The sequence below is a fragment of the Homo sapiens genome, chromosome X (genome assembly GCF_000001405.40).
Source record: "Homo sapiens chromosome X, GRCh38.p14 Primary Assembly".
Classification (NCBI taxonomy): domain Eukaryota; kingdom Metazoa; phylum Chordata; class Mammalia; order Primates; family Hominidae; genus Homo; species Homo sapiens.
The window spans coordinates 10,381,459-10,844,560 of NC_000023.11; the positions used below are offsets into that span (position 1 = coordinate 10,381,459).

Sequence of the window (463,102 nt, forward strand, 5' to 3'; positions counted from 1 at the left end):
CTGTATATTTATAAGCAGCTTTCAAAGCTTCTTGTTATAACTTGCAGAAAAGAGAAAGTCAGAAATATAAAGAAGTCTTAGATTTATATAGATCAGTGCTGTGTTAACAGAATCTTAGGAAGATTTCATAAGTTCATAACCGAACTCTAGAAGGCAGTTGGGATGACAGTAGCCTTCTGTATCTCTCTTTCTGGAAAATATTGTAGATTTTCCCCCTCTCTGGTCATTATATACTTCTTCCCCTCTGCCTTTACTTTTGGGAGTTACTTTCCCTCCTGATATTATCTGGCACATGACACCTTGCCACCTTCCATCAGAGCTCTCTACTTCTCTAACTTTGTCTCTTAAACTTCCCTCTTGGTTTCCCTCTGTTTTCATTTTATCAGGACTCACTGCTTATTTCTGCTGCCTAGTTTATTCCCCCATTTCTGCTGCTTGCAGGGTTATCAACAAAAAATTTCACTAAACTGCTTCCATTTCTTCTTGGGCCAATGGGAAGCCTCTTGCATGGAGCAGGCCATGGGCTGATGTCTGCATGACAGATTTGTGGTCATGGTGCTGTAGCCCCTTCCAGACCTGGCCTCTTGAAAGTCCCACAACATCTTCTACCTCCACCCTCCCTTCATGTAGAGACCAGTCAGAGAGGATTCAGCAGTGTGGCTCAAGGCTCTCCAGGATTCTGAGGATGTAGAGGTTAGTGGAACCACAAAATAGAAGGAGCCTGGTTGAAAGAGATCTGGCCAGGAGAGCTATGTGATGAGGACATCTGCACTGGACTCTGTGTCTGCACAAAAACCTTCACTGTGTTAAGCCACTGAGATTTCAGGCTGTTTGTTCTAACAGTTTGCTGCACTATCACAGTCATCTCTCTATGACTTTCAAGACCCCTCTCAATAATCATCTCCTCCATGGAGGCTTCCTTCCTATGGGCTTCCAGAGCACCTTGCTTTACTATAAGGGTACACAGTTTTTTCAATCCTATGAGTTGAAACAAATATTTTACCTCTTGCTCTCCTACCTTGAAGATAGCAACTTTGTATTCTAGCGCTCACTGCTGTGTCTGGCACAGAACAAAAAGATGCTCAACAAATCTCAATGGATTTCCTCCCTTCCTGAAAAGAATGCATCACACATGGGAGAATTTCAGGCCCTGTAGCCCTTGGGGATGGAGGGGGTTTGGGTGATAATTGAAGGTGTGTGTGTATGTGGTGGGGTGGTCAGCCGTGTGTGTGTGTGTGTGTGTGTGTGTGTGTGTGTGTGTGTGATGGGGTGGTCAGCCATGTGTCCCTCAACATAATCACCTTCTCTGTTTATTACACAAGGAATACTTTGTCATCATTCACTTTCTAGGGAGTATGAAGGCAAGTTTATATAATAGAATGACTGTGCTTACATAATAATTCATTCAACAAGTATTTATCTTTGCTCAGACACTGTTCTTGATACTAAGGGAAAAGGAGTGAAGATGACAGACTAGATCCCTGTCCTCTAGGGCTGGCTTCCTGGGTAAACAACTCAATGGTGAGATTTTACTATGATTATGAGGTTTTGCTCCCATTTCTGCAAATCCTTGCCCACCCCATTTGTTTCTCAGGTATGTGTTTCCATTCTGTTCTTGCTCTAGATTCCTTGGTTTCTCTCCCTTTGGATGGGAATTCTTAACTGAGGCAATATGACCCAACAGGAAACGTTTGGCAATGATTAGAGACACTTTTGGTTGTAGCGAGTGAGGAAAGGGGTGCTTCTGGATGCTGCTACACTTCTTACAAAGCATGGGGCATCCCCTCTGCCTGTTCCAGTCCCTTCAGCCTGGAGGAGGGCCAGGGCTCTTCACCACTGACTGGAAAGTCATCCTTTGGGTTCTAAAGAACTGCCTTCTAGGCAGTGCCACCAACAAGACCATTCCCTTCTGGGCAGCCAAATAATGATTTCTTTTTATGGTGCTTCTTGATTCTTTAATATACACCTTAGCCCAGCAGCAAAGGATAGGACCACGTATGAGTTATACTGTCTTAGTCTGTTTTGTGTTGCTATAAAAGAATATCTGAGACTGGGTTATTTATAAAGAAAAGAGGTTTATTTAGCTCACAATTCCACATACTGAGAAGTTCAAGGACGTGGCTCTGGCTTCTGGTGAGGGCTTTGTTTTTTTTTTTTTTTGCAGTGTCACAACATGACAGAGAAGGTCAAAAAGGAAGTAGACATGTACAAAGAGGGGAAAACCTGATGGGCATCCTGGCTTTATGATGACCCATTGTCCTGGTAATTAGTTCACACCCATGAGAACTAATCTAGCCTTAGGAGAATGAAAGCTCACTCACCATTTTGAGACTGGCACCAAGCCATTCACGAGGGATCCACCCCTATGACCCAAATACTTCCCATGAGGCCCAGCTTCCAACGCCACTACACTGGGGATCAAATTTTAACATGACTTTTAGTGGGGACAAACAAACCATATCCAAACTATAGCATATACTTAACCCTCCATCCTAGTTCACAACATCTAGAACAGTAGACCTTTGGGTACCCATTTCTAGACAGAAAGCCAATCACAAACACACAGAGAGGGTGGCAAGAAAAAGTATTCACTTTTTAAATGAGTGGCTTTGTAGTTAAGGTTATAAGATAAAATGCAGACCCCCACTTAAATTTGAATTTCACGTAAACAATAAATAGTTTTCTAGTGTATGTCCCATTTAATTGTAGGATGCTAGCAATGCCATAAGGCAATACTTGAGACATATGTTGTAAGTTATTCATTATTAGAAATTATTATCCATTATTAGAAATTCAAATTTACCTGGACATCCTGTTTTTGTTGTTGTCATTTCTGAGTGTGTGGTTTTGTTTCTTGGCTAAATCTGGCAACTCTATTTTCCATACATTCAAGGTAGCATCAGATATGCATCTCTGAGTTCCTTCTCCCTCTGGTGGCTCCTTCCCACTTTTCTCTTCCTTGCCTGTGACTTTCTCACCCCTCCTTTGAAGACAAGTGCAAACTGTTTCCTTGCATCACTCTCGGACACTCCCCTGAGTAACTTACACATTTTTAAAAACCTCTTTCCACCAAAAGTAGATAAGAATGAGGAGTGGTTGTGAGGTAGGCATTGGAAACCTCATTCTGAAAAACACTACATTAGGAAAATGAAATGGATTGAAACTGAAAGCAAACATGTTACTATTTGAATCAAAGCTGATTCTTAGAAAGTTCTGTTCTACAACAAATATGAATAAGAAAATAATTGAATTCTTCATACCATTCCTTTGTATATAAAACTGTCCTTGGGCATGCAGTATCTGATTTAATTTACTAATTGAATTATATAATTTCTCAAAAATATGCACTCAAAGAAATAAGTGTGGACGAAAAGATGGGAAAAGGAAATCTGGGGAAAGTAAAAATTTTTTTTTCCATTTTCTTTTTTTTAATGTTAATATTATTATACTTTAACTTTTAGGGTACATGTGCACAACGTGCAGGTTTGTTACATATGTATACATGTGCCATGTTTGTGTGCTGCACCCATTAACTCGTCATTTAGCTTTAGGTATATCTCCTAATGCTATTCCTCCCCCCTCCCCCTACCCCACAACAGTCCCCAGTGTGTGATGTTCCCCTTCCTGTGTCCATGTGTCTCATTGTTCACTTCCCACCTATGAATGAGAACATGTGGTGTTTGGTTTTTTGTCCTTGTGATAGTTTACTGAGAATGATGATGTCCAGTTTCATCCATGTCCCTACAAAGGACATGAACTCATCATTTTTTATGGCTGCATAGTATTCCATGGTGTATATGTGCCACATTTTCTTAATCCAGTCTATCGTTGTTGGACATTTAGGTTGGTTCCAAGTCTTTGCTATTGTGAATAGTGCCGCAATAAACATACGTGTGCATGTGTCTTTATAGCAGCATGATTTATAATCCTTTGAGTATACACCCAGTAATGGGATGGCTGGGTCAAATGGTATTTCTAGTTCTAGATCCCTGAGGAATCACCACATTGACTTCCACAATGGTTGAACTAGTTGACAGTCCCACCAACAGTGTAAAAGTGTTCCTATTTCTCCACATCCTCTCCAGCACCTGTTGTTTCCTGACTTTTGAATGATCGCCATTCTAACTGGTGTGAGATGGTATCTCATTGTGGTTTTGATTTGCGTTTCTCTGATGGCCAGTGATGAAGAGCATTTTTTCATGTGTCTTTTGGCTGCATAAATGTCTTCTTTTGAGAAGTGTCTGTTCATATCCTTGGCCCACTTTTTGATGGGGTTGTTTGTTTTTTTTCTTGTAAATTTGTTGGAGTTCATTGTAGATTCTGGATATTAGCCCTTTGTCAGATGAGTAGGTCGCAAAACTGTTCTCACATTCTGTAGGTTGCCTTTTCACTCTGATGGTAGTTTCTTTTGCTGTGCAGAAGCTCTTGAGTTTAATTAGATCCCATTTGTCAATTTTGGCTTTTGTTGCCATTGCTTTTGGTGTTTTAGATATGAAGTCCTTGCCCATGGCTATGTCCTGAATGGTATTGCCTAGGTTTTCTTCTAGGGTTTTTATGGTTTTAGGTCTAACATTAATAAATGGTGCTGGAAAAACTGGCTAGCCATATGTAGAAAGCTGAAACTGGATCCCTTCCTTACACCTTTTACAAAAATTAATTCAAGAAAGTAAAAATTTTTATAGCAAAAAAGAAGTCTTGAGCAGTAGATGCCACAAAGAAAGCTTGGTACTGTACTTGAAGGGAATTATTTGTAAGAAGTATAAAATGAATTTAGAGGAATCTGCAATGTTTTTCTTTCAAATGAATGTAAATAGGTCATTGCATTCAATAAATGTTTGTTGAACTGAATTAAAGAGTCTCCATCTTCAAGGAGGATTAAAAAAAGAAATTTCAACAAAACTTTAAGGAACATTAAAAGAGGAAAAACAATACAGGTGGGAAAATTAAATTATAAGACTTGTGCAACCCCTGTAACTAGACAATAATGTCCTTACAAATGAACTGTAGCAGATATAATACCGGCAATAGGGGAGGGTATCTTTGAATAGGTACAAGCAATTAGTATTAGATGTTGAGAATAAAAAGAGATTGGAGGGAAGCTGCCAAGCATGTCTTCATGAAAGATTTGGGACTAGAATTGAGCCTAGAAGGATGGACAAGAAGAAGAAGAAGGGCATTTTGGATAAGAAAGCCACACTTGCAGTGGGACAAAGATGGGATTTTGCTACAGTGGTGAGACTAGGCAAATTGTCATGGGCGGTTTAGACAAGAGAACAATCAGGTGAAATTTAAAGATAGATAAGGGGCAGACTGTGAATGGACTAGATCCCAAGGCTAAAACTTAGGGCTACTTATCACTTAAATACAGATTCAGACCAGGTTGGAATGTTTGACACCCACTGAAAAAAACCCAATTTTTTAAAAACAAATGATTTCCTCAAATCAGTCCCAGATAAGATGGGAAACAAGATGATATGGGATTTGGTGGAAATCTAGAGAGGCAGAATTGGCTTGTTAATGGCAGCTGTTTCAACAATTAGAATTAAGTTCAGCACAATGATTCAATTTAGTTTAAGAAAATCATGTCTTACATTTCATCTTTCAATAGTTTCCACTCCTCCAGTGAGCCAGGAGAGTTTGGTTTTGGTATAAATCACTGCCAATCTTGTTTAGTCAACATTAAGACAACAAACCAGAAGGAGAATGGCCACTCTTGCTCTCCTGATAAAATAATCAAGTGACTAATGACTTAATCCCAAGCAACTGGAAGAAGGAGGACACGGCTGACTCATCCATTGAAACTGGTAATTTTTATTGTTGGGCTAAACCTTCTTTCCCAAATAGGTCAACATTTTGAAATCTCATTAAAACAAACAAAATCCCTCTTTCAGTTAACTCCATCTCTCTGAAAGTTTTGTTTTATAAAAAGGCTGTTTTATTGTACAGGTGGATTTTATTCTATAGATGCTTGCGCTGGAGCAGAGGAACCCCTGTCTCTTTGTTGTCTGTTAGAGACAAAGGACCGCTGCTGACACAGTGATCTATGATGCAGCAATGGATTAGAGCCGGTATTCTCTAGTCACAGGTGTTTTCACAGAGACAAGGTTTTTGGTCTAAAAGCATCTTTGTTCTCAGATTTACCTTCTGGGTTCCTTTAAAGAAAACCTGCTTTATGAAACAAAAGCAAAGACATTGGCAGATAAGGGTCTGATACCATCTTCAGAACCATGAAATGACTAGAGTAGGAAAAATGGGATACATTATTTTGATCGTCACCGAAGGATTTGAGCTTTGGCTAAGAGTTCTTTGTCTACTTTTTTGGGTGAATTTGGGGAAAACCAAAGTCCCTTGGTTCTTGTATTTCCATTACTGTTGGAAATGTTCAGATGCAAAGGCTCATTCTCTCAGATAAATGATAGAATGGCTTTAGGGGGCCAAGCCCCATGTGCTGAGCTGCAGGCAAGGGTGGAGCTGAGGAATCAATGACAGATGATTCTGTCAATAAAGTTCAAGACAGTGTGGCATTCTTTTTGTGGTGGACTCAATTTATTAATAGAACTTTTTGTTGTTTTGTTGTTGGTGGTGGTGTTCCTGGGGATGGAATGAAATTTAGAGCTCTGTTTGAAAAAGTTGTCTTCAACTTGCTCAAAAATAGATCAGGAAGATTAAGAAGAGAAACAGAATGTAAATCTACACATACAAAGAGCAATAAAAATGAAACCAGTCATCTTTTCTGTGATATTGTGAAATACACATTTGGTCTTTGTTTTGTTTCCTTACGTACAACTCTTAAAACCCTAAAAATCTCCAGAGTGATGAGTGTCTTTTGTAGGCTAATTAGATGACTGATGGCCGGGGTCCCCTAAATAGCTTCAGGCTGGGGGCTGGTCACAGGAAAGGTCAGCATGACTGGAGGGTTGGAACTTTCAGCCCCACCCCTCAACCTGGGAGGATGTAGGAGCAATAGGAGGGAGAGGGGCTGAAATTGAGTTGATTACCAATGCCCAACGATTTAATCAATCATGCCAACATAATAAAGCTTCCATAAAAATCCAAAAGGACTGGCTCAGGCAGGGTAAGTGAACACATCTGCATGCTGGGAGGGTGGCACACCCCAGCTCCATGGGGACAGAACCCTTTCAGACCTTGCCCTATGTATCTCTTCATCTGACTATTCGTCTGTGTCCTTTATTAATAAACTGGTAAATGTAACTAGTAGTTTCTCGAGTTCTGTGAGCTGTTCTAGCAAATTAATCAAGCCCAAGGAAGGGGTTATGGGAGCCTCCATTTATAGCTGGTAGGTCAAAAGTCCAGGCTACAACCTGTGTGTGCTACTGGCATCTGAAGTGGGGCACAATCTTGTGGGACTGTGGGATCTGATGCTATCTCTAGGTAGATCATGTCGAAATTGAATCAAATTAGAGGATACCTAACTGGTGTCCATTGGAGATTTGGCTGAAAAATTGCTTTGAGTGTGGGGTAAAAAAACCCCATACTTCTGGTGTCAGAAGTGCTGAGTGACTATGTGAGAGTGGAGAGAGGGAAGAACGCTTTGTTTTTTCCTATATTACTACATTTACAAATGTAACTAATCTCTTTTCAGAGTTGGATTCAATTTTTTTTCCATTAGAAAAAAAAGGAAAACCCAAATTTTTGAAAAAGTTATTTTTTCCAAAATAAAAGAAAATAGTCAAAAGAGAACATTTCAACTTAATATGATGGAATTGATATTCTGGAATTTCCAAGGCTAGAACACAAGAAGCCTTGCCAAGTTGTCTTAAAACTCTTGCTCTGAGGGAAGAATGCCACCATGTGAGGAAGCCTAAGCTAGCCACACGGGGAAACTGCATGGAGAGAGATGCCTGACCAACCCCAGCAATCCCAGCCATCCCAGACACCACACATATGAGTGCAAAGGCTTCAGATGACCCCAGCCTCAAGATCAACAGACAGCTACCATCTGAGACTCTGAGCAAGAACCATCAGCTGAACCTAGTCCATCCACAGAACCACAGGGATAATAATACATGCTTTTAAACCCACTAAGTGTTGGAGTGGTTTTTCATGCAGCAATAGATAATTGGAGCAGTCCTTGAAAATAACTTCAAAACATGGACTTGGTGGTAACCAGAGAAGGTGATACAGAGGTGGCCGTGAGGCACAGCTTTGCTGCCAGACTTCCTGGAGTTGACTCTATGGGTTCAAATCCTGACCCCCCCACATTTGGTAATTAGTTGCCCTCTCAAAACATCAGCTTCCTTGTGGGGGGGGGGGGGGTGGCGGGCGGGGGGAGGGCCAGCATTAGGAGATATACATAATGTTAAATGACGAGTTAATGGGTGCAGCACACCAACATGACACATGTATACATATGTAACAAACCTGCACGTTGTGCACATGTACCCTAGAACTTAAAGTATAATAAAAACAGAACAAAAAACAAACAAACATCAGCTTCTTATTTGTAAAGTGTGAATCATGATAATAATAGTCTCTTTGAATGGTGGTCGCAAGGTGCAAAGAAATTCATGTAAAGTGGCTAATATTAAAGGGTAAGCGCTAAACACATTTCATGTGTTTTTATTATTAACTAAACTGGCCCATAGAAAGTCAAAGGCTTTGGAGAGAAAACAGTTTGTTTACTTATTTAGATAAGAGGTTCCTGTATTCGGACAATTTATTCTGTTGTTTCTAGTGGGCTGACAGATGCTGTAAAAGAATCACCTCTAAGACGGGAAACGTGGAAAAGGAGTAAGCACATCCAAAGACCATTTTTGGGAAATGATGTACTCTGCCTTACATGGGTGAAAAGCTTAATGTTTCTTTTGAAAACTGACCAACAGAGAAGCAAATACAGAAATGAGTCTTAAGGCATCTGTGGCAAAGTTAACTCCACTGGGTGCTGGATAATGTATACTGTACATTCCCGGAATGGTGCTGCCTAGAAAATTTATTATGTGTAACATTTAATAAAGGGAAGAGCTTAACAAAACACCCTGGAGACCTGCGTTCTAATTGAGTATCTGCTTTGATGTCTGACTCAGGGCAAGTCAGTGGAGCTCTGTCTCTTATTTCTAACTACTATAAAACAGAATTATGAGCACATTTGGAGCACCCCCAGACACTAAAAAATAAAGGCGGGGGGCAGAGCATCTGAAAACATGGATACATAAAAGAGAATGGCCAGAAGGTATGCATGATAATGCTGTTAGCATCAGGACAATGTAGAGTCCCTCTGGGCTTCAGCAGGGTCAGACTGGGGAAAGAACATGATGATGTCCTAGAGGCATGGACACCTTTCCAGCCTGTCACTTAGTGATATCAGAATGTTCATATCTGCAGAATGAAGTGGTATATATGGTATATGCCATGTGATTCATATACCACATAAATGGCATATACCATTTGGTCCATACACCATATCCAGGCATATGGACACTGGGGTATCATTTAGAAAACTCCAATTGAAATCATACCAACCTGGCTTTGATCAAATTCAAGCCTTTCAAATCATTGGAGCCTGTGGTTGACACCTTCTATATGTCTTTGAAAATTTCACTCCGTAATATGTTAAGAGACTGGAGAATTTGCCAATCCCTGGGAAGGACATGTCTATTGGATATAATAATGAGAAGGTGTCAACTGCAGAGACCATTAGTCATGTTTCACAGGGAGGGCTCCCTTCCACTTTGACACAACTGTCATTCTGAACATTGCAAATGTTTACTTTTCTCTAGTATTTGTATTTAGATTCTTATCTTCTATCTCTTGGTTTGTTGTCTAAGTCACCTTGTTAGCATCATAATTCTTCCCAAGTTTGGCACATTCTTTTGTAGAGTTCTAAGAAGCACCCCTCTCCCGAAATCATATGTGAATTTAGAGGACCCCAGATCAGCTGATGTGGAGCTGGAGTAAATAAAAGGCACTTTCATTTAAATATCTTATGGAGAAAGTCATTGGAACCCCAAGTGGCCTCTGAGACTATTAAATAAACCCAGAAACTGGAAGGTCACCGAAGGCAGGTCTAAGTGCTTCGTGTTGTTCACTGCAGAAACTCCAGCACCCAGGATAGTGCCCGGCATACAGTACCTGCTCCGTTAATACTTGTTGAAAGGATGGTGACTTAAAAGAGGTGTTAGGCCAGAGAAGCAGCAGTTTGGTGGCAGGTGGAGATGTTAAGGGTGTGTGAACATCCAAGGATCTTATTTCAGAAACAACAAAGGACCAAAGAAGACAAGACAGGAGCTTCCACAGGGTCTCTGCCTTGGCCTTTGGGATAGGGAAGGGAGACCCTAAAGCAAAGAAATTATGTGGACAGACTGCTGGAGAACTGCCTGGTAAATGTTCTGGTGTTTTGAAAAGAGAGTTTCAACCTGAAGTAAAGAAAGAAAGAGTATTGCTTCTTCTGAAAAAGGAGCAGTTCCCAGGATGACCTTGGGTGTGGGAGCCCATGACCTCCCATGACTGATATATGTTACACTGAGCCCAATGGGAAAACAAGACCCCTCTGAGTCTCCACAGAGCAGTAAAGGAGTCTTTGTTTCCTAAATGATTGACTTAGAATGCAAGCTAGGAATGGAATTTACTAATAAGAGAAGACAGGCAGAGGACATCATTGCTGGGCCACACTTGTTTGGGATTGCAGAACCTTATCATGCAAAAAGTGTGAGGCTCTTTATATGGGTTTCAAAATACCATCACCACATCAGATGCTCAATAAACTGTGATAATGTAAATGAGTTACCTAATAGTCTAGTCTAAGAGTTGGCAAACTTTTTCTGTAAAAGCTCAGGTTGTACATATTTTCAGCTTTATGGGTTTCACAGTCTCTGTTGTCACTGCTCAACTCTGCATTGCAGCATGAAAGCAACCATTGATGACCCATAAAAGAATTAAGCGAGGCTGTGTTCCAATAAAATTTTATTTATAAAAACAGACAGTGGCCCAGATTTAGTCTGTGGGCTGGAGTTTGCTGACCTGTGGTCTAGACTCTTGCTATTCAAAGGGTGCTCCATGGACCAGTTGTTCTAGCATCACCTGGGAGCTTCTTAGAAATGCAGAAACCCAAACTGGGCATGGTGGCTCACACCTGTAATCCCAGCATTTTGGGAGGCCAAGACGGGTGGATCCCTTGAGGTCAGGAGTTTGAGACCAGCCTGGCCAACAAGGCGAAACCCCGTCTCTACTAACCGTACAAAAATTAGCTGGGCATGGTGGTGCACACCTGTAGTCCCAGCTACTTAGGGGACTGAGGCACGAGAATTGCTTGAACTGGGGAGGCAGAAGTTGCAGTGAGCCGAGATGGTGCCACTGCACTCCAGCCTGGATGACAGAATGTCAAAAAAAAAAAAAAAAGAGAGAGAGAAGAAAGTAAGAGAGAGAGAAAGAAAGAAAAGAAAGAAGAAAGAAAGAAAAGAAAAGAAAAAAAAAGAAAAGAGAAAAAGTAATACAGAATCTGAGACCTCCTGAAGCGAATCTGAATTTGAACAGGACCCAGATGATGCATGGGCACATTAAAGTTTGAGCTGCGCTGAGCTGAATAGCGTAGGGTTTCATAAGGAAACGATTCCATTTTCCTCCCATCAGGTCCCTCAAATCTACTGTGGTGGGTCTATTTTTCCCATCCTTGTCCTACCGGATCTTCAACAAGCCCCTATTTTTTTGTTGTTGTTGTTTCTCCTGGGCATTAGAAATGTCTCATTTTTAGCTATTAATAAGTCCAGTCCAATCTACACTGATATTTTTGTATTAAATGCAATTCAAAGGTTCTCGGCTTTCCCATTGCTTAGCTGCATCTTGTGGAAACCTCAGTGAAGCAAAGGGGCAGGGTGTGTTTTCCTCATTTCCATCTTCCACCTTTCTCCTCTCTGGCGGCCTGCAGCTTCTGCCTCCTCCACAGCAGCCAGCTGTGTGAAGGAGGAGAGATCAGGGCGCAAAGCTTTCTATTTGTCTTGTGCTTTTACAGGTGGGGTGTGGGCCCCTTTGGGGCAGCTGTCCAAAAGCTGGCTCTTTCTCATGTAGGATGCTCCTGTGGGATGTGAGAGATCAGACTCCTGTGGGACATCAGAATCTTCTCAGCTTCCCAACTCCAGCCATGCTCTCTCTAGCTTCCCTCTGACCATGTGTCCCTCATGACTATTTTGTGTTGGGGTCACCTGGCTCTGGCAGGCATGTCTTCGGGCAGGTCACACTAGCCCATCCACCTTCAGCATTACTCTCTTAGCCTCAGACAAAGTCAGCCCCTTTACCTGGCAAGCTTTGGTGGTGCGGGCTGTGACGATCCCAGCTTCTGAGTTCTCTTGGCCATCATTGGTAAGAGCAGCCAGTACTTCATCTTTAAACTTGCTCAGACAAGAGTCAGGCCCCAGTCTCTATGGCCCAATGCTGGGACACGGGGAGGATCAGAGGTCCCTGAGGCTGCCTTGTACCCCTGCAGGAGGTAGAGGACGCACTCAACACTCTCCTGAAAAGGAGGAGAACAAACTCACGACTGTTCTTTCCTCCGTTCATGCCAAAGTCTTTCCTCTGTGCCCGGGCTCCCCTCATATACAGACAGCTAGTAAGTGATGAGTCAGGGTCACAGAGTCAATTTCAAGTCACTTAGCAAATCTTTCATGGAGAGTCTAGTGTCATCTATTGTCTTTAGCTTTGGGTCCCAGCCAAAGTTCCAGACAGGGAAATTCCCATACAACAGCTGGTGAAAGTAAATTCACTCCAGTCGCTGTATGCTTAGGAGAACTTTGGCGCATAGATAAGTGACTGGCACAGGTTCACTCAACTAGTAAGGGGAGAGCTGATGATCTAAACCCCTGACTCCAAGGCTGGGCTCTTCCCCTTCCAAAACTTATCTTACAGACAATTTCTTCCAATCTTTCTGATTGCTTCAAAGAAGCAAACGAAGCCAGAGTTAAAACTGAAGTTACTTGATTTTCAGCTAAGTAACTTTGCCATTACACCACCTTTCTACTTTTTGTGGAGCAGAAGATCGAGCAACTCTACAGCAATCAGATAAATAAGAGGGAAATTTTAAAATTCAATCACTTAGGAAAATTCTGCCTTTTACATATTTTCTGCATTGAGAAACCAGGGCTAAATTGACAGGAAAAAACATTCGCTGTATGAAAGAAGCAAGTCTCCTAACAGAATATGTTAAATGAACCCAGCTTTGTTTTAAAAATATACTCACATGCATATAAAAGTGCCTGGAATAGTACATCATGTGTTACCAGTTCTCGTTGGTTTCTAGGAGGTAGTTTATAAGCTTTTCTATATTTTGACCTATTTCGTGTTCTTCCATAGTGTTGGAGGTTTATTCTAATGCTCGTGATTTTTATAATATGGAATAAGGCACATATTTATTTTGACAAAATATAGAAAGGAAAGCTATTTGGTTTTAGCTTTTGTTCCTATCAATTTTCCATTATGCGTAATTTCAGTGTCAATTTATAAAAGGAGAGCAATAACCAGCCTTCAGAATTTTGGTAAGTCCTCCTCTTACCTGGAATCTATAGAAAAAGACAACTGTGAATTTGATGAAATATGATTTTCAGGGAAATGGATGATTTCAGAAAAAATGATTTACCAGAAACAAACAAACAAGCAGCAACAACAAGAAAACACAACACTTCAGAGAGAGAAGATCCTTGGTGTGTTTAGGTAATTTAGTGTTTGTGTTGATTCTGTGATTGGCAGCGGTTTAGGATTAGAATCTTCTATGTATAAAATGAAGCAGGCAGAAGAGTGACCTGCCTTCACCTTTGATCTGCAGAGGTCAAGGTTTAGACTAGGAGGTTTGTTGATTCTCCTGCAGCATTTATTTCTTGGTTTCCTGATGGCCAGTTTGAAAACCACGAACTCAGCCACAAACCCACAAACTCAATTCAAAGTGCCATACTGAATGCTTTTAGGTGATCATTCAGCTTGGTCACTATAATCCCGAGATGGGTGAATGCACCTCCTCCACAAAGCTGCTACTGCTAGCACTCAACCTCCCATCCAAATAGGAAGTGGTTTCCCTTTCCTTTAGGATTCCTCTTCACACACGTGGCTATTTATTTGTGTGTCTTACCTCCCCTGTGATGTAAACTTGAGTTTAATGACTATGTGTTATTAATTATTGGATTCTCCAAATAGCACAGGATCTGGCATAAAACACACACTCAGTAGCCTTTCTTTAGCAATGTAGTTACTATTTTTCTGCCAGCCATGCAGGCACACAGTTTAGACGGTTGTATGGTTCCACAGGCTTGATTTGAAAAGCAGCACTCCCCTCCCCATCTCCCCACAGCTTGTTTTCTATTGCCCACAGGCCACTCCCCTAACTGACTATTTTGAAATCCATCTTCATGCTTCTAGGTAACATGCTTATATCACCACTTCCTCATTTTCCCCTTTGTGCATTATCCATCAGCTTCCCATTTTGAAGGTTGAGGATAGAGCTCTCTTCATGTCACCGCCTCACTGCCCCCACCACCCACACACGTACCTCCTGTCCTCCCATCCTCGAATATAGTCATTCTGTAACTACAGTCAGATCATCATTCAGACTGTATGATCGTGAGAAGGCAATGCTGTTGACAATCGAGCCCGCCCAACTGTTCTCTCTCTGGAGATGGAAATGGTCTTTTTGTTTTCCTAGTTGGCTTAGTTTTCTATGCACATATCAGATGTGTTCTCAAACACTACCCTGGCTACCTATCTCTCTTCTCATCATATTCAAACACATTGGGAGTTCTATCCATTTCATCTTCTTGGGAAAATGTCTCCCAAAGCTTCAGCCAGCTTTGTCCCTCCACCACCCTGATGTATCCCTTCCTCAATGTTGTTGTGATTTTCTCAGCCCCTGGCCCTGGATCTCCTATTTCCTCTCCTTCTTTCCCATTTACTCTTTGTTAGGTAGAGTGCATCCCCTGATTGATTCCTGGGAATAAGTGCATGGGTTGTAAATTTTTTGAAACATCTCATGGCTGAAAATGTCTTTGCTATTTATCCATAGCTTTGTCTTGGTATGGAGTGCCATGCTGGCTGTTATTTCCTTCAGAAATTTGAAGGCATTACTTTAGTTTCTTTTAGCTCTGCTGTTGCTATTGAAACATCCAATGCCATTCTGATTCCTGATCCTTTGAATGGAATTGTTGCCCCCTCCCACCTTCACTCTGAATACTTTGATGATCTTCTCTTTTTTTGTTTTTTGAGACGGAGTTTCACTCTGTCCCCAGGCTGGAGTGCAGTGGCACCATCTCGGCTCACTGCAACCTCCACCGCCTCCCGGGTTCAAGCAATTCCCCTGCCTCAGCCTCCCGAGTAGCTGGGACTACAAGTACGCACCACCATGCCCAGCTAATTTTTGTGTTTTTAGTAGAGACGAGGTTTCACTATGTTGGCCAGGATGGTCTCGATCTCTTGACCTTGTGATCCACCCACCTCGGCCTTCCAAAGTGCTGGGATTACAGGCATGAGCCACTGCACCCGGCCGATGATCTTCTCTTGGTGCTTAATGGTCTTGCATTTCATGATGAGATATCTTTGTGTGTATCTGTGGTCAAGCGTTGTACTAGATGAACTGTGGGGAATGCTTTCAAATTGAAAAACCATTCCTCTCATTTCTGGGAAATTTTCTTGGTTTACTTATTTGATAATTTCCAACTCCCTGTTTTAACTGCTCTATACTTTGCAGCCCCTGTTTTTTGAATTTTGTGTCTCTGGACTGTCCTCTCCCTTAAAAAATATTTGTTTTCTTCTCCTATTTTCCTTATCTTTATCTTTCAAGGCTACCTCATGACAGATTTCCTCAACTATCCTTCCAATACATCAAGTCTTTCATTTCTGCTATTACATTTTTTATTCCTAATGGCTGTTATTTTTATTCTCCAAGTGTTCCCTTTTTCACAGCATCTGTCCTTATTTCATGCATGTGATATCATCTGTTATTTCTCCAAGGATATTAATATCTTTTGAACTTTTCTTCTTGCATAGCATCTTTTTGCTCCAAATTGCTTTCGTAAGGTTCTCTTTTATATTACATGTCACCTCCCTCACACGTTTGGCAATCCTTGAGTGCTTGTGTGTAAGAATGGGGCACTAAAACTGACAGGAAGCTCTGAACACATGGGTGGAGTAGTTTTCTGTGGGCTTCCCTCTAGAGAGATACGGTTGGCCTGTTTCATTGGGAACCTTCTGATGTCAGTCTCTCAGATGTATTTCTCTCAAGCTGGTAGGATTCCTCTGAGAGGACTCCCACCCTCCTATCTGGTAGAAGTATGCTAAGGTACCAGCATTGTGGGAGCTGAGTGGAGGAAGCTGGCAGAAGTAGTGTTGGTGTCTCAGTATGTATAAGACATGTATTTATTAATTTCACTCTTTTCAATATGGAATCCTCTCCCTAACCTAGAGTTTCTGAACCTTAGCACTACTGACCTTTTGGACGGCATGACAGCTGTGTGTGGCTGTGCTGTGCATCAGAATGCTACCAATATCCCTGGCCCCTACTCACTAGATGCCAGTAGCATTCATTACCCCAGTTGTGACAGCCAAAATTGTCTGCAGACATTGGCAAATGTTCCCTGTGGAGTAAACTCACCCTGGGTGGAGAAGCACTGCCCTAACTCCACCGTGTGTTTCCAAGACGAGAGGCTCTCTGTTTGTCCCTTTCCTAAGAATAAACATCTGTTTCTCTTCTGGGTTTGGTGGACATTAGATCTTCAGTTGCTCAGAGGACCTGGAGACTTAACTGTTTCTTCAATAAATATTCCACTAACCCTTCTATTGTTAGATCCCCATTTGCACTCCCCCACTCCCCACCACGAAGTACCTGGGCCAATCAATTCCTGAGCCTCTGGGGGTTCCATAATACTCGGTTTTTCCTTGGCTTTCTCCATTGCTGATTGAGGTTCCTGCTTTCTTGGGCCTGCTAAATCAATTAGCATATCCATCTGCTTACCAGCTGCTGAAATTTTGTTCTTATTATCTCCTCTCTTTTTCTTTGTTGTCCTGGACTTCTGCCTTTTGTTTTGCAAATGTCTTTACAGTCATGGGAGTTAAGTAAGGGATTTCAGGAAAGGTAAGAGTACACATGTGTATTCTAATTCACTGTCTTTAATGGGAAGTGGAGTCTATCATTTTCAAGTTGTAGAAATGTAGTCTATAATATAATTTTGTAGGGAGGAGGCAGCAGGGAGAGAGAGCTGTCCTATTTAAGGATTCCTCCAACAGGAAGGAGCAGTGGCTAATAATTGCATTCAGCCCACCATGTTTAAGGGCTAGTGCTGACTCAATGGATATGTATTGAATGAATGGATGAATGAATGTTGGTTATTTTGCATAATAGTTTTGTACTAGCTTAAATAATTTAAAGTCAGCCTATTAAATACTCCCAAGATCACCCAATGTGTCATGTTTCCACCAAATTATGCGAACAGCATACAAAGCACTTAAAAGTGGAGTAGAGACAGAGAAAACACCAATTACTTGGCTCCCACTTTGCCTCCGTGATAGGACTCTTTAATACATGAACTTCTCTTTCCTTTAGAATGTGGCTTAGAGTGGTGTGGTACTAATCCCCTCATGTGTTCCATAATTGGGTTATGAGGGTCTGTCCTCATCTTTCCTGCCTGAGAAAAGCAGAGAAGAACTGGGTCTCAGGAGAACATGTGAATATAGTGGATGTGACACATCAATTCCAGTTGTGTTGGCTTCAGACCTTTCCTTGCTCTCCATGCCCCACCCCCACCTCCTGTCTATTCCAAAGAGGGTAGGGAGTTTTTCACTGGCCCCTCCCTTCCACAGCTCCAGATTCTGTCCTCTCATTGGTTTATTTTCCCTTCAGGCCAGGCAGTGGGTGGAAGGATGAGTCTATTTACTGTGGCCCAGCTGCTTTATCTAACTCAGGGAAACAAAACCAGCAAATCAGAGCAGTCTTCTGACTAGCTTATACTGACTGGTACAAATTTATCACTGATGTGGGATACACTTTACTGCCAAAACACACTCACTGCCTGAATCTTAAATATGATTACTTTGACTTCTTAACCTCTCTTCTTCCAAAAAAGAGAATCAAAATAATACTTTGTAGGAAAATTGCTGATACAGACTTTCTTCATCCTTTGAGATTAGATCATCCCAAACAGAACTTTGAGTAGCCTCCTATTAATCTTTTTATACAACATATCTCACATGATTGTGGCTTAAGTAATGCAAATATTATGGAAGTTGTTAGTGCCAAATATTATGAAAGTTGTTTCTAATATTAGAATATTAGCAATTTCTAATTCCCTTCTTTCCTGGCATGCCATAGGATTTCACTCCTCTGACTTCTCTGAAGGTAGGTATAGACAGATGATTTGCATTGGTTTTAAAAAAAAGTGAGGAGATGCTTTGAGTCAGTGTGTAACTTAGCATTTACCCTTGCCTGCCTGTCCAAATGGATCTTCCATCAGCCTGATTTCTTGAGTGACTGTAATGAGAACACACCCTTGCAAACTTATTTTGAACATGTAATATGAATAAGAATGAAATTTTTGTTGGGTGAAGCACTGAGATTTGGAGGCTGTTTGTTTCTGTGGCATAATCTAGCATTTGCTGACTGATAGAAACTTGATTTTTGATGGAGACTGTATAATTCAGAAATGTTCATAATATTTTACAGTGGAATAGGTATGTTGTGTGCATGTGTGTGTAAGACATAGAAGCAAAACTTTGCTTGACGTGGGGTTAGGAGTCTGGAGTCCTAGCTTGGCCTCTCCTTCCTTCCTGTAGACTCCTGAAACACCTTATCACAATCTTATTAGAAGACAGTTTGAAAGCCATTACCAAAGACTCCCAAGCTAATATCAAGAAATTTTTACAATTAAGAGTTTGATTCTTCCTTTTTTATACAGCAGCAATGTGAAAAATCTGTTCCACAACCACTAAATAATAAGATAAAACTAATTATAATCAGGCGAAGGCAATAAAAACTAAAGCAATGAGAGTCTTTTCCCAGTGAATATATCATAATCACATACACATGGGTTAAGTATGAAGCCAGGGTATGTGTTTGCTTTTCCATGTGAAGCAGAGCTTTGAGAATGGGACTGAATATCAGCATAGGAACCAGGAGATGTCGTGTTAGCTTGTCCTACCCTGGGTCTGCTTTTGTCTTCTCTTCCTCACCTGATTCCTCATCTCAATGTCAGCCCTGCTGTCAGTTCAGTGATTACATTTTAGTCAAAGCTACAGATTCCAATGCTTTCAAGCATCCTTAAATGTTATGGTGTCCTAATCCTTTGAAAATCTGAATTAAACCATGGACTCCAGGAAAAAAAAACAGATCTACATGCTTAAAATATGCATCAAGTTGCAAGGATTTCAAGACCTGCCTGAATCCCAGCTTAAGAAACCTTGATCAAATGGTTTTTCAAATTTACAGAATGAATTTGGCCTCTTGAAGTTGTGTAGATTTCTGCATTTGGTCAAGATGTGTATGAAATAAGAACACTATAGTAAGTAGTTTCACATACTGGTTAATATTTCAAGGGCATCTCAAAAAGTAGAAATTTTTAATTCCATTTTTTTATTGTGGTAAAATATACATAGCATAAAATTTACCATTTTGACAATTTTTTAGTCGTATAGTTCAGTGGCTTTAAGTACATTCACGTTTTTGTGTAATCATCACCACCATCCATCTCCAGAACATTTTTCAGCTTTCCAAACTGAAACTCTGTATTCATGAAGTAATAACTTTCCATTCTCCCTTCCCTCTAGTCCCTGACAACCACCATTCTACTTTCTGTGTTTATGGATTTAATGATTCTCAGTAACTCATATAAGTGGAATTATACAATATTTGTCCTTTTGTGACTGGCTTATTTCACTTAGCATAATGTCTTCAAGGTTCATCTATATGAAGCATGTGCCAGAATTTCCTTTCTTTTTAAGGCTGAATAATATTCCATTGAGTATATATACCATATTTTGTTTACCCATTCACTTGAGCTGCTCCCACCTTGTGGCTATTGCGAATATTGCTGCTATAAACACAAGTGTACAAATATTTATTCAAGTCATGCTTTCAATTCTTTTGTGTATATACTTAGAAGTGGACTTCTGGAATATGTGGTAATTCTATTTTTGGTTTTTAAGGATCTACCCTACTGATTTCCATAGCAGCTGCATCATTTTACATTTCTATCAGCAGTGCACAAGGGTTCCAATTTCTCCACATCCTTGCCAACACTTGTTATTTTCTGTTTTTCTTCTTCTTTTTAAATAATAGTCATCCTAATGGGTATGACGCGGTATCTCATTGTGGTTTTGATTTGCATTTCCCTAATTATTAATGATGTTGAATCCCTTTTCGTGTGTTTATTGGCCATTTATATATCTTCTTTTGAGAACTGTCTATTCAAGTCCTTTGCCCGTTGTATTAGGCCATTCTCACATTGCTATAAAGAAATACCTGAGACTGGGTAATTTATAAAGAAAAGAGATTTAATTGGCTCGTGGTTCCTCAGGCTGTACAGGAAGCATGATGCTGGCATCTGCTAGGCTTCTGGGGAGGCCTTAGGAAACTTACAATAATGGCAGAAGGTGAAGGGGTAGTTGGCACTTCACATGGTGGGAGCAGGAGGAAGAGAGAGAATGAGGAGGTGCCACACACTTGTAAACCACAGATCTCAGGAGAACTCTATCATGAGAACAGCACCAAAGAGAAGGTTCTAAACCATTCATGATGGATCCACCCCCATCCAATCACCTCCCACCAGGCCCCACCTCCAACATTTGGGATTATAAATTCCACATGAGATTTAGATAGGAGCACAAATCCAAACAAAATCACCCATTTTTAAACTGGGTTGTGTTTGTTTTTAGTTGTTTTACTTGTAGGAGTTCTGAATATATTCTGGATATCAACCCCTTATCAGATATATGATATGCAAATATTTTCTCCCATTCTATGGGTTGCCTTTTCACTCTGTTGATAGTGCCCTTTGATGGGCAAAAGTTTTCAAATTTTTCTGTGGTCCAAATTATGGGTTTTCTTCTTCTGTTGCCTGTGTTTTTGGTGTCATATTCGAGAAATCATTGCCAAACTTAATGTCAAGGAGCTTTTCCCCTGTGTTTTCTTCTAAGAGTTTTATAGTTTTAGCTCTTATGTTTACAGATATTTTATCTATTTTTAGTTAATCTTTGTATATGGTGTAAGATAAGGATCCAATTTAATCTTTTTGGATGCGAATATCCAGTTTTCCCAAAACCGTTCGTTGAAAAGACTCTTCTTTCTCCATTAAATGGTCTTGGCACCCTTGTTGGAAATCACTTGACCATATATGTAAGGGTTTATATATCTGGGATCTCTATTCTATTCCATTAGCCTATATGTCTGTCTTTATGTGAGTACCACCCTGTTTTGATTACTGCAGTTTTGCAGTAAGTTTTGAAATCAGGAAGTGTGAGACCTCCAACTTTGTTCTTGAAAAAGAACTTTGTTCTTGAACAAAGTTGTTTTGACTATCCAGAATTCCTTGAGATTCCATATTAATTTTACAGTGAATTTTTCTATTTCTACAAAAAATTTGTTAGGATCTCAATAGTATTTGCATTGAATATGTGGTCTTTTTGGGGAGAGCATCTTAACAATATTGTCTTCCAATCCAGAAACATGGGATGTTTTTCTGCGTATCTGTGGCCTCTCTAATTTCTTTCTGCAATGTTTTATAGTTTTTTTTTTTTGTTTTTGTTTTTTTTGTTTTTTTTTTAACAGAGTCTTGCTCTGTCGCCCAGGCTGGAGTGCAGTGGCGCAATCTCGGCTCACTGCAAGCTCCGCCTCCTGGGTTCATGCCATTCTCCTGCCTCAGCCTCCCGAGTAGCTGGGACTACAGGTGCCCGCCACCACGCCTGGCTAATTTTTTGTTTGTATTTTTTAGTAGAGACGGGGTTTCACCATGTTAGCCAGGATGGTCTCAATCTCCTGACCTTGTGATCCGCCCACCTCGGCCTCCCAAAGTGCTGGGATTACAGGCGTGAGCCACCGCGCCTGGCCCAATGTTTTGTAGTTTTTAGTGGAGAAGTTTTTTACTTCCTTAGTTCAGTTTATTCCTAAGTATTTTGTTATTTTTATGCTAATGTAAATAGAATTGCTTTCTTCATTTGCATTTTGGATTGTTCATTGTTAGTGTATAGAAACACAACTGGTTTTTTGTGTGCTGATTTTGTGTGTGTGGAATCTTTAGGGTTTTCTATATACAAGATCATGTCATTTGTGAACGGAGATAATTTTACTTCTTGCTTTCCAAATTGGATGCCTGTTATTCCTTTTTCTTGCCTAATTGCTCTGACTAGGACTTTCAGTCGTGTGTTAAATAGAAGGGGCAAAAGCTAGCATCCTTACCTTCTTTCTCATCCTAAAGGAAAAGTTTTCAGTCTTTCACCATTGAGTGTGATATTAGCTGTGGGTTTTTAATATATGGCCTTTATTATGTTAAAGTAGTTTCCTTCTCCTTCTAGTTTGTTGAACATTCTTATGATAAAAGTGTGTTGAATTTTATCACATTATTTTTCTGCATCAATTAAGATAATCATGTAGTTTTTTTTCATTATTTTAATATGATGTGTTACATTGATTCAGTTATCTTCTTAAAACAGGGTTAAAATATTCTCAAATAAAATCCAGGCTAAAGGAAGCTTTAATGTGTTGTCTCATTGTTCTATGTGAACCTAGACAAGGCCTCTCCTCTCTTCTTTCTAAGAAGTCCTCTGGGTTTCTTACACTTCTACCTTTTGCTTCTCACTTTCCTCGTGGGCTCCTCATGAAAATATATTTTCAAATACAAAAATATTTGCCTCTTGGAAAATATGTAAATCCGTAACCCTAGAATCATAGATGGCTAAGACTGAAAATGGCTTCAGAGTTCATTTGGTTCACTTGTCACAAAAACAGAAAACTTGCTTTGTTTTAAAAAAAATGTGCTATTGAAGTATATTTCAACAGTCCAGGTTTCATTTCTCATTACATAATTTAATGTAATGAGGTTTGATACATACATATAAACAGGGAGAAAAGTGATTACATATAGGACTGGCTATGAGTAGATCAAAAACTATTTCACTTCAACTGGAATATGTCTTCTTCCCAATGTTGCTCTTAGGAAATCCATCTGACTAGTTTTATACATCAGTATGCTAAATGAAAAAATGCACTTTACCAAAAATATTTCACTTACATCATCTCACTGAGTCCTTCAAACAACCCAGTGAAGTAGATATTATAATTCCCAACAGACACATACAGGTCAAAAGAGTAATTATAGGCCAGGCATGGTGGCTCATGCCTGCAGTCCCAATGTTTTGGGAGGTTGGAGAGGGAGGCTATCTCTTGAGGCCAGGAGTTTGAGACCAGCCTGGGCAACATAGCTAGATCTTGTCTCTACAAAAAATAAAGAAAATTAGCCAGGAGTGGTGGCATATGCTTGTAGTCCTAGCTACTTGAGAGGCTGAGGTGGGAGGATCATGCTTATAGGACCAGGAGTTCAAGGCTTCAGTGAGCTGTGATCAGGCCACTGCACTCCAACCTGGGTGACAGAGCAAGACTCTGTTTCTGTAAAAAAAAAAAAAAAAAAAAAAAAAGTGATTACAAAATGATAGTCAAAAAGACGTGTGGAGAATTCTAGAGAGAAGGAATACATGATTGCAGTTTGAGAAAGGAGTTAAAAGTTTAAGTTGTTAGATGCAAGCAAAAGTTGTAAAAGGATTTATTAGTATTAATATTAAAATGGTAATAACCATATAAAGTCATGGTCTTAAATAGAAAATTATTTCCATTTATGCAGCCAACAGACACGTGAAAAAATGCTCATCATCACTGGCCATCAGAGAAATGCAAATCAAAACCACTATGAGATACCATCTGACACCTGTTAGAATGGCAATCATTCAAAAGTCAGGAAACAACAGGTGCTGGAGAGGATGTGGAGAAATAGGAACACTTTTATACTGTTGGTGGGAGTGTAAACTAGTTCAACCATTGTGGAAGACAGTATGGCGATTCCTCAAGGATCTAGAACTAGAAATACCATTTGAACCAGCCATCCTATTACTGGGTATATACCCAAAGGATCATAAATCATGCTACTGTAAAGACACACACACATGTATGTTTATTGCAGCACTATTCACAATAGCAAAGACTTGGAATCAACCCAAATGTCCATCAGTGATAGACTGGATTAAGAAAATGTGGCACATATACACCATGGAATACTATGCAGCCATAAAAAAGGATGAGTTCATGTCCTTTGTAGAAACATGGATGGAGCTGGAAACCATCATTCTGAGCAAACTATCACAAGGACAGAAAACCAAACACCGCATGTTCTCACTCATAGGTGGGAATTGAACAATGAGAACACTTGGACACAGGGTGGGGAACATCACACACTGGGGCCTGTCCTGGGGTCGGGGAAGGGGGGAGGAGGTGAGGGATAGCGTTAGGAGAAATACTTAATGTAAATGACGAGTTAATGGGTACAGCACAGCAACATGGCACATGTATACATACGTAACAAACCTGCACGTTGAAAAAAAAAAAAAAAAGAAAAAAAAATATTTCCAGTTCTGTTACTAAAGTGACCTGGACGCCAACTGCTAGTACACAGGTAGAAATCTTTAATATGTGCTCCCAAAGCCCAGATTTAGGCTTCTAACCTATTGTCCATTAAAAGAGCTTTGCTTTTTTTTTCTTTTTTTTTCTCTTTTTTAAGACAGGGTCTCACTCTGTTGCCTAGGCTGGAGTGCAGTTGCACAGTCATGGCTCACTGCAGTCTCCATTTCCAGGGCTCAAGTGATCCTCCTGCCTTAGCTTCCTGAGTAGCTGGGACTACAAGCACGTGCCACTATGCCTGGCTAAGTTTTGTAGAGGTGGGATCTCACCATGCTGCCCAGAATGGTCTCGAAATCCTGGGCTCAAGCGATCTGTCTGCCTTGGCCTTCCAAAGTGCCGGGATTACAGGAGTGAGCCACCCTGCCTGGCCTTTTTTATTTTTATTTTTTATTTTTTGAAAAGAGCTTTTTTTGGGTGAATATTGGATTTTATATCTGAATGCTGGATGAAAGAGATAGCTTGCAAATGAGCTGCTGATATGCTATGAGTTGCCCCATTTCTCATCAAGAAAATTGAAATAAACTGCGATTTTATTTATGGTGGCAGAACCAGGACGATGTTGCCAGAATGAAGAAGGAATGGGCTATGTGGAGATTGTCTGGAGGGAAAAATAAGGTGGGTATGAAACATTTGTTTTTACTAGAAAGTTAAGTCTGAGTCCTTGATGAATACTAAAAAAGAGAACAATTAATATAAAGCAGGGATAAGGAAATCATAATGAAAAAATAAGGATGATCAGAATAGGAAATGTTTCATTCTATCTTTATTATATGAGGCAGTATTCATTTTAAAATGCGTTGTATACTTCTATTAAGCATGTGCTTATTTATATAATATCATTTATATCTTTTTCCCCTATCTCTTGTAGAGAAGGCTAGCTATAGGTAACTGTAAATAAGCCAACTATTTCCAGAAAAAGTTAGAGCTAGACCAAGATTGATTCGCTCTGATGGCCACATTCAATAATCACATAGAGAATCTAAAAACCAAAAACTAAAAAACACAAAATATACAAACATTTAGGATTTAATGCTGACCTCATGCCTATAGGATCAGGCTTAATAATAAGAGATGGTCTTTGAAGTATTGGAAACAATAGGAAATAATGTATTTTGCATTTAAAGGGCAACTATTATTATTGCTTACCAGTGATTAAGAGACCTAGATGACCAATCCCATTTGCTCTACAAGAATCGATTATTGGGATCAGCTATTATAGTTGGTACAAAGAAGCTCTAGGACAGGAATAGGTTCATCCAGCATTCAGGACAAGATGGAGAAATGGAAATCTCTGAAAACAAAGCTAATGAAAATAAAAAATGGAAAAGACTGGTAAAACCAAAGAGATAGCTTGCAAATAAGCTGCCGATACGCTATGTATGAGTTGCCCCAAATCTCATCGAGGAAATTAAAATAAACTGCGATTTTATTTATGGTGGCAGAACCAGGACGATGTTGCCAGAATAAGGAAGGGATGGGCTATGTGGAGATTGTCTATTAAAATTGTAAGGATTTTGCCTTCATGTCGTCGGTACTTTTGGGATGACATGATGTTCTTACCACCCGTCAGACATGCTTCTTCAGGAAAGGTCAAGACCTGGACCTCAGAGAAGGCACTCCAAGAAGGTGTGTACACCTGGAGACTCTGTCGCAGCTGCAAGCCGTTCTCTCTCTGAATAAACAGAGAGTCCCACCTTTCTTTGAGGAGTATCCACACTGTCCTCTCCCCCAAAGCAACAGGGATTTACTCTAGCAGGGAACCTCATTGGAAGCAGAAGAATCAGAATTTCCTGGGGACAAATGTACCATGTCAAAGTCCCCCAAATGATTCTGACCCCCATCCTACTTGGGAGATGCTAACTTTCCAGGTTGTGAATCACACTTCTCACCAACTTAATTGCAAGGGCTTTAACTTTCACAACAGTAAAAGTAATACTCCATGAAACAGCACAAAGTATCTGGTTTCCAAAAGAAACTTTTTATATGAACCCAAAGTTAAAGAATTTAAAACAGGGGCATGATGATTTAAATGATTAAAGTGGGCTAATGAAATCATCTTACAGGCTACATGCGAAAGTTCCTAGTTTTTTGGTGTAGATCAAAGAATTCCACGAAATTCAGTTAAACTACTGAAGGACATTACTATTGCCAATAAAAATATAATAGTTAACTTGAAGAGAAAGATTTCGCATTTTATTAATCTGAGTTTTAAGAAAAATGTGTGAGATGCCAGTAACTCAAAGCAGCAAACTTTTATTTTTTCTGTAATGTGCCTAGGCCAGCCATGAAGAATACATTTCATGTCTTGTGTCAATTACAGTTGACTCCCACGGCTGTGCTGGGCAGGATGCTCAGACCCACTCTCACTCAGGGAAAGGGGGCTTTAATCAAACTGATTAGTCTGCCCTTGGCACCAACACGCATTCCCACACCATGCTAGGAATTCCTTTCTGTGAAGCGATTAGAAATTACACTCCTTATGCTTGAATAGCTTTTAGTCTGGTTTGGGAATTAAGACCCAAAGAGGTGAGAAAATAGAGCATTTCTCAGGCAATATAGACACTTCCATCAATCTCTTCTGTGCTCCTCTTGTGGGACTAATTGCTCCTTTCTTGTTACTGCCATGAGCATTTTATGAGCACTGTTACAGGGCTACTGCCTTTGTTATTGTTCTTACATGGTTACCGCTCCCCTGTTAGTTTGCAACACCCTTGAGGGCAGTGACTGTACTCCATTGCTCCAGCTCAATTACCGTCAGCCCTCAGCACCCTGGTCTGTGCCTTATGAGTTGAGGGGCCCTCTCTGACAAGGAGATGAGCATATGAAGGGGGTTAAAGGAAATCAGATAAGTGGGGTGGAAATACCAGGCTTTGCTCTCAGCTAACTAGGCCCCCCTTGTTCCCACCCCTAAGTCCCCAGTTTTCTGGGCTTATGTCTACAGCCTTCCCATTGAGTCTATCAGCAAGCAACACTTGGCAACTTTCAAATAAATTCCTCTTCTCTTTAAGTTCCCTGACTTGAGTTTGAGTTGCCTGGGACATTCTTCCACAAAGACTTAGCTTTTTCCTCCGTTCATACCTCTGCTCCCATTACCCACTTCCCTTATGACATGGCATGATAGGAGGTGCAGAATGGAAAGAGCTGATGGAGATTCCCAGAGTGCAGGATTTCCAGTCGGTTGGCTCTGGCATCGAATTCCAGCTCTGCCACCTACTGTATGACTTTGGGCAAGTGATTTGTCCCTGTGAGCACCCAGTTAGCCAGGATGAAGTGGATGCAATGTCTGCCTCTGGAAATAGCTACGAGGGTCAAGGCAGATGATATATCCTAGGCATACAGCTCTGGGGACACTTATTATCCAGCTTCCCTATTCCTCATTTAGCAGTCATTGCCATGTGCATCTTGTATATTGTGACCATTTAAATCTTTTATTATTTATCTTCTTATATACTGATGCCTTATTTGCCTCCCTGCAGGGAAAAAGCTTGAGGCCCCATCCTCACTCCACCCCAGCCTTTGCAAAGTTCTATCCATAGTAGGTGCTCAGTGTGTACATACATATGTATGTATATGTTTATATATATTGATTGATTGTCAGCTCGTGGTGTATATTCACAGCCATAGAGTGGGCTCATTTTGCTTTATTCATTGACATCATGCTGCCTGCTGCCCATGGTCTTGTTGACTGGTCAGGTTTGCTGTCCCACTCCGGGAGGGCTTCTAGGTATACCACTGGACAGATTAGGACTGATTTCAGGGTTTTTCCTGGTACATATCCTTGCGGACTGATTCTGGACAGTGTCAATGTCCTCCAGCCAAAGACCTCTAAAAACATATCTGTAGTTGAACAAGTTGAATTTCTTACTTGTAGCGAGGGAGTATACACACCTTGGGGAACAGTGGAAAATTTAAGGAAAAGGGTGCTAGAAAAGACTTACTGTGCAGAAAAGAGCTAACATAGCAAGCCTGAGACTGCTACCCTTTCAAAGGCCTGCTTGCTAGGTTGGCCCTTGGCCCATGTCTGGGAAGCTGGATTTGGGGAATGTTCCCACCATTCCCTAACTCATAAGAGCAGCCCACTGTGCCTAAAGTGTCTGTACAGACAATATGGTCTATGCTAACACCTGTTTTCCTTCTGGAAGTCTGGTATTTTGGTTTGTGCTAGGCAGAAAGCGTCTGTGGAGTCATCCCCCAATAAAACACAGGCACTGAGTCTCTAATGACCTTCCCTGATAACAGCATTTCACACTATTGTCACAACTTGATGCTGCAGGAATTAAGCACATCTTATGCGACTCTGCTGGGAGCTTGGGCCTGGTTTCCTTCGAAAATCACCCCGTGTACCTTTTCCCTTTGCTGATTTTGCTGTGTATTCTTTCACAGTAATAAGTCTTAGCTGTGAGTCTGCCAATATGCTGAATCTTCTGATACCACTGGCACATTTATAAGATGTGAGCTTACCTTAGGTGACTTTGGGGAGGATGTAAGGGTGTGAGACTTTGCTCTGGATCACATCATCTCAAGGAGCAGTGGTAATTCTATAATTGGGTATCTCAGTAAATCTTATCCAGGAGGAGGGAAGATTACAACAAGGACTAGAACAAGGCCAAAGCTGTAATTGGTAAAGAAGCAGCAGTCACTTACATTAGCTGGGGTAGGGAAATATTGTGTATTTTGTGGCTCGAAGAATGCTCTTGTTTTGTTTATGTTCAGACATGATTACGGAGGAGTCGTGCTTCGTCATGGTCACAGAGTGGCCTTGTTTGAGGTTGATGCTTGGTGAAAATATTCACATTCAACAGAACACCCAGGCCCAACTGTGAGGGCCCATCAGCTCCGCAATGTCAGCAGTTGCTTTTCTCTCTCTCACCAGTAATGCATTCTCAAATTGTCTCATCTTTGATGTCACAGCTTTCACTTAAACCGAAAAGTTTCTCCATAATGGTTTCAGTTTCTCAAGCCTTTATAATTATAGCAGACTTCCAATTTCCTGTATCCATTGAGCGAAAATCCCTCCTGGTGGAGACCAAGTTATTGGAGGAGGCCTAACCCATAGGACAGAGATCAAATGATTTTATTCTTTTTTTTTTTTTTTTTTTTTTTTTTTGAGACGGAGTTTTGTTCTTGTTGCCCAGGCTGGAGTGCAATGGCGCGATCTCGGCTCACTGCAACCTCCACCTCCCAGGTTCAAGCGATTCTCCTGCCTCAGCCTTCCCAAGTAGTTGGGATTATAGGCATGCGCCACCAAGCCTGGCTAGTTTTGTATTTTTAGTAGAGATAGGGTTTCTCCGTGTGGGTCAGGCTGGTCTCGAATTCCCGACATCAGGTGATCCGCCCACCTCGGCCTCCCAAAGTGCTGGGATTATAGGTGTGAGCCACTGTGCCCAGCCTTATTCTTTGTAATAACTGCTAACCAGTGTACTGCTTTCCCCCCGGACAGTGGGCTCTCCAAATATTTAATTCAACCTATTTTCATGACTTTTGTCACTGGCATTTATTTTAGCAGTCTCTTGTTGGCTGAGAAGATATAGTTGTATGCACTGAGGCAGCACTGTCCAAGTCTGTTCACAGCTCTCCTTCCCTGCAGCCCAAGGTTGAGGTTGTGGCCCTCACGACCACCTCAGGCAGCTAATTGCAATCTTTTGACTGCAGCCTGCAGCTCTAACAGCATCAGTCACTCAGATAAGCATGCCTCTTTGCCCTTTGCCCTGGGTAAGCCTGCAACTCTAATGCCAATTAATTCCCAGCAACATCAGTTCAGGTGCTGATAGGCACAGGTGGGATCCATTTTTCAAGCCTATCAGGAGCTGTTCCCTCTCTCTCTGTCCATCTGAATATTTCACCCCTCACCAGGGCTCCCCTTTCTACTCCTGGAACCTGGGCGGGGAGGGCTGAAGGTCTAGTAGCTAAGAAATTATTCCACCTAGGAATAGAATGTTCAGCTCCCATCTTGCAGGCAGTTGTGAGAGATTTTTGCAGGGAGCACTTCTCCTTGGCTTTGAGAAGAAATCTGGTCTAGAGGCCTGACCCCTTGCTGGAGAGAGAAGAGTAGCTTGTCTTTAAACCTACATCCCTGAGAATGATCTCTTTGACATCTTCTGGAATTAGGGGATGTTAGCTCATTCTGTTAGGGGAACACTCAGTGTGTTCCCCGAGTTGGTGGCCCTCTGAGCTTAGCCTAGGAGAACCTCATGCCTTTCCAGGCAGTGGGTCCTAACTTCCAGTTCCGGAGAAGGATCCCACTCAGCACTTCACAACACTAATTCTAATTTCATCAATCAGCAATAGCGGAGGACAACATCATCTTATTAGGGAACCGTTGAGAATTATGGCGAAGCTTCTAAACTTGCACTGTCCGAAATAGTAGCCACTGGCCCTTGTGGCTGTTGAGCCTTTTGAAACATGACCAGTCTACATTGAAATGTGCTGTCATTGTAAAATACATATCGCATTCCAAAGACTTAGTCTAAATAAAGAACATAAAAATCTCAATAATTTCTTTATCAATTCTTTGTTCAAATGATAACATTTTTGATATATTGGGTTAAATAACATATATTATCAAAATGAATTCTGCTTGTTTCTTTTTAATATTTTTTAAGGCTGCTACTAGAAAGTTTAATGTTAACTATATGACTCACATTATATTTCTATTGGACAGGGCTATTCTAGACCAGGAGTTGAAGAACTATGGCCAACTTAGGCCCATCCATCTTGAGGACTGTTTGTGTAAATAAAGTTTTATTGGAACACAGCCACACCATTTGATTACATATTGTTTGTGATGGCTTTTGTGCTACAATGGCCAAGCTGAGTATTTGAGACAGAGAAGCCTGGGGAACCCAAAATATTTATTATCTGGTCCTTTGCAAACAAGGTTTGTTGGTCTCTCTTCTAGACTATCAAATAAAATGTATTTTTTTTTTTTTGAGACACAGTCTTGCTCTGTTGCCCAGGCTGGAGTGCAGTGATGGGATCTCGGCTGACTGCAACCTCCATCTCCCGGGTTCAGGAGATTCTCCTGCCTCAGCCTCCTGAGTAGCTGGGACTACAGGTGCATGCCACCAGGCCCAGCTAACTTTTGAATTTTTAGTAGAGACAGGATTTCACCATGTTGGCCAGATCGCTCTCAAACTCCTAACCTCAGGTGATCCACCTGCCTCAGCCTCCCAAAGTGCTGGGATTACAGGTGTGAGCCACTGTGTCCGGCCTAAAATGTGTACTTTAAACTTATGAAACTTATTGAATACTTATTGTTCAATATTAAATATATATTATAGCATTTTAATTAATAGAAAATGAATGCATTTAGGCTAATCCTATATTAAGCTGGGTGATTAAATTATCATAACACCTTGTTACTCAAATTAGTGGGTAGCAGAGAATTTCCTTATGAGTTTTATCATGCCAGTATCCTTCTGAGAGTTTGTGCTCACTTCCTCATTGATTGTCCCTGCCACACAGTGCAGTTAATGCCCACCCATGAATTAAGGACCAAACCTGGGAAAATTGGATTACTACTTTCATATATGTGTCAGTGACTAGCAGGGCTCTACATCAAGATAAATTTCCACTGCGGGTGAGCAGTAGCCATGATGATTAAATGGAAATGCTTGTCTCAGCCTCAAATCACAGGCTGAAGATATACACTGAAATTACAGTTACACAGAAAACAGTGTTCTTTCAGAATGGAGAATGGAACCTTCTGCATGAGAATCGTATCTAACAACATGTGGTCTCCTTTCTTGAACTCGTGTGGCGGAGCCAGTTGGCGCAAATGATTATACTCTTCATTTCCCTACTGACCTTTCATCTTTTTTATTCTTGTCAATTTTCATTGTGAAGCATTACCGTGTTGGTGGGGGTGTGTATGTCACGAAAGCACGTTCTGCACCACACTAAAAATTATGGCCACAAAACCTCTTTAAATTACACCCTAATAGTATTTCCTTGGAAGTCGTTATGAATTTTGGTTCTTCCTAACCTTTGCCACTGGGGATCAAATAGCACAGCTCAACGTTTCCGTTGCTGCATTTTATAACAGTGGTAATGTAAGAATTTACTGGGGACTTTATATACACAGACAAAAGCGTGCCACTTTACGAAGCTATTAAACACCATGGATTTTCCCACATGAGAGATCAAGCTTATTGTATTTCTCAAGTATCCCAGCAGTTTCCCCCACAGCCCAGCTCCATTGTGTGAGATGGTGTGGTTGGCTCAGCCATTCTCTATACCAAGGTTGTTAGCATCTTGACTGCAACCCAGCGTTATCATGAAGGCATAGCCACAGAGACAACACTCCGTTCTATCACCACGCCTTGTTACTGCAGGACACCTGGCCTCTAAGCAGGAAAGGTTATTATATTCCCTTTTGACAGTGGAAGCTTTTCAAGGGGCCAACAATGCATTTTTTTATAGCAGAGATTAAAGTTAAAAACATGACAAGCAGAGAGCAGTCTGCTTTTGTGTGCAGACATCCAGACATTTTTCGCCAAAGAAGGCAATAAGCCGCGCGATAAAAATTCTAGCTTGAAACTCCCAGGGTTCTCCAATTAGATGCTTATCTTTTCTTTTATGGCTGAGGCTTTAAGACAAAATTTCTAATGGGGAAAATATGGTTTCACTACTGAAATGCATTTGCTATGGAAATGGCAGGCTGCTGAAACATACAAGGCAAATGATTAACATGAAAAATAAATAAGATACCTTTATGTTTATAAGATCTTAAAATTGAGAATGATACTCTTTCCATTTAGGACGAGCAGTGGTACTCATTAAGGCTCTCTTTGGGGCTAATTTAGTTATTAAAATCAATTGTATTTTATGGCAATGACCAAAACATTTCTTAGATTTGAGGGTTTGTGTTTTAAAAAAATTAAGAGTTCACTGAATCTGGAGGTATTTATTGTGTGGTTTTAGTCACTGATATAACTCCAAAAATATGTGAAGCTGCCTATGAGATATAAATCATCCGACTGCCAAATGTCCTCATTTCTTCTGCAATTGGAAGAAGAGGTAAGTTTATTTCTAATGGCGGGCTAGTGGGTATAGTAGTCACTGTGGTGACATCAGGACATCCATGTGGAAACTGCAGCGTGCAGTAGCAGCTAAATAAATATAAAAAGTGGTATATCGGTTGTGTACGATTAAATCACAATTGCGCAGAGAATCCTGATCTGTTGGGTGGACAGTTCACCAAAGGCATGAAGATTTTGCTTCGAATTCACCAAGGTTTACGAAGCACAAGAGTCCACCCAGCGACCTCTGACGCATCGTGTGCTTTTCATTTATTTTCATGATTCCCCAGAGACCTGGGCCCATTCCATTGTGAGCCCTTAGGAAAAGTAATCACATACTGGGAATATTCAACAGTTTTGATTTTGTAGCCCTCATCCACTTAAATTTTCCTTGGGACTCTGAGTTCACAGTCAAGTCCAGTGGGAATGCCTTTAAGCCAGGGAAAGTGAATGCAGCCCTGCTGGTGCTCAGATCTGGAAGGAGTCATAGGACCTGCTGGGTAGAAATGGCTTCTACTGACTTATATTTGCTGACAGGATGCTGTCAGGGGAATCAAGGTGCTGTCGGAAGGACAGACTTGGTGAAGGGGAAATACAAGACATTTTAAGGTCCATCTCCTGAAAAAATAAACTTAAAAAAGAGTGAAATGATGGAGGACTTGACCCAATCCTCCGGCACTATTCAGGCTGCACATATTTTCAGCATCTGTCATAAAGGCTCACAGTGCTATGAGGAACTCGAAGTTTAATGGTGTGTAAAATTTTTTTTTAACTCTCTTGTTGCCTCTTAGCTGCTCCTTGCAAATGTGGAAAACCATTTTTTTCTTTTTCTTTTTTGCATTTAGTTTTAGAAGCACAAAGAGGAAAATACAAAGCACTAACCGCCTTGAGTGAAATGCGCTGAGAATTTTATACTCAGGAAAACATCCAAATGCCAACTCTACTTGGCTTGTGGAAATTTCCGGACTCCAGGTTCCCAGGGCCCTGATGTTAATTTTCTTTTGGCTGCTCAGACTACCCTACCTTATCTACCTATCGTTGTTTAGGATCCCAAATCACTGATTTTCTCCTTTTCAAAGCTCTCCAAAGTATCTGGTCACTGTTTGGTGGAGGAAATCAATGTTGAATTCAGTCCTCAGTCACTCACTCAGCCATGCTTGGGAATGTGGGGAATTCTATTCAAGGAGAAATGAGTAGAAAATAATTTTTAATTTCAAAAAGAATCCCAGGTATCTCTACACTGTGGATATATGAATACTGTACAATTTACGAGGTGCTGGCAAATATACTACATTACACAGTACAATTTCATGCAATCCATGGAGCTCCAAATGCCCTTTAGAGTGTTTGAAGCCAACATTACAAATACAATTTTAAATAGAGGATAACTAAATGGGTGTTGTTATTCTGTTCAGAGCCTGCTAACGAATTCTCAAGAACGTAGCATGAATTGGTTGTCAAGGTAATGTCTGGGAAGGTGGCAGAAACTGTCACTAAGCCAAGTGGAAAAATTAAACCCTCTCTCCGTCATATTCCAGGAATCCTCAAGCAAAAAGAAATTCCTAGACACCTCTCAGAGCCTTTTGTGTCCTCCTTTCTTTCATCCCTCAATCCTCTTTTCCATTTCCCCACAGATGACCAAACAAAATAGAACGTTCCCCAAGAAAACTGATTTAAAGAAGTTGAGTTCAGGGTCAGTCTTATTTTATTTTATTTTTTTCCATCTATGGATCTTTCTTTTAGTTTGTACCCTCTGGGCTGATTCAAATTAGAAGAGTATTTTCGACTCTACAGAGGACACATGGTGGAATAACCTAAATTGGAAATGCATGTTTCATGATAACAGACATTTCCACTCTTGCTGGGCATTTCCAATTGCTGTAAAGCACCTCTGTGACATGAACTAATCCACAGAACCTCTGGAGACTCAGCAGAGAAACTGAGGCCATGAAAGTGATTACAGGGCCATTAAGCATAAATGGTGGAAAAGAAATTACATTTGAATTTTTTCATGTTCTGCTCTCATATAAATTACATAAGACAATGGAAAGAAAAGACCATCTGGGTTTAGATTTCATAAAACGAGACTCACATCTGCTTTGGTATGTCATATAAATATTCCTTCATTAGAGAGTTCAATCTATGAAACACTTTTGGTCAAAAAAGCATTTTAAGAAAAAAGAGGGGGAGATTGCTTTTCATGGATGCTGATTATTTTCAAATCCTCAGTCCTAAATATCAACCAGCAAACACCTCAGAGGATTTTTTTTTAACATTTCATAAAACAAGAGTATTTTAATAGAGCAAGAATAAAAAATAGTGGGACATTTTATCTTTAAGCAAAGAAAATTCTTCCTTAGAAAAGATAGTTGCCAATCTAATTCAACATTTATATCTTTCTTTCAAGCTTTCTTTTTTTTATTATTATACTTTAAGTTTTAGGGTACATGTGCACAATGTGCAGGTTTGTTACATATGTATACATGTGCCATGTTGGTGTGCTGTACCCATCAACCCGTCATCTAACATTAGGTATATCTCCCAATGCTATCCCTCCCCCCACCCCACAACAGGCCCCGGTGTGTGATGTTCCCCTTCCTGTGTCCATGTGTTCTCACTGTTCAATTCCCACCTAGGAGTGAGAACATGCAGTGTTTGGTTTTTTGTCCTTGCAATAGTTTGCTGAGAATGATGGTTTCCAGTTTCATCCATGTCCCTACAAAGGACATGAACTCATCATTTCTTATGGCTGCATAGTATTCCATGGTGTATATGTGCCACATTTTCTTAATCCAGTCTATCGTTGGACATTTGGGTTGGTTCCAAGTCTTTGCTATTGTGAATAGTGCCGCAATAAACATACGTGTGCATGTGTCTTTATAGCAGCATGATTTCTAATCCTTTGGGTATATACCCAGTAATGGGATGGCTGGGTCAAATGGTATTTCTAGTTCTAGATCCCTGAGGAATCGCCACACTGACTTCCACAATGGTTGAACTAGTTTACAGTCCCACCAACAGTGTAAAAATGTTCCTATTTCTCCACATCCTCTCCAGCACCTGTTGTTTCCTGACTTTTGAATGATCGCCATTGTAACTGGTGTGAGATGGTATCTCATTGTGGCTTTGATTTGCATTTCTCTGATGGCCAGTGATGATGAGCATTTTTTCATGTGTGTTTTGGCTGCATAAATGTCTTCTTTTGAGAAGTGTCTGTTCATATCCTTTGCCCACTTTTTGATGGGGTTGTTTGTTTTTTTCTTGTAAATTTGTTTGAGTTCATTGTAGATTCTGGATATTAGCCCTTTGTCAGATTTTATACAGAGGATTTTATGTAGTTTTATTTTCAGAAATTAAAATATCTTAGGCTGTGTCTACTTTGGCCAAGTAATGTACATTGCTTTTTTATTTGTTAAATGGGAGATTTGGTACTTTTTTTAAAATCAAAAATAAGACATTTTGTGTTCAGCTCAGCTTTTAAAAAGGGCTGGGGATGGAAAGGTGCACATTTGGTCTCATCATACTTGATGAATGTTTCCAGCTCCATTGAATTATTTAGCTCTCCAGCAACCTCTTTTGCCTCCTCCTTTTATCACATGCTATCTCTTGGCTCCATCTACTTTGTGTCGGTTTCACCTCAAAATTCACGTGATAGCAAGATGGTGGCAGCAGGTTCAGACTATGCACCCTCTTAGGTTCAAGCCCACAGGGAAGAGTAAGAAGTGCCTTTTCAGAATCTTATTGATGCTGAATGGGTAATGTGCCTATCCTGGATCTAATCACCAATCACAAAGCCTGGGGAATGTGGTATTCTGACTGGCTGAGGCCTAAACACATGCACCACTCCTGAATCGGGGGAGTCAGTCCCACCCACAGCTTACAGGCCAAGCGTTAAGGAGGATTGGTCCCTCTAGCAGATAGTTTCTAAGATGGCCCCTAAAATTCCATGCCTCCTGGTATTTATGCTTTTATGTAATCCCCTCTCCTCGAGTGTGTGCTGGGCCTAGTGACTCATTTCTAACCAATGGAATACGGCAGAGATGATGGGATTAGGTCACATGAGATAGTGACTTCCATCTTGCTAGCAGACTCTCTCTATTGCCTTCTTGGTTGGCACATTTTGATGAAGCAAGCTGCCATACTGCAGAGACCCACATGGCCAGGAACTGAGGGTGGTCTTCAGCCAATAGCCATTGAGGAAAGGAGATCCCTATTATAACCGCTCTCAAAAAACTGAATCCTGGGAATAGTCATCTAGGTGAGCTTGGAAGCAGATCCTTCGTCAGCCAAGACTTCAGATGAGACCCCAGCCAAGGCTGGTCACTTGATTACAGACTTATGACAGAACATGAAGCAATGAATCTGGCCAAGCCATGCCCAGACTCCTGACTCAAAGAAACTGTGCATTAATAAATGTATATTGTTTTATGTTGGGATGTTTGTGGTAGTTTGTCATGCAGCAATAGATAACTAATACAGTGCCTCATGAAAATTTGGGGGTACAGTGTAGTTGAAGTGTGGGCAACAGAAACAACAGCTGCCCACAATAGCACATTGTAGGCATGAGTTAATGAATCCTTCCAACAACCCTACGAGGTGAGGAACAATTGCTTTCCCCTCATTTTTTGAAGATGAGAAGACTAAAGCACAGAGAAATTAAACAACCAGCTCAAAATTACACAGTGAGTCAAAATAGCACTATGAAAATGAGAATGGAGAGGGTAGAATGGGCTATTGGTAGAGCAAATTTTAACCTTAAGTGGTGTGAACTATGATTGCTTCCTAGTCTCTGCATAGTTAAAATTATACTCAGAGAATTTATTTCCAATTTTGGAGATTTTAAGTGCCACACTAAACAGGAACCTTCTCCATGCAAACTGCTAATCCTTCCAAGCAGCCACACAAGGAGTCTTAAGAATCAACTAAACTTATTGGCCCCAAACTGTCAGGAATAACAAGTCATTGTCACCTGCTGTCAGCCCTGCCTCTCTTCCCCAGCCTACTCATGAGGCTGCCACAATATGTTCTTTCCAGAGATGTTTCTGGACCAGCCCTAATCAGGATCGAGACTGTCTCATCAATCTCAAGTCCACTAGTGAAGGGCTCTGGAACCAGTTTTGCTTTCCTTGCCCCAGGTCTTGCATGCCAGGTATGGGCCATTAACATGATACAATGCCTCTGTCACAGCTGTCCCTGCCCGCTCTTCTCCTGCGACGTTAACACTGCCTGCTTGCCTGCCACTGCTGGTTTTCCTGCCACGAACTGCATTTTCCTGACCAGGCAGGGTCCCTGGAAGACAATACATTTGCAAAGAATTGAAAGCTCTCCCCTTCAGGGATGTAATAAAGCAATCCAAGCACAGGGAAAACGTTGGGCCAGGTGGATTTTAAGGGCTCTTCCCATCTTGAGAAGCTGTACTTGTCTGTTTGCTTGTCTTGCTCTGTCTTGTATTACAGTAGCTTTCATTCTTATTTTATTTCTTCTTTTAGATTGTGATCTTTTTGAGGTCCATGACTTCACGTATCTGGCGCATAAATATTTTTAATTTTAAAAAATATATCATGCTTACTGCTTTGATATTTCTTATTGTGGAGATGGAAATGAATTTAGGGAAAAAAGACATTCTGAAGAGAAGTAAGTTATCTCAGAAATAAAAATAGCTTTTTATTTTTAGAAAAAATGTTTCCTTTTCATGTTGTTCTTTTATATTTATCCTTTATGATTCACTCAATAAGCACAGAATTGTAATGACCTGTGCTGTAACTAATGATGATGGATGTTTTTGTTTCAGGTAAAAACAAACCATCTCACAAAAAAGGCAAAGGTGTCCATTAATACTGCTGATTATTTATAGCACATTTTGGAGGTCCTACCAAAGATTAGAGACATATTACTTAGTTTTATTTTTAACATAATGACTGAAATTTTTCACACTGCTTAGCAGAATGGAATGACCCCAGATATTATTTCTAATATAGGGCAGGGGTTGACAAACTACAGCCCCTAGGCCAAACTTGGGCCACTGCTTATATCTGTAAATAAAGTTTTATTGAAACACCGCCATGTCCATTTGTTTACATATTGTCTATTGTTGCTTTTGCACTACAATAGCAGCATTGAGTAATTGTGACAGAGACCATATAGTCAGAAAAGCCAAAAATATTTTTTTGGCCCTCTACAGAAAGCATTTGCTGACCTCTGACAGAGTGTAAACACCGCTCCTTAACTTGAAGGGCAGTTAATAATGTCTAAGCTTTGATTTGATTTGATTTGGTTCTATGGTGCTGATTTCCTTTTGAGCAATAAGCAATTGGTAGTTTTTTAGTGCATTTTAATGATACCTTCCTGTAAAGAATTTTCAGTCTGTTTGCCTATGGATATGCATATCTGGTACAAGGCTCATAAGCTCTTTTTCCAAACTCAGAGAGGTTAATTGGCCTTCGTAAAGTTGCACATACAAATGGTAGAGAGCCCAGAGGAGACCTCAGGTTCACAATTGCAAAGTCATGCTACTTGTGATGATGATTTGTGTTTGCAGTTGTGATTTCTACCTTGTGCAAAAACCACTGTAAAAGGAATATATTTAGTCAACCACCTGGTTGTCTGTTAACCAGTTAACCTGAATAATACCAATACCAACATCCACGTTAATGCCAAGCCATCACATTTCCAGACAAATGCGTCTTTCAAAATGCAATACAAGTCTCATCTAGTCCATGAGGCCTTTCCTAAGTGCCTAAGTGAGAATGACACTTCTGCTTTGTACCTCCAGTGTGTCTCTCTCCTAGACCCAGGAGACAGGCTCCTGGGCTTCAAGCTCCAAGGGTCCTCCTCTGTCCACACCTCTCCCCAGGCCCAGGATTCTGTTCGGCTAAGTAGATGAGGAGCCCCCTTCTAGAACATACCCCTTGTAACCTAGACCTAAGAATTCACTGCCCAAATGTCCTAAGCCCACTTCTGAGCCTACTTGGATTCTTCCTGATGTCCCTTGTCTATTCAAGGGTGGGGGACAGGCTGTGCTGCTGTGCATACTCCCAGGCCTGAGAGTTGCCCAAGGGGGTGGCAGTTTGCAGAATATTTAGAGTTCAGATGGCATTTGGCTATGCAAGACAAGGTGTCCATTCTTATGTGTCTGAGGCCCCTTGTAGTTTGTGATGGAGCTGGGGACAGGAAGAGAAGGGGCTATGCTCTGAACAGGCATCTATTTAAACTCTTGCCTAGGCCCTGCAAACTTATCATGTCACTTAACCATTCTTGCTCTATCTGATTTACAAGCAGTCTTCTGGCTAAACTGAACTCCTGGAATGCAATGTTTCACATGTATGGTACCTGCACAGTGGCTGGGACATTGTTGGGTGCTCAGTAGATACTCAAGCACTGAAAGGACAATACCACTGTGTCCATACCAAAGGGAAAGTCAGTGTTCCTTGTTACTAATACTGCCTAACAAACCACCCCAAATTTAGTGCTGTAAAGCAACCCTTTTTTATGTTCTCAATTCTTTGGGCCAAGAATTTGGAAAGAGCACAGTGGGATGGCTTATCCATGCTCCACAATGTCTAGGGCTCAGCTGGGAAGATTCAAAGGCTGGGGGGTTTTGGGCGGGATGGTGGTGACTCCACAGCTGAGGCTAGAATCATCTGGAGGCTCACTCACTCATACATCTGGCAGGTGATTCTGGCTGGGACCAGAATACTACATGTAGCCTCTCTCTGTGGCTGCTTGGGCTTCCTCACAGCATGGTGTCTGGGTTCCAAGAGTTACTATCCTTAAAATAACCAGGCTTGGAAATCACTGCAGTCACAAGCCCACTGAAGTTCAAGATGAAGGAATGCAGACTCCCACCTTTTGATGGGAGAAGAGCCTAAGACACATTTTAAGAAGTGCATGTGGGGTAGGAAATATAGTTGTGGTCATCTTTACAAAAATAGAACCTGCCACAGTTAGGTAGATATTCTTTTAGAAAAATCAACACACTACCTTGACCTGTGGGGAGGGAGAGAAAGCTTTTTCAAATAAAGCAAAACAGGAAAAAAAAATCTACTTTTACTGCGTTTTTGATCAGAGATATTATGAGGAACCGATTGTAAAAAGCATGGATTGCCTCTATGAGGTGAGAGGTCTAAAATGTGCTCCATTTAAAATAATGATTAGGGGCTTGCAATGGTTTCTTTCTCACTGAGTGGTTGATCGTTTCATTGCATTCACCACGTCCCAGTGGTTTAGAGTTACTTCTATATGAAGTACTAAAATAGCTTTTCAAAAATAAGACAGAAAGTTTCATGCTCTAATGAACTAATATAGTAAAATGTCGATATTATTAACTGGAAAAAGTAGTAGAAAAATGTTTGAGTTAAACTCAGCTGTGAAAGTTCTTTTCTTTGGGAAAGTACTTGTATTGAATAGTGCTTAATTTGACTTTATCAAGAAATACAGTCATCACCACTAACACAGAGAAAATGTGTGACAAACAAGGAAACACCGTATGTAAGGATTCCATAAATTTGTTCAAATGGTTTAAGTTTTGGGTACCTAAACAAAATACAATGTTATAGGAAATCTTAAGAAATTTGAAAATGTATATGTTTTGAAAATAGCAAAGTGAATTCAAAGAGAAGGAACAATATGAATTGGTGGAGGCCACTCAGAGACATGGTTGCAAAAATCCAAACAGGGTAGCTTCCCACAGTTTCTTAAAATGTTTTATCTAATATGCTTTTTTAGGTTCTGAAAGTGTCTCTCTTAAGAAACTGGAGATGTGTGCTTCCAAGGCAGGATCAGAAGCGGTTTTGAGTGGTATCTTCCGGGATCTCCCACAAAGCATTTCTTTGTATGCGTCATCCTTCTTCCAACTCCACCCACTTAGAAGTTAAGCAACGATGGAGTCCTTGCTTCTATCTCCTTTTGGGTCTCAGAGTGGGGCTGACTCTTAACTCCAAAGCATCTAATCTCTTCCAAGATACCTTTCTATGAATGGAACTTTTAGGTCTTTTCTGACAACCACTAGCCTGCCAGGGTCCTCAGGGTGAATAAGCAGACTAAGTTTACCTTGGAGGTTAAGCACACAACAAAATCAATGAAGAGTACCTTCCAGTTGTGTTAGCCCAGAGGTTTTCAAATCCACTCCACAGAACATCTTTAATGCCCACTTGTGGAGAGGAAAGGGGCCATGGCAGATGGAGTTCTGTGTACCTAGCCAAATTTTAATCAGAATGCCTCTGGGTTTATCTGTTCATGGATTAGGCTTCCTCACTAGCTTTAATTTGAAGAACTTTTGAAAGTTAGCAAAGCACTCCACATTTTATGGTTCATTTCCACTTTCACCTCAGTTGATCCTCATAATGCTAGTGTTACAGAAGGGCTTCTAAACATCCTCAAATAATTTAGAGAAAGCTCATTCAAGTTCCTCATCTCCCACCCATGGTTTAGCCTAGTTAAGAATTTTTTAACACCAAGAACCATAATAATGATGATGATAATAATAATAATAATAATAATAACCAAAAGAGGTTAATTGCTGCTGGGATAATGTTGCCAGATGCTCCAGATCTCCTGCCTTTGGTCCCAAAGTAGAAGATTCTCAGGATTTGAACATTCTTTTTACTAAGTTATTTAAAATTATTTCATTGTTTAATTATGAAAAATATATAGATGAATATATCTCAAGTTAGTGACACATTTTGACTGTGACTTGGTTCTGATTAGAGTCTCACTATTTTGCTTGTTTTATGAGTCAGTTGGGTAAAGAGACAGGCAGGAAGGTCACATTGAATCTCAACATGTCAACTAATGAAGAACTTATTTATCTGATCAAGAAATCTGTGCAATGTGGCAGTCCCATCCTTTGACTGGGACTCTGTTCTTTTATGCTATTCTCCCTAATGCTTTTTCAAGCTAGCTCTTTGCTAATTCCTCTATGTCAAGGCAATCAGTTTATTGCACGGGAGAAAAGAGAATTTATATGTCATTATTGCAACTACTTTGTCTTACTTAGTGTGGCTGGCGGGCTGTCTCTAATATGGCCCCCAATGACCCTCACTTCCTGATATTCATGCTATTGTGTAATCCTTTCTTCTTCAGTGTGGGCTGCAATAGTCACTTGCTTCTAATCAATATAATGTGACAAAGATGATGGGAAGTCACTTCCATGATTAAGTTTCAACATGTTGTAGTCTTCAATTTGCTAGCCAGATAGGGGTAGGTGATAAATGTTTGTGTATATCTCAGTCGGTTCAGGCTGCTATAACAGAATATCATAGATTGGGTGGCTTACACAACAAGAATTTATTTCTTTCAGTTCTGGAGGCTGGGAAGTCCAAGATAAGTTACCAGCATGGTTGGGTTCTGGTGAGGGCCCTCTTCCTGATCTGCCTCCCTTCTTGCTGTTTCCTCATGTAGTAAAGAGCAGGAGAGAGGAAGCAAGCTCTCTCCTGCCTCTTCCTATAAGTGCACTAATCTCATAATGAGGACTCCACCCTCATGACCTAATTACCTCCCAAAGGCCCCGTCTCCAAATAGCGTCACACTGGGGATTCAGTTTTCAACATATAAGTTTTGGGAAACACAAATATTCAGTCCATAGCAGTGTGGCCTGCCAGATCATCCTAGAATACATCTAATCTGGGGTTCAGGTTTGCTTTAGTTTGGGCAGCATAACTGTTATAACAAAAGGTCCCACGATGTATATTGGGTCTAATGCAATGGAAGTTTATTTCTTGATCATGAAACAGTATTGGGTAAAAGAAAAGGTTGGCAATCCTCCCTGCCTCATACATTCAGGGGCCCAGAATGACAGAAAATCTGCCATCTTAAACGCAGAACTTCTGAGGTTGCTCTGGGAAGAGGGGAGGGGGTCATCTTTATTCCAGCCAGCTGGAAGGGGAAGAGAACATAGAGTTCCATATAGAAGATTTATAGGCCAGGCCTGGAGGCGGGGTACAGTCCTTCTGCTCACATTCCATTGGCCCTATCTCAGTCAACTGACCACATCTAACCATTAAGGGATGCTTGGAAAAGTACCCTTTGGCTTAGCGGCCACTTCCTAGTGACAACTCTATACTAAGGAGGCAGGCATAAGAATTTTTGGTTCACAGCTACACTTTCTGCCACACTACTTCTGGGAAACTGAACAATTTGCAGTGGGGTAGCCAGGCTAGCATTTAAATGTGACATGAAAAGTTCTAAGCCCATCAGCAAGGTCTATTATTTCCCAACCTTGTCACCAATACCTCTGTTCTTGCTTCTTCCACTCAAGAACCATCCAACCAGATCTTGGCCACCACCCATGAATCAGTGTTGAAACCAATTCAGGCCATCCATCTTCCCAGGAAAATGGGGAAACGAGATGTCCCACTTGACTGCACATTGAAGGGATGTCTTTTCTCCACTGTCCCTCAGGGCCTTCTGCCATTGGGACTGTAACACCCAGCAATCTGCATCAGACTCGTGCTGGCATATCTCTTATAGACCCACCCTTGATTTTTCCCTCATCAGAGTCACTTCCTTGTTCTCAAACCATTTCTTCCTCTGGTTTCCTTGGATACCACATTTTCCTCATTCCTCAATCCTTTCTCTTTAGGTGATGAGTGATACATTTCTCCTTACATATTTATGACTTCCAGTTTTTTATCATTAACCTTAATTTTTCTTTTGAGCTAAAAACTATAAACTTGACACTTTCAGGTCCTTGCCAATGGGCAGCCCAAATTTGACATGGCCTCCTCAATGATGCCATTCCTGACTACCCATTTACATTAGCCAATTTCTCTCACCTTTTGTCAAATATCCACTTTTATATTTATCACTGTCTGATGTTACCTGTCCACTTATTTGTTTGGTTATTTATCATCTATACTAAGTATATGTACTTCACAGTGCTAAGACTTCGTCTACCTTGTGCGGAGCCTAGCACAGTGCCTAAACAATAGGATGTGCCCCCATAGATATTTATCAAATGAATACATGAAAACTTCATTGTAGGGAGCTCTCCTTGAGGTCACAGGTACGGGTTGAGGGACACGAAGGTGTAAGTAGCAGACATGTGAGTTAGGTGGAGCTGGAAATTACTTTTCCACCAAGACCATTCACAACAAGGGAAAGTTCATTGCCCATAAGGTTACTAGAGTTCTATCTTATCAGGGGACAGTGTTGAGGCAGGCAAAACCCAACAGATGTTCAGTAAAGTTTGTAATTATTGCATAGGAAAAAAAATATAGTATTGAGTCTCTCTATCCCTAGATCAGTGTGGGCAAAATTTTTTCTGTAAAAGGCCAGGCAGTGAATATTTTAGAACTTGTGGGCCACATGGTCTCTGTTGTGACTACTGAACTCTGCCTTTGTAGCAGGAGAGTAGCCATGGATAATATGTAAGCAAATGGGTGTGGCTGTGTTCTGATAAAGCTTCCTTTATAGAAAATGAAATTTGAATTTCATATAATTTTCACATGTCACCATGTATTAATCATTAAGATTTTTTCCAACCATTTAAAAATGTAAAAGTCATTCTGAGCTATTTACATTAGAAAAACAGGCAATGGGTGGGATCTGGCCCAAGGGCCATAGTTTACTGACCCCTAACCTAGAGTGTCAGAAAACTCAGCCTTGTATATGTTGGGGGTTTTTCCTAGCTCCCATGGCCACTTTATAAATGATGTTTCTTAAAACATTTTCATGCAGTCCTTGAGCTTGAGTCTCCAGCGGTGTTTTGGGTTGGAGGAGGCAGTAGGAAGAGAGTCTCCCAGCCCTAAATGGTTAACGTTTATATTGCAACATAAATTATCATTTGCTCCAGATTGCCTGTGGTATCCATGTAGAATGATTAATGTCAAAATGATAAAATGATGCAGTCTCTTGAATTTGATTCCAGCTGTTCCCGTCTTTGATATGATTTGCGAATGACATTTGTATTTTTCACTGGTGATTAGTTAATGCTGGAAAGGACGGCCAGATGATAGCTGTCTAGAATTCTAAAGCCAAAGATTTACTTGGCTGGAAAACTGTTCAATAGAATATCGTTACAATATTTACCGTAAATTGGTTTAGCATTTGTCATTAGAAGGTGCTTAGCATCCAGATAACAGCCTATAGTTTGAAGAATTTTTTAAACCATTTGATTACACTATGATTACAGAAGGCTGGCAACCAAAAAAGACTTCTTTCTACGTGATTCATTGCTCCTGTGTAGAACACCAATGAACTCTTAAAGAACTGATTCAATGTTTTCTGAGAGCCCTTTATTGACTTGTTCGTGGCTAGAGGAAAACATAGCTGTGCATCACATAGTTTGGATGTTAAGTGTCAAAAGTTCCTGGGTTTAGCTGCTGATGATAGCAGTGACCATTTACTGAGCTACTTACGATGTGCCAGCTGCTAAACTATTTTACGCTCATTTCGTCTTCACACCAGTGCTTTTAAACATTATATTACATTGTCAGAATATTCGTCCACCCACCAAGTCGTTCTAAGGGCAGGTAGTCAGTCTGAGGTCTATTGTTCTCTCTGCATTTTCTTGGCCTCTTAGACTGTGGTTCTCTGTGAATAAGGATGGGGGGTCACTTTAATTCAGAGTTTCTTAACTTCAGCACTCTTGACATCTAGGATCAGGTTATTCTGTATGGTGGGGCCGTCCTGTGCACTGTAGGATGTTTAGCAGCATCCCTGCCCTCTACCCACTAGATGCCTGTAGCGCCCTCACGCGCACTCCACCAACCCAGTTATGACAACCAAAAATGTCTCCAGACACTGCCAATGTCCCCTAGGAAAGAAAATCACCCCAAGGTGAGAACCACTGGTTTCACTCCATCTGCCCAGTGCAGCATTTGAGCATAAGAAATTGTCCCTGGGGCTCAGCTTCTATTTTCACATCCTCAGTGGGACCAACTAGAGATGAGTTTCTGTTTACTTTGGGAATTAGGATGTAAGCTGCATCTAATTTATTATGAATTCTGCTTCATGGAAAATAGGCTTCATTATGGTGTTGGCAACAATAACTGGATTCTCTACTCTGGATTCTAATTAGTATGTAAAAAATATCATTTCGGGGATAAAAATAAAAAGCAGATTATGTGGGACTCTCTCTCTCCCCATCTCTGTCTGGGTTGACATCTTCATAGCCTTGAGGTAAATAAATCAGTGTTTTCTCCACATATGGAATCATGGGCATATTTTTTTGTTTTCCTTTGTGCTATTCTTTATTTTCAAAACTTTCTGCAATAAATATATATCATTTTTTAAATCAGAAAAATCCTTGTGAAAATTGAGACACTAATCCACACTTAGATTTCTAGAAGATACTAGTAATTTCTTTGGACAATATGAGACTCTGCTTTCTAATTAGAACACTAGTGCAATTGTAGCTCCAACAATGATGAGACTTCTTAGGGAGAACTTGAGTGGTGGACATAGGAAAATAATATGTTATTTAATCAGGAAAATAAAATTAGAGCAATGTCTTGAAGATTTGAAATGCCAGGGACCTGCAAAAAAAAAAAAAAATCCCATCGCCAGCTTTGATTTATATAATATTTTCATTAAAGAACAATGGAGGACAGGAACAGCAGTTGCTTTGAATTACATGCTATTTGTGATCAGCAATAGTGGATTAACAAGGTTTTACTGCGTTTCAGATGTTTCTCGATGATTGATTGTCGACATTCATATCTACATATGCTTACCAGTCTCTGGGGGCACAAACTCTTTGAAACAGAGGCAGATCTTTTATTGATTCTGCACAAGAGCAGACCACACTGGAGAAGCCCTAATACACTGGCAGAATATTTAGACCATTGATATCAGCGTGCAGACTATTTACCTCAGAATCCCAAGGCCAAGGTGGAAACAGTCTGGGAGCAATGCCTACAAAGGCTTTTTTATGACTAGCCCCTAGCAAGCACACAGCTTTCCCAGTCAGCAAAGGCACTTGGCTCCAGCTTGTCATGAAAATGTGGGCATGGTCTCAGGCCCGGATCCGGGAAAGCAGCCACTGTCCTGGTCCATGAGCAGACTTCCATGAGCAGAGCAAGAAACCCTGGCTGCAAGTCTCCTAGAAGCCGAGAATGTCGTCTCCTGAGTGGCCCCAACACCAGTTCCTGTGTGGAGAAGTGGGAGAAGCTTTCAGACTGAGGCCTGCAGAAGCAAAATTCCCCAATTCCCAGCCAAAGAACATAATCTTGAAGTAGAAAAACAAATGAAATTCATACAAACTGAATCCAACAATTCCTTTTCCTCATTGGAAAGGAAATGGTTGGGTGAAGATTTTGGATGAACACTACACAGGGCCATGACTCCTTTCTTCTTGCAGCAGAGGCCGGAGTAACGGGGTCAGAAGGTTCAGCTTGTTGGTCCCTCTGATTGGCAGCTTTCTCCTTGGGGCTCCGTGTACCGTCATGAGAGGCTTCGTTTGGTTCTTAAATTTTGTTCAGCTTCTGGTTCTTTGACCAATAGCAGCAATTGGATTTCTTAACCAGAATTAAATTGTTAAGTCCCTTATTGCACAAGGGAGGAAACGTTCTCAAGTAATTTTCATTCAGATGAAATGGGGGTAAACTGGTCTTGAAATAGTTAGAAGGAAAGAATTAAAATAGTAACTCTATTCCCAGGTATGTTTTTCTCCCGTAGGAAACAGTGGTTTAAAGTTTATGGAGCAGGTTAACGAGTTGGAGAGCCTTGCCTTTTGGCCCATGTCCTAAAATAAGACTTTTAAACACACTTCAAAAATATACAGCACTTCTCATTAATGGCAAATAAAGAATTGAGTCTTGAATCAGGATGTAAAGGCAGAATGATTCATATAGTATTATGTAGCAAAAATGAGGTTTTTCAGAAATGAAAAATTTCATTCATTAAATGATTCCTGGAATGCTATGGGCATTTATTTTGCTTTGCTTTTTTTCTCTGTGCTCTTTGATATTTTTCAAATTTCTCTTCAATAAATACTTATTAGTTGACTAGAGAAAATGAACTAAGTTGGAAAGTTGAAAAATTGATGTAATAGAAAGAAGACCTTTCAAGAAGTGGAGAGTTGTCTTCAAAAGTCTGTAGAAAAGGAAAAAAAAGTTTTTTTGTTTTGGCTTTACTTGAAGGCAGTGGGATGGATTGGAGGACTTTTAAGCTTGTTCTTTTATGCTGGTTTTGTTTATCTTTTGTGGCTCCAAAGCAGAAAACTTTGTTCTCTTTCCTACTATTAAGCTAATGGGACTGCGTATAACTGGAAAACCTGAGCATCTCTGAGCTTGTTGTTGTTGTTGTTTTCTCTTGATGTCAGTTTTTATTCAACTGTATCTCTTGTATCACCTGAACCAGCACATCGATTCATTTGTCCTACATAAGATGCTGCATGTCAGAAGAGCTACTAATCTGTGGGTTTTATGGTGACATATGAGAGTAGGTTAGGCTAAACATCAGTTGCATAAATTCTTTAGAGCTTGGAACCAATCTTAATAGTATAAAATACAAATGCAACATTGATGCCCCTTCCCTCCCTCATTTGCTTTTTTCCTTTCATCATATTTTCTTGCTTCAATCCCTCCTCTTTCTCTCTCTGCCTTTCCCATCCTTTCCTTACTTCGTTCTTTCCTTCCTTCCTTCCTTTTTGTTTCCCTCCTCCCTTCTTCCTTTCCTTTTTTAGAAAACATTCACTGAAGACATACAACAAACTAGGGACTCTGTTAGGCACCAGAGATATTAAAAAGTAATAATTAAGCACAATCCCTACCCTCAGGGAGCTTATGTACTAAAGGGAAAAAAATCCCTTAAGGGAAGACAACAATATGTGAATTTGTCTGAACCGTTCAAGGGAGGGAGGAAGGAAGAAAGAAAAGAGAAGATATGAGAGGTATACCTGGGGGCTACCAAAGTTTTTTCAAAAAATAGTCCCCCTCCCATATTCTATGAAGAATAGGTCTCCAGTGATTAGCAAACACATAAGTATTCTCTCAAGTTAGTCTTGGGAAGAGGAGCTTCATGGCAATAATGAAAGCAATATTAATAAAATCATTCTTAACATCAGAGCACTGGTATGGCAGAGGTGGCCATAACCAGAGGCAGTGTCTCACCTCATTGTCTAATTTGAGAGGTGGCAGCACCCATATTTCCTGCACTGCAAGAAAGTTAAAAAATAATCAATCTGTGCAGTGCAAAGAAATATCTTGAGAAATTTAAGTAAGCTCCTTTTAGATATTTTCTTTCCTAATATTAAGCTAATGGGACTGTGTATAACTGGAAAAGCTGAGCATCTTTGGGCTTGATGTTATTTTCTCTTGAAAATAACACACATTTTATCAATTCAATGTAAATTTAATTAATTCAATGCAAATTTAATTAATTTAATGTATTAAGTCAATGTAAATTAAGTCAATGTAAATTTAATTAAATTAATTTATTAAATCAATGTAATTTTAATTAATTTAATTTATTAATTAATGTAAATATAAAATTAACAACATTGTCTCTTAAAAATAATACAATTTCAACCCAAATCTCTCTCTTTTCACATTAATAATACTTTTAACATATTATAAGCAATTATGCCAAAAGATTCCTGTATCTGAATTGCATATATGCCTAGAATCCGGTATTTTGCTTATTGGTGGTCTCCAGATGCTGGAGGTGTTTCTTATTCCCACAGCCCTGCCTCCCTCTTGCTTGACCTTACTGATAGCGCTCTGGGGACACGCAGAATATGGACCCAGTGAGTTGGACAATGGCTACATCATCAACAAACATCCAACAAGTGACCCAGTGGCCTGGAAGCAGAGGAAAGGACAGAAAATTGGTAGGAAGGTGGCATGAGAAGATTCTGTGGAGAAGGAAGTTTCTATCATACTGGCAGGAAGAATGAAGTGGTCATCTAGGCCAGGGGATGAGCTCTCACACGGGAGCCATGTGCAGTGTCTGGAGACACATTTGGTTGTCACGCTGGGACAGAGATGCTCTTGGCATCTAGTGCGTAGTGCTCAGGGACGCTGCTAAACATCCTACAATGCACAAGACAGGTCCCCACAACAAAGAATGATCCAGCTTCAAATGTCCAATAGTGCTGAGGTGGAGAAATCTTGCTTTATAAAAGAGACAGAAAAGCCTGAGCGATGATGAAAACAGGGCATCTGAAGACTTTGTCCTCAGAAGTAGAGGTGAGGAAGACAAGGCATATTCACCAGATCCCGGCTTTCTTGTCCTGCATGTCCATGAGGGTAGAAGATTGTGCTTGGCAATCTCATTAAACCCCAAATGCATAAGCAACCAAAGTCCATAATATCCTGCCTAAATTGAAAATGAAAACTTGACACCTAGACTGTAATTAGCAAGAATGAACAGCTTCCTCATTTCCCCAAATTCAGCAGGGCATTTTAACACTCAGTCATCTCATTTCCTCCCAGAGCTGTAAAGGTGTCATGATTTCAGTCTCCCTGCGGTGGAGTTTCTCTGTAACACGGAGCCTGGCCATTCCACTTTGGGGATGTTTTTGACGGCTGTGTCCAATGGCATTAAGATGCTGTCATGAGCTGTGTTGACTTTCCTCCAGTCAGAGCTGTCCCTGAGGATTTCCTGGTTTTAAGGACAAGCCCTGAGGAAGAATGAGCTGCCTTTGAAAATCAGCCTTGCCCGCTTGTGCAGTAGCTCTCTGAAGTCATTCACACAGAGCCCACAGTGCTGCTTGTGGGTTATTCCAGAAGCGTCTCTTCAGCCTGATTCCCCATGGGGAACGGGAGGCCTGTGGAGTTTCTCTCTGGCTGTTCTCCATGCCTGGGGCATTTCCCATGCCACCACCTGTGAGGACAGTTGTACTCAGCAAATGTTAGCATCGCTCGAGCAAGTCCACTAAGAAAAGATTGACTTGGAAATGTTAAGAATACATGTATTTCAGGGCGTAGAAATAGAACCCAGGAGGGAGCAGGCAGCTTTATGTTTTTGGCATCAAATCCAGTGGCATTGCTTAATGAGGACTGCCTCTCCAATGGGATCAAGGGCTTGGGCTCTGCAGGCTGGTTGGCCCCCGTGAGCTCCAAGATTGAGGGCTCATGCACTGGTACTTCTGCTTCCAGTCAATCATTTGATGGTTTCAAACATACCCTTGACAGCAACCTTCTCCATTTCAGGATGTCGGGAGTGCCAGGTCTGAATGCAGGGAGGAAGCAAGAGACAACTGATAACAGATGCTGTGATGTGGCTACCCTCCCTCCTTTCTCTGCCTACACCCGATTCTCCAGGGCCCCAGGGTCAGAAGCCTTGATTGAGCTCATAGTTCCAAGTTGACAGCTGGAGGTTTATTCTTATCTGTATCTCTTGCTGCTTCTCAATCTGGCCTCACCAAGATGGATTCACCCTAAGGCCTGACCTGGGGATTTAAACCCAAAATATTCATCTGTGTCACCCTCTGCATTAACTTATTTATTGGGTGCTGACTGCAGACTCCCCAAAACAGCGGGGTCACCAGACCGCTACACAGCCAACTCCATTTGGATAGGCCTGCTTCCAAATTTCTAACTCTGGACTCTGTCTTCCTCACTTGACCCTGTCTTCTCTCACTCTCATTCTTTTGGGGATGAAAGAAAATGGGAATAGAAGGGAATCATACTTTATTTGGAAAATGGATAAAACCTAATATAATTGAGGTTGAAGAGCAATAAAGTGAAAGCTAAAATATGCAGAATCATTGTCTTATTTAGAGACATTTGTTGTCTATGTTTTAAAAATTGCTCATCAGGGTTTACATTCTATCACTCCAGGTGAAAGACTTATAGCAGAGCCAGATGATTTTTCCTCCTTTAATTAGAAAAATACGTGCTCTTTGTAAGTAATGAAACGACCAAAGATGTGAAAGGAAGACTAAACGATCCACACAGCCCCGCTTCCTACTGCACATTGAAAACCATTGTTAAGAGCTTTGTGGATGTCCTTCACTGCTTTCTCCACATTCATGTAAAAAGAGACAAATACAAGTAACCACATTTATTAGTTACACGTTGCTGCATTAGAAATTATCCAAACTTACTGGCTTGACACAACACATATTTATTATCTCATGGTTTCTGTGGGCCAGGCATCTGGGCACAGTTTAGCTGAGTCTTCTGCTCAAGGTCTCACAAAGCTGCCATCAAGGTGTCAGCTGGGCTGCATTCTCATGTGAGGCCCAACTGGGGAAGAATCTACTTCCAAGCTCACTCAGGTTGTTGGCAGAATTTGTTTTCTTGTGGCTGCAGAAATGCCAGTTTCTTGCTTGCTGTTGGCTGGAGGTCACTTCAAGTTTCAGAGGACACTGAGAGTTTGCTGTCACATGGCTTTCACAATATGGCCACTTGCTTCTTCAAGGCCAGCAATGAGAGTCTCTCTAGTGTGTGCTACCAAGGTGGAGTTTTATATAACTATATCATGATGTAATATCACAAGAGTAGCATCCCATACCCTTTGCCATATTCTACTAGTTAGAAGCAAGTTGCAGGGCCTGCCCACACTCGGGGTGGGGGGGGGGCGGTTATACAAGGGTGTGAACACCAGGAGGTAGGGATCATGGGGCCCTCCTAGTTTCTAGCCACCACAGCATCCCAGGTGATTCTTGTGTACAAGAGCTGTCTGCAACACTATATAGGGGGTTCTTGGTCATTGCTGTTTGCATTTTTACTCATGGCACTATACCAGTGATGAAGCCTGCAGCTTGCTTTTATGACTTTCATTTTTTTGAGGTGGAGTCTCGCTCTGTTGCCCAGGCTGGAGTGCAGTGGTGCGATCTCGGCTCACTGCAAGCTCCACCTCCTGGGTTCACGCCACTCTCCTGCCTCAGCCTCCCAAGTAGCTGGGACTACAGGAACCCGCCACCATGCCCGGCTAATTTTTTTTCTATTTTTTAGTAGAGATGGGGTTTCACCATGTTAGCCAGGATGGTCTTAATCTCCTGACCTTGTGATCTGCCTGCCTCGGCCTCCCAAAGTGGCTTTTATGACTTTTTAACAGATGTGTAGAGAATTTGTGGTTCCACATAAATGACAGTGTAACTAACCTTTCTGGGGTTGATTTACATTCAGATTGTTTCCAGTTTTTGCCACTGTAGTTGATATCTTTTTACATAGGTGCTTAATAAGTGGTACATTCTAGCAGGTATTGGAATACTATGGTCTGTGGACCAAATCTGGCTTGTTACCTGTAATAGTTTTTGCATTGTTAGCAGGTTGTTAAAAAAAAAAAAAATATGTGACAGAGACCATATGTGGTCCTCATTGCCTAAAATATTTACTATTTAGCCCTTTACAGAAAAAGTTGCCAATTTATGTCCTATAGAATAGGTTTCAACAGAGTGAGAATATCTTATGCAGTTTGCAATTTTTTTTTTTTTAACAGAGTTTCACTCTTGTTGCCCAAGCTGGAGTGCAATGATGCAATCTTGGCTCACTGCATCCTCCACCTCCTGGGTTCAAGCGATTCTCCTGCCTCAGCCTCCTGCATAGCTGGGATTACAGGTGCACGCCACCATGCCTGGCTAATTTTTTGTATTTTTAGTAGAAACGGGGTTTCACCATGTTAGCCAGGCTGGTCTCAAACTCTTGACCTCAGGTGGTCCGCCCGCCTTGGCCTCCCAAAGTGCTGGGATAACAGGTGTGAGCCACCGCGCCCCGCCAGCAGTTTGCAAATTTAATAAACATTACCAGATTACTTTCCCAAAATACTAGTAGCGAGTCATGCTCCCCCAGGAAAGTGTTGAGTGTCCAGAGTCTTGATGAATGATGGATATTATTGTTCCTTTTCATTTCAATTAATCTGGTGGGTGGCAAATTACACGTTCTATTGTTTCTATTTGAATTTTTAGAACTAGAGAGATTGAACATTTTTTCAAACACTTATTGTTTTTTTTTTTTTTAATTTTCTCTTCTTGACATGTATATTCATTCTGTTCCTTCTTTGCTCATTTTTGACTGGATTATGTTTTCCTACATTGCGTAAATATGTACTAAGGGTTAATATCGACCAGGCTCAAGTGACCAGGCTCCAAATTCAGCAGCGAATGTACTCTGAAAGTCTTTTAATCATTCTGTAAGATCTCTTAAAATAGAATGGATACTAATCCCAAGGAATGGTTCTATATTTTACTTGATTAGTAGTCAAACATATCCAACTTTTCCTATTTAGGAAACTCTCCCCTGTCCCTTATTTATGCAAACTTTCTTCTAAAATTTATTTTACTTTTTAAAATGATTTGACTGATCTATTTGATGATTCCTGTACCATTGCCCCACTATTTTAATAAGAGGGTCTTTCCAATACATTTTAAAATATCATATGGCAAGTTCTCCCTCTTTGCTCTCTTTTTTGGTTATTATTGACTCCTCTTAGGAATTTAATTTTCTAAATGAACCTTAAAATCACTTTAGTTATTCTCACATATGAGTATAATTTTGAATCTTGCTTTTTATCTGTTCTTTAGATTATTCCATTTGTTTCATTAACAGTAACCTATAAAACAATGTTGAATGGTACTGATAAAACTGAGCATTGCTTGTTTCACCCCTGATTTGAAAGAAAATCATGCTTGCTATTGACTTGTACAAGTAAGGTCTGTTTTCTCCAAATAATTTCCATTATTCCTATTTAAATAAAATTTTTATTATAAGTGGTTGTTGAAATGTATCAGATTTCTTTTGGAAAATCTATTAATATTTTATGTATTTTTCTTTTTTTAAAAAAGTAATTATGTTGATAGGTTTCCTACTATTGGAATATCCTTCCATGCCTAGAATCAACCCTACCTGTTAATGGTGCTTTTATCTCTCTCTTATTCTCTCTCTCTCAATCATTTTAAAATAATGCTGGACCTAAGTTGCTAATGATGAAATTGCTATACGGATTTCTAGTTCCATCTTTATCAGGGTTTAGAATAAAGCTTATGCCAGATTCATAAAGTTCATTGGGAATTTTTCGTATTTTGTGTCTTTTGAAACTATTTAAATACATAGCAAGCACCTGTTTTTTTAAATGCTTGGTGGAATTTAGCTCTAAGATTATTATGGCCTGGTGTATAACTGTTAGATCATTGCCAATTACTTTTTCAATATCATCTATGATTATTGTTTTACTTTTTTCATGTTTTCTACTCTTTTCTGGCCAATTTTGGTAATTCATATCTTGCCAGGAAATTATAATTTCCCTTTAAATACTTTCGCTTTTCAATTGTCATTGAGTCGCATAATGCCCTCTTTATAGAAAACTTCCATTTCTATGGTTATATATCCATTTTCATTCCTGACAAAAAATATAGAATATTTTTCTTGAGAGGAACTCATCTATTTTATTTTTATTTTTTAAAAGTCAAGATTATTGAGGTATACTTTATATACAGTAAAATTTGCCTTTTTAAGAATACAATTCAGTGAGTTTTGGCAAATGCGTACAGTTGTGTAACTACCACTACAATGAAGATAACATTTCTGACACCCTCAAAAGTTCCCTTAGGCCCTTTTGTAATGAACCACTAGCCCCACTGGCAGCCCCTGGCAATCACTGATCTATTCTGTGTCTCCATAATTTTGCTTTTTGCAGGATGACATGTAAATGGAATTATAGAGGATGTGGATTTTACTTAGCATAATGTGTTTGAGTTCAGACACATATGAGTAGTATCTTCCTTTTTATTGCTTTACTTGTGTCTTTATTTATTTGATGTAAGACTTTCTATGTTATCTAATTTTTTCTGTTTTTGAGACAGAGTCTCACTCTGTCGCCCAGGCTGGAGTGCAATGGTGCTATCCCGGCTCACAGCAACCTCCGCCTCCCAGGTTGAAGTGATTCGTCTGCCTTAGCCTCCCGAGTAGCTGGGTTTACAGGCATGAGCCACCACATCCAGCTAATTTTTGTATTCTTAGTAGAGATGGTGTTTGACTATGTTGCCCAGGCTGGTCTCAAACTCCCAACCTCAGGTGATCTGCCTGCCTTGGTCTCCCAAAGTTCTGGGATTACAGGCATGAGCCACTGCACCCGGCCCATGTTATGTATTTCTTATTGAGTGAGCTTGGCAGTTTGTATCGTATTTTTTTTTTTTTTTGAGATAGAGTCTCACTCTGTTGCCCAGGCTGGAGTGCAATGGCGTGATCTCGGCTCACTGCAATCTTGGCTCACTTGAACCCACCTCCAGGGTTCAAGTGATTCTCCTGCCTCAGCCTCCTGAGTAGCTGGGATTCCAGGTGTGCGCTACCACGCCCGGCTAATTTTTGTGTTTTTAGTAGAGACGGGGTTTCACCATGTTGGTCAGGCTGGTCTCAAATTCCTGACCTCGTGATCCACCCGCCTCGGCCTCTCAAAGCGCTGGGATTACAGGAGTGAGCCACCGCACCCGGCTTGCCGTTTGTATCTTTCAAGAAACTTTTCCATTCATCTAAGTTGTCAAGATTTTAATATTGTCTTATTATCTTTTTAATGTCTATAGGATTTCTTGAGAGGTCCTCTCATATCTGCTGTTGTTAATTTTTGTTTCCTTTCCTTTTCTTCCTGTTAGTCTCCCTAGAAGATTATCAATTATATTGAAATTTTCAAAACTGAGATTTTTATGACACTGATTTTCTCTATTTTTAAAAAATTCAATTGATTTCTGCACTTACTCTTAATATTTCCTTCCCTCTGCTTGCTTTGCTTTTAATTTTCTCTTCTTTTTGTAATCACTTATGGTGGAGGCTTAGACAATTGAAGCACTTCTTTTTCTTCAATAGGATCATTTAATGTGCCAATTTAACTGCATCCTGTACAGTTTGACATGTTATATTTTAATTTTTGTTCAATTCAAAATGTTTTCTAATTTCCATTCTGACTTCTTTTATGACCCAGGGGTTATTTAGGAATTTTTTTATTTCCAAATATTTGGGGATTTACATATATCTTCACATTATTGATTTCTAATTTAATTCTATTGTCATTAAGGTGTATACTTAGTACAATTTCAAGTTTTTAAAAATTTGTAGAGGTTTGTTCTATGGCCCAGAATATAGTCTAACTTTCTGAATATTCAATGATTACTTGAAACGAAAGTATTCTGCAGTTATCTATAATGTTAATCAGGTCAAGTTTGTTGGAAATATTGGTCACTTCCTGATGATATTTTTGTCTACTTGCTCTATTGATTACTAAGTGAAGAATGTTGACATCTCCAACCATGACTGTGGATTTATCCTTTCTTCTTCTTCTGTTTCTCCTCCTCCTCCTCCTCCTCCTCCTTTTTGACATTGACTCCCCTCTGTTGTCTAGGCTGGAGTGCAGTGGCACAATCTCTGCTCACTGCAACCTCCACCTCCTGGGTTCAAGCGATTCTCATGCCTCAGCCTCCCGAGTAGCTGGAATTACGGGTGCCTGCCACCACATCTGGCTAATTTTTGTATTTTTGGTAGGGGTGGGGTTTTACCATCTTGGCCAGGCTGGTCTCGAACTCCTGACCTCAAATGATCTACCCACTCTGGCCTCCCAAAGTACTGGGATTACAGACATGAGCCACTGTGCCCAATCTGTTGTTTCAAATCTATCATTTTTTTGCTTCATGAATTCTGAAGGTGGCTCAGTCCATTTTATGCTGCTATAACAAAATATTTGAGGCTGGGTAATTTATAAAGAGTAGGAATTTATTGGCTTACAATTGTGGAAGCTGGGACATCCATGATCTGGAGGCTGGCATCTGGTGAGGACATTCTTGCTATGTTATCACATAGTGGAAGGCATGCGCACGTAGGTGCACACATGTGAGAGAAAGAAGGAGGGAGAAAGAAGGGGACTGAACTCACTCTTTAATAACAGACCCACTTCCATGGTAATGGCATCAATCCATTCATGAGGGAGGAGCCCTTGTGGTCTAATCATCTCTCGTTAAGTCCCACCTGCCAATACTGTTGTATTTGAGATTCAGTTTCCAACATATGCTTTTTGCAGAACACATTCAAACCATAGCACAAGGTCTGTTTTTAGATGCATACTCTTTAGAGTTGATAGCTTTTCTTGGTGAATTGACCTCTTTGTTATGTGATGTCTCTCTTTATCCCTGGAAATGTCCCTTTTTTGGAAGCTTACTTTGCTCTTCATATAGCCACTCCAGCTTTCTTTTAATTAGCGTTTGGATGTTATTATCTTTTGCTATCCTATTACTTTTAACCCATCTATGCCTTCATTATTTAAATTGAGTTTCTTATATATTGCAAATAGCCTGGAGTTGTTCTTGAGTTACTTTGGGAAATGTGGATGTGACTAATTCATTTAAAGGGGCTGAAAAGCAATAACCCTGGGAACATGGTAACAGGTTCTGAAGTGATGAAGGACACAGAAATTGGCCCATGCAAAGAAGCAGGGCAGTAGCATTGAGTTGGTAATCTGAGATAGGCATTGAGTGGAGTTCCAAGTAGAAATCCATTGCTGCCTGGAAAATCCAGAGATCACTCTGGAAATCAAGTCAGAAGGAGTTCAAGGCCAGAGAACCCAGCTACTGAGGGGAATTAAAGAAGGAGGTTGAGATTGTGATACTGCAATGCAGAATAGGGAGTTTGTTTTCCGGAAAACTGGGTGGAGCTACCAAGGAGGTAGGGCACTTCTCCAAGACAAAAGCAGATAGTGATACCTTAGAGCCCACCTTATTTGCATGTGAATTATCTTAAAGTGTAGGGTGAACTGAGCCAGCAAGTAGCAATTATGTAAGTGCAATTTCCAACTTAGAATTTAGTGACAGAAGCCAGGCAGGAGATGATAAAATACACTAATGGGCAGGCTTACTTGCCCAAATTCAAGGTTTTATCTTTATCAGATGACCTGCAGCCACTATAAAGAGAGGATAGAATTTGCTGGAAGGTAGATGTTCTAGCTTTTCTTTTAATATTATTTTTTATTTTGTAAAATATAGGATTGCTGCAAATATGAAGCGCTTTTTATAAACACAAGTCTTAAAAAGAGAATGGTGGAAGCTGTGGGCTTAAGAGAAGGTTACAAATAAAACTCATTCATGAGAAATTAGAATTTCACTCTAAATTTTTATAGACCACCTACCATATGGCAAATATTGGGCTAAGCCAGTCCTGGTCTCAAATTTCAGGGATATTACAGTCTAATGGGGGCAAATAAACAGAAACGGTAAACAAAATGTATACAAATACTAGGTTGCAACAGTGACAACACTATGAAGGGAGGCATAGGTTGCTTTTTGGATCAATATTAGGGGAATTTGGCTTAGGCAGGGAGATCAGGAAATGGTGGTTGAGAGGCCATCTGAAATATTGGCCTTAGTTAGGAAGGTGAGGGAAAAGTGGTCCAAGTGGAGGTTTGTGGCTGACCAGAACATGGCTACAACAGCCAGTGTGGCCAGAGTGCAGGGGAAAAGAGGAGAATGGTCCAAGATGACGCTGAGGAGATATGCAAGCACAAGACAATGGAGGGGCTTATCAGCACCATGGAAGAGTTTCATGGAAGGTAGGTCAGAAACTTGGAAGGACTTTTAGTCAGTGTATGGGGGTTGGGAGTGGGACGAAAATGATGGAAAGAGTGTTCCGAAGCGTGCATGATGTGGTATAATTCAGAGATTACCTTGGCTGCTCTGGGAGAGGAATTAAAGGAGAAGATGTGGTGTAGATTACAGGTAGACCAGTTAGCGGGTTATTTCATCTATTTAATCTGTAGATGTGTGACATGTGAAAGCTCATACTTGGAGGTTGAGTGCAGAAGTAGAGAGAACTCGGCCAGTTAAAGAGATATTTAAGAAATAAAATCAACAGGACTTGGTGATGGACTGGACATGGAGGGTGAGAGAGACATCAAACCTGAACCTTTGGTTTTTGGTTCATGAACATGATTGGCCAGGACAAGGTTTTAAGAAGAGATCATGAATGCAGTTTGGATATGTTGAACTTGAGATGGACTTTAGGCACCCAAAACTGATTACTGCAAAAAAATAGGTCAATGTGTAGGGCTGAGCTCAGTGGAGAAACCAGACCTAGAGATTTGAATTTGGGAGGCTTCTGCACAAAATGGTGATTGAGTGATGGCGTGAATGGCATTGCCTAAGGAAAGATTTAAAAAGAAAGAAATGGTCAACACCACAAAAGCTGCTGTATGTCAAGACGAGGTCAAGAAAACATCTATTAGAATACGTATTGATGTAGATGCCATTTTTTATTTCAGTGAGCACTATCTTGGTAGAGTGAAGACACTGAACTCCCAATAGAGTGTGGGGGAGTTGATTCTTCACAATGATCGGTGAGAATCAGAAGCAGCGGGTCTGAACAGCCCTTTGAGAAGCTTGACAGAGAAGAGGAGGTAAGGGAGGGCAGTAGTTGGAGGGAAAATAAGATTGGTGAAGAGGTAAGATAAGCATTATTATTTTGAAATGCTTTAGTGAAAATGAACAGCTTTTAATGACCATAATAAAAATTGAACTTTGAGAATAAATAGACTGTGCAAAAGAACCAGTGTTCATTAAATCATTTTTCTGTGCTACTTCTCAATTGGTAATTGGTTTTCGGCCACGAAATATTTGTTCATTAATTGCTCTGCTTCCTATTTAACCATGCTTTAATGATTCTCTTAGGAGAACATGGCTGAAGAAGACCCAAAGAGAGATCCTAATTCCTTTCCATAAATTGCCCATTACTAAGATGATAGAACAATTACAAGAAAGGTTGTTCTGTAAGTCCTTAACCCCATTTTTATTTTACATTTTTGAATGTGCATTCCGTAGTGAGCATGGTACTCAGGAAAAGGGATTTTGTTAGTCCCACGTCTCCCTTTTTGTCCTCCTATTATAATTGTGAGCAATTGCCTTCTTCAACATATTTCACTTGTGTATTTTTTTTTAAAGGCAAGATGTGGGCTACCCTGTGGAGTGTATGACATGCCCTTCAAGTTGACTTTGAAAGGTAATTAATTATGGTAGTGTCTGTTCAGTTTCAAAAGTTCAAATTAAATATCCTTCAAAACTCGTATCAAAGGGAATATATTTTACACACCTGTCATTTGTGAGAAAGGCTGATTTGAGTCAAAATTAGGAAGGAGGTAAAGCTCATCATTAGAATGCTGGCACAGCCACCCTGGTCTGTTGAATGAACCAATCTTCTAATACCCCTTGAGTGGCCCTGTCTTAAGTACTTCATTACTACTTTTCCAGGAGTTCTGTGATTTCACAGAATTTATGGTAAGTCATTGTTGAAAGGACCTTTAAGAGCTTACAGAGGCCTAGACAAGAAGGCACATGGCTGGGCCCTCAGTGTGTAAGGGGATAGTTAGAGAATACCCTGAGGGCTTTGAGCTGCCAGTCCAGTACCGTGTCCACTACAGTAGGGGTCAGCAAACTACAGTCCACAGGCCAAATCCAGCTCAATGCCTGTTTTTGTAAATAAAGCTTTATTGGAACAAAACCACACCCCTTCATTGACATATCCTTTATGACTGCTTTTTCTCTATAGCCACAGAATTGAGGAGTAGTTCAGTAGTTGCCATAGGGATAGTATGGGCTGCAAACTTTAAGTATTCACGATTTGACCCTTTATAGAAAAAAATGCTGAGCCCTGTGACTTGCATTGGCTGCCAATCCTGGTTGCACTTCAGAATTGCTAAAAAAAAAAAAAAAAAAAAAAAAAAAAAGGAAAGAAAAGAAAAGTACAGGCTGCTGAGCCATGCTCTTGTGCTCTTGATTTTCTCATCCCTCATCTTTCAGGATGGGATCCAGGAATCCTCATTTGCAGAAAAGATGGTTTAAATGCTCAGTCATGTTAAGAATCACTGCATTACATCCTGCTCTCTCTAAAAGCACATTGCCTTGAAAACACATCTCAGGTGGTAAGTGCCTTTCTATATGGGCTATGAGACTGGAAGCAGCTCCCCAGGGCAGTGCTTCACACACTTCCACTAGTATCAAAATCCCCTGGGGTGACTGCTAGTCCCACCCCAAAGATTCTGATCAGCAGGTCTCGGGGGAGGCAGGAGAACTGACAGTTCTAACAAGCTCGCAGGTGATGCAGATGCTGCAGATTCCTGGACCACACTTTGCATAGCACTGACCAAGACCAAAGGCTTGCATCTCTAGTGAGAGAAAGTCAGGTCCATGGGATGGGGTTGAGGATATATGTATGGACCAACTGCTAGGATTCTCCTAGATCACACTGTAAAGACTCCCAGTGCTCTGTTCAAATAATCATTGCTCTTCTCTTCCTCACCCCATCTATAAGACTTGAAATCAAGCAAACCTTGTTCTGGGTTTCCACTTCTATATAGGCTTTCTTTTATTGTGTTTTAAAAATTCCCTGGAGAATATTTTGAGTGTTGCAAAAGAATTGTATTTTGAATAGGGAAAGGCAAATAGTGGATGAGAGACAGTAAAAGAAAATGAATTATATGTCATAAAGTAGTATGAATAAATGGTAGATGTTGAATAAATATTTGTCAACATCATAACTGCAAAAACACAAAATGATGAAAAGGCAACAGAGACAGGCAGAGACAGAGGGTCTTGGTGCCACAAAAATGATTTTATTTTGAACCAGAAAGGAACAGCAATCAAGACAATAGTCAGGGCCGAGGGCTTGGCAGTGTGACTTAAGTACCGGGGATTGAATTTGTCCAGGTGCAAGGAGTGACATAAAGAGAATCAATTTTTCATGTCCAAGCCAAGCTGATACAGATGATGATACTTATCAGTGATTCCCATTTACACAGGCTTGGATTGCTTTTCAGATATCAGATTTTTGGAACTATTTTATAAATATTTTTAAAGGTGATGGAGCCACTGGAGTGTAGGTGAATTGGTGCCCCTCCCCTTTTCTTTTTGGGTGTATCAAGCATATAATCAATGACAGGAAAAGTGAAAGGTTTTTATGAGAGTTTTGCATTAAAAGAAAACCAACGATCAAGTTTCTACACTGCAGCACTGTTGATATTTGAGCAAGACAACTCTTCGTGGTCGGGGGCTGCGCTTGCACTGTAGGATGTTTAACGGCGTCCATGACCTCTACGCACTAGATGCTGGTAGCTTCCCTTCCCCGGCTGCGACAACCAAAAGTTGCCATTGCATTGCCAAATGTCTCCTGGGGGGCAAAATCGAGCACTGGTTGAGAAGCGCTGTTTTCAAAAACATCCTCCTGCCCCCATCATTGTCTTGGTGTGCTTTTTACCATTTTATTAAGATAGACCAGATGGTCAACTTCCCAACACCAAATGCACATGTATGCCAGCATATATGCGTGTCTCTTTGCAGGTATCTGCATGTTCCTGGAGCTGAGATGGAATTCCACGGTCACTGGAGGACGTTAGTTCAGTTCCTCAGCAAGTTTAAGGTCAATATATCAGTACCGTAATAAAAAAGCCTGTCTGTATTCAAGCTGTTTCTTTTCCTCCAGCAGAAACCATCGTCAATATTTGCAGTCAGTTTTTGAAGTCACTTTCTTTTAAAGCTGGAAAGAATCTTCACCCAGGCCCACCCTCATCTTAATCCACTATTTAGAGTCCTACTTGAATGATATCGCCAGCAACTTTCAACTTTGGATCCAGATTTCTTTATTTGTATCCACCAGGAAGAGAGGTACCACGTTTCTGAGTTCTTTTATGAGCACTCGCTATGTAATTTGCAAGGCCCAGTGCGAAGTGAAAACGCAGGCCCCTTGTTCAAAAATTGTTAAGAATTTCAAGACATCAACAGCAGAGCATTAAATCAGGCTTAGGGCCCTTCTGAACTCCTGGGCTCTGGGCATACCCATGACACCAGACCTGGCAGTCTTGGTTGGTGCTGCATTGATTTTGTTGTATTAATTTAATTGGCACTGCCATCTCTTTTGCCCCTGTATCGCAGTGTTTCCTGTGGTGAGGACCCCAAATAATAAAATACTGTGACCTCAATCAGTTTAAAGAGAATGCAAAATTACACTGCAGCAAATTTTTACAGCATACATTTTTTAGACTTTCAAAAAAAAAATTCACACGGGAATCTTTTCTACATCATTATAGTAATTAAACACGGTGGCCTTTCACCATATACATATTTTCCTGTAAATATGACAACCTGGAACTAGTAACTGCTACTATCCACAATGCTTTTAAGTTAGCCAAGAGTGAGACTTCCACAACAAAATTATGACATAATCTCTCATGTCCTTATAAAAATAGCCAAACATACCCTAAATGGCTTACTGTGAAAATTTGAGTAGTAACTTCTTAATATTGAAAAACATTATTTTCATGGAAATATTGTCCTTCTACTAAGTGTTTTATGTTAACATCATAAGGCAAACTGTAGCATTTATTGGTACCTGGAGACCGTGATTTTAAAAACTCAGAAGCTGAGTTTTAGACCCTTTTATTTAGAACCTGTTAGTGTACAAAGTGCATTAAAATATCCATTATCCAGTTACCCAAAATGTATGTAAAAATTACTGAGACAACCCTTTCAGTTTACTCAGAGAAGGCAAACACACATTGCTTTTATATTGTAATAAAAAGAAAAACCTATAAGGTTTCCAGAGAAAGATTGTTTTTTTTCCATTGAGGCGTCCATCTTTTAGATGTGAAATTGTCTTAGGTATCTATCAAAATATTCATCTGGGTATAAATAATATAGTAAATATATAGAATCTATCTGTTAAGAAAAAGGAGAGTGTCTGCTAGGGAAGAGGATGGAAGGACCCAGGAAGCTGGCTTGGCCTCCCTTGAAATCCAGATTTGCAATCACATGACCTTTGGCCACGTGATGCTGAAACAATGAGTTCATTGACTTATTTCAGGGAGGCAGTTGGTTGATTTGGTTAAAAACAAAATAACTAAAAACAATGTCTAAATCCACTAGTCTGCTCAGTCAAAATGGCTGACCCAGTATCCCAGGTAAATATTTTAGCAATTGAAACCATTTATAGAGGTCATGCCCTTCATCAAACTAGAACCAATGCCAGAGTTCTGGGCCAAGAACTGCTCAAGAAAGCCTTAATTCATGGACCATTCCAACGCATCAGATTGGCATGCAAAGAATCCCAGCTGACATTTTATAAGCAGGTTCCTGAATAACGAGTTTGAATTTTTTTTTTTTTTTTTTGGTCTTACAACTCTATTGTAAACTATACTAGACTATAGAGGGACTTCTACATCTTTCAAGATGTGTTTAATAAAGGTCTGTTTATAATAACTTTTGAGGCATGAATCTAGCAAATAGTACTTTATACAATGTCCCTTGTCATTACCAACTCATAAATATTAAGTGTTTTTCAGTGACTTATGTTTGGATGTGGTAGTGCTGATCAGGGCCATGTGCTGATGTCCTGGAGAGCAAAATCAATCCAAAGTGGTGCTGCTATTTGTGACAGAACATGTTTATTTACTCAGCCCCGGAGACAAAAGGAAAATTGATATGGGGGAGCGGGAAATAGGAGAACTATTAAATGTAGTGAAGAAATTTCACAGGTCTAAAGGAACTATTAAAAGGAAGGATAAAGTAGATTCTATACTATAAAACAGAATCCTACCTCTGATAAAAGACAAATCAGCCTGAATTTTTGAATAATCAATAGGATTCAAAATGACTATTTTCAATTGCAATCTCATTCTTAATGTTCTTCCAGAACCCTTAACCCTGAGAGAAGCAGGGCAAAATGTGGCCAAAGGATTCAGAACCTTTCTTTCCAACATTATCCCATCAGCTATGAGAAGGTAAAGATTTAGCCACGGCAAGGTCCGAGGTCCAAAATCAACTCTTTTCATTCTCTGTCTTGCTCTCCATTTTAGTTGATCTGATACAACTTTTTGACATCACAATTAAAACACTTCAAATTAAACCAGAGTAAGAAAGCCTGTTTCCTCCCCTACTAGGTTCAAACACATCCTGTTATGCACCATCGAGGTGAGAAGACCTACCATGGGATCATCATGGGATATCAGGTAAGAAGATGAGTAACATACAAAACTACAAAAGTTTTTGTTTTTTTGTAAGCCCACAGATTGTGATGAAATGAAGGTTGTAAATAGCTGATAAACTTATGGGCCTCTTAATGTGCAAAACCAAGTAATTCCTAAAAGTTGTAATCCTGATTATGTTTCTCTTATAAATAATCTATAGATTTTCCTCTAAATACAAAAAAATTAAAGAAATTATTAAAGCCCGTACTTAATACAAGACACAGTAAAAGGAGAGGAATCTCTTGTTTTGAGCCCTATCTGAGCCGATTTCGGGACACTTCTGGTGAGATTTCATTACACTCATGAAGCCTGTGCTTTCTCAGTCCCCTAAATAGTGGCCTGAACCTTACTGTTCCCCAGAAAGCAGCTCCATGTGGCCAGACGCTCACGGCAGCTGCTCTGTGCAGTCCAAATGGTCTGGGATAGGGAGCCCAGTGATAATCGTCAGACACTTGTTCCACACGGTGAAGGTGGGGCAAACAGGCTGCGCAAATGCGACGTCGAAGGTGTAGAGGTGGATGGAGTTCAAAGCATCATAAAAGGCGATAGAGCCGTTATCATAGTCCAGCAGGATGCCCACGCGCCGGAGGTGGGGGGCAGGCTCAATGGGGATTTCCTTGCTATTGTGTCTCACCACCCAGTTATTGTTGCAGCGGCAGAGCGCCCAGGAAGCAGAGTTCTTCCCAATCCATTCATGCTTCGGGGCTGATTTGTAAGCAAGACCAATGGCATACCTGCGGAAACAAAACAGCAACAACAAAAACAATGAGCCATGTTGCACATGCACGTTAAATCCGTTCTGTGGTCCTCAGGGGTTATAAAAACATGATCATTTGTTGTCCCTGTTCATTTTCTTTAAGTGAAAGCTTGGCAAGAACCCCAACATCTGTGTTCCTCATCTCCTTCCCTCCCAAACATGGAAAGTGGGTGGAAAGTAGTGGGTGGAAAGAAGCGTCGTATTTACCCACATTTCTGTTTTCAGCTCAAACACTACGGAGAATTTGAACTTTGAGTTTTGCTGCTTTTTTTCACTCTTATAAAAATCTACACAATGAATTCGCTAGACCAGTGCTGACCAAAAGAACTTTCTTCAATGACTGAAATGTTCTGCTCTCCTCGATATGGTAACCACAAGCCACATATGGCTACTGGGCACTTTAGCTGCGGCTGGTGAGACTGAGGAACTGAACTTTAAATTTATTTAATTTTCATTAAGTTAAATGATTTAAATAGCTGCCTGTGGCTCATAGCTACCATACTGGACAGCACAACCCTAGACTTCTCCTTTTGACCTTCTTATAATTTTTCATTTAACACCATGTCTGTCATTTTCTGATTCTGAATGCACTTTGCCAAGGGCAAGCACAGAAGATGATTCCCATTTGCAGGGATAAATCCTTTGTCATTACTCAGCCCCAATTTTCTCATGTATATTGAGAAATATACAGTGTTATTTTAAGGAGTAAAGGAGAGAATACATGTTAAGTCCCAGGCACAGGACCTGGCATGTAATATTCAGTAACTGCTATTTATTTTATTATTATTGCCTGATGGCACATATTAACAATAAGTACCAGAATCAGAATTTGAACTCAGGATGACTCAAAACCCACAAACACGAACTACATTCTACAATGCCATCCGTAACCAGAAATTGTGCAGTTCATCACTGCCAAGAGCCTTTCTGATTATACTGGAAAAAAAATTCTGAACGTGTTTGAGCAGACGGATCTTCTGGTTATTCTAAATGTTCTCTTGCTGCTCAAAAAAATCCAAAGAATGCTTTCTACAATGTTCTAAGCATCTTAATCTCTTTTTACCCCTCTGAGTCATGCCTCTGTAATATTCATCGTATTTCAGTTATTAAGATAAACAAAACCCATCACTCTTTATAAAGAGTAAATGACTCACAGTTGAACTTTTAATATGTTATAGCAGAAACCAGTCTAATTGGATATTAACATATGGTACCTTACCCAATGCAGAGAGAAAAATTTCATGGGTCTTTAATAAAATGACATTCTTTAAAAAAAATCACACTGGACTTAAAATACAATCACTTTAAGAGTGGTGTGTTTGTTTAAAAAGAAAATTAACACAACATGCCATCACTAAATCCAAAAGAAGGATGGAATTGATAATCTGCCAAGCCCAGTGTGCAGGCCTGTCTGTCATCAATGTTGCATCCTCTCTTCCCTCCCGTCCATCCTCTCCTGCTTATGAGGAGAATCCAAGTTGCATTTCCCAGAATCCCCTTTCCTGTAGGAGTCTGGGTCAGGCTCTGCTATTGTGATGCCTTTGCACAAGATCCAGAAGTGCTTAGAGGAGGGGAAACACGCTTTCCTGATGGCAGACAGTAGACGTGCGGTTGGTGGAAGCTTCTAGATGAGCGCCTGAGTACACCTGCCTTGTGCTGTGGGCAACTTTGCAGCAGCTACAGCTCATCATGACTCCATGAACTAGAGCAGCAGACTCCCTGACTTCATGCCCCAGCCCTTCCAGGGTCCTGTAAGCTTCTGGCTCCCTTCTGTGGCATGCATCGAGGGTCTCAAATGTCATCTGTTTATTTGATACACTGATATGGTTTGGCTGTGTCCCCACCCAAATCTCATCTTGAATTCCCACATGTTGTGGGAGGGACCCGGTGGAAGGAAATTGAATCATGGGGGCAGGTCCTTTCAGTGTTGTTCTCGTGATAGTGAATAAGTCTCATGAGATCTGATGGTTTTAAAACGGGGGAGTTTCCCTGCACAAGCTCTCTTTTTGCCTGCTGCCATCCATGTAAGACGGGACTTGTTCCTCCTTGCCTTCTGCCATGATTGTGGGCTTTCCCAGCCACATAGAACTGTAAGTAAGTAAGTCCATTATAAACCTCTTTTGCAAATTGCCTGGTCTTGGTTATGTCTTTACCAGCAGCATGAAAACAGACTAATACATACATTTTGGAAAGGTTTTCATTTTGCAATTGTCAGTATCTCCCACCCCCCAAAAATGTTCTGTATACCCCAGTGAATACTATTTCCGCTTTTCAGACAATTTGGAACCTGCATCACAAAATCACCACATCTGTATTGTTTCCTTCTTGTTGTGGCACAGCATTTTTATTTTTTATTACTTTGATGTTTATTTCCCATTTGAACCTTAACTGAACCCTATGAAATAGCTGTGGCAGGTATGGCTGACTACATGTAGCAAGTAGAAACAGAAGATTAAAATTGGGAGCAAAATCCAGAGTTGTATGCTGCCCCCACCCCTTCTGGTCTAATAATCTTTGCATGAACCCGTTATTACTCATTTAGTTAACACCATTTCATAAAACACCAAGTGCACATTAGCATTAGAGAGTAAGAAAATACTAAGTGTATAGTCCATTAAGCAAAGGAAAATACCATTATAGTATCATTAATCTGTGAAACTAGGTACATATTTCCATTGAGCTTGAAATGTGCAGGCAGAATGTAATGTTCCATTAAGTTACGCAGTGAGACACGGAGAATTCAAAGTATAAAAATTATGTCTCTCGGAGCAATGTTAACGTGCCCCATTGCACAGATCATAATGTACACATCAATTTAAAGTCAGGACTATATTTCATAAGCAAATATGTCATTAGCTGTTGCAAGTCAAGATGTCACAGGCATTTAATCGTAGGGGGTGCCCCTTCCTTGCTAATACCCCCCAAGGAAATGTAAAGTGACTTTCTACATGAAGATTTTTCTGAAATTGACACCGTCAGGTTTGTAAAGATTAATTGTGTAGCAATTAATTTTAGAATTTCTTTTCCCCCTCATGAGTTAGTTTTGACATCTGGAGGGTGTTTTCAAGGTAATGCTGATGTGTGTTTATATAACTGAAGTGGTCTGATGGAATTTTGCAAACTATTCATCAATGGCAATGAGATCATAATGATCAGGTTTCATTTATCATAATTAATTATTAATAGAGTAATAATCATTTAGACCCTGGATTCTATCCCAGATTAATACAGCACATTAATTAACTAGAAACATTTGCTTTTTTTGTACCTGCATCCATTGTGTTTTCCTTTGTGCTTTAATTTTGCCCCACTGCAGCTAAAAATTGCAAATGCCAATCTAGCCCAGAGCCTAGTGGGGTGAAGGATTTGTCCTCCATCCTCTGGCAGGATGTTGGAACAGAAAACTCTTCTAGGCAAAGAGAATTATGAGGATAGCAACAAAGGAAAACCTACTCGCTCAGCCAATATAGTATGTACCATTATTGGGAGAGATGGGAAGCTTACAATTCACTTCTTAGATTTTTGGCTAATTTCTACCTACAATATAAAGGACTCAGCCATGTCACATTATTTGCATAGGTTTGAATTGAAAGGTTTTTTTATATATAAATAAGTGTTTTATCATGCTTATATTGAAAGAAACACTGTTATACTCACCATCTTCAGGCTATGCAATTTTGAATGTTGATTTTATTTTTTAAAGCAAGGATTCAGCTATCACTCATTACGTACACTGTCATAAACCCTAGAGAGTAATTATAGCATTTCAAAAATATACCACCCTTTTGTGAATAGCAGCATACCATGGTGGTTAAGAGCGGGGAACAGCAAACTACTACCCAGGGGCCAACTCTGGCCCTCTGCCTGTTTTTATAAATGAAGTTTTATTGGAACGCAGCCATGTCCATTTGTGTAGGTGTTGTCTGTGGCTGCTTTCCCACTACAACAGAAGAGTCGAGTATTAGTGACAAAAATCATTTGGCATGCAAAACCAGAAATATTGAATCTCTGGCCCTTTACAGATAATGTTTGTGGACTGCTGGTTAAGAGCCTGACCCTTGACTGCAGACTTACTGACTCTGCCACCTGTGAGCTTTGTAACCCTGTGATCTTCAGCATATACCTCAGTCACCTCATCAGTAAAGTGGATAATATTAGCACCTACCTTTGTAGGGCTGTAAGGCTGAATAAATGAGTTGACATCTGTAAAATGCTTAGACCAGTGCCTGGCACATACTTGTACCATATGAGGGCTTGTTAAATAAAAATAAAATAGCTCCCTTTTTGATCAATAGCAAGCAGGCATTTGTGAGACAGACGGTCAAAGGGGTGCAGTTGTGGCTGTGGATTAGGCAAGGTTAACTTTGTGAGGTTAACTAATTCCAATGTAATTGTGTCCTGACCTTTGCCCTTATTCTTAGAGAACTCAGTGGGCTAAAGTCACTGGGCTGGATCTAACAGGCCTTTTGAAATTATTCCCAGCCTATGATCACTGCTTCACCCCCACCATTCAACCCTTAGCTATTTGCACTAATTGGTCCAGTCTAGAACCATAAAACATACAAGGCAACAGAAATTAGTTTTGTGTAATGATGAAGAGTGATGTTTAAAAGTAGGGAATGGCAAACTTTTTCTGGAAAGGACCAGAAAGTAAGTAAATATTTTTGGCTTCGTAGACCATATGATTCTCTCTTAACTACTCGATTCTGCTGTTGTGGCTGAAAGGCAGCCATGGACTATATGTAAAAAAATGGACCTGGCTGTATTCCCATAAAACTTTATTTACAAAACCAGGTAGCAGGCCAGGTTTGGCTCATGGGCTGTGGTTTGCCAACCCATGTTTCATGGCATGAAAGAGCAGTGTTAACATGGTATAGCTCATCCAATGATCAGAGCTCTATAATCTTGAACAGAGAACCCACAGGTGTGGGTATTAGTAATATATGGTTGTTGTTTGAATCTGCTGAGTTTGGGGGTGTTTGTTATGCAGTATTATCCTAGCAAGAGCTGACTAATACAACTTTTCTGCATTTTATTCTTTAAGATGCATTACAGTATGGGTTGACTCTCTAAGTACAGAATGAGATGTGCCTTTTTATAACTGCAGGACAATAGAAATAAGTTGCTTACCATGTGCTTCCACTTATGACCACTTCCCAATAATGCCGGCCACTATCAATAAACACATTTCCAGCTACTCCATAGCTCCCCTGGCTGGTGAAGCGTTCAGGTGTGTGACTCTTCTTGGATGATGACTCATCACGTTCTACTGTCAAGTTATCATGGGACACCTTCAGTTTTCGATGAGCAGATTTGGGATCCAGTTTAAATGGTTGGCCTGAAAACAAATTCACAAAACAGAAAAAGGAAGAGGAAGAGGATTGTTTATTTTATCATAACCAATAGCATATTTTCAAAATCAGGTTTAAAAGACAGGAACAAGCCAGCCCTCCCTGAGTCATGCCTCCTATCACAAAGTGGTATCTTATATTTTAATAGTAATTTAAACATTATAAGCAACTTTCAAAGACATTTGCTTGCAAAGTTTTCATAATATTCAAAAGACAATAGAGAGCAGCAACTCTGTGTATAGTACAGTACACAGTAAGAGTGAAAAAGAACATGTTCCTGTCTTCATAAGCTTTCAGTCTACCAGTTCTAAGATAGGGATCCAGTGGTGGCATGCCAACTATTCAACAACAGCATGGATAAGGCTTAGCCAGAAAACATAGGGTGAGCTAGCTTCACGGATTCCAGGTGTATACAAGCAGCACAGGTACATACTGGCTGGATAGCATCCTGAAAAGGAGGAATGAATGAAGACTCCATTTTCAACCACTGCAGTGTTCTATCCAGCATAAGATGCATTCATGCTCAATAGACTTCAGACCAGAAACCAAACAAATCAAGATCTTGGGTCTTAACATATAGAATATTCTAGAGGTTTATATTATTCTGAGATTATTAAAAATTAAAGCATTACTCTTAGGAATTTAGGATGAGAATACAATTTTCAGGCCACAAAATTAGGAAAAAATGTGATAGCAATGCCTGGGTTTTCTACTCATGAAATTATTTATATATAATAAGGCCTTCTCTATTTCATTACTCACATTTGTGTCTTAAAGATTTAAGTATTAAAAAAATCTTGGCAGAGTCACACCTGGACATTTTGTCATAGTTGTTACTTCTTCTTTGACAATTCAATATTGGTTTGGAGTACTGCCTGTCATTCAACACTGCATTGGGTACAAGGCGTTTAAAGGCAGGAAATGCATTGCAACCTGATACAAATGCCATGGTGTCCAAACTCCACAGTCACTGTTGCAGTTGGCAGGTTCCTTCTGCCCAGTATACAGCTCTCAATCACAGGAAAAGGTCTAGTAAATTCAACTGTGGCAATACACGATGCTGGGCGAGAAACTGACCCAGTGAGTATAGGACAGTGTGTGTTGTCACATGTGGGTAGGCCAAAGGATTTCCAGTTGCCTTTTGGATACAAACACAACACAACACCAGCACCTCTAAAATCCTTTCTTTTTAGGTCACGGACCAGCATACTTTTTCTGCAAAGGGCCTGACAGTAAATATTTTTGGCTATGCAGGCCAGGCCATGTGGTCTCTTTTGTGACTATTCAACTCTTCTGCTATAGTGAGGGGGCAGCCACGGACAGGACAATAGGTAAATGAATGGGTGTGGCTATATGCTAATAAAACTTTATTTACAAAATCAGGCAGCCAGATTTGGCCCTTGAGCTATAGTTAGCTGGCTTTTGTTTTAGAAATCTATTTCTGTACATATCAAAGAAAAGCTTAGGCTGGGCTGGTGGCTCATGCCTGTAATGCCTGCACTTTGAGAGGCCAAGGCAGCTCGATTGCCTGAGGTCAGGAGTTCAAGACCAGCTTGGCCAACATGGTAAAACCCCATCTCTACTAAAAATACAAAAATTAGCTGGGTGTGGTGGCGGACACCTGTAATTCCAGCTACTTGGGAGGCTGAGCCACGAGTATCACTTGAACCCGGGAGGCGGAGGTTGCAATGAGCCAAGACCATGCCGCTGCGCTCCAGCCTGGGCAACAGAGTGAGGCACTGTCTCAAAAAAATAACAATAAAAAAGAAAAGAAAAGCTTTAAAGGGGGAGCAGAGAAAACCCTCAAGGGCTGAGCAGGGATTGGACATTCTCAGAGGCCGTAAGATCTATTGGATTACATGTGTAGTTTAAATTTTGACTTGTAAAAAGAAGTCCTTAGGAATGATCATGCTAGCAACTATCAGAGATAAACTATGAACTAAGACAAGAAGAGTATGAAGACAGTTTTGCTTAAAATATTTCAATTTTTAAAGGTGGAAGGTAGAATATGGATTAAAAATGATTGATAGGATACTAATGGGCAGAGCAGGAAGAAATTCCTTAATGGCGCCCATCATTTACAATGAAGGCCAAGTTCTGCTCGGCCTCCTTCCGGTGAGATATATCAGAATGTCAGAGCCATTGGAAAGACCGGCCTTGTGATGGTGACATACTGCCTCAAACATCCTGCCTGCCTTGGCTCACACCCTCACCCACGCATGTGTGGAGCAGAATCATGCAATCTTGGTGAGCAAATTCTGCCCATGCCTCAGATATGTTTCCCAAATAAACCACTACCTACTCTGCCCAAATTCAAGGCTTTTGCTTCAGTGAAGACAAATTAGTTCAAGAAAGAGATTAATAGCTTACTTTACTAAATAATTCAATTCATTATAATATTTGTATGGGACACGACTCTTATTCAGGCCGTTGTTTACTTACATGGACAACTCTTTCAATAATCTTTTGATACTGTGCCCAGCAGCCAGTCTTCCTTCCTTGTAATCCACTCACCACATCATAGTGCAAGAGAGCTTTATTTCATGGAAATTTTCATCCTGCCTGTTTGATTTAAACTCTTCAATCTCTCCACCAATCATTGGTATACAAAGAAACTCCCTGGTGTGGCCCAGGAGGCTTTCGCGATCTGTTCTTGTCTCCAGCCTCCTGGCTCACCTATCCTCCCAACCTAAGACACACTTTAACCACATGGATCAATTTTCTGTTCCATAAATATATTCTCCTTGTCTCTGGGCTTTTGCCCATGCTGTTCCTTCTGCATGGAACACTGTGTCCTCACATCCCCTGCTCCTAACCTACCTTGGAAAGCCTCTCAAGGTTGTGCTGGGGCACCCTGGCTTTGTCAACTTAGAACCTCTCATGGTTATTCCAGTCAGAGATTTCACATATTGAATGTTAATTAGGATTAATGTGCTTTATTCCCCAATAGTCTAGGACCTTTTTGAGAGAGAAGCACACCTTAGGGAGTTGAAGATACTCATAATATCCTTAGCATCTTGCACAGCATCCCAAACACACTTGGTGCTCAAACATATCTTTTGAAGGAACAAATATTTACATGTTCAAATGCAAATCAAATAATGCTGATCTAAGTGTGCATAGGTATTGTGCCATTTGTTGTATGACTGTAAAGAAATATATCATCATGTTATATTCTCTTATGTACTTTTAGAATTACTTTGAGAGGGTCTTTTTGACAACTCATAACAACCCTCAAGTTGTTAAAATATTCCCATTTTAAAACTGAAGGAACACTAAATGCATTGTGGGATCCTGGATTGGGTCCCGGAATAGGAAAGGAACATTAGTGGAAAGCTGGTAAAATCTGAATAAAGTCTGGAGTTTAGTTATGAGTAATTCATCAATGTTAATTTCTTAGTTATGATAACTGTACCAAGGTTACATAAGATGTTAATATTTGGGCAAACTGGGTTAAGGGTGTACAGAACTCTCTGTATTATCTATGGATTTCCTGTAAATCTACAGCTATTCCAAAATAAAAAATCTATTTAAAAATATGAAGAAACTAGCCATATAGCTATATGGGTACCAAGTGGGAAAGCCACAGTCTTCTCATTCGTAATTCAGTGCTCTCTTTACATCCCTTGTTCTTCCTCTAGGATCCAACACATTCCTCTAGGATACAACACTTGTACTGAGAAACAAGGATATAGGTTAAATGAGGGTTCCCCTTGAAAAGCACTTAATTGTTCCTGTTGACTGCCTGGCAACCTCACAACATGGCGCCATACCGACACACTCCAATTTGCTTTCTCTTGGGAGGTCTTATGCAAATAAACACCATGTTACATAACATAATATTCCTAGATCAAAAGGATGTAAAGAAAGAAGAGAGGATAAAACAAAACACATGTGGACAGAGAGAGGGAGATGACAGTATCATGAGACACACATATAGGCCAGACCATTCTCTGTGATGCGCACTGTCCTGTGGATTGGGGATGTTTCCCATCATCCCTGGCCTCTACTCACTACATGCCGGTAGCATCCACCTCAGATGTGACAACTAAAAACCTCTTCCAGATATTACTAAATGTCCTGGTAGGGTGGGGTGGAGGGGGAGGAAGAAGTGTCCCTGATTGAGAACCACAGACTCCGACTGTTTTCTAGAATAAAAGAATTTCTGAAGAGTGATTAGTTGGCTACTCTGCTATGAAAAATAACACTATCCACCATTTACAGAGCCCCTACTGTGTGTCAGGTCTTACATATACATCATCTACTTCTCACAAGAATGCCTCCAGGAATATTTATTTAAAAAATGAGAAGACTCAATTTTTTAAAATTGAGTAATGCAGAGAGAGTAATGGCCTCACGGCTGTGAAGGAATAGAATCAGTTTTGGAACCTAGAGGTATCTGATGCAAATTCCATTATTCCACACTGGCTTTTTACTTGTTTTGGGGGGCTGTCAATGATACCCAAGACAGAGAAAAGGAAAAGAAAGGGGGACAGAGTCAGCTGAAAGAAGAGCAGATAAGACATGACAGCTCTGTTGAGTTCACAGCACTTACTGTTTGTCTTCAACTTCCCAGGCTCACTGCTGCGGCTGCCCGCCTGGTTGATGGCCTTGACCATGAAGATGTACTTGGTGCCGCTCTGCAGACCGTGCACCGTGTAGTGGTTCTGCTTGATGTTGGGTACTATCATCCAGCTATCAGCCGAATTACACAGACCTGCAAAGCCAATCAGACATGGTGCAGTTCTTTGGCACAAGGGGAGCAATGTTTGCATAATTTTAGGTTGAATAATTTCCATTTATTTGAATAGAGTTGGTAAGTGAAGTGCTTTGTCTTGGTAGTCATGTACGAAAAACTGACTTCACTAACGTAGATGTGGCAGATTGCATTTTTGCCTCCAAAATTCTCCCTGCCCTGTATATCCAGGCCCAAATAACTTTGCAGGTGCTCCTTCTAAAGAGGTGCAATATATTTCCCTGTCATGTGGCTTTGAATTTGGTCAAGTGACTTGCTTTGGTCAATAGCATGAGGCTGAAATGACAATGTGCTAGTTGCAAGAGTAGGCATGACAAAACCTTGAGGGTTTCTGTTGACCCTTTGTGTCTGCCACTGCTCTGGAGAAAATATGCCTAGGATACTCTGTTTATCCCAACAGGATGAGACAGGGAACAGCTTTACCATGCAGCCAACGCCCAGCCAGTGCAGGAGTGAACCAAGCAGCGATCAGCCAACCCCAACCGACCTCCAACAGGGAAGCTAAGAAATGATCATCATCCCTAGGATGACTGGTTTCAGAGTGGAGTGGGGCTGTTGCTCTGGCTGCATCCTGCAGGATGTGGGTTGGGGAGCAGACCGAGTATTTATGATGCTTGGAAGAATATGTAGGAAAAGGAAGCCCATCTTGTTTTGCAGCTGGTTGATGGCTGAAAACATCTCTTTGGTATCAGGTCCAACTCCCCTCTCTCCTTTTTCCACCCATCAATCTCCACTCCAATAGAACCTTTTTCCAAACCCTTGGTGACCAGGCTGTCAAGAAGTTTCCTGACTCTGTTGAATTTCCTTCACTGATCCCTGGGAGAGGGCTGGGCCCCCTCCACTTCCAGAGGACTCCAAAGCCACCACCCCACTCCTCTTTCAATTGATTTGCAAGTCAAAGGGTTAGTTCCTTTGATCTTGAGGCAACTTATACTTTACCAGATTCTCAAGAAGCAGTCCCTTAATCTTTTTTTGGTCTCACCTCTTTGATAATCTAATAAAACCTTTCTGTAGTAAGAAATTCACAAATGCATATACACACCAAACCACAAATATATGCATAGAATTTCAAGGTAGTCACAGGCTCCCGAAGCCTGTCTTTGAATCTTACTGAATACTTACTTACTCCATCTTTTGAGTTAAAAATTATTCATGGTATTGTCACAGTTGAAAAATTCACCTTATATGATTTCCATCTTGGGTGCATAATATTTTCAAGTACACATCAGTGAATTAAATATATATATATATATATGTATGTATGTATATATCATCTAAAGATATCTAAAGATACACACACACACACACACACACACACACATATTTGGTCTTGTGAATTTTCTGTTGCCTTTTTTTTTTTTTTTCTCTAACCTGCAAACATTTTCGCCAGTGGACTGCCAGATTTGAAAAAGCCAGCTTGAAGCAAGAATGTAATTTAGGACTCATAGAAGGGTTTGAGTGTGTGTGTGTTTATATTTGGAGATTCAGCAGAGCAATAAGAGGCACAATCCATCCCTCCTCCCCAAATTTATTTTCTCTAATTCTTAGCCCTCTGTTTTCCTACCAATTCTCATTTGCATATGATGCAGGAAAACATCCACAAATAGTTTAGTAACATGGGAATCTCCTTACTATATATCCCTTCTGATCTTCCTTCACCTTACCTTTTCCTTGAACATAGCTATAATAAACTCCATACTTCTGGATAATGCCACAGCCAAATATTAGATTTTGATCCAATCAAAGAAGGGTCATTTTGAACTCTGAGTTCTGGGCCCCAAGAGGCCTATAACTCTCTTTAGGTACTTAATATTATTACAGTAGTAATAAAACAAAAAATTAGCTTTTCTATTATGTAGGATAGTGTACTCATATTCCTAGATCTTTGTCAATGGCAGTCAGCCACGAATGAGAACAATTAAGGCATTCAGTAGATTCAAATGAGAATCGTATCAATTTCACTGCCTTTATACTGTTCCTGTTTAATTGAATATGTTACAAAAAAATGACTATTGTGGTCAAAGAAAGCAAGTGTAAAAATGTTTCAATAAACTTTACATCACTGTACAACCCAAAAGCTGGGTTTAATGTGGTGGGGGAACGCTTTCAGTAACATCATAAAGCAGATGTCTGAAATTGCTGAAAACTGTAACTTGGCCTAAAATCCAAAGTCTTAACCCAACAAAGATTTTATGTTTCAGAAACCTTTTCCAAACAAAAAGGGACTCTGACTATCCTGATTATTTTGAAGAGGTCCCTATTTTTTCCTTGAAAATTAAAAGAACAAAATGTTTATGAAGTAGTAAAATTTCATTGGTTAGCTTTATACTGGGACAATCTACTTTCATGAATACTAACAAACACTATTACTGTTTAGGTTTACCTTTATGTTATTATTATTGCCAAGATAATAATTGAGAAGTTGATTAAAAATGCCAGGAAAGCAACATTGACAATTTTCTTCTGGGGGCTGGAGTAAGTGGGGTGACTTGGAGTGCACCATTACCGGTGTTGGTCTTACGCCAGCACCACCTAACTTCTTGCATATGGCACTGAGTTTGCTTAAGCAAGACTTCTCTGCCTTGACACCCCACTGTGTTAGGACTCTTGACCAGGCTTTATTCATCTCTTTATGAAACACCCACACAACCATCCTGATTGAAACTTCACTTTTCTCCAAACTCATTTTCAGTCATCTTTGAGGGTGTTCCAACATTCACCTCCTCCGACTCAGTTTAAAATAACAACGGAGCTTGGAAAATAATTTGTCCACAATGAAACCTAATTAATTGAGTTTTTTGATTTTATACATTTTTTTTTTCATTCACAATGGGTTAGAAGCATTTCCCTACATAATGTGGCTCATTATAAGATCTTAATTACATCTGGGATTTCAGAGCCTTGTATGGCAACTGTCATCTTGCCACAAAAAATTATGTGTAAAAATGTCACATGATGTGGACAGTCTTAGGAGAGGCTGCACACTGGTTTCTAACATCCTTTGTCTCTTCCAACAGACTGGACAGAAGTGAACATTCCTTTCCTTCTCCTCTGTAAAAATAGTATATGTTTAATAATTTTCATGAATGTTTTCTAAGTGACTACAATAAATTAAAAACAGATAACTACTTAGCCATTAAGGCTTGAAAAAAATGCAGCTTTTGATTTCTGCTAAGAATAAGAATAGGCTGCTGGGGAAAGGACCCAATTTAAGACTTAAAATGAAGCATCAAAAGTAGTTTTAGAGAAAACGTGGCAAACGTTGTAAAATTAAATAAATATCTAGTTATTGATAAGCAATTCATTAACATCTATAGTCATAACTCTATTAACAAAAATAAAAAATAAAAATTAATGTCATTACTTTTGCATTTGAATGTATGTATTTCATTAGTGAGGGCCTTTTCGTAAGATTGAAAAAGCTCCATAGATATTATCTAAGTCTCCTTCACTAACGCCAGTTGAAGGCAATTAACTACAATTTATTAGGATGAGTGAAGGAACCATGACCTAGAGACAGTAAAAGATTTTCTAGTGATATAAGGAGCTACAGCCAGGTTTTGAGCATTATATCTTCTCATTTTCAGTAGAGTTTTACCATTAGACCTTGTCACGCAATACAACATCTGCAAAGGATACTTCTCCAAATAATAGGACAGATTATTTAACATCATTCAAGGAAAGCCTTTCACATACTGATTGTGTAAAAAGCTATCATGTAGATAATCCTGGAAAATTGCAAAACTGGTCTTTCTTTTAAAATGCAATTATGGGGTGAGTACAGTCCGTATTTTTGTAGGAATAATAACTTTGAATATCTATGTGCTACCACTGTGGCAAACACAAGACTAAGGTGTTTACTATTATTATCTCAACCATGTGAAGTTAAAACACTATCCCTTCTTACAGATGAGGAAACGGATTCGGAGGACATTAAATAATTTGCTCAAGACTGCAGAGCTAGTGAGGTCCAAAGTCAAGATTGAAATCCAGGTCTCCTTTGGTCACTACAAATGTGAAAAATATTTAAGAAGAAAATAATTTGAAAATCTTTGCCTATCGGTTAGCTTTTTATCTGAATGAATTCTTTCTTTGTCGCAAATGGATCCTGTAGGCATTAGGACTTCACTATTCTGGTTTAATGGGCATCAAGGGAGGAACACATCCTGATACAAACAACCCGGTGAGAGTATCCCAGTTTGGTCAGCACCAGCAGTTTCACTGTTTTTCTTCCATCCTGGGAGAATGGGCCTTTCTGGCATCTATGCGTTAAAGGCTGATAATCTTCACTAAGCCATTTGCATTTCTTTTCTTATGGCAACTGGTTTCTGGGAACAAAACATCTCTGGAATCACCCAACATAAAGTTCTGAGTTCATTATACTGAGTGGTTTTGCTCTTGTTGAGTTTTTTTATGCATGACCTTTTTGCATCATCTATTCTATTAATGCATCATGTTTGGTATTATTTTCGATGCAAATAGCACAGAAATCAAGTTGGTCACAGTTTAGCCAAGTGAGAAACCCTAAGTTTCAAGCAATAAATATCTTCCTTTCATTTTGGGGATGAGGTGAAGCTCTGGTATTGAGTTAGGGCCTTTTGGCCCCAATTCCTTGCTCCTTCCTTGTAATTTTGCAGGTCTTTGCATTCTCACTCTGGGCTCACCCAGGGGACGTCTTTGACAAACCTCATGTTAGCTAATGTGACACAGACAGGGGCTTAAAAAGAATGTGTGTAATTGGTCCTGCCTTTACTCCTTCATCTCTGCAATCAGGGTGAGAGCAGACTTGAGCTGGATTGTAGGAGGATGAGACAGATGTGCAGCAGTCGGGTTGCCACAGTTATCAGTCTGCCATGTGAGGGAGCCAAGATCAGCAGGGCTTCCTAGTTGACACTCAGTTGACTCCAGATGCATAAGCAATATGAATTCTACTTAGGCCCTGTGGTTGTTGGCTATTCAGCAAAAGCCAACGGATACAGAGCCCATCAGTCAAGGCCAAGGCTACATGTACTCCCAAAGTGTCCATGACGATTTGATTTAAGAAATTTCAGGAGAGGGCTGGGTGCAGTGGCTCATGCCTGTAATCCCAACACTTTGGGAGGCCAAGGTGGGTGGATCACTTGAGGCCAGGAGTTGAGACCAGCCTGGCCAACATGGCGAAATCCCATCTCTACTAAAAATACAAAAATTAGCCAGGCGTGGTAGCACATGTTTGTAATCCCAGCTACTCAGGAGGCTGAGGCAGGAGAATCATTTGAACTCTGGGGGTGGAGGTTGTAGTGAGCCGAGATCATGACACTGCACTCCAGCCTGGGCAGCAGAGCAAGACTGTCTGAAATTTTATATATATATATATATATATATATATACACACACACACACACACACACACACACACACACACACACACACACATACATATATGAAAGAATAAAAGAAAACCAAAAGAAATTTCAGGAGAGACATAACCATCTGAGGAAGACATGCCCTAGGATGGTCCCCAGGATTCCAACTCCCTGGTATTCATAACTGTGTAATATTATCTCCTTAGTGTAAACAGGACCTGTCATCTGCTTCTAACCAACAGAATATGGCAAAGGACAAAGGTCTATCACTTTTATTACTCCTGTTTTTATATTACATTATATGACAAAGGCGAAGGCGAAGGGAGTTTACAGATATAATTAAGGTCCCTAATTATTTGATTTGGAGCTAATCAAATGGCAGATTATTCTGGGTGAGTCTGACCTAGTCAAGTGAGTCCTTTAAAGACAGGTTTGGAGGTGACAGATTTGAAGTAGCAGACTCTCTCCCTTGCTGGCCTTGACGAAGCAAGCTGCCATGAATTCCACAACCACAATGAAACAAATTTGTCAACAAATGGAGGGAGCTAAGAAGTAGATTCTTCCTTAGTTGAGTCTCCAGATGAATGCAGCCCAGCCAACACCTTAATTTCAGACTGTGACACCCTAAGAAGAAGACCCAGCTCAACTATGCCAGAATCCTAACCCATGGAAACTGAAATAATAAGTGGGTATTGTTTTAAACTGCTAAGTTTTTGGAAATTTGTTTCACAGCAATAGAAAACTGTTAGCACTTTTCCTGAATCAGACGAAAATGATTTGAGAGAAATATAGCATTTCTCACATGGGCCAAGAACCACTCTTTTGGTATAAAATGACTCCAAATGTTTTCTTTTTCCGGTTAGACTATTCACTCATCAACAGACGTTGGTTCTATCAGTCCTCTATGTATTTTCAGAGAACCTTCCTTGGTGTTTTACAATGAATCATCTCTCCATTTTCTACCTGCTCTTCTCAGACCTTCACGTGCTTCTTTTCTCTTACCTTGGAATTTCTGATCATCTTTTGAATTTCATCTTCTTCAAGTTTGATACAATCCCTGGTTCAGTTTATCCCAAATATGCTAGTGATATTAATCACAAAATATTGAGAAAACAATTCCTTAAGTGAAGACAAAATACATTAATTATATTCCCCCCTTTTTGTTGTGTTTTTCCTTCCATGCTACATAGTATAGTAGTGTGTGTGGATCAGTGTGTTATGGTCTCAGTATTTAGCATGTAATCATGTAGATATTATACATTTACCTTGTTTTAAATTAGGGTTTCTCAACTTCGACATTACTGACATTTTGGGCCAGATAGTTCTCTGTTGTTGGGGGATTTCTTGTGCATTGTGGGAGATTTCCCATCTTTCCTCACTTCTACCCACTAGATGCCAATAGCACCCTCCTCCTAGGTTTTGAGAACCAAAAGTCTCTAGAGACATTGTCAAATGTCCCTTAGGGGGCAAAACTGCCCTTGTTGAGAATCACTGCTTATATGAAGGAGTGACTATTTAGTATGATATTAGTGATCATAGATTAACTTGTGTTTCAGGTTTATGGTGAAGCACAATCAAGGTTTAAAATTTTACTAGACTTTAATTCCACGTTAAGTTTATGGTATATGTAGCCAAGATCAGTGAAATACAATAAGCTCATACAGCTGGAAAAATGCATTTAAAAATCATGTCATCTCTCTGAAGGGCAATTTGGCAATGTCAAGTAAAATTAAATGCAAATAATCTTTTCCTAGAAATTGCACCTCAAGAGATTATACTACAGATATAATTCCCCGTGTGTGGAAGGAGAGATATTCAAGGATATCTTGAACATCCTTGGGGATACTGGGGCATTGTTTGTAAGGGCCAAAGATTGGAAACAAGCTAAATAAACATCTATAGAAGATGGGATAAATAAATTAGAGCATATCTTTAAAATAGGATATGATACTGCCTCAAAAAGGAATGAGGCAGTTCTTTATTTGTGCTGAAATGGAATGATATCTCAGACATAATATTTATTGAAAAAAACAAGGTAAAGCATTGTGTATGATATGCACATGTAGAAAAATATTTTAGAGAATTAGTATTTCTTTATGATTTGCAGTAGGGCATATAGAGTCAGAAATGAGGAATGATACCAGAAGAATTCAAAATCCTAGAAGGTGAGCAAAATGTTACTAAACCATTGCTATACAGGCCTTCTGCGACTTGCCCCAAAAAGCACTTCAAATATCTGAGGACACTGATGATTTTTTCCCAGGAAAATGGGCCAGACGCAGAGAAGTCTTCCTGGAATTATCTTTTCCTTTCCATCTCTGATGCTGGTGCCATTTGCAGGTCCTGGCTATTTCTGCCTCAGTGAATTACTACGAAACTTCCCAGCTGATGTCTCTGCTTCTGGTCCTGCCCTGTTCCTCTCCACTCTCCACAGTGCTCCTGAGTCACCTTCTAGTTATACCTCTGATTACATTACTGTCCTGCATGACTCTCAAGCCCACAGGGTAAAATCCAAACATGGTATGGCCTGGGTAGCCCTCTGCAATCTAGCTCTTGCCTGTGAATTAGGATTAGGTGACTGAGGATTAAGGATTAAGAACATGTGCTTTTTGGAGCTAGGCCAATATAGGTTTGAGCCCTGGTTCTATTTCTCTATCTTCATTTCTCACTGTCTCCCTTTCCTCACTTACCAGCCAGGCTTAATTAGGCAAGACCTCCCACTATGCCCTGCTACGTTACATCTTGATAGATTTGCTTATGATGACATAGCTGTCCGGTACAGCCTTAACTTGCTAAAATGCACCCGCTTTTTTTCAAGACTTAGTTTAACCACAACTTCCCCCAAGACATTTTTGTCCCACTCACCATTTCTGACCTTTCTATATTCCCTACTGACTCAGGCAGCTTGCCAGAGCTGTTCTTGACATTGCATGACTTTCTCCACTTTCATTTAAAAATTACACATTCTTGGTAAATGGCAAGATTTTAATAAAAGCTTCCACGGCAGGCCAATTATAGGGTAGAAGGTGAGGGAGTTGAGGAGAGGAAGTTGGAGAAGTTGGGGAGAGTGGATATAAGGAAGGTAGGGGGAGCCATTTGTTGGTATGGGTCATTTATACTTTAGTCCCTTAGAACTTGGTGTATTTCTGCATCACTCTTTTAATTAATCCTAAATCAAATTTCTATGTTAAGCATCGTATGACTCAGAATTACTTGTGCTAGGAAAGAGCAGTTTGTAGTTAAGAGAGAAAAGGTTTATATAATAAAAGCACATTAAATTGATATGAATTTATTCAAAACATCTCTTTGTTGAAACATGACTGCTATTCTATTCTGTTCTATTTTGACATATTGTATTTTTCTTTGTTAAAGAAGTTTCAAGCTTGCTCCCGTGAAAAGCCATGTCTTCTGGTCCATTGCCATTTGCCCAGTTCAATTTAAATAACTCTGTGGGTTGGAGGACTGCTTCCTCTGTTATCATCTCTGTGGCCTGCTACTACTGCTATTTGAAATCACCAAGTTATCTCTGATGCCAGATATCAAATAGGCCTCAGTGAGAGGGGGCACCTCTAATGTTTCAGGTAAGGTTGGAAATTCTTCCCGGGTGGGGCCAGTTACTAACATTTTAAGTGATGGGCCCAGCTCTCTCCTCTGAATGGGACCAGGTATTTAACTTTCTTTGGCTATTTATTTTATTAAATCCTTTCTTTTAAAATATGTGAAGTAACACTCAGGAAAGTACATAAAACTAAATGTATGATAAAATGACTAAAGCATGTAACTTTCACCTAGAAATTGCCATTAACCCCAAGAACCCCTGTATATTTCTTTCCAGTGGTGCCACTTGCCCTTTAATCCTGGAGGTAGCCATCATCCTGACTTTTTATTTTTATTTTTTTGAGACAGCATTCTCACTGTTGCCCCGGCTGGAGTACTGTAGTGTGATCTCTGCCCACTGCAACCTCTGCTTCTTGGGCTCAAGCCATCCTCCTGCCTCAGCCTCCTGAGTAGTTGGGACTACAGGTGTGTGTCACCACACCCCGCTAATTTTTGTATTTTTTTTGTATTTTTTGTAGAGATGGGGTTTCACCAGGTTGCCCAGGGTTTATAGTTTTAACACCTATGAATGTTTCTTTAAGCAAAATAGTTTATTTTGATCTTTAAGTTATGAACCTATATGTGGATTAATACTATATATATATATTTGTTTCTCTCTCTATGTATCTCTCTATATATTTGTTTCTCTCTATATATTTGTTTCTGGCTTCTTTCCCTTAACATCCATGTGGTTTGCTAGAGGTCATTAATTTTCATCAATATTTAGCCAGCTGTTTTTACTAATGTAGTACAAGTGAGTGCTATCACTTTTTTGTTCAAGAAAGACAAGTCAATAAATATTGTGTGTTCTTTCCTTCCTTGTCTTCCTTTGAAGTTTAAATTCAGGAATGCAATCAATCTGAAGAAAGCCACCAAAGACAGAAATAAATAGGCCATGAGATACTCACTAACGACGTTGGCTTGTCCGGTGAATATGGTGTACTGGAGCTCGTAGGAGACCACGCTGAACTCATCATCGGAGGTCCAATGCACAGTGATGGTGTCATATGAAGCTGTGCAGAGCTCTTCTCTAATTGTGGGAGGGTTGGGAGCTGTGGGGGTCAAGAATGCTTATCAGTGGAAAAGCACACACAACTGGGATACCATTTCAGAGGAGATGTTTGACAGTTAAGCAGGTCCTTCTCAATAGGTCCATCAGGACTACTATCCTAGAGATGGTGACCCCAATCTAAAGAATATCTGATTGGCTGGTTATTGCTTTTGTTTTTAATAAGGAGTGTGACTAGAGTCAGCCAGTATGGACTTTCTGTGTTTATCATGAGATCATGAGAATATGTTTGGGAGGTTAAACAAATAATACTTTCTTGTGCATGAAGGAAAACTTGTCAAATAAAAAGTAAACAAGATAAAGTTTCATAGCTGCATTCACTTTGGGAGGTTGGCTAACTTTTTCAGTAAAGGCCTTGATGGTAAATGTTTCCAGCTTTGTGGGCCATACAGTCTCTGTTGCAACTAGTCAACTCTGCCATTGTAGCATGAAAACAGTCACAACTTATACATGTGGGCATGGCCAGGTTCCAATAAAACTTTATTTACAAATATAGGTAGAGGGTCAGATTTGGGCTGTAACCCAAAGTTCACCAACCCCTGACCTATTAATACGTGGTGCCAGATACTTATATCTTTAGGCACCCAATTGAAAAAATACTTATGTTTGTTATCCTACAAAAAATCAGCCACATAATTGTTTGAATTTTTCTTTCATTAGATGTTTCGATGACTTACATAAAAAAAAGAACTTACTAGTCCAGCCCTATTTTCTTCTCATTTCTCAACTCATGCGATATTTCAAATTCAGAAGACCATGATTCATAGTCAATCATATCTAAAAGGTACATTTTCCTTCCCCAAGGAAAAAACTTTTTTTTGGCATTTGGTTAATTTATCATTGTAGAAGGCTGCTGTTTTATTTCTTTAACACATTCTGGAGCAGAGAAGTCTAAGTCCTACCAAAATAATGAGTTTAAAATGACTTCTACTGAATTGATTTCAGTAACTGGTTTTATGAGAAGAGTATGTGAGCAAGGAAAATATGAGAAAATGAGTGCTTTGCATTGTAAATAATATTTTAGAGGGAGGGGTTGGCAAACTGTGACTGTGGGCCAAGTCTGGCCCACTGCCTGTTTTTGTAAATAAAGTTTTATTGGAACACAGCCAGATTCATTCATTTATGTATTGTCTATGGCTGCTTTGGAGCAACAGCAAAGTTGAGTAGTTGTGGCCATATGGACTGCAAAGCCTAAAGTGTCTACTATCTGGTGGTTTGCAGTCAAAGTTTGCTGACCTCTGGTTTAGAGAATTGATCCAGGGCCTTTACTTCCACTCTTCTACCCACTAGAATCTCACTTCAAAAGGAGAAACATACCTGCACTCTACAAACTAGGAGCAACCTTTGCTTGTACTATTTCAGAGTTATTTCCTGCTCTAAATTATGATTAGAATTGATGAGTCCTAAGCAAACCCAAAGAGGAAGAAAAGTTTATAAAAACTGTAAATTTAAACTCTGCGTTAGTAGTCTTCACTTTGCTTTTTGAATATACCTCTAGGACAAGTATCACAGAAGCAAGTCTACGGTATTAAGTCAATTAGCTTAGCTTTATCTATTGGTTCTGAATTCCAGAAACATTGTTGAGCACCTCCAACGTGACAGGCATGGCATTAAATTGTGCATTAAGACAGAAGGGTTCTACATAACCTTTAAAGCATTCTTTCTGGAATATGTATTTGTACATCTGTCTCCTGAAGTATTCACATGTGAGATTTAGTGTCATGTGGTATGACTTGGATGTGCATGAATCAGTGACACCAATCAGGATATGCATTCCACGGAGGAGGTCCAGCTGCATCGTAAAATGTGCTTATTATTGTCTGTGTGGTCCCTGTTGGTGTGGGATCACTCCTGCATGGACCAGTGAAGAAATACTTACTCTCTCACAATTTAAACAGTTCATTGAATTATTTCTCCATCAACCATTGTAGAAAAATTTTGTTCTGTATTGCAATATACAATTAAATAGAAAGAAAACGTATGTTCAAAATAGGCAAGTAGCTGTGAGACACATGGTAGTAGCCATAATCAGGAAGGAAATGTCACCTCTATGGGTTATTAACTTGATATACCACTTAGAGGCATGTCATAGGAAAAAAAAAATCTTGTTTTTACAATGAGACAGGCTAACCTTATTTTGACTGTAAACCCAATGAGTTTGTCCTGAGAAGTCAATACTCAATTTAGTGTAAATGAGAACAGCAGCATGCTGCCAATTTCAATACTCATGGAATCAGTACCAGAAGTGTTATTTTCTTGTCTCTGTCACAAACACCACCCAAGGAATGGTGGGCTAATACTCCACAAAGACTTCATTTCCTGCTTACAAATGTCATAAACTATTTGGACTTGGCAGTATCAGCCAAGCATCATATGTTATGGTCAGGATCGATGTTATGTCTAGAAATGGACTGAATTTGTATTTGGGGTTGACAGCTCAGAAGACATAATAGCAGGTACCCCATATGGCCTTTAGTTTGAAATAAACAGCCATCGGGATGAAATATGGTGTATGTTACAATTCAGTCTAAACTACTTTCACAATTTCCCCTTTAATCAATACTTTTGCATTCCTATAGAGATTAAAATGGGTATATGTTGTTGAAATACTATGAAATAATTATTGGGAAATGGCAAGGGCACATTCTTGTCAATAAGACTGATTCTGGGCAGAATGGCCATGTGCCTAGGCAAATACTTAATTTTCCAGTCTTTTCTGTCCCTGGACATGACCTTGTAACACAGATACAGCCCACCAGACATAAGTGGAAGTTTGCTAGGCGGGTCTTCTGATCAAGCTTTTTGTTTTTCTGATAAACAAACTTCACTGGCAGAGCATTTTGTCCATCGTTTCCCCTCCACCCCTTTCTTTTTGCCTAGAGCTTGAGCACAACACTTGGAGGTGGAGTAGTCATGTTGTGATCATGTGGCAAAAAGGCAACACAATGAAGGCGGCAGAGGAGGAAAAAAGAAAGAGCCTGGGGTCTGAGGTCGTCACTGAACCACTGCCCAGCCCTGGAACACAGGCTTCTCTTCTGTGACTGTAATACAAACACTCCTTGATGGTTTTATTCACTGCTAGTTGGATTTTTTGTTGCTTGCAACTAAACTCATTCGCAAATGATATAAGAAAAAGGAGATTTTTAACAGGATGCCACTGTGAAAAACAGCTTAGCTGGAGAAAGTCTAGACCTGCACTGTTCAATACAATAGCCACGAGCTACATGTGGTGGTTTAAATTTCAATTAAATTTAGTTGAAGTTAAATAAAAGTAAAAATTCACTAGCCACATTTCAAGTTTTCAATAGCCCCATGTGGGAGGCAGCTAACGCTGGATAGTACAGATATAGAACATATCTATCATCATAGAAAGTTTTATTGGATAGTGTCAGTTTAAATAAATCTCAGAGTTAAAAGCTTAAATAGGAGGGCATTATGTACACAAATATTTGAAACCAAGTTTAGTTCCATACGGTAAATGCTTTTTTAGTCAATTTCTTTCTTCCTTAATAGGAGTGGTATGTTTGAAAGAGAGAGTTACATAAGATAAGAAGTTTGTGGAATGCCTGCCTGCCTTGCTTGACAATGCAGAAAGGCTAAAAACGGCACATTGGGTCCTCGCAAAGAAAAAATGCTCATCTTCTGGGTACAATGCTCCCTGAATATAGAACCCCTGGCCTTCTATCCACAGACTGTAAAAACAAACATCACACAATGTTCCCTTTCTCCTGCTCCACCTTGTTCAATCGCTTTCTCACAAACATGTACACACAGAATTGGAATTGAGAAGCTCATGTCACGCTAAGTTAGAGACGTGGTCTCTTGAAGGCTGTATGTCTTAAGTGCAGCGCACATCTGGCTTCACTGTGTACATTGTGCTTTCCTGAAGTCGCAGGCACTGGTGGCTTTGGCTAACACGAATAAGGTTGTCTAAACAGTCCAGGTTCTACCAGTGAATATTCTCAGTTCCTACTTTAGAAGTTGACAGCAAAGAAAAGTTTAGAAGCATGCTTAGGAATAGGAGTGGCCTGAGGTTTTTGTTGTTTTGTTGTTGTTTTTGTTTTTTAAGCTCAACCAAGGGAGAAACAAAACAAAACAAAACACCAACCAGGAAGCACACTGAAACACAGCACTAGGAATTCCAATGTAAATTTGTGACCTTTGCCATGGTGACATTTGCCAAGATAAAATTCAGTCTTTTACTAGAAAGAGCAGAAGTTTTTGGAGTTTGTACAGGTCCCAGCCAAATTCTAATTCTGTCATTCCCTAGTTACCTGATTTCCAGCAAGACGGCTGATCTCTGTCATTTGCAAAATGGGGATTATAATGCTTTACCTCAACTCGATGTTGTGCAAATTAAAACAAGATCACAAATACAAGGAGATGAAGCAGTACAGACAACCAATCAGTTAGCTGCCAATTTTTTCTCTGCCAATGTATTGTGAGTTGCTTACTACTATGATATGAAAAATACCACAGAGAGATACTATTTTTAGCACCCACACCTTGAGAGTGAGGGAAACAGTGGTAAGTATGCTTTTAATGGTTGAGATTCTCCTTTTTCTCCTGTCCCCAGTTTAGTAATGGGCTGTGTTGTTTTGATGAAAAAACAAAGGGCAATGCACAGAAATTGTTTATGGAAATATCAGTGCCATTCCTAGGTCAAAAGCCCATTCCTCTGGTTATTGGGGAATAACTGATCTGGTGGCAAAGTGTTTATATCACTAAGTGTGCACAATATTAAAGAGAACATAAAAGACAATACCTGTAAGGTAATCCAGACATTCTAGCAGTTTCTTCTCTCGGGAAAAATCTAAGGCAAAGGTGTCAAATGTGTCATTGAGGTTGATTTCAGGAATTAGAACCTGGGAGGATGCAGTTGCCATGGAGACTCTGTAATGCAAACAAAACAATGTTTCAGAAATGTCAAGATGACTTTCAACATCACTGCATAGAAATGAAAAAGAAAAGGAAAATAAATATCTCTTAAAAAGTGCTTTTTTACACATGAGTTTTAAGAGGCATCTCAAAATGTCACAACACAGTAACATAAAACAAATGAATGCAAGCTTTAAAAAAAAGTGAAGGAATTGGAGAAAACAACAAAATGGCTTGCCCTCTTCCTTTTTACTATCAGGAAAAAAAATTCCCTGCGAAAGCAAAAGAATATTCATATTTCATGTTGCTGTGTATTTAACAGTCTGGCCCGGTCACGTCTAACCCCAGCAAGAAGCGCGTAGCTCTAGGCATTTCTTCACACATCTGTCTGGGAAACTGTTTGTTCCTTTCAGACGCAACCCTGATCCACTTCAAAGGAGAGTCTCCAAAATTTCAAACTGCATAAAAGGCAAAGTGAATATTAAAAAAGAATGTTTCCAGATATTGGATTAGTTTAATCAATTACTAGCCTCTCTCTAAAATAAACATTAAAAAGGGAGTTTTTTGTCTGGCTCATTTTCTTTCTCTTTGTATTCATTTTCTTGCACCATATTCCCAGCAGATGCTGTGGAAAATATTCATGAGCTTTCTCACAAATCCCCCCAGTGGATGCACTATTTCTCTTCTTCATTTAGGTTTTCTGGTTAGAGTTCTCATGTATAAACTAAAAAGCAAGGCACTGGTGTGTCTCAATCTCCTTCTATGTACTCTCAGGTTCATTTGGAAGGTTCAGTTATTAATAATGAACACTTTGATTCAAAAATGCAAGTGCTTCTCTTAAAAACAAGAGAATTGTGGCATGAAGCATACCATTTCTGAGCATATCAAATGATGCTGGACTAGTAATCTTGTTGAGTTTGGTATTTTGTTAAGTTCCATAAACAACACTCTTAAGAGCTATTATATGCGGAGTATTGCGTAGGATGCTGGGAATTTTTGAGCAAAGAAACAACCTTGAAACAATTTAGTACTAAATCTAGTTACTTATTTTCTAATTAAGAAAATTGATGCTCATTTATACAAGGCCACAAAGCTAGCTGGCAGCAGCAAGGAGGAGAATTTCAGATCTGTACTCTTCTGTTTCATCTAGAAAAATTTCAGGCCAGTTACTCCAAGGGTTATATGTCCTTTTGAGTCTCTTAATGGCTCTTAAAGCTTTGGATTTACAAATGTAATATATCTTGGCTCTAAAAATTACATCTGTGGGTATATATCTATACAACAGGATATTATTCAGCCATAAAAAGGGATGAAACACTGACACACGCTACGATGTGGATAAAGCCTAAAAACATTATGCTCTGTGAAAGAAGCCATCAAAAAGGCCACATATTGTATGATCCATTTGTATGAAATGTCCAAAAAAGGCAAAAATTCATAAAGACAGGGAGTAGATTGGTGGTTGCTAGGGGCTAAGAGGGGAGGGGAGATGGGGAGTAACTGCTTAATGAGTATAAGGCTTACTTTTGGTATGATGGAAGTGTTTTGGAACTTGATAGAGGTGGTGGCTACACAACAATGTGAATGTCCTAAATGCCACTGAATCGTGCATTCAGAAGCAGAGTCTCACTATGTTGCCCAGGTTGGTCTTGAACTCCTGGGCCCAAGCGATCACCCTTTGGGAGGCCTTGGCCTCCCAAAGTGCTGGGATTACAGGTATGAGCCACCACACCCAGCCTTAAAATGGTTAATTTTATGTTGTGTAAATTTCACCCATCTAAAAAAGAATATACCTGTAAAATGCTCAAAATTCATAGAAATACAGTTTCTATAGTTGTATTTCTGGCAGATTTTCAGTGTTGTACAGGAGGGAAGGAGAGAGCCTAATCAACAATGTCATAAATGTAATGATACTGGGATTGAAAGATGCAAGTGAAGAGGTCTAAGCTCTGGAAACGAGTTTCAAGTGTCTGAATGAGGGTAGAGAATCTAACTGCATCTCCTGACCCTTTCACCAAGAAGTAGTGAATAGCAGAGTTGAGTGCTTTTGTTGACTAAATATTGCACCCTGGGGAATTGGGCTAATTATTGTTACCAACAGCTGCTAATTTAGACTGATGGATACGGAGATGGTTGCTAGGCATTTTTGATTGATGGTCAAGTTATACTTTAAAAATGCTTTCCTTATGACCCATGAACACAAAAAGTCCTTAAACTTCATAGAGGTCCTAGGATTATTCTCAACAAATATTTATGAAGCCCTTAAACTATGCTACACACCAAAGAGCCCAGAATATATGCATTCGATGCAGAAAAGTTAAAAGAAATGCTAAGGTGCCATTTGAACCCTTAAAAGATATCGCAAAGTGAAACGCCAATTAATTCTCCATCATAATGTCTGGCAGGGAGAACTGTTCTGAGCTACTGGGAAACAAGCACCAAACTTGCAATTGCATTTCCCTGGCTTTAGCAGTTTCCCTGCCCACTGGCAGAAACCTCTTTATTCAGTCTCATCCAAAATAGATTTTGTTCCCAAGTTTCTCCTGGTTCCATGGTCTACAAACAATTAAATAAAACATTTTAAATTGAGTGACACTGTTAATAATGTCTACCATCTTGATGGTAGGAACTTTGTTACATGGGAACCAAAAGGATCAAAGTTCCTAGCCTGGGAGGTAAAGGCTGACAGCAAGAATCAGTGGAGATTACTGCAGCTTTTAACACCTACACATTTGTTTTTTGATGGAAGGAAAGATACTTATCTTTGGCTACAACTTCAAATTCCTAATTGGAGTGACAGGCAAGGGGAAATCTGCCAAATTCAACATTTTAGGCCATGTTTTTATTTCCCAAATCCTTATTGCCCATCTTCTGGCCTTTTGGATAAGTTGCCAAATCCACTAGGGCTGTTAGCGCTATGCCACTTTCTCAACTTCTTGCTTTACAGCCATGTCTGGGACACATGGGGCCAGTTTTCCAGAAGGTGGACGTGTCTGGAGCTATGCTGCTCACAAGGCTTCTGCCAAACAATGTGCATCACCAAAGTAAAACCCAGTGAGGCCTCACAGTAACAAGATAGGTTTACTTTGGTCAGCCCAGGAATTCCCAAACACATTTGGCCTTGAAAACGTGCAGTTATCTTAATGCCTATGAACACCCTGCAGACACACTTCCAAAACCACTGATCAGATATGCTCTAATTCTTTGAACCAAGCAACATCTTTTCAGAATTGACAACTGGAGTTCTTGGCTTTGTATTCTGGAAAAGATCCTTGAACTGCCTATTGTAGTGAGGAACAGAAGGATCACCTTGAGGAGTCTGAGAACCTCCTAGGTGCTTTGAACAATAGGTACTATTCAGAGGGAAGTTTCTTTTTATCACCTTCTTGATACAGATAAGTTACTGCTATAAGGGATTTTAATTCTAGATTCTTCATAAGCAGACCAACTTTCTTATGCCTGGACTTAGTGAATAGCTTTGCTTATTTAAAATAATGCTATAAAGGTGCATATACAATCACACCAAAGACCTATCTACTAGTGTAGCTTGAGAATATAGTACATTATACATTTGCATTCATCTAGTGAGTGGGAAGGAAGAGAACTAGTATTTGTTGCATGTTCATCTTGTGACAGAAACTAGGCTAATGTTTTTACTACATTATTGCATTTTATCCCCACAATAACCATCTTAGGTAGGAATAATTAGTCCCGTCTTACAGATTTATGGATCCATTCATTCATTCACTCATTCACTCATGTCAGGCAGCTCGCAATGTGCTGGGGCTATAATGGTAAAAACAAGGTGGCTAGGGTACCTGCCTACTTGGAGTATATGAGCAAAATTAGCCAATGTTAATGAGCAGCCTCAATGCTATCTATAATTACTAAGCAATTAGCACAGAGCCAAACAACCGGTTCCAAAGCAAAAGCATCTCCTACAATGTAAAGCTTGAGGCTCTCTCCCCTTTTGGAGTTGTTTGATGTTTCTGAAATGAAAGAAAAATTTACAGTTTTGATTCAGCTTGTAGGAGGACATATCCACTTTAAGTCGCTTAACGATGCAGAAAATCTCATCTAAGTCTCACTTCAAGAATGCCTGCGGGATTAAAAGTTTGTTCTGGGCTCCACACCTGAATTGAAGAATAAAGATTGTTTGGAAGTATACAGGAGCCAAAGCCCAAGGCAGGCACAATAGGAGACAGAAAAAAGAAGTCATGTCCTAGAGAAGAATGTTAAGTGACAGGTTGATGAATAGGGGCAGGTAGACAGAGAGTAGCATTGGAAAAAAGACACACAAGGCGGGCTAGACTGACATGTTGAAACGTGAAAACAGAGATCCAACTAACACTCATGGAGTAGCTATAATGCTAATGACCTGTTCTTAGGAACTTAAAGCAATGTCATCACAACAGTGACAGCTATTCTGAAACCAATTTTTTTAAATAATTTTTTTATTAGTAAAAACAATTCTTTTGTGGGTATATAGTAGGTGTTTATATTTATGGAGTACATGAGATATTTTGATACAGGCATGCAATGTGAAATAAGCACATCACAGAGAATAAGTTATCAATCCCCTCAAGCATTTATCCTTTGGGTTACAAACAATCCAGTTACATTTTTAAGTTTTTTTTTAAACATACGATTAAGTTATTATTGACTATAGTCACCCTATTGTGCTACCAAATAGTAGGTCTTATTCATTCTTTCTTTTTTCCCATTAACCATCCCTACCCACCCCCACTCCCACAACTCCCTACTATACTTCCCAGCCTCTGGTAACCATCCTTCTACTCTCTATGTCCGTGAGTTCAATCGTTTTGATTTTTAGATTCCACAAATAAGTGACAGCATGCAATGTTTGTCTTTCTGTGCCTGGCTTAGTTCACTTAATGATCTGCAGTTCCATCCATGTTGTTGCAAATAACTAGATCTCATCCTTTTTTATGGTTGACTAGTACTCCATTGTATATATGTACCACATTTTCTTTATTCATTCATCTGTTGATGGACACTTAGGTTGCTTCCAAATCTTAGCTATTGTAAAAGTGCTGCAGCAAACACAGGAGTGAGGATATCTCTTCTATATACTGATTTCGTTTCTTTTGGGTATGTACCTAGCAGTAGGATTGCTGGATTATATGATAGCTTAATTTTTGGATTTTTGAGGAACCTCCAAACTGTTCCTGAACCCAATTTTCTAAGTAGAAAATAGCTCAAAGACCCATAGTTAAAAAGTGGCAGTGCTAGGACTGGAACCCAGGTCTGCCAACTTCTAGTCTAAGCCCAGTGTCCTTTTTCTATATCCTAGCTGCTGGAAGGATAGAAAGGCTCAGGAATTAGCCAAGAGGATTGACAAATAGTGATGGGAGGAGAGGGGACTGCAGAAACAGAGACAAGGCTCTTGGCAAATTTTTACAGGCTCTGTGAATTCAAACTTGACAGAAGCACATTCTTTGTAGAAAGAGAAATCAAAGTCATGTTCCTGCTCTTGATGAGTTGGGCTTGTTATAGAGAGAGCTGAATGGGAGCAGATACGTCCCACTGGAACTGAGGGAGATTGTATGTGGGCATTCCCACACCTGTGCTATACTTCAGATGCATATCTTCTTTCAGCAATAACTGTTATGGGGTCACATCATCCCTGGTCACTAGGTAAGAATTTATTCATGTGACACTTGGTTGAATCTTCAGGGATTGATGAGGAATGCAGTTCATAATAGCCATTTCATCTGGACATCTCAAAGTTCATAGATGGAGAAAAGTACTCCTGGATTCCGGTTGGAAACCGTGACCTAAGTGTAAACGCTATCTATTAGTGTCCTAGGTACACTGGAGTATTAGTGCTATTTGCAGTTTTTAACTTTAGGGTGAATATTGAGCAACTGGATATGGCCCAGGGAAAATAAACATTTGGAACCAAGGAATCAGGAGGAAAGAAATGGGCCTCTCAGAGTAAGGAGGAGAGCATCTTAAGTACATAACAGGGATGATAGCCAGCTGTTATCCATGCCTTTTAGAAGAGATAAGTATCTAATCAGCTACAAAAGGAATTTTCCTCAAATATAAGAAATAATACAGTCAAGCCGATTGGACAGTAGACCAGAGTTGTAAAAACACGATACATTACTCTTTAAGAAGAGTGAAAATGGAGATGTCAATCACTCCTCCTCTATGCGATATTTTGAGAATTAGCACAAGTTTCCGAAACAAGCAAGCACTCAATAAATGTTAGTTTCCTTTCTCTTTCTTTGAATAAATTTGAGTCATAAGATGGCGAGTATTTTTTTTCCTAGGCCAGGGGTTGGCAAAGTATGGTCTACTGCCTGTTTTTGTAATGGTTTTATTGGCACACAGCCACACCCATTTGTTTCTATATTATCTATGGCCGCTTTAGAGCTAGCTACAATGGCAGAGTTGAGTAGCTGTGACCAAGACCTTACAACCTGCAAAGCGGAAAAATATTTACTTGATGATCCTTTATAGAAAAAGTCTGCTGATCTCTGCTCTAGGATGAAGATCAGCATGCATGAGCTCTCTGGGGTCTTCTAGAGATAGGATTCTATTATTGCTTTGGATAAAGGGCAGTTGACTCTGAAAATTAGAATGAATGAAGTCAAGGCCATTAGCCTGAGTTAGAGATGTCATTTATGTGGCATTGGCTGTACCTGGCCCAGCCTAGTGCTTCTCTTTGTTTTTTCATTTATTTATTTTTTTTGGAGAAAGAGTCTCGCTCTGTTGCCCAGGCTGAAGTGCAGTGGCACGATCTCGGCTCACTGCAACCTCCGCCTCCCAGGTTCAAGCAATTCTCCTGCCTCAGCCTCCCAAGTAGCTGGGATTACAGGCGCCTGCCACCACGCCTAGCTAATTTTTGTATTTTTTTTTTTAGCAGGGACCAGGTTTCACCATGTTAGTCAGGCTGGTCTCGAACTCCTGACCTCAGGTGATCCACCCGCCTTGGCCTCCCAAAGTGCTGGGATTACAGGCGTGAGCCACCGTGCCCGGCTAGTGCTTTTCTTTGGATCCACTAGAATTGCTATAGGTGTTTGTGTCAGTGAAGATGAGCAATTTTTATACCAACCAAGTATGTGTGCCGAAAAAATACTTATCTTTGCCAGTTTTACTGCTGAGCCAACCATTCAGATAACATCACATTAAAGCTCCCTACCTGAGAATAAAGAGTATTTTAAAAGAAGCCCGTATGAGGTTGACAGTTTGGTCCTTTCTCTCCTGCGTGAGTTGGCCTTGACCTTTTCAGGTGAGGCCAAGCTCCTCAACCAAATGAAAATGGGCCTAACAGAGAACAACACCTGTGTGATTTTAAAAAAAAATAGATGAGCCCTGTGATGGAAGAAAATATTCCCTTTAATGTTTTTGCCTTCATTTTGACTCTTTGTTATCAAGTGTACGATAACATCACATCTGAGAGTCACAATAAATGCTGTTTTTGTGCCATCATAAGCTCCCCCCTCGTCCAAAAGCAGGTTGATTTTATTCTTTCTAACTGGTGGACTCTTGTTTCAAAGGCCTTGAACTCCAGACTCCAGGCTGTTACTGAAAGGGCTTTCACATGTCAAAAGGAAGCATCTTTAGCTGGAACAAAACAGCTCAAAGCCTCTATTCTCTCTGGTACTGAGCCTTGAAAATGAAAATAAAAGCAAGGCGAGGGCAAGACCAACCAATCACAGCGCAGATACAAGAGCCCAGCAGCCGAGAAATTCCCAGGGGCCCCTGCACTCACCTCTCGGTGATATTCTTAGCAGTCTGTAGGAAACGCGCATGATCATTCTCCTTCAGAGAGTGTTCCGCTTGGGAGATGAGTGATGCTGACCGCTCAATGCACTGTTTGCAGTTTGCAATCTGCTGAGCCAGTTTGCGAAGCCTCATCACCTTGAACAAAAGAGGCATGGAGAGAGATGGTTACATGGGTGGTCTTGCTTAATGAAAAGGCATCAGGCTGGATCCTTCATTTTGTTGTGTTATCCTTCCATAAAAGTTCAAAAAGTAGGCATAGAGATATATCAAAATATGGAAAGCTCCGTTATGGGACTCTGGTTTAGATATTCCTTATCTCATTGGAGAAGCATTGCTAATTCGTTTTACGAGGAAACACTGAATTGTGAATTGCTTCCCTGTTGATGGGAAAAAAAGGTGTTGCCCAGTGGCAACTTACAAAGGGTCACCAGACGTCTTCCCTGGACTATTCCACACAATGACTGCAAGACTGTAGGGAACCCTGGAACTTTCTCTATCTCAGGTTTATCTTCTTTTCATCAAGAAGATAAAACATCTTTATAGGTGGTGAATCTATGGTTTAAATGAAAACCATTTTCTAAAAAGTGTTTTTTGTAATTCATGTAATAAAATCGAGAATGGAAAGCATTAAGTGTTACTATTTCCCACACTACCTAAAACTCATGTGTTAAATTAACAGAAAGGGAGCATTTTTCCCATTGATTAATATTTTTCCTGTTGAGCAGATGAGAGAAAGCCAAAAAAAGCACAGCTGGGCCATTTCCCCTCACTGGGAACGTCATTTCCAGGCACTTTGTGCTTACTTGATAACTAGGAACTATTTTGATAAGCATTTCCCAGTTGGGATAAAAACGCATGATTGCTTCACAACCTCCATTCCAATTCCTGATTCTGTCTCGCTTGAAAATGTCCCTCAAACATAATTGACCATAACCTCCGGGGCAGGCCAAGATAAGTCCAAGGTAACCCACTTGACCGTTCGCTCTTGTGTTTGAAATGTGCTGTGAGATGAAGTCCTCTAGCCAGAAGCCAAGTTAAAATTAGACAGCTAATTGGAATTGCTGTGTGCCTACTGCCCCCAACCACACACCCAGGGACAGGTTTCAACCGGCTTTATGATAATTCTGGAATGGAAAATAGCCCTGGGTGAAAGGGTACGGAGGAGACCAGTCAATCTGTCTTACAGACAAGGCTGGCCCAAGGCTCTCTCCAGAATTCCTGCTAATTCCAAGAAATTCTTTCTTTCTCCAAGTCGTCATTACCATCCCTGTATAACTCTAATCTAAGAAAAGGAAGGAAAGAGATGTCAGAACTTGAGGCCTCTAAGGAACATCCAATTCCAAGTATGTACTATAAGCAAACAAAGGAAATTCATACTGAATTAGAAGCAGCAGGCACAAGATTTCAGGCAAGGGTGAAAAAAATTCCTGAAAGAGTCAGAGAATGAAGTGTCAAAACTTTAGGGCAAATAATATAGGATCGTGAGCCTGGTAAAAGACTTAATGCATTATAATTATAGTTACTGTCCCCAGTGGATTAATTGTATTCATTAGTGGAATAAAATAACACTTATTTTACACCAAATAGAATTTAGCCTCTGGCATCATTCTATCTGGAGGCAAAGCTAAGGAAGGCATCCAGTACGCGCAGGATATTAGAACATGTTCATAAGAAACTGTCAGAGGAAGGAAAATTCCAGAAGGAAAACTAATTTACAGTCCACAGGACAAACCAAGTGAATGGAATATTTAATCACACAGCATAAAGAATCATTTAAATTACATGGCCGAATTGCAGATGTTTAATACAATTCCAGCAAAAGAAAATAAGGTCAAAATATTCCTTTAGAATAACTTCATGACAACTACTTATCCTTTAGATATGCCTATTAAAGACCACACACATTTCAAATGCGATGATGCTTGAACTCCAGTTTCTTCTTTTCTTTTTCTATCATGATATTGAACATTAAAAGTGACATAACAGGAAAAAGAATAAAAGAGCCCTAAATCATGCAAAAATTAAAGCAAGACAAAATGAGAGTCGCCTGTGAAAATATCGGAATGTTCTACAGAGAACAATTTTGGGCATAATTTTAGTTATAGGTTAGTGTACAATTTCATCTGATACATCTGATTTGAGCTTTGCAAACCTAGTGTAAAAGAATCAGCTGGGCATCATTTTGAAAGAAAAACAGTAGATGTTTGGGTCTACGCTCCAATATTTGAGTTAAGGAGTTGTAATTCGCAGAGCAGGAGGAATTTCCATTTCAACAAGCAACAAATGTTTTTAAGCCTGCAGGTGATGAATCATTAGGACAGTCAGGACTAGCCTTTAAAAAACCAAATAGAAGAGGAGAAAAGCAAATAGCAGAGTGCATTCCTGGTAGAAAAGGCAAGTTGGGTTTTGTAAAACCTTTTGTGTGTGTGCATGCGTGCACGCTGTATTGTGATGTCATATATATTTCTTACTGCGGGTTACAGTAAAAAAAAAAAGAAAAAAGAAAAACACTGCTCTAAGTTAGGTGTTCCTAGGCTGTGATCTGTGGGCCAAATCAGCATACAGCCTGTTTGTGTAAATAAAGCTTTATTGGCATACTACCACACTCATTGGTTACACATAATCTATGGCTGCTTTCTTGCTACAATGTTGTGCAGAAGTGAGTTGCTGCAACAGAGACCGTATGGCAAAGCCTAAAATATTTGTTATCTGGCCCTTGACAGAAAAGTCGGCTAACCCCTGGCTTAAATGATTACAGTCAGATGGCCCTGATTTGCAGCACACTCTGAAACACTGTCCTACTTGTCACAGCACTTCAAACTCAGACACCCAGCATGGAGCGAAGTACTTAGTTTTCTATTAGACAACACTTTTTAATGTATTATTTTTAAAAGTTGACAAGGTGAATAAAATTTGATGTTTAAAAAAATTAGATACTGACACATAAAAAGATTCTGTATGTGTCTGCCTTAATGCTGCAAGGGAAATATTTTCCAGTCAACTCTTCATTTTTCCTTTGGGAAGTGAGATTACCACATTGCAACTTTTGGAATTTACTCTCTACTAGTCATGGAAATAGTTTGCCTGCTGGAATCTCCTTTTAGCAGGGACACAGGGCTGTTTATATCATTTTATTTGCTGTTTATTATACCTTACACATTCTTTTAAAAGCCGCTTTATTTTGCTTGAAATGCGTTTTAAACACTTATTTTTATATAAATCTTTTTATATGTATGTAGGATACACAACCCAAAACAATTAGGTCCAAACAATGCATCCTCAATTCACACAAGTATCTGAACTGAAAATGAGGCCTGTTCTCACCATCTCTTTAAGGCCATGGAGAGCTCAACATTTAGTCCAAGTTAATTTTCTTAAACTTTTAAGATTTAGTGTACATAAAAGGCAGTGAAGAAAAGGGACCCTTATTTTGTTGAGCTTTGGCCTTCAGAAGTCTACCATAGATCTCTGTGTCTGAACATTAAATGAATGAACTCAATCTGAATTTAGCTCTTTGTGTGTTGACATGAAACTTATCCCCGACTACTGAAAAAAAGAAGAAAATTCTTTTCCAGGGAGCCTCATGGCTTAAGACTCTCCAGTCCGCCCACCTATAAAGGCTGTCGAGTTAATTTGTTTCAGAGAATGTACAATGGTCCAAGAGCAGGAATCATCAGTAGGTACTAACGTGTAATAATATCACCTGCTTGGTGACCTCGTCAATTGCAGAATTTGAGGTGAGTTTGACAGCTGAGTGACTAGTGTCAGAGATAGACAGGGGCAAAATAAGGCAGTTGATGAAACTCACTTTTGTGATCTCCACAATTCTGCCTGGTTCTTGCTCCACCTGCCCACTTCCAATTGCTTGTCAGAAGGCCCCACCATCCGTTCTTTAGACTCAATGCCCTCAGTTGCCACTGCCATCCTGGGGTGCAGGGACCCAAGTCCCCCAGTGAACCCCAAGTCCACACTTGCCCTCCCTGTCTGGCACCTCAGATTTCCACGGGTTGGCATTCACACCCTTCCTCTTAAAAACAGGCCTCTGACACAATATGCCCTGGCTAGGGACTTGAGTCACTGTGAGTTTCAGGGTTTGGAATGAACTAGTCCTTGGTCATGTGCCAAAGTACTAGCTCAAGAGAAAAGGAGTGCGGCCCTCATCTTTCCCAAGTAACATCTGCTTTCTAAGATTGCCTTCTGAGATAATGTTGCTGAGCAAATGTATACTTTTTAAAAAGTGAAGCATTCCATACATACAAAAAATTTAAGAATATAATGAACTGTCCTGTACATAGTACCAGGTTTACTAAATCTCAGTATTTTCATCATATGAGCTTCAGAGTTTTCAAAAGGAAGTAAAAAAGATTTTTTTTTGAGACAGGGTCTTGCTCTGTCACCCAGGCTGGAGTGTAGTAGCATGATTACGGATCACTGCAGCTTTGACCTTCCAGGCTCAAGCAATCCTCCTGCCTCAGCCACCTGACTAGCTGAGATCACAGGCACATGCCACTACACCCGGCTAATTTTTATTTTTATTTTTATTTTTTGTAGTGATGGGGAACCACTATGTTGCCCAGGCTGGTCTCAAACTCCTGGGCTCAAGTGATCCTCTCGCCTTGGCCTCCCAAAGTGCTGGGATTATAGGCATGAGCCACCACACCTGGTGGTAAAATATTATTGATAGCATTAAAGCCTCTGTGTGGCACTTTATAATCTCACTCATGTCTCTCTCCAGAAGAAAAGACCCTCTCAAATTTAGAGCTGATCACTCCCAAACATGTTTATGTACACATACCTAAACAATGTATGGGATTTTTTGGTAGTTTATTAAATTTTATATAATGCTTGTACAAATAATTATATAACTTTCTTCTGTTTTTGTGATTTGTCCGTGCTAATACATATCACCCTAGTTCATTAATTTTAATTTCTGAAGACTTTTTCATTATATAATACACAATTTATATGTCTAATAAACAGCTGAATTGAGATAGAATTTACATATCATAAACAGTACATACTTAAAGTGCAAATTTGACACTTTTTCAAATATGTATGCACCCATGAAACAGTCACCACAGTCAAGATAATAAACATATATATCATGCCCCACAATTTACTCCTGCCCCTTTGTAATTAACTGTGCCCATCCTTTCCTGTCATCCCATCCCTAAAAGCAATCATTGATTTGCTTTTTGTCACTGTAGATTAGTAGAAAGTGCCGTTTCTCGAATTTCATATGAATCTACTCATACAGAATATACTACTTTCTGTCTGACTCCTTTCACGCACCTTAATTATACTGAGATCCATCCATGTTGTTGCATTATAACTAGTGTAACTAGTTTATTCCTTTTTATTGCCAAAGAGTATTTCATTGTGTGATTATGACACAAATTGTTTACCCATTCATCTGTTGATGGACTTTGGGCCATTTCTAGTTTGGGGCTATTACAAGTAAAATTAACATGAAATTTCACCTACAAGTCTTTTTTTTTTTTTTTTTTGGATAGGGTCTCACTCTATCACCCGGGCTGGAGTGTAGTGGCATCATTTCAGCTCACTGCAACCTCTGCTTCTTGGGCTCAAGCGATTCTCCAGCCTCAGCCTCCTGTGTAGCTGGGATTACAGGAGTGAGCCACCAACACCTGGCTAATTTTTGTGTTTTTTGTAGAGACAGGGTTTCACCATGTTGCCTAGGCTGGTCTCAAACTCCTGAGCTCAAAGCAATCCACCTGCCTCGGCCTCCCAAAGTGCTGGGATTACAGGTGTGAGCCACCGTGACCAGTCTCACCTACAAGTTTTGTATGGACATAGCTTTCCTTTCTCTTGGTAAATACCTAAATGGCTGGATCATATGGTAAGTGTATGCTTACTTAAGAAACTGCCAGCTTTCCAGCATGTACTACTTTAATTCCCACCTCCAGCAGTTTGTGAGAGGCTCTGGTTCCTTCACATTTTTGCCAACACTTGGTATGCGCCATCTTTTGAATTTTAATTATTCTAGTAGGTAGGAAGCAGTATCTCATTGAAATTTATTTTGCATTTCATTAATGACTAATGATACTGAACCATCTTTTCACGTGCTTATTTACCATCTGTGATGGTTAATACTGAGTGCCAACTTGATTGGATTGAAGGATGCAAGTATTGATCCTGGGTGTGTCTGTGAGGGTGTTGCCAAAGGACATTAACACTTGAGTCAGTGGGCTGGGGAAGGCAGACCCACCCTTAATTGGGTGGGCACCATCTAATCAGCTGCCAGCGAATATAAGCAGGCAGAAAAACATGAAAAGGCAAGACTGGCTTAGCCTCCCCGTCTACATCTTTCTCCCATGCTGGATGCTTCCTGCCCTCGAACATCGGACTCCAAGTTCTTCAGTTTTGAGAGTCGGACTGGCTCTCCCTGCTAGCTTGCAGACGGCCTATTGTGGGACTTTGTGATTGTGTAAGTTAATACTTAATAAACTCCTCTCTCTCTATATATATATATCCTATTAGTTCTGTCGCTCTAGAGAACCCTAAGTAATACATCATCCACACCTCTTCTTTGGTAAAGTTTTCAAATCTTTTATGCATTTTGGTGAAAGGCTTGTTTTCTTATTAATGAGTTTTGAGAATTTGTTATATATTCTGGATACAATCCTTTATTAAAATAAATAATTTGTAAATATTTTCGCCTAGTTTGTGGTTGGTCTTTTCAGTCTCTTAACAGTGCATTCTGAAGAGGTTTTTAATTTTGATGAAACCCAACATATAAATATTTTCTTTTATGGATAATGCTTTTGTCATCTGTATGTAAAGAATCTTTGCCTAACCCAAGGTCAAGATCTCCTCCACGTTTTCTTCTAGGAGTTTTACAGCTTTTACCTTTTACATTTAGATATATAATCAATTTTGAGTAAAGTCTTGTATATAATGTGAAGTATGGATCAAACTTCATATTCTTACATACAGATATCCAATTGCTCCAGCACCAGTTACTAAAAAGACAATCCTTTCTCCACTGAAATTGCCTTTGCATCTTTGTTGAAAATCACTTGTCCATATATGTATGAATCTACTTCTCAAGTCTTTTTGCTGATCCTTTGATCTATTTGTCTATCTTTATACAAATACCACCTTATATTGATTTCTGAAGCCTTATAATAAATCTTGAAATCAGCTGATGTTAGTTCTCCAACTTTGTTATTATTTTCAAAGTTTTTTTTTTTTTTTTTGAGACAGAGTCTCTCTCTGTCGCCCGGGCCGGAGTGCAGTGGCGCAATCTCGGCTCACTGCAAACTCCGCCTCCCGGATTCACGCCATTCTCCTGCCTCAGCCTCCTGAGTAGCTGGGACTACAGGCTCCTGCCACCATGTCTGGCTTATTTTTTGTATTTTTAGTAGAGACGGGGTTTCACCGTGTTAGCCAGGATGGTCTCGATCTCCTGACCTCGTGATCCGCCCGCCTCGGCTTCCCAAAGTGCTGGGATTATAGGTGTGAGCCACCGCACCCGGTCTATTTTTCAAAGTTTTAAATGATTATGCTATATCCTTTGCATTCTAATATGAACTTTAGAATCGGCTTGTCAATTTCTGCAAAATAACCTGCTGGAATTTTCATTGAGATTATGTTGAATCTACAGGTTGATGTGGAAAGAACAGAAATCATAACTTTTCTGAGTCTTTACCCCATAACATGATACATGGCTTCATTTTTTAGTCGTCTTTAATTTCTCTCAGCAATATTTTGTAGTTTTCAAGGTCTTTCAAGTCTCACCCATCTTTTGTTAGATTTATCACTAAGTATTTCATATTTGTGAGGCTGTTTTAAATGGAATTTCTTTTTTTAAATTTCAATTTTCAATTGTTACTAATATATTGAAATGAAATTGGCTTTTGTATTGTGATCTTATTCTATGTCAGATGTTTCAGTCTTTGCTTTATGGTTGTTTTTTTAAAATTGTTTGGTCTAAAAAGAAAAATCCCTCCTACTCTGGGATCATATGTATGTTTTCTGTTAATGTGGTTCTGTTAACAGATATTCTGTAGTTGAGCCATCCTTGTATTATAAGAATAAAGGCTATTTTGATGTGTTTAATAAAACACTGATGGATTACATTTTCTCATATTAAAAAAAATTTTTGTGTCTATATTCATGGGTGATATTCTCTCACTCTAGATTTTTTAATGTTGTATGTATTTGGTATCAAGATCATACACTCTACATAAAATGTCTTTTTTCTATTTTCTGAAGTAGTTTATATGAGAATGAGATTATTAGTTCCTGGAACTTCTGTTAAAGTAAGCTATAGAACTGTGGGAGGCTGGTGCCATTTTGGGGCAGAAATGCAAGTTGATGGACATTTTCAATGACTTATTAAATGTCTTCTGCTTTTAAATTTTTGGTTTATTCAGGTTTTCCGCTACTTCTTTATGTAAGTTTTCAAATTATTGGCATGAAGACATTTACACAATTTTCTTATGTTTAAAAAAGTCTCTACTGTATTTATGGTATATTTGTTTATGGGGCCCCACACTCTTTTTTCCTTCATCAACCTTAACTACAGATTGGTCTTTTAAATTATTTTTTACAAGTAAAACTCCTCCTGATTAAGGGCTGGCAAACTTTTCCTGTAGAGGACCAGATAGTCAATATTTTAGGCTTTGAAGACCACATACTGTCTCTGTCACACATATATTGTTTTTCTTTATTTTTTTTAACAACCTTTTAAAAATGGGGGAAAAGGCACTTTTTTTATTCACAGATGTTTCAAAATTAGGCTGCGAGTTGTTCTTTGCTGACAGCTGTTCTTGTTTGTTTCCTGTTTTTCTTTCATTTACTTTTCTTCCTTTATTTCTTTCCTCTGCTTTCACTGGGTTTATCCTGTTGTGCTTTTTCTAGCTTTATTTGAAAGCTAATTTTTTACTTTTAGTATTACCTTTTTTGGGGGTGGGGGGACAGGGTCTTGCCGTGTTGCCCAGGCTGGTCTTGAACTCCTGGACTCAAGCAATCCTCCTGCCTCGGCCTCCCAAAGCGTTGGGACTACAGGTGTGAGCTACCATGCCCAGCCTCTTTTTCAAAAGAATTAAAGCCTGTAAGTTTGCCTTCAGATACTTTTTTGCTGCTTACTACTTATGATATATTATAGTTCTTTTACTGTGGTTTACTTCTACATTTAAAAAATATTACTGTGAAGATATATTTATATATGAATAGATTTTAGTGTCAAAAAACTATAGAAACTATTATTTTATTGTTGATAATATCTAATGAGATACAGTGTGTGGTCTTAGAGGCAGGGTTCTATGGTATTCAGTTTTTGAAATTTGCTGAAATACTTGCTTTCAACCAAGTGCATGATTATTATTTTAAAAATGCCCCATGTGTAGGTTTTCCTATATACTTTCCTATCTTTTGAGTTCAAACTCAGTCGGCATTTGTCAAACTTTAATGTCACTCAGACGTAAAAGAATGCGTTTTATGGCATTCCCAAGGTGGTGACCAAAACTCAGTTTCCAAATTTCCACTGCAGCTGAGTTTTCTTTCTAATTTCAATATCTATATTTTTCCCTCCAAAACTGCTAATTTGTTGCTTTCCTATCTATTTTTTTATTTCATTTCCTTCTTTTGTGGCTTCACTTTTTTTGCTCTTTTGAAAGAGAAGTTATTCCTTCATTTCTTTCTTTGAACATCTTAAGACTACTTCTTTTAAAGTCTTTTTCTTATTTTCCTATAAAATTAATTTTATCTGGGGTAAGATAATGTTGTCTGCTGATTTTGCTGGCTGTATGTTTAGAAATTTAAGATTTCTTTATATACTTTGAAATTAAACTTAGAGTTTCAGTTTTAAAGGGAAGTAATTTATAATTCTTTCCTCTCTCACCCTCCTTGCTCAGCCTACCCTGCTCTGATAGTTTTCCAGTTGCCTTCACCTGGCCCTTGAGGTCATTATTCAGGAATCCCATCCTTATCTCTGTGCTCCTGTTCTGTGTGGGTATCAGAAACAGTGTGAACACAGGCTTCAAGCTAACAATGTGACTTTGCTAAAAGCTATGATATGAGGGAAAGGTTGGCAATAATTTTTGACTGAAGCATGAAGCCTTCTATAGCCCATGGCATTAAATAATGAGCCTGATTTCCATTCCCCATCCCATCTGGAGCACTTCTAGGTCCTTTCCCCAAAGCTTCAAGAACTATTTATCCACAGGAGCTAAAGCCAAAGCTACTTTGGCCTCTTCCAGACCAAATCCCAGTAGCCTGTATCCTCAGCCACAGTCATGGCTTTTCAGTTTTGTCTCATTTCTGGCCTGTGGAGATGTTTATCTTGTTTTTGGTTCAGCTATATGTCTTTGCTTTTGCATTTTATTAAGTTCTTTATTACTGACATGTATTTGGGGTAGAACGAGTGCACCGAAGCATAAACTCCATGCATCACTATGGCTGGAACTTGGGGACACCTGCACTACTCTGATCTAGCTCATGAGAGAAACCCTGGTGGTGGGAAGTCCAAGCTAAGTAAGAGAAGGGAAGGCAAGCTAGCCAGGAAGTTGTGGTGGAGTGCCCTTGCAGGCTGAATAAGGGCTCTCAATGCTGCCCACATCCTAATCTCAGGAATCTTTGAATATGTTACTCACATGGCAAAAGGGACTTTACAGACATGATTAAGGATCACGAGATGGGGATGTTACCCTGAATTATCCAGGTAATCCCAATGTAGTCACAAGGGTCGTTATAAGAGAAAGGCAGGAAGGCCTGTGTCAGAGAAGACGTGAGGATGGGAAGAGAGGTCAGATTGATGCAAAGAGACCATGAGCCAAAGAATGCAGGCTACCTGTAAGAGCTAGAAAAGGCAAGAAAAAATGGATTTTCCCCTAAAGCTTCCAGAAAGAAACAGCACTGCCAAAACCTTGACTGTCGATTTTGTTTAACCCAGTGAGATCGATTTTTGGATTTCCGAATTTCAGCACACTGAGATAATAAATCTATGTTGTCTCAAGCCACCAAGTTTAAGGTAATTTGTTATTGCAGCAATAAGAAACTAGTAAGAGTAAGGTGCAAAACCTCAATTAGAGAGGAAGAGGAAGTGCTTTTTCAAAAAAATTATTTATTTATTTATTTTTTACTTTGAGATCTATTGCATGGCATGGTGAAAACAGCAAATAAATAATAACGTATTATACAGTTCAAAATCACTAAGCAAGTAAATTTCAAATGTTCTCACCACAAGAAAAGGCTTTGAGATGATGGATATGTTAATTAGCTTGATTTAGTTATTCCATATTTCATCCATAAATTATAACATCACTTTGCACTCCATAAATATAAATGTTTGTCAATTTAAAATTAAAAATGAAAATAAACTAATATGTGTACTGAGAGCTAATCTCTGCATGCAACCATGTAAAGATAGCAAATTACCTTCTGTATGCATATGAATAATTAATTGTGACTGTACTTCAGGTGGCCATGTGTCTGAGAACCTGGAATACTTCCAGAATTAAGAGATGTGCACCTATGATGCACGATGATGATGGAAGATGAAATATATCCTGTAAGGATTCCAGATGGACACTCAGTGCTCTTCTAAATTGGACAATTCGTATGTGGGGAAAAGTAGCTTTTCGGCACATGTGAGTCCTTGGCCAGGGAATAATTTCATGTTAATCTGTTAATCTACTATACCAGCATCAATAACTATTTGATTTCACTATTTTTTAGATCATTTTAATAATTTATGTGTATAAATATTTTGTAATCTATATAGACAGAGTAATCTAAAACATTGTACAATATTAGAAGGTACCTGTTAAATTTTGTGGAAAACACAGAAAACCACATACATTAGCCACGGTTATCTCTGTGTTTCACTTAAAACTTGCTAGTATGTTTTAATTATATATATTTTGTTTTAAAGTACAACTATGAACAATAATAATAGAAATGGATGAATTTATTGGATCATAAATAAACGCTTCTATTTTTAAAAATCCATAGAAAAATTATCCTTGGCCAGGCATAGTAGCTCGTGCCTGTCATCCCAGCATTTTAGGAGGCAGAGGCAGAGGCAGGTGACTTGCTTGAGCCCAGGACTTCGAGACCAGCCTAGACAACATGGTGAAACCCTGTCTCTACAAAAAATATAAAAATTAGCCAGGTGTGGTGGCCCATGCCTGTAGTCCCAGCTACTCAGGAGGCTAAGGCAGGAGGATTGTCTGAGCCCGGGAGGCGGCAGTTGCAGTGAGCCATGATCGTGCCACTGCACTCCAGCCTGGGTGACAGATAAAGACTGTCTCAAAAAAAAAAAAAAAAAAAAAGAAGAAGAAAAAAGAAAGAAAAATTATCCCTGAATGTGGCAGAGAATTGGGTAAAATTAAAAGGATCATAAGTATTTCAATAAAAACATGACTAATTTTAAAATAGAATAAACTGATGGATTATAAAGTGACCAACAGTTTGTGAATGAATTTTGAATAAATAAGAAAGCAGCTATAAAGAATGTATGTCAATTTATCTTAAAAATATAGTTTGCTGTAAAACAATAGGAAATTAAAACATAGAAACATTAGAACATTAGAAAAGAAGTATTATTACTATATCCACAAAGGAGTATATGATATAGTGAAACCCCAGGGGTTTTGGGACCATGAAGTTATACCTGTATACATTTCCTCAAAAACATGGGAAAGTACTTCATAATTTCTATAAATAAAGTCAGATTCATTTTTAATTTATGTAATGCTATGCTAGTTTCTAGGATATCACAATGAATACAAAATAAACTCTGCCTCCACAGAACCCACCTTCTCATAGACAAGTGAGATAGAAAACAATGGCCATGATAGACAAGACCTTTATGCTACCTCCTGGCGCTGGGCAATGGAGCAGCCCTTGTATCACAGGTCTTCACAGGAGACCATAGTACAAAGAAAAGGATGGAGAAAAAACTGCCAAGCAAAGGCCTTTTAACTAAGTCTTAAAGACTTAAGAGGGAATTATAGAATGTATAGAAAAAGAGGGTTCTCAACATTTCCAAAGTCCCTGGAGTGTATTAGGATTTATTTTCTCCAGGTAGAGAATATGAAATCTTCTGCCCTAGAAATCATACCTTCCCTTCTTTGATCTTGGTTCCAATAATCTGTCGTCTTTGCTGAATGATCTCAATGAGAAGATCACACTCCTCTGTCAATTTGGCTTCTTGACGTGATGCATTGACCTACAGGATAAGTACAATGGTAAGTGTTAATTTGGCCTTTGTTTTTCAGTTAAGTGCTATTTTTAATGTATACTAGGATGTTTCTAGTAATCTCTGAAAAGATATTTTAAATGTTAACTCTTTGTCCGATTACGCAAGGATTGCAAATATAGGACTTACATGGCCACTTCCTAATTTGCATCCTTGGAAAACATTATTATCCAATGACAGCAGTCTTTTCTACTAAGCCAGACTCAGCTGCAGAATCTTTAACATAACATGTACATAGCCATTACCAATTAGTTGGAAAATGATGTGTCATGTGAAATATATTTGCAATTCCTACTTTTATATTTTTAAAAAGTATCAAATTTGCCCTGTTAAACATAAAAAAAGTAAGTTAAAAAAAATCAATATTATTCTTTTATGGAGGACAGATTACTATCAATCTCTTTTAGACAAATTTTCCGTAAGCAATGTAGCAAGCCTGTATCACATTTGACATTTCTCTTAAATACAAACATCAATTTTGTATCTAATCACTATAAAACATAAAAAGCACAAAAAGATGGTTCAATAGTTTATTAATCTTATGACATAATTTAAAATTATACTCCTAGTATACTTCTGAAAGATCAAGGTTCTACAACGAAAGCATAACATTCATGTGGAAAGGTGGATCATTAGAGTGGCTTGTATTTGAAGTTTTTGTGACTTGCATTCAAGGGAGGCTTACAATTAGCTCATTCTTGGCAACTAGGCCTGGGAAATACTCTGCACATGCTATTTCCTCCATCTCATGGCAATTCTGAAATGCTTATTCACAAACAGAAACCCAGAAACCACAGCTGTGAGAGATGGAGATAGCAGGCATGAGGTTTATTATTTTAACACAGCCACAGGAGAAGTTGCAATGTTACAAAGAATGACAATGGCATTGATTATTCTAGCATATCTCAGGGAGGAGACATGGCCCAGTCCCTAGCCTTTTTGATTTGGAAGGCTTTAATTGGAGTAATTTCATTCTCTATGAATGAGATAAACTGGAAGTAGGGTCATGAGTTCAAGATAAAAATCCACTGATGGCTGTTCACAGAAACCATGTCCTGTTTCCAGAGGCCCAGGATTCCTTGAATTTTATTCCTGATCATTGTTCAGACATAACATAGAGACTACTCAAGACATCTTATTGAGAAGATGATAGTCATTGGCCATTTGCAGTAAACCATGAGATTATGTCCTACATCAGTTTAGCAGACAGAGTTATTTGCTAAGTATTTGTTTAATGAACAAAGAGAAAAATTAAAAATGCATTGACTGAGAAGTACAAATGTGGAACTCAGGCTAATATTTCAAGGAGGATAATCATTAGGCTTCATTTCTCTTATTGTTATTTTTATGTCATCATTTCTAGCTCCCCTTGAGGTTTCTCAAATAAATTTAGCTATTGACATATTTACTTGAAACTTACACTCAGTAAATTTCTTCTGTTTCCTTTTGACCTCAAACTGAATTTAATAACTGACTACAACTGAGTTATGAAAAGGATGGGACCATATTGATAACATGAGCACATTATGATGGAGGAAGTAAAATTTCTAGAAAGTAGCACTGACGAAGCTTCTTTGCTCGACCAAACTTTAGTGTTGAACTTTCTCCTGGGCCCTTCTGCGCACTTTCTTGTAAACCAGTTTTAGCAAGAACCCTGCTGAGTTGGTTTAGCCAGAATCCTCCATCTCCATATCTGATCACTCTCAGTATCTGATTGGGTTCTTCATCCTTCACCATGCCCCAGAGGATGTCTGATCAACTTGGCCTACCTTCAGCAAGAATCCTTTTAGGTCAGTTTAACCAGAATCTCCCTTACCCCTGATGTTTCCTCTTAGTAATTTTCCATCCACTTATCATCACCCTGCTCCTTGGCTGTAAATCCCCACTGGTCCACGTGACATTGGGAGTTGAGTCCCATTCTATACTGAGGTCTCTTTCCCCTTATTACAATAGTCCTGAATAAAATGTTTTTACAGCTTTAACTACTGTCCAGCTCTAGTTTTTCTTTGACAGACCCCACACTTGAAAAGTATCTACTAGAATAAACCCGAAGAGCTAAGTTGTACTTGAGAATACGAGTTAAATCTGATAGAATGTAAGCTCCATATGGGCAGGGATCTTCAGCTGTTGTATTAAATAAGGTATCTATTCCAAGCACCTGGTGCCATGTCTGGCACAAAATAGGCATTCAAAAAATATTTGTTGAATAAATAAATAGGGAAAATGACCTTCCAAGAAGAGACAGGGCAAAAATGTAATGGAGCAAGTAGTTATCACTAGTAATCACTCAACATGCAGGTAATGGATTGGTTTCCAAGGACTGTGTAGACACAAAATTATGACCTAAGGATTGTTTTATTTGAGGGGGAGGGAGGAAGGGAGTTGATTTTTTTTGAGACAGGGTCTTGCTCTTGCTCTATCACTCAGGCTGGAGTGCACTGGTGCCATAACGGCTCACTGCATCCTCGACCTCTCAGGCTCAAGCAATCCTCCCCCTTCAGTCTCCTGAGTAGCTGGGACTACAGGCATATGCCATGACTCCCGGCTAAATTTTTTTAAAATGTATTTTTTTGTAGAGACGAGGTCTTGCTATGTTGCCCAGGCTAGTCTCAAACTCCCGGGCTCAAGTGGTCCTCCTACCTTGGCCTCTTAAAACTGCTGGGATTACAAGAGTGTGCCACTGCACCTGGCCAGGAATTGATTTTTTAAAACTGCCTTATTGGAATATATTTCACATATCATAAAATTTGTCCATTTAAAATGTGCAGTTTTGTGGGTTTTCGTGTATTCACAGATGATTTCATGTGCAATCGTCATCACAATCTAAGCCTAGAACATTTTCAGTGCCCAGAAAAGAAACCCATAATGTGTGCAGTCACTCCACATTTTCCCTACCTGCCCTAGCTCCAGCCCGAGGCAACCACTAGTCTACTTTCTGTCTCTTTATGGATTTGCCTGTTCTGGACGTTTCATATAAATGGAATCAAATAATACATAATCTTTTGTTTGGCTTCTTTCACTTAGCATAATGTTTTCAAGGTTCATCTGTGTGGTAGCATTTATCAGTACTTCATTCCTTTCTATGCCAAATAATATTTCATTGTATGAACAGGCCACTTTTTATCTCTTCTTTAATAGATGCACACTGATGTTTCTAGTTTTTGTTCACTATAAATAATATTGATATGAACATTCATGTACAAGTTTTTGTGTGCCCATATATATTCATTTTTCTTTGATATAGGGGTGGAATTGCTGGGTCACATAACTGTGTTTAATGTTTTAAGGAACTGCCAAGCTATTGTTCAAAGTGGCTGCATTATTTTATATTCCCATCAGAAATACATGAGGGTTCCAATTTCTCCACATCCTTGTTAATGCTTGTTATCGTATGTCTTTTTAATTTTATTTTATTTTTAGTGGGTGTGAAGTGGTATTTCATTGTGGTTTTGACTTACATTTTCCTGATGGCTAATGATGTTGACCATCTTTTTCGTGAACTTACTGGACATCTGTGTATCTATGTTGGAGATATGACTATTCGGATCTTTTGCTCCTTTTGTAATTGGGTCATTGTCTTTTAATTAATAGAATGTATTATTTCTTTACATATTCAGAATACAAGTCCCTTATCAAATATGTGATTTGCAAATATTGCCTCCTGTTTTGTGGGTTATCTTTGCATTTTCTTTATGATACCCTTTAAAGCACAAAACATTTTTAAATTTTAATGAAGTTAATTTATCTACTTTTCTATTGTTACTTGTGCTTTTGTTGTCGTACCTAAGAAACCATTGCCTATCCCAAGGTCATGGAGACTTACTGTTCTGTTTTCCTCTATAAGTTTTATATTTTATATTTAGGTCTATGAGCCATTTTGAGGTCAGTTTTGTGTATGGTGTGAGGGTAGGCTTCTAACTTTATATGGATAGCCAGTTGTCTCAGCACAATTTTTTGAAAGACTATTCTTTCTTTCACTGAAGTGTCTGAGAACCTTTGTCAAAAATCAATTGACCACATTGTGAGGTCCTCAAGTTTTAATGTTGTCACTAACATATTCCACACTTCAAGCTCTTCTGGCTTTGACTAAGTCCAGTGAGAACCCACTGCTAATTCTAGAGTACGGGCTGTGAAATGAAATGTGGTGTGTAATATACCCACATGGTGACATTAGGAAAATCTTAGGCTATCTCCATTTATGAGTTTTCCTATTTTGTAAAATGAGCTGAATAATATCTGCTCTCTTAGCCGTGTGGAATTATTGTGGTGAATACATGAAATAATATATGAAGAAACACCTAAACTTATGAAGCCATTGACAAATCTGAGGTACTGTTGTCTGCATTGAGAAGGGATTTTGTAAACAGATTATGATTTAGTTTAGGGTCCATTCACTCTCACAATCATTGGGAGTTGAGTTACTGCATGGTAGAAAAAGTATCCCAGTTGCCATTGTAATATGGGGCTCAATTTAATCCAAATTTTGACTATTTGATTTACAGAATGGATATGTTTGCTTTACCAAAAAAGTGGGCTGAAATCTTCCTTGTTGAGGCAAATGTGTTTTGAGAAAACTGGTATCACAATCACCATCACCCCAATATGTAAATTCCTAGAAATTTGGGAACAGGATCTATTCATTTTAGGCCAAGTATTTTTCCTAGATCTTTCAGAGAATACAGATTTAGCTTTCCTTTTGAAACCAGGGAAGTTGAATCTTGTTTTCTACTTTGATGAATTTCCAAATTCTTGTAACTCTAGTATTCTTATATTCCAAAAGATACAATAAAACAAGTTAAATACTATTCTATATTTCAGAATTTTTTCTACTACAAAGAAGTTTTCCACAGTTTTGCTGTTTCATGTGTCACTTAAACAAAGAATTAACGATTTGATTGGACTTTCTCATTAATTTCTATTAGTTCAAATATGGCAGGGTTTATTGGTTACTTGCAGTTATGTTCTGGTGTTTCTAGTTCCCAGGTTTGGTTTGGAAGCTAGCAGCTCCTGGTTATGATTTTTGCTTTCATTTCTGATTCACATCTTTTGATTCAGAAATCATTGTGGCTGATGGAAGTGCTCTGAGGAGGGCCAATCTAAGGATGCAGAAAACAAGTTCAAACTCTTCTTTCCACTTTTGTGCCATCAGTCTCCTCCTTGGCCCCTAAACTAACGGCAAGAGTGAGATGAAGATAATTAGGAATGATGTCCAGTGGTGGGTAATTACTGTCTCCTGCCTTTGGACCACACTGGAAATGGGGCACTTGACTTCTCAGGATGAAATACAGCTTAAAATTAGGCCTTCCTGGCCGGGCGCGGTGGCTCACGCCTGTAATCCCAGCACTTTGGGAGGCCGAGGCAGGCGGGTCACGAGGTCAGGAGATTGAAACCATCCTGGCCAACATGATGAAACCCTGTCTCTACTAAAAATACAGAAATTAGCTGGGTGTGGTGGCGCATGCCTATAATCCCAGCTAATCGGGAGGCAGAGGCAGGAGAATCGCTTGAACCCAGGAGTCGGAGGTTACAGTGAGCCGAGATCTCAGGCTAGGCTCCTCAATACTATGGTTTTTTCTCACCTCAAGTACACTCATGAGCAAATATCACATTAGCCCACCAGTATGAGAAACTCAGTCACTTTCACCTCATCTCATTTTTGACCTCACCCATCTGCTCAGCACATACCTTCTCTACATCTAGAGTCAGTTTTCTTTCGCGTCTTGAAATGCATCTTCTCCCCATCAGTCTTGCCTGTAGGGAGTTGCTGACCCACTTTCTCCTATTCCTAGGGTAATACTGCTGCTTCTCTCTGCCAATGACTTTCTGATCCTTTACAGTCTGATGAAAGAGATATTACAAAATTGAATAATGATGTGAATGTAGAAGCACAACAATCATATCTGGCCTGCCTAGTCCTGAGATGGAATTCAGCATTGAGGGTCACTCGGCTTCATTAATGCTCATATCTGCCACCAATAATCAGTTGCAGTCCCATGTAAGTTGCTACTGGGTGCACGGTTTACCTTCCCTTTCTAGAAATGCAGTTACGCGTAATCATTCCCCAGATTAGTTAATGATGACATAAATGGATTAGCTATTTTCTCGAGGGCACTTGGTTAGCAACGCCCAAAGTCTCCCTGCTAAGTTTTATGGTGTAATAGTGTTACAGTGTTTTGAGGAATGGGTGGGGTAAAGAGGACAAATATTTTTTCCTTGTCATATATGTATAAACATTAAAGGGATTTAGTTACATACATATACTAGAAATTGGACTAGGTGTCTGTGAAATGTTCTTTAGCAGTCTGTAAGTGGTTTTTAAGTATTATTTCTAAAACCTGGCTCTTTTAATTTGACTTGTATTCAACTGCAAAATGAGATGTTCAGTGCAGAGTATAAACATCATTAGATTTCAGACATGTGTGGGCTTAAAATCTTTAGAAATATTTGGAACTCTTAGGATGGAGCATGAGTGAAGGAAAAAAAATATCTGGCCAGTTTTCACAGGTGAAATTGATCTAGCATGCATTTTAGAAACTCTCATTTTCTCACTTTGCAGTGCTTTATTGAAATAAGTTAGCCATCCATAGACTTTCAGAATACAGCCTTATAATTCCTCTTGTGAAAATGACACACTGACTTGATATATCACTTCTTATTCGTACACAGACGGAAACACTGAAGTAAGCTTGGGACAGGATAACCCCAACGTGTTGGAGACAGGATATTCTATTTCTGGGTGTTGAGAAGAGGGTTGCTGCACTGCACAAATCCGGAGGCTACTATTCACTTTGAATTCCGCAAGAATGGTAGACCCCTTGAGTTGTGCCTCTCTCACCCCGGCCCACCATTACTGCACTCTTGAAATTGCACCATCAAACTGTGAACCCTTTAGTTTAAGATTCTGAACCTTGCCATCTTTGAAACCATTACCAAGGAGTTGGGAGTTTAAAAGACAAATGTCTACTTTACAAGTTTGCCTAGATTCGGCCTCATGGCAAAAACAAAAGCTGTTTCATGCCACGGTGAATAAATGTGACCTTCCATTCCAAGGTCACAAATTAAGGTGATCTTGAGAAAGGCTGAAACATTTTTATACATGATGCTAGGTTGATGTTCTTGTTATTGTTTAGACTCAAAAGGACTTTTCTCTATAACTAAGAATATGTAATTTTGAGTCTGCATCCAAATTCGAAGGGGTTAGTGGTACTACATAATGTGGCATAACCATCCCATCTCACTCCAAAGGAAAAACATTGGAGGAGTTAATTCCAATTTGCCCAAGGCTGAAGTAACTGAAACAAAACAGAGCTTTATATAAGCTGATATTTGGCCTGTGGATGAGGGTACAGGGAGAAAACTGTATGCAAGTGGGCTCTACACCCCGCTGTGTACCACTGACCAGGTGCAAAAAGAAATATGATGATATGAGGGTGCTTTGGGTTTTATTGCCAAAGACAGCTGTGATGAACATTCCAGACTCTGGGGCAAAAGTTAGACAGAGCTGCCAGAGGAACAATGAAAGGGATTCTAATACTTCAGTCTGTATATAAAACTGAGCCAAGGAGAATTGAGGAACAGCAGACAATATTACCGTAATTCATCTGATATGTTTATATGTAATCTTCACTCTGAAACTCTTTCACACCAAAGTCAAATACTTGTGGACCTGGCTCAAGTGAATGAGAGAGAGAGAGAATGGCCTGGCTCCTGAGGTCTCTGTCTTTGGAGGACAAACCAGAGTACGGGACAATATTTTTAATGTTTAATGTGTTAATTTAATATTTAACATTTTTGATCAAATCTTTTTAAACTCCAAGAAAGGCTTTTCAGAAAAATTAAAAATGGAATCCTTTCATAAAGTGCTTTTGGTGGGAAGTAATAGCAGTGATATAGTGATACAACTAGAAGCTACATGTAATCCTGCTTTAGCATAGTGACGTAGTGGAAAATTATTTGGACCAGAGGAGATCAATTCTACATATTGATTATCCAGATGGGAATTTGCTATGGGACTAAAAAAATAGCTCCGAGGAACCTCATGATAAATCCTCTTTTCTTGAGGTTTCTAAGATTATGAAGCTTGAGTGCTGGACAAGGAAGCAAGACACTATCAAAAATGGCAACACACTGTGGTGAGTAGAGCAATTAAATTCTTTCTTATGAATGAAATACAACTGTAATAAGGCAATAAAACTGCCTAGCAAAAAATGCCATTGCTAATGCCTAAAACTTTGAAACTTCACATAAAGGAGTTTTACTTCCAATAGTAGCATACAGAACATGGCCATTCACGATGTTGTTGATGTCGCTGTTAGTTTTTCAGTAAAGCAAAATCTTCAAACAGGTAAAATAATTTAGAGGGAGCAAGGGCTAATGGAGGCAGTGGTTTGGGGTTCAGGGACTTGAGGAAGTCTTCCCGGGATTGAAACACCAGGTTTTTATTGCTTACTAGTTGTATGTTATTGGGCATTTACTTCAACTATCTACATCTCAAGTTCCCTACCTGCATAATGAGGAAAATAACATTTGTTACCTGGCAGACCAGGTGCGATGCTGCTAAACATCCTACAACACATTAGACAGCCCCCACAACAGTGAAAGGTCCATCCCCAAATCCCACTAGTGTCAAGATTGAGAACCCCTGGGTTAGACTGTGGTGAGAACTAAATGAGTGAAAACATGAAAAGCCCTTGACAAATGCTTGGCATGTAATAATTACTACATAAATGTGAACGATCACTATTGCTAACAAACTCTTTTTATCTGGAATGTCCATAGATAATTAAAACTAGAGGTTCTAGGACCAGTCAGCCTGTGCTGGTTACCTGAGGACTTTCTAGCATGAATCAAAACTTTGATGCATCTACATCATCAAAATAATAGCTTTGGAAGCTATAACATGAGGCTTAACTCCAGAATTTTTGAAGCTACTTTTAAATCCTAACTGGGTTCCTTGAAGGCTGCCTCCTGATGCAATTTTGGATGGGGGAAGAAGAAGGGTAGAGAACATTCTTCCGTGGTACAGAGCAGGAGTTGGGGGACTTTTTTTTTTTGTAAAGGCCTAGATAGTAATTATTTTAGCATTGTGGGCCAGACGGTCTCTGCTGCAGCTTCTCAACTCTGCTATTGTAGTGTGAAAGCAGCCATAGACAATACGGATGCAAATGGACGTGGCTGTGTTCAAATAAAACTTTACTTACAAAAACAGTCAGATTTAGCATGAGCGTCACAGTTTGCTGACCTCTGGCATAAAGGAAAAATCATGGACTTTATATTCAGAGGACTGCAGGTATGAAAAATATTTGAATTTCTGTGAGAATGTTTCCTCATTTGCATACTTTTGATGAAAATATCTGTAAACAATCTGGTACATAGTAGATGCTCAATAAATATTAGTTTTCTTCTTTTAAGGCATGAATAGCTACAAGTACTGAATTAATGGAATTTCAATTTGAAAATGACAACATACTTGCGGTATGGTTTTCACTTTCCCCATGATGTCCTGCTGACTTCTGTCACAATTATAATAAATGTTACTCCTTCTGTAATGTTTTTCCTAGGCTACACTCAACTGACTTCAATCTTATATTCTTGGCATCAATATCACAGCCTTTTCTTTTTGTGTTTAATGGTAACTTTGTTAGAAGCAGTTCCAAAATGAAGAAGCAGAATGGAAGGGGTTGCTCATAATTCATTGAAAAACAATAAACTCCTCCCTTCCTTTCTCTTATTAATTACACACTTTATAAAACAAATGCTTCACACCCTTCCGTTTGGGCTGGGCACACTGAATGAAAAGAAATCTACTTAACCTGCCATGGGTGTTTGTCTCTATCACGTCTTTTTCATAAAGTTTCTGAAAAGTAGCGATTTCTATTAAATAATTTTCAACAAATGTGTTTGGCATTTGATGTTGTGGTCAGAGGGTAAACAATAACTTTTAGCAGATGACCATTAATGGAGTGCCAGGAAAGATGGAGGTGACGTGTTTAAGGGAAGGGAAGTTATTTCTAATGGAAAGAGGAAACCTCTACTCTATGACTTTACCTTAATCACTTTCAATCTTACATGTTATTTCTCATTAAGTGACATTCCTTTTAGTTGTTGTGCCATGATTCCTGAAAAGTGATGTACTGGAAAAATACTGAGTTGGACCCCTTTTTGGGTTTCAGTTACTCAGGTATAGAAGCCATCTGCTTCTGCAAAGTTCTGGAAAATGAACATTGGGTTTCTGCTCTTTGGTATTCCGTACAGTGAGTGAAATACACGTGATTACGTCACTGATAGAACTTAACTGGGAGGTACAACTGGAAAATGTTAAGCTTTGTTCTGCCTTCATGACGCACCCACAAGTGATATCTATGAAATATCTTGCCCTGTTGTTGTCATTCTAGAATATCAGGAGAAGTGAGTAGATTGATTTTTAAATATCTTTGATGTCCAGTGATTCACATGTACGTTTATTCAAACACAATGAAAGAGACTTGAGTTTAGAGAAATTGAACATGTGAGCTATAGCCATGACTAGAAAAAGAGACTTGTGCTATCATTTCATTTTAGACATGGTTGGCAGTTGTATCCTCCCCAAGAAGGATATGAGACAAGAATGGATGGTCAAATTGTTGCCAGAAAACACCAGTACTGGGTAGGAAGTGAAACAGGGACAACTACGAAGCCAGTAAAGTGTGACTTACCAAGACCACCTTGGGCAACTGGAGATTAACCCCATTGGGCAACTCTGGGAAACAGTACAGAACATTCCAGCTAATAGGGAAGAAGCAGAGTATTTATGTAACATCTCCCATCAGGAGCTGGTTGAAAGCTGTTGGGGGAAGGTAGGCATTAACTTCCCTTTGGAATTAGTTGGTCCTGGGAGGGGCAGAAAAAGTTCCCAGGCCAGGGAGATAGGACCTGTGAGTGCAATATGGGTATGGCCTTGACAGCTGTAGGCAGGAGCTCTTACACTAGAGGAGACTACAATATAACCATTTTGAGCTCTCATGGAGGACAGAGAGAGCTGGCATCACAGTCATCCAATTTTTCAGTTCCAATGACTTGTGACTAACTGTGGGGCTAAACAGAATTTGCATCGGACAGTGCTTTCTGTACTGGCCTTGGTCATTCCTGACTTCAGGGTCACAATCTACCTACAAGCACTCATTTGCAACTGACTGTAAGTGGGTCTAAGTTTGAGCAATGGTAGGCAAAGTTCCCTGAAAAAGAAAACACGTGACATCTAGCGTGTCAGACCAAAATGTATATTTCCTCATCTAGTGACTCCTAACTTCCATCATTTCAACTCATTGTGAAATTATTATTGTCTTTCTGGAACAATGGTTTGAGAACTTGAAGCCTCTGCAGTAAACTTGACTTTTTTAAAGCTTGAGTTAAGGATTATTTGGAGAAGTGTCCCTCTCTCTCCCTACCCCCTTTTTTTCCTCCCCCCTCCGCCCCCATCTCTCCCTCTTTATACATTATCATTAAGGTCAACTATATTTCTATAAACAAACCTGACAGATGTTACCATCTAACCTTCCTACCTGGGAAACAGAATGGTCTGTTGAGGTTTGTCAGGATCGGGGTCAGGGTTGTGGGAAGGGAGAGGGCAGCCTGCCAGGTAATGGAAACACTGCTTGCTTTAATTTTATTGCCAAGAACAAAGCCTTCTTATTGTTTAATAGAACCCTTAAAGGCAGGCCTCATTGGCATAGTTCTAATTTTTTCGAGACCACAAACAAGAGGAATTCTTTAGGGCCACTTCGTGAAAAGCAGAAGAAAAAAATAGTTTATTCTGCAAAAATTAAAGCAATCCTTTGTTTCAGTAGCCAGTGTCTGATTTCAGGTTGGCATCTGTATGTGTCCTCTCTACAGGGGCATTTGTTGGCATTGTCTGCATGGGCACCCACTCTTTCATTCAGATTAATTGGAGGTTATGCCTGACATATGAAGGAACTGGACAGAAACCATCTTTCTCTGGCAAATCATCCCTTTGGCAGCAATACTTTCAGATAACATGCTAAAAGAAGAAATGTTTCGCACCAAAAACAAAGAAGCAAACACTCTCCTCTTGCAAAACCTATTTATAAAACTGGGAACCACACACATCTTCATTCAGTGCTTATTTTGATTCTACCAGCAAACTAAACCTTCTATGCAGTCCTTGCTTCTCAGCAGCAAGTTTTACTTCTCTCTCCATTTAAAGTATAGGTGACCAAAGTTTCCGGTTTCCAGAGATCTTTGCAACAGTGTTAGTAGCTAAGGAATGAAAGTGAGAGGAGATGAGGTCATTCTTGTTATTCCATGAATGAGGAAGATGCTATCAATGTACAGGGATCATCTATGAAGCAAATCTTAGGGATTTGTTGAGTGCCCACAATGTGCAAAGCACCATGCTAGGACCTGTGGTAGAAACAGAACTTGGCCTGCTAGAAAGAATGACTTCACTAGAGAACAAGCAGCGAACATGCCAAGTGCACACATAATTAACTGCTAAACCATGGGCTACAGAAGTTCTAGAGCTGTGTGGTCCAATATGGCCACCACTAGCCACTTGTGGTTTTGAGCACTTGAAATATGGTTAGTCTGAATTGAGATGTGCTGTGAATATGAAATGCATACATTAATCATTTTTACATTGATTACATGTTGACATGATAACATTTTAAATATATCGGGGTCAAATAAAATGTATTAGTACAATTAATTTTACCTGATTATTTTTACTTAAAAAATGTGATTACTTGAAAATTTTTCAATTACATATGTGGCTCACATTACACAGTACTTTGATTGGATGATGTGACTCTGGAGAGTTTGAGAAATGAGGCAATTACTGTGTGAGTAGCTGAGGAAGGTTTCATGCCAAATATGAAGGAGAGACTGGTCTTTGGAGATCAGAGTAGGCAAGACAGAGTTAGGAAACCCAGGGGTGAGGAAGATGAGAAAAGGCACCAGGGAAGAGAGGCAAAAGAACATTTTTGCAAGACAGAGGAAATTAAAATTCTGTTTCAACAACATGCAGGGTACAGTGGGCATGCATCTTGAATTGGTTATCTGGGAATGGGGAGACAGAAATACCGAAGCCAGTTATATCTTACTGCCCCTTGTGAAAAGCCTTTTGGGGGCCATTTGCAGAGAGCTAGCCATGACTGAGCTCCATAGAGTCTGGCTAAAACAAAACAGCAAATTGAGGAGTTTAACTTGGGAGTGGGGAGTTCTTCCTTGACCCCCACCTTTTTCTAATTGACTCCCTTTGTATCCTGGTCTTAGTGGGCCTTCAGCATTGATCTTTAAAGCTATCCATGCTTACTTGCTTTCCTGGAGTTTTCTTCTGAAATGGTAGTGGGGCTGGTAAAAGTTACAATGGCAGTAGAAGGGCAGGCAGGAAGGACACTGGAGAGCTGTACAATAGGGGCTTTGACAAAAGGACAGTGAAGAGCAAAGCTAATCTGATCTGGAAGAGAAAAGGAAAGATCACAGCATTTAGATGTCTTTTGGTTGCTAATTTTGAAGTTGTGGTGAGTTTGTGAGTGTGTGTGTGTGTTTGGGAATCATGAGAGACTGATATTGAAAATGTTTTCCTGTTAAGTCATTTTCAGACCTAGGTTGATTAGCCATCTTACATGTGTGGAATTATTATTTATAAGTGTTTTCCCAAGCCTGATTCAAAGTGACTATCTAACTATTTTTTTCTTTTGCAAACCAGAAAAGATAGAGAAGGTATCCTAGAGAATAAAAGGAAAGGTACAGGTTTATAATAAGGGGGAAGGAAAGACCCACCTCGATCGATCTCTATTCAGGGCTCAGCAACACTCCTGATGGACAGCTCTCTCATTTTTGACTTCCCTTTGTCAACTCCATCCTCTTAGCCCTACCTGGGTGGCAGAGCCCTCAGGCTGGGAGGGAGCTCCTTGTGTGCACTAGCATTACTGATCCTCCAGGGATTTGTGGCTACTGAGGTTTGCTGTCATAAAAACACAGTGCTGTGTACAGTCTTCTCAAGAAGGGTCCTTTCTGCCCTTCAAGGTGTGAGCTTATCGGACATGCTGATCTATGCAAATGAGCTAGTGCTACAAGGAGGACAGAAGGATGATGTAGTTGGCCTCTAGAGGTGTTCCATTCACTCATCAATAGTCAAGTGCTGCATGCTAAACGCAGCATACTAGGAAGACTGTCCTATTTACCCAGGAGTCCAACCAACTAGGAGAAGGAATAGACACAGACTTACAGACCATCAAGATTTTTGTTCAAGAACTGCATCTATGTCAACAATTCACTATGTAGTTTCCCTTAAGCTTTTAAGTTCAAATTATGATCTCATTATTCTATTCATACATCTAATAAATTTTATGAAACCAAGAATAATCACTCTCGGGAGTCCTTGAATCAATGTTTGATTAACTCAAGTTGAATAGACTCAACTCCATTAAACAATCAATTCTGTCTATACATTAGCTGATTAAGTTCCTACACACATATTTTTAAATTGCGGTAAAATTTACATGCAAGGAAATGCATAGATCTTAAGGGACAGTTTAATGGATTTTGATAACCGACAGCTCAATCAAGACATAAAACATTTCTATCACCCTAGAAAGTACCCTCGAGCCGCTCTTCAGGTCAATCCTCACCCCTATGAGGAATCACTGTTCAGATTACTCCTGTAACACTTTAAACTGCATTTATCAATTTAACACATTTGATTTACTTTATAAGCACTTCAAATGCTAACAGGATAAAATTAAAATCCTAACACGTTATACCTTCCCAAGTCCTTAAGTAGCTCTTATAAATCTAATAAACTAAACTTAAAAAATATGCTGAAACCCAGGCCGGGCGTGGTGGCTCACGCCTGTAATCCCAGCACTTTGGGAGGCCAAGGTGGGCAGATCACGAGGTCAGGAGATCGAGACCATCCTGGCCAACTTGGCGAAATCCCGGTCTCTACTAAAAATACAAAAACTAGCTGGGCATGGTGGTGCACACTTGTAATCCCAGCTACTTGGGAGGCTGAGACAGGAGAATTGCTTGAACCCAGGAGGCAGAGGTTGCAGTGAGCCGAGATCACGCCACCGCACTCCAGCCTGGCAACAGAGCAAGACTCTGTCTCAAAAAAAAAAAAAAAAAAAAAAAAGAAAATGCTGAAACCTAAGGTTTTTTGAACATTGCAATATTGCTTTGAAACCTAAACTATCTTACAGATCCAACTTAAAATAACAGTTCTAAAAGAAATTACATGTTAGGCTGGGCGTGGTCGCTCATGCCTGTAATCCCAGCACTTTGGGAGGCCAAGGCGGGCAGATCACTTGAGGTCAGGAGTTCGTGACCAGGCTGGCCAACATGGTGAAACCCCATCTCTACTAAAGATACAAAAATTAGCTGGGCATGGTGGTGGGTGCCTGTGATCCCAGCCACTCAGGAGGCTGAGACAGGAGAATCACTTGAACCCCAGGAGGTAGAGGTTGCAGTGAGCCGAGATGACACCAGTGCACTCCAGCCTGGGTGACAGAGCAAGACTCCATCTCAAAAAAAAAAAAAAAAATTACGTGTTTCAAATTAGCATTTCAAAGCAAATCTGTCAAATTTCTGTAATATGTCATATTATCTTAAATGCTATGAACTATTAACATACAAACAAATATTTCAGTCCCAAGTTGTAATATATATATATTTTTAAGTTCAGGGTCTCTGTCTCTGTCACTCAGGCTGGAGTCCAGTGGTACAATCATAGATCACTGTAATCTCCAACTTCTTCTGGGTTCTAGTGATCCTCCTGCTTCAGACTCCTGAGTAGCTAGGACTACAGGCAAGAACCTCCACTCACAGTTGGTTAATTAATTAATTATTTAGTAGAGACAGGGTCTTGCTATGTTGCCCAGGTTGGTTCTAAACTCTTGGCCTCAAACAATCCTCCCACCTTGGCCTCCCAAAGTGCTGAGATTACAGGTGTGAGTCACTGCACCCAGTCATAACCCAAAATATTGATTTTATGCTACAGGTTGAGTATCCCTTATCCTAAATGCTTAGAACCAGAAGTGTTTTGGATTTTGGAATATTTGCACATACATAATGAGATATCTTGGGGATAGGACCCAAGTCTGACCACTAAATTCACTTACATTCCACATACACCTTATACACATAAGCTTGAAGGTAATTTTATGCAATATTTTCAATAATTTTGTGCATGAAACAAAGTTTGTGTTAAGTACTTGTGTGTGGAATTTTCCTCTTCTCGCGTCATGTCAGTGCTGAAAAAGTTTTGGATTTTAGAGCATTTCGGATTTTGGATTTTCAAATTAGGGTGGCTCAGCCAGTATTATTTAGTTCTTCATCTTTATACATGAATCTCAAACTTCCTGGGAAGGAGGAAAAAAAGGAATTTACTTATTTACTAAAGGAAACAAATTTATCATCTCAAAGAAGTTGAGGTTAGAGGGTCAATGGTTAATAATAAAAGATTTCAGAACGTTCATAAGAACTGAAGACTCACTGATTGTACTGGCACTGCAGATGTACACTTGCTGAGCCTTTGTTATGGTGGGTTTAACAGGGTTTCCAATTACCTATCTGATAAGATGGTTCTTGTAATGAGAATTCCCCTGGGAATCTAACTTTCTAATCACCTGGTTTGGGTTCAGTAACAACTCCAGTTACTTATTACTTGGTTAAATTCAACCTATTTCTTTACTGGCTGATTCTTGTTATATCTGGCTTCAGGCCACGTATCTGTGGTTATTTGAATGATGTTTATGTCAAAAGACTGTTGGGATAATTAAATCAGGAAGTGACAGTAAGAGCTGGTCATGGTCATAACTGCTTGTAGTGCATATCTACATAAGTCCTATCACTTTTTCTTTCTTTACACTACAGTCTATGTGTTGCTGTGAAACTGGAACAGATCTATGCAATAATGCTCCCCTTCCAACACCTGCAAAGATGGACAAGGCACCACCTTCCCAATCCTATGGAAATTGACAGAAGGCTTCCTTGAATGAACTTATGACATCTCAATACCAAGCTTGCCTTGTCAGAGAATTAGACCACTATATAGTTTTCACGACTTTACATATATGAACTTGATGTTATATCTAGGGAAAATACTTTTAAAAGCATAGTAAAAGCTCTATCATAAATTCCTAGGCCAAGAAGTTACCTCACTTGGTTGTAAAAATCTTTGTGTTGCTCCTCACTGAGAGCCTTGTACATTCCATGGTAGCCTCGGGCATTTTAAATAGCTGAATTTAAAATTTCATATTTCTATTTCAAACAAAAATAACCAGTACTACAATTGTCTTCTTGTTAACGGACATTTTATATGCATGACTCAATTATTTTGCTGTGGAATTTCAAAATTAGAACAAAGCTCTTCATTTTTTCCTACAACATTTAATTTAGCAAATTAAAAATAGAAGTCAACCGAATCAGGTAAAAAATGATATGTCTGGCTTCTTTCATAATCTGTAATTATTTTATACACAGAGATAATTTCAACTTGATTGTCATTGGAAGACAATTTTATGTTCATTTATTGAGAAAAATAATTTAAACTAGATATTAGACCCAGAAGTAAAAGGTTGGTTCAGTAACAAAATGGTGGATTGATTGTTAGGATTATTCTTGTTTCTGAATGTCATGAATGGGAGCAATAAGTGAACCAAAGCTTTTACTTGAGAGTTACCTTCTCACCTGCAATCATTCCATTCCCCTCTGACTCTTTCACCTGAAACCATCCAGCTAAGACCATCTCATATAAAAGTTGAGTTAGAAATAACAATGGCCATTTTATTTTATTTTACTTTATTTGAGACAGAGTCTGGCTCTATTGCCCAGTCTGGAGTGCAATGGCGTGATCTCAGCTCACTGCAACCTCTGCCTCCCAGGTTCAAGCAATTCTCCTGCCTCAGCCTCTCGAGCAGCTGGGATTACAGGCGCCTGCCACCATACCCAGCTAATTTTTGTATTTTAAATAGAGATGGGGTTTTACCATGTTGGCCGGGCTGGTCTCGAACTCCTGACCTCAGGTGATCCACCCACTTTGGCCTCCCAAAGTGCTGGGATTACAGGCGTGAGCCACTGTGCCTGGCCAACAATGGCTATTTTAAAAAATGTATCACTACCTGTTCCTATTATTCTTTATATCATGCCAGAAACATCTCTGCTGCTCTAGTCAATCACGCAAGTAAATATTTCCAGGTAAAGAAGGTTGTGTGTGGAATACTGTAATGGAGACAGGATAAGGAATTCTTGTATTGTGTGGAGGGAGGGAGCACAATAAGATATATCAGAAAAAAGCACACTTTCTCTCTAACTTTCTAATGCTCAGCCTTTGGGCCTCCAATTAAGGCCTATTGCTTCACATTTAAGTATTAACCTTGGAAATCTGCACTACCAAATTCAAACATTAGAGGGTTTGTCTTCAGAGGCACGTACAAGTGTTCATACTCCAATCTGAGCCACTAGGTAGGATTCTGTATATGATGCAATAGGTCATACCACCCAAACTAGAAAGATTTGCAGACGATGAAAGGTTTGGATAATGTTTTATATAAAGTTTCAAAACTGAAACTTGGGAATGTCATTCTAAAAGTAATACCAGCTTACTAAGCCTTATATTCATTTATTCATAAGATTAATCTCATTCCAAAATACTCAAAGATTTTTGCTGATATCTTCTCATTACTCCTTATGAATATGCCCAAGAAAGAAACAGGATCCAATGCCTGTTATGAATCAAATTTTTCTAAGTCAAGGGCACTGAATCCAAAGGGAGACATTCAAGTATGTGTTAGATACTTTAATAATTAAATTTAACCTCTACCAAGAAAAACTACATTTGCTTCATGAGTTGTCAATTTTAGTAAACTTGGTAGAGTAAACTGTTTCAACTGTCTTACTATTGCATATGAATAGACATTATTCAAATGCAATAGTAAAAACAAATCTTCTCCAGAGATGATAAATTTCTGTGCAGACCAACAGTTCTTTTCTCCTTTGTCATGGGAATCCTAAGACGTGAACTTGGGAAATCAACCATTATTATAGTGGCTCGTCATAATCCAGTTTCTGAAAGCCACCATATTTGCACTATCACATTATCATAATTCTAGAGCCTATTACATGGAGAGCCAGAGCTGACTGTGGGTTGTATGATGTGGTTTAATGAGGCCCAGAATCTGACTCTAATTATACCTTGAAAGCATTCTCACAGGGGGTCAGATCGGGTGGGAATCTGACCCTCATCTGCAAGTGAAAATGGATTATAACTTTGGACATTCATGTCGGCCCCCAGCAGGATATACTTCATCCAAGATCAGACACACGTTCACAAGACACAAATAGCTCGTTTGGTGTTTGCATGCTGGTCTTCATCCAATGACTCCGGATGAAGCCATTGCCAAGTTTTCTACGGAGAGAGAATGCTTTGGCATTACAAAACTGCACAACAAAATTAAACAAATGGTTCATCTTTCTTTTTAACCCAGTGATTTTTCATTATTTCAAAGTTTACAAATGAATGCTTTTAGGGCTTGGTGAATTACTGGAAAAGTCTTCTACAGACTCCCATCTGTTTTGCCAAGTGATTTTCTACAATTTCTTACAAGGTACATATCACCCAAGTAACACCTCACTCTCATCCTTTTCAATTTACAAAACTCATCATCTGAGCAGAAATCTAATTAAACAGCCTTAATTCCTCCACAAGAACCTTGTCACTTTACATGACAACTAGCACTGGAGAAACTCAGAGAAAGCCGTATGAGAGCAAACTTTCCATTAAAATAAAACAACAACAAAGATAGATTAAAAACTTAGTGAGAAAAATAATGGCAAAAAGAATTTTAAGAAGTGATTACAAACAAGGCAAGATAAACCAAAGGGGCCAATGCTGGAACTTTGAAGTGATGTTGGATTAGAAAATGCCCTTCTAGGATGACCTTGAGCAAGAATGGTAAGGACTGCTGAGCCTTTATCCTCTTGAAACCATTATGGCAATTGGCCACCCTTTCCCAGTTGTTCTTGGCCATCATCTTTAGAGTCACTGGCACCTATCATTTCCAAAACGAACATCTATTAAGTGTCAAGGTGTTGTATTTGCTGTAAAAGAACTTGATTATTGGAATGTGCAGAAAATTTGGTACATATCAGTGATTCCAAGTGTTTGCTTAGCTAATAAACTGTGTCTTCTGATTTTTCAAAGAAAATGGAAAGAGAAATGTGATGAAGAGATACAGTCCTTATCTGACCTAGAAAAGTTAAGTTCTACAGGTGACCCAAATTTTGATCATTTCTCATAAGCTTGTCTTTCACTACATATATAATTAACTCCAAACTTGTCTAGTGTAACTACAAACTCATCCATTCTACCTTATTTCTCTCCTGAAGAAAACAAAATAGAGTGGTTGAAAACCCATTAGTTTTTACAATCCTAGACAAACATTTCTTAGGAGTCTACCTGAAGTTGCTCTTTTTTTTTTTTTTTTTTTTTTTTGAGACGGAGTCTCGCTCTGTCCCCCAGGCTGGAGTGCAGCAGTGTGATCTCAGCTCACTGCAAGCTCTGCCTCCCGGGTTCACGCCATTCTCCTGCCTCAGCCTCCCGAGTAGCTGGGACTACAGGCGCCCGCCACCATGCCCGGCTAATTTTTTGTATTTTTAGTAGAGACAGGGTTTCACCGTGTTAGCCAGGATGGTCTCGATCTCCTGACCTCGTGATCCACCCACCTGGGCCTCCCAAAGTGCTGGGATTACAGGCGTGAGCCACCGCACCTGGCCTGAAGTTGCTCTTTCAATGTCTCTGCCTCCTGAGTCCCAAACTGTCTTGGCCTTCATACTCTGCTCTTGTGTGTGTGTGTGTGTGTGTGTGTGTGTGTGTGTGTGTGTGTGTGTGTGCGCGCGCGCACGCGTGTGTTTTAAGAGACAGGGTCTCACTCTGTCACCCAGGCTGGAGAGCAGTTGCACTCCATGGGTCACTGTAGCCTCGACCTCCCAGGCTCAAGCAATCCTCCAGTCTTGGCCTCCTTTGTTACTGGGATTACAGGCGCACACCACCACGCCTGTCTAGTTTTTTTATTTTTTGTAGAGACGAGGTCTCACTGTATTGCCCAGGCTGTTATTGAATCCTTGGGCTCAAGTAATCCTCCTGCCTTGGCCGCCCAAAGTATGCTGGGATTACAGGCATGAGCCACAGCATGCCATTCTCTGTTATCCACCGTTTTAAAAATGTTTGGCACTTACAATCAAAAAGCCATTCATTTGCTTACCCTCATTTAAAAAACAAGTTATGAAAACAATGTGGCAGGGGTGGGGAGAGTTGGGTGGCTGAAGGGGAACCTTCAAACTGTTTTCCATTCTGAAGAAAAGCAGAGGTAAATCCCTGGGAAGAGATGTGGACTTATAAGGATGTGGCATTTCCTCATGGGTCGTGGGAAGGAATTCATTGATTTAATTTACAACAATTAGGAGGTGCCTCTGTGCTGTGAGTTTTTTTTAGCTCCAGCTGGCATGGGAATTATTTTCCCGGGGAATGCTCATACCCAAATACAAGGACACCTTCAGGAAGAGGAAAAGGAAGAAGTACCATCTAGGAACCAAGGATGTGGACCAGGAAATTCTTTTCCACTGCACTGATTTAAAAGAATAGCATGCTGGTGCCTAACAAACTCCATGGCCTTTTTGGAGTTTCCTAGTGCTGTGAAGGTTTCCCTTGGACATGAGATTGTTTTGCATGACAATATCCATATTATTTTCTCAATAACCAAAAATGTCATTTCCTGAAAAGAGTTGGAAATGCCAGTTGTCACTGTGAAACTCACACAGGTCTATGTGTTCCTTGAACCCTCACTAAACCTTCAAAACCAAAGTTCAAATTCAGATGCAACACGAAAGCCTTTCCAGCTCTCAACTCTCCCAAACTAGTTCCTACAGATCCTTCCTTCTTCCATGCTTTCCATTTCTCCAGAATGAACTACTTGCTTTGTGTACATACATTCCTCGTCTTTCTATCCCCATGCCTTTATTTGCCTGGCAAGCAGTGCTGCTTCCATAAACTCAAATGTTACCTACCCTTGAAGGCAGGCTCAGATCTTGCGCTGCTTCCCCAGTCCCCAGCTAGAAATAATTTCTTGTTTCTCTGAAAGTTTGAAGTAGATAATCCACACCTTCTTCATGGTAATTATGGCTTTCTACTTTATTTTGTGTTATAAGTGCTCTTCTGTCTTAGTGAAGATAGTAAACTTCCTGTGGGCAGGGTCCTTTGGCACCTAACACAGTGCAACACACACACAGTGGGTACTCCAACCGCACTACCAAAATGAACAAACTAGCAAGACACTGTAACAAATTAAAGTAACTGTCCACAGGCAAAAATGTACATCCCCTCCCAGAAATATTTGTTTAGCAAACACTGCTCCTAGACCAACAGTCTCTAGAACAGAAAGTCATGTTAAGCAAAATTATCCAAAACATGGAAAAAAGAGAAAGAGAAGACTGTGAGCCCTTCCAAAGTCCCACGAGAGCATATTCCATGAAGTCAGCCTAAGTCAGGGTCATCTGACTCTCCAGACTGGGATGTAACAGAGTCTGACTTTCTATTTACTAGTGGTTAGGGCTTAGACTCTGCGAAGTTAGATGTTAACTTAGAGAAACCCAGTAATATGCAACTTATTTTGTCCAAATGTTTCAGGTTTATTGCCCTGTAGGTCACTAACCAGTTTTGTATCCAAATTAGCTATGCTAGTCTGGCATTCTTTTCCCCCTACTACCCCCTTCCCCACATTTATATGTATCCGTTTCTGGCATCCTCCTTGGAAGCAGCTTTATCATCTTGCTGGTTCCTTCATTAAGAAGTTAAAAAAATCTTTGATGTGGACTAATTCATTCATTATAGGAGAATTGGGTGTTCAACTTTTGAAAATTATACTTTCAGAATACTAATAATTAGGAATAAAAACAAACGTAAAAATAAGTACTGTAAGTATCATTATTTTTGTACTCATAATTTTCTTTAATTTTTATCTAGAATAAATTTCCCAAATACCAAATTTACTCACCCATAAACATGTGCTTCCATTCCCAAGGATTTATACAAAAACAACAGAGAAAAGAATGAATATTCTTTATTCCTTGTAAATGCAAGTCCACTACAATCAATTCAGTAATAGCTTTATTTGAAAAGCCTGTATTGCAACTAAAATCATATCTGATCTATTAAAATAAAACTAAAATCTCCCTGTAAATTTCTTCAATTTATCTATCATTTGAAATTACTGAACATCTTAGAATGTAATTTTACATCATGTTAGGATGAATAGCGTCTTGTAAATTCAAGCCATAATAATATTGCATTAGAAGCAATGCATTTGTTCTGAAATCACAACAGGTCATAATGGAAACCAGACATTAATGCTTTAAGGAGTAACTAGCTGAAATTGAATGACATAATCACCCAATCCATAAAGCATTTATAAGATTTACCATAAAGCTCAGGTAATTTTTTTTTTAACTGAAGAGAAATAATTCTTTCTTACTATCCTAAACATCAAATGCCATCACATCATAAAAATAAAATATGGCACACAGATTATTCCATTTTGTTCATCCATTTATTCATATAATACATATTAACTTTACCCTATAATAATGAAAACATTATGCTTGTTCACTATTATTTCCAATGTTGTTTAATCAACAAGGCTCAACATGTTCCCTGGCAAGAGGCTTGCCAAAAGAGAATCCAGTCTAAGCAGAGGGTTCAAAAGGTCTGGATTCTGCAACACACTGCTGCCTTCACACTCTCAACTTCATCTCAACATGATGAAACACTGATTCTACCCTGACAATCATGTAGCTTTTAAAGCAAGAGGGTCTACTAAGTGAACCAATAAGCTCACTGGACAATCCTAATCTGCTCTCTCACCTATGTTTTACTCTGATTCCTCCCTTTCTTTCCTTTTGTATGCCTTTCCCTCTTCCACCTATCATAACCTCCATCAGCACCTCAAATGATGAACAGCTGGAGTAGATGGCTTAGGTAGGAGATGAGAACATCCCTAATTTCTGTCTCCCTGGATATTATCCTTGGAAAACACAACAAATTTGGAGTTGGAAAAAGTTGCTAACTCATGTGTTTCTCTTAGTAACCAGTTTTACATTTCTGATCACAAGGGGAGCACTTGTAAGTAAAAGCACAGACTTTACAAACACAAAGTATTTTAAGCCTTCCACCAAAGCACCAGTATTTGCATAGTAGACATGCTTTTACACTGATAGGATCTTTCTGAAAGCAATCTTTGCTAATTTCTGCTATGCTGAGGAATGTATCACTGACAAACATCATTGTGTTGCATAAATAAGCTGACACCTCAATACTTAGGGTACTGAAAAATAATAGTTGTGAAATCTATAAGAACTGGCTCAAGTCCTGACTCTTCCACAAAGCTTCAGAAAAATTGTATTCGCATTTTTTTCTCTTTTAATCCCCCCTTCTCAAACCATACTCCATCTAATCTAAGATACCAGCAACTGTCTCATCTATATTTTGTGTGCCAGTAGGAACAAACAAATGTTGCCCATTAAACTGTCTCACCATTCATTTAAGTTGCAGCTCAATTTCAGCAATATTAGTCTTCAAAAAAATGCTAATCTTAGAATCCATAAATGCAATATTCTACTAGCTGAGCACCTGATTGGCTACTCTACTGTTCTTTAAATATGTTGTTATATGTGTGTACACTGTTCTCTAACATATTGTAATCTTTATTATTATTTGCTACATTGTGCATCTACTGACAGTTATAGGCACATAGGAGGCTATAAACTTATAATTACTGCGTAGACGATCAAAGGGACTTGAAGGAATTCTTATTGCAAAAATGGAGTTACTGTCAAAATTTTTAAATGCCTGCTCAAAATAATTTGCTTCTCCAACTTTAGATATTTTAGGGGAGCTGAACTTGCAGGCATTCAAATAGTGTTCAAAATTTGCCATTTGGAGAGTCATCATGCAAATTCATCTAAAACAAATTCCCTGAGCTCCTACTGTGTGAAAATCATTGCATCAGAGTCTGTGAGATACAAAGACGAATTAGATTTGATTCCCATCCTCTAAGACCTCACATTCTGGTTGGAAAAATGGAACTGGTACATGAAAGAATGATAAAGCCATGAGAAGATTATTACTATTCTTGCATTGCTATAAAGAAATACCTGATACTGGGTAATTTACAAAGAAAAGGGGTTTAATTGGTTCACGGGTGCTGCAGGGCTACACAGGAAGCATGGCACCAGGCATGTGCTCGGCTTCTGATGAGGCCTCAGGAAGCTTTTACACATGGTAGAAGGCAAAGCCAGAACTGGCACGTCACATGGCGAAATTAGGAGCAAGAGAAAGAGTGTGTATGGGAGGGGGGCGGGCGGTGGGGGAGGAGTGTCATACACTTTTAAACAACCAGATCTTGTGAGAACTCACTCATTATCATGGAATCAGCACCAAGCCATGAGGGATCTGCCCCCATGACCCAAACACCTCCCACCAAGCCCCACCTCCAGCATTGGGGATTACAATTCGACATGAGATTGGGGCGGGGACATCTCTCCTTTCTCTGAATCACATACACGGTATCATAAAATGTTACGTGATTCAGAGAAAGGAGCGATGACTCTGGTCCAGGGAACCAGAGAAACGTTCACAACTGAAGTGCCCCTTGACTTAGGACTTGGAGGATACACAAGAAGCATTCTGACAAATAGACATGGGTTAGAGGAATGGGCCTACCAGTCAGAGGGAACTGCTTGGTTAAGGGCCAGAAGGCTTAAAAGTGTAATGAATGATAATTGTTTAGTTTCAGTTCATGGGGTGGGGTGGTAAAAAAGACAGTTTGGGAGAAGATGGAAGAGGAATTTGAAAATCACATAAAGGAAGTGGCATCTATTTTTTCCTTATTCAGTGTAGTCATTGCAGGTTCTGCTGTTGTTGCAATTGTGGTTTATTTCATGGAAACATATCTGACAACTAAGATGCATTAATATACACCTGCAGTGCATTAAACTGTGTCCGCAAAAAGGTATGTTCAAGTCCTAACCCTTGGTACCTGTAAATGGGACCTTATTTGAAAACAGAATCTTTGTTTTTTCTTTTTTGAGACAAGGTCTCACTCTGTCGCCTAGGCTGGAGTGCAGTGGTGCAATCTCAGCTCACTGCAGCCTCGATTTCCCAGGCTTGGGTGATCCTCCCACCTCAGCCTCCCAAGTAACTGGGACCACAGGTGTGTGCTCCCACGCCTGGCTAATTTTTTGTATTTTTTAATAGAGATGGGTTTTTGCCATGTTGCCCAGGCTGGTCTCCTGAGCTCAAGCGATCCTCCTGCCTTAGCCTCCCAAAGTGCTGGGATTACAGGGTGTGAGCCACCATGCCTGGCCTGAAAATAGAGTCTTCGCAGATGTAATCAAGTTAAAGTGAGGTAAGGCTGGAGTAGGGTGGGCTCTTTATAACAATAAGGAAATTTGGACACATATTCAGAGACACACCAGGAGAATGTGATAACGGAGGAAGGGTTTAGAGCGCTGTAGCTGAAAGCCAAGGAACTCCAAGAATTGCCTGCAACTACCAGAAAATGGGAAGAGGCAAGGAAGGATCCTCCCCTAGAACCTTTGTAGGGAGCATGGCCCTGCCAAAATCTTGATTTCAGACTTCTAGTCTCCAAAACTGAGAGAATAAATTAGTCTTGTTTCATACTTTCCCAGTTTGTGGTAATTTGTTATGGTAGCCATAGTACACTAATACAATACCTTTTTTTTGAGACGGAGTCTCCCTCTGTTGCCCAGACTGGAGTGCAGTGGTGCGATCTCAGCTCACTGCAAGCTCCGCCTCCCGGGTTCATGCCATTCTCCTGCCTCCGCCTCTGGAGTAGCTGGGACTACAGGTGCATGCCACCACGCCCAGCTAATTTTTTGTATTTTTAGTAGAGACGGGGTTTCACTGTGTTAGCCAGGATGGTCTCGATCTCCTGACCTCGTGATCTGCCTGCCTCGGCCTCCCAAAGTGCTGGGGTTACAGGCGTGAGCCACCACGCCCGGCCTACAATACCTTTTTTGACTGTTCTTTGTAAGGGCAATTAAAATCTCCAACATTAGGACTGCTATGTAATGCTAGATCAGGAAGAGCTATAATGGGAATGGGAAGCAGCCCTGGATGGGAAAGACTCTCTGAAGTTCTAATTCCTTTTAATTTCCTCCATCTTTTATTTTGGCTTTTGCAAAATATTTAATTTTAAGAAAGATTCTTGTTTTAAAATTATAAAGCATGAGGATATCAAAACCTTGATCTGGCAGTTTTCATATGAAACATACCATACAGAAATACAGAGATACTCACTTCAACATGTTGACAGGTTTGGATGAGTTTAGCCAAAAGGGTCTCCAGTTCTGTGTTCCTCTTAATAAGGTTGGTGAGGTTACTCTCTAAGTTTTGCTGTTCAAAAAAAAAAAAAAAAGAGGAAAAATATTATTCTGCATACTTTTATACTTCAGATACACAAAATTACTCATTCTCAGGAAAAACTGATACATTTTTCAGAAACCTTAGTGAAATCGACATAATTTCAAGTATTTATAGATTTAAACTGGATTTTCAAAAGTTGCATTTAAAAGAACCTTTTAGACACGCTCAGACTTTATTCTTTTTGTTCCTGCTTCTTGCACTAACTCAGGGATACTTAACAGAATAATTAGTTATAGGTTATCTCTAGGTCACGACCTAGGAAGAAAGGAGGTAATTGGATTTCTATCCCTTTACTTGAATCAGAGCTGGCAATAACATAAGGAATATATTCCCACATCAAATCAACTACCATTGGATTTTTCAGATTTATCCTTTTATGGGCAGGCTGAGGCTAATCCCTTGGAGGAAGGTTTGAATTGTTTAGCTCTTGCTGACAATAAGGTCATTTATAGACATTTATGATAAGTCCTCATCACACACACATTTGGTCAGTTGTAGTGGAGTTGACTCTGTATCCACTGGGTTCCACATACCTGGATTCAACCAACTGCAGATCAAAAATATTTGGAAAAAAATGGATGACTGCATCTGTACTGAACATGTACAGACTTTTTTCTCCTCATTATTCCCTAAACCATAGAATATAACTACTATTTACATAGTATTTACATTGTAATAAGTAATATAAGTTATCTAGAGAGAATTTAAGGTATGCAGGAGGATGTGATTAGGTTATATGCAAATAACAGGCCATTTTATATCAGGGACTTGAGCATCCATGATTTTAGTATCTATGAGAGACCCTGAAATTAATCCTTTATGGATACCAACAAACAATTGTACATTTTATTGTTCATGCTTCTATTCTTTGTCCATCAATGCCAGATCAAATTTCTTTGAACACTGTATTTACCACTCATTATCCTGCATAAGACTCTAGAATTATTCCCTATTCCTTTAGAGCATCAAACTTAAAGTTCTCTGGAATGACTATTTAATCCTATTTTCAAACACAATAGCTCTCTGTTCTGGGTAAGACTCACTAAGATTTCTCTGTTCCTTCTCATTCACATGCTCTTGATTGCCAGGGGTGTCCAATCTTTTGGCTTCCCTGGGCCATGCTGGAAGAAGAACTGTCTTGGGCCACACATAAAATAACTAACACTAATGACAGCTGATGAGCTAAAAAAAAAAATCACAAAACAATCTCATAATGTTTTAAGAAAGTTTATGAATTTGTGTTGGGCTGCATTCAAAGCGCTTCTGGGCTGCAGGTGGCCTTGCAGGCCACGTGTTGGACAAGCTTGATTTACACCATTCATTCATTTACTTATGTGTTCCTACCATTCATTCATTTACTTATGTGTTCATACAACAAGTACTTATTAAGCTTCTACAATATGCCAGACTCTGAAAGAGACAGTGGGGAAATCAAATAAAAATATTAATATCTATTCCCTGTCCACAAGGAAATGGATGACTGTACAAACTGGGAGAAAGATGCTGCAAACAAGAGAAGGGAAAGAGTTGATGGCTGCTGGTTAAAGGTTTCCAAGAGGGCCAAGTCTTGCAGCTGAGGCTTGAAGGATGTCCAGGGGTTTTTTGTTGCACAACAGTGGAAACTTCTTGGAAAGAAAGAAGTGAGCATGTGGAAGAATCTTCCATGGGCAGGGAATAGAACAATGTCGTATGCCAACATCAGAGAGGTTGAGAGGGCAAAAGATTAGGGAAACTGTGTTTTAGCATATAGACAGTTCCACAAGTATGGCAAAGATACGGAACAACAGGAAATTTCATGGAAAAGAAAACAGACCTCAAATTTATAATGCCATCCAAGAAAGAGGATTTAGAAAGAGTTTGAGGGATTTTGAAAACTAACAAGTTCATAAAGGTGTTAATTTCATTATGCTGTAAAATTTATTTATGAAAATTTTAGCTCATTCTACTTCCCTAAATTTTTTATTTAGAAAAGTATATTAAGGAAAAGAACCACTTTCATCTAAGGCTTAAAATGCATATGTCAAAAGCAGAACTTTCTGGTTATTTTTAAAACAAGTTAAACTTATTAATCTGGTGTTTATCCTATTGACTGATTTTAAAATTTTTTAATGAATGCATTTTCATTTCTAGTAGGTTCTTTATCACATCTCCCTTTTCTTATTGAATTTCTCTCTGTTCCTATTACAAAAACACGATTCTCTTCTCCATAATCTCAAAACAACTAAACTTACTTATTCTTAAGCTCTTTTGAGAAAAGGCAATTCTGTATTTCCCTGTGCTTGTTGACTATTTCTCAAGGATCTGATTTTATCTTTGTCTTGTAATTTTTGTCTGACAGCTCATACGATGTAAACTTTGTTCCCTGTGCTGTGATTTGGGGATTGACATAGCCCAGCCAGATAAGAAGCATATTCTGAGGTTAGGGCGTGAGGTTCTTTTCCCAAAGAAGACGCTCCCACAAGGCACTCGTGTGCAACAGAGGCACAGATCCTAGTTTGACTCAGTGCCTCTGCTTCCTTCCATGAGAGTTCTGTGTCTGGCTTCAATTCCAGAGAAGATGTCAGGTTCCCTTTGAGTCCAGTCTATGCATGGGGGTCTTGGCCTCCAGGTGTACAAGGCTCTTGCCACATGTGATGTTCACTTCCCTATGTGTCCACTGAAGTCACCATTGCCCCATGTCATCTCCACTTCTTGGGAGTAGCCCAGTGTCAGTCTTCTCTCACCACTCTACACTTTCTTTCATTTCCGGTCCTTGGAGGCTTTCCACATATGTTTATGCTTGGTTATGTATTCACTAAAATACATTTTAAAATATTTTATCTGTAATTCTCATGTGTTCAAACTTCAGAGGAAGGCTTTGTGCACATTTCATCTGGACTGGAAAACCAACAAGAAACCTTCAATTCTGTCTTGGAATCACTCAAAACATTTCAAATATGACAATTTTAAAGGGGAAGAATAACTTTTTCACTTAAAGAATGGGATACAAGAGGCTGAAGAGTCAGAGAATGAACTAGACACAGTGATTTATGTACAACTTGATCTTATGCTTGCATCAAAGAAAAACTTGCTTTTAACAACAACAACAACAACAACAAAAGCCAAAGTTTTTTTTTTTTATTGTTTGGATTAAATGAATCGCAACTGCTAATCACTTTATGGTCAGAGACTAGAGGATGATTTTGAAGCATCCCATTCTTCAATGTCCTTGATATAGACATAACCATTATAACGTATATTTGTCAACTTTTTTGGTATGTTAATACTAGGGGATACTTTTCTTTTTGGCTGACCCTTCACAGCAGGAAATTTCTAGGGAAATACATCATCTAACTGTTTACAGTTCAATTGTCATAAGTATGACTTTTCTAAAGTTAGTCAGCAAAAGAGGGCCAAAGAAATGCAATCCAACACATTGAGATTTTACAAACATCTGCTTGCTTCCCCCTCCCTTTATTAAGTATACATCATGCATCAAATCTGTTTTTAATCAACTAATACATAGACTAAAGCCTGTGGTTTAAACACATTGACCTATCCAGATCCTTTGGGGTTATTCAAATTTAAATAGTACAAGTGTTACTGAAGTCTGCAAAGAATTACCGAGTCAGTTAGAAGCATAATAAAGGGAAATTAAGCTGGGAGAGAGACTTGTTTCCAAGTGGTACCAAAGGGGCTGACAACACCTTTGAAGGGAACCTGGGTAATGGGAAGATAACAAAATCCAGTCCTTAATGAGCCATGCACCCATAAGCTTCCACTACAGGGACTTCTCTGAAGATTTTCTGGAAATTAACTCTATCACTAACATCCTGTGTGGTAGTGGTCAGCAGTCTCCATAATCTCTTGATTTTGATTGTGACTTGTGCAAAACAGAGATCATACTTTTCCATATAAAAGTCATGGGATTAAGTAGATATCAGTTTCTATACTGCCCTATGGATATCTAAAAAAATTCTACAGAGCACAAGAAAAATTGGTTTTAGTTTCCTGTTCTCACCTTGAAAACATCAATATATTGACATCTCCTTACTCAAGGCAAGTTTTGTAGAAATCCAAGGAGTCAGTGACCACATATGAAGAGGGAGGAGACCGGGACTACCATCCCAGCTGGACTCTCTTCGGCAAATGACTGGATGTGTCTTGGGCTCAGTTTTCCCATCCATAATGTATGGATAATGATAAATCTACCTATCTATACTATTGTTAAGATCAAATGAGAAAATGAACACATTCACCAGAGAACTACATGAATGTCTGTTGAAATTATGAATTAGAAGATGGAACATTTAGTTTGGACACAGTTCCAGACACTAGAAGGGCCCAACCCTGTGCCTCTGGGAGGCACCATTCTCCAGCTTGCTCATGGCTTTTTCCTGCAAGCACCTGTGCCTTTTCACCCCAGGGCCTTACCTGGCTTCAGGCAAGGCAGGTGCTGGGGAGAGTAAGAAGAAGCTGATGTTCCTAGGAGCAGCCCTCAAGTGGCAATTACTGGCAATTGGTGGATATGCAGCCCAGCTTTTTCACCTCCTGGGTGGAACCACTCTGAGCCTCTGTCTACAAAATCTCCCACAGGGCGCAATTGGGAGGCAGCACATGGGTCCACAGCAACAACCTGCTCATTAACCCTCTTTCCTCTTCAATCTCTTCCCTGTTTGCATCCCCTCTCCCTCCAGGTGCTTCCTGGATCACCTCCCAATTCAAATTCTGAGTCAGAGTCTGCTTCTGGGAGAACTCATCTACGATCATCTCCATAGACCACCTAACCCATTTTTGCGTATGCCTTTCTGTGAGGAAGAGCCAAATCAGAAAATATTTTATTGCTTTAGAAAGACATTTGCAAATACAAGAGGTTTTCTCTCTTTCCCCATCTTTCCTCTTTCTGCTTTTCCTAGAGGTCACATATCCTCCAAATTCCAGGCTGTAGATCAGCAGTATCAATAGAAACCTAATGTGAGCCACAAATGTGAGTCACATTTCAAATTTTTCTAGTAGTCACATTAAAAAAAATAGAACCAAGAAAAGTTAATTTTAATAAAATTGTCATTTCCACCTGCAATCAATATTTGAAAACTGATGAGATATTTTATATTTTGTTCTTTCTTTTTACTAAGTCTTTGGAATCTGATATGTTTTACACTTATGACACATCTCAACTCAAACCAGCCCCATTTCAAACACTTGGGAGCTACATCTGGCTGGTGGCTACCTCACTGGTCTAGAACAGGGGGTGGCAAACTTGCTATAAAAGATCGTGTAGTAAATATTTCAGGCTTTATTGGCCATATGTTCTTGGACACAATGACTCAATTCTGCTGCTGTTTTAGCATGAAAGCAGCCATAGATAACATGTAAACGAGTGGATAGGACTGTGTTCAATGAAACTTTATTTACCAAAACAAGTGGTGAGTGAGATTTGACCCACAACTGTTGTTTGCCACGCCCCCAGCCTAGAAGGTAAAACTCAAAATGATAATATTGTCTGGGCCACTGATAAACATCTGCTTCTGTTAAACACTAACATTTGTCCCAAACTTTTTGTGTAAGTCTGAAATAGATGCCACTCAATGAACCTCTAGGAAGAATTCTTTCTGTACAAGATGCTAAGAGCACTTTCACTTATGGGCAGAAAGCTTAGCTTGACAGAACCCACAATAATCTGAAGAAAATTAAACAGCATTTTGACTCGTAGATATTCTAATTTAAGGAGCATAATGGTTAAGTACACAGAACCTGGTGCCAGTCTGCCTGGTTTGAAGTCCTAGCTCTGAGACCTTCAACAAGTTCTTAACCTCTGTGCCTCAGTTTCCTCATGGGGCTGTCAAGATGATTAGAGGAGGAGATACATGGAAGCCCTAGGAAGAGTACCTGGCTCACGATGTGTTGTATCGGTGCTTGTTAAATAAAATAAAAAACTTGTTTTTCAAGTTTCGAGTTTAGACTGATTTTTAAAAAAAGCTTAATTTGTAACACTTATACCACAACCAAATTAAAAGCATGCCCATACAGTTAATAAAATATTTAAACCACCACCAAATTAAAAGCATGCCCACACATTTCATAAATGATTTGTTCTGTAGATTTTCAATTTAGTAGTACATAGCTACAAGAATATATTTCCCCCTAAGATTACATTTTCCAAAAACACTGAATCCTATTTGCTCAGCTTTCTCATGATGTGATTATTGTCAGAATTCCCATCTGGACTGCGGGTCCCTGTTTTAGACTAAGTGTACATATTTCTAAAATGTTGTGCAATGTCCTAAATCTCAATGAATGCTAATGCTACTATTTGTTGTCATCTCGTCCATGAAGCCCTTCTCATCTGTTAGTTTGAATGGGCAACTCCCTTTCCTTTCGTGGTCAGTATTACTCATACCTCTTTTCCTCTACTTTCCCCACTCCTGTGCTGTGCTCCTGCCATTGTGAACAAGCTGTTTTATGGATCCAGGCTTGTTTCTGGGTCTGAGCATGGGCGCAGTCTCTTCCCTTTGCCTGGAATGCATGTGTGTAGCAGAAAATTCTACCAGCAAAAAGAGAGTATAATAAAGCCACAGGATGTATTGAGTACTTGCTGTATACCCATCATTGCTTAGTCCCTTCCCACCGTACACCCTTAAATATGCAATGATATTTCCAATTAGCATGGAAAACTGAATATTCACCGGACAACCCTTCTGAAATCCAATGTAGTAAATCAACTGATTAGTTAATTTAACAACTAGTGTAGATAGTTAAGACAATGTCTTCTCTCAGCTTTGCTAAACAACAGAAGTCTTCCATGCTTTCAGGCTTTTCTCATTGGTACCGTTGAGTCTGACCCCAAGAAGAGGGCCTTGAGAGTTTAGAAGAATTTTTGAGGAATGTTATATAACACTGTCCAGAGCACAGGATTCCTGTGAAGGCAAATATAACATTATCAAACAAATTTTTCCAAACCGGGATTTATAAAAATAGAGAGATGCTATAGCAATTATCACTAACACATCAACTTCAAGTTCCATCTAAACCCAAAGTCAAGTTGCTCCCAGCCTTAATTCATTACCTTTTCCCCAAGTGATTTTTTCATAGTGCTCTTATTCTGTGAGGTTTACGACTTGGTGGCATTCAATACTACCCTCCCACCACTACCACCAAAGAAAAGAAATACAAATAATTCAAAATGGTCCTTATAAAAGGCAAGGATACCTGTGGGCAGATTTAGTTTCTTAATATTAAGCCAAGGATTGGGTATAGGTCAAATTTGTGGAAGGCAAAGTTATAAAACATGTGTTGCTTAAAGAATGAGGCTTCCTTACATACTTTATGCAAAAAGGGTGATTAATTTTTCTTATAATTTTTATTTTTAATGCACACATTTTGGATGCATCTTCACAGAGCCACAGTCAACCTCCTTCATGTTAGGTAGTTTTTAGTAAGGCTTATTTGAGCTGATAATTGAACAATTCATGTTGGGACAGCTGATTTTACACCAATCTCAATATGAGCCTTTAGGCATGGATAGGGACACCAGCAGAGAATAGTAAATCCAACTTAACAGATGAGCTTTGTACTTCTACATACAGTGATACCCAATCAAATAGCAAGGGAAGCAGACAAATGCCCCTAATTTTAGCCTTTGGAGACCTGAACCTAAGAGTCAGGTTGCAGGGAATTAATGACTTGTCATTGAGCACTACTATTAAAATGTATGCTTGAAACAGGAGATTTCAGTAATTCCTTTTGGGTTTGCCCAGGACTTAAAGAATGCTTGCTCTTATTCCGAAGTCAATACTTCAGAATGTCTTTAAAGTACAATATTAGGTCTGGATACCTTTCAAGGCAAACACAGATCTGGCTTGTTTCATTCCATAATATTCAGAGTGACATTCAGCAACTGTATTCGGAGCCCTGGCACCCAACACCACCACTCCAGCGTGATCAGGATATGGACACGTCAAGTGCCACGACCCATATATTTTCTTCTAAGAAACTTTAATCACAATAGTTAATATGAAAACACACCCATATTAACACATGCCACTTGTATAAAAGCATAAATTCTTTATATGTAACTAAATTTTAAAGATGTTTTAATTGCACTGCAGGAGGCTGAGACTATCTTCAGGTTTGACTCGACAGACCGCAAATACATGTAATTTAGGTTGTTTTAATTTTTTAATGCATTTTTTTCATTGGTTATAATAGCTACCATTTCCAAATGCCCTGGCAAGACAGGCCGCCGAGGGAACTTCAAAAACCTAATAAAATACAATCTGCATATAAATTTAAGTCTAGTATTCCATGGACTACAATTTAAGTCATTTTGATATGTGATACAGTGTTTACCTTGTCAGGTTTTATTTGAAATTTCTATATTAACACCACAGAATCTGTTCCATATATTTATAAATTCCATCATTAGGAGTTCAGTGTTTATTTTTCTAACCTGGTAGTCAATAACATACAGAGAACAACTTTTAAATACTGTGTATGGTCTAGAAGAGCTTTTATTTTAATGGAGATAAATAGGTATCTTAGTATAGTTCTATTCATTTAGTTATAATTTTAGCAGATCCAATGACGACTAGTTATTTCCAGGTATTAGAGATGTGAATGGCCTTTTTTATTCACTCCTCCTCCCCAGCCCCATTTCTGCCTATAATAAGAGAGGTGAGCAAATGACCAATAAATACATTTGTTGGTTTTGAGAATGGATATCACATGAAGCTATATTACTAGAATCCTTTCAAATTCTCTAACTTAAAAACAATGATCTCAGTTGCAAAATTTATGCCTGCAGAAAAATGCTTCTAAGAATAAGTCTATAACTTTTATCAGCAGGACATAAAGGAAGCATTTTGTAAGACTATAACACAGCTAGAAGAGCTGTGGATGGTCCAATTGGGCAACTCTCTGGCAGCCCTCTCTGCTCATTTGCCCTTGTTCAACTTCTGAATCCTTCTCAACACAGTACTCTGGGCTGCCATAGCAATATCAAAAGAGGCCACAGGCAGGGCACTGTGGTTCATGCCTGTAATCCCAACACTTTGGGATGCCAAGGCGGGAGGATTGCTTTAAACCAGGAGTTCAAGACCAGCCTGGGCAACATAGTGAGACCCCCATCTCTACAAAAACTTTTTTAAAAATTAAAAATTAATATTAAGCCAAGGATTGGGTACAGGTCAAATTTGTAGACTACAGCTGGTACACATCTGTAATCCCAGTTACTCAGGAGGCTGAGGAGGGAGGATTGCTTGAGCCTGGGAGTTCAACACTTCAGTGAGTTATGATTGCACCACTGGACTCCAGCCTGGGGGACAGAAAGAGGCCCTGTCTTTTAAAATAAATAAATAAATAAAACAAAAGAGGCAATCTACTTGCCAGTTAAGAATTACATGGTGAGGAGGATATTGTAGAACAGACTAATAGTAGTTAATTATTTTTGTTCAAGTGAAAACTTTCAAATCAGGAGATATTCAATGTCCTAAACCAGAGGTTGGCAAACTATGGTTGGTCCACTGGTCAAACCTTGCGTGCCGCCTGTTTTTGTGTGGCTTGTTAGCTAAGAATGGTTTTTTTTTTTTTGAGACAGAGTTTCACTCTTATTGCCCAGGCTGGAGTGCAATGGGGCGATCTCAGCTCACTGCAACCTCCGCTTCCTGGGTTCAAGCGATTCTCCTGCCTCAGCCTCCCGAGTAGCTGGGATTACAGGCATGTGCCACCACCATGCCCAGCTAATTTTCGTATTTTTTAGCAGAGAAGGGGTTTCTCCATGTTGCTCAGGCTGGTCTCGAATTCCCAACCTCAGGTGATCCACCCGCCTCAGCCTCCCAAAGTGCTGGGATTACAGGTGTGAGCCACCGTGCCCGCCCTCATTTTTGCATTTTTAAATAATTTTTTTTAAAATGAAAAGAATAACATTTTATGACACATGAAAAGTATACAAAACTCACATTTCTGTAGCCATAAAGTATTGTTTACTGTTGCTTTCACAGTACAATGAGAAAGTTGAGGACTTGTACCTACAAAGACCAAAATATCTGCTATCTGGCCATTTGCAGAAAATTGTTTTCCTTATTTAAAAAACAACCTTCTCTTTTTAATAATCCAAGAAAGAAAGAAAGAAAGGAAAGAAAGAAAGAAAGAAAGAAAGAAAGAAAGAAAGAAAGAAAGAAAGAAAAAGAAAGAAAGAAAAGAAAGAAAGAAAGAAAGAAAGAAAGAAAGAAAGAAAGAAAGAGAAAGAAAAGAAATCCCTGGTATCCATGTGGATGGTAAAAAAAAAAAAACAGTCCATGTAGTTTTTAATTAATTTATACATAACATTTTTTTTCTGTTGCTCCAAGCCATTTTAAAATTTCAATATAATTCAATTAACTTAACATTTTCAACACCTACTATGGGAGTGTAGGAGGATGCCTCAAATTCCAATCCTTCAGGTACTCAAAATTCTAAAGACTCTTTTTGTTAACCACCAAAATAAATTTTAACTCAGAAAAAAATTATAGATAAGATGTCTTAAATTATGGATAAAATGCAATGATTGAATAAATTCCTGTTTTATTTGTGTCTTTTGTCCAGGAAAGCAGGAGCTTCAAACTGAGGAAGAGTAAGAAATGACAATCTTCAATTGTATCAAGGTTGCTATAGCAAAAACATGGTCAAAAGTGAGTAAGGAAGGCACAGCATGAGGATTAGTTAGTTCCTACCACTCTGCAAATAAATATATAAAGCATTGAGTTTTAAGTGCCGACTGGATAAGGAATTACTCATTGATTGCTATCTTCCTCAATTCTATTATCCTGGTCTTTTTTTTTTTCCTCAATCATAAAATACACCTTAAAAGGCAGGCAGGGAGGGTGTAGAGCACTAGATAATTAATGTCTATAAAATCCCCTGATACTGATGGATGTCATACATGTTGTCTGTATAGGCCCCTTCAAGCTTTACTTCCTCCATCACTCAGGGATTGAATAATTTTGATCTTATCCCCTTTCTTCCATCTTAAGTAGATGATAACATTGCCAGATACTCACTAATGAACATGTTCTGGTCTTCCTACTTCAACAGGGTTTTAACTGATACCATCAAACATTTTTACCAGACCTGAATGTCAAATTAGTCTCATAGTGGATGCTTAGCCTTGGATGGATGAAAATACATTTTTGTTTTTCAGATACTGTAGGAAAACCAAATCTTTTTCTAAGCCAGCACCACGCATCCTGCAGGTACTTCATGTCAGTTAAACTCAATATATTAAACATATTTGAAGCTAAAATAGTTGAAAGTCTTTGATCTAATAATTTTGAATAGATAAGTATGATTTCCTTTTTTTCTATAGGAATTTATCTTCTGAATTTTTTAGGTTTTAGAGGAAAATGCCCTTTTCTGGACCAGCTGCTGAAAATGATTATTAAAATTCAATACATGATCAGCTTTGTTCTTGAATTGTGGCATTCAAAGGAAAGGTTCGTAGCTTTCACAATACTCATATCCCCACATGTGTGGTACAAAAAAATATTTAAGGCCAAGGGAGGTCACACTCTTTGGCTCAAAAAAATAGATTAAAATTCCATTCCATCCAAAGTGGGTACGATCTGTCAGGAATTTACAAAATCAATATTATGTAAGAGAATTCCCCATTTGGGACATCCTACAGAATCAAAGAAGAATATGAAAGCATGCCATTGTTTTTCAGCTCTGAACCTTCAAAAACAGACCCTTGCCTAAGTTTTGAAGTTTGAATCTCAAATTCTTAAAATTCATTGCATCCTTTGTCCCTGACTTCATCATCTTTACTCAGCCATTTCCTCAACCTTTAGTAGGACCGACACTGCCTTTGTCTATTCAAGATGATTTCGACTGAGTTGAAAGAAATGTGGAAATCATGGAAGGAAAGAAGATGAGGAGTGTCTACTAGGGGAGTAGTTCCCATTCTGGCCTACACATGGCAATCACCTGGATCTATCCTCCCTTCCCAACCGGAGAGTATAAATAACTTCGCCTGAGTGAGGTCCAGGGAGCAGGATTTGTGAAAGCTACCCAGGAGATTCCAATGTGCATCCAAGTTCGAGAACCATTGCTCAAAATGGAGAAACAGGTTCTGTGATACAGTGAAGGAAAATCAATAATTTATTCAATTTACTACTTTTATACTTTAGGATTTATTCAGAATAAAAATATATTTGTAATGCAGCTTATATGTATATAACAAGTACAGGAATAAAATTATATATAGATGTATGTAGAAGTATAAATTTATGTGATTTTATCATAGAAAATCCCAGCAACTTTATTAAAACAGTGCTTAGCGGGGAAACACTGATTGTTGCTGTTAAGGAATTTAGAGGACTTTTTATACTTGAAAATATAAGGGAATGCTTTCTTGCATTCGAGTATTCCCAATGCCTAAAAAGAGCTACTGAATGGTCACCTCAATTTCTAATTTGCCAAAGCATTTGTATACAAATTTGGTCTGTTGACCTTAACAGTAGTTACTTTCACCAGAAACACAACAGAAGTGTACTACAGATGTTTATCATTCAACAATATTTTAACACATTTAACTTAAATATTTAGGAAAAACATTAAAAAAATTCTGACGACAAAAGAATAGATTTACAGCTCTATTCACTTTCAAACGTCAACTCAGGCAAGAGCATTGCCCTGAAGCCTTGTGTAGTCTAAAAGGTAAATTGCAAAATATTCCCAATATTTGGAAACCAAAGTGATAAAGTATTCTGAGGCTGGGCATGGTGACACACACCTGTCCCAGCACTTTGGGAGGCCAAGGCTGGAGGATCACTTGAATCCAGGAGTTTGAGACCAGCCTGGGCAACATAGGGAGACCCTGTCTCAAAAAAAAAAAAAAATTAAAAATTAGCTGGGCGTGGTGGCATGCACCTATAGTCCCAGCAACTCCGGAGGATGAGGCAGGAGGATCGCCTGAGTTCAGGAGGTCGAGGCTGCAGTGAGCCATGATCGTGCCACTGCACTCCAGCCTGGGCAACAGAGGGAGACACTGCCTCAAACAAAACAAAACAAAAACAAAGAAAACCACACCTAGTATTCTGCTTCTTTGATTGATGGCCACTTGCCTGGGGAAAAAAAAAATAGATTTTCTAGAAAGTGATTTAATTTGCTGTGTTTTACAAAAAATATTTACTAAGGCATTTTCCCAATAGCATTCATTTGTTTATACATGACTAAAGACAATTTATGGGTCACTGTATTTTGGAAGTGAACTAGCTCTCAGTTCCCTGAACTATATTTGAGTTTACATATACAACGTGTTGCTAAAGCGGAAGTCAAATAATAAATGTTACTTTCAAAAACTTTTAAAAACCAAGCCATTTGCTTTTAATCCAGTGAGAGAAAACTGTCCAATACTCAGAAGTGGAAGGAGACTTGCCAGTTATAACAATTACAAATTGCAAAGTCTCATCTTTTCTGTAGAATCTAGAAGGTAGACCAGGAGTTCTCAAAATGTAGCTTGGCCCAACCACAGCAGTCACCTGGGGAGCCGGTTAAAAATACAAATTGTTGGGCACCTTCCCCTGGGAAAACAGAAAGAGAGGAAAAGCTAAGTAGGAAGTAAGCAATTGCTCTGCTTCTCTCCCCACTTTCCCTTTCTTGTGGACATTTTGTTATCTTATTACTTACTAAGGCTTTGTAATCAGGTCCCATTCTTGGGCCTTTCCCGAGTTCCTTCAGTCTCTACTGCGGAACAGGAAGCAGAACTGAAGAGAGAGCTAGAGAAGGTGTAAGGGGGTTATGAGCCAATGTCATGCCACACAGAAGGTTCAGGCATGGATGCTGCACCTCGATCAGCTGTGCTTTTTAACCCATCTGACTGGCAGTTCTAAATTGCTTTTTCTAATAAAAATGAAGATAGAACTCAGATGTTCACAACGTGCCCTCTCTCACACGCAAAAAAACAGTCATGCTGAAGTTGCTCCCAGTGTATTCTTGATTACTTATAAACGTCGTTCTTAAAAAAAAAAATTAAGTGGTATTGAAAGGGGGAGAGGGCAACCAGCCAGCAGAGGATCCAGACTCATCTGTTTATGATGAAAAAATAATGCCCCCCCAACCATTGGTTGGACTCAGTGTACCTCTTCAAAATTCAAAATTCAGCTTGACAGAAAATATATAAAGCTGAAAACAAACATGTTAAACTTTGCTCTCAGGACTTTTTAGTGTGACTTTTATAATTTGATTTCCAAATGTCTGTGACCTTCGTCTATCACTGTGATAGGACACTCTGGGGAGGCAGTGTCACATGACATCAGACAGCTTAATAATTAAATGGTGATAGTAAATCACAAAGAGGACTTTTGGCCTTCCACAACTGTTATCTTTCTCCAGTGTGCTGTTTTTATTTGAATAAAGTGTCACTGATACAGGTAATGAACAAATTCTCAAATCGAATGCATTTACTATAATTAAAGGCAGACTTTAGCACTGTGCAATTTTGACTGCAAGTGAGTTTCCCACCAGAACATGTTCTATCCAAACAATTATAATAAAACAGTGGCTTCATATGTACATATTCCATCAGCAATGGCATTCTTTTTCACAGCTTTAACTCCATCCTCTGTCCTGACACGATTCAGATTTTGATCTCAGATCTCAACTCTGACCTAAGCTTTAGTCTCTCACTATCAGTTCAATACCAACTTTCAGCTTTGCTGGTCCCCTGTTATTTTAAACTCAACTGTCTTAAATGCATCATCTGTTCCTTTGAAATTTCTCCCCACCTTCCCTTTATTTATTTATTTATTTATTTTTATTGAGACAGTGTCTCACTTTGTCACCCAGGCTGGAGTACTGCGGTGTGATCTCAGCTCACTGCAGCCTTGACCTCCCAGGTTCAAGAAATCCTCCTGCCTCAGCCTCCCCAAGTAGCTGGGACTATAGGCATGTGCCACCACGCCAGTCTGATTTTTGCATTTTTGGTAGAGACGAGGTTTCGCCATGTTGCCCAGGCTGGTCTTGAACTCCTGGGCTCAAGCAATCCACCCACCTTGGCCTCCCAAAGTGCTAGGATTACAGGCATGAGCCACCATGCCCGGCCTCGATCTTTACAAAAGATATTACTATGCTCTTCATGTCTTCTATCTAATCACTCTCTAAAGATTTTGGGGAGTTGTTTTTTTAAAAGACTCCTTGACTTCAGTTTTCCCTTTTCTTCCCAAGGTTTCCATTCTAACAATCTTCCATGAATCACTGGTTTTCATTCCTCTAATTTTTGTCCAGTTGGGTCCACACATGGCCGTCAACGTAATCTTTCCAGTAAGCTTACATCACTCTCAAAACTCCAAAATTTTTCAACTCTTAAAGGATGAAGTTCAAACTCCTGAGTTGGCGTGCAAACTCATCAAAACTATAGGTTTAAAACTTTCCCAGTAGAAGGCAGCTATAATTACCACCACCCTGCAAAATGAACATTCAACTTCAGCAAAACTGGATTCCTTTTTGGCCAATAAATTGTGCCATGTCTACTGCTCCTTCCAAGCTCTCAGTTACGTCTTTCTACTAAACTAGTATTTTGTTGTTGTTCCCCCACAACATCTTAACATCTAGCGGGTTGGCTGTGCAAATAGAGGCACTGATGAATGTTTGCTCAATAACAGTACATAAATAATATTAATGCAACCAAAGATTTCCTGACTATAACAGAAGTCATATGAAGCCAAATCTTAATTCCATTTCAAAATTGGATAGAGTTTAATCATATGGTTCTGAAGACATCAATGCATATTTAAGACATCAAGCCATAGTTCACTGTATTATAAAAACATTTTGATTAAATTAGTTTCAGAAATTGCTCTCTGGCCAAGGAGCTATCTGCTTCACAATGGACCATGCAATAAATCTTAGACTACATGTGCTGACAGGTATAAGATGATTTATTGAAATGTAGGATGAGGAATTGTGAAGCATTACTAAGAAATACACACTTTCTTCCAATGTAACATTATTTTACTTTACAAAAGTAATTTAGGAGGAAACTGTACTATCAAGATAATAGCAAACACTTCCCAAACATCTCTAATTCTACATATTAAAAATAATCCAAGAATGAAATCATTAGATCGTGCGGCTGGCTCTAGATCAGACAGATGACTTAATAATGATCCATCTCCCTATAACAAAGCTCACCTCTGTTAATAATCAGAGAATTTATACTATCTGTGACCTTCAATATTGCTTCAATCATGTGCTAGCCCTAGGATTTTTAATCTTTTATTTGATTTTTCTTTGCAATGTTATTCTATTTTACATAATGATGACTAAAGAGATTGAGACTTCACTATAAATTGAGATTCTTAAAATAAAGCTGCTTCTGAATTCAAAACAACAAGAACAAAACCAAACAAACAAAAAAAGAAACTGAGCCACATATGTAACTATCTCTTCATGATTAAAGTTGATTATAATGATCTCCTGAATTTTACCATTTAACTGGTTTTCTGAGAATTAACACTATTTACAGCTACAGTTTCCTCAATAGCCAAAAAAAAATCAAACCCTCTCTTCTCTTTTCTTTTCTTTCTGTTCTTTGAGACAGAGTCTCACTCTGTCAGCCAGGCTGGAGTACAGTGGTGTGGTTACAGTTCACTGCAGCCTCCACCTCCCTGGCTCAAGTGATCCTTCCACCTCAGCCTCCTGAGTAGCTGGGACCACAGGTAGGTGCCACCATGCCTGGCTAATTTTTGTGGAAGACACCTGGGCTCGGTGCGGTGTTTCACACCTGTAATCCTAGCCTAGGCGGGCAGATGGCTTGAGGTCAGGAGTTCAAGACCAGCCTGGCCAACATGGTGAAACCCCATCTCTACTAAAAATATAAAAGTTAGCTGGCTGTGGTTGCACATGCCTGTGATCCCAGCTACTCAGGAGGCTGAGGCACAAGAATCGCTTGAACCTTGGAGGCAGAGGTTGCAGTGAGCCAAGATTGTGCTACTGCACTCCAGACTGGGTGACACAGTGAGACTCCATCTCAAAAAAGAAAAAGAAAAAAGGATCGTGGAAGACTTCTGGATACTGCCTGCAGGCCTTTAGATAGTATATCCCAGGGCCTTTACAATGTTTCAAGATCTGGGAAATTTCCATATTCTTCCTAACACCAAGTACTTAACAAGGCTAAAGAATTCTGCCTGTGACTTTAATCTGTTTCCTGGGCTGTTAGTATTCCACACAAATAATTCTAGTTGTTACCTGCAGAACGTCCTGAGGTTCATAGTAAGAAGTTTGCGACTAAACTAGTTTAATTATAAAGCCTGATGCATTGCTTCAAAGTGAGAGTCAGTCTGTCTTTGATTGTCTGAGACCCAATATTTCATCCGTGGAGTCACAGATCACAAAGGTCTATTATTCCAATTTAGATGGTTCCATCTAAGTTGGATGTGCACTGTGCATAATGAGGATCTCATCCAAATAGTCAATTTGGTGAAAATTAAATCGACTAGTGCCAATGTTCTCTAGTAACACATACTGAGGTTCTCCCTGCCTCTTCTTACAGTTAGACAATTTAGGGCAGAAAAGACTCATGAATTCCCTTAAAAGGAAAGCATCCTTAGGACAAGACCCAGGTTGCTCTCCCTCCCCATTGGATTCAAAGCACCGAACACAGTATTTGCTGCATAGTAGTCTCAACAAATATTTGCTAAAGAAATGGGCAGGTAGATGGGTGAGTAGGTGGATAACGGTTCCTACAGAGTTTGAGAAAACAATTTGGCACTTTGGTTTCAAATCCTGGGAATGAATTGAGAGTGCAGAGTGCTCTCAAATTTCAGAGCTATGCGGGTGCTGCCTGGGAGTTGAAAGTTTTTCCAGTTCTCTTGAATGGGCACTCAGGTTCTCTTGAGATCTGTCTGGAAGAGTCCAGTTACTTGTCATACTGACATTCTACGGAAGGTACCAAATGCAATAGGTCTAAGCTATCTCCTTCTCTGCTAAAAAACACAATTCTCTCCCATACATGAGCCGAAAAGAAAGGCCTCACTCTCAGGGCTACCTCTACTCTTTGCCTGGAAAGATGCTGTCACATGTTAGCAGGTGAAATTAGCAGACACTTACTTATTTTTGGATTACAGGTAAACAGAAATCACCAGTTCAGGTGCCAGTAATAGGTCCCCCTGCCCTCCCACCACCCCCCAGTAAATCACAGCTGGTGACTACAACTTCTCCATATCTGAAATCACTAACTTTAAAATGAATATCTGAATAAAATATTATTCAATGTACTCCGAGGCAGGCTTTGTGCACACCATCTCTTTTGATATTACATATAATTGATATATCATATATCAATTACATATATCAAGACTGAAAAACACAAGGCTGTTGATTGACAAGCATTTTCTTTCCTCCAGTACTGAAGTACGATAGAGGTTTTTTAAATGAAAACTCTACTAAAGTAGTTTCCAGTTCTTTGCACTTTGTAGTAGAGAAAAAGTATTTCCTAACACATAAGGCTGGAATTGTAGTTTAGCATCCATTTCAAGCAGCTCTCTAGAAATGTAAAAAGGAAATTGCAAAAATGAGTTCAAATCACAAAATATAAAAATCCCAAGTGTGAATTTTCTGAACAACAATGTGCAATTAAGAAACAAATAGAGGAAGGGTGGGAGGGTGGGGGCTTCAAGGGATAAGCACCTTACGCTGAAGTCTTTGGGGACCCCCATTGCTAGGCATCTCCACTGGATTTTCCAGGACTCTGGTTCATTTATTTCTAGACAGCTATTTTACCATACTTAAGAGTCAAATGATGGGAGTTTTACCCCCATTAACGGAACTTAGTGTGGACAGCGTTCTAATGGCATAGAATGGAATTTGGCAAAATCAACGGCCATTTAAAATGGTTAACAAACCTGGATAATATCAATTAAATCATTCATAGAATTTTAACCTAAATTAAACATTACCAATGTACATATAAGAAGCATGTTAAAACAAAACAAAACATCCCTCAACTCTATACATCACAAGTATTAATGTGTTTCGCAGACTTTTTAAGGCTGGGATGAATCCAACTTGACCATGTGTAGGCTGTCTTTGGCAATCATATGATTTTCCAAAACAATTATAAAAATAAAAGAAACATTTGCTCATTGCTACTAGTGTATATAGTGTCTCCATAGGGTAATTTGTGTTGCTGGACTAAATGCTCTGAACCTTTAAAAAAAACTTATAGTTCACGACTTAGCAAGGTCTGCCAGTTGTAAGAAATGTGGAAGTCATAATGAGGACTGGAAGGGGAACTTAAGACCCAATTAATGTGGTAATTAACGTCAGAAATAGTGTCTAAACAAAAAGGTGAAGAAAAAAGGGGTGGACTTGAACCTTTACTGTTCTAAATACTTTCTTTTTTTATTATCATTTTACATGTTTAGAATGAAAAGCAAAATGTAAAAAATGACCATAGATTTAATATACTAGCCAGATTTACTGGGTAGTAACTTACTAATGACAAAGGTATCTTTGTGCTAATCTTAGTGTCTTCCCATCCCTGACTAGGATCAATAAATGTTTGCTGAATTGAATTGGAGTACACACTGACATTAGGTTGGCAGGAGTAACGGAACATTACAAAGATATGGCAATCAGGTCACATTAGAAGGCAACATCATAATTATATTTGAGTTTACTTTTATTTTGGATGAAAAAAAGAATTTCTAATGCAATTCCATTCCAGTTCATTATGTGGAAGTCTTAATTCAATGACTACATACCAAACACATAATAATTCTTCCTCATGACACATTCCCTGGTATATAAGTGCTCACAATAATATCCACGTAACAAGGGCTACATACACTGAACCAATTTGAAGTGTGTTAGGTATAGGTCAGCTTTGAAAGATCAAATATTGACCATGAGATAAATCTCAACACCCTTGACAATATTCAACTTTGGAACAATAATTTTCACAGCCACACAAGTACAGCACTGGGAATGTACTCAGGCTCTCCTATCAACGATGGTCCTATCATTCTCCTTAAGTTACTCTTGGGTTTATCTGATTCCAAAACACTTGGTCATTCTCCTATTCCTGCTAGAAAGGTGGGCTACAGTGAGGTAACAACTCATTTGTTTAGAGCTGGATAAAGTGGCTTCTTTTTCCACAGTCCTCCTTGTTTGGCAGTAGAAATAATAGTAGGAGTCATAATAGTAACAATGAGAATAGCAGCAGTTTAGTAGTAGCAGCAGCTGTAGTAGTAGCAGTAACAATAGCAGCTACCATTTATTGAACACATACTACATGCCCAGTATTCTGCATATTCTATCTCTAGTCCTCTTAATAATGTGATAAGGAATGTATGATTACCCTGATTTCTAGTGATGGAGAGATGAACTCAGAGCTGGGTGTGGTGGCTCACACCTGTAATCCAAGCACTTTGGGGGGCTGAGGCGGGTGGATCACCTGAAATCAGGAGTTTGAGACCAGCCTGGCCAACATGGTGAAACGCGGTCTCTACTAAAAATATAAAAATTAGCTGGGCGTGGTGGTGTGCATCTGTAATCCCAGCCACTTGGGAGGCTGAAGCAGGAGAATCACTGGAACCCGGGAAGCAAAGGCTGCAGTGAGCTGAGATTATGCCATTGCACTCCAGCCTGGGTGACAGAGCGAGACTCTGTTTTTTTAAAAAAAAAAATTAGCCAGGTGTGTTGGCATGCACCTGTAATCCCAGCTACTAGGGAGGCTGAGGCAGGAGAATCGCTTGAACCCAGGAGGTGGAGGTTGCAGTGAGCTGAGATCGTGCCACTGCACTCCAGCCTGGGCAACAGAGTGAGATTCTGTCTCAAAAATACAAACAAACAAACAAAATGTACTCAGGCTGTTTCCCAGGGTTACACGACTAGTGATGCCAGCGCTGGAACTCCAAACCAGTTCCATTTGATTTCAAAGCCTGTTCTCCCCACACACCATTTGACTTCTGGAGCAAATTTATGTCTTGCTTCTTATGGCATCGTTCTTTAAAAAGTCAACTCATTTCATTCATTTTTTTTTTCATCCCTTGTAACATCTCCAGAAAATGCCTGTTATGATTGTTGCACTGGTTTAACAGATTGAGATGCCAAAGACTTAGTGCATCAAAGGGAAAGTTGGGATTTCCCAGGTTACACTTAAGGGAGAAAAAAAAAAGTGAAATGTGTTATCTAAGTGATACTGGTTAGAACCAAAGAGATTTGAAATCTTAGTAAACACTAAATGCACAATGTGGAAGGCCTCTTTTGAGGAGGGGAAAAAAAAGCATGCTTGGAATTTCTTACCAGGACTTAATTAAAATACCTTAATTTGGGAAATGTTTTTCTACAATGAATTGAAATCCTTACCAGAAGGCTTTTCAGAAGAAGGGAAATATTGCTACATTTTAATATATAGCTCACTCTAAATAAAACCAGCTCTGAGTCATTGACCTAATTTAGTTTCACAAACAGTATTAGGACTGCATCTAATTTAACAGTAGAAATATATACAGTATTCCATGTCAGCATCCCTTTAATACCACAAGGTTCTCCCAAACTCTTATTATGGGATAATTCTTATCTAGCTCTCTACCAATTATAGGGAGATTTATAGCCTGGCGAAAGTTTTGATTCAAATTTGTAAGGAAAGGCTAATAGATGAGCTCAGATCAGGTGAAAATGTTGCTGTCCTATATAGTAGAAATGCAACATAATTATGAACTCTAATTTGTGGAAACATAGGCTATTTCCTTTCAAAGCTAAGTGTTTTTTGTTTGTTTGTTTGTTTTGTTTTGTTTTTCCTGAGACTGAGTCTCGCTGTCTCACCTAGGCTGAAGTGCAGTGGTGTGATCTCGGCTCACTGCAACCTCCACCTACCAGGTTCAAGTGATTCTCCTGTCTCAGCCTACCTAGTAGCTGGGACTACAGGCACAGGCACATACCACCATGCTGGGTAATTTTTGTATTTTTAGTAGAGACGAGGTTTCCCCACGTTGACCAGGCTGGTCTCGAACTCCTGACCTCAGGTGATTCGCCCACCTTGGCCTCCCAAAGTGCTGAGATTACAGGCATGAGCCACCACACCCGGCTTCAAAGCTAAGTTTTAAATTACATGTGTACACCTTGAGTTACTTCAGAATTTCAACAAGAAAAAATACCTGGATAGAAGTGTTTTTGTAAAACCCAAAGTAAAGAACATTACGGGAAATTTCGGCCTTTCTTTCGTTAAGTGTGGGATCTTGAACCCAGATGAACGAGACTTTCAACATATTGAAGGTTATCATGATCCAGGATGACAAACTCTGAAGGTATTTTTGGGAGCCTGTGTCTTTTGTCCTGCCTAATTGACATAAGAAGATAAAACATTGTTCTTCACCCTTTTCCCACTCTACAATCATACTTTCCTTTAGCACATCCAGTAACCCCTTTGCCTGCAAAAAGGATGAAAGAAAAAATTGTACCAATACTCAGGTCAGAAAATTAAAAGGGAGGGAAACATTCCTGGTAAACACCTTCAAAATGGTTTGTTTGCTTGTGGTATGATGATTGCTTCTGAATGAAGGAGAAGGAGAAGGAGCAGGAGGAGGAGGAGGAGGCGGAAACATACCTATTTGAAAGCCCAATAACAAGCTGGTGGTTTGTTTTATTGCTTTTTTAACACTTTTATTTATCAGTTCATAGTAGTCATGATTCTCTTGCTTATTTTATCTTCGTTTTTTTTCTCCTTTAGCTCTATGCAGCAGTGTTGGCTGCTGCAGTAGATGAATAATAGATTTGAATAAGCTACAAGACATAGTTTAGATTTTCACTGCTTTTTTTTTTAGGATATTGCCAATGTATTTTAAATGGAACTCTTACACAATAGAACATCCTACAGGGATTTCCTATGGTAGTTTAAGACTTTACAAGACAAATGGCTGGGCCCCATGAGGTTGCCTCCTTCATCCTGCCATGGGCATTTTGGGCATGCCTGAAATGTTCTAGCATTACACTCTCTGATTGTTGCCTTTTACTGCATGGAGTTTATTATTTAGAAAAAAAAGTTTTTAATATTTTAAGGTAAAAATTATTTCCTGTGCAACAACAGCAAAAACACACACAAACAATATTTAGAAGCTGTAAAATGAAGAACAGTTGATTCAATTTTGAAAGAACGAAAGATGTTCTGAAATGCTTTGGTTTGGTTCCATGAAAATTCTTTGAATTTCAGCCATTTATAAATCATCGTTCAATAAGTCGCTGGCATTTAATGACCACATGATAGATTTATATATTTTTATATATCTTCTTTATAGCTGTTTTCTCAATGATACTGTGAAACAAACAAACCTATTTTTATAGCACTTTTTTTTTATGCCTGTTGCCTGTCCTATAAAGACAATCTCAAGTGCAGAACTTCCCTGGATAAAGATCAGTTCAATCTTCAGCAGTTGTCTTATCACCTAACACTCCCTGTCAGAAGAAACCCTTGGTATTAACTCATATCACTCATCTTCTAGAACACTCCTTGGGAACACTTTATTTCATAAAATCCCTTAGGGCTATATAACTCTCAACAGTACTAGAAAATGACTCCCCACTGAGACTCAAGAATCAAGGATTAAGCCAGTAGTGAAGTTTTACTAGGGTGGAGTGAGCAAACTTAGGTGTTGCTGTCCTCACATATGTGCGAGAGATAAAATCATCCTCCAGTATGTTCCTCCCTCTTGCATTTCTCCTAATCATAGACACTTCCTTGAAGAAGACAGAACATGCAGCCTAGGCTATGTTATGCCAAAGGGTAGAATAATAGTAATGGTACTACAGGGAATAATTTGTCATCATTGAAAGTTTTGGGGGCCAGGTGCAGTGGTTCACGCCTATAATCCCAGCACTTTGGGAGGTTGAAGTGGGAAGATCGCTTGAGCCCAGAAGTTTGAGATCAGCCCAGGCAAGACGGCAAAAACCCCATCTCTACAAAAAAATACAAAAATCAGCTGGGCATGGTGGCACATGCCTGTAGTTCCAGCTACTCTGGAGGCTGAGCCGGGGAGGTCGAGGCTGCAGTGAGCCATGATTGCACTACTGCACTCTAGCCTGGGAGACAGAGCAAGATGTTGTCTCAAAAAAGAAAGAAGGAGGCCGGGCACAGTGGCTTATGCCTGTAATCCCAGCGCTTTGGGAGGCCAAGGCGGGCGGATCACCTGAGGTCGGGAGTTTGAGACCAGCCTGACCAACATGGAGAAACCCTGTCTCTACTAAAAATACAAAATTAGCCAGGCATGGTGGCACGTGCCTGTAATCCTAGCTACTCGGGAAGGCTGAGACAGGAGATCACTTGAACCCAGGAAGCAGAGGTTGCGGTGAGCCGAGATCACATCATTGCACTCCAGCCTGGGAAACAAGAGTGAGACTCTGTCTCAAAAAAAAAAAAAAAAAAAAAAGGAAGGAAAGAAGGGAGGGTAAAGAAAGGAAGAGAAAGAAAGAAGGAAGGAAAGAGAAAAGAAAAGAAAAAAAGAAAAGAAAAAAGAAAAGAAAAGAAAAGAAAAAACTAATGAACAAACCAGGCATTCTACTCAATCCTTTAAAGCACAATCTCATATATTCTCAAATAAGCCATGAAAAGCAGTCATTGCTGAACCCACTTTATAATTTGGGAACTCAAATTTAAAGATGTTCAGAAACCTCCCCAGAGTCAAGCTTATCTGAGGCAGAGAGAAAATTCAAATTAAGGTTGGTAGGACCGCAAATCACCTCTAACCAAGTATGATTAAGGAAACCTTAATAATGCCAGGAGGATTACTGCAGAAAGCTTCAGAGAAAAACAGTTCACTGCAACCACATTTGCCAGTACCTTCTAAAAGTTGTAAGGCCATGATCACACATACCATAGAACTAGGCAAAAAGAGAAAAAATAGCATGACTTAAGTGTACAATTATGAAAATGAACTGTTGTTATTATGCATATTTTAATTAGTATGGGAAGCCCTCATAAATTATGATCACTATTATTTATGTGGCCAAATTGATTACTGGATTATTTTAATCTACCACTGTGTGTTCCATGTCCCCTCTCAAAGCTCCCTCTCCATGAGGCTCCTCTCCATGCAGTTATTATCTCTATGATACCCCTCTCTATGATGTTATTCTCTATGATTTCCCTCTATGGTGCCCTCTCTATAAGGCCCCTTTCAATAACTTCAGTTCAATGATGGCATCATACAGAGGGATGTCAATTTGTGAAAAACAAATTGATTTTGTTTTTCCATCTCTAGTGTTTATCCCCTCAGGGAAATCATTGATTGAACACCATTTTATAATCGTAAATAAGACAGTTTTGTTTTTTCAGGACATGAAGCACTTTTATTGAATGTGTTATTTAGATAAAAAAGGGAAGAGGTAGAGTGACTTTCTCTGAAAAACATAGATACGAAGTAATTGCCAAATAGAGATAAATTAATCTCCAAGGAAAATGACCAGATCCAGTGGCTTTTTAACATTTCAGGAACCCTATTTTTATGAGTGTACTTTGGAAGAAAGGCTATACAAACAGTGAAAAATACCCAAAGTTTCATAAGTACCAAACACATAACTCTCCACATTAATTGTGATGGCTTTCTTTCCACTTCTTCAGCCTTAGTCCATGCTGTTTCCCAAGGACTCGTAGGAAGCATCTCTAGCTATTAGATATAATTCATATTCAAATTTACTCAGATGTATTCAAAAGAAATCTGAGATAAAGTATCTCCCCATGAGTCATCAGCACAGTAAGGAAGAATTAAGAGATTTTCAACTGATTCCTTTACTGGGTGAAAAGAAAATCAGATCTCCATTTTTCTTAGCTGATTTTTTTTTCTTGCTTGCTTTGGTGGTCTGATCACGCTGTCTCATTTTCTGACTTTCTAGCTGAAAAAATTTCTTGGATAGGAATATTATTGTCTGGGTTATTACTTTAGTAAAACACATATACTGTGATTATTACTTTAAATTTGGTAAATACCATCAAAATGCAGACCTCTCATAAAGACACAGATAATGAAAATTTCTGCGCTCTAGACTATGAGTACCTATGCTAAGATATTTGCCTTAACTTACATAAAGATAATTATTATTTAACCTCTACAGAAGTTGGGTATGTTATAGACACTGCTTCAAACAGGAAAACTGCATCTAGTAGAAGGAAGATCACTTGTTGAAGGTTAGTCTATCTGTGGCCTAGCATATGGGTTTCTACTAACCAACTGTGAGATCTAAACCAGAGGTTGGCAAACTATGGCCCATGGGCCAAATCCGGCCAGTCACCTATTTTTATAGAGCTTCATTGGCAGCCTGCCACATCCATTTGTTTCTGAATTGCCTATGGCTGCTTTTGAGCAGTTCCCACAGAAACCATATGGCCTGCAATGCCAGAAAGATTTAGTAGCTAGTCCTTTACGGTGTTTGCTGACTTCTGCCTTTATGAATTAATCTGACCCTCAGTTTACTCATTGTAACTGAGGAATTGGAAAAGAATAAACTTTTTCCACCAAGTTTGCACATTAGAATCACTTGGGGTAGTTTTGGGGAAACCCCAATGCCTGAGCTGCACCCCAGAAGATCTTGTCCCATTGGGCTGGGCTTCTGCCCAAGGTAATCCCTGTGCAGCCAGGTTGAGAACCACTGGACTAGATATGCGTGATGGCCCTTCGAGCTCAGCGCTTTCATGACATGAACTTCTTGTGAAATAAGTAGTACCTTCCAGCAGGAACAAATGCTTGGAAATTATGACTGAATAAATTCAGCCTCAGCAATGAAGACTCACATCTGATTTATGCTATTCCAAGTCTCTGACTTGAGGAGTTTAGAATCCACAGTTTTGCAAGGATAAAGACGCAATGCTATATAAATATAAATGGTTCCTTTGGAAGACCAACTTAAAATAGACTAACAGATTTAATGAGTTAACTTTTGATCTATGGAAATAATTCACTTTTAATAATATCACAATTAAAACTATTATACATCAAATATAAGCCATTTGGGCGAAAGTCTCAGCTGCCAGCCTGTTCTCTGCAGACTCCCCACTTGGAGGAAAGCCTCAGGCTCTCCTGTCTCTGACACAGACGGCTACACCTGGAAGGTAGTCCTGAAAATAAGCTGCAAACACTAGGAAATCTAGGGGATAGCAGATAATATCAAATACACCTAAATCATGTTTTGGGAAGGGATTAAAGAATATTTCATAAGCCTTTGGAGGTTTAAATACTGTTGAAACAGCCTGAAGGCTGGCATGTGCGGGCCCAGACTGCTCAGAGTTGGGCTGGGGGCATGGGTGAGAGAAGCCCGCTGTGCAAAGAACTCTGGGGCTGCTTCCAGGCTGCCAGGCTGCCAGGCTGCCACTCAGGGCATCTGCAGATGGCGGGAGGGGAGTTCTGCAATGTCTCAGCTCTCTACATCTCAAAGTAGATTTGGTTTAGGGGTCACACAAACAAGTAAATGTCTGTAAGAGTAAAACTGAGCATTTCTCTTATGTCATTAACAAAGATGCTTTGCTTCGACTCAGGGTATCTCCGCTTTGGCACCAATGACATTTGGGGCTGGATGACTATCTGTCTGGGGGGCTGTTCTGTGCATTCAGGATGTTTAGCAGCATCCGTGGCCTTGACCCATTGTGCGCCAGTGGCAGCCCCTTCCTCTCCCAAGTTTCGAAAACTAAGCAATTGTATATTGCTAAGTTTACCCTATGGTCCTCATGATACCTTACCATCCTGTCTCAAAGTGGAATTAAACTCTATTCTGAGGCAATAGGGAAGAAAATACACACACACAAAATATATACAGTCGTCCCGAGGTACCTGTAGGGGATTCGTTCCAGGACCCCTATGAATACCAAAATCCACAGATGCTCAGGTCCCTTATATAAAATGGCATAGTATTTGCATATAACCTATGTATATCCTCCCATATACTTTATCTCTAGATTAATTATAATACCTAATACAATGTAAAAGCTTAGTAAATAGTTGTTACATTGTATTGTTTAGAGATTTTTTAAAAGTCTATACATGTTCAGTACAAACAAATGTAACCATTTATTGTTTTTGAATATTTTCAGTCCTCGGGTGGTAGAATACACAGATGTGAAATCCACAGATACGGAGGGCCGATTGTATATGTACATGGTATTATTTTATCCTATCCTTTGTGAATCACAAATATTTGATCACTGCTGCCTGAATTAAAGTTTTAAAAATTCAAATGGTCTCTTTATAAGACTTTCTTGAAAGAAATCATTGAGAAGAAACTTGTAGATTCAGAAAGGTGTGCAGAGACCTGAAAGGCATTATTTTGCTTGACTATGTATTTAAAATTTGAAAGAATGGCTGGTGGGCTAGGATTTTCCTTTTTTTTTAATCTGATGGGCAACTTCTACCTACACAATACAGACTGTAATCTAATTAAATCATTACAGCCTTTTTCAACTGGTTTCAACAACTATTTACTACTGATAAAATACCTTGTAGCTTTTCAGAATGCTCTTATTGTTGAAAAATGAGTAATCAGATATAAAAGAACACAAAATACAGCCACTGGGCTTGAGAAATTGAAACACTATTGGGGAGGGAAGACTTATGCCCAAAGTAGGTTTATTTTTACATTTTTAACGTTTTAGAGACAGGGTCTTTCTCTGTCATTCAGGCTGGAGTGTAGTGGTGTGATCACGGCTCACTGTAGCCTCCAACTCTGGGCTCAAGCAATCCTCCTGCTTCAGCTTCCAGAGTAACTGGGACCATAGGCGTGTGCCATCATGCCTGGAATTTTTTTTTATTTTTATTTTTTTGTAGAGACAAGGTTTCACTATGTTGCCCAGGCTGGTGTTGAACTCCTGGGCTCAAGCGATTCTCCTGCCTCAGCCTCCCAAAGTTCTGGGATTACAAACGTAAGCCACTGTACATGGTATTACTTTATCCTATCCTTTGTGAATCCGGCCCAAAGAATATGAAATAATACACAAACAGCATGCAATTATGAAGGAGTGGTAAAAAAAAAAAAAATAGGGAATGTCGGAGATCAGATAATTTTATTAAAAGTTAAATTAGAGTAGTCCTCCATGAGATTTGAGTTGATCCTTTAAGAATAATCAAGAGTTGGTAGAGGAAGAGCTGGAAGGACTGAGGATTCACTTACATAAACTGTATTGTTTGACTTTGTATAAGAACATATACAGTCATTCCTCAATATCTACAGGGGATTGGTTTCAAGACCCTCCTACAGATACCAAAAATCCATGGATGCTCAACTCTCTGATATAAAATGGTATAATATTTGCATATAACCTACCCATATCCTGCAATACTTTAAATCATCTCTAGGTTACTTATAATAATACAATAATTATTAATAATTAATAATACAATAAATAGTCGTTATACTTTTTTATTTGTGTTTTTATCTTTTTTAATTGTTTTTTTTTCAAATATTTTTGATTTACGATTGGTTGAATCCTCAGATGCAGAACCCACAAATATGGAGGGCCAACTGCATTGTCCATATAACTACAGAAAAGGCTTAAAATTTAGAATAACGGGGTAAAGATAGAGGCATTCAAGGAATAACAATAGTGATGGAAAGAGGAACCACTATCCTTTGTCCAGGGCTTCCTAGGGGACAAGCATTATGGAGTTATTACTGAATTATTACCTCTGTTTTACTGATGAGGAATTGAGGCTTGAAAAGTTAGTTTTGTTTTTTTTCCCTTAAGTTCGCACAATTCTAAAATGGCAACGCCAGGACACAAGTTGAAATCAGACTCTAAACCTGTCTCAGATCTGCTGAATCTTATAAATGGTGGCTCATGATGTAATCCCAGTACTTTTGGAGGCCTAGGCGGGCAGATCACCTGATGTCAGGAGTTCGAGATCAGCCTGGCCAACCTGGCGAAACCCCGTCTCTACTAAAAATACAAAAATTAGCCGGGCGTGGTGGCGCATGCCTGTAATCCCAGCTACTCGGGAGCCTGAGGCAGGAGAATTGCTTGAATGCAGGAGGTGGAGGTTGCAGTGAGCCGAGATCACGCCACTGGACTCCAGCCTGGGCTATGCAGCGAGACTCTATCTAAAAAAAAAAAAAGAAATAAAAAAAATATATATATATATGTATACACACACACATATATATACGTATGAACCCTGAGTGGCTTTGTGCACAACCATGTTTGAGATATCTTTGTTTTAGAAACCAATTTAAATCTACAATTCTGACTGATTAGCGATCCTAGAAAGAGGAATGGATAACAGATCAAAAAGTTTTATTATTGACTAACACATGGTGATCATTTTTATATGTATCCACGCTTTGGCATGAATAACTAAATATGAATATTAACTCGTTTTGGTCTCTTAAGAAATTTGAAATGTTGAACTCATAGACCAAGACTATAAATTTACATTTTTAGCCAGGGTAAGTAAATAATCACATTTCAAGTGATGAAATGATTTTAGGGATCATCAGAGATTCATTCATTTATGTTAACACTTAGGTACAGAGAAACTATTGAGTATTGGATAATTCAATATTGCTGTAAGTAAATAAAATGATTCCATATGGATTTCCATATTTCAACTTTGTATTTTTACTTCTTTATTTATATTAGAGTGGAAACTAGCTCATCCTCAATCATAGTCACCACTTCAAAGGGAACTTCTTTGCTCAGTCCAGGGAGCCTGTGTGTCAAAAGTGAAGGCAAAAATACTTGCTCTCTCCATACTCAAACTCTCTCTCTTTCTTTCTCGCTAATTTTTTAAGGGTGGTATGTTTGGACCATAGTTGTTTCTGCTTTAATCATAGGTGACGATTAGTCAAGGGCAAAATGGGGTCCCTGGGTCTGAGCTCCAAAACGTAGTCATCTGACTACAGTTATGCTTTTGAATTTTCCATGGCCTCATGTTCTGCATTGTTAAAGATGGTTCCTATTTACCCAGCTGCTCCCACCCACTAAATGCTAGGCTAGACACTTGGACCTATATTATCTCATTTAATCCTCCCAAGATCCCTAATGAGCAGGTATTATCATTCCCATATTTTTGCAGGAGATACGTGGTTGTTCCAAGGATCAAATAATACTTGAAAGTGCTTTGCAAACTGTCAATCTGGAGATTTACAAATGCTAGTTATTATTCTTGGTAATAGCTAGCTCTTGGTGTTTGATCAACAAACACCCTTGAACCACATCTCAAAACAACTTAAAGCAGCATCTTGACAGATTACTCCACCTTCCTGTACTACCACTCAGCCCTGACCTACGAGGCAGTTTTCTAGAGGTATGGAAGCAGCCCTATGGCCTTGCCTAATATGTTATCAGATGAACGTTTTATTGATACATAATATTTGTACATATTTATGGGGTACATGTGATATTTTGTTACATGCATAGAATCTGTAATGATCAAGTCAGGGTATTTAGAATGAAAGAGCTACTGGAACCAGTTAACAAGCTGGACACTATAAATAAGTGAGGCCCTTGTTTGCTGGGACCCTCTAGAGCTTAAATCAGCAATCCAGAGGCAAAAATAGCATCTCCCTCCAAGCTCCTTAAGTGAAGTGCATACGGCTTCCCCATGTCTCCTAGATCTTTCAGACTCACTCACACAGGCCATACTCAGTGTGTGAGTCTAAAAGCCTGCCCATTTCACTCTTCTTGGCTTTGAATCTGACCATGTCAACCAAGAGTGACTGAGCTCTAAACAGCTGTGTCAAGGGTCAAAGAAGGGGGAAATAAACACTCTACCAGGTCAGGATATTCATCCTAACACCTAAGTTGGTAAAAATTCCATAACAGATAAAGCAAACCCACCAGCTGGCTTGGTTAACACAATAGCACTTCCGCAAGTTTGCTCCCATAATATCTTCCTAGGGATGGATCCTTTCAGAGTGGAAATGACATAAACTGCTTGTGAGCCTGGATATTTATCTGACCTATTAGCCCTGTTCAGGAAGGAAATGGAGACCTCTGAGGAAAGCACGTGAGAAGGGCTAGCAGTCCAGCCCGCGAACAGTAGACCTTTCATAAGAAAGCATCCAGCCGGCTTTTTTCATGGATTGGAGTCTTCATATTTTGCCCTTACTTGCAATTCCAAATGACTGAACAGTGGAATTTGCAATTCCAAATGACTGAATGTCACTGTTCTCTGTAAATGTTGCTTTTTATTGAAATGTATTTTTACTTCAGCTTTTGGAATTAGGCAATTTCCAGATATCAACACCGAAGTCAGTGGTTTTTTATTATTATTCACATTAAAAATTATCTCATTGATTGAGCTCCATGGAGCTCTTTTCATATCCTGTCTATATATTCTTATTACATGTTATAATGAGCTCTAGACCATGGAAGCAACGACTTATCTTTGTTTTTCATTTCTGCATTCCCAGAATTTACTCAGTGTTTATCTCATAGTAGCTACATAAAATATTCCCTGAGTAAACAAATAAGGTTTTTTCTTTCTTTTTTTTTTAAAAGCAGGATCTGATAAAGCAGATAGGGAAAAGAATATTTATAAAGGCACAAAAGGAATAGAAGCTGCTCATGATTTCCATATTGTTTCAGTAATAAGAACCTAGTCTATCCCAATGTAAATAAAAATAAAAACCATATTTTCCGGATTTTCCCCCTCAATAAATAGCAAAAGAGATATAAGGGAGGAGGCAGACGATGATACCGCTATTCTAGGCACCCTGCACAACTGGCACAGAAGAGAGCACAGAGAACAAAACACCCCAGGGCCCCTACAGTGGAGGAGTTGGAAGCTGCCTTCTTGTACAGCTCCTTCACTTCAGCGCTTTCCTCCTCCTCCAGCCCCAGTCGATACCGAAGTTCCTTCCTCTTCCTATTCTAAGAGAGACAGCTGCTAACACACAGCCCAGGGCCAACTTGCTTCATCATTTACTCACATACCAAAGGCAACCCTACAAAAAAAAAAAAAGAAAGCTAGCCCCCTGAGCTCGTCTGACTAGTCTAGGCTTACTGTGTATCATGTCACCCATCTTTTCCTCATCTGTCTAGATGTGTATAAATGTGACAGCCATAGTATAAACCAATGCCAGCTTTTCTTTTCTTGGAAACAGCTGTAGGTGCTCTGATGGCACCTGTGGTGCTGATCCAATCAGATTAACCAGAAACATGAAAGAGCCGCTCCCCTCCACCCCTGCCACCCGCATCCCCAGACTTCAAATTGGGCCTTGTTTTTAAAGCCATTTCTTTCAATTCACCACTCACTGCTTCTTAAAAGTCCATTTCACTACTTAGCTTGGTTTAGAAAGGACAAATCAAAGTTTCCACCCAATTATAATTCCCTTGAGAGTTGTTCAAAGTTTCCCATGTCAGCCAGAAACACATATCAACCCTATAACCACTGAGTAATTTATGATACTGTCAAGAAATCCACCATTGGATTACACCAATGAAGGTTTTATTGTAACAGTAAATGCCCAGATAAAATAATACCTCGTGTACATCCAACACTTACTATGTGCCAGTCACCATGCTCGGCACTTTACAAGCATTTTCCTTTTTGATGCGACATGCAAAATGTGTTTTCCTTTGTCAGCTTAAAGTCCATACCTCATGGGTACGCAACAACGTTGTGTCATACCCAAAAGTCCAGAATATAAAGTGATTAAGTTTTAAATGGATTTTTACAATTGCATTTGTATCAGATTTTTCCAGAATGTTTATGCCACATACTGAAAATAAATTAAATCTTTAGCCACATTCAGTTTCTCAGACTACTCATGCCCACTTTATGGCAATGTCAAAAAATTTACCAGTCTAAGAATAATCTATATATTAAGACATTCAGGAAAACAATAATCCTAAGAAGGGAATTAGTGAGCCCATTAAGTTGCAACCACAATTCCTTTGTTTCCTCATTGACATCACTGTCCTAACTCTGCTTTCTTTTGCAGTGTCCCCGAGGTTGTCTGGGTCCATGTACATGAACACAGCTCCAGGCATGAAGTCTGGCCCTTCAAGATGGCCAAATCTACACTGGCTCAGCTATAGAAAATGTCAGCATGGGGGCATCTTCTAGGCAACTTATTTTGGTGGCCCTGGAGGCATCATTGCAAAGCCACATCTCTGCAATAATTCCCAGACAGCATGGTAAGGCATCATCCTACACCCATGATGCTGGTTTATTGCCAGGCCAAGCAGGCGTTTAAAAATTACCGTAAAATCATTGTGTTTACTCCTGAAAACCTCAGAAGAGACCTCAGAAATTTCAGAACCACTCAAAAGGCAATCCTGCCTGTGCTGGCTGGCACTGTTAACCGCTGTAGGAAGTAGCAGGAAAGACACAAAACTGGACAGCTGGGAACTGTGCTCTAGTCCTAGTTCAGAGTCACTAACCCACTAGGTCATTGCGGAAAACTTCTTTTACTACTCTCAGCCCTACTTTCCTCATCTGCAGAATGAGGATGGAATGACATGAGCTCCAAGGTTGCTTCTGGCTCTAAAACATTATTTTGGTTTATAGTGGGCATTCGGAGGTTTGAACAGCATTCTCCTTATTGTGAATCAAAAAGCCAGAAGAAATAACCATGCATTGTCCCCACTGTGTCTTACTGCACTAGAAAAGCAGGAAAAGAATCACATTTGTGTCTGTACCTAAGAGCCAATCAGCAACGACATCTCCTATTTCTTCCTAGTTTTAAGGGGCAGGACCTTGAATCTCACAATTTTACATGTTTCTGTTGACAGGGTGGTGGTTTTTGACCTGTGATACTACTTCTTTCTGCCAATTAAAAGAGAGACCACAAAATCTAAAGTAATGTGAATGTCTCTTCCCCCTTTTATTTCTTCCATGAACACAGTAACCCTATCCATTCTTATATTCTCACATGAAATTTATTTCAGAAAATATACATTAACCTCTCTCTCTTAAAAAAAAAAAAAAAACACTTCACTATTACTCTATAGAAAATGGTAAAAATGGCCTAAACCCTTAACCTTGCATTTAAAGACTTTCAAGACCTTCCCTCCAGGTGACTCTTCCAACATCCTCTTTCCTGGCTCCCCATTTGGCACCCTGTGCTCTAGTTAGGATTGTCTAAAATTCCAAAGCTGTCTTGCCTATTCCTACCGACAGGTCTCTGCTGGTCTCACTCCTGCAGAGCACCTCACTCTTCTTTGATGCATAATCCACAGATCTGTCAAAGCAGCTTAAATCCCACCACCCTGAAGCAAGGTTTATTGTCTACTCAAAAGCAGATTCATCTCTTCCTCCTCCGAATCCCAAAACACTCGTCTAATGCATCAATTCTGCACATGTCCATCAACAAGTGTTTATTAATTGTCACGTCTCTGCCCTTTGGCAGGTGCTTTAGAAACAAAACTACAAAACACATTAAAGCAACAATATATACTCTTATCTCACATACACATAATACAAGACAGTGGTTAAAAAATATTTGGCAGTCAGTCTACATCCAATGTCCATACACTTAACCATTACACATTCTGCCTCCTAGTTTCTAACAGTCGTTCTGACATGTGTTGCAGGCTTTCTGTAGGCCAGGCACAATGCTAAGGCACATGAAACACTTTATTTTGCTCTCCCAATTTTCTGTGAAAGTAAGTACTATACATTAGCCCTGTTTTATAGACGAGTAAAATATAGCACAAGAACGTTAACAAGGTGCCCAAGAATTACGTTTACACAGCCACATGATGAAGAGGTACCATGTGTACTTGTTTGTGCATTTTTCGAACTCTCTGAGCTTACCAAGAATGATTCCAACAATAATAAATCACTAGGCAATAATACATTGCTCTCTGCAGGTGAAGGAGTTGAGAGAGGACTCATCCAGAAAATAGACAGGTGAGGAGGAGGAAAAGGAAGCTGCCTTGAGTTTCCCATTAAGAACATATGCCTGGAGATGCTTTCTTTTATTCCATCTATCATAAATATCCTTGTACCAAACTAACAAAATTAAAATATAGTTTTAATACATTTTACAAATATTTGGAAATCTTATTTTAATCACATGGAAACTATTAAAAAATATACATTTCAACACATTGTATACACGTTTGGAAATATCAGACTATATCTCATAAATATGTGCAATTATTAAGTGTCCAACTAAAGATAAAAGGAAAAAAATACATATCTATATTGCAGACTAAACAAATGCTGCCATAAAATTAGTACAAACAGAATTGCATATTGGAGTCAGTTGGAACTGGTGAAACTCCATAAAATTACAACATTTTAGAAGACATGTGTCTGAGTTATTCACATACCACATGGTGAAACATCATATAGTCTGTCTGTATTTTAGATTAAAATCAACTGGGAATTACTGTGAACAAGTTTGAAAAACTATATAGGGTTACACAAAGAACATCATACGTGGTAAAAAGTTAAAAAGGAATAACTGATAACAGGGATTTTACAGACATCTAGTAAATTCAATATTGTTTTCTAATACAAGGCTTGGAAATGGTAGGTGCAGTGATCCCTTTTCTGGGAAGCCTTTCTCCATCTCTCAGGACTGGGGTCAGTACCTTTGCTTTGGGCACAATGTGCTTCCTGCCACCATCAACAGAGAAAGTATTTAGTAGCTGTTGGAATGCCCTACTAGACTATAAGCTCCATGAAGGCAGGGACTGTTACTGTTCATATTACCTTAATTAATTAAACACATATTAATTTTTTATGACCTCTCAAAAAACCTATATTAACTTTCATTGTGGGTTTTTTTTTTTTTCTTTTGAGACAGGGTCTTGCTCTGTCACCCAGGTTGGAGCATAGTGGTGTAATCACTGCTCACTGCAGCCCTGATCTCCCAGGCTCAATGATCCTCTCACCTCAGCCTCCAGAGTAACTGGAACCACAGGTACATGCCACCATACCCAGTTGAATTTTTATTTTTATTTTTAGTAGAGACAGGGTCTTGCTATGTTGTCCAAGCTGGTCTCAAACGACCAAGCTCAAGCAATGCTCCTTTTTGGCCTCCCAAAGTGCTGGGATTACAGGTGTGAGCCCCCATGCCCAGCCATATCGTTCTTAATAACATAGGTTCAAAAGGCCTAAAGCAAGCAAAATGACAGAACTATGAAGAGGACTTGAAAATTTCACTCTCGGCAAAAAAAAGCTAGAAGCATTCCCTTTGAAAACTGGCACAAGACAAGGATGCCCTCTCTCACCACTCCTATTCAACACAGTATTGGAAATTCTGGCCAGGGCAATCAGGCAAGAGAAAGAAATGATGGGTATTCGAATAGGAGAGAGGAAGTCAAATAGTTTCTATTTGCATATGACATGACTGTATATTTAGAAAACCCCATCATCTCGGCCCCAAAGCTCCTTAAGCTGATAAGCAACTTCAGCAAAGTCTCAGGATACAAAATCAATGTACAAAAATCATGAGCATTCCTATATACCAATAATCGACAAGCAGAGAGCCAAATCATGAGTGAACTCCCATTCACAATTGCTACAAAGAGAATAAAATACCTAGGAATACAACTTACAAGGGACGTGAAGGACCTCTTCAAGGAGAACTACAAACAACTGCTCAAGGAAATAAGAGAGGACACAAACAAATGGAAAAAAAATCCATGCTCATGGATAGAAGAATCAGTATCGTGAAAATGGCCATACTGCCCAAAGTAATTTATAGATTCAATGCTATCCCCATCAAGCTACCATTGACTTTCTTCACAGAATTAGAAAAGCTACTTTAAATTTAACGTGGAACCAAAAAAGAGCCCATATAGCCAAGACAATCCTAAGCAAATCGAACAAAGCTGGAGGCATCACACTACCTGACTTCAAACTATACGAGGCTACAGTAACCAAAAACAGCAGGGTACTGGTACCAAAACAGATATATAGACCAATGGAACAGAACAGAGACCTTGGAAATAACACCACACATCTACAACCATCTGATCTTTGACAAACCTGACAAAAACAAGCAATGGAGAAAGGATTCCCTATTTAATAAATGGTGTTGGGAAAACTGGCTAGCCATATGCAGAAAACAGAAACTGAACCCCTTCATTACATCTTATACAAAAATTAACTCACGATGGATTAAAGACTTAAATGTAAAACCCCAAACCATAAAAACCCTAGAAGAAAACCTAGGCAATACCATTCAGGACATAGGCATGGGCAAGGATCTCATGACTAAAACACCAAAAGCAATGGCAACAAAAGCCAAAATTGACAAATGGGATCTAATTAAACTAAAGAGCTTCTGCACAGCAAAAGAAACTACCATCAGAGTGAACAGACAACCTACAGAATGGGAGAAAAATTTTACAATCTACCCATCTGACAAAGGGCTAATATCCAGAATCTACAAAGAACTTAAACAAATTTACAAGAAAAAATCAAACAACCCCATCAAAAAGTGGGCAAAGGATATGAACAGACACTTCTCAAAAGAAGACATTTATGCAGCCAACAAACATATGAAGAAAAAAAGCTCATCATCACTGGTCATTAGGAAAATGCAAATCAAAACCACAATGAGATACCATCTCAAGCCAGTTAGAATGGCGATTATTAAAAAGTCAGGAAACAACAGATGCTGGCGAGGCTGTGGAGAAATAGGAATGTTTTTACACTGTTGGTGGTTGTAAATTAGTTCAACCATTGTGGAAGACAGTGTGGCAATTCCTCAAAAATCTAGAACCAGAAATACCATTTGATCCAGCAATCCCATTACCGGGTAGATACCCAAAGGATTATAGAGCATTCTGCTATAAAGACACATGCACACATATGTTTATTGCAGTACTATTTACAATAGCAAAGACTTGGAACCAACCCAAATGCCCACCAATGATAGACTGGATAAAGAAAATGTGGCACATATACACCATGTAATACTATGCAGGCCTGAAAAAGAATGAATTCATGTCCTTTGCAAGGACACGGACGAAGCTGGAACCCATCATTCTCAGCAAAGTAACACAGAAACAGAAAACCAAACACCGCATGATCTCTCTCATAAGTGGAAGTTGAACAATGAGAACACATGGACACAGGGAGGGGAACATCACACACTGGGGCCTGTCAGGGTTGTGGGGCGAGCGGGGGAGAGCATTAGGACAAATACCTAATGCATGTGGGGTGTAAAACCTAGATGATGGGTTGATAGGTGCAGCAAACCATCATGGCACATGTATACTTATGTAATAAATCTGCACATGTGTCCCAGAACTTAAAGTAAAAAAAAAAAAAAAAAAAAGAAAATTTCACTCTCTGAGTGGAAGGCCTAAGTGCACCTCTCCTAGTCATTAATTGATTACACAGACTGAAAACATTAATGAGCTCATGGAAATTTTGAAGATACAATAAACTTATTCTAATATTTCTTAAAGCATACTGCATCCATAAGTGAGACCATATGCAATTGTCTTGAGCCCTGATCTTAAGGGATTTAAACTAGAAACCAATAAACAGAAAGACACATTTTAAAAAATACACATATTTGTAACTTCAAAAAAAAACCCCTTCAAGATAAGACTCTTCCCACAAAAAATATACCAAGTCCAAAGTTGACTTGTATCCATCTACCAAACATTCAAGGAACAGGTAAAATATTTTGAGTGATGGGAATATAGTTATTATTGCTATGTTTGTTGTCATCTCTTGCCTGCAGAATGAAATATCCCTAATGAAAATACTGGTCACTTGAATTTGTCTCCAACTTAGATTCAGGAAGATTATAATATTAAATAAATAAATAAATGCATGTATGTATATGTATATGCAAGTATGTGTGTGCATCACACACCATAGCACTAGAACCTGCACTATGCCTGCTACTGGTTTTCAAAGAAGAAACAAGTTATAGAAATTATAATAAAAAGAAGTCTAGCTCAGTATACACTTACAACTTTCCTAGTTGCAAACTGGGAAAGATTTTTCAAACATAGAACCTTACAATCTATAAATTAAACCCAAGAATGAAATCTCATGTCTTCACTTCCAGATAAAAAGTGCTACATAGAAATGCTGAGCTTTAATTTGAACTTTTAAATCAAACTATTAAAAAATTACAATGGGATGATCCGTTGAAACATGCATTATACAAACAAACTTCCTCAGCCAGCCTTTAGAATAAGAATAGCAAAACAATAGTTTGGAACTTCAGCTTCAGCTAATTTGAAGGGGCTATGCTGAAACTGAAAGGCAAGGAAAGGTCAGTTTTTTTCAATTTGTATATTTTTATAGGTATAATTAGAGAAAAGAAACAAGAGCTCCAACCTTGTATGTTGGAACAGAAAAAGAGGACTACTGCATTTTAATTCCTTGAAAACTCTGGAATGCATTAATTATATTAAATTCTCTTATATGTTATGTGGTTCACAAATCAAATTTTTCCTCCAAGTTTGAAGGACTGAGAGGCTTCTTAAAATTCAATTAAAACGATGTAAAGAAATATCCACATTATGGATACGCTCCACTTAGAGACCTTTGCACTTGGCAGGAAAACTTTTCTCTTTTTATCTTAGTAGAGTTCAGGAAATGCTACCTTAATTTTCTCTTTGCTTCAATATTTCATGAGTGCCTCTCAATGCATAGTCTCCGAAAGCGTTAGATTACTGACATGATGCTATTTTACATGATGTGGATGATTTTATTTGTACGAGTTCAACATGTTAGAATTTTTATCTCTTTTTCTTTTACACTTAGAAAAAGATTGTAATGTACAAAATGATATTCTGATTTTTTGTATAAACAAACATCTCTTATACTGAGATCTAATGAGTAAAATATGTCCCCCAAAGTTTAGTATTATTGCAAGAAATTATTCTTCATAATAATTGCAGAATTCCCTTCTTCAGGTAATAAACTTTTACTAACAGAAGGACAAAAATGTTTCCAAAGACACCAGGGTCCTTACATATGCAAATTAATAAAGCAAATCTATTGTCTTATCAATGAAAGCATCCTCAAATTCCTCCATGCTTTATCTGTGTTCTCACATCATCACAAATCCACATCTATATGAGATCCTAGAGCTACAGAAAAATGCATGTTCAGAGCACATTTCAGACCAAAGTAGTAATTAACAGAAATATACTTCCTTGGTTTTGGTCCTCTTGGTATGCTATTACTTCCTTCAAAAAAATCAACATTTATATTGTGCTTAGGTTTTAAATAAAACAAGGATGTACATATGTTCATAAGTATGCGATAACTGAAATATCAGACATCCAAATGTCATAATTATTATTTTTAAAATTCTAACGTAAGTGGCATGTTTTAAAACAAACATGCTATGTCGATAAGTTATTTGTTCAAATGCTCATAAGTACATCTTATTGAACGGCTGTAAATGTGTTTCGGTGCATTGGATGCTGTTTATATGCTTATATTTCTGTAACTAGGAAATAAAAAGAAACCACATCATTAATTGTCAGGCCCTCCATGTGACAGTAGAACAACCGATAGGCCACTGGCTCAATTAAAGTGTGCAGGGCTCGTAACTGAAGAGTTTTGTTTTTATCACAAAGAGGGCTAGAGCATGACAGGAATTCTTCATAAATTTGGAGATGTTATGTAAATATTTAATAACTCTGCTGTGACAGGCCATGAGTACTTGAGCAGAACCTGACCACAAGATTTAAATAAATATCAAGCCTGGGAGTTGTTAAATATTGAACATCATTATGATTGTGGTGTTTTAACAAACAATCATTAAAAGGTAGTGCAAATCCAATCAAAGGAACATTTTTAATAAAGAAACAAAGATCTGGCATGTTTACATTTTGGAAAACAAAAATCAAACATCTCTGTTCAGTTATCCTAAATATTCTCCCTTCAGCTCCACCACCAACCAAAAAAGGGGTAAAAAAAAAAAAAAAAAAAAAGATTACCTTGGTTTGTAAAAATTAATAGCCTTCGCAATTTCTTCAGAATTTGCTCTAGAGGCACAGCTCATACATGCATTGCCTTTGCTATGATTAACTTTGGTGGTACTTTTCTCCTGTGCTGCCATGCACTGTTCTGGAAAGCCTGTCAGCGGCTGTCTTCTGTTGTCTGTGTCACCTGAGTCCTTGTGCTTGACTTCCTCTACATGGTTTAAAGATGGATTTGCACCAGTAATTCTTTGGATACTTGAAGTGAAACATGCTGCCCAGGTGATGCTTTTGTTGCCCAAGTGACATTGAGAAGCAGGAATTGACTTCAGCATGTCGGCTTCCCTCAACATGTCAAGAAATAGCAAAGCCAAATCCCAGATGTGGTCCGTTAATCCCACTGTCACAGAATAAACTATGTGGTCCCAGTAAACACAACCACCCATTAGCGCTAAGGAGAGGTGATAGAAACCATTTGTTAAAGGTGACACTGTTTTCTAAGTGATAACACTCTTTTGATCATGTGATTCATTTTGTTTGCTCAACAACATGGTATGTGTTTTTCCTGAGAGGAAGGACTTCAATATATATTTACTTAGAGCTTTTAATTTATACTTCCTTTCTTTTAATTGGTGTCTTGTGATCTAAAATTAGCTGATGAACATAGTATCTCACTCAAACTCTCTCAGCTGAGTTTTCAATAATTAGACCCACTGTTGCCTGAAATTGAACAAACATGTGGAGACTTGGCTTATTATTTCTTCCCTAGTGCTTTCTATCCATACTTAGAGAGTGATTTTTTTTTTTTTTTTTTTTGAGAGAGAGTCTCGCTCTTTCACCCAGGCTGGAGCGCAGTGGCGCGATCTTGGGTCACTGCAACATCCACCCCCCAGGGTCAAGTGATTCTCCTGCCTCAGCCTCCCGAGTAGCTGGGATTACAGGCACCCACCACCACACCCGGCTAATTTTTTTATTTTTAGTAGAGATGGGGTTCCACCATGTTGGCCAGGATGGTTTTGAACTGCTGACCTCAAGTGATTCACTCTCCTCGGCCTCCCAAAGTGCTGGGATTACAGGCATGAGCCACCACGCCCTGCCTAGAAAGTGATCCTTTTATTTCACATATAGTCATATTAATCATTATCCCCCAAGCTGGAGTTAGGTTAATAATTTCATGTAAAAAATGAAGTTCAAATAGTCTTGACTGTAACCTTACTGAATAAAGAGCCTACACGAAAAGGAATTCTTTCGTGAAACCTGAGATTGTCAGAGCACTGAATTTCACCAATAAGCTGGATATCGTTTATACAAGGAATAAAAGGTCACGTGTCCTCTAAAATCCCACATTTGCTACAGACATTCTTCCCTCTATTCTTTTGTTTGTGCAGTAACTAGATACAGGTACAATGAGAGTGAATTAGTTTTCCCAGATGAGTGAGAAAAGTAAGTGTTCCCCAAATGCCCAAAGCCAGATTTTATCTGTCATTCTCTCTCTCTCTCCCTCTCTCTCCCTCTCTCTCCCTCTCTCTCTCTCTCTCTCTCTCTCTCTCCCTCTCTCTCAGAGAGAGGCAGCACTCTCTTTGGAAGAACTGTAAGGATTGAAAATGATCCAGAAAAACTGCATGGATTGAAAATGATCCAGATTTTTAGAATTTGCCCTCACCTTGACAACGCTAAAATTACAAGCAGCAGTCAACTTTTACAAGATACCCTTATTGTGTAACATTTATAGGTTGCCAAAAACATGCTAAAACTAATCAGATAACAAAGGTGAGGAGAAAACCTTCACCTGCCATGTAGCTAGCAGTGAATACACTTTTTATTTCCATGACATTTTCTGGCAGAAAGGGGTTGGCTTAAGGCGGATCGGACTAACCTTCAATTTGTCATAGCGCTCACTCAAAGCTGCCACCTGATGATCGCGGTGCCGCCCAACCAGTTTACACAAGGCACAGATTAACTGGTCATCGGTCACACAGTACATATTCACCTTCTCATCCTCATGCTCCAAGCACATCAGCCCCCGGATGTGAGAGTCCGGAATTGGCTCAATCAGACGATGGCCTGTAAAGGGCTTCTTATTCGGGTGAGTGGCTTTCAGGCACTCGTCACAGTAGGATACTTCACAAGTGACACAGGTCTTCACAGCGTCCTGGGCAGGATCCTGGTCACAAAACTGGCAGAGGACCTTCTCGGCGGAGGTCATGGTGTTGGCGTCAAAGGCCCGCTCCCGACGGGTCTCGCTGGGAGAGTTGGGCCCGCTCACTGATGCTTTCTGGAACCTGTCGATGATGTTCTGTAGGGTGACGTTGCGCTTGAGCCCGTCTAGACCTCGCTGGCTGAGGGTGATGACATGCCGGCAGGTGGGGCACTGGAAGGCGGTGATGGACTCCACAGACTCGTTGGTGGCACAGTGTGATACTAGGATGCGGTGGGCGCAGTTGAAGCAGAGGCTGTGTGCGCAGGGCAGTAGAAGAGGGTCCTCAAAGAGCTCCAGACAAATAGGGCAGGTCAGTTCTGACTCCAGTGTTTCCATCTTCAGGCAAAGCTCTCTTGTGTCATCAGCAAAACCCAAGGAAGCTGATCAGCTATCTGGAAACAAGAATGTAAGATTTGATTAGGCACAGGGAGGTCAACCATAGGGGGGTGTCAGCTTTGAATGCATCTCAGAATAATTCCAAACACAGGTCATGAAAGGGTAAGTGTGTGTACATTCCAAATAATTCTCTTTCTATTCACTGGGGAAAAAAGGAGGAAAAAGCATCCTGAGCCATCATATACCAGTTAACATTTTCTCAAAGTTCAGTAACTGAAAATGTGCAATTTTTTTTTTCAATTTTGTTTTTTAAAAGGCTTCATTCAAAACTAGAATGTAATTGAAACTGTAATTTCCATAATTTGTATTTAATCAGAATAATCTTATTGTGTCAGAGTCAGGTTTAACCTCGCACAGAAAATTAAAATGTAGAAATATTCATCAATAAACTAGAGTCTTTTATAAATTTGAATTTATAAACTTACGTATTAATGTATACGAGATTTAAGGACTTTTACTCTGCAATACCAAACCAGGTTTCAGAACAATAGGAAGGCAGTAACTATAGAAATGGGCATGAAATGTACATGAAATCAAATGTGGGGATTTCAGCAGAGATGATCGTGTTTAAGTGTGGGATGTCATTTTCCAAAATATATTCCTGAGAAAAAACATTGACTTTCACAAAGATGATTGTGATAGAGGCAATATTTTTGGCATGTGTTCATTATGTTTCTGAATAATTCTATTGTTTAATCCAGCAGTGGGACGTGGGTAGGCAGAACGAAGTGGAGAAAAATATCTGGGGGCTTTTTCAGTGGCTGCAGTAAGTTTGAGTACCAATGACTAATATTTAGAGCAATGATTTAGTTAATTAGAACAAGGATTTCAGTGGTCATCATATTCATGTGATAAGTTATGTTATGACAATGATAATGATTACAGTTGAGAAAGCAATTTAAGGAGGCTTACAAAACTGCTGAGGGACCCTTTTGGCCAAAAAACTCCCACCACGGGCTTGTCACTGTTGCCAGCAACAGGCCAGGCTGGCAGGAGGTCCAGCCTCACACTCAGAGCTATGTTGGCCTGGGTACGACCTCTGCTAGCTATGTTGCTCTCCTCCAGGCCACCCGAGGGTGGCCCAGCTGCCTGCTCCCCTTGCCATAAAGACCTGAGTGCTTTTGTGAACTCTCATCTGCCTTCCCATCAAAAAGAGTAGTAGAAAGAATTCCACACAAACCCCAGTTCATTAAGGGTGAAGAGGCCTCATGCTCATTAGCAGGCCTGGGAACCAAGCCGCTTTGAACCTTCTCCCTTTCAAGACCATTAGCAGAGGTCTGCAGACCAGTGATGGGAATATTACATGCAGCCCATTGCAGGCTGTGGGAGAACAGTGCAGTTCACCCAGTGGTCGGGAGGTTCAAATCACCCACGGGGGTGGTGGGGAGAGCGTTCTCAGCCGGATTTATGGGAAGGCTTCACATCCAAAGCTATGTTTAGTGATTCTGACAATCAATCGTTTGTATTCACACCTCCGCTTATTTACAAAATTCACGGTTTCTAGAATACCCTGACCCCTTCTGAAATAGCATCCCTCAGAAATACCAATATGGTGCTTTGGTGAAATTAATGCTCATCTTGCTACCAACTGAATGGTAACTGATCATTAAAAGTATAAAGTATGTCCCGAGCCTGTTAAAAATTAAACAGCTACTGGCTTCATAAAAGCCTGGTATCTTAAAAAATCTTCAACCATTCACTAGCATTTATTATATAGGAAAGAATAAAAGAGCAACTGTGACTTGAAATATTAAAGCTTGTACATCTTTCTACAACCTGCAATGGAAACCCTAGGGTTGCTGTTGTAAGAAACATATCATCCCCACTTGGTCTGTCACCTCTTCCTACAGATGGCTCAGAAGAAATGGAAAGGTTTTTACCTATTAATAATTATTTTGGTTAATCATAGAAAAAATGTAGAATTATCTTTAAATCAAAGTTCTTTTACCTTCTCATCAGAAGCATATAAATTAAAGGAAAAATGTAGCCCTTTTGGTCTGCTCTGTTCTCAGATAAAACAAGAATGCCTACCAATGAATCTGAATAGAAGGATGAGCATCAAATTATGTCTGGAGAGCTATGATGACTATATTTTTAATGCAGGTGCCAGGATTCCATCCCAGAGAGGTGTGATGAGAATTTCTAGAAAGGATTCCACTGGGGAGACCTCAGTGGAAATACTGACATTTTATTCATTCCTTCAACAGATGTTTACTGTGTGCCAGGCACTGAGTTAGATGAAGAAGCCAGAATCTGGGGTTCACATCACCTCATCTCTATTATCATGGGCCAAGCCAGCATCATCTCTTATGTGGACTATCATAAGACCTTTCTAAATGGTCTCTTGGCTTCTGTTCACTCCTGCCCTTCCCCCTATAGTCTATCCTCCACTCAGAAGCAAGAGAGCCTGTTGTTAAAACATGACAGAACATGCATCTCCTTTTGCTCTGCCCTGTAAGGGCTTCCCATTTCACCCAGAGAGAAATTCACCAGAATAAACCAGCCCCAGAAAACACAGACTCAGACAGTGAGCTCACTTCCTCCCACGCTACCCACTCCTTTCTCTGCTCTGAGCACATGGCCTCGTTCTGACTCCTCAAACATGCCAAGCACATCAATCCCCTGCTCGCCCCTGCAAGGTCTTCAGAATCCACATGACTCTCTGCTCCAGTGTCACTTTCTCTCTGAACCCACATAAAACCAATTCCCCTTCTACCACTATACCACCTACCCATCGTGGTAATTCTTCCCCCATCTCGGTTTATTTTTCTTTATAATATTTATCACTGACATATTCTTTTAGTTTGTTTATTGCTCCTTCTGTCCCCACTGTCCTCAACACTAGAATATAAGCTCTGTGAAAGCAGAGATTTTGCTTTGCTCTTTGAAGAACGTACCACCAACACCTAGAACAGCACTCAGCACACAAAATGACTCAAACATTCATTGATTCCATTAAATGTACTGACTTTTCAGCTAAAACCAAAAAGAATCAAACACAGCCCTTGACTTTAAGGATCTCTCAATATATTTGAACAGAGGTCAACAAACTTTTTCTATAAAGGGTAAAATAGTAGACATTTTTGGCTTTGTGGGCCAAAGGGGCCCTGTTGCAACTACTCAATCTACCACTGTAGTGCAAAAGCAATCAGACACAATACATAAAGGAATGAGTATGGCTGTGTTCCAACATAACCATATTTAGAAAAACAGGTCACAGGCCAGCATTGGCCTGCACATCTTATTTTGTTGAGCCATGTATTGGAAGATAGAGGCATATACAGATAACCAGAACATAAATGAAAATCATTCTCAGAGAGGTATGAATAAAATGCTGTGTGGGCAACAGCAGCAAGGATGGCGGAGCAAGACTTGAACAAGCACTTACAAGTTTCCAGTGCTAATGGGAAATGATATGCAATGGGCTTTGAATCTGACATCAATGGAAATTATGTGACTCGAGTGCTTAGGGGCAACTCATGTAAGAACGAATTAATAGTAGCTGCTCAAAACTAGATATTTTCTTTTACTGCCATAGCACCTGGCATAGTGCTTTATGCAAGTGTCTGTACTGTAAATGGTTAATTGTATTAGGTGAAGACACAATACTCAGATGTGGTAGGTGAATTTCAGCCAATTTTCTAAATCTTTTGCCTGTATGCTACCAAAAAGGAAGGGGTTTTGGTTTGATATCTATAGTGCATCCCACTTTTTCCACTTTTACCCAGATTTTACAATGGCATAGATAGCATTTTTGTTAAATGACTCTACAGTATCTTATTTGTACTCATTCCATTCCTTCTTCTAAAAGAAACTTAGTATGGTTTATTTTCTAGCTTTCTTTAAAATATCTTTTTGGAGAAATTAAAATGCCATTCATTCCTTTTTTTTTTTTTTTTGCCATTCATTCTTTCACCAAATACTTAAGTTCATCTATGTACTTGGTCCTGAGACAAGTACTGGTAACAGCTGGCCCCTGTCTCCATGATCTTATGGTTCATTCCGAGAGAGAAAATATGAACAAGGCCAGGTGTGGTGGCTCATGCCTGTAATCCCAGCACTTTGGGAGGCTGAAGTGGGATAATCACTTGATCCCAGGAGTTTGAGACCAGCCTGGGCAACATAGTGAGACCCTATCTCTACCAAAAAATAAAAATAAAAAAATTAGCCAGGAGTGGTGGCACATGCCTGTGGTCCCAGATACTTGGGAGGCTGAGGCTGCAATGAACCGTGATCATGCCAATGCACTACAGCCTGGGCAACAGAGTGAGCCCATATCGAGAAAAAAAAATGAACAAGGTGTAATGCAACATAAAAAAAGATGCATGCCAAAGACAGACAGGGAATAATCAACTCTATATAGGGGGAGAGGAGACAGGGAGAAGCTTCCTGAAGGAGGTAAAGTATGAAGTGGGTTTTAAAAGATGAACAGGGATTCACCAAGCAGATAGTGGTACATGGGTGGGAATTTTATGCAAAATGTTATCTTTCTTTTCACTCTCTCTCTCTCTCTCTCTCTCTTTCTCTCTCCCTTTCTCTCTCTCTTTCTCTCTCTCTCTCTATATATATATGTATCTAATACACACACACACACACACACACACACACACACATATATATATAGCTTACATTGTTATTTATATCATTAATAACAGTATCAGGCCGGGCATGGTGGCTCACACCTGTAATCCCAGCACTTTGGGAGGCCAAGGTGGGTGAATCGCTTGAGGTCAGGAGTTCGAGACCAGCCTGGCTAACGTGGTGAAACCCCGTCTCTACTAAAAATACAAAAAATTAGCTGGGTGTGGTGGCGTGCGCCTGTGATTCCATCTACTCGGGAGGCTGAGGCAGGAGAATCACTTGAACCCAGGAGGCAGAGGTTGCAGTGAGCTGAAATCATGCCACTGCACTCCAGCCTGGGCAACAGAGCAAGACTCTGTCTCAAAACAAACAAACAACAACAACAAAAACCCCAATATCATAAAACAGCAGCTTTTGCCTTTTCTTAACTGTCATAATGTAATTTCCATGCCTCAAAAAAAAAAAAAAACTTCTTCATTTCTACTTCAATAAAAGGAAATCACACATGCATATTGTTGTCAGGAAATCCTATAGCTTAACATTTTTGTGAATGGGCAGATTGGTCCTCATTGAGAAGAGGATCTAGATAATCTTGAGAGTCCCTTGCAACAAACTGGGAATGGCAACAAATCACAGCTCACACCTCTGCCTGTCCATGGTTTAAACATCTAGAACACAGCACAGAATAATGAATGAAAGGGGAGAGAGCTGGACAGGTGACGGGATAATCTAAGACATCCTGCAGTTCTGCTACTTATTAGCTGTCTGAGTATCCATGGGTGAGTGTCCACAGATGTTCCCTACAGTCCCTCTAGCACTCACTCTAATCACTCCCCTAGGCAGGAGAGTCTTCAGTGACAGATTACAGTGAAGCCCCACATCGTGGGAGGCATTGGATACATCTTTTGAAAAAACTTTCTTATAGATTCAAGACTTATGAGGAAAGTACTTCTTTAAAATGGAAAATTAATAAGTAGATGTTTTGCTGGAAAATAATGATGTAAATGTTTTCACACCTCCCTCTTCTTCCTTTCCTTTCCTCTCTCATAATATGTATCTTAGTCCATTTTGTGTTGCTATAACAGAATACCTGAGGCTGGGCGATTTATAAACAAAAGAGGTTTATTTAGCTCGTGGCTCCACAGGCTGGGAAGTACAAGAAGCATGGTACTGGCATCTGCTCAAGAGAAGGAACTTTGCTTTATAACAACTCCATTCTCATGGGAACTAATCCACTCCTGTGAGAACCAATCTAGTCTCCATGAGAGCAAGAACTGACTACCTCAAGAAGGGCATCAAGCGATTTGTGAAGGATCCATCCCCATGACCCAGACATCTCCCACTAGGCCCCTCCTCCCAATGCCACCACATTGGGGATTACATTTCAACATGAGTTTTGGTGGGGACAAACAAACCACATCACTGTATGTCACTGAAACTGTACTTTCCTAGTTTTCCTCTGTCTAACCACTGCTGACTTCTACCTCTTGCTAATCAAAGCCTAAGTGTTTTCTGATGGTCTATGGTTCCTTTGACAGGGCCATCCAGTTTTTTGTTTGTTTCATGTACTGCCTCTCTGAGAATGACTGCTAGGCTTGTATCCCAAGATGGTCGAGAACCCCTTTCTGGAACCCGGTTTAGCACTGACAGTTCTTTGCTTCATGTACTGCAAGTGCCTCAGACTTGGAATGCACATGATGTGGGATTTATCCTCTTCCCTCATTAGCCTGTCTTTGTCTTCTCTACAGGGCTCCTGGTGTCTCCTCACAGGGCTTCTGTCCTCCTGGTCACCAGACAGCAGACACCACAGTTTCTACTCCTCCCTCTTTGGGGGAGGCACAATTATGGTCCCCAAAGATATCCACAGCCTCCTCCTCAGAGCTTGTGAATATTTTAGGTTATAGAGCAAAGGGGACTGACTGTTGCTGATATAATTAAGATTGCTAAGTAGCTGACCTTGAGATGGGGAGAGCAGCATGGATCATCTAGGTGGACCCAAAGGAATCACAAGGCTCTTTAAACGTGGAAGTGGCAGGAAGAAGAGTCAGAGTCAGAATGATGAGATATGACAAAGACTCGACCAGCCATGCCTGGCCTTGAAGATGGAGGAAGGGGCCACAAGCCAAGGAATGCAGGCTAGAAGCTGGAAAAGGCAAGGAAATGAATTCTCCCCAAGGGCCCCCAAAAGGAATACAGCCCTAAAGATACCTTACTCTTAGCCCAGTGAGACCTGTGTCAGACTTTTGACTCTAGAAATGTAAGATAATGAATTTGCATTGTTTAACACCATCAGGTTTGTGCTAACTTGTTACAGCATCCATTAGAATAAGGAGATCGCCCATCATCAGCACATCATCCATAATTTTTATCCCAAATTTCCCTTAATGGAGGCATTGACCTTTTTAATGATAAGGTAAACCCACCTCTCAATGCTTTCCTACAAGTATTCTAGGTTATGTCTGCATACTCCATGAAATACAATTATTTTTCTAATTTGGAGTATATGAAAAAGAACATGCAATTCTATCAATTCTATCAATAATTTTACTTCCAGCCCCTCACTTTGTACAACTCTAAAGCCTTCACTACCAGGGAAATTAGTGAGTCATTAGACCAAGGAATAAACTTGTATGCCAACACTGGGTGGCCTGTGATTAATCGTTAATACCACGTGGCTGTCAGCCACTGCCCAGATGATTCCCAAGGCACTTCCTCTAGTTCTTTTCCAAATATCCTCTGGACTATAGAGACTAACTTTATTGTTAAATTTACCAAAACATAACTGAGATGACAAACACACTGTTAAAATTGCACGATGTTACAGCAAGCCACACGAAAATGGTTTCAGAACAGGAAGCTCCTATAAGTATTTCAAACAACAAATAGCATTGAAAATGTACAAATGAATTATTTGAGAGTCCTAAATTTCAGAAACGAAATCAAGTCAATTTACTTGATTGTCCGCTCCTCTTAACCCCTATTCACCTGGGTAATTAGATTTAGTTGACTATTGCTGTTTGGATTTTTGCTATGAGATTATCTTTATTATAGAACTATAGGTGAAATATTTTTTAAAGACTGCAGAGTGATGTTTCTATCTTGGACCAGCAGAAATACAGACTTTCAGAGGACTCAAAACTACTGAAGTGTGAAACACTGGAAATCAACCTGAGTTTGGGAGGCAGATTGCAACGGGGACCCAACTCAGAAGGGACTTGCTCTCATCTTAAATAAGCATAATTTCTCAACTCAAAAACTTGTCTAACACAAACTCAATAAAAACTGGCTGCTACATCCAAGATGAATTCATCATAGGGTATTTTGAATAACATAATACAAGCACTCAGCATCTGCATATTCAATTATGCCATTTAGTATTTGACTTTGAGTGATAAAGACCACCGAATAAAGACACTACCCAAATGTTACTTTACTGATTAGCACTCTGGCCAATTTGAGAAGCAGGTGGGTTAGCAAAGGCACAGTAAAACAGGGCCATGAACTGATGGAAAAAGGGGAGAAGGGGATCCAGTTGGATTTAACTGCATTCTGAAAGACTGGAAATTGATAGCATAATGTAGGCTGTTTCAGTACAAACGCAAAGTGGTTCTTAAAAACAACAGTATAAATAATACATCAAGTAAGAACAGGTGAAAAAAGGTGATCCAGTAACATTTTATAGGTAAAGAATGTTACTCTGAATTATCACTGCATTTAGCCTCCAAATGTCAGCACACTCAAATTCATTTGCTCAACCAGTAACAGACAACTAAGAATTTCTGCCAAGAAAATTGTAGGGGACCAGAGGGACTGTTTGAAAAAAAAAAGTGACAAGCAGATGAGCACTGAGATGCTAGCCTCAAGTTTTAAAATAATTAATACAATAGATATTTTGAATAACTTGACATTTCTTCTTTAAGAAGTGCTGAAATTATTATTATTATTATTATTTTTTTACCTCATATCTGAAGTGAGAACCAGGGAAGACTTTTAATTTCGCCAAACACCCACCTGGTGGAATTCATGCAAATCAAATTAAACTGTTAACCAAATCTTTTCTGTACTTTCACATCTGCCTATAACATGCTCATTCTTAGTAACTGGATCTCTAGGACATTCTTTAAAATAATCACATACTCGCCTGACCATGCAACCTGATTAATAATGAATGAACATTCCTGAGAAGAATCACTTCGAAGCATGGCAGATGTCTGTGGGGATATGAAGGCTTTAATGATCAAAATTAAGGGGAAATGGAAGCTGGGTCACACTGTCTGGTTATTTTAATTGAAACCTAGTCTTCCAAATTTACTTAACAGAATACTTAAACACTCCTTCTCGAGGTTCATTTATACAAGCAGACAAGCACAAAGACAAATGGCAATGCAAAAGAACAACCCAGATTCCTGGAGGAACAACCACCCTATCCTGTTCTGTCCTAATAGTGCAGAAAACCCCTCAGCAGTTTCAGAAATCCAATTTGTTCAATTGAAAGACTGATAAACAGGTTAAAAACAGGAACTAGTACATTGGTCCTTAATAGTTCTTTGAGCACCTCTCTAGATTCTGACAAAGAGATCACCTTGAATACCCACCAATGGACTGCACACTAGTTCTTTTTGAAGAAACATCGCCGTAGGCAGAGGATGGGGACCCACGAAATGATAGACAGGCCACCGAGACCAGACGGTGGGTGGCAGGCAGTGCTGGAGCGGTCCTGTGTGTCTGTGAGTGCGTCAACAGTGAAACACAACAGGAAAATCGGTCCAACAATTCCAGGAAGGCCAGCTCCACCTCATCCACTCCGCCAGGGTTGCCCGAGTTGAAGAATCAACTGCCTTTTCCACGGCCCCCGCCACAACTTCCCTATCCTCTGGCCTACTCAATGTTCAACTGAACCCAAATGGAAAGGTAGCTCAGGTCAGCTCAACACCCACTGCCTGGTCCAAAAAAATGAGGACTTGGCAACGGGATCTGTACTCTCATTCCTTACAGGGACCAGCAGCAGCTTGGCCGAATGAGACACTGTCCTGTGGCAGAAGGCTGAATGCTAGCTTTCAATGCCACCAATAGGAGCCGTCCTGCCCAGCTCCTGGGGCTGGGAACAGGCACTAGACTCATTTGCCTTTGGGGCCTTTCAGTGTCGTACTGAGCACATGATCACATTATGCTCTGCATGCTGGCTTGTTCATTTAAAAAAATAATATACACATTATTTTGTGCCTTTATCTTCTGAATTAATGTATAATGTCTGGAAGAAGTTTTCTTCAAAGTTATATCAGGAAGAACAATCTCCAGTACAGACACAAAGAACAGTCATTTATTTCTTCCAAAAATAGTGACCTAAATAGCAATCTATCATCCTGATAAACAATTTAAAATATATGTATATACACACAGGTTTCACATACACACGTATGCATACATTATGTACACACATATATAAAAACATCGTGTGTGTATATATATATATATATTTAATATTACATACACGGTATATATATAATAGCAAATCTGTGATGGGTGTCCAAAATTTCAGTCTCCAGAATGGCAAAGAAAGGGTGAACTGAGAATGGAAAGAAGTAATCTTTTAAAATTTGATTGACTAAAGGAGGAAGGGGAAGTAGTCTTCCTAAAAGAAAAAAAAAAAAAAAAAGTCCTGCGCTGCAGTTCTTTGAAGGATATTGCTTATCACCATGCAAGACAAGAAACTGCAAGTAAAGTAAATCATCAGGAAAGTGTTTAAAAAAAGAATCTTGCACAATTCAATTCATAATCCAGACATTTGGACTCCACCAAAGGTGTTTAAGGAACATTCATGATAAAGGGGAAGCAGAGGCAAGAACTGCTTCCTCGGGCTGCCCAGTCTGCACGTCTCAACATCTACTTTATTGCCATTGCAACACTTCACAGTAAATCAAAGCATGCTTCACATGTTAGGACATAAAAATGCAAACATAGATTTTTTGGCTTATGTCTCTCCAAATTATAACTTCATTTGTCTTTTAACAATGAATAAAAGGATTACTCAATTTCACATATAGATGACTTCCTTAAGAAGTTCTCATTGTCCTCGGAAGAGACACACATAGATCATCAAGTAGAATTCTAAAGAACTTTTCATCAAGACATGGCTTTTGTTAAAACAACATTTAAATTGTCAAAATTCTACAGGCCTAACTTTTCCCTATTTTGGCACTGTAGTGGAAAATTAGCCTGAACATCTGAAGTTGAAACATCAGGAAAGAAATATTTACTCCACCCCTCAAGAGAAAATGATAAACAACAAAAAAAATTACAATCTTCTAAAGGGCATAATCTGACAACTTGCAGATGAAATTTCCCACTATCTGAATGTCTCAGACATTTCATGTCTTTTACAGTTTAAGAAATAAAGCATTTAGTTTTAAAGGCACACAGAACCTATTTTACATTATATTGAAAATGACCGATGTTTTCCAGGTCTATGCTGTACTGGGTATCATGCAAGAATTTGGTTCTGAAGGCAATGATAGCAGACTGGACAGAGAGGAAGAGGGTGAGAGATGGCCACACCTAGTCTCCTGGCAGAAGTCTAAATCAACCCTCCTGGTGAACAGACCAACAGCGTGATGGTAGCAGAAATGGAAGTCACTAATTTCTGTGAAACCAGTCACAGATGAAAAGCTTTTAACACTGCTGTCCCTGAATGCTTTCTCAAATGTATTTATAGTTTGATAGGTATTTCTATATATATTCATATAACTATGTCTGTATAAAGTCCTATATATGTCCATAATGGAATTAGTTTTTGTAGTTATATACAATGTGCATGTATACATAAGTACACATATACATATACAAAAGCACCTTTTCAGAATTATTTGAGACTGGCTAGAATTCACTCTTCACAAACCCCTCAGTCATAGCATCCCTTCTGCATTACAGAAACATTCCTTCCTTAGTGCAGAAACAGAAACCTGTAGATAATGTTTATTTAAAAACAACTGCCTGCTCATATCTGCAAAAGGTCACCTGGAAATGAGCAAAATGACGCAAGTGATCTATTCTCTGAAAGACCAGTCAAGTGGGATTTTTGCAGCAAGTATAATAGATTGTGCCCTGGAGAAAAGCTTGCCGCTTGGGGAAACTTTTTCTCACTTTATTTATATAATACTCTCCTAGAAGGCAGAGAAAGTACACACCCTCCCCTTCCCAATTATTACCAACCAGGAGCAAAATAGTTATTGATGATGGCCAATGCAACATTTCACAACTGTTCTCTGAACACTGGAAAGCTTAAGTTCAAAGACAAGAACAAATACTAGTCTCGTGACTCATGGAGGTAATGACGATGTTATAGAGTAACTGATTCCCATTGTGTGAGCAGATTGGAAATTCTCTCAAATATGATGCCTCCTTTTCTCAAAGAAAATCGCTTTTTCCCTCAACTTCAAAGTCAGCCACACACAAAAACCTTTTGCTCACAATACCCTGAAGCTACCTCCTGATCTTAAAAAGTAAGGAAAACGAACCCTTATTCACAACTCCTGGTTAACTATTACGAATAACATGCTTTAAACATTTCCCCTGATCACTGAAGCTCTGCAGTCAGGGGAAGAAGTCTTTTTTTTTTTTTTTTAAAGGCAACAGAAAGAGGAGTGACTCTTTTGTTCTGAATGTTATTGTAAAGCACCACATGAAAGAAGAGGAATGATGGGAACATGGCAATGAAAAGGACAACAGCGCTGACAAATGAAAACAGGATATTAAGAACAGCGTCGGGACTGTGTGTCTGTACAGAACAAAGCCGGGAGCCTTCTCGGAGAAATTCAAGCAAAAATACTCTTAACAGATTTACATGCTAATGGATGAACTGTAGTTTCTCCAGGTGGCACAGATCTTTAAGTCTGGGACAATAAAATTAGGTTATCATTAAAACACATACACACACACACACACACACACACTGTAAAGTGTCATAAAATTAAAACTGCCTTCAAATCACATTCAATCACATGCCCCCCCCCGCCCCGCCCTTTCAACCAGTGATCTGCTTCTGGAAATTTCTAGATCTATGTTTTTCTCTTTGTAAAATAAGATACTGGTTCTGTCAAATAACTGAGCTAACTTAGTATATAGTCCCAAGGAAAGTGAATTTTTTACAAAAAGAAAAACAATTTTCTCTCCATTCACAGCACACTCTAACTTACACTTTAAATATAACTTTTCAATAGAGCTTTCAAGAACTCCCAGGGAAACTAGGCAATGGGTACTGTGCTGAGAAACAATGACAGCAACTAAGTGGCTAACATTAATATAGTATACCGCTTTTGCCAAGTCATGGTGGTAATATCTTATACTTTTCTTCTGATGCAAATTCTGCAAAAGCTGCTAGTATGATGGTACATTTAATAAAACATCATCATAGCTTATTGGACTTATCACATAAGAATTATTATTGTAGTCTCTAAAGAAGTTCAAAAAAGTAAAAAAATATGTCTGATTTTGCGCTCCATTAAAAATTTCAGTCTTTTTTTTTCTCTTTTCTATGTTTTGCCACTATTCTCCTTTTCCCCACTTCCTGATCAGTCCTTTCTATTGTCAGATGAGTGATGAGCTGATGTGCTTTCTTCTTTACCAAAGCATTTCATCCAGCTTTCCCTCTGGCATGCTTTCAGAAAACTTTGGGCTAAGCCCTGAGCTCAGTGTGCCCAAGTGTTCTTGGTCTAGTTTTGGGCTGACACTGTCAATGTGGTGTCCTGTAAAAAAAAAAAAAAAAAAAAAAAAACATGTAGAGGTCAGGCGCAGTGGCTCACGCCTGTAATCCCAGCACTGTGGGAGGCCGAGGCAGGCGGATCACCTGAGGTCAGGAGTTCGAGACCAGCCTGGCCAATGTAGTGAAACCTCATCTCTACTAAAAATAGAAAAATTAGCTGGTCATGGTGGCGGGTGCCTGTAATCCCAGCTACTCGGGAGGCTGAGGCAAGAGAATCACTTGAACCTGGGAGGCGGAGGTTGCAGTGAACCGAGATTGCGCCACTGCACTCCAGCCTGGGTGATAGAGTAAAAAAACTCAGTCATATAAAACAAAACAAAAACAAAAAACAAACAAACAAACAAACAAAAAACATGTAGTACCTTGAAGCCAGATAACCTGAGTTCAAATCCTGGCTCTGCCATTTCCTTGCAAAGGCAGATCGGAGCCAGATACTGTACATATCTTATACTCACAGATGCTCTTCCTATCTTCTATGCAGTTTCCTTATCTGAGAGCAATCTTAAGGGTCCTTTGAGGATTAGTGAGGTGAACTTTTTAAAATGCCTGACAAAATTCTCACTCTTATGGAAGGACAGGGTGGTAGGGGATGGGGGATTGGGGTCCTTCTTCCCTTCTTGTCCTGAATCGCCTCTTCCCACTCTTCTTTGAATAAATTCATTATCTGTGTTTTTTACTGGAAACCTCTTCATACCATTTTTGCAAGCAAGAAGGATATAAATCCATTTATTCAATAACATTTATGGAGCATCTTATGTGAACAAACAGTATGTGAATGTGAAATGAACTAGCATTTTTATTCTTAACACTAATGACTTATCTTCACATTGGCAATTTCATCTGTTTCCTACACTATGACATACCTCTGTTCATTACCACTGATCTCCCACCATGAACTTGGGGCTTCACTTCCGCTTCCCAGTGAAGGTCACCCTGTCCCATATGCACTCTTTGTCAGAATTTTTTTATTTTGCAGGAAATAAGGGACCCTGGCATGGATGGAGCATGTGAAACTATCAAGAACAGTGAAATGTTTCAGATTTTTGCTATTTGCCAGTTTCGTTTCATGAATGCTGGCAGAAGACACCTGAATCAAAGATAAAGGCTGTTTTTACTCAAATGGTATGTGTTTCATGTTCTGTTGGTTCCCCTTGTTCTCGAAGTCCTACGGAGCATCCTAGGTCCATGTTTGCACACTCAGGAGATTTGCATCATACCTAAGCAACTCCAAGCTTAGGAAATCTGAATCTTTTATAATGGACTGCAAGTTAGCCTGCCCAACTTTTGCCCTGGAGGAAGACATTGTCTTTAATATAATGAACAACAAACAAACCTGCCTTCTCCCCTGGCGCGAGATACTACCTCTATCTCCCAAGACTGTTTGCTATACAAACATCCTGGGGAATAGTCTGGAATAAAATCATTCAGTGCTCCAGCTCACAAGAGGTACAAAAAGGTGATAGATCCATGGAAAATTATTTCCTAATAGACACAATTCTTATCTCCTCCTGGGGATATGGCCAATAGTTGTTACTAGAAATCAGATCATCACTGGACTTTCTAGCAGTTACCACAGAGGCAGAATTTCATTTGGCACTGAATGACCCTTGAGTCATAGAAGACTAGAGGTAAAAGGAGCCTGCAAGAAAGTGATAAGAACTTCCTTACCAACGGCTCCAAGCTCCTTATCCAACCACCCTCTGACATCAGCTGTTGTACAAGGAAAATTGGCAGAAAGCAGGTAAGCCTCACCCATAGATTTTGCTCAAATAAACAGAGCCCTTAATGTCCTTCATAGTCCCAAAACAGCTTGGGTCTGGTCTGCAACTTCAGCTCTTCACTCTGAACCTAAGCTAATTTTAAGAGTTTGGTGCTTGTTTCAGCAGCACATAGACTAAAACTGGAATGATACAAAGAAGATTAGCATGGCCCCAATGCAAGGATGACAAATTCATGAAGCATTCTATAATTTTTTATTATTAAAAAATATTAATAAAATAAGAGTTTGGAAGAGTAAGCTAATTTTGTTACTTTTATGACACTGGAAATCCTATATGTATATCCATTTGGCTTTCTTTAAGCATTAAAAAAAATTAGAACTACTTCTTTTGGAGTAAAACCAGATGAGTCATTTCTTTCATTACTCTTTCATTCCACTGGTATTTTTTGAGGTCATTCTGTGTGCCAGGAGCTGCTCTAGGCAGCAGCAAATTGGTGGTAAATATGAGCATAAAGGCCTGCCCTTGGAGAGCTTACATTTTAATGAAGGAAATAAAAAAATAAAAGGTTTTTAAAAACACAAACATTTCAAAGACTCATACATAAAATGAAAGAAATAAAAAGGATGACATGATAGAAGGTAGATGGGTGGTGCAAATCTATGTTAGCTAAGGGGATATTACTACTCATATTTGTGCTGGCTTTCTTGATATTTTGGCTTTTTCCCTGCCAATAAACAAGCAAAGAGTATCTGAATTTCAGTATAAAACTTTCTGGTGTTTGGTCAGAGGGTTGTGATCTAATTTTTCAAGTTGTTAAATGCTTAGTTTCAGATTGCCTCAAGGATAGAGTTCTTTTTCAAGGGCATAGAAATCCAACTTTTACTATTTCTTACAAAAAAATGGAATGTGATGAATTATTGTAAAGTAGTGACATCTTTATTTATTTTAGCAATAAAATTTTGAAAGAGAAAAGCCACGAACACTTAGTGAGCCAAAAAAGCAGGAACCATGATGTTTTAGTCCATTTTGTGCTGCTATAACAGAATTCTTGAGACTAAGTAATTTATAAAGAACAGCGATTTAGGCCAGGTACGGTGGCTCACGCCTGTAAACCCAGAACTTTGGGAGGCTGAGGCGGGTGGATCACGACATTAGGAGTTCAAGACCAGCCTGGCCAAGATGGTGAAACCCCGTCTCTACTAAAAATACAAAAATTAGCTGGGCACGGTGGCAGACGCCTGTAATCCCAGCTACTCGGGAGGCTGAGGCAGGAGAATTGCTTGAACCCGGGCGGCAGAGGTTGCGGTGAGCAGAGATCACACCACTGCACTCCAGCCTGGGCGACAGACTGAGACTCCATCTAAAAAAAAAAAAAAGAAGAACAGAGAGCAGGTTAGGGGCCTGGTATCTCTGTTTCCAAAATGGCACCTTGAAGCCTGTGTCCTCTGGAAGGGAGGAATGCTATGTCCTCACATGGCAAAAGAGCAGGAGAGGAAGAACCCACTTCCACAAACCCTTTTAATAGCGGCATTAATCCATTCGTAAGGGCTTTACCATTAAGCCCCACATCCCAGTACTGCTGCATTGGGGATTAAGTTTCCAACAAACGAATTTTGGGAGACACATTCAAACCATAGCATATGGTATTCAGAATTACCTGAATATCTTAAGTGTTTGATTCTACGATGTTAACTCAAAGTTGAAAATAACCATGGATGTACAGTTAAGCTTATAGGGATGGACAGGAAGGAAATGAATAGAGACATTGGAAGAGGCATTGGTTTTGTCAGTACTTACTCACCAGCTTTTGCACCACTGGAAGAGGAAATTTCAGGAAGGAAAGGAAGGAAATGAGGGAAGAGTGCTGGGGGAAATAAACACATGTGACTACAGCTTTATGACCGGTGAGCACCAAAGATGAGTTAAGACTAGATCCCACTGGCTGACAGCCAATGTCTTTTGAAATGTCATAATGTCATTTGACAATGACAATAATATCAAAAAGCATCTCAAAATAAATAAATTCACTGGCTAGGTAAAATTGCAATAGCAGCTGAATCATGATTTTTTAGAGCCCATCACTTTAAGAAAGGGTTAGAAGGAAAATAATCGCAGAGAAAATTGGGTAGCAGGACGAGCCGCAGACAAAACTCCTCAGACACCAAGTTAAAGACGGAAGGGGTTTATTCGGCTGGGGGCATCGGCAAGACTCCTGTCTCAAGAGCCGAGCTCCCTGAATGAGCAATTCCTGTCCCTTTTAAAGGCTCATAACTCTAAGGTGGGGGGGTCCACGTGAGAGGGTCATGATCAATTGAGCAAGCAGGGGGTACATGACAGGGGCTTCATGCACCGGTGGTTAGAGTGAAACAGAACAGACTGGGAAGTTTTACAATGTCTTCCTATAATCTATAGATAACATCAGTTGCTAGGTCAGGGGTGGAATTTTAACTACCAGGCTTGGGTCAGGCAGGCCCAGGCCCGGTTTCAGGTCTGGTTCCTTGGTTTCACGTCTGGTTGCTAGGCGCCGGGCTACCTGCCTTTAGTTTTGCTTCTCTTTCCTTTTCTGAGTATAAAACAATATAAAACAATATGAGAGGGTCTGTCTCTCTTCTCTCATTTCCCCCCTTTGAGACTCTCACTTTTTATTAGTGGGAGTTCTCACTCTTATTTTTGCTACTTATGTCTTCCTGTGCAATAGATTGATAATGATTCACATATTTACACTTGTGCTGATACATAACACGAAGTGACACTGAGAGACTGGGCTATATGCTCGGCTAATTGCAAAAACAAATTTCCTGTTTTTCCTGGAATTTCTGGTACTGACACATTCAGTTCATCATAGAAGGTTTGAAATACTGGCTCAGGAGAGCGTTTATAAACTTTTCCTCAAACCACGACATTTACTTGAAGATCCAGTCCAGCTCCATCAATTTTTAGGGTTACACGTTCCTCTTTTTTCTAGTGAGGATTAAGGGGGTTGGTTATTACTAGTTCTAAGGGGTTACACTGACCACTGGTACAGGAAGGGCCACTTTTCCCTTGCTGAAGGTGGACAGGATTTTTTTTTTTTATCCAAGTAGCCTAAATGACACAAGACCAGTATCCACATTTATTTTTACACAGTCTTAATTTATGATAAATGTACTTATTTTCTGCCATATAGCCTCTTTCTTAATTAAGAGAACCACATCCTATTTTTAACCTATTATTATTAATGACAGCACAGGCATCGAATTTCAAGGTGACTTGTTTGGGCACTTCTTTTTTTGTTTTGTTTTGTTTTGGCTAACACTTTACTTGTATCGTTTATGAGCCTCCACCAGTCTTCAGTCCTTAATCTTATTTTAAAAACTATGGTCATGGGAGGCTCAGATGGGTCATAACACACATCAGGTTGGTCATTTCCCGGGCTACATACCTTGTATAGAGTAACATTATACAAACAAGTTTTTTTAGAGTTCCAGTACACTTATAATAACTGTAAAATAATAGGACTGTAGCAACCTTTTGTCCCACTTCAGTGACTTGATGTATATACTGGGAACAGCCCTCAGTCTGAGGAAGGTCAGTTGAAGTCCTTACTGTACAAGTCCAAATTTTAAGGAAAATGAGTCCTGCGATGAGTTTCCTCATGTTTCGGCCGTGCATGGACCAGTTAGCTTCTGGGTGTGACTGAAGCAGGGCTTGTCGTCTTCTTCAGAGTCACTTTGCAAGGGTTGGCGAAGCTGCTCCCATCCACGTACAGCTCTCGGTCTACTGATGTTTAAGGATGGTCTTGGAGGTTGGGCCCACTAGAATAAACTGAGTCTAATACCTCTACACAGTTATGTTTAACTGGGCTCTCTGATACCAGGAGTAAGGTGGCGGGGTTTAGAGTGTTGCAAACTTCAATTGTTATGTGGGGATTTTCACAGAGCAAGCTTTGGTATCTAGTTAGTCTAGCATTCATTAGCTAATGATGTCCTTTGGTATTTATTAAAGTCACCACAGCATGGGGGGACTTTATGTTTAGGTTTTGCCTAAGAGTTAGCTTATCTGCTTCTTGTGCTAACAGGGCTGTTGCTGCTAGGGCCCTTAGACATGCAGGCCAGCCTTTGGAAACCCCGTCTAGTTGTTTTGAGAGATAGGCCACTGGCCTTGGCCAGGGCCTTACAGTCTGGGTTAAAACTCTAACTGCCATGTTTTTCTTTTTCTGACACATAGGGTGTAAAGGGTTTTGTTAGGTCAGGTAGCCCCAGGGCTGGGGCTGACGTGAGTTTTTCTTTTAACTCATGAAAAGCTTGCTGCTGTTGGTTGTAATAGATGTAGTTTACTAATCTACATTTTTATTAACTGTCATCTACCAAAATATTGACTCAAATCCTGTAACTATTTGATTTCAAGCTTTACATTGATCTGGTATTCCTCATGGGACTCCAATTGCGTCTAAATGGACATGAGAGTTGAAAGACCTACAAGGGGCTTCTCTCGCTTTACAATGTCTTATTTTTTCTCCTGCTGGTTGATGAAATGCCAGGGTGAAAGGGATAGCCAATTGGACTAAAGTATAAGTGCCACTCCAGTTATTCGGCAGAGTGCCCAGTAAAGGTCCACCACAATACCACCACACATCCGCGTGAGGATGAACAAGGGCTGACTGATTGATAAGCTCTTGAAAATTCTTAAGCTCATCGCATCCCTTCAGGTCTCCAAGGAATGCTAAGTTTCCTCCCTGTCGTGAGAGACACGAAGTGAACTTAGTGTTGGGAGACGGAGGCTGGACAGCCCTCGGGGGCTGACCCGCAGGGTGCCGGACTTTGGGATATAGCAGAGAGAGCTTGGCATGACTTATTACTCCAGGCTGTAGAATCCTGGAAAAGAACTACCACACAGTCCATGCCTTGTCGACTGGAGGACCACCTTAGTGGAAGGGGGACAATCAGGGCCTCTGGCCTGCCATGTGCACAAGCATAACAATTGCTTTTGTTTAACGTGCACATGGAATATTTGATCCATTCCAACCAGGCATTTGCATCTTGGTATGCTGTCTTAATTGCCAAAGTTTGTTTTAAGTTTTTAACTTTTATGATCTTCTAGTAAAATGAATGTTTCCTTTAGCACCTATTTTTATTAGTTTTTAGACCAAAGAAAGCCAAATACCATTTTACATTTAACAATGCTTTCTGTATGATTTTTATACTAGATAAGCCAAATTTTACCTTTATATTAGTGTTATTGATGTTAAACTTAATTTTAATAAAACCTTGTAGACATATTTATCTAATTTTTAATGTTTGACCATAAGCAAGATTTTATATACTCTTTTTAACCTTTCATAATTTTTGTTAAAGAGCAGGTTGGTGCTTTAAGAAAAACCTGTTGCATTTTTATTTTAATGTCCAGTTCACAGAAAAACTGGATGATACCTTTTTAACTTTAGCTAATATGTTTACACACAGAATTTTCTTTACAATTAACGTCTCAAAACTCGCTTAAACTTTCAAAACAATAATTTTTTTAACCTTTTAATGTAGGTAAAAATCCACATTCTTATGCCTCCTTATAATCCTTTTACCAAAGGTATATTTTACTTTTCTTATACACCTTGAACATAAACTGTTTCTTCAATAGTACTGAGTACTTTTAAATTATACAACATTTTTTGCATAATTTTTTTTTTCCCGTTAGCAAAGCAGCTGCCGCTACAGATTGAATGCATCTGGGCCATTCGCGGGTTACTGGGTTAAGGATTTTTGATAGGAAGGCCTCAGTGCTCTTGGGATATGCCCTTGTTTACACTGACAACAAAGTAGTATTAGAGTGTTACAGGGTTACTGAGAATACCTTTAATTATTAATTACAGGTTTTTAATTTACCTTGGCTTTTAAAGGAATAGGGTATACTGTTGTTTTTTTTTTTAACTACTTGTATATTTCTCTCTTTCTCTTTTTCTTTCTCTCTTTGACTTTCTGTCTCTCTGTCTCTCTCTGACTTTCCTTTTGCCTCTGTTTCTTCCTCTCTTTCTGCCTCTCTCTTTCTGTCTGCTGGTCTTTCCTTGCCTCTGCCAGCCGCTTATGCTGCTGTTCTCTTAACTACTGTGGGGGGAAGGGGATCTAAAACCAGCTGTAACTGTCTCTGTACGGAAACTGGTCTGGGTGCCTTGGCTTACAGGCTACCTTGTGCCATACCTTTGAAACAAGGGACTTGTCTAGGCTTCCTTCTGATGGCCAAGCCACCTCTAATGCTGGCCAGTCTATTTCACACAAAGTTTTAAGTTCTCCTGGTGTCATAGTACTCCATAGTCTTCCTTAAATCCTTTCTTGAAATTTTTCAACATAGTTCCTAGTAGGGTGGGCTTATTTGTGCCTGACCCATGCTTCTTTGAGACAAAACACCATGCTCACACCACACGCACACCACAAAACAAAGAACAGGTAAAAAGGGCACACACACACTTTTGCAGTTTACACCAAACCAGAATCAAAACCAAAATTAGAGTATCCAGAAATCTAAGCCAGGTCAAAACCAAAACTAAGCAATCCAGGCAATCCAAGTATCAAGCAATCCAAGTCAAGTCAAAAACAAAAACCAAAGTGCCGGTACTGCCACACCGTGGGTGATCAGGCCATGCTTCCACTCAAATGGAGTAGGCAAGTTCCTACTCAAATGGAGTAGGCAAGTTCCCAAGACCAGTCCTGTGAAGCAATTCAAACCAAGTCAAAACCAAAACCAACACCAAAGTGCTGATAAAGGCACGCTGTGGGTGATCAGGCCACGCTTCCACTCAAATGGAGCGGGCAAGTTCCCAAGACCAGTTCCGTCAAGCAATTCAAACCAAGTCAAAACCAAAACCAAAGTGCCGATAAAGGCATGCCGTGGGTGATCAGACCACGCTTCCACACAAATGGAGTGGGCAAGTTCCAAAGACTAGTCTTACCAAGTTTTAGATGTCTGGACTCCAAGTGCCAGTTCCTTCCCAGTGTTCAGCCACTGCGTTGATCCTCCACGGGGGCCTGCCACACACGGCTCTGGCGAGGCGTCCCACCTGGGCAAATGCCTACCCGGGAGCGCTCTCAGGATCCGCGTCGCTCCGGCTGGTTGGAGTCCCCCGCAGGGATGTTCCACAGGGCAGGCTAAAGCCACCTAAGGAGCTGCCTCAACCGTCTGTTAATCACCTCGCTTCCTGGTCAGGGAACCAAGAAATGTAGCAAGACAAGCCGCAGACAAAACTCCTCAGACACCGAGATAAAGAAGAAAGGGGTTTATTTGGCCAGAGGCATCAGCAAGACTCCTGTCTCAAGAGCCGAGCTCCCCGAGTGAGCAATTCCTGTCCCTTTTAAGGGCTCACAACTCTAAGGGGGGTCCACGTAAGAGGGTTGTGATCGATTGAGCAAGCAGGGGGTACGTGACAGGGGCTGCATGCACTGGTGGTTAGAGTGAAACAGAACAGACCGGGAAGTTTTACAATGTCTTTCTATAATCTATAGATAACATCAGTTGCTAGGTCAGGGGTGGAATTTTAACTACCAGGCTTAGGTCAGGCAGGCCCAGGCCTGGTTTCAGGTCTGGTTCCTTGGTTTCGCGTCTGGTTCTTAGGCGCCGGGCTACCTGCCTTTAGTTTTGCTTCTCTTTCCTTTTCTGAGTATAAAACAATATACAACAATATGAGAGGGTCTGTCTCTCTTCTCTCAGTTGTAGGAGAATAAAGTTGCTATTGTAGCTATAGCAGAGACCAAGAGAAGAGCTTGGGAAGTCTGGGTGGTGGGTGCCCTGTGCCACTCTTCCACAGTGAAGCAAATAAGGTTTGTGGGAAGACAGGGTCGCAGCATTCCAGGGGAGGGGTTATAAAGCAAGTAGTCTTCTGAGGGTGAGTTATTCCCAGCCCAAAGACTTTTTGGCCTAAAAGCCAAGATTTAAACTGTTTATTTGGAGACTTGAGAATTCTGCCCAAAATATATGTAAAAAAAAATGTACTCTATATAAGAACAAATCCCATAAACGCTAGGAAGCTTCTAATGGCTTTTAAAACATATTCTCAAGGCAGGCTAAAGTCTGAGAGATTCTTCTTGTATTATCAAAGTATGCTTCCTTGTTATCTTTGAGATAAATTATAAATGTAATTTGTAAAACACGAATACAAGGCATGAGTTTGGAGTTAATATCAAAAGGTATGACCTTATCCCTAAGGTTATCCCTTATCCCCAAGGGAGTTGACTTAAGAGTTTTTTGTTGTTATTTTGCTTTGCATCTTATTTGTTTATTTAAAATTTAAAGGAAAAAAGTTTCATTTTAAACAATTTAATTCTCATTGAAATGCATTTTAAGTGTGAGTTTCATCCTGTACATTTTATCCATTGAATCAAATTAGACAAGAAGCTGGCTTTTAAACATTAAAAAAAAAGGCAAAATTAAAATAACTCAGTACTTAAGATGCAATCTAGGGCTTAAAAATTCACTTACAAAAAAATCTAGCTTTAAGAACAGTGAGCTTTCAAGGTGGCTAAGCTATATTAAAGTGAAGTTATACTTATTTTGACTATAAATATGAATACTGATTAGAGAAAGTATCACACAACTATATGAGAACACATTTCATTTTTGAAAAAACAAATTTGAATGCCTGATTTGTCATCTTCATGGTAAAGATATGTTGGTTCTCTCTTTTACGTAGCTCCTTTAGCTTGTCCTTATATAAGTCAACAGGGTCTCTTGATTCAGGGCATAGTTCCGAACAATTCTGCCAGTTGTCTAAATCTATTCTTTCCATTCCAAATTCCAAGTGACTCTTTCTCTTTGAAACAGATGCAAATAGTTAGTTTCACAACTTTAGTCATTTTCATCCTTAGAATACAGACTGGGAAATTGCACACTCCAGGGGTGCTGGGCAAAGGGTGCCAGACCATGGCAAGGATGCTGGTGACTTCACCGAAGGGAGCTTTATTGTGCCGGAGCCACTGCCAGCTACCCTCCTCCAAGCACCGACTGCCAAAACATCACAGTCCAAAGAGGGGTGCTCCGTTCCCCCTTCCCACCTCCCCCCCTTCACCTCCCTGCCTATCAGCATCCAGAAGCAATTCTTTGCATGGGTGCTTCTTCATCCTGATCCTGACTGGCAGCTCCAAGGATTAAACTCAGGTCCTTTGGAGCAGTCGCTTTATGCACATTAGCCCCCTGGGGTGTTGAACTCCAAAACCTCTATTTTTTCCCCCGGGTCTACCCTGTATCTCACAAAACCCTAGTTAGCCACTGTGGTACACAGTCTTTCTTCCATTCCAGGCTATCAAAAGAAAACAAAACAAAACACCAGACCTTACAACAATATGATGGATATGGTAATGATCGAGCGTCTTTAGGGTAGTGGGTAAATTCCAAGTTCTTTCATAACTGAGACTTGGGAACTCGTTTTCTTCTTTATCATTAAGACTTCACATTTTCATCAGCAGAATCTTGCTTACAATAGCACAAATGATAATTTGGCTGAATGAAAATGGCTTGTGGTGTGTGTGTGTGTGTGTGTGTGTATATGTGTGTGTGTCCATTAAAAAAAGTTCCTCAAAACTGCTGAATGAAAATCAAGACCAGTGTCTTCTTAATCAAACAAAATTTCCTGCTTAGGGACTGCGTTAAAAAAAAAAAAAAAAAAAAAAAAAAAAAGACCATCTGGCCTCTCTCTGCTATTTGAGGGGTTTTTTTCTCCTCCTCACTTCCTGGTTATCTTTAGCAAAACATTATCATTTCTCGTATAAATTGTTTTTACCACGGTGCATTTCCTTCTGTGCATTACTTTAATAAATGGGATAGAAAGCATTGCTCCATTTCTTGAAAAATACTTTTCAGCTCTAAATGGCAGGTTTAAAGGGGGAAAAAATGAAAAATGTGCTTAAAAAAAGGAAGATGGAAGTCAAATCACAGTGAGGGCATTAACTACTCATGTTTCTTTAAACACTTCTGCCAAGGCAAGCTCTTTCTTTTTCATATATATATACATGTATATATATAGAGAGAGTAATAATTAAATTCCAAAAATGAAAAGCCACCCTACGCACCCTACCCTACTCATTTAAGGTGATAACTATGCTAAACACCCTCCAAGAAATAAGTCTGAAATGGAATTAATTTCCATGTGGGAACAAAGATGACAATAAAAATATGATCAAATCTCAATTAACTTAAAAAAAATCCTAATTGAAACATTTCTACAATGCTTGAGTCCACTTTACTTGCATAACTACAAATCACATATTGGATCTAATTGAAAAGTTTGAGGTAATTTCAAATCTTATTTTTCCTTGAGATCATCATTAAAAAGACCTTTTTTCATTTGATCATAAATAGAGATGACGTAGGAGATTGACTTGAATGTATAATTGTATCCATGACCATGGATTTTTACAGTAATTCATAATATCACCTTCTTCCTTGTATTTCACAAATCTTTAGGAAAAGTATAATGTAGAAAACTTGTGGTTAATAAAGGTTTGACATTTTAGCAAAGTTCAGGTAAGCTGAGGTTTTTGTGCATTTACATGCTAAACAAAATGACAAAGATTCCTGCTTTTCTCACTGCTGTTCAGTAAGAGTAAAAAATGAATGATAATTTTAATATAGTACTTCCGATCAATTTTGTTAGCACAAACTAAAGACTATGGAATACTTTGAGAAATATATAAACTAATTGAGAAAGCACTAGTGTTTAGTTTCCCAGTGGAACACAATGGCAGCTCAAGACTGGTCCCAAATGTCCTCCTTCCATGGTGCAGTCATGTCCAGTCCAGCTTGGGCTCCCCATTCCAATTTCCCACAGAAATTTATACTGTGCCACCTGAGTTACCAAATAATGACACCATAATTGAATCAAATTATTGCCCAACAAAAAGAGACCTCTAGTCTTACATTTTAGCGTTCCACCCTTTGATGAAGGTTATTGTAGAAGACGCTCCTGTATTGGGTAGGAGATTGGGAAAATGTTAGCTAAGATCACTTCCAGCTCTACAATTCCAAATAGCTTGCATTGTATGAGGGAAGATAAGGATAAGACTGGGACTCATGTTCTCTCTCTGAATACCCACACACTCTCACACTCTGTCTCTCTACCTCTGTCTCTGTCCCTCTGACACACACACACACACACACACACACACACACACACACACACCACTTTTTCTTTTGGGGAGAGGAAGATATCACCAAGTCCTCATCCCCCAAAGCAATACTAGGCAAATTTATTTTGAAATCTTTTATATGCCAAGAACTCTGATAGCTACTGAGCACACAGTAGGGTTTTCATAAATATTTCCATAAAGGACTGAATGAAGCTCAGGAGATCTGCCATCTCTCACTTATGGGCCTACAAAAGATATTCTTAGAGGGAGAAAAGATCAATAATGTCAGATTTAGCCGTGGTACTGGTGTTTGTGCCGATGACTATTTTGAAAATAGTACAGTTGTTACACACTAAAAATAGGACTGTATTGTAAGGCATATATATCTGTGTGTATATATATTTATGTATTAATATTATCAACTACTATGTCTTGGGCACAAATGTGTGAAGAACATTTTGAGGATGCATGTATTGAGTATATATTTTAGATCTCAATCTGTAACTCAGTTTAGAGCTTGCAAAGATAAAATCAGTGGGTCCTTATTTTTGTTCGCTTTGTCCTTCTATCTGTACTGTCTTCTCTCAGTATCTTTTCACCAAGCCTTGCCCTGAAGAACGATAATGACACCAAAACATAGGCACTTTTTCTTTCTAAGGACCCCTCAAGGGATATTATAAACTTAATGTCTTGGGGAATTCTGCAGAGACTTTCCAAACTGGTATACTCAAAATCAGTGTCAAGGCCCTGAGGGTGATTGGGCCCCAACTTCTGTCACCACAGTGATTTCCAGGTTGATTGGGTGCACGTGACATCCTTGGGTCAAGGGTATGGACAAGTAGCCCTGTGCCATATAGAACCACCAAACACTCTTCCAGCCCATAGAAGCAGCATTGGGAAGTACTGCGGATTATTACCTGCTGACTGTGTGTGAAGTTGTCCTTCCAATAAATACTTATTTTCCTTAGAAAAGGGCAAAAAGGTCTCATGATACATTACTTAGGTAACTGTTATACCCTAATAGAGTAGCGCACTTGTATTAATTCTTCACCATACAAGACAAAGAATATATATAAAATTTGGTGACTTAATGGAAATAATATTTATTTAGGGAGTGATGAATTCTAGGCAAAATAAAGAATGCATCAATATTCCTAACACCCAAATGGTTGACATGTGATGCAATTTACATAAGGCTTCCTTTGAATTTCATTTTTTGGAGCTTTCCTTCATATATCCATAACTGGCATTTAAAAAAATACCTACAATATGCCAGGCACTTTATACAAATTGGGTCTAATCCCTACCCAATCCCTAAATAGTGGGTATCATTTTCCCCCTTCTGCAGATGAGGAAACTGAGACACAGAGTTAAAGCATCTTCTCCAGGGCCACACAACTGGCACATGGCAGAGACCAGTTTAGAATCTGGGTTTTTCTGACTCTTAAAGATCTCTTTCTGGAAGTGAAATTACTATGTCGAAGACACACCCGCATATTCATGTTTATTGCAGCACTCTTCACAATAGTCAAGATATGGAATCAGCCTAAGTGCCCATCTACAGACAAAAGGATAAAGAAAATATATTTCTTTATGGGGATGATTAGGACAATGGAATACTATTCAGCCATAAAAAGGATGAAATCCTGTCATTTTTGGCAACATGGATGAGCCTGGAGGACATTATGTTAGGTGGAATAAGTCAGGCACAGAAGACAATTACTACATGGAACAAACCTGCACATTTACCCCTTGAATCTAAAATAAAAATTCAAATTATAAATAAAATAAAATAAAATTTAAAAACATTAAAAAAGATAAATACCACATGATCTCACTCATATGTGGAATCTAAAGAAGTCAATTTCATAGCAGTAGAGAGTAGAACAGTGGTTCCCAGAGGCTGCTGAGGGTATGGGGGAAGGGAGGAACGGGTAGAGATTGGTCAATAGGTACACAAAGTTAGACAAGAAGAGTAAGTTTTGATGTGCTATCACACAGTAGGGTGACTACAGCAAATAACAATGTAATATATATTCAAGACAGCTAGAAGAGAATATTTTGACTGTTGTCACCACAAAGAAATAATAAATGCTTAAAATGATGGATGTGGTAATTACCCCAATCTGATAATTATACTGTGTATCCATGTACTGAAACATCACATTGTACCCCATAAATATGTACAATTATTAGGTGTCAATTATAAGTACAAATTTTTTTTAAAAAAAATTTCTTTCCTCAGCAACATATTGCTGCTACAGCTTCAAGGAATTGGAAATTTTTGATAAACTAATATGAATAAAACGTGGACGCTGTAGATTCTGGCAGTATTTCAACTACTTCTAAACTTTAATTTTGAAAAGACAAATAGTTAAACATTGGTCATGTGTTCCTTCTTCACCAGGAGCTATTCAGAAATTTCACAGGCTAAACCCTCCCAGTTCTGTCTTAGAAGGACTGACATCTGGATCATATTGGCAAGGGGGTGCTTTAAACATAAGAGAAAATTAGGAGAAAGACCTAAGACTGGATTACTTCCACGAGTTCACTCACCGATACCCGCCCAAGTACTGTCTTTTTTCTTGTAACTAGCTTGTCACCCATTCTTTCTACTCAGTGAACAATGGCTTGTGACCTCACAGTTAGCGAGTTCATAGGAGAAATATATCAGTTATAATTAATGTTTACTAGAATAAATGTAAATATTTTAAAACATACAACAGTTCCAAGAACATGTGATTTCCATTTTATTTTATGAAACATTAAAAATCCACTTGTCCACCCCATTAATTATAACCTGCTCCCAGCCCTGACCTGTATATAATTCCTCCTGACATAAATTGGAACAAGGTGCTCAGAATAGAAGCAGCCTACACCCCAACTGGGCTACAAAATGTCAAGTTCCCAAACCTCTCAAAAGTGTAACCTGACATTTTGCTAAGATTAGAGACAGTTTATGAATTTAAAAAGAGGGCTTAAGGACTCACCACAGTTAAACCTACAGTAACTCCTGAAATATCCAAAGTAAATAGGACTAAGGGAGCCCTGGGGACACCAAAACCCTGTTAGAAGAGAAGGAACAGTCTTTAGTGGGTGGTATTTCTTTGCAGAAAATAATGTACATGCATTCAACCAGAATTAAGAAGAATGCAACAATAAACTTTGAGGCTTGAAGCCCTCTAGAGATCTAAAGGAGTCATGAATGGGCCATGTGAAATATTTCTCCTTTTGCTACATGTGAATGATTGAATTTATACTGCCCATTAATCCTAAATGTTGAAGGCAAAAAAAAAGAGAGAGAGAGAGAATGGCTAACTTTTTAAATAGTATTCTTCTTGACATGAATATAATATGTATTTATTATACATATGTATAATGTATATTGGTGAATATTTATAACATTCCCAAAGAGCAAAACACCTATAGAAGGATCTAACCGCAAAGAAGCAACATTCCACAGGTTGATCTTTCTAGTCATTTTCTGTACCTCTTAGCCACAAAAATGGGATCAGACTTTACGTTTTGTTTTGCAAGTTGTTATTTTAAATATAATATATTGGGTGATTTTTCATGTGTAAAGATTCTTCTGACTTTTCAAGATTAATTTCAAGTACCTTTTAGTACAACTAAAGTATTACAGCCACCTTCCAAATCAAATAGACTATATAAGCTGAAGATTTACTAAATATTAAAATGTTAGCAATTTTTCCCCATTATAACATGCACTGTCAATAGGGGCAATATTGCCCCCAAGAGCGAGAAAACTAGTTCTCAGTGGCAAACAAACAAACAAACAAACAAAAAACCTTACTCTTTTTATGCACAAAGCACAGATATACATAAATAGATTTATACTATATTTGTGGTATTAAAATTTCATGCAAGGAGCAATTAGCAAAAAATGTTTCAACAGGCTCCTTGTGACAGGGGGTTGAAAATGAAAATAGGTTGTAAACACTGCACTACAGCATCAGACTTGTAAAAAGTGGCCTTCATATTGCTAGAGTTCAGAAGATGATTTTTTCCATTTTAAATTTATCAACCTTGAATACATTTTTAACTCATTTCTTAGTTGCAGAAACCAAGGTTCCAAGCAGCAGATTTTTGGAGAGTTAATGTTTTGTGATAACCCCATGGTCAGCACATGTGATATCTGCCATGTTCTTACTAAAGACTCCTTGGGGTCTGGGTTAGGAGGCACATGTTGAGTGAGAGGATGTTTTGAGGGCAGATGAACACATCATCTCAGAAAGAGCTAGGGCCTGCTAAGTCTGCATCTCAACATTTATCAGCTCTTGCTCTGTGCTGCCCTCTTGTGATGTCTGGGCCTCCAGTATGCCTTGATCTCAAAACCTTCAGTTGCCCTAAATTGATGGACCACCTGCCTTCCAGTGCTTCTTGGCACCAACACCAGGAGATGGTGAAGGAAAGAAGAGAACACCAAAAGCAGCAGATTTCCTTAGAGGAAGAAGCCAGTGTCAGAAGAGGAAGAAAAAGTCACAAAACTTCGCTTTGGCCCTTTAACCCTAGGAAAGGGTGGGCCAATTTTCCACAAAGCTGCTGTTATTACAGGTCACACAGCTCACCAAGGAGCAAGGCAGGAGCTGAGATTCTTCATCACCTTCTGTGGTAGGCAGACTTTCTAAAATGGCAGCCCAAAGATGTCCACCTGAAGCCCTGGAACTTGTGAATGTGACATCACTCCTTGGATTGTGTTGTGTTACAGAGCACAGTTGATGTTAGAAAGGGAGATGATGCAGGTGGGCCTGACCTAATCACATGAACCCTTAACTGCTGAGAACGTTTCCTGACTGATGAAAGAGGAATTTAGAGAGATTCTATGTGTGTGAAGGACTCAATGTGCTGTTGCTTTGAGGTTGGAGATGGCCACTTAAGAAGGAATGCAGATGTCCCTTAGAAAGAGTGGACCACAGCTTATAGCTATCAAGGAGTTCAGTCTTACAGCTGCCAGAGAGTAAATTCTGCCAACAACCAGAGCGAGCTTGGCAGCAAATTCTTCCCTAGGGCCTCCAGATAAGAGCTTCGTCTGGCCAACAGCTCGATTTCAGTCTTGTGAGACCCTGAGCAGAGAACACAGCTGGGCCACCCAGACTTGCAACCTACAGAGCCACGAGCTAATAAATGGGGTGTTGGTTTAATCTGTACATTTGTGCTAATTTGCTATGCAGCAATAGTAAATGAACACACCTTCCCTTCTCTATGACCATCCTGACGGGGGGGATCCTGGCAATGTCTGTCTCCTAGATCACAGATTCTGGTGAGTGACAATCAGTTCAAATACAGTATCCAATCCCGGGTCTCTGACTGACTTCTTAACCCTTCAAGAATCCACAATAAGTCTTGCCAGACAAGTCCTAGCTCTTGACCTCTGCTCTGACCAACTGTCCCTTAGGAAGATTTTAATCACCTTCCGCTTAATGATCAATTTCTCAGGGCTCTCCGCTTTCACACCCTCTACCACCTGGCTTATTTAGTGCTTAGCATCTTCTCCAAGTCAAGCATCCATCTGGTGTATTTCACTCTGGTTGTCTTTTACCTGCTTAGAACTTTTCTTTCTACATCTAGAACGTGTTCATTCTGCCTCTTCAAATCTCCAATGCCCTTATTTTCCTATAATGGGCTGCTCAAAGATTATGTAAGAAGAAAAGTGAAAGTCTGAATACTCTTCCATGTGTTAATTTTCCTGAATTTTCTATAGGGGAAACAGAAACAGTGATGATATGCCATGATCATATGCTATGGTGGAAAGAGAAGGAAAAGGATTAAGCATCAGACATGGTTGAATGTGAAACTTTCCCAGTATTTTATCACCTCTGCATGTTTTTAAATTTTTCCAGGCCTCATGCTCCTCATTTGTAAAAGAATAATAGTAATACTTAACTCATAGAGCTGCAAGGAGGAATGAAAATGGTAAAGACCCACATAACAGAAACCAGCACGCACAAACACTTAAATATCACTGTGAGAAGAATTGAGGTGGTTGTTTGTATAAAATACTTCCAATTTTTCAGAGGCTGTAGCTTTGTAAATAATCTTTTTATCTCTTCTATTATCATAAGAACAAAGCCATTGTCACCCTTCCTTAAGACAGGGTTTAGCCTTGACAGTTAGAGTATTGTGTAACATGGAAACAATGATTTGACATTAGAATGCTGTATCCATTGCTCTGAGAATAAAGAAAGTGAGTTTTAGGATTAGGAATAAAGTTCTTCAGTTGCCACATTTGTTAGGATATTTCTGGGTTTTCTGTAAAGTTGAGTAAACCCTAGGCCCCATGAAGGCAGGGCCCATGCTTAATTCATCCTGAGTATCTACAGGGTTTGGTTGAAAACTGTGTCCTCAGTAAGTACTTACCCACTTATTCATTTATTTATGCATTGAAAAATCAGTTAAAGAGTAAAATTTAGCTGGGCACAGTGGCATGCTTGTAGTCTCAGCATTTTGGGTGGCTGAGGTGGGAAGATCGCTTGAGCCCAGGAGTTCGAGGCCAGCCTGAGCAACATAGTGAGACCCCATCTCAACAAAGAAAAAAAAAAGAGTAAAATTTCTGCTGAAAACTGTGGTGAGCTCAACATTTTATTTTTTTGAATTCTCCTTATGTTCCTATTGAACATTTATAACTTTAATTTTTCTTCTAATTAATAAATCTTAATACTTCTCTGATAGAACCAAAGGGGATATTTGGATACTTGGGGGTTGGGGAAGGTGGGACATATGCTCCCCAAAATCTCCAAGTTCTTCAGCTTCTGACTTGTGCTCCAACCTGAAAATAAACCCAGAAAGTGTCATATAAAATGGCCAACATATTTCCAACTGTTTTCTTCCTTTTGTATTTCCCACTCATTACCCAGGATGCATTTCCAGTGTCCTAGTGGCCCTGTCTTACACCAACTGTTGCTTCCTGCTTCTGAACATCAGGGACTTTAAATTCCAGATTTAAGAGACTTGCGTGTTGAAAAGCTTTTCTCTTTCTGTAAATTACTTGTCATTAAAATAACAAAGGATGCACTCATTAGTCAAATTAAAGATCATCTATCTGGAAGTGTGTCAAATGCAGATAAAGTATAAAGAAGCATTGTTGATACTTTTTTTTTTAAATGTGGACTTAATGAATAACTTTGCTGTTAAAATTCAGCAGCCAAGCGCAATGAAAAATTCCCATGGCTTTAAAATTCACAGCTTTGGCAGACTTCTTAATGGACAAAGTTCAAGAGATTCATAGCTTCCCTAACTTAAAATAAAAATCCCCAAACCACACAAGGTAGCATTATTATACTCTGAATACTCTTAAGAAAAGGTCTTATTAGCTGATGCTTCATAATTATTTGCTAAAAAAGTTGAGTGTTATAATTTAGCCTCTCACTAGCTTAGCCTTTAGACATAATGTAGCATTATTGCTTTAAGTTTTATACTGGCTTAAGGTAAGTAACGTGCTTCCCAACAACCTGCTGATTAGTAGAGTCCCTTTCTCAGTCATTACCCTAGAGCAGGGTTCTGCAAACTATAGACCACAGGCCGCCTATGTACCAAATCCAGGCCTCTGCCTGTTTTTGTGTGGCCCACAAGCTAAGAATGGTTCTTACATTTTTAAGTGGTTGAAAAAAAAATTGTTTAAATATTATTTTGTGACTTGTGAAAATTATGTGAAATTCAAATTTCAGTGTCTATAAATAAAGTTTTTTTGGAACACAGTTACCTCCAATTGCTTTATATAGTCTATGTCGAGCTGAGGGGTTTGGACAGAGACTGCATGGCCACAAAACCCAAAATATTTACTGTCTGGTCCTTTATGAACAAGGGTGCTGACCCCTGGCCTAGATTCATGCTCTATAAGAACCGTACAAATAGCTTGACACTTTCTCCCCTAATAGTGTGGGGCTGTCCATAGATCCTGGTAGTCACATGATCCTGCTCTGACTACTGCCCTTGTCACATATGCACACAGACATATACATACACACACACGTACGTGTGCACACACATTTTTTTTTCCAATTATTGGGAATGGGGAAGAAGGAGAATGACTAATAGCCAAGCCTACCCCTGTTCCCTAGGGTTGTGGGAATATTCTGCTTGTTCCCTTTGGCGAAATGGAATTGGAGTTTTTGTTTTTGTTTTTGTTTTTGTTTTTTTTTTTTTGAGACAGAGTCTCGCTCTGTCGCCCAGGCTGGAGTACAGTGGCGCAATCTCGACTCACTGCAAGCTCCGCCTCCCGGGTTCACGCCCATTCTCCTGCCTCAGCCTCCCGAGTAGCTGGGACTACAAGTGCCCGCCACCATGCCCGGCTAATTTTTTGTATTTTTAGTACAGACGGGGTTTCACCATGTTAGCCAGGATGGTCTCGATCTCCTAACCTCGTGATCCACCCGCCTCAGCCTCCCAAAGTGCGGAATTGGAGTATTTTAATCTGGGATAAAATCTCTGTAACAATTAAGCAAATAGTTTCTGACTTTTTTTTTTTTTTTTTTACCACCAATGACCACTTTTAAAAAAATTTTTAAATGCTTGGATGCTATGCTTATCATTCTTAAAAACAGCTTTATTGAGATACAATTCACACATTACAAACATCCATTTCAAGTGTATAATTCAGTGGGTTTTAGTATATTCAGAGTTTTGCAACCATCACCACTACTTAATTCCAGAGCATTTTCATCACTCCCAAAAGAAACCCCATACCCATTAGCACTCACTCCGCATTCTCCCCTCCCCTATCCCCCGGCAACCACGAATCTACTTTCTGGATCTATGAATTTGCCTCTTCTGGACATTTAATATAAAAAGATCATACAATATGTGGCCCTTTGTGACTGGCTTCTCTCATTTGGCATAACATTTTTTAAAAAACCTTTTCACTTTTAACTTCATAAATCCTCAGGTTTAGAAGTATTTGATAAAACAATCATTGAAAAAGTAATTATACAATATCTTCTGGGTTTTTCAAAACGCTGAAAAAAGCCCACAAACTTTTCTTACAGTCCCTAGGGATGCCTATGAGTCTGGGTAATGCCATGTAAGGCATCATTCTGCCACCACATGCTCATTCTATCATTTACTAAGCAAATATTTACAGAGCACCTGGTATATGCCAAGTGTTTCTCAAGGTGTGGAACAAGACATGCCTCTCAGTTTCAGATCTAAGCTCTTCGCAACCTTCCTTTTCATTAGACACTGGCTTGTTTTGCCAACCTGTAAACAGCATATTGCCAACACACTGTGCCTGCCTATATATTTTCCAGACTTTTAGTATTTTATATAAAAATGAAAAATGATATTTCTTAAATTATTAAAAATGATTTAAGTTGCCTTCAACTTTCCAAGTACCTGGAAAAAGCTCCTGAATCCTCATCCCCTTCTTTTCCTACTTATCTGCCCACATTTTTGTCTTTTCTTCCATCTTAGAACCGCTTTTCTCTTTGATTAATATCCTAAATCCTTTAGCACATGACAATAAGATATTGCAAATAGCCATGGGGTATCAGACAAGCAAAGAAACAAAATTCACACTTTGGTCATTCATGACTTTTTTTCTTAGTATCTAGCTAGATGTCTGTCATCATTGTTATTGCTCACTCACTAGCAAAGGTTCAGAATTTCTATTCCAGAGGTAAACTAGGCAAAGTCTCTACAATCCAGGCAGAGAGAGCTTAAAATAGTGGCATTAAGGTCACTGTGTATTAGAAACTGAATGGTATCTCTTTCCTCTAATCTGGTGAGTCTCTCTTATGAACAGTTCTTTTAAATGTTGGACATTTGTACTTACTAACATGGCTTGATCCTAAAGGATAGAGTCCAAATCAAGCACATCTGGGCATATTTAACCTGGAAAAAATGCCCCCAGAAGGCCATGTTAGCTTTGTCTTTGAAGAGCTGTCAGAGAACAGAGTAACTGCACGTGTTCTGTGTTGTAGAGAGGGGGCCAAACAGGGGTAAAAGCTATAGGGAGAGAGAGATACAGATTTCATCTAAGGACAAACTTTGTCACTGCAAATGATGTCTCTCATTGGAATGAGCCTCCTGAAGATCCCCTGTTGTGCTAGCATTCCTGGGGGCCATTAGAAAGGGGTTGCTGGTGATATGACAGGAATTCAACCAGGATAAGGTTTGAGACCAAAGATCTTTAACTCCCAACGATATAGATTCTGTGGCAAGGGTGATGATAAGGAACCCGGCTGGGGAGAATTTTTGGCTTAAAGCAGCTACAATGGTTCAATCCCAAAGATTGGTGCACTTTGGTAAGTAAAAGAGATGATGTCTTAATGCCAACGGTAACATACTTTTTAAAGCATTTATGCAGCAATTTAACAAATGAAAAGGAAAGCATTAGTTAACATTTATAGTTAAATGTTGGAGATTTTTAACCTGTCCAGATATTCAATATTATATTCCTTAAAAAAAAAATATTTGAGCCAAAGGCTAAAAACAGTCTTTTGAAATATATATATTTCAAAATACATAGACACACATGCATAAATAATTAGTCTTTAAATATAGATTCTTCAAAAGTATTATATGCCTGAACTTGCTGGATCATTAGACAAGAGCGGCATGAGAAAACCTGAAATTTAAAAACACAGGCAGTATGTACTTTTTACAAGAAAATAATGAGCCACAGGGAGGAACCTATCTTGACATTAATTATGAAGAATATAATACTTTAAAATCTAGCAGGACTTCACTGCCTTAGACTAGAATTAATCAGAAGTTCTCTTCATTTCTTGAAATTATGTTTTCTTGGTTCAAAGTTATAAATCTCAAAGCTGTATAGTTTGAAAAGCTTTTAGAAGGCTTTGTTGTCAGAAAAAAAAGGGATTGCCTCTGCTATATACATTTTTAAGGCTGACAATTAAATATTTTCTCATATTGAATATGCTATCTTATGTTATAACTTGAAGGGCTCTGATGAGATTTAGTGCCAGCTAGAGTATCTGAAAATCCCTACAATTTCAGTTATGACATTCCATTACATGGAAGTGCCATTTTATCCCAAATAACCAAGGTTACATTTTAAAATTTTACTTTCCATTAATTAATTCAGCAATGCACATATGCAACAGATAGGTAAGTTTTGTGCCAGGCATTGAGGAAAATTCAAACCTTCCACTGTACAAGTTTCAAAGACTTATTCACAGAGTTGTTTAACAGGATTGCCAAAAAATTGAAGTCTATTTTTTTTCTCTACTAACATTTTATGTACTTGCTAATCTGCCTGTCGGCTCAATCTGCAGCTTTTGAGAATGCTCAGCTGCTGTTATAACCTCAGTGCATCAACTCTAATTTGTAAGAAGATACTGTAACCTTAAAAGGTCACCTTATATATTCCTTGCACATATTGGAAGAAAGGCAAAGATGAGCATGACTGGGGATTAAAGTGACATTATTAGGTTTATCCTAAGAATAACATGGCTTCTTTAAAATATAGTTTGTCAGGCAATTTTGGAAATTAGAGATATGTTATTTGGGGTTCTGGCAACTCTTTGCTATATAACTCTAAAAATTAATTAACCTCTTGGTCTATAGAGAACATAAGGGCTCTGTAGGAAAGGGAAGTGTGCATGATGTTACTACATCACAGACTTTAAATGAAGTCACCAGGAGAATGCATGCAGTTATAATGTTATCACTTCACAGAGACTTTCTGGAGGAACATAAACTATATGAAGAAAATTTGTACCATTTCCTCTAAGAAGGGTGATTTTAGCCTACACAAGTAATTTGTATTTTCACTTTAGAAGTTAAAATTCCTCTTTGTAATCCTATAAACAAAGGAGGATCATTTTCCTGGTTCTTATGGCTATAATGTTTCTTCCTCCAATGCCTTCTCTCAACATAATCTACTAAACCCTTTGGGCATTTTTAAAATGTGCATTTTCAAAGTATTTTTGAGTATTATTTGCCATGCTATGAAACTAATACATTTTTTAAAAAGTATCCTATTATTTTGGGGGTCAGTCTGCATTTCAGTGTATTCTTTCTTCATAAATTTTCTTATTAAACTCATATACTTCCAAGAGGCTTTGCTGTATTGAAGTGTTGCTTGAGTTTAGTAGGCTGGGATCATAAATGCATAGAAAAGAATGAGAATACTTCAAGGTGCACCTTCCTCTAGAAATAGTGATACCTCCGGTCACTTTATAAATCTCTATTCCTGAGACAGGAATGCCTCATTCTGAATTGGCTTAGCGTTCCCGGGAGATTCATATTACAGTACAACTCAATGGCGTATTTTACTGTCAGAGCCATAGATAACAGTGAGTTCATGATAACTACTATCCAAATCTTCCAAATGTAACAACTTAAAGAATGAAAACTAAAACCGGAATTTAAATTGCACAACTGATACAGGAATATTTTATTTTTACATGCGGTTATAATTTATTCTTTTTTCAGGTAATTTGTAATTTATATATAAATATAAGATACATATTTTAATTCTAATACAGGTAAGAATATGCAACTTAACAGTATTTCAAAAAATAACTATTTTCACCTTATTTTAATTCTAAAGTAGAAATATATTTATATACCAAATGTAATAAATACAAAATATATTATTTATCAAGTAGGGGTAAATTTATAAAGTTAAAAAATACATAACATTTTCTATAATTTATATAATAATTATTGTTGCCATGTAGACATAATTTAAATTATAAAACACTATCATATTTTCCTTTGCCTGTTTTGCAATTCTTTAAATGTCTTTTAAAACCTATTAGAATTCAAAGATAAACACATTGAATCAGAGGAAGATCCAGGAATTGTGCCAATTTCTCTATAAAATTCTCTATGCATATGGAGATATACCCTATTTTATGAGGTATTTTATTACCTATTAAATTTTGTATCTGTTAAAATAATCATGATATCTAATATAAGTGATAAAACATCATTAAAAGTAAAACAAAACCAGGTATGCATGAAGTTTGCTTTTCAATTATGTGTGTTCAATTTGTGTTTTATTTTATTTTGTTTTGTTTTGTTTTTTGAGACAAGGTCCCAGGCGAGTGCAGTGGTGCCATCTTAGCTCACTGCAGAACTGACCTCCCAGACTCAAGCGATCCTCCCGACTCAGCCTCCCAAGTAGCTGGGACTACAGGTTTGCACCACCAGGCCTGGCTAATTTTTTATTTGTTTTGTAGAGATGGGGTCTCAGTATATTGCCCAGGCTGGTCTCAAACTCCCTGGCTCAAGCAATCCTCCCACCTTGGCCTCCCAAAGTGCTGGAGTTACAGGTGTGAACCACAACAGTGCCAGATCCAATTTGTATTTTAAAGCATTGAATATAAGCTCTTTAAGAAACAAAGGCTGATATCGTTCTCTGTTAACCACTAATCTTCAGCCATAACTTGCAGAAACAGATTTAGAGATTGGTAGTTATCAGAAATGAACAGGTGGGCACCAAAACCTGATCCCCGCTGGTAAGGAGATTCTTATCAAGTTTCAGCAAACCCAGTGAGGTAACCTGAAGCCTGAGATTCTCCTTCTCTTCTGTCTACCCCAGTGATTCTCAAAGGGAGGTTTATTTTGCCCCCAGTAGACATTTTGCAATGTGCTGAGACATTTTTGGTTGTCACACTTTGGGGGCATGGGAGTGTTACTGGCATCCAGTTGCTTAAGGCCAGGGATACAGCTAAACATCCTACAGTGCACAGGACAGCCCCACAAATAATTATGAAACCCCAAATGTCAATAGTGCCAAAGTTGAGAAATCCTGACCCGGGAGAATCTAGACTGGATGTTGGGGAACATTTGGGATTGACGCCCACAGAGCCAGTGTATGTATGTCTGTGTATATGTATGTTTGTAGATTTACACACATCTACATGTATATTGACAATGAAGACAGATCATGCCCCTATTTAATTTATGCAAATGCAAAGGCAATGGAATATGTTGGAAAAGGGGAGAGGAATTTAAATAGTCTTAGCAATTTTTCCTGATACCTAATGTGTCTATTCCTAAAGTGAAGTTAGGTGTTGGGGCGTGCATCTGCCATGTCTTGAGCAAGTAACAATTCTCTGAGTGTCTCAGAGTATAAATTGAAGCCCAGTCTAATGTTCGGATATATTTTGCACAACACAGTTTCTTTTTTGCTCTCAATATTTCAGTTAAGGTTCAACAAAAAAGGCAGCAATCATAGATATTTTTGACAATTCAGTCATGTACCAAGATAGGCCCATATTATGTGTGAGAATTTTACCTGGGAGGTATTGAACACACCCAAACTGGATTATGAAGTATCTTCTGCACTTTTTGAAAACCAATACAAATGAGACACCACTACACACCTACCAGAATGGCTAAAATGAAAACAGGGACAACACCAAATGCTGGGGAGGATGCAGAGAAAGCTGGGTCACTGATACATTTCTGGTGGGGATGTAAAATGATTCAGCCACTCTGCAATACGCTTTGGCAGTTTCTTACAAAACTGAATGTGTACTTGCCATATGACCCAGCAATTGCACTCCTGGGCATTTATCCCAGAGAAATGCAAACTTACAGTCATACAAAATCCTACACACAAATGCTCATAGCAACTTTGTTTGTAATAGCTCCAAAGTCCTTAAACAAGTTGATGATTAAACTGTCATATATCCACACCAAGGAACATTACTCAGCAATAAAAAGGAAAAAACGACTGATACATGCAACAACTTGGATAAACCTCTAGAAAATTAAGTGAGCGGGAAAAAATGTCAATCTCAAACAATTGCATACTGTATGATTACGTTTATATTCTTGAAGTAGCACAATTATAGAGATGGAGAACAGATGATTACTGGTTTCTGGGGGTTAGGGATGGGGTAAGGGGTGGGTAAAGGGTGCAGACTGCCCAGTACATTTTTTTGCAACTTCCTATGGATCTGTAATTATTTCAAAATACAATTTTTAAAATTATGTTTCTGTAACAACACAGCCCTGGGAAACAAGATCACCCAAATGGTCTCATTCACAGTGGTAGAGTTGTTTTAAAGACCAGTGTTATATTCTCAGCCCTCAGCACCATGCCCTCTAAAATGCATTTTTTCCATTTCTACCTTTTGTATTTACTGCTGTGTTTATTTTTTTGTTTTAAAGACAGAAATACATAAACATGAGTATAAGTGTAATTTTATTTCTAGGTATAGCTGTAAGTATAAGGTGTGTAACATTGTAAAAGAGTTTAATTGTTGTAAAGAATAAGATAGATGAAGGAAAAATATGCTTTTTTGGATTATAATATGAAAGGTAGTGATAAGTGATCATGTCCATTTAATACTATTTGGTGTTGTTTTAGCATATTAGGATAATTTGTCCGAAAAGGGTACATTTTTAGCAACAAATTAGTTTTCTTACATTACAGGGATATTTATACATATACATGCACACGTGCATACACACACACACACACACACACATTTGTCTAAAGAGATGCTTTTGAATCATTACAGCCATTTCAGATATTATTCCACCGTGTGTACATATGTGTATATTTACATGCCTCTGTGTGGGTGGATGTGTATTCATTCAGAGGGTAAGAGGTAGAAATGTCCATAAAACCCAGCCTTCTCTGAAACCTTAAGTTTGTACCTAAAAAAAGAGAAGTTAACCTAACATTTTTAAGTGCCTAGTATGTAACCAATACTCTGTTAAGTGCTTTATATATCATTTATATATATAATCCTTCATTTAGTGATTATTCTATAAACCCTGTGAGTTGTCCACATCATTTCAATTTTACAGGTGAGGAAACTTGGGAAGTTTAAGGAATCAACCCAAGGTCACAGAGTTAAGATGTGGCACGTTAGGGTCTTTACTCGAGGGTCTCTGATAGTGTGCTTCTAAGTCTACTGCCGGGAGTGATTCTCTTACTAAATAGTAGTTTTATCATTGTCAAAAAAACCCATCAAACATCGTTGTACTAGACCTGGCATTTTCTTTCTTTCTTTCTTTCTTTTTTTTTTTTTTTTTTTTGAGACTGAGTCTCGCACTTTGGCCCAGGCTGGAGTGCAGTGGCGCGATCTCGGCTCACTGCAAGCTCCGCCTCGCGGGTTCACGCCATTCTCCTGCCTCAGCCTCTAGAGTAGCTGGGACTACAGGCGCCCGCCACCATGCCCGGCTAATTTTTTTGTATTTTTAGTAGAGACGGGGTTTCACCGTGTTAGCCAGGATGGTCTCGTTCTCCTGACCTCGTGATCCGCCCGCCTCGGCTTCCCAAAGTGCTGGGATTACAGGCGTGAGCCACCGCGCCCGGCCTTCTTTTTGTTTTTCTAAACAGAGGATATGAGCAGACATTGCACAAGAAATGCAAATAGACCTTCAACACATGCAGAGACACTCAACGTCACTCAGAAGAGAATGCAAAGCTACACAGAGATGCCGCTTTTCAGATATCAGATAGGCAAAGGTGCACAAGTTGGACAATGCTCTCTATTGATGAGGCTCTGGGGCAGTGCTCTCACACAGGCTGGTTAGACAATGTTATTTATTTATCAAAATTAGAAACTGCATTTGCCCTTTGGCCCAGCAATCCCACTTCTGGGGATTTTTAATACAGATACATCCGCCCCATACAAACTGATGAACACAACGTTTTTCAGTGCACATTGCTTTAATGGCAAAATATTGGACACACTCCACGTGACTAGTAGGGGAAGGGTCAAATCAATTATGGTACATCGTCATAGTGCAATGATATGCAGTTTTGTTTTGTTTTTAAAGAGGAAGCTCTCTGTGGACTGTTATGGAAAGATCTCTAGGGTATACTCTAAAGCAGAAAAAAGCCAGGGTGAAGAATAATGTATGTGAAAGGCCACTATTTGTGTAAGAGGAGGGAAATATATTTACATTTGCCTACAACAAGCAGAAAAATTGCTGTAGAAATTGATATCACAACAGGAGACACATGGTATACTATAATTCACAACTTTGGGCAGCTTGGGAATGACGATGTTTACATACCAATTAGGGACTCAAGAAATCCTATAAAGTTTTTCTTCAGGATCCTAGTATTCAAATTAGCATAAGGATCAGACATGGAATATAATCTCTGAGGTGAATGTTTCAAACAATGTTTGAAGCCCCCTGGGATCACACAATTAGGAGTTGTGCCTATCTCAATTACTTTCATACTGTTTCTTTACATGATCCAATGCTAATCAACAATTTACCTGGTTAAAATTTAGTTGGTTTGGTTATGCTCTGAAGAGGACACTCCCTTCTTATGTTTTCTGCACTCAGGCAGGAGACTTGTAAAGGAGCTAACAACAAAGGGATTTTTAACCTTCAAAGCCTTAATTAGAAAATAAGAGCAAATGGTACATTTTTAAAGAGGAACCAGGAATACATATTCTTGTGGGCTTTTGCCTCATTACATTTGTTAATAAGGAATGCCAAAACATGTGCACCAAAAAGCGTTCAAGGTCTTTTGGTAGTAAATTATACTTGTAAATTTGATGTAAGTTGATCACTTGAAGAACTCACACTCTTTGAAGATTAGAATTCATAAATGTATGAAAGAATTAAATGGTTCTTTCCTCTAGTGATATAAAGTATTAAATGACAGAAAAAAATGTGTTCGAAATCAACTGCGGAAATAATTCATTTTGAAAAGTATTCAATAAAAATGTTAAATGGGAAAAATATGCTAAGCCCGTTTCTGCTGGATGAAGAAGTAAAGCAGAAACATGAAAAGGGCAAATTTAAGGATGATGGGCTGGGAAATGTCCCATCAGCCTCACAGTTTTACTTTTTGTTATTCAACTATGGCAGTTCTAGGCCCAGTAATCTATTCCATCCCCATAAGACAAAGAAAAAAAGACTAATTCTGATCAGCAGAAAACTGGATGGCCTCTAGGAACCTTCAAGAGGGCAGTAGCTCCGGATCAAGGAGAAATGAATGCCTTTAAAGAGGCATCTTAGATTGTTTTGTTAATACATAAAATCCTCTCTCTTTATCATGCAGAAGTCTCATTTCAAAAGGAAAATGCAAGTCAATGAGGATTAGTTTGGCTCCTCAGAGGTCAGAACTAAATATACAAAAACTAATAATATGACACTGAAATAAACAAGAATGTGGAATTGCTCATCCGAAGGGATGATGTAACTAATATTGACATAATTTCCAAGCAGAAAAGCAAAACTAGGTCAAAGCACGATGGCCTAACATAATAAGCATTTTTGTTTCCAGATTTTTACCATGTAGGCTGTGTCTGCAGGCATTAATGTCTTCTGTTATCAATGTTCGGGGCTGTCACAAACAATTCATGTCTTATCACTCTTTGTTAGTTAAACCAAAACAATGTAGTTTATATGTGAACCATTCAATTCTGACAGCTGAAATGTTAGAAAGCGGAGAAATATTCAGAAAGTGTCTCTTCCAGACTGAGAAGCATCAAGCAATAAATATTCATTATCTAATAGTCTATCATGTTTTTATCTACTCAGAAAGTCATACCCCTCTCAATTAATTATTATGACTGTTTTCCCTCTTTTAGTCAGAGCCGTACAAAAAGGGCAGCAACAATCTCATTAGGATTTCACTTTAAACATTGACCACTGAAAAGGAACTCAAGTGAATCACTCACCAAATAGCCAATTTTTCTCTACCGCTTTCCCCATCATATGTTGACTAAAAGAAGTCACGCTTTCTTCTCTCGTCTATTTGTTCCATTTTACCTTCCTGCACTATTTCCTCAAAGCACAGCTGATTAATTCATGGGCTAAATGACTCATCTCATTCCCTAAACTTTCTTTTATATAAATATAATCCTCCTAGTTTTTGCTGTCTGACATTTTCATACTTAACTAAAATCAGAGCAAAGAATATACACATAAAAGAAGCACAAAACCCAAATATAAGATCATTTAACTATTTGGATTTTTTGGACAGTATTTTCCACTAAAGATGATGTAGTCTTTCCTGAGTTGCCTCATTATAAACCAACATTCCATTCAAATTGCCTTGGAATTTATTAGCATATTGAATTATAGCACATGACCTGAAAACATCCAAATTATATCTTAGTAGAAGGCATGTGGTACAGTCACAAAAGAGAATGAGATGGGGAGTCTAGAAGACTTAGCTTCTAGGTGTAGAACCTAAGTCTCCCTCATACCTTGCTCCCAGATGGAGGGTAAAGTGTTTCTTGTGCTAAAACGTCAACCCAGAAATGCTAAACTTTAACCAGTATTCTTAGTCTGGATTCCTAATGTATTTCGTACAGAAGACTTGATCCTATGTAAGTAAATAAATCTCTATTAATAATATTTGGTGGTGCCGTCCATCTATATATTGCTTTATTTGGCCATTCATCTACTTATTATTAACTCAGCAGGGCATTCAATGAATTCCATTTTCCCAGTAACATCCCCCTTCCTCCGAATTGTTTGGGGAAGACCACTTCTAAATACACACAACCAAAGCAACACTCCAAAACTTGACATAGGACAGATACCACAGTCTACCGCATAGACCCTTTGGTAATATATTAGTCCTGTTGTTTCCATAAACTATTAAATGTCCCTGAAATTTCTATTTTGTCATTTTTAACTATAACTTCTGGTCTGTTACACCTACCAGCAATGAAAATGCTTTGTCCGGCACAAATCTTGAACTTCACTATGAAAAATGTGGCCACCATCTACATGGAGAAGGCTTCAGTCTTCTCTCAGACACGCTATCTCAGTTCTGGAGTAACCTTGGGCATGCCACTCACCTGCAAAATTAAACAACTGCACATGGACCTAAGGCCTAAACTATCAGGCTGGGTTCAATGAGAGAAAGCAGCAGATTCTATCTTGGCGATTAGGCTTTGAGCTATTGGAGGGCATGACCCATTTCGTAATCATTTCTGCAGAACAATCAAACAGAGGATAAGCCAAGCTGCTTACCATGTTTTGGGTTGTGTTCTTGCCCAGAACACAACTGAAAGGAATATATATATATATATATATATATATATATATATATAGAGAGAGAGAGAGAGAGAGAGAGAGAGAGAGAGAGACAGACAGACAGACAGACAGACAGAGAGAGACTATGTGTATATAAATGGACTATATATATATAAAACCATATACATATAGTTCAGTAATCATAACCTATGCTAATTTTCTCTACTACTGATCTATTTAGTCCTTGCTGTTTCCCGGACCTTTCTAATGCCCTTTCTTCTTCATATCCCTTCGGATTTTAAGGAGCATTTTCCATTCTCTTTTTTACTAAAATTCACCCAGCATGTGCCTGTAGAACACTTAATGATTCTTATTGTGTGCCAGACACTGGGCTTGGGTCTGGGGATTCAAAGGTAATTAATATGTGACTCTTGCTCTGGAGTAACTCAGTTCCAAGATAAGCAGACAAACGAGTAGAAATATATACACCAACTCAAATACTCGTGTGGATAAGAGGATGCTACAGCTATTTTCTTTCCATTTATTCTAATCCAAGTAGACAGTGCTCAGCATACAAAGAGCATACTTACAAACAACCCAAACCCACAAACGCCATAATTCCCTCTCAACTGGGGGCCTGTGGCTCCCTGGCTGTTACTCACAAAGACCCTAGTGGGTCCAGAAGTTCAGGCAGGTTGCTGAGAAAGAACAAATGAAGAGGTCTGACCCACGGGCAGACACACCAGCAAGTTCTGTCTGCCAAAGGCATGGCCCTGCCCCCAAATATTGTCCCTGAAAGGAAAATCATGTGTTTTGTAGCTCCAGGCTCCACTGCTTGAAATTTCCCCAATTAAAGATTCATCCTAAGGGTTAAAGGGATAAGAGTCATGAGCTTTGGCTCACCCATATTACTTCTTTCCTGCCATGTGGTAGAGACCATTGACTAAAGGAAACAGGAGAGTGGTTTGGAGGTGGGGAAGGGAAGGGTGGGAAGATGAACAATTATGAATTCACTATATATTAGGACAGGCCTGGGGGAGATGCCCCAGTGAGACCAGAAGACATCAGAAGGATGGAGAAAGAAAGGTGAAAACTAGTACGAACTTCCTATTTCAAATATTGCCATGACTGGCCTATTACCAAAAGTATGCCAATTCTTTCTCCTTCTGTTTCCATCCTGTATAACACAGTGGCATGTCCTCAAAACACAGAACTTGATCTCACATTAATCAGATTGATTATTTTTCGCTGGAAAATGCTCTGGGTTTCAAACAACAAACTCCTAAAACATAAAGTATTCCTAGATTGGGGACTACCTATGAGTTACTTTTCTCTATTGAGAAAAATAAATTACTATTTAATAATTATGAGAAATCTGCTTTATGTAAGAAGTCATAAATTTCTACAAATGGACATGTGGGCTAAAAATCAACTAAATTTCACAATTACAAATCACTTCTCAAGTCTCCTAAGTTCAGTAAGGTTTTGGATACCATCAGTTTTTCAAGTGGATCCCTACCCATACAAATATAGATATTAATGAGCATCCATTTTGACCATGGAAAAACCTACATTATGCTACTGGTACAATAAATTGTACACCAGATCAAAAGTTCTTTGAGGGCAGGGGCCTTACCAAAGTCATATTTGGAACCCAGAAAGTGCCCTGGCACATTAATAATCACGTATAATGTGGCAGAATATATTAATTCTGTGAGTGCTCAGTAAATGTCATTGAATGATATAAGAAAGGAAGGACAGCCTTTATATTATATTCATCATAAACACTGGACTGAATATAAGACCTTCAACATCCACTTGTACTACAAATGATCAGCACCTCTTCCATGTTTACTCAGAACCTCTCTTTCATAGCGCAAAGCAGGTAAGTTATTTTCTTTGGTCTGGTTTGTTTTTTCAGGAAAGTCCCCTCTTGGCATTTTGTTCTGCGCCTCAATTTTCTGTGCTCCTACTATCACCTGACCTCCTGGAGGCCATTAACCATCCTGATCTTGTGTCAATGGAATATTTTCCTCCAGAGGGGGAAAAATATTTCGGATCCAGATGGCTCCCTAATATTGTGTCCTTTTTAGTTTAAAGAAATTTTTATAACATGCCAGCTCATAAAACTGGGCAAACAAATTTCTAGAACAAAACCGCTGAGCTCACTTTTGTGTGAAATCAAAGGAATTGATAATGAGCCAGAATCTTCCCGATAAACTGCCTTACATGTAAACGGAGATTAGATTGCTGTTTGACCTGGCTTTATCGCCCTTTCTTTAATCACAGCGTATTTGATATTCTCTTCCTTGAATGAACTCATTTTCATAGTAGCTTTGGTCACAAGATTAAAGAATCGCTAACTAATTGTTCCAAATAAGCAGAGCAATTCTCTCTGACTCTGCCTCGGGCTCCCTGCAGTGAAGTCCGCTGCCTGATCTTCCGACCACGGGAACTTCAAGCCTGACCCCTGCAGGTAGATAACTGAAATGCACACCTCTAATCAGATCCTGGTCTTTCAAAGTCCCATCAAGTTCTGAAAATAAAAACGTTCATACTTAGTACAATAGGGATATTGATGATATTTATATGATATATTGTACTTCCTTTTCATTGTATAAATTGCTTTTGGAAAGTAGCAACCACTTGTTTAAAAATAATTAAATTACGTCTGCAAGATACTCTGGTGCGCTTAGCCATTACTTCTTTTTGCCTATTGAGAAAAATCCAAATGATTTGATTGAACTGGGATCCTCAAATCATGTGGGTTAAAAATGTCCTGATTTGCCCCTACCTTTTTCTAATCAAACAAATTACTCTTTGTCCAGTAACTAAATCCCCTCCTTTCACCAACGCACAGCCCAGGTTGCCATAGCTACCTTGGATGTCTATTTACCACACAAACGATCAAAGCCAGGAGACATCCACATATGCACTTAGCCTTAAAACTTGCTGGAATGTCTGTGGATAACATGCAACTACCAATTAACGGATTTGCTTGTAGCCTATGCGGTCTACAGCCAAGCGAACTAAAAACATGACTCAAAAAAATTATTTCAAAATGACCAACAAGGATCTTTAAACTGACAGCAAGTCTTATGATTATAACATTTGCTGAAAGAGAGATAGCAGAGAAGAAATTAAAATTTTAACATATGTTGAAGACACTGAGCTCTATAAACCATGTGCAAAAACTTAAAACATCTGTTGAAAGGGAACATTTCTCAGATGCATATTTAAAATTCCAGTTAGTTACTGTATCTTTCTATTAGATTTCATAAAAGCTGCCTGATCTCAATGTTGGGAGAAATGAGAACAGAACTGCCTTTTGAACTGTTAAGAGTCTGGACTTTCAAATGAAGGAAACCATACAACATACTTGGGACACAATATACTTGCCAGTTACAGAATGATAAGAAAAAGAATGTCGTAAGAGAGATTCTGTTTTAATCCCTAGAATGCCATTTGAGATCCTAAACCTGCACAGGTAGTCTTTCTGGGTGGGTGAGTATTCATCCCCAGACTTGCCCCTAACTTGCTGTGTCTCTTTATACTTAACCTTTCTCTGCCTTCGTCTCACCATTTGTTCAATGAGGATCAAATTGCCACCTCATTCTCTCCTGGGGATGTGGCAGAGAATAAATAGATCGTGTTTGTAAAGGACTTTCTAATCCTCAGAGGAAAGATTAATACGAAGACTTTCATTATTAAGCCAGATGTCCTTGGGCATTTTAATTCCAATCTAAAGAATGCAGAACGGGCTAACCAAACAGATTCACGGCTTCCTTGAAACAGCAGCATCCTGGCCTTGCAAGAATTTAGCAGCTACGTGACTTACTTTGTTTTAGTAGATCAGAAATACATCATGCACCTTCTTCCCTTAGAGTTTTTTTTCTAAAGTTATCAGGATGTTAAAAACACAAAATATGTCTAGTAGGCAATTTTGCCTAGAGAATCTGATTTTTCCCCCAGCTCAAGAATGAACTATTTGTTCTTCTTGTGTGTAGGGACAATGGGTGGCTTGCCATGTGGGGAGGATATATGCAGTTGCGGGAATGCCACAGGCAAACCTGTTGTTTTCGGCCAGGCTTCTAGAACAGGTGGCCATGCTTTTCCTTTTGCCTGGGAACAGAGCAAATTCCTTCTCAAGGAAGGTTCATAAAAGTTTCCCGTTTATGATCAGAGGGCAGAGACAGGTTGGCACATATTTTAAAATTACTTCCTGATCAAGGTGAATCAGATTTACACTTTTCTTTGGCCTAACTCAGCCGTGGCCTTAGGAACCCTCAAAGAATACTATCCTTCTACACCTGAAGTGGTGGCTTCAGGAATGTTCCTTTTCTGCCAACCTGGCAGAAGCCCAAACCCCTCTGAATCTTATAGCTAGGCAAACAGCCTTCTAATTCTGCGGGCAATTTCTGGCTACCCAGAATTTCTGGCTATCAGTGGCAGGCAGGGGTCTCTTCTGGGCTGCCACACCAGTGTACAACATTTGTGCAGCCCTAGGGACAGATCACTCATCAGCAAAGAGATCCAATTTCATTGCTGAGCTGATGACACACAGGTCTGTTTGATAGTTAACCCTGTAAATCCAGCTGGAGCTGCCGGGCTGAGATGACAAATTGGCTGGTGAATTCGACTCACCCTGCCTGGATGCAACAGTCAGGTTTCCCCAAGAGAAACTCAAATAAAGTAGGGATTAACCCATGCCAATAACACTGCCATCTCATTCCTCCCTACATTCTTGTTCTGACTGCAGTGGAACAACATGCTAGATTCTGGAAACTGTCCTCGTTCTTTGGATGAACAATGATCCTGTCTCTCTCCTTCATCTCCTCCCCTGTTCCATCCCACCCTCTTTCAAAGTTCTGAACAGGCCAAAAAAATTAGTAGACATACGTAGCTGTGAGATGAAAAGTTGCCCATTCATTAAATAACTAAGGAGTTCACTATATGTGTACTTGTACCCCTAAAATTTCAATACTGGGCTGTTTTCCAACTTCACGTAAATGCCACAACAAACTAGGCATGGGAAAAACCATTCCAAGCTGGGGGAAGCAAACCTTAGGCATAAGGCACGGAGACTGCCATGGTTCCTGAGGAATTGTGTGGGAACAGGGATTCTGGAAATTGAGCTCAGACACCACCGAGGAGAGGACAGGTGGCTCTGCACAGGATCAAATAACTTCTTTGTTCCAGCTAAGGACCTTTGTCAAAAATGTTTTGCGTTCCTCTTTTTCCTTTTCAATCCTTTCCAATTACCCTTCTCCTTCCTTTTCCTCATCCCACTTTAGTAGACATTAAAAGTATGAGGTTGGACTGTGAGTTTGCAGAACTTAAAGACGTCCTCCCCACAGTCCCTACCAAGGCAAGGGCAATTCATTGCAAGCAGACGGCACTTGCTCCTCCGCAAGTGTTTTTCTGCACTCACTGAAACTTGCCAAGCCTGCTTGCTGAGCGAACAAGCGAGGGGGCAAGAAGGCGGAGGGTTTGCGCTGACCATTCGAAGGGGGCTCTGCTTCATCTCCCAAGGCTGTGGGAAAGGGACAGAAAGTTCGAAACCCCTCCCCTGCGCTCTTAAATGGAAAGCTCACTTCCCCCAAAGTGTGCAGGGTGGCGAGCACCCAACCCACTTAGAAGAAAAAGTGAAGAGCTTTTCCGGTTGCGATACAGATGCTAACTTTCCCATCCAGATTTATTCAGAGCTGGTAAAAGCAATAGCATTCCTCTTGAAATCCCTGCCCTTCCAAGCCTATTGGCATGTTTTTCCAGCCTTGTTTTCTCCTTATATGAGTATTGTTCTTGATATTTAAATATTGACATAAAATTCTTCCATAACTTTGATTGAGTTGTAAATCACACCCTCTCCTTGGCTTCCTACATCCACTTTTTCTTTCCTTTTCTTGCTTAACAGCAAAGCTATAAACCTCTTCCTGGACTGATAAGGAATTTTATCATCATGCCCCAGAGCCACAGAAGAAGCTGTTGGTTTAGAATTCTTTTCAAAGACTCATTTAAGTAATCCCCCAGCCCTTTCTCCGCTCACTACTTTCAGGGCTGCCTTCTCACGTCCAGAAGCAATACAGTTTCCAAACTGCTAGAACAGAAAAACAAATTTGCATTTTTCTGGAAGGACTGTCTGTGCTCATTTCAAGCTGGTTCCGCCTTCTCCGCCAGAAACACAGTAAGTGCTCAGAATGCGAAACCAAAATGAGATAAGAGGCCCCGTGAAATTCTTTTTCAGGACATTCAGCTGTCTTTATTCTAGCCCAAAGCATAGGGTAGAGGCACTAAAAGCTCGAGATACATCCTGCACGATACATTCCAGCGGCCGCAAACTGGAATTGATTTACATATATTCTACAAACTGCTTGTAAGCCCTTTACAACGACTGCCTGACATCAACCACAATTAGAGGCAAAAGTGGGGGCGGGTGGCGAGGACCAGACCGGGGTGGCTCAGGTAAAATGTGCTTCTTTGGTTGTCTTAGGAAAATGCAGCCCCGTCTTTCCGCCAAACGCATCGACTACGGCCAGGCGCCTGCTAACCCAGCAAGCTCTCCGCAGTAACACGTCGCAGGGGTCCCGGGCGGCGCCCGCCCCCTCCGCCGCCAGCGCAACCGCCTGAGCTTACCTGCCTCATGTTTAGAATCCCATGACCCATCCGGCAGGGAGCGAGCTGCATCGGAGCCCGCGTCGCAGTCTTCAGAGCGGAAACACCGAACCCGACAGGAGCCCGCAAGACAAAAGCAACCCGGCGAAATCTACGGGCAGCAAAGAGCACGTTTTCGTCCTCTTTTTCTTTGATCTGTTGCTACACGCACTCTGCTCGAGACAATGTCAAGTTTCTCAACCTTTTCTCCCCCAGCCTATGAAAAGTCGGTCGCAGGGAAGCGAGGACCGCCTGGCTCTTATTTCAAATCAGTTCTCAGAGACGTTGTAGGTGGCTGGCTTGGGCCGCGGAGGAGCTTCGCCAATCAGAAGCAAGGGGGTGGGTCCTGGGAGCCAGAAAGGCTGCCTCCGCGAGGATTAGGGGCGCTTTCGGGATTCAAATGACTGGAAGCAGCTGGAAACAATGTCCAAAGCTCCAAAAGTAAAGGATGAGTTCTATTCTTATCTAACAGCTCTAGTTCTGCTAAAAGCTTAACTAGCTAAGGGCCTTAAATCCTTGCATTTTAAGAGCTCCCTAACAGCATTAAAACATTTGGAAGGTGCAAAATTATTTCAGCCAGAAAAGTTCAACACTCAGGACCCAAGGGTATTTTTAAAAGGATATCTTGCACTGAAGCCCTACTTTTGCAAAAGACTGGAAAGGAAACCAAATTGTTATGAGTAACACCTTAACTAAAACGAACAATCCAGAAAGGAGGGTGTTACCTACCTCATCTGCATATAGATTAACTGTATATTCAATTTAAGAAAAATAAATCTTAATGGGAACGTGCACACAATTTTTTTGAAATGCAGCAAATGAACAAGAATCTTTACCTACTGAAGGCCCGAGGCATAATTTCAAATAACACTATTGTCATAGAACAATACACACTGACATTTTGTTCAGAAAAAAAAAAATTTAGTGCATCCACCTTTCTCTATGGTTTGGCTTCCCTACAGGGTTGATCTGTTGAACTTATTAACAGGGACAAGCTGGACATCACCTTGGCAGGATTGCAGGAGAGCTGGAGAAGTAGTTGGCTTCTTAGAAACAAACTCAGACCAAAAAAAATTTCCAAAGTTTGCTTTCTTAACTCCATATAAGCAATAACTTTTTTCAACTCTTAGCCAACATGATTTTAATGTAAATCTACCTTCTGGATTTCAAGAAAGTGCAAGTTGAGCAAAGAGTACTTTGTGTAGAACTAATGGCATATTTTCCCCCAAGAAATGACCGCAATTTTGTGACGATAATTCAATAAAGATTTTAAATGTGTTGGTATCAGAGGAAAAAAAATTACTTAGCAAATAATGCATTGGTGGCTTCAGGAGTGTCAGCTGCATGGGTTCAATACATGTGAGCTCTGCCCAGTTCTGTGAAAATTTGGTGGTCCGATAACTGGGCCTGGAAGCCCATAACGCTAGCCCCCTGCCTGAGTAGCCTAAGGAGCCACCTAGTGACACAAACTGACTTCAGTCCACTTCTTGTACTTTTCCTTGAGAGCCCTTCATATGATGGAGTTCAGGATTTCTCAATCTCAGCACTATTGACATTTTGGGCAGGATAATTCTTTGTCGTGAGGGCTGTCCTGTGCACTGTAAGATGTGTAGCAGCATCCCTGGATTCTGCACACTAGATGCCAGTAGCACCCCCACAATCGTGATGACCAATAATGTCTCCAGACATTACCAAATGTCTCCTGGGTGATGAAATCACGCTTTGAAAGGGTGGTTCTTAAACTTGAGGGTGCAAGGAAACCTCTGGGGAGATTGTTAAAAATGCAAATCTCCAGGCCCCTGCACCAAAATAATCTGATTCAGTAGGTTTGCTGAGGAGCCTGAGAATCAGCATTTTATCCCACTGACAAAGGACTCTGATTTACTTTGAGAAATATTGCGTCTATCCCAGCCCTAGGTATGCCCCAGCCACAGGACACAGGAAGCTACCCAGGGCTCCTGCCATTAAATACTGGAGCTTAATCCCATGGCACATCTGTTTATCACCTTCAGTAGAAGCTACAACTGCGTCTGCCTTCTGCTTTCATCACCTCAAAGGTAAATATGAGCTGGGATTTCCTCTCTCAAGGACTGAGCCCTTTTAATGTTCCTTCCATTTTTATTCTCCTTTGACTCACTCACCAACTATCCAACAATCTCAAATGTCACCACTCATTCGTGATTTCCCCAAATGCCCCAAGAAAAATTAATCCCTTCCATCTTCTATGCCCTTAAAGCAAAATACCCTTATAAAAGAGGTTTCAGAGAGCCTATTTGCCCCTTCTGCCATGTGAGGACACAGCAACAAGGAGCCACTGATGAAGCAGAGAGCCCTCGCCAGACACCAAATCTGCTGGCACCTTGATCTTGGATTTACCTGCCTCCAGAACTACGAGAAATAATTGTCTGTTGTTTATAAATGACCCAGTCTAAGGTACAGTATTTTGTTATAGCAGCCTGAACTAACACAGTGCCATAAAATATGCTGCCTCCATGTTTCAGAAAACCTCTAAAAAAAATGAAAGGTGGGGATACACAAAGTCTTTTTCATTTACAAATAAACAAATGGAAATGTTTAAAATTCTGAATGAAATAAATGGTCCTTTGGAGAATGTTCATTGAGTGAGGATTTGATCCACCTATTAGAAACAGTGAGGCCCGGTGAGGTGGCTCACACCTGTAATCCTAGAACTTTTGAAGGCCGAGGAGGGCGGATGATCGCTTGAGCTCAGGAGTTTGAGACCAGCCTGGGCAACATGGTGAAATGCTGTCTCTACAAAAAAAAAAAAAAAAAAATAGCTGGGCATGGTGGTGTGTGCCTGTAGTCTCAGGTACTTGGGGAGCTAAGACAGGAGGATCACTTGAACCCAGGAGGTCGAGGCTGCAGTGAGCCTAGGTTGTGCCACTGCACTCCAGCCTGGGCGACAAATAAGACCCCGAAAAAAAAGAAAAAAAAATAAAGAAAGGAAAGAAAGAAAGAAAAGAAAGAGAGAAAGAAAGAAGGAAGGAAGGAAGGAAGGAAGGAAGGAAGGGAAAAAGAAAAGAAAGGTGAAGTGAGTAAAAGAGCTTGCTCTACCAAACGAACAGATGTTCTGTTCCCAAATCTGTGATTAAACATGTTTGCAAATATTAGCTGAAGGGATGTTGGAAGTTTTGAAAGCTCTTCTTCAAAAAAAGCAGCCTAGTCGATAATCTTGTTAGTTATGTGCGGGTTTGGTTATTAACAGACCTTGTAGCAAACCTAACATAGGTTCTGGGTGGATAGTCCTGGACAGGCAGCGCTACTCAGACATGGACAGGCATTGCTGTGGCGCCCTTGGACGATACCTAACAGTATTTGTGCCACCTCTCTCAGTGATCTCATAGATCAAAGAACATGGAGTGAATGTTTGTGTAAGTAAAAAATGGCTGAATATCAGCAATTTCACATAGGTTATTTTAATGTGTGTCAGGACACATCAAAAGTCAATGAAAATCAAGCTGAAGTTGTCTATGCAGCCACCTGGACAGTGCCCAGTACAAGTGCACAGACTTTGGGAGCTATGAAAAGAGCATGTTTATTCTCCCTCAGAGGTTTCAGAAATCCAGTTGTTTTATTATCGGGACAGAGGGAAATGTATGGAATACCGTGTTCGAAGTGATTAGTAAAGGTAATTTAAGTTGACAACAACATGAGTCCCCACTTAGAAAAAAAAATCTCATCTATAATTCTTATAGAAAGTCACAAAAAGAGAAAAAAGTTTCTACTTCCTGTGTACAGGTACTCCTTAAATTAGTTTCTTTCAGTTGGTTAAGGGAAACAATGTGGCATACCACAAGGATGGGCCAAATAAGACTTGGAGTCAGTTTTCTGTGCTGACTTGGTCACTAACTGGCTAATAGACCTCAGATAAGCCAGTTGATACCTCTAAGCCCAAGATTTCTCAGGGGACAATTGCACAGCTTGAATAAATTCATATATTGGGAAGTGTGCCCAGTGCAATCGCTATTGCTTGTTGTGTAAATGTGTTGGATGACCAACACTGGAAAGAAGGGAAAAAATCTATGTAGTCAGAAATGTACCCTAAGCTTGTTGTTTCCTCACTAGAAAATTAAGGAATCAAAGCAAATCATGTCATTTTTAATGTTAATTAAACCTTACTATTTAATAATTCTATGCTTTTAAAGGTGAAATATTTTAACAGCATCTAGTTTGTCTTAAGATTAAATATAGCAGATTCTTCATTATCTGCCCTTGAGTAATCTGGTAAATGGTTTATGCATGAATTTTTAAGATTTTTATTTTATTTCATTTAACTTTATTACTTTTTTAAAATTTTTTTGAAACAGGGTCTCACTCTGCTGCCTAGGCTGGAGTGCAGTGGCATAATCTCGGCTCACTGCACCCTCAACCGTCTGGACTCAAGTGATTCTCCCACCTCAGCCTCCTGAGTAGCTGGCACCACAGGTGCATGTCACCATGCCTGGCTAATATTTTTTACTAATTTGTAGAGATGGGGGTCTTGCTATGTTGCCCAGGCTGGTCTTGAACTCCTGGGCTCAAGTGATCCTCCTGCTTCAGCCGCCAAAAATGGTTTATGCATGAATTTACCAAGGGCTTGTTATATCCTCCTCCTGTGGTCAAAATCTCCACTCCCAATTGAACTTTCTACTTCATTTCAATACAATAATATCATACTTCCCAAGAATAATTCTTCAATTTCTGTCATTTATTTTTTACTATAATTTTTTATTTAAATTTAAAGAGGAAAATTATTTAAATTAATTATTTTTTAAGTGATTGCCTGTATCAGTCAGGGCTCTCCAGAGAAACATAAAACAGGCTTATGTAACTATGGGGTCTGGCAAGTCTGACATCCATGGGGCAGGCTGGCAGGTGCGGACTCTGTAGACTTGAGGCAGAATTTCTCCTTCCTCAGGGAAACCTCGATTTTGCTGTAAAGGCTTTAACTAATGGGGTGTGGCCCACCTACATTATCAAGGATAATCTCCTTTACTGAAGTCAACTGATTGTAGATATTCACCATATATGTTCAATATACCTTCATGGCAACACCTTGATTAACATTTGGTTGAATAAGTGGGTACTACAGCCTAGCCAAGTTAACACATAAACCGTCACAAGGCCCATGCCCAAACATTTGTATATCCATTGCAACAACAAGCACAGAGTGTGTGGTCAGTCAATAAATGTTTACTGAGTTGTTGTGACTAATAATAATATTAATAATTTTAAAATCTCCATTAGTAGAAGGCCGTCTTCTTTATCAATAATGAAATTTTGCTAATCGATTTATTATGTACTTATCAACTGCAGTGCTGGAAGTTAAGAGCTCCATTTTATTTAATTTTGAGATTAAGTGATTTCTAGCTGACAGTTCTTTACCAAGTCATACTATCAATCAAATGTCAGAATATAATGCAATTGTTTTCATACCAAGGCTCAACATTTTTGCATCCCATGTACTCTTTCTTTGGAAACCACTCAAAGATGTGTTTTAGCAAAATGAGAGTGTTAAACTAAGAAAGATAAGTCAATGGGACCCAGAAAATAGAGGAACCAACATAAAAAGAAGTAAGGAAAGTCCAGGATAATAACTACATAATTATCATGCAGTTGTGTGCAGCATCTTAGAAAGGCCCCATCTAAATTGTAGCAGGAGGATGGAGGAGTCCTGGAGTTAGGACTCTGGGGGAAAAATGATACTATAGGTAACATTTGAGGGCAAATAGTTACACATAAATATAAGCAATATGTGAGGCTATTATTAACTCCAGGCAAAACAAAAGAATGCACAAAAAAAGGAAGCATTGTTATAGAACAGTCCTTAACTTGGCAGTGATTTCTGATATAGATATTATGGCAGAGACTACTGGTAGCCAATCCAGTATTCATCTTCCCTTTGCTTCTTTTCAACAGAACCTCAGTTTACTTGGGGCAGAAATGTGCCCAGCTGAAGAACATTTCCCAGCCCCCTTTGCAGGTATAGGTGATCATATGAAACTATTATTATTATTATTATTATTATTATTATTATTAAAGACTAGGTCTCGCTGTGTTGCCCAGGCTGGAGTGCAGTGGCTAGTCACAGGCACACTCATATTGCACTACAGCCTCAAACTCCTGGGCACGAGCCATCCTCCTGCCTCAGCCTCCCAAGTAGCTGGGACTACAAGCTCACACCACCATGTCTGGTAGGCCTATGAAATTTTAATAGAAGCTGCTATGTGCTATGTAGGGCTTTTGGGAAAGCTATTTAAAGGGAACACACACTGTTTGCTCTTTGCCCTTCCTGGATTTCTCCACCAGGAATGGTTGCAATGTCTGAGGGACTGGGGCCTTTCTGTAACAATGACGAGGACAGAACACCTAGTAAAGCTGGATAACAGAAAAGATAGAAGGATCTTGGATTTCTGATGACATCCTGGAGCCTCCAAATGAGCCCTAAGCTTCATGTTCTATGAAAAAATAAATTGCTAATTTGTTTGAGCCAATGTTTTGGGATCTGTGTTACTGGGTGAACATAATTCCTGACACCATTATATTGGAAGAATGTGGTATTGGGATGAGGAGGGCTAATTCCTTTTTGATCATATGTAGAATGTTAAGAATAATATCCAAAATTCATAAACCAGGAAAGAGCAGTAAAGGCACATTATGGGAAATATGGAGATACATAGCAGAGGAGATATTTGCCAGTTGAAAGTGATTGTCCCTAGGGTGGAGTGGGATGGGACAGGGATTACTGTTTTTCATTAAGAGTCTTTCATACATTTGTATGTTGAACATGTATTACTTTGATAAAATTAAAATTAGTTTAAAATAAACAAAAAGATACTCTCTGGTTATTAAATCAATTTCTTGTCCTTAAAGTCACTTCCTATGAACTAGCAGTGTTTTATTATCATCTGGCCCATAGATGACCAGAGTCGTGGTAGAGCTTCAGAGAAATTATATGCCTAATGGTCCATTCTGAAACCCAAGTGTAATGTGATCACGTCATACACATATGACCTGATTGGCATTTCCTGTTTCCACCATTTCAGCTTTAATTTGTTCAAGGCTTATGATAGTTTTTCCACATGTAACCAGAGATACATATAGACAGTTCTGATCCAAATTGTTTTGGACATTCTTTTAGATCTCCAGGAATGAATATTCTATATCCAAGACACCTTAATAATTCATTAGAGTAATCGAAAACCACCTTTTGTTCTTATTCCTAATTGGTATCATTCTTGATTTAAATCCATTTTTTGTGGGTTTTTGTATGACTAGGAATAGCTGGTTACTGTCCTTCATATTTAACCATTTTACTTCTTATTCTTTTATCTCACTTTCCTTATATACGAGAAAGATTAGTCCCTCAAACCTTTAATATTTTAATGCACAAAGCTGATATTTAAATTAGTCTTAGAGATTAAAAATATTAACTTTTATGAATCAGATCTCTTTTTTTGTATGTTAGAAACAAGCAAATCAGGCTGGATCATTGATAAGCATGTGGACATAAGGAGGTGAATAAAAATTTTAATCAAAAGAAGCTTTGAACAGGATTTGCGCTCCTTGCTTACAAAAAGTCAATGCTTTATCTTTTAGATTGGTACTTAAATGAACAGAAAGATTGCCAGGATGGTTGTGTTATTTCTGATTGGTGAAAATCCTCTCCCACTTCACACATACCTGGATCTAAGATGGTAGTAAAGATAAAAACTACTTAGGAATCATGGTTTATGTGTCACTTTCCTTTGTTACACACAGATCATGGTGTGTGTTTTTTTTTAACATTTTTAATGGCCAAGGAAATAATATTTACCCTTATTTCCTTATAACTAGGTAACTTGTCATAAGTTTTTTTTTTCTGTTGAGAACCACTTATGAAAATCAACACATACTGAGATAGGCTTTCTTATATTATTCCCCTGATGCAAAATAAACATATTTAGTCATGGCAAGAAAAAAATGCAAACATGGGTATCAGTGCCTCAGCTTTTCCCATATTTATTAAAGAAATCTAAATATCTGAGAAACTACATTCAAATGAGGCTTCATTTTATTTCTCCTTTGAATCATTAATTTACAAAAGGAAGGGCTTATATTGCCTGTCTACATTATCTTATAAATAGCAATGCTATTTAATATTATTTTAATGTGAGTGATTTAAATAGCATCATACAATGAACAAAATAACTATTCTTTTTCATAGCATTATTTAAGTTGTACCACAGTGCCCTAGTGATATTTGTCCTAAACTATATCTGTGTGGAAAAAAAAGATAATTTTGTTATGGTCATCTTTAGAAACCAACCAATTCGCAAATAGGTGGACTTTTCTTCAACTGGGCAAATTAATTTAGCCCAATTAAGGGAATTTAAAACCAGCTGATACACCACACACTGAGAGGTCTAATGAGATAAAAATACGAGTACCTACATTACAGAGATGCACAATACAATATAATATGATATAATATAACCCACCAGGAGGTATTTGTGCTGAATTAAAAGGCAGGCAATTGAAAAACTCTCGTATCTATCATGGACCAGTTATACATCAGTCCCTTTTTGGACATGCAGGAAGTGTACAGTTGGTATATGGGACATCGGAATCCATCTCTCAAACTCGAGAACCCATACTCTTTCCAGCAGCATGTGGTGCTGGCACCCTAGTTCAGATGCAGGTCCCCTTTGGAATGAGGCTCAAAATGCAGTATGCCCATGACTCATCACAAACACTCCTTCACCTCCTGTGCCTCAATGGGGGTGATGGAATTTACCACTTAGATGGTTCTAAGATCCCCAACCACAATCTACCTCCAAAAGTCTCTCATGTTGCACCTTCAAGATGAGTCAGGAATTTGCCATTACATTTGGAAGCAAACTGAAGCACTTTAATGATTTTTTTTTTTTTTAGACAGTCTTGCTCTGTCATCCAGGCTGTTGTGCAGTGGCGTGATCTCAGCTCACTGCAACCTCTGCTTCCTGAGTTCAAGCTATTCTCCAGCCTCAGCCACTCTAGTGGCTGGGATTATAGGTGAGTGCCACCATGCCTGGCTATTTTTTTTTTCTTTTTTAGTAGAAACAGGGTCTCGCCATATTGGCCAGGCTGGTCTCAAACTCCTGGCCTCAAGTGATCCACCAGTCTTGGCCTCCCAAAGTGCTGGGATTACAGGCGTGAGCCACTAAGCCTGGCCAGCACTGTAATGATTTTTAATCACCTTAAATGGCTCTCCAAATTTGGGCTGTGTTCATCCAATCAACCAGAGGTAGGAAAAAACAATGCATTTGTCTGTTAAGGGAGTAGCCCTCATGGAAAAAGATGTTGGTATTGTGCTATGCAGAGGAGGATTTGGATTTTAGGGCTCTTTGTCTAGGACTGTGAATGAGGTTTTCCTTTTCCATTCAGAATTGCTGAATGATGTTCCTAGTGGAATACGTTTGTGTGATTCATTTCCACAGTTAGGAATGCAGCCTTAGAGCACTTTTCTTTATTCAGAGCTAATTGGTGCATCAATGTTCTAGCCATCGATTTCATTAGCAACATATAGATAGATATCTGTACATCTCTATGAATTGATTTTCATCACTCCCAGGGAATCCAAAGATCTCAAGCATAGAGACAAGTGCTTCATATAAGAAAAAGAATCGGAGAGACTCTCATGCCTTAACCATATGCTAACAAAGATGGTATACCTTCTTTATGCCAGAACGGTCATAGGTATTCAGTAAGTATTTATGGACTACAGCTATAACACCCTGAACATGCCTGATCATGTCAGTAAGTATTTATTGGGTGTCTACTATGTGCCAGGCATTGTTCTAGGTGCTGACGATACAGACAGGTACAAATAGGTTAAGTGCTGCTGTCATGAGCATACCTTCTAGTGAAGGGAGATAGACAAACACATCAACAAATAAGTAGAAAGTAGGTCTGATGGTGATAGGGGCTATTGTATGTGGGGTAAGGAGTGTCAATGGGATGAGGAGTTTCTATATTTTATAGGGTGATATTTTAGCAAAGTCCTAAGGAAGTGAGGAAGCAAGACTTTCAACTACAGTGATGGATGGGGGCAGAGTTACCCGGGCAGAGGAAACAGTGATTGCAGAAGCTGTGAGGCCAGGGTGAACTCAACCAACGCAGGAAGCCTATGTAGGTTGGAGCAGAGGGAGGAAGCACTACAGTAGTAGGAGCTGAAGTCTCAGGAATGTGTCTGAGGGTGTATGTGTGCGGGGGGCGGGGGCAGTGGTTGTGGGTGGGTGTTGGTGAGGCAGTGTTTGCAGATCCTGTAGGGTCTAGTAGATCACTAGAAGGATCTTGGGTTTTCCTTGGAGTGAGATGGGAAGGTTTCAGAGCTCAGGAGTAACAATATCCAATTGATATTATAGAGCTCAGTCTGACTGCTAGACAGAGAGCAGCCTGCAAGGCAGGAGATGTTAAGAGATGATGGTGGATTGGGACGGGGGTGGCACTGGAAGTGGGGTGACTTGGGGAGTTCCTGGATAGATTTTGATAGTACAATGAGTGTGGCTTGCTGATGGACTGTATGTGTCAGATAAAGAGCAGAAACGAGGTTTCCAGGTTGTTTCCTGGGACAGCTGGGAGAATGAAGTCACTATTTACTGAGATGGGGACAACTGCAGGAGGAGCAGTTGATAGGAGGGACCACAACCTTGCTTCAGTGTCCTGTGGGAGGGGCAGTCTGGAGGCTTTGTAAAATCATCCAGATAACAAGAAGGTCCAGGGATATTTGGATCATGCCCAAAAGTTTATACTATACATGGAAAAAATTGAACATAAATACTTAATTTATTATTCCCAATCAATGCAGTATAGCACTGTGGCTGGCAGCACTGATGCTGGAAACAGCCTTAGTCCAAATATCAATCCTGTCACTTAATAGTTGTGATAAGTTGGCCCATCTGCTTAATATCCCTCAAAGTTATTGTGAGAATTGAGGTGATTTGTTTAAAAATAATATTATTTAACATTTATTGAATGCTTATTAGAAGCCAGACACTGTTGTGAGCACATTTAATCTTCCTTCACCCTATGAGAAAAGGTACTAATATTATCCCCATTTTCCAGAGGAGAAAACTGAGGCACAGAGAGGCAAAGTAACTTGCCAAAGTCACACAGCTAGGAGGCCATAGATACTAGTTTGTGCACTCAGGCTGACCAGTTCCTGAAAACATGCCCTTAACCATAGAACTATGAGGAGAACACAGCACATAGTAAATACTCAAAAATAGTAGCTTGTATTATGATCAGGTAACTCATAAAACAAAAACGTCAAAGAGTCAGTTGTATGTTTATATGACTCCACTTGTAATCATTGCATGACTCAGTTTCCATCGTGCATTGCTTTCTCCAGCTCTATTTTGGGTACGTAGCCCATATTCTTCCTTCCTTGATATGATGAAGTCTTTGCTGAGAAAATCAGAACAAAATATTTATCATTTGAAAGTTCGCCTTAAAAATGCCCAAGGCACAGGAATCCTTAAGAGTCATAAAATCCATCACAAGCATGGAGACTTTTTTTCTGTCATTAATGTCATTTAGGACTGTAACATATTTACCTATGTCCCAGATACCGAACAGGAAGCAATTGTTCAGACACACTTCTAAGTAGCTCCAGGGCAGGCAACAATGTCTGACATTAGCTCTCCATATTTGTCTTTCCTTTGAATCATGGAGCTCACCCTTCAGCCCCAAAGTGCTTTCAGATGGGACCTTGCTGAGCGTCTGCACCTTATTTCTTTCAATTACGCTTGCATTGTCTGGCCTAATGAGTTTCCAAAGCTAGTTTTCATTTTATTTAGGGCATGTTTTCAGATGTGTTAAATTAATTGGTGCTAAATAAAAGGTAACCTGACCCCTGAAGCTTCTAGCAAATACATTCCATTACCAAATGTACTATTCTAACCCTCATATGTCTAAAAAAACAAACGTAAATGAGCTGTGCTGTACCTGTTTCTTCTTGTTGTGTATCTTGGGCAAGTCACTTAAACTCTCTGAGCTACAGTTCCCTTATTTGTACAATGGAACCATTAGTTGCTTTGGCTGCCCATTGAAATCACCTGGAAGAGATTTAAAAGATACGGGTGCCTGAGTCCCACCCCCAGAAAGTCTGATTTAATTGACCTGGGCTGGGCCTTGGAGCAGAGTTTTTAAAAGCTACCTTAGGGAATTTTGATGAGTAGCCAAGGTTGAGAACCACAGGTCTAGATCAGTGGTTCTCAAATTGGAGTGGGCATCAGAATCCCCTAGAGGGCTTGTTAAAACACAGGTTACAGGGCCCCACCCCAGAGTTTCTGATTCAGCAGTCTGGGGTGGGGCCTAGAAATTTGCATTTCTGACAAGTTCCCAGGTAGGGCCGATGCTGTTGGTTTTGGAAATGCTTCTGTATATCAGGGGTTGGCAAACTCAGGTACTCCAGCCCAAGCCTGCCCACCACCTGTTTTTGTATGGTCCATGAGTTAAGAATTTTTTTTTTAACATTTTCAAATAGTTGAAAGAATCAAAAGAATTATATTTCATGACATATGAAAAGTATGTGAAATTAAAATTTCAGTGCCCATAGATAAAGTTTTATTGGAATGCAGCCATGCCCATTCAGTCTACCATTAGACCAAGTGTGGGACCTCATGTAACTGCACAGGTTGTATGCCCAAGAAGCTGGCTCTGACTGACATTGACTAATTTAAGCTCCAAGCTTGATGTGTTTACCTCCTGAAGGGGATCAGAATATGCCAACCCCAAATATGCCTCTTTGGCATAATAATTATTTTGAGCTAAAGTCAAATGAAAATCAACAGCTGTCGGAAGAGTTCTCTGCCCTCCCTCTATCTGCCTAAAAGCAGAACATACATTTCCCTTTGAAGAAGGTGCCCCCTGTACCAGAGAGAGAAGAATGACTTTTATCATAGAAGATGGGGAGTTGATACCAAGAAGAGTTTGTATAAATAGACCTTAGTCCTTATTGTTCATTAGTTCCCCTATATATTTCCTAGTCATTTTCCCATAATTTATTATCCCTTGAAGCCCAAACCCTCTTTCCTTTGTTAAAAGGGTATGTTAAAAGCCCCTGAGTCTAGCTGCTTCTTTGTGTTTTGCTCCTTTTGTGTGAACTCTTGTGTATGTACTTTTTTTTCTTTTTTTGAGACAAGGTCTCTCTCTGTTGCCCAGGCTAGAGTGCAGTGATGTGATTATGGCTCACTGCAGCCTCAATCAACCTCCCAGGCCCAAGCAATCCTCCTACCTCAGCCTCCAGAGTAGCTGAGACTACAGGTGCACACCACCATGCCTGGCTAATTTTTAAATTTTTTTTGTAGAGGCAGGGTCTCCCTATGCTGCTCAGGCTGGTCTCAAACTCCTGGGCTCAGGCAATCCTCCCGCCTTGGCCTCCCAAAGTGCTGGAATTACAGGCTAGAGCTTCCAAACACAGCCTTGTACATGTAAATATTGATTAAAATTGTGTGCCTTTTCTCCTGTTAATCTATCTTTTGTTAGTTTAGTTTGCAGGCCCCCAGGGATTGAACAGAAGAAGGTAGATGAAAAGATTTCCTCCCCAATACTCGTTGCCTAAGAAATGTGAGACATTGTTATTTGCAGGCTCTTCACCTCACTGTTAGTCATCCCCCATTTCCCCCTCCCCTACAGCCCACATCACATGACATAACTGCACGAAAGGCCACTCCATTAGACAGAGAGAAAGTCTCTTGGAAACAGGATGACTTAAGTCAGATGACCTCACAATAGAAGGATTGTGGGTTATTACAAGACCCTGTGCCCTTTCTGGTAACAAATATCCATGAAAGGACCATCAAAGATGCATATAGAGCAAAAATTGCAGAATAATACCTATGTGTATGCTAAAAGAAAATGCTAAGAAAAAAAATGATAGGCATGCTGTGGGCAGGAAGAACAGGATGGTTGATATTTATTTCTAAATATCTGAAACCCAAAGTTATTCCATGGTATTTTAATAAAAGTCCCATATGTAAGAATCTTTTGGTAATAAGAAAGATATGAAAACACATTTTACTGGAAATAAGCATATAAGTTGTAAAGTTTTTAAAAAGCCCCTTCTCCTGAACCATGCCTCTAGTTAAATTTAAATCCAAGTAATATCATCCAGTTAACTAATATGGTTTTATCTCTGATTCTCTGGAAAGATGTGTATCCTTCCTGGTAACTATTCCCTTAACAAAGAGGTTGCTATGGATACATTTTTTTTTTTTTAAATTGAGTGCTGGCATTTTAAAGCCTGTGCAATTTAGTGCACTATATCTGGCCAGAGGGTTATACTAATTTAAGTGCCTGTATTTAATGCTAGCAATTTTTATCTTAATACACTTGCTTCATGCATTTGACGTGCCGTGTTCAAGAGCGTAAGAGATGGTGTGGGTGTTCTTTAAGGAAAAGCAAGTAAGACGAATATCGTACAACCCACCTAACTGCAATTGAATCAGTGGATGCTTCACTCGCCTGGAATTCGTCTGTTCTTGGTGTGTTTAATAATGAGTCATGCGATACATTTGCAAGGCAATGGGGCCACCTCCCAGGGCCTGGGGCCACGTTATGATTTTCTGCGCCTGAGTCCCCCGTCTTTGTTCAGACAGGTTGCTAATGCATCCCGCGAAGCTGACCTAATGCTACTTCAGTGGGTCTATTTTTCTTCTGTGGCTCAGCTCGAATGTGATATTCAGGAAGTCGACTGTCAGGCATGCAAATTGAGAGAAAAATATGCCACATTAAATCATGATGGTTTAATAAGGTATTACTCATGGGCAAATGGCTTCTGGTACTCTCCTTAGTAGGGGCAAGTTGAAAAGCATAACCTGCCCCAGAGAAGAGATCTAGCAATTTCATTGTCATTCCATCTTTGTCAAGGCATTTGGTGAAATATGCTCCAGTTGACATACTGTAGCTGCCAGTATTCTACCTGAAAATATAAACCCACATGTATCCTACTTTAGTCACCAATATTAAGAATCTTTACCATTATGATTACACTTGAGGTGAAATACCAAACATTTCAAATGCTTCTAATGATAGTTCCACTCTATGAATATGATACCACTTAGGAATGTTTCATGGTATCTCAAGAATTCCTTTTCAGAGCAAAAGGAAATCTTTACATTTCCATCTTTTACTGCAAATAGAAATTAATAAAATAAGTATTCATTTTCCTTGCAACTCAATTGATTTTTCTGTAATCTGTAGAAAATGAGCATGTTTTCTATATGCCTTCTATAAGAATGCATACATTTAAATTATACCTTTTCCAATCAGACATGGAATTTTACTAAGAAAAAAAAAGAATAAGTCTAGAATGAAAGAATTGTCATGCTGAAATTCTCCAGGTCATTTACACATTGATTACTTTGTCTGCTGCAAAACTATTAATTTAGTATTTGCCATGGCTTTAGAACTTAAGTTCTTTACATAGTAACTTACTTTCATAAATATGGAAGTATAATAATTAGGGTGGTGTATGTAACAATAACATAAAAACACTTATTTTTGACAGGCTGGTCATTGTCTGTCACAGTCATGTCTTCACTCGTGAAGATTGAAAGCAATGTCACATGAAGAAACTGGTTTCATTCTTCAGTTAACAATTTAAATCAGTGCTTAGTTGTCCCAGACTACAAAATATGTTAGAGGCAACAAAACCATTTTTAATCCTTCTTACCTAACTATAGATATTCCATTTAATTTTGGATTTGCTTTGTTAGATAGAGAGAAAGGAGAAAGGCAAAGATTTAAAAACATAAAACAGAGGGAACAGCATGAAAGCAACTATAAAATGCTGGCAAAATCTGGAAGAATAGAAACCATGTGGAAGTAAGTATTGTGGAATAAAGATTTAAAACCCTTCAGAAATGTTCTTTGAAAATCCAGCAACACAGAGGGGAAAAATGAAGAAAAATTAGCCAGTGCCAGTAAGAAAGCACTTTCTCTTTCCACCCTGACCAATTTTCTTTTATTTAAAAGAAACAGAACAAGATTAAGAGTTTAAAAATAGAGAGGAGGGCAAAACAGTAATCTGTAGTTTTTTTCTTCTTTCAGCTGTTCCTCTTTAACTATAATTAATCATCTTCTCCAAACAGCAGACCTCCAGGGAACTGCATTGAGGAAGGAAAATTCAAAGCAATGGAAACAAAATCAGTCCTTACAGGTTTCACCGTTGGGATTTGGACCCGGAGTGAAAAGAGGATAATGGTCTCAGAGCAGCCTCTGGTGGCTGAATGTCAAAAGCTCAAGAAGTCAGAGGCCACCTTACTAGTGTTCTCTTGACCTCCACTCTCCACGGTCTTAAGATTTTGTGCAAAGGAAGTTACTATTTAAATGACTTCAAGGCACTAGTTCAGAATTGATTAGGTTGGAATTGAAGTGAATTCATCAGTTTCAAGGGCAATCACAGATGGACTATGGATTTGATGCTGACAAACTGGGCCATTCCAACAATGGGGATATATATATATATATATATATATATATATATACACCACTGGTGACTGACACCTGAAATTCTAATTTTTAAGCAATCTGAATATTTTGATTCTTAAAACGCTGTGTGTGTGTGTGTGTGTGTGTGTGCATGTGTGCACAGAGATCTGTCCATCAGAAGCATTTGGGGTGCATTTTCTTGTCACAGCTTTCCCAGCTGTACAACATCTGTTTAGGACAGAGGCCTATACATTCCATCTGGTATGTTCCCCATTGAACCATCTCATCTGGGAAGTTTCCAAGGGGCCCTTTTCAAAATCTTGAGTCTTATAATCTAACTTGTATCAAATATCATGTCCAAAAGAGTGCTGCAATCTTCAGCTCCCTTTCTATGAGCATATCACATTTACACATCAGGTTAGAATGTTTTGTTCAAAAACAGATATTCTGTGTTCACCAAAAAAAACTTGAAGGTTTCAAACACAGTGAGGGTAAGTTTGTGAATACTCAAACACATATTTTAAATTGGTTTCAATAGGAGTCTGCTTTATGTATTTTTTTTTTTAGTAATTAACCAGCAGTTCTCTGGGCCTGCCAGAGGTGATGGAATTTTGTTAGGACCACATGGACCCTACAAAAGATCTATGGTATCAGGAGTTCAAGACCAGCCTGACCAACATGGTGAAACTCCATCTCTACTAAAAATACAAAAATTAGCCAGGCATGGTGGTGCACGCCTGTAATCCCAGCTACTCAGGAAGCTGAGGCAGGACAATCGCTTGAACCCAGGAGGCAGAGGTTGGAGTGAGCCGAGATTGCACCACTGTACTCCAGCCTGGGTGACAGAGCAAGACTCCATCTAAAAAAAAAAAAAAGAAAGAAAGAAAGACCTATGATAACTTGTGTGTACAATGTTGAATTTATAGAGCCCACTTCTTATTCACAAGGAAGTATCCTGGTTCAATCAAATATCAACATTAGAATTATCTGGGCTCCTAATTAATGCCTGAAAAAGAGACAGCAGCTATTTGGAAGTACAAGGAATTAATAGTAATGTACAGATGAACTTCTTAGTCTGGACAAATGTGCCACCATTAGGTAAGATGTTCATAACAGGGGAGGCTGGGGGAAAGGCATGCAGGAACTCTCTGTACTACCTTTGCAACTTTCTGTAAATCTTAAAATGTTCCAAAATCAAGAGTTTCTTTTTTAAAAAAAGTACAGAGAGTAATGTCGGCAAATACACTCGGGAAGTGGGAAAAGATGGACAAAGTTCTCTGGCAGAAGAAAAGTTTAATAACAGTAGGATATTGGCCTTGTCATCCAAGATGGCTGAATAGGAACAGCTCCAGTCTGCAGCTCCCAGCATATTCCAACTGAGGTACCAGGTTCATCTCATTGGGGCTTGTCAGACAGTGGGTGCAGCCCACAGAGCAGGGCAGGGCGTTGCCTCACCTGGGAAGCACAAGGGGTTGGGGAATTCCCTTTCCTAGAAAAGGGAAGCCGTGACAGACAGCAACTGGAAAATCGGGACACTCCCACCCTAATACTGTGCTTTTCCAATGGCCTTAGCAAACGGCACACCAGGAGATTATATCCTGCGCATGGCTCGGAGGGTCCCACACCCACAGAGCCTGGCTCACTGCTAGCACAGCAATCTGAGATCGAACTGCAAGGTGGCAGCGAGGTGGAGGGAGGGGCGTCCGCCATTGCTGAGGCTTGAGAAGGTGAACAAAGCTGCCAGGAAGCTCAAACTGGGTGGAGCCCACTGCAGCTCAAGGAGGCCTGCCTGCCTCTGTAGACTCCACCTCTGGGGTCAGGGCATAGCTGAACAAAAGGCAGCAGAAACTTCTGCAGACTTAAATGTCCCTGTCTGACAGCTTTGAAGAGAGTAGTGCTTCTCCCAGCATGGAGTTTGAGATCTGAGAACAGACAGACTGCCTCCTCAAGTGGGTCCCTGACCCCCAAGTAGCCTAACTGGGAGACACATCCCAGTAAGGGCCAACTGACACCTCATACAGCTGGGTGCCCCTCTGAGATGAAGCTTCCAGAGGAAGGATCAGATAGCAAAATTTGCTGTTCTGCAACATTTGCTGTTCTGCAGCCTCTGCTGGTGATACCCAGGCAAACAGGGCCTGGAGTGGACCTCCAGCAAACTCCAGCAGACCTGCAGCTGAGAGTCATGACTGTTAGAAGGAAAACTAACAAAGAGAAAGGACATTCACACCAAAACCCCATCTGTACATCACCATCATCAAAGACCAAAGGTAGATAAAACCACAAAGATGGGGAGAAACCAGAGCAGAAAAGCTGAAAATTCTAAAAACCAGCACACGTCTTCTCCTCCAAAGGAACGCAGGTCCTTGCCAGCAATGGAACAAAGCTGGACAGAGAATGACTTTGACGAGTTGAGAGAAGAAGGCTTCAGGTGATCAGTAATAACAAACTTCTCCGAGCTAAAGGAGGATGTTTGAACCCATCACAAAGAAGCTAAAAACCTTGCAAAAAGATGAGATGAATGGCTAACTAGAATAAACAGTGTAGAGAAGTCCTTAAATGACCTGACTGAGCTGAAAACCATGGCATGAGAACTACGTGATGCACGCACAAGCTTCAGTAGCCAATTTGATCAAGTGGAAGAAAGGGTATCAGTGATTGAAGATCAAATGAGTGAAATGAAGCGAAAAGAGAACTTTAGAGAAAAAAGAGTAAAAAGAAATGAACAAAGCCTCCAAGAATTATGGCACTATGTGAAAAGACCAAATCTACGTCGGATTGGTGTGCCTGAAAGTGACGGGGAGAATGGAACCAAGTTGGAAAACACTCTTCAGGATATTATCCAGGAGAACCTCCCCAACCTAGTGAGGCAGGCCAACATTCAAATTCAGGAAATACAGAGAATGCCACAAAGATACTCCTTGAGAAGAGCAATTCCAAGACACATAATTGTCAGATTCACCATGGTCGAAATGAAGGAAAAAAATGTTAAGGGCAGCCAGAGAGAAAGGTCGGGTTACCCACAAAGGGAAGCCCATCAGACTAACAGCTGATCTGTCGGCAGAAACTCTACAAGCCAGAAGGGAGTGAGGGCCAATATTCAACATTCTTGAAGAAAAGAATTTTCAACCCAGAATTTCATATCCAGCCAAACTAAGCTTCATAAGTGAAGGAGAAATAAAATCCTTTACAGACAAGCAAATGCTGAGAGATTTTGTCACCACCAGGCCTGCCTTACAAGAGCTCCTGAAGGAAGCACTAAACATGGAGAGGAACAACAGGTACCAGCCACAGCAAAAACATGCCAAATTGTAAAGACCATCAGTGCTAGGAAGAAACTGCATCAACTAACGAGCAAAATAACCAGCTAATATCATTATGACAGGATCAAATTCACACATAACAATATTAACTTTAAATGTAAATGAGCTAAATGCTCCAATTAAAAGACACAGACTGGCAAATTGGATAAAGAGTCAAGACCCATCAGTGTGCTGTATTCAGGAGACCCATCTCATGTGCAGAGACACACATAGGCTCAAAATAAAGGGATGGAAGAAGACCTACCAAGCAAATGGGGGGCAAAAAAAGCAGGGGTTGCAATCCTAGTCTCTGATAAAACAGACTTTAAACCAACAAACATCAAAAGGGACAAAGAAGGCCATTACATAATGGTAAAGGGATCAATTCAACAAGCAGAGCTAACTGTCCTAAATATATATGCACCCAATACAGGAGCACCCAGATTCATAAAGCAAGTCCTTAGAGACCTACAAAGAGACTTAGACTCCCACACAATAATAATGGGAGACGTTAACACCCCACTGTCAACATTAGACAAATCAACAAGACAGAAAGTTAACAAGGATATCCAGGAATTGAACTCAGCTCTGCACCAAGCGGACCTAATAGACATCTACAGAACTCTCCACCCCAAATCAACAGAATATACATTCTTCTCAGCACCACACCACACTTATTCCAAAATTGACCACATAGTTGGAAGTAAAGCACTCCTCAGCAAATGTAAAAGAACAGAAATTATAACAAACTGTCTCTCAGACCACAGTGCAATCAAACTAGAACTCAGGATTAAGAAACTCACTCAAAACCACTCAACTGCATGGAAACTGAACAACCTGCTCCTGAATGACTACTGGGTACATAACGAAATGAAGGCAGAAATAAAGATGTTCTTTGAAACCAATGAGAACAAAGACACAACATACCAGAATCTCTGGGACACATTTAAGCAGTGTGTAGAGGGAAATTTATAGCACTAAATGCCCACAAGAGAAAGCAGGAAAGATCTAAAATTGACACCCCAACATCACAATTAAAAGAACTAGAGAAGCAAGAGCAAACACATTCAAAAGCTAGCAGAAGGCAAGAAATAACTAAGATCAGAGCAGAACTGAAGAACTAAGATAGAGACACAAAAAAACTCTTCAAAAAATCAATGAATCCAGGAGCTGGTTTTTTGAAAAGATCAACAAAATTGATAGACTGCTAGCAAGATTAATAAAGAAGAAAAGAGAGAAGAATCAAATAGACACAATAAAAAATGATAAAGGGGATATCACCACCGATCCCACAGAAATACAAACAACCATCAGAGAATACTATAAACACCTCTACACAAATAAACTAGAAAATCTAGAAGAAATGGACAAATTCCTGGACACATACATCCTCCCAAGACTAAACCAGGAAGAAGTTGAATCCCTGAATAGACCAATGACAGGTTCTGAAATTGAGGCAATAAGTAGCCTACCAACCAAAAAAGTCAAGGACCAGACAGATTCACAGTCAAATTCTACCAGAGGTACAAAGAGGAGCTAGTACCATTCCTTCTGAAACTATTCCAATCAATAGAAAAAGAAGGAATCCTCCCTAGTTCATTTTATAAGGCCAACATCATCCTGATACCAAAGCCTGGCAGAGACACAACAAAAAAAGAGAATTTTAGACCAATATCCCTGATGAACATTGATGCAAAAATCCTCAATAAAATACTGGCAAACCAAATCCAGCAGCACATCAAAACGTTTATCCACCGCGATCAAGTTGGCTTCATCCCTGGGATGCAAGGCTGGTTCAACATACACAAATCAGTAAACGTAATCCATCATATAAACAGAACCAAAGACAAAAACCACATGATTATCTCAATAGATGCAGAAAAGGCCTTCGACAAAATTCAACAACACTTCATGCTAAAAACTCTCAATAAACTAGGTATTGATGGAATGTATCTCAAAATAGTAAGAGCTATTTATGACAAACTTACAGCCAATATCATACTGAATGGGCAAAAACTGGACGCATTCCCTTTGAAAACTGGCACAAGACAGGGATGCCCTCTCTCACCACTCCTATTCAACACAGTGTTGGAAGTTCTGGCCAGGGCAATCAGGCAGGAGAAAGAAATAAAGGGTATTCAATTAGGAAAAGAGGAAGTCAAATTGTCCCTCTTTGCAGATGACATGACTGTATATTTAGAAAATCCCATCGTCTCAGCCCAAAATCTCCTTAAGCTGATAAGCAACTTCAGCAAAGTCTCAGGATAAAAAATCAATGTGCAAAAATCACAAGCATTCCTACACAGCAATAACAGACAGAGAGCCAAATCATGAGTGAACTCCCATTCACAATTGCTTCAAAGAGAATAAAATACCTAGGAATCCAACTTACAAGGGATGTGAAGGACCTCTTCAAGGAGAACTACAAACCACTGCTCAACGAAATAAAAGAGGACACAAACAAATGGAAGAACATTCCATGCTCATGGATAGGAAGAATCAATATTGTGAAAATGGCCGTACTACCCAAGGTAATTTATAGATTCAATGCCATCCCCATCAAGCTATCAATGACTTTCTTCACAGAATTGGAAAAAACTACTTTAAAGTTCATATGGAACCAAAAATGAGCCCACATTGCTAAGACAATCCTAAGCCAAAAGAACAAAGCTGGAGGCATCACGCTACCTGACTTCAAACTATACTACAAGTTTACAGTAACCAAAACAGCATGATACTGGTACCAAAACAGAGATATAGACCAATGGAACAGAACAGAGCCCTCAGAAATAATACCACACATCTACAACCATCTGATCTTTGACAAACCTGACAAAAACAAGAAATGGGGAAAAGATTCCCCATTTAATAAATGGTGTTGGGAAAACTGGCTAGCCATATGTAGAAAGCTGAAACTGGATACCTTCCTTACATCTTATACAAAAATTAATTCAAGATGGATTAAAGACTTAAATGTAAGACCTAAAACCATAAAAACCCTAGAAGAAAACCTAGGCAATACCATTCAGAACGTAGGCATGGGCAGGGACTTCATGTCTAAAACACCAAAAGCAATGGCAACAAAAGCCAAAAATGACAAATGGGATCTAATTAAACTAAAGAGCTTCTGCACAGCAAAAGAAACTACCATCAGAGTGAACAGGCAACCTACAGAATGGGAGAAAATTTTTACAATCTACCCATCTGACAAAGGGCTAATATCCAGAATCTACAAAGAACTTAAACAAATTTACAAGAAAAAATCAAACAGCCCCATCAAAAAGTGGGCAAAGGATATGAACAGACACTTCTCAAAAGAAGACATTTATGCAGCCAACAGACACGTGAAAAAATGCTCATCATCACTGGCCATCAGAGAAATGCAAATCAAAACCACAATGAGATACCATCTCACACCAGTTACAATGGCGATCATTAAAAAGTCAGGAAACAACAGGTGCTGGAGAGCATGTGGAGAAATAGGAACGGTTGGTGGGACTGTCAACTAGTTCAACCATTGTGGAAGTCAGTGTAGCGATTCCTCAGGGATCTAGAACTAGAAATACCATTTGACCCAGCCATCCCATTACTGGGTATATACCCAAAGGACTATAAATCATGCTGCTATAAAGACACATGCACATGTATGTTTATTGTGGCACTATTCACAATAGCAAAGACTTGGAACCAACCCAAATGTCCAACAATGATAGACTGGATTAAGAAAATGTGGCACATATACACCATGGAATACTATGCAGCCATAAAAAATGATGAGTTCATGTCCTTTGTAGGGACAAGGATGAAGCTGGAAACCATCATTCTGAGCAAACTATCACAAGGACAGAAAACCAAACACCATATGTTCTCACTCATAGGTGGGAATTGAACAATGAGAACACTTGGACACAGGGTGGGGAACATCACACACCGGGGCCTGTTGTGGGGTTGGGGGAGGGAGGAGGGATAGCATTAGGAGATATACCTTATGTAAATAATGAGTTAATGGGTGCAGCACACCAACCTGGCACGTGTATACATATGTAACAAACCTGCACGTTGTGCACATGTACCCTAGAACTTAAAGTATAATAAAAATAATAAAAAAACAGTAGGTTATTAATCACTGTTGTTTGTTATGTACCAGGCACTTAACTACACACCTTAACTACAGAAACTAAATTAAATTGTGCCCTTTAAATGCATTGATAAAGGAATATTATTACCTGCTCTCATTAAAAAAAAGAACCAATTCATAAGAAAACAAGTCCAGAAGTGTGGTGCTTAAATTTCAGTAGGAGACCTTCATTCCTCCTTCCTCTCAGCCATCTCCCTATTTTATCCGTCCCTAGGATCTTCGGCCCCTCCAAACCCTGTCTTTATTGGTTCCCACCACGACATTTCTTTTTCATTATTCATATGTTTGAGTATCAGAATAAATATTCTGATACTCAAATATTTGAATTTTGAGATCATTACAGGTATTAGTTTTTCATATGAAAAAGCAAGGGGCAGTTGATGTGCTGATGGCAACACAAGAATCCTAGTTAGAACAGACCTCGGTCTGGCCATGAAGTTCCATTGTGAATTCTCTGGACTTGATCAGTTCTTTAGCACTTTTCAAGCAACCTAATTAGTATCTCAGCTATTCTTAGCTCCAGAACAGGGTCCAAAGTTCCCATGATGACAGTCATGTGGCAAAATTTCCAAGTGTGACACAAAAACATTACTCCTTTTCAAACTCAGAAAGTGTAAGAAGCACAGATTACAAGCAGAAAGAGTATGTATCCAAAGCCCAGTTTCCTTTTAAACCTCTCTTGTCTTCTTTTTAATTCCACTGGGACTTTTATTGATCCTGTTCTTTCTTGCATTTGCTGCTTTGTCATTGCCGTGATTGAAGTCAGACATCTTTTGAACTTCTTCCTAAATGTTGTAGGTGCGACAGCATGGCACTTTGTTCTCAAGCTTTTCTACCATAGTGGTAAGTACAGTTAGTTGAGCCGGGGCAGTGCAACATGGCTGAAAGTCCAAGTGAACAGGGGGTCAGGAGGGCTCTCTTCAATTTTCTCTGTCACCAGCATGCTTTGTGTCCTGGGGCAACCTATGTAACTTCTCAGGGTCTCCAAGTCCTGAGGTGGGTAGTGTTAAAAGAAAAACTTTAGCTGAATTAAATTTAAGAGTTTAATGGAGCAAAGGATGATTCTCAAATCAGGTAGCCTCCTGAAGCTCAGAGACTCCAGTGCAGCCACATGGTAAGATTTATGGACAGAAAAAGGAAAGTGACATACAGAAAACGGAAATGACTTACAGAAACAGCTGAATTGGTCACAGCTCAGTTTTGTCTTATTTGAACATGGTTTGAACAGTTGGTCACCTTTGATTGGCCAAAACTTAGTGGTTGGTGCAAGAGTAGACTACAGTCTCTTTACAACTCCATTTAGGTGATAGTTCATGATATACAGAGAAACCTTTAGGTCGAGCTTAAAATATGTAAGGAGGCAGCTTTAGGCTAAACTTGATTTAACAGTAGTGAGGGGCTGGGCTTTGTGCAGATAAACCACTAGGGTTTACTAAGCACCCTATTGGACACCTCTTAAGTACCACATCAAGGCTTCTAGTTGCCAACTCTTCCTCCAGCCACTGCTGTGGTGACAGTTTCTATGTTGGCTTTAACCAGTTTCCCTTGGGTGCAGTCTGACAGTGTCTTGCCCCTGGTTGTACCAAGGACCTCTTGATTCCTACCTTGAGGCTTTTCTGACAGGGCAAAGGAAACCCATCCCTCAACTCTCCTGGATTGGCAACCCAGATGTACAGGGAGTTGACTTTCATGGGGCCACCCAAGATGGATGGGCCACAGGAGCCTCTTTTCCCTCAGAACAGGGGAGTTCTGAGACAGATTTGATAAGCTCCTCAGAACACTCCCTGGGATGAACCTCAGTTGTCCATAGGAGAAGCCAAGTTGGTAATGCCCTTGTCTGGGCTTTACAGCTGTGTTTTACTCTCCTCGCCACCACTCCCCGAACCACACTGCCACTCCCTGAGACCACCTCCCATACAAACTTCCTCTAAGGAAGCCTTGCTTCAAGATCTGCTGTGGGCAGACACAGGCTAAGACAAGCACCTACTCCATATCAGACATCTTCATCCTTTCCCGCTTTAAATGTTGATGGGTGTGCAATTGCTTGCTGGCAGAGTTCAATTCTGCCCAGTGGTCCTTGTAATAAGAACAGACTGGGAAGAAGCTGAGTGGCCAGGATAACTGAAAATTACTTCCAGCTTTTTGCCTGACTTCAAGAGGCCACCGGGTATAAGACTCTGGTATAGTCCCAGGGTATATTTGGCTATATCACACAGCAACCTAATATAAGTGGAAAGGAGGTATAACAGAGAGTAATTTAAACAGAAATAGGCTAATGAGAAAGACCCCAAAACTGTTCTTCTCTCTTTCCACCCCCTGATGTTAAGGAAAACCATAGGGGAAGGAAATTTTCGCCTCCATTTCTGCTCAATACAGAAGTTTTAAAGTTCAGGAGAAAAATGTCTGAGAAGCACATTTTTGCATGTTGCCCAAAATGAGGGAAGTGTGCCATTTCTCCCTTTAGAACACAGCCAAGGGACATTAATAATGGTTAGGGGGAAAAAGAGTATTCTTTGTCAATTAGGTTTGGAAAATAAGTTAAGTAATCTTTTATAAAATAAATGGCAAATTTTCTCTGAGCCTTGAAAATAGTAACATATATTGTGATTCTTTGAGAGGGAGGCTGAGAAAACAGCATTTACCTAATTTATTTTTTGACCTAACCATTTTTCCACAGGCCATTTTGCAGAAAAAGAAGGTGTGAAACAGGAATTTTTCTAATTATATCAGAGAAACGAAAAGAAGGCTGTCTTTTTTGCTTGATTTTAACAATATCTTAATTGGAGGATGTAATAGGTAAACACTCAAGGCTGCTTCTCTCACTATGATCCTGATACAGTACTTGTGGCATAAGATATACAAATGACCAAATCTTTTTATGGTGAATTAGGGTATATATGGCATTGCTCCATCTCACCCACACCTCTCAAGCTACACAACCATCCAGGAGGTAGGTGTAACAGGAACCTTTACTCTTTGATAGAGAAAACAGTTCAGTGTTCACCTATATTTAAGTGATGGGGGAGGCAGAGCCAGGAAATCAGATCTATGTCTTCCAGCTCCCGATCCAGCATTGTTACCACCACCACATCTATATTTTGACATTTTTATTAGTTTATTTATTTAGCATCCCATTCTATAGAAGGGGAATTGCTTTTTATTTCTAGTTGTGATTTGATCTTTCCCCAATACTACTCCCACAAAATGAAACATATGAGGTTGAGAAGGGTCAACATCACTGCTGGAAAACTATTAAGAGTATTGTGTGCCTTTCAACTCTAACTTCAAATGGAGAATTAGACTCTAGAAGGGTTAATATTAAAGAGTGCTAAAAATTAAAAATAAAAAACCCTGAAAAAATAACATGATATTTTGAAAATGGAAGAATAAAGGGCATATTCTGCTCACAGTGCCACAAATAAGTAAGTTATCTATTTGGGGGTTAGTAGTGGGTTGAGATGTACCTGATTCCACGTGTCCCTAGCATGTAGTGAGCCAACTCAGAACAATACCAGCCCTTTGTGTGGGAAAGCATGGAAAATGCAGTCATCGCCATTCAAGTGTGGTTTAGGGTGAAATCTCTGAGCGTCAGAATCATCATATACGTAGGTAAAAGAAGAGCAGAACTACCACAAATTACCCAGAATAAGAATTTTTCATTTCTCATTTTAGGCATTTCCTCCAGGTATCAAAATTAAATTTTGCTTTCATCTTATACACATCACTGTATGACTACCATCTTTATGAAAAAGGAATACACAAAATTCCTCAATAATCTCCAGCCACAGGCTCCAACTGTTCCAGTTCTGACTTTTTAAAACCATCACCTCTGGCAGAAAAATATGAGATTCCACTGCCATAAATCCAGTTTTCACAGATTTCATATATGTACACATGAACACCAACAGTAAGAAAGATTTCCACGAAGCTTTCCTCTATCTGTATATTTTAGTATGTATTTTCGTAGCTATGGTGTTGTTACAATGCCCCAGTGACTGTGAACTTGGATAAGTCTTGCTGAGGATGGCAGAGTGGAAAACAGAGACACACCAGGATTCTTGATGACATCATTATGCCAAAGAAGTAGTCAACTGTGGAACTGTGTTTGAATTTGTGTGTCTCTCTCTGTGTGCGTGTGTGTGTGTTTTAAGGAAATCTGTGTTTTTAAAGCCACTATAATCAACTAACTAAAACATGCAATCCAAAACTCTGCATTATGATACTTTGAAATATTTTTTAACGCATTCACAGGCCAAACAATATTGTGAGAAAGCAAATTTATTTCAGACCAATAAAAGAAGAAGATGAGTGATGCCAGGAGAGAAAAACTCCTTAACATATGTGATCTTCCTTTTCTTCATTTGCTAAATAGAATCTAAGATATATCTACCTCATTGAGATCGTAAGTCCATAGTAAGGATTCATTATTTGACTATTTTATTTTGCATTAGAAAGTGTGGCAGAGACAATGTTATATGTCCAGTAACTCCTGTTACATTTTGTTTTTCTTCCTGGGCACACGGGAAGACCATTATTTCCCAGCTTCCCGTGTTGTTAGGCTGTGATCATGTGACTGAGATCTGAGCTGTGGGAAAAAGTGATGAAAGCCACATGTGGCCTGGTTTTTATTACTGTTGCACATGATCCTCTGCCTTCTTTCCTGGTGTCATGTTACTATTACGTTTGAATATGAAGGTCTAACCACTACAAGCAGGAGATCAAGCCTTCATATTGGCCACTATATAGACATTGAGTAGTTTTATTTTATTAAAATATTGAAGATTTCCTTAAGTTCACAACTTTGTTCATGCTTTTTCACACATGCTTCTTGCTTTCCCTTTAAAAAGGAAATATAAATTAATAATTAGGAAAGCTAGCTCAAAACCTATATTAAAATAAGTATGGGGAAATGGCTTTAAAATATCAGATAAAGTTTACAAAAATCTATAGGCAAATTTTCTCCATAGAAGCAAAGCAGCTACTCCTAGCAGTACAAATGAGGCCCCTCTAAGTAGGTGCATGTAAGTGGGTATTATACATGCCTAAACATCTACTAAAGAGAAAGCCCATTAAGAAAATGATGTCTGGAGGCACCTACATCTTTTTCCCCTTTTTCAAGTACAGCCTAGACATCTTATCTTCTGCAGCTTTTAACACAATCTCTGCATTTCCATTCCATCTGGCGGGGCTGGTTGAAGGGAAGATGTGAGAATATGCTGAAGGAGAAATCTACCTCTCCTTCTAGTTGGATCACATTACAACATGTGAGCAAGCAAAATGTGTGTGCCCACTAACGTCAGCATGGTTTTCGTTTTGTGAATCATATCATGTTTATAGCAACCTCTTCTTTTTGTAAGCAGGCACAATAACAGAATTGCAATTTGTATCCATCTAAGTAAGAAAATAAGCAATGAAAATCATTTCTATAAAAGAAACCTAGAAGATAAAGAAGTCTCTAGCGTTTTTCAAAGGACCCTAGCTACCATTATAATTTTTAATATGAACCGTGCAATGTGGAATACTGTTGATTTGGCATGGGGAATGATCTTCAAACTTTAGTTTGTTGAAAAATAATGTATGTGTTCATTTGAATTCTGATCTTATATTTCACTTAAAACAGTGCTCACATATGAATTTATTGATTTTGGCATAGCTTAACTTTGAAAATATTAATTTTTGAACACTTAACGTGTCAATCTGACTGTAATATTTAAAAGAAAAAGTCTTGTTCAGTAATAGTATGTACTTTATAACTTTAAAAAGTATATGAAAATAAACTGATAGGTTGTAGATAAGAACACAGAAACTGCATTCATATTTAAGATAAGATTATGAAAACAAAAGAGTTCAAAGAAAATTCACAGGAGACATATAACTCCTGTCACTTGGGGATAAAAAGCCACATCTCTCTGTTGATAAGGGAACCTCAGTGGAAAGTTTTGAAAAGTACTGTTCGAATTATTTGGTCAGGTCACTTATCTCTAGCTTGATTTTAACCTTGGAGCACAAGGAACTTCCCCAAAATATGGCTCCCTGGTATAATGAGTATTTCGAATTAAAGGCCTTTAGAAATCAACAGATAAAAGAAGAGAGCTCCCCGCCATCTACATAAGGATTGGACAGACCCACCAAGAAGAACAATTACTTCTCCCTCCCCGCAACTTGCCCCTCCCATCTCTGAATCCTCTATCTCTCCCAAAGCACAGGCTGAAGTTGTTCTCTAAAGTTTCAGCCTAAAGTCCGGACCTAACAAAGAAGAAAACAATTACCTCTGGTCCCTCCCCTGAGTTTTCATTATTGCAGGAAGGAAGGCTGAAGTCTATTAACAAACCTGGACAGATTTTGTCACAAACCATTGTCTGCTCTGCAGGCCCAACAAACTTTGTTCCAGACCATTGTATGTTCTTCAAGCCCATTGAATCTCCCTAAAAATAATTTACTAATCCCTAAAATCATCCACACTTCCCCATCTCCCGCTCTCCTAAGAAGCAGGGTGTATAAGCATCTGTACCCTGTTGGGATATTGGGCATTCAGTCTGTGATTGTCCCCCTGCCCACGGTAGTAATACCTTTATATGGCTTTTCTCTTAATCTCCCTTTTTGTGAGTTGATTTTTCAACAAACCTTCCAAGGGCGAAGGGAAAGCTTTCCCTTTGCCCCTACAACCTTGAGAGTTTCATGTCTAAGTGGGGGTTCTTGAACACATCCAGGGACAGAAAACTCATTCTCTCCCTTGCAATCCCCTTATAGCTGGACAGCTCTAAAAGTTAGTAGATGTGTTAGTCAGGGTAAGTGAATCTAGCTGCACAAGAAAAGATCCCCCACATCTACATGGCTTGACACAATAAAGGTTTATTTAATGTTCATATCACAATGCACCAGGCAGTTCTGCTCAGCTGGCTCTTTTCGCAGATCTTGGCTTCTTTCACCTACCATCTTACAGGACCTCAGAGTCCTCCCCAGGACCCTCTGCATCTGACTAGCAGCAGGGGAACAGAGAATATGTGGAAGAGCTCAGAGGGGGCTTTAGAGGTCAGGACTGGAAGTAGCATATACTAAGCTCACCCATACTTTATTGGCTTGACTGACATAGGCACATGGCCCCACTTAGATAGCAAGGGGTTAAAATATATAGACTATCAGGGTAACCAAGATGGAGATGAGTTCACAGATGTTGGAGAGTACTAGCAGTGTCTGTTATGGAAAACTGTCCTTCCATTGAGCTAAGGTGTTTCTTGCAGTAGTTTCTACCTATAGAACCCAGCTTAACTTTGGGTCACATTGACCAAGTTTAATTCTGCTTTCATATGACAGCCCCACAGATATTTGAAGACAGTCATTATGCCTCTACGTCTACTTGCTTCTGGGCTATTCATCCAATTAGTCAACTTGTTCTCATATCATCAGTTTTCACATCCCCTCATGATTTGTTTGTTTGTTTTTTGAGACAGGGTCTCGCTCTGTTGTCCAGGCTGGAGTGCATTGGCACGATAATGGCTCACTGCAGCCTCCACCTTCTGGGTTCAAGTGATCCTCCCATCTCAGCCTCCTGAGTAGCTGGGGCTATAGGCACATGCCACCACATCCAGCTAATTAAAATTTTTTTTCAGTAAAGGCGGGGTCCCACCATGTTGCCCAGGTTAGTCTTGCTCTCCTGGGCTCAAGTCATCCTCCCACTTCTGCCTCCCAATGTGCTCGGATTACAGGTGTGAGCCACTGTGCCAGGTCATTTTTTGTTTTCCTAAGCTCCAATTGCTTTACAGTTTGAATGAAAACTGAATGAGATACTCCAATAGTGACCCCAGCTTGAGATATTGTAAATTTATTACTACAAATTACCATATTAGGTTCTGTTAATTCATATTGAACTTACTCCTTCTAAATGATTTAGCTAATTTGGCTGCTAAGCTACATTTTCTTCCTTTTTGCACTTAGTTTATTACTGGAAGTCTTGATATTTTCTTCATTTCATTTTGTTGAATTTGAATACCATCACTAGCTGAATTATAATACTTCAGCTCGTGTCTGTCCCATCTCTGGCCCTGTAAACAGATGTGCCCATACCTAAAAGAGAGGGCATTTAAGAGCCAACCATAAGGACCACCAGATGCTCAGATCAGAATCTTTGTAGTTATCCATGGTTTTTTGTTGTTGTTGTTTTTTCTGTCTCTCAAATCCAGCATCCAATCTTATAAGAAAATCCTGTTGACTTCACCTTGAAAACACACCCAGAATCTGATGGCCTCTCTTCCTGTCCTTCTGCTTCATCTTTTGATTGCATTACTGCTGGAGCCTCTTCTGGGTGCTTGCTCCTACCTTGCATTCCCCTGCACTCCTTCCCAGCCTATTTCAAAGCTGTCATTCTTTTGAACTCTTCTGCTCAAGACTCTTCGTTGGCTCCCATTTCACAAGAGTAAAAGACAAAGTCCACGCAATGCTCCCAAAGCTCTAAGAGGCTGTCCTTGCTGTGACCTAGTCCTCTCCCAGTTGCCCCTGACTCCCGCTGCCCTCACCACTCTGAGGCCCCGTCAGTTCTTCACAGACGCCACAGGCTCCCATCTCAGGCCTTTGCACTTGCTGTTCTTTCTGCCCATAGTTCTTGCCTCCAGGATATCAGCATGATTTGCACTCTTAGTTTCTTCAGGTGTCTGCTCAATTCTTAACCTCTCCCAAAAGGCCTTCCTAGACACCTTACACGAAAGGGTAACCTCCTTGCTCCTCTCCTTTGTGGAGGGCCTTGGTTCCTGTATATCCTGCTTTATTTGTATTTGCAGCACCCCTCACTAGCTGACAGTGATTGGTTTATTGTCCATCTCCCTCCATTAGAATATAAACTGAACAAGGGCAGGGACTCATTTAATTGACTTTTGTGGCCTCAGCATCCAGAATAGCACTAGATGTGCTGCTGGTGCTCAATAAAGATTGGCTGAAGAAGGCACAGATGCTTTACTGTCCCCAGCTTCCTGCTTCCCCCAGCTTCATACACTTCCCCGTAGCTTCCTATGCTCTTTGCAGAGACAGATCATCCCCTGGTTCCTAAATTTGTATTTCAAAGTATTAGCTGCTTTCCTAGCTTTATGTGTTACCCTTCAAATGTGTAGATTAATGAGTAAAATGTAGCTTCATTAAGGCATGAACTAGTTGAGACTCTAAGTTAACTTGGGCAAAACCAGTTCAGCAATTCCCATGTCTTGTCTTGTATTTCTGCCTCTCGACTTAGAAATAAACTCTGGTGCGGTAACCAAAGTTCTCTCCAAGACAATATTGTCCACACTGGGTGTTGTTAATGCTAAAATCATCCACAGCACATTTCTCAGAAAACATCTGCTCTTAATAATTGGGGATGAGGTCTGTGCCTCCTTAAACTTTCCTATACATCATTGGTCAAAAAGGTAGAAATAAAAACCTGTATTTCTTAAAACAAGGAAAACATTGCTTTTCTAATGAAAACTCAAAGAGTTGAAATATGAAAAATAAAAATCCCCTCAAATTTGAAAACATAACAAAATTTAATTATTTTGTTGATGGAGGTTAAAAAACATTGATAAGTTTTATGGCCTTTTGCCGAAATCTATCATCACTTTTGGAAAACAAAACTCTTCCCAGCAATACCTTTAAAGGCTGTGCTTCACAGGAATGCAAAAGAAAATTGCCAAAAGATTACATTGTATAATTTGTCCCTGCCAAGCATTCTACTTGAATAACAGAAAATTCTACCAAGATTTTAATAGAACTGTTCTTTAGCTTCAGTTAACTAAACCCCTCTGTGAAACATTAGAAAGATGTATGCATCATTTCTATGTTTATTCAGACAACAAATATTTATAGGCAGCTTGCTTTATACACAGGATTTGAAAAGAGAAGATTTTTCACAGCAGAGATAGTCCTGGCAAAGACGGAATTCCAGCTGGGTCAACTGAATCTTTAACTAGGGCATCTAGATATAGAGATACTAATATAGTTATAGTTATATATAAATATAGCAGCAAGCAAAATAAATTTGGTCTTATTCTATAAGTTTATTCATGTACTTCCTCTACCTCGAGAATATAATTTAAATATTACAGAAAACACTTCTGTCCTGAGAAGAACTTTCCCTCCAAATAGCATTAGCTAGTTTTGCTTTCCCTGGTAATTCAGTTATTCATTCAAGAACAATTTATGGCAGTGATGCCCCAACCCTTTTGGCGCCAGGGACCGGTTTCATGGAAGACAATTTTTCCATGAATCCGGGATGGGTGGGAGGAAGGTGGTCTCAGGATGAAACTGTTCCACTTCAGATCATCAAGCGTTAGATTACCATAAGGAGTGGGCAACCTAGATCCCTCGCATGCACGGTTCACAATAAGGTTTGCGCTCCTATGAGAGTCTAATGCCGCCGCTGATCTGACAAGAGAGAGAGCTCAGGCGATAATGCTCACTCACTGGCCACTCATCTCCTACTGTGTAGCCTGGTTCCTAACAAGCCACAGACTGGGACCGGTACTAGTCCATGGCCTGGGGACTTGGGGGCCCCTGATTTATGGGACTCCCACACATGCCAGAGTGGGCAAGGCACTGGAGATGTGAAAATGCACAAAACCCTCAAAAACCCACAGTGCAGTGGGGACTGGAGGGACAAAGGGTGACATTAGGAGCATGTGCTACAGAAAACTCAGCCTGATTCATTCAGTAATTCCACAAATATTGATTGAGTGCCTGCTGTATACACTGGTCTAGATGCTTGAGACACACCAGTGAAATAAACTGACAAAAAACTCTGCCTTTGATGTGCTTGCATAGCAGGATATAAAAACGATAGACAAGAAACACAACGAACAAGGAAATTACATAATATCTTAGAGGATAAGCCCTATGGGGAAATAAATCAAATTTTCCTTCAAGTTGGACAGCGGAAGAATGGATATGCAAGACCTCAAAAAAGTTGCCTTCCATGTAACATTTTCCAGTATGTGTTCCAGAAAAAAATGAAAGAGAAAACCAAGAAAGAGAAAAAATGGAATCTAGGAAACACAAGAATTAAGCCAGAGAAAGGCAAAGAAAACATGGGAGGAACAGTTCTTCCCCCTTCCTCTCCCATCATCTGGGTTGAATATGAGCCACCAGTATCATCCCCCAGTATGCAAGCCAGGCCAATAAGCTTTAGTTGCAGGATTTTCTAAATTGGGCCTGACAGAAGAGAGTACTTTCCTCTCAGGTTATGATGCAGTGAGGATGTGATCCCAAGAGCTAAAAGTGACCCGGACCTCCTGCCTTATGAAGACAGCTCACCCATGAGACTGAAGTTGGTAGAGAGAAAGAATAGAAACAGGAAGAAGCAGACAGGTCATTCTACCATTGTATTCCTGTTTCTGTGCAGCTTCAAATGCCCTCTGATAGTAGATCACATGAATTGGTCACAAATTATGTCAACAAGTGAAATCTACCCACTCTTTGAATCTGGGTGTGGCCACATGACTCTTATTGGTCAATGGGACATTAGCAAACACGAAGCAAGCAGAGGCTAAAAAGTGTTTGTGGTTTGGGGCTTGTGCTCGCTGGCCGCTGGGAACCTTTCATTAATATATAAAGTGGGCCAGACTGGCCACCTGGAGGATGAGAGATGAGGTGGAGCAGCGATTGATCATGTAGATCATGTAGAAGCATCTCAGCTGGTGTTTTCTAGATCCACCAGCCCTCTCATCACCTGCCAGCTGACTGCAGACACATGAGTGACCCCAAGTGAGCCAAGCAGAAGAATTGCCCAGCTGAATCCAGCTAATTGCTGACCCACAGAATCATAGCTAAAGATTATTGTTTTAAGCCACTAAATTTTATGATGGTTTGTTATGCAGCGCTGGATAACTGATACACTCTACACACACACATGCACACACTACACACACTTTATATTTTTTCTTAAAGTAAAACAATTTTTTGCCATTTGCAATCAAAAGAAGTTCTAACTAAAATCATAGAGCTTCTTGTGCTTGTGTCATTGACTTGGTGCCCTGTTCATTAATTTAGTTATTCTGTGACTTGAACTATGCCCCTGAATTCCAAGCTTCTCCTTCCAATCTCAATGTTGACATTATCCACCTGTGCTTTGTCCAGGATAAAGACACTACCGTTTGTGGATAAACAAACTACAAAAGAACCTTCTCCTCCCTCCTCTTCAATGCCCACACCTGTCAGGTTGGCCCCCTTCCTATGGCCTTTTGCCAAGGGTCTGTACTGCCACTTCCTGTTGGCTCTTTTCAATGCCAACAGCTTGACAATGTGACTCTCCATCTGTCACTAATTGCTGGACCTACTGTCATCCCTCTTCACTTGTCTGTGCAGACTTCACTCCCTCCTGCAAATAGGAGAGCTATCCACCTGCCAAATGCCAACAGTCAGTTTCCAGCCTAGATCTGAACCCTTTCTGGCCTATTCTGTTTCGTTAGATTGAGATTCCCATACGATTACTCTTCCAGTTTATCCTCTGTCTGGGTTAGAGCTGGGTCTGGGAAGGTAAGTGAATCTCTTTAAGCTCTCATATTCAGATGACAAATCACATACAGTAGAAGTAGATGGTGATTTTTTTTAAAAAAAAAAACAAGCCATGGGAAAACTATTCTCTTCCTCGTGGAAGAATATTGACAAGGCTCTTGCAGGCACCCGTGGAGTCTGTTTATTGCCTTTGGGGTTGTAGACAATGAAATTGATTCTCAATATCAACCAGATAGGTCAATTCTCTGCTCATATTCCCTTAGGCCTTTCCATTTCTATGCCCAGTAGCCTGACATCCAACTGCCAGTCTCTACAATTTTTTTACCAGAGAGTTTTCTCTGGTGCTGGAGCCAGCTTTGCTTGCATATGGCAGCCCAGAAGTGCTGGAGAATTAATGTCTCCCACTTCTACCACTGTGCAGTCCTCATGCAGTGACTGGCCAGAATTGGTGTATTAATACCCCCGCTCCCTTGTCCCTCAGATAGGATATCTCTGAGGAGTATGTTTTCCACTGGATCTCAGAGTTCCCCAATAAGATTAAGCTTCAGTGCCCACAGTGGTAACTTACCTGATAACCTATTCTTTATTGGTTTTCCTCTCTTCCTTGTCTCTCTCCCCCAAATAAATTACATGCCCTTGAAATTTTGTCTCAAGGTCTGCATCCAAGAGAACCCAAACCAAGATAATAATCCACCCAGTAACTGAATACTCTATAGGACAGGAGCTGGATCTATGGAGATGGTAACAATTTAAAAGGAAAAACAGCACAATAATATGATGATGATCAGAACCAGCCACTTAGATGGTGAGCAAAATCAGTGTTGCTACCAGGCCCCATTTGCCCTCTATCTTAGTCTTGGGTGACCTTCCTGATAGTAGAGTATGTGAACCAAGGATGAATATAAGGGAAATTTTTGGTTATAACCTGATTAATCCATGGGTGTGGGCATCAGTCACTTTGCCCAATATCCACAGGGCAATAAACTTGTGGAATTTAATTTTTTTGTAATGTGTGACTATTTAAACATTATTTTACAGATTTTTATGGGAGAATGATACTCTGATATGGTTCTTCGTCCAAAAGCAAAGTACAACTTAAAAGATAACCAGCGGGACTTCCAATAGCTATGTTCAAATATTTATGAAACATTGACTTTTGGGTTGTAGGCTAAAGCACAGAGTTTAAATTGGTTAGTTCTATTGCCAAATGCCTTCAGACTTCATTGACTTTTTTGGAATTAGTACAGAAGCAGAGATTAGATCCAAAACTTTTACAGAGATTCTGTGTGGTCCAGAAAATTATGAGTCTTTGCTTGTACATAGAAATTAAATATTACACATGTTTACACTCCATCTTTTGAGACAGTGAGCAATTGAGGCGTCTGAACTGATTGAAGAAAGACCTCTCTATAAATCTATGACCTATTATTCTTCTACCAAAGAGTGGAAAAATTCTTAATAGTTCTGAATGATGAACTTTCTTAAAAAATTGGGAATTTTGGCATCTGGGAGGCAATGCTAACCATTTGAATAGGGCTTCCTTTACTTTCAGTCAGTATTGCAGTCATTGCTTTGTCAAGGGTTCTGAGATCCCTCAAGCATGAAAGGAAGGATAAGGAATCAAATCCTTTCTCTACTTAATAGGGAATGTCTCAGAACTGCTTCAAAATTAGCTTTGGCTCAGCTTAATGAAATTTCCCCATTGTTGAGCAGCGGCCCACAAAATCCACAGCATTAAAATGGCAGTCCTTCAACTGTAAAAAAAAAAAAAAAAAAAAAAAAAAAAAAAAAAAAGCCTTGAAAATTACAGAACATACAAAAATAAAGATTTTTATTTCTCTTCCCCAGGTTCACAGAAAGAACTGAACCTGCTCAGCCTTTTGAGTAGGCTAAATATTAGAGGCACTCCAACTCAGGAGGACGTGTTTTACTCGCACAATTTAACCCATAAAATGCCTATGATAGAGGACTCGAAGTTTCTGCAATGAAACTCACCAGCCCTGCTGCCCTCAGGAAATCATTTTAGAGGACAGCAGAGCAACCAAGAGACATGAGAGGGAGCTACTCCTCACTGGTGTTGCTTAAGTTTCTCCAGTGGGGTCTTATTCAGAAGGTGTTTCTCTTGAGACTTCTCCCCAGCTCTGGTTAAATTAATTTGGCTTTACTGGACTGAGATAAGATAATTATAATTGCTTCTCTATCCCCTTTCCTTTTCACTTTGCACCCACACACAATCTTTGTGTTTTCAAAACTCCTTAAAATATCACTATAATATATGACATCAATTTCTTTATATTAACATGTGCATAAAATTTGACACTCAGTGCTCACCTTTCATCACTCAGTATCTACTCATCTCCCTTTGCCTGAACAAGGGTGCATCCAAACTTACAGTCTTTGGAGCACAAATCAATGTAGCAATGTAGCCAACAAAGGATCTCTTGATTCAAATGATACCAATGTCAAATGCTGATGTGTGTAAATAATTAATTGTGTTTTCACTGGTGAGTCCAGTTTGATCTTTCATTGCTTGGCGACCCCTGGGGTCTGTGGCTCCCTGAGAAGCAGGAACATTTAGGATTTTTTATTACCAGCTCATCAATAATTTATAGATTACTATGGAGTCAGGTGCACAGATTCAGAGTATCATCTATCACTATAGGCAGCTCCAGTGTTAAGGGATGGCTACTTCCCAGAAATCAACGAAGGGGAACAGATGAGGAAAGGGGGCAACATGGCACATATGCCACAGAAGGCACATCTTTCAGAAACACAAACATATCAAGGTAAACAATTTCCTTCTCACTGAGCCAGACAAACTATAAAGTGCTCTAACTATCCCCTAAAGGTAAAACACCACTGTATGTTACATAGCCAAATATAATTCAACTGTTATCACTTATCATTAAAATTATTTATGTTTTTCTTCTCTTCTATGCTGTCTTAGGTGAAAGTTTCACTAGAACAACTCTTAGATTCAAACTTGTAGAAAGCGCTATTGCTTAAAAAAGGGGGGTGGGGGAGGATGGGTACTTTCTTAACGGGAAAATTGTGTCTTGCCAGAAAATGACCTTGAAATTAGAGGGAGGTATTGGAGTTTAATCACAGCTTTGATAACGTATGTGCTGTGTCTTTTGGACAATGCCATTGAGTGTGGGGTTCATGTCCTTATGATTGTCTAAAGTGTGTCACAGTACATGCACATGTTGTGATGGAAAGAAGCAAAATGTACAAACAATAAAAGGGCCATTTATTACAGACCTTCAAGGAAACCAACAATGACTTTGGGATGTATGTTGCATTCCTGAATTTTACATGATTTTCTGGATAGCATTAACAGTTTTCTGAGAATGTTCTTAAGAATTCCATTTCTATCACAGCCATGTATGTATTCCCACCCTCTGACCCCACAGTCGTGTCTCTCCCAACTTCTCCCCAAAGCTGGTTCTCACAGAGCAAAGGAAAGATGGGCTGTGCAAATAAAACCTAAACCCAATGGAATTTGAAACAAGTCCTAGTAGGATAAAGAAATCTCTGAACATATTCATAAGGAGTGTTTCTTTAGGGAACTTTTCTGTTTCAGGGACACCACTGAGGCTGTGCCACATTCTGAAACTGTTGCTATGGCAAAGCGTCTTGTGTTATTGACGATGGAGCACATTGTTGTGTTTAAGTCATGTAAATGATCAGGACACAAAGGAAGCTGCCCACAGCAGCCCCTGCTCAATCACCACAGCGCTGGGGCCTTTCCCCCTTGACACATGCCATTTACACGGCATGGGAAGGCATTTCTTTCAGAAAGCCTCACTCCCTGGGTGCTGTGAACTGTTCTTTGGAGACGTTTATGAGATCTCCACATCTTTCAGAATCGATTCTGCAGGGGAAAAAGAATACACAATGACAAAGCCCTTTCTTTTGTTTTAAGGTCAGGATATTTCTATAGACATTTTGCATTTTCTACCTATTAACACATTTTTTTTTCCGGGCTGCTGGTCTTGTCTAATATTTCAACTTTCTATCAGTTCTTGTCATTTAGAGTCCAACTATGAGAGTTTCTCCTTTGTTTCCCACTTATAGCTCAAATATGTGTTTTTAATTATTTTCCACAGCATCAATTCACACTGATTAGACATAATTACAGAAACAAAATATGCAGAATACATTTTAATAATGCCTGTCACCTCTGAGGGAACAATGAGGATCTAATTTAATGATCTAAGTGTTGTTTGAAAGCGACACAGAGTTTTTAAAAATAGTACTATATATTTTGAAGTGGAGCTTATTAGTATTTTTAGATACAAATGTAAGCTGAAATGAACTATTATTCAGGTTTCAATGCATGTAATTAAAAAAACACTTAGGGCAATGCTTGTTTACACAAAGAATCAAATTATACCCTTTAATAATAAAAGCTTGATCCAACTGTGACACTTGAGACTTGAAATGATGTGATAATTTGTAGTCCAATTTCTAAGGGAAATTTTGCCATATGAAAATCTATTTTTGACAATACTGTGTCAAAGTCAATGTCCTGGTTTTGACATTACTGTGGTTATGAAAGATGTTTTCATTGGGGGAAGCCGCATGAATGGTACGGGGGAACTCTCTGCATTAGTTTTGCAAACTCTTGTGTGTCTCCAACTATTTCTTTTTTTTTTTTGAGATGGAGTCTCGCTCTGCTGCCCAGGCTGGAGTGCAGTGGTGCGATCTCGGCTCACTGCAAACTCTACCTTCTGGGTTCACACCATTCTCCTGCCTCAGCCTCCCGAGTAGCTGGGACTACAGGCACCCACCACCACACCCAGCTGATTTTTTGTATATTTAGCAGAGACGGGGTTTCCACCGTGTTAGCCAGGATGGTCTCAATCTCCTGACCTCGTGATCCACCCACTTCGGCCTCCCAAAGTGCTGGGATTACAGGCATGAGCCACCGCACCCGGCATTGTGTCTCCAACTATTTCATAATAAAAAAAGTTATATCAAAAATCTATTTTTCATACCTAATAAAAATATATTTTTTCTACTTGTAGAAGAATATGCTGTCTCAGTAGAGCTTAGAATATTACTATTACAGAACCATATGACATTACTCTCAATATTTGTCTTGGCATCTGGAGTCAAAGGAATTTTAGACAATGAGTTAACTTTCTCAAAGAAAATCTCTTTACCCCGAATTTTCAACTTGTTCAGAAAAGAATTTGTAAACAGTTATGAATGAGAAATCTACTTACTTTTACTGTTTCAGACGCTCTTCTAGAAGTTATTAAAACAGTATTTACAATTCTCATAAATCTGGAGGCATAATTGGATCTCATTTCCTTTGCCTTTTTCGCTCTTTTTAAAAACTCTTTTGGCTCGGTGTGGTGGCTCACGCCTGTAATCCCAGCACTTTGGGAGGCCGAGGTGGGCAGATCACCTGAGGTCAGGAGTTTGAGACCAGCCTGACCAACAGGGAGAAACTCCATCTCTACTAAAAATACAAAATTAGCTGGGCATGGTGGCGCATGCCTGTAATCCTAGCTTCTCAGGAGGCTGAGGCAGGAGAATCTCTTGAACCGGGGAGGCGGAGGTTGTGGTGAGCCGAGATCACACCATTGCACTCCAGCCTGGGCAACAAGAGCCAAACACTGTCTCAAAACAAACAAACAAAGAAACAAACAGATACACACACAAAACAAGCAAACAAACAAAAACCCTCTTTTAACTCCATAGTTAAAACCATAGTTTTGCATTCCTAGCTGTCATGAGTGAAGCTGAGATTTAAAAAAGTAATATAGGACTATCACAAACCAAAGTTACATCTAACATAAATGTCCATTCATATTTCATTTGGCTGTGATTGTGTATTTGTGGCATGTATATCGGTGTGTAGGGAGGATGCGTGTGTACTCATACAATGTTAGGATCGGCAGGACCATAGGAATCTCCTAATTCAAGCTCAATATTAACATATTCAATATACATAGGTTCGATATTTATAATATATACTGCTGATTGTGCAATAATTCTTCACATTCCCATGGCCTTCTTTAAGAGGTCATCATAGCACACATCTAATTTTATCCTAACATAATTCTACGAGCTTGCTAGAGGGCATTATTATTATTCTACTGAGAAAATGGGCAGCTAATTCCAAAGAGGTCCAGCTTTGGCTCAGTCTTACACGGCATGTGAATGGTGAGGTTGAGGATTAAAACCCAGATTCCACATCCTTGCTCAGAGTACTTCATTCTGGCCCACAATCTCTAAAGCTACAACTGTCTAAATACACTGTCTACACTGTCTTGTATAATATCTGAAACAGTGCATGTTGGAGGGAGAGTTCTATTAAAATGATAATAGGAGTTAGTTAATTCTTTTTAAACTGTAACAATTAAAAGCATTTTGTGAGTGACCTAGGAACACGGCTCTGTATCATAACCCCTTTCTCTTTTCTTTTTTTTTAAAGTTTAGTTGAGATACAATTCACATACCACACAATGTACCCATCTAATGTGGACAATTTAATGTTTTAAAGTATATTCCCAGTGTCCTACAACCATCATCAACATCTAATTTTAGAACAGCTTTATCCCCCCAATAAAAGAAATGCTGTGCCCATTAGCAGTCACTCCCTTTCCCCCTACCCTTCACCCCTAGCCCCTTGCAACCACTAATTGACTTTCTATCTCTATGAATTTGCCTATTCTGGACATTTCACATAAATGGAATCCTACAATATGTGATCCTCTGTGACTGCCTTCTTTCTCTGAGCATGATGTAGCATGTATCAGCAGCTGAATAATACTTTTTAGAGCTGAATACTATCCGGTTGTACGGAAATGCATGGATATCCTGCATTTGTTTTTTTGTTTGTTTTTTGTTTGTTTGTTTGTATTTAGACAGTTGTAGCTTTAGAGATTGTGGGCCAGAATGAAGTACTCTGAGCAAGGATGTGGAATCTGGGTTTTAATCCTCAACCTCACCATTCACATGCCGTGTAAGACTGAGCCAAAGCTGGACCTCTTTGGAATTAGCTGCCCATTTTCTCAGTAGAATAATAATAATGCCCTCTAGCAAGCTCGTAGAATTATGTTAGGATAAAATTAGATGTGTGCTATGATGGCCTCTTAAAGAAGGCCATGGGAATGTGAAGAATTATTGCACAATCAGCAGTATATATTATAAATATCAAACCTATGTATATTGAATGTGTTAATATTGAGCTTGAATTAGGAGATTCCTATGGTCCTGTTGATGCTAACATTGTATGAGTATACACGCATCCTCCCTACACACCCATATACATGCCACAAATACACAATCACAGCCAAATGAAATATGAATGGACATTTATGTTAGATGTAACTTTGGTTTGTGATAGTCCTATATTACTTTTTTAAATCTCAGCTTCACTCATGACAGCTAGGAATGCAAAACTATGGTTTTAACTATGGAGTTAAAAGAGGGTTTTTGTTTGTTTGCTTGTTTTGTGTGTGTATCTGTTTGTTTCTTTGTTTGTTTGTTTTGAGACAGTGTTTGGCTCTTGTTGCCCAGGCTGGAGTGCAATGGTGTGATCTCGGCTCACCACAACCTCCACCTCCCGGGTTCAAGCGATTCTCCTGCCTCAGCCTCCTGAGAAGCTAGGATTACAGTCATGTACCACCATGTCCAGCTATTTTTATTTTTTTGTATTTTTAGTAGAGATGGTGGTTTCACCATGTTGGCCAGGGTGGACTCAAACTCCTGACCTCAAATGATCCACCTGCCTCGGCCTCCCAAAGTGCTAGGATTATAGGCATGAGCCACCACGCCCAGCAATATGCTACGTTTTATTTATCCATTCATCCACTGATAAACATTTGCGCTGTTTCCACTTTTTGGCTATTGTAAATAATGCTGCTATGAACATTCATATACATGTTGTTGTGTGAACATATGTTTTCATTTCTCTTGGATATATACCTAAAAGTACACTCGTTGGATCATATGGTAACCTTATGTTTAACTTTTTGAGGAACTGCCAAACCATTTCCAAAGTGACTGCACCATATTTCATTTCCACTAATAATCCTTTTCTTAACTTGAGCTGGTAAAGCCTCCGTGATGGCTCCTGGTAGTTACTAAACTAACCATCAAAGTCCTTTCTTGCACACACTTCTGGGTCTGGTCAGGTGAAAAGTGGGAGAGTGTATTTGCCTCACATGATTTCAGAAAAGCCATCAGAAATTAGAATGGGAAACAAGGAGATTAAGGATATGCATATTAATTAAACATCTAGAATGTAAGTTATTTATTGGTGAGGAAATTTAAAACTTTAAGTTGCATCAAATACACACACACAATTCAAGCGGCCATACAAAAATAAAAAACAAACCAAATCAACCAACCAGTCAAACAGAGATTCACAACATCATCCTTGGCATTTGATCTTCCATCTGTAGCCCCTGAAGTAGTGCAACAATATGAGATATTTGAACCGTTTTTGTAGCTCTTAATAGCAAGAGATATTTTTGGCTATGAAGACATCTAGGTCAAAGCCCTCACACTTGCTTCTTGCTCACAGATGTACAACTATTTCAAAAAAATCTCCAAAACCATATGAATAAACCTTTTATAATCTTAAGGATTCTTAAGCCTCTAGACAGAGATTGATACAGACCCTGACTTTTAAAGCAAGCTGGGACACCTTCTGGAATTCAAAACACATGCTTGGCCCCTGACAAGTCAAGCTAGAGTCTGGAGGTGAATTCGGCTGGTTCTTTTACACACGAACCTCGCAACACTCTGACTAGCTCTTTTTGTGTGGCCAGAAAGGTCTTGAGGCTTCGAGGCTGCAAACAGTTCCTGACCTGTCACTGCTAGACTCAAATAGCCACTTTTTTTTTTTTTTTTTGAGACAGATTCTTGCTTTGTCGCCCAGGCTGGAGTGTAGTGGTGCAATCCTAGCTCACTGCAGCCTTGATCTCCTGGGCTCAAGCAATCCTCCCACCTCAGTCTCCGGAGTAGATGGGACTGCAGGCACACGCCACCACACCCAGCTAATTTTCTTATTTTCTGTAGAGACGAGGTCTTGCCATATTGCTTGGGCTGGTCTCAAACTCCTGGGCTCAAGTGATCCACCCACCTCGGCCTCCCAAAGTGCCAGGATTATAGGCGTGAGCCACCCCGCCTGGCCAAGTAGCCATCTTCACTTCTTTGCCCTGATGTTTATTATATCCATCAGTCAGCACTTTTGACTTGCTTTTTTCTGTGACACACGTGACCTGATTTCAGCTAGGTCAGTACAAAGCCAAAAAGGAAAATTGTTTGGGATGTTTCTCTTATTCCATTGTCTCTTCCCTATGACCAGACACATTTTCTGGATGGGGAACAATCTCAAGCAGGGGATGGCTGGAAAGTGTTGAGTGAAAACGCAAGACACGATGAGAGAGAAAGAATAAGTAAAAATAAAAAAAGAGAGAGAAAAAAGAGTGAAATAGGGAAAGGCTATGTCATAAGACAAAGGTCAAAGTGGGAAAGAGTGGCAGAGAACAGGGAAAGCAGAGAGAAGAATCTTGAGATGAAGGTCTTAGCAAGTGATAATCTCCTGGGATCTTCTCAGTCGCTATTGATGTCTTTCCCCTAGGATTGTGCAATAATTTATTGGTAATGCTCAAATTGAATTTGCAAATGACTTCAAACCTTAGCAGGAGATACTGGTAGTTTATAGCTTTGCAAATTGAAATTGAAACTCAAAGTGCCCTTGATAAACTGCAAAAAAAAAAAAAAAAAGCAAATAGAAGAAATCCCCTCTAGATTATGCAATAGCACACCAAATGAGTTTTTTGAAAAATGGAAGAGGAATAAGTGAAACTAGCCAGCTAACTAACAGCAGGCACTGATTCTAGAAGTAAATTGGATATGGAGGTATACTCAAGTGTTGGTATTTATCCTGAGGAAATCTGGCCATTCAAATGATTTCAAAGATACTCGGCCTAGTTCTGAGCACAATTAAAGGGGGTGTGGGGAACTTGGAAAGAGTTCAGAGGAAAACCACAAAGATCAAAGAGGTGAAGAAAAGGGAGCTCAGAGGAAAGTCGAGGAGCTGGAAAAATCCAACCTGAAGAAGAGAAGGTAAAGGAGATAATTTAATTACGGTCCTCAGCTATAAGACGAGCTTTTCATAGGTGGCCACCTGTTCTCTGTTTCCACTATGGATGGATAGAAAGGCAGGGGCTTAAATATGCAATATGGGGGATTTCATTTAGGTATAAGGAATTTCCTGACATGAAAGCTGGTAAATGATGAAATGGGCTCCTGATCATGGACAGGAATAAGGAATATTCTTCTTACAAAATAGGTAAAATTCTCACAGGTTTGGAATGGTTTACAGATCTTGCTACCTAGAGTTGGGGGTGGGACAGGGAAGTGGGTATACTCTAACATTCTAGAAGAACAGATTCTGGTACCTTGATTTTGCTTCAGACTTGTGTATGCACCCCTCGCCTGGCCCAATGCCTCACATTTCCCTGGCTTTACACAAAATGTCCTCCCTGGCACACCACTTTGAGATGTAATCATCTCCTCTGTGAAAAAGAGCACTGGAAAATATGTTTGGAAGAGCTGGAATTTGTTGAAGGAAAATAGTCAGCTAAACAAGACCTACATGAGTGGGGGTGGGGTAAAGGCACCTCGGAGTGCATGCTGGGATTAGGGCTAATTAAGATGTTGACTGAATCTATGCTAATCATGTCCCACCAGACTCTGCTGGATTAGTATGTAAATTGGTAAACTCTGTTCTGAAATTGCCCTACCAGCTGAGGTCTAATTACTGACTAGACATAACAAATAATAATGGGATTTGTATTTTAGGATGTTTAATTATGGAAATATATGTCTGGAAGAAATACCAGCTGTATTGCACAAAAAGAGAATTCATAATGTTTTACTAAAGTTTTATGAAATTTTACACCTTTAATAAGAGCACCAGGAACAGGGGTGTGTGGGGGGAGTCTTTTCGGAGACCTAGCATTTGTGAAGGGGGACCAGAATCGCAATGATTAATTCGCTGCTTGAGTAATTTCCCCAAAGCTCAAAGACTGATTGTTTCAGTGCCGATACACAGCATCTTGTGAGCTTTTAGTTGTATCACCCAAAGAACTGGAACTCATCCGTGAAGAATAACCAAGATGCCATGGATTTAACTCAACTACTCCATAGCATGCATTCAAATGGAATTAAAAGCAATAGGGCAATAATCGTTGCAGGAAAGTAAGCCCCTAAAACAATTTTTCTTCACTGAAGTTACTCCATAATATTGAAATCATTAAATTTATAAATCAGAAAATGGTTAGTCCAGTCCTGAAGCAAAGGCATGTATTGCATGGTTTTAGAGAAAAGCAGCTTGAGCTCTAGAATTCACTGAATACGCATCTTGGGACAGAAACTTCTTTGCAACCATTTATTACATCATTCTGTGACCCACCCTTTCCAAAAAGTAACATACAAAGAGTTATAAACAGAGTTTTGGTAGAGCTGTAATAGCTGCCTGTATTTGCTTGCCATAGTGCTATTACTCACATAATTTTAAAGGCTTATGGGTGATCATTAAATCTTTATTAGGTTTTACATTATAAAATAAATTATTCATGTCGTTCTAATACATACTGGTATCTTTACAGCCCTTTTGCCCACATTTGGATAAACAAATCCTATTTGCATATCATTTTTATTTTAATTTAAGGCAATTTTGTTGTGAAAATATAAGGCTTAAATGCCTATTATGTTCCAATTATGTTCCAATTTCCCACACTTTTCTTGGTTCTATACAGTACTTTACAAATAAGGTAAAGTTCACATAATTTAAAAAGACGGATGATTTCCTTTTACTTAGAAGTTTTAGAATGTTTGCTCTTGCTGTTATATGGCAAGGCAATAGATATTATCAAATAAAATTTAGTGAGCAAGCTTGTGTTTGCAGTAGCTTCACGCCTCTGTACATTTGAAGTTACACATGTATATGGAAATTAAATTTGTTGATCACTTTAACAAATTTGTGAATTAGCAAAAATAAAGCACTAATTTTTCCTTGTGGTACAGAACTATAGGGAAGAATAATACAGTATTACTTTGATGTAAGGATATCTAACCTTTGTATTGGTAAGTCATTGAATAAAATAATTTTTCATTAAGGGCTTATGCTATTAGTCTTTGCAGATCTTATCAGCACATTGATAACTGTATTTATTTAGGTTTCAATAGTAGATTTTAGTTTCTTGTTTCGTTAGTCTTAGAAATCTAGGACACGGCCGGGCGCGGTGGCTCACGCCTATAATCCCAGCACTTTGGGAGGCCGAGGCGGGTGGATCATGAGGTCAGGAGATCGAGACCATCCTGGCTAACAAGGTGAAACCCCGTCTCTACTAAAAATACAAAAAATTAGCCGGGCGCGGTGGCGGGCGCCTGTAGTCCCAGCTACTCGGGAGGCTGAGGCAGGAGAATGGCGTGAACCCGGGAAGCGGAGCTTGCAGTGAGCCGAGATTGCACCACTGCAGTCCGCAGTCCGGCCTGGGCGACAGAGTGAGACTCCGTCTCAAAATAAAAAAAAAAAAAAAAAAAAAAAAAAGAAATCTAGGACACGTTTGATTCCCTGATGGTGGATGAATAAATCTGAACAAACTTTCCCTTTCAACATCATAGTCAGTTCTCACCTTCAAGCATTGCCATTAAGCTTGCATGATGTCATCCTGTAGGCAATGTATCACTAAAAACATTATTTTAAATGCTATTTTCCCATGCCCCAAGGCACCTGTCAGTAATTATATGTTATTTTCTATTAAAACTAATTGTGACCCACTCTCAGCATTGAACCCAGGGTCAGATACTCTGGTATAATAATTCTAGCTTTGTCCTCTTCTTGTCATGAGTATTGGGTGAAGTCAGAGTGCTGTGAGAACATTTAGAAGGTTCACAGAAAGTGTTTCACCAACACATAGGTAAGCAGTGTGTAAGCCTGAACAGATGTCACCTTGAATGGAAATCTTTCAGGGATTGGGTAGACAGCTATGGTATAAATCTCATATTTTTTGCAAATCTCACTTTGAAGCAAATTCTACAATTCCAGAGAGTAATCTTTTCAACAAATAGACTTTGAAATCCCCTCTCTATCTTTAAGGCAAGCTGTAGATTATCTTGATAAATAGCAATATTGATTTTAGCATAGAGATAATTGCCCCAAGATATACCTACCATTGGTCATGGGGATATAACCAAACTCTCCTAGTTTGCTGTTCCAAATGAAGAAATATGGAGTCCTTCCTCAGTGGCTTTGAATATCTGTCTTAGCTAAGTAGGTTAAAGGACATGGGAGCAAGTCTTCTGGGCTGAGACAGAAGACAGGAGTTCAAGTCTAGCTGGGCCATTCTCTGAGATTCTCCTTCTTCCACTGTAAAGAGGGTCTTTCCGAACAAGAATTGCAAGGAACAAATGGAATAAAATGTGTCCCTTTCACATAGTAGATACCAAATAATTGTTTGTTAAATACATGTCTAGTAGAAAAGGTTAAATGTGAATCTTTCTGTTACACAAATTAAAAAGCAAACTTAAATGGCAAGGTCTCATATCTTCCTGGTGATCTGGCTATAAAAGAATAAAAACCACATTCCTTTCAGTAATATCTCTTGGTAAGAAATTTATTACCTAATGATTACCACAGTGCTTTTTAAAGCCCATAAGTAAATAGTCTATAATTCCATATTATAGCTTCTACAAAGATACAGAATATTAAAGAAAATAAAAGAGAATGTAAAAAAAAATAAGTTTACATCTATCTTTCTTGGCATGATTTTCTTTTAAAGACCCACCTATATTGAGTGATACTGAAATCTTCACACGCCCAGGGCAGCTCCACCCAACAACTAGTCAATGATAATGATAATGAAGAACAACTACGTCAAGGTATCAAGATCTTACAAAATGTAAGCATCATTTTAGGATTCCTAAGGCATTTAAAAATTTTATTCAAAGGGAGCTCTGTCCCAACATTCTTTAAACACACACATAGCAGAGTGAGAGACCTTGGGATTCAAATTTCACCCTGCCATTATTTTATAGTGTTGTTGGAAATGGGAGAATGCAAGTGCATAACACATTAAGTCATTCAATGAATGTACACAATGGCTCTGCATCCCATCATCTTGACCTTCTTATTGCCTTGTTCTTTCCCACTCTCTTTTAGAAAAGAACTATGCTCTCACTTCATATTTATCCAGAGGGCCTTGGAACCATTTAATTTTTGGTCATCTATTTTTTATGATTGCAATATGGTTTTCTCAGTGTGGTTATAAATTCTTAGACAGCAGGGAAATAAGAACTTTCTCCAATTTTGCCCTGATGTCCAGGCTTCCAGGCTAATGCTCCATATAAATGTTTTATTTTGTCATGGATCACACCCTACTGATAGCCAGGCTTCTACAGGAATGTGCCTCAGAAAAATTCACAGTTCATCTTGATAGCAGTAATTGCTAACCCTGTGGTTTGCTCCCGCCCCCATTAAATGTACAGGTAGCTCTCATACTAAATATCTCACAAAATTATAATTGTTTGTTAAGCAAGGCAGTAGAGTGTAAGAATTAAAACCATGGATTCTGGAACCAGACTACTTGACTTCAACTGCCTTCTCTCTCCTTACAAATTGCATGATGTTGGGCAAATCACGTAAGGTCTCCTTGCTTCAGTTTCTTCATCAGAAAACTGAGATGATAATGTTACTAGTGTCTACCAAAGAGGGTTGATATGAAAATTAAATGTAGTGTGCTTGGAAGAAGCTAAAGTACTCAGTGAATATGAGTTATTCCTATTATTATTACTGGTGTCTTCACAGATGGGCTTTTAGCTTCTTAGGAGAAAAGGTGTTTCTGGCCGGTGTTCTATCCCCAGGTCCTAGTGCAGCATACACACATCTTCTCAGAGTCCCCCATCCTCTCTACCTCCCCATCATCTACCTGAGATATCCAAGTCACAAACCTCTTCCTCTCAGCTGTCCTGCCAATGCACTGTCCTTAGTATTTCTCAAACTTCTTGTCCTTTTCTCTACAGATTCTCTCAGAAGTCATGTTCTCGACCTCTCTCTCCTGCATTCCAACAGGCAGCCTAGTTGGGCCTCCATCTCCATAGGGCTCTCTCAGTGAGCTTTCTAACATGGAAACCTGATCATTTTCATTTCACCTCTCCACTTGAAATATTTCCATGGCTCCCTACTGCCTACAAGATCATGGAATAAATACATATCAAGTTAATATAAAGAAATTTGTGTCTGGGCATGGTGGCTCACACCTATAACCCTAGCACTTTGGGAGGCTGTGGCAGGTGGACCGCTTGAGCCCAGGAGTTCCAGACCAGCCTAGGCAACATGGTGAAACCCCATGTCTGCAAAAAATACAAAAATTAGCTGAGCGTGGTGGTGCATGCCTATAGTCCCAGCTACTCAGGAGGCTGAGGTGGGAGGATCACTTGACCACAGGAAGTTGAGGCTGCAGTGAGCCATGTTTGCACCACTGCACTCCAATCTGGGTGACAGAGCGAGATCCTGTCTCAAAAAAAAAAAAAATTGAAAGAAGATGTGGTAGTCAGAACAATGCTCCCCACCAAAGTTGTCCACGTTCTAATCTCCCAAACTTTTGTATGTGTTATGTTACATGGCAAAAGGGACCTTGCAGATGTGGCTAAGGATGTTTAACCACATCCTTCGACATCCTTCAATATGGTTAGATCTAAGGATGCAAGATGGGAAGATTTCCATGGGGTCACCTGGTGGCCCCAGTGTAATTGCACAGGTCCTTATAGTGGAAAGAGGGAGGCAGAAGAGTCAGAGAAGGCAATGTGACGAATGAAGCAGAGTCAGAAACATGCAGCGCCATGAGCCAAGGAGTGCCAGAAGCCTCTTGAAGTTGGAAAAGCAGGGAACAGATTCTTGTCTAGAGCCTTCAGAAGGAATGCAGGCCTGCTGATACCTTGATTTTAGATCCATTTTGTGCTTCAGACCTCCAGGAATGTAATAAAATAAATTTGTGTTGTTTAATTTTTTTTTGAGATGGGCAGGCTGGAGTGCAGTGGCATGATTATAGCTCATTGCAGCCTCAAACTCCTGGCCTCAAAGGATCCTCCCTCCTTAGCCTCCCAAGTAGTTGGGACCACAGGCATGTGCTACCACACCCAGTTAACTTTTTATTTTTTTTGCAGAGGAGGGGTTTCTCTATGCTTCCCAAGCTGGTCTTGAACTCCTAGGCTCAAGTGATCTTCCTGCCTCAGCCTCCCAATGTGCTGGGATTACAAGTATGAGCCACTGCGCCTGGCCGTGTTGTTTAAATTTTTAATAATTTGTGGTAATTTATTACAGCAGCCATCGGAAACTAGTACACAAGGCAATTGGATAGATAGTGCTGACTAAATAATTGTGTTGCGGTAAATGAATGACTATACTATGAGAGTACCAGACTAATGCACTGATATATTTAGAATTCTTTTTATTAATGATGTGTTATGATTTTCTTTCCCTCAACCAGTAACTTCAGATGGGGGTAAGGGATGCATTTTTCTACAACTCCATCCTGTCTTCTGCTCACCTGCTGGGGGCAGAAAGTGAGGCTGTGTCGGTATAGAAACCTAGATCTTTATACAAGCAGATCTCTATACAAACAAATATGTCACAGCGTACATGCAGACCGGGGCTCCCTACTGGATAGCTGGTGGAAACCAGGGCAGGCATGGCCAGAAACCAAACTAAACCAAGTCTGTAATTTCTCTTAACTGAGCAAATCTAAAATACTGTATTCTGTATTTTAACCTAATATGATGTTTCTACCTTGATGTTTCAAAAGCCATTTTTACACGTAAATACATATGGTGCCTGTCCAATCCATAGTTACATGTGTTGGCTCTCTGATCATAAAGGAAGATAGGGAACAGGCAGAAGCTGTCAAGGGAGATTCTCTGGAAGCATTAAGGTAAGCTATAGTGAGTTCTCAATTGATACGAGATCTGGGAAGAAAGACATGGCTGGTAAGAGAGCAATATAGAAGTGTGCTAAAAAGTGCTTTTGTGGAGCAGGGAACAGATTTGGGTTTGCTACCTTAGTAGTGTGGCATGAATTTATTCTTAAATTCTCTGGTCCTTCATTCCATCATCTTTAAAATGGGCCCAATAATACCTATTTTGCAGTATTGTTGAGAAGAGTAAATGATAACATGCTTGTAAAGGGGCCAGGGCAGTGTCTGGTATATGGTGGATTCAAGACATGTTCATTTCTTTCCCATGATTCTTTTTTCTTACTGACATTATTGCAAATTATGTGTATTATTATGATATATCAAAACATTTAACAAAAGTCATCTAACAGAAAAAACTAATACATCAAGAAAAAAATGAGAAGGAACAGTAATTTATAAGCTCTAAAGATTAAGGATGCTGGAATGTTTTGTTCTGTATTTTCCCAATTTGTGCAATGGCAAGGTTAATTCACGAGAAACCTTTCTTTTGAATTATTTAAATGGCCAGTGATGAGAATAACACACAGTGGGTCTTGTGCAATGTGAGAGGGTTATTGATTAACTCAGCTCACAGGTTCCAAGTAGCCAGTAACATATTTTAATGTATCAATAATTCAGAAGAATTAAGAGTTTTTCGTTGTTGCTGAAACCACATTCGCAACTGAACCACGGGAGCTGGCAAACAATTGTTAGAACAGCACGAGTTGGTCTTTCCCTTCTAGCCTTGGTCGCCTCTGCAATAAACTCCACAAAACATAGCTTTCATCTCTAACAGCAAACGTGTGCCATATGAGTGACACCCAAGCACTCAATAAATATATGCCAGATTAATGATAACCTCATAAGGCAGTAGTGAAAAATGGCCAAAGTATTTCAGAAGATCAACCTGGAAAGAAAATCAATTCTAATAAACTTGACGCTCTCAGGTTCAAATATAATAATGAAGGTAAATAGTCTTTATAACCAGAATGAGCATGGGGTGGAGAATAGTGAATAATGTTGATCAAAACCTGAAAACTTCACAGTTCACAGATAAATTGATTAACTGTTATCTCACACTCAGGACTCCCAAATTGACTGCCAGCATTCCGTAAACAATTCCTAAAGGCAAAGATAACATCGTTTGGTTGAATTAGCATTTTCAGTTGAGAAAAGAATAAAAAACTGAAATTGAAAGGGAATTGACTTTCATTTTTTGGCAAAGGATATCTCAGGCAAATAATTATTTCATTTTAAAAGAAAAAGCATATATTTTTTCAGGTTTTCATATCAATGTGCATGCAAAGAAACTGTATTTAAATAGTTTATAACCTGTAGTTGAAACCTATATTTTATAACCTATAGTTTAAATAACCTGGTTGTTATTAATGAAATAAATGGCATGCATTTTCAATTTTTGAATATTCTAATAAGCACATCATCTTAAGACTGTAGAATTAAGTAAACTGAAGTAACAGTTGCAGACTTGAATAATTTGTGTTGAATCATTTTACTTGATCAGTGTTTTCATGATGGGCAGATTCAACTGAAATGATAATAAGTGTATTGGCATATGTTAAGTTTAGAAACAAAACATCCATCATCAGAACTTTGCATTTAGCAATGCTTCTAGTTTTATTTTAATGAGGAGGAAAAAATGCAGAGAGCCCCCTAAATTAGGCAGCACTCAAATTTTCTCAGGGCAAAAACAACAACAAAGATTACCACCCTGTCTTGGGGATGGGGGAGGGTGCGCAGAGTTTTTAGGAATTTGGTTCTCAGCTATGAGGAAAGGCTTCTGGACTTGTCCATCACAGAAACAACAGCTGTCTGCCACTTCTCTCTTCTTCACACAGCCCCCAACTCCAAACACGCCTCTCAGAAGGACTTTTGTAGCTTGCTTAAGGGATAATTTGCTTCAGACTGAATCAATATATTTCTAAACTCTTCAGGCTCAAGTTTGCCAGGATATGATAAAAGGATATATTTATATGTGTGTGTATACATATACATTTTAAATATATAAGTAATATAAATAATGTATTCTATATATATCTTCACACAAATATGAAAGTCAGCTCTAGAAATAACAGAATGGAATTAGGGAGTAAGAAGCAACATTTGCCCAAGAAGGCTGTGTGCATGAGCTGATTCTTTGAAAATGTTGAAGGAAACGTGTACCTATTCTTTCTGACTCTAGGGCAGCTTCCTCATTTCTTCTTTCCAATTAGAACTCCTCTGCATACAGACAAAGAATATAAAGTTCTTCAAGTTCCATTTTCCTCACTTGAGTGTGAACACTCTCCCCTCCTTTCACAGTGTCTTGAACTTGCGCTAGGTACTACTTGGATTTTTAACAGTGGCTTGGATCTGAACGGCTCTTGTTACAAAACAGGTGATACATACAATGGCAAAAATACATTCTCACAGGAAACAGACAATTGAAAAATTTCCAGAAGGACCGGGTTTTTCTCTCACTCTCCTGAAGTTGTACCCCCCAAACTAATCAAATTGAGATAGAAATGCTTTAAAGATCCGAGTATCTGATAGATAAGTGCATTCCTCTATGGGGTATAGTTTTTGCGTGGGCATGCGTTTTGCTTAAGTCAGTTGCTCAGAAGTGATGCTAATCAAGTTTGGGAAAAGTAAAATTGTTCTGTGGCTACCAGCCCTTTGTACCAGAAACAGCGCCGTCCTCATACACCAGACAGAGACGATGCAGGACGTCCGCAGAGTCACTAACCAACTTCCCTCCCTTCTGACCCCTGCGCTTCAGTAAAGCAATTACAGTAGCATCCCAGAGCAGTAGAGAATAAAATGAGCCTTACCAGTTTCTCCTAGTGTGGACGAAAGGAAACAACCCCTCAGCTGCTCTAGGCCAGGCAACTGGGTCTCAGACTTACTTGACTGAGGGGACTCTGAAAGCTGAAGTCTTCCTTCCCTCTGTTTGATTTCTTCCCAGCAACCTCTCCCAGGATTTTTCTCACAAAGCACTCTCCTATTCTCTAATCCTCTCACAAGGAAAACCAGCACACACACCAAATGACTTCTGCAGAAGCGCCTCTCCTGGGGAGCTAGGAGGGGAGGGGTGGAAGGGGGGTGTTTGCTGGCATTCATTCCTGCCAGGCGAATCCTCAGGGAGTCATGGATCCCAGCCCTCTGGACTCCTCATCGACTGGAATACGATAGGTCATGGCGAGGCACGGAGGTGTGCATTTGCTTCTTCCTATATCTCCAAACCCTGGTCACTATCCCTCAGGGATGGGAGAGGGGACACCTCAGCTTCAAACTTCATCTGAGTCTTATGACCCTTTATACTCCCTCCCATAACAGAGTAATTCCAAACGAGTTATGTAGAAATCAGCTAGACGCTTCCCAAATCTATCTGGCACCTCATTTTAAGAGCCCTTGACAATTTATAGCAGCTGCTTGTTTTTAACTTATCCAAAAGCTGAAAACAGATTGCAAACATCAAGAAAAGGTGGAATATCATATATGAAAAAGTGATCGATATGTACTATCAAACATCTGGAAAATTACTGTCTTTATGAAAATTCATTTTTTTAAAAATCATGTTTCTAAAATACCAAATAAAATTGCTAAGTTGTAAGGCATGACCTTCTTTAAGATATGGATTTTACCTTATCTTCCCAGGACAGGATTTGCACTTGCATTTGAAAATAATATTCACACTTTATAAATTCAAATCCTCTTCTAACTTAAGGCAAATATCTTACATATATTCCAGATATGCTATAATCAATCTGGAATTCCCACTTACCCCTCCAGTTTTTAAAAAGAAGACTTACCTTTTTATTACGTCATTTAAAACCCTGAAACGAATAAACCACAGTGGAGACAAGCAGATGGCAGTCTTCTACATTTTGCAATGAGGGCTGTTTGCCTTGGAGTCATTATTTCTAAGGAGACGCTGCTGTGCTTGTGCCTGTGTTCGGCAGCATGCCATTTGGGGCTTTGAAACAAAATGAATCAGCTTCACACCACCAGCTCCACTACATACTAACACTTCAGAATACCCAAACTGGGGCAGGCTGCCTCTTTCATAGTGACCCTGCATAGAATCAGAGGTGACGGTTTGATGGATGAGTTTCCCAAGAGACAATGCAATCTGTGACATCACAGTTCTGGCCGCACCCCCCACCCCAGGCCCCTGTCCTGCCTCTCCTCTCCAGAAAAAAAAATTGCCTCTGCTTGGTGACAATGCCATCTCAATAGCAAAAATGAGTCTGAGGTGCATAGCAAATGCTATAACTTAGCTATCTTTCTTAACCTCAGTTTTCTGATTCCCCTTTGCTGGAGTAATGGGAGTAGGATGAGATGAACATACTAGGCAGAGAATTCAGACAAAACCAAACAAAAGCACAGAACTCAATATTCTAAAAAGTTTGTAACATGATAGCAGAATAATAACCTTCAAAAGGAGCACTACTGAACACTAGCTCAATGATACTAATATCTTTGTTATACGCAATTTAAGACATTTTGCCATAAAATTATATGTAAGCAACTACAAAAATACTTAAAGTGTCTATATCATGTGTTTCAGCCTTACTAGAACTCATTTAGCATCATAATTTTCTTGATATAAAATAGTTTCCTTTCCCTCCTTTTCCTTGGCCATTTTGCTCTATTCTCAGTTGTTCTCTGTACCAGTACCTGCCACCGGTCTTAACATTTAAAATAATACCTGGATAATCCATTTGAATTTTGGATACAAACTTACTTGTGAGTAAAAGCTCTAATATCTTTCTGACTCTCACCATCACCTCTATCCTTTTCACCTACATTCATCTCAGATGTCCAGTACAAAGAGAGTAAAAAATCTAGAAGATATTTATGTCTGTATCTATAGCTACACCTATATATCTCTATGATCAATAAATGTATCTACATAAACATTTTAAAAACCTTTTCCATGGCAAAATAAAACAGCATATGTCAAGTCAAAAGAAATAATGAACTGGGACAGAGGGCCCATCTCCTTCATGTTTAATGAATGCCTAAACTTGGAAAAGAGAAAAAAACCTACCACCCAAAAGAAAAACGGGCAAAGGTTATGAAACAAAAGGAGACATATAATTAGTCTTTAAATGCATGGAAAGGTGTTCTTTCTCACTTGCAATAAAATCAATGTAAATTAAAACTACACCGAAGTATAATTTATTGCCTGTCAGAGTGGACTAAATTCAAAGGTTTGGCTCATACACCATTGATGAGGCTCTGGGGAAATGGGCACTTTTATAGGTTGCTGCTGGGAGTATAATATACCACCACCAATCTGGGGTTGGGGGAGAGATTTGGCAATCTAACAAATTTATAGATGCATGGACCCTTCCTCCCAGCAATCCCACTTCTAGGCACCTATTCTACACAATCACCAGAGAAAGCAAGAAATGTCATATTTTCAAGCAATACAAGGAACCCACACAAATGGGCAGCAGTAGATTGACTAATCTGTGGCATATCTATATAGTGAAGTACTATGCAATGGCAAAATGGAATATCAGATCTCTATGTACTAATATAGACAGATGCCCAGGCAATGAAAACAAAGTGCTGAAGAGGGCATGGGGCTGAGGGAAATAAGAGAGGTGCAGTGGGAGGATGAAGTCTATATATGCATAGGCTTGTATTTGCAAAAACAGGAACTCTCGAAGGATCAATAAGAATCTAATAAAGATAGTTTCTTATAGGGGAAGGGAAGGATTGTGGTTAAAAGGGCAGAAACAGACGTGAGATTCCTGTAGGTTTACTCATCCTCTTATGTCAGGAGTGGGCAAACTATGGTCTGAGGGCCAAATCGATCCTTTGCCTGTTGGTATAAATAAAGGTGTATTAGTACACAGCCATGTCCGTTCATTTGAGTATTGTCCATGGCTGTGTTTGTGCAACAATGGCACTGTTGAGTAGTTGCAGTATTGAACTGCTTGGTCCACAGAGCTGAAAATGTTTACTCTCTGGCCCTTTCCACAAAAAGTTTGTTGACCCCTATTGCTGTGTAATGAGTTTTAGCATAAGTCAAGAGACAAACTGAAGAGGATGGGATAGACTTCCGTGGTTTCTACTTTAAAAGATCTTAAGTTGAGTCCTGGCTGTCTCTGCCTCGTTACTTAGCTTTCTTCGACTTGCTTTCTTCACCTACAAAGTGATGAAGGTAATGCTGACCCCTTGGTTTTGTTATGAAGATTAAATGAAACAATGAAAACAAATGTGAAAGCACCTTGTGAACTACTATACAAACCTCAGATATTATTATTACTATTCTTTATGAGAAGGTGACAGGTAATACACACACGTAATTAGTAAAGAATTAGAATAGCCATGGCACTTAAAAACTTTGCAGCACTTAATGCAAAAGCATTACCTTAAAACTTGCATCTACATTTTAAAGCAACAATTGTATCAGCTATGGTCACATGGTAACTCAGCTCTTCCTATTCTCCACAACCAGTTAAGCCATTGTATCTGCTCATCTGACAACACTGATTCAGAGTGTAAAACCCTACTCAGGGCAAGGTCTTCAGACTGCAGTAGAATTATTTAGCCTTCAGAGAGCTCAAGAAAAATTTCTAGGCTTGAAGATACGTATCTTTACGTTCTTGAAGTTAAAATTCATCAGATAAAGTTATCTTACCATGAAGAGGGGTATATTAGTGACCAAGGGTATTTGGGAACCATCTGGGGATTATATTTGACAAATATGGAAGCAGACTTCAGTAAGACTTTCACCCTCAAAATTCGTGTTTGCATAATCACTTTAAAAAATTTAAATGTTTGAATGTATTATCTTTAAGTTAAAAGCCAGAACTTCTTTATGATAGAATTACCAGTTTTGTGGGGTTTTTTGTTTTTTGTTTTTTCTATACTCAGTGATCTTTCCTTTTCAGTCATGGAATTTGTAGTGATTGATTTTGCCATAGCATTTTAGGTTTAACTATTTTTAGGTCATACATATTTGTGAACTACTAAACTACGTTAAATTGAACTGCCAAAAGCTCACATCAAAGTTCCTTAAAATATTCATATCCTTTGGCCTGCACTTCTACTTCTGGGAAATAATATTGAGGAAATAAGGTGGCTGGGCACGGTGGCTCACGCCTACAATCCTAGCACTTTGAGAGGCTAAGGTGAGCCGATTGAGCTCAGGAGTTCAAGATCAGCCTAGGCAACATGGTGAAACCCCGTCACTACCAAAAATAAAAATAAAAAAATGCACTGGGTGTGGTGGCGCGGCCTGTATTCAGCAGGCTGAGGTGGGAGGATGGCTTGAGTCCAGGAGGTGGAGGTTGCAGTGAGCTGAGATTGTGCCACTGCACTTCAGCCTAGGTGACAGAGCCAGACCCTGTCTCAATAATAATAATAATAATAATAATAATAATAATAATAATAATAATAATAATGCTACACACACTATTGTGTTCACAGACGTATATATATGTGATGTTTGTATTAAAGGCAACAACAACAGCAACATCAAAACACTTTGTGACAATAAAAATGTCTAAAATTAAGGAATTGGTTACAAAAATTGTGGTATGGTCATTCAAAGGCCTATCGCTAGTCCTTTTATCTACTGCTGCATAACAAACCACCTGGACACTTAGTGGCTTAAAGCAAGCCATGTGTATTTTGCTCACAAGTCTGTGATTTTTGGAAGGGCTCAGTGGGTACAGCCACCTCTGCCCTATTTGGCACCAGCTGCTGTGGCTCGAAGTCTAGAGGCTGCAGTCATCTGGAGACTCGCTCATTGCGTGGCTGACAGTTGATGCTGGTTGTTGCCTGAGACCTCAGTGGGAGCTGTCAGCTGGAACATATATATACAGTTTCTCCATGTGGCTTGGGCTCCCTCACAACATGCTGTCTGGGTTCCAAGGGTGAATGTTCTAAGAGGAGGCTAGGCAGAAGTCATATCACCTTTTACAATCTCTCTTGGAAATCACATGGTGTTACTTCTGCTGGACTGAGGCAGTCATAAAACTTCACCCATGTTCAAGGTAAGGGGCCATATATTCTACCTCTTGGTGGGGCATGGTGAGGTTCAGAAAGTATGCGGGGGCGAATGGAAAGGTTGCTGTTGTCATTTTGGAGAGTACAATCACTTGTAATTATACAGTCATTAAAATGATATAGCACATCCAAATTTATTCACACGAAAGGACATTCAAATGATAGTGAATGCTGAGTTGGCAGTGTAGCTATGGTGTCATTCAGTAGAAATAACACTGGCACTTAATAGACACTCAATAAACATTTGTTGAATAAACCTTTGTGTAAAAACAAATAATATCTTTTGTTTGTGCCTATAGTGAAAACATTCTGTGAGAAGCTACATCAAAATGTTAATATGAGTTGGGCACGGTGGCTCATGCCTGTAATCCTAGCACTTTGGGAGGTGGAAATGGGAGGATCGCTTGAGCCCAGGAGTTCAAAACCAGCCTAAGCAACATAGTGAGACCCCATCTCAATAAAAAAAAATGTTAATATTGGTTATATTTCTGTGATGGGATTGCAATTTAACTTTTCTAAGATTGTGAGCTTATAATATTCTTATAATAAATGTGCATAGAAAATTAAACTGTATTTCAAAATGAACCTCAGAGGACAATAACCTGAGTTGATTGTCAGAAAGTTTGACCTAATTTCTTTTCTTTTCCTTTCTTTTTATCTTTTTTTTTTCTTTGTAGATAATTGAAACCTAATTATTATGCTCCCTGGCAAAGCACTTTTTCTTTTTTCTGCTTGTGGGAAGAATTTATTGTTCAGCTATCTGTAAGCATTTAATTGCTGCAAAGTATTTAACGGATGTAAAAATAAAAATTTTATTTTTCATTTGTGTAACACAAGAGCACCAGCAACATAAAATGCATTTTAAAAAAGATAGCTCGTTAAAATAAATATAATTTGACTCCAAATTAGTCATACCTCAGTGAGAATAATAAATAAACTCACATTTAAATCAGTGAATTAGCAGGATATAGTTCAATGGAGACAAGGATATCAGAAAAGAAAAAGCATGGTGTTCATGTAATGTTCTATGCTGTACTCTCACTACCTTTTCCCTGATCATTAATATTTTAAAAAATATATTAAAATACAACTTATTTTTGGAAGTCAAATTGCTAACTTCTCGTATAACAATACTTTGAAAGTGCTTTTAAACCAGCTTCTAGAAGTTATATATGGACAAATTTGAATGTCAGATTACCTCTCTGGTAAGAGAGCAATCCACAGGCAAAGGGTCAAATCTGGGGCATTGGGTGGAAGTTGATTAAACACACAGTCCTGAAATAATGAGAGTCATTTGTGTGAAACTAGAAGGAGAGTATAGCTTTAACTGAACTTATAGACCAGTTTAACAGTAATCAGCTTTTAGTCAACTTTGGCATACTGTGCTCAATTGTAGTCATTTTCTCTTCCTTGATCTCAACTGAAATCTCTCATACTTTACGTGAGAGCTGTTATTTCAACCCTTGAAAGGTCACTCTTCTGAAAGAATGCTTGGATGAACTCAGCCCTGATTCTCTAGAAATAAAAAGTTTCACTTCAAATGTTTCTATCAACTCTTAATGACAGAATCATTAACATCTGGCCTGGCATGGTGGCTCACACCTGTAATCCCAGCACTTTGGGAGGCTAAAGCAGGAGGATCACTTGAGGCCAGGAATTTGATACCAGCCTGGCAATATAGTGAGCCCTGTCTCTACAAAAAAGTTTAAAAATTAGCTGAGTGTGGCATGCATCTGTAGTTGCAGCTACTCGGGAGACTGAGGTGGGAGGATCGCTTGAGCTCAGGAGGTCAAGGCTGCAGTGAGGTATGATCATGCTGCTGCACTCTAGCCCGGGCAGCACAGTGAGAACTTGATTAAAAAGAAAAAAGAAAAAGAAAAAGAATGAATCTGGAAGCTACTGTCTTTGGTCCTCCTCTTTGGATTTGGACCTTCTCTCATTATTCAATTAAATATTACACGCACAGAGACATAAACACACAAGCAAGTACTCTGTGATTTAACATGTGCTTGTAGGAGTTGAAGACTAAGTTCCAGCCATTCTGGAAGGGCAGGAGATGATCTGCACAGAAGGAATTGCACGTCATCTTTTTTTTTTTTTTTTTTTTTTTTTTTTTTGAGGCAGGCTCTCAGGCTGGAGTACAGTGGCACGACGTTGGCTCACTGCAACCTCTGCCTCCCTGGTTTGAGCAATTCTCCTGCCTCAGCCTCATGAGTAGCTGGGACTACAGGCATGTGCACGACATCTGGCTACTTTTTCTATTTTTAGTAGAGACGGGGTTTCACCATGTTGGACAGGCTGGTCTCAAACTCCTGACCTCAAGTGATCCACTTGCCTCGGCCTCCCAAAATGCTGGGATTACAGGCATGAGCCACCGTGCCTGGCAGCACTTCATCCTTTAAAAAAGATTTTGTTTCGTTTTGGCTTTTTGTTTGTTTGTTTGTAAGTTAACTGCTTTAAGGAATAAATGCTCAATGTAGAAAATGTGGATATTAAAAGATCTATCTAAGAATAAAAATCACCCATAACTAAAAAATGAAGTGACAGTCACTATTAACAGTTTGATACACATACAGGCAGATAGAGATAAAATTCAACTAGTTGGGTGTATAGTGGAGGTGTATATATTTTTAAATTGTGCCGCTTGCTTGCTTGCTTGCTTGCTTTCTCTCTTTCTTTCTTTCTCTCTTTTCTTTTCTTTCTTTCTTTCTTTCTCTTTCTTTTCTTTTTTTTTTTTTGAAATGGAGTCTCTCTCTGTCACCCAGGCTGGAGTGCAGTGGCGTGATCTCCGCTCACTGCAACCTCCACCTCCCAAGTTTAAGTGATTCTCCTGCCTCAGCCTCCTGAGCAGCTGGGACTACAGGCGTGTGCCACCATGCCGGCTATTTTTTTTTTTGTATTTTTTTTAGTAGAGATGGGGTTTCACCATGTTTACCAGGATGGTCTCGATCTCTTGACCTCGTGATCTGCCCACCTCAGCCTCCCAAAGTGCTGGGATTACAGGCGTGAGCCACCGCGCCCGGCCAATTGTGTCTTTTTCTAAGTGTCATTACTTTGGAATATGTAACAACTTTATTAGGTAAAATGTGCATATTATAAAATTTACCCATTTAAAATGACTTTTAGTAAATTTGACAAGTTATGTAGCCATCATTAAAATTCAGGTTTTTAACACCCAGTAAGACCTCTTATGCCTATTTACGGTTAATTCCTGTTCCCACCCCAAGCCCCAGGCAACTCCTTCCTGTCTCTATAGATCTGTTTTTCTGGACATTTCATATAAGTGGAATCATAGTCTTTTGTGTTTGCCTTCTTTTACTAAATAAAGTGTTTTTGAACTTCATGTTGTAACATGTATCATTACTCCTTTAGTGTTTATTGCTACATAGTATTCTATTATATACATATGCCACAACTTCTATCTTTTTAAAACTAAATATCATGTCATGAATATTTTATGTCATTAAAAATTTCATGTAAATTCCCATTTCAATGGCCATAATAGTTCATTATACTATAAAGTATTAATTTTTTCTATTGCTGTGTATTTACTATTGTTGGGACTCAGAAAACAATACCCCAAAATGAAGGCCTCAGAAGCAAAAGTTTCTCTCTGACCTTCTCCTTCCCTTCTGTCTCTCAGTCACATTCTCCCTTGAGGCTAGCCATAGAAACTAGAATCCTTCTTCCCCAAGGTGGATCATAGAAACCAAAACTGCTTTTCCCCAAAGCCAGCCATAAAATCTAAAAATATCACTCTAACTTTCCCTCCACCTTATCTGTGTAAAAACTGGCCATAACGAAATTCCCTGACATACCTTGTTTGACTGTAGGTCATAACACCCCCATTCCAGAGAGGGTCTTGCCTTACACCCAGAAGGAAGGAACGCTGCTCAGAGAGGCCAAGAAGAATCTAGACAGACAGGCCTTGCTGGGTTTCCACACTCAGTCCATTAGCTTTAGATCAGGCCCTTTTTGTCCAACCCTGTTTCTACACGCTGTCCGTGCTTTGTTGAACCTAAGCATAAAAATGGATAATTTCCCCTGTATCTTTGGGCCTTCCTTCTGAAGGCTCCTATTTGTATACATTAAATACATTTGTGTGCCTTTTCTCCAATTAATCTGTCTTTTGTGAGTTGATTTTTTCAGTGAAACTTCAGGGGACCCCTCGGCCCCTACACCCCACATACTCATACACACACACACACACACACACACACACACACACACACACACTCACCCCTACCTGTGTAGTACAAGATGGAAAGAAATAGGGTGGGATGCAGAGACACAAATCCAAAATTAGGTTTCTATCCAGTGGACCAGTGGATGAGAAGGTTTGTGTTTAACAAGGATGTGTCTGTGCCTCTTGCAGTTTCATGAGAATGTGAGCCATCTGGGAATCTGGTTAATGTGAAGACTCTGATCCTGTGGGTCTGGGGCATTGGGATGTGAGTCACTATCATCACCATGGCTCAGAGTCTGTGATCTTGAGAGCTGATGGTGGTGCTGACCATCCTTCTGGGGAAGGGGGTTTGGTGTCACCATCAACCCTTAAGGCTCGGGTGTGCTGGCTGGGCAGGGGGCTGTGTCTAAGGGGTTCGGGGTCAATGGATTAGGTTCCACCTTCTTCATCTCTTATATGCCCAAGAGACTAGGCTTCATCATCACCAATATCTTCTGCATAGATCTAGTGTTGGTCAACATGGATGACTCACTTCCAGGTTTACTGAGACCAGCAGCTTCCCACATACATTGACTACCTTTCTTATGCCCACAACATGGCCCCCACAGATGTAAAACTATGATCAAATAAAATTGTATGCCTTTTCTCCTATTAATCTGCCTCTTGTCTGAAATTTTCAGCAAACCTCCACAGGGCAAGGGTAAAGCTTTCCCTTAGTCCCAACACTATTATAAAAAATACTTTGTTGTTGCAGATTGAGGTCTCCAGAAACACATGCTGAGGTGGAATTTGGGGTGAAGATACTTACTAGAGATCCACATCAGTAAAGAGAAGGGGGAAGAAGCAAGATTGGGCAGACAAAGCAGCCAAACTGCAATCCAGGCCCTACAAATCCTTGGACAACCTGGCTGAGAGCTCTGGAACAAGCGTTGCAGATCAGAATTGTCTCATGTGGGATATAGATGGTTGTGTCTTTATGTCCCTGTCTTTCTCAGGCATCAGATGCAGGCTGCTCTGGGAAGCAGGGGACATTGGGTGAAGTGACTCTCTATAATTGTGCAGCCTCTGAGCTGTGACCTTATGGGTGGAGGTGTCTGTGGACCCCATTCCAGGAGTGAGATAGCAAGTCCTTCCTTGGAAGGGGATCTTGGCAGTGCATCTTTGTGTTTGCCCAACCCTTGGAATTGCCCGTCTAATATCCACTGTTACCTTTATTTTGACTAACAGAACACCCAAATTTCATTTGCAGCTCCGGTGTTTTACATATTCTCTGCCCTGACCTCCTTCAGAGGTAGGAAGGACCAAGTAACATAGTTGGGCCAAATAGATAGAGCCATAAATTTCTAGATAATTTTATCTAGACACGATAATTTTATCAATAAAAGAGACAAAACCTCCCAAGGATGAGTCTTTTGTCTCTTAAATTTCTCCCTTTTTCCTGCCTGGAACTTGAGACTATGAAGACAAAAGTCAGCCTAAAGAAGGCAGGGCAAGAAGCTACCTGGGTGATTTTCTCAAACAACTGTATCGGCTTGGGACTGCCAAATGCCTGGCTTCTTGCACGAGAAAAATACCCCCATCACCTTCTTTTGTTCAATTCAGTATGGTAGGGTTTCTGTTACAGGCAGCCAAATGTAGTCCTGTCTGGAACAGTATGTTAGATATGTTAGCATATACAGTAGATGTGCATTTGTGATTATTTCTTTCAGATTGAGTCCAAGTGAGAATGGTGAGTCAAAATATTTTTAAAGTTCTTTGTGCCTATTGCGAAAGCTTTACAGGAGGGTTTTACATATTTTATTTTAATCAGTAGGACATGAGATTTTCTTACTGAATTATGCCAACATTAAACATTTTTTAAAAAGACAGGGTCTTGTTCTGTCACCCAGTCTGGAGTGCAGTGACGTGATCATGGCTTGCTGCAGCCTTGACCTCCCAGGCTCAAGCAATCCTCTCACCTCAGCTTTCTGAGTAGCTGAGACCACAGGTGCTTGCCACTATGCCTACCTACTTTTTTTTCTATTTTTTGTAGAGATGGGGGTCTCCTTATGTTGCCCATGCTGGTCTTGAACTCCTGGACTCAAGTGATCCTCCTCCCGTCGCTTCCCCAGAGTGCTAGGATTACAGGCATGAGCCACTGCTCCCAGCCAATGCCAATATATTTTTTTCTTTTTGAGATGAGATCTTGCTATATTGCCTAGACTGGTCTCAAACTTTTGGCCTTAAGTGATCTTCCTACCTCAGCCTCCTACGTAGCTGGGATTACAAAGTGTGAGGCACGTGCTGGCTAAACATTTTTTTAAAATCTCTTTTATTAGGAGAAAGAGGATAGAATCACATTGCATTCTTAAATGTATACACTTTGATAATTTATGAGGTTATAAAATATTTTTATTTCCTTTTCTCTAAATTATCTATTCAAAAGTATTTTTTCCCATTTTTGTAACCAGCATTTTGGTACTTTTCTTATTAGTTTGAGCTCTTTATATAAGGATATTACTTCTATCCTCTTTCTGACAAATATTTTCCTCCTTTTTGTTGCTTGCCTTTTAATTTCATTCTTACTACTTTTTATCTTTCAGAAGGCAGAAAATTATGTTCACAAATATAGCATCAACTGTTTTGTTATTTTGTCTACGGTACTCACACCTAGACCATCCTTCCATATTTAGTGAACAAAGAAATGTACAAATCAATTTTGTCTTTTTAAAATAATTTTGCTTTTTTTCACTTGATTATTGAATTCATCTTTAATTAGTTTGTGGCATGAGGTGAGATTCAATTTTTTTTCTCAAACAGCCAATTTTCTTCATACCCATATGTTGAGTAATCTGATGGTATATGTTAAATTCATATACTGTATTATAGGAGAGACAATGCCATATGTTAAGCAAATCCCTGTCTCTTTCCCACCTTGGCACATATGAATTGAGAAAAGAAAAAGTTCAGAACAGTCTGAGCTATGTGAGGTCTGCAAAATTTATCAGGCCATACACTGTTCTTTGTGTCACAAAAATACCTATCCTCTGGCTTTTTTCTGAAAAAGCTTGTTAACCGCTGGCCTAGTCTGTATTTATTTCTCTATCTTATTTGGTGGATGGATGTTGAGTATCCAGCAGAGGATTTTGAGGATCTAGCAGGATACAGAGCTACTAGATGGAGGGAATGTGTGCCCCATTTGACAGAATGGGACAAAGTTCCCTAATGACTTCACTGAATTCTGATTAGATTATGTTACACCACTGAGGTGTTCAGACTTTACATGTGTTAATTATCTGTATCTGTATTAGTTCGTTCTCACACTGCTATAAAGAACAACCTGAGACTGGGTAATTTACAAAGAAAAGAGGTTTAATTGACTCACAGTTCTGCATGGCTGGAGAGGCCTCAGGAAACTTAACGATCATGGTGTAAGGCAAAGGGGAAGCAAGCACCTTTATCACATGTTGGAGCAGGAGAAAGAGAGAGGGTGAAGGGGGAAGTGCCACACTTTAAAATCATCAGATCTCATAAAAACTCACTTACTATCACAAGAACAGCACAGGGGAAATCCGCCCCATGATCCACCTCACCTCCCATCAGTTCCCTCCCCTGACATGTGGGGATTACAATTTGACATGAGATTTGGGTGGGGACACAAAGCCAAACCATATAAATATCTATATCTATGTATATTTATACCTACATTTATATCTATACCTACACCAAAACTTATGTCCACACCTATATATCCATATCTATACCTAAATCTCTATCTGCCTGTCTAGTCTTTTTTTCTGGGCTTTGTATTCTAGTCTTGTGATATCACCGTGTTTCAAATGTTGTAGATTTTTTTTTTTTTTACCTCTTCCTCTCCCCTTCCAAATGTAGATTTATAGTGCCTCTTCATGTGGTAGGGCCAATTTCCTTCTCCTTACACATTTTTTCCCCTTTTATTGGCTGTGCTTTCATGTCAATTCTTTTGGCCTAACTTTAGGATCATTTTGTCAATATCTGGAAAGAATTTCATTGAAATTGCTTCAAAAGAATTTAATTAGAGAATTGGGCTAAATCCTAAAAGACAAGTACTCTTTATAGACAGAGAAAATAACATGTGTAAAAACTTGGAGTGTCCAGAAAACAGGAAATTTGGAGTGCTTGTTAACTCTTGGATTCATGTCTAAGGAGTGACAGGAAATGAGGGGCAGGGTGGGTGGGAGGCAAGTTATGACAATACCAACAACAATGACAACCCTCAGTTAGACTTTCAGCTAACTGTAATCAAGATGCTGAGAGTTGTTCAAGCATTACCTCAGTTAATCCTTCCCAAATATCTATGAGGTCAACACGATTTGCAACTCCATTTGACAAAGGAGACTTGGGCTTTGAGGTGTTAAGTACCTGGCTAGAGATCTCTTGGCTAGCAAGTAGTAGAGTCAATATTACAATTCAATTCAGCCTGACTTCAAAAAGCAGTATTTCCAAACCGGGCTAAAATGATTCCAATACATCATGTATGCAAAAAGAAACCATTGAAAGATTATAAGAAGAGAATCGTAAGAAGAGATTTGCACTTTGTGACAATAAGGCTGTTAGCGTTATCCTTCTAAAATATGAATTCAAGAAACTAGGTATAATGGTGGCTACTTTAGCAACATCATATTCCTACTGCTTGTATAATTGAAATCTTAATGACCAGTGCTCACCACCGACTTCAGTCCTACAATATGTGGTTACCAAGCATTCAGTCAGGCTTCCCCTTCAAACCACTTACTACATTTGAGGTGAAGTCTATTCTTTGGGTTCAGGTCCTGTGTGATCTTGGGTGAATCACTGTACCTCTTGGTGCCTCAGTTTCCTCACCTGCATACTCAGAGGGAGGGACTAGAGATCTGTAAGGCAGTTTTCCCAAGTACTGCTCCATGTCAAAGGATTCCCTGGTCTAAATCGAAATGGGCAAAATAAGAACCATATACAGAGTTGTTCTTGGAAGGCAATTTATTCAATGGAAAGGACTCTCTTTTATTCTGAGATTGTACCAGTTACACTTTTGTGTTGTTAGGCATTCTTTTTAGTGCTTTGAAATGATGGTGATAGTGGATGGCATCTCTATTTGTGATGGCTTTTACTGGAATCCCTACCACTGTCTCCTTGTGATTTAACTCACAGGCCCAGGATCCTCAGGAGTGTGGGAACTACATTCTGGCAGTCTTCTAATACAATATTTTAGCTCAGTGCTGTCTAATAGAAAAATGTGAGCCATATACAGCATTTCAAATTTTCTAGTGGCCACATTATAAAAGTAGGAAGAAACATGAAATTAATTTTAATAGTGCATTTTATTTAACTCAATATATATCCATAATACAATAATTCCAACATATAGTCAATATAAAAATTATTCATGGGCCAGGTGCAGTGGCTCACACCTGTAATCCCAGCACTTTGGGAGGCCAAGGCGGGCAGATCACCTGAGGTCAGGAGTTCGAGACCTGTTGTGGGAAGTCAGGGACCCTGAATGGAGGGACCAGCTAGAGCTGAGGCAGAAGAACATAAATTGTGAAGATTTCATGGACACTTATCAGTTCCCAAAATTAATACTTTTATAATTTCTTATGCCTGTCATTACTGCAATCTCTGAACATAAATTGTGAAGATTTCATGGACATTTATCCCTTCCCCAATCAATAGTCTTATAATTTCTTAAGCCTGTCTTTACTTTAATCTCTTAATCCTGTTATCTTCATAAGCTGAGAATGTACGTCACCTCAAGACCATTATTGTACAAATTGATTGTAAAATATGTGTGTTTAAACAATATGAAATCAGTGCACCCTGAAAAAGAACAGAATAACAGCGATTTTCAGGGAACAAGGAAAGATAACCATAAGGTCTGGCTGCCTGCAGGGTCAGGCAGAATAGAGCATATTTTTCTTCTCACAGAAAGCCTATAGATGGATGTGTGAGGAGGAGAAATATCGCTGAATTCTTTTCCCAGCAAGGAATGTTAATAATTGATACCCTGGGGCAGGAATGCATTCCTTGGGGGAGGTCTATGAATGGCCGCTCTGGGAGTGTCTGTCTCATGCTGTTGAGATAAGGACTGAAATACACCCTGGTCTCCTGCAGTACCCTCAGGCTTGCTAGGATTGGGAAATTCCATCTTGGTGAATTCTAGTCAGACTGGTTGTCTGCCCTCGAACCCTGTTTCCTGTTAAGATGTTTATCAAGACAATGTGTGCACAGCGGGACATGGACCCTCATCAGTAATTCTAATTTTGCCCTTGCATTGTGATCTTTTATTGCCCTTTGAAGCATGTGATCTTTGTGACTTACTTCCTGTTCGTACACCCCCTCCCCTTTCAAAATCCCTAATAAAAACTTGCTGGTTTTGCGGCTCGAGGTTGCCATCACGGTCCTACTGATGTGAGATGGCACCCCTGGAGGCCCAGCTGTAAAATTCTTCTCTTTGTACTCTTTCTCTTTATTTCTCAGACCAGCCAACACTTAGGGAAAATAGAAAAGAATATACGTTGAAATACTGGGGGCTGGTTCCCCCGATAGAGACCAGCCTGGCCAACATGGTGAAACCCCATCTCTACTAAAAATACAACAAAAATTAGCCAGGTGTGGTGGCGGGTGCCTATAATCCCAGCTACTTGGGAGACTGAGGCATGAGAATTGCTTGAACCCGGGAGGCAGAGGCTGCAGAGAGCTGAGACCATGCCATTGAACTCCAGCCCGGGCAACAAGAATGAAACTCCATCTCAAAAAAAAAAATTATTCATGAGGTACTTTACATTCTTTTTTTGTAGTAAGTCTTTGAAATCTGGTGTGTATTTCACACTTACAGCATATATCACATTGAATTCACTATATTTCACATACCCCATAGTTATGTGTAGCTAGTGGCTACCATATTGAACAGGTCAAGTCTAGAATTATAATTCAGAAAATAGTGTAGCTTCAGGCATCTTATGGTGGTTTTTACATGGCTCACCTTCAACATGTTGGTTTTTCCCAGAGCTTCATATTTCTTTCTCCTTCAGTCTTTAGTTGAATGAGACAAAAGGATAGTTCGAAGGTAACTAATCAACACTTCTTCCCCAATGATGAGTAGAAACTGAATTCACTATTCCTTCCCACCAACTCTTCCTCTAGCCTGACTTCCTTATCTCTAACGATCCTGTTTCAAGTAGTTTACATATTCCATTATTTTCCTGCCCTTAAATTTCTATGATGCCCCCTCTGATCGATTTGTTTATAAAAAATAAATTTTGTAAGAAAGATGCAGTAAGTTTGACTAAACACAATATATACTCTAACTAATTTAAGGTGTTTTAACTTTTTTTTTTTTTTTTTTTGAGATGAGGGCTGGCTCTGTTGCCCAGGCTAGAGTGCAGTGGTATGATCATGGCTCACTGCAGCCTCGACCTCTTGGGCTCAAGTGATCCTCCTACCCCAGCCTTCCAAGTAGCTGGGACCACAGGTGTGCACCACTGCACTTGGTTAATTTTTTTTTTTTTGGAGACAGGGTCTCACTGTGTTGCCCAGGCTTGTCTTGAACTCGTGGGCTCAAGTAATTCTCTTGCCTCAGCTTCCCGAAGTGCTGGGATTATAAGCGTGAGCCACTGCACCTGGCCCTTAACTTTCACATTATTATTTTTTGACATCCAGAGGAATCCTTTAAAATAGGGATGATGGATATTAACAGTTCTAGCTTTGGAGAAAGAAATATATATTCAGAGAGGCTAAATGACTATCAAATATACATAGCTTGAGTACATCTATTTTTAGGATTAGACATGTTGATATTTAAAATCTGAATGAATATTACCATGTATGTATGTGTGTGTGCTTATATTTGGTTGATTCCTTCCACAAGTATTTATCAAGTATCTATTATGTGCTAGTCTACTGTTCTAGATGATGACTTCACACTAATAAACAGAAAGTCAGAGCTATTCCTGCCTTCCCAGAAGTTATAGTTTATTTGGAAAAACAGACACTAAACTTGCGAGGACAGTGAAGTGAATGAGACCTACGGAATGGGAGGTAAAAGTAGCATTAGGGAATGAAGTAGCAAAACCTAACCTCTTCTATGGTTCCTTGGGGACTCACTCAGAACCCAAGAGTTGGCATAAAGATTATTTTAACCTGAAGTCATTTGAGAGTCAACAGATGCAGAAAGAAGTCTTTGTGGAGCTTCCTTTTTCTGACTGAAAGCAGAAACTTCTGAGTAATGAGGACTGCCACAGATTCTTTCTTTGGGGCAGCCTCTACTCCCAGGAGAGAGACAAAGAGTAAACCTACCATAAATTCCCTCTCTGGGGGAGTTTCATGGCCACGAAGAAGATGGAAACACCAATCTCACTTATATAAACAAACATTATCACAAACTTTCTTCTCTCCTGTTGGTTTTCCTAAAAAGCCGTTTGTTTCTTTTAAATAAGCCTATTTGTTCTTTCCATAGAAGCCTTTTCTCCACTCTTTATTTCCCCTAACAAGCTAGGTATATAAGCCCCAAATTCTAACCACCCCTCTGAGTTATACATCACTGAGCACTCCTGCATGCACAATGTGTGTGTAAATAAATTCTGTCTCTTCTGTTGGTAATCTGTTTTGTCAGTTTAAATTTGCAAGTCCCCAGGCACCAAACCTAAGAGTGTAGGGGAAAAGTTTTTCCTCTCCAACCATTTTTTTCCAGAGGAATCAACTTTTGCGAAGGGTAAGTCGGAATTAGCCTAGTTGGGTGGGAGGGATGGTGGAGAAAGTGTTCCAGGAAAACACTTGTACAAAGACCAAGAAATAAGAGAGACAAACACTTGGGGCAAAGGACTTGAGAGACGTTCACTAGTGCTGGATTGCGAATTTTACAAAGCATGGTGAAAAAATAGATGGAGTTGAAAAATGCCTTTGCAAAAATTTTAACAGTGTGAAAATTATGACACTAAGAGAAATCTGACATAATTGACTCCATCTTGCCCTTAAACTGCCCTTGGTCCTCCAAATGGCCCTTGGTCATTCCTGGGCTTGGGCCAAGCTACCTTTGGGAGAAACTTAGTTTATAGTTTAAATGATAATAGCCCCTCCCCAAAATGAAACTGCCCTTGTAAAACTAATGAAAGGCCACCAGGTTAGGACGATGAGAGGGGCCTGAAGTCTGCTAAGATATAGAGTAGGTAAATGATTACCAGCCATTATTTGGGGGGCCACAAGATTTGCAACTTCCCCAATTACTCCTGTAATTAACATTACTATTATAGAACCTAAGATTGGCCCCTTTTCCTTTTTGAGACAGGTTCTCATTCTCTTGCCCAGGCGGCAGTGCAGTGGTGCAGTCATGGTTCACTGCAGCTGCCACCTCCTGGGCTCAAGCAATCCTTCTACCTCAGCCTCCCGAGTAGCTGGGACTATAGGCACACACCACCATGCCCAGTGAATTTTTCTGCATTTCTTGTAGAGATGGGTTTTCACCATGTTGCCCAGGCTGGTCTCAAATTCCTGGGCTCAAGCGACCCACCTGCCTTGGCCTCCCAAAGTGCTGAGATTATAGGTGTGAGCCACCATGCCCAGCCTAAGATTGGCCTTTTGAGGTATCTTTTCAGGCTTTTGCATTTCTGACTATTGAATGCCCATCTTCCACATCCTTATGATTACATTCACAGCCCATCAGCAGCACCTATACCCTAGCCCCCTGCCCACCAAAGTATTTTTGAAAAACCCTAGCCTCTAAATTTTCAGGGAGTTTGATTTGAGTAATAACTCCATTTCCCACATGGTGTGGCTGGCCTTGTCAATTAAACTCTTTCTTTACTGCAATGCCATAGTCTCAGCGGACTGATTTTTGTCTGCGCAGCAGGCAGGAAGAACCCATCAGGCAATTACAGAGTTGGAGGAATAGGCAGGGGCTAGACTGTGCTGTCTAATACAGTAGCCACCAGCTCCATGTAGCTATTGATCATTTGAAATGCAGTGAGTCTGAAATGAGAAGGGATGTAAATATAAAAATACACAGTATGAAAAAAAGCAAAATATCTCCTTAGTAAATTTTTAAATATTGATTATGTTATAGTAGGTGGTTAGTCAGACAGAAGCAGGGCAGGAGAGCCCCCCGCCACACACACACAATGAGGAATGTCAGGCAACCATCAGGTGATGGTCAGGTGGTTGTTAACTGTCTCTCTAAAATAATAATTGGTTATACCCAGTGCCAGGGAAAGACAGCCTCCCAATACATAGAAAACACCTAAAACTGGTCATCAGCAGCTTCCTGATAAGATCTCAGGAGTTGGGCGAGTGGGCTCAAGCATGCACACTAAGAGGAAAAATGGCAGAATTTAACTGGTATATGACCTTCGTCTAGGATCACTCGACTAGAAAAGGGAAAAATGCCTCAAGTGAGCATGTGCATCACTTCAGTAAACACACTATGCATGCAGCAACTCCCAAATGCTAGCAGGCCTCTGTGCATGTGGACAGCCCTCCCCAAGGGAAGAAGCAGGGGAGAAGAGATGCAACACTGAAGCATGCCAATATATAAAACCCCAGGTCAAAGGTCAAACAATGTACTTGAATCTCTCAAGTCACCTGCTTTGCCCTCTTCCAAGTGTACTTTACTTCCTTTCATTCCTGCTCTAAAACATCTTGATAAACTTTCACTCCTGCTCTACAACTCGCCTCAGTCTCTCACACTGCAGTTATGCCCCCTTGGTCTAAGTCTTTCTTCTGAGGAAGCAAGAATTGAGGTTGCTGCAGACCCATACGGATTCACTGCTGCTGACAATTACATGTTGAAATGATAATAACTTGAATATATTGGGTTAAATAAAATATATTATGACAATTAATTTTAATTGTTTTAATGTTGCTACCTGAAAAATTTTAATACATATGTGGCTGGCATTATATTTCTATTGGACAGCACTGCTCTAGACCAGGAAGCACCTGGAAAGCTAAGTTAGGACTTGTTTGTAGAACAATGATGTATCCAAAAATAACATTAACTATAAGTGGTCACGATCAACAATTTTCACCCAACTATATGCTGGCTAATGATCACCTTGTTTGGAACAAACAGGAGGCTGACCTTGTCCATAATCTCTGTTTTTAAAAAGTCATTATTAGTGCAATTCCAATCTCAGTAAGAAATCTTTACTTTCTTATACATTGGCTACCCTCCTGCCTCCACTTCAATAGGCATAGGGTGTAGGAACACCTCTAGGACTCCAATACCATTTCTCCCACTTATGAAAAAGTTGAGAGATTGGAGATTCCTTTAATTCAGAAATCTACCAGGTGGTTTTGCTTTTTAGTTACAAAAATCTGCTACTCCCTCCAAGAAGTAGAAACAAAGGATTCGCAGGGCTACTCTCAGTGGGTGAAAATGCTGACTATTCTACAAAAGGACACCACTGCCAGCTCTTAATAGCTCTTTAATGATCCGTCCAAGAATCAACATTGAAAGGACTGGATCTCAGAATGCCTCAGAGGATGTTCCCCAAATTCATATTAGTCCAAACAAAACCAAAAGAAATATTGAGAAAAACCAAAAGAAGCTTGGAACAGGGCAATTGAGGGAAGAGAATTGTCTCCGAATTAGCAGGAATCTTCAGAATAAGGAGAGAAGATGATTTATTCATGATTGCCTGTGTGCATTCATCACTGATGACTTTTTTCCATGAAAAATCTGCTCTAATGAGGCTAATTAAAAAAAAGCTCAAATATCTTTACTCATGATTCAGTGTGGTTGCTTAAAAGCACATAAGATTTTTACGAATTGATTGAAGGTTTTGGTCTCTTTCTAAATATCTGGCATGGCGTCTGCGGGTGTCCTGCCAGTGGTGGTTTGTTTTTGGAGCCGTGGTTGGGCAGCAGGGGGTGGCTGTGTGCTGACATGTGGTGTATGGTGATTGAAAACAGGGTTTCTCCATGACAGCACCACAGACATTTTGGACTGTCCTGTGCATTATAGAACGTTTAGCAGCATCCCTAGCCTCTACCCACCAGATGCCAGCAGCATCCCCCACATCTCAGTTGTGACAATCAAAAATGTCTCTAGAATTTGACTAATGTCCCCTGGGGGAAAGAATCACCCCCACTCTCACTCTGTTGAGAACCACTGATGTAACCCCTTGAAATATAGTATGTAGAGAGGCATAGACTTCAAAGTATTGATGTGGGCTTCCCCAATTATTTCTTATTCCTCAGTGCTATGATGCATATCTTTAATTGCGTGTTTCTAAAATATTTCTAGTAAGTTGAACAATGATGGAGAGAGCATGTTTTCCATTGAGCCATGACCTCATCAGGCAGGCTGAGATTTGAGCCATGGTCTGGAGGGACCATTTACTCTGGTCACATGTTGACATTCTGATGTGGTGACACCTGCCCCCCATCCCTGCAACCATCCAGAAAAAACAGAGAAATGAAATAGCCTCATAACACCAACTTGTGTTCGCCCTTGAATTAAATGTAAATGATGATCTGCCTTAGTTTTTAAAAAACGGATCTCATTTAAATGCACAGCTTATGTCTTATATACATAGTTATGTCTTATGCACAGCTAATATCTTATGCACAGCTTATGTCTTATGCACATGGTTCTGGGCAGCCAGTTCACATTTCATAGTAAGGTAGGCTGAATCTATATGGGCATGCTATTCTGAATGTTGTACTAAAGGTGATTCAGGAAGGGTAATGGAGCACCATTTTATAGCCAGGGAATCAATATCCTCAGTGCTCCCACTTCTCACTTGTACAATCATTTCCCCATTGAAAGATATCAGAATATGCCACCACAAAATATGCTACTTTGTCATAAGGATTATTTTGAGCTGAAGGCAATTGAGAAACAGCAGATGCAAAAAAAAAGAAGAAAAAGAAAAAAAAAAAAAAAACACCGCAGTTTCCTCCTTCCTCCTTCCCCGTAAAGGCAGGGAATGCAGGGAATACATTTTCCTTTGTGAAAGTGTCCCCTCTCCTTTTTTCTTGTACCAGAAAGAGGAGACAACTTCTATTACTGGAGATCACAAGAATTTAAATCTGCATAAACAAATAAACCTTACTAAAATAACCCTTGTCTTCCATTAGTTTCCTCCATGTATCTACCTTCCTACAATGTACTGCCCCTAGCAGCCCCAAACCCTTTCCTTTCACTTGTTATTTTTTCATACATTTATTTCCCTTTGCTAAAATGGTATATAAGGCCCTGGCTCTGACTACTTCTTTGGGGTTTTCACTTCATTTCTGTGAGATCCCCAATGCTTATATGAAATAAACTCCATTTTCCTTTTAATCTTTTTTTTCAAGTTTAGTTTGCAAGGCCCTGGTCACTGAATCTAAGAGGTTAGAGGAAAAATGATTTTTTTCCTTCTCAACATGATGTTGGCCCTGGGAAGGGGCCACCAAGGTGGATGCACAACAGACTAAATTGACAAAACGTGCTGCAGTTGTGCAAATAAATGGGACTGATATCTTCTATCTAGGGAAAACTTTATAAACACTTTTATTCCACCATCTGGCCTCAGCACTTTTAACCATCATTAAATAACTAAATCTCTGGGCAGCTCTCCCCTTATTTTCTATAAGGAGTTGTCCTTTTGAGAAACCGTTCCATTGTAAACTGAAGGCTGCAGTTTGGAGCTTTGACCCTGTAAAATTTGTTTGGAGGCTCACATTGGACTCATCACTTGTTTTCTCTGGCCCTGTATTGATAGAAGGGGCTGATCTTTCCCTGGAGCAGTTACTTGAGCTTGCCCCTTTTTCCTGAGTAATTATGTTGTACTTCTTGCTGGTGTCACCCTTAGTCTCTGTGAGGCAAAATAAATTTCTGGACATCACAGAGTCTACAAATTAAGTCAGATAATCACAAATACAGTCTTCAAATATGTTAAAGCACTGTCTAGATCTTTTTACGGTGTGCAGTTTTTAGATAGACACTTGTATGTAGATTAGGAAAAGTGGCTAGCTCAATACTTTTTTTTTTTTTTGAGATGGAGCTTCACTCTTGTTGCCCAGGTTGGAGTGCAATGGGGCGATCTCGGCTCACTGCAACCTCCGCCTCCTGGGTTCAAGTGATTTTCCTGCCTCAGCCACCCGAGTAGCTGGGATTACAGACATGTGCCACCACGCCCGGCTAATTTTGTATTTTTAGTAGAGATGGGGTTTCTCCATGTTGGTCAGGCTGGTCTCGAACTCCCGACCTCAGGTAATCTGCCTGCCTTGGCCTCCCAAAGTACTGAGATTACAGGCGTGAGCCACCATGCCTGGCTAGCTCAATAGTTTTAATAAAGTTTTACTGTAATATAGTTGTAAGGTAAAGTTATCCTGCAACATAGCAAAAACCTGTTATAATTTTCCTTATATTTAATGTATTTTATACTTATGGGCTGTAAAAAATATGAGTATAGAAGATAGGGTAGCCAGGCATGATGCCTCATGCCTGTAATTTCAACATTTTGGGAGGCAGAGGTGGGAGAATCACTTGAGCCCAGGAGTTCAAGACCAGCTTAGGCAACATGGTGAGTCCCCATCTCTACAAAGAATACAAAAATTAGCCGGCCATGGTGGCATGCACCTCTAGTCCCAGCTACTCAGGAGGCTGAGGTGGGAGGATCACCTGAGCTCTGGGAGGTTGAGGCTACAGTGAGCTATCATGGCACCATTGCACTCCAGCCTGGGCAACACAGTGAGACCCTGTCTCAAAAAAAGAAAAAAGAAGACGATAGAATAAAAAGAACTTTCCAAAAAGTTCTTTACATTTAGGAGAGCATGACTTCAAATGATAGATTAAGGGGCACAATCTTATGTAATTCTGGGGCAGAGAAAAGAGGAAGCAGCTTTAAGACATCTTAGGAAAAAAACTAAATTTGCCTTCAATAAATACAATTAAAGGAGAATCAAATTTTTGACTGTTTGGAAAAAAGACCAGGTCTCTCCTACTCTATGATGATGTGGAGTCTACATGTGCAATAATAATGTTCTTTTGTGACATCGTGGGAAAAATGAATTTGGAGACTTTAGCATTACTTTAAAAAATGCCATCTACAAACAATGTTGAATTATGAAGACAAAAAGTCATTTATTTTGGTAACTAAAGAGCAGCTTACAAGCCTGGACACAAACCATTGAGAATGTAGTGATGAAACACTTACTTACTTTTTTGTTTTTTTTAAATGTAAAATCCAGAACAGGCAAACCATCAAGCTGGAAAAAGAAATTAATATAACCTCACAGGCAAGAGGAAAAGTAAATACTCACTCTAAAGCAGCCGCTGTTGATGCAAGCAAAGGTTAGAGCAACATGGCTGTTTTCTAACAAAGTGTGAATCCCATTAGTGCTGAAGTGTTATCCCTTCCTTAGTTCTTACATCGCAACCAGAACAGATTTAGGATTTTACTTCCATCTGCATCTCAAGGCTGGTAAATAGGACCCATGAAGATGTGCAAAAGTGGTGAAGCCATTCAAAAAACTTTGACGTATACACAATAGACAGTGGCCAAAGTCTGCTCAAACACCCCTTTAGCATGCTTAGAAGGACAAAATAGGGAGTTGGCCTCCCCCAGTTTCCCAGCTTCCCCTGCGACCCCCATTGTCTCTTCCCAAATACACAATGATGCCATTCCGTGGCTGGTAAATGAGAAACGGAGCACTTGGAAAAGTTTCTTTGGGAAGCTCAGAATTTAAACTTTGTTCTATTTAAAGAAGAAGGTGGAATTAGAGGAGATGCGGCAGCAGTTAAAAGAGTAAAACATCTGGAAGTTATCAACACTTGCTTATTTGTGTGCCCAATACCAAGGTGATATACTAATTTTAATATTGTAGTCAATTGGACATTGGTTGTTTATTATAGCAGCTCATATGCAAATACTTGTATTCATTTTTCCCTGGATCAAAACCTGTCAAGTATGTCTCCTAAGCCAGATTGAGTCATTGAGCAGAACCAAATAAAATCACAAAATAAAGTTACCTATTCTCATAAAGAAAACTCCAGTGTAAGAAAAGCTCATACCTTGGCAAAGATTTTCAACGTGGTTGCAATCAAGTCATTTTCCAATTGCATAAGTAAATAACATTGACCACAAGAAATATTCTGCCAGAAGTACATAGTTGCTATGATTTTTAAAAATGAAAGGTGTAAAGCTAAGTGTTCAAATTCAAAATTATTGCAATCATGTTTCTGCACTGAATGCATGCAGTGAACATATAATTATGCCACTCTGCATTTAATGCAAAGAATATTTCTATCTTAAGGAAAAAGTGTCTAATTCCCAACTGCACAGAACTGTACCAACTTGCCAAGAATAAGGAAATACAAAATCCACTGGAAATAACATTTGGTTGTTCACATTAGCATTGAAGACGACTGTGGTTTCGAAATTTCCCTTTTTTTAATTACAGTGAGTAAACTATTTGGCCAACTCTCTTTGGGCAGCTCAATTTTCATCCTAGCTCACTGGCCTGAAAATGAAGCTGTCAAGAGTCCTAGGTTGAATTTGTTTTTGTGAGAAGAACGTTTAGTATAGTATGTCTTCAAAAATCGTGGAGAATCTGTTCAGAAAGATGTATCTTCTTTAAACTGAGTCTGATGAATAGTTTTATTATACAAACTGAAGAAGATCTGTGTGAAAAGTTCCTTAAAAAATTTAAATCACATATACACCAAGACATATTTTAGTTATCTTATTTGTCTTTAATTACACATCCTTATCAGAATCTATGAGCAAGTTGAATAAATATCACTGTGTTTTTCGAAGGCAAACTCACATTTGCACCAATACAAATTATTTTTCCATGTTCATTTAACCACCAGGAAAGTTAGTTGATAGTTATCAAAAACTCTATTGGACAGTTTACTCTTTTCTACAAATAATTAACATTATGGACTAAATGTTTGTGTCTTCCCCAAATTCGTATGTTGAAGCCTTAACCCCCAGTGGGGTTGTATTGGAGTTGGGGCTTTTATGAAGTAATTAATGTTAAATGAGGTCATAAGGGTGAGGCTCTGATCCAGCAGGATTAGTTTCCTTATAAGAAGAGACACCAGAGAGCTTGTTCTCTCTCCACGAGGACACACTGTGGAAAGGTAATGTGAGGCTGCAGCGAGCCAGGAAGTGAGTTCTCACCTAAAATGGAATCTGTGGACACCTTGATCTTGGACTTTCCAGCCTCCAGAACTGTGAAAAAAATGTCTGCTGTTTAAGCCATCCAGTCTGTAGTATTTTGTTATGGCAGTCCAAGATGACTAATACAATGAACAACATAATTTATTACTAGAGATATATTTTAGTTAGTAACTTGTCACTACATTACGGTTTCAGGAGCAAACAAAAAGTGTGCCAAGATTCAAGAAGAAAAAGTAACCAAAAATCATGCCATCAGCACCTTTAATCTTTAAGTATTATTACTATTTCTTACTAAAATGGTACAGTTTGCAAAATCCACACAAGTAAATGTGGTATTTAGCTACCAACTTATACATTTCACGAAGTAACTGCAAAATATAAGCAGATAGTTGTTAAGTTTATTATATCAGGCTGGGTGCAGTGGCTTATGCCTGTAATCCCAGCACTTAGGGAGGCTGAGGCGGGAGGACCACCTGAGGCCAGGAGTTCGAGACCAGCCTGGCCAACATAGTGAAACCCCATCACTACTAAAAATACAAAAAATTAGCCGGGTGCGGTGGTGCGCACCCATAGTCCCAGCTACTCGGGAGGCTGAGGCAGGAGAATTGCTTGAACCCGGGAGGTGGAGGTTGCAGTGAGCTGAGATCATGTCACTGGACTCCAGCCCGGGCGACAGAGTGAGAGTCTGTTTAAAAAAAAGTTTATTATATCTAAAGACAGATTTTTAGCCCTTGAAGGCAATGTTTAATACATTCTTTTTGTACACAAAAATAAAGGCAATAGAGAATTCATAAAGTAAGATGTGATTGAAGAATTTTAGAGGTGCTTTGAATCCTTTTTTCCAATATAATTTTCTCATTTTAAAAACAAGAAAGACCAAATAGTGGATGAAAAAGTTCAAAATAGTTCCTTTTTCTTCGAAAATCAACACATACTGACTAATGCCAATTCCGTTTCATCTCCAGTGTCTGATGAATGAAATGAGGTTTATCCTAATATAAATATCTAAAACAAATCTATTGCTAAAACATCTCTTGGAGAGTTGTTATAACGTAACTTTTGTTGATAGACTAGTTATTGCCTATTGTACCAAAACCATATGATGTTAGTTTTATAGGAAAAGAACATGTAAGTGAATGTTTTAAAACCAATGAATAATGAAGTACTTAGCCCAATCCCTCTCCCTACCCAGTGCCTTGTCCAACAGGCAAAATAACCTGTCAGTCACCTTACTTTTTAAAGTGGTTATAAAGTCTTCCTATTTATACTTTACTGCTTGTACTTAATTGTGACATTTTAAAGGTACATTTAGCTTTAAGCTTCACTTATTATGTCATTAGCAGGTCAACGTTTTCTTATGACTTTTTTTCCTGAAGAAAAACACAGTTTAAAGAGAGCTCAGGGACTACTGCGTTGCTACTGTGTGGTGATTGTTAGTAACACATCAAAGGGAATAGCCATATTCAAAGTGGCCTCCCACTCCTCTTGTCACCAGTAGCTCTGCCTCCCAGCCTTTATGGGCCCCCAGACTCTTCTGAATGTTGTTGTGGTTTGCTTTTTTGAAGCCAGCAAAACTCCATCGAGCTGGTATATCATGTGAAATAACAGCAAAAGTTACAACAGAATCCAAATGTCATTGCATCAACAAATATTATGGTATTATTGTAAAAGGAGATGAGTCAAGAAATATATATTATATATATAAATATATGTATGTGTATATATATGCATGTGTGTGTGTGTATATATATATATATATATATATACACACACACACACACACACACACACAGAGAGAGAGAGAGAGAGAGATGGAGTCTCGCTCTGTCACCCAGGCTGGAGTGCAGTGGCGCGATCTAGGCTCACTCCAACCTCTGCCTCCTGGGTTTAAGCATTTCTCTGCCTCAGCCTCTCAAGTAGCTGGGATCACAGGCACGTGCCACCACGCCCGGCTAATTTTTGTATTTTTAGTAGAGACAAGGTTTCACCATATTGGCCAGGCTGGTCTTGAACTCCTGACCTCGTGATCCACCTGCCTTGGCCTCCCAAAGTGCTGGGATTACAGGCATGAGCCACCACACCCAGCCGAGACAACAAATATGAAACCCAAAGAATGACACATAAAGAAAAAAGAAGATAATAATCACCTAGCCTTTTTTCTTTTATGATTTTATTTTATTCTGATTCTCAAAACATTGTTACATTTAATTTGCTAAACCTTGTTAAACAGTAGGTGGCTATTGGATAAACTTTAATAGGAAATTTGAGACTTTATTAAATCCCTTTGTTACTATGAAGTCAATGTAAGTTTTATGGTATTCTGGGATTAACTTTTTGCATCTTAAAAATAGAGACAACTATGAAAACTGTATCTAGGTGAGTGAACTTGATTTCTCCCAGTATGCCTACTGCAGTTTCTACCTCTAAAAGGCTACATCATCTTGAGCAGGTTGCTTGATATCTCTAAAACCCAGTTTCACATTTTGTTTCAAAAGTTCTACTCCGTAAATATTGTTGAGAAGATTAAATGAGACCATGCGCATCTTTAACTCTGTGCCTGGTACATGATAAAAACCCAGGAAACATTGGTTCCTTTCTTCTTAGTAATAATAAAAGAATATTTATTGAGGCCGTCAGCCACTACACTGAGCATTCTACATGCTTCATCACATTTAACCTTACAACAGCTCCATGAAGTTGGCACTTACTATCCCCAACTTACAAATGAGAAGACTGAGGCCTAGAAAGATGGAGTCACTTGCTTAAGAATGCATTTGAGCTAAGCTGTAGAGCTAAGGTTTTAACTCCAAATCCTGCCTTACCCATTGGCTAAGTATAGCCCCACTGGCCAATCTGCTAATTCGGGGGGGCTCAGTCCACTTATTCATTGAGCAAATATTATTGGGTACATACTATGTTTTAGGTACTTTATGAATTGCTGAAGATGCAATGATGAGTAAAGCAAACATGACTTTCATCCTCATGGAACTCACAACCTAGTCCAGGGTTTTTCAACTTTGGTGCTATTGACATTTGGGGCTGGACAATTCCTTGTTATGGGGACTGCTGTCCTATGCATTGTAGGATGTTTAGCAGCATCTCTGGTTTCCACCCACTAGATGTTAAGAGCAAGACCTTCCCCAACCCAAGTTGTGACAATAAAAAATGTCTCCAGACATTGTCAAATGCTTCCTGAGGAAGGGGTGGGGGGTGTGTGAAATGAGAACCACTGCTTAATATTGTGAATACAATATTAAACATTAAGAGGTTTGTGCCTAAAAAATTAGGGAACCTCTACTTAGCCTGGGGAAGCAAGGGAAATCTAGGGTCTCTTGTAAAATACAGTGTCTTTCTAGAAAAGTAAAAATAATCATAGTTGATATGGTTTGGCTGTGTCCCTACCCAAATCTCATGTTGAATTGTAGCTCCCATAATCCCCACATGTCATGGGAGGGACCTGGTGGGAGGAAACTGAATCATGGGGGTAGTTACACCCATGCTGCTGTTCTCGTGATAGTGAATTCTCACGAGATCTGATGGTTTTATAAAGCGTTTTTCCCCCTTTTGCTTGGCACTTCTCATTGCTGCCACCAGGTGAAGAAGGATGTGTTTGCTTCCCTTTCCACTATGATTGTAAGTTTCCTCAGGCCTCCCCCAGCTATGCTGAACTGTGAGTCAATTAAACCTATTTCCTTTATAAATTACCCCATCTTGGGTATGTCTTTATTAGCAGCATAAGAATGGACTATTACAATAGTCATATACCATAATGTAGAGTCTGACATACAACCACCACCTCACAAAAAGTTTTCACATTATTTTATTGAAAACGTTCCTGAAACTATCTCTAGTTTAGAAAAGGAAGCCAATCAAATTTTCTCAATAGAAATATGTTTTATAGTCAACTTATCCAAAACAGGGTGTACCGTGCATTACTATGTTTTCAAAAGAAAATCAAGGATTATAAAGACATAGTGACTCATAATTGGGTCTAACTATAGCATTATAATTGTGTAGGTGAGGAAAGCATGCAATTTGAGAAGGCTAGAATCAAGGTCTTGCTAGGTTTGATATGTCCAGGTTTATCACAGTGTTTTCAGGTTGATGATGTTGTTACTTCTGGCAGGTTAACTCTTGCGATCTAAAATTTACACAACAAAAATTTTATTTCTTGTTCATGCAATAGTCCCACATGGATGATCCTGGTTTTTCAGGTCTTCTGAGAGGCTTCCCTCTACACAGCAACTCATAGACCTGAACTTCAACAATCTTATGGCTCTGCCTTCCTTTAGGTACTTGGAGTTCTTGCCTTCACCGCGGAAGGGGAAGAAAGAATATGGGGACTGCAATGGAATTTTTACAGACCATGACTAGAATTCTGATATTCCATTGGTTTAAAACTCAGTCACATGACTACCACTAAATGCAAGGGAGGCTGAAAAATAGAATCCAGGTGTGTGTCTAGAAGAGAAGGGAGGACTGTTTGGTGAACATCCAGCTATACTTTGCCAATATGATCAAAATCACTTTCATTGCCAAAAAGCCATACCTTATCTAATTTTCAGATTTATAAAATCAGGATTGATAAAATCAGAAATATTCTGTGAGGACTAATGAAAGATATATAACTTACATTCTTCCCAAAGACCTTGTGCTATGTATGTATCTGATACCTGGAGAATAATGCACTATGCTAATTTATAGCTCCGTTATGAATAGACACATTTTTAATCTGTGGCAGACATGATGTAGTCAATCTGTTATCATTCATTAGAGAAAGGAGAATGTGCTTTGCGGCCCAGAGTTCATGTCCCCCAGCACTGGTGTAATATTTTCTTTTGCTCTCAATGTGTGAATTATTAAAAATAAGCTAGCTACAATGTCATCATTTTTGATTATATCAAAAAAGAAGGCAGAGACAGGGCTGCTTCCAATCTGTGAAGTTATTTAGCATTTAATATTCCCTTCGGGAAATCAATATGATTTGGGGGAGATTATTTATATACCACTAGTCAAGTGTGGTTTAAATAAATGTACCGTGTTGGTAGAGCCATGTGAATGAATCTTCAATGTCAAGACCTTACTATTGTATAAAGAGATGTTATCATAAATCAGCTAAAAGGAAAATGGTTAGTAAAAATTATCTGGTCATTTTCCTGATATAGATGACTATATTAGGTTCTGTTTTTCTGGTATTTGTTCAAATCATAAAAATGAATGTCTGGGCACTGTATACCACACATTAACATTTATTAGTTATTTAAAATGTATATTCTATGAAACTTATTTTATTTTGGGGAAGTGAAATATGGGCTGGTAGTTCAGACAGGTATACATAATTCATGATTTTTTAACCAGTTAAGTAAAAAAGAATTAACTGAATGGTAACAAAATAACTCCCACTGTTAAGCAGTCAGGGTGCATTCTGCATAATTCAGGATACAAATCAATTCCTTCCAGGCTTGATGGAAGTTCAGAGCAGAGGAGGATGGTTACCAGGGCAAAAAGAAAAGGGGAAATGAGGGGGCAAAAAGAAAAGGGGAAATGAGGGAAGTCTAGGGTCTCTGAGCTAAGCCACACATTGGTTAGCTTCTCCGTAGGCCGCTTCACTGGAATCCTGACTCCTATTACAGGAAACAGAAATTCCTGGGAGAAACAAGACAAAAGTGCAACTAAAGGGATGGACTCTTCCAAAGCAACCTCGAGGGTGTATGCGGAGTGAGAGCCTGCAAGCCTCACTTGAAACAGAGGGTCCACACTGGCTTTCGTTTTCTCTATTTAGCTGGTTCTCAGAAACAAAGGGTATATCCTGCTTTAAACAACTAGAGCATGGAACCAGAGGAATACATTATTTGGTTATTACCAAATTTACAAAGGGATTCCACTCCTTATCCAGACATTCACTATAAAATGAATATCTAGTGAATTTTCCCTGGAGCCAACAAAAAACATTTTGGCTTACAAAAATTATTTTCACATATTTAGGTTGAACCATATGGAATTGTGGATATCTGATCATTTGTGACTAGCAAAAATGGCAGTTTCTTAAGGTTAACCTTAAGATCTAGCTTTCTAGGAACATATCCTTTGTATAAAGTAAGATGCGTCCTGCTGAGAAACTTTACAATACATCTGATGGGGAGACATTTTAATGGTGTAAAATAATTCAAAGGGTATTATTTCAAGGTTCAAAAATCTCCAATGTTCTGACTTCCAACTCTCTTTGGTATGAGTGCTCAAGAAGTTTTTAACCTAAAAGTTGACATTGTCCAATCATTAAGTGATTGGGCCAATTTGCAACAACAGCAATAACCAAAAAGGTAGATCAGTCATTGGCTTCAAAAAAGAACAAGAAGTTGTTAGCTAGTTGTTAGCTGATGGTATCTTTCCTTTTCCACTGTTAGAAATATCATGTGTGCAATGAACTGCATGGTTGTTATTATAGAGTTCCGGGTCTTTTAATATCTGGGAGAGACAGAACAGCAGGCTTCAGGCGGGTTAGGCGAGTTTTGCCCTTTCTGGCTCATTTGTCTAAGAAAGAATTTGGTGACTTGACAAGTTTCTAGAAGTAGATGAATATTACTTGAGTGAATGCAGCCAGAGGCAGTTAGCAAATTCTGACCACCATCATAGTTGTCACCCACTGAAATTGAAACTTGAGTCCAAATTTATACAAGTGGATTCACTTACGTGGTACAGAATTCACATGCTGTTTATTAACTATCACTGGGTCCTTTTTTCTGAACCCTGTACATTTTTGGATGGCATGATATTTTGGTAGTTGTAATCCTCTTGTGACAGGTTATAAAAGCCAGTTAAAACTTTCTTGTTTTGTTCTAACTCAGTATACCCAGCTTTAATTGCAATGACGATTTTGATTCAAAAGACAAACTTCAGGAAAGGAAGTGAAAAAGTCAGCAAGTCTGGAGAAGGTTGGAAGAGGGAGTGTGTGTAGGATGTGGGGAGAGAGAAAGACAGCAGATTCTTCTTCTTTTTTAAAGGAATTATTCACTTCTAAATGAGACAGCTCATTTTAACTGCCCCGAATTTATGGGTCTAGCCATTGGGGGAAGATTATGTGTCTGGGGTTGTCTGGGGAAAGAAGCTACCTGGCGGTCCAACATTCACGGTCAATTGTTATTACAGGTGTGGGAACTTGTTGCTGGCAATGAGAGAATTCCTAGGGCAGGAAATTCAGATGGGGGTTGGTTCATTGATGGGGTGGTCAGGAGGCAGCCAAAGCCCTCTGCCAGTAATGGGTTTAGGTAGCTACTGGAGCTAGTATTTTCTGCTCTGTAGTTTAGAAGGATGCCACAATCCAACATTTCTCTATAGAAATGCATGGCCTATTTCATGTATCCATTGACTTTATTTTGCCCAGCAGTTACACTCAAATAACAAGCAGGCAATATTTTCTTTATAGACAAATTGGCTTATACTGGGTTATAGTAATTAATAAGTTACATATATTACATAATCACATAATCAATAAGTTACATAAATTAATAAGTACATATATTATATATATATATATGGATGGAGAAATTACTTTTTAAAAAACTTGTACCTATTTGTAATCCCACCAACCAAATGAGAGTTATTAGCTTGTTTTGAGAGATTCCAGCCAGGCCACTCTTACTTTGGAGGAGACCAGGGCATATTCCCCAAATTCTTTCCTTCTTTCCTTTCTTCCTTTATCCCTCCCTCTTGCTGACAAACATTGACTGATCACATTCAAACACTGGACACAAAGTCTTCAATCACATTAGTCAGCATGTGTGGGAGAGTAAAAATATCATATGTTCTCTTATTTTGTCTTCTTACATAATCCATATAAATATCATAGAAAATTCCAACATGCTGACTTTCAATCCCCCTTTCCCAGATGCTTTTCACATCTGGAAGTCACACAAATTCTTGTGTCAGACCATGCTCCTCAATTTTGCTCTGGAAATATTGTCACCATAACTGTGGGAGACAGAAACCGGCCATGTCTTTTCTTTAGCCTGACTGCCGCACTCATTAAATGGCTCTTCATCTTTTCTCCTCCTCAATGATGGCACTATGGTGCCTCCTCTTCACATCCCCACCCCCCAGCCTCAGGTTTAGGCAGTGAAGAGACAAGAGTGCATGGTTATGCAGTGGAACCTTTTAGTACCCTTCCTCCCTTACTTCAGACTCTGTATTGTATTAATGAGCTATTGTCATGGTGCTTTAAGAAGCCAGGATGAACAACAGCCTTCTTGTCAAGGAAAGTGACAGTCAATTAATGAAGGTTTTCTGTATTGTTTTAAGTAGGAAAGCCTCCAAATAGCTTTTCAATTGGTGAGAGGAACTTCAGAGCTCACCCTCGTTCCAGAATACTCTGACAAGTTTCAAATTATTAATGGACCTCTTTCAGGCCTCTGTAAATTTGGGCTTTTATAGTGTCTACTAAAGCCAAGCAAACTGCTCCAATAATTATAAGTTAATAAAACACATTGAGGTGTATATGACATGAAACATGATTAAAACACTCCCAGCCATATTGATCCCATATACAATAGGAACAGTTCAGGAATTCTGGCTGTGCCTCTTTCAAGTAGCCCAAAGTAAAATTACACTGTATTTCAATTGTGGTTTTCATCTCCTTTCATGATTTTCCCCTCTTAGAAAAAAAGAGAAGGAGCAAATATTAGGATCATCAAGTTGATGAATTAAAGAATCAAGATGCAATAGGCAGTGTATAAAGGTTTGTAGTGACCAGCTGTTGAAAGTGAAGCTCAAGTGCATTATAGTGGCATGTTCTTACGAATGTATCTTCTAATGCTTTTCTATATTTTAGTGACCTGTGAATGATTTAATGCAGTGGGTCTCAACAAGGGGTTATTTTTTCCCTGCAAAGGACATCTGGCAATGTCTAGAACATTTTTGGTTACCACAACTCAGTGGGAGAAGAGTGTTACTGGCATCCACTGGGTAGAGGACAGAAATGCTGCTACACAATATGCAGGACAGCCTCCCACACTAAAGAATTACCGGCCCCAATTATCGATAATGCCAAGGTTGAGAAACTCTGATTTATGTACATCCAATTCAGTTTGTTGGATTCAAAGTCCATATTTAAATAATTATTTCAAGCATTATCAGCAGTGACAGTTAAAAGTAGGTAGTCTGACATGAGTAGGGAAGGAGAGGGTCCCCTTTACCCCCAGGAATGTCAGGTGACCATCAGGTGATGGTCAGGCAGTTGTTAACTGTCTCTCTAAAATGATACCTGGTCACAACTGGCAGCGGGGAAAGGGAGCCTCCCAATAGATAGAAAACACCTGAGGCTGATGATCAGCGCTTCCTGATAAGATCTCAGGAGTTGGGCAAGTGGGTTCAAGCATGTACAATAAGAGGCAAAATGGTGGAGTTTAATGGGTATATGACCTTCTTTTAGGAATGCGGGACTGGTAAGGGAAGAACACCTCAAGTGAGCATGTGCACAATTTCAGCAAACTCACTGCGTATATGGCCCCTCCTAAGTGCTGGCAGGTCACCGTGCAAGCAGACAGCCCACTCCAAGGGAAGAATCAGAGGAGAAGAAATACAAACCCTGGAACCAAGCCAATGTATAAAACCCCAAGTCAAGGGCCAAATGGGGCACTTGGATCTCTCAAGTCACCCACTTGGTCCTCTTCCAAGTGTACTTTGCTTCCTTTCATTCCTGCTCTAAAATCTTTAAACTTTCACTTCTGCTCTCAAAATGTGGTTCTCTCAGCAGGAGCATCACCTGGGAAATTGTTAGAAATACAGATTCTGGAGCCCCACTCCAGACATACAGAATCAGAAACTCTAGGGTATGTTCACTATGCTTTATTTATTATTTCTTTTCTTTCTTTCTTTTTTATTTTTTGAGATGGAGTCTTGCTCTGTTGCCCAGGCTGGAGTGCAGTGGCGTGATCTCGGCTCACCACAACCTCTGCCTCCCAGGTTCAAGCGATTCTCCTGCCTCAGCCTCCTGAGTAGCTGGGGTTAAAGGCACGTGCCACCACACCCGGCTAATTTTTGTATTTTTAGTAGAGACGGGGTTTCACTATGTTAGCCAGGCTGGTCTCGATCTCCTGACCTTGTGATCCACCCACCTTGGCCTCCCAAAGTGCTGGGATTACAGTTGTGAGCCACCACACCCGGCCAGCAATCTGTGATTTAACAAGTCATCTAGGTGATGCTAATGCATGCTCAAGTTTGAGAACCACGCCCGGCCTAGTTCACTGTGCTTTAAATCTTCCAGGTGTTGCTGATAACATGCCCAAATTCAAAACCACTGCTTTAGCTGAAAAGTGGTAGAGAGATAGAGAGGGACACAGAGAAATAGAGAAGGAGATTTTTTTTTTTTTTTTGAGACAGGATCTCGCTCTCTGGTCCAGGTTAGAGTGCAGTGGCACCATCATGGGTCACTGCAGCCTAGACCTCCAGTGCTCAGGCAGTCCTCCCACCTCAGCCTCCCAAGTAGCTGGAACTACAGGCATGCACTACCATGCCCAGCTAATTTTTTAAAAACATTTTTGTAGAAACAGGGTTTTGCCATGTTGCCCAGGCTGGTCTCAAACTCCTGGGCTCAAGCAATCCTCCCGCCTTGGCATCCCAAAGTGCTGGGATTACAGGCGTGAGCCACTGTGCCTGAAAGAGAATTTTTAAAGGAAGTTCTAGGTTTGCACTACTCAACAACAAACCAAGACAACCCTTTAACCTCAACAACTTTAACTAAAGATATAAAGTTTGGGTTGGAGTTTCACTTTGAGTCTCACAGATGTGTAGAGTTCAAGCCCACTAGTTGAGATGGTCCAAAGAGGTTCAGAACTTAAGTGTTGTCATGTAGTAAGTGCCAGGCCAGGGAGAGATGGGGCACCCTCTCTTGATGAAGTACTCCGGGCATGTTTACTCTTTTCATGATAAAGAGGGCTGTAGCTAATTCTTCCTATCACCTCCAAATTTATCTCAATCTCAAGCTTTGAAGAAATATCATCAGGTATGTCAGTATTTACGTGCCCTATGACAGCGGGACTGAGAACATGGAGGAAAGCAAATGTCCTGTTTCCAGTTACCACTGCAGCACCATTAAAGCACCTCTGCTTTAATCATCCATTCTTCGACTGTATTCAGAACACTTGGAATTTTACACTCTGGCAGAATTCCCTCTTACAGGCTCCATAGCAAGATGCTTTTCCTTTGCATGTTCAAAAAACTATTCTTAAAAGAAAACAAAAATACAATTGAAAGGTGGGGAGAAAGCCTTCTTTGTGCTGGTCATTTGGAATGCAAACAATCAGAAATGTTCATTAGCATGCCAGCAGCCCAGGCCCCTGCAAGAAGCATGCTTTCCTGGAGGCACAGCTTAGAGCGAAGCCTGGGTTAAAGTTGAGTGGGAGAGAGTATTGAGGACCCTCAATCCCAAAGGGAGCCCTAAATCCTGTGGCTGTTGAGCCTGGAAACTTATATAGCTCACTGTGGCCTGTGTGCCAAAATCAAGAACTCCTCTTCTAAAAGATTCATCTTTGACAGTTGCTGATCTTGTGTAGCACTAGCAGAGCCTCTTTAAAATTCGTGTGAGATCTACTTTTGTTAATCGAATCTGGAACATTTTAATATGCTTTGCATTTCAATTGTATTAGCAGTATTTCTTATTTAACTGTAGCTCATGCTTACTGATAGCCATGGATAAAAGTAAGTCACATGTAGCATGCCAATTGTCTCATTTGATAATACTCCAAACATAACGAAAAGAGAATGAAAATGAAGCAACGTCTGGTAGGGCTTGAAAATATTTTATATCCAAGGAGCCTGCCAAAATGTTAACATAAGGGAACAATATCATCAGACAAAAGAAAAAATAACTACTAAAGCAACTAGTGACAATATGTAGAATGCCGAGCTTTGTTTAAAAAAATAAAATTCTACCACTAACATACAACAATTTCAAAAAGTGTTTATTGTTCTAATTTCACTCCAATCAAGACATAATATTTCCTTTTGTATACTGTACATATTGCAGTTTTTTAAAGAAATAATTTAATTGGCATGCAATAGAAAGTTATTCTCTTCTTAAAAATGAAGTTGGGAGGGTGGAGCCAAGATGGCCAAATAGGAACAGCTCCAGTCTACAGCTCCCAGCATGAGCAACGCAGAAGACGAATGATTTCTGCATTTCCAACTGAGGTACCAGGTGCATCTCACTGGGGATTGTTGGACAGTGGGTGCAGGACAGTGGGTGCAGTGCACCGAGCCTGAGCTGAAGCAGGGCGAGGCATCACCTCACCCGGGAAGCGCAAGGGGTTGGGGAATTCCCTTTCCTAGCCAAGGAAAGGGGTGACTGATGGCACCTGGAAAATCGGGTTACTCCCACCCTAATACTGTGCTTTTCCAATGGTCTTAGCAAACGGCACACCAGGAGATTATATCCCATGCCTGGCTCGGAGGGTCCTACGCCCACGGAGCCTCACTCATTGCTAGCACAGCAGTCTGAGATCAAACTGCAAGGTGGCAGCGAGGCTGGGGGAGGGGCGCCTGTCATTGCTGAGGCTTGAGTAGGTAAACAAAGCAGTCAAGAAACTCGAACTGGGTGGAGCCCACCGCAGCTCAAGGAGGCCTGCTTGCCTCTGTAGACTCCACCTCTAGGGGCAGGGCATAGCCAAACAAAAGGCAGTAGAAACCTCTGCAGACTTAAATGTCCCTGTCTGACAGCTTTGAAGAGAGTAGCGGTTCTCCCAGCGCACAGCTTGAGATCTGAGAACGGACAGACTGCCTCCTCAAGTGGGTCCTTGACCCCCAAGTAGCCTAACTGGGAGGCACCCCCCAGTAGGGGCAGACTGACACCTCACACAGCCAGGTACTCCTCTGAGACAAAACTTCCAGAGGAGCGATCAGGCAGCAACATTTGCTGTTCACCAATATCCACTGTTCTGCAGCCTCTGCTGCTGATACCCAGGCAAACAGGATCTGGAGTGGACCTCCAGCAAACTCCAACAGACCTGCAGCTGAGGGTCCTGTCTGTTAGAAGGAAAACTAACAAACAGAAAGGACATCCACACCAAAACCCCATCTGTACGTCACCATCATCAAAGACCAAAGGTAGATAAAACCACAAAGATGGGGAAAAAACAGAGCAGAAAAACTGAAAAATCTAAAAATCAAGCACCTCTCCTCCTACAAAGGAATGCGGCTCCTCACCAGCAATGGAACAAAGCTGCATGGAGAATGATTTTGACGAGTTGAGAGAAGAAGGCTTCAGACGATCAGACTACTCCGACCTAAAGGAGGAAGTTCGAACCCATGGCAAAAAAGTTAAAAACCTTGAAAAAAGATTAGACGAATGGCTGACTAGAATAACCAATGCAGAGAAGTCCTTAAAGGACCTGATGGAGCTGAAAACCACGGCATGAGATCTACGTGATGAATGCACAAGCCTCAGCAGCTGATTTGATCAACTGGAAGAAAGGGTATCAGTGATGGAAGATCAAATGAATGAAATGAAGTGAGAAGAGAAGTTTAGAGAAAAAAGAATAAAAAGAAATGAACAAAGCCTCCAAGAAACATGGGACTATGTGAAAAGACCAAATCTACATCTGATTGGTGTACCTGAAAGTGACGGGGAGAATGGAACCAAGTTGGAAAACACTCTGCAGGATATTATCCAGGAGAACTTCCCCAATCTAGCAAGGCAGGCCAACATTCAAATTCAGGAAATACAGAGAATGCCACAAAGATACTCCTCGAGAAGAGCAACTCCAAGACACATAATTGTCAGATTCACCAAAGTTGAAATGAAGGAAAAAACGTTAAGGGCAGCCAGAGAGAAAGGTCGGGTTACCCACAAAGGGAAGCCCATCAAACTAACAGCTGATCTCTCGGCAGAAACTCTACAAGCCAGAAGAGTGTGGGGGCCAATATTCAACATTCTTAAAGAAAAGAATTTTCAACCCAGAATTTCATATCCAGCCAAACTAAGCTTCACAAGTGAAGGAGAAATAAAACCCTTTACAGACAAGCAAATGCTGAGAGATTTTGTCACCACCAGGCCTGCCCTAAAAGAGCTCCTGAAGGAAGCACTAAACATGGAAAGGAAAAACCGGTACCAGCCACTGCAAAAACATGCCAAATTGTAAAGACCATCAAGGCTAGGAAGAAACTGCATCAACTAACGAGCAAAATAACCAGCTAATATCATTATGACAGGATCAAATTCACACATAACAATATTAACCTTAAATGTAAATGGGCTAAATGCCCCAATTAAAAGACACAGACTGGCAAATTCGATAAAGAGTCAAGACTCATCAGTGTGCTGCATTCAGGAGACCCATCTCACGTGCAGAGATACACATAGGCTCAAAATAAAGGGATGGAGGAAGATCTACCAAGCAAATGGAAAAAAAAAAAAAGGCAGGGGTTGCAATCCTAGTCTCTGATAAAACAGACTTTAAACCAACAAAGATCAAAAGAGACAAAGAAGGCCATTACATAATGGTAAAGGGATCAATTCAACAAGCAGAGCTAACTATCCTAAATATATATGCACCCAATACAGGAGCACCCAGATTCATAAAGCAAGTCCTTAGAGACCTACAAAGAGACTTAGACTCCCACACAATAATAATGGGAGACTTTAACACCCCACTGTCAACATTAGACAGACCAACGAGACAGAAAGTTAACAAGGATATCCAGGAACTGAACTCAGCTCTGCACCAAGCGGACCTAATAGACATCTACAGAACTCTCCACCCCAAATCAACAGAATATACATTTTTTTTGGCACCACACCACACCTATTCCAAAATTGACCACATACTTGGAAGTAAAGCTCTCCTCAGCAAATGTAAAAGAACAGAAATTATAACAAACTATCTCTCAGACCACAGTGCAATCAAACTAGAACTCAGGATTAAGAAACTCACTCAAAACCGCTCAACTAAATGGAAACTGAACAACCTGCTCCTGAATGACTACTGGGTACATAATGAAATAAAGGCAGAAATAAAGATGTTCTTTGGAAAAAATGAGAACAAAGACACAACATACCAGAATCTCTGGGACACATTCAAAGCAGTGTGTAGAGGGAAATTTATAGCACTAAATGCCCACAAGAGAAAGCAGGAAAGATCTAAAATTGACACCCTAACATCACAATTAAATGAACTAGAAAAGCAAGAGCAAACACATTCAAAAGCTAGCAGAAGGCAAGAAATAACTAAGATCAGAGCAGAACAGAAAGAAATGGAGACACAAAAAGCCCTTCAAAAAATCAATGAAGCCAGGAGCTGGTTTTTTGAAAAGATCAACAAAATTGATAGACTCCTAGCACGACTAATAAAGAAGAAAAGAGAGAAGAATCAAATAGACACAATTAAAAATGATAAAGGGGATATCACCACTGATCCCACAGAAATACAAACTACCATCAGAGAATACTACAAACACCTCTATGCAAATAAACTAGAAAATCCGGAAGAAATGGATAAATTCCTTGACACATACACTCTCCCAAGACTAAACCAGGAAGAAGTTGAATCTCTGAATAGACCAATAACAGGATCTGAAATTGAGGCAATAATTAATAGCTTACCAACCAAAAAAAGTCCAGGAACAGATGGATTCACAGCCGAATTCTACCAGAGGTACAAGGAGGAGCTAGTACCATTCCTTTTGAAACGATTCCAATCAATAGAAAAAGAGGGAATCCTCCCTAACTCATTTTATGAGGCCAGCATCATCCTGATACCAAAGCATGGCAGAGACACAACAAAAAAAGAGAATTTTAGACCAATATACCTGATGAACATCGATGCAAAAATCCTCAATAAAATACTGGCAAACCGAATCCAGCAGCACATCAAAAAGCTTATCCACTATGATCAAGTGGGCTTCATCCCTGGGATGCAAGGCAGGTTCAACATACGCAAATCAATAAATGTAATCCAGCATATAAACAGAACCAAAGAAAAAACCACATGATTATCTCAATAGATGCAGAAAAGGCCTTTGACAAAATTCAACAACCCTTCATGCTAAAAACTCTCAATAAATTAGGTATTGATGGGACGTATCTCAAAATAATAAGAGCTATTTATGACAAAGCCACAGCCAATATCATACTGAATGGGCAAAAACTGGAAGCATTCCCTCTGAAAACTGGCACAAGACAGGGATGCCCTCTCTCACCACTCCTATTCAACATAGTGTTGGAAGTTCTGGCCAGGGCAATCAGGCAGGAGAAGGAAATAAAGGGTATTCAATTAGGAAAAGAGGAAGTCAAATTGTCCCTGTTTGCAGATGACATGATTGTGTATCTAGAAAACCCCATCGTCTCAGCCCAAAATCTCCTTAAGCTGATAAGCAACTTCAGCAAAGTCTCAGGATACAAAATCAATGTGCAAAAACCACAAGCATTCTTATACACCAATAACAGACAAACAGAGAGCCAAATCATGAGTGAACTCCCATTCACAATTGCTTCAAAGAGAATAAAAAACCTAGGAATCCAACTTACAAGGGATGTGAAGGACCTCTTCAAGGAGAACTACAAACCACTGCTCAATGAAATAAAAGAGGATACAAACAAATGGAAGAACATTCCATGCTCATGGGTAGGAAGAATCAATATCATGAAAATGGTCATACTGCCCAAGGTAATTTATAGATTCAATGCCATCCCCATCAAGCTACCAATGACTTTCTTCACAGAATTGGAAAAAATTACTTTAAAGTTCATATGGAACCAAAAAAGAGCCCGCATCACCAAGTCAATCCTAAGCCAAAAGAACAAAGCTGGAGGCATCATGCTACCTGACTTCAAACTATACTACAAGGCTACAGTAACCAAAACAGCATGATACTGGTACCAAAACAGAGATACAGACCAATGGAACAGAACAGGGCCCTCAGAAATAATGCTGCATATCTACAACTATCTCATCTTTGACAAACCTGACAAAAACAAGAAATGGGGAAAGGATTCCCTATTTAATAAATGGTGCTGGGAAAACTGGCTAGTCATATGTAGAAAGCTGAAACTGCATCCCTTCCTTACACCTTATACTAAAATTAATTCAAGATGGATTAAAGATTTAAATGTTAGACCTAACACCATAAAAACCCTAGAAGAAAACCTAGGCAATACCATTCAGGACATAGGCATGGGCAAGGACTTCATGTCTACAACACCAAAAGCAATGGCAACAAAAGCGAAAATTGACAAATGGGATCCAATTAAACTAAAGAGCTTCTGCACAGCAAAAGAAATTACCATCAGAGTGAACAGGCAACCTACAGAATGGGAGAAAATTTTTGCAACCTACTCATCTGACAAAGGGCTAATATCCAGAATCTACAATGAACTCAAACAAATTTACAAGAAAAAAACAAAGAACCCCATCAAAAAGTGGGCAAAGAATATGAACAGACACTTCTCAAAGAAGACATTTATGCAGCCAAAAGACACATGAAAAAATGCTCATCATCACTGGCCATCAGAGAAATGCAAATCAAAACCACAATGAGATACCATCTCACACTAGTTAGAATGGCGATCATTCAAAAGTCAGGAAACAACAGGTGCTGGAGAGGATGTGGAGAAATAGAAACACTTTTACACTGTTGGTGGGACTGTAAACTAGCTCAACCATTGTGGAAGTCAGTGTGGCGATTCCTCAGGGAGCTAGAACTAGAAGTACCATTTGACCCAGCCATCCCATTACTGGGTATATACCTAAAGGATTATAAATCATGCTGTTATAAAGACACATGCACACGTATGTTTATTGCGGCACTATTCACAATAGCAAAGACTTGGAACCAACCCAAATGTCCAACAATGATAGACTGGATTAAGAAAATGTGGCACATATACACCATGGAATACTATGCAGCCATAAAAAATGATGAGTTCATGTCCTTTGTAGGGACATGGATGAAGCTGGAAACCATCATTCTCAGCAAACTATCGCAAGGACAAAAAACCGAACACCGCATGTTCTCACTCATAGGTGGGAATTGAACAATGAGAACACATGGACACAGGAAGGGGAACATCACACACCAGGGCCTGTTGTGGGGTGGGGGGAGGCGGGAGGGATAGCATTAGGAGATATACCTAATGTTAAATGACGAGTTAATGGGTGCAGCACGCCAACATGGCACATGTATACATATGTAACAAACCTGCCCGTGGTGCATATGTACCCTAAAACTTAAAGTATAATAAAAAAAAGAAAAATAAATAAAGAAAAATGAAGTTGGGTGTTAAGGGGTTTTCTTGTGTTAAACAGAATATTTTCCATACATATGTGTGTATGTGAATAGATATATTTCTCTGTATGTAATCAGAACTAGAGGTCAACTTTCTCTAGTGTGAATTAAAGAGTAATTAATACAATACTGTATCCTTTGGGTCCTTTGGATTCCAAAGGACCAAAGAAGCTGAGGAATAACAGATTTAAGAGGTTTGGATGTTGCAAACTCAGATAAATTCATATAAAGTGTAATTTTGTGGGTTTCTCACTTATCAGATCTAAAGACACAGCATTCTTTGCTAATGTTTCAGTAACATTCAACTATCAATAAGTATTTTCTATGGTCATTCTGTGCCGAAAACACAGAATCAAATTTCTCCCACCTACAGTACAATCTGGAATGTGAGGATTGTGGGGGCAAAAAACTTCCTTAACAAATGATGCTAGCAAAAACCAATAATTGTTTTCTCGGGCAAAAGGGATTTAAATCTAAAAAAAAAAAAAAAACTTTCTGAAAATTAAAGCTAAATCATTAGTTTTGCACTCAATAAAGAATACAGCCAAGCATGGTGGCTTGTGCCTATAATCCCAGATATTTGAGAGGCTGAGGTGGGAAGATCGCTTGAGGCCAGGAGTTTAAGACCAGGCTGGGCAACATAGCAAGATTACTGTCACTACAAAAAGAGAAGAAAAGAAAGAAGAAGACGACCTTCTTCTGCAGGGTACAGGCTTGCTTTTTGGGAGATTATGTGTAGAAATATTTCCAAACTGCCACCAACATAGTTCTTTGGCCATCTCCTTATATCTCTGAATGAATGTGTGATTAGAAAAAGCATTTTTATGTTATCCTATGCTAAGTATAATTTTAAAAGCAAGCATATGGCTGCAAAAAAAAAAATCACTTAATAGATGATGCTACTTATCCAGAGGTTGGGAGACAGGAGACATAAATTTCTCTAAAGCTTCTTCTAGTTCTAACATTTTCTTTTTCTGTGTAAAACAATCTCCCCCACTACCTTATTCTACTGGTGTGCATGTTGATATTATAAAGACACGGCAAATTATTGAAATTTGAGTCTCAAAAATGCATCTAAGGATATGAGATGTGCCTGGATATTTAGCAATGCTGGCTACTTACTTGTTATAAATCATCTAGAGATATTACAACTTTAAATAGTCCCCAAGGGCAAAAATGGCCATTCCAGTGGGGGAAAGCAAAAATCTAAGACAAATAGGAATTAGTCAATCGTTTCTCCCCAACCAAACCAGTGATGAAAGCTACAAAAAATACCTTCCCTGGTTGAGAAACATCCCGTCATTTAAATTGCTGGGTTAATGAATATCGGCCTTCAAGAGGAAAATTGAAATGTATTTTATCACAGACTAGTTTATGGATGTGTGTGTTTATGATATCAGCAGAAATTTCTGAGATGACTGAAGAACTAGCTCAGGAAATGGCCAAGAACAAAGGGAGACGAGGCCATCAGAAACCCAAGCCAAATCATGTCCTGAAATTTAAGTTTCCGGGCAGAATCCTCTCTTGCAATTGCTGACATTGGGAGCCCCGGTCGGAACTGCAGAAGCTGCTGCCTCTAGAAAGTTTAAGTATCTTTTTCTTGCTAGGTTTGTTATTATTACTATTTTTTCTTATCAGAGAGGTTGTGTCTCATGGTTGAGAATTTAAAGAACCTCTTTGCTGAAGTTATGGGTACGTCCAGTACCGATGGAGGTATAATGGTGCCCTCTGCTGGGAAGAGTCAGTAATGCTACCCAGTGAGTTTTCTACTGGGCCTGAAGTAATTTTAGGTGCTGGTGGAGGGATGTCAAGGGTGTTTCTGGAACAAAAAGTTCCGAGAAGTACTCTGCAAAAAAGTAGTTACAAAACCCCAAACCACATGAAATTAGCTTGATTCTGAGTTGACAGTGGAATCTGAAACCAGCTGTATTTCATCCTAAAATGTTAGCGCTATAAACCCTTCATCAAACCTGGAGACAATTATTTTCTCACTATCTGGACAAGACCACATTTCCAGCGGCTGAATTTTTCCAGGGCCGACTTTGCCTTCCCATTTTCCTTTTGTAGAGCTCCCCTCTTGCAGACTTGCATAAACAAGCCTCACTCAAGAATGAAAGATGCTATGAGGCTGAGCCCCCATATGACATTCTGTAATTTTGCTATTAAGAATCATAAAAGGAATTTGTCACAAAAAGTACACACCACACTGACATGCCTTGGCTCCTTAGAAATGCATAGTAAGGCCAAATATCGATTTTTAAAATGTCATTTCAGGAAGTTCAGGAAAACTGCACTATTTCACTAAAGGTGTAGTTTCTTATTTTTGAGACGGAGTCTCGCTCTGCCGCCCAGGCTGGAGTGCAGTGGCGCGATCTCCGCTCACTGCAAGCTCCGCCTCCCGGGTTCACGCCATTCTCCTGCCTCAGCCTCCGGAGTAGCTGGGACTACAGGCGCCCGCCACCGCGCCCGGCTAATTTTTTTGTATTTTTAGTAGAGACGTGGTTTCACCGTGGTCTCGATCTCCTGACCTCGTGATCCGCCTGCCTCGACCTCCCAAAGTGCTGGGATTACAGGCGTGAGCCACCGCGCCCAGCTAAAGATGTAGTTTCTTACTTCATTTACCAGTTCTGGATCCGCAGCCGAAATATTTAAACCATCTGTAACTTAAAGTAGCTAAAAAATAACTAAAGGGCAGTAAAAGGAGACTGTAGCCATGTATTGCATGCTAATTGCACTTCTAGTCAAAAGCATACTGTTGGCTGGACCATCTTCAGTGGCATCTTACTCTGTAAGATATTAGGGAAACATCTGTTTATTGTTATTCATTTATTTTGTTGAGACAGGGTCTCTCTCTGTTGCCCAGGCTGGAGTGCAGTGGTATTATCTCGGCTCACTGCAGCCTCAACCTACCGGGTTCAAGCATCAGCCACCTCAGCTTCCCGAGTAGCTGGGGCTATAGGCACGCACCACCACACCCGGTAATTTTTTGTATTTTGTAGAGACGGGATTTCACCTTGTTGCCCAGGCTGGTCTCAAACTCCTGGGCTCAAATGATCTATCTGCCTCAGCCTCCCAAAGTGTTGGAATTATGGGTGTGAGCCATTGGGCCTCAGCATGTTGTTTTTGAGTGTTGTCAGAGTAAGATGCTGGGTTTTCCAGGGAAGCCAGTGATGTCTATCTAAAGTATGATGTTCATCTTGAAGGAGCTTATAATCTAAGAAAGGAGAGAAGACATGTATGGGAATGATGAGAATTGATTATAGCATATGCAGCTGACTATAGTAATTCAATAAAAGAGACCTGGATTCTCTGTAGTTTAGAGGATGAGGGCAAGATCTTTCCCAACCGGAAAAAACTCTAAATGCCTCTTGGATGGGGTGTCACTTGAGCTGGGACTTTCAAGTAGATTTTTAAGTACTTATTTCTCTTTGGAAAAATAGAAAGATAAATAAAATAAATAGATGAGCTTTTCCTTTTTGCCATCTGGCCCACCTTGTGGTTTTACTGTTTTATCTTAGTTACCTTGGTTGATTTTGAGGTTTTAATCATAGGATTCCAATGCTCTTTTACTCAACATGGAGAAAACCATTTGTTTGGGGATTGATTTGTACAATGTATTCTGCAATACTTTAGATTCTAAAGAATGAGGGCGAATTTTTAAAAATTGGGGACAGGTTCAATTTGTGTGTCTCTCTGCAAACCTCGTTCAAGATGTCAGATGAAACCTGTGGGGGTATTAGCTTTCTAAAGGTGTTGTTCCATTATGCTCTAGCCTTATAGTTATTAGTTCAGAACAATGGGTCTGAACTCCAAAACTGTAGCACTGCACATTTCCCTGCAAAGAGGGACAATTATGTCATTGGAATACAGAAGAAAACAGCACTTTTTTCTCCTCCCAGGAATGATGTCACTGTGACACTAAGAGTAGCAAATTCCTATCTAGAAATCCAACTGTGTTCACTTCAGAGCACTAAAGAAGCTCAGTGAATAAAATCAGGTGCCAGTCAAAAGCTATACTTCTTTGTACCGCTAGGTGAAGATTGCATCTCTCAATTTCCCCAAGGGCTTTCCCAGTAAACACTCCCCTTAAAAGATTCGGTTTTGATGAAAGAAAAGAGAACACAATAGTATTCTCTAAGATATGATTTAAAAATTATAAATATATTTTTCCCGAGGGAAAAAACTGCATGTAACCATTTTTTAAATTGACTTTTAAAAGATATTGGCCATGTTACATATTCTATATTAAAAGATTAGTAAATTAAAAAAAATCTGTGTACATTACTGAACATAACCACAATACATACTTAGGGTCAATATGCTTAGAAAAAAGGCCTGGTACGGTGGCTCACGCCTGTAATCCCAGCACTTTAGGAGGCCAAAGCAGGTGGATCACTTGAGGTTAGGAGTTTGAGACCAGCCTGGCCAACATGGTGAAACCCCGTCTCTACTGAAAATACAAAAATTTGTTGGGCGTGGTGGGGTGCACCTGTAATCCCAGCTACTTGGGAGGCTGAGGCAGGAGAATCACTTGAATCCGGGAGGCAGAGGTTGCAGTGAGCTGAGATTGTGCCACTGCACTAGAGCCTAGGCAACAGAGTCAGATTCTGTCTTAAAAAGAAGAAAGAAAGAAAAAGAAGAACTTGGTGCACAAAAGAAATAATACAGACAATAAACTTGGCTGAGTACCCAAATAAGTTTTCTTTCCTTCACTGTCTCATAGTTACTCTTAAGATGTTCTATATTTCTTGACCTAAGCCTCCTCAATTCTAATGGAACAAGGTAGAAGTTTTTTTCTTTTAAAAGCCACTATGTATTTTAAGCGTCTGATGGTAGGTAAGGCTGTGTAAATAAGACATATAGTAAATTATACGTTCTGAGATTTTTCTTTTAGCCTTATTTTATCTAAGCCAGATTTCTCACTGGATATTTACATCAGACCCAGTAAGTAGACACACTCTGGATATCAACTAAGCAGGATTTGTCATTCTTTACAAATTGATAAATTTGGCACACTCTGTATGATATAATTAACAACAATTTCTTTTATTATTTTCAGAAGCTAAACATCTAATTCTCTGTGAGGGCAAAGCAGTAAACATTTAATCTAAATTATTTACATGTGCTTTGTGAGAAAATCAAAATAAAAAAAGAGGCATTTCTGACGGTACAGGTTTTATGACTCAGGTTAAGATAAAAGGTTGGGGATTTTAGGTATTCAGTCTGTAGCATAAAATTTAGTTGAGTGTTTCTTTCTCTGAGGAAAAAAAAAAACAGAATAAGAGATACATCTGACTAAAAATTATAGCCAGTCCTGGTTGAATGAAACTACTGTCTGGCAGAATTTATGAGAGCAAAATAAAATTGTATGAGTGACAATTGGCTTTAGAAAAGGATGGCATAACAGAACCAAGTCCAAGAACAGCAGGGTTTACCTTTGCCCTCATTTCCCATCTTAAGAACTGTGGTGGTATCACATGTTTCCAACTTGAGCGTCCTGGTCCTTGTAACCACTATACTTCAGCATTCTGGCAACTCGCTGACCCACATTTTTGGTGGCCAAACTGTGGTTAGTGTGGGCCAAGGAGCCATGAACTGCTGACTAAACTCTTTCTGAAGCTTGTGGCTACACAGGAATCAGTGGGCAAAGATTGCATTCCTCTTTTCTGCCTGTGGCGTATGACAAAGTGGGACTGGGAAGGGCTACAGCTAGCAAATATTCCAAGACTACTTTCTTGATTCAGATGGAATGCTCTGAAGAGCTGAAGCAAAGAACAAAGTCTTCAGTCAAATCTCCATTTATGTAATGTCTCTGTTATATGGCAGAATGAAGACCCATGCTGTTTCTATCTCATCATGATTTTTATTTTTTTATTTTTATTTTTTTGAGACGGAGTTTCACTCTTGTTGCCCAGGCTGGAGTGCAATGGCACAATCTCAGCTCACTACAACCTCCTCCTCCTGGGTTCAAGTGATTCTCTTGCCTCAGCCTCCCAAGTAGCTGGGACCACAGGTGCCTGCCACCATGCCCGGCTAATTTTTGTATTTTCTTTCAGTAGAGATGGAGTTTCACCATGTTGGCCAGGCTGGTGTCAAACTCCTGACCTCAGGTGATCCTCCCGCCTCAGCCTCCCAAAGTGCTGGGATGACAGGCGTGAGCCACTGTGCCCAGCCTCATCATTATGATTTTTAAATTCTTCCCTTTGAATTATAAAGGATTAGTCCATCAGAGCTATGTATAGATGCAAATTAAATGAAACATTTGTCTTAACTCTGCTAAATTAGAGGGAACTTCGCAATTTTTTTTCAAGACTTGAGAGAATCATCATTCTAATATCCAAAGCAGTGATTCTCAAAGTGTGGTCCCTGAACCAGCAGTAGCAGCAGGAAGGGAGGGAGAGAGAGCAAGGATGCATAGAAATGCAGATTCCCAGACTCTAACTGACTTCTACTGAATCTGAGCTCTGAGGCCAGCAACCTGCATTTTAATAAGCCTTCCATGGGATGCTCTTGAATGCTCAATTTGAGAACCACTGATCTAAAGAACCCTTGCAGGGGTGACTTCTGTGAGAATAAGCAGTGCTGGCCTTTCCTGGGAAATGTGCAGCTTGCTATGTGTTATCAGGGACACTTCAACTTTGTATTTTGCCCATGAAATCGTAACACTCTAGTTTAGATGAAGAAAATAAGTGATCTGCCACCTCAAATTCTATTAGTTGACTTGTTCAAACTTGAATTCCGAAATATTTTCTTAAAACCCCAAAGCACAAAATGTAATTTGTATTATTGAGTGGTTCTTTGGACCATCTTCTGCACATGGTAACTGGTTTCTGTGTAAGTGAAGTGTTTCTGTGTAAGTGAAGTGTTTATTGTCTCCTAGAAATAAATATTTCATAGGCTTAAAGAATTTTAGAGGTGGATGGATCTTTAAAACTCATCAACTTTTCCCCCCCCAGGAAAAAACGTAGGCTGCAATATGGCACCTACAAGAGTTTAGGCAGAAAGATCTTCCTGAGTTCCATGGGAGTGGGTGGCCAGCTGCTGAGCTGTGACTTTCTCTGTTGGAATCTGAAAGCAGGAGCTCATCTTCATCTCTTCCCCCTCCTTCCACATCACACTTCTTGGAACAGTGTTGACACAGTTCAATAAACGTTTATTGTTAAATAATACGAAATCAAATGTGTGCTCCTTTTCCCCCGCTCCTGCAGGAGGGAAAAAGGCATTTTGTTCCAGTCTGCCAGAGGGATGAGTGAGAATGAAAAATAATGTTTGCTTCTATTATATTAATAGGCTACTTTTTTAAAACTACTAAGCTAGTAGCCTGTGATCCTATAAAATGGCTTCCATTAACAAGAGGAGCAGGACAACAAATGGAAATTATCAGGAATGAGATCCGTTGGAAAGGCTATTTGGAGATGTTTGTGCAGCACATGCTCATTACTATGTCTGGCCCAAGTCAATTTTATTTAGCACCATAAAAACAGAGTTAGCTTATGATATTTTAAGCATCTTAAACAAAGCAAGATTTATGCTATTGGGTGTGACTTTGGGCCTTCCCCTCTACCCGGTTTTCCACAGGTCTGGAAAGGCAAGAAACTGTTTCTTTATGCATTGCGAGTATAAAGTAGGAAGCCCCCGCCTTCTCCCTTCTAATATCACCAGCAATGAATAGGCAGCGTGTTTCCCATAATTCAGCAATAACTGGGCTATTATTCTTTAATGCTTCAGTTTATTAATGTAACCACTGTGTCATTCCTACCATGCCCGTGTAATTAAATTACCCGACAGACATTTGATAGGAACTTCTCAATCCCCACAAAAGCCCAGAATTTCTATACCCCTTTGTGAGTCCCTAATGAATGGGTGGCACAGACACTTCTGTCATCCGTGCTCACTCACTGTCCTTTCCTGACTGCTCTCCTGTGTCACAGGGGCTTGCTCCTGCAGACAAACTGGGAGCCGTTCTAAAGGAGAGGGTCACATTTCCAACACAGCTAATGTAAGGCATGCTATCACCTTCCTCTCTCTTTGTCCTGCTAAAGCAGAGGCTGACCAAATTAAATTCCAAAACCGTGTCTGCCACGGTAAATCCACGGTGCATTCTTAAACCTTGGCTACCGAATGCTAATCCTTACTTAAGTCATGATTCTAAAGGGAAAATACACTGAAAATTTGCTCAAAAATTAAAGCAATCACATGCCTATCCAAATATATCATTCTATGACTTTCTGAAAAGGAAAAAAAATACACTTACAAATTAAACGTTTCATCCTTTAATTTTATAAATGAAGCTATAATAATGAAGCCTCATCCAGATGGTACTCGAATCCATCTTGGAAAAAGGCTTCTGTGATTATTTATAAAATAATGGACTTTTCTAAACCACTCAACTGGTCATTTTAAAATGCTAATTTCAAAGCAGTACTCTCTATTAATGTTATAGAACTTAGACATGAACTCATTAAAATAATCAAAATAGATTTTAGAGTAGGACTTCTTTCATTTCTAGAAATGGTACTTTAGAGACTCTAGATGTTTCTAAAGATTTAAAAATTCTTGGCCGGGGGCGGTGGCTCACGCCTGTAATCCCAGCACTTTGGGAGGCTGAGGCGGGCGGATCACAAGGTCAGGAGATCGAAACCATCCTGGTTAACATGGTGAAACCCCGTCTCTACTAAAAATACAAAAAATTAGCCGGGCGTGGTGGCGGGCACCTGTAGTCCCAGCTACTCTGGAGGCTGAGGCGAGAGAATGGCGTGAACCTGGTAGGCGGAGGTTGCAGTGAGCCGAGATAGTGCCACTGCACTCCAGCCTGGGCAACAGAGCGAGACTCCATCTCAAAAAAAAAAAAATAAATAAATGAATAAATAAATAAATAAATAAAATTCTTATATTTTACAGTTAACACAATACAATACAATTAACCTAGTAGATGTATTTGTTATGTAGAGTATAGATTTGAATACAAATCTGGATGCCCAATTTTTGAATATTTAAATTACTTGATCTGTATATGACAAGAAGAATATGAGGATATGTAAGTGTATCGAAATAAAAATCAAGATCTAATTTTAAAAGCTATTTGCTTTTATAAGAAAAAAGCATCAAATCAAAGTATGTGATGCCCAGATCAAGAAGATTGAAAATGCTTCTGACAAACTAACATTGTATTTTTAAAATTTGTATAAATTTAAGAGGTACAAGTTTAGTTTTGGATATATTGTGTAGTGGTGAAGTCTGGGCTTTCAGTGTAACTATCACTCAAATAGTATCCCATCACTCAAATCGTACCGCAACTAACCTTTCAGATCAGATACATCTTTTTTTTTTTTTTTTTTTTTTTCTGAGACGGAGTCTCGCTCTGTTGCCCAGGCTGGAGTGCAGTGGCACGATCTCGGCTCACTGCAAGCTCCGCCTCCCGTGTTCACGCCATTCTCCTGCCTCAGCCTCCCGAGTAGCTGGGACTACAGGCGCCCGCCACCACGCCCGGCTAATTTTTTGTATTTTTTTTAGTATAGAAGGGGTTTCACCGTATTAGCCAGGATGGTCTCGATCTCCTGACCTCATGATCCGCCCACGTCGGCCTCCCAAAGTGCTGGGATTACAGGCGTGAGCCACTGCGCCCGGCAAGATCAGATACTTTTGAGAAGAAATCACATCTTATTGGAAATTAGATAATTTAAATCTGACTAAAATCAGAATAACAATTTATAATTATTACTATCCCTTAATATGGAAATTTGTGTTATCTATATATGATTAAAATAACTTTAATGTATATAATGTCTCAAGCTCACAGCAGCACAGAAAAAATAATTGAGTTTAAATCTTGAAAATATTTGAGATGAAAAGAATATTTGTAATTATTTGTGACTGTCTGTTATTCTCCCAAGAAAGCAATAAAGGGGTAAAAATCATCTAAAACAGAGGGGACACATGGAAAACAAATTGCCAAGCAGTAGGTCTAATCCTAAGAATGCCAACAATTACATTAAATATAAAGAAACTAAGCACTCCAGTGAAAAGGCAGAGAGTGTCAGACTGGATAAAAAGCAAAGCGAAACAAAATAAAGCCTAATTTTGCACTGTGTACAAGAGATGGACTTAAAGTATAAAGATAAAAATAGGTTAAATAAACGAAGATAGAAAAAGGTATATCATGCAAATACCCAGCATGAGAAAATTAGCAGGCTGTATTAATGTCAAGTAAGGTAGTCAATGAATATCGGCAGAAACAAATCACAAGGGAAATTAGAAAATACTTTGAACTGAATGAAAAAGAAAGCTCAGTATATCAAAATTTGTGAGATGTAGCTTAAAGCACTTCTTAGAGGGAAATTTATAGAGTTAAATGATTATAAAAGAAGCAAAGTTTAAAATCAATGATCTAAGTTTACACCTTAGGTAGCTAATTTAAAAAGACTAAATTAGGGCTGGGGGCGGTGGCTCATGCCTGTAATCCTAGCACTTTGGGAGGCCCGAAGCAGGCAGATCACCTGAGGTCAGGAGTTCACAACCAGCCTGGCCAACATGGCGAAAACACCGTCTCTATTAAAAATACAAAAATTAGCTGGGCTTGGTGGCGCATGCCTGTAATCCCAGCTACTCAAGAGGCTGAGGCAGGAGAATCGCTTGAATCCGGGAGGTGGAGGTTGCAGTGAGCCGAGATAGTGCCACTGCACTCTGCACTCTGTCCTGGGCGACAGAGCAAGAATCTATCACAAAAAAAAAAAAAAAAAAAAAAAAAAAATTCAACATACACTCAATGATATAAAACTCTCTGTAAATTAGGAATTGAAGGCAATTTTAACAACCTAGTAAAGGACATCTATGGAAAACCTACAGCTCACATCATACTTTATTATGAGATATTGAATACTTTCTTCCAAGGTCAGGAACAAGGCAAGAATGTCTGCTCTAACCACTGCTGTTCAACATTATATACCATAGTCAGTGCAATAAAGCAAGAAAAATAAGTGACAAATAAAAAGACTTAAAAGGAAATAAGCTTAACCTTTTTAAAAACAATTATGTAATTGTTTATATGAAAAATTCTAAGGCATCTACTAAATAATTACACTATTAATGACATTTTAACACATCAGCATGCAAGATTAATATAAAAATCATTTGTATTTCTATATTATTGTAGCAGCATGAAATACTGGATAATTTATTTAACTAAAGATATGCAAAATGTAGATTGAAAACCATAAAATATTGCTGAGAGATATTTTAAAAGGTAGAAATAAATGGAGGCATATACCATGATTAGGGATTATAAAATTCAACATTGCTAAAATGTCAATTCTCCCCTAATTGATCTATAGAGTCAATACAACTTCAATTAAAAGCTTTACAAGTTGTTTTGTAGAAACTGACAAGTTGATTCCAACATTTATGTGAAAATGCAAAAGAATTAGAACAGCCAAACAATCCTTAACAGAATAACAAAGTTAAAGAACCCATCCTACTCTATTTAAAAACTAACTATAACATGACAGTAGCTGACATCATTTATTTTTGGCTTAAGGACAGATTGAGACCAAGGAAACAAAATAGAGTCCAGAAATACATTTTCACATACATGGTAAGTTGATTTTCTTCTTCTTCTTCTTCTTTTTTTTTTTTTTTTTTTGAGAGGGAGTCTCGCTTATCGCCCAGGCTGGAGTTCAGTGGCGCGATCTCCGCTCACTGCAACCTCCACCTCCCGGGTTCATGCCATTCTCCTGTCTCAGCCTCCCGAGTAGCTGGGACTACAGGCGCCTGCCACTGCGCCCGGCTATTTTTTGTATTTTTAGTAGAGACGGGGTTTCACCGTGTTAGCCAGGATGGTCTCGATCTCCTGACCTCATGATCTGCCCGCCTCAGCCTCCCAAAGTGCTGGGATTACAGGCGTGAGCCACCGCGCCCGGCCGGTAAGTTGATTTTCAATAAAGAGGCCAAGGTAACTAAATGGGGAAAAGAATCATCATTTCAATAAATGGTGCTAGAATAACTAGATAATCATTTGAGTAAAAAATGAACCCTCACCTCTACCTCACACTACACACAGTCATTAATTTGAGATAGATCATAAACCTAAACTTAAAAGCAAAAGCTAGAAAACTTCTAGAAAAAATCAGAGGCAAACATCTCACAACCATAGGGCAGGAAAATTTTTTTTAGAGAGGGTGCAAAATGTAATAAACATAAAAGAAAAAATAAAAATTGTATTTATTATAAATTCAAAAGTTGTGCTTATCAAAATACACTTGAAAAATGAAAAGGCAAGCTATACATTGAAAAGAATATTGGGAAGACTATCATACACACACAGACATATACACACATATATCTGACACAGGGCTTGGATATAGAATATATAAAGTACCCTTAAAATTCAATAATTAAAAGACAACTCAATAAAAACGAGCAAACATGTGAACAGAAACTTCTTAATGGAAGGCATATGAATTACCAATAAGCACAGGGAAATGTAAATTAAAACCACAGAAAGTACCATTTCATATTCACTGGAATAGCAAAAATTAAAAAGACTGTTATCACCAAATGTTGGTGAGGATGTGGAGCAACCAAAATAAGTTGCATACATTGCTGGTGAGAGTGTAAAATGGTACAAGCAGATTGGAAATTGGTTTTGTAGTTTCTGCTGTATTCAAATGCATACCTATGCTGTGATCTAGAAATTCCACTCCTAAGTATTTACCTAAATGAAGTAAAAGTATATGTCCTCACGAAGATTTGTATACAAATGTGTAGAGTAGCTTTATTCATAACAGTCCCAAACTGTATAGTGCCCAAATGTCCATCAAAAGGTGAATGTAAAAGACATGTGCACGCAAATGTTCTTTGCAGCACTATTCACAATAGCAAAGACATGGAATTATTTTAAATCCCCATCAATGGTAGATTGGACAAAGAAAATGTGGTACATACACACCATGGAATACTATGCAGGTATAAAAAAGAATGAGATCATGTATTTTGCGGGAACATGGATGGAGCTGTAGGCTATTATTCTTAGCAAACTAACGCAGGAACAGAAAACCAAATATCACATGTTCTCTCTTATAAGTGGGAGCTAAATGATGAGAACTCATGAACATAAAGAAGGAAACAACAGATACTGGGGTCCACTTGAGGGGGAAGGGTGGGAAGAGGGAGAGGAGCAGAAAAGAAAACTATTGGGTATTGGGCTTAATTAATACCTGGGTGATGAAATAATATGTACAACAACCCCCCATGACACGTGTTTACCTATGTAACAAACCTTCACATATACCCCTGAATCTAAAATAAAAGTTAAAAAAAAAAAAAGGTGAATGGCTAAACCAGTTGTGGTAGTTTCATATAACAGAATACTATTGCGCCATAAAAAGGAGGAAACAACAGGTTCAGGCAACAACATAGGTGAATCTGAAAATATCACACCAAGCCAAAGATGCCAGACACAAAGAGTAGATAGGTATGAGTCCATGTCTATGGTGGTGAAAGTGAGAAGGAAGGGACACAAAGAAAGTTTTCTGGGGTTATAACAATGTCCTAGTGGTTGGGGCTGTCGGTACATGGGCATATGCATTCTTTAAAACTCATAAAATTGTGCACTTAGGATCTGTGCATTTCATCTTATGTCAATTTTCCCTCAATATGTTTTGGTGATTCCTAGACTGTTCTTCTGAGCTCAGGAGTGGCTTTGGCTGCATCTTTCTCATAGTGATGAATTGTCAGTCACTGCCTGGCTTTTTGAAATTCAACAGAGCAAGCTCAGGAGTCAATTGCTAACAAAACTGACTTCCCTTCGGTATCTCTTCCCTCCTATTTTCTACCAAGAGTCGATTAGACATAATAGGGATTTTTATTTTTTTATTTTTTGAGATGGAGTTTCACTCTTGTTGCCCAGGCTGGAGTGCAATGGCGCAATCTCGGCTCACTGCAACCTCCACCTCTCGGGTTCAAGCAATTTTCCTGCCTCAGCCTCCTGAGTAGTTGGGATTATAGGCATGCGCCACTATGTCCAGCTAATTTTGTATTTTTAGTAAAGATGGGGTTTCTCCATGTTGGCCAGGCCGGTCTCAAACTCCCAACCTCAGGTGATCCGTCTGCCTCAGCCTCCCAAAGTGCTGGGATTACAGGCGTGAGCCACCGTGCCTGGCCTATAGGGATTTTTAAACACACTACACAGTAAGGTAGTAGCCTTTAACCCAACGTAGTTTCTCTCTTTCTTAATTTGTTCTTGTTGTTTGTGTCATATGCCTTTTTTCTTACACTAAAAGAAAATCTTTTATCTGTTGTCTCTAAACAAGGTTAGGGAATTTTTGTTGAATTTTATGTATAAGTGAGTATCAAGTTGAAGTTTTGTTTAAATTTCTTATCCTTCGAACTTCAAAATATTCTGCCTTTAAAAACAAAGAATCCTTGCATATACTTCTATATATGTATTTTTATTTATTTATTTATTTTGAGACAGGGTCTTGCTCTGTCATCCAGGCTGGGGTGCAATGGTATGATCATGACTCACTGCAGCCTCAGCCTCCTAGGCTCAAGTGATCCTCCCCTCTCAGCCTCCTGAGTAGCTGGGACTACAGGCATGTGCCACCACATCCTGGTTAAGTTTCTAAAATATTTTCCCCTGCCTCGGTCTCCCAAAGTGCTGGGATTACAGGCATTAGCCACTGCACCAGCCTATATAGTTATTTATAATTTTGAAGGTACATTGTCAGAGTGTGTTAACTTCTGACATTTTCCTAGCCTCTACCATGGAGTAATATTGTATATTAATTCAAATCAGTTGTCAAAGAGTTAGTTATGATATCTTTAATCTAAAATTGTTATATTTTTTTCCTGCCTTAGCCTCCCCAGTAGCTGGGACTACCGGCGCCTGCCACCACGCCCGGCTAATTTTTTGTATTTTTTAGTAGAGACGGGGTTTCACCGTGTTAGCCAGGATGGTCTCAATCTCCTGACCTCGTGATCCGCCCGCCTCGGCCTCCCAAAGTGCTCGGATTACAGGAGTGAGTAAAATTGTTATCTTTAACTACTATTCTCACACTGAGTTTGAAATCTGAGGGTTTTGGGGGAGTGGATGGGAGGGGTTGTTTTTGAAGCAACACTTCACAGTTATCTCTATTATTGAGATTTTCTTTGCAAAGAGCAAATAAACATTTTCTCCAGGATGTTCATATGCCATATTTTTTTGTTGTTGTTCAATACTGCAGCTCCCCTGCCTCAAAGAGACTCAAACATGTGGCTGTTTATACTTGTCTGGGTCTGATGATGAGGGGAGTGTTATTTTCAAGGTCACTAGGCTGTCTTCAGCCCTTGGATACATGGCAGGCATTGGAAGAGACATGTTGACATGTAGACTTAGTCCATTAATGACAAGAACTTACAAACTTCTAGATTGTGAGTTTTCTTGCTTGTGCTAGGCCTACCTTCATTTCCTTATACTAACTAAAGGATTCTTTGAGCTATGGCTTATTGCCTTTTTCACCTATTTGTGAGAGCTACTTTTAATGAAAGTGCTTAAATCTAACTTAACCTAAACCAAGAGGTGGCACAGTATCTTTAAATAAAATCAGAAATGCTCAAATTCCTCATTTTTTATCCCTAACCATGGTTCATGATAATGTCCTAAACCTTCTCTTTATATAATTAGATATTTATATACAACCATAGGCTTTTGAGGATTTGTATGTGTATGTGCACAATATAGATTCACACATGTATAGTTTATATATATAAGATATATTTTTGTGGAAGTACATTTATAGAGTTATTGTATTTACATTGTGTGTGTGTGTATTCTCACACAAATACATACGCACATTCTTATAAAAACTCTCTGTATTTTCTCTCAAGGTTTGGGAAATAGTCTTAGAATATTGCTTTTCATTCTCAATCAAGAAGTTAGAAAGAGCTAATGAAAACCTTACTTTGACCCCTTCAAAAATATGCTTAGGAACAAACATAAGCTCCAAGGATGAGAGTGATTTGACAAATTTTCTCAATTCTTGCAAAATTGATTTCTGCAGAACCAAGCCTATGCATCAAATATATACACCAGGTCCCTGAAAAACAAGGCACTATTATGCTCAAGGGATGCTAGCAAAGACTCAGTACTTTGTATCCTCAAATCTCCTTCCCTTTGGATGGATCTTGCTGCCCCAGTTGCCATGTTTGATTCATAGATTTGGGCCAACCCCATGCTGAAACATGCCGGCCGCGGCCAATGCCAGAGCCTGGAAGAGCAAATATCACAGAAGGTCCATGTCACAGTTTCAGAAATGGCACCTCCGTAGTATTCACTACATAGGATGCAAAATGGGAATGCATGAGACAGGTGGGAAAGAGAGGGAGAAAGAAGAAAGTGAAAGGGGGTGGGGGGAGAGGACAAAGAAAGAAAGCAGAGGAGAGAAGGAAAGAGAAGAGAGAAGAAGGGGGATAGAGTGGAAGGAAGGGTGTCAGAGAGGAGGGAGGAAAGTGAAGGCTGGAGAAGAAAAAGGAGGGAAAGGGTTGGCAAAAAGATGGGAGAAGAGGGATGCAAGAAAGCAGAAGTAGAAAGGGACCAGAGAGACAGAAATAAAATTAAGAGAGGGATGAGGAGACAAGAATACTCTTAAAGAAGAGGAAGATGGAAAAAGAGGAAGAGAGGTGCCGAATGACAGAGACCAAGGGGGGATAGAAAAGATGAGAAAGAAGGAGGCTGTGCACATCTGTGTGGACCCTGCTAGCAGCTTAGCCAGTGGCCCAGAGCAGCCTCCCAGAGCAGCATTGGCATGGCCAGTACTGTGAGGTTGGGTACCCCTGTCATCAGTCCCGGGGGCTGGTCCTCTCGAGAAATGCAAATCTCAGAGGGCCAGGCTCAGACAGTTAGCGGTCATCCCCCTAATCACCTGGCTGCCTTTCTGATCTCTGCACAAGGGCCCTCTTGCACCGTTAATGAATTGTAAAAAACATTATGTTTTCCTTCTTCTGTTAGGGCTCAGGTTTCCAGAAGAAGGAACAAACACATAACAGGAAATGCTCCAGTAAAGCCAGGGAGGGCATGGGTGGAAAGTAGAGGTTGTAATCCTAAAGCAGAGCCACCCACAGCAGTTCTCATTGCCTTTCCTAAGGTCACAGTCACACCATCTCCTTTTGGTAAACAGAAGGAGGTCCCACCCAGGAAGGAGTAAGACCCAGTCATGAAAAACAAATGACAACAGCTCTGAGATCAGGACTCTTCGTCTGGGGTCTTTTTTCTCTAGGCAGCCTGTGGGCATTTCAACTAGAATTATCAGGTTTAGCAAATACACATACAGATGCCCACTTCAATTTGAATTTTAGATAAATCATGAATAAAGTTTTAGTAGAAGAAATACTGTTTTAGGATAAGTATATCCCATGCAAAGAGAGGAAGGGAGAAACTCTAAAAAGAGGGGGTAAAATAAGAAGGGGGAGGAGAAACAGAGTGGCAGAGACAAACAAATGCAATCTCTGGGACATACTGATACTACAGTTATTTGTTTACCTGAAACACAAATTGAAGTTGGTGTCCTATATTTTATCTGGCAGACATAGTTTCAGGTCTGTTTTTCCCCCTAAGTTATTTTTCTAACTTATTTTTACTAATTTCATTATTTCATCCACCCTTTTTCTATCTATTGGTTAATGGTGGATACTAGGATTTCATCCTCACAGCATAGCAATTTTCTACTAAAGGCAAAAAAAAAAAAAAGAAAGAAAGAAAGAAAGAAAAAACCCTAAACTCTCATCCTGTGTACCAAGGTTTATTTTGTTTTATTTTGCTTTCATACTAGCACCTTCCTTGATTCAAGCGATATTTTGTTAGGAGGAAAAGTAAAACATTTGCTTCTTTGAATAACAGAAAACCTGGTGTGTGTTGAGAAGCGGGTCAATTGGTTGAATAAATTTGTTGAGTGAAGATCCAGAGAGCAAAAAGAAGATTGGGGAAGGGCAGTTGGGGAGATGAGATGGCACAATTAGATATGCTGTTCCTGTGTGTGTCCTGTGTGTGGGTGGCATGGATCCCCTGTATCTGAAAGCATTTGAAAGGAGCTATATCACTGCCTTCCTTGAGGAATGGTAAGTAAGAAGTGAGAACAAATTATCTCTAAGATCCCATCTAACTTAAACCTTTTTCTGGTATTGATTTTTAAAATAGGCCTATGTGTATTAAGAGCCTTTTCTCTAGTCCAGTGGAAAAATTCTATCATAGAGCTTCATCATTTTGTAGAATGTCTCCTATCTGCTCTCAGAAGGAATTAGCACAAGAAATTTGGGAATGAAAGAAAATGATTAAGCTAAAATTTTATACTTTCCAGCAAATATTCTCATAGAATATCAGGGAACTATCTGGGCTTTGGAATGATTCAATCATCTCTTGGTGAAGTGCCAATGGGTTGGGTGGAATGTGGAGGTTACAATAGGATAAAATTATGGAAATGTATCAATGGAAGAGTGAAAATGTAAAGTGATGAAGATTTTAAAAATAACTGGGAAAAGAGTGTCCTGACACCATGGAGAAACAGAAAACCAATTCGAATTGAATGGGGCATTGTTTAAGGTGAAGTGTAATGTGTGCTGTCCCCCTTCTCCAAAATGTAGACTCTCTTTTGTGAGCATGTAGCCACAACATTTTAGAACTCAGAAAAGAATTAGCCAGAGGCTAGGCCTTGGAGAATGGGCTGCATCTGTTTTGAATACTTTCAATGCCCCAAGCGTAGGCATTGACCTCCTGTCAGACAGGGCTCCAAACTGCAACCCAAGAAGATATATTGATCTAGAAAATGTTTATACAACTGCTTATATATGTGAAAATAAATCTTCTGTTCCCTTGGCACATAAGTTAAAGATATTCTAGAACCATAGCACCATCACATTTTTTTTTCTTTTTCTTTTTTGCGAACTGGGATGCAATACAGCATCTGGGGAAAGATAAATGAAGAAAATCCAATACATGAACAGATGTTACTTTACATTTATGTGGTATTTCAGACTCTACATATGACTTGGGGTTGGCTACACGTCCACGTGGAATTTTCCCAACATTGCTATGAGGTAGGAATATTAATAACATTTTTCAGATAAGGAAACAGGAACTCAAGAAGTGAAGATCCAGCCAGGGACCAGTATCAGGGGTTCCGATGTTGAAGTACCATGCTTTTCTCACTCCACCAGAGGTGGCTTGGTGATGCCATATGACTGACGGAAAGTAAACTGAACTTTACAACCTTAATTTGTCCCCAGACAAGTTACAGAGCCTAATGAAAAGGAGAAAGAATTGCAACACAGTGATTAATTACTGAGTTGTGGCATGAAATCCCTGCTCCATCATTTACTTGCAGTATGACTTTGGACCAGTTTCTTTCCTTTCTCAGCCTTAGTTTTTTTGAACTGTAAAACGGGTTTAATAATAATATTTTCTTCAAGGCTGTTGTTAGGATTGAATATATTCATATATATAAAGTTCTTATTATAGACATTTCCCCACCTGCACTTATTATTATTATTGTATCAAGGCGTGGATTCTAACTCTTCTTCAGTGTTAACTTGCACATTAGTCTAGGATGTTGCTTGTGGGCTTTTGTTTGTAAGCTTGCTCTAAGAGATCAGGCACTTTGAAAAAAAAAAGGATTAAGAACTTCACCAAAAAGTAATTTATCTTAAAGTCTAGCCAAAGAAATCCATATAAATATTTCCTAACCATTTTTGAGAAGTGGGTAAAAGGATCAGAAATCAAGTGTGACATGTGGAACCAAGCATATTAGCAACTGATGTAGCTTGGCTTGCAGGAAATGTGCAAAAAAGAGAAAAGTTTCATTGTGATCGTGCAAAGGAGTATCTGTGCTTTGTCAACATCAATTTTGTGTAATGCCTTTACATTTCTAAAGCCCAGGAGATAACCTTGGACTATTAAAGCTAGGATTTTGCTGATAGGACATTAGAAGATGAAGCATTTCATGACACTGTTATTTAATTTGGAGAGAAAAGATAGACTTTGGAAATAAATTAAGACTACCACTTTCAACACTAAGAGGGTCAGAGCAAGGAGAAATTCTGGAAATGTTTTAGGATCGTGAGAGGCTTATACACCAGGGATCTGTGTGCAGACAGGAAGTGCAGATCAAGACAGTAGCCTTGGGCTCTCGGCTGAACCCTGAATTAAGTAAGTGATAACAACACAGGACGAGGGCATGCTTTCTTTTCATTCCCCTCTTTTTTTTTTTTTAAATACATTCTTTCCTTCTTAGGTTAAAAGAAAGAAGATTTCAGTCCTTGAAAACAATCTTTTTTTTTTCCACTTATTAAGAACCTAGAGGAGAAAGGCAATTGTCCCATGCCTGTCCACTGGGGAAAGGAGACAACTGTTCATAATTTGCTGAGCTTGCAGCAGGAACACCATAAAATTAAACCAAGTAGAAGACTAATTCCACTGTTGGGGACGGGGAAACATTCTAGTAAAGAAGCAACTTGTAAACTTGTAAAATGAGTCATATAAAGTGATGTCTCAAGAAAAATAACTAGTGATATGTAATTTAGGAAATGTAGATGCTTCGTCATTCTAAGAAAATTACTTTATGAATAAATGATACTCAAGGTCACAGTTGAGTGGCATGTCTGGAGGTATAAGTGGCTAAAACTAGCTGTACTTAAAGTAATAAAAAAGTATATTATGTTTCTATAAAGCTCTTGGTAATAAAAATCAGTAGGAATAAGCAAACCTAGGAAACATTTTGAAATAAGAGTAATTTGATATGGAGACCTCAATTTTCCAACTCAGGTCCTTTTTCTCCTTTTCTGTTCATGTTGCTACCACAGCCCCTCCCTCGCCCCACCTCTCCCTTTGGCTCAATGCCCTCATATTCCTTATGCCTTCTGTATTCATTAATTCCCAATCTCAGATAGGAGTCTGAAACTCCAGCACCTACAGTTATAAAAACTGACATGAGATGATCATATTTTACCTCCCCATTTCCAGAATTGCATTTTAATAAAGATCAAAGATTAATGCTAAAGTAATGATTTCACATGGCATTCAGGATTGTGGCCAGAAAGTGGGAATATGGAGGAAAGGGAGTTTGAGGAAGATAGGATCAATAAAAGGGTCTTAATGAAAACAAACTACATTGAAAAAAAATCCCTTTTCTACATATTTGCACCAAGGGTACTATGTGCTTACTTCAGAAGGTAGAGTTTAGCCCTTCTAACAACCAACCAAGTTAAATCTGCTTTTCTCAAACAGCAAAGAAAGACAATTCTCTGCAATATCTTATTATGGTTTTTCTTTGTTAGTATCTTAAAAACACTTTAAATGGTAAAAGAGAAATTGCTTGTGGTTTAAACATCCAGAGGGCAAGATACTTTATCCTCAACTTTTTGATTTCTTCAAATACTTACAAATTATTCTCAGTAGAAAAATTAGACTTATTTTCTTCACAAGTCTATGAGACAGACTACATAACATCTTAACATAAGTGGCCCTGTTGCATTTCAAATATCCAGTCATTGGAGCAATTGGTTGATTTTGGCAGTCTCCATGACTAATGCATTAACTTCAACCTATCAAATGAACTAAAACCAAGTGTGTTTGAATATTTGGTCTACAGATAAGCCTACTGGGGGCATTCAAACCAATGAGATAGACTCGACTTTTCTGGTTCTTTCAGACTACATTCAGGGGAACGGTTGCACAACAGCTTATTAGAGCCAAGTCAAAAACATCCATTTCAAAAGTCTTCCTTTAAACAATATGCTATCTTTGCATTTTGCTAAATTTTGTTACTTGAAATTAAAAGCTCATTAGAAGCAAGTCTTCCCTGCAAACTGACATATTCGATTACAGTCATCTGTTCTAGAGAACAGACTGCGTCTAGACAGAAGAATACCGCTGTGGCTTAGAAGGAACATGATGCGTTACAGCGGCTGATTCTTGGGCTGGGTGGTTGTTTTTATGATCTGCGTTGGGAACACCATGTGATAAACTATTTTGCAGCTTCCCAAATGTGTATAGGTATGAACAACCTCAATGGCTATAGCCATAAACAAAACAAGATTGAATTATGGCAATGTGGTGGCGATGGGGGAAAACACATTGGCCAAAGATAAATACGAAACGGCGGCATTAAAAATGCAAAACAAAAGCAAACAAACCAAACCAGATTAATACAAATTAAAGCCAAGAGTCTACGCTTCATGGGATAAAGAATTCTAGCCTTTGTTCCATGTTCCAGGATCTTAACAACTGTGTTTAGGGCAGGGAGTGTGGAGTTATTTATTCACATGTACATGGAATGGGAACAAGCAATTGGCTGCTTATAAGAATTAAGCATCTGTCTTGGGAAGCTTCCTCTAAAACAGAGCTGTACTGAGTGCATACCATATGAAAGCAAATAGGCTAGGGGAATGCTGTTACAGAAATTTGTAAGAAAGCAGTCTTCATGTTTTTAAATGTTTAGGCTTAAATGCATGTCTAGCCTTTCAGCAAGCTACAACGCAGTAGAGATGTTTGATCTTATGAAGAATCTCAGTTTAAATCAATTTCCTTACAGATGAGTTTACACATGCGATAAATCACACATGCTTTGCAAAGCTATTGCCAGTATGTAAGAAAAGGATTCTGCTCCACCCCCGCCCTGCACCCCACCAACCCTTGAAATTGGTCATCATTTTGAGACTGAAAATGCAATCATTGTCAATTTTCTGGTTTCCATGGCTTAGAAATCTGAGAAGGCAGGGGTTCATTTCTTAGTAAATTTGCCCCCTAGGTTAGAGAAGGAAGACGCAAATGAAAGGAGAGGACATGGCTCATGGTGGTTGCTAAGAAACATGCAACTGAACACAGGCTGCCCCTTAATAATGGCCAGAGGGGGTGTGAGCTGTGATAACATCGGCCATGATAGCTCTGCCTCCTGGCCCAGCAGGGGCCACTGCTGTGGGTAAAATGAAAAGGAAGGCAGTCTTGTTAGGGAAAATGTAAGAAGACCTGGAAAGGGAAATGAAAGCCTGAGGCCCTTTGCACACTGAGATGGTGCTACAGGTGCCCTGAGGGAAAAGGCATGCTTTGTGTTATTTTCTACTAGTAATGAAGGTGGCTGGGATTAGGAATGATTCACATGCTGCTACTTGCTCACCTGGTAGCTGACAGCTCTTCTTTGAAAGACCTGGGTCCTGTGAATTAATTTATCACCCTGTTCTTGACTTAATGAGCCTCAACAAAAGGAGAAAGGGAGCTTAGCTCTGACCAAGTGAGCTAACTAGCCCCCAAATAGCTATAATATAGACATATTATGCCACTGACATGATCAGCACAGCCCAGAAGTCCATAATGCAGTCTCTGGGGTCTGGGTGCAAGTCCTAATCTTTCTAGTTGGTGACCTTGGGTGAGTTACATACACTCCTTAAGCCTTGGAGTCCTCATTGTGTTTAATAGGGGCAGAATAATGTAACCTACATGCATGCTTATTTTCAGCCCGACGCCACCTCTCCCTGTCTACTAGCAACAGACTCCCCTCTCTTAATTTTAGGGAAATCCCTAGCCAACATATGTTTCCAGAGGGGTCTGCCAGTGAGAATCCAAACACTCCCACCAAAACCCACTCCACTTCAGCTACAGTAATTGGTCCAATGGATGACAATGACTCAGACCAGGCTGATCAGAATCCTGCCATTGGGATTTAAAAACTAGATTGAAATAAAAGTTCAAGTATGACCAGGGGAAACACTTTTTTCCCAGTGATGAAGCTGCTAGAGCTACTGTTAACCACATTTCCTATCAGTGGATAAAGCTGGACTACAGAGGAAGAGAATGACAGTGACAAGTAAAGACATGCAAAAATGGAAGAATGAAACTCTTAAGGTCATTTGAATACCTGACTCCAGTTCCTGAGTTCTCCAGGACCATCCTGGTTCTCACCTCGCAAAGATCTAGAGGATGTTTAGATGAGAAAATGCATGTAAATGCAGTACAGTGCCTGGTACAGAAGATTTAATAAATGTTTAAATTATTACTATTGAGTGGGGAAGAATCATTCTTCCTCTCTCATGCTTGGATGAAAAAATTCTTGGAAGAGCTGCTTCTCCCCACCTCATTTGTTAACTGAGCCCCACAGAAAGTGGCATGCCCAGGATGCAGGAAAGGGGGCACAGTGTGACTGCGGAGTGGTGATCTGCAGCCGAGTGGCATTGCTGACAAGCAGACATCACCCTATCCTACCATCTGACTCACAGAAGTAAGTTGCTTCAATTGCCTAGATGTTCCAGCCTCCAAATGGCCTCATTCTTAGCTGTAAAGAATTCCAAGTTTTCACCAAATTAAATGCAAACAGTAAAAAGAGAAGCGCTCAACAGAAGCATTACAAAGATGAGGTTCTGGCCCTGCTTCTGCCACTTGTAAGTTAAAGGCAGAGCGTTATGTTTGTAGCAACCCTTTAAGAAGTGGTAAAAATGGAGTTTTCCATGTGTGTTTACAGCACTTTTGGGAAGATCACATCTTTTGACATGTGTGAACTGTAGAGACATTGAGAATGTATGAAGAATTGTTATTATTTTCCTAGAGGGGCAGAGAAGAATTGGTGTTGTGACTGGGGTCATTTCTACACATGTAAAGAAGGGGGTTGAATCAAAGATTTAGCCCATCAATTAACATATTGAGCATCTTCTGTGTGTTACACTGGGTTGTGTTACAACCACGGTTCTTGTGATGTTCAGAGTCTGTTCACCGAAACAGACCCAGAGACGAGAACTAAGAGAGCAATGAAATCCCAGAAGAAGAAACGATGACTTAAGTCTGGGAGGAGGCCAGGGAAGGAGACACGAAAGAGCTAATATTTGATACGGGTTTTGACTGTTCACTGGGTAGAGAAGAGGCGGCATTCCTGAGCAGAGATAATTATGCTCAAGGAGTCAAGGTGGTGGGAAAGTGCAGAGTATGCTTGGGAAGAGCCAGAGAGACAATGTGGATTGTGACTAAAACACAAGATGTATTGACGTAGCAGCCTTAACCTTCTTCTGGAACAGACATAGCTAAGGGCTGTTGTACTCCTCGAGATCTCAATACAATTGACTTGATACCTTATGGCCACACCCACTACCAATTTTTAGGCTTGTGCAAATCCAAAACCAAGATTTCTGGGAAATTCCAGTGGGTTTCTATTTCCAAGGTTGTTCAGCTCTCTGGAACATGCACATTCGACCATTGCCTTTTTGATTTTTGCCTGAAATTCTGCACCTTCAATTTCTATCCCAATAAAATCATTCACATACCTTAACTCACATTCCTGAGTTTAGGAGTCTTTTCTGAAGATTTTGGTCTGTCAAATTGCAGCCTTCCACCATTTTCCTAGCCACACACTCTGGTTTCCCATTATAGACTCCTTTGGGAATCCAAATTCTTCTTTTCTGTATGAGGCAGAGAAGAATTATCTTCTGTCCATCTAGGGGCAAAACCTGTTCCTCCACTTGTCTTATGCCCAGTGGTTTAGAAATGGATTTTTGTTGTTTGAACAGGCATTTTGGATCTCACAGTCCACTTTACTTTAATAAGTAAGTATTATTATTATTATATATATTACGATTATAATATATATTATGTATATTACTATTATAAAGTAGCTTAAAAGCTACTTTAATAAGTAGCTTATTAAAAATACTTCTCTAATGAGAATTCCGATACCTACAAAGGTAGTCACAAGTTTTCCATCACTCCACAGACAAGACAAAATTTACTAAATGAAAATAGCGTGAGTTGCTATGGAGAAGGTGAGAGGTGATGGAAAGAAGAAATGGCTTGGGAGAGAGTCGTGGTTGCACAGCCAACGCTGTTGATACCCAGCTACGCAGAGGGAGGGGAGCCATTGAAGGCTTTGGAACTTGGGAGTTTGGTGTTCAATTTATGTGTTAGTGGGGTCAGCATGAAGACAGGTTGAAGACTGGATGTGATGGGGGAGAGACTAGACGAAGGAAGAGCAGTCTGAGGCCATCATAATAGTTGAGGACAGAACTGATGAGGATTAGCATGACAGTGAGAGCTCATGCCGTGGCAGCTGGAAAATGAGTTCTATAGAAATCTATGAGTCAGAGGATTCAAAAACATTCACAGCTCATTTTCAATTCAAATATTTGTGAATTTCAAGGGAGAGCAACCCTTCCAAAGTTACAGCCTCATGTGCTCATTTAAGTGATACACACATTTTCTTAATCAGGGGAAGGGATATGAGTAATAAACTTAATCAATGATTGGTGATTTTTGAAATCAATTTTGAATATTATTTCACATGTTTTAATTTTTTAGAAGTCTATTTGGTTTGACTATTTGAGACAGTCATGAAAACTTTCTTAGGTCTTTTTGTGATCTCAAATTCATCTTTGTCGTAGCCTATTAATTTACTGCAGACATAACTTTCCATTTACCTAATAAATGACAATTTGTGTTGTGTGTTTTTAAAAATTTTCTCCTATGCCTTGAACTCATTTCTGAATGGAAGTCTTCCTATCTCATTAACTTCCCTGTTGTGTGTATTTAGAATCCACTCATTACGTGTTCCTTCTTTCCAACCCCAAATTTGTGAAAATTCTTTTATGAAAAGACATGCTTATGCATTTAAGATTACACATGCCTTCTAAAAATTCCTCACATTATATCTATGCTCCTTCAAAACCATAAGCTACAAACACTAGGTCTGATCATACAGGGGAAATAAGAGGGACTTCTTTTTCTTTCTTTCTTTCTTTTTTTTTTCTAGGCATGTCAATTTTCAATCTTCTGGGATCCATTTAGTGAGCTGGAGATGATAATGGTTCATGAGATGCTAGCAGCCCAAATCATTAGGAGCTTATATAGTCTTTCTGTCCTGGGACTAATATATTTTTGTTGACAACTGGCTCCAGCTTCTCCCACCCAGCTGGCCTTTCTCCTGTTTATTGTCCCTGGGGCCTCCCTCGAAGCAACCCTACTGTTCTCAGGCCCCAGCCCATCTAGCAGGCTGTCATGATGCTCAGACACAGAGTCAGCAGCAGCAGGGCTAGGTTCAATTCCCAGCACTCTTCCACAGGATAGAGAACAATTAAATGTGAAAACTCACCTTTGATTTATTAGGTATACTTTGTGGAGTCTGAAATGAAACAAGTCGAGATAGTTCAAGTCTACATTGCTCACATTAAAGATTTATATACAATTCCAACCAACTCAGGAAAAGGTCTGAGCTATAGATAACTGCATATTTATAGGTTGTTGATGTCTTTGCATTGAGGTAAACTTTTCTCTTAAGTTATATGAATTAACTGTAATGTTGGGTAGTCATCACCTGAGAAATTTATTGTTATGAATTAATCCGACCCCAAAAGCTAGGAGGAACTATAATCATTATGATAAAGTGATTGAATGGAAGACAAAATAGGGTTCAGGGAGATGTAAAACTAATTTCAAGGTTATCAATATACGCATTGGTGATTGTGTAGCATGTATGCGATGTCATCCCAAAGAAGAATAACTTAATCTACTGTGTGCAGTAGATAATGGGTTGTAAGCTAAACAGGGGTCTGACCTCTAGTACTTTAAACCCCATTAATTAAATCTGTGCCAGGGAAACCTAGGAAAGCATGTTAGTATCATGGATGGGGGGACACACACAAATGCTGTCATAAGGCAAGATAGTCTTTGGTACTGCTATTTTAAGGATCCCTTCTTTCTACTGCTTCTCTGCAGCCAGCTCTGGAATGATGTATATTTCTCATTTCTTCAGGGTATATTATTTCTGGAAGGTTCTAAGGTCATCCTTGTGCATAGCTGCACTGCATAGTGTGGAGTGCTTTGTATATCTTAATTGCCAGAAATGCCTTTGTTAATAGCCCACTATCTCCCTATCCTCTCTTCCAACATTGTCTGAAATTTCCATCAAGGAGGTTCTTCCCTGATATTTGACAAGACCTAAAAGAGTTTTGTTTCCAAGACACTCATAAACTGCAGACACTACATGGAAGAGTAAGGCACAAATGGGCCAAGCAGAGATGTCATCACTAGAAAGGAATGAGCCTGAGGAGAAGACCAGCACGTTGCTGCTCAAAATATAGCCCATGGACCAACAGCGTCAGCATCTCCTGGGAGCTTGGTAGAAACACAGAACCTCAAACCCCACCCTGCTGAGTCAGAGCATGCCTTTTACCAGGATGGTTTATGTGCACACGAAATTTAGTACTCACCTTGAAGAAAGAGGGGCAGCACTGTTAGGAACACAGATGGCCAGGCCAAGATGACACAAGAGATGATTGAAGATTGTATTAGGCTGCTTTTGCATTGCTATAAAGAAATACCTGAGGCTGGGTAACCTATAAAGACAAGAGGTTTGATTGGCTCATGGTCCTACAGGCTGTACAGAAAGCATGGTGCCGATGTCTGTTCAGCCTCTTGAGTGGCTTCAGGAAGCTTACAGTCATACGGAAAGCAAAGGGGAAGAAGCACGTCACTTGGCTAAAGCAGGAGTGAGAGTGAGAAAGTGAGAAAGAGGGAGAGGCAGGGAGATGCCACACACTTTTAAACAGTCAGCTCTTGAGAGAAGTCACTATCACAAGGACAGCACCAAAGAGATGGTGCTAAACCATTCATGAGAAGTCCACCCTCATGATCCAGTTGCCTCCAACCAGTCCCCACCTCCAATACTGGGGATTACAATCCAACATGAGATTTGGGCGGGGACACATATCCAAACTATATCAAAGATAAACAAGCTATTTTGCCAAAGACTCTTCTGGAGCAATATTCTACCCACTGGTTCCCAAAGCAGTTTGACCATCTGATTCATTGCTTACAACTATACATTTCAAGATCACACCCCGGAGATTCATATTTCACTGATCTGAGGAGGGGCCCAAGAACCTCCATTTTTTAGCAAGCACCTGGGTGATTTTCCTGTAACTGGCTGGTATTTGAATCTTCTACAGATTCAACTAGCTACTCTTCAGCCTCCTGAGTGGTCACAGAAGTTTTCATACTCTAATCTCTAATGTGAGCTTAGAAAAAAAAGACCTTGATATATAAAAATCAGAAGGAGATGAGTCGTGGAAGGAACTGCTGCTTGTTCTAAGCCACCATTATGAATTCCTGGCCATCCCAGGCATGGTGGCTCATGCCTGTAACCCCAGCCCTCTCGGAGGCTGAGGCAGGCAGATCACTTGAGGTCAGGAGTTTGAGACCAGCCTGGCCAACATGGTGAAACCCGTCTCTACTAAAAATACAAAAATTAGCTGGGCATGGTGGGACGTGCCTGTAATCCCAGCTACTTGGGAGGCTGAGGCACGAGAATTGCTGGAACCTGGGAGGAGGAGGTTGCAGTGAGCTGAGATCACGCCACTGCACTCCAGCCTGGGTGATGGAGTGAGACTCTGTCTCGAAAAATAAAAAATAAAAAATAAAAATAAAATAAAATAAAATAAATTCCCGGCCATCAATATCAGGATGTGGTTGCTGAGTAATCTAGTAACATTCTCAAGTCTACGGCCATTTTCAGACTTGCTACCCACGAAAATCTGAAGTTATAGACCTACATTTGGTGTTGCCCTGACTAGAGTAATCCAAGACAGCTGATGAGGTGTGAGTCTTTATTTAGAAGCATATTTGTGAACACGTTGAGGGGAAAATAAAACGATTTAGAATGTGGGGTGGGCAGAGGGTTGTGTCCTCAGTATCACAATAGTGCTTGATTCTGTTGTTGTGATCTTATCAGAAAATTATAAAAATATCTGGCCGGTTCTGGTGGCTCATTCCTATAATCCCAGCACTTTGGGAGGCTGAGACAGGCGGATCACTTGGGGTCAGGAGTTCGAAACCAGCTTGGCCAACATGGCAAAACCCCGTCTCTACCAAAAATACAAAAACTAGCTGGGCGTGTTGGCGCACCCCAGTAATTCCAGCTACTCGGGAGGCTGAGGTGGGAGAATCAATTGAACCCAGGAGGCGGAGATTGCAGTGAGCCGAGATTGCACCACTGCACTCCAGCCTGGGTGACAGAACAAGACTCCATCTCAAAAAAAAAAGAAAGAAAGAAAAAAGAAAATTATAAAAAATATCAATGTAGTGTACACTGTTTCACTTAGACATTTCTTAAAACAAGGGTCTTGGCCAGGCATGGTGGCTCATGCCTGTAATCCTAACACTTTGGGAGGTCGAGGTGGGCAGGTCACTTGCACACAGGAGTTCAAGACCAGCCTGGGCAACATGACAAAACCCTGTCTGTATGAAAAAATACAAAAATTAGCTGGGCATGCCTGTGGTCCCAGCTACTCAGGAGGCTGACATGGGAGGATCGCTTGAGCCCAAGAGGTTGAGCCTTCAGTGAGCTAAGATCATGCCACTGCACTACAGCCTGGGTGACAGAGGAGGAGACCTTGTCAACAACAATAACAACACCAATCAACCAAACCACAAAAGGGTCTTCATTGTCTGAAATAAAAAGGAAATTTCAAGCCCCATTTTTGGTCAACTGTCAGCATTTGCCCTCTTTGGCCCCTCTTAAGGTTTCAGAAGAAACACCCACTGATATGGTTTAGATATTGTCCCCTCCAAATCTCATGCCGAAATGTGACCCCCAATATTGGAGGAACCCAGTAGGAGGTGGATCATGCGGGTGGATCACTCAAGAATGGCTTAGCACTATCCCCTTGGTGATAAGTGACTCCTTGCTCAGTTAGTTCACATGAGATCTGGTTGTTTAAAACAGTCTGGGACCTCCCCCTTCTCTCTCTTGCTCCCTCTCTTGCCATGTGACATGGCTGCTCTCCCTTCCTCTTCCACCATGACTGTAAGCTTCCTCAGGCCCTCACTGGAAGCAGATGCTGGCACCATGCTTCCTGTACAGCCTGCAGAACTGTGAGCCTAAATACATTTATTTTCCCTATAAATTACCTAGTCTCAGGTATTCCTTTAGAGCAATGCAAACAGACTAACATGCTCACCTCTCCACAGTGTCCACTCCTCTCCTCAAGTCATAGGAAGCCAGGGAGCTTCTCTTGTAAGGAAACTTGCTTCACATACCAGCAGAGTTTGGAAATAGTTTTCTTTACTCCAAAGAAGCCAAGGTAAGAAGTATAGTGCAGGGGGCAAGCATGCGAATTCTTGTGTCAGTCTACCTACTTCGAATCCTACTCAATTCTTAAAAGCTATGACACCTTAGGCAGGTTACCCAGAGTTCCTGTGCCTCACATTGGTACCTAAAAAATGGGATAATCATAATACCTGTGTCACAGAACTGTTGAGAGGATTAAATGAGAAAATACAGGGCCATCTTTCTGGTAGATAAAGCATTGTCAATCTGGTAGATAGCCCCAAATAGCCTATTTGCCTAGAATCCTGCAAGAGCCCATGGAAGCCAACTGCCTAGATACCTTCTTTCTTGGCCTCCTTATTTTCCAGATTTCTCCATCCCCTGCATGGAAACTGGTACTCAAGGGTGACGTTGCTCTGTAGTGTAGCCTATTAGGTGAGGACAGGTTTTTCTACCTCTCTTGCTTACCTCATCTCTCAGAGTCTTGACCCTACTATGGTTTTCTCTTAAAAAAATTCTTGAAATGACTTTTCTAATTTCAAGTTATAACACATCTGAAATTAACTTGCCCAGTTACAACACATCTGAAATTCTAAAGGCCCTTCCCCTACCTGTCGTGCAAATCCCCTTCCGTCTAGTCTCTGGCCTAAAACCAGTTGAGATGGACCCTCCTCCTCGGGAAGTCCTGCCTCTTTCTGAAGGCAGGGTGCCTGCTGAATCTGGTCCCTGTGGCCCTGTTTGCTCAAATGGCTTCTGCAGTTTTAAGGGGAAGTTGGAATAAGACATGTGAAAAGGGGAGGGTGGAAACTGAAATCTTAAAAGACAAAACAAATGAGCACTGAGCCCCCAGCTTGCACATGTAAATCCATGGGAATCAAAGGCTTGCAGAACGGTGGCAGTAGTCGGCTGTCTAACTGGGAGGATGAACAGTATGCTATGTGCTGATTTGGCTGAAAAGACTGTCTTCCCTAGTAAGCAAATTATTGATTATAAACTGTTATGATTCCTTCGGAGCCATTGTGGCCAACCATATTATTCCATCTGCCTTAAATGCCTGCTGTGTTCCCATGCCAAAACCCTTATGAAATTTCCACTGGAAAAAAAAAATGAGTAGCAAATTCAGGTCTCAGTGCTCATATATAATTTCAGATTTCATTAATAGTTATTAAATATATGCCCTGAGGAAGGATAAAGTTCCTCATATGAATGGAAAGAGAATTGAATTTATAAATAAGGTGATTCTGTTTTCAAGGACTGTTCATTAGACACATCCAGTGCACACTTCAAAAAAAAAAACATTTAAATGAAAGGTGTTTAAAATCTCACAGGATAAAAAGCAATGCAATGTTGGGAAAAGATAGGCTTGCTCAAAAAAATTTTAAAAATGACTAATTCGGAAACATTTCTCTCTGCCTGGAGTTTGAAAATGAACTTTGGGGAAAATTCAAAAAAGTTGTAAAATATTTTTATATCGTGTCCCCAAAATATCCACATCTAGAAAATAGTGATGCATGTATTGGTAGGTGGCAAACTGGATGCTAAAAGCATGTTGAAAATTGGTATTAATCTTTTTTAAAAGCTACAATTATAAAAATAATAAAATAGGGTATTTAAGTAATTTTGACTAAGCGAAGCCCTTTGAAGTTTTAGGCTACTAAGCCACATAACCTGGACAATAACTTCTGTAGTGGGAGTTGTCAAAAGTCCAAGTAAAAAATTCAAATCCTTTTCAGACCTGTCACAAATCTCCTGAAAAGCTGTACAAATGGTGTAGTTCTAGCTTAATGTGAATAAGCAGATAGAGAAGGTTTGAAAGAGATATTTAAGTTGGCAAAAGTTCAGAAGAACAGAGTGGTTGGTTTGGTTTTTGTTTTTGTTTTGTTATGAGGGCAAATAAAATATTTGCCTGAGTGCTGAATTCCTGAAGAGAGATATTGTTGAACTGAAGACATTTTTGGATCAGGTGAGTTCTCTTATTTCCACTGAATTGTCTTATTAGAAAAGAATAGACAAGAGAGTTTTTTTTTGTTTTTTGTTTTTTGTTTTTTTTGTCATCTGTCAGCCTGCTGGTACATCAGCTGCCACCAGAGATAAAACGTACAGAATACCTTCAGACGTTGTGGGTTCAAATGTTAGCTTTTCTCACTGAAAAATGTACTCTGCTATATTTTATGGGAAAAAAATGCTGTTGTAAATAACCTTAACATAACTGTTGAAGCAATGAAGACAATTTTTCTATTTGAATTTTATCTCGTAAGACCCCCTGAAATGAAATTTTATCTTTTAAAATAAACACTTCCCAAACAGAGAGAGACTGAGATCAATTAAGCCTTCCCTCCTGCTTTATCTTGTTTTCATTTCCCGAGTGAGCGAGGTGCACTGTATGATGGTGATGCGATTAGCCGGGTGTGTGGGACCAGAGGGCCATTTTCTATGGCCCTGCAATCTCCATGATCAGTCTAGGGTCTAGGGAACATTTCCCTTGGAAAGTTCACATTACCTCAAGTGAAAAGTCTCGTTATTGAAAAACAGTAATTATTTAGTTGCAAAATATATTAAACATAATTCTTATTTTTATTGTTTTGCTAGGTAGCTAAATTCAAAGTTGTCACTAAACATATGAAAATGTTGGGTTTTATATTACCCTTAAAATATGTTTTCGTATAAGTTTGATTCTAAGATATGTGATTTTTACCAGGCTGTTGCTCATACCAACAGTCCAACTCCAGAGAACTTGCAGGAAAAGTTTGAAAAAGTAATCCTACAGTGACATTGATATAAGGGGATAAGCAAGAAAACGTTAGTGTAAATCCTATTTAGCTAGTTATAAGTTGGACTGTGGTTGAAGTTTGTTTGTAGATTGATGATTTAAACAGAGATGCTTTGGAAAAATAAGCAAAGTCCAAATTCAAATATGTCCCCTGTTAAGACATAGAGAAGTAAAAGTGATTCACGGAGAAGATTGCAGAAAACAAAAATCTACCTCCCTCTCTAGAACAGTAACAAAAGTAGAAAAACTGAAGAATATTGAAACATTTTCATTTTCCCGTATATAGATTTTTTTTTTGTTGTTGTTCAAGAGTTGCTGATGGGAGATAGTAACTAACCTGGCAATGAGAATGGAAAAATGAATTGTAAAAACCAAACAAATTAAATGTCAGATGATGCTTTCATGTAGCAAAGGGAGTTATCTGTCATTCCTCGAGAAGCATAAGAAAAAGAACAGATTTACCCCCTACTTCATGGCAAAGACATTTGGTAAAAGGCAGACTACAGCATGACTAAAACAGAATCTCACCACCCCCCAAGCCAGGGGTCGTTATCGACAGCATAAAAGCTCAGGTGGCAGCTGTGGAATTCCAAATGAACTAAGAAATGTGGAGCGAGCCAACCTAGTTCAGCGGGAAAGAATGTCAACAATTTCCCCATGGACTCCTGGGAGCCTGTTGTGAGCACATCTCTTTATAGCCTTCAGAGAAACAGAGGCATATGAAGAACAGCCCGGGGAACTGAGAAAGAGTTCCAGAAAGTTTAGAATGTCAGAGATGGCCCACTGAAGTAAAGAAATATGAGAACAAAATTGAGGTGGGGAAACTGGTGGAAAGGAGACAGTTTGCTTCTGTTTTCTGTTGCTAAATGCTTTCCTGTGCTTGCCCGCCCACATGCTCACAACTTATGAGGAAGCAAGAAAAGAAGCTGCACTTTGCAAAAAATATCTAATGAATAGAATTCTACTCTGTGATGTGAATCTATCACTAATTTTCTTGGTGACATGACACCACCTTAAGAAATGAAATGAACAAGATATCCAGGACATAATCACATTTCTCTGTATATGCACACATACAGCTTCATATGGACATGCAAAATTAAGAGCATATAGCATACGGCCACTTATGACAGGGCATTTCTATAGTCCATATAAATTAAGCTCCTTTGGAAGGAGAAAAAAATCCCATGCTACTTATTTATGCAAGTGTTTTCAAATAAGTTTCTCTATTTGATAAGTGTAATGTAATCATACACAAGCGAGCAATGAAATTAGAAATAAAGACATTGCATGTTAGGAGCAAAGTAGGCAATTTCATAAGGAGCTTTTAATTCTGAGAGCATTTCGAATGGAGTATTTGAATTGATTTTATCTAATTAATATGCTAAATTACAGTGAACAAAGAAAGACAAGTACAATCGTGTAGGGCATGTGGACTTGTAGCATTTCCAAGCAGGGAGGACCTTTGGGAGTCTCCAGTCCAACTCCCTCACTTCACAGACATTCCTACCATGTGAAGTCACACACACAAGCTCGGGTCAAGGCTACGTGTCCAGTCACTTATGTATGCATCAGAAGGGGGAGATAGACACACACTCAAACACACAGAGAAAGAACATGAAAAACAATGCAGCATACACTTGTGGCAATGTACTCTCCTGGAAGAAAACATACAGGTTTTGCAGAGAAGAGGGATTCATCAGATATAAAGTCAGGCCTTTATGTTGTGGGCTGAAAGCTCAGGTGGCATATATAGATTTCCAGATAAGCTAAAAATGACAAGTGTGCAGAATTCACTTGCAAAGGCTGCCAGCACTTTCCCGGGCATTGGACCCAAGTTGCATTGCCATGTTACCTCTCTGTTGTCCTAAGAAATTGAAGGTGCTCTCACCATGTTTGAAAACCTCCCAAATTAAAATCACCTCTATGACATGAATACCAGGAGCACCAGGTCTCAGTCTCCATAGCATTTTCATTGCTCCCTGCATGCACCCAGACATCTTAGCATGGTGGTCCTTGAACTTGGGCATCAGCCTCAGCTGGAGGGCTTGCCAAAACAGATTGTTGGGTTTGACCCCGTCAGAATTCCTGACTCAGTAAATCTGGGTGGGGCCTGAGAATCTGCATTTCTAACAAGTGTCCAGGTTGTGCTGCTGCTAGTGCAAGGATCACACTTGGATCCAACACACTGCACTAGCACAGCTTAGGTTTGCTGAAATTGGATTACCGAGTTGACAGATGAAAATGATTCTCTTTTATTGGACCACATAATGGATGTGTGCATCTGTCACCTGCAGATGAAAGTGGTGGCAAAATGTGAAATTTCTAGCATTGCCATCAGGAAAATATTGACAAGCATCATTAGGAAAATTTTCCAAAGCGGGGTTTAAATGATCTCCATGTGCAAGATCAATGGGATGGAACATCTTTTGAAAAGTTGTTTCATCAATGAAAACTAAAATGAATACTTGCTGCAATTGCTGAGGTTTATGCATGCAGTTCCAAGAAGTGTGGAGAATTTTTAAAAGTCATTTTTTTTGGATTAAATTAAGTATTTCTGAAACTATCTCATTAGAAAAGAACTTTTTCATTATTGAAACTTTACATCTGAACTCTTACTTTTTAAAGTATTACATAGTTTAAGCTGGATGTTCTTTTTCTTGGGTTTTACTTTTCAACAGGAAATGGAACTCTATCGAAATAAAGAAATAAATGTTCTGCTTACATGTGCTATTCTGAACAACGTAGTTATTTATAAAGGGGGGTTTCTATTTTTACTAACTCAATATGTACCAGAAAAAATTAATAATTTAAATACAGATTTGAAGACAACTCAAAATTTTATTAATCCTAATAATGGTTTTAAACCATATTAATGTACATCAATTGGTCTCATAAGTCACTTTATTTATTTATTTATTTATTTATTTTTGAGACAGGGTCTTACTCTGTCACCCAGGCTGGAGTGCAGTGGCATGATCTCCGCTTTGCAGCCTCCACTTCCCAGGCTCAAGTTATCCTTCCACCTCAGCCTCCCAAGCAGCTGGGACTACAGGCATATGCCAGCATGCCCTGCTTTTTTTTTTTTTTGTTTTGTATTTTTTGTAGAGATGGGGTTTTGCCATGTTGCCCAGGCTCGTCTGGAACTCCTGAGCTCAAGCAATCTGCCCGTCTCAGCCTCCCAAAGTACTGGGATTTCAGGTGTGAGCTACTGCACCTGGCCTCATAATTCACTTTATATTTTGCATTAAAACTAGTTTGTCTATCAAGACAGATAGAAAGTGTCCTTGTTCTAAATAGGTTTATTTGTTCTCCTTATTACCCTCATCTGAATCTGTAGGCCACTGACAAAGAGTTTTTTCAGGTCTCCAAATGACTCCATGTTTTCTTGAAACCAGTCTTTAAACAGTACTTTTTCTTTCTTTTCTTTCCTTTTTTTTTTTTTTTTTTTTTTTTTGAGACGGAGTCTCGCTCTGTCGCCCAGGCTGGAGTGCAGTGGCGTGATCTTGGCTCACTGCAAGCTCCGCCTCCCAGGTTCATGCCATTCTCCTGCCTCAGCCTCCCCAGTAGCTGGGACTACAGTTGCCCGCCACCACGCCCAGCTAATTTTTTTGTATTTTTAGTAGAGACGGGGTTTCACCAGTAGAGAGATGGTCTCGATCTCCTGACCTCATGATCCGCCCACCTCAGCCTCCCAAAGTGCTGGGATTACAGGCTTGAGCCACCGCGCCCGGCCTTTAAATAGTACTTTTTCTGTGTTGCTCTCCTCCAAATTTAACTAAAAGGGATTTTATGTCTTGTTTGTAAGCTTCAAGAAAAGCTGCAAAAATTTAAAGAATACAAATTAGAAATTATATCAATTTAACAAGCAAATGAAGCAAACAATTTAAAATCTGAACACAGTTTATTGCTTTTTCACCGGCAGGCAAATGATTATGTTCCCACAGTGTAAACTTTCCTATTTTGAGTCTTTTATCCTGTAAAACACTAATTCCTTTATCAGGAGGTCCCAAATAGAAAATACTCCTTTTTCAATGGACATTGACAACACGCATGTATGCTATTATTACGCACTGAAGGTATAGCTGAACTCATGCAATCTTGCTAGTAATTTCACTTTGGAGATTTGTGATAAGATATTGCCATAGAATGAGACTTTGAAGACATTTAGTCCTAAGCGAGTGCTGTTACTCAATTTTGCATAACAGTTTCACATTTGAAGGAGACCGAGGAAATGCTGGCGACGCAGGGCTGAGGCACAACTTTGATGTGGGGCCTCTTGGTAGTGGGCCAAGTGGTTCTAATTATTTTCAGAACTTTCTCTTGCAGTGGGAAGGAGTTGGAAAGAGGATCACATAGGCGCACAAATCTGGTTCCCAAAGTGAAGTGAGATGAGAAACGCTTCTGGTGATCTATGCCAGTGACGGGTGAGATAATCTTCCTTCCTTCCCCTTTGTGATGCCACTTTCAGCAGGATGCTTCTTCCTCTGCTCACCTGGAGCGCCTGTGACTTCTCTCTCCCTAGGGGACGGGGAGGGAGTGCCCTGATGTTTCTTCACTGCCTCCCTGGTCTTCCTCTGACCCCACCCTCCGCCACTCCCCCAACCCCATTTGTTTCTTAGCCACCTCTGTCATTTACATCACTGTGTTGCCTGCCCCATACAGGAATCTGCACCCATTTCATTTGCACAAGTTCCCATTCTCAACTCCTCTTTTCAGGGACAATTCAGCACTCAAGTTCTCTAGCATAAGAAATGCCTGTGTGGTTTGTAAAGCACAATTTACAAACAGATACAAAAAATTTTCTAAGCGAGTGAATTCAGTTGCTTGATACATTAGGCAAGAAGAGGCCAAATGGGAATCTGGGTTGGAGTTGTCCGCTGACTCCTGAGGACACTGATCTTCTCCTAGCGGACTCTCTCGCATAGTCGCTGCTAGCTTTGCACAAGCCTCTCTTCCAGGTACACATAAACTTTGTTGATGAAATCCTCATACCGTTCTGAGAAGCATTTTTTCCAACCAATCTGATTTTGGAGTTAAACACATTGCATCAAGTCGATCACAAATTACACCTGTGATAGATCAATGCTCAGTGCCTGACAATGTCCTGGATAGTCAGTCAAGGGCAGGTGAAGGCTTGCACTCGGGGGGAAGTAAGAGAGCACACTGCCTTTTATAAATCTACAATTGTGCCAATTCTGCAATGGTTACTGCATATACTGCTCACGTTTCTCTTTTCATTCTTCTGCTGGTTTGCTTAATTGAATCCCCCTCTCTCTAAAGATATAAGAATGTAATATCACTTACATTCTTTATGCCAAAACTGTAAAATGCCTTTTATTTTCTTGGATATGTCTCAGATAGCAAAGAAAATGAAAATTTTACATTTCCTTTTTATACTGTCCCCACAAACATCTCATAAACATGCTTTTGCATAGGTATAACTTGCGAGGGGAAGTATTAATATGGAGTTGTCTTTGTCTTCAAAAAACAAAACAAGGTCGGGGTGCAGTGGCTCTTGCCTGTAATCCTAGCACTTTGGGAGGCAGAAGTTGGAGGCCAGGAGTTTGAGACCAGCCTGGGCAACATAAGGAAACCCCATCTCTACCAAAAATAAAAAATTAGCTGGATGTTATGGTGCCTGCCTGTAGTTCCAGTTACTCAGGAGGCTGAGGCAGGAGGATTGCTTGAGCCTAGGAGTTCCATGCTGCAGTGAGCTATGATTACACCATGTCACTGCACTCTAGCCTGAACGACACAGCAAAACCCTGCCTCTAAAAACAAAACAAAACAAAGACAAAAACAAAACGGAAAAACCCCATCATTGCCATAGTGTCTGTTAATCACTGTGACAAGTCCGTAATTATCTTGCTTGCTCTTCCAGCTGGGTAGAATCTATAGAATATTTAAACCAATCCATACCTCCCGCCTTGAAATGAATTGTCTAAGCTTTGCTATCATGTTATTTTCTATGCTATTACTTTATTTTCTATTAATGACTGTATGAGTGCCTTAGAACAGCAGGAAGTTATTATCTTATCACACAGCTGATATCAACCATTATCTCTCACTCAGAACAACAGACAGCAAGGAGATGATTCCTTTTACCAAAATGTAAGGCTAATAATACATTTAAGTAAATTGTTAAGAGAGTCTAACTATGTAGATCCCATGTTCAGCTCCTTCATTTTACACACACACACACACACACATACACACACATCTGTGCACTAACGAATTTTCTATAGGTGAAGAATATGCTGCTTTCCTCAAATGTTTATGCCTTTTTAAATTTAATCAATGATGCAGTATTCAACTGGGTACCAATAAAGTTTTGTTCTCTGACCAAGTACACTGGAGTGCTGGAAGATTGGCCCCAATCCTTCACCTCTCCCTGTATCTCAGCCCTTTGCCACAGTACACTGTGGGCAGGGTGTACTTCTTTGCTCCTTGTCTTGGTCACATGACTTGTTTTGGCCCATGGAATGAAGCAGAAGTGACAGTGTACCTATCCTAAACCAAGGCTTCAAGAGGTCTTATGTGTTTTCACTTGTTCTCTTTCAAATTTGCTATTGCCATAAGAAGGACATGCCTGGGCTAGCCTGTCCATACAAAGAGGAGGATGACAAGGACTTAGAGTAAAGCTCTCCCCATGCCAAGCCCAGGTTAGCCAACACCCAGTTGATTGGTAGACTTGGGAGACATAAGTGATAGTTTTTCTAAGCCACTATGTATGAAGGTAGTTTGTTATGGGGAATTAGGTAACTGATACAGCATTAAGTCGCCATCAGGTGGGTTTGGTTTACAGCATTGATTGGTAGTGGTTCATTTCATTAGCTTAGTTTTAAATTTGATATAATGATACGTTAATATTACTCAGTATAATCTTAGGAGAATCATAATAGAAATAGATTGGCTTTAACTACAGAGCCAGATGACTCTATATTTATAGAGAGGGAAAATTCCCTTATCTTTCAGAACTTCGATGTTTGCACATCTGTAAAACAATAATTACAATATTTACCTTGAAGGGTAGGAATCCATGGATAAAGTATGTGATCTACCCAGCATATGGCAGAACAACAAATAAATGTTAGCTATTATTTTTATTCAGTACAATCTGTGAGAGAAAGTCTATTAATACTTGGGTCATTATTTGTATTCCTTTTTCTTTTATTTCTTTTAATGTTTTGCTCATTTTCTTCCGGTTTTACTTATATAACTCTTCGCTTTTCCTTGCCTTCTGAAAAATTCAAGTATAAAGTCTACCATTCTTTTTGCCCAGGGTCCAAAAGGATGATTTACCAAAAATGGAAAGACCCACTGAGCTATTTATACTGCTCTGGACACAAGTTTCATCTTATGGACACATTTCCATCTTATGGACACATTTCCAAACACAAACACAAAGTTTGTTGTTGTTGTTGTGTGTTTTTTTTTTTTCCAATATCGGCTCACTGCAGCCTCAACCTCCTGGGCTCAAGTGATCCTCCCACCTCAGCCCCCCAAGTAGTTGGGACCACAGGCACATGCCACTACACCTGGCTAATTTTTTGTATTTTTTGTAGAGACAAGGTTTTGCCATGTTGCCCAGGCTGGTCTCAAACTCCTGAGCTCAAGCGATCCGCCCGCCTTGGCCTCCCAAAGTGCTAGGATTACAGGTGTGAGCCACTGTGCCTGGCCTCTAAACACAAAGTTCTTTTGAAGGAAAATCAAGCAGAGCAGATCACTAAACGTATTCCTTAAATATGTTCTCTTCCCTCCCCTATCCTCCATAAAATCCCACAAATAAGTATCAGATATAAGTGAGATGCTTCCTAATTTAAACCCATGATCCACTGTGTAGGAAGCAATGACAACAGCAAGACGTTTACTTTCCTTTATGTTGTAGCCACAGAAGTGATCTTAGTTTAGATAGGCTTGTCAAATGATTTTGCCAAGAGTGGGCAAACTTTTTCTGAAAACGGTCAGATAGTACGTATTTTCCGCTTTGTGGGCCACATGGTCTCTATCCCAAATATGCAACTCTTCCATTGTAACATGCAAGCAACCATAGACAATATGTATAGAAATTTACATGGCTGGTTTTTTTTTTTTTGCCCTTTTTATTTATTTATTTATTTTTATTATACTTTAAGTTCTAGGGTACATGTGCACAACGTGCAGGTTTGTTACATATGTATACATGTGCCATGTTAGTGTGCTGCACCCATCAACCCGTCATCTAACATTAGGTATATCTCCCAATGCTATCCCTCCCCCCTTCCCCCCACCCCACAACAGGCCCCGGTGTGTGATGTTCCCCACCCTGTGTCCAAGTGTTCTCATTGTTCGATTCCCACCTATGAGTGAGAACATGCAGTGTTTGGTTTTCTGTCCTTGTGATAGTTTGCTCAGAATGATGGTCTCCAGCTTCATCCATGTCCCTACAAAGGACATGAACTCATCCTTTCTTATGGCTGCGTAGTATTCCACGGTGTATATGTGCCACATTTTCTTAATCCAGTCTATCATTGATGAACATTTGGGTTGGTTCCAAGTCTTTGCTATTGTGAATAGTGCCGCAATAAACATATGTGTGCATGTGTCTTTATAGCAGCATGATTTATAATCCTTTGGGTATATACCCAGTGATGGGATGGCTGGGTCAAATGGTATCTCTAGTCCTAGGTCCTTGAGGAATCGCCACACTGTCTTCCACAATGGTTGAACTAGTTGACAGTCCCACCAACAGTGTAAAAGTGTTCCTATTTCTCCACATCCTCTCCAGCACCTGTTGTTTCCTGACTTTTGAATGATCGCCATTCTAACTGGTGTGAGATGGTATCTCATTGTGGTTTTGATTTGCGTTTCTCTGATAGCCAGTGATGATGAGCATTTTTTCATGTGTCTTTTGGCTGCATAAATGTCTTCTTTTGAGAAGTGTCTGTTCATATCCTTCACCCACTTGTTGATGGGGTTGTTTGTTTTTTTCTTGTAAACTTGTTTGAGTTCATTGTAGATTCTGGATATTAGCCCTTCGTCAGATGGGTAGATTGTAAACATTTTCTCCCATTCTGTAGGTTGCCTGTTCACTCTGATGGTAGTTTCTTTTGCTGTGCAGAAGCTCTTTAGTTTAATAAGATCCCATTTGTCAATTTTGGCTTTTGTTGCCATTGCTTTTGGTGTTGTAGACATGAAGTCCTTGCCCATGCCTATGTCCTGAATGGTAATGCCTAGGTTTTCTTCTAGGGTTTTTATGGTTTTACGTCTTACATTTAAGTCTTTAATCCATCTTGAACTAATTTTTATATAAGGTGTAAGGAAGGGATCCAGTTTCAGGTTTCTACATACGACTAGTTACATGGCTGTTTTCTATAATTCACCGACAGCTGGTATAAACAATAAACTCTAAGACAAAAATAATGATGATATTAAAATAAAATTAGCCACACTAAAGTTCAAATATGTTCCTAATATAATATTTACATTTCATGTAAATATCTCTTGGGTTTATCTTTTAAACCTTAGAATTTTTTTTAAAGCTCTGTGTATGATAATCAAAGGTTAGATTTTATTTATTGTATCTATCCTCATGGTCTGAAGTTTCTCAACATTTACAGAACAGAATTTCTTAGCACAAATTCTGCCTGGCAGGCTGGTTTAATTTAATTTCTGTCTAATTGTTCTCTGTAGGACTTTCATTCTGTTATTTCTACATATGTCAACATTGGGTCTATGTGGCACCCATGTAATGGTATTTCCACCTATTTGCATGCTATGCCATCCTATTTTGTTGGTGACCATATTGGACAATACACTTTTTGCTTTCTAAATAGTAATCAACAGGAATATCAATGGTAATATATATTTTTCCCACGGACTTTTCTGTAGAACCTCTCCTTGGCTTCTGAAAGCTTATAATGAAGGCATACTCATACACCATTTTTATTTAGCCCTCATCATGTTAACAGGCTCTCACACAAACCCAATAATTACTGTGGTTCACTCTTGTGGAGACTGGCTAACTAACATGCTCAGCCCATAAGAAAAATATTAGGGAAAGGAACGCACACTCTCCAGGTTCACACTCACCCAGCTGCCCAGACATGCTAAAGAAGTATTCATGTGTGAGCCCAGTTTGGTGTGCAGATGTTGGAGAATGGCTTGTGAAGACCTCCATGATAGCATTAAGCCTTCTGCAGAGTGAACTAGCTCAAGATGAATTTTTTCCAGGTTTTCATCATTAAAAAGGTTTCATTTACCAAGATGGGTTTCAGCAATCTCACAGTGTGACATTGATTTTATGGTGTAATTTAATCTGTACTTAATTTCAAAGGCTGGTATTCAGAGATAAAGCTAGACTTTGCAGTATATTCCTCTTGTGAGGCACAATGCAGGTTCCTTCTGTCTTCCAGAAGAAATGATTTATCATGTAGCATGCGATTGATCAAGCCATGGGGTTTCCTTTCATCTTTTAGCTTGTCTGTATTCACAGTTTTTAAGGCTCTTTTCTTTTACTGCTCATATTTTTATTATTTTTGGTTTTAAACCATTATAGCCAAAAATGTTGCCAATGTGGGCTTTTTAAAAATTCTAGTTTATCACTGTTAATGTAAAGAGTGAGTCAAAAAATTCATGTGAAACTGGAGTCCTGGTTTGAACAATAAGCATGTGCAGAAACATCACTGTTTTTAAAAGCTCACTTCCCAATACCATATGAAAATAAACGGATGTTTTTAAAAGCAGAATTTGTGTAACAATTGTTAATAAAAAGCTAAAAGCTGACACAAAACTCTTTCATCTAGGAAGTATGCTGTCTAATATCATGGATGCTAAAAGACAAAAAGAAAGAAAGAAAGAAAAGAAAGAAAGAAAAAGAAAGAAAGAAAGAAAGGAAAGGAAAGGAAAGGAAAGAAAGAAAGAAAGAAAGAAAGAAAGAAAGAAAGAAAGAAAGAAAGAAAGAAAGAAAGAAAGAACCAAAACCAAAATGAAGCTCAAATCTCAGAAACAGAACCTCTTGCCTTAGGGTCTGAGCAGGGAGAATACACTCAAACACCCAAGGGGAGACAGGCAGGGTGCAGCCCTGAGGGTACTGATGGGACATAAGAAAAAGACCAACAATCGTGCCACAAAGGCCCCATCGGCTCTGCCTCTGTCTTGGGCAGACAGTTGGTCATCTCAAGCTCACCAGGAGCAAAATTTTTGTCACAACTGGAGAGGGTGTGCTACCATCATTTAGTGGGTAGAGGATATGTAGGGGACTACTACAGATCCTGCAACCTACAATGCACAGGATAATCGCCAAGCCTGGCCTGGAGGGTGGGGCTGGGGGTGGTGGTCTATGGTGAACTGGAGAGCACAAGCCTCCCTATAGGAGCAACATATCCAAGGATCCGGCTGATGTGGTCATGTGGGAATGTTCCATGCAGACACAGAACCAAACCAAACAAGGACTTGAGATTTCTTCAGAATACAATGGGATGACTTCAAATTATATTTAGAGGCAGATGAGAAGAATCAAAATTTCTTAAAATATTTTGCCAAAAACACAATAAGAAGAAAGCTGACTTATTTCAACCCAAATCAGATTAAAGAACTGGGTAGGGCTGGACATGGTGGCTTTAACCTGTAATCCCAGCATTTTGGGAGGCAGAAGTTGGAGGATCATTTGAGGCCAGGAACTTGAGACCAGCCTGGGCAACAAGGTGAAACCTCGTCTCCATAAAAAGTATAAAACTTAGCCGGGTGTGGTAGCATGTGCCTGAGTCAGGAGGCTGAGGCGGGAGGACTGCTTGAGCCCAGCAGGTCAAGGCTACAGTGAGCCATGATCATGCCACTGCACTCCAGCCTGGGTGACAGAGCAAGACCCTGCCTCAAAAAAAAAAAAAAAAGAAAAATAGTTGGGTAAATAATTGGATTTGGACTCACATGTTGACACAGTGACGCTAAAACGAAGATGTCTTCTGGGGCTCAGGGCACACAACCTGGGTGAGAGCAGCCTCTATGTCCCACATTTTAGGCTAAGCATCTAACCCATAAGGCTCCATGTTAGCATCCTCAGTCAGCCTGTAATGGAAATTCAATGCAGGCAATAAATGAATTTCATAGGGCTAACTCTTTTGTTTTAAATTTAGAAAGACATTTAGTAATCATAGGGACAAACTGGGTATGTGATTGAAAACATTTTTAATGTTTAAGAGATTTTGGCTCATTAGAAAATGGGCATATTCATTCAGTCAATAAATATTTGTCAAATGATTAAATGTATTAGCCTTTTGATTTCTTTCTTTCTTTCTTTCTTTCTTTTTTGAGATGGAGTCTTGCTCCACCAGGCTGGAGTGCAGTGGTGTGGTCTTGGCTCACTGCAAGCTCCGCCTCCCAGGTTCATGCCATTCTCCTGCCTCACCTCTCAAGTAGCTGGGACTAAAGGTGCCCGCCACCACGCCCAGCTAATTTTTTGTATTTTTAGTAGAGACGGGGTTTCACTATGTTAGCCAGGACGGTCTCAATCTCGTGACCTCGTGATCCACCCGCCTCGGCCTCCCAAAGTGCTGGGATTACAGGCATGAGCCACTGCGCCTGGCCTTGATTTCAATTTTAAATGTGAAATTGATTTTAGGCTTGTGATTGTAAGTTGAAAAATATAACAGGATTTTACTGTTTGGTAAATAATACTGGACTCTTTAAGTGACCTTTCAATTCTCTCAATAAGTATGAATATTTAAAACATTTAATAAGCTAGAAGACTTAAAAGTTTAAATGGCAAAATCTAAATATTTAAGAGTTTTAATGGTAATAAATTGAAATATTTAATGTTTAAATAGTAATGAAATTAAGTATACATATTTATTGAATAAATCAATGTATTTATTAGATTTATAAAAGTTGTTTACGTTTCTAGAAAGAATTTGCTTGTGTGGGTTGTACGTTTGCCCAGCTAGACAGATACTTGAATGGTTAAACAGAAAACTGAATATATTGACTTTATAAATGTACACTAACATGTATAAAGAATTTTTGCTAATTAAGTTTATAAATGAGAGCAATTGTTTGAATTTAAATTGTTCAGTTCAAATTTAACTCTAATCAAAACCCTCTGTGAAACGAGTTGTTTTTATTATATATAAAAGATACTGGTATTATTAATATAAGCAGAAAAATGAAACTTTTTTTTAAGTTGAACTTAAAAGCTTGAGGAAAATCTTGATTTTATAATCATAATAAATTAATGTAGATTTAAAGGCTATATAACTGTAAATAGCCCTTTCTAAATAAAAAAAAAGAACAAGAAAATAAGAATGCCAGTCTTAGACATTTAAAAAATTATGAATAACAGCTAAATTTGTCTTTTGGCAATCAAGAAATAATGTTCTCATTAAACAAAGGTGATGTGTCAGAAGGGCGTGTCACTTTCAATGTGCAGTAGGATGCTGAGGATATAGAATCAGTCCCTATCTTATCATCTTGTGTCACTGGTTCCAAAGTCACATGATTTCTGGAGCCAACTCTGCATGCCTCATTTACCTCTAGGACAAAGGACTTTATGGCTCTGGGCAGATAAAACAATGGGGGCTCAGTTACCATTCAACAGAATACAAGAATATTAGTTCTGAAAGGACCCTCACTCTCCTCCTCACTTTTAGAGAAAGAACACTTTCCCCAGTGGTGAAATGGCCAGGACTGGTCCTTGGGGGCAGTGTTAACTCTCCATCCAGGGCATAAACTTTGGAGGACATTTCCGGCAGGGTTATTTATATATTCTTCCCCTTCTGTTAGTTTCTTAGGGTATATTCCACCATATTTGCCAGTTTTTATATAACAACGGCTCCAAACCTCCATGAATTCCTTTTCTGTTTGAGCAAATGAGTAATGGGGTGCCACAAAACAAAGTATATGGAGACAACAAACTTCTGAGAACTGTCCAACAGTGATGTGTGAATGGGTGTGCACACATGTAGGAGGGGACATGAAAGTGTGGAATCTACTTTTTTTGTCTAATTTTCTATCGTTTACAAAAACTTGAAAATGATACCAAGACTATGCTACACAATATCATGACATGCAATTGTTAAAAGAGGCATATTACTTTACTTTTTTCTTTCCTGCTCTGCCTATTTAGAAAATGTATCCAAATAACCCATGATGGCACTTTATAACAGCCAGAATTGATAGTCAGATAGCTCTTAGGCTAGTAAGCTGAAAATAAGAGCTAAACCCTCTTTATCCTACCGCCTTAAAACAAAACAAAAAACAAAACAAAAAAACCCCAAACAAAAAAAAAAGCCCAGTAGGCTCTCTATGTGGCAGTAAACCATATAGTGCCATCTACTGGCTGTTTACTAATACGTGTTATTCAATCAGGGCCACCAAACAAAGGCATTAGATGGGAGACATGGGAGAAGCAAGCTCTGTCCTCACTCTTTCCTCTGTGCCTTGAGACTGTTGTATGCCCTCGGAAACACAGAGATGGCAAAGCTCCTTCTATGAGAAAGCATTTCCCATTTCCACTGGGACCCATTTTTTTCTTTCTTTTCTTCAAAGAAGCACACAAGAACTGAAAAATACCTTCAATTTGGCTTGGCCATCAACAAACACATTTCTAAGCAAACAAAGATTACGTTTAACTCCCTCATTTTCTTTTCCCACTCCTGTTCTTTTCAATAAAAAGATTAACTAAAGCTGGCCAACAAATCAAGGCAAATATCTGGAGACTTTGAATCCTGCACCGAGGCTTCATACCGCCTGGACAGAAGGAGGCAAGGATAATTGAGTGACGACTACTCTAGCATGAAGTATGCTGTTTGTTTCTACTTGTTGGTTTCATGTTTCAATTCATTGTGGCATCAGGGCAAACGGATTTTTGTGTAAGCTCTTAGCTGAGATGATACTGCTGAGCTTTTGACTGTCCTGCCATTTCCCTCCATGAATTGGCAGGAAAAATATTTATATTTTAATCAAATACAAATACACATGAAACAGTCTTTTTAGGAGTTTCTTTTCCTGTGTAATGAAGTGAAATGAGGGGAAACGCTGAACTGACTAATCAGATTCGCCACTCCAAAGAAGCTCAAATGTCATCTCTATGGCAACATGTCAGCCAGGGTCCGCCCTCATCTCTTCCCTCAGACTGCAAACTGCACGTTGCCACTGCTACATGAATTAATGTGGAGAACACACTAAAAACAGTGAGATTTGGCTTATGAAGAAGGATCTTAAGGTTGATCCCATTCATGTAACACTCTATCCTGTTTTTAATTTTCTTTCTTCAAATTGAATTAGTCTTTGAGGACCTGCTTCACACAATGGCTTCACTCACTGGCTCCTCACTCTGTGTTTCAGAGGGATGCCAAGTTGTTGAGTCCTTTGTTCTGGGAGGGGACTGAGGTCATTTGCACTTTGGACCCCAAATTGGGCAAATCTCAGAGAGGTGATGCAATGCAGAAGGTGAGTCCAGTGTATATACCAGGGAACTAATTTTACCATCTTAAGAAGGCATGCAAAAGTTTATCTATTCATTGGAAGATCACCTATTGAAAAATATGTTATAGTTTTCTGACTAAACTCATCACAGGCTAGTGTTTACGTAGGTAGTCCATTAGTTTTAAGACCCAGGAGAAATGTCCCTTTCATCAATCATGTGCCTCATATTCGTGTTCCTTATGAGGGAAATTAATCTGCACAGCTCCTCTAAATTCTTCATTTTATTATAATTAGCTATTTATTTTTATCTGTTCTTAAAATTGTGGAAAGTGGCTCAGAACTATCTTCCTTAAGATTCTTTTTATACTTGGCTGGGTGCGGTGGCTCACGCCTGTAAATCCCAGCACTTTGGGAGGCTGAGGCGGGTGGATCACGAGGTCAGGAGGTCGAGACCATCCTGGCTAACACGGTGAAACCCTGTCTCTACTAAAAATACAAAAAAATTAGCCGGGCGTGGTGGCGGGCGCCTGTAATCCCAGCTACTCGGGAGGCTGAGGCAGGAGAATGGCGTGAACCCGGGAGGCGGAGCTTGCAGTGAGCCGAGATCGAGCCACTGCACTCCAGCTGGGTGAGAGAGAGACTCTGTCTCAAGAAAAAAAAAAAAAAAAGATTCTTTTTATACTTGAAAGCCTTAGAGTAGGATTTCTACCTAGCTTTCAGGCAAGGAAGCCAATTGGACAAAAGCAAATGTTGCAAGAAGCCAAATTCACTGAGTCTACCTATTGTAGGTTTAATTGTTTTAAGTGGAATGTTGTATTTTAGTGACTAATATATAGTTTCTCAAAATAAGGTAAATTAAGAGTAGGCAGAAGAATCCTAAAAATGCTAAAAGTCTGGCAAAAGAGAAGTATAAACTTCTCATATGGAAAACTATTTTTGCATCCCCTCAAATTGGTATTTATATGTAACAGGATTTTTTCAATTTCTTCTGTTGCTGTCTGGATGGTTTTAAACGACGCTTTCTATTTTTTCACATTTATCTATGTTTTTTTTTTTTGATGGAGTTTCATTCTTGTCGCCCAGGCTGGAGTGCAGTGGTGCAATCTCAGCTTACTGCAACCTCCACCTCCCAGGTTCAAGCAATTCTCCTGCCTCAGCCTCTCTAGTAGCTGAGATTACAGGCGCCTGACACCATGCCTGGCTAATTTTTTTTTTTTTTTTTTTTTTGTATTTTTAGTAGAGATCGGGTTTCAGCATGTTGGCCAGGCTGGTCTTGAACTCCTGACCTCAGGTGATCCGCCTGCCTGGGCCTCCCAAAGTGCTGGGATTACAGGCATGAGCCACCGCGCCCGGCCACATTTATCTATTTTTAATTGATTATTAGTCATTTCCTAGTATATTAAGCAATCCAAAAATTTTAAAACTTAAATGTTTAAATGGAATAAAAATTGCTGGTGGGAATGTATAATACAACCACTATGGAGATTCCTTAAAGAACTAAAAGTAGAACTACCATTTGATCCAGCAATCCCACTGCTGGGTATCTACCCAGAGGAAAAGAAGTCATTATACGAAAAAGATGCTTGCACACGCATGTTTATAGCAGCACAATTCGCAATTGCAAAAATGTGGAACCAACCCAAATGGCCATCAATCAAGTAGTGGATAAATAAAGTGTGGGGTGTGTGTGTATATGTGTGTGTGTATATATATGTATATATGTGTGTGTGTATATATATCTATTTCATCATATATATGATGGAATACTACTCAGCCATAAAAAGGAGTGAATTAATGGCATTTGCAGCAACCTCGATGATATTGAAGACCATTATTGTAAGTGAAGTAACTCAGGAATGGAAAACCAAACATTGTATGCTCTCACTCATAAATGGGAGCTAAGCTATGAGGATCAAAAAGCATAAGAATGACACAATGGACTTTGGGGACTCAGGGGGAAAGGGTGGGAAGGGGGTGAGGGATAAAAGACTACAAATTGGGTGCAGGGTATACTGCTTGGGTGATGGGTGCACTGAAACCTCACAAACCACCACTTGAGAACTTACTCATGTAACTAAATACCACCTGTTCCCTGAATAACCCATGGAAATAAAAAATTTTTAAAAAATGAAAAAAAATTAAATAGAAATTAAATTAAACTAAATTAAACTTAAATAAGTACAAGTAAAATTTTAAATACAAATTCAAAAATAGATCAAATAAATAAGAATTTAAATAACAATTGAGTTAAAATTTATATTAAATATTTAAATTTAAATTCAAAAGCAAAAAGCAACAAATTGCTAAAACAATTCCATCATATGATTTGATTATATATCTGTACATATATGTATAAATAAAAAATATATATGTATAATACATATGTAGGTGAGATATGTTGAATGATTTGACATGAGAGGTAAAATCATATAAAGTAGTGAAAAGGGAGTTTGGAAGGCCAGAAGGGACATATGAAGGGTTAAATGAGTGGTAGCTCATCTTTAAAATATATTAACTATAAGTATGAAATTGGACTTGAAGGATTAAAAAAATAAATTGGTTAAAACTTCTAAAAATGCTGAAAGATAACTGTAAATGAAAGTACATTAAAATATTTTAAAAATTTAGTTTAAACTGAAAAGTAATTCTGATATGATTATTGATAATGAAATATGTAGTTCTAAATGTATTTAATGTGCTTTATTAATTATTAAATAGATTGTATAGGAAATGCACATGTAACCTATTATCAGATACTAAGGTGGAATAGTTCTGTTAAAGCTGTTTAAATAGTCCTTGGAACACTCTAAATGCCATTTAAAAAATAAATCAGAAAATTTATGTATTGCCTTTGATGAATTAACAGAGCCATTATGTGTGTGTGCATGTGTGAGTTTGTGTGTTTCAAATCTGGCTATTTCTTACCTCTCTTCCCTTAACCATTGCGTTCTGACCAATGAAGAGAAGAGCAGATTTAGTATTTTCCATTTTAGTGCTATAATTCTGTTAATGCAGCGCCTGTTTGGTTCCCAAGTGACATGTGTCTTATCTTAGCTTTCGTTCCACTGATACTGCCACATATTTTTCACTAGAACTGATGTTAATCAAACTTTCTCTGATTCTGCTGTTGTGCAGCTGATCTTTTTTTGAACCTAAGTACTAGATTTTTCCCCTGGTTACATTTTATCTTGTTTTGTAAATTATGTTGTATTGTTTGTTATGTATTAGTTAAGTCTGCTCTGCTTTACTGGAAACCTCTTGTCAAATCAAGGATGCGGCTTCTACCTTAGTCCACTGCAAAAATAAGTAAAAAAGAAGAGTCAAGTTGATATAGGCCATAAGCAGGTCCAGCTCACATACAGGCCAAGAGTAGAGGTTTAAGTTTGTTGGTCGGAACAGGGAACACATGTTGCATGAAATGCAAATAATAAAGAAGATACAGAACTCCAAGAGTGATTATTAATGTACACTCTGGAACCTCCATATCTAAATGAGCATTCGTCTTTGGGAAGATCCATCTTGGAAGCTTAAATGTAAGTTCTAATTAAGCTAAACTTGCTCAAGAGTTTCAGAGTCACTCTTAAAAGTTCCTTCAGAAGGAGGAACAGAAGTAACAAGAAAGAAGAGGTCTTAGAGGTGCCAATTTGAGGAGATCTTAAGTTTCCCAAAGAGGCTATTGAAGTTCCAAATTACCCTCAGCAAAATTGTACCAACAAGAAGGAGGTGGACAGAGTTGGTGGAGCATATAGTGAGCAGGGGTTCAAGAAAGGGGGCTCAGTCAATTGAGAAGCTCCTATGGGAGATGAAGGATCAGATAAAGAAAACAGAGAGACCTCACAAAGTGCCAGAAAAAAATTTTCAGCCCAGGTAGTCAGGAAGTAAATTCCTACTCAAAAGAAACAGCCATGAAAAATCTTCCAGTCCTGCAGGTACCTTTCTAACAAAGAAGCCCAGACCTCTAACCCAGCTTCTGCTTGTCTGGGACTCTAACCTAACTTCTTACAGAGAAACCTAGGACCCTAACCCTATGCTTGACAGATAACTCATATCTAATAAGTATTGATTATGCTAACCAAACTGATATGGCACTTGTATTCCCATGCCACTACACAGAGGTGCTGCAGTATATCCTAATATATATTTTATAAATCATTATTTTAAAAAGTTCCTTCACAGCCAGCTTACAAGTAACAATAAAATTAGCCTTTGCTGTGAGAAAATAAAAAGCAAAATTGTGAAAAACAGCAAAATAAAATATATCAGGAATACTTTCTAAAATTAATGTACCTTGAATTCTGGTACTCCAGGAAAAGCAGCTTTCATCAGAAGAAAATATGGAGGTAGTCAAAGTCTTTCGTCAAATTCTGAAGGGGGCTTCTAAGCACTTTCAAGAGTTTTCAAGATTGGCGTTCTTGGCTTTTTATTATATCTAAGTCCACTTCAAATCTCAATAGCATTTATTTTCTTTGATAAAGTGATTCTAACTCCTCTTCTGTTTGATGTGGATAATCTTAAAGTTTTTCTCCAGTTCTAGAATGCTTTGTTTTGTAATAAGAAGCAAATTATATAATCAGTGGGTTTTTTGGAGATCCTGAATGGCATTGGGCAGTAAAGCAGGGGATGAATATGGGAGTGAGGAGAATGAAAAAGAGGGAGGAGGGATAAAGGAGGGGCGAGGGAGGAGGGGGAGGGGAGATGGAGGGGGAGAGGGAGCAAGAATGTGCACAAATAAAGGTTTTTTATTAAAGGTCACCAGAAGGGAGTTGGAAATGAAAAAGAATGAAGAAGAGAATGTGATTGGAAAGGATGCATATGAGAAGCAAATGTCTATAGTTAACTGGGCTGCAAGAAGAGTTAATTGGGTGGGAAGGGAAAGGCAAGGTGGATTGGAAAGAAGGAGGAAGATGGGCCAAGAAACCTCACATTAGACACTGCTCCACATTAGACACCAAAGACCAAACAAATCAGATGAGTTTTAGCTGCTTCTTGGCATTGGAGAGAGGAGGGGAAAGGAAACAGTGGGTATCCATGTATTTTTATGTACTGGTCAAATCCAATGTTCATTAATTGAGTCATGAATGCATTATTTGTTTTCAGATATCACATTGAGAAACCTCATAATGGAAGCATAGCATTAAGCATTATAAAATAGAATAACACAGACATTAATGAAGCCCCTGCATCAGACAGAGGTATTGTAAGATTCTTTCCACCTGTCAAGGGATTGTAATAAATGGGACCCTACAAGCTAGCCTTGGCCTTCCTGAAGATCAGCAATCTTATGGATTCTTTGTTGTGGGTAATGAGACCCAAGAATGTCAGCATATATATTAAGATTGATTGAAAACCAGGTGACCTCAGGGACAAAGGCATTTCTTTTGCTAATTTAATCAGTAATAGTTTCAAAGGCTTTTAAACCTCAGGTTCCTACACAAACAGCTCCTGCCAGGTAGATAACAGAGGGAGCCTGTTCTCTTTTGAATACTTAGCCATGAATTACAAGCATCAGTTGGACAGAAGAGATTGAATTCCTATAGGTACTATCCAGATCATAAAAAGGTATTAAGGCTTGCCCTCTATTCCTGCTCCATCAGCATGAAGAGAGGTTTCTAAGAGTCTTAACTCACAAAAAAAGCAATTCACCATTTTGTTCAAAGCAAAATCATAACCATAAATTGCTCTTACGTAGCAGTTTGTGCCTTTTTGTCTGTTTGATCTTGATAATACCACTATTCTGTTTGATCTTGATAATATGCCAAGGTAGGGGCAGGCAAGTTTCTAAAATAAAGTCATGAAATTTTAAAACATTAAGTGGTTAATCTAAGGTCATTCTGAGCAAGTTAGTTACAGAATCCAGACAGAGTGTAGAAGGCTTGATGCCTATTCCAGTATTCAGGACAGTCAGAATATCCAATGTCAGGCTTCTCATCAGAATTCAATTTTTATTTCATTTTATTTGAATTAAGTTCTTGCAACGGTGATGAAAAAAGGCATCCAATTCAACCACACACAATTATTGCTCACCTAAAGTGTTCTAAATGCTACTTTGGGGTTACATTACAATAAACTAGACACAGTCCTTAACTTTAAGTTTATTGTCCAGAATGAGAGATAAGAAAACAGAAAAAGAGGTCAGGTGTGGTGGCTCATGTCTGTAATCCTGGCACTTTGGGAGGCTCAGGTGGGAAGATCACTCGAGTCCATGAGTTCAAGACCAGCCTGGGCAACATGGTGAGACCCCTGTGTCTACAAAAAATTTAAAAACTAGCTGGGCATGGTGGTGCACTCCTGTAGTCCCAGGCTGGGCGACAATGCATGACCCAGTTTCTAAAAAAGTTTTAAAAATAAAAAAAAGAAAACAGGAAAATAAACAGTTAAATGAGTTAAGTTTTCCAGGTGGAGAATGTGGCAACTGGTATACCAGCTTATTTGCTTACTTCCAATGATTTACTCTCTTTCTATATATATTAAGCAGCTACTATCTGCCATGTACTGTACTCCTCTGTGCTGGGAATGCATAGATGGAAAGGTACGTGATTCCTTCTCTCTAAAATCTCTGGGAAATAAATACATATGGAAATAGCCAAAGGCTTTGCAACGAGGTTATTTCTAGGGCAAAGAAATGTACACACAAGGAGCAACAGGATCACAGAGAAAGGAGCTGTCAAGTCTACCTGGGGAGTGAGGCAAGGTTTCACTGAGGAAAAATCTGCCTGGAGAAGTTACGTACTTATTTTATTTGTTTGTTTATTTATTTATTTTTTTTGAGACGAGTCTCTCTGTCGCCCAGGCTGGAGTGCAGTGGCACTATTGTGGCTCACTGCAAGTCCGCCTCCCAGGTTCACGCCATTCTCCTGCCTCAGCCTCCTGAGTAGCTGGGACTACAGGCGCCCGCCACCATGCCCGGCTAATTTTTTTGTATTTTTAGTAGAGACGGGTTTCACCGTGTTAGCCAGGATGGTCTCGATCTCCTGACCTCGTGATTCGCCCGCCTCGGCCTCCCAAAGTGCTGGGATTACAGGCTTGAGCCACCACACCAGGCCTTTTTTTCTTTATATTCTTATTATATAAGCTCTTTTCTTTTCTTTTCTTTTCTTTTTTTTTTTAACGGAGTTTCACTCTTGTTGCCCAGGCCGGAGTGCGGTGGCGCGATCTTGGCTCATTGCAACCTCCACCTCCCAGGTTCAAGTGATTCTCCTGCCTCAGCCTCCTGAGTAGCTGGGATTACAGGCATGTGCCACCACGCCTGGCTAATTTTTGTATTTTTAGTAGAGACGGGGTTTCACCATGTTGGTCAGGCTGGTGTTGAACTCCTGACCTCGTGATCTACCCGCCTCAGCTTCCCAAATCTATTCTTTTTAACTTTTTAAACTTTTTTTGCTTAAAAATGAAGACAAACATGCACATTAGCCTAGGCCTACACAGGGTTAGGAACGTCAATATCACCGTCTTACACCTTTACATCTTGTTCTGCTGGAAGGTCTTCAGAGGCAATAACATGCGTGGTGCTGTCATCTCCTATGATAATGCCTTCTTCCGAAATACCTCCTGAAGGACCTGCCTAAGGCTGTTTTACAGTTAACTTTTTTTTCTTTAATAAGTAGAAGGTGTATACTTTAAAATAAAAAGCATAGTATAATAAATACATAAACTGGTAACATAATTTCTTATCATTATGAAGTATTATGTACTGTACATAATTGTATGTGCTAGACTTCTATACGACTGGCAGTACAGCAGGTTTGTTTAACCCAGCATCACCCCAGACACGTGAGGAATGTGTTGAGCTATGACATTATGGCAGCCATGAGGTCAGTAGGTGATAGGAATTTTTCAGCTCCATTATAATCTTATGGGACCACCATCGTATATGTGGTCCATTGTTGACCAAAAAGTCATTATATGGTGCATGACCGTATATATGAGATATATATATATTAATAAATATCTGTTTGTTTATCTCTTGTTAATGTGTCTCTTGTAACAGGGTCCCAGCCTGGAATTGAAAAGAGTAGAAGGAAAAGGGATTTCTTTCTCTTCCCTACATTACCTTACATGGCAAAAAGGTCTTTGCAGATGTAATTAAGTTAAGGCTCTTGAGATAGAAAGATGATCCTGGATTATTCAGGCGGGCCCAATGTCATCACAAAGGTATTTTAAGGGTGAGGCAGGAAGGTCGGGGTAGAGAAAGAGATATGATGACAGAAGCAGTAGTTAGAGAGATTTAAAGACACCTTAGTGTTGGTCTTGAAAATGGAGGAAGGCACCAAGAACCAAGGAATACAGGTGACCACTAGAAGCTGGAAAAGGCCAGGAAACAGATTCTCCCCTAGAGCATCCAGAAGGAAGGCAGTAATGCCAAGCTATTTTGGATCTCTTGTTATGTTTTAAGCCACTAAATTTGTATTAATCTGTAACAGTGTCAATAGGAAACTAATACAAGAGCAAACAGAGAAATAAAGAATTAAGTTTTACATGTTGAGTTTGAGTGCCTGTGGTGTACCCACTTGGAATTCAAACCAAACGAGAGTAAAACATATTGAATTCAGAGTGTGCAGCACATAGGTCATGGCAGATGCCAAGGGGATGGAAGGGGTTATCACCTTCCATCTAGTTCTAGCAAGAACTAGAAAGCAGCTGGGGTCACACCCTGGAAAACAGCAACTTTAAATAATTTCACAAAGGAAAATGGTAAGCAAAAGAAATGAGAAAGAGCAGTCCAAGAAGTGGAAGGAATTTTTAATTTTTTTTAGACAAGGTCTCACTCTGTCACCCAGGCTAGAGTAGTGTGATCATGGCTGTCTGCAGCCTCAACCTCCCAGGCTTGGTGGATTCTCTCACCTCAGCTTCCCGAGTAGCTGGGACTACAGGCATGCACTACCACACCTGGATAACTTTTTGTAGAGACGAGGTCTCCCCGTGTTGTCCAGGTTGGTTTTGAACTCCTGGGCTCAAGTAATTCTCCTGCCTTGGCCTCCCAAAGTGCTGGGATTACAGGCATGAACCACCACGCCTGGCGAGGTAGGAAACTTTGAGAAGGCCATATAATAAAAACCTGGGTGAGGTAGATAGAAAGGAATTGTCAGAAAAGTTAAGTCTATTTCGAGGTCAGTTGGGAAAAGCTCAGAGAAGAGGACATTGGATTGGACAATATGGCAGGTTTTCAATAATGTGGGCAAAAGTAGCTCCAGTAAAGCTGTGGGATGAAAGCCAGATAAGGTAGAAGAGTGAATGGAAGGTAGGGGAAGTGGAGACAATGATAGTCCATAATTTCTAGAATGCAACCAGATTTCTCTTGAAAGCTGGGTGAGCAACAGGGCTAAAGCTGGAAGGATTGAGGAAGAGGTATATGAGTACTTGCTTGTTTGCTTATTTTGGAAGTTGGAGGTTATTGGAGCATGTTGCAGGCTGAGGGGTAAAGATAGTAAAATGTGAGGATCAAGACTGGGCTCTCGGGAAGCCTCAATTTTAAGAGCAACAATTTCTAGAGAGTCCTATTTTTCTTTTCTTTGTTTTTTTTTTGAGATGGAGTCTTGCTCTGTTGCCCAGGCTGGAGGGCAGTGGTGTGATCTTGGCTCACTGCATCCTCCGCCTCCCAGGTTCCCAGGTTCAAGCGATTCTCCTGCCTCAGCCTCCTGAGTAGCTGAGACTACAGGTGCAGGCCACCACGCCCAGCTAACTTTTGTATTTTTAGTAGATACGGGGTTTCACCATGTTGGCCAGGCTGGTCTCGATCTCCTGACCTCAGGTGATCTGCTTGTGTCAGCCTCCCAAAGTGCCAGGATTATAGGCATGAGACACCATGCCAGGCCAGAGAGCCCTTCTTTATTCATGTACTCATAACATGAGCCCAGCTCCTAATAGTCTTTCAAGTGTCCATTAGCTGAGAAAATTAGATATCCTCTCCATCCTGTGGCTTTCAGAATTTATCTCATTAATTTCTATCCATCACCAGGGCTCTGATGGTGGGAGGGGTGTGGAGGTGTGGAGAATTGAAAGTAGGGATTGTATTTGTATACACTGCAGGCAGCATCAGAAAGAAGTAAAAAGCTTGATCTAGGCACTTAGTCCTAAATAGAGAGATAAATCTTTTAAATTGTTTTGGGAGTTAAGCTAAACTAATTGTTGAAACATTAATTTCAGCCAGGAGTATATTTTTAAATAGAGTTGGGAAGAAGAGAAGCAATGACTCCAACCAGACTCAAAGAAACACAGATGAAAGAAGTGACAATGCATTTCTGAGTTCCTTTACACCAGATTGTGTGTTTACAGCTGCGGTCCCCAAACTTCTTGGCACCAGGGACCAGTTTTGTGGAAGACAATTTTTCCATAGATGTGGTGGTAGGGGGATGGTTTCAAGATGAAACTGTTCCACCTCAGATCATCAGGCATTAGTTAGATTCTCATAAGGAGTGCGCACCCTAGATCTCTCTTGTGCGCAGTTCACAATAGGGTTCACACTTCTATGAGAATCCAATGCTGCAGCTGATCTGACAGGAGGCAGGGCTCAGGCGGTAATGCTTGCTGGCCTGCCACTCACATCCTGCTGTGTGGCCCAGTTCCTAACAGGCCATGGACCAGTACCGGAGGTTGGGGACCCCTGGTTTACAGTTTAAGCTGAGAATTAAGAATTGAAGTGGCTTAAATAAGTGAAGGGGAAAAAGAGAATCAAGCTTTTGCCTGAGTTAATCAAAATGACGTTCTAAAATATCAAATCTCCTTTAGTTTGTGAATATGTGGGTTTTCAGTGATGGAAATGAACAATGAATGCACTTTCCACTTTTAAAAAAGTGTAAGGAGTAAGAGTTATATATGAAATAAAATCTCCTTTCCTAGCTTCATGGGAATTTGCCTCAAACACCTAGGGAAGTGATATCCCCAGAGTATACCTTGTGATGTGCAGGCTCCTTGAAAATAATATTCTTAAGATGGTGACCTCAAAGAAAGAGGGCTCACATTGCTGTTTGTAGGTTTAAATTTGATAAATGTGTTATGGATATTGAACACGAAAGAAAAACAGCAAATTCATTTTAGTGACCTGAGAATATTTCTCAGAGTCTTTCTAGTGCATCATATGACATTAATTCATTGTTGCTGAAGTCCCCAAATATTCTATAACTCTTGTCAAGTTCAAAGGTAATTTCAAACCCACATTTGCTTTTGTGGGTTTAAAATAGCAGCTTTCTAATGACTTCCATCACTACACCTCTACATGTAAAGAAGTGGTATTTAGGATGATCTTTTGGATCACTGGTAATACATTCCAATATGTTTGATTAGTGTTATTAGTTGTTCTTGGAGATATGATTTTCCATATGTAAAGCAATAGTACATTTTCAAAATATCAAAAGATTAAGTTGTTCTATAAAGCTCTAAAGGTGTTTTAAGAACTCTGGACCACTTCTATATCTGCAAGTAGTACAGTACTTTTCCTAATACAGTACATTGGATTGCTCGAAAATCATTTATCTTTGCCATTTTAAATGCCCATCTCACATGCAAATAATCTGTGTATGAGTCACTCACCCATCAGGATGCTTTTTTGTGTGTGGAACAATGACTTATAAAGTACACCTCTGAAACACGAGTCCACACAGATGAATGAAGCATAAATTCGGCCTCAGGGATAACAAAAGAATTTGCATCTGCATCTCAGCGTAAAGTGATTCAGGTGCTTCTTGAATTTCATATTTTGGTTAATGACATTGCCACCCTGTCAATTGCTCAGGATCGAAACCACCAAGTCATCATGAAATCTCTTTTCTTCCTCACACCCCACATCCAATTAGCTGCCCAATCCTGTTAATTCTATGACCTCAATGTGTTTGGCATCTGACCCTTCCTGTCTGCCGCCCTTAGTTCCTCCTGCCTGGATTTTGTCATGGCCTTGGAATTGGTCTCCCTGGCTTGGGCAGCATCCTTTCTTCGTTACTTCTCTCCATTGCCACCTTGTTTCTCTTCCTATGATTTAGATTACATCATTTTCTTCCTCAAAAGATGCGAGGAATTGCTATTACCAACAGCATGAAGTGCAGGATCCTCAGGCCGATATTCAGATTACAACAGTGTAGCCCATGGGCCAGTGTGGTCAGTGAACCCCTTGGTATGGTTCATGATGGAGATACATAGAGAAATAGGGAGTAGTCATTAAGAAACTTTCCTAGGCATTCTTTTATTTTTTCCCACATTTGTTCTGATTATATTATTGAGATGTAATTATGCAGCTGTTGAATCTAGTAATATAGTTTTAAAATTTTGTAGCTTTTAAAATAATTTTTTATACTTTTTCTAGTAATTTACTTTTACTGCTGAAAAATATATGTATCAGTATATGATCAATCAAAAATTTAAAACAGTAATCATTTGGGAAGCACTGTTCAAACTGTGGCCCTGCCCGGCAGCATCAACATCACTTGGGAGCTTGTTAGACAAGCAGAATTGCAAGTCCTACCCCAGAACTACATACACAGAATTTCTGGGGGTAGGTGCCAGCACTTGGTGTTTTAACAAGCTCTCCAGGTGCATGCTAAAGTTTGAGATACACTGATCAACAATCTTTCCACCACTTCTTGGACACTCCCTAGCCCCTGATGGCTATTAAGCACTTGAAATGTTGCTAGCGTGACTGAGAAACTGAATTTTTAGCTGTATTTAATTTAATTCAAATCTGAATAGCCATATTGGACAGCTAGTGGCTGGCCATACTGGACAGTACAGTAATGGGAGTTCTGTTCCCATTACTACATTCTTAAATAGACAGCCACAGTGTCATCTTGGTGCCGTATTTCAAGATTTTCAGTTTATCTAGGAATATTTGTTCTCCAACCCCCGCACTTTCATACCAGTCTATTAAATTTATCCATTTTTTAATGTAAATCTCTATTTTCACCTCTTCCAAGAAGACCTGCAGGACCATCCTTATTTAAATTTACTTCCCTCCTTGTTTTCCTCATCACCTTTTTTTCTAATTCTCTTATAGAACTTATTATGCTCTTCTTTGTACCTAAGTTACTTGGGGATGAGTTTGCCTCCCCCAGATGGAGAGCTGTTGGCTTAATTGTCCTTCTATCACGCAACAGCATCTAGCTGGTACTTTGCAAATGCGAGACACCCAACAACCATGTAATTGAATTAAATGTACAGGAAACCAGAAAGAAAAGTCCTCAACACCAACAATACATCCTAGTGTTCTTAGAAGTTGAGACAGATCAGAATGTTAACATACACAATTTAGTTTAGAATAGGAAAAATGTTAAAGCTATGGTGAAACATTTGTCACAGGATCAAAATACATTGTTATAAAAATAAACACAGTGCCTGCTTCATCATTTCTTTAGCAGCAGGAAAGCATTTTCCTTTGGCAATCCTCTACCTCCATCAAAATTGTTCCTTAACTAAATGTGAGATTAAAAACAGACTTGTAGCTCTTTTTTTTAAAAAAAAAAATGGCACTCCTATTGGCAGAAAGATATTCTTGCTGATATAAAAGCAGCTTTCCCATCAACTGGATGAAAAATTTTTGACTTCAAAATAGATCAATATTTTGCTACAAATAAAAAATATTTATTTTTTATAAAAAGAATAAAATACAATTCATTCTGCTTTATTTCAGAGTTCTCTACTTTATCCCGTTTTTACATAGCTATAAAATTAAAATACATGAAAGTAACCACACCAAACCAAACATTAAGGTGGTTAATAATTAAGTATATTCTGCCATCAGTGTAATAAACCTCATTAGATTTTTATAGGGATTACATACCCACACTGACTCACAAATACAGAACTCCAAAGAACTTACACTTCACAATGCCTTCACACAAAAGTGAATGGGAAACGTATGTTACTTTCCAACAATGGGCAATGGCAGCATTCATATGAGATTTGAAAACCTGAATGTCAAATACAATTGACGGTTTTCTATGTGCCTTTCATTATGGGAACTCACCAACTAACATCAATGCCAACTCCTCTTACAAGTTGTATTTTCTTTTTTTTTTTTTTTTTTTTGAGACAGAGTCTCACTCTGTCAGTCAGACTGGAGTGCAGTGGGACAATCTCGGCTCACTGCAACCTCCGCCTCCTGGGCTCAAGCAATTCTCCTGCCTCAGCCTCCCGAGTACCTGGGATTACAGGCGCATGCCACCACGCCCGGCTAATTTTTGTATTTTTAGTAGAGACGGGGTTTCACCATATTGACCAGGCTGGTCTTGAACTCCTGACCTCTGGTAATCCGCCTGCCTCGGCCTCCCAAATTGCTGGGATTACAGGTGTAAGCCACCGCACCTGGCCTACGAGTTGTATTTTCAAAATTTTTAGATTGTCTGATAGTGCCATTGTGAAAAACACAAGTGTATTGATGGGACGCATCTCAAAATAATAGGAGCTATCTATGACAAACCCACAGCCAATATCATACTGAATGAGCAAAAACTGGAAGCATTCCCTTTGAAAACTGGCACAAGACAGGGATGCCCTCTCTCACCACTCCTATTCAACATAGTGTTGGAAGTTCTGGCCAGGGCAGTCAGGCAGAAGAGGGTATTCAATTAGGAAAAGAGGAAGTCAAATTGTCCCTGTTTGCAGATGACATGATTGTATATCTAGAAAACCCCATCGTCTCAGCCCAAAATCTCCTTAAGCTATTAGGCAACTTCAGCAAAGTCTCAGGATACAAAATCAATGTGCAAAACCCACAAGCATTCTTATACACCAATAACAGACAAACAGAGAGCCAAATCATGAGTGAACTCCCATTCACAATTGCTTCAAAGAGAATAAAATACCTAGGAATCCAACTTACAAGGGATGTGAAGGACCTCTTCAAGGAGAACTACAAACCACTGCTCAATGAAATAAAAGAGGACACAAACAAATGGAAGAACATTCCATGCTCATGGGTAGGAAGAATCAATATCATGAAAATGGTCATACTGCCCAAGGTAATTTATAGATTCAATGCCATCCCCATCAAGCTACCAATGACTTTCTTCAAAGAATTGGAAAAAATTACTTTAAAGTTCATATGGAACCAAAAAAGAGCCCGCATCACCAAGTCAATCCTAAGCCAAAAGAACAAAGCTGGAGGCATCACGCTACCTGACTTCAAACTATACTACAAGGCTACAGCAACCAAAACAGCATGGTACTGGTACCAAAACAGAGATATAGACCAATGGAACAGAACAGAGCCCTCAGAAATAATGCCGCATATCTACAACCATCTGATCTTTGACAAACCTGACAAAAACAAGAAATGGGGAAAGGATTCCCTATTTAATAAATGGTGCTGGGAAAACTGGCTAGCCATATGTAGAAAGCTGAAACTGGATCCCTTCCTTACGCCTTATACAAAAATTAATTCAAGATGGATTAAAGATTTAAATGTTAGACCTAAAACCATAAAAACCCTAGAAGAAAACCTAGGTATTACCATTCAGGACATAGGCATGGGCAAGGACTTCATGTCTAAAACACCAAAAGCAATGGCAACAAAAGCCAAAATTGACAAATGGCATCTAATTAAACTCAAGAGCTTCTGCACAGCAAAAGAAACTACCATCAGAGTGAACAGGCAACCTACAGAATGGGAGAAAATTTTTGCAATCTACTCACCTGACAAAGGGCTAATATCCAGAATCTACAATGAACTCAAACAAATTTACAAGAAAAAAACAAACAACCCCATCAAAAAGTGGGTGAAGGATATGAACAGACACTTCTCAAAAGAAGACATTTATTCAGCCAAAAGACACATGAAAAAATGCTCATCATCACTGGCCATCAGAGAAATGCAAATCAAAACCACAATGAGATACCATCTCACACCAGTTAGAATGGCAATCATTAAAAAGTCAGGAAACAACAGGTGCTGGAGAGGATGTGGAGAAATAGGAACACTTTTACACTGTTGGTAGGACTGTAAACTAGTTCAACCATTGTGGAAGTCAGTGTGGCGATTCCTCAGGGATCTACAACTAGAAATACCATTTGACCCAGCCATCCCATTACTGGGTATATACCCAAAGGATTATAAATCATGCTGGTATAAAGACACATGCACATGTATGTTTATTGTGGCACTATTCACAATAGCAAAGACTTGGAACCAACCCAAATGTGCAACAATGATAGACTGGATGAAAAAAATGTGGCCCATATACACCATGGAATACTATGCAGCCATAAAAAGGATGAGTTCATGTCATTTGTAGGGACATGGATGAAGCTGGAAACCATCATTCTGAGCAAACTATCACAAGGACAAAAAACCAAACACCACATGTTCTCACTCATAGGTGGGAATTGAACAATGAGAACACATGGACACAGGAAGGGGAACATCACACACCGGGGCCTGTTGTGGGGTGGGGGGAGGGGGGAGGGATAGCATTAGGAGATATACCTAATGTTAAATGACGAGTTAATGGGTGCAGCACACCAACATGGCACATGTGGCACATGTATACATATGTAACTAACCTGCACGTTGTGCACATGTACCCTAAAACTTAAAGTAAAAAAAAAAAAATAGAAAAATACAAGTGTAATTCAACAAGCTCCCAGAGTCCACACAACACATATGATGTTCTCAAACTGTTCTAAGACAGTAGGAAAAGATACAGGTTTATTGTGGACAGTTAACTTAGACAAGGAATAGGCTGGTAAGTCTAAAAAAGGGACACTATATTTATCTCAATAACCTACCATTTATTAGAAAATGATGGCAAAATTTTTTAAGACTGAAAAAAGATACCACAGTAGAAAATACATAATCCTAGCTATGTTAAAAACAAATGTATGTTAAAGCATATAAAATTAACTGAAACACCAAACTGTTAAAACTGGTTTCCCTTGAGTGCGTAGTAATAGTGGGGGTAATGAGGGATCTATTTTTTTTAAATGAATCTACTTTATATATTTTTTTAAATTTGAATATTGTATAATAAGAATGTTTCCACGTACTACTTGCATAACCAAAAGAATTATTTTAAGAAAATTAAAACCACTCTCTTTTCTTTTGTTTTTTCTTTTTTTCTTTTCTTTTCTCTTTCCCCTCCCCTCCCCTCCCCTCCCCTCCCCTCCCCTCCCCTCCCCTCCCCTCCTCTCTTCTCTTCTCTTCTTTTCCTTCTTTTCTTTTTAAAATAGAGACAAGATCTCACTATATTGCCCAGGCTGGTCTCCCGGGCTCAAACAATCCTCTCGGCTAAGCCTCCCAAAGTGCTGGGATTACAGGTCTGAGCCACTGCACCCGGCCCAAAAACCACTTCTATCTAAAGAAAGGCAAAAAACCACTTTTCTTCCTAACAGGAATTTCCCCCCCTAAAATGTAGTATAAATGCAAGTTAAACAACTTAAAAAAATAAACAACTTTTTAAGGAAGACATAAAAATCAAACAGGACTCCCTAATGACCTCTGATTGACTCTTATTAATGATAATAAATGTTGATATAATGCTTTACAGTTTAGAATTTGCCCTTTACATTCATTATCACAGTTCTTAATTTAATGGTGAAATAGGTATCACCATCATCATTTTACAGATGAGGAAACTGAAATTCAGGCATGTTATACCTTTTGGCTGATATCACCCAGGTTGCCAGAATTTGATCCAAATTTTGGTTCAAAAGCTCAGATGTCAGCTGTCACATTTCCTCAGTTGAAGGAGATACAGATCAGAGAAACTGATTAGCAGAATCTGACTAGAGAAGTTAATCCAGACAATTAGTGACTTTGTAAAGTGTAATGGATTTATTTAAATTATGTATAAAATAGTAATATTTTATGCAGCTTGGAAAGTCTCTAATAACTTCCTTCCATACTCTTTCTAGTGATCTTATCCTTAATTAGAGTAATCACCAGTGAGAGAATGACTTAAGTTTCCTTGAATCCTAATCCCATGTTCATGGTTGTGTCACCTTTAAGATCTATTCATTGTTCATTCACTTTTCCTGCAAATATGTATTGATCTCCTAATATGTTGCTTATTGTGTTCATAGCAAATGCAGTCAGGGAGAAGAATGAAGCACCATCTCTGTTTTCAGGGAATTCCAAATCCCTGGGAAAATAGGTGCAAAATAATAAACCCACGTGGCAAAAAGAAAATCAACACCATTGTATGTGCCAAACTGCAGTGGTTCCCAACTGGGGTGGGGGTGGGGTACTGTGCCACCCAGGGATTTTCAGCAATACCTGGAGACATTTTGGTTGTCATAGTTTGGGGGTGGATGTTACTGGCATGTAATGGGTAGAGGCTAGGAATGCTGCTAAACACCTAGAGGGCAAAGGACAGCCCACAACAGAGAATTATCAGGCCCCAAATGCCAGTAGTGCCAAGGTTTAGAAATCGTTTGCTAAGGATATCATCCTTTCCAGATTTTAAATAAAGAAGTTCAGTCGGATGTGGCGGCTTACGCCTGTAATCCCAGTATTTTGGGAGGCCGAGGCGGGAGGATCACTTGAGTCCAGGAGTTTGAGACCAACCTGGGCAACATGGTGAAACCTTGTCTCTACCAAAACAAAAACAAAAACAAAAACAAAAACCAAAAAACAAAAACAAAGCAAACACAAAACAAATAAACAAAAAAAATCAGCCAGGTGTGGTGGTGCGTGCCTGTGGTTCCAGCTATTCGGGAGGCTGAGGTGGGAGGATTGCCTCAGCCTTAGAGATCAGAGCTGCAGTGAGCCGTAATTGCGCTACTGCACCCCAGCCCGGGTGACAGACCAAGACCCTGTATAAATAAATAAATAAATAAATAAAGTCTATGCTGGCTAAACTACAGAGGAATTTACAATTATATGACAATGAATAGATTAAAAATGTAAGTAATCTACTCTTGAATAAATGCTCTTATCTTATTTTACATCTGTCAGTGAAATTAAGACAAAGTGCAATCATGCACCACATAACAATGTTTTGATCAGTGAGGGACTGCATATATGACATGTTCCCATAAGATTACAATAGAGCTGCCCTTTACAGGTGTACCATTTTTAATCTTATATACCATATTCGTACTGTATCTGTTCTATGTTTAGATACACAAATACCATTGTGTTACAGTTGCCTGCAGTATTCAGTACAGTCACATGCTGTGCAGGTTTGTATCCTAGGAGCAATAGGCTCTACCATACAGCCTAGGTGTGTAGCAGGCTGCACCATCTAGGTTTGTGTAAGTTCACTCTATGTTCGCACAATCATAGAATTGCCTAATGATGCATTTCTCAGAACGCAGTCTCGTCGTTAAGTGACACATGACTGTGCAATCTTTCTGGAAGTGGCCTAATAATACCTAAGTAGGTAGGGTGGGGGATTCCACATTATAGGGGAACGAGTTCATCATTCTTCTGCCCCACCCTTGACTGAGCCCTCACTGTTTCTCTCCAGACTGCTGCACACCAGGATCAGATTGCCTCCTGTTCAGCCCTCTTTAACAGATCCCCACTGCTCTGGGGATAACAATCAAACTTGCTTCAACAACTACATGGCATCGATGACCTGGACCCTGCCTACCTCATCCTCTCACCTTGTTCACCTTGCCTTAGCCACAGTGATCCCCAAATCATTTTCCCTGCACAGAGATTCCACACAGTCTGTTCCCTCTAACTGGAAATATCCTCCCCCTACCACTAAACTCTTATGTTTCGTATCATGACCTAAATATCACACCCTAAAAAGGCTTTTCTTAACTTCCCATTTCCTTTCCTGCTCTGCTTTCTTTTTTTTTCTTTTCTTTTGAGATGGGGTCTCACTCTGTCACCCAGGCAGTAGTGCAGCAGCTCAATCATATCTCAACCTCCCAGACTTAGCCTCCCAAGTAGCTGGGACTATGGGTCCCACCACGCCCAGGTAATTTTTTTTATTTTTAATTTTTTGTAGAGATGGGGTCTCACTATGTTGCCCAGGCCGTGCTCTGCTTCCTTATCCATTTTCCACCCCTCTCTCCCCTGCTGTGTGCCCCATCCCCATGTGTCAGTGTGACTCCAGCACCCTTGCTGCTTGGCTCTAGGTTGGGTTTGGCCATTAGGCAGCATTGGTAAAAAATCTGAAGGCTGCAGGTAATGGACATCCAGGTATTTTCATCCGCTTTCCTACTTGGGTGCCATTCTGGGAGTGAGTTCCTCCCACTAGTACCAGGACTCCAGCTCTCAGTAAGCCCTGGTGCCACATTCTGTTCCCTTATTCCTACAGCTGATGCAAGTCTCTGGGCAAGTCAGCATCTCTCCTGTGTTCCCTTAACACTGACCCACCTCTGAAAGTAGCCCCTTCATCAACAAATTTTCATTTGAACCATCTAAACTGAATTTTCTTTTCCAGTCAACACCCTAACATTCACATTCCTCAATTTTAAATCAGTTTTTCTTCATATAGATTCTTCCACAACACCAAATCATTTTCCCTCTGAGCTCTTATCATATTTTATAAATGTATATATACGTGTGTTTGTATTTTGATTCTTTGTGTAGTATCTGTCACCTGACCTGGCACAATTTTGTGTATTTTACAGGGAACATAGTTGTTTTGCTAATGACAGTTGAATGGACGGATGAAAGGGTAGGCAATATCCTTGCTGAAGATAGACATCTGGATCTTTCATAAATTATTGCTTAAAAGCAATGTTAATATAAGGAAGTTATGGGTGAATACAACAGCATATATGAAGGAAAATTCTTGAAGTTTTAAGTGCACGCATGCAGGCATTCAACTGACATTTGTTCAGCACCTTGTGAGTACCACACTCTTCATTAGGCATTGGGAGCACAGATGGGAAAAGAAAACAGTCTCTTTCCTCAAAGGCTCAAAGACTGGTGGGGAAGATGAGAATGTAAAGAGAATGGGGCACATGGGAAACATGAGCCAGGGCTACAAGGAGGTCAATACAGAGGTTGCTATCAAAGGGGGAAGGTTTACAAGGGAGGCATCTGGAAATAGAAAAAATTAAACAAGACCATGTTTCAAGTTTGTTTAGAAAACACGATGGCTAATATGACCATAAAGTCTTTGTTGCCCCTCAAATTTGAAGAGGAAAGGAAGAAAGAAGCATCCAAGCCAAATAGGTTGCTTTGAGGTAACGTCTCAGCCCAGATAAAAGGGGGCAGTTGGCACTGGCAGAAAAGCAGAAGAGACAATAACAAAAATTGACTGGTGTTTACTACAAGACTCCAGACATGTGGGTCCTGATCATAACGGGAGTCCAAACGGGACAATCACCGAAGCCTGTAGCTGGAGCTCCTGGAACCCAGAAATTTCTGAGTTTAGGAAGGTTTAAGTAATTTACCCACCATCAAGTTTGATACACATGCATGTGTCATTGGGTGGTATGCATGTGTGTGTGTGTGCATGTGTGTGTGTGCTTACAATATGATATTTGCAATACTTCAGGTAACAGTTACATTTACCAATAGTCTTGGAATATTAAAAATATTCTAACTTTTTTTCATTGAAATAATATTTTTACCCTCTCATATAGAGGAAAAGTGCTATTTTAACAAATGCTTTCATCATCTTCATGGTTCTGTCTGTGAGCGGCCCCAGCCCAGAGAAGCCAGGATGAGACACAAATCATTCTGATTAAAACCAAATAAACACTGAGGTCCTATCCTCAGTCAGACATTAGACCAGGGATCAGCAAACTTGTTATAAATATTTTAAGCTTTGTGAGCCGTATGATCTCTGTTGCAATAAGTCAACATTATTGTTTTAATGTAAAACCAGACATAGACAATATGTAAATGAATGGGGATGGCCATGTTCCAATAAAACTTTGGTTACAAAAATAGGTGGCAAGTCACATTTGGACTGTGGGCTGCAGTATGCCAGCCCTGCACCAGACTAGAAAGAAGGAAAGGAAAAAATGAACTAAGAACAAGGGAGACAGCTCCAAAACAAATGGGAAAAAGAAAACCGTCGATGGTAATACTGCAGTGGTACCTAAAAGAGAATATTATAGTTGTAAGATCCAATAAGGTAATGAGAATAAATCAATAAACTCTGACTGACCGAACACATATTCTCCCTTGTGATAAAATAACACATATTGGTAGAATGTTCTACTTACTATAACTACTATGCAAACAAATTCCTATTTTGAAATATATAAATAAATATATAGTTCAAAAATAGGAGTTAATTACAACATGAATGAACCTTGAAAACATGCTAAATGGAAGAAGCCAGATGGAAAAAGCCACATATTGTATGATTCCATCTATATGAAATGTCCAGAAGAGGCAAATCCATAGAGACAAAAAGCAGCTTAGTGGTTGCCAGGGGCTAGGGACGGGGAAGTGGGGAGTGATTGCTGATGGGCACAGAATTTCTTTATAGGGTGATGAAAATGTTCTGAATTAATTAGTGGTGATAGTTGCAGAACTCTGTGAATATACTAGACAACCACTGAATTGTACACTTTGAAAGGATGAATTTATGGTATGTGAGTTATATCTCAATTAAAAAAAGGAGTAGGACATTCTCATACGATTTGGCACTATCTTTCTGGAAGGCAGTTTGAAGCAGTGCATATTAAAAGTCCTACAAATGTGGGAAGCAAGAGAGAAATAGGAGCTAAGAAGATTTGGAAACTGAAGAGCAGCTGAAAAATAAATTATTTCAGTAACTGCAATAGCTCCATATACATCAATTCAAATACAAAATGGGTTCTATTATGTCTTGAGAGCAATTAAAAGGTAATATTTTGCCTTCCCACATCTGTGGAAAGTAGTCATGGACACCTGATCTGCTTATATGAGTTAACAACAGATTTGCTTGGACATCAAATGATTATTGCTGGGTGTGGACTAGGAGCTTTTCATACATTGCTGATCCTTGCCACAGTTCTGCAGATTATGCATTATAAAGCCCATTTTACAGATGAGCAAACTGATTGGCAAAGGCCATGCATCCCTTCTGATCTCAGCGATCTCACGTGGATGGTGCTTCTAGCAGGAGGAGGATATCAGCCTGCACCTCACTCCTTGGACATTCCTCAGCTGTTTTCTGTTCCCTGAAAGGACATTGCAAATGAGGCCCTGCAAGCAAGTTCACAATGTCGCCATCCCGATTTCAGCCATAGCCTCCCAACTGGTCTCCCTGCTCCCTCTCCTGCCCACATTTGCCAGAGAGATCTATTTAAAACTGAAATCAGCCCATGCCCTTCCCCTCCTTAAAAAACCAAGCTCCTAACCCCTGTTTAGAAGGGCTTAGAGGCCCCAGCTCCATTGGCTATCACATGGGCCATATCTTGCCCTTGCCCTTTCTGCACCAGCCTATGGGCCTTCCTGTCCATCAAGCCTTGGAGGAGCATCCTAGCTCATGCCTCTGCCTGGCATGCCCTTCACATGGCTGACTTGTCATTCAGGTCACCTCCACAGAGACTGTCCTTGTCTACTGTTCTAAAGTAGCCACAATTCACTCTATTTTAATCCTTTGTAAAGCTCTGACCATCTGATATTCTTCCTTCCATCTCATCCTCCCTTCCTCTTCTCTTCTTTCCTCCTCCCCTTCTTGCCTTGCTCCCTTTCTCCTTCTCTTGCTCCCTCCTTCCCTGCCACTTCTCTGTCCACTAGAATAGAAGCTGTATGAGAACATGAACTCTGGGCTGTTCACCTGCCCCTGGCCCATTATAGGCAGTCAAATATTTGTTGAAAGAATTAATGAATGCTGATGAAACTTGGCAAAGGTCCTGTGTTTTGCTAAATGATGAAAGATATAAATCCCACAGCACATAGTCTTGGCTCTGTAGAAGGGTAACAATAAATGAGACTAATGACCACAAACTTCAGAAGGCCCTAACCCATACCGACCATTTACAACTGTCCCCACCCCCAAGGTTCCATGTCTGAGACAAGTTTCAGCCTGAAGTGAGTTTTTATTACCTACTCATAAACCCCTGAATCATGTGGTTTACAGGGCAAGTGCTAATGCAGTCATAATTATATTGGTGTGAACAAATTGTCATAGAAATGTAGCAAACATAGACACAGGCATTTAAGAGAAACCAGCTGCTCACAACACAAGATCAACCATCACATAGAAACCAGTCAGCAAGCACAGAGCTAAGGAACTTGAACTGAGTGACTGAAGGTGACACACCCTATAAATCACAAAGTGTGATGACAGTTTGCACCAGCACCTCAGAGCAACCAATACTGCCCAGAGCACTATGCATTTTGAGGAAATCTATAATTAAGACATGGATACTACCTTCCCTAAATGGTGACTGCCATTCTTTTTCTGTTTAATTAACCGAAGCACAAAATTAAGTGTTAACTTCAGTTTGTGGACGATTTCCTTTCTTTTCTCTTTGGAAGCAGATCAAGGAACAAGAAAGGACATGACTGCATTATAAATTCATTACTTACCTAGGGTGTTTTTTTTCCTTTTTAATCTCTAAAATAACAGTTGATCCATTAAGAGACTGGAAGGTGAAAAATGTCAAGCTTCTGACCTTTTCTTAATTTACACATATACTGAGCCAATGAAAACATATCCACACCCCATCTCCCCATAATTAGTACTTTCTGTGGACTCAGTGATGACTCCAGAGCAGGATTTCTCAGCCTAGGCACTATTCTCATATTGGATCAGATAATTCTCTGTGTCTGGGCTGTCCTGTGCATTGTAGGATGTTGAGCAGTATTATCCCTGGCCTCCACCCACACTGGATGCCAGGAGCATCGCACCTTCTCCCCCCAAAATGTGACATTCAAAAATGCCTGCAGACATTGCAAAATGTCCCTTGGAAAGAAAAACCACCTCAAGGTTGAAAACCACTGTTCAAAACATTGTGATATGAAAAGCTAAGAAAAAAGATCAGGTTATACTCTAATTATTTTTGTATTTCAACATATTCTGCCACGTTTTATTTCTTGGACACTATAAACTTGTCAACCCAGAATGGACACTTATTGTCCTTTTAGCATTTGTTGCTGTGTTTGAGTGGTGGATGTTGCTCAGTGTCTTGCTAAAATGCCACAAGGCCAGGATTGCTCTTATAGGACGACTCCCTGACATTCATCATAGAATTTTATGCTTTCATCCAGCATTGCATGCCAAGATTACACTTCTTTAAAAAACAACCAGGGCCTACAAATAATTGCCTCTGAGACTCGGCATTATTTTCAGTTGGTGGAGCAATCTTAAAACTGGTTTCAAACCAGACATTTAAAGATCATAATATTTGTATGAAGAGTTCTTTAAAGAGAAAGAAGAGAGCTGGTTTTAGTTGGAAACCAATGAAAAAACAAGTCGTTTGTCTCTGCCTTTTGCTAAAATAACTAACTTTAATGACAATGTATTTAGAATAGCAAAAGCAAGAGCAGAACTAGCCCTGGCATTGGCCTTAGAAGATTTTACAACTCTGAAAAGGCCATTAATCAGCAAACAATCTATAAAGACAACCTAAAAAAATGTGTTCCAACTGCCTCATTCCCTTGCCTTGGTTATAATCCAAGAGCAAATCCTCCAAGTCTAAATCTCGTGACCCATAAAACTTCTTATCTGCCTTTACTTGGTACAGGCCAGCAACCAAATCTCTATACACTGTTTTTCCCATGGAAGAATGAGGCTGTAAGTTTGCTCACCAAGAGGCACTTGGTGGGAAGAAAGAATAAGCAAGAAATCTGCCATAAATCTTCATCAGCCTTCTTGTGTAAAGCTGACATGGATTTAGAAAAAGTTTGTTCTTCATAAACTTTATTATTTGCCCAGGAATAATTTTATTCTAATTGAAAAAGTGCATTTTAAAAGCTGTCAACAATTGTGCATGGATTTTTGACATTGTACAGGAAGCTGGCCAATGTGACACACTTGTATGGCATAGTCACAGTATAATGTGATTTTGTTTGCTTTCAAAATTTTCTTGTATGGTATTTTACGGTTATTGATTTTACACCAGATACGTATTTGACATGAATGGCATAATTTTTTTAAGGGCTGTTTACAGAAAGAAGAAAATTCAGTTTTTTTTTTTCAGTTTTTTTTTTAATGATTTTTTTTTTGATAGGTTAATAAAGTGCTTTGTGTAGGCCCCGCATTTTTGTTTGGGCCAAAGAGAAAAACAGTCACCACAGTCCATCAATCTGATTTGTGATTTTGCTTTATACCCTCTACTAGTAGCTTGCACCTTGTGATCTATTTAATATCTTGCCTTTCTTATTAATAAAACCCAAACTAGGCCTTGTTCAGGGTGATTGGCCAGAAAGAATATGCTTCATCCGAGATGGTAGGTGCGTACCTAGCATTCTTCTCTAAGAACAATATGGTTCACCACAAGTGTGGAGGGTGGAGTGTGTGGAAAGTCTGGGTTCCCCTTTCTATGCTTGAAGGGGCCTTTTGAGGTTTTATTAATGACAATTTGAACACACTTCTTTTCTATATATCTCCCATCAATGAATTCAACAATTGCTTGGGGGGCAGGTTGACATTACGAACTTAGTTTAGGAGAAGGTGTCTAAATGCTTCCAAATAACTTTCATGTGATTTCTAAAATAATTGATCATAAATAATGAGTATCTTATAGTTATAAGTCAGGAAGATTAATGATTTGAAAACTTCTTGAATAAAGTGTGGTGTTGTCTCTACCCCCTGACCCTGGGCCCCCATTTAAACAAAGATACATCTATCAACATATTTTTTTTGCAAAAATTTGGGTGCTGATTTTAAAGTGACCTAATATAAATTAATCCATTCAAAGTACTACATATTGAATATCTGGGAAAGCCAGATATTTACCATATTCTGTCTTTTATTTTCAGATGTAAAATAGTTCAAAAGCTAATTATTTAAAAAGTATGGGGATAAAAGTCATATTTAGAGCGGGGCCTAATAAATTGGGCCTGTCCAGCAGAGCAGTCCTCTTCAATTTTGCCTAACCACTCACAGAGCAATTCACCAGAGTTTAACAATTCACTCAGAATTTTCAGTGTTGATATCACCTCCGTTTGCATAAAGAACCAATTGACTATCACCACCAGAATAGAAATTCTACAATGAATGCCAGTATGTGCATTACAACAAATGCCAGTAAGTGATTTGCCGGAGTCATGCAGCCAGCAAGGGGCTGAAGCAGACCTTGAAGCCAGCCCTGTCCCAGCACATAGTCGGTGCTCCTCCCACTCCACCTAGAAGAGCAAGTCACCATCACAAGATGGAAGGCTGCTGGCTCCCATTGTGAGGTCACAGAGAATGGAACTACTGAAATTAGACCCAGGAATTGTTGAATAGAACTTTCCATGCCCTGATGTCAAAGTAAACATATACATGATAGATACTAAGGCATTAAGGAAATCATGAGTCAACAGTAGTGCTTGTTACCAAATATAGTTGGTAACAAGCTGTCTCCATGAGACAAGCAAACATGCAAAAACCCACGTTCGATGCATTGTTACTCCTTAAAAATCTCCCCAGTGCAGTCCAGTCAATCCTGTTTTCTTCTCCAGACTTTGCCCATCAGCTGTTCTTTATTATCTCTGTTATTTAAATGAACAGAGAGCAGGCATTGAGTAGGGGGCTGGCTTTGAAAGTGACTTCAAGTACAGTCACAGAGCTGCAAACTCAGCTGCTGCTGTTCTGAAACAGTTATTCCATTTTGTTATCAATGCTTAGACCAAAGCGGGCATGGCAGGTTGCTGCATTTGCAGTGGGGCATTGCTGATGGGGCCTTGCAAACTGTGTCTGTGACCTGTAGGGTTTCTCATGTTCTCTTTTCAGAGCAATTATTCTCCAAAGCTCCACTCCCCAAAATGTGTCCCTGCAGGATTCCTCTCTCTGCTCTGTTCCTCACTAGGTTCATATCTTTGCTATAGTACTTGTCACATTGCATTAAAACATCTTTTGACTACTCTGCCTTGTCCACGTGACTGGGAGCCTATCAAAAGCAGATATGTTGCTCATTATTTTGGATTGCCTAAGGGTCTGGCAACTGCGTCTGGCATGTATTGATGCTCCCCTCCTCTCTCCTAGTTTGCTTTATATCCTATGAAATGTCTCATCAGAATCCTTTAACTGTTATTGATTCAAGTCTCTACCCAGTTTTGTGACAGCAATTTAGCACTTTGATCTCTCACCCCATTTTGCTTCTGTTATTAAATTTATTTTTCCATGAATTTCTACTTCAAGTCGGAAAGATGAAGAAGAAAAATTCTGGGCTGTGAAGTCACTAGCCAGCTGTGTGGCAATGGACATCTTTACCCACTCTGAGCTCATCAGTCCCCTTATTTATATTTCTAAGGAGAGGGAGTGGGAGGAGAAGAGAAGGGAAGAGAAAGTAGGAAAGAAAAGAAGGGAAGGAAGGAGAAAAAGAAAGCAAGAGCGTCTGTATTGTATGGTTGTTGTAGGAATTTTAGAGACTGTCTTTTGTAAGCACCATCATTTAACAGGCATTTATTAGATGACAGCTATCCATTTTTGTGTTTCTCAGTCTATCCTGGGGCCAAATAGAAGACACACCACATATTGGGGTAAGAGAAGATGGATCTTTGATTCTTTGTCACCATGATGGTATTTGTGGGTGAATTTTTTTTCTTCTTCATGTTGACTGTCATTGGAATTTTTATGTATAGAGTAAATTCTTATTATGTCTAGTTCTTATTGGTGTTATAATCAACCTTCTAAAATGTCTAATATTAGAAAGCAGCATGGAGTTGAGGGCATCAGATCAACACTCATTTCAGGCACAACCTTTTTCATCCCCCCTCACCTGGCAGGCCACCAGTGCTAATATTACTGGTACGTGGCTGATGCTACTTTGGTTTCTGCAGACAGCTCAAATATGAATTTCACTTGTCCTTTTTCCGTTTTTTTCACCTCAAGCAAATAATTGACAAGCAGGCTAGAATGTCTTTTAATCACATAATGGTCCTCAAAAATTGTTTTAAAGGAAGTAGTACTGAGTTTAGACAAAGTAATCAATTACTGTGTAGTACACAGAATGTAATGAGGGACAACAAATACTTTAGAGTTGGAAGGCAACTTAGATTTCTATTTGTGCACATAGGCCATGGCATGAGGATAGCAGAAAAATCTTATGACACTATAAGGCCAGATCCGAGTCCTTTGGTTTATTTTATGAAAATATCATGATTGGAAACCATGAATCATGTAATGAATGCTGGGCTAATCAATGTGTGGTTCTGGTGTGATATTACAAAAATCATGACAACTTAACATATTTCTAGAACTTCCAGGAGATTTATGGCAAGGTTGAGATACCTAACAGGCTGATCTCAATGTAGCCTTAAGGGAGGTGAAGGGATATTAACATGCAGTAGACACTCACACCCACTATGTGGGAGACCAACAGGTACTTTTCCTATATACTTACAACTGCTAGGCAAAGCCAATATTTTTATTCCCATATTTCCCAAAGAAGAAATTTCCCAAAGGAGACCTAAAGAAGTCAAGAAACTTACCCAAAACTAGACTTATTAGAAGTAGCCAAGCAGGGATTTAAACTCATTTCTGGCTCTAGAAATATTTTTGATTTCCTAGTCTTTTTTTTTTTTATTAACAAGACGCAAAATTCCCTAATTCTACTACCCTTCAGACCACTATAAATGCTGTGGTAGATATCTCCAAGATGGCACCAAATGGTCCCTGCCTCCCTAGTATTCACAACTTGGTATTTCCCTCCCCTTAAGTAACTTGCTTCTAACTTATAGGACATGGCAACATTGAGGGGAATTTATTTCCATAATTCATCAAAAGACATTGTGACATTCATCTTACTAGCAGACTCTCACCCTAGCTGGCTGTGATAAAGCAAGCTGGCATGTTGGAGAGGCCCACATGGCAAGGAATTGAGGGTGGTCTCTGGGCAACAGTCAGTGAGGAAATAGAGCCCTCAGCCCAACAGCCCCCAATGAACTGAGTCTGCCAACAATTACATGAGTAAGCTCGTAAGCACGTTATTCCCCAGTCAGGTCTCCAGATGAGATCCCAGGTTTAGTGGATATCCGGATCACAGCCTAGTGAGACCCTGATCAGAAGATGCAGTTAAGCTGTGACCAGATTCCTTACCCACAAAACCTGAGAGATAATAAATGTGTGATATTTTAAGCCTCTAAGTTCTGGGACAATTCATTTTGCAGCAGTAGACAACTAATAAAAGGACCCCACAAAAAGGCAATTGGCTTGCCACATGTAGCCACCAGTGTGAGACCCATGGAAGATAATGATGCTAGTTTTTGAGGTGACAGATACCTCAACTCTCCTACTACATTATACGTAGAAAATTGGCTAAAAACAATACACGTGAACACACTGTTCCCTGGGCCTAATTCCTTTGCTAATTTCTGTGTTAGATGCATAAAACAGAGAGAGTGCAACCACCAGGCAGAGAAACAGTGAGCTAATATGTAGATATAATAAATTAATATAAATGAACAAAGAGCAAGTACATACTGAGTGACAGGAGTTTTAGAAATAATTTGATTTAGCCAGGCTGGGGTTAGAGAGAATTCCAGCCTAAATAGAGATGTAAAACTAGAAGATGACTGAGTTATTCCCTCAGGAACCATTTTGGTATTCTGGCTGGTTAGGGGAGCTCTATTTGACTCAGCTACATCATCAGGAATAGTTCTTTGAGTTAGAAAGTTTCTATTTTTACAGAGCTTTTATTTTTTGATGAATGGATAGTCAGGACTCAGATTCAAAAAAAAAAAATTCTGGCCCAATTACATTAGTAGTACAAGAAATTATGTTATTTCCCTTGGCTTTAAAAAGTAGTCAAAGCTTATGTGGAAGTAAAAAAAAATACTTCTATTTGTTTGATTTTATTTCTTTCTTCATTTACGGATTGACCTTTGTGTTCAATATCAATTTCATTATATAAATATTAGATAGAAATGACACTGTTTGACAATTTCCATACTAATAGAAATCACAGCTTTAAACTTCATAAACAAAATACAGAGATTTATAACTTTCTGTTCCAAGGTCCATAACTTATTCACTATACTAAGTGAGGTCTCATCAGCACTATTTCTCAGTAATCACAATGCAGCCTTTGGGGTTAAGTAGCCCTGAGTTTGGGAATTCTGGTCAATTCACTTACTCACCAGGTAGCCTTAACCTTCCTGACTCTCTGTTTTATAATCTATAAATGGGGATAAATATAATGTCCTTCAAAAATGAAAAAAATGGGAAAAGGACTCCATAGTCAATAAATGGTGCTGGGATAGCTGGCTAGCCATATGCAAAAGAATGAAACTGGACCCCCACCTTTCATCATACACAAAAATTAACTCAAGATGGAATAAAGATTTAAATGTAAGACCTCAAACTCTACAAATTATATAAGAAAACGTAGGAAATACCCTTTCTGACATCAGCTTTGGCAAATAATTTATGGCTAAGTCTTCAAAAGCAATTGCAACAAAAACAAAAATTGACAAGTGGGACTTAATTAAACTAAAGAGCTTCTGTACAGCAAAAGAAACTATCAACCGAGGCCAGCACGGTGGCTCATGCTTGTAATCCCAGCACTTTGGGAGGCTGAGGTGTTTCAGATCACAAGGTCAGGAGATTGAGACCATCCTGGCCAACATGGTGAAACCCCATCTCTACTAAAACACAAAAAATTAGCCAGGCATGGTGGTGCACGCCTGTAGTCCCAGCTACTTGGGAGGCTGAGGCAGGGAAATTGCTTGAACCTGGGAGATGGAGGTGACAGTGAGCCGAGATCACGCCATTGCACTCCAGCCTGGCGAAAGAGCAAGACTCCATCTCAAAAAATAAAAAACTAAAAACAAAACAAAAACAAACAAACAAAAACTATCAACCGAGTAAACAAACTTACAAAATTGGAGAAAATATTCACAAACTATGCATCTGACAAAGGCCTAATATCCAGAATCCATAAGGAACTTAAACAACTGAACATGTAAAAAAACAAATAACCCATCAAAAAATGGACAAAGGACATGAACAGACACTTCTGAAAAGAGACATACAAGCGGCCAACAAACGTGAAAAAAATGCTCCATCAGAGAAATGCAAATCAAAACCACAATAAGATATCATCTCACACCAGTCAGAATGGCTATTATTAAAAAGTCAAAAAACAACAGATACTGGCAAGGCTGCAGAGAAAAGGGGATGTTTATAAACTGTTGATTGTTGTTGGGAGTGTAAATTAGTTCAGCCACTGTGGAAAGCAGTTTAGAGATTTTTCAAAGTATTTAACAGAGAACTACCATTTGACCCAGCAATCCCATTACTGGTTATATATCCCAGGGAAAGGAAACCATCCTACAAAAAAGACACGTGGATATGTATGTTCATTACAACATTATTCACAATAGCAAAGACATAGTATAAACCTAGGTGCCTATCAATGGTGGACTGGATAAAGAAAATGTGGTACATTTACACCATGAAATACTATGCAGCCATAAAAAGAATGGAATTATGTCCTTTGCAGCAACATGGATGCAGCTGGAGGCCATCACCCTAAGTCAATTAACATAGGAACAGAAAACCAAATACCACATGTTCTCACTTATAAATGGGAGCTAAACATTGGGTTCACATATACATAAATATGGGAACAATAGACACCGGGTACTATTATAGGGGAGAGAGAGGGATGGGGGCAAGGGCTGAAAATATCCCTGCTGGATACTATGCTCACTATCTGAATGATGGGATCATTTGTACCCCAAATCTCAGTGTCACACAATAAACCCATGCAACGAACCTGCACACATACTCCCTGAATCTAAAAGTTGAAATTATAAAAATAAAAAATAAAAATAAAACAACCATAGAGATATTTTAGAAAGCAAAAATATAAATAAATATAAAGTTCTTGAGAGAGAGATTTATACATAAATTAAGTGACATAAGTAAGATGCTTATATTATGCTTCATACATAATAAATAGCTGTTACTATATTTTCTTTTTTTTTTTTTTTTTTGAGACAGAGTCTTGATCTGTCGCCCAGGCTGGAGTGCAGAGGCCTGATCTCAGCTCACTGCAACCTCCACCTCCCAGGTTCAAGCGATTCTCCTGCCTCAGCCTCCCAAGTAGCTGGGATTTCCGGCATGCACCACCACGCCCGGCTAATTTTTGTATTTTTAGTAGAGACGGGGTTTCATCATGTTGGTCAGGCTGGTGTTGAACTCCTGACCTTGTGATCTGCCCGCTTCGGCCTCCCAAAGTGCTGGGATTACAGGCGTGAGCCACCATGCCCGGCCAGCTGTTACTATATTTTCAAGATTTTGGTATTGTCTTTAGTTTTCTGTAGTTTGAATATGATATGGCTAGGTGTAGACTCTGGGTATTTATTCTGCTTCATGTTCTCGGAACTTCCTGGATTTGTGGTTTGGTTCCTGTTATTAGTTTTGGAAAATTCTCAGTCATTATTATTTCAAATATTCAAATATTCAAGTATTTTTTTCTACTCCCTTCTTTATTCTTCTTCTAGTATTCCCATTATGTGTATGTTATACCTTTTGTGTTTGTAATGGTCTCACTGTTCTTCAATATTCTGTTCCTTTTTTTAATTCTCTTTTTTTGGTTTGCATTTCCATTTGGGAAGTTTCTATTGGCATGTCTTTCACCTCACAGATTCTTTTCTTGGCCATGTACAGTCTGTGGATGAACCCATCAAAGACATTCTTCATTTCTGTTACAGTGTTTGTGGCTTCTATAATAGCATTTCCTTTTGATTCTTTCTTAGAATATCCATTTCTCTGTTTACATTATCCATCTGTTCTTGCACATTGTCTATTTTTTTCTAACAGAACCTTTAGCATATTAATCATAGTTAGTTTAAATTCTCAGTCTGATAATTTCAAAAATGTCTACCATATCTGAATCTGGTTCTAATGCTTGCTTTATCTCTTCAGATTGTAGTTTTTCTTGCCTTTTAGAATGCCTTGTAATTTTTTTGTTGAAAGCTGGGCATGATGTATTGGGTAATAGAAACTGAGGTACATAAATAAACCTTTAGTGTGAAGTTTTATGTTGATCTGGCTAGGGGTTATGCATGTTTACTGTTTGCTGTAGCTGTAGGTGTCATAGGCTTAGATTTCCTCAATTATCTTTGTCCTCCCTCACCCATTGTATCTTTACGTTTCCCTAGAAACTCCTTCTTAAATCGAGTTTGAGTATTTCCGTTATTTTGCTTGTAATTCACTGTCATTATACAGGAGCACTGTTGATGTGGTTATAGGATGTAGGGGGAGGGGAAGCATTCTATAATCCTATGATTGGGTCTTAATCTTTTATTATGCTTGTGCCCCTGGGCTGTGACCTTCACAAGTGACTCTCAGCTTTTATTTTTCCTCTTAGGTGAGACAGGAAAGCTACAGAGGGCTGGAATAAGGTAATTTTTCTTCTACCAAGTCAGATAAGGCTCTGGTAAATTCTTTTCCCTTGTTACTGATTCTTTCTTTTGTAAACAATGCTCTGGGCTTATTTCAAAATGGTTACTTTCATATGTCCAAAGTGTTACTTTTCCTTCTTGCTCTGGCCAAGCACTAAGTAAATTTTTTCTAATCTTCACCATGAGAACCTTGTGGGGGGAATCCTAGAGGTAAAACCCATGAAAATGTTGGGATCCCACTGAAATTAGGCTCCCAGTAGTTTTTTTTTGTTGTTGTTGTTGTTAATTTTATTATTATTATTATACTTTAAGTTTTAGGGTACATGTGCACAATGTGCTGGTTAGTTACATATGTATACATGTGCCATGCTGGTGCGCTGCACCCACTAACTTGTCATTTAGCATTAGGTATATCTCCTAATGCTATCGCTCCCCCCTCCCCCCACCCCACAACAGTCCCCAGAGTGTGATGTTCCCCTTCCTGTGTCCATGTGTTCTCATTGTTCAATTCCCACCTATGAGTGAGAATATGCGGTGTTTGGTTTTTTGTTCTTGCGATAGTTTACTGAGAATGATGATTTCCAATTTCATCCATGTCCCTATAAAGGACATGAACTCATCCTTTTTTATGGCTGCATAGTATTCCATGGTGTATATGTGCCACATTTTCTTAATCCAGTCTATCATTGTTGGACATCTGGGTTGGTTCCAAGTCTTTGCTATTGGGAATAGTGCCGCAATAAACATATGTGTGCATGTGTCTTTATAGCAGCATGATTTATAGTCCTTTGGGTATATACCCAGTAATGGGAGGGCTGGGTCAAATGGTATTTCTAGTTCTAGATCCCTGAGGAATCGCCACACTGACTTCCACAATGGTTGAACTAGTTTACAGTCCCACCAACAGTGTAAAAGTGTTCCTATTTCTCCACATCCTCTCCAGCACCTGTTGTTTCCTGACTTTTTAATGATTGCCATTGTAACTGGTGTGAGATGGTATCTCATTGTGGTTTTGATTTGCATTTCTCTGATGGCCAGTGATGGTGAGCATTTTTTCATGTGTTTTTTGGCTGCATAAATGTCTTCTTTTGACAAGTGTCTGTTCATGTCCTTCACCCACTTTTTGATGGGGTTGTTTGTTTTTTTCTTGTAAATTTGTTTTGAGTTCATTGTAGATTCTGGATATTAGCCCTTTGTCAGATGAGTAGGTTGCGAAAATTTTCTCCCATTTTGTAGGTTGCCTGTTCACTCTGATGGTAGTTTCTTTTGCTGTGCAGAAGCTCTTTAGTTTAATTAGATCCCATTTGTCAATTTTGGCTTTTGTTGCCATTGCTTTTGGTGTTTTAGACATGAAGTCCTTGCCCATGCCTATGTCCTGAATGGTAATGCCTAGGTTTTCTTCTAGGGTTTTTATGGTTTTAGGTCTATCGTTTAAGTCTTTAATCCATCTTGAATTAATTTTTGTATAAGGTGTAAGGAAGCGATCCAGTTTCAGCAGTAGTTTTTAACTACTTACTAAAGCTAGTCCATACTTAGTGACCAGAAATTCATCGAAGTTACTATTTAAGTGTTCCTACTGCTATTAGGCCCAATGGCTTCTGCTTCAGGTAAACTGATCTATATTCTCTGGATTTGCTTGCCTGTGCAGTTTCTGGGGTGGCAGTTTGTACTATGACCTCAATTCTCTGAAGGATCTAAGACAAGTCATTGGTTTTCAGTTTGTTCTGCCTTTTTCTTGTTAAGAGGGCGGGATTGATGACTGACATGCTCTTTACATTTTGGAATGAAAACCAGATGTTTCTGATGTTACTATATTTTAAATTTATGAATAAGTTACACTCTTCTCAACTAGAAAGATCTATAAATCTAGAGTTATACAGCTCCAGTTGTCCAAATGTGTTTCTATCAGGGCACTTAAGTTTTTCACATTATCAGTCAGATATTATTGTATGAAACAATTTAGAAACATATAAACAACTGCTCCTTTCTGGTAACTACGAACATTACTACAGTTCATTTGCAAATATTCCTTTCAACTAATTGAATGGCAACTAATGAGCTAAAATAAGAAAGTAAAATTTCCTCAAATTAAAGGGAAGATGGGGAGGGAATTATTTTCCTATTCAGAATTAAAAAAAACATTTAATTAGAATACTCATTTAAAACATTAGTTCTGAAGGCTGGGTGCAGTAGCTCACGCCTGTAATCCCAGCACTTTTGGAGGCCAAGGTGAGTGGATCACCTGAGGTCAGGAGTTCAAGACTAACCTGGCCAACATGGTGAAACCCCGTCTCTATTAAAAATACAAAAAATTAGCTGGGCGTGGTGGCAGGCACCTGTAATCCCAGCTACTCGGGAGGCTGAGGCAGGAGAATTGCTTGAACTTGGGAGGCGGAGGTTGCAGTGAGTGGAGATCATGCCATTGCACTCCAGCCTGGGTGACAGAGCAAGGCTCTGTTTCAAAAAAAAAAAATTAGTTCTGGGAACTCTTAAATAAAGACAATGACAAATAGCATATTGGTTTTCTGTTGCTGCACAACAAATTACAACAAATTTAGCAAAATAAAACACTTTCTATTAGCTCACAGTTCTGTAGGCTTGAAGTCTGGATAGGCTCAACTGGGTTCTATGCCGAGGGTTTCATAAGGCTGAAATTAAAATATTGGCCATCCTGGGCTCTTACCTGGAGGCTCTGGGAAAGAATCCACTTCCAAGATCACTCAGGTTGTTGACTGAATTTAGCTCCTTGAGTTGTAGGACTGAGGTCTTCATTTCCTTGCTTCTGTTTGTGGAGGGTTGCTCAGCTCCTACAGGCTGCTTTTCCATCCTTGCACATGACCTCTTCCATTTTCAAAGCCAGAAATGGTACATCAAATCTTTCTCACACTTTGAATCTCTATGACTTCCCCTTCTGCCATCAGCCAGAAAATGTTCTCTGCTTTTATGGGCTCATGAGACCAGATGGTGTCTACCCAGATAATCTCCCTATTTTAAGGTCAACTGTGCTGTATACCTTAACATAATCATGGGAGTACTACCTCATAACATTCAAAGGTTCCAGGGATTCAGGTGGAACATTTTTGGAGGCACATCCTAGAACTTCTGCCTACTACCAGTGGGTATCCAGGTCTCCTAGGATAGGGGAGGCCAGAAACATTCAGCACATTGGACACTTTAACAAGAACTAGGCTACTTCAGTCTGCAGAACAGAAGAAAGGGGTAACAGGTTCTACATTCTTCAAAGACTGCATGTAGAAGAAATGCTTATACACGCATTCACTCCACAAACAAGATTGGGTTCCTGTCAGGTGCCAACACATGTGTCAGATGTTGGAAATACAAAGATGAATAAGACCCATTTCTGTTCTCAGGGAGCTCACAATCTCATGTCCAGACAGGAGAGGCTGAGGTGAAAGCCTCTAAGATGTCCTTGTCTGATAGACTTCTCTAGAATGATCCTATGCTGTCCTTCTCTGTGATTAAATGATATCTGATAACCATTGAATCTCCTCCTATGATGTCCCTCTCTGTAATGGTCCTCTATGATGTCCCTTTGTACGATGCCCTTATCTGTGATGAGCCGATGATGCATTTAATCTGTGATGACTCTATCTATGCTGTCCCTCTCTATGACACTTGTCTCTCTAGCACCCCTCTCTGTGGTGCTCTTCATTATGGCACTCCTTTCTATGGCAACCCCTCTCTATGGAGCTTCTCTCTCTGGTGCCTCTCTCTATGGTGCTCCTCTCTATGGACCCCTCTCTATGGTACACCTCCCTATGGTACACCTCCCTATGGTGCTCCTTTTCATTATATCTATTTCTAGGAAACCATCCTCTAAGAGGCTGGCTTTAAGAAGCTCCACTCTGACTGACAAAAACAAGCAATGGGGAAAGGATTCCCTATTTAATAAACGGTGCTGGGAAAACTGGCTAGCCATATGTAGAAAGCTGAAACTGGATCCCTTCCTTACACCTTATACAAAAATTAATTCAAGATGGATTAAAGACTTAAATGTAAGACCTAAAACCATAAAAACCCTAGAAGAAAACCTAGGCAATACTATTCAGGACATAGGCATGGGCAAGGACTTCATGTCTAAAACACCAAAAGCAATGGCAACAAAAGCCAAAATTGACAAATGGGATCTAATTAAACTAAAGAGCTTCCGCACAGCAAAAGAAACTATCATCAGAGTGAACAGGCAACCTACAGAATGGGGGAAAAATTTTGCAATCTACTCATCTGACAAAGGGCTAATATCCAGAATCTACAACGAACTCAAACAAACTTACAAGAAAAAAACAAACAACCCCATCAAAAAGTGGGCGATGGATATGAACAGACACTTCTCAAAAGAAGACATTTATGCAGCCAAAAGACACATGAAAAAATGCTCATCATCACTGGCCATCAGAGAAATGCAAATCAAAACCACAATGAGATACCATCTCACACCAGTTAGAATGGTGATCATTCAAAAGTCAGGAAACAACAGGTGCTAGAGAGGATGTGGAGAAATAGGAACACTTTTACACTGTTGGTGGGACTGTAAACTAGTTCAACCATTGTGGAAGACAGTGTGGCGATTCCTCAAGGACCTAGGGCTAGAAATACCATTTGACCCAGCCATCCCATTACTGGGTATATACCCAAAGGATTATAAATCATGCTGCTATAAAGACACATGCACACATATGTTTATTGCGGCACTATTCACAATAGCAAAGACTTGGAACCAACCCAAATGTCCATCAACGATAGACTGGATTAAGAAAATGTGGCACATACACACCATGGAATACTATGCAGCCATAAAAAAGGATGAGTTCATGTCCTTTGTAGGGACATGGATGAAGCTGGAGACCATCCTTCTGAGCAAACTGTCGCAAGGACAGAAAACCAAACACCATTCACTCATAGGTGGGAACTGAACAATGAGAACACTTGGACACAGGAAGGGGAACATCACACACTGGGGCCTGTTGTGGGGTAGGGGGAGGGGGGAGGGATAGCATTAGGAGATATACCTAATATAATGTTAATGGGTGCAGCACACCAACATGGCACATGTATACATATGGAACAAACCTGCACGTTGTGCACATGTACCCTAGAACTTAAAGTATAATAATAAAAAAATAATAAAAATAAAATAAAATAAAATAAAAAAGAAGCTCCTCTCTGAGAAGCCACTCTTTTTTTTAAGTATTTTTAAAGTTGTGGTAAAATATTCATAACGTAAAATTTACCATTTAGCCCTTTTAAAGTGTACAATTCAATGACATTAAGTACATTCACAATGTTGTATAACCATCATTAGGTACTTCTGGAAGTTTCTCGTCATCCCAAACAGAAACTGTGTTCATTAGACAAGAACTTCCCACTCTTCCTTCCCCCAGCTCCTGGTAATCTCTGTTCTACTTTTTATCTCTATGAATTTGCCTATTCTAGAGACCTTTTGTAAGTGGAATCGTACAGTATTTGTCCTTTTCTGCCTGGCTTCTTTCACTTAGCATAATGTCTTCAAGTTTTATAGCATGTTGTAGCATGTGTCAGACTTTCATTTCTTTTAAAGGTCCTGAATAAAATTCCATTGTATGGGTATATCACATTTTATTTATCCATTTATATGTCAATGGACACTTGGGTTGCTTTCACTTTTTGGCTATTGTGAATAATGCTGCTGTGAACACTGGTGTACAAGTGTATGTTTGAGTCCCTGCTCCCTGCTTTCTATTCTTTTGGGTGTATACCTAGGAGTGGAATTGCTGGATTATCTGGTAATTTTATATTTAAATTTTGAAGAACCACAAAACTGTTTTCCACAGTGGCTGTACAATTTTATATTCCCACCATCAATGCATAGAGTTCCAATTTCTCCATGTCCTCACCAACGCTTGTTGTTTTCTCTGTGTGTGTGTGTGTGTGTGTGTGTGTGTTTGATAGTAGCCATGCCATTGGGTGTGAAGTGGTAGCTCATTGTGGGCTTGTTTGGAAGCCACCCTTTAAAATGCTTTTTTCTATGACGTTCCTGTCTATGATGTACTCCTCTCTGACACCCCTCTTTGATATCCCTCTCTATTATTATTTTTTATAATACCGACCCTCTCTATAGTGTCCCTGTCTGTGGTGCTCCTCTGTATGATGCCCCTCTCTACAATTCCCCTTGTGCCCTTTGCATTTTTTCCTCCTGTATGGTCCCCCTATCAGTAGAATGAGCTATCCTTCTGGGGATGATCTCCTTTTCCTGGGGGCATTCAAACAAAGGCAAGATGGCCAGCAGTCAGGGTTGCTGTTAAAGAGATTTCTGAGGTCACTTATGACTCTAGCTTATGACAACAATGTCATCATCTTTTCAGTGTGGCTTTGAGCTGTTCTTCCAGCATCTGAGATGTATTTGTACTGACTCATTCAGACACCTTCTGTATCTGTCCTTCTCCATGGCCAGTGGCATAGTCCATGAAAAAATTACTGAGTGCAGTTCGGGTTGCTGCCTTTGACTGCGTAATTTGGTTTTACACTCATTTCTGCTTTTTTAACCATCACTTTGTATAGTAGTTGCTATGAGCCAAAGACTGTTGTAAGCATTGCATAAATACTAACACATTGACTCCATTTAATTCCTGTTTTACGGATGAGGAATTGAAACCAGAGAAGTTGAGACACTTCTGTCTGCTAACACAGTGTGTAAGTGGAGAAGCTGGGATTCAAACTCAGGTTGTCTGGCTCTCAAGCACTGAGTTGAAAGGTCAACAAATGTTTTTTGAAGATTGACCATATGCTGGGTACTAGACAAAGATACAGTTCTTGTGCTTATTAAGGAGTCAGGTCCAGAGGAAGAGAGAAATGTTCATTGATAGTGATTCTGATGCCCAGGATTCATGAAGGTGAGTGGTGAGAAATATGGCTGAGAAGGTAGACAAGAGCTAGATGGAGAAGGAGAGCCTTGCCAGGATTGGACTTTAGAATCATGTAAGATCAGACTAGGACTGATCTGTGATGAAATTTCCAACAAGGTGTAGTGAAATGAAGAAAATGTAGGCAATTTAATACATTTTTTCATAAAGCTAAATTAATTTACTATAAAAGGCCGTCCTTTTTCCCAAGATTACATCTTTCTTATATTTTTTGATGGCAAAATGTCCATTCTTTTGATATTTTGGAGGTAAGAAGGTTTTTTTGTTATGTCATTAATGGTTAATTTAAAGTTGGCAACCCATATTAACTTCTGCCATTAAAAAATAACATTAGTCCCTGAAATTTGAAAATCTGGGAATCAATGCCATAAGAAATATCGGAACAAAGCAATACAAAATATCAGTGAGAGGTCAAGTACAGTAAAAGCTAAAGTGCTGAATAGATTTGGCCATGAGGAAGTCATCAGCCACATTATTTGGGGGCAGTTTTGACAGGGTGATGCGGTGGGAGGCAGGCTATGGTGGGAATGCATAAGTCTCATTTATCTCTAGGCGACAAAACTTGGGTGGTCACACAGAAAAAATATGTATTGGCTCATTACATGTATGTGCTTATGTTCTTCTGGTTGATAGGCTGCCACATATTTAAGACAGGTGGAAAGGAAAGAGAAATGACAAAGAAACTAATTTAAGCGAAGGTTGTTAAGCAAAAAGATTGACAGACTCTAAAATTACCCACTCAACCTGATGAAAAAAGTATTCATCACTTTTCCTCTCTCTCTTTCTCTCTCCCTTGGTCCCTCTCTCTCTTTCAGTGATGCCAATATCTTCCTAGATCAGAAACTAGATGAACATCAGCATCCTAAAAATCTAAGCATCTCTATGAGGGATCAAAGTCATGTTCAGGGACACATGTCTTCACCAGCATGCGAGTCATTCCATTCTTGCTCTGCCTGGCCCAGATTGAGGAAGACATCTGAGACTGGACTTTATGTCCGTTCCAGAGAGTGTACAGCATGAAATACTGTCCTTCCGGCTGCCAGTCTGACTTGGCCTGAGAGAAATTGGGCGAGAAGCATGCCCAAGTCTCCACTGAACCAATGTGGAGAGTTAATCACAAGTTAGGGCACTTTGGATTGAACGTTCATCTATGATGAACTGGCAAGCCACTCTCCCTGTGTGTTTTCCCTTCAGACTGTATGATTTCAGTGCAAAGGTTGTCTTAGAACCTGAAAACCCAGAAACATTTTCAAACCTGAATTGGCCTATTCTCGGAGACTAGTGCTGAGTCTACTGGGATAACATCAATCTGCAGGTTTTTCCCAGCACTGAAGACATAGTTCATCCTATAATTGGAAAATAATTTGATTTATATTCCATTGTGTCAGAGCCTTCACTCAGGTCTCTTGGAGGAGAGGTCTAGGCAGCAGGAAGATGGTCTAGTTTTGAAAAAAAAAATGCTCCATAGACACTTATGGAGAAAGTGCAAAAATGGAGCCTGAGTGATGTTTATGAAAGAATTCCAATGCCTCTTTGTAGATTCCCGAGTTAGATTGAGGGATGTGAAGCATGGAGAGCCCAGACACAAAAACAGTGTAATGATTGGCCTCCCATCCTGGAACTTGCATTTGCTGGGTCCTGCCTACTACATGCCAGGCACTTGACATAGGAGTTCATTACATCCTCTCAATGCCACTGCAAATGGGTGTAATTATCTCTATTTTTCTAAAGAAGAGTAAACAAAGTCCAGAAAGATGGGTAACAAAGTCCAGAAAGATGGGTAACTTGGCCCAGGTCACATAGCTGGCAAATACCCAAGTGATAATTTGAACCTGAACCCAAGTCTGCCTTACTCTTAGACCACATCCTTTCCTGTGCTCCAAAGGCTGAGTTTGTAAAGTGTGATGGATGCCTCTGCTAGAAGTGCAGAGTATACAAGCAGAACAACCCAAGACACATGCTATTGATTCAGGCAGTTGTACTCAGGGCATTTTCCTGTGGAGTTTATGCTGGACCTACTAGCATCATTTTCCTCATTTTTCTCAGGGAATGCCTGGAAACCAAGATAATTGCTCATCAGAACTACTTTAGGAAACCCAAGTGGCAATGGGGGACCCTCTTAACCTAGAAAATTCTGGGAAATTATCCCTCTCATGCAGAGGTTGGCAAACTTTTTCTCTAAAGTGTCAGGTAGTCAATGTTTTCCGCTTCATGAGTCAGAAAAATCTCTGTCGCAACTACTCAACTCTGCTGTTGTAGCTCAAAAGCTGCTGCAGACAATAATTCATAAATGAATGAGTGTGGCTGTGTTCCAATAAACCTTTAAGGTCACTCAAGCTTGAATTTTGTATAATTTTCACTTGTCACAAAATGTTATTTCCTTCTAAAATTTTTTTCAAATTTAAACATGTAAAAACCATTCTTAGCTCACAGGCCATACAAAAGAGGTGGGCAGTGTGGATTTAGCCCGCAGGCCATAGTTTGCCAATCCCTGCTCCAGAGGATCATATTTTATTTTATTTTTCCCCATATGTTAGATGGTTTACTCTCAGAAGGTTTACAAAAGTAGACAAGAAGATCTGTTGATAATTAATTAGTGAAAAACTACTGAATATAGCTTGACATTTTAAATCCTATTAACAACAATTTTTGGCCACCAGAATGACTCACAGTAAACAAAATTCCTTATTACTTTTTTTAAAAAAACTTTCTTTTAATTGAAATTTCAATTGAAATAATTGTAGATTCATACACACTTGTGAGAAATAATATATAGAGACCCCTTGCACCCTTCACCCAGGTTCCCCCTATGGTAACATTTTGCAAAATAATCTACCAATTTTGTCCAGATTTCTTCAGTTTTGCTTGTACTGGTGTGTGTGTGTGTGTGTGTGTGTGCGTGTGTGCATAAGTGTGTGTGTGCGCATGCATGCACATATTTAGTTATATCACTGCAAAGATCCCTGTGTTGTCCTTTCATAACTATGTCCACCTCCCTCCTGCCCCCCTATCCTTAGCTCCTGGCAACTACTAATCTGTTCTTTATTTCTAAAATTTGGTCATTTCAAGAATGCTACACAAATGGAATCATATAGTATGTAATTTTTTGACACTGACTTTTCATTCAGAATATTCCCCTGGAGATTCATCCAGGTTGTTGCATGTATCAGTAGTTAATTCCTTTTTATTCCTGCATAGCATTCCATGGTAAAGATTACCATTGTTGGTTTAATCCTTCATTTGCTGAAGGACATTTGGATTGTTTCTAGTTTCAGGCTAACATGAATAAAGCATCTCTGAATGTTTGTGTGCAGGTTTTTTGTGAACATTTCATGTCCCTGGGATAAATGCCCAAAAGTGCAATTTCTGGTCTATATGGTAATTTCATTTCATATTTATTACTTTTTAAATATTCCCTTTGCACATATTTTAAAATATGCCTTTTTAACATTACCACAAAAACACACCCTATAACAAATGACACCGTGGTAACAGCTCTTTAAAAATTCCCTGCCATCTTGCATTCTCATTTTATAGACATAGCAACTCTACACTAGAGAACTTAACTGACCCCAAAGGGTCAGTCATAAGTCACAGAATGGTCAGTGCAAGCTGAGCCAGAACAAGAAATCACTTCTTCCTTGTCTTCCATTAGTGCTCACATCTAAACATGCTGCACCAGTGAAATTACAGACAGAAGCAGCCAACGACATGGTGTTTCTCATTATGGAAGAAAGAAAATGGTTTACTTGGCTCTTAGGGATGTCATGAGCTCACATGTCCTAGCTACAGCCTTCCTCAATGGAGTCTTACGTGGCTTCTTCACTCAAAACTTGAGACTGCCTCACAGCATGGGCAAGTGACAAGGAATAGCAAAGTGCAAACATGCAAACAATGTTTAATATTTCTCCAGTGTGACTATGGGAACTGGAAACCCTAAAGCTCTGTGACACTTTTCATCAGTCCCCTGGGGGTTATGCAGCTGTGTGGTTAACAAGTTGACTATACTGATCAGAGAGGGTTGAACTAGTATTGATAAATTACAATTCCTCAAATCTAAAGCCTTTCCTGACACGTTTTCTAAATGGTCCAAAGAAGAGTTTGTTTCATTTCTACATTAGACTTAGCAATTGGTTTCTTCAGTCTACTGGCCATGACCAAGAAGTGCAGGAATCCTACCATCTTTCACTCCCTCCTCAGAATCTAGGAGCCATTACAACAATCCGTCCCTACCTTTAACCAGTGCTGCAGAGGGAGGTCTGTGGACCAACAGCATCAGCATCACCTGCTAACTTGTTAGATGTGCAGACTCTCAGGCTTCATTCTCAGAATGGTTGAATGAATTTCTGTGACTGAGGCCCACCAATCTGCTTCTTTCCTAGCTCTCACTCGGAGATTCTGAAGCTCACTAAGCCACTTTAGAATTAATTTCAAGTATATAACAGAAAAGTAAGTCATAGTTTTTAAATAAATTAATAATAATAATAATAAAAGCTCAACCAACAAAATAGTTCCAGCCCCTTTCTGTCAATTACACAGTCTTTATGAGGCCAATATTGATATAAACATAAACCAGAGTTGTTATTTCTGACATTCAGCAGATTGTAACTTTCTTCACGCATTCACTGTTTGTTTCTAATGAAAATGCTCAGTTTGTGCTTCTACTTAGCACCTATTTAAAATTCTTTATCAAACTGTAATTTCCTCGGAGGCAGGAAACGTGTGTCTCCATAGCCTAATAAATAGGTGTCTAATAAATGGTTGTTTAACAAATGAATGGATTGTGTTTTATATTACAGTTGCTTTGCCCTCCACTAAACAGTGCACTTACAGGTTGGAGAAGATGAGGGTTTTGTTTGTGCTGGGTTCCCGAAGATTTTCTCACTATCCCTAAGTATGCAGCTGACTTCTCTGAATACAATAGGTTCACAAAAGTTGTTGGATGCACAACAACAACCAACTAAATTGCACCTTTAGTGTTACTGCATAGAGTCCAAATAATTTTACCATGGACATTATTTCCATGTACATGTGGGAAAAAGTAATTTAGTATTGCCATTTTGAATATTGTTTAAGAAACATCATTACCTATAAAATGGAACTTGAGAGCATGTTTGGGGAGGTTCGTGGGTGAACAAAGGTACCTGTGACAGATGTACCTCCTTTCAAAAGGGTTTGTCATGGAACAATGAAGGCAAAAAGAGGCAATGATACTCAGCCAGGTGAGCCAGTGGGCCCCAGCATTTTTACTGAAATTTTCTAGTTAAGAAACCAAATTACACAGGCTCATTAGATGATCCAAATTCCGACATTCAGGTAGGATATTTCAAGCCCTTTGATGTTGAACTTTTAGGTGTATCTGCCTTGTTAGTTATTCTCTATGAATGAGAGTATCTGGCACTTCCACAGAAAGGTGGAAATGACAAATAAGCACCTTTGAAGGATCAGATATGTGTGAAGGAAAAACACAGTATCTGTGCTCAAGAATCTAAGATAACTTAGCAAGGATGATCTGTGCTCTTTAATTTTTACATATCCCATATGAAGGATGGGAAATGCTAAGTGTTTTCCTCAGTGGTCTTAGTTATAAAACATTACAGAGGGATTCAAGTTTTATAATCCACCTTTCAGCAAAACAAACAAATCATTTGTCTGTGCTTTGGAATCTAAGAGGAACATAAAGCAAAATTAGATATGTTTATGATAGGTAGACTTCAGCAATGAAGTAGGAGTTTGGAAAACTCCTACAGTCAACCCTAGGATGACTTCAATGGATGACTTCAACATGATTTTCTTTCTTTTCTTTTTTTCTCTTTCTTTCTTTCTTTCTTTCTTTCTTTCTTTCTTTCTTTCTTTCTTTCTTTCTTTCTCTCTTTCTTTCTTTCTCTCTCTCTTTCTTTTCTTTTTTCTTTCTTTCTTCTTTTTTTTTTTTTTTTGACAGAGTCTTGCTTTGTCATCCAGGTTGGAGTGCAGTGGTGTGATCTTGGCTCACTGCTACCTCTGCCTCCTGGGTTAACGTGATTCTCGTGCTTCAGCCGCCTGAGTAGCTGGGAATACAGGCGTGCGCCACCACGCCTGGCAATTTTTGTACTTTTAGTAGAGACGGGGTTTTGCCATGTTGGCCAGGCTGGTCTCGAACTCCTGACCTCAGGTGATCCGCCTGCCTTGGCCTCCCAAAGTGCTGGGGTAACAGGCATGAGTCACCGCACCTGGCCAACATGATTTTCTTTTCCATCAAAATGACATTTCCTTGAGAATGACAAGAAGAGAAAATGGCTACAAATATTAATTTCTTTCATTCTATATTGCTGCCATTTTTGTATATTTATAAGAATAAGATTTTGTTGTTGATTAGGGTTTTTGCTCTATCGAAATAACATCTTCAGGACATATATATTTCTTAAATGACTAACATGTTTCTGATCCAAGAGTACATACAAAACTGGACTGAGTATAACATTATCTTCCAAATAAATTTTAACTTTGTGTTTAATTTGTTTAAGCATTTTTCACAGAATTTGTCTCCAGACAAAACTCTTAAAAGTTAGTTTTGAGTCAACACGTTACAATGGTTGCCTGAAATCACTAACTATTTTAGTACTGTTAATTCAAATTCATTTGAGCAGTATTTCACATGCAAAGCTTCAGACTCATCCAGTCTCAGAATGATTCTTTGAAGGCATAAAGCTGTCAATTATGAATTAAATGGACAAGGTGATAGAAAGTAAATGTCTACCTTCAACTCTGGCAGGTCATTGTTTCTACATGCTATCAGTGTTTTTCATTAGCTGTATTAACAAAGACATCTTAAGTCCTGCCTAAGTCCACAGGCCTCTGAAGGAAGTCTAAACAACTTTGAGTGATTTGGAGTGGAAGCAGTACTAAGCAACAAATTCAAAAGCCTTTTGGTGGGCACCCTCTCCCCTAGAGGTGGTGTGTTTTGCCAGATTTGTCCTTCAGAGTGACAGTTCCATGGTTCACAGGTTTATCAAATACTAAGCCATAACCCTCAAAGAGCTGGGAGGGGATGATATTAGCCAGCATTTATTGAGTGCTTCCTCTGTTCAGAATACTACACATACTTCTTCTAATTTAGTCTTATCAAATGACTCTGAGAGGCAGGTGGTGAAAGAAACCAAGGTTAGGAAGTTAAGTGTTAGGAGTAGGAAGTCCAGCTAACAAGTGACACAGTAGAGATTCTAAGTTAGGTCTGTGTAGCTCAAAAGTTTATCCTCCTAACCTCTGTGCCATTCTGCAGGTCATCACAGGGCATTCAATAGCTAGTGATGGTGGCCATGGCAAATTGAGGGGTGTGAAAACCAGAGTTATTTTCTACACCTTTCCTTAGCTGGGATGGGAAGCAACACATATATACATTGATTTTATTTTGGTTTATTTATGAGGGGATAATTTGTATTGTGTGTACATGTGTACACATTCTCTCTCTCTCCCTCCCTCCCTCTTTCTGTGTGTGTCTCTCTTTCTCTCTGTGCACATGCGTGAGAAAGACAGAGACAGTGAGAGAGAGAGAGAGAGAGAGAGAGAAATAATACTTAGAAGTATTGAAAGTTTGAAGACCTCTCATCTAGTCTCTTCAACTAATTAAATGAAATTAATTTGTATTGTAACTTATCTCCCTTATGCATACCCATCTATTTGTAACTTGAGAAAGACTATATTCTTAATTGTTGCATTGCAATTGTTAAATTTATTGCAACCGAAGACATCACATTTCTCTATTGCATATTTTTATCTCCCCAGTCATGAGACAGTGGATGTCCTTTATCCTCACCTCCCCCTAATTGTTTCCCTTTGGTACACACTCTTTCCTTCCTTCAATTTTCATAAATTCAATAGTCAGGACCCAGAGAGAGCAAGAAACAAATAGATGCTATGTGGAATAAAACCATTACTTCCTGACACCTCCATATTTGTTCTTTCTGGTCTCTTGGAGTCTCCCAATTAGTTCTTGTCTTAATTTTCTGGCAAATTTCAGGAACCCTCACAATCTTCAAACTATCATCTTCCAATATTCTTCTCTTGGGAATTCCCTGGAAACTTCCTGCCAATATGCAATCCTAGGACCTGAGTAAGAGCCATATTTTATTGACTATGAGAGTAATCTTCCAGATGGCTTATTTTGTAACATTCCGCAAGCTATAGGACTCAGTACGTATAGGCATGTCTCCCCAAGCCTTTCTAATCAGTGGGCTAAGGAGAGACATTGTTCTATTCATTATACCATATGCCAATCCCTTCTCAAATCTGGGATCATAATTGATGGGTTTTCTTTTTTCCATAGGCCAAGCTTTTGTTTCATGGCTCTCATGTTCTTGAGCAGCCCCATTGGCCTCAAGCCCTCACTTACCCTAACAGTTAGATAATATCACCCATCAAGGAGTCCTAAAATGCAGTCCATTGACATTAAAGTGATAGTCTTTGCTGTCCTAAAGCTTATCTGTGCTGGACACATGCACAGCCTGGAGGGCAAATGGATTGTTCAGCAGCTTGCCAGGGAGAGATAAATAAGCAGTGAAGGAAAGAGCAGACCCTGGCAGGGCAAACCGAACTGGGCAAATCCATAAAGCTACAGCCAGTGAGCAAACAACAGCAGTCTTATATTCAGTCACTGGAAATGTGAAGTTTCTTTTGACCTAATGTGTTAATGTGAATCTATGATTCACACAGTCCCGAAAGACAACACATTTTGCAGCAGGCCGAGGAACTTTTGTTATAATGTCATCTATGGAAAAGATCAGGAAAGCAGAAAATATGATCTTTATAATGTTTGTGTACCTACAGGGCCAATTATCTATTAAACAATCATATAGAGTGATCATTTCAGGGAAACACTAAAAGAGACTTTAAAAATAGTCAGTAGATTCCAGTGATTTACGTCATAAAGAAACAGACCATCTTAAGTAACACATGGACATAAAAGCAAGCAGATGTTTGCATTCTAACCAGGGCACTAATGGAGGTGCTGTGGCATTGTATCAAAGTAAAGTTTGCCATCTTCAGAATTGCCCACTGGAGTTTTAAATACAGCTGTATAACTTTGAGTCAACAACTTGTAAGCATTCCCCGACCACTCTGAGCATCATTCTTTGCTGCAGGTAAGAATTAATAATTCATCACTAACACACCGTGTCAAACTCATTTTCTGAAACAGGCCTGAAATGTGTGATTGACTATAACATGAAAATTTGTCATAAAAACAATTCCTTGGGTTGCTGAATTGTAAACATAAGTTATTATGAGCAAAATCACAGTAAAAATAAATGAGCAAGACCAAACTCACAAGAGACTGGATTTGAAATTTCACATGCAAGCTGTAAGCCTGGCAGTTACCAACTCAAGCGTTGGGTACTCTGTAAAGCTTGACAGTAGGAATGGATCCAGATACTATGGCCTTTTACCTTTCTTCTGGAGAAATTTAAAGCATTTTTATAAATATTAAGCCAGATACTGCTCATTCAATAAATGACTCCTGGAAGTATAGAAGACATTTGTGGGGATTAACTCTTTAGGCCACCAAGCTATCATTCACTGCCTAAGAATAATCTTTTTTAAGGTAGGGAGAGCCAACCTTTTCTGGAACACCTCACAGCTTAGAAGGCCCAGATTCTTGCCACTCAAGCCTTTTCAAGTGGGGACATTTAAAAAGAAAATTGCACTTGCACTACTATTGTGGAATAGGACTAATTACAAAGATTAAAACAGCCTTGTCATCTTCAGGGGTTAGTTTCACTGGGAAAAACCCTACTAGGACACTAGTACTAAGTCACTCACCCGTTGGCTGGCTGTTTTGGCATGTGGACTAACAACACTCCCTTTGTCTTATTCTTGCTTTCTTCTAATTGCCCACTTTCACTTTTGTGCTGTTTGCTCCTCCTTTCGTAAAGATACCTAAAGAACAATATATTTTTAGCATCCACCAGCTCAAACACAATGCCCGTGTTTGTCTCATTTCTTATTTTTTGATTTGTTAATGTTTACTTTTCATTTCTTACTTTCTTCTTTATTTATCCTTTTTGCTGATTTCTTTAACTTGCAAGCATTTCCCCATAAACATATTTCTCACCCTTTCTTTTGTTTTCTTCCTTTCTCTCTCTTTCTCTTTCAGTCTCCAATATTTTCTAGCAATTTGTGGCTTGCCTCTTCTTGATCCCTTAGTCCTGCACCTGTTTGTTTGCTGGGCTTTTGTTTATATATGGGAGATGGGCTTGGCTGGAGAAAGCAGTAGGTTTTTGTTGCTTTGGGACCTCCCTTCCTCTAACATCTCTTGCTGATCTTTTTTTTCTCATTTTTTTTTCTTTTCTTTTCTCCCCTGACCTCTCTGGTCTTCCACTTATCTTGTAAATTATTATACTTGATCTTAAAAAATTATGGCATTTTCGCAGTAACCAAAACAGCATGGTACTTGTACAAAAACAGACACATAGAGCAATGGAACAGAATAGAGAACTCAGAAGTAAGGCCACACACCTGCAATCATCTGATCTTTGACAAACCTGACAAAAACAAACAATGCGGAAAGGATTTTCTATTTAATAAATGGTGCTGGGAGAACTGGCTAGCCATATGCAGAGAACTGAAACTGGACCCCTTCCTTATACCTTATACAAAAATCAACTCAAGATGGATTAAAGACTTAAATGTAAATCCCAAAACTATAAAAACTCTAGAAGAAAATCTAGGCAATACCATTCAGGAAATAGGCACAGGCAAAGATTTCATGATGAAGATGACAAAAGCAATTGCAACAAAAGCAAAAATTGACAAATGACATCTAATTAAAGAGCTTCTGCACAGAAAAAGAAACTATCATCAGAGTGAATAGACAGCCTACAGAATAAGATAAAATTTTTTCACTCTGTCCATCCTACAAAGGTCTAATATCTAGAGTCTACAAGGAACTTAAACAAATTTACAAGAAAAAAACAAAGTAAGCAAAGGACATGAATGGACACTTCTCAAAAGAAGACATACATGCAGCCAACAAACATATGAAAAAAAGCTCAACATCACTGATCAAGAGAGAAATGCATATTAAAACCATAATGAGATATCATCTCATGCCAGTCAGAATGGCAACTATTAAACAGTCAAAGAACAACAGATGCTGGCGAGGTTGTAGAGAAAAAGGAAGACTTTTACACTGTTGGTAGGAGTGTAAATTAGTTCAACCATCGTGGAAGACAGTGTGGCAATTCCTCAAAGATCTAGAGGCAGAAATACCATTTGAGTCAGCAATTCCATTACTGGGTATATAACCAAAGGAATATAAATAATTCTGTTATAAAGATACATGCACACTTATGTTCATTGCAGCACTATTCACAATAGCAAAGACATGGAATCAACCCAAATGCCCATCAATGATAGACTGGATAAAGAAAATGTGGTGCATATACACCATGGAATACTATGCAGCCATAAAAAGGAATGAGATCATGTCCTTTGCAGGGACATGGATGGAGCTGGAAGCCATTATCCTCAGCAAACTAATTCAGGAACAGAAAACCAAACACTGCATGTTCTCGCTTATACATGCTAACTGAATGATGAGAACACATGGACACATTATGGGGGAACGACACACACTGGGGCCTGTTGGGGAGGTGGGGGGATGGAGAGCATCAAGAAGAATAGCTAATGCATGCTGGGCTTAATACCTAGGTGATGGGTTGATCTGTGTAGCAAACCATCACGGCACATGTTTACCTATGTAACAAATCTGCACATCCTGCACATGTACCCCTGAACTTCAAATAAAAGTTAAAGATTAAAAAGAAGTATGACATTTTATTTTCTTATATCTTTCATCTAACTTCAAAAAAAGTAAAAAATAATTAAAGCTTACCCTCCTTAAAATAGAAAAACGTTCAAATGGACACATACAGTTGCATGTGTGTGTGTATGTGTGCGTGTGTATAATACATATATAATATATATAAATAAAATGTACATAGAAATGTATATAAATATGAACAGTGTTGCTTTATCATTGATAGTGACCCCAGTAAATAAAACAAGAACTGGTTGTACTAACACCAATACATGGAAATAATCTACTAGAACTACACAAGCCATGAAATGGTCTTGGAAGCGACAATACAGATTAATTCTTTTATTTTGGAATATAGCAATATGCACATTTCATTGGACTCATTAGTATTATGTATTTAAATTTAAATTTAACATTGATCAATAGCAATAAATTATATACAACACACACACATATACACAACATATTATTTTATTCACAGAAGGCAGGTCATTTATAAATAAACTTTTGCATAGTCTAAAACTCATATATTGATTTATGCTACCAAAATACAGCCTGGGTAAGCAGAGAAACAAATAAACCAAATAGACAAATATATATAAAATAGGCTGTTTTAGAGATAACACAGGACAGATTTTATTAACTAATTTATGACTTACAGTCTGTTGGCAGAAGCCTTCCTTCTCCCTAATTTCAGTCTTTCTGAACAGGAAAAACAGACCAGAAGGCTTGATGGTGTGCAAAGCTCACATCTTTATCTCTGCAAGAGCTTTATTTGGGGGTCTGGAAACAGAAATTCTCACCATTTTTCATTGATTGTAATGTTTGATATGTTTTCTCTTTGCTGGGACCTTCACTCTGGATCATTCTGCCAGGTTCCTTCATTATCTTCAAACTATTGGCAAATGATTTATTGGCAGTAACTATATTCATGGACAAGGTGAACTCATTTTCTGGCTTGACACTGTAGCCCTCCCTTCCTTCTATTGCACTGTGACTCCAAAAACACCCAGGCTTGCAGCAATTACTACTGCACATACTAATCAGAAGTTTCTATGAAGTGCTCCTGCTTTGAACTCAGCAAAGCCACAGCCAAGTGGGTCCTTATGAAATGAAAATGGCAGTCCCTTTGGGACATACTATTCCGATTTAAAATGGACTTTTAAAAAATTGCACTTCTGTCTTGAAATCCATTTGTGCTAACATGGGTCATGTAGAGGAAAAATTACGAAGGCAGGGAAAGTAGTGGAAAGAGAAAGGTCTTTACATGGCTAGGACTTTTTTTTTTCAGATAACAGCTTCCACTCCACTTCCATCCTCATCCCTCCCATACACCCAAATCCCAATCTGGGTGCATACAGTAAAATCTTAAATATGCACACTGAGAAGCAAGTGCAATCTAGTTATCTGAAAGTTCATACAAACGCTTCTCAATCTTCCACCCAAACATTACACAAGTGAAATGACAAAATGGGTTGCCTCCCACTCTCTCCCACACGTTTTTCTATAGGAACATAAGTGTTTAGATAACTGAATAGGATCTTGATGGGAAATTTAAGCTTCTTAAGAATTCAGTGAAAGATAAATGTGGTTTTATTAATACATACATACGCCCAAACCGTAGACATACAGTTCAGTTCTAAAATAAAGAGACTTACATAATGTGTGCCAAGAACAAAGGGAAAGACAAGGAACAAGGCAAGAAGATATAAATTTTGGTAATGACTTAGATCCTATAATGCAACACCTGCACAAAGGGAAGCTAATACCTTGATTCCACAAGGTTTAACCTCCTCCTCCCCCTCACCTGCCCATTCCAAGGTTTTCCTAACCCTATGGCTGCAGCTTTCACTGCCTAATGACTCCCCTTAATGGGAGAATATTTGGAAGCCAGAAAGGAATTCGCTGAGGTCACTCAAGGGTAGTGGAATTACACATGTCATATAAAATGCTCTTGCTAAATTGATGCTAGAAAAACGGAATGGCAAAACCTTCACCCAAACCCTACTGGGAACGTGAAGTTAATGGAGTGTGCTCATCTGTTAGTGCAAACTCTCGGGTTACAATTTTCTAAATCCTATAGTCCTCTTAGAAATGATAAGGGATCTCAGCTGAGAAAAGCAATGTAGCTTATTCCTATTTGGGATCCCTTAATCCAGGTTGAGGGGAGGGGGTAAGGGGGTTGGAATGAAATAGAAAGAATTCGCCAGACAACTGAAGTTAATAGCTGTCCTGTACATTATCAACAAGGAGAAAACTTCACTTAGGTAAACTTACAGAGATCTTGGCTGTCAAGACCCTCATATCCCACCCCAGGAAGTTATTGAAAATAGCTCTTCTCCCTCCAGGCTTTACTGCTGATGAATTTGTGGGTTATAATGGTAACTCACATGTAGGGCATTTGACCATGTATGAAGTGATTTTCATTCACGTAGACCTCATTTGATTGTTCCAAAAATTCTTGAGGTGAGTGTTTATGACCTAATTTTTAAAGATGGGGAAGATGAGATTCAGAGAAACTTAGCATCACACAGCTACTAAATGGATGAGCTAAGACTTGAACCCACACCATGACTTTCCACCTCAAAGCTCATGCATTTTTCCACTCAATCAGGTTACTCCCTTCCACCAAACCAGGCCAACTTTCATTGTCCCCTACACCACTATCCTTCTAGATATGTGAATCAAATTCCTGAGAGTCTGTTTTTACACCTAGTCCCTCATGATCTCCCTTGCCCCATGCATCATCCACTCCTTTCGATTTCACCTCTCTAAAATAGAAATGAAATCCATCCACTTCTCTTCATCTCTACCACCACGATATTAGTACAAGCAGATATTATTTTTGCTTTCCAAGGCTCCTGTTTGGTTCACCTACGTTGACTCTGATGGCCCTCCAATCTGCTCTACTATTTTGATGCAAAAGTAATCATGGTTTTTGTAATTACTTTTAACTGCAAAAACCGCGATTACTTTTGCAACAACCTAATATTTTCCAGGTTGCTGCCAATGTGAACTTTTCAAAAGACCAATGTCATCCCTTGCTGAAAACTCCCTCATAGAGTCTGGCCATTTCCTACCCCTGAAAACACACTGCCTCAAGTCCTTTCTGTCCAGCTCTCAGCTCAAGCAATCCTTTCTCAGGGAAATTTTCTCTGCCTTTCTCTGTAGCAGATCAGCTACATCCTCTTAGTACAATCACATGGCAACATATACCTCCATTTTATAGCTTTTATTCCAGGTGAACCTTTACTCATGTCTGTGTGATATTTCATCAATGTTTGTCTCCTACACTTGACTGTTATTTACTTGAATGCAGGTTCCACTTTAGCCTTAGCACACAGGATGATGCCTGGTTCAGAGAAAGCATTTGACAAATATTATTGAACAAATGTAAAGCTTCTCTTTCTTCTTTTTCTCTTTTTCCTGCCCTCTCTCCATTCCTCTACTCTCATCCTTATCCCTTTCCTTGTCCCATCTTCATGGGACTTTGCTCTCTTACTTAGTCTTAATTGGAAAGAAATCCATGACAAAGCAGTAAATATGGCAACTACAAATGTTGTTCTCCCTAAAGTCATTTGATTTCAACTAGGAGACTCTTGATGCCTTAAAAGACAACAAAATCATTCTCTAATGCTGATGTTTTAGTCATTCTCATGAGATGGGGAAGATACACCCTATTTCATGAGTTCTCTGGGGAAATTCTTTCCCAGTTTAACCCAGCCGATATTGGGAGGTATCTTACATTTGTTGCTGCTCAGGCTGCAGTTGTGATATAATTGTCAATGCCTGCCCATGAACTCTCTTGATCATAGTAGTTCTTACTGTTGTCAGTTCATTTGAGCTACAGGCATTATTTTAAAACAAGCCTTGCCTGTTAGGAGAAGAGAAGTTGCACACCTGGTAAAACCACTCAAAGAAAAAGGAAGGAGGAAAGATTCCTGCTCCCCCCGTCCCCCCCACCCCGCCCACCAGCCAGAGAGAGAGAGAGAGAGAGAGAGATTGAGAGAGAGATCCTCTCAAGGCTCAGGTGGTACTGGGGCAGAAAGTTGTCCGGACAGATACCCAGGAGACTATGGACCCCACCAAGCGCGCTGGTTCTTAATGCATTTGTAGGCATATGTTTAAAGTGTTAAATAATTAGCTCACTGAGATGTGTAGTGACTTGATGGGCATTCCTTGGGTTATGAATGGACAACTGCATTCTCTTGTAGGCCCATTTGTGGAAAGAATATAGTCTTGATCATCACCTTCTAGTAGAAATGCAGAGAAAGAAGCTCTTTATTTAAAAATGCTGCATTTTGGCCCAAAGTATGTCGGCACGGTGCAGAAAAGCACAGATACAACGACTCAGTTGAAAAGTTAAGGCTTCTTAAAAGTTTATCTCACCTATATCTTCCATTTTATTTATGCACAGGGGGAGACATATGATTTTTAAATAATCAGTCTAAATAATAGTCAGCCAATAACTCTCTGTTAGAGAGTTATTTCTATCTAAAAGAGAATAACTCTCTGTTAGAGAGTTATTTCAATAAATTTAGCATAAAATATTTAAATGCTAAGAAAACATTGTGTTATAGATTAATTGGAAGAATTTTTTCTTTCTTAGCGTTGAATCTTATAATCGATCATATATGAGATTCAATAAAAATAAGTCAGAAGTAGGGAGCCATTTGATCTACGCTTTGATAAAGCTGCCCTGCTTCCTCATTACACAAACACCATATGGCCCCCACTTGCCTTAGCAAAGAGTGAACTCTTGCCAAGATATGTTAGCGCATGGGATACATTCTCTCCACATCTTGGACGCCACATCAGATTAAATGTTACATTCTGCTGGGGTAGGGTGTTGGTGGATGGGGAATTAGAGAAAGAGACTGGGGTCTGAGGGTAATCTAGGGGGGCAAGTGGCTTTTACCAATGAATTTGCTAGCCCAGCTCCTCCCGCCATTGCTGGTGAAAAAGATTTCAAGCTGTTAAATTAATAAGTATGAAGTGAGTATTTTTTTGCTTTATAAAATACGGTACTTTTGAGAAAACACCTTAAAAGGGGGAAATCTACATTGAGAAGACGTAGATTGCTAGAGAAGAAAGAAGTCTTTAGAGCAAGGGTGTCAAACACAAAAACCTACAAGGGACAAACAGGTAACACCAATAAACAGAGGACATGGTGTAAGACATTAGAAGGTATATCATGCTTCACTGAAACACAAATTTTAAATCATTGAGTGGGCAAAATTACATAAGGGCCACCAGTGTGCATCTGCTTCTACTTCTTCAACCCCTGAATTGTTTACTTGACGATGTGCCTAACTTATCCCCACCCATTTCAGATCCAGCCAATATTTACTGATTGGCCTCATGCCCAGCATTGTGCCAGGTACGTTCACAGACATGACCATTTTCAATACTCATAACCGTCCAATGAAGTGTGTATTTATGTCTCCATCGATAGATGAGGAAATTGAATCCCTGAGAAGTTTAAAATGTCTTGGCCAAACCCACCATTCATTGCTCTGGAAGAAACTTGGGAAACACTACCATTCTTTTGTTTCTTAACATTGAGCCAAGGATATCAGTTCGAGTAAACTTGTTATCTGTTCTCTGGTAGTTTATATGCTGTTTTGTTCCCCCAAGGCAATACATGATGAGTGTGTCAGTACAGATATAAATAACTGCACAATTAGATACTCAGGGGGAGAAATAATTTTGGTTAAAATAATCAAGGCCTCTGTTGCAGAACAATAGCTATAAATAATTCAGCCTTTTCTGGCTCAGGCTCTTTGACCAAAATTCCAATTCTGTCACGTGTTAAAACTCAAACTGTCAATTTGAGGAGGCTCTGCTTAATTTCATTTTTGTCTCAAGTTTAGACAAGTGAAGAGCAACTCACAAGAGAGTGTGAGTATACTCAACTCACACACAGTTAGAACCATTCTTTATGCAGCTTCAGCTATTATGTACCATGCATTTCTGAAAATGCTATATTCCCCAAAGCACAGCAATCCATTTTTATTTTCTTTTAAAATAAAAATAACATTAAATGAACCATTGACATTAATATTTATAGTAACTCAATGTCTTTGAAAGGTTCATTCACAGAAGATTCCCTTATATGTGATTGCAAGCAATTAATTTAAAAACGGAAATGTACTTTTACATTTAACTAGAAGTCATAGTCCTGACTATCACCTCACCAGCTAACCTTTCCTCAAATATAAATATATTTTAAATTGGTTTTACTAATGCCCTAGGTACTTGGAAAATCCTACTGGTGCAAACTCATTATTAATTCATAGTCCCCAATTCTAAGCCTTACAGGTATGACCTTAGAAGTAATGGCAGCTGCTCTTGCCTACTTTATAAGAATTGTTACCGAAACTTGTACGCTAATAATTTCCAGTGATTACAAGCCATTATAAAAGCTCTCAAGTTACCTAGTACTATGGAAATAGCTCTTCTCCATGTGGCACCCCAGGAATACTTGACAACCCCAAAGAGAGTGGTTTTGAAAATTACATTAACAAAATATAAACTGGCATCATCCAACTCTCAGTTATTTATAGATGCTCTGCAGGGAGAATCAAGTGGTCCTTCCTCTATAAGCACACCAAGTTTATTGGCATCTACCTGGCATTATCTGACATGGAGATCATCTGGTCAGTGAAAGCATGAATATCTTGACGTATCAGTTACTTGTTCATTGCCCACCAGTGTTTTGTGGCCACCAGTTGGGAAGCTCTGATTTAGAGAACGATTAGCAAAAGAGTGAGTGATCAAGTAAGTTTGCAGCAAATCATGTTTCACATCTTGCACCATTCAGGTAATGAGATTTCTCTTTGCAGAAATGCTATCCATTGCATGAAGACTTGGTTTAAATTCATCTGTCTCTTATATACCCATTTTTCCTCCAGAGTACTTAGCATAGGACTTCAAAAGGCACTCAATAAATATTTGCTGAATGAATGTAACAGGAATTAATAATGCAAAAAATGTTTTTGAAAGATAATCGATGTCAAATGGTAGGCAGAGGAAGCCAGAGAAAGTTCACCAGTGATAGAAATGCTGTGTACAAATTTGGTACAGTGCCCAAGAAAAGGATTTGAATTTAACAAATAACCTTTAAAGCCAGGTTCTTTTATGTCCATCGCCCCTGGACTAAGCCATATTAGTGGTGGGAGAATCCCAGCCAAACAAACCCTGATAGCAGTTTGAGAAAGGGAAGTATAAGCAATAACCAAATGTTAGAAAGGATTCCATGAAGCACTTTGCCATCAGTTGTTCAGGAAACTTCTAAGAATAGAATAGCACACACACATACACACATTATAGAACACATCATTAAATTCTTTATAAAATAAAGAGGACAAACTGGATAACATGTAGAGGGCCTTAACACTCTCATGATTGCATGAGCCCCCAGGCCCAAGTTAATACAGTGTTGGGGTATTTTGACTGGTTTGATCAATATTCTGGGCCTAGATTGTCAAAGGCAGTTTCCTAACTTTAGCACATCATGACAGAGAAATTGATGCAATCTGCACCATATATGGAGGTAAACTGATGAAGCTATGTGATCCAGAAATAACCTTCCAGGGATCAGCTCAGGCCAGCCACAGCCTGATGGCCCATGTGCCAAGAGGGGTTAACAGCTGGGTATGTCTGCAACCCACTCATCATTTACCAGTGCTCTGAGGTCCATCCATTGAGAAGCTTTGTTTTAAAGAATGTTTCTCAAAATGATCAGCCTAGAAATGAGCCATCAAGTAAGTTTGCAGCAAACCATACTTCATATGGTGCACACTATACTTCTCTCAGGGAGTCAAAACACGTATTAATAAATGAACATATTAAGGCTCTGAGAAGACCTATTTCCCATTGTTTGTTTGTTTTTGTCCAGTATTTTCCAACCTCTTTTAACCAGGGCACCTACTAACATCTTGCAGATCTACGGAGGCTGCCGATTGGTTAAACCCTCCATGCAAGCACGCAGTACTGTGACTTGAAAAGGGTCAATGCAACAATATAGGTCCTAACTGTCTTTAATTGGAGGATTAGTTCAGACACTGGAAAAACTTTAATCTTTAAGAAGGAATCCTCCTGGAACTTTGTTAATACTAAAGTGTTAAATACCATAAACAATATTATTACCCCCAAACAGGCTGCTGAGGAGCCGGGGATGAGTAGATTCTAGCCGTGAGACTCCCAGTAATCTGCAGTAATTCATATGCCACTGGCAAGGATAATTCTAAACATGAGATCCAAAAACCCTATGCATACACCGCCCCCTTGCCCTCCTTACCCCAGGAGACTTATCTGTCTTTCTGGTTATATATTCCCTTGGCTGTTAGTGTAATTAGTGTATAATAACTATGTACATATCAACTCACAGGAAAAACGGCAGACGTGCTGGCTGATTTGGCTTGGGGCCATCTCATCAGCAGGGTGAGAAAACCTGGTATTAAACCATCTGTTATTAACTGTATATTCTAAAACAGTGTTTTGTGTCTCCTGGGTTGCTGACTCCCATCGACAGCAACAGAATGTCAAGACTCATATTTTTCTGAGCAGCACTGAAAAGATAAACTTTAAAACATTTGCATTGTCCCTTCTGTTCTGCGGCTTGTGCTATTAAGAATTTTATTTACTAAAGTGTCTATTGTATTATACACGGTGCTTTTCTATGTTTCATTCTCACAGAGGTGAACAAGTTTCATTTAAACTGTGTCCTTGCGAAAGTTATGCTTTCTAGAGTCAAAGATCCTAGAGAAAATTGGCCATAGCTTTTGTCCTTATGACTAGGCAGTTGCCAATGCCTGTTTGAAATCAATAGTCTCACTAGGGAATGGACTATGACTTGCATTTTTTAAAAACGTGGTCATTTTCTCAAATCTCCTTGTTTGCACTGATTACTTTTCTTTAAATTAACTTAAGCAATTAATTTCATAATATCAGAAATCTGAAATTGAGTCTTTGTGCCACTTGTTGCAGTCAGTAGCACAAACCTGCTCCCAAAACTCAGGATAAAGTCTGTATATGACAGAAAACAACAGTATTCCTTTGAAAGACGAGCAGTCAAATCATTCAACACAATTATCCAAGTTAATTCAACTCAAAAAACCACATCACCATGAAAAAATAAAAATAAATTTTTTTACCTGATTCCAAATCACTTTTGACAGCTATAAAAAATTGACTTTCTTTGCAAAAGTTTTACCTATGCCCCAGAACTCAGCTGAAACATTTTTTTTCCTTTCCCAGTTGTCTCTTACAATTGGCTGTTCCCAAGTATAATTAAAATTTCCCTGCAAGTCTGTTAAACACTTTCACATTTCCATGTTTAATTACATTCAGATTGAGATTTTTGTACACATATAGAATATAGCCAGATTTTAACTCAATTGACCACAATACCTTTGACATAAAGCCTTTATTCACCGTTCTCGCCATATATATAAATAGACATACGCTCCTTGTCAAAACGCAAGAGCGAGTTTCTTTACATTGTCTAGAACAAAGAGGCCAGCTCGGCTTCTATTTTTCCTCAGTGTCTCAGAAGGTGTCCTTTATTACATATGCAGGATGCAAGGATTTTGCTGCTGCGTGAATGAAAAATGATACCTTCAGACTGCCTTTTTAGTGACAAATTACGCTTTTGCAGAATATCACACTGCCTGTGGTTTTAAAAACCCCATTTAGATTTACTATCACTTCCTTGGGGACTCAGCCTTCCTCACAAAGCACCCCAAGGCTAATTTCCACTGTTTTAGAGTGTAACAAAGATGAGAAAGTTTGCTCATCACGACAGTATAGAAACGCTTGCCTAGGAAAAACACTCTCTGGAATGTCTAAAGTGCTAAAAATCATTGCCTCTGTGGATTTTCGGTGTGCAAAACAGGCAGAAAAAGTTGTCTGGAGGTATTCGCAAAGCATTGTATTTGTTCAGGAAGGAGCTGTGGGGTTAGAGGCTGAGCAACGCCTCTTACTTTGCTTCCTGGGTGAGAGCAGACAGGCGTGCCACTTAGCAGAAGCAAGCAGAGAGAGAGTGGTAAGACTCACCAGCTTCCCCATTTTTCCCAGGATGGGGGTTTTTGTTCCTCAGTTCTGATCTGGAAGAGACAAACCTGTAGGTCCTTCAAGCAGGCTGGGCTGGGGCAAGTGCCGGCTCTTTGCCTCGGATCAGCTGAATGGCTGGGGCGTTCAGGAAGCTTGCTCTGTCCAGCTCGGAATCACTCCCCCTCTCCAGGGTGTGTGCTTACACGCCTCTCAGTCAGCGCAAAAATCCGCCAAACTCAGGTCAGCCTAACAGGTTTCCTTATATAGGTAAACATGAATTGCATTCCTGGTGAAAGAAGTTAACTAGGAATCCTGGTAACCTGGTTAACTCTATACACACCAGAATGGCTCAGAGTTGATCAGCCTGCGTAGGGGTTTGGTTGCAGTACAAAGGGATTTGTGCAATTTAATTAAAATCATCTTTATCCTGGCAGTCTGTAAAATTGGCCCTTGTAGTGTGACTGTGAGTCAACAGTTAGTATTTTATATCATGGGCTGTGACCAGCCTCATATTATCTGAAGGCATTGTAGGGGAAAAAAGTGTAACATTTTATAAGTTGTCTTTCATGTTTTTAAAACCAGGGTAATTGAACTTGAGATTATTTTCAAAGAAGTGAATAGAACATGTGACAGAAAGAGAATGTGAATAAACCTCCATCAAATAAGGCTCAAATCCTTATTTGAGCATAGTAACGAATAGTTATTCAACTTTCCCAGGCCTTTGGTAGATAATGCAATACAATCATTTTGCGTTTTCTCCCTTTACAATGCAGTAATTGCTACTGTATTTTTTGATGGGCAAAATGACAGATAATGACATCTATTCCAATAACAACCCTCCTAAGCCCACATGCTGATGTGTTATTTGATGGTTTCAGGAAAGAAATCTAAGACTTGCGAATTTGCATACTTGTATGTAAACATTTTTAAACAACTTCCTCGATTTAAGAAGATAAGAAAATATATCTTCAAAAGAACTCTATAGCTCTTCCCCTTACATTTTATCTACTACTTAGTAAAGTAATAATTTTAAAAAATTCTAGCCAATTCCACTGAAGACAATATGGAGACTTGAGACTTTCCTGTGTACTAGAGATGAAGATTGTCTGCTAAAAAGGACCTATCTCAAAATGAAACACTTGTTTTTATTTCATCCATGGGTTGACTGCTCCTTGAGTAGTGACAACCTTATTAAAAACAGCTCAAGGCTGTTTTAGGTCTCTGTTTAGGACAGGCGAGATAATGAATCTTCTGATGCCACCTAAGTGAGCACCAACACAAACCAATGTCAAAAAGTTTCTGCCGAGATGAGTAAGGAACAAAAATTGCACTGCCAGGAAGGGTAACTATTTTTGAATAGCAATTTCCACTGGGAAAAACTTTTGCATACAATTTCTCTTCTTATCTCTGCAGGAACACTGTGAAGTGTGTAGTATTTCCTCTTCACAATAATAAAGTTGGCTTACAGAGATAAAGTGATTGGTCCAAAGTCTCATGATCAGTTTTTGGCAAATCCAAAACCCCAGATAAAGAATTTAACTCCAATAGCATTTCCCAAAATAGAATCAACTTTAAGAGACAGAAGAACATTAAAATGGCAATTTTCCATTTTCAAATATAATTTTTAATAATCATATGTCCAGAGAATTTAAATGCAATATACAAACTTATTAAAATACTTTTTATAAAGTCATAACTTACTGTTAACATGACTCCCTTTAAATGTCTCCAGAAAGATCATAAAATGAGATAGAGAGTGTATTTTTATTGAATATAAATTTGGGTTATAAAATATTATGAAAATATAACTTGGCAAATATTGCACACATTTTTCTGTTCACAGTACTCACATCTCTATTGTATCAAGTTAAGATTCATCCTGATTCCTCCACTGGAAGGAATATCAGTGTTTTCTACTTACTGGGTTTTCATTAATCTTAAATGAAACTCTGTACCATGCTAGGTAAATGGCTTTCACTAATATAGTCCATTTATGATCTGCACTCTTTGTGTCCTCATAATTCCCACTGAAGTAAGTTCTGTTTATGTAGAAACTTTAGACTTTATTAACAGGTTGTTGCAAGACAAAGAATGCATTTTTTTTTCCCAGGGCAGGCTAAACCTCTAAATGCCTTAAGCTGGCCTCCAAATTTGTTCTTACAATTCTTTTTTTTTTCTTTCTCTTTTTTTTTGAGATGGAGTCTTGCTCTGTCATTCAGGCTGGAGTGCAGTGGCACGATCTCGGCTCACCGCCACCTCTGCCTCCTGGGGTCAAGCAATTCTCCTGCCTCAGCCTCCTGAGTAGCTGGGATTACAGGCCCCTGCCACAACGCCCAGCTACTTTTTGTATTTTTAGTAGAGATGGAGTTTCACCATGTTGGCCAGGCTGGTCTCAAACTCCTGACCTCAGGTGTTCCTCCCGCCTCGGCCTACCAAAGTGCTGGGATTATAGGCATGAGCCACTGTGCCTGGCCTGTTCTTACAATTCTAAGCAAACAATCATTTAGGCTTTAAACACAAAATATCATAGGCTATAACTGTTGAATTGGAAGGTCAAAATGAAATTTGGATCTCAAAGTAGCATATTTCAGAGAGGAAATACAATCCTCTGCTAAATCCATTTTAGAGGCCTCAAGAAATGGTTTGGGAAAGTCTGGATCACTGAAGCAGCATGAATTCAACCTAACCATAGAGGACCCCAGTGAAAGAGTACTTACAGCTAAATAATTACACCATGCCAAAAAATAGCACTTATGGGAAACTAAATAAAATACAAGACCTATTTGAAGGGGAGAAAATATCATTGTGGTTTGAAGAAAACATCAGGGGATAGAGTTTAGAAATTCCTAATGATATATAACTAATGAGTAGTTGAGCTACAATTTAAAACACACTGCATCAGACTCCAGAAAGCTCACTATTTCTATGCACCCTGAGTGTACCACAGTAGCCAAAAAAGAGCAGATGACTTAGAGTCCAAAGATATTTCAATTCCAGTTCCATCTCTTGGATGTGTGACCTTGGATACATAATGCTTCTGAGCTTCACCTGCCAGTGGAAGTGAAAATGGCTCAACATATTAGATTTCTGAAAGTACCTAAGGAGATTTCATTTCAATCATTCTTCATATATCTGTTGACATTTCTTATGGTCCAGGCATTCTGCTACATCCTAGGAGTAACGCCATAAAGAAGCTTGGCACGTTCCCCACCCTCATGGAGCTTACAGTCTTACAGAAAAGACTGTGTATATCTATATTATGGGATGTGAAAATCTAATGTTTTCCTAAATTTCTCACAACACAAGAATGTCTAATTGAAGTTCCATATAAATATAGCAATATTAATAAATGAATGATGTCCAAGCAACAGCTTTCACTGTAGTTAGTGCAAGTTACTCTTACTAACCTGAGGTGGACCTTACCATGATTAGACTGGGTAGACCCGGGCTGAGCCAAATCAGATAAATACTGGGGGAAAGTAAAACTTGATGCATCAGCCGTATCATGACAATGTCCTTTTATCTAACAACTGAGGAGGACAATTAGATGCAACTTGAAAGCATCTTGAAGATGCTCAGGAAGCTGGATGGACAATGGAGTGATTTTTCTTATTCATTCTGCACATAAAGAAGTGATGGAAAAGCATAAGAAAAATTTCCTAAATATTGTAATCAGTTATCAGATACCCAATCTATTATTAATTCACTTCTGTGCAAGAAACATTTAATTGGTACATACTATGAATGAGGTTCTGTGAAGGATAGACACAGAAAAAGATACACGGAGATAAAGAATGATCCCTGGCTTTAATAAAGCTTTCTAGAAAAAATGTTCCAATGTTCAGTAGCTGTATCAGTCAGAATAAATAAAGATATGCTCTGGTAACAAGCAAGCTCCAAATCTCAGTGGCTTAAAACAACAAAAGTGAATCTGTCGCTCACGCCGCATGTTTACATAGGCCAACAGGGAGGGCGCACCTATCCATAGCCACTCAGGAACCCAGGCTGCTGACACAGGAAACAGGGATTTGGTGAATTGTGTTGGATTTTCAAAACTTTACCCCATAAGTGACTGTTAAACTTCCACTAGCCTCTTGTTGGCCAAAGCAATTCCTCTGGCTCTGCTTAACTTCAAAGAAAGAGAGGAGAATCAAGATACATGACAAATGTTTACATAACAGCTATGACAAATCAGCCAGCTGAACAAGAGTAACATTTTGGCTAAGTTAATTTTATTTCACCAATTTATTCAGTAGCACCTGTGTGGAAAGCACTATAAAAGGGCCTTACAGTTAATTTGAGTACCTTACTCTTCTGGGACACTTATAATGTCAAGAGAGAGCAAGGTTCTGCAAAGTCTAGCCCAAAGTGGGCTGTCCAGGACATCCTTTCTAAATATTACTATTTCCCTCAAGATTCCACTGGAACCACTGATAATCTTTGAGTCCACCTTTAGGTCTCTGCTCTTAGGGAAATTGGATCTAATCAGTCATTTCTGAACTTAAAATGCCAGTCATTATGCCATAAGGGGTATTGAGTCTGCCTGCTTAATTGACCCCTTCTATTAGTGACTTGGGTGATGAAATAAAAGACAAGTTGATTTAATTTGCAGATGGTGCCAAATTGGATAACTAACATCTCAGAGGATTCTATTATAATTCAAAATGACCTTGAAGAGTAGGATTAAAATGACATTAAGAAAGGAGCTTATGTTCAACAGAGATAAATAGAAGGTTGGAATTAAACGTATAGAAAATATATGTTAGAAGAAAATAACTATATTGAGGTAACATTAGCCTGCAAGTTGAATATAGGCTGGCAGTTTAGCACTTTTACTTATAAAGGCTCTTGGGATATATTTAAAAATATGGTGGTCTTAATCTTGAATGCACTGGAAAATAGGCGCTTCTCAGAATACTGCTTCATTGGGGATCCACATTTTAAGAAATAAGAAATCAGAGCACATTCAGAAGTGAAAAAAAGAATTTTCCTAAAGACTAAGTGCTCTAGATCAGGGGTCAGCAAACTTTTTCTGCAAAGGGCCAGAGAGTAAATATTTTCAACTTTGCCAGCCATTGTGTCTTTGTTTCAACTACTCAACTCTGCTGTTGTGATCCAAAGCACCCATAAACAATGCATACATGAACGGGCATGGCTGTATTCCAATAAGACTTTATCAAACTGGACAGCTGACCTGGGCCATACTTTGCAGACTCCTGCTCTCTACATTATACAAAGTGTCTCAGAATGGTAAGGGACTCAAACTGACTGAAACTGCCTAGAAGGCAGGAAAGGCCTTATTTTGGCCATTTTCCTATTGCTCAGATTCCTTTAATATTGTTTCCACACAGGTGCTAGTGAATAAAGTAGTGAATTAAATTAAATTAAATTAACAAAAAATGTTAATACACCAGTCTCCTTATTAAATATTGCAAAAGAATTGGAATATGTACTTCTTGAAAATGTCATGGAAATACATCCAAAATATAATTTACCATGTCAATTTTTCAAATATTTCTCAACTATATTGTCTTTTTGGGAAAGATATTAATGATGAAATTAATATAATAGAACTTAGAGAATAATTACAGTAATGAAATTAAAGGGAAGAAAAGTCACAATACTAGCCAAGGTCAATAAAGCAAATGTCGCCTTCATTAAACATAGGTAAAAAAGAAAACGAGGAAAGGTTAGGTCAATTCTGTAATGTCACCAAGCTAGTGGTGATGGAGAATAAATTAGGACCCAGGTTCCTGGTGTTCACAGTCCTAGATTATGATAAACCCAAAGTACCTAGGAGCTGGGACAAAGAAGCACACAGGAATGCAATGCCTGGAGATATTCGTTAGAAAAGTGAGGATGAATGGAGTAACAAACACAATATCATAGCCCGTACATGGAAGTCCTGTGGTGTGTCTTTTGGATTGCCTCAAGGAAAGCCCAGCACTGTATATGCCATTTCTCCTTCCCTTCCCCAGGTGTTCCCATAGCCTTACATTCTCCAATCCAATCTGGTTTGCAGCTAATCCCATAGCATCTCCCTCCTTAGATAAAGGCCAGAAAGCTGAAGCATAGTTATGGGTGAGTTGGTCCAAATGTTCCTGAATCTTGATTCCGACCACTTCTTACCACCACCTCCACCCCATCCTAGTCCAAGATAGCATCGGCTCCTGCCTAGACAAGTTTCTTAACCTCAACTGTGTTGGAATGGATCATTCTCTGTTGTGGAGGTTGCTGTCCTGTGCATTGTAGTATGTTTAGCAGCATCCCTGGTCTCTACCCACTAGATGACAATCCAATTGCACCCCCACCCAAAGTCAAGACAACCAAAAGTTATCTTCAGACATTGCCCAGTGTCCCCTAGTGGTCAAAATTGACTCTGAGTGAGAACTTCTGAACTAGATTGTTACAATAGCTTTTTAATTGTCTTCCCTACTTCTGCTTTTGCCCCTCTACAATCTATTCTTCACGGAGCTGCCAAAGTCACCTTTAAAAACTATTTATCATGTGACACACACACACACACACACACACACACACACACCATGGAATACTACTCAGCCATAAAAAGGAAAGAAATAATGGCATTCACAGCAACCTGGATGGAGTTGGAGACTATTATTCTAAGTGAAGTAACTCAGGAATGGAAAACCAGACATCGTATGTTCTCACTCATAAGTGGGAGCTAAGCTATGAGGACACAAAGGCATAAGAATGATACAATGTACTCTGGGGACTCGGTGGGGAAGGGTGGGAGGAAAAGTGAGAGATAAAAGAGTACACATTGAGTACAGTGTACACTTCTTGGGTGATGGGTGCACCACAATCTCAGAAATCACCACTAAAGAACTCATTCATGTAACCAAACACCACCTGTTCCCCAAAAACCTATTGAAATAAAAATAAATAAATAAATATTTATTAGATCATGCTACTTCTTTGCTTAAAACCTTGAGTGGCATCCTCCTACAATTAGAATGTAATCTAGTTTTCTTACCATTGCCCAGAGAGCTCCCCATAATCTGACCTCTGCCAGCCCCTCCAAACTAATCTGATAGCACTGTGCCCAGCCACCGCCTTCCTTCTCTTTCTCCAACATACCCATTTTGTTCAGACCTCAGGACCTTTGCACATGCCCTTCCCACTGCTTGAAATGCTCTCCCTGGTGTGGTAGGTAGAATCATTACCTCCCAAAGTTGTCCATATTCTAATCACTGGACCCTGTGAATATGTAATGTTACATGGCAATGGTAAATTAAGGTTGTAGATGGAATTAAGGTTGCTAAAAAACTGACCTCATAAGAAGATTATACTGGATTATCTGTGGGGGCTCAATGTCATCACAAGGTTGTTATAATGTGGAAGTGGTGGGGAGGGGGCAGAAGAATCAGTTTCAGAGTGATGTGATATGAGAAAGACTGCAGCAAACATTTCGGGCTTTGAAGATAGAGGAAGGGGCCATGATCTAAGGAATGTGGACAGCCTTTAGAAACTGGTAAATGAAAGGGATCAGAATCTCTCCTGGAACCTCCAGAAAAAACATATCCCTGCTGACAGCTTGATTTTAGCTCAGTTAGGCTTGTGTTAGACTTCGACCCCCAAAAGAGTAAGAAAATAAATTGGGCCTGTTTTAGGCCACCAAGTTTGTGACAATTTGTTACAGCAGCCATAGAAAACGAATATACCTGCCGTCTTCACTGCTAGTGCCTCAGTCCTCAGAGTTTATGCAAACGTCTTCTCTGGTAGGAGGCTGCCCATGGCAGCCATGACTGACATTGCTGTCCTCGCCATCCATCCCACCTGCAGTAGTTCCACGTCACTTTACCCATTTCACTTCCTTCATAGCTCTTATCACTATCTGGCACTAACAGAGTTCATTCATTGCCAAACAAAAACAAAACCAAACAGCCAAATTTCACCTGGATGAAAAGTAGAAAACAATGACAAACTTGAAAAACAAAACAAATGTGGCAGTCATTTTATATGCCTTGGATCAGGAATGCTGGAGAAAGAACCAGGTTTGGATTAAGTAAAGAACATTTATGTTGGATGAAAAGAAATTTTTGACGGTAGTTGGAGTAATTGCACAATGAAACAGGCTGCCAAGGAGGGCCACGGAGGCCTAGATTGTGGCAACACTCACAAGAGAGATTAGATAACTCAAGTCAGGAGAATAAGTGGAGCCCAGCCTACAGCATTTACTTGATGACCTGCTTGTTCTTTCTCCAGCTTGAAAATGTATGTAGCACAAAGCAATGAATCACAGGACAACATCTGCATGTAATTGCATTTCTGTTCCAATAATAAATGTTTCAACTGCTATGCTATTTACGAAAGCTGTTATCATAAAGAGCCAAGTGGGGGAAATTCGAAACACAAATGCTTATCTTAAGAAACCTTTCCTTTGCAATTCAGTGTGCAAGTACCCAAACTCCAAATTTGCTTTAGTATCTGAATTGTCCTGAGGAGTTTATTTTTGAAATTCTATTTTATAGTGATTTTTAGGTGTTTGATTCCTTGCAAAAGCTCTTCACGTCACAGTTTTCTTAATATCTTTTGAACCCAAAGAGGAGCAAAGGCCAGAAATTGTTCATATTTCCTTCACAGATCTATTATCTGTATTTTGGACTCATTGTCAGCCTTGGAGAGAAGGTATTTTGTACCTTTTTAGGGAAGAATGTTAGTTCTCAAAACAAAAGACTAGCATTACAGATTTTCCCCCTTTCTCCACAAAAAAGGCAAAATCTCCAAAAAGGGATTTTTGGCCTTTAATTACTAGCAAAGTGCCAACATAGTTTAAAATAATTAACAATAATGTAGAAGAAATAGGAAGTAAAAGAAATTCTTATTCCCTCAGGTCAGCCTTGTTTCCCTCATCTCCCTGCAGTGGCCAATACGTTTTCTGTATGAGTGGCACAAGAAAGGCTGACTTACCTGCACAACATTCTCAAAGCCACCAGTGCCATCGACACAGGCTAGCAATTATTTTGGCCTTTTACACTTAGCTTTGAGTGAATGCACATTTTGCAAAATAAAGCAAGCTGAATTTTTAAACAGTTCACTTTACTTTGCATCTTTGAATTGTGTCTTTCAGCAATGTAAAACTCACTGCTTTGGGTAAAGCATGAAAACTCATCAAGATACAGAGAAAATAAAACAAATCTCCTAAATGGCTGCCTCTTTCCATTTGGCTAGGCCAAATGGCCTAAGATGATGTCGCTGAGCGTTTCTTATTTAATGAGATGGCAAATAACCACGTGGTCAAAAAATCTTCAAAGAGCAATGAAAATGAGCAATTTTCCAATAATAATTCCAAAGCAACACCCCATTTCCCAAGGTCTGTAATTCTTAACTCTTATATGCTTACTTCTCACTTCATTAGCACTGTTTAAAACATCAGAGTTGAATATCAAAACCAAATGAAAACTTAGAATGGTCTTTTAGGAAGATGAAAATATATCGCAGTTTTCCAAAGTTATTTTCAATGAACTTTTTAAAGGCCAAATTGATAACAGTGGTTGGACTCTCAAATGGTTTAGCATCTAGGCAGCCTACAATTTCTGTTTGCCACTCACGGACTCTGCTTGATCCATGGTATAGATGAGGATGGAGACAGATATAGAGATATTCATTCAACAAATAATACTGGGTAAATTCTATGTGTCAGAGACACATTCATATATTAAAGTAGATAAAAGCAGCTTACTTAAAGGTTGAAAGAGTTTCAAATTTATGTTTTAGTGAAACATAGAAAACATTCCACTTTCTCGTTTTTCTTTTTTTTTTTTTTTTTTTGGTTGAGACAAGCTCCAACTGTGTTACCCACACTGGTGTGAGTGCAGTGGTAACGATCACGGCTTACTGCAGCCTTGACCTCCCAGACTCAAGGGATCATCCCACCTCAGCCTCTTTAGTAGCTGGGGATACAGTTGTGTCCTAATACCCCCTGCTAATTTTTGTACTTTCGGTAGAGATGGGGTTTTGCCATGTTGCCCAGGCTGGTCTTGAACTCCTGAGCTCAAGCGATCTGCCTGCGCTGCCTTCCCAAAGTGCTAGGATTACAGCGTGAACCACTGCGCCCAGCCTCATTTTAAAATTAAAAACAATGTGCATTTAGTGATACTAAAAAACAAGAACACATCACCAGTGATAAGTGATGTTTGTAGCATACACCCTTGTTAGATGCGATGAGAAAGGCCCTTCACTGCCAGTTTTTTTTTCTCTCAAACCCATACCCTCAGTTTAATCATGTGAAAACAACAGATTAACCTACATTGGAGGGAAATTCTACAAAATACCTGACTAGTCCTCCTCAAAACTGTCAAAGTCTTGAAAATGAAAAGAAGACCAAGAAACTGTCACATTTCAGGGGGAGCCTAAGGAGACATGGTAACTAAATGCAATGTGGTAGCTTTGATGAGATCTTGGAACAGAAAAAGGACATTTGTGTGCTGGGCACGGTGGCTCATGTCTATAATCCCAGCACTTCATCTCCACAAAAAATACAAAAAGTAGCTGGGCATGGTGGCATATGCCTATAGTCCCAGCTACTGGAGAGGCTGCGGTGGGAGAATGCCTTGAGCCCAGTAGGTAGAGGCTGCAGTGAGCTGTGATTGTGCTACTGCACTCCAGCCTGGGAGACAAAGTGACACTTTGTCTCACACACACACACACACAAAGAAAGAAAAGAAAAGAAAGAAAGAAAGAAAGAAAGAAAGAAAGAAAGAAAGAAAGAAAGAAAGAAAGAAAGAAAGAGGGCATTTGTGGAAAAACTGGAGAAATCCAAATAAAGTCTGGAGTTTTTAATGTAATGTATTGAAGTTCTATCTTAATGTGACCAATGTACCACATAATGTAAGTTAAGGGTAGTCAATTGAAGGTATACAGGATCTCTCTGCATTCTCTTTGTAACTTTTTCATTAACCTAAAGTTATTCAAAAATTAAAAGGTTATTTAAAAAAAAACACACAAGAACAACCAAACAGTATACCAAGTTAGTTTTACCTTGTG

General features: G+C 39.4%; 1 protein-coding gene, 1 long non-coding RNA gene and 1 pseudogene across 10 annotated transcripts, besides 10 other annotated features; 2 read left to right on the forward strand and 1 right to left on the reverse strand.

Annotated features, from left to right (window-relative positions):
• Positions 63,852 to 452,225, reverse strand: MID1 (midline 1). 9 transcript variants are annotated; one of them, NM_033290.4, is made up of 10 exons: positions 452,096 to 452,225; positions 185,430 to 186,145; positions 141,634 to 141,729; positions 114,126 to 114,233; positions 101,022 to 101,170; positions 93,165 to 93,292; positions 88,239 to 88,382; positions 78,188 to 78,349; positions 73,412 to 73,619; positions 63,852 to 68,258 (listed from the first exon to the last, which is right to left on the reverse strand). In NM_033290.4, the coding sequence occupies exons 2-10, from the start codon at positions 186,087 to 186,089 to the stop codon at positions 67,910 to 67,912; spliced, it is 2,004 nt and encodes a 667-aa protein (NP_150632.1). In that variant the 5' UTR covers positions 186,090 to 186,145; positions 452,096 to 452,225; the 3' UTR covers positions 63,852 to 67,909. The 9 variants fall into 9 exon arrangements, with proteins under 9 accessions (NP_150632.1, NP_001092094.1, NP_150631.1 ...); NM_001098624.2 differs by lacking the exon at positions 452,096 to 452,225 and adding an exon at positions 296,007 to 296,281; NM_033289.2 differs by lacking the exon at positions 452,096 to 452,225 and adding an exon at positions 238,832 to 239,127 and having other exon boundaries at positions 185,544 to 186,145.
• Positions 67,481 to 68,680: an enhancer, noted in NCBI's record as "BRD4-independent group 4 enhancer chrX:10416979-10418178 (GRCh37/hg19 assembly coordinates)". NCBI's record gives its function as "activates an origin of replication core promoter dependent on BRD2, P300/CBP, MED14 and CDK7 cofactors, and independent of BRD4, by STARR-seq in HCT116 cells {active_cell/tissue: HCT116}" and the evidence as "EXISTENCE:reporter gene assay evidence [ECO:0000049][PMID:35650434]".
• Positions 127,280 to 128,149: an enhancer, noted in NCBI's record as "OCT4-NANOG hESC enhancer chrX:10476778-10477647 (GRCh37/hg19 assembly coordinates)". NCBI's record gives its function as "activates a minimal SCP1, AML or CMV promoter by ChIP-STARR-seq in naive H9 embryonic stem cells {active_cell/tissue: H9 hESC(naive)}" and the evidence as "EXISTENCE:reporter gene assay evidence [ECO:0000049][PMID:30033119]".
• Positions 190,100 to 190,318: a silencer, noted in NCBI's record as "fragment chrX:10539598-10539816 (GRCh37/hg19 assembly coordinates)". NCBI's record gives its function as "represses an EF-1alpha promoter that drives an FKBP-Casp9 reporter gene in an ReSE screen in phorbol 12-myristate 13-acetate-treated (for megakaryocytic differentiation) K562 erythroleukemia cells {active_cell/tissue: K562(+PMA)}" and the evidence as "EXISTENCE:reporter gene assay evidence [ECO:0000049][PMID:32094911]".
• RNU6-800P (RNA, U6 small nuclear 800, pseudogene) lies at positions 201,359 to 201,461 on the forward strand (annotated as a pseudogene).
• Positions 208,397 to 208,879: a promoter, noted in NCBI's record as "LTR promoter fragment". NCBI's record gives the evidence for it as "EXISTENCE:reporter gene assay evidence [ECO:0000049][PMID:12408967, PMID:12411602]".
• Positions 208,397 to 208,879: an enhancer, noted in NCBI's record as "LTR promoter fragment". NCBI's record gives the evidence for it as "EXISTENCE:reporter gene assay evidence [ECO:0000049][PMID:12411602]".
• Positions 208,397 to 208,879: a mobile genetic element, noted in NCBI's record as "partial".
• Positions 229,649 to 230,524: an enhancer, noted in NCBI's record as "OCT4-NANOG hESC enhancer chrX:10579147-10580022 (GRCh37/hg19 assembly coordinates)". NCBI's record gives its function as "activates a minimal SCP1, AML or CMV promoter by ChIP-STARR-seq in primed H9 embryonic stem cells {active_cell/tissue: H9 hESC(primed)}" and the evidence as "EXISTENCE:reporter gene assay evidence [ECO:0000049][PMID:30033119]".
• On the forward strand, positions 238,243 to 241,466 carry LOC124905245 (uncharacterized). The gene is made up of 2 exons (XR_007068391.1): positions 238,243 to 238,382; positions 238,689 to 241,466. It is a non-coding gene; the product is annotated as an uncharacterized LOC124905245 (long non-coding RNA).
• Positions 252,710 to 253,909: an enhancer, noted in NCBI's record as "P300/CBP strongly-dependent group 1 enhancer chrX:10602208-10603407 (GRCh37/hg19 assembly coordinates)". NCBI's record gives its function as "activates an origin of replication core promoter dependent on BRD2, BRD4, P300/CBP, MED14 and CDK7 cofactors, with strong dependence on P300/CBP, by STARR-seq in HCT116 cells {active_cell/tissue: HCT116}" and the evidence as "EXISTENCE:reporter gene assay evidence [ECO:0000049][PMID:35650434]".
• Positions 341,371 to 341,665: a silencer, noted in NCBI's record as "tiled region #5514; HepG2 Repressive non-DNase unmatched - State 24:Quies". NCBI's record gives its function as "represses a minimal TATA promoter and a strong SV40 promoter by Sharpr-MPRA in HepG2 cells {active_cell/tissue: HepG2}" and the evidence as "EXISTENCE:reporter gene assay evidence [ECO:0000049][PMID:27701403]".
• Positions 387,875 to 387,924: a silencer, noted in NCBI's record as "silent region_20657". NCBI's record gives its function as "represses an Ori minimal core promoter by ATAC-STARR-seq in GM12878 lymphoblastoid cells {active_cell/tissue: GM12878}" and the evidence as "EXISTENCE:reporter gene assay evidence [ECO:0000049][PMID:35858748]".

Coding starts and splice junctions, on each gene's coding strand:
- MID1 (NM_033290.4), bottom strand. CDS start 186,089: ATGGAAACACTGGAGTCAGAACTGACCTGCCCTATTTGTCTGGAGCTC. Junction 78,350..88,238: donor CGGACAAGCCAACGTCGTTA/GTGAGTATCTCA, acceptor TTGGCTTTGCAG/GTCTGTGTAATTCGGCTGAT. Junction 68,259..73,411: donor GTCATAAGTGGAAGCACATG/GTAAGCAACTTA, acceptor TTGTTTCCGCAG/GTATGCCATTGGTCTTGCTT.